The following is a 576716-nucleotide window of genomic DNA, read 5'->3' as shown; positions in this document are numbered from 1 at the left end:
TCCTTTCTTAACTCTTCAGATTGACATTTATCATAATTTCTGACCTCTGACAGCTTTTCTTACCTCCTACCAGTTCAGTTATGCATTCAATGAATAAATAAAAGCAATAAGAACTACTGAGGTCCATGAGGACGCTATTTGGTTTAAAACTTACTCGGTCTGAACTAGTTTTCCAGAAAGGCCTGACGTGGCCTCTCCAGCATGTATTGTACTTCTGCTTTAAACACTTACAATGTCCCAAAGAGAAGAATGATGCCCTTAAAGATAGGGATGTATGCCTCCCCCCATATCAGCATTTCTTTAAAGATGAACGTTTCTTCCCAGAAACTAAGCATTAGTTACTGACCTACTGTGCTCATCTCATGACCACTGACCTTCTCACCTCTGACCTGCTGTGTTAGCAAGACAACTTGTGACTGTAGTAAGAGAGATTCCTGTCTTATTCGATATATGGTCTTTGTTCCAAGATGATGTATAACCACACTCTACACTCCGCTTCTTCAGCGTGCCTCCTTCCTTGGTGAGGGCTCTCTCCCAGGGTACAGTCCTCAGGACCGGCTTATATAATAAACTCACCCCAATTTTGATTTATCGACTACTTATGGATTATTTGTGTTGATACATTTAAAAAGGTATTTTACGTATATTCTCCAGGACTGTTAGATGTTCTGTTCAGGAATGGTTTAGTCAGACAACAAGTATGCCAGATTGCCAGAATTATCTTAAATCTTGACTATTTTAAAGACATTACTTCATGTTTTTTCTTCTCTCCCATTCACAGTATATAAATTCTCTAGTATTCATCCCACCTGGTTTAGAACTCCTGTTTCATTTGCAATAAAGATTGTTTTCTGTAAGCACCCCTAAAAGCTAGGTTGTCCATGCTAGATTGCAAGTTGCTTTTACCAGGGCCCTGTTAGTTTCAACTGTTCTGAACCAGTTTTATGCCAATTTCTTGGTTCAATGTTCCAGAAGCAGGGAGGTAGCATTATGTCAGGCCCACAATAATGAGTCACCTGAGTTTCAAATACCCCCTCAATGAGTTTTCGTCCTTTCATACCCCCGCTTAGACTGCTACATATATGCAGTTTCCCAATGCCAGTAGGCACAGTTCCTCAGGTTCCTAGCCCTGGATGGGACAGTCAGTGCATCCCTGGCTAACTCGGGCACATACCTCTTCTCTATATTGTACAAGCTTGAGACACTCTGCCTCATTTCTGTTTGAGCATTAAAACCCCAACTTCAAAGCCTTTATTTGACTCTTATGTCCTTCTGTGTTTCTTGCTTCAGCTCACATTGACCAATTTATCTTCTAGTTACCTTTCTGTTCTAAAATCATTCATTCTTTTTCTTGTAGGAAAAACTACCCATACTGTTTAGAAGCATTATATTTTACCTAATATGTATGTATGTGACATTGTGTGCACGTATTTGCAGTGAGTGGGGTCGTCTTTCTACATTACCTTGGTTTACCATATTGACAAGAATTTTATTATACTTACAATTTGAAATATATATATGCATTTATTTTTTAGAAACAACTTAATTGGATTTCTGGAGTCACCTTTATTTATGCAAATATAAATCTGTTTCTATTCAAGCATTTTACTAGTGTCAAATTTAAGCAAATTTTGGGAAGAATCCCAAGATTGTTAGACTATTCATCTCTATCATTCACTTCATATTAATTGTGGAATACATTTTTAAAATTCTGTGTACTTGGGAATATTCATCGATTAACAGTTGTTTGTAATTAGCATGAATTTCTATTTAAAAAATTCCTAAGGGCACACATTTAAGTGCAATGAACAAGTTTGTTTAAAAATCTTTTATTTCCCAAATCACTTCCTATGAAACAGAAGCCACTTGCTCTGTAGCCAGCAGACAAACTCAGCTAATGATCTGGTAATTTCTACTTTAAAAGTCCCTCCACTGCTGCCTCCAGCTTTCTTCTTTGATGTGTGCAGACACCCCCATCCTGTGCTCACTCGACATGTCTCTTTAAAATACAGTACATTGGGGCCAGCCCGGTGGCACAGCAGTTAAGCACGCACATTCTGCTTCTGCGGCCCGGGTTCGCCGGTTCAGATCCCGGGTGCAGATGTGGCACCGCTTGGCACACCATGCTGTGCTAGGCATCCTACAAAGTAGGTAGAGGAAGATGGGCATGGATGTTAGCTCAGGGCCAGTCTTCTTCAGCAAAAAGAAGAGGATTGGCAGCAGCTGTTAGCTCAGAGCTAATCTTCCTCAAAAAAATAAAATAATATAAAATAAAATACAGTACATCACAGCACATCCCAGCTTACCTTTCAAGCACATGCAATATATATACACGTGCATTTGCCTATCCTAAGCCATATTCTTCTCTCTCTTATATTAAAATATAACACAGTAACTTTCCATGTGATGTTCTGTCAGCCTCTGCTCACCTAACCCTATAAAGATCAAAATTTTAAGAGCATGGAGTTAGAGATTTTACCTGTCATGTGTTTAAGTTATCAATTCAATACTCTATACTATTGACTATATTGTCTAATATTTTAAGGCATTTCTGCTTGATCCAAAATTTGAAATGCTAAAAAGAATGTCTTTGGGTAGTACATAAACATCTGGCTGAAATTCTAGTAAATTGATGGTTTAAACAGGCACATTTGTCCTTTCATATGCATGATGGACTAATAGCTTTCGACAAGGATTGCCAGACTGAATTGGAAAGTACCGCTCAGAGGAGAGTTGAGATAGTTTAGGACTAGTTCAGGCTCCTGAAATTTCTCAGGACTCAATATACCGAACAAATCTGTAAAGAAAATAAGATTTTGACCTATCTAGCTTCTCAGTGGAATAACTCAAGTTAACACATCTGTTATGGAATCCTGAGAAGTTGCTAACATAAGCAAATGCTATTATTACCCCAACTCTTTTGTTTTGTGATTTTTCAATAAACAAAAGGGATTTCAGTCACTATGGAGTTAGAATCTAGAGTATTATATCTATTTATCTATGTCTATGTGCATGTGCACGCACACAAACGCACTCATTCTAAATGAAGAGTTATTAAACTTGAACCTAATTGATTTTCTCACCTTTCTGAATTGAAAGACTCCATTTTTCTCAAGCTGATATTATTTCCCAGGGATAACTTTCCACCCAGTGACCTTCCACAGAGGCCTGAGATTTACCTAGTGATGCTGTCATTTTTCACATTCTTCTAGTTTGTCCATTTTCTTATACAGAGAGAGACTTCTCGGCATTAGACCTTTCCCGTTTGATTCCTCAAGAAAGTTAAAGTGATGAATTATCTTCCTTAAAATATTTTCTACAATAGAGTGAGGATTTACAAGCACTTGAGAATTGAGTATAATAACAGTAAGATGAAAATGGGAGCAAGTCACATTCTTAGGCGGTATAGAAGCGCGCTTTATTAATGTGGTGGGGACACTATTCCAGATCCACTGGCAAATTGCATTCCATTTTCCCTTGGAGTTTTCTTAGGTGAGTGTTTGCTTATTACAGAATGAAATGTTTTCTTTGCCATCTCAGCTTATTACACTAAAGCAACAGGACCCCATAAAGAGAGTTCTGCCTTCCTACGTTTTATTTGCATCGTGTGGACAAGTTTAATATGTTGGATACCTACAAGTACACAATTCTTACAAGAATAAGTGTAGTTTTTATGTTGTATCTGGTTTGTTTGAAGTAAAACTTTCTTTTAGAAAGGAAATATTTCTCAGTGATGACCTCTTAGAAATTGAATCTCATTTAAGCAAAGATTTCTCAAAATGATTTTATTTCTCAAGGAAAGAATGTTTCCCTTAATGCTGTCTTTAATTTTAAGAAATCACATTTTCCTTAAAGTTAAACAAGTTTCTTTTGTTTCTAAAGGGAGCATTCTTTGGAAATTGTCGTGTGTCTTTTACTGACAATGTGGCCCAGAATAGTTCCATTGTTAGGCTTGTGCCTGCTCTGTGATGTTCTGGCAGTTCCAGATGCTAGAAGGAAGCAAGAGCCCAAAGACAGATAATGGGAGCTTCTGCTATTACCGACAAAATACAAAGGAAAAATGTGGGTTACATCTGTCCATTTCAGTATCTGGAAACATTGTAGCTCCAAGGAACTTAATTTTAACTCATTCTATTGGATATGTAACTTTGTTTATGAAGATAAAATTCAACTCATAAGGCACAAATAAAATATATTTTATATCAAATGTTAGCAAAGTTTCTCCTGGGGAGATTTGAATTTATATTCCCCTTTTATTTCATGGATATTGTTACCTCCAGAGAAACAGCAAATATATTTATGGTTTCTTGTGGACAGTTAGGCATCATGTATGCTAAGTGCTAAGTGATTGATAGAAAAATTAACTTTGAAGTAGTTGCTGAGGTCATAAGTTATGAATTAGTCATGATAAGGTCATGAATTAGTTGAAATGACAAATGTATTTCCAGACATTATTTATTTTCACGTATTATTAACTGTGTGCACATAGAGGTGTTTACAACTTATTTCATCTTTACAGTTCTGTTCCTTCTATTTTTATAAATTCTCTTTTAACCATAATGGTCATTTGTTTTGTGTTTATGAATTTTTTATATTATTTCCAGCTCCAGGTGATTTGTCTAAAGGCAAATTTTGAGTCTTGAAACATCATTTTGGATAACACTTTCTATTTTCTAAAGTTTTTATATTTAAAATTAACTTGTATTCTGTCAATGATGTCTACATCATTTATTGTAATCATATTTTCCTCTTTTCCCATTGCATGTGTATATTACTCTAATGCAGCCTTTTCCAGCAACATTTTAAGCATAATTTTTACTCTTCCATGTCATTATATTGCTACAATTTCTGCTTTCAAGATTGAAGCTACAGAAGGAAGTATGTGCAACCTCAATGTGCATTTAGTGACATGTTTAGAGAAGAAAATTGGACCAAAATGCTAAGAAATATGTATAAATTTTCCAAACCCTCCCAGAGTTCACACACAAAAAATTACTCCTCCCCCCGCCTTTTCATAAAAGGATGAAAATACTTAAAGGTATATAAGAATTGCAAAAGCATCTCCATGGTGCACAAAATTACAAATAATTCAAAGTCAATGACTAGAAATACTCATTTTCGACCAATTTGTCATGTTGAGCAATTTGTCATAATGATCAATTTGTCAAATCAGTCAGTTTATTTTCAACCAATTCACCTGTAGTTAATAAAGTCATTCTGTATTTTCCAGTGTTACCACTGAAATTTAAAAGCCCCTAGGAGAGAAAACTCTGTTCAGAGTGAATGTTCACAAAATCTTCCAAGGGAAGTACATTTTTTTCTTCGACCCTTGGTTCCATTTCTTTCAGGGGATTCAATAACCATGTGTGCAGCATATTCTAATTTGATGAGTGTTTTTAATTTTGACCAGTATTTAATATGGGAGTGTGGCATACAAGGACCTCCAAGGTATGAATTTTACAAGACTTTAGAAATTAAATATATCTAAGATATATCAGTGAGTAAAAATAAAAAGTTATGGAAAAATGATTAGCATGATTCCACATTTGCACAAAATAAAACAAGTCAATACAAAAGTCTGCATCTTTATGACAAACCCCTGAATAAATGGGATTGGAGGTGTGGGGACTTGAAATTGGCCACCCCAAGATATGTCTCTTTGGCATCAGGATTATTTGAGGCTGATTGCTTTTGATAAACTGGGACAGGGAAGGAGGCTCTGAGGAATGGAACTGGCCCTTTGTTAGGACACATTTACATTTGTAAGGTAAATCTCTATCTGTAAAAGGTGTCTCCCTCTCTGTACCAGGAAGAAGAAAGGAGATGACCTTCTTTCTAGAAACTCTTAATCAATACCAAAGGCAAGGACTTAAATCTGCATTTTATTGTGCCTGTCTGGTAACCTCCTGTAACTGACTTCCCTCCTGACATTTCTTTAAGGAGTAAACATCTTTCCTTAGGGAAGGAACTGATTGCTGCACTCACCTGTGACTGCCCAGCTCCAGACAATAGCCTTGCCTCCTGCTACGCCCACCAAGATAGCAGACCATTACCTGCTGTGTCCATCAAGCGCTGTGCTGACAGGGCAATCTTGTGACTATTGTGGGAGGGACATTTCAATCACATGTGAAACACCCTGTTTGGGGGTATATAACCACTCTGTGCTCCCCACTTCTTCAGTGCCCTTTCTTCCTTCAGGAAGAAAGTCCCCGGGCCATGGTTCCTCATTGTTTTATTTTCTCTTGCTATTCTGTCTCATGTGAATTTAATTCGTTCTCCGGCCAGACGAACCCCCCTTTGGGAAGAGGAAATATCCTCCTCCCCTACAACTACATTTCAAAGAAATAGCTCCTAGGTCTCCGAGCAAGACATTCTTTGGGTTGTAAAAATGGCAAGAAGTTTTTTAAAAAGGGCACGGAAAACATTTACAGTTACAAGTTTTCTAAGGTAAATGCTCTTAAGAAAAGGGGAAGCAGGCTCTGTGGTTAGGAAGAAGCCTGTCTAAATTGCAGTCAAGCTGAGGGTAAGATTAAGGCCATTTTGGTCATTTCTTTAAATTTTTATTCCTTAAGGCCAAGCTTTCTTTGCCTTTCACCATTGAAAGGGTCCTAATAAGAATATTAAATAAACAGGTATGAGCCAAATTTAGAGATAAAAAATAAAGTATTATGTAAGGGAGTCTAGTAGTCAGAGAGACAAGGTGAAGCATATTTCAGGACACAATAATCAAAGATACAGTTTTGCTTGAAGAGTCAGTTGTACAAATATCTAAATAACTAAACAACAAAGGACTTAAGAAGATTCAGTGCATCACAGAAAAATAAGACACTCTGGAGCCAAATTTATCTTAGCAAACTAAAGAAATCAATAAGCAATTTAAGGAAAGCATGTTATTTTTCAACATATTTTGTATGTCTGACAGTTTACATTCAAAATATATCTTATACTACAAACACATAGAGATAGAAATCTTATCAGAGAAGATAAGAAACAGGAGATCTAACATAATAGTCCATATAGGGAGAAAATGAAGGTACACAAGAGTGGCAATAATTAAACAAATAATAACAGGAAAAATTCCTAAGTGGAAGAAAACTGTGAGTTAGCAGACTCTTCCAGTCTATGGATGAAAAATTACATATGCCTAAGTCTTAGCATGGTAAAATTCTGAACCTAAAGGATGAAAAAAAATCTTTTAAACTCTCTGATAGAAAGAATAAGTTAGCTACAAGGAAAGAAAAGAAAGTAGAAGTTGTACATCAAATCTATTGCCATATTGGAATTTAGGATATTATATACACCTGTCAGGGAATAAGAAGGATAGCCAAAGCATCTGAGAAAAAGTACTACCTATCAAATACCTGACATATGAAATGATGTTCAATTTCACAAATAATCGGCAAATAGAGTGGAGGTTTAAGATCACGGAGGAAAAGAAGTCATGGAACCAAAAGCCCATTGTATTAAAAGGATGATCAATACACTGATTTCTTCAGAAATCTTCAGAAAATGAGAGAAAGTAAACTAAGGTTTGTAGATGATTGCAACAAGAAAGGGTTATCAGATAGTATCGTCTTCATAGAGTGCTATTTAGGGAGGAGAGAGAGAAAATTGCACAGAAGGAGGATTGGGAGACAATTTCCAAGAGTCTCTGATGTTTCCACGTGTCTCATGAGCAAAATGTCTTCGCTCTGGACTATCTTTTCAAGGATGTTTGTGTAGTGAACAGCTTTGGAAGACAGAGATAACAAAGGGCAGATTTGTGTACTGGCCATTATGATAAAAATAATGCCTCCCTATACGGCAAAGATGAGGCAGGCTTACTACCCATTGTTAGAGATGTCTGTTCCCTAGGCTCAGGGTTCCTCTCCTGTAATGCATCCCCATGTGTGCGTGTGTCGCCTGACCCTCTTTGTGTCACTCTGCAGGAAAGGGGCTTCAGGGAACTGGTAAAAGAAAAATGATACTCTAGCCCTGGCTGTTGCTGTGAGTAATAAACCGTTCTTTGTCTCAGAAAAGAAAAGGAAAGAAAATACTATTCAAATACGAAAGAAACTAAACTGAGACTTGACAGGGACAATGAGGAACAATAGTGACAAATGAACATACATACATACAAACACAGAATTTGTGTGTTTCTATATATTAAGTCATATTTTAATGGGTTTACAGTCTGTCTAGGAACACAAAATATAAAACCTGGAACAAAAGAGGACACACTGTAAGGGAAACCCTCCTGAGTACTCTATGGCTCCTAAAACCTAAGAGTTGGGGCAGGAGGTGATGGAAATACGTTTCCAAATTTCCCCTTAGATAGTGGAGAAGGAAGAAGGAGAGAAAGGGAGTAAATGTAATTCAAAGATCTCAACTATGAGATGGGTTACGGCACGGTGGAGGGCAAACGGTGCTTCTCTGCAGGGGAAAAAATGTTGGCATCTTGTTTCTAAATACTAGTCACAAATGTCTGAAAAGAACTAGGAAAAGGAAAGTAACTATGAATATAATAAAGCAGCACAGAAAACCTCTACATGCTGGGGTGGGGGTGGAGAGGAAGAATTAATGGCATCTTGATTAAATAAGAAAAAAGAAGAGGAAAAAAGGGAGGAAACAGCCTTATTTTGTGCCTGAAGGCCTCCTGGAGGGCACTGAAATCCGAGAGGCGGCCTTAGCAGGAGTGGACTGCAGAGAATCAGGGGACAATCACAGGTGAGCCATTCCAGGCCAGCTAAGGAGGCAATATCCTTATCTGCAGAATTGCAGGTGAGAGATGCACAGACACTGAGGTAAGGGGAGCATTGAAGATTACAAAAGCATGACGGGAAAGGGTCAAGCAATTACTTCTGAATATGTTGGAAAGACTTCGTGTTCAAAGTTAAAGCTTCTCCACTTTTCCAGCTTGGAACAAGAAGGTTAGAAGCCGGCCGTGCCACTCTTCCATCTTGGTTTCATCCACTTATACCTTGTGACCTCTGAAGCTTCCAGTGTTGGGGAGGTAAGTGAGAAGTGGTAACAAGGCAAGAAAAAGTCTTTTTTGATTAGTCACTAGGTGGCATTGGTTTCTACTAGATATGAAATTGTTTGATGCCAAAATCATTTCAAGTTTAAACATTTATGACTATTACCTCTTATCTTCCTAAGTCACTCCATCTATTACCCTGACTGAAAATTCCCCGAAGTGATTGAGACCTACATCCATTGATCTCACTATCTTTTCAACACATTACTAGTATCTCCAGCTTTTCATCCTGTGGTATTTACTAGCATACACTGAAAAATATCTTTAAGTTAAACGTTTCCTCAGTAGAAAACATCTTGTTTTCAATATACAAACTTAATAGGAATATCTCCTAGTAAACCATTTTTCACATCAAATTTTTAATGGAAAAATATACGCTTATATTCCCCAAACTCAATATAACATTTCATTTTATTTAATTAATTAATTTATTTATTTTAGGAAGATTAGCCCTGAGCTAACATCCACTGCCAATCCTCCTCTTTTTGCTGAGGAAGACTGGCCCTGAGCTAACATCTGTGCTCATGTTCCTCTACTTTATATGTGAGACACCTGCCACAGCACAGGTTGACAAACGGTGCCATGTCCTCACCCAGGATCCGAACCACTGAACCCCGGGCCGGCCAAGCGGAGCCTGCAAACTTCACCACTGCGCCACTGGGCCAGGCCCTCAACATAAGATTTTAAACAACAACAACAAAAAATGCAAATAAATCTCAAGATGCATTCTAATTAAAATTGATAGAATGTCAGAATTATATGGCAGCATATTGAAGATCAGTTTGTATATGAATGGTATGCAAACTCAATACATTTTTATATGCAAAGCTATTATTGTTATTGGTAAGGAATAATTTTAAACATTTCATCTAAACAAGAAAATTTTTAATTTATATACAGGCATTTTACTAAGTTTAGTTACACTTAGGGAAATCAGTTGGAATTTTAGGGTTAATATAGTTGTTTATAACTTTTCCCTTTAAACAAAATAAGATATATGCTCTTTGTTAGCTTTTTTCACAAAAATCACATCTGATTTTCAGAAATGGATTACTAACTAAATGAGACTTCTCACATTTCCTCACCATCTGGCACCCAATGTCTAATTTAATACCACATGTATTAGCATTCTATTACAGCAGCCACTTTAAGGCTTAGATTTCTGCGTTAGAGGAATCCTTGTTGCTATAAGAAACATGCATCAAGATTTCAGTGACTTAAAAAATAAATGTTGCTGATCTTGCTGTTACAACAATGGCAGCCCCTGGTTTCTGGTGGTTAAGTGTCACCCCTGGCCTCAAGTGCTTCAGGTCCTCATCATCCCCTTTGCCAAGCTCTGTGACCATCTCTGTACTAGAGGTCCTAGCCTGCAGATGAGAGCTACCACCAAACTTCTTAGTGATGCTGATGTCCTTCTGAGGCAACATCTTCCTGATGAATATCATGAATGATATGTCCTCTGGACCCTCTCATAAATACTCCTTTGGTGGGCCTTGTGGCTTCACTGAATATACACATTCCAACATGCCTATGTCCCTGTGCCCTTTAATCCCTTCCCCACCATCTTCCTTGATAACTCAGGCATTTCAACGCTGCTCAGTGAAGGCCACTGCTTTCTCTCCACTTCTAAGAGATACCACATCAGTGAGTTTGCCTAATTCCTTTGGGTCCTTGCCAGAGAGTTAATGTTCCAAAAGATCTCGTGCAAGTAAATTAGCTCTTGCTCATCCAACCCCATACCAATCCATGAGTCCTCCACTGAAAGCTCCAAGGGACTTTAAAAGTCCCTAAGTGCTCCTTTGTGGCTACCAAATGATTCCAGATACCATGGAAGTCCCAACAGCAAGGAGCTATGGGGTGCTATATTTGAAGATATGGGAGGAATCACCAAAGCCAGGGGACCAAATAGGAGTTACAGCCTGATGTCAGGGGATCTGCAAAGCATCAAGAGCCTGAGTGGTTGGGGCGGCCCCATGGCTGAGTGATGGAGTTCGTGCACTCCGCTTCGGCAGCCCAGGGTTTTACCCATTTGGATCCTGGGTGCGGACACAGCACCGCTCATCAAGCCATGCCAAGGTAGCATCCCACATGGCACAACCAGAAGGACCTACAACTAGAATATACAACTGTGTACTGGGGGGCTTTGGGGAGAAGAAGAAGAAGGAAAAAAAAGGAATTGGCAACAGATGTTAGCACAGTTGCCAATGTTTAAAAATTAAAAAAGAGCCTGAGAGGTGCCTGGTCAACAAAGAGCTATGGCCCAGCTTTCTGAGAGCTATTGTCTTGCTCAGAGAACAGACTATGTGGTGCACCAGCTGCAAAGTCTCCAGCTCTAAGGCAGTGTGAACAGCGTAACCTGGAACCTAGCGGTAATGAGCCATGACCATGCTGCAGAAATGGCTTCATGTGCACAGGGGTTCCCTGCCAACAACTGGAGGAAATGTCAATTCTCCCTGTACTCAGACGCTATCCAGGAGAGGAGGAAGAGGAGCTGAGACCCCAGGAGGCTGGAGAGGCCATTGAAATAAGGAGTTAAACTTTGAAATCGTTGAATAAATTACCCAAAAGGCACTCATTTAAGCTAAGAAAAAAATTCTAAACTGGAATTTAATGATATATTTAATCCTCATTATTGTTTATCTCCCATGAAGTAAATGGGGGTTTATGTGCAAGATGATGTCCTTGTTGAAAATTAAGGAAGTTTAGATCCCTGTTGCTTTCATATTTATTCCTATTCTTATTTCCCTAAATAGCTTTTTCTTAAGTTCTTCTGTTTATGTTCATCTATAAGAGAAGGCTGCTAAAGAGGAGAAATGAACCTACCGTACTTGAATCTCTAACATCCCTTCCAGCATTCTTTCATTGATAAAAGTATACTAAGTTTGGGGAATTGATTCCAGATCCAGGAATTGTCCCTAATCAGTAAAGCCAGTCATATTACCCATTTCCCTTGATAGTAAACGGTTGAGGAACCCAGATCAATCATTGCAGGATTTTCCTGGGGCAATAGGCAGGCGACTTGTGCTAAGTTGGATTATAGGGTGAAAATTTATTCTATGGATGCAAAAAAGGAGATACGTACACGAGAAAACATGCAATCTTTTGACTTATGACAGCCATATTATAACCACAGGGAGAAGGACCTTAGAAAGAAATTAACATTGTGCAGCGTAGACTGGTGAGTTGGAGGAATCTGAATCCTTAATGAGAAAATTGAGCTGCTGAATCTGTCAAATTGGAAGCCCACACAACTTCTGAACTTTTGATATTTCCTTACTGTTTAAGCCAGTTTGTGTCAAGCATTTTGTAACTTGTACCCAAAAGCACCCCAGTTGATACCCACCAACATGAAAATTCAAATTATTACTTTTGTGTGGCCTGTAGTCCCTTTTGAGGTCAGTGTTATCTCAAACAGAAGACATTTATTGTCGTTCAGTACCAAAGCATTAACAGGAGTTATCAGCTACAGCAATAGGCACAGTAGTAGTCATCTCTTTGGGCATAGACACCACATTTTGTAGTCCTGTTATAAAGATCAGTAAATTGATCTGCTTATTGAATTCATTTTTATAAAAGAAAAATTTATTTCTTAAATTGCAGGATGGGGTGTTTTCTAGGAAAGGAGAGTATTCTCTACTGAGAAACTGACAGTGATCTCCAAACCCTCCATGCTGGTGGAACAAATCTTTAAAAAGAAAATGGTTATCATCTAATGACATAACTCTTGTAATTTTCATTCACACTGCTTGCTAAAGGCCACAACAAAAGTGCTTCCTCTGCAAGCACTCCTGTGTGGAGCTCATTTGTAATACATAAAGCTGGGTAGAAATTACTCTACAAGGCATTGTACGGAACAAAGAATTTTTTTAAAAAAGATATATAAACCCAATATACCTAATTATTTTGGAAAGAGAGAGGAAGAAAAGAAGGACCCAGAAGGTTTTTTTTCTTTTGCACTAGTAGAGGAAATCGTTATACACATTTGCTGAACTGCTGCTTTATCTTAAAGCAGTTTCTCTTTCGATCACTAAAATTGGGTATTTACATAAATACCTGGAAGAAATGTAGGGTATTCCTGCTAATGTTTTGTTCACTACATGTTGTAGCTAATTGATTGTGACACCTGTAAAATGACATGTCAGGGGGGAAATTCAAAAAGACAGATTACAAAGGAAAATGCTACTGAGTCCTCCTGTTAACTTAACTCCAGATGCAGAACCACTACTAAAGGCAAGGGAGCTTTGCCTTTAGATAATCCAGCTGATGCTTAGCTTAAAAAAAAGAAAAAGCTTTTATTTATAATATTCCCCTGGAGTATATCTGCATAGACAAAAGAAGTCCTAATTCTAAATTCTACAATTTTGACCCGAACTTCTAAGAGCTCCCTTTGCCACTTCAATTGTTCATTCGGGGTTTACTCCAGAAGAATTTTAGAGTTAGTCCATATTTTCTTAAAGTTTTTTACTATTGAAAATAGTATTAAAATGATTAGTGTCTAATAAGGTGAAAACTATAAAAAGGAAACGATATGTTCCACGTTCAGTTGGAAAAAGCACAACATGTACATGTGAGAAAAACAAGATATTTCACATTTCTTAATATGACATCACTCAATCTGGGTTTTAACTCATTTATAGGAGTTTTTCATTTATTTTAGTTTATAAAATAAATAAGCTGTCCTAAATGGATTGCTGAATAGTTCCTTAGAGTTATAAGATTATATTATTCTGAGAACAAACCAATAGCATAAAGAAAGCATATTAACAGGAAGTAAAGAAGTAATCAAATCTAAGTGGGATCTGTGAGAGAATTTGGAGCCCAGTAGGGTGAAGTATTGCTTATTTGTCATGTTCCATCAATAAGATAGAATCTACACCCTAAGTCTTAATAAGTATTATTAGATATCTCCCATTATCTTCTTTTTGAAAAAGAAACTACAATACACATCTCATTCTCCTATATAGTATCTTAAATTGTGTTTTGTGTAGCCATGAAATACTCTGAAAATTTTCCCTTGACTTATTATTTCTAACAATTCCAAAATAAATTCTCATTTAAAGTAATTTTATTTTAATTAGTTAAGCATCTCAGAACTTTCTTCAGTTTGGCCAAGTCACTTCCCGAAGCTGAATCTCAATTTTTCGTCAGTCAAATGAGGAAGCAAGGATGTTGGATAAGGTTGCTTCTGTAGTCTCTGTCAAGACTGAAACTTGAGGATCCCATGTATCAACTAAGAAATACCTATGATAATATTATGTTTTCTCATGGAGAGTGGGGCTGGAGACAAAGAATGGAAAAGTTGCCTGCAAATCATTACATATAGCTGTCAGAGAAAACCTCAGAAATGGATTTTTTATAAGTGGAAATCTTAAAAATTTGAAAAAGTAGCTATTTTCCAAAGTAACAGTTTTGCCTGTATTGCTTGAATAATTTCAAATTATGTAACTTACTAACACAACTATTTTAAGCATATCATCATTCACTTGAAAATAAAATTCCTCAAAATTACTCAATAAAAGTGATATTTCTCAAATATTTAAATATTTGGGATCTGAATGGAATATATACATGCCCTTCCTGAGAATCCATACTTTAGTAGAAACTAATTATAAACTCTTGTTCATGATAAACATGGCTTTTTGCCACATAACAACATAAAAGTGTGAAATTCACATATACCAGACATGCTTCACAGAGGTACTTGATGTATGTTCTCTTACTGAAATACTGCATAAAAGTAGAGAGATCCACAAACCACATAAGCATGTTTTAAATGTTTTCTTAAAGTTCTGTTTATAATTAGCCTATTTGGGTGGAAGTGGAAGGAGAGCAGATGGCAGATATTAAATGGGGAATATCTTCCAGAATATGATTTATGATGTCCTCAAGTGAAAAATAAGTCAAGGCCATACTTTACATTGTTAGCTATAGAATGTGACGTTTTAAAGTAAATGAATCAGAGATAATTTGTACTGATGAATAAGACTTGGCCATAGAGCATTTTAACCCCTTTTTATTGCTAAGTTTCTTGTCCATAGATAAGATAAAATAGCTGAGTCTATGGTAATTAAACCCATATTTCTCTGGATGGATCTTAAGAGTAGGTTGGATCTTAGAGGTAAGGGACTAGTATAAGTTAAGCACCCTTTGAATAAACCTTGGGAGAAAGGAAACAATCAGCAACAGATTCTGCTCCAGCAGCTGGGGAGAGACTGCTGTGATGCATATCCCACTTGTTTAGATGATACAAACCTTCAGAACCAACACAACAGTTATGACTGCCCCATAAAACAAGCAAATAATGAGCAGGTCACATTCTAAGAAGAGTCATTAGCATCCTATCCATTTAGAAAAATATCTGTACCAGGAGAAAATAGAAAAGTTCTACCCTATCTTGAGAAAAATGATAAAACAGGGGAACAGGGTTTTGGTATAACAGTGTCCTTTGTTTTCTATTTATTGTGCTTGGTATTTTCCCAGCTTCTTGGATCTGTGGTTTGGTATCTTCCATTAACCTTAGAAAGTTCTCAGCCATTATTACTTCAAATATTTCTTCTGTCTTGTTTTCTTTTTTCCCCTGCTGATATTCCAATTATGTGTACATTGCCCTTTTTGATGCTGTCTCACAGTTTTTGGATGTGCTGCTCAGCTTGTTTTTATTATTTTTTCTCTTTGTATTTCAATTTGGAAAGTTCCTACTGAGCTTTCTTCAGTTTCACTGATTGTTTCCTCAGCTGTGTGGAGTCTACTGATAAACCTGTCAAAGGCATTCATGTTATTGTGTTTTGTATTTCTAATTTCTTTTTAGTTCTTTTGTATAGTTTCCATCTCTCTACTGACATTACCCATCTGGTCTTACATGTTATCTAATTTTTCCATTAGAGTCCTTTACATCTTAATCATAGCTATTTTAAGTTCCTTTTCTGATAATCCTAACACGTGTGTCACATCTGAGTGTAGCTCTGAAGCTTGCTTTGTGTCCTCAAAATGTATTTTTTTCTTTCCTTTTAGTATATCTTGGAATGTTTTGTTGAAAGTTGGACATGTTGTATCAGGAAATAGGTACTCAGGTAAATAGGCCTTTAGTGTAAGGTTTTATGTTAATATTGTTAGGAGCTGGGCTATGTTTAAGGTTTGTTCTAACTATGGGTACCAGAGACTTCAAATTCTTCTCGAGTTCTTGTTTTTGTCTCCTGACTTGGATTTGAGGCTTCTCCTTACACTGCTCCTGAGAGATAGTCTGTGTCTTGCACCTTTCAGCTGTAATCCACGCTCAGTATCCTGGAGGCTTTTGGATGTGATGACGGGGCATGGGGAAGGGGGAGCTTTCTACAGTATTCTGATTAAGACTCAGTCTGTTGTGAACCAGTGTCTTGAGGAGGTGGTCTTCACAGGTATTTCGGTCCCACTTCCAGTGGTATAACTCCTTTTCCTCTTGCCCTTTATGCTCTTCCCTGGCTGCGGTATTCGCAATCCATCTCCTTGAACTCCTCTTCCCTGTTGACTTGATTTTTTGTTTTGTTTTGATTGTTTTCAGTTGTTTTTGTTTCTTTGCTTGTTTGTTTTTTTCCTTAGGTGACACAGGAAAGTTGAAGCTGGGGTGAAATTTCCTTCTTCCAGTTGTGATAAGGTTTCAGAATTGCCCTCTGGCAAATTTATTCCCCCTGGAAACTAGGTTTTGTAGGGAGAAAAGTCTGAGTCAGTTTCAAGATGGTTATTATTCCCTTTGTCAGAATCAGGAGGAGATTTTTCTCAGATCCTCACTGGGAGAACCTGGAGGGATTTGCAGAGTGAAAGCTCAACTAAGTGTGGGGACCCACCTATGACTGCAGCTCCCAGGAATGTCTTACTCTTTCGCTAGCCCACACTCAGCCTCAGCAATTCATCAAAACAACCTTTTGACTTTTCTTACCATCTTTTAGATTCTAGAGGCTTCTGCTCCAGGGAAACAAGTCTCAGGAGCTGTATCTCACTTTGTGTGCCTGTCTCTTTCCAGTTTGGGGTGGCCATTTGCCCAAAGACTGGTCCCCTGAAGGGTCCAAAAAACCTCTTGATTTTCAGAGTGCCCTGCTTTTTCTTGTTGTAGGGATGAAAGTCACAATTTCCAAGCTCTTCATATATCAGAGCTGAACTAAGTCTCACATCGTTCACTTTTGTTTGTGTCCCTACATTTGTCTTTTGCTTTTTTAAGAGTCTTTTTTAAGTGTTCCATTTGATCAACCTATGGGGATGAGTTAGGGACTGTTTGGAAATTTTTTCTTCAATCCCCTTAGTTAGTCAATGAGGCATTGAGAAGAGATGGCTAAGTGAAAAGTACTGATTCACAAAGTCCTGGAGTCCTACAGAGGAAGATACAAAGTTTTATGTGATTGTCCCAAATTGGAACTAATGAGCACTCTGTCGATCATGTCCTTTGTGTCATCAGGACTTTGAAAGCAGTTCTGTAGTCTTTAGATTTAAGTTTCTCAGTCAGGGCTAGTGATATCAAGCCAGGAAAGAACAGGCAAGTGCTCTGATCTGTAGCAGGAGAGAGGGATGAGCTTCTGGGTCAGGTTCTTTGTGATAGCTGCTCTCACCAGAATTAGACTCAGAGGAGAGTTGATGTTCAGACACAGACTGCTCTTGCCAATTCTATCTCACTGAAAAAGAAAGACTCTCTTTCTGGATAATTTGATTGTTTTTTCACTTCCTCAAAAGATCATAGTCATAGATTTCTGATATTCTATTTTCTTGTTACAGAGTGTGTCACATACGTTGTGCTGTTATAGCATTTTAAAAATAATTATTTCTAATAGTATAGCTTACCTGAGCCTTTATACACATTTAGTACATATAGTACATGTCTGAAATGCATTTAAATTATTTATTACTCTGGAAAATGTAAATCCTTTAACTACTTAATTGGAATTTGCAGGATCCATAAAACTGAGTTTTATTGCTCAAAATTGCTACAAGATCTAAGAACAACTGCTAGATATTTTTGCTTAAAAAATGCTTGATTACATCAGTATTGTGATTTTTGTTTTATAAATTTTTCATTCAAAATTTTGAAATGGGATCGTCATTCATATTATATAAGCTAAATCTGTTAAGTATTTACAATTAAATAGAAAACCCCATTCTTTACCCAAATCGCTAAACAGAGGATTGCTTATAAATAATTCTTGGCTTAGTAATGTTGACACAAATCATCCATAATCGATCTATAAATATAAACTGGGGTGAGCTTACTATGACCCAAGTCTGAGGACCATAGTCTGGGGCCTTCTTTCTGCAAGGAAGGAAGAGCACCAAAGAAGTGGGGTAGACAGGGCAGTTATATACCATCTTGGAACAAAGAGCATACATCACGTATGACAGGAATGTCCCTTTTACAATAGTCATGAGATTGCTTTGCTGGCACAGCAGGTGAGTGGTCACAAGGTGAGCACAGCATGTCAGTAATTAATCCTTAGTTTCTAGGGAGAAATGCTTATCATTAAGGAAATGCCAATATGGGGGAAGATATATGTCCTTATCTTTGAGGGCATCATTCTTATCTTTGGGACATCATAAATGTTTAGAGCAGATGTACCGTGTATGCTCAACAGGCCACGTCAGGCCCTTTTGGAAAAACAAGGTCAGGCTGAATTAGTTTTAAACCAAATGGCTTCCTCATATATTCCAATATATCTTATTGCTTTTCATTTATATATCAGTAACAGTTAATGATTTCTGCAGTATCCAATGCTTGACTCCACAGACAATGCTTTATATCTTTTAAATCATTTACAAAATTTTAATCTAATGAATAACCTGCTTGGGTAAAAACTTTTACATTTATAAGAAGATTGAGGGGCCGGCCCCGTGGCTGAGTGGTTAAGTTTGCGTGCTCCGCTGCGTCAGCCCAGGGTTTCACCAGTTCAGATCCTGGGCACGGACATGGCACTGCTCATCAGGCCACATTGAGGCAGCGTCCCACATGCCACAACTAGAAGGACCTGCAGCTAAGATATACAACTGTGTACCTGGGAGGATTTGGGGGAGATAAAGCAGAAAAAAAGAAAAAGAAAAAAAGATTGGCAACAGTTGTTAGCTCAGGTGCCAATCTTTAAAAAATAAAAATAAAAATAAATAAATAAATAAAATTTTTAAAAAAGCAGATTGAAAAGAATTCAGATCCTACTTACCAGCATGTTTTAACATTGCTCTGAAAAAAATTAACATGGATCTTATCTTTGTTCAACTCTTGGCTGGTTCAAGTCTGGCAGATACCATCAATTGAGGTCTTTTCACAAATAGTCTCTTAACTCTCTACCACCTGTCCATTAGGAAGTGAATTTATATCATCAACAAATTAATCATCAGCTACTAAACAGATAGGAGCAATTTTTAGTTACCATTAATTTGATCAGATTTGGAATACCAGTTTTGCTGAGAAACCTCTGTTTTATATTATTTGTTCTTGTGGGCATTAATTTATTCTCCTTTTTTCATAAAAGATACATAGTTCTGGCAACTTTCAGCTGGTTTTAACAAGCTTCTCATGTCCCATTGAGTCTTTCATTGACTTAAATGTATATTCACTCTTATAAAACTAAAATATTTTAGTAGCAATCCAAAGGTATAGTTGAATTGAAAGAATCTTTTCAAGAAAGTAGTTTATCTCTAACTGCTTAGTAGACAGTTTGCCTAGAGTTTAATCATTTAGAATCACTAAATACAATATGGTAAAGATTTTTGTTATCTCTGCTTTCTATTTCCATGACAAAATGCTACATTGGAAACTTTTGTTTGTAAGATTCAGATTAAAACCATAAAGATAGCATTCTGTGCAGAACCTAAATATATAGTGCAGAAAAGAACTGTTAGAATTTATCCAGTTACGGTCGATCCCCATTATTTGTGAATTCACCTACTCGCTAAGCTTTATTTGTAACTCCAAAATCAATACTCGGGTGCTTTCAGGTCATTTGTGGACATAGGCAGAGGAACAGAAAATTTGAGTCACCCAGTGCCTACACTCCTAGCTGAGCTCAAACAAAGCAACACTCTGCCTAGTTGTTCTAGCTCTCCTACTGTACAGTGTCCTTTTGTGGTCTTTAGAGCCACATCTTTCACATTTTTGAGGGTTTTCTTGGTGATTTTGCTATTTAAAATGGCCCCCAAGTGTAACGCTAAAGTGCCATCTGGTTTTCCTAAGCCCAAGAAGGCTGGGATTTGTCTTATGGAGAAAACATGTGTTGGATAAGCTTCATTCAAGACATGAGTTATATATAGTGATGTTGCCTGTGAGTTCAGTGTTAATGAATCAATAATATATTAAATAAGTTGTCTTTAAACAGAAATACATACAAAACAAGGTGATATATTGATCGGTTGATGAAAATTTTGTAAGCAGAGGCTCACAAAGCACTCAAGAGTACTTTTGCATGACTTTTCTAGAAACCATGATATAAACACTGAAAACCACACCAGGACAGTGTAGCCGCCTCTGACGCAGGAAGGGTTAATAATCACTGGAAAAGGCTTGCCAACAAACTGTGACCCAGAGGTGAGAAGGCCAGTTAGCTAATGACAGGAAAGACCTCCCTGGTGGGGCAACCTAAGCCAGGCAAGGTTGCCCCGGGGGCACAGATGGAGACATGATATCGGGAGCAGGAGGGGCCATTGCCTAGGAGGCCTTGCATGCTCCAAGATAAAAATATACGAGCACAGCAATAACATGATCATATCAAAACAGACGCCAAGGGAGGGCTCCTTGAGAAATCACTAGGAATTCTCAGCATTCGCTAATTACATTGTCCAGAACACCTGTGTATGTTTAACAGATGTAAGCTATATATATATTGAAACCCTGGTTATAATAAACTCAGAGTGGCCATCAGCCCTCTCTGCATCTATCCTGTTGTGTACATTGGATTGAGACACCGACAGACAGACAATGCCTTAAAGAACAGAGAAACAGAAAAGATGCTAAGGGAATTATTGTCTCCAGCTTTCACAAAAGTCACGTTCCTAACATCCACTTAGGTCAGAGAAGAAAATAAAATCTGTTATGACCTTACCATATGAAGGAGTGAGCACCACTTTCTCCCACTTCCAAAGAAACTTCAATTTTTCTTTGATTTAGTCCAACACAGTCCTTTCAGAATTATGTGAAAATGTTTTGTCTTGTTTTTTTAACTGCTGAAGCACAAGCTACATTTCAGATTCTCAGGCTTTTGCCTTAGCAAACATGAAATTATTTTAGCACAATAAAATTTTTGAAACTCTTTTTGGTATGTTAGTTCATTTTCAGTTTTTGTCTTCAGTCCAAGAAAAAAATACCTGGAATTTTAGATATATTTGAAACAATATCAAAATCTATAAAATTTTAGACAATTTCTTATAGCTATACAAATGCCCCCTGCTGCCCAAAGCTGAGGTCAGACACGCTTTCCTAACAACCTTGAAATATTCTACCATAAATATTTATTGATACTTTAAGAGTAGTCATATTGTACTCATGGTAGATTTTAAACCAGTCTACAAATGTGCTTTTACTTACGCTCAGCTGGGATTCTTAAGAGATATAATCAATAGAACTGTACTGTAATTGAAATGCAAAGAATGAAAGAAATAAGCTGAATAACAAAATTTGCTCAGAAAAAGTTATTTTTAAGGGAAAACTTTTTAGAGTAGGTTGGAAAAAGAAGCTTCTGGAAGGTCTTGATTATTTTTTAATCACACTAGCAGTCTGAAAGTCCTATGTCTAAATGCAGAGAATGCCTTGGGCTTCCCCAGAAAAAGATTACATTGATTTCTGCATCAGGATCTGAACAGATGGATGAGGGTCATAGTACATTATGCTAGAAATCAATGCCATTTGACTCCGTCACTTTTCAAGCAATAAATATTCTGTTTTAACTGATGTTATTTTAGTGTCTTTTATTTTTAAATTCTAAACACAGTGCCAACCTATTAAATACCTTATATATTACTACCAAAATAGAGTAAATGAAAGAGGCAATTTTTTTTTTAGAAAAAGCAAAGCTGCCAGCACCAATATAGAAATTATAAAAACCCTTCCTCTACTCCTAGCAGGAATTCTATCTCTAGATTGCTATAGTAAAAACCCATAAGAAAATCTCTGGACAATGACATCAGGAAATGTTCCAGGAAGAATCTTATGTAATTTGTAATCCATCTGGTGTCTTCCTGAAAGCAGACTTCAGAAACGACTAGAATACAGTCCACTTGCTTCCTCAGGTGGCACCCAAAGGATCTTCTGCACTGAGGCAGGAGTGAATCTTTTATTCAGGTGTGATTTCTGTTAATGGAAATCAGAGATCTTTTATTTACAGTATGTTAGCTTATGACCCCATGTGAGACTGGTAGATTTTAGCTTCTGTTTTTGCAGGACTTAAAGAAAGCCCCCCTTGTGAATAACCGTGCTTAGGAAAGAAGTGTTCACTCAGCTCTTTTAGAAAGAGAGTCCCTCCAGGCATTTTTGTTTTCCTTTTTGAAAACTTTAATTTTGTGCTGTGCCTCATTTCAGATGATGAAATTCACGATTGAGAGATGGTTGTGGCATTCTATTTCCATTCTCTTGCTCCCTAGTCTTTGAGATAATGAAAGAAAGGGATGCCTGAGTCCTACCATACAGTTTTTTCTCCTTTTAACACCTCTCAAATTCCTGAAAATCCATCACAAGCTGAAAACCAAACTAGGACAGAAAATATTTTGAGTGGCATATAGAAAGGAAAGGGACTGGAGGAATTATTGCTAGCCCACATTTCATATATTTTATTTCATATAATTATGAGTCTCTAACATCTATGTACTTAGGAAGCTTAAGTCTAAAAATTTGTCCAAATAACCATAAAGCTCAAAATCAAAACAAATAAACACACTATATGAGCTTTTGTCAATCATTGATATGCAAATATAGAGTGTATATAAATTATTTAAACTATGCTTACTATGCAAAATATGCTTTGCTTTATAATGAAACTGATAGCTAACGTCTATAGGGCATCTTCTAAGCTCTTTACATAAATAATGTTGGAGTAATTATTGAGTCTAGTACCATAATTACCCCCAGTCTACAGATGTTACATTTAGGATCCAAAGGAGTCAAGTAATTTGCTCAATTTTCCATAACTGATATGTGATAGAAATAGGACTCATTTTTGGACACAGGTGCTTTGAAAAGTGAATAATTAAATAGACATAAATTCCACCTTCTGGGTTTAAATTTTCAATCTCAAAAATGATCCAAATTTATGTAAATTAATTCATCAAATTACAGAAAATCTTTTGTAATTCCCACCAGACACTGAATCCCTTGAATAATTTCTTTAAATCCTTTGAATTTTCATAAATTTGTACGCTGTTTATTTCTACACGGTTCATCTTTAGACACTCCTATTTGGCATATCTTCGCTTATTCTTCAAAATCTTTACAGAAGAATCTCATTTCTGTTTGACACAACTTGATCTTCAGTTTTCTCACCTGGGATGTGTTCCATAGCCAGAGCACTTCAGCCTCTACTCTGCAGCTCTTGAAATCACTTGATACCTGGGATGATAGACGGCACTTATGTACCCAAGAAGAAATGCCAAGCTACCTCTTCATTGTCAAAACTGTCGGAAGTTGCTGAAGCTGGATCTGGAAGCTTGGCTTACAGTGAATGAGCTCATTAGAACATCCCTTTCACACTCCTGGTCTCCAGACTGTATCCTGGGCTTGCTGCACTGTCCTCTCCTGCAGGTGTCCTCAGCAATAACTTGAAGAGTCACCGCAGCACAGAGGCTGAATACTCAGGACGAAGTGGTGCCATTCCTCTGCAGAGGAAGGAGAAAGCTGAAATAGCGATGAATAGTCCTATTAGAAGGAAGACAGTGTTTGTAGGGACTTCATTTGAAATACAATCTAGCATAAAGAGTAAAAATTAATACTCACATTAATAAGTCTCCCTTCTTAAGCACAGTGCCATTGTGTGTTAAACAGTTACATTTTCTACCCCAGTTTTTGTCTTGGTGGGCACATTCTTCCTCTGTTACTCTTTGTTATTATACAGTGATAAAATGGTCTCTATTTGTGATTAAACAGTGACAAAGACATATCTGAGAGAAATACAGTGACTCACAAAGTCTCTAATTTATTGTCCAATGGAGACAAATTATTATGTAGGTGGCAATAGTAACAGTAGTATTAGCATGGGTAGTTGTTGGTGTTTTAAAACTTGGTTGATGAACCGAACTTGGTCTCCGAACGAAAACATTTCCTAAAATAGATTTCCATTTAGTTTTTGTCAGGATTTTTTAAATTAAGAAAAATGTGTATTCAACTAAGTCAGGGAGCTATTACTCTGCCCTATCCTGATAGAGATGCTGGCCTCAGCATGCTAGCGTGTGCTAAAATGAGTCTTCACAGTATTCCTAAATGCAATGAGCTCAACTCTTGACATCAGATGGCTAAGCTGTGATATTTCAATTAGTCTATAATAGGATATTATAAAGTCTCTTTCTCCAGGATTTCCTAAGGACAATCTTTGGCTGTTTTTTTTCCAATTTGTTTGTTACTTCTCAACATATTTTCTGGTCAGCATTTCTTTTTTCTAAGTTTAAATATTTTTTTAAAAATGTGACTATAGATAATCTTTTAACTTAAAATCTGCTCTGTTAGTTGTGAGCTTAATTTTATAGGATGTAATTATTAACCAGCATTTAATTCCTTTCTATAAAAATCTTGCATGATTAAAAGGAAAACATAACTGGATTAGACATTGGTTTTTAGCGTTCATAATTTTAGTAGGGTGTAAGAAGTTACATAACTTGTCTTGATCTGTTTAGGGTCTACAACCATAACAAAACATCAATATTTAAGAAGGAACTGATTTCTATGAAAATATCATTGCGTCATGGTCAATCCCATTGTTACCGTCAAATGCTTCCTCTAAAACCAAGCTTAAGACTCAACTTCTGGTTTCCTAAAGGACTCGTCACCTAACATGCAGATGAAATGTTTTGTTCTCAGATCTTCACTTTGTAATAAATCGCTGCAAGTTCTGGATTTGTTGCTTACTGACATTTTCTACGTCATAAAGAACAAAAACATATTTTAAAATTATGTTATATCTGCCCCATGGTAACATGCTGTGCCTCAGGAAGTTGAAGCTCAATAAATATTCTTTAAATAACCAAAATATATTTTCTGCCAGTGGCATGCTGATTAGGATTTTTCCGAATCAATTCACTTTCCCCAAGCAATCAGAAACTCATCAATGCAAGAGACTTATCCAAATGATAAATATGACAGTTCTGCGGAGAAAAACACCACGGTGATTAGCAAGCTGAAAATCTGCCCCAAAGCCAAATTGTCCTTTCTTATTATTAACCAGATCTATATGATCACAGCAAGAATCAGTTTGAGCCCAAAGGTTTTGATCACCCCGCAGCCCAGAAGTCCATTTAGCTGTGCATGTGAGTGCCTTAGGGCTGCGTTGGTGCCGTAAACACACAATTGATTATTTCAGTTCTGTCTGATTCCATCACAGTCATACATCATGGACTGTGGACTAAGGTTGATTATTCTGTTTTCTTACTCAACAAAAATCATTTCTTTGACAGCAAAGAAGCAGATAGTACAGTCTTTTTAACAATTAGTAGTACTATGAAATAAAATGGCAGATCTGGAAAGAATGTGGTTAAATTGAATCCAAATTGAGTTAAAATTCAACTTACTCTCAATGTAACTTGACAGTTTTGAATTTTTTCTCTTCTCTTCAATGATTTCCTTAAAATCAAAAACATGTTAATTATATTTTTGTCCTAACTCAGTTTTATTCCTTATAATAATTGTGGTGATAAGGAATAGGACTATTTATTTTTCCAAATTAGGAGGAGATAGAATTTACACACCAAATGTGAGAAAGCTGAAAAAATTAAATAATTTGGGCTTTAAAACATGTACTTGGAATTCAGATTCTGCTTTGGATATATAAAGCATGGCAGGCCATTATCCCCATTGTAAAAAACTAGAAAAAGATATAATAAAACAAACAAAAAATTTTAAGGCATCTACGAGTTTTGTATGCAAAATAGTCTAAACTAACTGGTGCTCCGAAAATTAGCAGAAATTGACAGCTGCTTACCTCCATAGGATATTTTCTAAGTCTAGGGGGGAAATTGTACCTGTCATGGGTAGAGAAACTCTTGAGGGCTGGGAAGAACCAAGCAGGGATTTTAATGGCCATCTAGTCTGATGTGGTAGATAGGGGTCTGGGGGACATCCAAACTTGAAGGTTATTCTCCCTTATCGTTGATTCTCTGCCAAAGACTTTAGCTGAGTATGTGCCAGTATGAGATAGAAAAGCAGACAGATCTTATTCCCTTAGTGCTTAGATCCCAAAGCCTGAACTTTGCAATACATACAGGACAACGATTGTCATCATGTTTTTGGAAATCAGGACAGAAAACGAATCTTGACACTGAATTATTAGAAATCAGAGGTCAACCAAAATTAACTGAGGTTGCAATTAAGCCCTAGTTCAAATAATTCCTCTTCAAAATGACCCGGCCTTCATCCTGGCTGCCTGATAGAGAGAAGTGCTTGCCCTTTCTAGGGAAAAATGTTATCCTCCAGAGGCTTTATGGTTTGTTTACGCACAGTGTCCAGTATCCATAAAACATTTCAAGACATGCAAAGAAACACAACGGAAAAGAGGGTCAACTGATGCAAAACATGGATGATAAGATGTAGAAATTAACAAATGTGTACTTAAATTAACCATTATTAATATCAAAAGATGGAGAACTTAAACAGAAATGGAATTTTGGATATTCTGGAACATTTACAATAATGTAAATTAAGACTGTATTGGACTCATCAGAAGAAAGGATCAGGGAATTACATATCAGTAGAAATTTTGAAAAGTGGAGCATGAAAAAAATGATAATAGTAAAACAAAACAAAATATGAGAGACACGTGAACAATGTTATATGATTTAACATATTGTGAAATTGGGCCATGATAAAAAGATGAGAAAAAAATGTTGCCAATACATATATAAAAATCTCGGTAAAACCCAACTAACTAATACATTTAAAATTCATCAAAATTAAAATATTTCACTCATCAAAAGACATTATTAAGAAAGTGAAAAAACAAGAAACAGACTAGGAGAAAATGTTTGCAGTACCTATACCTGATCAAGATTCATATCCAGAACAGGAAAAAGAATTCCTATAAGTAAAGCAGGAAAACACAATTCAAAACATAGTCAAAAACTTGAACAGGCATAAAAAATAGATGTCAACATGTTCAATAAGCATATATACATACACACACACATGCATTCATATATGCTTAGCATCATTATTTATCATGAAAATACAAGTTAAAATTGCAAGGAGATAAAATTACATACCTACCCAAATGGATAAAATTAAAAATTGACAATAGCAAGTGTTGATGAGCATGGGGAGAAAATGGATCTCTCATTCACCAGCAGGAGTGGAAAATGGTAGAGCTACTTGGGAAAGAGGCATTTTCTACTAAAGTTAAACATACCTCTAACCTTAACCAGGTGATTCTGCTGTTAGGTATATACTTAGAAATTAGTGCATTTGTCTACAAGAATAGTTGTACAAGAATATTAGTGTTAGTTTTATCATAAGAATCCATTCAAGAATCAACCCAAAAGCCTGTCAAAAGAGAATGGATAAAGAAATGCGTTATATTCACACAATGTTATATTAGCACCAATAAAATGAATGAACTACTAGCACATGCAATGACGTAGAGGGATCTCAAAAGGACCTTGAGTGAAAGAAGGCAAACAAAAGACATGCATACTGTATAATACCATTTATGTGAATTACAAAACACAGAGAACCAATTTATGGTGCTAAAAGCTGAAAAGTGGTTAATTCTGGAAAGAAGAGAGAGGATTGTGCGTTATTAAATGGGAAAGAGCACATGGGAACTTTCTGAGGTGAAGGAAATTTTCTGTATCTTCTCTAAGTGGTGGTTTTATGGGTCTACGCATTTGTTATAATGGATAGAGCGGTTTACTAAAGATTTGTGCATTTAACTCAATAAAATATACCTCAATTTAAAAAAAATAGTTAATACTTGAGAATCAGGAACTTGGGAAAATAAGACAACTAGAAATTAATATTTGAATATTGATTTCTACAAGAATTAAAAGTTAAGACAGGGAGATTTATTGTGGTTTAAATTTGTTGCTAATTAGGACAATGGAATATGCTCAAGAAAACCTACATTTGATTCTCTGTTGTGAATAATTCAGAGTCTCTTTCTTTTATGCTTTAAATCAGAAGGAGAAATTGATCTAATCTAAAGAAAATTACTCTATTTTTAAGTTTTAATGGTTTTATCATCTGAACAAACCTAAAACTTTTAGCAATATAAAAATAAAGTTCTGAAAGTAGAATAATATGGCTAATGGGAAATTCTGGAGGAGAAGATGTTATATAAATGTCACAACTTTACTTGTTATTACTTCACAATACAGTACAATCAGCCATTTAAAGCAAAGATGTATATGGACAAAGAGAACAGATTAGTGGTTACCAGAGGGGAAGGGGTTTGGGTGGTGGGCGTAAGGGGTAAAGGGGCACATGTATATGGCGACTGACAAATAAAAATGTACAACTGAAATTCCAATGTTATAAACTATTATGCCCAGTAAAATTAAAAAAAAACAAAGATGTAAATTAGCAGAAGTCCATTTACATCATGATAATAAAGTGGCCTACCCCACTGGCAATGACTTCAGGGTTTCTAGAATGTCATGCATTAGAAAAATTTGCATTAATCTTAAGTATGTAGATATTAATCAATCAAAAATGTAAAAAAGTGTTAGAGATTTCCTAAGTAATTATGGCTAGACTAAACTTCGACTATGGATTTACAGAAATTATTAATTTCTAAACTTGAGCTATCAGAAGAGAATGTCAGAGAAGTATGTTTCTTAGACTTATAATTAAGACAAAAAACTCAGGATTCTATTTTTGCAAAGTTCAAAACTGCCTAGAGCCTTCTCTATAATTCTTTATTTCTGCTATTTTTTTCTTAGTTCCATTATCATAATTTTCTCTAAGATGTGTTTTTTCAATAATAGTCTTAATATAATAATTTTAAGGAATTAATACAAATTACTAGCTATAATATCTTAAAATTATAAAAAGTGTTTCATCTTAAAGTTTAAAATTTATCTTTTTCACTATTATGTAAATTTTTTCCTTTTTTTTGGCCTTGATCTCTTGAGAATTGAATATATGGTACTCATTTAAAATCGCCATCTGTCAACCCTGAAAAAGGAATGCAGTTAATTTTAAACCTAATTTATGAACCAGAAATGGAAGAAAGGAATAGGACAGCGAGCAGAATAAGAAGAAAGTAATTCTTTGACGGCTTACATCCACAACACAGAATCACACGTTAAGGACAATTTGCTTTTAGCATATTCAAACCTATGGACATCAAATTCATGACAGTAAAATGTCCCTAAAGAAATTTAGAAAATTATGAAAAAATAATCTAGAAGAAAATATTTTACATACTTTAATGAGACACATTTATATTATTATTGAGATTTTCAAGTAAAAGGGTGATATATAGAAGAAATGTCTGAAAATTGAGATCTTTGTATCCCAAAATATTTCCTAAAGCAAATGATAAAAAGGAACCCAAATTGACAAATTCCCAATAGCTGTGACATTTCTAATAACTTTAGAGAGATGACTGACCTGTCAGTGATGTTGAGGAGATAGAAATTTTTCTAATTTTTTATTTTCTTGCTAAACACTCTCTAAATTGCCACCGTCTTAAAAAACTTTTTCCTCTTAGCTAGAATACACATAAGAGATATTTGCACTCACTCACAACGAATCTTTACTTGTTTAATCAGTTAAATTCCAAAATGAGATGATGTGCCAACTTTTGAGGACCTGTAACAGTCTTATTTCTAAGGGAATTTCCCTGATCTGACATTTTATTGTGCTGGTGTTGTCTGTTTTAGTTTGGGTTTTGAGTTTTAGAGGTTTGGGGGTTGTTTTTGGTGTAGGTTGTATTCAAAGATCTATAATCACTAACAAAGACAGGAAAAACACTTTCTGTCTTCCAACTCAGTTTGGAGGATAGTGGTAAAGATTCAGTTTCCGTGGATGACCGAGACAGGAAGCCAGCAGAAGACACTGAGCTGAACTCAACGCACAGAGAACAGTGTAACCCCTGCCCTGGGGGAAATCTCATCAACAGAGAGTAAGTGAGCGAACCAGAATAGCACTGAGCAATGGAACAGCCCTCAGGAGAACGGCTCCTGCAGAACTCCAGCTTGCAAGCCTCCTTCATTCAGGAACAGTGGCACCTGGGCATATGAAGGAAACCGAAATCTGTTGCTATAACTGCACAGCAGATTTCTTGCTTGGAATAAAATGGTATACAAATAAATACACATCTGCAAATTTCTAAGTAAATTATCTTTTGATATAGCACGACGACAGTGCTTACAAGTGAAGGACTGACGCAAATTTACAAAGCAAGTTAGAGTTTTTCCCCAGTTTTTGAGAACACTAAAAACAAAAGTAAATTTTTTTTTAAAGATTTTATTTTTTTCCTTTTTCTCCCCAAAGCCCCCCAGTACATAGTTGTGTATTCTTCGTTGTGGTTTCTTCTAGTTGTGGCATGTGGGACGCTGCCTCAGCGTGGTCTGATGAGCAGTACCATGTCCGTGCCCAGGATTCGAACTAACGAAACACTGGGCTGCCTGCAGCGGAGCGCGCGAGCTTAACCACTCGGCCACGGGGCCAGCCCCAACAAAAGTAAATTTTAAGGGCAAACACAGTTTAATGAAGAAGCTTATATTCCTGTAGAAAATTTTTCCTCTGAGAAGTAAAAACAAATATTCTTTTGAGTTTTATTAAATTCATACCTACTTGTAGAATTATTTCCACAAATAAGTAGATAATGATGATCGTTATGTCTGTTTCTCAATTATCAACTCATAAAAACTCTAAAATATTGGCTTGAGCAATCAAAACCAGGCACGGTTAGGAGCCTGGTATCAGCCAGCACTTTTTTGCTGCAGTACCCATCACATTCTAACATAGCACTCTACTTCTCCATGTTGTTTATTGTTTGTATCTCTTCTTAGGAGACAATCTCCGAACGGGCAGGTTTCCTCACATGTATTGTTCACTGTGGCATTCCTAACTCCTCAAACAGTACCTGCTTTAGAAATATTTGTTGAAGGGATATTTAAAAGAATGTCTGAGAAAATTCTGAGGACTTTTCATAAATATACCTGGCATAATGACTGGGAAAAGTTCTTACGTGATCTGAAGAATCTCTGTACTTTATACCTTCTGGTTTTATGTGTCGTTTTTAAAATTTATTTTTTATTTTTTTATCGTGGTCATAATAGCTTATAACATAGTGAGATTTCAGTTGTACATTACTGTTTGTCAAACACCATATAAGTATGCCCCTTCACCCCTTATGCCCACCCTTCCCCCACTTCCCCCAGTAACCACTAATTTATTCTCTTTGTCTGTAAGTTTGTTTACATTCCACATATGAGTGAAATCATACAATGTTTGTCTTTCTCTGTCTTGCATATTTTGCTTAACATGATGCCCTCAAGGTTCATCTGTGTGGTTGCGAATGGGACGATTTTCTCTTTTTTTATGGTTGAGCAGTATTCCATTTCATATATATACCACCTCTTCTTTATCCAATCATCTGACGATGGCCACTTGGGTTGCTTCCACGTCTTGGCTATTGTGAATAATGCTGCAGTGAACATAGGTCTGCATAAGGCTCTTTGAATTGTTGATTTGCAGTTCTTTGGGTAAATACCCAGTAGTGAGGTAGCTGGGTCATATGGCATTTCTATTTTTAATTTTTTGAGAAATCTCCATACTGTTTTCCACAGTGGTTGCACCAGCTTGCATTCCCACCAGCAGTGTAGGAGGGTTCCCTTTTCTCCACATCCTCTCCAACATTTGTTGTTTTTTGTCTTGGTGATTATAGCCATTCTAATGGGTGTAAGATGGTATCTAAGTATAGTTTTGATTTGCATTTCCCTGATGATTAGTGATGCTCAGCATATTTTAATGTGCCTATTGGCCATCTGTATATCTTCTTTGGAAAAATGTTTGTTCATATCTTCTGCCCACTTTTTGATTGAGTTGTTTGTTTTCTTGTTGTTCATTTGTGTGATCTCTTTATATATTATAGAGATTAACCCCTCATCGGGTATATGATTTGCAAATATTTTTTCCCAGTTGGTGGGTTGTTTTTTCATTTTGATCTTGATTTCCTTTGCCTTCAAGAAGCTCTTTAGTCTGATGAAATCCCACTTGTTTATTTTTTCTTTTGTTTCCCTTGTCTGAGCAGATACAGTATTTGAAAAGATCCTTTTAAGTGTGATGTCAAAGACTGTACTGCTTATATTCTCTTCCAGAAGTTTTATGGTTTCAAGTCTTTGGTCCATTTTGAGCTTATTTTTGTGCATGGGGAAAGATAATTGTCTACTGTCATTCTTTTGCATGTGGCGGTCCTGTTTTCCCAGCACCATTTATTGAAGAGGCTTTCCTTACTCCAGTGTATGTTCTTGGCTCCTTTGTCAAAGATTAGCTGTCCATACATGTTTTATATTTTTGATGTCACATTTTACATCTTTTTATCTTGTGTGTCCCTTAACCAGTTATTGTAATCATAGTTATTTTTACCACTTTTTTCTTTTAACCTTCATAATAGCTTTATAAGTGATTAATCCCCTATTTTTACTATATATTTACCTTTCCAGTGAGATCTATTCTTTCGTTTGTGTTCTTGTTACTAATCAGCACCCTTTCTCAGCTTAAAGTCACTTTAACATTTCCTATAAGACTGGTTTAGTGGTGATGAACTCCTTTGGCTTTTGCACGTCTGGAAAACACTCTCTCTCTATCACTTCTGAGTGATAACTTTGCCATGTAGAGTATTCTTGGTTTTTCTCTTTCAGCATTTTTGAATATATCGTGCCACTCCCTTCTGTCCAGTTTCTGCTGAAAAATCTGCTGCTAGGCTTAGGGGGGTTTCTTTGCATGCACCAAGTTGTTTTTCAGCTGATTCTATGTTTCTAATGCAGTTAAATTATTGATAATTCCACACTGCTCCTTCTGGCATTTATTCTTACTTTGTCATAGAGTATCATTTCTGTTGTGCTCCCTAGAAATTTTCAAGAGAAAATAACAAAGAAAAATCATGGAAGCAGTATTGTTAAGATATCTGTCACATAACAACCAATACTCCTCGTCCTTTTGGATCTTCCAGATGTGCTGGGAAGCCAAATGTCAGTAGAGTCAGCCATCTGTATCCAAGCGTTCCACATCCACGGATTCAACCAACCCCAGGTTGAAAGGCCCACGATGGTTGCATCTGTGCTGAACATGTACAGACTTTTTTCCCCGTCATTATTCCCTAAAGAATACAGTATAAAAACTATTTACACGGCATTTACATTGCATTAGGTATTATAAGTAATCTAGAGGTGATTTAAAGTACATGAGAGAGTGTGAATAGGTTATATGCAAATATTAGGCCATTTTATATAAGGGACCTGAGCATCCGCAGATTTTGATATCTGCAGGGGGTCCTGGAACCAACCCCTCCCAGATACCAAGGGGCAACTGTATCTAACAATTTGTTAGATGCAGCAACATGCATCTTTCCTAAAGTTTTTAAGTCAGCCTGCATATCAATGAAGCTGAAATTGGAGAGGTGTTAGTATTCACAGAAATAGCAAGATAGGCCACTTTCTTGTCATTGTGCATACCTGTGAAATTCCATGTTGCTTTAAACGTTTTTATTCAATTACTCAAAATTATATTTTTAAGTAATTTATGAGATAGATAGACTTTGATCTGAGATCAAAATCTCAAAATTTTCATAGTCCAGTCTTGTAAATCTAACAAAATCAGGTAATACAAGTTAGGTACCATGCATTTACTTATTTGCTTAAATCTAACCACAGCAGATAAATAATATAAATAAACTTGTTTTAAAGACCACTGGGCCAGAAAGTAATTTTATTTCTAAAAATCCAATATATATAATTATATTTGGTTCCTAAAAACCTATATGTAATTATTCTTAAGGCAATTACTTTGTTTAAATATATAACCTTGATCAACCAACAATTGTGGAGTTTTGTATAACATTTTCCTTTACTGCAAAAATTAAAAAGAAATCAATGAACAAGATGTCAAGTTAATACCAACATCTTACATGTCAAAATTTATTGACAAGAAAATGTTTTAGCTGCCTACCTAATAAGCCAGAAGCCTTTACAGCCAGATGTTTTTTCACTGGGTACACAAACGAATATCATTTATAGTCCCACAATGTGCTTTCACTTTCCTGTAAAATAAATCATGTGCAACACATTTTTAAATATGCTCCCTAATAGCAAAGTTTGACAAGGTGCTTGTTTTTAATTTTTCATGGGGGTTTAACTCCAACCTGAAATGCTATTTATATTCAGCAGTGCAATCAATTCTATCACTTTCTATTTTACCGGAGATAGTTTCATTGAAATGTGCCAGTGTAAATGCATTTCGAGTTGTTTGTTAAATATCTCATATGCCTCTTGGCAGTACTAGAACACAATAGTTTAAAAACGTTTAAAAGCTACGAGTCTACATAACATAAAGTAAAATATCTGCAATTATGGCGAAATGTCACAGAGGTAGACACTTCATTTAAGATTTCTAATAGTTTAAACTCATTGCTATGATGTCTGGTTTCTTCCAGCTTCTGACCATAGTTTAAAGAAAAAAATAATTTTTTAAAGCAGAAGCAATTTACACATATAGAATTCGTGACGTGTTATGGCTACAAATTCTTGACTAGAGAATTGTTAATACAATTGTTTAGCTTGTCTAAAAGGCTAATTTACATGACTATTATTGAAGAAATTGAGTTAGAGGCTGTCATAGACAAAGTTAAAGTCTAATTTAGTAATTAAGAATTGTAACTGAACAGTTATTAACATTCCAAGAGATCTAAAACTCATAGCTCATACCCAAACATAAAAGCATTTGCTTTGGCTGGAAGGGCGGAGCAAAATGGCGGGGTGAGCTGACCTGGGATTCTCTCCCCTCCAAAATACAACAAAAGATTGGAAGAACTGAATTTCAGAGAATAAACATAATGCCAGCTCATTAGAGACCTACAATACCAAGAAGGCGGAGATCATAAACCTAGCTTTACCCCTTCAGAGGCGCCGGAACGGTAGGAGAGAACTCGCTCCCTCCCCTAGAGTCTGCGATCGCTGCAGCGCGGGTCGGGAAGGAGCGGGGGAGGGGCCGCGTGACCAGGGGATCATCCAGGACTCCTGCCGCTGATTCAGTGGAGACCCGCTGACGGGGGGAAGCTTCCGTCCGCGGGGACCCTATAAATCAAGGGCCTTGGGAGACCAGAGAACAGAACTGATCTGAACCCAGACCAGCGGTGTGCGTAACAGCCCCTCCCCCCTAGCAAAGCCAGTGGGCGCAGCCATCTTGCCCCGAAGGCGGAGAGATAACACGCCGCTCTCGACCCCCATCTAGTGGCGACAGGCTGTAACTGCAACTGAATTCTACCACCATGAGAAAAAAACGCTCCTCTACCATCCAGCAATTTATAAAAGCCCCAGACCAGAAGGAAAACAATAAAAACACAGAATTAAGTCCTGAGGACTTGGAATTAGGTAAACTAAGTGATAATGAATTCAGAGCAGCTATAATCAAAAAACTCAATGAGGTAGAGAGAAAGATAGAGAAACAAGCCGAGTTCTGGAGTTACTTCACAAAAGAGATTGAAATCATAAAGAAGAATCAAACAGAATTACTTGAGATGAAAAACACAATGGACCAGATAAAACAGAATATGGATTCCCTGAATGCCCATGTAGACAACACAGAGGAGAAAATTAGCGTAATCGAGGACAGACAGGCTGAATGGCGCCAGACAGAGGAAGAAAGAGAACTAAGAATTAAAAAAAAATGAGGAAAATCTCTGAGAGATAATGGATTCAATGAGGAGTAAGAACATAAGGATCATAGGAATTCCCGAGAATATGGAAAAGGAAAATGGAGCAGAAAGTGTGCTTAACGAAATTATTGAAGAGAACTTCCCAAATCTAGGGATCAATGGAGAAATGTGTGTAGAGGAGGGTTTTAGATCTCCTAGATTTGTCAATGTAAAAAGACCTACCGCAAGGCACATAATAGTAAAGTTGGCACATAGGAAGGATAAAGAAAGAATACTCAGGGAAGTAAGAAAAAAAAAGAGAATAACCTATAAAGGAGCCCCTATCAGACTGTCAGCGGATTTCTCTACAGAAACCCTACAAGCTAGGAGAGAATGGAGTGATATATTCAAAGCTTTAAAGGATAAAAACCTTCAGCCAAGAATACTCTATCCAGCAAGAATTTCCTTCAGATATGAGGGAGAAATTAAATCTTTTCCAGACAAACAAAAGTTAAGGGAATTTGTAACTAAAAGCCCTCCATTACAAGAAATCCTCAAGAAGGCTCTCATACTTGAAAAAAGAAAAAAGGGAGAAAGGGGACACAATCCACAGACTAGGGAGACCGATGGATAGAACCAGAACAGGATAGCAAATATTCAACTATAGCATTAGGGTAAAAATAAGGAAACTACCAAAACAAGGATGATCTTAGCACTCTAACTACAAATTAATAAGACGAGTTGGAATAAAATATTCTCTGGTGAGAGAATAGACTATATTATACACGAGATTCTAAATACAAACTTCATGGTAGACACTAAAATAAAGTACAGAACAGAGTCACAAATCATAGATAAGGAAAAATCTAAGAAACCCAGCATAAGAAATTGCAGTATTAAATGGGTAGTCTAAAGCACACAGGAAAAGAAACACAGGAAAACAAGATAATGAGCAACAGATTGACAGCATTAAGTCCACATGCATCAATAATCACTCTCAATGTGAACGGATTGAACTCTCCAATAAAAAGACACAGAGTGGCAAAATGGATTAAAGAACAAGATCCAACAATTTGTTGCCTCCAGTAAACACACCTCAGCCCCAAGGACAAACACAGACTCAGGGTGAAGGGGTGGAGGACAATACTTCAAGCAAATAGCAAGAAAAAAAAGGCAGGTGTTGCAATTCTCATATCAGACCAAGTGGATTTCAAAATAAGACAGGTAAAGAGAGACACAGAGGGACAATATATAATGATCAAAGGGACACTTCATCAAGAAGAAATAACACTTATAAATATCTATGCACCCAACACAGGAGCACCAAGATTCATAAAGCAACTATTAACAGACCTAAAGGAAGATGTTAAAAACAATACAATAATAGTAGGGGACCTCAACACCCCACTCACATCAATGGACAGATCATCCAGACAGAAAATCAACAAGGAAATAGTGGAGCTGAATGAAAAACTAAAACAATTGGACTTAATAGACATATATAGATCACTCCACCCTGAAGGAGCTGAATACACATTCTTCTCAAGTGCACATGGAACATTCTCTAGGATAGACCATATGTTGGGAAACAAGGCAAGCCTCTACAAATTTAAAAAAATTGAAATAATAACAAGCATCTTCTCAGATCATAGTGCTATAAGGCTAGAAATTATTTACAAGAAAAAAGCTGAGAAAGGCACAAAGATGTGGAGACTAAACAACACACTACTGAACAAGCAATGGATCATTGAAGAAATTAAAGAAGAAATCAAAAAATACCTGGAAACAAATGAAAATGATAGCATGACATACTAACTCATATGGGATACAGCAAAAGCTGTATTAAGAGGAAAATTCATCGCAATACAGGCACATCTTAACAAACAAGAAAAATCCCAAATAAGCAACCTTAAAGCACACCTAACTGAACTAGAGAAAAAAGAACAAATGAAGCCCAAAGTCAGCAGAAGGAGAGAAATAATAAAAATCAGAGCAGAAATAAATACTATTGAAACAAAAAAGGCAGTAGAAAGGATCAATGAGACAAAGAGCTGGTTTTTTGAGAAGATAAATAAAATTGACAAACAACTAGCCAGACTTACAAAGAAAAAAAGGGAGAAAGCTCAAGTAAACAAAATCAGAAATGAGCAAGGAGAAATAATAACAGACTGCAGAAATACAACAGATTATAAGAGAATACTACAAAAAACTATATGCCAACAGAATGGATAACCTAGAGGAAATGGATAAATTCCTGGACTCCTACAATCTCCCAAAGCTCACTCAAGAAGAGGCAGACAATTTGAACAGAGCAATCACAAGGAAAGAGATTGAAACAGCAATCAAAAACATCCCAAAGAATAAAACCCCAGGACCAGATGGCTTTCCTGGGGAATTCTACCAAACTTTCAGAGAGGATTTAATACCTATCCTTTTCAAGCTATTCCAAAAAATTAGGGAAGATGGAACACTTCCTAACACATTCTATGAGGCCAACATCACGCTGATACCAAAACCTGACAAGGACACCACGAAAAAAGAGAACTACAGGCCAATATCACTGATGAACATAGATGCAAAAGTTCTAAACAAAATTTTGGCAACCAGAATTCAGCAATTCATCAAAAGAATCATACATCAGGATCAGGTGGGATTCATACCAGGGACACAGGGATGGTTCAACATCTGCAAATCAATCAACGTGATACACCACATCAACAAACTGAGGAATAAAAACCACATGATCATCTCAATAGATGCAGAGAAGGCATTTGACAAGATCCAACAGCCATTTATGATAAAAACTCTGAACAAAATGGGCATAGAAGGAAACTACCTCAACATAATAAAGACCATATACGACAAACCCATAGCCAACATCATACTCAATGGGCAAAAACTGAACCCCATCCCCCTGAAAACAGGAACGAGACAAGGATGCCCTCTATCACCACTCTTATTTAACAGTACTGGAGGTCCTGGCCAGAGCAATCAGGCAAGAAAAAGGAATAAAAGGAATCCAAATAGGGAGGGAAGAAGTGAAACTCTCGCTGTTTGCAGACGACATGATCTTATATATAGAAAACCCCAAAGAATCCATTGGAAAACTGTTAGAAGTAATCAACAACTACAGCAAAGTTGCAGGGTATAAAATCAATGTGCATAAATCAGTAGCATTTCTATACTCCAGTAATGAACCAACAGAAAAAGAACTCAAGAATACAATACCATTCACAATCGCAACAAAAAGAATAAAATACCTTAGGGTAAATTTAACTAAGGAAGTGAAGGACCTATATAATGAAAATTACAAGGCCTTTCTGAGAGAATTGGATGACGACATAAGGAGATGGAAAGACATTCCATGTACATGGATTGGAAGAATAAACATAGTTAAAATGTCCATTCTACCTAAAGCAATCTACAGATTCAACGCCATCCCAATCAGAATCCCAATGACATTCTTTACAGAATTAGAACAAAGAATCCTAAAATTCATATGGGGCAACAAAAGACCCTGAATTGCTAAAGCAATCCTGAGAAAAAAGAACAAAACGGGAGACATCACAATCCCTGACTTCAAAACATACTACAAAGCTACAGTAATCAAAACAGCATGGTACTGGTACAAAAGCAGGTGCACAGATCAACGGAACAGAATTGAAAGCCCAGAAATAAAACCACACATCTATGGACAGCTTATCTTTGACAAAGGAGCTGAGGGCATACAATGGAGAAAAGAAAGTCTTCTCAACAAATGGTGCTGGGAAAACTGGAAAGCCACATGTAAAAGAATGAAAATTGACCATTCTTTTTCACCATTCACCAAAATAAACTCAAAATGGATTAAAGACCTAAAGGTGAGACCTGAAACCATAAGGCTTCTGGAAGAAAACGTAGGCAGTACACTCTTTGACATCAGTATTAAAAGGATCTTTTCGGACACCATGCCTTCTCAGAGAAGGGAAACAATAGAAAGAATAAACAAATGGGACTTCATCAGATTAAAGAGCTTTTTCAAGGCAAATGAAAACAGGATTGAAACAAAAAAACAACCCACTAACTGGGAAAAAATATTTGCAAGTCATATATCTGACAAAGGCTTAATATCCTTAATATATAAAGAACTCTCGCAACTCAATCACAAAACATCAAACAACCCAATCAAAAAATGGGCTGGAGACATGAACAGACATTTCTCCAAAGAAGATATACTGATGGCCAATAGGCACATGAAAAGATGTTCATCATCACTGATCATCAGGGAAATGCAAATCAAAACTACACTAAGATATCACCTTACACCCGTTAGAATGACAAAAATATCTAAAACTAATAGCAACAAATGTTGGAGAGGTTGTGGAGAAAAATGAACCCTCATACACTGCTGGTGGGAATGCAAACTGGTGCAGCCACTATGGAAAACAGTATGGAGATTCCTCAAAAAACTAAAAATAGAACTACCGTACGATCCAGCCATCCCACTACTGGGTATTTATCCAAAGAGCCTGAAGTCAGCAATCCCAAAAGTCCTGTGCACCCCAATGTTTATTGCAGCACTGTTTACCATAGCCAAGACGTGGAAGCAACCTAAGTGCCCATCAACAGACGAATGGATAAAGAAGATGTGGTACATATATACAATGGAATACTACTCAGCTGCAAAACAGAACAAAATCATTCCATTTGCAATAACATGGATGGACCTTGAGAGAATTATGTTAAGTGAAATAAGCCAGTTAGAGAAGGACAATCTCTGTATGACTCCACTCATATGAGGAATTTAAAACTATGGACCAAGAACAGTTTAGTGGATACCAGGGGAAAGGTGGGGTGGGGGGTGGGCACAAAGGGTGAAGTGGTGCACCTACAGCATGACTGACAAACATTAATGTACAATTGAAATTTCACAAGATTGTAACCTATCAATAACTCAATAAAAAAAAAGCATTTGCTTTGAATAAATATTTAAAGTTATTATATTCATGACTTATAGAAGAATTAATACTGAGATTGTTTTAGTATTCAACAAATTTATATTCTAGAGTTAAAATAAACCTCACCTATTGCATTATATTAGTTTCCTATTGTTGCTACAACAATGATTACAAATTTACTGGCTTAACATAACACAGATATATTTTCTTACAGTTCTGGAGGTCAGAAGGTTAAAATTCGTCTTCCAAGGCTGCCATCAAGGCGTTAGCAGGGCTGGTTCCTGCTGGAAGCTCTAGAGGAGACTGTTCCCTACTTTTCCAGCTTCCTTGGCTCCTAGCCCTCTTTCATCTTCATCAGCAATGTCATCCCTCCGACCTCTGCTTCCACATTTTCTTTCGCTTTCTTGTCTCCCTCTTTTTCTTAGAAGGACCTTTGTGATCACATTGAGCCCATTCAGATAATCCAGAATAATCTCTCCATCTCAAAATGCTTAACTTAAAAACATCTGCAAAGTGCTTTTAGCCATATAAGGTAACATTTTCCCAAATTCCAGGGACCGGGGCATAGAGCCATTATTCTGCCTACCAAAAACAGAAAAGTAAATTTTATTTTAATTTTTACCAGCACGTCATAGTTTTTAAACAAAGGCTTAGCCCTTTTAATTAAACTATTAAACACATTGCCATATTTAAAATTAATTTCCACCTTACCTTGATTGACTATATATTTTTTTCACAAATAGTTCTATTTCCTTCTGATCATTTCAGCTAATAGTGAAAATTATCATCCAATTGATAGCACAGCTAATAGCTATTTTGAGCTGATATATATGACTTTGAAAATGTTCTTAACTGTGTGCACCAGTTTCATTGTGTTTCCATAATAGTGTATCATTTTTTGTGAATCATTATCTTTCTTGAGAGAGTAAGTCCTAACAGTTCAGGTGGGACTTTTCCTCATCATTTGCAGCCAAATCACACACGTAGCCTTCACTTTAGATACCCCCTTCTTGTCATGTGAGCCACGTTTCTAATGGCATAAAAGAAGAAGTCAAGTGTTCTTGTTAATTATTAAAACCTCACGGAAAATTCAAGTTGGTTTAGTAAGGTGGTGATTCTTATAAACTTTACCAAAAAATCAAGTGTAAGATCTGGAGATGCTTTTCCCAATTCAAATGTATAATGAACATTTTCCCACTAAGACAGTAAACAATAAAATATAAAAGAAAACAGTTTATTATTTCAGATGGATGGAAAAGAAAGTGAGACGGTTTATGACTAAGCACAGTCTTTGTAGGCAAGCTACTGAAAAGGTAGCATGAATTTCACTGCTGTCCTTGTAAGAAATGGAAGGCACCTCCTCTCTTACTCCCTTGACTCTAGTTCAGGCGTTATACATGGAAGAATACACAAAGGACAGGCTATAAAATTAGGATGTTTTACTGCTCTTCAAGGTCCACTGATTGGAAGACAGTAGAAGACACTGTATATAAATATCATTGCCTCTATTGGAGAGGAGAAAGACTGGATAAGAAGCAGTCATTCTACTTATTGGTTACGCAAAGAATATTTGGTGTTATTTAGATTTCTACAATTCACATTGCTGAGACCAAACTTGGGCCTGTGGCCAAAAACAGAAAAAACTTTCAGAATAAAATTAAGAATCTACACAGATCCTTCCCAAAACTACACTGTCCTACCACCCAAACTATCATCTTTGGGGTGGGATAAAACTACTCCCAACTTAACATTAGCAGTTCATATGAAAAAAAGTTACTTTTTTGGTTGGCAACAAGTTCAAAATCGACTTCCCTGAGATGAGACCAAAATTTTAAGAACATGTGCTTTATTCATTAACAGAAATATGTTACCCAGAACAACTGATACGTTATGGATAAGATACAATACAAAATGATAATCAAACAAAGTGATAATACTCTGTATTAGTCATGCCCTCTCTGGAGTATTATTATACTTAGTACCGGACATCTTTCTCAAACCAGAGAGTATAAAGAAGAGGATGAAGCCTTTAGTGCAAGCTTTGAAGGTTCCAGAGCTCTTAATACTTAAAAAGAAGTAATGGAGTTTCAACGTGGCCCCTGGGGGGTATGTCTTTGTTCAAAAAACCATTTGAACAATTAACAGTTATCCGCATGAGCTACGTTGTAAGAAAAAATAATAGCTATATTAAGTTACTACAGCTCTTGAGGTTCCAATGTATTTTAACACCTAATGTTTTCTTTAACCTCTAAGACTTCCCTAGAAGAGAGACAAAGCAGTAATTGTTCCCATATTATAGGTAAGGAACCAAGCTAATAGGGATTAAGTAATTTGTGCAAGATCACACAGCAAGTGGGAGACTCAGGTCTCAAATATTGATATTCGTATTCTAAGTCTTTGTTCTGTGCATTAGATGACAGTAGTCTCTAGTGAGGGTGATATTTATTATTGTGTGAACTAAATGATATAATATATGTAAAAGCACATAGCAAAATATGAGACAGTATAGTGGAGAAAAGCAGACGCTAGACACAGATGACCTCAATTTACATCCCTGCCCTAACAGTGACGAGTTATTTCATCATCTGTGAAAAGATGTTAACACCACCACCTATCTTTCAGGGTGTTTGGAGGAGTAAATGAGTTACTATGCTGTAAAGTACTTTGCTGTAAGAGCTCTATCAGTGTTAGTGAATATAAAAATCTATTATTGTCTGGCACACAGAAGGCACTCAATAAATGTTAGCTGCATTAGCTGTCTGATATGAGAAGTGTTAATTCAGATGATGAATTAATATGTTTGTCATATTGTAGAAGATATTCTAGAAATGCAGGGAGTGGGAGAACGGTGGAAAATTTGAATAAGCAACCTCCTGAGTTCCTTTGTAAAATCCCGTGAATCCCTGATTTGTGGAGAATCATATGGAAATTCTCTCCCAAACCAAAGATGTTCTTTCTCCATTCCATATATATCTAATCTGTGCCTAACATGCAATTAATTGAGCGGCTAAATTTGCAAGCTACCATAGGCCTCAGTAGATAAGAAAAACAGTCATAGCTGTAATTATACATGATTTCCTGTTGTAGCAATTTCAATACCTACCTATTTACAGGATTTTTTTTTAAAAAAATCTTATTTACCACTATATGAATAATGTGACCTCATTGCAAAGATTTTCCTAAAATATTCAGTTTTGTATTTAATATCATTTCCAAGTTTGCATTATACACTGGTGAAAATCAAATCCCTACATTTTCTCTGGTGTTCATAGGGAATAAAATTCACAGGAAAAGAACTAAGTTTATATATTTCACGAATACAATCTGGACCAAGATGAATTAGATGCCTTTTTTCCTTCAGGCACTGGAGCAAAAGCAGACTGTAATTTAGTCATAGTACATCTCCGGAGGAAATTACAATTTGTAAATATGTCATGATCTGAGAAAAGGTGGATCCACTATACATATTTTACAACAATAATACTGTCTCATGTGTGCATAAATTTATGAACTGGATACTCTGTGTTCTCTGCTGGATTCATGGTCTTGTCTATGCTACAAATTCACTGCTTTCAATATGAACTAGAGAGTGATTACCCCCGGCCCAGGGAGCATAACCATCTATTATGAACTGGCTCCAATAACACATTATCATGTTGATGCCTTGAATGGTAAGTTAGAAATTTTTCAAATTGTTTTATTGTTTTGTCACAAAAAGGAAATTAATATCTAAGCTAATGAAGAAGAAAAAGATGCCTATAAATTATTGACAGTGGAAGATCCTTGTATAAATCTACAAATCTATATTATGTATTAAGCAGAATGTTTTCCATTTCTAAAATGTTGTTTTGGTGGGGTTTGTTTTTATGACTAATCAGAACAATGTAGTTTTCCTCTTCTCCTTTTGTGATGTTTTTTCTTTTTTTCTCACCATTATTCTTCTCAATTTTCTACTGCTTATAACTTTGTTGACTTCTTACACGTTATCTCTTTTTTAACAAATGTACTGAGGTCTAATTTACATACAATAAACTGCACACATTTAAATATTAAACGTTGACAAATGTGACAGCTATACATTATTTTAAAATCACCATCAAATTCAAGATACAGAAATTTCCCCTCAAAGTTTTTTTGTTCCCTTTGCTGTGTATCTCTCATGCCACCCATCTCCAGACAACTACTGATCTACTTTGTAACTCTAGATCAATCTGAATTTTCTAGAATTTTATGTAAAGTTTGTGCACTATAAACTCTTCTTACCTGGTATCTTTCACTCGGCACGATTTTAAGGTCCACACGTGTTGTTGTATATAGCAGTAGTTGATTCCATTTTATTGCTGAATAGTATTTCATGGTATGGATTTAGCACAACGTCTTTATATATTCACCAGCTGATGAGCATTTGGATGTTGCCAGTTTGGGCGATTGTAAATAAAGCTGCTGCGAACATTTGGATACAAATCTTTGTGTAGACACATAATTTCATTTCTTTTGAGCAAATGCCTTGGAGTAGAATGGATGAGTCATATGAGAAGTATATGTTTAATTTTGTTATAAACTGTCAAACGGCTCTCAAACTACTTGTGCTGTGTACAACCCCATCAACAATGTATGAGAACTTCAGATTTCTACATCCTTGCCACCTCTGGGTATTATCAATCTTTTTAATTTTCACCATTCTAATGAGTATGTATCTAATTGTGGTTTATTTTGAGTTTCCATGATAATTAATGACTTGAGCACCTTGGCCACTCATAAATCTTTTATGAAGTGTTTTCTCAAATCTTTTGCTTATTTTTCAATTAAGTTTATTATATTCTTATTGAATTATAAATGTTCTCTACATATTATGGATTAGAGTTCTTTGCCTAATATGTGTGAATATTTGTTTCCAGTCTGACTTGCCTTTTTATTTTTTGATGGTATCGTTCCAAGAGAAAAATGTTTTATTAATTTTTTATCTTTCACAAATTGTCTTTGTGGTCTAGCTAAGAAATTTTTGCACATCGCAATGTCACATAGGTATTCTCTCCTGTTTTCTTCTAGAAGTTTTGCAGTCTTATCTTTTATTTTTTACATTTAGACATGTGATCCATTTTGTGTTAATTTTTTCTTTTTTTTTTCTTTTGAGAAAGATTAGCCCTGAGCTAACATCTGCTGCCAATCCTCTTCTTTTTTGCTGAGGAAGACTGGCCCTGAGCTAACATCCATGCCCATGTTCCTCTACTTTCTATGTGGCACGCCTGCCACAGCATGGCTTGACAAGCGGTATGTAGGTCTGAGCCGGGATCCAAACCAGCAAACCCCATGCTGCTGAAGCAGAGCGTGCAAACTTATCCACTGTGCCACTGGGCCAGCCCCTTGAATTAATTATTTTATGGTGGTGTGAAGTAAGGTTGCTGTTCTTTATTTCCATAAGGATATCCCATTGTTCCAGCACAATTTGTCAAATGCTATTCTTTCTCACTGAATAGCCTTGCTGCCATTGTTGCAAATCAATTGACTATATATGTAGTATTGGCATAAGTAATTTGGGACTTTCTTTTCTGATGTATAAATATATATATATTTCTAAATATTTAGAATAGAATAGACTATTTAGAAATATATATATTTCATATATACATATATATATATATATTCTTTTGCCAATACTGACAAAATCCAGCAAGCAATAACATAAAGTTCACAATGTCCAACAACAATGAAAAATTACCAGGCATACAAAGAAACAAGAAAATATGATCCACAACCAGGAGAAAACCCAATCAACCTAATCAATAGAAACTGCCAGAAATACATAGATAACTCAATTTGAAGACAGGGATGTTGAATATCTAATATAAATATGCTCCTTATGATCAAGAAAGTAGATGCAAACATAAGCATGATGAAATGATAAATGAGAGATTTTTTTTAAAGGCCTCAAACAGTACTTCTAGAGATAGAAATACAATCTAATAAGTGAAAAATGCATGGGATGGGAGTAGCAGCAGATTAGACAATGCAGAAGAAAATATCTTTGAATTTGAAAATATGATAATCAAAAATATCCAAATTGAAGCACAGAAATAAAAACAAATATATTTTTTAAATGAACACAGCATGTGGGAAACTAAGTTGCTGGTCTAATAACTACTAGATTAATTTTACCAGAGTCTCAGAGGGAGGACAGGGAGGAACAAAAAAAAGACTTTAAGGCAATAGCTGAAAATTTTCCAAATTTGATGAAAAATATAAACCCACAAATTCAATAAGCTCAACAAACACCAACCAGAATAACAATAAAAAATGCCAATGCATGTCATAATGAAATTGCCAAAAACAAAGAAAAATGGACACATTAAGCACAAAAGAATAAAGATAAATGCAGCAGCCCTACAGCCAGAAACCATACAAGCCTGAAGACAATGGGGAGACATCTTTAAAGCAACAAAAGAAAAAGACCTGTCAGCCTAGAACTTCTTACCAAGTGAAAATATCTTTCAACAATGAAGGCAAAAAAAAGAATTTTTCAGATAAACAAAAATTCCTAGGTTTCATCTCTGTGAGAACTGAAATACAAGAAATGTTAAAGGAAGTTTCTTGAGCAGGAGGAAAACAAAACCAGATGAAAATTTAGAGCTACACATAAAAATGAGAGGACTAGAAATGATAAACATGTTGGTAAATATAAAACAAAGTTTTTCTTGTTGTAATGTCTTTAAAGATAACTTACTGTCAGGCTGTATTAGTAGTTGGCAGGAGTCTTAGTTCCTTGCCAGCTGGATCTCTGTGAGGTCGCTTGAGCATCCTCACAACATGGCAGCTGGTTTTCCTCAGAGCGAGCCATCCAAGAGAGAGTGAGGAGGAAGCTGTAGTGTCGGTCATGGCATCGTCCGAAAGTCAGACACACCTTCACATTTAGCGTTCTAGTCATTGGGTGTCAGTCACCAAGTCCACACTCCAAGTGCAGAGAATCTTTTGAAGGGAGGAGTGTCAAAAAATTTGTGGACATATTTAAAAACTTACTTGTTGACTTAATGCTGTCCCCGGTTACTATAGTATATGTCATTTCAATGAGGAGAAAACCAAATATGATAATAAGCTTTGAATGATGATTAAGTGGTCATCTTAGTGTCCAGGTAAGTAAGCTGGAAGGGGTGAATTGGTATTGAATTCTCATTTATTGGATTATTGCCTAAGAAGATTCTACCTCTGTCCTGCAACAGGAAGGGTAGGTCCAGATAAATGAGGTCTGGGGCAGTTGCCCAGAGAAAATAAATTATCAACGAAAAATAATACCTTTTAAAACATATACCAAAAGGGGTAGGGACAGTGGTAAGTGAACGCTGGTGTTGGAAAATTACAAAAATCTTTACTTCCTTCAAAATGTTACCTAGAAGTAGTATGGAATTTTTGTCTGACCATTTCAAAACTCTCTAATAAATTATATTGAACCAACTCCCTATCCCCCGACTCTCCATTAATCACGCCTCAGCTTTATACTAAAATATTCCTACAATTATTTTGCTGCACAAAAGAAATTTGGTTGATTACCTAATATCTTAAGTCCAAAGTACCTTTTTGGTTTATTATTATTTATAATCATATAAATTACAATTTGCAATGAAAGATTTAATTATTTCCCCTTTAAAATTGTGTGTGAGTATGTATGTTATACAGCATTTGTGTGTATAAACAGATATATATACCCACACAGATATTCTGTTAGTGAATAATTTTATGACATATTCTATATTTCATGCTAAGGCGTGTTTTCAAGTCTATATGACAATCAATCTTTTGAGAATTCATTATAAGAAGAGAAAGCTAGGAAGCCGATTTAATAATTACCTTCAATAGAAAACAATAAAAGTATTATTCACTTCCTGGTGCTCAATAGGAAGAGCAAAGGGTAGTTTTAATTCAAACAATGGGCATTAAATAACAAGAAAAATAATATGTATGCTATGTTTTCTAGAATGAGAACATTTCAAAAAATCAATTGGCAATATTAGCATCAAATGTTCTTACTTAATTTTCTAACCAGAAACTGAGAAGTGGTCACAAACGCTGTTAATGAGGGACATAAAATTTAATTAGGCTGGCTTTACAGTATATAATAAGACAATAAGAAATGACAGTGACAATAAGGAATGCTTATGAGTCCATTGCACCTTATTTGATTAGGTCACATGCAAAATGTGACCAAAATCAACCAATGATGATGAAATATAAAGTGTTCAACACATCTAAAAAATGTTCAAAATATTGATGTGACAAAATATTTTGACATCTGGCAAATAATCAATTCAATTTTTCAATGTTTGCTCAAATGTGTAAGTCTCACGTTGGCAAAGCTCAGGCCACAAATTCATCAACATTATCTGTCAAAAGCACACAATTGTACAACACTTTGGCAGTAGGTTGATTGTGAAAATGTAACGTTAGATTTTGTGGACATGGCCTGGTGCTAGAATGTCCCATTCCTCTGAACTTCATGGCAAATTCAAAACAAGTATTTAAAATAAGCGAGGTTGTGAATTGGAATTATTTGCCAATTTTCATCACTCTGTTTCGCATACACTAATTATTCTTTAAAGGTCTGTACTGTGGCACATGTTCTGGAATTCTAAGCCACATAAGTTTAGCAGGCTTATCTTGGCCCTATTGTAAATTTGGCATTTAGAAAATGTAATGAGGTGACGGGATTTAAAGTAGAGAAAAAGAAAATGACCCTTTTCTTCTGAGTTTGAAGAAGGTAAATCATGCAGAAGAGAACTGGATGCAACCACAGTGAGAGCTGACTGATAGTCATACCACACGCTCATATTTCAGGCTTCTCTGCTGTCTTTTCTCAGTGCAAATAGTCTGCACTCTTGGCCTCATGTTGAGCAACACACCTGGTAGTAGAAAGAAGACCTTGAAGCAGATGATCTGGTACATTGCTCATAGCACTTGCTCTGTGGGGAAGCTGTGCTCATTTTGAACTCTGCTGTGGATGAGGAGACAAACCAATAACCTGTGGTAAGTCGAAACACACACGAAATTAACCTTGATAGGCCCGTAATGGAGAAACCAATCAAAAGACAACATATTAGCCAGTACACTAACTCTGATTGATTCACCATGCTTTTCTCTAACAAGGCGTTTATGGTTCTTGTTAAAGGAATTGGCTTGTTTTCTTTCCTTGAAATTCATGTGATTATAAAGCTTGTCTCTTTTTAAAGATATTTTATATCTTTTTTTTCCAAACGTCACTTTGATAGTTTTCTATGAGCTCTTATAGAATAATTATGTCTCTTCCTAGTTCTTCATAATTATTTAACCTTTGCTTATTATTATAACCATTATTAATAATAATCATATTATTTATTAACTCATAATAGCCCTCTGATATTGCTGTTCTTATTATTATTATTATTATTTTCTTAACAAATGGTCAGTATCAAAGAATCATCCCAATATATCCTAAAATAACTATCCTATTCTTTAACAGGCCAATGAAAGGGGAATCAATTAGAATATGAACTATAATTTTTAGTAAGGTAATAAAGGAATGGCAGTGATGCTATTTTTCTGTGTTTTTGAGTGATACAGTAATTGAATTTTTAAATGATTAATATATATTAAAACTAAAATTTATTTAACAAACACATACATTGCAATCATCATGTACCAGGTATAATTATAAGGGCAATAAAAAAATTGATTTATTTAATCCCATAAGGATCCTTCGAGATAAATTGTACTATTATCACACTTTTAGAGTTCACGTACTTGGTACAGTGTGCCAAGGTAACATTGCCCATAAGTAGTGGAGTTGGGATTTGCACCCAGGTAGTCTGGTTCCAGAGTCAGCGCTCTTAACCACTATGCTGTGTCATCAAAAATAAGGGAAGGGGAAAGGGAGATTGTGAAAGGGTGGCTATGGCAGTATAATTTTTTATTCACATAAATATAGAGCAACTAGGGGCCAGCTCCGTGGCCAAGTGGTTAAGTTCATACGCTCCGCTGTGGCAGCCCAGGGTTCGGATCCTGGGAGCGGACATGGCACCGTTCGTCAGGCCACGTTGAGGCAGTGTCCCACATCCCACAACTAGAAGGACCTGCAACTAAGATACACAACTATGTACCAGCGGGGTTTGGAAAACAAAGCAGAAAGAAAAGAAGGGAAGAGGATTGGCAGCAGTTGTTAGCCCAGGTGCCAATCCTTAAAAGAAAGGGGGGGGGGGGTGGGAAGGAAGATTGGCAGCAGTTGTTAGCCCAGGTGCCAATCTTAAAAAAAAAATAAAAAAGAGAGCAACTAGATAGTAAAACACACCAAACAGCTAGATAGTATATCCAAAAACTCATAAGCAACATTTACAGCAAATCAAGGTGGCAAGGTACTCTATAAACATCAAATTATAATTGGTCAAGGACCAGCCACCAATAACCACAAAATCCACACTATATCAGCATCTATGCATGAGGATCAGAGGAAAGCAACGAGGTGACTGACAGAAGGAAGAAAAGAAGAACCTAAAAATGTGCAACACGCTGAAACAACTGTCATGCAGTTTGAAAGCAGCAGCTGAAACTGATCATGTTTTTGCCAAATCCAATATGAGATGAATTGAGGGGTCCACAGGAAGATAATCTGAAAAGGCTGGAGGAGTATAGCCCCTGGGAAATCTTAAAAGTGACCAGTGAGGCCTCCCAGGCTGCGAAGTTGCCTGGAGTGGAGTCAAAATTGAGCAGGACAATTACAACAGAGAGGAAGGAAAGAGAAGTGTCAGAGAAAAGTAAAGAGGGAAACAAAACCAGGATATCTTAGAAAACAAGCTTCTATAGTTTTGTTGTTAGATGAAAATAGGAGAAAAAGAAATTGAGAGAAGATTAGGGAAACTTCCAGAACCAGACCTCTACTAAAAGTTCAGAAAAAAATAATTTCACATCAAAAAAGGAAACAAAATGTATTGAGGTAAAATTCCATATAAAGTCCTTACACGAAAGCATGTCAAAAAAATACAGTATAGATAAACTACACCATCATAGCTCAAAACAAGCTAAAGTTTATTAAAAATTACTTGCAACATGAAAAAACAACATTAAAAACAATATGACAGAAAAACTTAAGCGTATTTGAGAGAACTCAGGAAAAAAATAGAAGTGAAAGAATCCATCCTTTCACAAACAAAGAATGAATTAGAGAAACACAAGCAAAAATAAACACAACAGGTAACATCTTAGGAAAAATAGAAGGTAAAAAAATGAAAAATTTTAAAAACTAGAAGTAAATGAAAGAAGAGGTTAAAAAAATAGAAGGTGACAAATATTGAAGATAGGCAAAGGAAGCCCAAGAAAGAAGGTCCAGCAAACATTAATAGTAGCCCAAAGGAAGGAGGAAGAGTAAGAGAAAAAGAAAAAGAAATACTAAAAATTTCAATTCAGGAAAACTTCCTTATATAAAGAGATGTTAAAATTGCATATTCAAAAATCATACCACATACATTAGAGTACAGCCTCAAAATTATCAGTGACAAGAAATACTGGGCTTTGAAGAAAAAAGAAAAAGAAAATGCTTTTTAACATTAGTCACAAAAAAGAAATTGGCCTTTACAGGGAAAAAGTTAGTTCATCAACAGTCTTTTTGACAGCAATATTTTAACCCAAAAGAAAATAGAGTAACGTATTTAAGATACGCAAGGAAAAAGAAATGAGGGGTTTATACCCAGTAAAACTGATTTCAACTATGAAAGTCCAAACTACGAGGCTGACCCTGTGGCGGAGTGGTTAAAGTTCCGTGCACTCTGCTTTGGCAGCCCAGCTTCTCAGGTTCGGATCCCAGGCACAGACCTACTCCACTTGTCAGCCATGCTGTAGAGTCACTCCACATACAAAAAATAGAGGAAGATTGGCACAGATGTTAGCTCAGGGCTAATCTCCCTCAAGCAAAAAAAAAAAAAAAGATAAGAGGAAGATTGGCAGCTGATGTTAGCTCAGGGTGAATCTTCCTCACACACACATAAAAAAGTCCAAACTATTATCACATGTAACAACTCAGGATATATTGTTCCCATAAGCTCTTCCTGAGGAATTTACTAGAGAACGAACTTCAGACTACTAAAATGGCTATAAAATGTCACTGTAAGAACTGGTGGCCAGCATTAAATCTATAGATATTTGAAGGTCTAAGTAAGACTAAAGGTTAAAATGAAGATAGTATTGAACAACTATGTGCTCGCATATTGTTAAATCGTGGAATAAATAAGGAGGGTTTTTATGAAAAAATACTTTTAACTATGCTCATTAATTATATTAGAGGTAGTACTATTTATTAGTATTGTTATTCTCAGATTATTGTATTCTAATGTATTAAGCAAATGAGTAATTATGAGTTATTCTATCTCTATCACTGCTTGTGATATTGAGAATAAAGATTTTTACAGTGGAAGAAAGGAAATATAGGTGTAATACAGAAGAGTTAAATTTAAAAAACCTATAGACCTGCATTTGAATTAGAAATACCTATATGAACTCATGCTATTGGGATACTCATTTCTACTGTATTTTGCTGACTACTTGTTACAAGTGCAATCTGCTTACTATGAGCATTCCTAATTCCTAGATTGCAGTCTTAAATTATCATTTATCACTCAAAGAAACTCGGACTTCCTGGAGAAATGGCTGATTCCAGGCCTCGAGCAAGAAGTATACAAAATGAGAGTAAAATGTCTCCATATCAGACAGCAAGGAAGCCTTCGAAGACCAGGGCGGTCCTGTCAAAAAGTGATCTAAGAGCAACTTGAAGCAGCTCTTACTGGCCGAAGATGGAAGAGTCACTTATTCACAATAGATTTAGAAACTATTTGGTTAAAACTGAAGGGTGATAGGGAACCAATTAATTATCTTGAAAATGGGTACATAAAAGGGCAGACTAAAACATTCATCATACCTTTCCAGTTTGAATTTTCTGTTGGGTAACCAAACAGTGTCTCTTTAGAGAAGTATTAAATTAATAAATTAAATAGAAATGATAGAATTGGAGTATGACTTCTTCTGCAACCCGGAATGAGTTAGTGGATCTATGCATTACAAGTCACCACTGATAACATTACAGAAAAGAGACAAGCAGACACTGGTCTTACAGACTCCAAAATCCAGATCATGACTCAATCTACAGATCAAACACCCAGCGTTCTTCAACAGACTATGAAAGACCTAAAAGACAGCAAAGTTTTAGTTTCTAAATTCTGTTATTGAGGGATTCTCACTTGAATATAACATTAGAAAGAAGTGCAAGAATGTGGTCACTAGATAGGATAGTGATCCCATTTCAGGGCAGGAAGGAGATTAGAACTGGCATAAGGATCATGGAGAGGACCGTGGGGCACTGGAAAAGTTCTATTTATTGATTTGAGTGGCAGTTACAAGGGTATCCACCTTAAAATATCTCATTGGGCTATATATTTGTTTCATGTGTGTTTCTGTATCTGCATTTCATTTCCTAGTAATAAGATAAAAGTACTAATAACCACTAACTTCCCTTTTATGAAACATTCATTTAGGCACCAGCATATATCAAATCTTCTAAGTGTATACTTTTAAGTCAAAATATATACTTCTTATCTTATATCTCTGTTTGAGACACCAGAATCCATGCAATCTTCCAAGGCCAGTATCAGAAAGTCTTTGCAGATGTCATGCTTCTCTCACATTAGATCCAATTTGGTCATTCTACTGTGACTTTTCCACATATCCCCTTTCTTGTCAAGCCAGTCATCACTGCCTTCTTTCAAAGCTCTAATTCTTCTCTCCTGTATAATAGAAATTATCTGCTGTATGATCACTCTGACTACATTCAGGCTGTCTTATTTTTCATCCTCCGTAATATTACTGAAGTGATATTTCAAAAATTGACATTTAAGATAAGATCATTCATTATTAGGATGTCAAATGTAATTTAAGGAAATTAGATGTAGGAGTGAGTTTTGCTTTCTCAGAGAACTTAAATGAAGAATACATTTTTATAAACTTTCAATTAGCACTATTTTAAAGCAAGTTTGAGTCAATCATTAGATGAAGTAATAGGACTAAATTAAATTAATAAAGCAATTAGAGAAGGTTCTAATCTTTCAAGGAAACTGGAACGATATTCTTTGAATCATAGATATTCATCACAATTGAAGTTTATCATAGAATTTGTCACCTTACAAGCTGACTACTTAGTTAGGCTACAGGCACTGTAATCATTAGGATCATCCAAAAGATTAATCTTCAGGTCTAGCCTGTCAGAACTCCATAGCAGCTTGCAAGACTCTTCTTATTTTCCAAGATGGCAAGGAGAGTCACAGGTAAGACTCCTGTCTTATAAGCCATAGACATTGCAGTTTCAATCTGGAAAATGCCTTTAGAGCCTAACACTCCCATTTCAAAAGTACAGACATTTAGGCAGAGAGAAAGTCCTGGTAGTAGAGGTGGCAGATAAGGGAAGAAACCAGGTCACTCGACTTCCGATCCACTGCTCTTTCCCCTTGAATATCAATAAAATAGAAGAGCTCAGAGACAACACTAGAGCAACCCAGGGCATCCAAGAGAGAAAACAAACCTACCTTTGCCCACAGAGGCCTCCCTGACGCATGTTACATGTGATGTGTGAGAAAGAGCAGAGGGGATCCCCGGGCTGGGTTCAAGCCCAGCCCTGGGTTTTGATGCACTTTAGGGGCCAAGAGGTTTATATTCAGATGCTGAATTCCTCAACAGGTAAATATACTACTGAGTCAAACAGCTGATGAACATTTATTTTATTAGATTACAATATAAGTTACATATCTTTCATAGAATGGGTCAAGAACAAATTTAAATCATAGTTCTCATAAAAATGTAAATTAGCAAAATCTGTCCTAAAAAACAGATTTTGAAATTTTATAATATAGATTAATTTCTGACCAATCAAAGAGGAAAAACATGAGTAAAGATTATGACCATCAGCATAGATGTTAAGGAAAGGAAACTGAAGTCAGTTCCTCAACTTTCTATGACATGCAAAAAGGAGGTAAAGCAGCATTGCATCCAGCTTTTGATGTTTAATGTGAAGATTACATAGAGGAAAATTTTAGATTTAAAGTTTTTTAACTGATTTTTTTCAAAGATTTGAAGCGCTAAAAGTTGTAGCAAAAACCTAAATTTTAAATGTGAAATTGCTAGTGTATACTTCCTTTCATTCCATAAAACAGCATTTCCTTTACTTTTTTTCTCTGAAAATAAGCTTTTGCTATTTAAAATATATTGAGAGTGTCTACGTTCCAAGCTTAGAAATCACTCACAGGATAAATGAAGCCCAGAATCTGGTCATAAACAATTACATTTTAAGTACTAAACGTATGTACCAAATCAAGACGTAGAAATCAAGGGCATAATTTCAAATGTGGAATCTGAATTTGTGTCAAAAAAAATGAAAAAAGAGTATCCTTACATTGGTTTTTTCATCAGAGAATGTTCTTAAACTGTGTGGTCAACATATCCTATAGGTTTACATTCCGAAAAAGCGTATATCAAGCATGAAAGACTGATCGATGTCTTCAAATAAAAGGAATAATTTGTAATCTCCAAGCTATTTTTCCATTTCTGTTTTAGTCTTCAAAATAAAAGTGAAAAGAATGAAAACAGGGAAGATTTTATAAAATAGTAGTTCTTTTGTTCAATACCATTCATAGTATATATTAACTATTCTTTTACAAAGTCTTAATTCTAATTAAAATTCCATTATTGCCATGTATGTCAGAATAGGCCATAATGGTAAACCTCATCCCTTCTAGTGTTTGCATATGAAATTAGCTAACCAGATTTAACTATGCCTTTTTTCATACAAATAGGGAATGTTGAAAATAGGGGAAAAACCCTCTAAACAATTGAAATGTTTTCCCTTATTTTAAATCTATGAGTACCAAAGGTACATTTGTTCTTACACAACCTTATAGTCTCAAAAATCAGTTTTTTATTATTGAGTAATCACACCAAATAGTGATTCAATGATGTTGCGTTTTGAGAATTTTAAGGGACATTGTTTATAAAACTGTTCATTTTCTTTGTTTCTAATGTCAGTGTGTCTGGATTGCCAAAGGTGTTTAAAAAAAAATAAGTTGACAATCTTAACAACGTAATTACATTCATTGTCATTTCAATAAAGAATTCATCTAGTCAATCGGATTTGAGCAATTCTTGTGGCTCTAGCTGTAAGATGAGGAGCTTTTTTCTCTTAAGAAATAAATTGAGGGGCTCATCCATCAAGTCTGTAATCAATCACTTCTTTCCTTTCAGAGCTCTTGGAGCACTGTGTTAGCAGTGAGGCTGGGGAAGCTGTAAGCCAAATTTCTCTTATTTCATTTTTTCCAGTGGGTTTTCAGAAAATCAATACTTTTGTTTTAAGATAATACTTTATTTTGTATTACTTTGGCTCTGCATTTACATTAAAATGGGCTATTTGATTAATATATAGGATGAAATATAATTGTCATATGCATTCCAGAAAAGAAAATGTTTCTTGTTCCTGAAGTAAATGATTCTTATAAATATACAAAAGAATATTAATTTTCCTTATGAGGCATTTGTTATTTTGATTTGCTATGATTTTTATATGCAAAGATAAGGTAACAGTAAGGTGCTTGGGTTGGACATTTAAATAAGTATGATTATTTTTCTGAAACATGATGGCAAGACATGAGAGCTACAGCTGAGACCTTGACAGTTACAATGTCAATGACTTTTCCCTGACACTGAACAAGAAGAAAACAGATACATCAATATACCATGTAACAATGTTCTGCTTCTTTAAAACTACAGTATTATAGCTATCTATCCATTCACTTTTCTGTTTATGAAATAACCCCTCCTCCTATATACTAGATACTAATGTGCTTCTCCAAATACTATATATTAGTATTTCCCTCCTTTTATATACTAAAAAGAGAAGAAATATAGAAAAATTCCAACATTAAAATGAATTTCAAAAATCATATTTTAAATATATATCCTAATGTGAGCAATTGACTTTAAAAGAGAAATATTATAGCAGACTGAAATTGTATTTCCCCAAAAATATTAACCAGTAATCCTTTGTTAAAATATATTTTAGGAGTTGGGAAATAAAATGTATGGGAAAAGGCAAAGTAACTGAGTTTAATCAACCTGCAAATTAGAAATTAGAGTATATCACAATAATTTTCAAATATACAAACTGTCCAACACAGGGAATGGTTGACAACTATACTCATCTCTACCTAAGGACAGGGTACATGAAGTGGGCTCAAAATGCAGCAGGAGAAATTTCAGTTGGAAATGCGAGTCCTGAAGGGTTTGGCTAGGACAACTAGAGGCTCCTTTCACGGGCCTATGCAGACGGCTTCTGTCTCTGAGTTATAGCTGTGTCCTTTATCTCAACTATTTCTTTCTTTTGGGTGTGACTTGTAAACAATACTGAGAATTTAACATATCCTATGCAGTCATATGTGGAAAAAGTCACTTAAGGACCATTTTCTCCTTATTGGCAACTTCTCCTTCCCACCCGTGATAGAGCATGACACATTGTAAATGCTCGGTGACTATGAGCTAACTGAGAAATCAATGAAGGAATGAATCTATATAGAATGTGCTATGAAATTTCAGGCTAAGGCAGGGCAGGGGATCACAACAGTTAAGAGTAGGGTCTGGAGTTGCAGCTAGGATAAAACTCCTGGCTCCTCCACTTATCAGCTATATGACCCTGAGCAAGAAATTTTGTCTCTCTGTGCCCCAATTTCCTCATCTGTAAAACAGAATATCAATAATTAAGTATAAATTAAACATTTAAGAGACTGAAAGGAAACAGTGAAGAAACAAATAGAAATAAGGTAAGTTAGTCACAGTGAACTTTTCAGAAATGCATATTAAGGTAATAAAGTTAAAATATATGGCACAGTGGCATGAGAGTCTAGCCAGCTTCAACATGATTATTTCACTTATAACCAATTTCCCATTGCAGATCCTGAAATTTGTCATTGACATTTCACAGCCTTAATTTTCTTTATATGTGGGAAAGAAACTACTAATAGCTAACATTTTGAAGCTAGCACTTATATAACATCTCATATATATATATATATATATATATGTCATTGTTCTAAGCACATTTTCAGGTTTCAAGAAAACTTTGCAACACTTAAACAGTGTGAGGATTAAGAGCAACCCTTGGAGAAAAACTTATTCACAAGGACCAAATCCTCACAGATTGCTCAAATGTCAGGACAGCGATTTTTCTTCAGGGACAGCAAAAGCCTGGGTTAAGCCATGGCATGTCCCTGGAAGGCAGTGTCAGGCAGGAACCCGAGCAAGGTCGGTGGTGAAGAGCAGACGTGCAGGAGATGCTTCACAAGGAGGAACTCCTCTGTGCTTAGCACACACACCCACACACCGTGTCATCACTACTAGAGAACAGAGTCCAGCAGCCTGAAGTGGTGGCAGCCCGTCACACCTGAAGTATCCCCTTAGAAAGGAGAGCTTCAGTGATCAGATTATTATGGGGACCCATTAAATGCCTCTAATTCCTAGGAATGTGGAAAATCAGTTATCGCTCTTTCCCTCTAAAAAAAAAAGTGAACTATGTGACATACTTATGAAAATTTCCAAGTAATATTGAAAGGTACAAGACCCTTCAAATTTTTCTACATGTTTTGATCTATTTTCCTATAGCCCAAATATTGCAATGCACACAGAGACACAACAGCGAGCTGATCATTAGTAATAATATCAACATTTTAAAATTAAGAACCTTAAGAATGTTTAAATAATTTTAATAGCAGTTAAAATGAAAGCAAGATATACACTAATTCACTGACTTTTCTTTCATGGCTATCTGCCGTTTAAAGACTTTATTAGCAAATTTAAATTCTGTAAAATTTTGCATACATATCTTAAGATGGCACATATACATCAAGATCAAATTATTTGCCTTGCTCGCAAGTAAGCTCAAATATCCGTTTTTTAATGGCTTCTCGCCTGATAACTTTCAACTAATTTATTTTCCAGTAATTATTTAAATTAAAAAATAAAACAAGGGTCCGGCTTGGTGGGCAGCAGTTAAGTTCGCACACACCACTTCGCAGCCTGGGTTTGACGGTTTGGATCCCAGGCATGGACCTACTTACTGTTTTATATGTGGCAGCATCCCACATATAAAACAGAGGAAGATGGGCATGAATGTTAGCTCAGGGCCAATCTTCCTCAGCAAAAAGAGGAGGATCAGCAGGAGATGTTAGCTCAGGGCTAATCTTCCTCAAAAGAAAAAAAGAAATGAAAATCCCATAATAAAAATTACTTCCCATTATTACATTTAAGTTTCAGACAACAAAACCTGTAATTTCCATCATGAAAATATTGGTTAAATACAACTTTACAAACTTATACGCACTGTCTTCTTATCTTTTCTTCTAAAAAAATCAACGACCATAAATTGAGAATAAATCTACATCAGTTTATTGCTTCAGAACTTACTCTATTTCCACCATCAAGAGCGCCTACACCGACTTTCCGCAGTTTGGTTCAGCATTCTCTGCTGAGTATAATTCAACTATAGATGAGGAGAATTCAACTGTGATCTTGGAAAAAATGACAAAGAAAGGCTTTTGATGTCTTAGGATAAAAATGTGCTTCAAAAGAAACACTAATTTTTTATGTAATTCTCTTATAGTTAACTCAGCCTCTAGCCAAATCTATTACAGGCTTCTGCCTGATCACCATACTAAGAATTTTTTTCCCCTCAAAAATTTCCTGCAAAGCTATTTCTGAATCCATTTCAATGTTGATGTACCACAGAGAAGGAATGACACCGAAGGTGCTGCTCAGAAAAAGGAGAGGCAAAAGGGAGCATACCAGCAACCACTTATTAAACTTCTAGTATGGCCAGGCACTCAGCTGGCTGTTTCTGCCCAAGCCAGAAAAGGCCACTCTGCTTTAGAAAACTTGGAGGTAATTTACATAAAATCAGGAGATCAAGATTAGGCAAGAGTGAAAATAAGGGAAAATGATTAATTACTCTTTAAATAAACAAAAAGAATCATCAAATTCACCTCTTTTTTTAAGGTTGTATTTGACCTACTCTTGCCAGTTATTGGCACACTCCTGATATAAACCGGTTTTGCTTTCAGAGAAGCACAATCATTGGAGATAGTGTTTGTCTCTGAGGAAAAAACAACCAATGGGTGATAACCCTGAAAACTGTACTTTAAACGTTAGACCTCAGAAGTGGGAACAATCTAATTTCCCCATTGAGGGCAGGCTCCATCCATGTACATATTGCTGCTCATTTTCCTGAAGGAGAAACATTTGTTAAACGCTTTATGTGAATCGAAGATGAAATCATTTTTAGGTTCTGGAAAAACAAATTGGTGTGTTTGTATATATTATTTACCCATTTTTAATAAATACATGTATTTCAGTACAATAACCATTGTGATCTGCTGTCGTTCAATGCCTTTTACACACTGGAGACACCATCACGGGTTTTGTGAGGCTGATATGCAATTTAAAAATAAATGTTTCTAATAATTTTTGAAAAGCAACCTCCATCAATAGACACTGGGCACTCACAATTAGCTATACACCCTCAGAACATCTGATCAAAGACTCGTTCTCAGACATAAAAAACTTTTTAGTATCTCCCAACTTCTCTTAACTCTTTAGGTCAAAACTAAAACACTTTTCTTTCATGTTAGATTTCATCTGAAAAATTACTTTAGCTGAGTGTCATGAAAAAAAGAATAGGTGGGAAATTTGAAAGAGAGAGTATAAATTAGGGGAAAACAATAAGCAGAGATCCTCACTACAGACATAATTAGGAATATGTCCTATACAAATATAGCCAGATTCCAATTTCCCCAGAAGTTATGATCCCTGAAAGCTTACATCTTCCTCTTTGCCAACAATTAAGAAGCTAGAGAATATTTAAAGAACCTACAAATCAGTGGCTTTAGATTTTAATTACATGAATCCATGAAAACAGTGTAAAAACTGTATACCAAAACTTCGTTCATTAAAAACGCTTTTGGCTTCACGCATTCAAAACATGAAGACTCATATTACTTTTGGGATGGGGGTAGCAATAATAAATGAGGTGTGAACAAGAACCCAAAGGAACACATTCATGGGAGGAAAAAGAATTATATAAAAGTCGCTCCATTTAAGACATTGATTTTAGAATGTGATAGGAATAATGATATGAACATGAAAACAGTATCTGGAGATATCTAGTTAAGATGAATCTGTATGTTCACAACTGGACACACCTTCTTTTCCCCAAACATTTAGCATTGATAGAAAATAATAATTTTTAAAACGACATAGCCTCTTAAAAATACAATAAACATCTTCGTGGGGAGGAAATAAGACAGAAACCCAAGCAACGATTTGGCTGAAGACAAATGCCTGCTGAACCAGAGAGCTTAGAGCAGACAGCATTGCTCTAGTTTTGGCTGCTGTGGGGCAAAGACTAAAGCGGTCCGCATCAAACAGGGAAGGCAATCTTGGTGATCTACTTAGAGCCACTGGCTTCCGAGGATTCCCCCTGCTTGTGAAAGGAGGAGCGCAAAGAAAAAGTGAGTGTTGTTAACACAGCCTGTGCTGTGGTTTTTAGCAATGAGAGCACTGGGCAGAAGGATAACACAGATATTGCCTCCTGCCCAATACCTGAAACAAGCTTCATGCAGCCCAATGCGTGAGTCACCACCAGGCAGGGGTCTCATATTGCCAGATCCTGGAGGATGACAATGGACCACTGTCAACTCTTTGTAGGTGGCCCCAATTGCAGTGTTGTGCCAGAGGAGTTCTCTTTGCTGGAGCAGATAACAGTGTTTCAGGTACTTGGTATGTGGCCATTCATCTGGAGAATGTATTCTTTTCTATCCCTATAGAAAAGAGGATCAGAAACAGTTGCAAGTCACCTGAGACAGAAGAGAGTAGATTTTGACAATCTTGTCCCGAAACAATGTTAACTCTTCCACTCTTTGTCATAATATACTCCAAAGGGATCTGTGCGAGCCAAATATACTAAAAAATATCACATTGGCTCATGATATTGATAATATCACATTAATTGGATCAGTTAAGCAAGAAGCAACAAATATATGAGAGGCTTTGGTAAGACACATGTGATCTAAAGACTGGAAGAAAACCCCATGAAGATTCAGGTTTCTGCCACTTCACTAAAATTTTTAGGGTTCTAGTGGTCAGAGACCTGACAGACATCGAATATGAAATAAAAGACAAATTGTTGCACCTTGCAATCCAAAAAAGGAAGCCAACACTAGATAAGCCTCTTTAGGATCTGAAGGCAGAGGGAATAATGCTTTGGCCCTTGTGCTGAGTCACTTGGAAAGCTGCCAACCTTGAGTGGTGCCCAGAGTAAGAAAGGGCTGTGCAGCAAGTCAAGGCTATAGTATAAGGAGACCTGTCGTTTGACTCATTGTCCTGGCGTCTCTTGGTGTTGGAGGTGTTAATGGTGAAAAAAAGATAGAAAGAATGGAGTTTATGGGAGAATCATAACTCAAGCTTTTGGGTTCTGGAGAAAAATTATGCCAACTTCTCAGATTGTAAATTGGCACAGCCACTATGGAAAACAATATGGAGGATCCTCAAAAAATTAAAAATAGAGCTACCGTAAGATGCAGCAATTCCATTTCTGGGAATATATTCAAAGGAAATGGAAACAGTAACTTGAAAACAACTTTGCACCCCCATGATCATAGCAGCATTATTTACAATAACCAAGACATGGAAACAGCATAAGTGTCCATTAATGGCTGAATGGATAAAGTTGTGATATATATACGGTGGAATATTATTCAGACATAAAACAAGAAGTAATCCTACCATTTGCAACATCATGGATGGGCCTTGAAGGTATTATGCTAAGTGAAATAAACCAGAGAAAGACCAACACTGTGTGATCTCACTTATATATGTGGGATCTAAAAATAAACAAACAAACAAACTTGTAGAAAAAGAGATCAGACTTGTGGTTACCAGAAGTGGAGGGTGGGGGGAGGGGAAATTGAAGGAAGGTGGTCAAAAGGCACAAACTTCCAGTTATAAGATAAATAAGTACTAGGGCTGTAATGTACAACATGATGACTATACCTCACACTGCTGTATGATACACAGGAAAGCTGAGAGTAATTTTTTTATGAGTTCTCATCACAAGGAGAAAATTTTTTCCTTTTTTCTGTTTTTCTTTCTCTTCATTGTATCTATTTGAGAAGATGGGTGTTAGCTGGACCTATTGTGGCAACTATTTCACCAATTATGTAAATCAACCCATCATATTATACACATTAAACTTATACACTGACATATGTCAATTATTTCTCAATAAAACTGGAGAAAAATACATACCATCTTCCAGAGAGAATTATATACCTTTTAAGAAACAGCTCCTATTGTGCTACTGGGACCCGATAGAACACTTAACCATGGGCACCAAGTGATGCTACACATGAACTGTCCAATAAGAGCTGGGATCCGACAGACTCACCAAGTCATAAAGCTGGGCATGTCCAGGAGCAATTCATCATAAGTTGGAGTATGGTACATCCATGATCAAGCCTGAGAAAAACATGAGTAGAAGTAAGCTATGGTATGTCATGGTCCATTTAATCTATCGTGGTTGTACCAGCACTGCTCCCTTAGGCAAGACCTACAACCTCGTGAGTAGGGGTCTGTTATGACCAGCTGTCAGAAGTGGAAAAATCTGAGTTTGTTTTGTGAAAAGGTCAGCTTGGGATGTGTGTGCATTCTGAAAATGGGCTACAGCTATATTACAGCCCCACTTCTAGACCCCTGAAGTATATTGATGAGGAGAAGTCTTCCCAATGGGAAGAGCTTTGGGCACTATATTTGCTCATCTATATTGTGTGAGGTATCCCAGTGTTAGAATGTATAAAGGTATATGAGCAATTGATGAATGGCTTAGCTGATTGGTCAAGGACCCAGAAGCAGAAATATTTGAATATTGAGGCTAAGAAGGTCTAGGCAAGAGGCATATGGATGGTTTTATGGGAGTGGACACCAGTGAGAAGATCTTTGAATTGTATGTTAACATCCCCCAGGAAATTTTGAACCCAGAAGAAACTTGCTTCAACAATCAAGTAGAGAGAGTAACTCAACTAGTTGTCTGTAGTTGGCCACTATCATCAGATATGGAGTATTGGCAAATGGATACATCAACAGAGTAGCCACGGTGGCCAGGATGGAGGCTAGGCATGGATCTGTTAGTATGGGCTCTGATTCACCAAGGCTGATTTAGCTACTGCTGATGCCAAATGTCCAACATGCCAGCAAAAGAGATCAAAGCTGAGCCCCCAATATGACATCAAGCATTGCAAATTCCAAAGAGCTGCTTGGTGGAAAATTGACTACATTGAACCCTTCAACCCTGGAAGGGGCACCAATTCATATTAACTGGAATTGACATATATTTTTGCCTTCCCTATTCACAGAGTTTCAGCCAACAGAAAGCATGTTGACCCACTAACACTATGTCACTAATTGGTGTATGAGTCTGTGAACCAAGAGGAGATACTGGGCGTGGTCTCATTTAACAGCATCCTAAATGGCCCGTTTTGGAGAGTTTGTACTTCCTGTTGATGTGACTTTTGGTTCTGCAAGTTTGGAAGTCTTGGATAGCTGAAAGAGGAGAACACTTCCACAGCAAACACATCGTTGCATTTTAAACTAGAGCTACCACTCACTTACCATCATGAAAGGGGTAATTGACCCTACCTATAAATCTCTTTCTCAGAATTTGCTTTTTGGGGAAACTGACCTGCTACAATCCCCTTCTCAGTGAGGCTTTCCTGACTACTATATTTAAAATTCCATCTCCAACACTCCCCATTCCTCTTCTCTGCTTAATTTTTCTCCATGACACTTAGCAATATCTAACCAAGCTATTTGTTATACACAGTTATGTTGTTTACTAAGACATGTCGGTGGGGAGTGGTATCCATTTTTTCATTCCTGTAACCCCATATTTCTGTTTCAGCTAACAATTGCCACAATAGTGCTACATAACAAACTAACTCAAAACTCAAGGACTTCAAACAATAATCATTTTATCACTCATGGTCATGCAGGTCAGTGTGCTGAGTCTATTTCATGCTACATATCTCCACAGGGGCAGTTATTAGATATTTCATCACTCAGAGCCTTTTCATTTCTATTGTACAGTAACGTTCTTCAGATATGTTATCTCATCTGTAGTTTTTCTTTTCTTATATATTCTATAGAAATTACATTATTTTCATAAACTCACCAAATTGATGCATCTAATTTTAACATTTAACAAAAAAGTGCTACCTTTGATCATAACTAAAATGTAGAGTATAAAATGTCATATGTGCAGAAGTTTCTTCTTTTTCTACTATTCACCAAATAAGCTCCAAGGATTTTGAATACACAAAGATCACAGGACAGCATTGTCAACTATTTTATATCCATAGTCCATGTATTGTGATTTTAGGATACTGCTTCTGAAAGAAACCTTTAAGAATGCTTTTTCATTTTTATCTCAATGAATAAAGATTTTATTTATGAGCACTTTCGTATATTTATACACAAATGATGCCTTTCTTTGATGTTTCACTTTTGAAGGCACAGAAGACGTGTTTTGCCTCAGGCGTTTCATTCCCATTGTGAGCTTTATGGAAACAGACAATATATTGCAGTGCTTTTAAAGCGTTTCTTGTAAAGAACTACATGGTAAGCCTGTTCCTGTTTACAGAATTCTGATGTAGAAAAGCACTTGAAAAGAAACCTATTATTAGAAAATTAATGTGAAAAATTTAAGCACTAGTAGATTTACTTAATGAGGTATGTTGCAGTTTGGGGATACATTGATCACTGAACAAAGGACATAGTGAGAAATACTTATAAAAATAGTATGCTTAAAAAAGCTGATTTGACTCTTTAATGAAGGGAATAGAATTTAAGGCAATTAATACACTTATATCCACATGAATATACCACATATATACACACGTAGCTATCCAACTACATATATCAATACACACATGTACGCACTCTATATGGCTTACACTTTACATATATCAAAAAACTGTCTTGTTTTTCAAGGCTATTTTAATATCATCATGAAATTGATCTTCATAATCCACATTTGTATATAATTATGGTGTGCCATTTTTAATTAAAAATAAACATTACTTAAACTTTAATTAAAAATAGCATAACCTTGATACTTTGTTGCTTATTAAAGATTGTGGCTTTTTTACTTTAATTGGAATTATGTTATTATTAGCATCATCATCATCACTCAATCTTTAGAAGACCTAACAATATTATAAAGTATAAACACATATTATAACAAATGTATACAACTCTTTTCCAAAAGGTTATGTTATACATTAAGAAAAACACACCAAAATACCAACATACAGTGGAAATATAAAGGATAGAAGCAGCAACGGAAACTAACAAGGGAAAATATTTATGGGATCAGAAAATAGCACATCACACACATGCAGAAAGAGTTTGCTCCTAACCTATCAAAAATATTTAGGGAGACCCGCTCGATGGCACAGCAGTTAAGTTTCACACATTCTGCTTCTCGCTGGCCCAGGGTTCGCCAGTTCGGATCCCAGGTGCCAACATGGCACCGCTTGGCAAAAGCCATGCTGTGGCAGGCGTCCCACATATAAAGTAGAGGAAGATGGGCATGGATGTTAGTTCAGGGCCAGTCTTCCTCAGCAAAAAGAGGAGGATTGGCAGCAGTTAGTTCAGAGCTAACCTTCCTAAAAACAAAAAAACTTAAGGAGATAGCAAAGAAAACATATATAAAAGTTGAGAAAAACAAAGGAGGGCAGTGAGGAAAACTACTCTGTAAAATAACATTTCTTTTTATTAGCATGAAGTATTTAGCATTTACACTGATAATGAGAAGAAACAAATATCTTAGAGATAAATATGAGAAAGACCAGAGAGACAGAGGGAGAGAAAGAGAGATGCTCTTTCTAAATTAAGAAATTACTCTTTGCCTCACTAATGGATGACATGGGCACATCTGCATAGACAAGCTAGTAAATTATGACACCGTTTACTTTTCTGGTGTATGAAAGCAATTCATTGCATAAAAATTCTTTAAAGTGGCAGAGTGACATAAGACTTATTGTTATAAAAAAGAGAGATTCTCCCCAAATCCAAGACTCTAATAGTGCTAGAGTCAATACCAACTTAATATCTGAATAAAATTATAAAATACATACCATATATATATATATATACACACCAAACACACACATATACACTCACAACGGTATACATTTTTCACAAAAGCATGCAGACAATTCAAATACTTCTATGGCTATTGGCTTACCTGTGTTTCAAATAAAAATGTTAAGCTCAAACACCTAGTTAGTTAAAATTAATCATGTGATTAAATTTTTCTTACCATTTTTAAAATATTAGTTTGAATCTCTTAGGTCAGGTTTTAAAACTACATGTATATTCATAACTATAATTTCCTTAATATGTCATGATAAAAAATATTATATGAAATTGATTTTTTAAAATTTTTGCAAGGACATTTATGCAAAATGAATATAACTCAAGCCAGTATCTTGATATTTATATATAATCTATTTTCCTGACTTTTTGATTTCACATAAATTTAAATATCAATCTTGACACATACATATATGTATGTGGTGATTTTATGCATTCATGTAAAGCGTCATTAAAATTAACAGATTCCTCTAATCATACTAAATAATGCCATACATGATGATAATAAAATTTAATTGTGTCTGTCTTTAAAACTCCAAAGTATTTGAAAAGGAATATCATATTTTTAGCTAGTGATGGAAAAATTTCCAGATGGTAAAAAATGTGAATGATAAAAATAGGCAAATTGAAATTAGAACTGTGATGGATTAATTTCCTTTTGGTTGTCCTTATGTTGTTTATATTCATGCCAAGTACCTGAGCCAATGCATCATCTCAAAAAACACAGGCAGGAAAGAAAAGGAAAGGAAAGGAAGATTTCTAAATTAGTTTTCAATAACATTTGCAATTTGAAAATCAAAATAACTGTTCACACACAAAAAATTTTGTTTCTCTTGCCATGCTTAGTTTTTCAAAAATGTATGCCTTAAACTTTAAAAGCCCTTCTTTCCGCATGCTTTTGGATGTAAGTGCATATTAGAAGATTACCAGAAATAATGGAGCCAAAGATATAGCCTTAGCTTTCCTATGAAAACAAAACTTTCTCTGAATCGTCTTATGAACAAGAAATCAAAATGTTTCCAATTAAAATGGGTCCACTCTTTTTACCTGAAAAGTAAAATTGAATTTATCAAACACTCATGAAATAAAGTAGGCAGAAATCAAGAAAAGTATAATTCTCCTGAAATGGAGGTTAATCTTTCAATTGTGTATTCTTCATATTTAAAATTATTTTCTCTCAATGAGTGATAAGTTTCCACACTAGCCCAAGAAAGTTACCAGCAATGTTACTAACAATGTTCTTGGGTTTGAAAAAGCAAAGTGAAAGCTGATTTTTAATCCCCCTGAACTCCCACAAGGGATAACTTTTTTGGCTATTCTTGAGCTAAAGACCACCCATGGAAAAGTCTTAGCATGTATCTGGTCTTTTTTCCCCAGAGGAAAATAGCACCAAATATCACACTGACTGTGCATGCAGTAAAACAGATCCATGGAAATGCTCTTGAATGAATATTTCAAGTCTCATGCTTCCTGGCTGCTAAAAATCTCTTCCTTGTGTTCACTGTCTGTTATTGATAAACATTCTATTCCACTATTTCCCAAACATGTTTCAAAATGCCCACATATATACCAAGACTAAGGGTTCTCTGGCTAAAAACCTCTGAGAAATGCTGGAATAAACACACTAAACCCGGTCTTTGGCATAGGCATTCCCAGACATATTAATATTCTAATGAGCACCATTGGTCTCCAGGAAGCACTACTGCCTGTGTCTGTTCCAACATATAAGCTTAACTCATCTGCCAGCGTCCTCTTGTCCCTCAATTCCTAGGTGACATTGGCCCACAATTTGAACTCTTATTCTCTGGATTTTGAAAATCTAATACTTACTACCAAATTTTCACAAATTCTCTAAGGATTTGAGACGGGTTGAAGAAAGAATAAGTTTTGGAGTTCGGAAGCTTACTTAATTTTGTGAGTACTCTTTAAGAAAAAATAATACAAAAGTACTAATGCATAAAAGGGCATAAAAGTTAATACTCGCTTGAGAGGAAATAAGAAATCACAACCAACAGTGCACATTTTAAAAGCTGAAAAATTCCACAAACATCACAATGTCCAGAAAAATAATATTTTGATTAATTGCCTGAAACACTTTTGTTATACTTTTCATACAATTTTTAGCTATCCTTTCTTTGACAGTTTCTTTATATGACAAAAATTTTGTAACAATTTTTCTGTAGAGAAAATACATCAGTCTCTTGGCATAGGTGATTAAAATTTGTTTTTTATCTTTGAAAGTTTAGAAAAATTACTTTCAGTTTAACAAATTGTTCTTGATGATGTCATGAATTTTTAGGATAGTTGTCAAATTGGGGGAATTTTCTATCAGATTTCTTTCATATGTGAACTGTAATATTTTAGTCTTTCATTTTTCTTGTGTATTGACCAATATTAACTCTTCCTTGAATTGATGATGCTCATTCACCACTTTGTCTCCAATGTCTGCTGAAGTGACATATTATGGTTATGTACGTTATCTTTAATCATATCAGTATTTTGTGTTAATTTAATATCTCAATGTGATTATTAAGATCCACGTAATCTATCTCTATTCACTATCCATTTTGGTTAGTATTTAGTTTTATTTAGGCTCTCAATTTTGCCATCTAGTATTTAACAAATAGATTGCTTTGTAAGTGGATTTATAAATGCAAGTACTCTTTATTAGCAACTTTTTGAAAAAGAACTTTAGAGTATAAAGAAGGGAGTAAATGCCTTCTGCAACAGCATGAAGAGATGCCACTGCCACTTGGGATTATAAATTGAAGCCAGGGAATCTGCAGTGATGAGATGTCAAATTGAGAATAATGGCAAGACTATCATTATTATTAACTTTCTGGTCCTAAATAGGGAATAATATAAAAATTTAAACTTTAACCATCCTTGTCTGTTTTATGTAGTCATAACAAATGTATTTGCAATTTATTTGCAAAATAAATTATTTTTCCCAAGACCCTGAGGTTTTAACACTTATTGTTAGAGCTTGTAGAACATAATATTTAATATCAAATGGTCTTGCTTGTTAATTGGTTATCTTGTATAACAATGTTCAAATTGGAATCTCTGCTTGAGGAAGGCATTAATACTGGCTGGGTTTTTTTTTTCTTAGTAAATAAAAATAATTTTATTTGTTTAGTTTCCTTTTGTGTATAAAGGGGAATAAATGGTGCCTCTTCTAGATTCCTGATATTAAAGAAATGTAAGCAAGTGTGTTTCCCAATGACAGTCATAGATTTTACTTTCTTAATGTGCTCCTGTAACTTTTAGATGATATTTTATTTAGAATGTTTTCATTGATATTTACACATGACATAAATGAGCTTGGTCTATATTTTTCTTTTTGATGTTTTCATTGTCAGGTTTCAGTGTCAGTGTCAAAATTTCCCATAAAAGTCAGTTGGAGACTTTATTTTTGAAACACTGTAAAAAGTTTAAATAGCATTAAGATTATCTAGACATTATAGCATAGATGAACTTTGGGCTTTGTTCTTGGGTTTGTTTTGTTGGGGGCAGGAGGTGCTGCTAAATCTTTAAGGAGCCTGATTCTTTTAGATTGTTGTATTGAGTCAATCTCTTCTGAAGTTACATTGATTAAATTATATTTTGTTTGAGAACTATTTCTTTCATCCAGTGTTCTAGTTTCAATAGAGATGAGCAAATTATTTGTGTTAATCATTGGTCAGAAAAACAGAAACCACTCTAGGTATTCAAACAGAGGACATTTAATACAGGGAGTTGGTGACTAAACAGAAAACAGCGAGGGCTCCTCAAGAAGGCAATAGCAGGAGCTGCTGCTGCCCCAAAGGGAGAGAGGAGCCAAGTCATGTTACCAGAGCCCAGAAATCAGGGCTGTCAAGTGAGAAGAACCAGCAGGAGAGAACTGGGGGGCAGGGGGACTGTGAAGGGGAGGGGCTGTCTAAAGAGAGCTAGAATCACAGAGAAGATGCAGACGCTTCTAAGGCACTACCTGAATGAGGGGGTAGAAAATATCCTGGATTCTCCTTGCTGCTTTTCCCGGGCTGCCTATTCTAAGAAGACAGAGAGCCAGGGAGCTGGGGAAATATAGTTCCCACCGATGTGGAGCAGAACAAGGAAATCCAGGAGATGGATCTGAGAACAAGCATGAGATGAAGTTTAATTTTCTTTTACAATTCCCCACTATCTTTTCTAATTTATATATAAATGCACATAGATTAAAATTTAAATCATGCTTAGGATAACTAACTGATGATCTATTTTATTACTTTTTTCAAAGACCCAGGCGTGACCTGTTTCTAGTAATACGGTGTACTAGATGCTGGAAAAAACTACTGCTTCAGAAATTTTGGACACAATATGTGATTATATTATGTGCATGGCTGCCAGCAGAGCCTCAGCCAGAACATTCTCCAAAAGTGCACAGTATTTGATCCATAGACACAGGATTCTATGTAATATGGACTGGTAACAAGGCTCTCACTTTAGAGCAAAGGAGTGTGGCAGTGAGCACATTCCCACTGGATTCACTGTCCTTATCACATACTATAAACTCAGTAGTTGCCAGCCGAGAGAGAGCAATCGAAAGGCCTTTTGAAGGTGCAACTGAGGTACCAGCTTGGACATGATACGCTGAGAGACGGGGGCCCATCCTCACTGACACAGAATACACCTATATCAACAAGCATTATATGTTGCTGTGTGCCCAACAGGTATAATAATGAAACTGGGAACCATGAAGTGGATATGGACTTTCCTCTCATTATAAACTCACATTGCCTTCTTTGGGGAATTTGTTCATCCTATCCCCTCAACTTTAGTCTCTGATCGTGGTATGTACTACATAAGTGTTCATTGTTATTCTTATTTTTATGTTAATAGTAAATTATTATTTGATATTATACACAAACAAATTCAGGTGAATTGTTTTTCACCATAACAAGAAAGTGCTCTTGAATAAAAGGCCCATATTAAAAGCTCATAATACAATAAAGTTATGAACATGTAACAACCAAAAACATAGTAATACATGAATACATGTTTTTTATAGTCCTGATCAACTGTTCACAATTGCTCGTTTTTTACCATCTGCTTTATCTTGACCACATTTTGCTTGTGTCCCTCTATGAATTTCTAGCCCTAATCTCTTAAAAATCACCTAAAACTTTTCTTGAAGACATTGTTTTCTTATCTTGATTTTTCTTACAATTCCAGTTGAAAAATGAATACTCTTACTATCTTAAACACATTTTGTTTGTGAATTATAATTTTTTTACAGAATTAGTAAGAATCACTAGGCAAGCAATTGTGGTAGTGAAGATACAGGTACTCTTGGTAGCCATAACAGCATCATCAGGAGGTAAGGACACAGACACACTGTAACAGATTGCATAGTTCAAATAGTTACTGTTATCTGCCTCAACTGGGGAATAGGAGAAGCCCTGAATATATAATTTGAATAAGAAAACACATTTTCAAGAACACGACATGTTAAAAAATAGAATCTTAAGAAAAACACACCCAGGGTGGAAAAGAACAAATAAACTGCCACAAGAATCATCTTTATCAATGCTGGTTATTGCAGTGAAGGTTTTGTTTAAATATAGAAAGTACGTGGGAAGTTAAAAAGAAAAACCTTTCCCTAAATCTTAAGGCTGTGTGGAGTTTATGTAAATTACAGCAATTGCCTAATATAAAGAAGGAGAAGAAGGAGAAAGGAGGGGAGAGTAGGGAGAGAGGAGGGGGGGCAGGGAGTGGGGGGAGAGAAAGAGGAGGAGGGAAAGAAAGAGATCAGCAGCAACAACTTTTGCTTTCAAAGAACCATCGGCAAGTATCAATGCCAACTGGAAGACATTACCCACTGCTTACACCTGGACCAAAGCAAAATTTCAGACATAAAACATATTTCAAATAAAAAATATATTGCCAAGTCTGGTGTGCTGTTGACTGACATGAAAAGGATTTATTGACTCAAGAAATTAGAAATTTTAAAAATGTACTTGGTCTTCTAGTAAGCTTACGATTATACTAGGACTTCTGGCTAAATAACTTCTTTAACATGTTTAGCATTAAATACAATATATTACCTCCCAGAAATCCATCACCCTAGATTAATCATGAGAAAACATCAAACACAAATTCTAAAAAGTATCTGACTAGTACTCTTCAAAATGGTCAAGGTCACGAGAAACAAGAAAGGATGAGAAAATGTCATAGTTTGGAGGAGACAAAGGAGACCTGGCGATTAAATGCAGCATGCCATCCGGGATTGGATCTTGGAGCAGAAAAAGATTAGTGAAAAACCTGGAAAAATCCAAAGCAAGTCTGTACTTTAGTTAATAGCATTGTGCCAATGTTGTTTTTTTGCTTTTGACAAATGGGCATGTAAAATTTATTATCATTTGGAGAAGCCAGGTGAAGTGTGTAAAGGAACTCTCTGTGCTATCCTCGCAACTTTTCCATAGATCTGAAATAATTCCAAAATAAAAGTTTGTTAAATATATATAATACAATAACAAACTTAGTGGCTTTCTTTGTAACATATTTCTAAGTACTGTTTATCTTTCAGGGCTAGGTAACATTGTATCACTCTAAAGAGTAAGACATTTTATTCACTGTGTTTCCACTAATAACACTAGCATGAAGGTTACGATGATTAAGACATAACATGCTCAAAAACACACCTCACATTACTGGATGTCAGAAATAAACAACATTTGCGCACAGGAATAGTAGGCTTGATTATCTAAAGCCCATCTTACATGTATTGAATCTACTATGCCCATGGCAATAATGTTATAAACAAAATAAACAGTTCTTGAGTTTATAAACTTTTTAAATTTTATAATAATTATTATTAGAAAGCATTAATCAATAATTCTGCACATCTGGCATTATTCTAAGCACTTTATTTACTGATTTATTTAACAAATATTTGATGAATTCCTACAATGTGCCTGCCACTATTCTAAGCACTAGTGATAACGCCAATAAATAAAAAAGATGGCGTCTACTGTGGAACTTACGGACTAGGTAGGGAAAGAGGCAGGAAATAAAAATACAACAAATTGATACTGGCAGGCACCAGGAAGTCCAATCAGGAGGAGTAAATTGGGGGAGGGCAGCATAGCTGTTTCTGACGCACAGCTATTCGTGGAGGTGACTTGTCAGCCAAGATCAGAGGGAAGTGAGGAAACAGAGGATGTTTTAGGCAAAGATATTCTGAGCAGAGAAATGAACAAGTTAATATAAACAAATAAATGAGGCAGGAGCGTGCTGAGAAAAATCATCAAAACAACAATACCTGTTATGATCTATAGTTGATAACTAAACAAATCACTGATTAAACATAGTAATTAGAGTTATAAAAAGTTAGTACTAAAGTAAGTTTTAGCAAATGATTGCAAATACCTCCAGGGCATAAGACTGTTATAAGGAAGAGAGGGTAGAGAAGTGTCTTGTTTCACAATAAGCCCTTCTGAAATATTTGATGCTTTACTATGTGCATATATTACTTTGTTAAAGATTAAAATATTTTATCTAACTCTAAGACTTCACTCAGTACTCCATAGTCCTTCTCCATTACTAGAATTAACTTATCGGATTTATACCTAGTGGGCATAGGGAGATGTCTGTATAAAACACTAAATTTTAAAAGAAGAATTGAAAATCCCTGCTGCTAATTTTGCAAAGTTGGATATATATGTTTCCTTTCTGTTCTCTCTTTTCCAGGAGCAACCTTTCAATCATGAATATGCTCAGCACGTACCTCCACTTCCTGTCCTTCAATCTGAACTAGCCTTCTCTCCTTCAAAAGTCTGAAATAATTTGTAAATTTCTGACTAAAGTTCTGAATCCTCATCAGAACTAACAAACACTAAAGGTAACTTCAATTCTCGAGCATATTGCCTGGCTAAGAGTTTAAGATAAGTTTCTGAACATATTGTGAACATATCAAAATGCATATTTTCCTTCCTCTGTGTCAGAATTATACAGAAGTCTCTTAAAACGTTCTGGGGGAGAACAGTTTGTAATCACCCATGGAAAATAAGAACAGGAAATATGATAAGTTCCAAATATATTTAGCACTATAAAACTTTGATGAGTTGCACATGGACGATTTCCTATGCAATTTTTTTGAAATAGTACTTGGGAGAAATTTGTCATAGGCATTTAAAATTAATGTGTCAGGTTGTCAGAAATAAATACTAAAATCTATAGAGCCTGTGTGTATTGTTTTGATTCTGTCAAAATCATTATCAAACTGCAGCAGAATGTTTAGATATTATCTTTCTTACAAAGTGGGAACACATCTTTCTCAGATGCTCTCAGATACTAATTGATAACAATGTACTTAAATATTTGATTTTTTTTCGATGAATAGTGTGTATTAACAAGTTGAATTATTTAAGAACAAGAGTAAATTAAGTGAAATAACTTTTCATTAAATCAAGGATAAAAGGGATGAAAAGAGCTTCTATTTTTTTTAATAGTTCTTTACCGTTTAAGATATTTTTTATAATTACTCCCTTTTTTCTCATTCCTGAAGCACATAACTAACATTGTGTATTATACTTCCAGATGTTCATGATCAAACTGAATGTCTTTAATTTAGTTAACACACATTAATTTAGTAAACACACATTAGCTTTTGCTAATTGTTGCTAAAGAAAAACAATCAAATAGCTGAAGGAGAAATGGATAGTAACTGGCACGCTCTCATCTCAGCAAATCTACTGACTTCATTTAGTCATGTCAAAAAGAAAACTTTATTTTTAGCCATTTGGTGCAAAATTAAGGATTGCATTTTGTTTTTAACATTGGTATTTTTTTAAAGTATGTTAAACTTGTGTCAAAATTCCTGGCAATTAGCATTTATACTATGTATTATTCTTTAACAATGTAAAATTGAAATATAAATAGATATAGCCCATAATTGATGATGAAGCAAAGTCATTTCTATGAAATCCACATTCAAAGTAATGTGAAATTTTGTAACGAGTGTCTGAAATATACAGAGGTTATTTAATGAAGATGTTCATTTATTCATCACATGTATGTCACTTACGTGCCAAACTCTATCCAATGCACTGGTGATTTAAGGTCAATGCAGCCAAGCCCAGTGCTCACAATCCATGGAGGGAACAGAAGCAGAATGTGCTCCCAGAGAAGAGGTTGTCCACAATGAGCTTTTGAGAAGTGAGTGTGCAGGAAACAGGTTCCAGGCAAAGGAAGCAGTGAAACATGACTCCTGAGATAGCACCACATAGCTATTTCAGGGACATCATGGCAGGAGGATTTGGGTGAGCTTGAGAAGGGAAGGATGGAAATCAGGGGTGGAAAACTGATCAAGAGCCTTACATGCCTTGTTAAAGAGTTTGAACATTATCCTATATATAGAAACTGGAATTGCATTGAAGGTTTTTAGAAGGAATTTGATTTCTGATATTCTGAAGCTTTCTAAGATCAAGGAAAGAATCAAGATTTATCTGTGTAGATAAACAAGCTATCACTTTAAGATATTTCTTTTTACAAGCAAATCAATTATTCCCCTTAAAAAAAGAAACTCATAGTTAATTCTACTTTCTCCTGTAAGTATTTCTTAATTATTACTTCCCTAATATAAACTGACATGTAAATGTACCTTTCTTTAAATTATGACAGGTAGCACTCCCAAAGTCACTCCCACTTCAACTGCCTCTTCCTACACTTCATTATCAGAAATCTAAATGGCACCAAAAGAAAATGTAGAACTTTGTAATTTTCTAGCCACCTTCCCCTTCACTTTAAAGATCTGGAAACTGAGGCTGAGAGAGAAGACAATTTCCCCAAGTCATACAGCTTTGGCTAGAATTTGACTCCCCAAAATAGGAGAATTTTATTGTATGTAAATTATGCTTAAATAAGCTTGACTTACAAAACAAAACAAAACACTACATAGGCTAAATACTTTAATTTGTTTAACATTTTGATATTGTTGTTTCTTCTTTTTACATGTGCCATTCTCACAAAACCCCAGGAAAATAGGACGAGAAGATAATTTTCATCTAAGGATAACTGAAATTCAGAAGGATTAAAACTCTTGCCTTATGTAACATAGCCAACCCAAATGCCTGATCTTTTAAATCTAGTTCAGGGTTCTTTCAACCACATCTTCTGTCCCCTACTCCACTCCCCATCATTGCTGTACAAACTGGTAAAATACAGCAAAACTTCCATTTCTAAACACCGATAAACCACACACACTCAACTAAACAGACAAGATACATTTACTTACATATCCTCTAATTCTTTTTTGTTTTATTTATAAAAATGAGGATAACAATATCCCCAGATGGGAATTTGTATGATGAGGGAAAATTAGAAGATGTACATGCTAGCTCCAGACAACAACTGTCACACAGCAGACCCTCAAGAAACATTTGGGGCCAGCTCCGTGGCCAAGTGGTTAAGTTCGCGTGCTCCGCTGCAGCGGTCCAGGGTTCGGATCCTCGGCGTGGACATGGCACCGCTCGTCAGGCCACGTTGAGGTGGCGTCCCACATCTCACAACTAGAAGGACCTGCAACTAAGATATACAACTATGTACGGGGGGTGGGGCGTGGTTGGGAAATAAAGCAGATTGGGAACCATTATTAGCCCAGGTGCCAATCTTCAAAAAAAAAAAAAAGGAAGATTGGCAATAGTTGTTAGCCTAGGTGCCAAAAAAAAAAAAAAAAGAAACATTAGCCCCATTCTGCACTTGCTATATCCTACACTCATGCTTCTCAATTGGGCTAGCCCCATGAATAAGAGATGGTATGCCAGATGACACAAAATGACATTTTTGGGGCAACAACCTTTCCGGGAACTTCAGTTTTACTCACATTTTGGAGGGAAACTAAATAATTCAAATGATCAGTATTTTCATCTTTGTTAAAATAAACTCAGACAAGTAAGGAAATAAAAAATAAGGCTGAGATAAATTTTTAGGATTTCGAAGAAATTCTATTCTTATAGGTTACTTTGGGCAGTGCCTGTGTTTGTCATATCAGGCTGTGATTAGCATTTTGGTGGAAAGGTGTGAGAATCAAGCAAGAGAAAAAATTTAAATATCCTATATGTAACCACTTTGAAAACTCTTTCTCGGGACAGACCAAATCTGAGCAAATGCCTACCCTACAAGCCAGCAATTCCATTCCTAGGTGTGTGCCAAGTAGGAATGTGTACACAAGTGCACCAAAAAACATGCAATCAGATGTTTACAGCAATACTCTTTGCCACATCTCCAAATCTGAAACTAGTCCAGATGCCTGCAAGAGTAGAACTGACAAATGTGGTTATTCATAAGGAATACATAGAAATGAGAATCAATGATCTAGAACTGCAAGCCGGGAATGAATCCCACAAACACGACATTAAATAACAGGGGATAGAAACAAGAGTACACACAGTATGACTCAACCTCTATAAAGATCAAAAACTAGCAAAACTACTCTATACGAATAGAATTCAGGGTAGTGGTTACCGTTGGCAAGTGGCAGTAACCAAAAGAGGGCACAAAGGTGTTGTTGGTATTGATAATGTTCTGTTTCTTGACCTGTTGCTGGTGACACAGGTTATTCAGTTTGGGAAAATTCCGTGAACTGCACACTCACGATAGGTGCTCTTTTCCACATGCGTGTTATAGTTTAATAAAAGCTGGGGGTTCTCAGTGGAGGGAAATACAAGGATCTATCCAAATTTCACAGATTATTTTCCCATTATGTTTAGGGTTAGGTTTCTAATTTTTATGGAGATGGATAAGCAATCTTATTGTACTTGGAACTTCTAATATTAAAAATCTAGATTTTTATTCCAGATTAGATTCCAAAGTTCTACACTAAAAGTATAAATGTATTCAAAAGGATTTTGAAATATCTGTAGGAAAACGAAAACTTTTAGTGCTAATTTAATAGTATTTTGGTGTTTATTTAATAAAGAAGAACTACATTATAGGCTTAGTTCAGTGATAATTTTCAAAAACAGATGTATTTAATAATTTATCAAGGGGTATTTCAAGAACTCTAGTTTGCGTCTATGTGTTTATACGCCATCTTCTCCCATCATGCTGGGAAGTACTTAAATATAGGAGCTGTGCCTCATCTACTTTACGATTTCCACCACCCAGCATAGTTTGTGGTACATAGCAGGTGCCTGATGCACATTTCTAAATCAAAGGATAACATGGGAATAGATGAGTTAAAAGATGCAAAGAAAACAACTATTTATTGTCCACTTTCATTTTGTTTTGTTTTATCACACGCCAGTCCATCTTTCCTAATTGACATGCCATGAGGGTACTCAAGTGAGGTCCCTCCTTCATGAGAAGGCTTCAAGGTAAGAACTGAGGTCTTTTGCCAGCAGCCAACACCAGCTAGACAGCTATGTGAGGGAGCCACGATGGAGGCAAATCCACCATCCCCAGTCAATATTTCAGTTGATTGCATCCTGGCCAATATCCTGGCTGAAACCGCATGAGAGATCCTAAGCTAGAAACACTCAGTTAAGCTACTCTTGAATTCCTGACCAACAAAAAAAATGAAATAATAATCATTTATATTCTAAGACACTGTTTAAGATAATTTTTTATACATCACTAGACAATCAATGCACCAATTTTTGTTGATTATGAATAAGATGGATATAAAAATTAGATTTTGTGTGGATGTATGTTTTCATTTCTCTCTGTTAAATATCTAAGAGTGACATCTCTGGGTTGTACAGTTTATGTACGTGGCTGTACAATACTGTATTTCCACCAGCAACATGAAAGATCCAGTGGCCCCTGCAGCTTTTCAGCTTTTGGTATTCTCAGTTGCTGTTCCTTGGGTCTTTGCTTACTTGTTTGTTTTAGCTGTTCTGATGGGTGTGTAGTGGTATCTCATTGTAGTTTAACATGCATTTCTCTAAGGACTAATGACGAGCATCTTTTCCTGTGCCAGCCATTTTTCTTCTTTGGTCCAGTGTCCTTATAAATCTTTTGGCAATTTTTTCTTTTGAGGAAGATTAGCCCTGAGCTAACATCTGCCACCAATCCTCCTCTTTTTGCTGAGGAAGACTGGCCCTGAGCTAACATCCTTACCCATCTTCCTCTACTTTATATGTGGGATGCCTGCCACAGCATGGCTTGATAAGCAGCGTGTAGGTGCACCCCAGGGATCTGAACTGGCAAACCCCAAGCCGCTGAAGCAGAGCGCATGAACTTAACCACTACGCCACTGGGCAGGCCCATTTTGGCAATTTTTAATGGATTATTTTCTAATTATTGAGTTTTGACAGTTCTTGTTATATGCCAAATACAAGTCTCACCAGAAATATATTTACGAATATTTTCTCCCAGCCTCTAGATGGTCTTTTTATTTTGTTAAATGTCTTTTGAAGAGAACTTTTTAATTTTGATGCAGCAAGATTTGTCATTTTTTCTTTTATGATTCGTTCTTTTTGTGGCCTAAGAAAACTTTGTTGAAGCCAAGTCTCCCATGTGTTCTGCCAGAAATTTTATAGGTCTAGGTTTTAGTTTTAGGTCTGTGATCATTTCCATATAAATTCTAAAACCAGATTGTAAATTCCACCAAAAAAGTCTTCTGGGATTTTGATTGGGGTTGCTGTAACTCTACAGATAAATTTGCAAACAAAAGAAGTCTTAATAATATTGTTTCTTCTGGTCCATGAACATGGTATCTCTTCAATGATTTAGTTCTTAAGTTTATCTTAGTAATGTTTTATAGCATTATATATATAAGGCAGGCATATCTGTTAAAGTATTTCATACTTTTGATGGTATTATAAAAGTCTTTTCTTTCAGCTTGCATCTATTTTAGTATTTAGAAATAGATTATTTTTTATATATTGATGTTACATACTGAGATATGCTAAAGTCACTTATTATTTCAAGTAGTGTTTTTTTTTTTTCCTGCCTTATTGCAATGCCTAGATCCACTAGCGCAATTGAAGTTGTGAGGGTAGTTATCATTGACTAGTTACCAAAGTTAGGGAACTATTAAATACAATGTTGCCTGTAGGTTTTTCAAAAATGTCCATTATCAGGATAAAGAAGTTCCACACATATAAATTTGACAACTTAAATATATTGAACCAATTCCTTGAAAATCATAAACTGTATAATCTCACAAAGATAAAATACACAACTTGAACTGTACTAAAACTATTAAAGAAATTAAACTCATAATTAAAAACCTTCCAAAAAAAGAAATCTCCAGATTATGATCACTTCAATGGAGAACTTCACCTAACTTTAAAAAGGAACGATGACAGATTCTAAACCATCTCTTTCTAAAAAGAAAAGACAAAGGAACACTTTCCAACTCATTTCATGAGATGAGTATTTTCCTGGTACCAAAGACAGACAAAAGACAATATAAAAAGAAAAGAAGAAAAAGGACACTACAGAAAAGTATCCCTCATGAACAAAGACACAAAACTTCTCAAAAATATCACAAAACCGAGTAAAATTTAACAATAAAGTGGGTTTTCTCCTGGGAACGCAAGGTTAGTGACATGTTCAAAAATCAATTCATATAATCTAGTATATTAATAATGTAAAGAAAATAAACTATATGATCATATCAAATGATGTGGGAAAAGCATTTTAGAAAACTCGTACCCATTCATGATAACAACTCTCAGCAAACCAGAATAAAAGGGAATTTCTCAACCTGATAAAGGGCAGCTGCAAAAGACTACATGTAATATTTGCAAAATTTTAAAAAATAAATTAATAAGTCATATCACAACCAAAATAAATTCTGAATGAATCAGAGATTAAATGAAAAAGAAACATCTATACAAGTATTAGAACAAAGCATAGGTAAACACTTTATGATGCCAAATCCAGAAGCAATAAGAGACAAGATTGATAAATGTGATATTTTTTTAAAAGTCATTGTAGGAAACATCATAAGTGAAGTCGAAATATAAATGACAAACTAGGAGAAAATATTTTCAATTTATAGCTAAGAAAAATGTTCTTAAAATTCTGAAAAAATGAGCAAATAAATGTGACTAGCCATCTCTCAGAAAAAATATGCTAATGACCCTTAAACACGTAAAATATGCAATGCTTCACTCATAATGAGAGAAATGAGAATGAAAATGACATTGCCATGTCATTCCTTGCTTATCACAGTGGTAAAAATTCGAATAATTGACAGTCCACTATGTTGGCAAGGCATATAGAGTGCTGTCATACATGGAATTTGGCTATGCCCAATAAATGACATTTGCATTTGAACCAGCAATCCAACTTCTAGAATCCTTCTAAGAACCCTTCTAAGAATTTACCAAGAAGATATAGGCCTCTCTTAAAATACAATGCTTAAGTGCACAAATTTAATTATTGATAGCAAAATATTGGAAACAAGCAAATTGCCCAACCATAGAAGACAATAAATTATGGTACAACTATATGAAACAGTACCATATGGCTGGAAAAAGGATGAAAAAACATCTCTATAAACTGATATGTGGGGGTTACTCAGATAGGTTATTAAGTGAACTAAAGCAATGACCTTTAAAATACCTTAACTAAAAAATAAGTGAACAACTGAATAAAGCAAGAATTGTAGAATCTTGATTATTTTAGAATCTCTACATCCTTACTATTCTTGATTCATTGAATATTTTTGACATTTTTCAAGCCAAAAAATTTAAAACTACGAAGTTAAAAAATCATATACAACAGTTTTATTCACTCTAGAAGTTTCCTTCTGTTGATATAAGATTAGATCTATAGTTGCAAGCAAAGAATCCTAACTGTTTAGCTACCCACTTTTCCTTCCTTAAGGTTTCAAATGGAAAAGAAGCAATTGGAGGATGCATCCTTTGATACCTAATCAGAGTTTAATTGTTCTCAGTCTAGGGTGGCAGACAATCACTCAACTGAAAAAGCAGGTCTTACCATCTTTGCTCCCACAGGAATCTCTAGAGACCACTAGGCATTAGTCCAGCAAGAGTATAGGACTGAGCACATCCACCCTAGGGAATGGCGGCCTGCCCAACCCTGATAATGGGCTCTCTACTAGGCTGCTGTTGCCCAAGCATTAAAAGACATTCTGCTGTGCAGTTCTCCTTAGAAAAATATTCAGTGACCTCACTTCTTTGGTAAAAGGCATCTGATTTAAAAAGCATGGATAGGGGGCTGGCCCAGTGAGTGGTTCAATGGTTAAGTTTGTGTGCTCCACTTTGGTGGCCTGGAGTTGGTGGAGTCAGATCCCGGGTGCAGACCTAGCACTGCTTATCAAGCCATGCTGTGGCAGGCATCCCACATATAAAACAGAGGAAGATGGGCACGGATGTTAGCTCAGGGCCAATCTTCCTCAGCAAAAAGAGGAGGATTGGAAGTGGATGTTAGCTAAGGACTAATCTTCCTCAAAAAAAAAGCATGAATAGATAATGGGACTTACTGAATTTTATTCTCTTGATGGAAAAGAAAACATAAATGCTCGACACGAAATATTGAGGAAAATAATCTGTCAAGAAAAAACTACAGACTCCCACCCCCAAGATAAGCAAAACCTATGACTTTCGTTTATTCTTGTAAACATAAAGTGTAATACTTAGAATTTAGACGTTGAGAAAAATGGAAGATATCTTGAAACTTACTATTTAAAAGGGAAAAGCCCTCTGAAATTTCGAGAATTCGTCTGTTTTCCTTTTAGTTCCATGCCCCAAGAAGGCGATGTTCATACGTCTTCCTTGCAGTGAAATCATGGACATGGTTGTTCTCAGCCTGCTGCTGGCCGGCTCCCTTCATTTTCCCTCAGTCCACAAGGGTGCTCTTTAACATTTAAACTTTCACTTGTCTGGCTTCATGCTACAAAAGCTGTGATTCTGCTGGATTGAAGAGATTATGGAGGGAGGTGATACCATGACTTCTTTTTAGTTTACCAGAAACAACTATCACCATACTTTTTATGACTTTGCTTGCATTTCTAAGGTGGAGAGTGTCACAAACTGATGTCCGTCTAAGATAAGCCTGTCCTCCCCCCTTTATCTCGACCAAGGCCTCACTTATTGATGTGTTCTCGGCACACCCTGCATTTCTATTTAGTTGGCTGTCTGTAGTGTTAGGTTGTGAATCTCCTGAGGACAGGTAATTTGCCTTATTTTTTCATTATCCACACCACCTACAGGGTACTTAACACGTATTTTAAATGCATAAATAAATGAATGACTAGAAATGGATACCTTAAATAAACGCTTGATAGAAAAACATTCTCCTACAGCTACAGGGCTTGGTGATTCTCTAACTGCTGCTGGCCCGGGATAGCGGCAGAGCACACCACACCTGGGACCCATCCTTGACCCTGTTCTGCTCCCCTTTTGCCATTCGGGGCAGGCCTGTGATAGCAGGGCTCATGTAAAACGGTGGAAACAGAAGGGGCACACATTTGCTCCTGAAATCTCCCCTTTAGCTTTCCCCCCAGAGCAGACAGCCTTGAGTGATTGGTGGTTTCCTTTCGTTGCATTCCTCAGCTCCTATTCTTTTCCACCTCACTCAGAAAGGAAAGTTGTTTACTTTGAAAAGGAGTTGAATATTACTGCTTGTCGGTAAAAGTGTTTGTAAAGAAAACAAAACTCGAGGCAGCATTCAAACCGTAATAAGCATCCTGAAGAGCTATAAACTCCATAAAAGAGCAATTTGGGAGCTAACTCTAATTGTGATAGTTAACATTTATTGAGCACTAAATATGTGCCAGATATTTTGCAGTTTACACTTAATCCTCTAGCAATTTTTTGAGATAAGCATTATTACCTTTTACAAATGAGCAAGTAGTCACACAGCTAGCATTCAAAATAGGTTTATTCGACATTAAAACACACTTGCTTAAACATTTGCAGCTGGAAGCCCAAAAAGCAATCATGGAAAAGAGACACTGTTTTGCCCAAATACAGTAGAACTGTAGCATCCTTTCGCTCCTAAGACATTTATAGGATGAACTGACCGAAGGACATGGATTCGCAATTAAATATTTTAACACCCCTGGAGTTGTTCTACGTTGAGGGGGAGGAGCTATAGGCCCCAGAACCCAATACAAGGATAGCATCTCTTGAAAAACCAGCCCATGTGAGCAGCTGAAAGGAGCCCAGCACTGTTCTCTGCGGTATGTATTTACTTCCTAGATTTATCATCAATAACACTGCAATTTATTTCCATAGAATAATACCCTTTTGTGTTATCACAGTCATAATTATTTTATTGATTATTAAGATTAGTAAGTCCAAAAATTCTTTCACTTCTTTAATTTTACATACCTGGACGACTAAGATGCTCAACTAGAAATGCTCCAGTCTTCCAGTAATTCGACTTTTTAGATCCAGTGCCATAATATTATAATCTTAGCATATAATGGTGGGTTCTTTAAAGTAAATCTTAAGTCCTAAAAAGAAAAACAAAACAACAACAAAACTGACAGACATACACCATCTGTCTTTTTATATTTTTAACTGATTTAGATTAACAAGAATATCAGGCTTATTGATGTCTATAATGCATTTTCTGCTATGATTCTCCAAAATGCTCTGGATCAGTTTTAAGAACTTTAGGCCTCTCATCCTCCTCTATATCAGAAAATCACATTTCCCCTCCTACATTTTTCAATATGTTGTCCTAAGTGTGATAAGAAAATGAAACACAAACTCTGTCTTTACATTTTCATGATTCACGTTTGTTAATTAAGTGATACATGCCAGTGGCAGTGGGAATGGGGTATTGGGAAGGGCAGGGGGAAATATTTTGATCTGTAAGTACCAAGTGGGAATAAACATAATGATGGCAGTAAAACCACAGTGCTGACTGGGGAAGAATTACAAGAGCCATTAAGTTCACGGAACAATGTCTGTCACATAATGTCATCAATAAATATTTCATATTCATCACACACATAGCAGTGACAAAGCATTCAGTGAAGTTATTATAAGCATTCAACAAGAGATATTTTTCTCCATCTTTGACTAATAATTATCAAAATATTTTCTTATAGGCCCCAAATTGATCCATGAGAGACACAAATATGTATTCATTAATTTGTTTAGCAATCAAATAAGAAAAGGAAAGGACATCAGATTGAGGTAGGCAGGCAAACTACCCACATGCATCTTAACTATGGATGTAGGAATTAATTACTAATGATCACTAGTTTATCTGAGTATATAAAATTGGAGTGAAATAAAAAGAGTTGAGTAAATTAGAAGTAATGGACATATAAAAAGGCATTGCATTAATTTATTATTTTATTCACATGATACACTGGGGGATGAGTTTAGCACATTTCCAGAACTTACATGCATTTCTCATTAGTTTCACTTAAACGTAGAAAATTCACTAATAGGTGAATAAAATTTTAACGTATATGAAAGTTAAACTTCAAATTCCTTTAGCTATATATATCGTAAAATGCCCTTGAAATCATCAACTTCTTTAAAATAAAGAGCTCTATCATAAAATGTGTGACAAAATGTGATTTAAACAAAATAAGTTCAGAAAACATGTGATTCATGATCTTAAAAAAGAATTCCAACTTAAAAATAACTCCAACTAACAAGTAGTTTTCGTGTCCACTAATTTCAATAATAAAATAAATCTGTCTCTTTAAGATGCCACTTTAGAATTTTTTTCTCAAGTTTACAAATGTGTATACTTTCAGGGTTTTTTTTTGATAATAACCCTCCATTGGCCTTCTAGACATTCTTACCACTGAATTTTGATGTACAATATTAATAATGTCTAGATGTATGTTTTGGTTTAACCAACTATTGTTAAAGGTGACCTTTGGATTTGATTGTGTAGCTGACTTTGGTGCTAATAAGATAAAGAATGAGGTGTCTAACGAACCTTGTGTATGGAAATAATGATAGATGGCTGATCCGGAATTCTACAGGCGCGGCGATGCCGAGCCTGCTGAGGGGTCTCTGGAACCTCACTAATTTTAGAGCGGTTTTATTGATTACACAGAGACAGGGCACATTTTAATCATTTTTACAGCACTGTATTGCCTGAGGTACCAAAATCCATTAAACAAGGATTATAAACTTTGTTTTAAACTGGATCCTAAATTGTTTCTTGATGCATAGTCAACAACAGCTCTGTAAGATCAATCACGGTTACTAAGGCATATTAAAATCAAGTTGTTTAATTTTAATTGTTCATATGCCTGACCCTCCGAGGTGCAGCTGTTCATGAAGCTAAATTACTTTTCTCCCAGGTAGGAGTTTCATTTTCGTTTACGTTGCAATCATTTCTTTCCTAAGGCCACCAACACACTCTACTTTTACTTTTAATTTACTCTTCCTATCCTTAAAAATGTAGTGGAAATGATGACTAGATGTGACATTTTTGGTCATTTTCTGCATCTTTTATCTTTCTAGGGAATAAGATTTTAATAAAATTATGTGAGTTGGATGTTAAAATATATTGTTTAAGTATATACAGACACATATGCAAACGTTTCACATGGCTGTATTCTTGCAGAATCTTAATAGTTTAACTAGACTACCTTACATCTGGGAGTCAAAATATTTAGTTCATTTAATGACATTTAAATTATCTGGTTTTAAATGGGTACTTTATGTGTTTGATGTATTGCATAGAAATATTTAAATACATGCACATGTTAAATATTAATTAAAATGTAAAATGTTATAAATCAACACCCTTATTTTATGGCATAAGAGAGAACAGGGGAGAGGAAACAAACATGCAAGCATAATTTATCTGGGAGCAGAGTGGCTTCAACAATCACAAGACTTGGATTCAAGATCTAGATTCCCACTGTTCTAAACAATTATGTGCCCAGCTAGTTAATTTCTCTGGGCCTCCATCTCTACATCTGTAAAATAAAAATAAAATAAAGATAGGGAAATTTGCATCACTTTATGACAATACATCTGAAAATGTTTTAGAAATTTAAATGTCCATTATTTTGTACATGTGTACACATACGCATATGCTGACTCATATATATGATCTACTCAATCTGCAAAATATATAAAAATAACTGTAATGAGGAAAGAAGTGAGAGGAAAGAGTACAGTATGAGGGAGATTAATCTAATTTTAAAATTATACATTTTATGTTAAAATGAGCTTTATATATTTTCAAACCTACAGGTTCAAAATAACTAGACCAACACTTAAAACTCCAGTCTTGCTAGGTTCATAGTGAGATAAACACTAAAATTGCATTAGTGCAAAATATATCCGTTACATGTGTATATAGTCAAACTTTAATTAATTTAATTGTTCTTTAACTCTCTAGCTTCAACTCAATAAAATTGTTTAAAAATTAACTTCAATGTTTTGAATTTCAAATGAAGTTGAATACCACTGTTTGTGACATATCCTTAAACATAAATCGAGTAGGAAAATTACTAGCATTATCATATTTAGTGATATGTATATTACCTCATTTCATGAATATCAAAATTTGCTTACTGATGCATCAATTATAATTATAAGTCACTGATTATTCTGAACAAACTACTCAAGATGCAGGAATGAAATGTCAATGCTAGATTCAAGGTTTCCCGTTATTCAGTCTTTAAATGCACTGTAAGTTAATACCAGTAAAACACTTTGTCAATTTCTTAAGGGAAAGAAATAAGCATAGCATGACATATTGTATCAGTTAGTGTTTGCTAACTGATAACCAGCCACCCCAAAACGTATCGTGTATTGGCCAAATATAACGAACACTTATTTCTCATAGTGCTCGGGGTTCGTTGAGTAATTCTGATCAGAACCAGCTAAGCTGAGCCTAGATGTCTAGAATCACCTTACTCACGTGTCTGGGGCCTCAATGACAATTTCTGGAAACTCTCTCTGCTTGGTCTTTCATCCTCCATTATTCTAGCCGAGGTTTCTTCACATAATGGTGGAAGTATTCCCAGGAATAAGAGTGGACAATTTTCCCAAAGTGTGAGAAGTTTTCAAACTTCTATTGTTGCATTTGGCAAGTCACATGGCCAAGAGCAATCAGTATGGGAGGAGACAACCAAAGGACGTGGGTACAGGGAGGCACGAACAAATTTGAGGTCCAGTATTACACAATCTATCACACAAAGCATAATGTAATGTGCTTTTTCTTTTTTTTTAAGGTAAGATTTTGGTGAGGAAGATTGGCCCTGAGCTAACATCTGTGCCAATCTTCCTCTATTTTGTATGAGGGATGCCACCACAGTGTGGCTTGATGAGTAGTGTGTAGGTCCATGCCTGGGATCTGAAACCACGAACCCCAAGCTGTGGAAGCAGAGTGCATGAACTTAATCACTAAGCCATCAGGCCAGCCCATCAATTTTTAAAACTGTAAATAAGTATTTACTATCTCATTTATTTCTCTTATTCTTTTTTTCATAAAAGTTAAAAGCCTGTTCTTAAGCACTACAGTGGGTCACATTTACGCACATTATGAAAAATCAGGAAAGTAAAAACAAAATTCTTGCCAAGACCAAATGGCAAAAAAGATTGGTACCAAGGAACTGAGGATATATTTTATTTTTAATATAACAAGTAAGAAAAAATAGCACATATTAAAAAATAGAAATATGTTAGCACTGTCATAGAATTCAAGGAAATTAAAAATGAAACCCAAAAGTTTTTAAGCATTATAAAGATTTTTTAATATGCTTTTCCAAAATAATATTTTGTAATAAATATCTTTGAAATTAAAGAAAATGTTATGGTCTATGTATCTTTTTGAACTCCTCAGGTATAAATTCACAGAATGTACATAATAACAATAAAGTACATTACTTCCCTACATTTTGCTATATAAAAACTATTTTCTTTCTCTTTGAGACTCTTCCATTGCAGTATTAACTTCACAATATACACAGTTCACATAAGATATCACTTTTTCCTTTCTATTCATTCAATTTTAGATCTTCATAGATCTATCTGTTTATATGTCTCTGAATTTTTACCTTAAATTTGAGGCTTAATTTGTCTAATGTTATTTTGAAAACTCTTATCACTTGAGACTATTATTTCATTTACAATCATTCAAGAATAACATTGATATAAAAAGAATTATACACCACAACCATGTGGGACTTATCCCAGGTATGCAAGCCTGGTCCAACATTTTAAATTCAATTAATGTAATCCATCACATAAACAGGCTAATGAAGAAAAAACACACGACTACATCAGTAGATGCAGAAAATAGCATTTGGCAAAATACAGTACTCGTTCATAATAAAAACTCTTAGTAAAAAAGGAATAGAAAGGAATTTCCTCAACTCGATAAAAAATACCTATAAAAAACCTAGAGCCAACTTCATACTTAATGGTGAGAAACTGGAAGCTTTTCTATTAATCAGGAAGAAGGCAGTGGCGTCCCCTCTCACCTCACCATTCCCTTTCAACATCATACTGGAAGTCTGAGATAATACAATAAGACAAGAAAAGGAAGTGAAAGATATACAGATTGAGAAGGAAGAAATAAAATTGTCTTTGTTCACAGACAAAATTGTCTTTGTTCACAGATGACATGATCATCTATGCAGAAAATCTGAAACAACTGACAAAAAAATCCTGGAACTAATAAGCGATTATAGCAAGTTTGCAAGATCAAAGCTTAATACACAAAAATCAATCATGTTCCCATATACCAGCAAAGAACAAGCAGAATTTGAAATTAAAGACACAATACCATTTTCATTAGCACCCGCAAAATGAAATACTTAGGTATAAATTTAACAAAGTGTACAAGATATTTATGAAGAAAACTACAAAACTCTGGTGTACAAAGTCAAAGAGCTAAATAAGTGAAGTGATATGCTAGATTCTCGGCTAGGAAGACTCAGTATTATCAAGATGTCAGTCTTTCACAACTTGATCTATGGATGCGACACAATCCCAATCAACATCCCAGGAAGTTATTTTGTGGATAGCAACACACTGATTCCAAAGTGCATACGAAGAGTCAAAAGACCCAGAATAGCCAACACAGTATTGAAGGAGAAGAATAAAGTTGGAAGACTGATGCTACTTGACTTCAAGACTTACTATAAAGCTACAGTAATCAAGACAGTGTGGTATTGGTGAAGAATAGACCAGTTGATGAATGGAACAGAAAAGAAACCTAGAAATAGACCCACTTAAATATAATCAATGTATCATTGACAAAGGAGCAAAGACAACACAATGGAGCAGACAGTCTTTTCAAACAAATAGTGCTGGAACAACTTGATATCCACACGCAAAAAAATAAATCTAGACACAGATCTTTCATATGCTTCATAAAATTAACTCAAAATTGATCACAGATCTAAATGTAAAACACAAAACTGTAAAACTCTTATTAGATAACATAGGAGGAAATCCAGATGACCTTGGGTCTTGTGATGACTCTTACATAAAATACCAAAGGTACCATCCATTAAAGAAAGAATTGATAAGTGAGACTTCATTAAGATTAAAATTTTTTGTCTGTGAAAGACACTGTCAAGAGAATGAGAAGATAAGTCATAGACTAGGAGAAAATATTTGCAAAAGACATATCTGATAAAGGACAGTTATCCAAAATATGCAATAAAACTGTTAAAACTCAACAATAAGAAAACCAGCAATACAATTTAAAAACAGGTCAAAGGCTTTAACAGACACTTCATCAAAGAAAAATACAGATGACAAATAAGCATACACAAAGACGCTCCACACCATATATCATCACAAAAATGCTAATTAAAGCAACAAGGAGATATCACTACACACCTATTAGAACTGCCAAAATCTGGGACATTGACAACCCCAAATGCCAGGGAGGATGTGGAACAAGAACTCTCATTCACTCCGGTAGGAACGCAAAATGGTGCAGCCACTCTGGAAGACAGTTTGGAGCTTTCTCATAAACCTAAACATTCTCTTACCATAAAATCCAGCAACTACACTTCATAGTATTTACCCAAAGGAGCTGAAAACTTAATGTTCCACAAAACCTGCACGTGCATGTTTATAGCAGTTTTGTTCACAATTGCCAAAACTTGGAAATAACCAAGTTGTCCCTCAGTGGTGAATGGATAAGTAAACTGTGGTACATCCAGACAATGGAATATTATTCAGCACTATCAAGCCATGAGAAGATATGGAGGAACCTTAAATCCATATCGTTAAGTGAAAGAAGGCAGTCTGAAAATGCTACATACTGTACGATTCCAATTATAAAACATTTTGGAAAAGGCAAAACTATGAGACAGTAAAAAGATCAGTGGTTGCCAGGAGTTAGGGGGAGAGAGGGATAAATAGGTAGAACACAGAGGACTTTTAGGGCAATGAAACTACTCTGTATGATCATACAATGGTGCATACATGTCATTATACATTTGTCCAAAACCCATAGATGGCACAAGACCAAGAGTGGACCCTAATGTAAGCTATGGACTTCGGGTGATAATGATGTGTCAATGTAGGTTCATCAATTGTAATAAATCTACCACTCTGGTGAGGGATGTTGACAATGAGAGGGGCTATGCATATGTAGGGCCAGAGGGTATATGGGAAATCTCTGTACCTTCCACTCAATTTTGCCGTGAACCTTAACTGTTCTAAAACATGAAGTCTATTTTTAAAACATTAAAATTACAAAAAGGGAATAACATTGACAAGCTATTCTTTCCTAGGATTTTTTGGTTCTGTTAAGTCACATTTTGCCAGTGAGATGTAAATTAAAATTTCCAAAGCTAATAACTTCATGATAGTTTTGTTTGGAAAACAAGTTTGTTAGGAAATAAACATCTTCCATTTCCATAGTTTTTTCCTCAAATACTGGTATTTTACTACATATAGGGGTGACTTCAAATGTAAAGCCAATATATCTGTACTAAAGCATCCAAAGGAGTTTAAAATGCCAAACTAATTTGTTACCAGAAATTAATGAGAAGAAGGAGTTTAAGTTTCAACCAGAACTATTCTAAGATAACTCTTCTGAAAATATGTCTCTAAAGAGGTTAAAAAAATTAATGTTTCTCCTAAAATTTATATCCTCTAAATGAGTAGTTTATATGTGTCAGAGCTCCAGGTTATTAGTAAGTCCAGCCTAATGTGGCCACATGGAGAGTCTCCCACCAACAGTTTTTTGTCCTTCCATAACCACCCTTAAAGGCACAGGAGACAAGGCCTAGGAAAACTCAACATCATTATTCCGGCTCTTAAGAAGAATATTGTTCTGCATCATACAGGAAACATTAATCACATCTGATTCACAGCCTGGGTTTCCTAGCCTGAAAACTAAGGCACACATCTAGCTAGGGTCTCAAGGACCAGTCTTGCCTACTGTGGACATAATTGAACAGGTAGGAAGGTGTGGCCCAGCACCTGAACTTGAGCTCTCCAGCTCTCTTCCAGCACCCTTTTAAACACGTTGTGCTGCTTGGTGTGGTTGGTGAAAGCAAAATCCAGTGGACATCTGAGTAGCATTCCCTCCACTGACGATCCTGTCCTCCTTGACTTCCTGGATACTTTCTCCTCCTTCCCCTGCTCTCTCTCTCTCCTGTGCAAATTCATCGCCCTCACAAGATTTTGGCCCTTCTCCAGATTTCATGGTTTTTCTCTATTTCCACCTCCTAAGAAATCAACTACAATTTCAACTATCACCAATTTGGAGACGACCTTTAAATTTTTATTGGTAACCTAGATTTCTCATCTAAACTCTAGAACCATATATCAAATTACTTCCTCAGTGCTGACTAAGACATCCAAGAAGGCAGAGACTACATTTTGACTTACCGGAGGATCTCCAACACCTAGCATAGTTTCTGGCACATAGTAGGTAGGCATTCAATAAATAGATATGAATTAATGAATGTGTGTTTTATAAAGACTAATCTGATATCTATATTAGAGGAAGAGCAGAGGTAACATTGGAGAGTCTGATTTAGTTTGTTGGAGGAAGCCTCCGACAACCATTCAAAATGAAGTGAGGAGGCTCTGCAATGGAGTACCAAGTGTGGGGATAGAATGAAAGGTACCTAACGAGCCATTATTTGGAAGAGAGTCCCTACATGCCTGTCTGTGGCTCATGCCGTTACCTAGGTCTGAACAGCCCAATCCTTTTCCCTTCCCCTGTCTAAATTATTCCAATCCTAGAAAGAGGCTTAAAGCCCACTTATTCTATGAAATTTAAGCTGCTTACCAGATCCCACATTATTTTCTCCTCTGAACTCTGACTAATATATAAATATAATTATATATATAACGCTATATAATCACACACACATACATACAGTTGAAATCGCATTAGCGTGAGAGATCAGCAGGTCCGTGTAAACTTAGGCCTGTCAATCACTACTTCTGCGGCTCTTGGTAATTTTCTAAATGTTTCTGAGACTCACTGTCTTCAAATCCTACAAGGTGATTGTCAGGATTAAAATTAATAAGATAGTACATAAAATTCATCTTGCATAAAAGGCACAAAACTTTCATTTCTACTATACTTAAAATGAAGTTCACACACATTGGTGCTTAATTTTTTACTCTGAATACTTCAGATTTGTCACTTAATCAGAGTGAGGTATTTAATGAAAGTCATATAGGTCTTTGTAACCTCCAAGACACTTTAAACTTGATATATTCTTGATTATTATTTGAAATTTTTGCAAATAGCTCTATATTTATAAACATTTTTATTCTGTAGTATTTGATTTGAAAAATGTTCAACGTAATGAACTCAGCATGTGGGTGTTTAAAGCTTTAGGGTGATGGAAATAATAAATAATTTGGATCTACCAAAAATCTTGGTTTTTCCAGATGTATTTATTGTGCTTGAAGAAAATATTCAAATTCCGCACAATAAAGACTAATTTTTGAGGTTTCAGTGAATTCATTAGTTGTTAAACCTGAAGGCTTTTTCAGGTTTTTTTTTTTTTTTTCAGCTAATGGTAAATAAAATGTTGACTCCTATTGTCAGTGTCCTTTGGTGCTTGCATGTATGTCTATGACTACTATTCTGCAGCCACATAACTCAACCCAAAATTTTTAAACATCAAGTCACATGCTTCATTTGATGATAAAAGTAATTGAATTTTGATAAAAGGCAGACATAGTAAAATAATCTCAATACATTTTTTGAAAGTTCCTATGAATTTAGTATCTTAATAAAATATTCACATATAACTCCAAGAACTTTAAGCATTTCATATAACATCAAAAGGCAGAAACTATTATAAAACACATTTGTATTTTGCTACGAACTATAGATTGTCTTTAGAAACCTGAAAATTTCTTTCTCCTAGTGGCTTGATGCTCATACTCAGCTCCCTAAAGTCCTGTAACTCATTCAGGCATGTAGACTTAGGCTTTTAGTGAGTGGAAACCACATGTTTCATTGCATTTTGTCACATTGCTCTTTGCTAAACATCCACAAGGAAATTTATGCAGGCAGTCTCTATAAATTAAACAAGCTAACAAAAGACGAGTAAGATTAAAAATTGATCAATTGCAGTCACCTTTTCTTACAAATACCAGGCTTTATTATGTTTTACTCTATGCTATTTAGATCTTTTTGAAGTTAGGAAGTTTAAAAATACACGTTGTGTGAAGCAGAACATTCTGTGGAGTTTGCTATTTAGACTTTTGTAGAAAAACCATCCAAGTGAAAAATTGGACCATCTTGTTACTGTCACCTGATTTCCCATTAGTTACTCACCTACACAGCTTTAAATTGAACATGTGGCACTGCTATGCATTTCATGTCACATTTTTCTCAGAAGTTCAGTTTTTCCTAAGCATTAAATGGTATTTGTTGAAAGTAAGGTCCTTAAAAAATATGACTTTGAGAACTTTGGCCAACATGCTAACTATGGCAGAAGGACATATGCTCCTGATGACCTGGGGCCAGGCTCATGTACCTCACTTCCAGAATCCAAAGCTCAGTCCTTGCTTAGCAGTCAATGACAAGGCCAAAATTCAAAATACTGGGAAAATGCACAGGGAAGATATTACATAATTCTGTATGGAATTAATTAACAATATTTGTTAACTGTTCAACTGTCTTAGTAAAAACAGAAAATTGAAGATGTTATATAAATATCATTGGTTCATTTAAAAGTAAAAATATTTGAGGGGACCGGCCCCGGGGCATAGTGGTTAAGTTAACCTGCTCCCCTTCAGAGCCCAGGATTCACAGGTTCAGATCCTGGGCAAGGATCTAGCACTGCTCATCACGCCATGTTGTGGTGGCATCCCACATAAAATAGAGGAGGATTGGCACAGATGTTAGCTCAGCAACAACCTTCCTCAAGGAAAAAGAGGAAGATTGGCAGCAGATGTCAGCTCAGAGCTAATCTTCCTCACAAAAAAATAAAAGCATTGGAAATATCAATTAGTGAAGAGGACAAAGAGCTTGAGTTTTAGCTGTAGAGTGTAGCATTTTTAAAACAGTCACAAGCCATTTCTGCCGGTATAAGGAGATAAACATTTTCAAGAAAAATAGGTAAAGTTTAAACGTAACTAAACAGCATTTTCAGGTTTTTCATTCATCTTCAATCATTTGCTAAGCACCTGTGACTTGCAAGGTGCTGTGTTATGTGCCCAATGGCAAGTCACATAGACAGTGATCCTGCCCTTGGAGTTGAAATATAGCAGGGAAATAAATACAAAAAATTTTAGTCACTGATATTACAAAAGAAGAAACAGTGTTCTAGAAGCAAATAAAATTCTGATCTAAGTTTTTACACGTAATGTAGGAAGGAATGCACATGCATCAGAGGGAGGAATGGCATGCTGGATTGGTCAGGCAAAACACCAACTCACATCTGGGAATCCCTAGCTGGAAGTTGTTGCAGGCAGTACATTAAGAGACTAGGGTAGTCAGAAGGCAAAATCAGTCAGGAGAAGAAAGAATACACATTCACTTTGCAAATGTCAATTATGAAGTAAGAGGACATATTAAATGAAAACGTGCAAGGGAAATTGGGAGGGAGTGGTGGTGCCTGGGTGAGGCTCAGAGACGTAGGAAATAGGGAAGTATGTTTCAAAATCATCCACAAACAAATAGATTGTGAAGCCACTGGCGATTACAAGAAAAGAACAGAAAGAAAAGGGAACTCTGAGGATAGTTCTTATATAAAAACTAAAAAAGGAAAAGGAGTCGTACTTCAACATAATATTTTCATATAAGAGTCCCTTATAGCTGACGTGCTTCTACTGAATATATTGTAACTTTAGACTCTTACTACTCTGTTCAGTTAATCATCAAAGTTTAAAACTGATTAAACACCAGTTTTGAGAAAATATTTCTATTCATAATAATGCTATTACAAACTCTAAAAAGTAAATTCTGACATATCATTGCTTAGTAAATACCTATGAAACAAATTTACAGTGAAAAATGCACACAAAGAAATAGTCATGTATCTAGAGAAATAGCACTAGAAAATTTGCAAGACTTGGTCTATCTGTCTCCACAGCCCACAATTTTTTCTGTCTCCAACTATCAATGGACAGGTTAATTTGAGAAAATGAATGTCAAAAGTGAAAGATAAGCTGCATAAAAAGAATAAAAATAAAGAAGGTGACTGCCCTGATGATCGCTTACAGTTCTGTGAGAACAAATGGCCCCCAGCTTTGCAGTAAATGATGACGTGCACGGACAGGTGGTTAACACTGCTCTTTGGCGAGTCCTTTGTGTGGTTTGTGGATGGATCTGGACTGAGTACCTGGAAGTGATTCAACTCCGACGCCACCACAAAATAATCAAGGTCAGACCATTTCAGAACTTAATGTTTTCTGCCACTTTTTGACCAATATTGTTTGGTATATATTTTATCAAAATTCCAGTCTTTTAGAGTGAACAAGAATTTTGTTTAATCACGTTCACAAGGCTTTACTTTCCCCACTTGCCCCAAAACCCAGGAGCCCAAGCCCTCAAAGATTACTGAGTATCACCCTCATCAGTCATTTTCAAATGATCAGAGACCCATGAAAAGCAGCATTATGGAGGCAAATCAACTCAACAGAAAAATCTTAAGGAAGAAATTGTTTCATCATCTTCACATAGTTTACCTACTAGGTTTTCATGCTTTTTCTCCTGAAAAGAAAGAAATGAGCAAGTACAACAATAGGTAAAAAGTGCAAATCTGTCAATTTTTTACTCCTCCCACAAGACTTTTTTTTGGTGAGGAAGATTGGCCCTGAGTTAACATTTGTGCCAATCTTCCTCTATTTTTTGTATATCGGATGCTGCCTCAGCATGGCTTGATGAGCAGTGTGTAGGTCTGTACCCAGGATCCAAACCCATGAACCCTAGGGTGCCGAAGTAAGAGCTGGAAATTAACCACTACGCCACCAGGCCAGCCCCAACACTTTTTAATCCTATTTATCTGTCCTTTCTTAGTGTCATGTTTTAGAATATTATATTTTCATTATCATTTAGATGCTGTATGATAAATATTTTAATTAATTCTTTAGGACTTCTTCTAAACAAGTCAGATTGATAATTGCTTCAAATGTCTTGCTTCCTTCACTGGATGCTCATCATTGCATTTGTACTGTACTAGCTTCAGGACTAGGTAAAAATACCATGTAAATATTAGCTCACGTAAATTATTACAAAATAAATCTTTTTAAAGAAGAGATGATGAAAGATATAAATCCATTTAGACCAAGTGGAAGGCATTTGATCAACTCTGAGACTGACAGTTTTCAGCTGCTCCTAGTGACAAACTACTATCTAAAGAGTAAAATTGCCAATTTTGCGGTAAGAAATAATTAATATGCTGGAAATACCTTTTAATTTCCACTCATATGGAAGATATACTGTCTGTGTTTATGAAGTCGGCACTGGACTTTTTTTCTTTCCTAGCATATTTTGCAACAAAATTCTCTTTAAAAAAACTAGCGTAAGCAAGTTGGCCATATTTCATACGAAGAGAACTTTTTAATATTCCTCTCCTCAATTATTATTATAACCTTAAATATTATTATGACATAATGATATTACAATTTAAGACACTCTTTTTCCTCCCTTATGTTTTTCAAATTGTCTAAAGCCCATATATCTTAACAAAATCATTGGTTTTAATACTTTTTTCTGGTAATAAGCCTACTTGGAATTCCTCAATCATAGATTTTTTTAAATCATGTTGGACACTGATAAAACGTAAAAGTGGTCAGGGACATATCGTTTTTCTTCTTAATTTAGAACTTGACTTAATTATTTCAAACCAAGATCTAGCCTGAAGCAAATTTTTAATGAATGAGAAAATTTACGGGGGAGGAGGGGAGTTATCCTGATTCTGATTGGTTCACTTTGATAATTTTAAACAGAGTGGCAAATAGTGTCACTTTAATAAGCTTAAATGAAATCCTTTCTAATAGTATTGAGCACTTTGATGGGGTGAGGGAATAAGTGAAAGGCTTTAAAAATAATCTCTCAGAATATAGTTTAACAAATATCAGAATATAATAAGGCAAAGAAATATATTTAATAATCATAGTTGAAAAACAAATAACTTTTCAAAGAGTTTATTTTAATTACAGTTCAAGTTTCCTTGACAGTCCTCTGAAAAAGTGTCAGTGATAGTGAATTTCTAGGCTCACAGTCATTGCTTGTGGGCGTTATCTATTAATAGAGTCACTTTGGGTACTCTCATTATGTCTTCCTGAGCTTTGATTCTGCCAGCAAATATCGATCTGTAAATGGGCTGCCCAAGGACAATGGCACCATTAATTGCTAAGTGATCTGAAAAACAATTAGAGACCTCCAGGCTCATGGACACATGGGGAGTCAGAGCTGTCAGCCTAATCAGACACGGTCGTGCTCGCCTGTGGACCAGTTGGACTTCTGGGAAATGTCCTCCGCATCTGTCACTTTCCCACTTCTCACAATAAGCACATGTCAAGCCTTATAGTTCTACAGTCTTCTTTTCTAAGAAATCTTTGTGCATATATGTGGGCAAAAATCATATCGGTTGGACATAGTCCTTCAAAGGGAACTCGATTAGAAGCCAGGCTCAGAAAAAAACAAAAAATATGTGAGTATGAGAAAGGTTCACTATTTATGTGAGTTGGAAGAAAAAATACAGTAATAAAATCTGAAAGTTATTCAAAAGCCATGCATGGATATTATTAACATCTATAATTTCTGATTTGCCAATGCACCACCATTTCAGAACCCTGCACATCCATTATTTCCCATCTTATGCAAAAAGACACTAATCAATTCAACTCATAAAATTAAAAACTCAAAAAGATTTATGCAAGGATTTCAACAATTGTAAAGAATGGTGACACCCTACCTTTGGAATTAACATACACAAATATTGACTTCTTAAATAACAACCATTATAATTATTTTTCCTCATTTTCTGTGACATGGATAAAAACATTTGATAACATAAACAGCAAAATGATCTCATGTATGTGTAATTCTGATTTCAAAGTAGATAATTTTGGAATTCTCTCCTTGGACTTGATTAGTTCAGTTGTTTAGAAAAATATTAGAAATTCGTCAGTTACTACTCTTTTTGCATTATTTTCTATTGTTATTTACCTTGTCAGTACTTATTATATTTATCTTGCAAACTAAGCTATAAAAGCACGGTGGACTTGTTTTATTAATAATAATAATAATAAATCACACAAATATTGGATAACCAAGCACAGATGCATGTTTACTTATTTAACAAATATGTATTGCACGCCTAGCCAAGATCAAGTGCTTTGCTAGCCTGGAGACACAAATGGCAAATGAGAAAATACAGCTACAATCACAGATCTGAGGCACCTGGATGAATATATAGAAATAAGTATCTGTAAGTAGTTTGCCTATATTTTGTTTCTGCTATTTCCACCTGTTCTTTTGACACAAAAGACATAATATACAAGAAGGGCATGGGCCTGTAATTTGGGAAACCTAGATTTAAGAAATTTGGACTCTCATCCCTGACGTTAACTAACAGTTTGAATTTAAGGAAGTAACTTAAACTTTGTGTCCTTATTTCCTTGTATGTTTGCCATTGCTTTTCTTCATGGCCCTGTGCTTGTATAAGTTTGTAGACACAGGGACACTGGGACTTGTCTTATTTCTCTTTCTTTTCCCTGTGGCTTAGTAGGATATAGCAGGAGTTCAATTCAAGTTCTTTCAACCTCATGAAACTTATGAATAAAATAAGAATTTCCACCAAACTACCAGGATTTCTTTAATATACAGATATGGTTACAGGTAGTATTGATTTTAGCCCAACTTTTATGGAAATAAAATTAGTAGCTAATGGCATTGGTTTTGTATTCAGACATTGTTCTATATGCTTTCCATGCATCTGTCTCATTAATACTTTCAACAATGCTGGCACTAAGGAGTGAAGATTCACCCAAACAATTCAAGACACAGCTTCAAGTTATCTAACTCCTTCCCAGCAATGTGCAGTTCTCTCCATCACACAAGTTCACTACTAATTAAGTCACTATCTTTGTCTTTGTCCTTTTTTCTTTCTTATCATTTTTATTAGAATTATAAAACACACAAAAATATAGAGAATAGTATTTTATCCCCATATGTATATACAACCATAACCAATCTCTATCCTTCTCTCCACTGAATTGTTTTAAAACAAATCCCAGACATCATAGCATTCCACTCTAAGTGTCCTCAAAACATCATCATACATAAAGAGAATCAAAACGATTCCTCAATATCATGTAATACATATTTAACAAGTTTCAAATTTCCCCAATTGTCTCATAATTGTTTTTAATAATTGGCTTGTTCAAATCAGGATTCAAACAAGATATGCATTTTTCTTTTTTCAGTATCCTTATAATACCTAATATATCTGCTAGGTCTTCAAACTTTCCACTCTACTACTTATTTAGTTAACAACTCATTATTTTCCCATTTCCTCATTTCACACTTCCAACAATCCATTTATCCTAATACGAGACTGGCCAATTCTCCTCTGATAATTTGACTATATTGCCATGCAGCTGGAGTCAAATATATTTAGGCTGAGATATGTCCTGCACTGCTAGAGGGAATAACTGTGTGCTATTTGAGGATCATTCTTAACTGTCACTAAACAGTTATAGACTTTATGTGCACAGTAGTCAATAATTTATTTTCCTAGATCAATCCCACCCATCTATTAACCTAAGCCTGTTCATTGCAGGGCTGGTATTTTCGTTTCAATAAAAATATTTGTAGCAAATGCTTTAAGTGTTCCAGAATAAAGAAGAAAATATTCTCCTAATTAATCCAGACAGATCAGAGATAACTACAATTGTCATTTTTCTATACTCCATTTTCTTGCTTATATACTTGCAAAAAAAATAGAGAGAGAGGTATGGATCAATGATACTGAGAAACTTATAGAGAGGAGTTATGGGGGCAAATTCCAGCTTCAGACAGAACTCATTCAAACCCCATTTCTGATCATTACCAGTTTTTTGATCTACAAATCTTAATATTTCTGAGCATCAGTTTCTCCACCCCAAAAATGAAAATAGTAATAATGTTTATATTATTGGGTAGTTTTTAAAAATTGTTGTGCGGCAATTAAGAACACTAGTCCATTCATTATACTGCATAGATTTGAATCTAGACAATTATTTACTAATTGGACAATTTATTTATGCCTTCCAAGCGTGAGTTGTAAAATGGAATTGATAATAAGATAGAAATGGATATTTTATTGAGAATTTGAGAAAGTTTGTGAAATTGAAAAAAGATATGTTAAAAAAACCCTCTAGCTTAGGGGTATTTCTTGTTTGAAATCTCTGATCCTACTCCTGTCCAAATTTAAAACATTTTAATAATCGTGGCTTCAATTATATTATAAGTTCAACAGTAGAAAACATTCTGTATATACAGAAACTGACAATACAAAGAGCTCCTCTTGCTAACACTGCTCACTTTGTTTATATTTGATTATTTTTAGCCAAACTAGTGACCAATTTAACCTGCTAAAAGAAAAGTCAATAACAATTATCCACTATTTCAGGATGCTCCCACCACCGTGTGAAATGAATATATTTCACTGAGATCTCAACTAGTGGATATAAAAATAATTCTCTTCAGCTTTGCAGCTGTCAAGATGAAAAGAAAGTAGTTGAGATTTTTCACAACTTACGCTCACTTTCAGAGTCAAACATGCCATTTTTTGTCCCTCCAGAGAAGAGATTAGCAAAGACCTACAATAAACAAATGCTGCTTTGGATTTTCATTAAAATGTAAGCACAGTCAAAAGACTCCCTTTGGGTCAGAAATAATTCTTTTCATAACCCGCAAGAATAGGCTTTCTGTTTGATCTAACTGTTTTGGTTATTAGAAAAAAGTTATATCAGAAATTTGAACCAAAAATAGACATTTATTTCTAGAGTTTTAATCTGCATAATTGTTTCTGTATTAACTTGCTTTTGTATAATATCCAAATAGAGCAACAGAAAATATTTCTATAAATAACTGATTATTTCGAATAATTTTAGATGAAGTCTAGAAGAATAAAAATGGTTTACTTTTAAAAAGAGAATCTTGCAAGAAAGCACTTTAAAAACACTCCAGTATTTTGAAAATGCAACTTCAAAAAGCAATTCAGATCCCAGGAAAGAGAACTCACGGAGCCCCTAGGGCGGAGACCCAGATATGACACCTCTGGTTTCCACCTGGACAGTTCCATTAACACATCTGAAACACAGGAGCCTCCTGAGAGACTCCGCTGGGCGTTTTGTCTCACTGACTTTATCCTTTCCAGATGACAGTCACTCTTTGAGATCCAGGCCTGGAATGTGTACAAGCTACAGCATAATGTTAGTTATATTCACTGTGATATAATAAAGAATGTGCTTTAAATAAATTAAAATGTGCAATATAAACGAATTTGTAAATCCAAAAGATTTAGAGAAGAAATTAAAGTTATAAAGCCTAATGGCTTAGAATTAAAGCAAGCAGTGTCTCCGGCAAGTGTGTATGTGTGTGTGACTGAGCTGGGCAAGGGGCTCACAAGTGGCTCACGCAGAAAGGAGAAAACGTCAGACATGGGGGAGGAAGTGAAGAGAAAAGGCTGCTTCATGGAATTAGCCAGATCCGTGAAACCTGCAGAAGAGGAGGGAAAGCAGAGTGCACACCGGCTACACTAACAACAGCCGTTCAACATCTAACAGCCGAACTCCTACTGCCCTGGTTTCTCTTTCTTGATTCAGTCCAAATCGTCCAGGCATTTTTTGCTGTCACTGAGACACACACACACAAGGTCTTGGGAAAATTTTACAGTAATTCTTTCCCCTATCCACAATAAAAAGACTAGGAAATTTTCACCAGAAAATGAATATGCTAACAATTAGAAAACTAATGTTTATTTTCAAATGCATTCACAGCTTTCAGTGGATGATGGTATGTGAAATTTGGGACTTCCCAGTTCACTGGAGTTAATATTAATTGCTATGTGTTCTCACAGCTTTCATTCTGGGACTAGCCAGGAGGTGGCTTGTTTTGAACCTTTTGTTTATGTGAATGAAAATCAAAACTTTTAAAACTTTCTCTAAAAGTAATATAGTTGTTCTGTCTTTGTCCCTCTCATACACAGCAAAATGATATCATCGCAAAATAACGATCTGCACTTTGAATGTCCCTATTCTGTTTTCCTTCAGAATTCTACCTTTCTCAAACGTCTCTGATACTCAAATAAATCTCACAGAAGTACAGAAAACTAGAGAAAAATATCTGCAGCATTAACATTTGCCTAAAGAGTTCACACTTGTATAAAATATGGACTTCTACTCGTCTTTATTATGTTTCTATTTATCCAATGCCACAAATGACTCAAATTACAGATCCACTCTCAAGGGCAGTGGGAAATCAGTAAGAAGGTAGGAAACTCTGTATTGTCATTGCAGATGGTAAAGCTATAAGTGAAATTACAGCATTTCCAGGTCCCAGTAATATCAGGAAAGAGATAATAATAATAATTTATAGTAGACAGCAGTATGTCAAGAATGCTTACTGTAACCTCTCAGTTGACCACTAAAAAGAAGAGTAAGAAATGCGTGACTAACAAGCTAATTTTGTTGGGGGAGAGACAGAGGAAGACTACATAATAAAATCCTTGCATTTGGTTAATTCAAAGAAGACAAGAGAGCACAGAAAAAGAATAACAGATCTCATATGAGACAAGTGGGAAAAAAAGTAACTTATAACTTTAAATAGAAATATGTCAGCAATTATACTAATAGAAAGTGGACTAAATATTCCAATTAAAAGAAAAGAAGACCAGACAGTGTTAAAGAATACTATAAGCTACTTATAAGAGGCATATCTTAAATATAAAGCTACACAAAGTTTGAAAGTAACAGTAAATACCCTAACAAAGAGAAAACGTTTATATTTATACTAATATCAGACAAAATAGACTTTAAGGCAGTATGTGTTATTAGAGATATAGATGGCATTTCAAATTGTTTATACAATGGTAAATCCACTTGAAAGATATAAAAATTCTGATTTTTATTGATCTAATAATTTAGCTTCAAAATATATTCAGCAAAAGTTAACAGAACTAATAGAAAAATGTATTAATCCTCAATTATAGTGAGAATTGACATATTTTTCTCGCTAACTGATCAAATGAGCTGACAGAAAAATCAGTAAGCATATAAAAGAATGACAACGAACAAATCTGTCCTAATTGATGGGTATAGAATGCCACACACCACGATAAGAGAATGTATCTTTTCAAATAAACATTTATCATAATCAACCCTATGTTGAGTGCTAATGCAAGTCTAAACAAATTTCCAAAGATTGAAATCATTTACAGCAGATCTGTGATCACAGCAGAAATACAATACAGGGGAATCCCCAGCTTTCAAAACCAGTCAAAGAAGAAATTATAATGAAAAGTACAAAGTACTTTTAACTAATTGATCATGAAAACACAACAGGTCAAAGCCTAAGGGATACAGCTAAACCTGTGTTTGGAGGAAAATTTGTGAGCTTGAATGTCTATATCACATACAAAATGAAAATCAATCATCTACGATCCCAGCTCTAGAAATTAGAACATGAATAGCAATTAAACTAAAAGGAAGAAGGAAGGAAATAATAAAGTAAAAGCAGAAAAAATAAAAGGTAAATGTACAGTAGATAAAAGTTAATAAAACTGTAAATTGATCCTCTAAAAAGACAAAAAAAGGGGCCAGCCTGGGGGCATAGTGGTTAAGTTCGGCACATTCCACTTTAGCGGCCTAGGGCTCGAAAGTTTGGATCCTGGGCACGGACCTGCACGCCACTCATCAAGCTATGCTGTGGTGGTGTCCCACATACAAAATAGATGAAGATGGGAACAGATGTTAGCTCAGGATCCATCTTCCTCAATCCAAAAAGGGGGAGATTGGTAACAGGTGTTAGCTCAGGGCCAATCTTCCTCACCAAACAAAAAGACATAAAATTGTTGATAGACATACAGCAGGATTGAGAAAGAAAAAGATTGAGACAGTGCGGAACTTACCAACATTAAGAATGAAAAAGAGGGCATAATTACAGAGCCTACAAACTTTAAAAACATAAGAGACTATGTATACAACCATATGCCAATGCATTTTAAATTTTACATAAAGTGGAAAATTTTCTAGAAAAACAATTTACCAAAACTTTACAAAAGAAGAAATTTAAAAATATATTTCTATAACTGTTACATCTCTACTTAAGTCATCTTTTTATAAACAAATCTCCAGCCCAAAATTTCCTTACCAGGAAATTTTCCCAAATATTTAAGTAAAATCCTACACAAAGTCTTCTAGAAAATAGAAAAGGGAGTAATTCTGAAATCATTTTATGTAGTCATTATAACTTTGATACAAAAACCTGATAAAGATATTGTAAGAAAGGTAATATCTTTCATGATATTTCCTGACATGACATTACCTGACATGACAGATCAGTATCTTTTATGAAGAAGGATGAGAAAATAATCCTAAACAAAAATATTAGCAAATCAAAGCAAGCTGTATAAAATGAATTAAAACTTTATGCTTACATTGAGAGTTTTCTGTGCCTGAGAAATCAATGACCACTAGAAAGATATGAACAATAATATTTGTTTAAAATTAGGATTGATTCCAATTCAAAATATGTTTCAAGTATAATTTGATGGTTTACGTTTATAAATTAAGTAATGTAATACACACTCAAAATAAAACAAAATCTGAACAGCTACAGTTAATATTCTGTCCACAATGTGCAGCATATTTACTGATATAGCTTTCCTCACAGTTATTGTGACCCTAATAAATCAAGGAGAATATACATAATAAAAGAAGATTTCCCAAAATGTGTTCTGCAGAATTCTGGTTCAAGTTTTGAAACTATGAATAGAATCTTTTTCTTAAGAAATTAAAATAGGCTTTTAAAATATAGTTGAATAATAATAAGCTGAGTAAAATTAGTTTCTTTTTATAAAAACTGGAGTAGACCTTGGAGCTTGATACGCTAATACGTTACAACACTCTGAGAGGAGAACATTCTAGAGTTCCCCAAAGTTATTTGGTCCAAGAACCGCCACCTTCCTTTTGCTGCCATGAAGCAGCACCCTTTGAGTAATTCTGCTTTAAGTAAACTTAAAGTAAGTGCGACAATTAAAAGAATCTTTTGAGATTGGTGTGCCAAGTATTATACAAAAATGTGTTATATAAATGAAGAAACTAAAGCTTAGAAAAGTGGGATTTGCCTAAGGCCCCTGGGCAGGCAAGTGAGAGAAAAATCCACATAATTCACTTGCAATGTCTCAGGAAGGCCATAAATAAGTCTAAGATGCTATTTTCTTTATTTAGACTATGTCAATTGTGTCACATCTTTACAAAAAAAATTTTAGTTATATTTTAGCTACTCTTGGGAATTATATTTAAAACCTCATCCCTCTTATCACAAAGTACACGCAGAATGTGAAAGGCAGGAAGTGACTGGCACACTTCTATCCCTTACTTAGTTCTAATTTCTCACAACACCAGATCATCGGCCATGAGACTGAACATAGGTAGTTTTCTGATCCCAATTTTGCTTATCTATCTGAATCTTTCTAGATTTGTTTTCTGCTTACTCTTTGACTTTATACATCTGCCTTGCCAATTTCCAACTACGGCTCAATCCATCTGTCCATTTCCTTCGTTCCTTTTCCCAGGCTACTAAGAATACACTGCAGTGCAAGAAATATTATGCAACTTTCTTGCCATGTTTTCAAAAATACGTTTATACACTAATCCACTCATTGTCTCAATTCTTTAAACAACTGCTAGTGGAATGTTCCAATTCTGAGTTTCTAAAGCTACCAGCAGATGTCCTTGTGTCACACTAGGAGGAAATAAACACCATCAGGGGCAAATACTTTCAAACATCCTCTCCACCTCAAGGGACACCAAAAATTCACTCAGATTGATTTCATTTGTTTTTTTCTCTTTTCCAGTAATGACTCTCTTTTCCAATAATTAATTCTCTATCAATTTTCATCTGCCTACTCAGCTCTTCTTAGAAGAGTCACCCGTCTTTACTGCCTCTTTTATCTCACTTCCATTCATTCTTCTGTTCACTATAATCTACCTTTCCTCTGATCATTCCACTCAAAATGTTCTAGGAAAAAAATATCCTATTATCTCATAATTGTGAAGTCCAGCGACCTCTTAAAAACCCTCAACCTTCTTGACCTCGCAGTCTGATTTTCTAAAACTGCCCATCCTCTCTTTAAAACTTCCTCGTCCGTTACCTTCTATTTTAGCTTTTTCATAGCTCCACTGAATCTCTGATTATGCTTTATCTTCTTCACCAGCAAGTTACTCCCTTTTGCTACTTAAATACTGGTATCTCCCAAGGTTCTAGTGCTTCCATACTCTCTTCCCTCTATCTGCTTATGCAGGATTATCTTATGATTCACATGAATGCAACTATCAACTCCATAAATCAGAATCCTCAAGTCTGTATCTTTAGTCCTGGCCAGTCTTCTGAGTATCGGACACACGTTTCCAAGTGGCTGCTTTATCAAAATATCCCACTTTACCTCCGACTTAGCCTGTTCAAAACGGAATTCCTCATTTTCCCTCTAAAGCCTGTTTCTCCACCTGTCTTCCCATATCATAATGAATCATTTACTCAGTAGTCATGGCTGAAAATCTACCATTCACAAATTCTCTCTTCTTAACTTCTAACAGTAAATAAAGCTTTTGAGTCTTATTTTCTTAATTTACTTCTCTAAGGATTTCATCCTCTTTATTTCCATTATTCTAATGAAAAAAAGCCATCATTATGACTATTTTTAGAGTCAGATGATATCTTTTGCCCACTGTCTCTCACAACAAAAATACCCTTCACCTTGTTACCAGAATTCTCTCTCTCAGTACATATTTCATTATATTCATCTTCCATTTAAAAAAATCCTAAAGGTTTCCCCACTATCTACAGTATAAAGATTAAAATCCTCACTTTAGAATTCAAGACCATTTGGAATGTAGCCCCAAATACCCGTCTAGTCTCACTTCCAGTTGCTGCTTTCATTCATTCCGCGTTCTCCTCATACAAAGTAACTCAAAGTTCCTTTACTGTGTCAGTCATCACCACACCTCCATGAGTCTGTGCAAGAAACACCCGCAATGTGATCTTTTTTTTTTTACTATTCTTTGCTCTTAAAATTCTACTCTTTCTTTATTCTTAGTTTCTTTCTTTAGTCTTAGCTAAAATGTGTGTAGAATTAAGACCCATTTAAAATGCAACGAACTTTTTGAAAGCAAATAATGCTCATCCCTTCCGTCTTTACTCACTTATTTTTCATCTAAAATTGCATGACCTTTAATGAGGCTTTTCATATGGATGGTATTGAAAGTAAATTATATATCTGGAGACTCAGAGATATCTTAATTTTAATCCCATACCTTCTTTTTAAAACTGTGAAACATTGAAGAGGTTATTTTCCTCTCTGAAAACTGATTTCCCCATCTGTCAAAAGAGGGATAACAAAGAAATCTCAGGGATGTTGAAAATATTAAAGGTGATGTAATGCCTAGAACATTGTTTAGTTTCATTCACTTTAATAAAAACAATAACAACAATAATAATTTAAAAGTAACATCTATTAGGTACACACTAATGTTTTATGGACTTTACATGCATTGATTCATTTAATTCTCACAATAGCTCTAGATGATTATTACTATAACTTTCCCATTTTATATATGATGAATCAAATACTTAAAAATATTAATTAACCTGATCAATGCCGTTGATATAGTAAATAAGAGAATCAGAATTTCAACCCAGGCAGTCTGGTCTCAGATCTCCATCTGGGTAATAGCTTCAATTCTGGCCCCAAACCTGCCCAGATTCTCCCAGATGTTTATTCCTGATTTTGACCTCTAATTTTGGCATTTAGACTCAGTCACTACAGTATTTGAATATCAGCTTTGCCCAACAGATCTTGTGTTTGTTGAACCTTAAGCATTTTCAGCAAACTCCAAACAACTCCCCACCACTATTATCATTGGTTCCTCACAAGACCTGTACCCCACTCCATTTCTAACAGTTCCAACTGTGATCACATGGCCAGTTTTTCTATACGTCGGTGTCTCTCAAGTGAGAAGGCATTATGATAGTGCTTCTTAAAAACAAAACAGACAACTCAATAGCAAAAAAAATGATCTAATTAAAAACAGGCAGAGAATCTGAATGGACATTTTTGCAAAGAAAAATATGCATGGCCAATAGGTACATGAAAAGATGCTCACCATCACTAAGCACCAGGGAAATGCAAATCAAAACCAAAATGAGATATCACTTCACACCTGTTAGAATGGCTATTATCAAAAAAAAAAAAAAAACAAAACCCACAAGAAATAGCAAGTGTTGGTGAGCATGTGGAAAAAAGGGAAACTTTGTGCACTGTTGGTGGGAATGTAAATTGATGCAGCCACTATGAAAAACAGTCTGGAGTTTCCTTAAAAAACTGAAAACAGAACTGCCCTATGATCCAGCAATTCCAATTCTGGGTATTTATCTGAAGAAAATGAAAACACTAACTTGAAAAGATCTCTGCACTCTCATGTCCACTGCAGGATTATTTACAACAGCCAAGACAGGGAAACAACCTAAGCATCCATCAACAGATGAATGGATAAAGAAAATGTGGCATACATATACAATGAAATATTATTCAGTAATAAAAAAGAATGAAATCTTGCCATTTGCAACAACATGGAAGGAACTTGAAGGATTATGTTAAGTGAAATAAGTCAGACAGAGAAAGACAAATACTGTATGATCTCACTTATATGTGGAACCTAAAAACAAGCAAACAAAAAAACCAAGCTCATAGATACAGAGAACAGATTGGTGGTTGCCAGAGGCAGGGGATGGGAGGTGGGCAAAATGGGTGAAGGGGTCAAAAGGTACAAATTTCCAGTTACGAGATAAACAAGTCATGCGATGTATGTACAGCATGACAACTTTAGTTAATAATATTGTATTACATATTTGAAAGTTGTTAAGATTCAATCTTAAAGGTTCTCATCGTAAGAAAAAATTTTGTAACTATGTGTGGCGATGGATGTTAACTCGACTTATTACGTTGATCATTTTGCAATACAGATCTTTCTCAACTTAGCATGGGTTACAAGTCGATAAAGCCATCATAAATTGAAAATATTGCAAAAGTGCAATTAATATACCTAACCTACTGAACGTCATAACTTAGCCTAGCCTACCTTAAACGTGCTCAGAACACTTACGTGAGCCTACAGTTGGGCAAAATCACTAACACAAAGCTGATTTTATAGTAAAGTGTTAAATATCTCATGTGATTTGTTGAACACTGTACTGAAAGTGAAAAACAGAATGGTATATGGGTAGAGAATGGTCATAAGCATGTCGCTTGTCTACCCTTATGATCGTGTGGCTCACTGGGAGCTCAAGCTTGCTGTTGCTGCCTGGAGTCACGAGAGTGGATTGTACCGCATATCACTAGCCCGTGAAAAGATCAAAACTAAAACTTCAAAGTATGGTTTCTACTGAATGCATATCGCTTTTGCACCATCGTAAAGTCAAAAAATCGTTAAGTGGAACCGTCATAAGTGAGAGACCGTCTGTATATATAAATATTGAATCATTATGTTGAATACCTGAAACTAATATAATGTTACATGTCAATTATATCTCAATTAAAAAACTAATAATTTTTAAATGATGATTCTCATTTTTTTTTAAATAAGTAAAACTAAGAGAAATTTAATTTAATTTAGGTCTTCAAATTCCTAGTTAGTGTCTTAAATGAAAATAACTGATGGTTTGGATAATAGTTTCATCATTGATTGCTTGCAAATATGATTTCCTTTTACAAGACTCACAAAATTTCATTCTTCCTCATCTTCTGAATACGATCCTTCCACTTACCAAATCATTGTTTCTCTACTTAGATCTTCATACCCAGCTTTCCCTCATCTTCTTATACCTTCTCGAAAATATTCCAACGATATCAGCAGACAACCTTATACTACACTAATGGCCTTGAAGCATTTTCTTTCCTTCCTTTTTTCATTTATAGTTGTTTGATATAATAAATTTACAAGGTAAAATGAGCTAGAATTTTCTTAATCTCAAGTAATTCTGGTTATAAAAATGTTTCTATTGTAGCAAGAGATATTAAATCATTACAAATACAAATAGATGAAAACTAAATGGATGTAGGGGACATATAATATTTCTTCTTACTTTATTTGTTATAAGTTTTCAGCAGAAATCATTAACCCAGTAATTGAAATAGTAAAATTGCAGGAGTTGTAAACTAAGATATTTATTAAGATTTAAGGACAGACAAAAAGCAACTGCTTTCTTGGAGACGTGTAGAGGAGGAAATGCTGAGATTTACAAGAGGAACCTAAGGAGTAGAAATGCCAACATGCCTAGAAAGCTTTTCCTTTAGGACCTACATCCTGAGCTGAACTGTTCTGAAGATTACACACCCTATGGTAAGCCAAAGAAAGAAAGGTGATCTGTTAATGTTCTTATGGGGATATTGGGGATGTGTGTATTGCTTGAGATTCTGCTCCACTGTCTAGGAACTAAAGAAAAGGTAAGACATTTTGTGACTCACTGACCTAAAATTGATTGTAAGAACTTAATGATCACAGAGGCCAAGGATATATCTAGAGGTTAGCATAGCATATCTAGAGCTACAGTATAGCATTGGCACTTTATAGGTATTGACTGTATGGAGAAGAAAGTTACTTATTCTCTTAATCTATGCCATAGAAGAAAACATTTTTACAGTAAGATGCGGTATTAATTATAGCAAATTTCCACCAAAGAGCTATAGGTTTTAGAGAAGTCAATTTGAATTCAATGTGGTCTTCTTTAGTCAGAAATATATAAGGAAATATAGTAAACTCATATCAGAAATCAAGTTTGAAATATAGGACCACTGACTCCACAGTAGTAAACTCTCACAGTAGCATATTTTTCATTTTGTATTGTTAACGCTGTGCAACAATAAGACTGTCAGCCTACAGGGAAAATTAATAGCTGGACCTATGCTAGGGCGAAGAAAAACGCTTGTAACTGGGCCAAAATATTCACATAAACTCCCTAGGTCTATATTTAATCAGTGTCATTTTCAGCATAAGAAAGTTTCGTCTTTATTTACAGCTTCTACCTTGGGGAGCAGAATGTTCATGATCTGTTTCACTTGGAACACTTTCAAAATGCTTTTTTAAAATATGAGGTTTTCAACATATTACTTGTAACAAAAAAAAGAATCTCCCTTGTGGTAATAAAGCATCTTCTCAGAGGGCCTACTATAGTCCAACCACCAAAGAAGACCTTAAAATAAGTAAACATTTAAAATAAGAAAATGTATCCCTGCAGGGAGTATAAAAAGTTCTATTTGGACTTTCTTCTACTCTCAGTCCACTGGTGGACCAAGCAGATTCTTTTATCCGATGAGCTCAAGGAGCAGGACCTTGAGGAAACAGACAGGTAGTTGGAGACAAGGAGAATGAGTTGCAGGTTTGGAGATGGGGATCCAGGACAGCAGCATGAGCCTTCGGTGACTGAGAGCATGGGGAAGGCAAGCCATGGACAACACACGTCCAGAATAGCCGCTGAATTGGGTCCTTTCAACCCAAAGAGATTTTTTTCGCTGGTTGCAGAGAGCTGTAATTGAAAGTCAGAAAAGCATGTTCCTACTGGCTGAAAGAAAACATCCACGGTGTAAACTGCAGGCAGCCTCTAGGAGCTGAGAGTGGACCCTGGCTGACAGCCAGCAAGGAAATGGGGACCTCAATCCTACATCCGCAAAGAACTGAATTCTGCCAACAGCAAGAATGAGCTTGGAAATGAATTTTTCTCCAGAGCCTACAGGTAAGAAGTCAGCTGGGTCGACACCTTGATTTCAGCCATCTGAGCACCACAGCAGATAACCCAGCCAGTCTGTGTCCTGATTTTCAACTTACAGAGCTGTGAGCAAATAAATTAAATGGGTGTTACACTATGCTGCTATATTTGCGGTAATTTATTACATAGCGACAGAAACTAATACAATTGGGAAAGTGATGATGAGGATATTAAGAAGCAACTATAAAGAACTGAAAATCCACTCAGGCTGGCGTTGTACCTCAGGAGTAAAGGTAATACCTTATCAGGATTTAAACCTTCTGCAGGCATGATATTTCAATTTGGCAATTTCAGAGAGGGTGACATAAATACGGCAGAACAGGGGAGCAAAATGTAGTTGAGTTCCTGAAGTTGACTTTTTCTATGGTGTTATCCTAGACACTAAGGGAAGAAATTCTAAAAACACTGGTGTGGTTCCTGCTCTCTGTGTCTGAGGAGAAACGTTCTCTAGGACTGTTCTCGCACATTGCTACATGTTAGAATCACTTGTGGGGGCTTTGAATCCTCACAGTGTTTAGGCGACTTCCCATTCCAACTAAATCAGAATCCCTGGGGCTGGGACTCAGGCACAGATACATTCTTTTAAACCGCCCAGGAGTTTCCGTCCAATAAGCAATCCAATTTGAGAACAGTGCTATAAAGCCCATAACCCCAAAGTGACAACTTTGTATTCAAATCCATTTGGGGGAGGAAAATCAACTGAAAACTGGTATTGGGTTTTCATTCAGAAAATAATAATAGTTAATGTCTGACAAGTACTTACTATCTACCTGGCTGTGTTAAGTGTTCCTAAGAACAGTCCTATGAGATAGATATTATTATTTACAATGACCCCATCTTACATATGAGAAAACTGAGGAAGAAACAAATGAATAACTTACTCACAGTCTCACAGGGAGTGTGCCAGAATGTGCACAGCACTGACTGCCCCAGAGTTCCCATATTCAATCTCCTGTCTGTAATGCATATATTTAATGATTTATATCCAGACTCTTACGTCTCCGCTATCAACTGCCAGTGAAAATCAAATAGCATTTTCTGTAGCAATTCTCTTTCCTCTTAGTCATTTTGTCTCCAAATATGCAGAACAAAACAAAGTAGGCTTTTCCCAAAAAGATTAAGTGCTAAATAAACCTCCCTGAGTCTTTAATTCCTGTTTGATTCCAAGGTAGCTATTAAATAATACAAGTCACTTAGGCCTGTAATTAGAAGGGCACCTTTTCTTTCCTAGGGCAAGTCAAAATCCAACAGAAGATATGCAAGATGTTTCTCAAAACAATGATATAAGAAAGATTAGGTGATCATCAAATGAAGGAGTGCAAAGACGTGGACACAACTGATGACTGGAGGTGGATGAAGAACCTTCACCCACCTCCACCTTTGAGGAAATCTGCAAAGAGATCATCTTCTGCAAAAAGCGTTGTTCACGCTGTTACATAATGATTAGATAGAAATTCTTTTAAAGAGAGATTTGTACCCATAAAATCTCTATTAGAAATGTTGTAATTTCTGAATTTAACTAATTCATCTGACAGATATTTATGAGCATCTTCTAGGTGCAATGCACAGTGTTATTTGTTGAGGATGTTAATAAATTGAAATAGACCATCCCTCAAAGAGATTAGTGCCTATAGGAGAAAATAAAAAGACATTACTTCTGACCCAGCAGGAATAAAGAAAGGTCTATGAGTATTTTTATTTATCTAAGTCGCTTGCACATATTGGAAAATCATCACTGTGCTTGCTCTTGAGTAAAATTCCATGAGAATCTATTTTGGCCTTTCATTAGTGTTTACTTTTCGTTATTAATAATTTAAAGAAGTTCTTTGTGACATTGCAGTTTCATCCGTAAGGCGTGTGTTGCGAATAGAGAGCATTACAGTGAGAAATAGCTATAAAGTTTGGTCTCCATATGGTTCACTTTTTAAGTGTCTGAGATTTTAGTCTTTGACCACCCCAATTATAAACTCTGAATTTTATGAAATCGCTTACCTTAAAGAAACATGTTATTTGATATAGTCCATCTTTCTTTCCAGCTCTGAAGCCTAACGTACCTTAAAAAGAATTGATGCCCTCTGTTTTACTAATGAGGAAACAACAGCAAATTTGACTTTCCAAAATAACCCAGTAAATGACACAACCAGATTAGCATCAAGGACCCTAACTCTTCTCTGACTGTACAATCTGCAGGCCGTCCGCCGGAGGCCCCTCCCTTCTCTTCTCTGCTCCCCAGTGCCCACGTGGATCACAAGACAGAGGCTCTGAAATTGTTCACCAATCAGCCCAGCACTATTAATTTGCACTGAACAGGATGAGTCATGGTCAACAAAATGGGGGATCTATTTCTACCATTTATTATACCAAAGAAGTAATTTTTACCCCACAAAAAGGACAAGTAAAAAGGAACAAACTTACCTTTGCGCCCGTGTGCTGGAAAGAACAGGTAACTCATCCATGAGAGAGCACTGCCTGTGGCAGAAAGACAGAGGCTGTGTGGCTGCTCAAGGGAAAGAAGGAATCGAAAGGACTCGCAAAACCAAAAACATTCACAAAGGGGCTTAGTAAAAAGACCGGATGGTGATGGGTTGGCAGAGCCTAGGATGGTGAAAGAAAGACTTCCACAGCCAGTAAGTCATAAATACTGGGTACCTGGACATGTAAATATTTAATTTGAAACTAAATGGTTAAGGAAAAGCTAAGAATTTTCTGTAACTTTTAATGACTCAGAAGCTAGAAACAGTTATCCTAATTTGTAAGACATGGATAACAGAGAGTCAGAAAAACTTGTATAGACAGAGATCACACCAGATCAGAGACTAATCCATTAGCCATTGTAATTAAGAATTAAAACAAGTCCTTTTTAATATAAACTGGAAGTTGACATGAGAACACTACTAAATATCTTTTTACTTATTAAATATATTTATATCAAAATTTGCTACAATACAGATATCTTTAATATTTCAGAATATGCATTCAGTTATTGTTAGCATGCTCTTTTAAAAATCCCATCTTCTTGAAGTTCTTCATTTAAAAATTCTCCGTGTTTTGTTTTATTTATTTTAAAGAACGTGTTACATTTATCTCCTGACTTGATCCCTCTAAAATTAATGTTAATTACAGAATTATATATAAACTGAAAGGAGAAAATATACAAAATAATGTTAGATACAGGTAATTATTTCAGTTATAATAGTGGTGCACAGCAGAGATAAAATGAGTGAACAGCATCCTCGTAGAATATGACCGTACCACAGCTTAGGTTTCATTGAAGGTCATTGTGTTTTATATTTAAACATCAAAGCACTGCAAGGACTAGCAGAGAAGTTGTGTTTAACTACTTGAAAATTAGCATTTTATTACATTCACTTGTTAATAGCATGGCCTTCCTCCACGACACGACAAAGCCTTGTGTCTCATTTATCACTTTATTCGTCAAGCTTGTCATATATTTAGCAATTGGGTATACTAAAATTTTTCAAAGGCGATGGAGCAATTGATACTATGAAGACAACAAGCATATGAAATGCATGGAGTCGCAGATTTCAGTCAGTATTTGCCGATTTCAAACCATATTAATGCTCATTATTATGAAAGCAGAATTCAGTCTCTGTGAATTTCAAAAAAAAAAATCCAGAATTTTAAAAGTTAAAAATTGAGACAAATTCCATTTAATTTGATGAAATTCAATATTTAAAAAATAAAAATTAACTAACCTTACAAAAAGATTGTACATGTAGACTTCAATTCATAGAGTAAAAATAGATTTACATGGTTGAGAAAAGGTATACTTTAAAAATATTAATAGAGACTTTTTCTTCTGGCCAAGATAGAATAAGATTTACCATTCTTCCTGAAACAAATAAATAATAGTCAAAACACATGAAAAAACAACTTTCAAGGAAATGGACATTGGGCAATAAGGACAGTGATGCCTGAGAGAAGGGAGGCAACGACGTGAGCACTAAGATTGCCTGAATTGACTGCCTTACGAAAGTTTCCACATTGCCCTGCAAGGAGGGGGAACCCAGGACAGAGATGGAAGTCTGGGGGAGTCTTAAGACAGAGTGCCAGAGAGGAAAGAACATGCAGAGGGAACCCCAGATATCTGTGGAGGGCCCTTCTCAAGTCTTTAGCTGAGAATTGCTCATCACATGCATTTAAAGAAATTGCCTTAGGCTGGGAAAAGAACCACTGGAAAGAATTAGAGGGAACAAGGAACACTACTTGATGACTGCACAAGGCCAGAAATATTTCCCGTTCTCACCAGCCAGAGTAGAAAACTTAATGGATGTACTTAGGAAAGAGTACTTCAGAGGGTTTTGTCTCAGTAGGGGAAAAATTAGACTAAATGCCGTTCTGGATTGCCTGACAAACTTTAAAGAAAGATCTGAAAGGATAAAAGCCTTTATTCCAGAAATACCAGCTTAGTTTAGCACTTTAAAAACAATCAGTGTAATTCATTATATTAATACACTAAAGAAGGAAAAGCGACTTGATCATATAAATACAAATAGGTACAGAAAAAGCATTTGACAAAATCCAACATTATTTCTGATAAAAACTCTAAACAAACTAAGAATAGAAGGAAACTTCCCCAACTTGATAAATACATTGTATTTATTAAAAAAAACCTACCACTAATATCACACTTAATGGTGGAGACTGAGCGCTTTCCCCCAAGATCTGGAACAAAGCAGCACCTCCACTACCACGGCTTCTAGTCGGCATTGCACTCAAGGTCCTGATGAGTGCGATGAAGCAAGAACAGGAAATAAAGGGCAGACAGATTGGAAAGAAAAAGAAAACTTTTTGATCTCAGATAACATGATTGTCTATATAGAAAATATTACAGAGTCTACAAAAATGCTTCTAGAACTAAGCTAATTTGGAAAGTTATGGAATACTAGATCAATCCAAAAACCTATTGCTATCTACACAATGGCAACAAATAATCAGAAACTGAAAATTTTAAATTATCATTTACAAAGCATCAAAAAGGATAAAATACTTAGAATTTTGACAAAAATTGTGTAAGATATGTGCACTGAAAACTACAAAACTTTCCTGAGAGAAATTAAGGACCAAAATAAATTGAAAGATACACTGTATCCGTGGATGAAAAGACTCAATTTTGTTAAGATGTTATTCTCCTCGAAATCGAACTATTCCTTCAAAGTAAGCCCAATTATAGTCTCTGCAGGCTTTTTTTTTTGTAGGAATGACAAGCTGATTTTAAAATTCACATGGAAATGCAAAGGACTGAGAACAGACAAAACAACATTGAGAAAGAACACTGACCTTTACGCAATGTCACAAAAGAATGTGACCTCAATGAAATAATTTTTAAAAAAAGAAAAAGAACAAAAAAAGAGGATTCGCGCTACCTTATCTCAAGACTGATTATAAAGCTACAGTAATCAATACAGTAGTGTTAAGATAAACAAAGAGACAAACTGAACAGAAATAGACTCAAATATATATTAACAAGTGATTTTTGGCAGAGGCCATTCAATGGAGAAAAGATAGTGTTTTCAACAAATAGTGCTGAAAAAAACATATTAATATGCAAAAACATAAAATAAACTTTATATTTCACACCATGTACAAAAATGAACTCAAAGTAGATTGTGGACCTGTATGTGCAATCTAAAACTATAAACTTCTAGAAAAAAAAGCAAAAGTATAATTCTTTTAAGAAATAGTATATTTCATCAAAATCCAGAACTCCTGTTCTTTGAAAGATACAGTTAAAAGAATGAAAGGACAAGGCACAGACTGTAGAAAATATTTGCAAGTCACATATGTAATAAAGGACATGAACTGACAATATATGTAAGGAACTCTCAATGACTCCATAATAAGAAAACAAAAAAACCAATAAAAAAATGGGAAAAAAAATTGAAAGGATACTTCCCCCCAAATGGTAAACAAACATCAAATAAGCACATGAAAAGATGCTCAACATCATTATTCATTAGGTAAATTAGGTACCTCAAGAGAAATGAGAACATAATCAAACTTTATGTACCCTTATATTTAAGATGTGCCTCTTGTAAGTAGTTCATAGTGATTTCTTTAATATTGCCTGACAATTATCTTTCAACTGGAGCATTCATTCCATTTGGCTTTAATATTATTGCTATATATTTCTGTTTAAAGTTTCATGTTTAAAATTTTATTAGTAACAGTGAAAGACTGGAAACAATCCAGATGTCCATGAACAGGGCGAATGGATAAAAAATTACTGCGTATTTACACAATAGAATACTACTCAGTACAGTAATAAAAAGACATACTTCCAATAGCATGGAGGAATCTCAAAATAATCATGCTGAGTGAATCAGCTAGACAGAAGAAGAGCGTATGTTATGTAATCATATTTATATAAATTTCTAGAAAATGTTAAATCTGTAGTGACAGCAGATCAGTGGTGCCTGGGAAGGGCTGGGATAAGGGGGAGGGGTTACATATGGGCAGGATAAAACTTTGGGGATGATAGGACATTCATTTCTCTATTGTGATATATACATAGGTATATATATTTCAAAATATTTAAAATTATACACATTATGTGCAGCTTATTGTATGGCAATCATAATGTAATGAAGTTATCAAAAATCTTTAAATGCTAAAGATAAAAATTATATTCCAGACTTCAATACTATGGAAAGTATAATTTTAAGTAGCGTAATATATCTATATGTTTGAAATAAAAACGTTTCCAAGTTTTTATTTTGAATATACCTCTATATTTTGACTGACTGGAAAGATTTTGTGCTAAGAATTAATAAGAAACTTAGCAAATAAAACCCTGTCAATCAAGATTCAACCTAAAGCAAAGTTTTACAAGGAAATTTTCAAGGCATGGTGTCTATAATTGAAATTTTTCTGGCTGAAAGTCACTCAAGTTGAAAATTATCATAATGATTAATCATATTGTCCAAACTTATTTTCATCCCAAGGGAGAAGATGATGATCGGACTATGAAAGATGTTGATTTAAAACAAAAAAAAAACTCATGATAAAATTGCTTAATCAGTTCTCCTTTTAATTTTTAACATAGTCAATATAAGTTTTCTTTCCCTTTTATTATATGCATTTCTATTTTCAGGAATGTATATAGATAGGTGGCTGAAGAAAAATGAAGGGCCTAAAATTCAGGCAATTTTCATCCAAAAATGTTACCAGTTGAGCTGCAGTGAGTCTGAGGCCAAACACAGCACACTAACATTAAGTCCACTGACCTGAGACAAACTGTACCCAAATGTTTTCTCCAAATCTTTAGTACCAACGGAGCATGCCTCACACCACTGGTACTGCAGTATCAGAATAGTTACCTCCAGAGAACTGACCAGATTGAGAAGAGAGTAACGTTGAGTTCAGGAGCTGAAGACTGTACATGATTTATTTTTGAGTACACTATTTTTACACTGTTTGAGGGAAATTCACATGCAATATGAGACTTTTTTTCAGGCTCAGAGAATTAAAACACTCAGACTGGCTAGTGGAGTTACGCAACACAACCCACTAAAATCTTCTCTCAAGGCAGACCAACCACCCAACCGGCTGACAATGTTCGAGAAACGTCTGCAAATTATGAAATATTCAGGGACATTTAAAACAAAATCTAGGCATATCCCTTAGATTGTATGGACTGTAGAAGGTCAGTGGGAAACAAATTAATCTAGACACAATTCCGGATGAATAACTAGGCACGGGGGTGCTCTATGGAAGGCTGGAATAAGAGAAGATAGAAAGATATGAAGCCCCCCAAGGCTGAAGAGGGAGAGAGAAGACCTGACTGAGCGTGAAGGCCTTGATACCAATGGGAGCACCACTTGAATGTCACTGTGACACTAGGCTGTGCTCAGCATCTTCAGCAAGGAGACAGGGCCATGACGGAAGGCACCAAGACAAGAGGTAGAACTGCAAGAATGGCCCCAGCCCTGGGACCTGTCCCTTATCAACCCCTTCCACAACAGAAATTATTATAGGACTATGGATGCCTGGGTCACTCAGGTCATATTGCTAATTGCTGGCACAGCACAACTTAATCCTAAATATCCATCTCAGGAATTATTACACTTGTGCCCCAGGAAGTCACTACCCCACATCTCTTGTGCTATGTCCTCGAAAAGAGGCAACTATACCCAAAAGCCAAGCGTATTTGTGTCTGTCAAAATCAGAGACAGACACCAATTCAGACTGTAGGGAGGATTTTGAGCAACAGAAGTGCTTAAGGCAAAAGCAAAAATGATTATCTTGTGAAGATAAAAAGATTATCATGATTGCAGTATATTCTTGGATGGTGAAGCACAATTCCTGGTAGCACCAGGGCTCTGTGTCCCTGTTCCTCTTTGAGGTCCCTTTTACACTTGTGAAATTAGCAAGCCCTTTCCAACATTGCTCACACAGGCTGCAGACCACAGCACAGTGTTTGCATTGTGTGCTGTTTATTTGTTATAAAGCGTATTTGAGGAAGGACAGAACATATTTAAGTCTGATTCTGTGACTATTAATAGTTAGACAATGGTGTGTGCTCTCCACTTGTACGCTTACCCTCAGATAACAAGTGTTCTACGAGTGCAACAGCTCTGCTGCGTGAAAACCGTCCGGGATAAGAGGTGAAGGGGATTTTCCTGTTGGCTTAGAAGAAGGAAGAGGGCCCAGGAGCAGGGCAGTGAGGCCTATGACACAGATACTAAGGTCATAAAGAGCTCCAGTGGTGACTCTAATTGAGTAGGAGACCACTCTAACCACCTTTAAAAAGACTTTAAAGGGAAAACGACCTTACCTATACCAAGTGCCTAACAGGCATCCGGGGAACACGTAAATGTGTGGTGGAATTCTTAAAAATATTTTAGGAGGAGATCCTGAGAAAAGTCTAGAATTTCTGCCAATTAAGTAGGTAATGAGAACTCCAATCAACAAGATTTGAGATGTTGCTGTAAATTAGACATATTTCTAGTTAACAGCAGGTGAAACTGAGGACATACCAGTCAAGGTATTTGACTGTGACCATAATGAAAATGCATATGTTGTATGTTTCATAAAAGCAAATGTAAAACTTCATATGAATGTTTCAACTGGGATTCATAATGTCCATGTGAGTTAGATGTGGAGGGAAAAACAAAACTCTTTTTCTGTAGGAAAGGGCACCAATGTATATTGAAATGGAAGAAGTTGACCGGGAATCCCAAGTCCTTTGCAGTTTAAACCTAATGTTTCTCTTACATCATGCTATGCTATCCACATGATTGATTGATTGATTGAAATTTTATTTTGAATAAACTTTTCACTGTTTATTTTTTCTGAAAACTACAATATGGCGAATTGTATATATGAAAGAATGTTGAAATCCTAAAGTGTGATAGACATGAAACTTATCATATTATTACTGACACTTAAATAAATAGTTTAATAACAGGATACTATGACATTATGCTGATTTCCTGACTAGTGAAGTTAAGATTTGTTAAGTTTTTATTTGAGGACAATAAAAATATTAATAATTTGTGAGATTGCAAAACACATCCAGAAAAATATAGTGCTATTATTCTGATTCACTACTGCTCCGAGGCAAAGCAGTCTGGCATCTATTCAGAAAAGAACAGATTATGACAGAAATAGATATCAGAATGTGTCAAGATGCATCAATATTAATTTGAAAAAATTATGTACTGAAAACAATAATCTGTAAAGGGATTTTTTTTAAAGAACAGAACGTGTTTGCTAGAAAATACTCATTTTTAACCAGCATGATTATGGATAAATTAAACAGAATAAGATGGTGATGTAGCATTGGTCTGAGGGATTTCAGCAGAAAATACTCCTACTTCCAGTGTGATCCATTTGCTGGCTGTCTTCAGTTAGTCGGCAGTTTCCAACAACTCTTTTCGGTGTCTAAATGAAACTATAAGAATGGAATCTGAAATATTGCCACTGTACAACAAAGCAGTGATTTCTGTTAAATATCAGAACTGGTTTGCATTCAAAGGTGAGATGAAAGTAGAAAACACTTCACTTGGGCTGGCTTCACTCGGCGCACAAATATTTCATTGAAGGCCTGGTGGCGCACACATGCTGTCTATCATTAAATTTGCTTTACTCAGCGTAAAAGGTATCCTGTCACCAGTTCCAATCACTTGACCAGAAATACCTGGTTGACCCTTGGAGTTGTTTTATTTTGCTTTGCTTTTTCCATCCCTACATACCATGTATAGATTATGCCCATAAAAGAGAAGAAAATTAAAAATCTACAAACTTCCATGCACAATTCTCATCTTTGTATTAGGCCTGAGAAAAAATTAACAGATATGTCATGAGTAATAATAAAAATAGCAAAGCACACCTGAGAACAGCGGCTGACACAGATAAGCTGACTGTCGGCCTAATTGATATAAATAATTTTTCTCAGTGTAAGTTTATTCGTTAAATATTTTTTTTTAAGTTAGCAAGCAGCACCTAGTATCAGTTCTTATAAACCATCTCGGCAGCAGTTGGCTTTGCATAGGATTAAAGCCAAGCTGAAGTGTAGGAAGGGAAGGAAATAGCAAGCCACTGCTCAGTGGATCGTCCTCAGGGACCTCTTCTCTGCCATCAGCGAGTCCAATGTTGATTAGATCTTCAGACTTCATGCAGTCTGTTGTGAGGTGCAGGCTTTACCGAGGCAGAATAAGAAAGTGTATACTGAAATTTAGGAAGGTAAGAAAAATGAAATGCAAAATATTGCAGGAACTGTTACAATTAAAATTAATAATCCTATCTTCAGGCTTAATAAGTTCCACATAATATGCCAATCCGTAACATGCCTCCAAATACAAGCTCCATAAAATCAGGGGTTTTTATCTATCTTGTTTACTACTGAGATGGAAGGGTAGACAGATACCTTTTTTAGAAATTCAGAAATAATCACATAATTTGACCTCAAAGACATTATGAGTGCATTTACATATAAATTTCAAGACTAATTTAGAAATCCACATCCACATCCACGCACATAGCCAGCCCTCATTATTTGTGGATTCTGTATTTGCGAATTTGTCTACTCACTGGAATTTATGTGTAACCCTGAAAGCAACCCTCTCAGCACTTTCACAGACACGTGCAGAGCTGCAAAAACTGTGACTCCCCTGACCCGCACGTTCCCAGACGAGGTCAAACAAGGTGACTCTCTGCCACGTCATTTCAGATCTCATATGTAAACAAGTGTCTTCCGTGGTCTATTCAGTGCCACTTTATTTATGGGTTTTTCACTTTTTGTCAGTGAATTTTCTGTTTGAAACAGGCCCCCCAGCACAGAGCTGAAGCATTGTCTAGTGTCCCTAAGTGCAGGAAGGCTGTGATGTGCCTTACAGAGAAAATATGTGTTGGATAAGCTTCATTCAGGCATGAATTATAGTGCTGTTAACCATGAGTTGAATGTTTGTGAACCAACAATACGGTACATTCAGAAAATGGAAGAGGAAATTAGCCCCATTTGTGTGTAAGATGCCCCAGAAAGTGCTAAAGTCACTGCTCTAGTGTGTGATGAAGCTGTGGAAAAGCAGCTAGAATTGTGGATTCATGAGATGATGACTAAATTTAAAAAAAAAAAAAGGCATATCGGACAGTATTGTTGTGAGGCTCAAAGACAAAGAAAACTACAGTCACGTCACCCAGGAAAATGTTACATCCTTCTCAGGTAGTGCTGACTGTCTCACACATTCCAGAAGGTGACATGGTGTGAAAAATTTTAAACCTGCAGGCAAAGCAGGTTCTGCGGATCAGGAGGCTGCAGAAGAATTGTTTAAATATCTGCTAAGTGATATGCAGGAAAAGAGTTATGTGGAGGACTAGATCTTCAGTGCTGATGAGACTGGCTTGTGTGACAAGGACTTTGGCAAATGAAACTGTGAGACAGAAATGGCCTCTGAAGCCCCTGGTTTTCAGTCATTCAAAAAACAAGCAATTAATTATTTGTAAGAAGTACATATTAAATAAAGTGTCTGTAAACAGAAATACACATAAAACAGGGTTATGTATTGTTTGGTTGATGAAAACATTGTGACCAGAGGCTCACAGGAACCTAATCCTCTTTTCCCCTAGGAACAGTGGCTACATGTGGGCTACTTCAGACTATTTCACAGAACATAACTACCATGAGTAACAAGACTTCACTGTGCGTGTGCAGGTACATAATATATATATAAATATATATACATACATATACACAATTGGTACTATATATGCTATATATACATACCTTATATATGTGTGTACGTGTATATATGTGTATATATATATATATATATCTGACACCAGACTTTGACCAGTAGAATTGGGTATCTAAACTAAATAAACAATTTTATGACAACTTAATATCTCCAAGAAACAAAGGAAACTCATCTATGTGTATGGTTCTTGATTTGATCAGTAATTCTTCCATGCTGGAAAACATTTGCATCTTCCCAGATATCAGAATCAGTTCCCCTTTCGTGTGCTCCTTGGCTACTGTGGTGAACGTTCAGAGCTAACCGGGCAGGCATGCCCCTTAAAGTGTATGGATACAGCTGCTCAGAGAGACAGTATGAAGTTGACTTAGTGAAATTTCTATATATTCTGCTTTAACCTGTAAAAAGTAATACTTTTGATGCTACTATAACTTTTAACACCCTTTGCACTAGACACTCAACATGATGTAGAAATTCTATTTGCAGTGTGGAAATAAACAAAGACTACCAAATGAGAAGAATCAGACGCTATATTCAGAGCTTGCTATACAAGGGAGTCAGCCACCACCACTTGAACACAAGCACTGCAATATCACAACAGTCAGTCTGAGAACTGAGATGGCTACCACGTGACTAACGGGTGAGCAGTGTATTCAGCATGGATCACTGGAAAAATGGATGAGTCATGTCCTGGGTGGGGTTGAGTGGGACGAAGCAAGATTTCATCAAGGAACTGAGAATGATGTGCAATTTAAAACTTATGAACTGTTTATTCCTGGAATTTTCCATTTAATATTCTCAGACTGCTGTTGATCACAGGTAACTGAAACCATGGAAAGTTGAAACTGCAGATAAGAGGGGACTACTGTATATCTACCCATCTATCTAGATATATGTCTCCTATTGATTCTGTTTTTCTGGAGAACTTTGACTAATATAAGATCTTTGGGGGACCATTATTTGGCTTAACACACAATTTAATAATGGCCCCTGTAGGGGAGGAAGACATTTCCTCTTCCCAAATGTGGGTTCGTCTGGCTGGGGAACGAATTAAATTCACATGAGACAGAGTAACAAGAGAAAATTAAACAAAGCTTTATGGGAAACCATGGCCCGAGGCCTTTCTTCCCAAAGGAAGAAAGGGCACCGAAGAAGTGGGATGCAGAGTGGTTATATACTCCCAAACAGGGTGTTTCACATATGATTGAAATGTACCTTTTACAATAGTCACGAGGCTGCTCTGTCAGCACAGCTTTTGATGGAAACGGCAGATTGGTCTGCTGTCTCGGTGAACGCCACGGGGTGTCAGGTGTGTTGCCTCGGGCTGGGGGGCTCACAGATGAGCACTGCAATGGGTTCCCAGACTAAAGAAAGATGCTTAACCTTTAAGGAAATGCCAGCTTTGGGAGGGGGAGGGAAGTCAGTTACAGGAGGTTACCAGAGAAGAACAATAAAATGCAGATTTTAAGTCCTTGCCTTTGGTATTGATTAAAAGTTTCTAGAGAGAAGGTCATCTCCTTTCTTCTTCCTGGTACAGAGAGGGAGGCACCTTTTGCAGATAGATATTTACCTTACAAATGTAAATGTGTCCTAACAAAGGGCATGTTCCATTCCTCAGAGCCTCCTTCCCTGTCCCAGTTTATCAAAAGCAATCAGCCTCAAATAATCCTCATGCCAAAGAGACATATCTTGGGGTGGCCATTTCCAGGTCCCCTACACCCCAAAATGCAAGGGTGGTGTTACTGTCAATTCAGATATGCCCTAGAGAAGCTGTAAAGGGCCTCCTTTAAGTGAAAAGGTGAAAGTTCTCAATAAGAAAAAAATTGTATGCTTAGCTTGCTAAGATCTATGGTAATTTTTATTACATTATATTTTTATAATTGTTCTATTTTATTATTAGTGTTTTTAATTTATTACTGTGCCTAATTTATTAATTAAACTTTGTCATAAGTATGTATGTATAGGAAAAAATAGTCTATATAGGGTTTGGTACTATCTACAGCTTCAGGCATTCACTGGGGGTCTTGGAACATATCCCCGACAGATAAGGGGGAACTAGTGTATTAATATATATGTATATATAAAGAGATTAATATAAGGAATTGTCTCACTCAGCAATCAACAGATTATAAAGATTTGGCTGAGAAATTCCAAGATCTTCAGTCAGCGAGCTGGAGACCCAGGAGAGCCAAGGGCACAAGTTCTCGTTCAAAGGCAGGAGAAGACTGATGTTCCAGCTCAGCAGTCAGGCCAGAGAAATCACCTCTTAGCCTTGTTGTTCTATCATATTTTCAATTGAGTGGATGTGGGCCGCCCACAGTAGGGAGGACAATCTGTGTTACTCAATCTGCTGATTCAAATGTTAATCTCACCCAAAAATACCCTCATAGACAAACTCAAAATAATGTTTAACTGCATGTCTGGATAACCCATGGCCCAGTCAAGTTGACACATAAAATTAACCATCACAGATGTCCATGTCCCTGGAAACTGTGAATGTGTTGCCCACACGGAAAAGGAGACTTTGCAGATATGATTAACTTAAGGATTTTGAGACAAAGAAATTACCCTCAATAATACAAGTGTCCTTACAAGAGAGAGGCAAGAGAGTCAGAGTCAGAAAAGATGTGACAACAGAAGCAGAGGTCAGATCGAGGCACACAGGAGTCAAGGAATACGGACAGCCTGGAGAAGCTGGTAAGGACAAGGGATGGATTCTCACCTAGAGCCTCTAGAAGGACCAGTGCTCCACTGACACCCTGATTTTAGCCCCGTAAGACCCATTTGGACTTCTGACTTGCAGAACTGTAAAATAATAAACTTGCATTGTTTTAAGCCACTAGATTTGTGGTAATTTGTTACAGCAGCAACAGGAAACTAATACAGCTTGCACTTGGTACAAACTCAAAAGGCAGGCAGGGAAGTTGGAAAGCTTTATAGTGAACAAAAAGGAAGGCTTTAGTTATACCTTGATTGAAGGCTGTTGGCATGAGAAAGATGGAGGTAAGATGGCTCAAAGTGGGGTATCTCATGTGATTAGTTAGGGAACACATTTGGCCCTATGATTGATTCTGAGTTGGAAACGGGGGTGAAATAGGGAAGCTGGCAGTCATTGACCAAATCCTGATTATTCTGATTGTTGCAGAGGTTGTGGTTTGGCTTCCTGGCCTAGTTGCTGCAGAAATTGTTGGTCAAAACTCAGTTGTCATATTTGATTATGACTAGAGGAGTCCTCTGGAACCTCAAGAAATAGTCCCTCTGGTGTGCATTGTGTATTATAACTCCACTGTTTCTGATGAGAAGTAAGCATCTACTGCTTTTCCATTGAAGGAAATATCTTTTTTGCCTGGCTGCATCTCATATTTTCTCTTTTCTGTTTTCTCTTTATCTTTCTTCTTCACATGCTTGACAATGATGTCTCTACGTGTGCTTAAATTTGTATTTATCTTGTTTCAGGTTTACTAAGTTTCTTGGATATGTGGGTTGATATCTTTCAAAAATTTTGGAAAGTTTTCAGCTATTATGTGATCAAATGGTCTGGTTCTCCCTCAGCTCTCCTTCTAGAACTCTAATTACACATATGTTAGATCCTGTAACGTTGTCCTACAGCCTCTGATGCTCTGTTTCCCCCCCACACACACACACACCCCGATCCTCATTCACTTGCCTCCAAGTTCTTATGAATGGATTCAGTAGAGAAAAGAAAATCCAAATGGACAACTAACATGTGAAAAAGTGCTCAACCTCATTAAACATCAGAGAAATACAAATTGAAAGCAAAATTAGATGCCGCTATATACCACCAGAATGGCTAAAATTTAAAAGCATATAAAATACCAACTGTTAGTTTTGATATGTAACTACCAAAATATCTTGGTCCTATATAATGCCAAGATTTCTCTTTGAGAACTGGATCCCACTTTCTCATATTATTCCAGCAATTGTCGCTATTGCATCATGAAGTTTTCCCTCTCTACTGGACCATACTAACGATAATGCAAACAAAAAATAAACTTCTCTTAACCCTAAAACCCTCTCTGGTAACTTCCTCTGTTCTGTACTTGCGTTTATAGCTCTCTTGGTGACCTCAATCAGTGTCACAGCTTTAAATATATCTATATCTTGATGACTCACAAACTTATACTTTAATTCTGATCTATCTCCTAAACTCCAAATTCATACACCTACCTCCATCTCCGCTTGATGTCTTATAGACGTCTTACACTCCTGATAGCCCCACAATCCTGAAACAACTGCTTTTGTTAGTAAGTGGCAACTTCATCCATCCTATTGCTTAGTCCAAACACCTTGCAATCATCCCTGACTCCTCTCTCACACCTCACAGATATCTTTCCCTAAAAATGTAAGATTTACCTTGAAAATACACCTAAAATTAAGACCATTTCTTATCATATCTACTATTTTTATCCCACTCCAAGCCATAATCGTTCATCCTATTTTACACCTTACACTCCTATAATCTGTTCTCAACACAGCAAGCAGCACATCTTTTAAAAACGTAGGTAAGATTCTGTCACTCTTCTGCTCAAATTCTCTGATGACTTCCCATTGCTTTCAGAATAAAAACCAAAGTTCTTAAAATTTCCCATAAATGTTCTAATGTTCTAACCCTCATCTCTTGTTACTCTCCTTTAAGTCCTTTGGATTATTAAGAATTTTGTTATATAAACAAAAACTCAGAAAATATATTATTCTGAAGTAATATCAGACAGGGGAAAAAACATTATTCTAATAAAAAGTAGTGAAGAAATTCAATTACATCATTTTTTACTACTCTTCAAAAATGAAAAATAAGGTTGTTACGGGCCTATATTTAATCTTGATGGTAAAGATTAAAACACTACAAAATGAATTAGCTCTCCATTAGTTACTATATCTCTCAATATCTCTGACATGACTTAAATATAAAATCAGGTTTGAGACTGAAGTCTTGCATCTTTAAATGAACATTGAAATCTCTTTTCGCAATATTCTTAAGTCCTTAACCATGTGCTATTTTATAAGCAGTATAAATAATATTCACAAGCAATCAATATTTTGTTCTCATTAATATTTGTGGGCAGACTATATAAATTGTTTTACTGGAATGTTTCCCCATTAAAATAAAAGCATTTTAGTAACAGTATTTATAGTATTTCCTCTTAAATGAACTTGTGTAAAATGCTTGCCATGTTTCAATATCCCTTATACGGAATGGTAACAATAGACTACAATTACATTACTTAAATAAAAAGCTGTGTGTGAAATAATAAGAAATATATGTATTAGTCTCTTCCCCCAGATTCTAACAGAGATCCAAAAATCCTTGTAATCTCCTGAGTGATAGGAGTACTAAGAGCATCTTTTTTCCTAAGATTTGATCATTTGACCTTGGTTTGTGAGGAAAGAGTTTCACAACCCTTGGAATCTCCTAAGTGATAAGAGTGTCTTTTTCTTTGCTAAAGAGATGACAGTGACTGGGGCCCCTAGATAGCTTGAGGATGGTGACTGGCACCAGAAAGATCAAGCCATGATTAGAAGCTTGAAACTCTCAGCCCCAGCCCCCATCCTCTGGGAGAGGAGAGAGGCTGGAGATTGAGTTAATAAGCAATCATGCTAACATGGTGAAGCCTCTGTAAAAATCCCTAAACTATGAGGTTCAGAGAGCCTGCAGGTTGGTGAACACACCCACGTGTCTGTGAAACCCACAAACAGCCATTGATGATTAAGTATTTAGGTACTAAAGTTTTTTCCTTTTTGCAATTACTGATTATAGCTTTTAGCTGTTTAACTCACCCATTGTTAACTGTGCTGCTTAGGCCGTATGCTATCTGACTCCCACTAGGCTCCTATAGATAACATCTCCCTGGAGCCTGGGTCACCTTGGTAATGGGTGTGAGAGCTGTCTTTCAGGAATTAGAACTCCTTGTCCACTTCAGGTTGGTTGAGACCACCAACTCATCAATCAGGCCCATGCAGATGTCAGATAGGCAACCTTTTGACAGCAAGAGGCTAAAAACTCCACCCTCAGATCTTGGTAATGCTCCATTTTGTGAACTATGAAGAGGCATGAAGTCTGACTACGCTTGCACAGATCAGCAATTACCTCACCTCTCCTCACCTCCAATCACCTCTCTCCACATTTCAGACCACCTTGCCCCCATCCCATAAATATCCCTGAGTTCTTATTTTTGGTGAAGCGAATTTGAGGCTCATGCTCTCACTTCCTCATGTGGCTGCCTTGTGAATAAACTCTCTCTCTGCTGCAATCTTGTAGTCTCACTGTTTGGCTTTCTGGGCAGCGGGCAAAAAAGAACCTGGTTCTGTAACACCTGGAGCATAGTGCACTTCAACTCGAAGGGGACAGAAGCTCCCATACTCAGGATCTTTCCAGATCTTGCCCTGTGTACCTCTTCATCTGACTGTTTATGTGTAGCTTTGATTTTATCCTTTGTAATAAACTGGTAAACAAGAGTAAGTGTTTCCCTGCGTTCAATAACAACAGCAAGTTATTGAAACTGAGGAGGGGGTTGTGGGAACCCTTGATGTGTAGCCAAGTTAGACAGAAATGTGGGTAACCTGGGGACCCGCTACTTATGATTGGCATCTGGGGTGGGGGGTAGTCTTGTAGGACTGAGCCCTAAACCTGTGGGATCTACACCAACTCCAGGTAGTTAGTGTCAGAATTGCTGGGTATAGAAAACCACACATTTGATGTCAGAAGTGTGTGAGTAGTAGAGAAATAGTTTTCCTTTCAGTGTGATTATAAGACTTTAATATTGAAATTAAGGCCCTTTTTATTTATTCGACCACTTAATTATTGGGCAACTATTGTGAGCCAGACACCACACTCTCGCTGCACATGTGGCAGTGTGCAAAATAGATAAGGGAACTGTCCAACAGAGCTGACAGCACAGATTGGTCTTACCCTTTTGTAATGTTGATGCAAATATCCATAACCAACCTATAAATCAAAATTGAGGTGGGTTTATCATGAACCAGAGTGAGGATTATAACCCGGGAATGCCTTACAAGGCATTCCGGAGAAGCATAGGTTTCAGTACAATCTTACATGTTTTCAGAACAAAGAATATACATTAAACTCACTCAGGATACATTTCCATCAAAATTTCAAAGAGGTCTTCAGTTGCAAATTAGCATGTCAACATGACCATGATGTCAGGAAAGGGACTAATCCAGCTGTTGCCAATAGGGCGTAGAAGGGGAACTCTGCATTCTTATCTTGAGAGTGCATTCTTTAATGGATAAGCAGATGTACAATGTGTGTTTGATAGGCCATAACTTAGGCTTTTTAGTTCAAGCCAAATCAATTTTGAACTCAATAATTACCCCATATACCTCAATATGTGAAATTCTCTTTTCAATAACATTCACATTGCTGAACCCTCCAATAGAAAAATCTGAAATATAGAAATTTTATACCAACAGAATTTCAACTAAGAAAGACATACCACCTCTTATTCATCTAAGTGCGCTCAGTGCTTAGCCCAGTACCTAGCACGTGTTAGACTCTCAATGAGTGAAAGATGAAGGAATTACGTTTCTTAAAGGGAGATATCTTGTCTTATTTGCTCTGTATCTTAACCACCTAGCAACATATTTTTAAATTTAGACTCCTGTAACAGATCAAACACATAATGCTCCTACCCAAAACCCACTGCCAACTAACTTTAGCATTTCCATTTAAACTTTTATTTTATTATATTACTTTACCACCTTTGACAAATAATGTTACTATTAGTAAGGAGAAAAAGGGAAAATGATATTTCTTGAGTACTTGCTTTGAGCCAGGCACTGTGTAAAAACTCCATGTATATTACGTCATTCATTCATCATAATGTCACTAGGAAATAACTATCATTCCCATCCTACGGATAGGGAACTGATGATGATAGGTAGTGGACTCAGCTGCTCTGGCTCTAGAGCTTGTACTTTCAAGCACTATGAAGCCTAACCCCTAATGCTCACTAAGTGCACACTCTGGGTGAGACATATGCTACTTTCCTTCAGTAAGCCTAGTCTCCTCATCTAGGTAGATCATAGGTCCCAGTTTGCCCTGTTCATCCCAGGTAGGCCTGTTATCTGGCTTAATTATTAACAGTGCCCTCTTTCACTCTGAAAGGTGTCTGAGTGTGGGTGATAAATCAGATGGTCACCTCACCTCTTACTTCATCTCCGTCCCAGTTGTCAGTCCCCATAATGGTTTTGCCCGGGTAGAGCAGCTTCTCCAGAGAATGTCATTTAGAAGACCCCCTTCTCTTCACCAAGTCACTTTCTTCACCATTTTCAGAGAAGAGCCTGACTCAAGTTTTCAGAGACATCTTTGATTGACAATACAACACGATGGCATTTTTCTTACTTTAAAATCTCTCACTGGTCTAAAATAAGACTCTTGATTTATTAAGCAGCATTTTAAAACTGTTTTCCTCAGTACATGTTTTACGTTTATACAACGTGGTCTTCCAGACATGAATCTAAGGACAGCACGCTGCGCTCTTCTGTTTGTTCCTTTATTTCCGAACGTTATCTTTTTTTCAGGAAGGATTTAAGTCAGTTAAAATAAAAGACATACGCAAAGTAGGTTGGAAAAGTAAAATCTGGATCAAAGAGAAAGAAAAATGTAAATATGGTAAGAGAAATTGCCAAAATATTTTCTGTAGTTAGATTACTTTACTATTGCTGCTGTGACAAATGGCCACAAACTTAGCGACTTAACACAACACAAATTTCTTACCACACAGTTCCATAGATGCAAAGTCTGACACGGATCTTCAGCAGGCTAAGATCAAGGTTTTGGCAGAGTCCATGACTTCCTGCAGGTTCCAGGGGAGAACCTGTTTCCTTGGTTTTCTATCCCCTAGATGTCACTTGCTTTCCTTGGTTCGTGGTCCCCTTTCTCTGTCTTCAAGCCAGCAATATCAAGCCAAGTCCTTCTCACGCTGCCATCTTTCTGGTTCTCTCTTCCTATTCCCTCTTTCACTTTTAAATACCCTTGTGATTACATTGGGCCCACCTGGATGACCCAGGATAATCTCACTGTCTTAAAATCAACTGATTCACAAACTTGATTCCATCTGTAGCCTTACTTTCCCTTAGCCAGGTAACGATGTATTCATGGATTTCAGTGGTAAGGACATGGACCTATTTAGGGGACCGTTGTTCTGCCTATCACAGTTGTGGATCTTCAAATTTGACTTTTAACTTTCTGGTAATCAAGGCCCAAAGAAAAGTGTGAGTGAGGTGGAGGCCAGCAAGATAAATCCCGTATTCAAAAGTGATAAAATACAGCAGTTTCCAAAGAGAGTAAAAGTTTTCCCTAACAATATTTGTTGAAAACTATTTATAAGAAAGGCTTTTAGTGTAAGACAGTGAATATTAAAGCAAAGTATGACATCATAGCACTGTTTTTTTCTACAAATGGAAAATCATATTTCATATGTCCTTTTTTGGGAGGGGAATGGACCTTGCAAAGGCATATCACTAAACACTATTTAAAGATTTCTTTTTCTCATTTTTAAAAAATTCTTCATGCTGAGAACTTGCCTCATTCAGGAATTAACAGCAAACCAATGAAGAAAGATGTAACATGCTAGTACCAATCAAAAGAAACCAGGGGTAGCTATCTTAATTTCAGACAAAACAGACTTCAATGCAGGGAAAGTTGTCAGGGATAAAGAGGGGCATTACATAAAGATAAAGGGGTCAATTCTCCAAGAAGACATAACAATCATTAGTGTGTTTTCACCTAACAAGATAGTGCTAAAATATATGAGGCAAAAACTGGTAAACTGCAAAGAGAAATAGATAAGTCTACTACTATCCTTGGAGACTTCAACACCTCTTGATCAGAAATGGACAAATACAGCAGGAAAAAAAATCAGTAAGGGCGTAGTTAAATTCAACAGCACCATCAATCAACTAGATATAATTGACATCTGTTGACTATTTCATCCAACAAAAGCACAATACACATTCTTTTCAAGCTCACATGAAATACACCACATTCTGGTCCATAAAACACACCTTAACAAATTTAAAAGAATAGAAATCATTCAATGTCTATGATCAGACCACAATGGAATTAAGTTAGAAATCAATTAACAGAAAGCTAGAAAATCCCAAAATATTTGGAGATTGAACAACATACTTTTAAATAACACGAGTCAAAGAAGAAATCTCAAGAGAAATTAAAACATTTTTAACTAAATGAAGATGAAAATTTGTCAAAAATTGTGAGATGCAGAGAAAACAGGGCTTAGAGAGAAATTTATAGCATTTAATGCATATATTAGGAAAGAAGAGCGATCTAAAATCAGGAATCTAAGCTTTCACTTTAGGAAACTAAAAACAGAAGAGTAAATTAAACCCAAAGTAAGCAAAAGAAATAATAAAAATTAGAACAGAAATCAATGAAATTAAAAGCAGGAATCAATAGATAAATCAACAAAACCAAAAGCTAGTTCTCTGAAAAGATCAATAAAATTGACAAGCCTCCAGCCAGGCTAACTAAGAATAAAAGAGAGAAGATACAAAATACTAATATCAGAAATTTAAAAAGAGATATCACCACAGATCCCATGAACACTAACGGGATAATAAAGGAATATTATGAACAACTCTTACTCAAAAATTTTATAACTTAGATAAAATGGACCAATTCCTTGAAAGCAACAATCTGTCACTACTCACATAAGAAGAAATAGACAATAGGAGAAGAGAAGACACAGACTAGGAGAAAATATTTGAAGATGTATCTGATAAAGATTTATCTTTGTTAGCCAAAATATACAAGGAACTCTTAAAATTCAACAATAAGAAAAACAGCCAAATTAAAAAATGGCCCAAAGGCTTGAACAGATGTCTCACCAAAGAAGATATACAAGTGGCAAAAAAGCATATGAATAGATGTTTAGCATTATATGTCATTAGGGAATTTTAAAACAATGAGACAGCACTACACAAATATTAGAATGGTCAAAATCCAGAACACTGATGACATCAAATGCTGACTAGGGTGTGGAGCAACAGGAAATCTCACTCATTGCTGGTAGGAATGCAAAATGGTACAGCCACTTTAGTAAAGTCTGGCAGTTTTTTACAAAGTTAAACGTACTCATACCATATGATCCAGCAATTACGCTACTTCATATTTACCCAGAGGAGCCAAAAACTTACATCCACACAAAAACCTGCACACAGATGATTATAGCAGCTTTTTACATAATTGCCGAAACTTGGAAACAAAGAAGATGTCCCCCAGTAGATGAATGGATATATCGTGGTACATCCAATCAATGGAATATTATTCAGCACTAAAAAGAAATGAACTGTCAAGCCATGAAAAGACATGGAGGAAACCTAAATGCATATTACTAAGTGAAACAAGACAATCTGAAAAGGCTACATTGTGTACAATTCCAATTATATGACATTCTGGAAAACGCAAAACCATAGAGCCAGTAAAAGGACCAGTGGTTGCCAGAGGTTAGAGAAAGGGGAGGGATGAATAGGCAGAGCACAGAGGATTTTTAGGACAGTGAAGCTAGATTTGTATGACACTATAATGATGGATACTTGTCATTATACATATGTCAAAACCCAGAGAATGTACAACACCAAGAGTGAACACTAATGTAAACTATAGACTTTGAGTGATAATGAGGTGTCAATGTAGTTCTTTGATTATAACAAATGGATCACTCTGGTGTGAGATTTTGATAGTGGGGGAGGCTATGTGTAAGTGGGAGTAAAGGATATGTAGGAAATCTGTAGCTTCCACTCAATTTTTCTGTGAACCTAAAACTACTCTAAAAAATGTCTATTAAAAAATTTTAAGCAAAAATAATTTTAAAAAATGGTTTCAGTGCTTGCTACAGATGTAAGTAATGCATCTGGATTAACATATCAGAATTTTATGTTTTAGTTAAATTTTCAGTATATATACAATATTTTGTAAAATAATAATTTAGTATTTAAAAATAAGCATTGCTTCTGGTTTGCATGATACGAGGTTCTGCATTATTTATTATTTTTGGATACTCATAATTTAAAAAGATGAAAAAAATTAAGTTAAAATAAAGATATTAAGGGACTAAGGGGATTTATAGGTCTCACCTGCCCCCATCCCCAAAAAGCAGGATACTCTGGAACATTCTGCAAGGTCTAGAAAGATTGAAATAAAGATTTCATTCATTACATGCACATAGGATTCACAAGTAAAAGAAATGTCATTGCTCGTGAAGAATTCATGTCTAGATAAACATGGGCACTTCATCGCATAAAGATATAAGATATGCTATCAAATAATTATTAAGCACCTACCTTCCATGTGATCAACCATCATAAACATTGGGTGTGATAGAAAGAAAGAGAAGACGCAGCCCTGCAATATTTCAGGGAAAAGGAAGAAAGAAGGCTTTAATGTGGAGCTTGTACATGAATTGCAGAATGGGTGAAACTGGGAGCACAGACTTACTGAAGTTTATGTAAATATAATTATTTCTCTTCATTACTTGTTTTACTGTATTTATATGGGAAAGATTTTTTTGTAGAAGAATAAAATAAAGTTAAACCAATGGCATGATTGTCTTCTCTACCTACCCATACAGACTCAAGTCATATTTCTTATTTTTAAGTCTCCAAAACAAAGATTGGTTATAAAATTAACTTAATACTGTGAATCCTGTTTGTAAATCCTGTTTGTAAAAGATAGGTACATATATTTACATGTGAATGGATATATATATATTAAATACATGTCATCGAATATATGTGAAAAAACAATAGAATTATATCAATATCAATGTATATCTAACATATAGAGGTATATTAGAAAAGTCTGGATGTATATACAAAAACTTTAAGAATAGTTATTCCTAGGTGATAGACAATTTTGTTTGATTAATTGTTCCTTCTATGAGGTTTATATAAAAGATCTCATAGAGGAGATAGTCCTTTTTCTGACAGCCTCTTATCTCCATTAACTTATCCAGGTTCTTCCTTTTCCTCTTCCCCTTCTATGTTTTTGTTGTCACAAATTATTCTTTCTTGTGTTGTGAGGTTGTGACCAAATTGATATGGTTACAGTTATTTTTGATGCCTTCTTTCCCTTTATCCTTTATGTTACAATTAAATGTTTACTAACCTCTTCTGAAATAGAGTGGCAATTTTCCAATTCTGACTGTGTATTTATCTCCTTCCTCTAAGCTTTGTAAACCTTTGCCTGTTTGTTTCAGATAGGAGGGCTCCCTTCAATATTTCTTGTAAGGCAGGTCTAGTGGTGATGAACTCCCTCAGCTTTTGTTTATCTGGGATGTTTATTTCTCCATCATATCTGAAGGATAATTTCACTGGATAGAGTATTCTTGGCTGATAGTTTTCGTCTTTCAGTATTTTGAATATATCATTCCACTCTCTCATAGCCTGTAAGTTTTCTGCCAAGAAATCCACTGAAAGCCTGATGGGGGTTCCTTTGTAGGTTGTTTTTTTCTCTCTAGCTGCCCTTATTACTCTTTATTTGTCACTGAATTTTGATAGTTTTAATATTATATGCCTTGGAGAAGGTCTTTTTGCTTTGAGGTAATTAGGAGTTCTATGAGCTTCACGTACTTGCATATCCAGTTTCTTCCCCAGGTTTGGTAAGTTCTTAGCTACTATTTCTTTGAGTAAGCTCTCTGCTCCTTTCTCCTTCCCTTCTCCTTCTGGGATACCCATAATCCTTATGTTACTTTTCCTAATTAAGTCAGATATTTCTTGTAGAATTTCTTTATTTTTAAAAAATCTTAGTTCTCTCTCCTCCATCACCTGAATCATTTCTAGATTTCTATCTTTGAGCTCACTAATTCTCTCTTCCATATTGTCTGCTCTATTTTTAATGCTTCCTACTTTGTTTTTCATCTCATTAATTGTGTTCTTCATCTCTAGTATTTCTGTTTGATCTTTCCTTAGTTTCAATCTCTTTGGTGAAGTAATCCTTCTGTTCATTAACTTTATTCCTGAGCTCTTTGAACTTTCTTTCTGAGTTTTCTTGTAATTCATTGAGTTTCTTCTTGACAGCTATTTTGAATTCTCTGTCTGTTAGATTGTAATCTTCTGTGACTTCAAGCTTGGTTTCTGGAGAGTTATCATCCTCTTTCTGTTCTGCCATGTTACCGTAGTTCTTCACAGTATTTGCTGAAATTATCCTCTGCTGGCACATTTGTGGTAGTAACCACATTTCTTATTTGGGTACAGCTTTGGTTACTTTGTTTATGAGCTGCTTTTGGTTGTATTTGAGATCCTGTACTGTCCACCCTTCACTGCCTGTGCTAGAGGCATCATCAATACCTTTCTTGTGCTGCTTGTGCTTCTGAGATTGCTGGTGCCTTGCTGTGCATACTGTCACTGCAGTTTCAGGTGTTGCAACCAGGTCACCAGGCTTTAAGCACTTCTGCTGCTTCTGGGGTCACCTGGGTCTCATGTTCCTCCACTGGCTCTCCACGGGCTCAGACGCTGCTGTTCAATGTACCATTTGTGCTGCTGTTCCTGGGTTATCTTGAGGTGCTGGCATCACTGCTGCCAAGGGTGGGTTCATGGGTGTTGCTGTTGCTGCCAGGGGCCTGGGTGCTTTTATGTAGCCCCTGCTGCTGGTAGAGCTGGTGTCAGGGGTGCCATCACTAGGGCCTGGGTCATGGGTTCTGCTGTGATTCCTGAAGCTTCAGGTTGCAGGTCTCATGTGCCACTGCTGGAGGAGGGGTAGGGACTAAGCCACCATTGTTGTTGCTGGTCCTGTAGCCTCCAGTCACTGGCAAGTGCAGACATGCTCCAAAACCTCAGGTCAGGGTATCCCAGCCCCACCGGGCAAATTCATATTTTGGATGCTGTCCCCACTGCTGGAAAGACTGATGCCATTTCCAGGCAAGGGGGCAGAACCCCAGCTCTACTCTGTGTCCTGAATCCTCAAGATGTGTGTGCCATTTGCCACCATGTGCAGGGGTAGGGGGAGAGGGACCAAGCCGCGAGTGCCGTGTTTGCGCTTGCAGCCTGTGGTTACAGCATGCACACCAGTGTGAGGATCCAAGTTTTGGGTCACCACTCCTGGTGGGGGAGGGCTATTCGCTTAGTTCCACTGCCCCCCAGAGGTCCAGTCCACCCACCTTCAGATGTATGGATACGTGGATGTCTCAGGCATTCTGGTGGGCTGTGCAGAGAGTCCTTTGCTGGCTGATGGATGTCTGACTGGTTGTAACTTACAGGGGAGAGACAAAGGGAAAACTTACTACCCATGATGTTGATGTCACTCTAAACATTCTTTCTATTTTGTTTTTATTTTCCCGTGATCATGCATTGTGTTCATAATCATGACGAATAACAAGTTCATAAAAATATTTGTTTCTAAAATTTTAAATTTATATAATAGTGAAATAATCACAGTCAACCATGAAATTTACAGAAATATCTAAAAAAAAAAAAAAGAAAAGGAAGGATACTAGTTAAGGAAGGGAAAGGCTCAAAACAAAATATTTTTAACACAGATCTGTGATCTTTTAAGATCTGGATATATAGATGAACTAATTTCTAACACTCTATTATTTAGAAGAAAAGATGATTGTATGTGTGGTATGATTACAATAATAACTTTCAATAAAATTGCCATTTGAAAAAGAAAATATGAATTCCTTATTTAAGGTTTTTCCTACATGTTTGTGAACACTAGAAATAAAAGGGAAAAGGGGGAAAATAGATTTTGTTTCATGCATATTTAACTACCATTTTATTCGTAACTCTTTGATGATTAGAAAAATCAATTTTGACCTGAATAGTTATAATGGGTCATTCCACAGCAGGAAGTTAGTCAGCCTCTATGATCCATTCAGCCCACTTTAGAAAAAGTATTAAGCAGTAACTTTTCTGTTCTTTATTAATTCAATACAACAAATCTAACGCAGCAGTAATATTTATGGAAATGCAATAACTGCTCACAAAATTATAATACAAATTTTCATGAGCTACACTGGAGTTAATTTTAAGAGTTTGATAATAGTGACAACATTTGGAAACTGTTTTCATGCTTGATAATACACATTGCTTTGTTCTCACAAGCCGTGGCTAAATAATGAGGCATGTTAACGAAAGATTCCGTTTACTTAAAACTCTTCTCTAAATGTTTTTGGCTGTTTTCTTGGTGTGTGTGTGTGTCTAGAGATCTATTAATAGAATGGTCACTTTACTGAAAAATGGATTTAGAATTAAAACCTTATCCTTGATAAAAAGTGTGTGCATATATGTGAGTGATGGTGAAAGGTAAAGAACCACATATTTAAATAAAACTTGCATTCATGCACATTAGCTCTCTACAAACTGCTAGGTAGTTGCACTTTCAAATACATATAAAAATGTAGTCGTAACACTAAAAACTATTTCTAAGTCATAGCAGAGATTTTGTGTTTCACAAATCAGAATTTTTTTAATCTCTCGTACATTTTTATTACTTACTAGGCGTGTAACAGGGTGAAAGAGCACACAAGCCCTTAAACTCTGTTAACAAGCCGTGGTACCCTTGTATTTCAGCTCAATGAGGCCGCTGCAGTTCTGGTTTCTTTCAAGCCCTGTGACATTCCGTGCATCACAGATCATATTTGACTAAAAAAAGCATGTTCTTGAAACATCTGTCTGTTGGGTTACATTCAGATTGCCCCTTATGGATACATTTTCTTGGAGTCTTTCTACTCCTGTTGGGTGCCAAAGGGGAAAAATAGACTCTCCAAGGCCACCAGATTTCATTAAACACAGCTGACAATGTTATGGTACACACAAAAAAAATCTTTCCAAGTCTGTATATAACATTAAATTCACAAAATGTTTGTTTACTCTTAAAGGAATCAAGACAAATACCAAAGGAACATGGTTATAAATGGTGACAGGTGCTTCTCAACTAGTGTGGTCCTTTGTGTCATTTGGTGACAGAATGTAAATCAGGTAAATCCCTTCCTCCCTCAGGGCACTGAGCAGGAGTCGAATCCTGTGGCCAGGCCAGGCTGGCTGGATTTAATTAGGAAGACTGCAGCATAAAATTCACACAACCTCCTAAAATTTCATTTTGCCCAGTTAAGCACTAGTTATTTTCAGAGCTCACTTACCACTGGGGAAGAGTTCCCAAAAGATTACCAGATGTTGTCTCATTACTTCATCCCCAGAGCAGGATTGGGACTACGCGTCTGGTCACTAGTGTCGACACCGAACAGGGCTAAAATAGGAAGGGTAGTATTGGCCGAAAGAAAAGTGCTTAAACATTCAGCCTTCTTAAAAAATGCCATAATAATTTGAATATAGCTTTATGAGACTAGCAGATAGTTTTTGAGTAGAGAGATGAACTTTTTTTCTAAATGTCAACTGCTCATGATGCCTACTTTGAAAACCCTATTTAAAATTCTAATTCTGATGCTCCATACCCTGATTTTTTCCATTTATTACCTATTCTAGATTATTTCCACATTCCATTTATTTTTTTTTATTGTCTATCTTTTCTCCACTAGAACTGCGCAATTTTTTATGTTTCATTTGCTAATATATCTTAAATGTTTTAAATAATACCTGACACACAGAAGAGGATCAGTAAAGATTTGTTAAAAGAATGAAACTTCTGAATTTTCAAGAATTTCCCTTGGACTTTCTCCTTTAGGAAAGGCTCTCTAGTGAAAAAAGTTCTGGATGTTTATGAAGTCCGAGCGATGTTTCCCCTAGTCGTGTGTACTGAGCTCTATGCTCTCAAAATGTAAGGAAACTGTAAGGTCAATGGCTCACCACCTTGACACTAAGGACAATTATAGCTGAAGGAGCATAATGTCCTGGAAGAAAAGCAAGTATGGAGTGCAAAAAAACAAACTTCACCACCTCATAATTACGTACATTTGGGCCCACTTCTTAATATGTCTTTCTCTCAATTTTCTCAAAATAAGGATATTACCTACTTGGCAGATTCACTGTGAGAATAAAATGAGGTTGCACAAGTAAAGCATTTACTGAAGTGCCAGACACATTCAGAAAATGGTCATGGCCTTGACCTCAAACTCAAGCGCACCAGAATTGAATTCCTAGCCTTTTTACCATAATTAAGTCCTTTCTTGGAATCTCAATGACCAAGCCTGAAACGCTGACTTAGTAACTGGATGTCAGCATCCACCCCCTACCTCCCTACTAGAGACCACCCACAGCGCTCAGCCTCTTCCCATTCCCTACCGCAGGGCTCGACATTAATTGCTTGCCGGCCCTCTGTTCAGGTAGACACATAGTTCATTTCTTGGACTGTTTAAAGAGTCTCAGCCTCAGTTCCTCGGGTCGCCTGTCCTTTCCCCTAAAGGCTCATTCCTCAAGTCACTAACCCTTGGCATTGCCCCGGGTTTCTGGACAAGATACCTGTGTAATGAGAGAAGGACGCCTTGTTTTCTTTCCCTCCAGGTCATCCTGACTTCCTGAGTTCAGGCAGTCTTGCTACCACGTCACCCTGGGTCTAAAAGGAGTCTTACTTCAACAAAATGCCTAATGCATTTTGAAAGAAAATTGATTTTGATTTAAGAAGTACATAGATGGTAGCTCCTGAGACTGATATTTTAAAAAGTTAAATGTAGGAAGAAAGCAGAGCAAACAACTAAAAAGAGCTGTTTCAGTGGAGCTGAGGGTGGGGAATCATGCTCATGGGCCCAGGCCAGTGGTATTTCCTAAGTGTTTCTCAAAACGACAGATCTCACTTTTCATTGCTATATCCACAGCCTCAGTTTAGGCCTAGGCATCTTTTGCCTGGACTACAGTCATTGATTCATAATTGGTCTTGTTGGAATCAGTCTTGGCTGCCTCTTATCCATTTTCCACAGAAGCAATATCTAAAATGCTAACGTGACCATCTGAATGCTTAAAACCCTTAATGACACCACAAAATATAAAGTAAAACACGCAACCCAGTGATAAGCGAAATGCTGTTCCACCAAATGCTTGTTCCCAATTCATGATTTGGAAAGCACAGACATGGAGAGTAAGCATTTAGAATCCTTATAGCAACTTAACATTGCCTTGATATCCAAGCATGTGATTTTCCATTTTATAAATATATCAGTCCGCATCATATTGGAAATTTTTAAATAATAATAGTAAAGTAAAACTGGCCTCTCACCATAGATAGTTGAGAAGCCCTAGTCTAATCTTCTTAACAAGACACACAAATTTGATACTTACCACCCATCCTCCCCAGCTGTGTCTTCTGATTTCCCAAAGTAGAGTTTTTATCCAGTAATTTCAGTTCACTTATAGGCTCACTACACCAATCAGTGAACTCTAGCGAGAGGCTGTAGAGTGGTTAAAATCTGGACTCTGGAGCCAGACGGTGTGGGTCTGAATGTCTGCTCTATAACTTACTGGCTAGGTAACCTTGGGGTATTGACTTAAACATTCAGTGCTTCGGTTTCTTCGCACATAGAATTAGAATAGTAATAGCTGCCTCACATGTTTGTTGGGACGATGAAATGGTTTAATGCATCACTTAAAATAATGCCTGACATATAGCAAACATTAAATCAATATGGGGATTCTTATTATTTTTTATTAATTTAGCTTCCATTCCTTGCTGGTGTGTTGCCTCTGCCTTCCTCTAACTTTGCATCCAGGTAATTTCTAACCAACTTTATAGACAAATCAGACTTCATCTTCTCTGTGAGGCCTTCCTTGATTTCCCTGGGCTGATTTGTGTGCTTGCTCTGTGCTACCCTGTCACCCTAAACCAATGCCTCTATCATGGCATTTACCACATGGCATAATAATGATCTCCTTATGTGTCTGTTTCCTCCACTGTGATGAGAACTTGACACATATAAAAGGCTTAATACATAGGAACAGACTCTATAAACATACATATTTAACAGACTCCATTTTGATCCTTAGAAGGATCCATATTCACGTTGTCTCACCACGTCCATCACCCATTGCTTCCTGAAGGAAACCCTGGATGGGAAGAGGGGCCTCTGGTGCCCGAGTAAGATAACTTGGGATCAGAGCTTGTTGGTTTGCCCTCCTTGCACTTAGCATTGGCCCTGGGAGTTGAGACAAAAATCTATACAAATCCCAAAGAAACTTGACCAAATAATGGCTATATACAACGTAGCCCATGCCATGAAAATATGCCTCTTCTCTCATCTGATTCTTCTGTGGTGTTAATAGTATAAATAGCGATGAGAATGAGATTTACACTTTTCTTCATAATTAATCCATTTTATACTGCTTTTATGCTTCTGAGTATAAGTACAATTATTTTGGGAAGGAAAGAAAAGCTCTAGATTTTAAACTAAGCTAAAAAAATGAGTCATCCATTAGCAATAGTTGTATCATTCTGTAATTAATTAGATTCAAAGGTGACAGTGTTTTCAAAGGCTTCTAGTCTCATTATAAAATAGCTAAAACATTGATTATCAAAGACCACATGAAAAAACTGGCATTCAAACACTGTTATAAACCATAATAAAATCTCAAGTGATCGTGCTGCTGCCAGCATCTTCATAACCTTCATTAAATAGATCCTAAAAGAAAAACAAAGATTAGTCTGGGTACAGATTTCTCAGACATGGCTAAAGAACATGCAAATTACAGTATATCAACAGGTCCAAGGCTAAGGAAATTAGGCCTCTGAGGAAAAAAAAATAAAGTAGAAAATACAATCAGCTCAATTGATAAGAGTATTTTAATTATCTAGGATAAAGGAGAAGGAAAGGTAACACGAGCAACTTAAAATTGCAGACAATCTAAAACATTTCAGAAAATTATTTCAAGCTTTCTTATATCAAGAATGTATTTTTGGGGGCTGGCCCAGTTGCGTAGTGGTTAAATTCACACACTCTGCTTCATCAGCCTGGGGTTCACTGGCTCAGATCCTGGGTGCTGACCCACATACCACTCATCAAGCCATGCTGTGGTGGTGTCCCACATATAAAATAGAGGAAGACTGGCACAGACGTTAGCTCAGCAACAATCTTCCTCACAAAAAAAGAAAAAAAGAATCTACTTTTTAAAGGCATGAAAAAATAATAACAGTTTATTAGAGTTTAAGCTCTTTCCTGTGGTCCTATTCAGTGTATGATTAGTGACAAGAGCTATAAGATGACCAAAAGTGTGGGGAGAAAGAGGAATGAAAGCAGAAGATCATTAATACTGTGCATAATTTTAGAAAACAGTCTCTTTTAATCACTACTTAATTTGAGCAATTTCCATAAAATATTTAATGATGGCCATTTAAAGAAGCACGAACAGCAAAAACACAATGTGAATTAATTGTAACTTCCCTTTCCATAACATATGATAATAAATAGTGAAGGCAGTTAAAAGGAAAGTCATCTGAATAACAGGAAAATCTTACAGGTGGTATTTAAGTCAGAAATTATTCTTCTTTATCTACATTTAGGGATATTTGTTAAATTCCTTTCAGGGCAACAACACTAAAAAAGCATTTTGCACCAGACACTCTTACAGTCAGCTGATGCAAATGTTAATTTGTGCTTCAGGATAATCACACCTCCAGGGTTTCAGCATTATGTGGATCGTGCAGATGCAAATAACATATCATCTAGAGGAATAGGAATGTGGTAGTGGGAATTTGATGAGATCAAATTTTAAAAATGTGTACTTTAAAACTAAATACAGAAAAATTCACGTGAAAAGACCATGCCCTTTATAAAATTAGTTTAGCAACCCCAATATCAGCAAGAAACAATACATTACCTCCGCAAGTTATTGATGTGCAGAAAGCTATCATTAATAAGGTAAATGAGATCTAACATGGGGAAAAAAGAAAACATCAACCAAAACAAAAATGGAAATACAATACAGGTCATTCCGGACTAAGGGTGTCACCGTAAAACTTGAGGAAGGAAGCCGTGGTGATAACAAGGCCATCACCATCTCATTCTCTTCCCAATTAACAAAACATCATGGTAAGCCCCTAAATCAATAGACCTATTATAAGATTTTTAACAGTTGCATAACAGACCATAAAAAAAGATGTATCACATTTACTCAAGCATTCTGCTATCGAAGGGCATGCAGGCTTTCTCTATTTTGCTGCTATACTCAACAGGACATGTATCGTTCTTGTGCATATACACTTAAGTCCTTTTACTTTTGTTTTTCGTTTGTTCTCAAATTGTATGTAAGATTCTATTGTTCTTTTTTCTCCTAAACGTGTGTGTGGGATGCGGGGCACTCAAAAGAATTAAATTAGTAATGACTTGGTTGTTATTACAAGAGTTCAGCAATTTCATGTAATAGACCTCCAGAAAAGCATTAAATTCATCAAATTCCATTTACTTAGTGGGTCTCTACTTATTAGATTGGTGAGTGTGCTTTCAAAACAAAGAAAGAAATGTTTCTCAGACAAGGTCGAAGGGTAACAGAATCTGGCACATAAATTTTAGGATATCATACAAAGATTTACATAAACTGACTTCTTCTAACTCTACTCTCATTTTTCTTCTCTTCCCCAGACGTCTCCTAAATTCCAATCATATTAATCCACGATAGTTCAACAAGGTATCATACTATTTCACAAGTACACTTAGCTTGTGAAGAAATTTCCTCTACCTGGAACATTCACCTCCCTCCACCCCATCCCCCCAGCTCCATTTTCACCTTGCTAAGTCTTCCTCAGGCCTTCAAAACAAGTTACAGGTGTAAAATGATTCTAGTACCAATTAAAACTTCTGATTACCCAATTAGGATTCTGTACTCAAGTTCCAATGGTGGAGGAAGGGATTTCCCACACCAAGCAATTCTCTGACACTAGCTGGATGTTCTATAATTTAACTCAATTCTGATACTATTTACTCAGAGATAGCGTCAGACTTCGCAGGCTAAGGGCTCAGTCCTACGAGACTCCACTGCCCCACCCTACTTCCCAGTTTTCTTGTTTTGTTTTGTTTTTGTTTTATTTTTTTTAATTTTTGTTTTTTTCGAATGTACATCATATTTCAAATTCTGTATACATTACATCATGTTCACCACCCGAACACTAATTATAGTGCATCCCCTCACATGTGACCCTAATCACTCCTTTTGCCCTCCCCCCTTCACCCCTTCCCCAATGGTAACCACCAGTCCAATCTCCAATGCTATGTGTTTTTTTTTTTTGTCGTTTTTATCTTCTGCTTATGAGTGAGATCATATGGTATTTGACTTTCTCCCTCTGACTTATTTCACTCAGCATAATACCCTCAAAGTCCATCCATGTTGTCACAAATGGCCGGATTTTGTTATTTCTTATGGCTGAGTAGTATTCCATCGTGTATAAATACCACATCTTCTTTATCCATTCGTCCCTTGATGGGCACCTAGGTTGCTTCCATGTCTTGGCTATTGTGTATAATGCTGCAATGAACATAAGGGTGCAAGTATCTTTATGCCTTTGTGTTTTCAAGTTCTTTGGATAAATACCCAGCAGTGAAATAGCTGGATCATATGGTAGATCTATCCTTAATTTCCAGTTTAGATGCAGGTAGCAAGTCCAGGTTGTCACTTGAGCTCTAACTGACAGGCTATAAACGGGAGGTCCCCACGACTCCCTCCTTTGTGTTCAATTAATTTGCTAGAGCGGCTCACAGATCTCAGAGAAACAATTTACTTACTAGATTACTGGTTTATTATAAAATGATACAACTCAGGAACAGCCAGATGGAAGAGGTGCATAGGGTAAGGTATGTAGGAAGGGCACTGAGCTTCCATGACCTCGCTGAGTTCACCACTCTCCTGGAATCTCCATGTGTTCACATACCCGGAAGCTCTCCAGAAACCATCCTTTGGGGACTTTATGGAGCTTCATTACATAGGCATGATTGACTAAATCATTGGCTACTGGTGATTGAATTCAAATTCCAGCCCCCCCCCCCCAGAGGTCAAGGGGTGAGACTGAGAGTTTCAACCCTCCAATCACATGATTGGCTCCATTGGCAACCAGCCCCCATCCTTAGGTGCGGTCCAAAAGTCACCCCATTAACATAACAAGACACCTTTATTGCTTTCATCACAGGAAATTCCAAGGGTTTTAGGAGCTGTGTATCAGAAACATGACGAACAAATATCTATTTCTTCTTATAAATCACAATATCACAATGTGTCACTCTTGAAGGAGTCCACTGGAATCCAGGCAGGATAATGCCCTTCTCCTGGATATCCAAACCCAAGTGTCACTCCGTCTTCTAGACAGCACAGTGTCCCACTACATTCTGATGCTTTAATGTGTTTGTCTGTCACCCTCACTGGACTGTGACTCTTTGAAGGCAGGACCACGTCTTTTTCTCTGATAACACAGTACTTAGTATAATGCAGGTTGTCAGAAATGTTTTTTGACCTAAATGGATGAGAGTAGTAAAGAAAGAGGGTCAAGAACAGTAACTATTTAAACACCTACATTTAAAGGACATGTCGAGACAAAAGGCCTAAGGTGACTGAAAAGGAGTCCTTAAAGAAGTCAGTAGAGAAGCAGAAAAGGATATAACTGTGGGATATTAGCGTTTGAAAGTGCAGTGGTAAACACTGTCAGATGCTACAGGAAAAAGGTGAAAGAAACAAAGAAAATTGAGAAATACTAAAGAAGGCCCAAAATGGGGACTTTGAGCGTATTTAGTGGCCTTAGTTGGCTGTGAAGGCCAAAGGCAATAGGAGTTAGCAACTCCTGTATCTTAGGACGGGAGAGCCAATTAGAGTTTTAGAGAGGCCACTGAAGGGGTAAGGATGAGGCAATTAGTAGAAGCAGAGGCTGATTAACACCTAGAAGGGATGCAAAGTAGAAAAGAGAATTCAGGGCAGGATTTTTGCATCCCCTTCTTTCCCCAACACTCCACACCACCTCCTACCCCTCCCTCCCTACCCCGGATTTACCCTTAGACTGTAGCCACTGTTACTAACAAGACGGAGCTCCCGTCTGTCCGGCAGTGTTCCTAGCTACACTCCAAGTCAGTAGCAATTTCTATCCCAACAAACATTTATTCATCATCACCACTATTCACTAAACACTGATTCATTTGTTATAAAAAATAAAAATAAAACTTAATAATAATAATAATAAAGTTTGCCACTGCAGCAACACCTGATATCCTGTGCTTAAGAAAAGAGAGATATTGATGGAGAGCTAATTGTAAGATGAATTAATGTAATACACTTCATATATTTGTACGTCAAAAAATATACACCTAGCTACAAAAACTATTTTATAGATTAAAGGGGGTCATTTTCTTAAAATGTGTGAGCAGTATAATCTCCCTGCAGCTGATAAGAAGTGGAAGAACCACAACATAGAGGGAAATCCTCACGGGAAGTGATCCCTGGTGAGGAACACCAGTTCTACCAGAAGAAGTATAAAAGCACTCTCTTTAATTACTCTTTCCTATCTCGTAGACAAAATAGAAATGCAGCTACATAAAAACTGGAGAACTCCTATATGATATAGAAAACTACACTGATACAATTCCTTTTACTGTAAATTCTAATAACCAGAGCTTTCATGCTCAAGACGAGTACATCATTATCAAAGTAATCTTAGTATAGTTTTAAGCCTCCTTTTAGAAAGAGCGTAAGTCAGAGACCATCATTTAGTTTATAATAAATGGTACACATCAGCACCTGTGGTTGACGTTCCCCGTGATTCAGTTCCCTAAAAGTGAGAGCTGTCCTAACCATGTCCAGTCTCTTGAGCTCACTAGGCTCCCTTCATGTTCTGTAGAACAATTTCTTCCTCCGAAGTACAGGATAGCTGCATGTGACTTGGTCATTCCTCATCTATGGTGAGAAACGTGAAATATGAAGTGCACTTTACACTTAGTGTCAGTCGGAGAGGCTTTCTAGAAATACCAATTGACTGGCATCCTTGGACTCAATGTCTTACCAATGCACCGAGCAAAAAGGATTGATGGTTAAAAACTTAAAAAAATAGTAATAATTTCTCTGAAATTAGCAAACCATACAGACACATCTCAAAGCAATCCAGATTCCAAACTGATGTTTTGAGATTATTTTAGATTTGTTTTATGCCGCTCTAAATCGCCCAAATTGCTGAGAGAATCGAGAAAATGCATTTTAAGACAATCATCAAATTTTTGTCTATGACACACTAGGCATTTTTAAAATTAACTGGAAATTTAATACCTTCATTATTCTGCAAAGCATATTTTCCAGTTATAGTACCATACCTTTGAGATTGTTTTGTTCCTTTTTTAGTAAACTTTATTTTTTGGAGCAGTTGTAGGTTCACAGCAAAATCGAGTGGAATCTTGTGAGATTTTCATGACCTGGATCTTCTCTTTCTAGCTTAGGAGAGTTTTTAAATTGTGCTTTCCTGAAAGGAAATGAAAAAAGACTCATTTTGCCTTTTTTTTTTAATCCCCAGGTTTAGATCTTGCTTGAAATGGTCAATTTTCTCACTGTCGACACATTGTATATGAGACAGTTTCTGGGAATCAAAGAAGCTGGAGAACCTCAGAGTGAATTATCATGAAGCTTCCCCCTACATTTTATCTTGCAGAACTCAGGCAAGAACGCATATAGAGCAATAACTCTCTTCCCTTAGAGAATTAGGCTGCTATTGAAGAGCAGCAATGCCAAATCTTCACGGACTTTTACTGAAGTAACTTGTGTCCTAGAGCCACTGGAAATAAAAAGATGCTGACGTCTCCCTGTTCCTGGCTTGGTCACATAATTTAGGGTTGTTGGAGAAAGGGGAGCCAGCCAGTAAGACAAAAATGGACCGAAAGAGAAGTTTGAGGAAAAACACAGAGTTGGGACACTGATATCAACGAAAAGGAGTTTTGGTTGAGACAAGTTAAATCAATTAAAATTAAGCTTAAAGAGATTATTAGCTTTGTCATTGGTAACTTCTGTGTGGAATAGTAAAGAAAGGCTCAGAATTTGAGGCACAGAGACCACAGTGGGGCAAGCTGAATGGGGGTAGCCTTAGTTTGAAGTCTGCACAGGAGACGTTAGTTACCCAGATCCCTCTCTCACCCCCATGGACAGCTAAAGATCACTCCCCAACCAGGCAAGACATGAATGATTTGCACCCCAGCAAAACATAAAGCTGAAAGTTTCAAATCTCAGAAACACTGAGAAAGAAATACAAATTAAAAACAGAACATGTTTTCGGTATCCATCAATTAGAATGACTCAAATTAAAAGGACTGACAATGTCAGGTGTTGGTGAGGAAACTGGAACTCTCATACATTGATGGCAACATTCATGTGATGACAACTTTGAGAAACATTTTGACAACTCCTTTCAAATTAAACACATGTTATCTTATGATCCAACATTTCTACTCCTAAATATTTACCCAGGAGAAGTAAAAACATACATCCACACAAACACTTGTGTGAGAATATTTATAGCACTTTTGTTCATAATTGTTCAACCTGGAAATAACCCAAATAGCCAACAACAATTGAATGGATAAACAAATGATGATCTAAAAATATAACGGAATAGTTCTCAGTCATAAAAGGGAGTAGACTAATTATACACATACCAGCATGGATCTCCAAATTATTACAGTAAAAGAAAGATGGCAGACACAAAACAGTATATATTGTGTGATTCCATTTGTATGAAAATCCAAAAAAGGCAACTATTCTATAGAGATAGATAGCAGATGTTTGGTATTGCCTCTAGCAGGAGTTGAGATGGGGACTGACTGCATTTGGGCATGAGGGACTCTTTTCATGGTAACGTAAATCTTGAATGTAGTGGTGATACATACAACACACACATACAGATGCATATAAGTTTGTCACAAAAACTAAGCTTTACTTAAGTGCATTTTGTTTTTTGCTTTTTTTTTGGTGAGGAAGATTGGCCCTGAGCTAACATGTGTTGCTAATCTTCCTCTTTTTCTTTTTTTCGTCCCCAAAGCCCCAGTACATAGTTGTATATCCCAGTTGTAAGTTCTTCTAGTTCTTCTACGTGGGATGCTGCCATGGCATGACTTGATGAGCAGTGCGTAGGTCCGTGCCCAGGATCCGAACTGGCAAACCCCAGGCCACCACTAGACTGGCCCCCATAAGTGAATTTTATTGTGCATAAATTGTAGTTCCATAATGTTAACTTTTTGAAACTGGCCAGATTAAGTTGCAATGTATATTGTTTTACTTAAGTATTTATATATTGCTTTTGCAACAGACAGATGTAAATGTATTTGAAGACCGAAGGAAAGATTCTACTAGGAAACATGTTGGTCTGAGTAAAAGGAAGGGAAATGTTGGATCATGGTCCTGCAGTTGACGCAAGATTTCAAAGTCATAGGCAGATGGAGACCCCCTATACTAGCAACCTCTTTAGTCACCATTCATTTTGTGCCAGACTCTGTTCTTAGCACTTACATATATTATCTCAACTTGTCATTGTTAAAATCTTACAATACAGGCATTGTGTTTCTCATTTTACAGATAATAAACCTGGGACTCATAGCAATTAAGAGCTTCCTCAAGGTAACACATCTACTAAGGGTTATTTCAATTACTTTAAGAATCACATTTTACTGGAAAACAAACACGTTATTCGTTGCTTTTCTTTTTCTTTCTATACTCCCAGTAATGCTTCCCCACAATCTCATTTCCAACCAACTCCAAATTGTACTCCCAGTATAAGCAAAATCTGGACTTACAAGTCCAACAATTTAATTGTTATTGACAGAGTAAAAGTGAGACTTTCTTCATTAGTAATTTTTTATAATAACAAAGTAAAAGTAATTGATAAACACCCAGGTACTTGAGTCATAAATTTCAAGAAAAAAATGTTTTGTTAACTAGTTTGATTGGAAGGGTAATAAAGAAAAGAAAAAATATCTAATTACTAGAAAAACAGAAATCTGGCATTTACAGATAAATGACTACAAAAGACAAATCTAACATTACTCAATTAACTTTGGGATGACAAGTTCTCTCCAGGCCCAGTATAGATAAACAAAGATGAATGCCTAGAGATGTAGTTGACTATTGTAATAGCATAACTATTGATTTAGACTCAATGCCAAGAAAGAAATGTCCCATAGCATGGGTTTGTCCTCAAGACTTGAAACAATTGGAGCCATATACATTAAATCCAGGGGTTTGAGTATGTGCCTTTCAATGAGTGTCTTGCTATTGTGTCCCAAGGACCAGGGAACCATCTCTTTGAAATGTAAACACAAAGGGAGATAGAGTCTCCATCTCTCAGTTTCTGTGGATGTGGGAGCCTAACTCAGTGAGCATTTTGCTCCAAGCTCCAAAACTTCCTCCTGTCATAAAGATATGAGACATTAATTTTCCTTTGAATAAAGCCAATTAGCTAACACAGGTAGCCATCCTAATTACCAGGTGAATCTGGGGTCAACTATGTATGACTAATGGTACTTTCAAGTCCTCTTACTTGAGGACTAGTTATTGTTTATCATGAGAATGTGTAGGAAATGGCTTGTATCTGCTTGGTTGTATAAAGAGTGAAGTTTCTTCCTGCCTGTAATCTCTTAGCAGATTGCTTGTGATGCATATGACAGTCTAGTTTAACATTTATTCAGTAGAAAAATTGCTTTCTTTCTCCTCTACCTTTGTGGAGAGTTTTTCTGAGTTTCGGGATTTTGTTTTTGATTACATTTCCCCAACAGAGGTTCATGGCTAATTGTGTTTTCTACCTATGGATATCAGGTTTAAAATATTTATCTCTGATCTTTCTGAATTTCCAGTCAGCTAAAGCAAGCACTTCTAGTTAAGTGCTTATAGAGAGGCAGAAAAGATGGAATGGAAATCCAGAAAAAAAAATGGAAAATGTTTGACCTTCCTGCTCCTCTGATAGCAACCAGATGATATACAAGTTTGTACCTCAACTAGCTGGCATTGATCTGACATACCTTTGCGAATACTCACCTTCATGCTGTTGCTATTTATCCAAATATTTAACAACCATTCACTTAATTTCCTTCTTGTGTCAATACAATAAAGAATGAAACTACACAATCCATTAAAGAACAAAGCTATGTAAAACATTACTAATAAGTTGCTTGATGTCTGCAATCAACTGCTTTCTTGCCTCTGACTCATTTGGTATGTAGATTGTATCCACTTTCTATTGATGAATGAGCAGCTTTTACCGTTGAATGGGTAGACAGGAGAAGCTAAATAGGCTAATAGGCTGCTGGCATTCACACAGACACACACACAAAGCTAGCAAAGCTAGAGTATTCTATACAGGGAACAGTTTTGTTTGTGCTTGTGTTTTTGTAATTGAAAATAACAAATTAAAAAGAAAAGAAAATAGCAAACTAAATTATACACACTGTTGTAATACCATATTTGTTATCGGCTTGTCCATCCATTTGCAAGAACTACACTTTCCCAATTCTCTGCTACCAAAATGCTCTGCCGTATTAGTTCAATTCAATTAAACAGCTGTTATCAGCTGCACCTTTAATAAACAGATTTGCTTTCTTCCGTAGATAGTGACCTGTATTGACGTTACAAAAATTATCAGGGAACCACAGGCATATCAAGCTGGGATTAATTGTGAATGTAAATCTTAGCTTTTAATCAGGCCCCATAAAATAACTCTTGGCTTTGGATTTGCATCACTAGCACCTCACAATAGGAAACAAGAAATGTGTATAAAATGTTCGGTTCAACAGTAATTATATCTGAAATTTGGGACTTGCCATTCTACCTGCACAGGAAGCGCCTGCCTTACTGAGCTGAGGTCACCCATGTGTCTGGCAACATAAAATCAGTAACCTCAGGGGGAAGTTAGAACCAAGTCAACATTGGGCTTCTTATGGAAAAGAGGCTGAGCTGAAACATCTGACAGCTATGTGTCAGCTTTTCACATGACTAAATTACACGTTGTTCCTCTCCTTTCATATTCTGAAGGAAATGAGAGAGATATGGAGTTGTCAGACATTTGCAACTTAGCTATTTATTATGCAAGAAGTGTCAATATGAGTCAGTGATTTTGCACACCTGAAATGACCTAAAGCTGGAACAATCACCAAGGAGCATGACAGCCATCACTTCCCCACCCGTTTAAGGTGAAAGTCAGGTTTCACATTATGCCTATTATCTGCACTCAGAAGTGTGTGTGTGTGTGTGTGTGTATTTTCACTCCATATTTTTAAAAGTTCACTTCCAAACTAAATTCACACACACACGAAACGTCCCATATCTCAGAAAGGGGAAAGCATCTAATGAAAAACACTATGCAATGCAGGAAATTGTCTCTGGCAGAGGAACAAGTCATGACTCGCTAACCATTTACTTGGATTTCCAGGTACAAATGGGTAAAGATCCCCTCCCAAGGAAAAGCAATAAAAAATGTTGGCAAATCTCCCTGTCATATAGTCATGAAATGGACAAGTGTGAATGACTATTAAAAATATCCTTTGTAGAATTAAAGTATGGTTTCCTGGATATTTCCAATCATGCTTTCTCCTAATATATCTCAAAAAATATGGATTAGATTTTTATTTATATTCGAACAGGGGCGATTCATGTCAAAACTAAATCTTCGCTTTAGTACATAGAAACCTAATGTATTGTTGGGACAGATAAACCAATGAAGCTGACTGACTCTCTGACTTTTCTCCTTCACTAATTTCCTTCACAGCAGTCATCCCTTGATTAACCATTGGAATGAGTAAGAAACAGGATTTCTAGTGCATTTTTTAGATATTCAAAAACTGCAGACTAATAATGGAAGATCCATCTTGGTCAAGAAACTTTGGCTATTTTTTTAATAGATTTTATTTTTTTAGAGCTGTTTTAGGTTTACAGCAAAATTGAGCAGAAAGGGTTTCCCACAAACCCTTCTCTCTCACGTGCATAGCCTCCCCGATTATCTACATTCTCCACCAGACTAATATATTTATTACAACTGAATCCATAGTTTGCATTACTGTTCACTCTTGGTGTTGTACATCGTGTGGGTTTGGACAAATTTGCCTTTTGCTATTTTTAAAGAGGGAAGATGGGATTATAGTGAAGGAATTATTGCCATGGACTTCTCAGTGGCCTGCCTCTGACAATTCCCTGACACATCTCCATCAGCAGTTTATTTGGGGCCACAAAACCCTGCATGCATAGAACCCTACAGGATCTTGCCTAGGCGATGAGAATCTCAATGCCTCTTTCCTCTCATGTGAAGGCATGTGTGCATTCCGTGTGGGGTTGGGGAATTACATCTTATGCAGATTTTTTTCACCCCACATCTAATGAAAATATACTACATGTAAAGATGCTCGCAGTCATCTGTGGATGACTGGGACGCAAAGATAAAGAAAACAATTATTATAATATGAAGTGTTAAATATTTCAATAGATATAAGCATAGAGACACATGAAGCAGTCCCTTCCTCTCAGAAACCACATGATTTCTAGTCATTAGTCTCCACTGTAGGCCCTGCTTTGCTCCAAACAAGTGCTTAGAATGTAGCGAATTTACCTCTCAGGTTCCATAACCTCGCTGTCACCTTAAAATGTGATTTCATAAAAGGCTGTATCCACTGCTCTACTCAAAAGTCATTGCCAGCACGCAAATGTAGCCATACCCTACTCACCACACAAATAAAAATGCCGTCTTGATGTTGCATATTTACTTCTGTTAAGATTTCCATTTCAGTTTTTTTTCAACCTCAACCCAGGACTAACGCAAGCTGTGATCGCCTAGGTTCCTACATCAGCAACATCTGTCACCCAAAATAAATATTCTGCAATCAAAACTTAACTGGCCTAGCAATTTTGTTAGTGATGCATGAGGCAGAACAGAATTCAGCTTCATTCTTCCTCTGCTAAATTGGCTTTGCAGCGCTGAGAGTAGGAAAGATTTATGTGTTAGTAAATTAAGCAGAGGTGGCCCAGAGAAAACAAAAATACAAACAAATACATGCAAGTCACAGTATTCTTTAATATTCCGTTTCCCTCCTATACAGTGTAATGTATTTTAACAAGTTGAAAAAACATAGAGAACAGAAGAGACAATGCTTCTAGTTAAAATGAAATTTGAATTTCAGACGTAAACTCTTTTAACAGCTGAACAATGTGATTTGCAGTCTTATTAAATCAAGAAAGAACTGAATACTCCTATTAAATGTTGGTAAACAGTAGTAATTATAAAAACCCCTGCTATAGTTTCTGCTCCTTAAATACATTATGCTTACTACTCCTGTTATAACATTTCAGTTTACAAGGCAATTTTATACATATTCTTTCATTTAATCTTTAAAACAACACTTTTCAGATGCTAGTTCAGGAATTATCATTCTTATTAAACAAATGGAGAAACTGTAGCTTAGAAGTTAAATCCAAGATACCAAACCTCAGGACAACAATGAGAACCTGGAGAAAAATTAACAAACTAATTCTTGACCACATACAGTTGATTCTCATTCATGGTAATTATGTTCTGAAAAGTTGCCAGGAACACTAAATTGATGACTACTGAACCACTGCTCTTAGGGGAAATACAGGGTCAGGTTCCTGTGAGCCTCTGGTCACATTTTCATCAACCAATCAATACATAACTTTGTTTTATGTGTGTTTCTGTTTTAAAACACCTTATTTAATATATGTTGTTGATTAACATTGAATTCATGGCCAAGAGCACTATAACTCGCCTGAAGGAAGCTTATTTAACATACTTACATTCTCACAGCCTTCTTGCACTTAGAAACATTAGAGAGCACTTCAGAACTGTGCTTGGAGGCCATTTTAACAAGTGAAGTCAACAAAAAGCACAAAATGCAAAAACCATGGCACTAAATAGCCCATATAAGAACATTCGTTTACAATATGAGAGCTCAAAGAAGGCAGAAAGTCACTTAGTTCAACCTGGCTGGGAACACGTGCATTGGGTGACTCAAATATTTCACCACTCTCCACATATCTACACGTGTCTGCAAATGACTGAGAAAGTGCCTTGAGTACTGATTTCAGGCTTACAAATAAATTTTAGTAAGTAGGCAAATTTGCAAATATTAAAATCCACCGACAACGAAGATTGACTGTATATTACCAATTCATATCTTCCAAAGATGTTTGTAGATCCGTCTTAAACGAGAAATTTAGAAAAGGGAAAAAAAATGAAAATATGTTTAGTTGTGTACACTATGAAAGTTAATAGCAATGTTCCAGTAATACTTTGAAGTATAGATGAGGGATCAGGACCGCCCCTTGGGTGACGTGTAACTTTAACCCTTCTCCTGACATTTGACTGTTTTATACCATGGGAAACCTGGATCAAAAGGTATGTGGATGGATGTAGGGAGAAGGAAGAGTTTGGATTTGGGTTTCTGTACTCTGACTAAACTGTTTAGGAATATATTCTAGAGGACATGATTATGCATTAGTCTGGGTTTTCCAGAGAAAACAACCAATAGGAGAATATATGTATATAATGTGGTTTATTATAAAGAATTGGCTCATGTGGTTACGGAGGCTGAGAAATCCCAAGAATTGCAGTTGGCAAGCTGAAAACTCAGGAAAGCAGATGGTATACTTCCAGTCTGAATCCAAAGGGCTGAGAACAAGGAGAGCCAATGGTGTAATTTCCAGCGTGAGCCTGACTCAAAAGGCAGGAGAAGACTGATGCCCCAACTCAAAGACTATTGGGCAGAGGGAGCAAATGCTCTCAACTCAGTCTTTTTGTTCTATTCAGGCCTTCAACGGATTGGATAAGTCCCACCCATACTGGGGAGGGTGATCTGACTTACGCACTTTGCCAATGCAGATATTACTTCCATCCAGAACCATCCTCACAGACACATCCAGAATAATGTTTCATCAAATATCTGGGCACTTTTTGGCCCATTCAAGTTCACATTTAAAATTAACCATCACAGATTACATTATCTGTTGTAGAAAGATGTAAAGTATATTTAAAGACAAGTCTACAAGGAAAAATAAACAAATAATGAGTGAGGGATAAAGAATGGAATCAACATACAACCTCCAACAGTAACCAGTTCAGGACCTTTAATTTGAATTGGTGTGCATCCTCAGAATATCAGAAATAACAATTTGCAATAAACCACTTTCAATGGTCTTCTTTGTTTTTAGCTATACCACTCTTTCTATTTTCACAATTTTATTTTATTTATTTATTTTTTTTCAGAGGGAGACTTGCCCTGAGCTAACACCTGTGCCAATCTTCCTCTATTTTGTATGTGGGTTGCCACCACAGTGTGGGTGCCAATAAGTGATGTAGTTCCATGCCTGGGAAGTGAACCCAGGCCACCAAAGTGGAGCATGCCAACTTTAATCATTGGGCAGCAGGGCCAGTCCTATGTTGTCATGATTTCATTTTTTTAAATAGGACATCTTTTGGTCATCACCATTCATGGCTTAGATTTTTATTTAACTTATAAATAAAATAATTAGAGAAACATGCTTTGCAAACCTAATATATTCAAGGCCCTAAGACTGAACAACAGACAAAAGTTAACTATATTATTAGCAGGTTATCTTTTAAAAAAACCAAAATAACCTTTTTGACTTTATCTCTTTTCATTCATCTGACCAACTGCCTAAAAATATTTCAGATTTTCATCTTTGTTAATTAAGCAAAATATACACCAACACCACCTAATTTTCCAAGAGGGTGATGGTCAGTGAGAAGAAGCTTCAAAGATCATGCAGGTGATGCTGAACCTCTTAATCTCAAGTTCGTGTGCCCAACGCACAGCAAGTCAACCACTGAGACATCGTGTTTGGAGAAGGAGAAAGGCCCCAGTTGAGTTCGCCAAGATGAGAAGGTGGGAGCCTTGGTTCACTCAGATCCACCTTAATAAGAGCAGAAATCAGAGGGGGGTTATACAGCTAAGGGGCTTGGTAGGAGGAGCATCGGAGGAACAAAGGGGTTATTCCTAATAAGCCTTGGGGCAATCTAACTTCTGGGCTTCAGCAGTTGCTGAGGGCTGGCCTTCTGGTGATCACAACCTCCTAGAAGGTGTTCTCTTTCTTCTGAAAAACAAGCTCACAAATCCTCAAGACCCAAGTCATCCCTCAAGTTAAACAAGAAAACAGTAAATTGACAAGATTCATCTATGTCTGTGCTGGCAACTAGATCAAAAGACAATCGTGTTCTTATTGAATATCTTCAGTAACCCTCAGGTACTCAGCTTCAAAGGGTTGAGTCAGCTCTCTAACTTCTGGGCCTTCTGCTGAACTAGGGATATGATCTTGAGACTGAGATGAGCTTGCTCATCCCTGGATTGTGAAGACCTGGACCTATATAAGGTATATTATTTGGCAGTGGCTAAACGCTTTTTGAATCAAAATGAATTAAGAGGTGGGAACTAGAAGAAAAGTCTAACTTTCTGCTGCACTAAAGTAATTCTCATTTTAGGAACAACAATGACCTAGTCAGTGACCATGCTTTAGAAATCAATCACAGTTCCTAGCAATTTTAAAAAAACACAAATAACAAGGAATGAAGAAGAAACCTATCACTTTCAGTAAAACTGATGACTGAGAAGTTAGAATTACGCTATCCTGAAGAGTGAAACCTCCAAGGTGAGAAATTTTATCTACCACCCATGTCTCCAAGGACCCACAAGGAAGCTAGAGATAAGTGAAATATATGAGCAGCACCTATTATGTCAAGAAAATAAAGAAATCATCCAGGGAGTCAATTGCAATAAAATCACAGGAAATCCAGCCTAAATGGCAATTTAACTGCAGAAGCCGAATATGATTCATATGTAAAGGTGCTAGAATTGTCAAAACCCATAAGACTTGGGGTAATCAATAAACAAGTCACTGTGACCAGTGTTGTTGTGATTATTAAGATTTCAGTAGCATAACATGCCTTATTTAAATACCTGTAATCCATGTATTTATAAAAGCAATTATCCCCATCTCAGGCCTGTAACTTTCAGAACAAGTACTAACTACAAGGGAAAAAGTTAAAAATTTTGGTTTGCATTTTAATATGTTAATATTTTGGACAAGAAATATGAGTTAAATAGAAAATATTTATCCTTTTTAGGAGCCTCAAAAGTAAAATTAAATAGATTTTATATTTAAGCCCATACATGAGATTACACAGTAGACAATAGTAAACAGCTGAGTATTGATAGAAGATTTTAAGCAAATGCTGTCATCCCAGAAGAGATGAAAGGAAGAGAAAGCAGATCAACGTGTGACCCTCACAACTTTCCTTTATGAAAACATCAGCTGGTTACTATTTGCCTTTCTGGAAAGTAAACAGAAATCCGTTCAGGAGCTTTGAAAATTTTTCCATTACCCAAAATTGTAAAGTTTCTGTATGAACATTCAAAGTGTTTTTCAAAATCTTTCTTTTAGAATATCAAGGAAGCAGGGTTCTTGAGATTTTCTTAGGAATAACGGTAGCAAGTATTACAAATAGAAAAGTCATTGGAATTACAACTTAAAGTTTAGAACTGAAATGAAGAGTCACTTTTTGAAAACTACCATAAAAGTAAGTAAATAGTAGACTGATGAGCAAAGACTTTTGAAACAAATAACAATGTTTAGATGAAATTTGTCCGAATGATGAAATGAAAACTATACATAAAGTAAGCAAAATGAAATCTAGGTATACAGGTTCCCAGGATAAATCACTCATTATCCAAAACTTGACTATCAACTACTAGGGCATTTTGCAGATTATAGAGATAGATAGACTTCACCTATTGGTAGAGATATTATAATGACATGAGAGAAGAGAAGCACTTTCTCCACTAGCTATGAAATGCAAAAAGAAATTCCAGCAGAGATTCCCATATTTAAGGGAAATTAAGGAATATTCAAAGACATTCTCCATGATTACCTGAAAGAGTGCTTTTTGCCTGCAAAATGAGCCGTAGCCACTTTTTCAGTAAACTTCTGGAAATTCTACCCAATCATCTTGCTCTCACCTTAGCTCTTATCTGACTCCTTTTGTTCTCTTTACCTCTTTTTAATATTATCTACTCCTAGAGTATGGGTCAAGATGGTGGCATGGGCAGACTCTAAACTCACCTCCTCCTACGGACACAACAACTTTATAACTACTCTGGGAAACTTATCCCTGAGAGAGAACTGAAAACTGCATAAAAAGAACCCCTGAAATAAGGGACAGTCTTGACTGAGGTAGAAGAGGTAGAAATTCCTTTATGAAGAGGAAAAAAGCCAACTTCTCAAGCTGCAGCTCTTCATGATCGGCCAGGAGCAATCTTAAGGTACGCAGCCTTCCCTGGAGGAGCAGGGGACCTGAGCAGGGAAGCTCTACTGCTATAAGCATCCTTTGGACTCAGCACAACTGAGATGAGGATCATAATATCTGACTTTGCTGGCTACTAACAAAAGTGGGGAATACCCCCAGAAAAACTATCAGACATAAGAGAAAAAAAGCCAGCTCTTAAAGGGCCTATGCATAAATTCACCCATTTCAGAAAACAACCTAAAGTCACCAGACAAAAATGGTTCACAGTCCTATGGTGAAAAGATACTCACCAATAGGCTCTGGATGCATCTTGGTGAGAAGTGAGACCTCTCCAGGCACTCTGACATTGGCAGCAGCCGTTATCGTGACCCAGTACAGACATGCTGACACAGACGTTGGCAGATGCCTTTGGAATTCTTCCCCTGGCCTGTTAGCCCAGGGTCTGTCCCACCACTAAAGCACCAATTTAATCCAGCTCAGCCAGGACAAGCAGCCTGCCCTAGGGACTGGCCCCACCCAACAGCAAGCTGTCAGGGAACTTGTGGAACTGCATAGGCTGGGGGCCCGAATCCTCTGCAGCTGGGAGAGCAGGCCTGCCTCTGTGTGGCAGGGTGTATGGAAGGAGTGGGTGGAGTATGTGGGAAATTGGTGGAGTGTGTGGGGCCTCTGCAGTGGGGTGACCGGTTCTGCCTCAGTGGGTCAGGGCATGCACATGGGACAGGACTGTGTTGACAGTGTCTGTGGCCCTGTGGATGGTGGAGCCTGTCAGCTCCAGAAGACTAGTGCTTCTCCAAGAGGCGCATATGGGATTGGCCTCACCTTCCAAAGCCTGAAACAATTGGGTGCTCTGATGCCTGGGGCCAGCTCCACCCAGCAGCAATCCTGAGAGAGCTGACAAGAACCTACAGCAATTGTAAGTCTCTGAACATAGCAACCAGCCATGCCAGAGACCTACCCATTTAACAGAAAAACTGCAACAGGAATGTGCTATTAGACCTTGCAGCCAACTGTGCTGGGGCTTCCCATACCCAATTAAGTGACTGAAGGGTCTATAGCAGCCACACACAGCTGAGCATTACAACCAGCCAAACAGGAGACAGCCTAGCCTCCCTGGGCACCTGCAGGAAGAGCAACCCTGACATAACAGAAGGACATATGTAGCCCACACAGAGGTCACTCCTGGAACATTTGGAACTTGTGATGAGAGAGAAGCACACTGCCAGGCCTCATAAGGCGTCTCTTACATAAGGCCACCTCTCCAAGATCAGGATACATAGCTGACCTACCTAATACAAAGAGATAAACACAGAAAAAAAGGCCAAATGAAGAGGCAAAGGAATACGTTTCAAGTAAAGGAACAGGACAAAACCCCACAAAAATAACTAAATGAAACAGAAATAAACAATCTAACTGAAAAAGAGTTTAAACAAAAAGTAATAAGGATGCTCACTGATCTAGAGAGAAGAATGGATGATCTCAGTGAGAACATCAACAAAGAATTGGAAAATATAAAAAAGAGCCAATCAGAAATGAAGGATACCACACTGGAAATGAAACATTCACTAGAGAGACTCAATACCAGAGTAAAGGATACAGTAGAACTGATCAGCAAGCTGGATGAAAGACTAGAGGAAATCACCCAATCTGAACAGATAAAAGAAAAAAGAATTAAAAAGAACAGGACAGTCTAAGGGACCTCTAGGACAACAAGTGCACTAACATTTGTATTTTAGGTGTCCCAGCAACAGAAGAGAGAGGCAAGGGGCAGAGAATCTATTTGAAGAAATAATAGCTGAAACTTTCCTAATCTGAGGAAGGAAACAGACTTCCAGGTACAGGAAGCACAGAGAGCCCCAAACAAGATAAACCCAAAGAAGTTCACATTATAATGTTTAAAATTTATAAAGATAATGAGAGAATCCTAAAAGGTGTAAGTGAAAGGCAACAAATTACATACAAAGGAAACCCTGTAAGGCTATCAGCTGACTTCTCAGCAGAAACCTTACAGGCTAGAAGGGAGTGTCACAATATATTTAAAGTGCCAAAAGAAAAAAACCTGCAGCCAAGAATACTCTACCTGGCAAGGTTATCATTCAGAATGGAGGAGAGAAGAGTTTTCCAGACAAGCAAAAATTAAAGAAGTTTATCACAAGACACCAGTTTTATAAGAAATGTTAAAGGGACTTATTTAAGTGGGAAAGAGAAGACCACAAATAGGAATAAGAAAATCATCAAAAAACAAATAGGCAATAAAATCACTGGTAAAGGCAAAAATACAGTAAAGTTAGCACATCAACCAAATATGAACATAATATGAAGGTCAAAAGACAAAAACACCAAAATTACCTATTTCCACAATAAGAGAGTAACAGAGATGCACAAAAAGAGGTTAGATATGATATAAAAAACATGAAATGTGGGAAGAGGGGAGTAAAAGAATAGAGCTTTTAGAAAGAGGTCAACCAAAGAGACCACCAACTTAATATAGATTGAGATATAAGTAGGTTATTTTCTATGAACCTCAAGGTATTGCAAACCAGAAACCTATAATAAATATGCAAAAAATTAAGAGAAAGAAACCCAAACATAATACTAAAGAAAGCCATCAAACCACAAGGGAAGAGAGCAAGAGAAGAAGAAAGGAATGGAGAACTACTAAAACACCCAGAAAGAAAGTAACAAAATGGTACTAAGTACATACTTATCAATAGCTATTTAAATGCCAATGGACTAAATATTCCAATAAAAAGGCACAGTGTTGCTGATTGGATTAAAACAACAAGACCCACATATATGCTGCATACAAGAGACACACTTCGAACTAAAGACATTCACAAACTGAAAGTGAAGTGAAGGAAAAAGATAATCCATGCAAATGACAATGAAAAGAAAGGGGGATAGCAATACTTATATCAGACAAAATAGACTTCAAAACAAAAACTGTAACAAAAGACAAAGAAGGGCACTACATAATGATAAAGGGAACAATCCAATAAGAAGATATAACACTTGTGAATATCTATGCACTCAATATAGGAGCACCTAAATATATAAAGCAATTATTAACAGACATAAAAGAATAAACAGACAGTAACACAATAATAGTAGGGGAATTTAACATTCTACTTACACCAATGGACAGATCATCCAAACAGATCAATAAAGAAACATTGACCTTAAAAGACATATTAGAACAGATGGATTCAGTAGATATATACAGAACATTCCATCCAAAAACCACAAAATAGACATTCTTCTCAAACACACATGGAACCTTCTCCAGGACTGATCACATATTATGCCACAAGACGAGTCTCAATAAATTTAAGAAGACTGAAATAATACCAAGCATATTTCTGGCCACAGCAGTATGAAACTACAAATCAACTACAGGAAGAAAATCAGAAAGGCAACAAATATGTGGAGATGAAATAAAATGCTACTAAACAACGATTGGGTCCATGAAAAAATCAAAGGAGAAATAAAAAAAAATCCCTGGAGACAAATGAAAATGAAAATACAACATGCCAAAATCTATGGTATACAGCAAAAGTGGTTCTAAGAGGGAAGTTTATCGCAATAAAGGCCTACCTGAACAAACAAAAAAAACTCAAGTAAATAATCTAATAGTGCACCTAAAGGAACTGGAAAAAGAAGAACAAACGCAGCCCAAAATCAGAAGAAGGAAGGAAATAATAAAAATTGAATCAGAAATAAATGAAATAGAGACTTAAAAAACAATAGAGAAAATCAATGAAATCAAGAGCTGGTTCTTTGAAAATTGACAAGCCTTTAGCTAGACTCATCAAGAAAAAAAGAAAGAAAGATCAAATAAAATCAGAAATGAAAGAGAAATTACAACAGACATCTCAGAAATTCAAGATTATAAGAGAATACTATGAAAAGATATATGTCAATAAATTGGATAATCTAGAAAAAATGGATAAATTCTTAGAGTCACACAATTTTCCAAAACTGAAGCAAGAAGAATTAGAGAATTTGAACAGACCAATCACCAACAAGGAAACTGAAACAGTAATCAAAAACCTCCCCAAAAATAAAAGTCCAGGACCAGATGGCTTCCCTACTGAATTCTAGCAAACATTCAAAGAAGACTTAATACCTACCCTTCTCAATCTCTCCCAAAAAGTTGAATGGAGGGGAAGCTTCCTAACTCACTCTATGAAGCCAAGGTTACCCTGATACCAAAACCAAACAAAGATAACACAAAAAAAGAAAATTATAGGACAATATCACTGATGAACATTGATGCAAACATCCTCAACAAAATCCTAGGAAATCAAATACAGCAATACATCAAGAAGATCACACACCATGATCAAGTGGGACTTATTCCAGGAATGCGGGGATGGTTCAGCATCCACAAATCAATCAACATGATGCACCACGTTAACAAAATGAAGAATAAAAATCACATGATCATGTCAATAGATGCCGAGAAAGCATTTGACAAGATACAGCATCCATTTATGACAAAAACTCTGGATAAAATGAGTATAGAAGGAAAGGACTTCAACATAACAAGGGCCATATATGACAAACCCACAATTAATATCATTCTCAATGGAGAATAACTGAAAGCTATCCCTCTAAGAACAGGAACCAGACAAGGATGCCCACTCTCACCAGTCTTATTTAACACAGCATTGGAAGTCTTAGCCTGAGAAATCAGGCAAGAAACAGAAATTAAAGAGATCCAAATTGGAACCTGTCACTATTTGTAGATGACACAATTTTATATATAGAAAACCCTACAGAATCCACCAAAAAGCTTTTAGAAATAATAAATGAATATGGTAAAGTTGCAGGATACAAAATCAACATACAAAAATCAGTTGTGCTTCTATACACAACAAGGAAGTAGCAAAAAGAGAAATTAAGAATACAACCTCAGGATCCAGCCCCACAACTGATTGGTTAAGTTCTTGCACTCTGCTTTGGTGGCCTGGGGTTAGCTGGTTCAGATCCTGAGTGTGGACCTACAAACTGCTCATCAAGCCATGTTGTGGCGTCCCACAGAGAACAACCAGAATGACTTAGAACTAACATATACAGCAATGTACTGGGACTTTGGGGAGGAAAAAAATAAGAATATGATCCCATTTACACTTGCAACAAAAAGAATAAAATACCTAGGAATAAACTTAACCAAAGAGGTGAAAGATCTGTGCACAGAAAACTAGAAAACATTGTTGAAAGAAATTGAAGAAGACGCAAAGAAATGGAAAGCTATTCCATGCTCTTGGATTGGAAGGGCTAACAGTTAAAATGTCCATAGTTCCTAAAGCAATCTACAGATTCAATGCAATCCCTATCAAAGGTTCAACAACATTTTTCACAGAAATAGAACAAAGAATCTTAAAATTTATATGGAACAACAAAAACCCTGAGTAGCCAAAGGAATCCTGAGAAAAAAGAACAAAGCTGGAGGTATCACACTCTATGATTTCAAAATATATTACAAAGCTATTATAAGCAAAACAGCATGGTACTGGCACAAAAACAGATACACAGATCGATGGAACAGAATCGAGAGCCCAGAAATAAACCCACACATCTATGGACAGCTAATTTGCAACAAGGGAGCCAAGAACATACAATGGAGAAAGGAAAGTCTCTTCAATAAATGATGGTGGGAAAACTGGACAGCAATATGACAAAGAATGAAAGTAGACCATTATCTTACACCATACACAAAAATTAACTCAAAATGGATTAAAGACTTGAATGAAAGACCTGAAACCACGAAACTTCTAGAAGAAAACATAGGCAGTATGCTCTTTGATATTGGTCTTAGCAGCATATTTTCAAGTACCATATCTGACCAGCCAAGGGAAACAATAAAAAAATAAGCAATGGGACTACATCAAACTAAAAAGTTTATGCACAGCAAACGAAACCATCAACAACACAAAAGGACAATCTAACAATGGGAGAAGATATTTACAAACCATATATCTGATAAGGGGTTAATATCCAAAATATATAAAGAACTCACACATCTCAAAGACAAAAAAACTAACACCTCAATTTAAAAATGGGCAAAAGATCTGCACAGACATTTCTCCAAAGAAGATATACAGATGACCAATAGGCACATGAACGGATGTTCAACATCACTAATTATCAGAGAAATGCAAATCAAAACTACAATGAGATGTCACCTCACTCCTGTTAGAATGGCTATAACTAATAAGAGAGGAAACAACAAGTGTTGGAGAGGATGTGGAGAGTGCACACTGCTGGCGGGAGTGCAAACTGGTGCAGCCACTATGGAAAACAGTATGAAGATTCCTCAAAAAATTAAGAATAGAACTACCATACAATCCAGCTATTTTACTGCTGGGTATTTATCCAAGGAACATGAAAACATGAATGTGTAAAGATACATGAACCCCTGTGTTCATTGCAGCATTATTCCCAACAGCCAAGACTTGGAAGCAACCTAGACGCCCATTAAGGGATGAACGGATAAAGAAGATGTGGTATATATAGACAATGCAATATTACTCAGCTATAAGAAATGATGAAATCCAGCCCTTTGTGACAACATGGATGGACTTTGAGGGCATTATGCTAAGCAAAATAAGTCAGAAGGAGAAAGTCAAATACCATATGATCTTACTCCTAAGTAGAAGATGAAAACAATGACAAAGGATCACACAGCTACAGAGATTGGATTGGTGGTTACCAGAGGGGAAGGGGGAGGCAGGAGGGCAAAAGAGGTGACTAGGCATGTGTGTGTGGTGATGGATTGTGATTATTCTTTGGGTGGGGAACATGATGTAATCTATACAGTAATAGAAATGTAATGATGTACACCTGAAATTTATAGAATGTTGTAAACCAATGTTACTGTAGTAAAAAGAAAAAGAAAAAAAATTCAAGAATATTTTGCCCCGAAAATACACAATATGATATAGCACCATGAATCTAAAACTGGTTAAAAATATTTTTTAAGTAGAATTTTTGGAGAAACTAAAATTAAAAGGTATTCCTATAGGCTCTCCCACTGCTTTACTGCGTAATTTAGGGAATGTCTTCCTAGTATCTCCATTTCCTTATAAGAAAAGAAGAACGTTATTGATGTGCCATTACATGACATTATTGGCCTTCAAAATTTATGTATATAAAAGTATGCTTATGTAATAAGAATTAGGTGAAAGCATTTAGATATTTAAGGAATCTCCGTTACGTTGCAGAGAGTCCGGAAGTCCAAAGGAGAGGCATAGAGTTTTAAATGATGAGGTTATACTTGTGACCCCACTTGTGTACGCTACAAAAACAACAGAAGAAAAATCAACTGTAAGCTACTTGAAGAAAACACACACTCACACTACTAATACTCCAATGATCTAATGATTGGGGGAAAAAACAGCATGACTCATTAAATAAAGATACAGTAACCTCTTTTTGCGCCATGCTTAAATGAGAAAAATCTATAAAGCACAAACACAGAGCCTGGAGCGTGGTAGATATATTATCTTCCTCAGCATCTCCTCTCACCTGCTTCTCTCTTCCTTTTCACTCCCTCCCTTGCTCCTGTTTCCTACATGCTGATCTGCATATAACATCCTTTCCAAAACTAGAACCACATTCACCTCTACAAAGCCTTCCCTTGATCTCCACGCCACTCTGGCCTGCTCAATGTCTCAAGCATTTATGGGATTTGTACCCAATTGTGCAGTTTGTCCCAATGTAGTCCTCTTATGTTCTTGTATCTTCTCCAAATGAACTTGTAAGTCCTTTAAAGGCAGAACCTAGAGATTTATTGCCTTCTCTAACATCTATTCTTAAGTGGTTTAGGCACACAAAGACACACATACACACAAACAACTCCTAATCAGTGAGTAGCATTCTATTTGACTATCTATTCTACCCCTGTAACAAAGGGACAGGACTGATGGATCAAAAAGAAGTGATGGATACGATCTATTTTTTACCAATAAATTTTGCAGTTCTGTTACACAATACACATCCAAAAGTTGAGAAATTTACCCCCTGAAGATCAAACAAGAGAAAATGGGTTTGAGTTATTACAAAGATTTTCATCAGTTTCCTGAGAGTTAAGTCATTCTTAGGTGATCTTTAAAAACTATATCATGTATCATTAGTCTGAAGATTTCCTTCATCAGTGTGGTCAGTTTGATATGTTATAGCAACCAAAATTAATGAGCTAAAAATTTCAACAGAAAAATATTTGTATGCTTTTACCAATATCTTGAACGGAGATATCAATTTTTGTATGTGTGTGAGGAAGATTGGCCCTGAGTTAACAACTGTTGCCAATCTTCCTCTATTTTTTGTATGTGGGATGCTGCCACAGCATGGCTTGACACGTGATATGTAGGTCTGCACTCGGGATCCAGGCCTGTGAACCCCAGGTCACTGAAGTGGAGCATGCAAACTTAACCACTATGCCACTAGGCCAGGTGAGAGACAGAAATTTTTTCGTGGGGAAGATTGGCCCTCAGCTAACATCTGTTGTCAATCTTCCTTTTTTGATCAAGAAAGATTGCTGCTGAGCTAACATCTGTGCCAATCTTCCTCTACTTTATGTGGGATGTTGCCTTAACATGGCTTCACGAGTGGTGCTAGTCTGCGCCCGGGATCCGAACCTGCAATCCCCAGGCTGCTGAAGCAGAGAACACAAACTTAACCACTATGCCACCAGGCTGGCCCTGAGATATCAATTTTTTTGATGGAGAATCTCTCCTTTGTTGATGTTTATTAGTGATAGATTCTCATATGACTGATTTCTAAGTCAGAAAAAGTGAATGATCCTACAAGTTCTATCACAATTTTAAGAGTCTATGAAATTTTGTTTCTGGTCACATTATTTGATGTCCATCTCAAAACCAAATAGCATGAAGGACACTAATATGAAGTAATTTTCCACATATGAAGAAACACAGGGGTGGACTGAGAAACAACATCTTTAAATGTGTTAAAGTTTGCTTTTGAAATTCATCTTGCTGTTTTTAAACAAAATGTCAGTAAGTGATTATAAAGTTCTAAATGCAGTGTTTCAATCCAGTTTAGAAATAAATCAGGAAGGACTTCAGGGAAAAACATCATTGCAACCAATGCAACTGGAAAATAAACAATTCCCAGCAGAGAATACAAATACTGAAAGCTTGAGGGAGAAACCAAATCGCAATGTATCCCAAGAAAATAAGCAAAATTAACCTTCCCCCTGTGCTGTCCCTTCTCACAGAGGGTCCTTCACTCTTAGGCAAAGAAAACCACTTCAAGATCCAGGAGGAATGACAGTATGTCTCCAGATGAAGTGTCATACATCCATTAAAATAATAATTATGATGACTATCAAAACAGGAAATTATTAATATACAGCAGATAAAATCAGATAATAAAATAATAAATATATACATTTATTTTACATTTTTGTATTCTTTTAACTATTTAACATACAAATAAGAGAACAATTAAAATTAAAAGTCATGTTAGAATGACATGCCTATGGCTTAAATTTTTATTTAAATTTCCTTAATGTTTAAATATTGTCTATAATTAAGGGTGTTGTAGTAATTATTTTCTAGATTGTGCCCTTTTTCAAGTATGCATTTAATAGAACATGCATTTTCTTTTCAGAAAATTGAGTCAGTACCAACTTCAGACTTTTAACGTATCTTCTGTTCCAAGATTTACGAAAGATTACAGCTTCTTCATCACATCACAGCTGCCTTTCAATCCCTAATCCAGGAAATTTCTCTTAGCTTCTTGTTTACAGGTTTCCCTGCAACCTTTGATATTGCTGGACACATCAGTCTTATTCAAAGTCTATCTTCCCTGGGAGTCTGTCCTCCTCCTCGGTCCTTCACACCATTCTTTCTCTGCTTATTGAGACCTCTGCTGAACCTAAACTGCTCCACAAATGGAGACAGGCTTCACAGCTTTGTCTTCTCCCCTCAGTTAGTTTTTCTTTACTCAAACTCTTTGCTATAGCTTTAACTATTACATTTATTGTGAGGACTTACAATTTGCATCTCCAGCCACAATCTCACTTTTGGGTTCCAATTCTGAAATTCTAATTTTCTGCCAGATTGCTCTATCTTATTACTCACCAGCAGTCCAAATTAATGTTGTCAGATTCAATTTTCAATTTTCTTACATTTCCCTCAAAACAATTTTCTTAAACCAAACATGTGTCTAATACTTAAACCACTATTCTACCCGTTTAACAAGTTTGAAATGTAAGAGCCATCTTTTCCATCTCTCTCTCCTTTATGCCTAAAATCCAGTTGGTCAAATATCACAGCCTTTATATTGTCTCCACTATGGCCATTTCCACCTCCACAACTGTAGTCAAGATTCTTACCATCTTCTCTCTACACCAGCAGTCTTCAAAGGGCCTGAATATACTCAAAGGAGTAACATGACAACACACTTTGGCATTTGTATTTCTATTTTTGTTACTATTTTATAATGTCTATCAGCTATTAATACGTATGTAACTTATAAAGAAACAAACATATATGGTAGCATGTGTTCCAATTTTTGAATGAAAGGGATGCACAATGTAAAAAGTTTGGATAATTCTGTAGGAATATTTCAATGGCCTCCTAGAGGGTAATTAGCTTTCTACCTCCAGTGCCTATCCTCCACCTCATGTGCACTTAACTGCCACATTAATGTTTCCGAGGCATAACAATGTTCACCTCACTACCTGAACAAAATTCTCTAATGGCTTTCTAGTGCCTCCTCAGTGAAATCCAATTTCAGTGTCATGGTGCTCAGGGCCAACCCCTTACTGCCCAGCTCCCTTCCCCAAACACATACACATGAACACACACTATTTTTCCAGGCATAACTTTCACTCTTCATTTTCATAATCCCATCATTCCAATGAAACTAAACCAACTGCCATTACCTGAAACATACCAAGTACCTCTGCAGGTCTATGAATGTGTAAACCTGCTAAAACCTAGGCAAAATCCTCTGTACTGTCATATTTACAGAAGCTGACACCAGCAATCAAAAATAAGTCTTAATGGGGGCCAGCCCTGTGGCCAAGTGGTTAAAGTTCCATTCACTTTGCTTTAATGGCCCAGGCTCTCAGGTTCGGATCCTGAGTGTGGACCTACTCCACTCATCAGCCATGCTGTGGAGTCATCCCACATATAAAGTAGAGGAAGATTGGTGCAACTGTTAGCTCAGGGCTAATATTCCTCAAGCAAAAAAAGAGGAGGATTGACGATGGATTGGCTCAGGGCCAATCTTCCTTACAAAAACACTAATACTAATAATAATATCTTAATGGAAATCCACTCTCCTTGCATGTCTTCAGGAATACTAAAGGGGGTCCAATTTCTAAACCATAGAAGCCCGGCTCAACTTCTCCTCCCACGAATGACCAGTTCACTTGTACTTACAACTGTTCTGAAGTTTCTTACGTATCAAACCCACAACAACCCTCCCTGCTTTAGTCTATAAAGCATGCCTTTCTCTCTACTCTCCACTGTTTCTCAACTTCTAATTATGTAGCTTCTCTGTGGTGTGGGGTTAGGAGAGAGAAGCAAGATGTACATAATCTGAGTGGTGGGTCGGGGGTGATGGAGACAGAGAACCCTCACACATTAGTAGGAAATATTTCTGTCCTCTGGACAGTCACAATATTCTTTCAACCAGGAAAACCTATCTCTCCAAATGTTGAAATCCTATTCATTTTTCAAAACATGATCAAATTTCATTGCCTCTATGATTTCCTACAACCAAAATTAGGTTCTTTCCTCTTGTTGCCCATTGTCCTTCATTTATCTTCTAACATATTTATAACACACAGCCTTTCATCAGTTACCATCTTATCCAAGTTTTGCTGTTACATTGGTAACTCTGGCGAGTCAGGGATTAAAACTCATATCTTTTAATCCACCATGACATCTATTAGAAAAGATTGCAAACAACAAATAAATGTTAAAGTGTGTAAGATACATCAAATATTGTCATGACGTCTTCAAATGGCTGTTGAGCCTTTTGAACACAAAGTGTTTTATTTTCTTCCTTGTCTTTTTTGGTACTATTATTTAGTAGTATTTGATAGCATTGGGCATAGTTTGCCCATTTAGAGGACATATCTCTAAATCAAAATACATATTGAGCTATTCATTGCAGCAATACTTGCGATTACTTCAAGTTAGGATAAAAATGTTATATCCTTACTTTAAATCTGTCACTCTTCAAGAGGTAAAAATTAGAAAAGAGCAAGAGATGAATACGTACAGCTTTTGACATGAATATAGTATATTTGTTTAAGGTCAGTATCTAATTATTCAAAAGAAACAGTAATCAAATCAGTAAAATATGATTCTACAGAAATTTTATAAGATTCTTTAAAGTTATGGAAACCACAAGGAACACTACAACAGAAATAGTTAAAAAAAAACAAACATCTAACAGACTACTTTTGCTTGCAGAATTCTGGAACCACATTCAGTAATTCATTCAGAAAATATGTATTATTTCGTACTTGTCAGGTATTATATTGTAAGAACTTACAGTAGATTAAAGGTGACTGAGAAGTTTGTTCATTTCTTGAGGTGTTAAAAAATAAGTCATGAAACAGTTTAGTGATTTGAAGTAGATTATGAACATATAATCATTCACTTACTGAAAAATTAAAGGACTTACTGGCATTGTATAACAAGCTGTTTGCTAGGTTGGAGCTGGTAATATAAAGAAAACTCAGTCCAGGTCTTAAAGGAACTTGTAAGCCTGCACTATAGGACATGCATCCACAATGTTCAAGGAAAACATAAAGAAGTCCCTACCTCTGCCCAGAGATGACAATGAAGAACTCACTCAGGAGTTAACCTTTAAACGGTATCATGATGGATAAGCAGTGCCTTACTTGGTAAAGGAAGAGATGAATGAAATTGCAGCCAGAGGTAGCTGAATGTACTAAGGCAGAGAGGAACAAGAAAGCATAACATGTTTTATGAACAAAAGGCTGTTAAACTGGAACAAAGCATGAATACAGATGAAGGGCAGAGACCAGACTGTGAAGGGTCTTACGTACCACGTAAGGATTTTGACTTTTAATATATTCTGAGTACAGTGGAGCTCTTCATGTGTCTTGAGAAAGTGAGTAACATATTCTCATTTAGACTTTAGACAAAAAATTTTCAGCTGTGATATGGAGAGATGGAGGGAACAGAGACCAGCAAACTCAGTTATAGCAATGATCTAATCGGTAACGATAAGAATTTTTACTGATATCAAAAAGGAGAAATAAAAGGACAAAGCAATGTTTGGATATTAGCAGCAGAACTTAGTGACAAATAATATGGTTTAGGATGAAGGAGATGGAGAAGAAAGGAAAATGAAAATTGATTTCCAGGTGACAGTGGTTTCCAAGTGGTTGGTTGGTCCATTTATAGAAACAGAGAATGTATCGTGGTAATAGCTATAAAACATCTAATATGAACTTAAATGTTAAGTTTCTAAGTCTAAATTATTTATACAGGCTTAACCTGGGGCTACACATATTGGCAAGTAAATGAAAAGTAAGGCAGACTCCTGATAATAAGGTATGGTTAAAATTTTACTCTCTGGCCTATTACTTGTATTACATATATGTATTAATTAATAAATAGTTTCCTTGCTTTAAGCAAACCTGAAACAACAAAATTGGAATTTATACAAATGATTAATGTTACTATTTCCTTTTTTAAAGAATGAATTATTTGTCTCAACGAGAAATTTTCTTCAGCATTATCTTAAATAGAGTGTTCGTTAATGATTTTAAAATGAAATTACACTGGGGTGGAAAAATTAATTGATATAAACACATCTATCCCTAGGATAGGTAGCTGTTTTTCACCAGAACAGGGGTAGCGGCTGCTCGCCGATCATGGCTGCTGTGACGAGTTGGTGGCCACACTGTGCATACGGTAGAGACCATGAACGTCACCACTGCCTACTGCACAAAGTAGGAAAGACCTGAGGCAAGTTAACATGGCAACTGAATTGAACAAAAACCATTCAAAGGATCAAATAGCACTCTGCAAATGGCTTACTAATAAATCAGAATAATGTCTTTTTACTACGTATACATATAACCATATCTACATGTTTTCCTGTATTAAAAAAAAAGAGAAATGTAGTTTTTGAAGAAATATCCACGTGTGTTTGAAAATACAGTAAGTAGAATTGCAATGTGCCTATTTTGAGGCCCTGTGATGTTTAATTTCCTTAGGTTTTCAAGATTATCATATAACTTCTTTTAACTTAATGACAACGTGCTAATGAACAGTTAGGAGTTTTTCCTAGAGAGTTTAACTAAGTACTGGAAAGCCAGATTAATTTCAATTGTTGAGGGAGAATTTCAGAAGTGGAATGAGTGAGCAGAAGGAGACCTGACTAAGGGTTGGTCTTGGCTGGAGTATCACTTCAGCCTGATCCTACAAGGCACTCTGGAGGACAAATGGCACTGAGTTGGTTCCTGTTTGACACAAAGAATCAGCCCTTGTTCACCCATGTTATTCAGTCATTGATGCTGCCCCCAAAGTGGGTGGAGGTGGGGGGTATACGATCTCAGAGCACATTAGCTCTCATTGGGCCAGAGGGATGAGCTCACTTGTTTAGTGAACAGGAACTGGATGAAACAACAATATCAACAATATCTATTTTAGGGGTATAATGCAAAAATATTTTTAAAAACGAAGTGTTCTATCTTGCATAAAGTCTAAGTAAGCCATGAATAAACACACTGTTTGATGAGAGCTACAAAGTACTGAGAAGAGAAAGTAAACACTAAAACTAGATGCACACATTCCATTCAAAGTTATTACAAACAGAAGTGTTATTTAGTTGTAAACTCCCCTGTAGTTAATATAGTACTTATGATTTAGGGAGCCCTGATGGCCAAAGATGGCTATCCAAGGTGGCTCCACGTTCTCCACTCTCTAATGCTATGCCCTGTGTAATCCCCTCTGCTTGAGTCCAAGCGGGACCTGTGATTTGTTTCTAGCCAATAGAATATGGCAAAGGTGATGGGATGGCACTCCCTTGATGACGTTTTGTTATATGACTCCATATTAGCCAACTGTGTGCCATGAAGAAGTAGACAGCATGTTGTGAACTGCCCTCCAGAGGGCAACATGGCAAGGAACTGTGAGTGTCTTCTAGGACCTGAGGGCAGCTTCCAGCCAACAGCCAGCAAAGAGTTAGGGCCCTCAATCATGCGGCCACAAGGAAATGAATTCTGTCAAAAATGTGAGGCGCTTGGAAGAGGCTCCAGCCTACCCAACACCTTGATTTCTGCCTGTGAATCCCTAAGCAGGGAACCCAGCTAAGCCATGCCCTGACTTCTAACCTACAGAAACTATAAAGTAATGATACATGTATATTGTTTTAAAACACTAAATTTGTTGTAATTTGTCATACAACAATTGAAAATGAATACATCAAGTTATTGGACAAACGTGAAGAATTGAATCTCTCATATGTTGCCTGAAGGACTGTAAACTGGTCCAACTTTGTTGGAAAGCTATTTGGCAGGATCCATTAATGCCAAATACACACACAAATGCTATGACTCAGCAATCGAGTTCCTAAGTATATATGGAACTCAAGTGTATGCGTATTTTCACCATAAAATGTGTTCTACGATATTCCTAAAAGTACTGTTCATAAAGCCCAAAGTGGAATCTACCAATTATCTCTAATCTGCATAATGGATAAATAAATGTGTTATAGCAACCCAAAGGAATGCTCTATGTCAGTAAAGATAAACAAACTACAATTCTATGCAGCAACGTGGATGAATCTTGCATACGTAATACAAAATGGAAGAAATCTGACACAAAAGTTTACACACTGTTTCATTCCCTTTATATAAAGTTCAAAACAGAAAACCAGTCTTTGGTGTTATTAACCAGAATAGTGATTACTCCCTGGTGGATAGTGACTGGAAGAGGCACAAATGGGGCCCCTAAAGTTTGTAAAATGTGAGAGGTGCTTTTTCTTAATGTGGATGATAGTTTATTTTAGGAAAATTCACCAATTTGTACACCAATGATTTGTGCACCTAACAATATATATATTATTTTTCAATAAAAGTGTACTTTAAAAAATTGCTGTAATGAGCCTCTTTACTTTTGTGTATCTCATAGCCATAGATCGATATAGTTGTCATGTTTCATGAGGAATCTATAGAGAAATACTAGTTACTCTGACTTGATTTGCAAGTAATTTTCCAGGCATGAAAAAGAGAACATAAAGATAAATTCGGGGATGGTTGTCAAGATCTCTAAATATCCTATAATTTTAATAATCTATAAGATTTAAAACTTCTATAGGCCATAACAGACCATCAAATTAAAAAGCAATTCAAAATCTGGAAAAAAATATTTGCAACATATGTGACAGGCAAAGGTTTGTGTCCTTAGTATGTGTGTGTATGTGTGAGTGTGAATGTATGGGTGTGTATAAATTCCAAGTCAATAAGAAATAGACGCTCGAGAGAAAAATGAGAAAATACCATAAAAGAGCAATTTATAAACATAAGTAAGCTCAAAAAATAAATTCTAAAGTAAATATGATTTCTAATCTACCAGTTAGGAAATGTTTAAATGAATATTTACCAGTGCTCATCAGGATGTGTGCAAACAGATACACTACAGCTCTACTATGGGCCAGGTAAATTGATTCAACTTTTCTGAAGAAGTTTACTAATATATTTGCATGCCATTAACCTAACAGTACAAATTCTAGAAATTTATAAGAATATAATCAGAGATATATTGAAAGATGCATGTAGTAGATGCATACTACTGACATTCATAGTTTAAAATGTTAGAAAATATCATGGAGAACATGTTATCTTTGACACAGCTGGTACAAACTTACCTTTGTCAAAGAGCCACCTTTGTTGAAAAGATGCAAGTGAAATAAAAGGGTAGAGCGGAAAGTTTTTATCATATGAATATCCACTTGATCCAGCACTTTATGGAAAATATTATTTTTAAGTTCAATATCCAGCATGAGCATACTCCATTCAAACATTGGAAGAGAATGCAAAAGTTTCTAGGATGATTCACTGGAAATATTTTGGAAAGTAAAAGACAAAATGATTGATAAAAGTATTGAATTAATATCTTCAAGGAATTTATTCCATTTATCTTGCTTTGTTTAATTGACCTAGATTTAAACATAAACATTAACAACTCTGCAATTTTAACCTATATCCCTACCCTTAGTGAAAGGGAAGCCTATAGAAACTTCTTTCATTGCAGTCACATTTAAACACATTTAAAACCACTTTTACCACAATGAATTAAGTTGATATAGTTTTTAAAAAAACACATTAAGTCAGCTCCTGGAATAGCTTGAAGAAAAATCTGTATAGGAAGATTCTCTCCAGATACAAAGCTAGAACACCTTCTGTGTTTTTCAGAAGTTATTTGTAAGATGTAGTATCATTAATCAAAGTTTTCCAAGTTGGAGATGAGTTGAATTTACAAATAAATAGTTTGAAAATCACATTTCTCTTAGTATTTCCTTGTAGAAATGTGTGTGTGATATGTGAGACATTATTATTAATGAGTAATCATATTGTGATCTACTGAGGAATTTAACAAATTCTGCATAGATCCAGTTTACGAAAAGGTAACCAGATTATTGCTATAAAGAACTACTCAATCATTCCTTGTCGTCATTGTAGACGACACATTTTATCTCACTGAGGAGTAACTGAACCATCACGAGAAGCCATAACCAGTGTTTTCAAAGGAGAAGCTCTAAGGACGAATTCTGATATCTTTTTCTACTTCTAAGGCCCCAGTTTCTTTGTAAACAAAATGTATGTATAAAGCGCTTTCATCACTTGCTTGACAAAGACATTTTATTACCTACTGTATGAAATATTGTTAAACACTCCCCACTGTATGGTGTAATGAAAAAGGCATAGTCTCCCTTAGGATGGAAAAATTTTCATGACAAACACGGTTAAATTGGAAGAGATAAATGGTTACTAACTCTGTCATGTTTTGTAATTCTGCACAGACACAAAGAAATATAAATAGTCATTAAATCCTGTTAACAAATTAGAGGTTATTAATCACTCTGACTCAGCATCAATTATCTTTCCTCCTAGGCTTTCAAGATATGAATACCTTAGCAGAAGATGGAGTGCTGACTTCACAAATTTGATAAATCTGGTCTTGAAAGAAAACATCTGCCAAGATTTTCAGGAAATGTATATAAATAAGCATATAAGTGTGCAGAGGTAGATGAAGATGAGAGACGTGTACTTGTATTATGGAGAATTAACACTGAAAAATATCTTTCTTACCAAGCGGAAAAGAACACAAACACAACCTCATCCTTTTTTCTTTTTTTTCTGTTTTACATCCCAAATAAGCTGATTTCCAAGAAAGGTAATGAACTACTAAATGTCACCATAATTTCACAGTGCCAGTGCACTGAATTAATTGAAGCTGTTAGTTTGGAAGGATGATTATTTTCCTAGGCAAGTTGAAGAGCTCTATTTTTCACACTCCTCTCTGTTTTGTAAGAAAACAAAATGAATTGACTGTCGTTCAGTACATTCTAGTTACAGCTTGCTGTGTTATTAATGACGAGAACACATTAAATCATTTCCTGATTGCATCAGAACTTAGAAAGATTGGATTGGGTTAACATTATTTTCTAGGTATTCTAATGTTCTTGGCCCTTTGAACCACAGCTTGATTTTAAGATGTGGTTTGTTTGCTTTTTTTTGAGAAAGATTAACTACTGCTAGTCCTCCTCTTTTTTTGCTGAGGAAGCCTGGCCCTGAGCTAACATCATGCCCATCTTCCTCTATTTTATACATGGGATGCCTACCACAGCATGGTGTGCCAAGCAGTGCCATGTCCACACCTGGGATCCGAACCAGTGAACCCCAGGCCACCAAGAAGCGGAACATGCAAACTTAACCTCTGTGCCACCAGGCTGGCCCCTAAGATGTGGTTTAAGATTTCCTCTTTAGTTAAAAACAAGGAGAAAGAAAAAAAGCCTAAGTGTCCTTAAATCTTTTCTTCCTTCAACTACACCATTTAAAATTGTAAAAATAAAATTCTTTTTCAAAACATGTTTCAAATACTAAAGAATCCTTCTCTTTGTTAAAGATCTATAACTCTTGAGACATTTTTCATTAAGTCTGGCTTTTGCCCTTGAAAACAAATATAGCTATTTGTTAAATTACAAATCAAAATGCAATGCAGTCATGATTTGCTAAATATAACCTGTGTTTTGTTTGCTGGGCAGTGTTCCATCACTAATCAATCACAAAACTTTCTCTCTTTTTTTGCAGGAAAAGATTTTCCCTGAGCTAACATCTGTTGTTAATCTTCCTCTTTCTTTCTTTCTTTTTTTCTCCCCAAAGTCCCAGTGCATGAGTTGCATATCCTAGTTGTTAGTCCTTCTTGTTGGTTCTTCGCTGTGAGCCACTGCCACAGCATGGGAACTGATAGATGGGTGGTGTGGTTCCACAACTGGGAAGTGAATCTGGGCCACCACAGCAGTGAGGGCATGGAACTTTAACCACTAGGCCATCAGGGCTGACTCACAAAACATTTTTAAACATCATTGTTTCAGTTCCTGTAGAAGACAGCATGAGAAAATATAAAGACTATAAGAAATTAAAATATTCAAAAGTTCTGAAGTCTCTGAAACTAGAAAGGAAAGTGACAGCAAAGGTGTGAACTGTAAAAAGGATAATTGACTCTATCGTATGCCATTTTATAATTCTGAACAAAGTAAAGAAAGATAAATGGTCATTAAATTGGAACAAATTTTATCTTTAGAAAATAAATAGTAAACGTTTCATGTAGACTACAGTCCAGGTTTTTTTTTTTCTTCTTGGTATTTTAAATTCACCTTCATGTTTCAACTTTCCACAGACTGTTAAATCTATCTTGCACATGGATATTTATACTGGAATTAATCTTTAATTGTAAATGTGCTCAGGTAGCATTACGCAGAGATTCAGACAGGGGAATGCAATTTAAACTTCTCTCCTTTCCTCCTTTTTTTTAAGTTTTGAGGATACTTTCACTTTCTTTGTGTTTAAAAAATATAAGCTGCACTTAATCTATGAGACTAAGAGAGTGCCTGTGTGTATATAGACCCTTTATAATAACTAAGCTCAGCAGGAGTTCTAGCCTGGATTTGAGGCTGAGTTAAGAAAAGCATGCTATAAATGCCTTCCAATGCCTGAAGTTTTCCTGTGGAAAGCATGAATGGGTATAAGCTAAACAGAGAGACAGAGTTTTATACAACAAAAATAACAACTTTCTAATAAAGTAAGTTTTTCAATAATGAAACAGACTATTTTTAAAAGCTTCTCATTACTGAGTTTATCAAGCAAAGATTGATTTGAAATATTTTAGCAAAAGAGTCAAGGAGCTCAGAGGGAGCCTTAGAGAAGGGAGAGAAGGTTGAACGTCTCCTCCATCAGATCTTACTATCCTAATCTTACCAGCTTCATGGGAGAGGCTCTTGAGTAGAATTTGGAATAAATAAAATAGTCAAGAAATGATATCTGTTCTATAAGAGCTCATGGCCAGCTGAGCAAATGACCAAAAGGCAGTGGGAAAAAGAGCCACAGGATAAACACCCAACTATCCTTTGAAGAGACATGAAGGGAAGGCAAATCTAATATTAAGAGTTTAAATAAGAAGCGGCCAGCAAAAGATATCTCTTCAGCAGGGACTCAATAGATGAATGTACCAAAAAGAGGCCAAATTTTTGCCCTCAAAGAAATGACCACAACCCTGAACAGAACCAGTAATGGCAGTGTTGTCACTATGGTTGAAACTAACATGTGTCAGCTCAGAGGCTACATGTACTAAAACTCTTTCTGCAGAGTAAGTGCAGTGGTCAAGAGTCACTTTACTGACCTGCCAATACCTCCTCTCCATGTCTCAGAAAGCAAACAGAGAAATCGAAACCTCGTGTTTTCTGCTGTGTGATCAGTTACTACACCTACAATTGTTAGGAATTAGTGAGTTGCGCTAACTGTGCCTTGAGGAAGACGAGACAGCGACATTCTTCTCGGGACTAGTGTTCAGTCTACACTTGTCCTCCATCTTTAGGAGTAAAACATTAACCCTTTACGCAGCCCCCTAAATGGAATCATGTGTCTCTGGGCACAGCATCTGTCCTGTTTGCTTTTATATTTCACCTATCAAGTTTCAACCCTTTGGAAGGATTTTTGAAAACACCTACTCACAATGCCCTCAGGACTTAAGGGAGAACTGAAAGCCTGCTGCCTGCTGTGTCACCCGTGCCTTATTGCATTTGCTAGGACCCCAACTATAGTGTTTATAACTACAAAACGAGAAAGCTGTATCTATCCAATAGGGGTTTTAGCAATATAGAATTTCAAATCCTCTAAAAGATCTCTCATGAAATAGTCAGTACAGTTAGCATGATAAGCAGTCCCAAACCCTTAATGTCAATATGTGATAATAAAACAAACTACCATAGGTCACCATAGAGTATGGAAGAATATTACACTGACTATTTTCCACCTTGCATAATTTCATCAACAGTGGAAGGAAAAGTCCTTATCTGTTAATATCTTTATTGAAGTGTTTATTGAAATGATATGATGTCAGGATTTTACTTTAAAATACTTCAGGATCAAAAACAGATAAAATAGAGAGAGAGAGAAATGCAACAAAAATTATTCACGTCAATGATTGTTGAAGCTGGGTGATGACAAGAATTCATTATACTATTCTCTCTACTCTCTGTATATTTGAAATTTGAATACGTCCACAATAAACAAAAACAAACAAAAAATAAAATTTAATATTAATCTATTTTCTGTTCAATTCCCTGCCTTTTAGCCTCCTCATTGTAACACTGAGGGCAACTCCAATTTATACAAAAGCAAAAATAAAGACAAAAATACTTTTGGCCTGACTACAACAAAGAAATATTCTGACACTACTTGCAGATTCCTTTTCCACCCCAGAGATTAGATAACAATGGAGACGGAAAGAAAGAAACAAAATGGAGGAGAAATTAAGATTAGAGAAGACTATACAAAGTGAGTGGGGTCTTCAAAGTAGGAAGAGAAGGAAGACCCTAGGCTCTAAACTGCTCTTGAAAGTTCAGTTTCTCCTCATCCCAACTCTGTTGATCTATTACTGTGGACAACTTACTGTCCGACAGTCTTGATGAAAGAGAAGGCACTCAGATACTTTTGTGTGGCTGGTGTCACAAAAAGACACCTTTAGTTCCCAAATAAGGTAAATAAATCAATCAATGGAAGTTCCATGCAGCCCAGTATTCACGCACAAAAGACATAAACACTGTGCTCAGAGAGCTTTGCACAATCAGACTCTTTTCTGCTTTGTTCAGTTATCTGAACGTGAATTTGCTTTGAGAAAACTTTGGAGCTTATCTTTCCAATTTTTTTTTCAGCATTACTGAGGTATAACTGACACAATTGCAATATGTTTAAAGTATACAACATGATGATTTGATATACGTGTACATTGTAAAAGGATTCCCGCCATCGAGTTAATTAACACATCCATGATCTCACATATTTACCTTTTTTTTTTTTTGGTGAGAACACTTAAATTTTTACTCTCTTAGCAAATTTCGGTTATACAATACAGTATTATCAACTGTAGTATCAATTAATTCTCCAGATTTTAATGTAATGTGAAAAAGACACTCTTTAAAAGACATAAGGAATTCAAGTGAGAGGCAAATCTTATATTTCTCATTACATTCATTTTAAATAGGAGAAGTACCAAGCATTTTAAATCCACTATTAGAATAATTACTAAAAGAAATTGCAGATATCATGACTTGAGAGCGAGAGAATTCCAGGTACCATCTCATCTTCAGCCTGGCTTGTAGGTAGGACTACCTCTAGACCGACACTTTGCCATATTATAATGCACTCACACATCTTCTTTCCTAAAAGAGTTGAAATTTGCATTAAATTAAAGACACATTACAGGTTTAGATACTTATAAACAAGAGTATAAAAGCAAAACCTGAGTGTAAATCAAGAACGTGAATAAATAACTAACATAGTAAACTCACATTTTTCAGGTTAGTTTATTTAATTTCCTAATTTATGGCAGAATGTTGTCATTTGGGAATATTTTGAAGAAAGAACTCTGGATCAAATTCCTAACCAAAAACCAAATTCTTGTCTTTAGGAACTTTGAGCTATACCAATACAATAATAACCAACGCCTTTTTAAGGCTTTTTTTGCGTAAAAATTACTTAAATACTTTATGTAAATCATCATGCAACCACTGCAACAACTCTATGAGTAGACGCTGCTAAGAACAGATATTTGCAGATGGAAACTGAGACTTCAAGGATTCCTTAATTTGTGTGAAGTCACAAAACTAACAAATGGTGGAGTTAGAACTACCAGGTTGCATAACTTTAGAGGCACCATTCTATAGTACATTTCAGGTGTCAGTATAACTCTTGCAAAGTTACAGCTGCAGAATTGGACATCTTGCTTCTCTGGACTGATGTACAACTTAGCCAACCAATTCCTCATCATGGGAAAATTTATGTCTTCCTATCCCAGTCCTTCAGGAGAAAGAGACACTGGTTGAGAAATTACCTAGCTGTAAAGATAGGATGGTCTATAAGTGATGAGTGTAGAAAAGGATCATTAGATTTAAGGATACCATTTAAAAGGAATTTGGTAGAAAAATTACACTGGGGACTAACAGGCTAGTGTTAAGAGTATTAACTGGAACAGCTAGAAATATGGTTCCCAATAGGGAAGGCACTCAGGTGGTGCTTGGGCAAAAAGGGATATTGACTCTGAAGTTCAAACGGGGAAAATCTCAGTAGATTGTTCAAATAATTCGAGAGCTAAAGCCTTGTTTACTGGTGAGGTTGATGACAGAACTTTTATTGTGCCCATAATGGCCATCTCTGACTATATAAATAGTCAATAGAGAATTTCAGGAGCACTTTAATGCATTCCTTCAAGAAATCTTAATCCTTTCTTATAAAATGTGATTTTATAGAAGTACAGTTGGCCCTCTGTATCCTTGGGTTCCTCATCGGTGGATTCAACCAACTTCGGGTCAAAAGGCCTATGATGGTTGCATCTGCACTGAACATGCACAGGTTTTTTTTTCTTGTCATTATTCCCTAAACAATGCAATATAACTACTTACATAGCACTTACATTGTACTAGGTATTAAAAATAAAGTATACAGGAGGATGTGTGTAAGTTATATGCAAATACTATGCCATTATATATAAGGGACTTGAGCATTCATGGATTTTGGTATCCACAGGGGCCCTGGAACCAATCCCCCACAGATAGCAATGGACAACTGTAGACAGTCATTTAAAGACAGTTATTCTGATGAAGACCAGGATTCAAATTCATTGATAAATTTTTAGTTATAAAATACCTATGACTCTTTAGGTCATTAAGCTAACACTGATGACACCTAGAAAGACTAGTGTTTTGAGATGTGAATACATCTTCAATATAAGTGATTGGTCTTCCAGGTCAACAACTTTGAAGCAAATGTCAGTTGGAGTCCTTCGAGAAGCAGATGCCAAGATGGAATGAGGTATTGAAGAGGTTTATCAGAGGAAATGCCTAACAAGGATAAAGGGGAGGAGGCATCGTCAGAGCAGTTCTAAGAATGTTTCAACCAGGTTGATGGGGAGCTAAAGCCATGACTTGGAGGAGTCCCGTGCCCTGCAGGAATGGACCTGCACTAGTACCCGCCACAGTGCTCACTTATCAATGGAGAGCACCCAGAGAAAGTGTGGCCTCAGCATGAACGCACTGGTGAATACAGAGGGCCAGCAGCTGAGGCTGTCGGTCAACCAAGGTCTAAGCAGCACAACTCCACGGCCATTCTGAAACACAACATTCATTTTATATATTACATTCATTCATTCGTCATTGTATGTATTTTTGCATAATCATTAAAACAGTTCTGTTTGCAGTGCTCAAATTGTCATGACACTCTATCTCTTTCTCATTTTTATGGTTGTGACTAATTTTCGACTCTCTGCCAGAGAACGTCGGATGCGACCAATATCAGAGAGGAAGAGGCAAGTCAGTGATTGACATTTTCATGGAGAAAACTGCCATCTCCACTCTCTACGCTTGGGCAGGCCTTTCTGGGCATGAGGTCTGAGAACTAGCTTCCTCCTTCCCTTTCTTTCTAGTCCCTCCACTTCACTCTTCAACGGCAATAAAAATCCAGTCAGCCTGTAGAGGAAAAAAAAAAAAGAGGAAAAGAAAATAAAAGCAACTCTTTTTTAGCCTCTTCGCAGCCTGCTTTAATTTATCTGTCAAAGAAGAGAGATGGGATTTATGGTGCTGATTCCGAGATGCTGTATGAGGTGGTAAAAATAAGCACTAGGATTTGGATTTACATAGGCTTAAATTTGAATGCCAGCTCAGCTGCTTATGAATTATGTGACATTGGATAAGTTCCTTATTATCTTCCTTCACCTGTAAGGTGGGCATAAAATATTACTTTATAGATGTATCAAGAGGATAAGAAATAATTTATGTAAATGACCCTGGCACAGAGTAAGTGCTCAATAAACTTTCTTACTGTCAAAAGATTATTAATTTTTTTCAGGAAATAATCTCAGGATTCAGGGAGGCTATGAACAGTAAGACCTTTTACAGATGTTAAACCTTCCTGGAAAATTTTCTCCAAAACATAAAAAGGTCAATCTGTATTCTTAGTCAATGCTAATTTTGTTGAGTATGAGTATTTTTATTTTAAAAGCAAAAACAACAAAAATATTGAAATTCAGACTTAAGATTTGCAAAGAAGACCATCGAAATGTAATCATTCCTCTTGTTCCCCACTTAAAAAAAATGAAAGCAATCTTGAGCAAATTAGGTATAAAATAGCAGCAAGGTGCATTGGGCAGTAACAATGCTATCTTCCTGCAAACAGTGGCTCCCACCCCGCAGTGTTTGTGTCCACGAGGTGTTAGCTCTGAAATTAGAATCGCATCCTGATGTTGTGAGAGAACTGTTGAAAAATGACTCTCAATTTAGAAATTATGTTTGAAAGAGAAGGTGAATGTCGTAGCTTTAATGTACACATTATTTTTATCTACTCTTACCTGATGATATAACCAGAATAACATAATAGATAGGAACTTTATTCAAATTTGGAGAGAATGATTATCATATGCTGGGGTCAACAGAACAAGTAAAGTAAGTTCCTCATCTTGCATAAACTGTATTTAATACTGTATTCAACTTGAGAATTGTAGAATAGCATAAAGTCTAAATATAGAACAACTAACCCTACTCATGCTTCTTAGCACCCAGATCACATAGAAGCATGAAAATGTGTTCTGGGAAGATCAAATTTCCCAACTAGTTGTCTAAAGGACATTAACTCCATTATTTATTAGGTCCATTATAAAAGAAATTCCCGCATGGTCCCAAAAAAGAAAAAAAAAAATTGTCATGGTTCCCAGGGAGAAAAATAAAAAGCAAGGATTATCCTTGAAAGCAAAGAAGAGAATAGATTTTTTGTCCTTTTTTCTTTTTGACCAAGTTGTCAGAGGAGTTGCCATGGGCACCAGTAGGGGCCTAGGTTTAAATGTCAGATTTCTCTTCAACTACTGTCTTTTTAGCATTCTTCCTTTGTTATTCTGTTTTTCTCTCCAAGTTTTTTTTTTCGGTCAGGATTTAACAAAATATCCTTTTTGCTCTACCGTTCTTGAAGTACCCTTTTTTTCCCAAAAGCCAAAAAAAGTTTTTGCACTAAAGAAAGTAAATCATTGCCTTTCAATTTCTCTCATTGTTTCATTGCACCTATGTTTAGATGAAGTAATAGAAGTGAAAGCACTTAAATCATAGAGAGATATCCAAATACAAGAGTAGTGTTGTCATTATAAATGACATAGAATTTAGCCAAGTCAAACCACTTTAATCGTCATGATGTAGAACACTACTGTATGGCATACAGTGCATTACATTATTTACTTGATGGAGGGTGTGTGTACTTGTGTTTGTGTGTGTATGGAAAACAAGGAAGTATTCATGAAAAGGCAAAGGAGAAAGATAAAGTTCTTATTTTTAGGGGCAAGATTGATATGGACTAGCTACAGTGAGTATTTGCACTGATGATATATCTTACATCCAAGTTGGAAAGAGTTTAAATCTAAGTTTTAAAAAACACTAGAAGAAAATCAACTTGGCTGTTCTGGCAGGGGCAAATGGGCCTGACTACTTTTTATTTTTCAGAAAGGTAGATAGGGAAGTCAATTTTGTTCCTAGGCTTTCATTGTCTAGAAAGCAAAACCAAGCTCAACTGTCTGTCCCAGGCTTTTCCTCCTCCCTCATCCTCCTCCAGGACACACGCCCTCCTCTCCTTTGAAAAGTTGGGCATTCCTGTTCTGCATACTTTTCACTAGTGTTAACATGCAAATGAACGTTACTGAACACTGAAGCAGCTTTATGAATAGGGAAGGCAGGCAAGTGGAAGGATTTATCTCTCTGTTGATGCCATTGTGTCAGGCACTCTCCTGTGGGCCCCCATGTGAGTGCCATCATTTGCACAAGTGAAGGCCAGATTCCCATTGGAGAGAAAGGAGAATGCTGCATTTCTTTCAATTGAATGCTCGTGGGCTAATCAGTGCAGAAAAATCCATGTATTATGTGAGTGGATTTGAATAACCCTTCAGAGAGGGGTGGTACAGAATCACTGAGTAATCCATTTAACTTGCTCCCAGACCAGTAATATGGGCCGTTTACTTCCTACTTAAAAAGTTGGATATCCTCACATAAAAAGACTTTTAGGTTTAATTACTAGAGTACAAGTTAGACTAGTAAACTGTGGAAATCAGAGGGTCCCACAACTTCCAGGAAAATGCTCTATACATCTGATAACTCCTTAGTAAAACTAACAATATAATTTTAACATCCCACAGAGAAGCAGTTAAAATATTATTGTCTTAATAGTAATAAACTCCTATTACACTGTGTAACAGAAAACAGTCTTTGCAAAGCATATAGCAATAATAATGTTTTAATTCCTCCGGGCAGGAATGAAAGTGAGAGCTGTCCAAGGGAGAGAAAGGAACTCAAGAAGAACAAGGAGAAGAAGCCATTTTGGATCTCCTTCCTGCCCAATGGTGACCCGGCAAAGTGTGTGTCTATTTTTATCTTTGGTTTCCTATCTTGGTTCAGTAGGGGAGGAGCATCCCCTTACACGTAAATAGTTCAAAACTTTAGTCAATTGTGTATTGAACATTATGCTATGAGCTCAACATTGTAAGTAAAAGAGACAAATTATGACAAAGGAAGAAACAAGCCAACTTGTAAAAACACTACACAGGAAAATACAGAAATCAATGGACAACCGTGCTGTAGAGCTCATCAAAGTGGCAGGCCGTCCCGGAAGGGGCGGGTGGCAGTCTATGAAGGTTTAGCTGGTTAAGGGTCAACAAGGCCTCAGGGAAGTAATGCAATAAGGTGTTGCTCCTAAAGCCGGGCTGTCCATAAGGCAGCCACCAGCCACACATGGTTGTTTACATTTAAACAGAAGTATAAATAAAATGAAATATAAATAAAAATAAAATTTAAATATAAGCTCCTCACTCACCGCATTTCAAGTGCTCAGTAGCTACATGTGGCTACGCAGCTATAGAACAGTTCTTTCATCGCAAAAATTTCTCTTAGACAGCGGAGTCAAGGATGGATGTGATTTGATGGAGTGAAAAGGCCAGGTTTGCGAATTCTAGAAAAGAGACTATGAATGAACACAGGAAATTGGAAAGGAATTTGGCATTAAGTTCTTGGCAAAGGAAAAGCTAGACTGACGGGACTAGAAACTTTTATATTGGAAAGCAGAGGGAAAAAATATAAGGAAGATCTAGCCTAAAGACCTTTGAAACTAGGGCAGATGTGTGAACGAGGAAGCACATGACAAATGCCATATTTAGGGATGATTTTTCTGACAGCAGTATGACTGGATCAGGGAGGGAAGAGTCTGAAGATAAGGAGATTTCTACAGAGGCTGCCAGAATAATCCTCCTGTGCAAAGATGACGGCTTATACCAGAGCAGTGAGAGTGGGATGGGAGGGAAAGAGTGGATATTAAAAAAAAAAAAAAGAAAGAAATTCTTACGGAAAGTTATTTCTAGATATTGAAAGTGAGGAAAATAGAAAACAAAGGAGAGGCAATAAATAATCACTTCCAGTTTGTTAACCTGAGTGTCTAGGAGAATTGCAATCCTCCTAAACAGAAGTAGGAATATGAGAGTGGCTCTCATTCACTCAGCTCCTGTATGTTCACTTTCACACTCACCAAGATGATGATTTCACACCTTCTCCTTCTGCTTCAACATTGCGCTGCCTCTCTGCCTCCTTCACCATCAACTGATAATCTTGTCTCACGCTTCCTTGAGAAAATAGAAGCCATCATATGGGAACTCCTATTTCCTCCCACAGGCAGCCAGCTACTTCCTTCCTGGGCCACACTGTCTCCCTTTCTCCTCTCAGTGGAGAAGGTGATCCTGCTCCTATCCAAGGCCAGCCCCTGCACTTGTACTCTGGAGGACCCCTCCTATTGTCTCAAAGGTCTCTGTCTGAAATTACCTCTCCTCTTCGCTCTATTGTTGATCTCTTCTTCTGGTTTCTTTCCCACAGCACACAGAGAATGTATTGGATTATGAACTTTAATCATTCTTTCCATTCCCATTGTCCATCAGCCAAATGTTAAATGAGATTAATCCCCACCTTTAGCTTCAAGGTATAAATAATTCAGGTCAAGTTATTCCCCTCTACACAGGTATTGGTTTGGGGAGTAGCAGTAAACCAAGACCCTAGCTGTTTAGTTCATGAAATTCCTCTGGACTTCATGAATGATCTATGGTGATCCAATCAGAGTGGACATCAGGACTTGTGTTTTACTCTCTCTCTCTGGCCTTTATGCTGTAAAGGTATGAAGGTCAGAATTACTATTAGTATCTTGCTACTATAATAAAAGCTGAAACGGAGTATAAAGAAAAATGTAAAGAACTGCAGAACTGAGAGCTGCAGAAAAATACAGCTGGAGCCCCCAATTCTGGACGTTTTCAGTTACATGAACCTTTCAAATTTTTTTATGGGTTAAGTCAATTTGAATTTGGGTTTCTGAAACTTGCAGCCAAAAGCAAGATAACTGATACATAAAGCATCTCATTGCAAATGGAGACCCCTGTAGCTACTATAAGATCTCTGCTCCAGGTCACATCAAAACTACTTAAAAGGTTTATCGATACAGTTTCTCTGTTACTTCCTCATTCCTCTTTATTCCTCAATCTCCTCCACTTGGGCTTCCTTCCAATATTCTACTGAACTCTAGTTACCATCGTCACCAATTACCTCTACGTTAACTCCCAAGATCACTTCTTTTTACTCATTTTACAGGATCTCTCAGCAGCATTCAATTTTGTCAACAATTCTCCCTATCATAAAACACTTTTTTCTCTTGTTTTCAACGAAATTGTATTCTTCTTGATTTTCTGCAGGCTCATACTCTCAGAATTCAGTTTCAAGAAACAGAAATCATGTTAGCACCTAAAAGATAAAGGGATGTAATACAGGGAGTTAGTGCTGTCCAAATCTTGGAGAGGCTGGAGAAGCAGGCTCTCTCTGAGTCCCGAGGACTCCCAAAGTCAGAACTTTGGATAATCAAAAAGTCATCCTGGAATTCTTGTCTCTAGCAATACACTTTAGCTGTAATCCATAAATGTCAATTTTATCTACTCAGTTTCTGGAGCCAAAGCTCCAGGAATCAGCCTTGAGATGTCTCTTTTCCCTCATTTTCTGTATCCAATCAATTAACAAATCAATCAAGTCTAACTGCAACATAAATCCTGAATTGACTATATTCTGTTATCTCTGCAACCACCATCCTGGTACAAGCCTCCAAATTTTTCACATAGACTGTGGGCAGAGCCTCTTAATGGTGGTCATGGATCAGCTATTTCTTTCATTCTCCACATAATAGCTAAAATGATCACTTTGCAAACAAAATTAGATCATAATTATTTTTTGCTCAAAATCCCATAGTGGTTTTCAATTTTACCTGAACTAGAATCCCATTTCTCATATTCTGCTCACCTGTCTAACCTTTTCACACCTTTCCCCTTTGTCCATGGTCCTCTACACATACTAGCCTCTTCCTGTTCTTGGAACATACCAACTTGATCCCACATTAGGGCATTGCCTTCACTTTTCTTCTGATCAGAAGATTCTTCTCTCAAATATTCACAGGACTTGACATTTTTCAACAATTTCATAGAATGGCTTTCTCTGATTTCCAAATCTAATGTTACCTCTCCCACTCACTCTCTATCCCATCTCTCTGTTTACTGTCTTCATAGCACTACAACTGTTTAAAAGTCTGAGTCTATTGTCTATTAATTCCAAGAAAGTAATGATTTGTCTGGCATCCTCTCCATCATATGTCTAGGACTTAGTCTTCAGATATAATAGACACTCCGTAAATGTCTATGGTGTTCTTGATTGGATTCTTGGCAAACAGCACAAACTAAATAAATGCTTAGAATCCCAGATGTATAGTTATCTGGGACAATGCTATCTAGTAGGTAGCATGGTATAGTACAAAACTTCTCCTTCCTCTGTAGGGATGGGACTCTCTTCTGGGACAAGCATGGGTGGGAGCCAGAGCTCAGATGTGCAAACTCGGATTAGGGAAAACCACCATTCAGACCTAAGGTCTGAGGAGAAATGAAGCAGTATCCTTCCACGTTAGAGAAAAATATTAGCAAACTACTAATTTCAAAAATTGCACTGAAAATAAAAGATTATTTCACTTGTGAACCAACTCCATCATCTATCACAGGTCGACATGAAATAAACCAGAGTCTCTCTAGCATCTTAGAAAGACTCTGGTTATGAATTAGGCTCTCAAATTAACACAAACTCTTTTAACTACTGAAAGCTGCCCTCTAACTATACAGCAAAAGGATGAGAATGATCCTAAGTGATTCTTGAAAGAGGGAATGTAAATTTGAAAAGATATGATGTTTAGAAGAGCAGAGAGCCAAATGACTTTGCAAGAGTTCTAGATATAGGATGTGTTAGAAAGAAAGGAGATCCTGTAAGGTTTTAAGAAATGCCACCATATTTGATATGGAAGACTCTGGCCTCCCGGAAGGACAGAGTCTTAGTCTGGATTGACGGTGTTTCAGAAAGTCTCCAAGTGTAAGTGAACTGGCTGGCAAGAAGAGGAATCCTTCCAGGAATCTCACCATATTTAAGGAACATTCATATTTCCCTATGAGAGAAAAGTTGGGCCTCCTTGGAATATGTCACTCTACAGTCTGTCTTGGATTGATTGGTCATCCGAGAAAACTGTCACTCAGGTTAGGAGGCAGGTAACAGAATGCTTTCATTCCGAGAGTCCAGATTTAAATAGAATCATATTATTATTACTTAATATGTGTGCTTGCTTTGGTATTTTTCTACAAAAATCCGTGGTATTAACGTACTTCCTTTTAAGCAGTAATATGACCTTGACCCAATTCCATTTACTCACAACATATCAGATCCCTAAAATGACTATTGCAAATTAGTTGTTTTTCTTTACTCTTCTCAAAACTAAATATAACTAAGACTTCTTTTTATTCTCAACTGTCAAGTCTCCTTACTCTACAAGGAGATTGATACTATTATGGTAATATGTTACTTTTATGTTAATTATGTTTTCCCCCCTTTTTTCTGCACTTTACATATCTCCGTAGGTCTTTCTTTTCCCCATTTTTTCTTGTTTCCCATTCTTTTCTGTTTTCCATTTTCTTTTTTTTTTTTTTTTTTTCTCCAAGACTAAGTTCTGCTCTTTCTGGGTCCTAAATACCATATCTTCCCATATTTTCTTGAACTTCTTCCTTTCAATTATTTCTTCCTTTTCTGAGATAACCTATCTCTTATTTACCTACGTTTTCAAAAGGTCCAGAGGACACTTAAGGGAACTTCCAGCGAAACTGATCTGTAAGGACAGCAAAGCATTGTCTGAATAATCAGAACTGCTGCGGAAGTTAGCTCAGGTTGCCGCGCAGCTCCTCACATAACTGGCAGAACGTAACGTGGCAACCTTCCACGAAGTAGACGGCACCGCGAGTGAACATAAAACACTTCTCATCATTGCCAATCTTTTTCTAGAATTTAAGTATCACTTTTCAATGTTTAAGCACAAGTTTCTCAATACAGCAGCAGCTCTCAGCGTTTTCTCTCTTACCAGTGAGCTAACAACCCTCACATCAATCACTTTTAGAAACTCTAGGCATCAACATTTTTCTATTGCCATTAAAAAAGTTGATTTTACCCATACTAACTGTACCAGTTTATCATTAACCCCTCTAATATATGATTTTTGATCTCTTCACTTTATTAAAATTGTATACCTACGCCAGTGAATTAAAAATCAACAAACATCAAGACCTTTTGTCAGACCTTAACTCCATTGACTCTCTGTAGCCGCTGATATTGCTCTCTATAACTCTCCTGCATGAATTCAATCATTCCACATTCCTGATTTCCCCTGTGCCTCTTTGACCTTTACTTAGAAGTGGAAATCCTCAAGAAAGCATTCTCCAAACATTAGTTCTCAGCACTCACACAGTCCCAAGAGAGATGAGTCCCAGAGTTCCACTTAGATCTCTGAAGCCACTTGTACGCCCCAGATCCATGGTTTCAGTGCCTGCTGTCTCTCTTCCTCTGTCAACTCAAAACCAAGTGCTCTCTCCTCCTCAAGTATGTAATGTCCTTTAGAAGCAGTCTTCATAGGAAGAGGAGAGTTATCTCTAACTATCTGGAGAATTAGGGTATAGAGGAAACACCAGACACTATATGAATTATCACAGGAGAGCAGGGTACTGATGAGTCGAAGTCTCAGAAAGGCAGATTTTCAATCACCGTATATAAAAACTTCCTAAAACTTGGATCAGTCTAAAAATGGAATGTTTTACAATAAATTTTAGTCATCTGTATTTTTTACATGTTAAATAAGTTTGTATGTATTGCTGCCAGTATACTCAGAATTCATAACTATTATTGCATCAATAATTTGTTTCTAATAAACTTGGAATGTGTTAGTGCTGATAAAATTGATTAAATGACAATGCTTTTGACTTATGTATTATATATCAGATAAAATTATATTTCAGGTGAATTCACGTTGGCATTCTTTTTCCCTTGCACTAAAGAGGCAATGATTTCTTAAACAGCACACAAAACAGCATGAATCATAAAGAAAAGAATGATAAATTGCACATCATTAAAATTGAGAACTTCTTTTAATAGAGAACTTTTTTTTTATTTATTTTTATTTTTATTTTTTTATTAATGTTATGATAGATTACAAGCTTGTGAGGTTTCAGTTGTACATTTTTGTTAGTCATGTCGTGGGTACACCACTACCCGCTCCGTACCCTCCCCCCACCCCCCCTTTTCCCTGGTAACCACCGATCAGATCTCCTTCTCAATATACTAATTTCCACCTATGAGTGGAGTCATATAGAGATCGTCTTTCTCTGACTGACTTATTTCGCTTAACATAATGCCCTCGAGGTCCATCCACGTTGTTGTGAATGGGCCAATTTAGTCTTTTTTTATGGCTGAGTAGTATTCCATTGTGTATATATACCACATCTTCTTTATCCAATCATCAGTTTCTGGGCATGTAGGCTGGTTCCACGTCTTGGCTATTGTAAATAATGCTGCGATGAACATAGGGGTGCAACGGACTCTTGAGATATCTGTTATCAGGTTCTTAGGATAGATACCCAGTAATGGGATGGCTGGGTCATAGGGTATTTCTATTTTTAACTTTTTGAGAAATCTCCATACTGTTTTCCATAGTGGCTGTACCAGTTTGCATTCCCACCAACAGTGTATGAGGGTTCCTCTTTCTCCACAACCTCTCCAACATTTGTCGTTCTTGGTTTTGGATGTTTTTGCCAATCTAACGGGGGTAAGGTGATATCTTAGTGTAGTTTTGATTTGCATTTCCCTGATGATTAGCGATGATGAACATCTTTTCATGTGTCTATTGGCCATATTCATATCTTCTTTTGAGAAATGTCTGTTAATAGAGAACTTTTGTTCATCAAAAATACCATTAAGAGATTGAAAAGACAAGCCACATGGAGAAAGAAGATATTTGCAACACATAAATCTGACAAAGGACTCATGTCCTGAATATACAGGTCCAAATAAAAAGGCAAGTGTTTCTGTTTCTAAAAACTTACTGTTCATCCAACCCATAGGGAATATTCTTTAGATGCTGAAAGGAGGATTCAGATGGAGTCATCTCTTTTCAATGAGAACTGAGTAGTGAAGAAGACCGTATTACCAGTAGGAACTAAACAAAGGGCATTATCTGGTCTTTAGTTTTGAAATCTAGTGAAATATTACAGTGTCACACGTGGTATGTGTATTGACTATTTTAGATGGAAAAGATACTTACCAAGTGGAATATTTCCTACGTTTCTCTTATTGCTGTAACATAGTGGAATTCCAGTGTACTTTATTCAAAATATTTATTATTAATTCCCTTAGAAAGTACTCTTCAACACAATTCAAATACAAGGTGTTCAGACGGAATATGGGTGAGCAGAACTATTAGTTTTGCCTGAATTTCTCTTTCTTGGAACAGTATCTTTTTTTTTTTTAAAGATTGGCACCTGAGCTAACATCTGTTGCCAATCTTTTTTTCTTTTCCTTATTCTTCTCCTCCCCAAAGCCTCCCAATAAACAGTTGTATATCCTAGTTGTGAGTGCCTCTGGTTGTGCTATGTGGGATGCTGCCTCGGCGTGGCCTGATGAGCGGTGCCATGTCCACACCCAGGGTCCGAACCAGCTGAAATCCTGGGCAGCCGAAGCGGAGTGCGTGAACTTAACCACTCGGCCACAGGGCCGGCCCTAGAACAGTACCTTTGATAATGGTTATTAGCACTCTCTAACTCCGGCATTCTCAGTAACAGTCTTTTTTAGTAATCTTTCCTTAACTTACCTCAGCTTTCATCTATACATTTTTAGCAGTCACCTCCTGGTGGTGTCAACCATTAGTTAAGCAGATATCTACTGATTGAATAGTTTCTCTGGCACCAAGGACCCCAAATTGCTCTAAACTAAAAGACTCCCTTCTCGTGCTGCAAAGCTCACACATCAAAGGTCCATTCCTATGATTCCTACTTGAGATTCTATTTCGGGAGGCTTGTGATTGAATTCCTCCTTTTAAGACTAAAGCCGTCTTAAAACTCATAGTACAATTAATGGCTTTCTCTACTTTTGTCAAGAACAAATAGATTAGTAAATTATGAGTATTTGCTACTATATGTAATAAACCACAAGAAGATAGCTACTATTATCATCCCCATTTGATGGATGAAGTCACTAAGGCACAGCTTGATTAAGTAATTTGCCAAAGTGATAAGTGGTAGGGCCAGGATTTGAGCCTCCTCAGCCCATCCTGTTCATTTTAGTTTATTGTTTTGGTTTTTACTGTTGAGATTTTCAGATATCACCTCTTTCTTGTCAAAGTTTTGAACAAATACAGAAATAAGATAAAATAGTAAAGACAAATGGGAAATTGATTACTGTAAAACCCTGTAATGCTGTGTCCCACGATAATAATTTGGACACATCATGATCGTTGTTTGGCTTTCTCCCTTGCCCAAACCTTCCTTCCAAACTGAGATGGTCTAACATTTGTCTGCTTTCTCAGAATGCTGTTAGATGGGTGCGAGTATTTCTAATTCAAAGATGAGCAGACTCTCAAGTTAAGTAACTTGGCCGAGGTCACACTCCCTGTAAGAAGTGAAGCAGGATTTTGGAATTTGAACTTAGACCTGACTGGATTCAAAGCCCCCATTCTTTCCAATTTATGTATTACTTCTTTTAGTTCTTTGCATATAATAGATTGCCGCTACTGTTAAACAATTTATTAATACTTTGGAAGGGAACATACCATATATTTTATGATTTACTTCTCATCCAGATGAAATTATTGACAAATCTTAATTATAATTTCCTGTCACAATAAATTTTTACTTCTTTTCTACTCAACTCAGCACACAGTGTTTAAAGTCGCATGGGCAATAAGTAATTGGGGAACTGGGGAATTCTTTGGAATAAATATAATTTATCTTTGTCAATTAATATGTGTGGAATTCTATGTTTACATTTACCAACTAATTCCCGATAAGTACTTTTATCAAATACATTTTATTTTAATTTTTGTCTAACCACCAATAAGCTGGTTTTACATGTTTAATAAGATTAGACAGCTATATCAAAAGAGCAGAAATTAAGGCAAAACTTATCCCTGCATTATCAAACGTGCCTGGGACTTCAGTCCAGAACTGAGCTCAGAATAGTGCAGATTCAACTTTGAATGAAATGTTGCTATGCCTCAACAAAGGCCTCTTAATTTTATTTTGCTCTTGAACACCCTAACCTATTAATTTAGAGAGAACAATGAAGAAAATAAAATTAATCTGATAACTTCATCAAAATATTTCCTGATAATATGTGTTCTCAGCCTGAAGAATGAACTTATAAGAGACTGGCAATTGCACTTAAAATGATTATTTAAACAGTGACTTTTATAGTCACTATTCCTGATTTTAAATAAAAATAAAGACCAATAGTTTTTATTCCTGTTTGATAGCTGTGCACAAACAATATTGTATATTATACATTACAGAATTATCAAACTACTGTCATCAAATGTGTCACACACACACAACATCAACATTCTAGCTAAATCCTAGAACAAAAATAACACCACATAAACTCCTTATTTTGTTCTCTTTACACAATAGTCCCCCCTTACCCATGGAGCATACATTCCAAGACCCCCAGTGGATGCCTGAAACCACGATAGTACTGAACCCTATATATACAGTGTTGTTTCCTATACATTCATATTTGAGGGGGGACAGCAAAAACAGCACAAATTTCTTTTTCTTTATTCACAAATACACAGATAAAAGATTCATGCTTACCAACGATCTTAGCAACCTTAGCATATGATTTTTTTCTTTCATTACTAAGTTGAGAACTTTTACCTTTTCACTTAAAGGAAGCACTTCAGGGCTTCTCTTTGGCATATCCGAATTGCCAGCATCACTACTGTTGTGCTTTGGGGCCATTATTAAGTACAATAAGGGTTACTTGAGCCCAAGCACTGCGATACCACTATGGTCATCTGATAACCAAGATGGCTACTAAGTGACGAAAGGGCGGGTATCAGATAAGCACATGTGCATCTGCTGGACAAAGGAAGGATTCCAGTCTCAGGCAGGACAGAGCATGATAGTGTGAGATTTCATCACGCTACTCAGAATAGCAAAAACTTGAAAATTTATGAATTGTTTATTTCTGGAATCTTCCATGTAATATTTTCACACTGTGGTTGACTGCAGGTGACTGAAACTATGGAAAGCAAAACCATGGATAAGGCAGGACTCCTGTATCAAATTTCTTTCTCCCTACCTCTTCCTCAAAGTTGTCCCACCACCTCTCATCTAAAGCGTCTTTATACTTACCAAGGTGTACAGATACCTGGTCCTGCAAAGTTGTTTCCAGTCAAGATTCAAAACTAAAGAACAAGAGTGAAATTGGACTTAGGAGATATTAAAAATTGAATTTCAAAACCAGTCCAGATTTTTTACTTTAATATAAATTAAAAAGATAATTTCTCCCCTCTTCCCCTTAGAAATCATTCAAAATAATAAGAAGAAAGAGAAACAGGAATGAAAATTCCATTTCCAATGAAACTGAAAGATTTCTACAAGCCAGAACTACACGATTGATAAGGGCTCTTAAATGCAGAGAAGTTCAGCTGGGATACAGGGTGACCCAAGAAAGAATGTCTCAAACTACAAGTCTCTAAATAAGAGGAAAACTTGATGTGCAAGTTCAACAATGTCTTGTTTGGAACAAAAACAGACACAGGGAGGCGAAGGGAGCCTTTCTAGATTCAGTTTGTCATAAAATTTTGAGAAGCAGAGAAGATGGCACTGAACCTGCATCCACACAGTCAAGTCAGACCTGCAGAAAGCCATTCGTGAGTTGGACAGGGATGGAGAAAGACCAAATTAAGAGGAGCCTAAAGAGTCAATATCAGTGAGCTGGGGAGAAATAGAAGTGAAAAGAATTCACTTACAAACATAACCATGTCATGGGAGAATTCTTGCTAGAGGGAGTACAGCCCTAACCCCATCTCCATATAGACATTTTGCAAGTAGCTGACACAGAAAGAATTTATCTCATTCAAAAGAGAGTATTAATTAAAAAGAAACTAGAATAGAGTCTATATGAAGATTAAAAGAATACAGAAGAAAAGAAACAGGGAGGGAATCCAAACAAAATACATTACTTACCAAATGTTACCACATTACCAGTGAAAACTGTATCAACATTAGAGGTACAATTTTAAATAAATTTATGACATGATGACTTCAAGGAGCTAAAGTTACGTATCTTCAGAGAAGATATGGGACAATAATAGGAGATGGAATTGTGACATGTTCAGAGCTCAAGGAAGAATGAGAAGAAAACAAATAATAATATTACAGAAATGAGGGCAAAATTAGAAAAGTTATGAAGAAAAATCAATGCTTCTGAAAACAGTAGAAAATCATAATGCCTCTGAACTTTCCATTAAATTTCTTTTTCAAGATTTTATTTTTCCTTTTTCTCCCCAACACCCCCTGGTACATAGTTGTATATTTTAGTTGTGGATCCTTCTAGTTGTGGCATGTGGGGTGCTGCCTCAGCATGGCCTGATGAGCTGTGCCATGTCCATGCCCAGGATCTGAACTGGTGAAACCCTGGGCTCCCGAAGCAGAGTGAGCAAACTTAACCACTCGGCCACAGGGCTAGTCCTCCATTAAATTTTTATATAAACCCAGAACTGCTCTAAAAAATAAAGTCTATTAATTAAAAAAATACATTTCTGAAATATTCACCAAAAAAGCATAATGGAAGATTTGAAGGAAAAAATTAAGCAAAATAAAATGGAAATAAACTCTCAGCGCAAAAGAGAAAAAACGAATATCCTTTTTAACTTCTATTTTTTAACTTTATTCCAGAAGCACTAGCCAATAAACTTAAGGAAAGAAGCACAGGAGACACAGAGCTTGACTGGAGGAAATAAAGTTATCATTATTTGTAGATAATATGATTACAGGCATACCTCTGAGATATTATGGGTTTAGTTGCAGACCATCGCAATAAAGCAAATATCACAATAAAGTGAATCACATGCACTTTTTGGTTTCCCAGTGCAAATAAAAGTTATGTTTACACTATACTGTAGTCTATTAAGTATGCAATAGCATTATGTCTAAAAAAACAATGTACATACCTTATTGCGGGGCCTGCCCTGTGGCCCATTGGTTAAGTTTGGCAGACACTGCTTCAGCGGCTTGGGTTGGTTCCCAGCCACAGACCTACACCACTGGTTGGCAGCCATGCTGTGGTGGTGACCCACCACAAAACAGAGGAAAACTGACACAGATATTAGCTCAGGGAGAATTTTCCTCAGCAAAAAAAAAAAAATTTACTGGTAAAAAAGTGCTCACCATCATCTGAGCCATCAGTGAGTCATAATCTTGCTGCTGATGGAAGGTCTTGTAAAAAACACAGTAAAACGAAGTGTAATAAAACAAGATATGCCTGTATTTGCCAGGAAAGGCTGATAAGATCAACTGAAAAACTATCATAAATTTTAAGAGAAATTATTAAGATGGCTGAGTATGAAATTAATATCTAGAAATCAATAGTCTTCACAGAGACAAACAACTAATTCAGATGCTAACGGATGCTAATTCAGATGCTTATGGAAGAAGATGTCATTTATAATACTACCAAAATGGTAACATAACTGGAAATGAACTTAAAAAATGCGAAATCTGGGGCCGGCCCTGAGGCTGAGTGGTTAAGTTCCCGAGCTCCGCTTTGGTGGCCCAGGGTTTTGTCGGTTCAGATCCTGGGCACGGACATGGCACATGAGACATGCTGAGGCGGTGTCCTATATGCCACAACTAGAATGACTCGCAACTAAAATATACAACTAGGTACTGGGGGTATTTGGGGAGAAAAGGCAGGAAAAAAGAGTGAGATCAGAATAAAATAGTAACTTTATAATATCACTGAGGGACACAGAAGATGGAAAATCGTACCATGTTTTGGATTAGAACTCTTTGCAACATAAGGATATCAATTATCTAAATTAATCAATAATCTTAATTTCACCCCCTCGAATACCATTTTTAAAAAATCAAAGCAGACAGTTCTAAAATATATATGAGAAATTAATATTCAAGAATAACCAACAAAATGTCAATAACAAGAGTAGAGGGGAGATTAGCTGTTCAGATACTAAAGTATTTTATAAAACTAGAAAAATTAAGAACTGTGACATTTGTGCATGACTAGAAAAATAGGTCAATAGAACATAGATGATAAAATCCGGAATTAAATCTAATGCATACAGGAATGTAGTATGATAAAAATCGTATTTCAAATGAGTATGGAGAAGATGAATTATTTAGCAAAAGATTGTCAGACAAATTGGGAGCTATATAGAAAAAATTATGATTTATTCCTAACTCATGTCTTACACAAAATAAATTCCAAGTAGATCAAGGATTAAACATAAAGATATTCTAAAAGTACTAAAAGAAAACATAAAATAAATAGATTTATGATCCCAGAAAAGGGAGGTCTTTCTGAGTGCATTGCAAAACCCTGAAACTATAAAAGAAATGATACATTTAACTGCATAAAAATTTAAATTTTCTGCATGTAAAAAAAATACTGTAAAAGATAAATGACAAGTAGGAAAAAAATTATAACATATCCCTCACAAAGGACTAATTTCCTCATGTATAAAAACTTTATGAATCAATAAAATAATAACCCAATAAAAAATGAGCAAGAAAAATAAAAAAGTTCACAGGAAAGGAATACAAAGGGCTGTCAGCATATAAAAGGGCATTCAACCAATTCAATAATCAGAGAAATCAAAGTAAACTACTGAGCCAACGAACTATATTTTTCATCTAACATGTTGAAAATCAAAAAGTCCAGCTCACAAGCCACCCAGGATGTCAGATAACAGATTCACTCAAACATAATTTGTGAGAGTGCAAACTAGTAAAACTCTAAGAATAGCAATTACACAATCATTATCAAAATTATAAATTCTCAGACTCTTTGTTTTAGCAATTCTACCAGGAATTTATCCTACTGATTTAGTAACATAAGAAAAATGGGATACACAGAAGGATATTTATTGCAACATTCTGTTAGCAAAGATTGACAAAAAATGCCCAGATGTACACCAAACCCCTATCCTGAAGGTTGGTTAAATAATCGATGGCATATTCCTAAAATGGATATTATGTAGTCATAAAAAACATTGATTCTATCATATATTTTTAGCATTGATGCCCAAATGAAAGAGCAAAGTGTGGAACAGGCAGGACAGTGTGCACACTATGTTACCAGTATGACTAGACATTAGTTACATTAGGTATAATATTATTTATCATGATTATGCTATATATTACATATTTATTATATATATGCATATATTATATAATATGCTATAGATATGAGATGTAGTAGTAGATTCGATATATATACAGTGATAGATATGTACACATATGTATATGTACATTTATATGCACATGCAATTTCTTTGAGTACACAAACAACTGGGATTACTGGTTGCCTTTGAAAGAAGTACTTTGTACTATTTGTATTACCTACGCCACAAATAATTAGAATAAGTTTTTAGTTACAAATTTAAAGTTTTAATTAAGCAGATATCATTGACAGAAGATCTCTCCCCTTCGACCTTCCTCTCTCGGTGTTCCTATGCCTTTTCTCTGTGCATGCGAGTGAGGGAGCAATGTGAAGCTGGTCCTGATGATAAATAGTCTCTCCTAGGCAGGAAGAGATCAGATTCAGAAAAAACAGAGCCATAAAACTTGAAATATTTTCTGGCTAGGGGTCTGCCAATCTGTACATTAAAGAAAAAAAATGAAAGGTGTTCCAGACTCCAAGGTCAGGATAAGACACAGAAAAGGAAAAAAATGCTGGGAAATTTATGTTGGCACAGACCCTTTTTTAATTCGTCTGGTTCTTTAGGCTGACACTCTGCACACATCAGCAATACTTCCCAAGCCAAACTGCCATCATTTCTGAGAAAGAGAACGAGGTGAGCCTTTCCTTCCAGAACCTGCAAGTCCTGCAGGCATCTCCATGGGTGTGGCTGTATCTCTGATGACTCAGCTTTACTACTGTAGGCCAAAATTACAGTTTATTTTAATAACCAGCATTTAAATTAATACAAAGTGCTAGCTACTGAAATTTTTGTTTTATTATGAATAAATAGCCAAAACTAAGAAAATTTTTATGTTCCTTAAATGCTAATAATCTTGTTATTCATACTAGTTCTAGGCTGACAAGTCAAATGAAAATCTAAACACTTATATTCGCAAAATTCTAAGCACCTGGTTTCCCTCTTCTCTTCAGGGAGTGGAAGGGGTCGACAGAGAAGGTTTTAATGGGGTCATAGCTAAATATTTATACAGGAGTTGTCTAAGTTTGGTTTTCCCCCAGAGCAGAGCCTGAAACAAGGACCTCAGTGTAATAGCTGATATGGGAGGGGATCTCAGGAAGAAGAAGTGAGGGACCATGAAGAGTGACACAGAGAAGGGAAGAAAGCCAATCAAGGTGTGTTCCTGGGAATACCACTTTTGGCAACTGAGCTTCATCCCAACTGAGATGCTCTGAGGCACTGTGTGGACCACACCTCTGCGCTGTTCCTCTGGTGATTGGGAGGTGAGACATCTATCTAACAATTAACCTCTTTAGTTAAGGTTGCCCAAGGGGGATTAACTCCCTGCACTTCCAGGCTGCTCTGTCTGGGGGCTAAGTGAGCTGCCCAAAGCTTCAGAAAATGCCAGGAGACACAGCGAATGCTTGAGGTGGGAAGCTGTCAATGGGATAGGAAGATCCCACCACAGCTGCTGCCAAAGAAACAGGTGGGCCAAGGAGATGCGGTGCATGGCATAAAAAGTGTCTGCTCCAGGGGTAAAGACACAAAGTTGAAGACTGAGCCAAAAGGAAAACCAATTGCATAAACACGTTTACATCATACCAAATGCTTTATTTCTCTGAGTTTTAAGGGATTTCTAAAGTTTCTCATACGAGGATGGTCATAGAGTTATCTGGAAAAATTTTTGTGACCAGTGAACTAAATATGTGAACTAAAATAATAACCTCTTGTATTTTGGGACATATTTGCAAATTCAGACATCTATTATGAGGTTGCTGAGGAGCACCAGACAAAATGCTCAAAGTAAAATAATTTGATTTGAGGGGCCGGCCTCGTGGTGCAGTGGTTAAGTTCGCACATTCTGCTTCAGCGGCCCAGGGTTCGCCGGTTCAGATCCTGAGTGTGGACCCACACACTGCTTGTCAAGCCGTGCTGTGGCAGGCGTCCCACATATAAAGTAGAGGAAGATGGGCATGGATGTTAGCTCAGGGCCAGTCTTCCTCAGCAAAAAGAGGAGGACTAGCAGCAGATGTTAGCTCAGGGCTAATCCTCCTCAAAAAAAAAATAAAGTAAAATGAAAAAATAATTTGATTTGGGAGTTTCCACTGAATAGAACAAAATGAAAAATCAAGCTTATTCCCACACCAAGTAGTTAGTCCCATTCATGCAGTTCCTTAGGTTGAGTGCTCATCATATTGAGTCAGGGACAGTACATAACCTACAGTTCCTCCCCACTTTCCACCATGGAGCCATCACTGCCAGCCAGTGAGGGACTACACTTCCCAGTCCCCTTGCATCTATCCATGAACATGTGACTTGTGGTCCTGAATCCATTGTCCCACAGGTTATTTCTCTCCCAAGTCTCCCGCTGGCATGGGGTACATGCCTTCACTCAGCTTTCCAGTGTGACAACTGTGATATGTGGGGTCAGACTCCTTTTTATATAGATTTTCAAACAGCCCTCTTGTTTTCAGCCCCCCTACCATCCCCTTTCTCAGAGGTTCTTGTTTCCAATTCTTGAGACTTCCTGGCACTGCTTAGTGGGAACAGCCATTTCTAAGCTTTCTCCGCAGCCAATTTAGGCTTTAAACTTTTTCTCTTTGGCCAGCCAAGTTAATTATCACTCGTCCGTCTACTTTTAATGTTTGAAACTTTGATTGCTGTTTCCTCTCTGTTGTTCTGTTGTTTTTTTCTCGTAGCTTTAAGCTTTCTAAAATTCCCTTAGTGTCATTTTAGTGTGCTTTTAAGAAAGAGTGGATGCAAATACAGGCATTCTGTCATGTTTAACTCTTATTGTCCAAGCATAATTATATAACAACTGTGTGCGGAGGATTTTTAAAAAATGAATATAGCCTGGCCTGCTTCCTCCAAAGTCTCTTAATTAAAAAAATAAATCCAAACCACCTACGTTCCAGGTAAGATAGTCTTCCCAAAACTCCCCTACTCTCTCACTTAAGGTAATAATAATGTTTCATAAATATTAGAAAATTTCTTGCTGTTTTATACTATTTCTGGATACCTTCATGAATAGAAATCTAAAAATGTGTGATGCCTGCTGTTTATTTTTTGTATTTGTAAAGTTACTCAGGGTAGAATATCCAAACTTTGAATGATTCATTGAGATGTTTTTCCTGAAATGAATCACTTTCCAAAGTTATATTTCAACAAATCGAAACAACAACCATTCATCACCAAGACAGGGAGTCTTGGATGGAATTCTGGACATCTGCAAGGAACCAAGTATCCAGAATAATCTAGTCGTCTCACAGAAAGAAAAGGTTGTTTGAGAGAACTGACAAACAGCTGTGGCAGCTTTTAGAGGATATAATACACAGACACAAACCAAAAAAATGAGGGCACGGGAAGAAAACCAATACAAGACAACAGAGCAAGGAATTTGTCAGTGTCGCTCGTTTACTTGATTGTTATTCACGTATAAATATAGAAATATACATAATGATGCTAGAAAGCAGCAAAGGCTGCATGAATCAATTATATCACATTTACTGTCAGAACACCACATACTGGTCCGCATCCAAACAATTCCTCTTTTATTAATGTGCTGCCATTGATTCATGTAGCTTTGCAGCAATTTCCTAAGAGAAAAAAATACCTAGGAGAAGAATTGCATACAGACCAAGTTTCTGTTATTTGTGCTTTAGATACTTCCACAGTCAGCCTTCTCTGAAGCAGAGCTAACCCATAAACGAGGCTCTGTACATATTTGCCAACACAGTTTAAATACATATTCTACTTTGACAAAGAAAACCATATCCACTCTATAGGCAAGTATTGGAAAAAAATAATGATTTTCAAAGTATTTTTGATGATACACCCTGATTGTTGCTTTGTCCACCTGCATAAAAGCTTTCACTTTGGTCAAGTGGAAACAAAAAAATATAAAATAAGGTGAGCTGTCATTTCATTGGAAAAGCACCCTCTCGGCCCTTGCCATCACTATCTGCACACTCCAGTCAGTGAGAGGGAGAGGAGGGGAGAGAAAAAGAAGGGATTCTGACAATGTAAGTACTATTTATCTCAGTCAAAAGGATGCCGCCACTGTCCAGCCCACAGGGAAAGTCTCTTTTTCTTTCGTCTGAACTTTTCTTTAAAGTCATTGAACTCAGTGGGTGAGAGACCATGGCCAAAACCAGGTACAGTAAGAGACAATTACCTGATCCTTTTTCCTTTAAACATCATCCATTTGCCAGGTATCCAAACCTGTAAGAAACAGAACTAAGGACTTAGCCATGACATTTGAGCCAGGAAGAGAGTCAACATAGAAACTTCAGGTACCAATTTGGTTTTTAAACAATTAGAGCATTTGGCCATCTATACTTTCAAAATCACTGAAAATCATCTCTTACCCTTAGATCACATACTAGAAATTACTTTTTCAACAATTTAACTTTCTGAAACGTAGATGGATTATGTCACTAATGTTCATTTCATTTTCAACTTTGCAGTAGGAAAAATATGCAGTTTAGTCACAAGATACATTCTGAGTGGGCAAGGAGAAGAAAATCTGGAAAGTCAAGAATATATAATTTCATCTTCATGTGGCTGTCATTATTGAGTCTCCGAGCCAAGTCATGAAAAATATACATCAAGCCCAAAGTCTTTAGAAAGAGGGTTTCTTTCCTTTCATTTTGTTCCTCAATTCCATACTTAGAAGAATTGGATGACATCATGTACATTAATCCAAATTTGTCTTTCTGTCTTCTTTCTCTCTCCCTCCCTCTCTCCAAGCTTTGGTTCTCTGGCTACAACCCTGAATAGATTTTCCTTATCCTGATAAAAAGAACTGTATCCCGATAAAAAGAACTTTTCTATCTGTCCAGAGGGAGTTGGTTTTTTGTTTCTTTGTCTGTTTTTCCCTATCCACACCCAGGGCAGAGGTTGTGTGAGAAGATAGAATGCCATGTTTTCTGTTTGTTTCTTGAATTGGGGGAGGATAGTGGTCAGTTCTAAAGACTTTTCCCAGAAGATATGAATGCAATCAAGAACAATAGGGAAAGTAGGCCTTGGAGATGCCATGGACCTCAAGGAGAAGACCAGCATTTACCATGTACATTATCAACATGGCAAGAAGGCAGCATTGGTTGAGGGAAGTGGCTATATAATATACCTGAAGAAACAATACTGGCTCGCAACAGGTTACAAATGGTATGCAGGGGCTTCATAAATTGTCAAACGTCCCAGTGTATAGAATTAGAAGTGTTGATGGAGTTGGAGGCCTTAGCAAAAAGTATTAAAGATAACATTTCCAGAATAATACACCCCTTGCTGCCTGTACTCCCCAAAAGACAAAAGTAACCAAAGCTCAAAGTGTATAAACTGACACGCTTACCTTCCCACTTGGTATTGTGCAAAGATTAACAACCTCTGAAGCAGAAGGGCATTGCCAACTGCTTTTTGGAACTTTTTACTATAAATACATTGTAAAATGTGTCTTCTGCAGCTTTCACAGTATTTGATACATAAAAGTGCACCATCAATGTTAAAGGAGAAAAGAAAAGAACAGAAGAGGGAAGAAAGAAAAGAATAGTGATAGGAAGGAAAGAAAGAGGGAAGGAAGGCATAAAGTGGCGAGAAAAGAGGGAAAGATGGAATGAAGGAAGCAGGAAAGGAGGGAAAGGAAGGAGAGAGGGAACAAGAGAGGAAGGAAGAAACAAACATTTCTTTTTCCTTTTCTTTTTTGTTTTTAAGATTTTATTTTTTTCCTTTTTCTCCCAAAGCCCCCCAGTACATAGTTGTGTATTTTAAGTTGTGGGTCCTTCTAGTTGTGGCATAACATTTCTTATTCTTAATACTTAGCAGCTGGAACAGTGATCTCTATTGCCTTTTTCACTCCTGTGATGAGGAAATTTGAGGTCTTATTAGAGAAAAATGCGAATTATATAGATTATCGGCTCTTTAAATTCATGTTTTCTAACACCACCTGAGCCCTCAGTACCACTCATCCTTTTATTTGTCTGTGGTCAATGGCACCTCTCATTTCTTCCAATATCTGTTTCTAACTTTGTCTTCCTTCCAGTCCACTTTTTATGCACAACAGGCACTTAATAAGGAAATTGAAACCATAAAGTAAGCTTTCAGTGTTCTTCTCTTTTACTTATCCATTAATCCACATCCGCCTCAGTGCCCAACTTACAGATCCAGAAGTTGACGAGTTTCTCCTTCTAATCAAGATCAACTTTTCCTCATATCCTCTTGACCCTGTCTTGCCGTATTCTGGAGCATTGCTTCTTTTGTCTCCATCTCTTATGTGTATCTTGATTCACTCTCTCCTATTGTATCTTCTCAAGCCCAAAACATGCTGAAGTGCCCCTTATCCTAAAAAGTGTCATCTCTTCCAAGACTTCATGCCATCTTACCACGTCCCATCACTTTTCTTCCTTTCTCAATAAATGTCTTTCTTGAAGGTGGCTCTACTTCTTCTTTTCCGACCCATTCCTCAACCAACGTCAATCTGTCTTCTGTCCCCCGCAGCACTACTGGCTCTCTAATGACTTTTCAACTGCCTCTATAATTTTGACTTCACTGTTGTGACATACAATTGAGTTTTCTTTTTTAAATTATCACCTTACTAGCTTTCTCTTTTGCATATAGACACTGATAATGATAGTCTCCTTTTTCAAACCCTACACCTCATTCATTCCCATTATGTTGCACATTACTGGGCCTCTTAATAATTTGATGTCTATGCCATCTTACCCTCCTATGTGAGCTTCTTGTTCTATGCCTGCCACCTCAGTGTCTGTGTCCTCAGTCTGGTGCCCCACATGGGTGACCTCATCTTCTACTTTTATGTTAATGATTTCCAAATGCGTATCACCAGTCTAGGCCTTTCTCCAACTCTTCTGTTTGGAAATTTCCTCAATGTGAATCTCCAGAGTGCTTAGATTCAACACATCCCAAACTACTCACCATCTTTACCAGTCAGAATCCCCAGAGGAAACTGCTGATACACTTGAAATAAGATAATTTAATGAGAATCAATTATAAAGACACTGTTTTTATAATTAAAATTATAACACAAAGCTTACCACCCTAGGCCAAAAGGAATGAAGAGAAGAAATGTTAACGAATAATGAAATCTGTAAAGAGAAAACCTGTACAATGATAAGAACATTGATGTCTTTTCAAGTCCATAAAGGTGAGCTCTATGGGAGAGAAAGAAGGACAGGGAGTTGATTTGAAGGAGCGAGAGCCAGCAGAACACATCTCTTTTGCTTCTTAGCATCCGCTCTTAATCTTTGTTGAGTGAAAAATGTGAAACTCTAACACAGGGAATTCAAGAAGTCCCATCAGTTAATGTATAACTGCAGAGTGTTAGCAATTTGGTCATAAGCCCATGTGAATCCTAGAACATTACAACATTAGATGCAACTGATATGCTTTGTCTAAGGCAGTGAGTAAAGAAGGGATAATTAAATAACCAAAAACATAGCTGTTACAGCCCACAACTCTGTCACTTGTCATGATGACAAATTCGGTACTACTAACTCCTTCTTCCAACACATATCCCAGACTCCACTGACCTTTGGCCAGCACTTTGGCTGCACAAGATTCTTTGCCTAGTAGTGTGACCCAGACTTTTATCTCTGCAGGATCTGTATCTTCGGTGGTGTTATCTTTTGTTGGTTACCACTGTTTTACAGTGATTACAACTTTTGGGCAAGACAGTACTAAGAGACCTTCCAGTGAATCCCCCGGATTCTAAAAATAGTCTTCCTGTCACTCATTCTTTAGTAACAAACCAATTTGTCTCTAGTTATTAGGATTAATCACTCCAAAAGTCGGATTATTGGCATAAAGAGTCTCAAATGCCAGGGGGAAACCTCATCTTCTAATTTGCTGGAACCATGACTGTTTTTCCCAGTGGAAGAAGTCCTACCTTGAGGACGAGGATGACCAAATCTACAACTCAAAGTCATGGAAAAAGGAAGCAAAAATTCTAGCCGATTATAAGGTTTAATAGTGAGATATGGCTCCTTCCACCTCTATATCTTGTCTGACATAGTTGTAAATACTCTCTGAGGGTGAGGTAGAACCAAATATTAGTTACTTGTTTAAGACATACACCACGTGCTATTTACCAGTCCCTCACCTCTGTGAATGCTTACATCTCAGCTTTCTCCAAAGCTGAATCTTAGCAGTCTATCCCACTATTCTACCCTGCCAGTTGCTTCTGTGTGACAGAGAATGTGGTAAGACAGCTGAAATCTTTGGTAATGAGCCCGTTGTCACATTTCCTCTGCATTCAAGTGTGACCTCTACTTAGAGACAGTGTAGCATGAGTTACCATGGCATGGATAAGGCATTCTGAAAGTATAGGAACGGCAGTGCTGGCAGAGTGCTGGAGGCAGGGAAGACAAATCTCTGTTAAGAAAATGGTTTTGGGGCCAGCCCCGTGGCTGAGTGGTTAAGTTCGCACGCTGCACTTCAGCGGCCCAGGGTTTGGATAACCGGGGCATGGACACGGCACCACTCATTAGGCCATGCTGAGGTGGTGTCCCTCATGCCACAACTAGAAGGACCCATGACTAAAATATACAGTATACAACTATTTACTAGGGGGCTTGGGGAGAAAAAAGCAGGGAAAAGAAAAAGAAGATTGGCAACAGTTGTTAGCTCAGGTGCCAAGCTTTACGGAAAAAAAAAAATACCCTACATCATGGGAAGTATTCAATGTAATCAACCTTCCAGAAGGTAGCTGACTGATTCTGCCTGAAGATATTGGCTTCTACTGTTGGCAGTTTGAGCACTCAACAGTGGTAGTATTGATCAGATGCTATTGCTGGATCCACATATAGCCACCATTCCTGATGCTTTCATCAATCCATATTTATGACCATTGAGTAAAGACAGAAGGTGGCTAAGGCATGTTCTCCTGGAGGCTTCAAGGAGGAACAGCCCTGTTACTGACAGCTATAACCTGCTCGTTAATACCACCTGTGCTGAGTTTCTTCTACTACTTCTTTTACTCACTCCCTCCCTTACCAGTGCTTCCTAGAATCACCTCTTAAGTACTATTTTTATTCAAACCATCATAGTCTCAGGGTTGGCTTCTAGAGCTGCAAGGGATGTTAGGTAGCAGTCTCTTAAACTGAGAATCTGGAATTGGATTTCTTACAGCCAATTGGCAAGATGGACCCCATTGCTAGACTCTGTGGCTTGCTTCTTGTGATGTGGTAGATCCAATGGTTCTAGAGATATTCATGTTAAATTAAGATGCTCTGTGGAGTCCCTAGCAAGCCCTGGTAAGACAGCCATAGCTCAGAATCTAGATCGTGCCTTTTGCAGCAAAGAACTACTAATTATTTGAAAAGCAACTTCTGGCATGTCACTGGGTCCTAAGAGACAATGAGTGTCTAACTACAGGACATTAAATGTGACAAGAGCTTCCTATTATGAGCTGAGTATTTTGAGACCTATTAAGTCGTAAGATTGGGAGGACATAGCAGCAAATCCATGCATAATGAAAGTGGTAGATTCACGATTGCACATAAGGAGGTCCACTGAGCATTGTAAGTGACACAAACATGTGCACCAGACCCCCATGTAACCTAACTTTGCTACACTTACGCCTTTACCTCATCTGATACCTATGGCCTCATGGTGGGAGTGGGTTGGAGTAGAGTCCCAAAGATCGGTTAATGGAGGAGAGAGAAACTCAGTACTGCTTTATTGATTGGATGACTCAGTATTCTGGTGCCCGATGAATTTAACTGCTGCTATGTTCCAACTCCTCTCAGTGGTGGCCATGTAAACAATGATCAGGAGAAATTCTTTCATCAGTGGCTAAGCTTTCTGCAGTGCACTTGGTTACCAACTGGGTATTGAGGGAGAAGCAACCTGAGGTAAGGTTATACATGGACTACCAGGCTGTGGCATATGGTTGTTTTGGTTCATCAGAGGACTGGAAAGGCAAGGTTGGAGACAAGGAAATTTGTTACAGACGTCTGTATATGTACTTATGAGAGTGGACACAAAAGTGTGTGCAACTTTGTATCTCATTAACATCCATCAGAGGGTATCTACCACGGAGTAAGGATACATGGCATGATTTGCCTTATAGATGTCAGCCAGCCTCTGTCCTAATCCATCCCAGTGCTTTCACGATGGGCCCATGAATGGGATGGACCTGTTGGCAGGTACGAAAGCTAAGCATGGGCCCAAAAGCAAGGGCTTCTTCTCGCCAGCACTTATCAAGTTACTGTCGGTATTGAAAGTCCAACCTGTCAACTGTCAACAATCAGAGATCGATGCTACAACTCAATATGGTTCTATCCCATATGGACACTAACCAGACCTTTGGAGGGAACAGATTATTTTGGATCCCCTCTGCTCTGAAGGAGGCAACAATTTGTCCTTACTGAGAATATGTGTGTTCTGGGTTTGAGTTTGCCTTTCTGCACTGACTTGAACACCACCATGATTCAAAGCGTCACCGACAGTCTAATGTACCAACCAGGATCCTATAGCATATTGACTTGGACGAGACGAACTACTTTATCACACAAAAGGTGTGACAATGTGCACAAAACTATGGAATCTACCAGTCCTACCATGTATTGTTTCACCTGGAAGCTTCCGGACTGATAGAACATTAGAATGGTGTGTAGAACATTGGAATGGTGCACTGCTCTAAGGTGCATATAAGGCATCAGTTTGAGGATGACATTTGGATGATATTTGGGAAAATGTCCTTAATATGCAGTAAATACTTTGAAGCAACTATTATATGGTATTGTGTTGCTCATAGCTATACAATATGGGTCTGGAAACCAAGGGGCAGAAGTGCAAGTGACCTCCCTCAACCTTGTTATTGAAGACCTACTTAGGAAAATTGTGTTTTCTAGGTGAAAGAATGCTTCTACCTGTGGACACAGCAAAGACCTCAGAAAATCTAAAGCTACAGATGCCCCCATATTCTATACGCCTACAGATCATCAAGTAGAATAGAGAATTACTATGGTAGGGATAAGTTAAGTGGTAGGGATAATTGTCTCTGATTGTCATCAGGAAACGAGATTGTTTCTACTTAAGGGAGGTAGGGAGGAAAATGGTATAACTAAGGGGATGCCTTGGGGCTTCTCTTAGCGCTTCATGCCTGATCATCACTTGTGTCACCCATAGCCTGACAAGGCACAGTAAGCATGGCTTAAATCCCTTAGTGGTGAAGATTTCAGTTACCCCACTGGGAAAAAAACACAAGACCCACAGAATTGCTGCCTGAGGGTAGGGAGATCCAGAAGGGGGAATGGAGGAGGGTATGTAAGAAATGTCAAATATGCCCTTGGAACCAGCCACAATAGCAGGGACTAGGGACTGTGGTTTACCTCGCTGTACCCTCTGTTTTGAGACGTTTTTAGAAAAGGAAATTGTCACTTCCTTGACAAATCAATGAAGGAACAGAGAGAACTTACCATGGACATGACTAGATCAAGCTCTAAGGAGCGGACTGTTGCAGACATTGTCAGTACACTCATCCCTCAATCTTTCCATGCATGCTAATGATTTCTTACTGCACAAGTGTGCCATTTTCTGCCTGCAGGTTTTCTCTGGCTTCAGAAACACGTTTGGTTAGCACACTAGACTGAGGCCAAAAACGCCAAGCAGATAATGCCTTTGTACACTGCCCTCAAATCATGAATGGGTGTTAATCAATAATCATCCCAGCTTCCTTGCCACTGGGCTGAGACAAATTCTGAGGGGTATCTATCCCTGTTTCCCAGAGATCGCCAGTAGCAGTAAGCACTAGTTGTCCACAGAATAACCTGCCTGTTAATGTATATCCTTTCAGGTCTGCTTCTGCATCAGTTTCCTATTGCTGCTGTAACAAATTATAACCACCATTGTGGCTCACAGCAACACAAATTTACTACCTCACAATTCTGGAGGTGAGAAGTCCAACCTGGGTTTCACTGGGCCAAAACGAGGTGCTGGCAGCGCCACACACTCTCTGGAGGCTCTGGGGACAATCTATGCCTTGCCTTTTTCAGTTCTTTGTGGCTGCTTCTTCCATCATCAAAGTGCGTCACTCCAGTCTCTGCTTCTGTGATCACGTGGCCGCCTTCTCTTCTGTAGTCCAATCTCCTTCTGCCTCCCTCTTACAGAGACACTTGTAATAACATTTAGGGCCCACCCGGATAATCCAGGCTAGTCTGTCCACCTCAAGATCCTTAATCAATCTGTGAAGGCCTTTTGCCATACAAGGCAACATTCACAGGCTGCAGGCATTAGGACACGAATGTCTCGGGGGCCACTCTTCAGCCTCTCACAGCTTCCACTCCTTCCTCATCTGATTCACTTCATTCACTTCCGTACCATGCTTCCTGGAATCAGCTCTCAAACTACTTGCACTTAAATGCTAATCCCAGAGTCTGCACCTAATATCAGGATGGCTGCAACTACTTATTGGTGATACCTACTACAAAGCCTCTCTCCCTAGATTCTAGCAATAAAATATCTGCAAATAATATTTTGTCATCTCACGTAAAATTTTCTGATAGTATTTTTTTCAATTCCACATGTCAGTGTTGATATTTTAAGTACCCAAGGTGACTTCCCAAATCCTTAATAAGGGCTACAACGGCATTCAGGTCTCGGGCCCTGCCTTTCTCTTCAGCAACATTCTCTCCCAAACTTTCTGGACTGATTTCAGTTCTGCAAATGCACTAAGCCTATTCTTTCTCCTCCTGCTTTGGATATTTTGTTCCTTCTACCTCAAACTTAAATCCTCCCATTCATGGCTCAGTTAAGCTCCACTGATCCTTTCAGATCTTATTATAAATAGGCCCCAGAATAGTCCTCCCTGACACTCCATCAAAATTAAGTCTCCCAATTACAGTAGCTCATGGCATCTTCTATTTTCCTTTCTTGTCTCTTGTCACAATTTGCAATTATATATGTATCTGATTAGTTCTTAGCATCCGCTACCATGGTAGCCTCTAAATTCACAAGCCAAGGGTCCTATCTGATAAGTTCTTAAACATTGTGCCTATTGCCATGTCTGGCAAATGGAAAGTAATCAACGTGTATTCAGCATATATATAAAGAAAGAAGCAAATGAATGAGTGGAACTTTAAAAGCCACCATAGTTTTGCAATGCATTGTCTTGGGTGCATATCTCATATGGAGGAGTGAGCATGCTCTTTATTTTATTTTATCTGTTATTGTCAGGACTGTGATACAGAATATATTTTTAAATGCAATGTGTAAAATATTTAAATTCCACAAATAAGCTTTTCTCCTCGATTTTATTCTGCAGGCTATAAATATTTAGTGCTTTATTCACATTCATATTTTCCAGCATAAGCTAATTTCTCTTCTCTGCAAACAGATAAGCAGTGTTAGAATCTGTGTAAATAGGTAGCATTAGCATTTGTGGTTCCTAATCTTAGCTAAGCACTAGCATGTCAGCTGTCTTCCTTTTGCTTTCCTAAATTTTTGTCTTTTCCTTTGTTTCCATTTCTCTATGCTAATTTTTCTTTAAAGTGCTTTGCTTTTCTATGCAAAGGCAAGAAAGACAGTAACTATCATTATCAATTTAAAAGTTGCACAATGCAAATCAAGAAGTTATTAATTCCCAACTCTGCTCCCAATGTTGAGTTTATCTCCTTCCCATGCTGTTCCAAGGACTCAGTCACTGCCAAAAACTTTTCAATGAAACCAGAAACTCATTTATTTAGGACTTATTCATTCATTCATTTATTCATTCAACAATATTCACTAAGTGCCTTCTATAAGCCAAATACTCTTTTAGGGATCCAGCACAGGACAGAATGAAGTTCCTATCTTCATGAAGTTTAGATGTTCTGACATAAGCTGAGAAAAAGATAGTACAAATAACCATAGGAATATAATAGTATGTGTGGACTGTGGAGAAAAATAAAATAGGGTAAATAAAATAGGGATTGCCATGGGCAATTGTATTCGGATGGTTCCTATTTTGAACAGAGTGGTAAGTGAAGACTTCACTGAAATGCAGTATTAGTTAGAGTTTTCCAAAGAAACAGAGTCACACAATGTGTGTATATATATCTACTTTGAGCAAAGCCAATTATTGTCCATAATGTGGTTGGGCCTCATCCAATCAGTTGAAGGCCTTACGAGAAGAGGCTGAGGTCATTCTGGGACTCAAGACTGCAACTTCACCTCCTGCCGGAATCTCTAGCTTGCTAGCCTGGCTTGCAGATTTCAGACTTACCAGTTGCAGCATTCAAGTGAGAGATTTATTTAAAGGAATTGGATTTCGGACTTTGGATTTTACCCCGGGTTACGATCAGAGGGGTAACATGATTTGACTTTTTTTAAGGATCATTATGAAAGTTGGGTTAAAAATAGACAATAAAGGAGCAAGTGCAGAGGAGGGAGACAAATAAAGGAACAATAATCCAGGAGGGAGATGATTATGGTTTTGATGGAGGTGGAGAGAAATATCAGATTCTGATTATATGTATAAGCTCTATTATATTCTTCTATTCACTTCCTCTTTTCAAATCACAGGCATTGATTGCAAGTTTGGCTAACAAAAGATACCATTTACCCAAATCCATTAAGTTACTGAGCTTTGGAAAGTGAGAATTTGTTTACTAGAGGTTATCTCTATTTTGAAGGGAGCCCTATCTTCCAATGGATCAGATATGCACAGGAGAGAGGAGGCAGGGATAACTCCAGTTGCCCAATCAACTGGACAGATGAAATTGGATTTACTGAGATGCAAATAATCGCAGTGGAAGGAGTTAAGTTCGAGATGTTTTCTAGATATCTGAGTGGAAATGTCAGTGGGCAAATACACAAATCTGGACTTCAGGGGAAAGGTCTGAGCTATAGATACAAAATTGAGAATTGTCAGTATATGAAGGATGTGGTCATTTTAAACCATGTCAAATTAGCTACTGAATGTTTCCTCAAATTCCCTTCCCTGTAAGCTCTGTATTAGGGTTGGCCACATGAGACATTTGTGTAAGATTTGGAAGGTGGAGGTATAGCAGCAGACTCTAAGCTCTGGAGGGTAGGTACCATGCACCGCTGTAAGCTTGCACATCTTATTGCTGCTCTGTTTGTGCACCTTAATGGCATGGACCACACCCAGGCATACAATTCTTCTAGCTCCCACTGTATTTGTTCCTTTAGCTCCTCCAAGTCCTGGGCCAGAATAAGTGCAGTTCCATGGTGAAGGGTGCCAGCTTCTTCCAGTTTGTCCACTTTTGAGGTGGTTTCCAGTTTCTAGTTTTCCCTTACTCATTTGATCTGGGTTGTTCCTACTCTCCCAAGCTACATGCCAATCTTCTTCCATACTGCCAGCTCTTGCTTATTTACAATGACTTTAAAACATACCAGATGCAGAACCAACAGCCCTCCGTAGAGTTCTTCACCAGAAATCACAGAAAGTCGAACACCTGCAATAAATTCCTTATTCCATATCACTCATGGGGATTCTGCTTCCTGATCAAACCCTAACTGATATACATGGTACTTCAAACCACGGAACTAGATTAAATCACTTACAGATTAAAGTAAAACAATAGAAAATAAGTCTAAGGATTGGGTCCTGAGTCAGTTTTACCTTTAGAGGTCAATTTTATGAAAAGAAACAAGCAAGTGAGACTGAAAAATAGCAGCCAATATGGTAGAAAAAGAACCATAAAGCTTTTTGAGAGGATGATCAATTACACCAGATATTATCGATAAGTTGACTAAGATAAGCAATGAGAGTTGACCATTGCACTGGACTGAGTTAAACAGGCAAGGAAGACTTTATTCAAGACCATTGCAATAGGGGAAAGATACTGAACTCAACTTTGCTGAAACAAAAAGTGGGAGAGTTTTGGGGCCGGCTCCGTGGCCGAGTGGTTAAGTTCGTGTGCTCCGCTGCGGCAGCCCAGGGTTCGGATGCTGGGCGCAGACATGGCACTGCTCGTCAGGCCACGTTGAGGCGGCGTCCCACATCCCACAGCTAGAAGGACCTGCAACTAAGATATGCAACTGTGTATGGGGGGGTTGGGGGAAATAAAGCAGGCAAAAAACAAAAAAGATTGGCAACAGTTGTTAGCCCAGGTGCCAATCTTAAAAAAAGAAAAAAAAAAAAGTGGGAGAGTTTTTAAGAACTAGGGTGAGCTATTGGAAAAGTACTAGGGGACTTTGGTGGAGGGTGGTCAATGTGATTAGGCCACCTGTGTTTGCTAATTGATGCTCATCAAAGTTAGGCTCCTATCCCTCCCCAGAAACCAAGAGATAGGGGCACTATCTTCCCTGATGATATATTTCGAAAGGATGGCACCCACATCCATGAGAAAGACAGTCCTGGGCTGTAAAACCAGCAAGAAGCTAGGATAAGATTTACATCTCTAAGGGGCAGTTCACCAGTGCACATTTTATGAAGTAAATGCTCTAGGAAAAGGGAGGTCTGGGGCTTATAGTCAGGATAAACCTGTCTAAAGTTTAGTCAAGGCAAAGGGACCACTAAAGCCTGCCTTGGTCAATTTATCAGAGTAGAGATCATTAGCGACATTGGCAAGAGCAGTTTTGGTAGAGTAGTGGGAGCAGAGGACTAATTAGATCAGGTTCAAGAGAGAAGGAGAGAAGAGAAAGTAGAGATAGAGAATATCCTCGACTCTTGAGAAATTTTGTGGTAAAGAGAGCAGAGAAATTACCTGATAGCTGGAGGGGGAAGTAGTGGAGAAAAGAAGGTATTTTAGATCAGAGAAAGAACCCTGTTTGTAGGTAGATGACACTGATCCAGTAGAGAGGGAAACATGAATCATGCAGGCAGAGAGGAGGAATGCTGGGATGTTCTTAAGTAGTCAAGAGGAACAAGATCTGGCGCACAATTTAAGACATTGACCTTAGATAGAAGACGAACTGCTTAGCACAGTAATAGTTGAGGGAGGGCAGAGTCTTCTGGATTCAGGGGCAGGAAGGTGGAGAGATGTATTGATGAGAACCTGTGGAAGGTCTCTTCAGTTTACTACATCAGGAAGCTAGGTTTTTGGCTAGCGTAAGGATCAGGGAGAAACTGATAAACAATTAAGAAGCAAGGAGAAGGTATGAAATAGTTGGCTGAGGACAATGAAAGAGCAAATGGACTAGGAAAACATGGATTGCACGGGCAGCACTAAGGGTTGACTAAATATTAATGCCCATGATTTTAAACCAGGATCAGTCAGCATGATTGTCTGTTTTCTCCAAAGGCCAGGTGCAATCACAGTGGAGAATAAGGTGTGAGCAGGTGGGTGTGACAAAGGGAGAAACTTGGAAGATTACATATTTTTGACTAGATTCAGAATCAGGAGCTTCTCTATGTCATCACTCATATTTATTTTGCTCTTGTTAGGTATTTTATTAACTGTAGTGTATATGCTTCTTTTTTTCAATTAACAAGTATTTATTTAGCACTAATAATAGCTAATATTTACTTGGCACTTTCCTATGTTGCAGGCACCTTTCTAAGCACTTTGCAGTATTTTTATTCACTTATCTTCATATCAGTCCTATGAGAAAGGTAATATTATTATCTGCTCTTTCCAGCGAAGGCAGTGAGGCACAGAGAAATTAAATAACTTACCCAAGATCAGATGGTAAGGAGCTGAGATATAAATCCAGCATGAGGTTTCAGAATCTGGGCTCCTAATCACTTCATTGCAGTTGTCTGTGGATAAAATAGCCCACCAGCAGTTATACAGCATAAAAAGCAGATAAGGTTTAATTAACAAATTAGTTAGGAAAGCATACACCTAAGAAAAAAGGAGTAAGAAAAAAGACACATATAATTATATTAATACACAATGTTTACCAATTGGAAATTCATATATAGGATAAGGAATTATCAAAATGGATTTTGGGTAGGATATAAAGAGAAGAGAAGAAAGCGCCACAGGTGGTGAGACAGCAGAAGCAAAATCTGGGAGATGGGCTTGAACCTAACACATTGAGGAAGAGAGTAAAGGGTGTGACAGGGTGAGCTAAGACTTAAATTTGGATGAGAGCAGTGGGAAATTAATTTGGGAGGGGGGAAATAATGGGAAATCTATTTGTGGGTGGGGGGGTTACGGAGGAAGCAAGGGACAGGGGTGATAAGTGATGCCTTAAGATGTATGCAACAGAGCTTAAGCTTGATTGATTGGTATCGGGGACCCCTCCTGGTGAGCCATACAAAGAACAAACCACATTTGACCCCACAGGGCTTGGAGGCAGCCAGCAGCCATGGGAATGGATAGAGAGGAGGGGCTGTGGCCATGTTGAGTCCATCTTTTCTCCTCCTATCCTCATCACCCATTTTCTTTCCCAGTTTAACAAATCTTGAACAGAAGAAAGAATAAATATTCATGGAATTCGGTGGCAAAGTGGATAAGGGAATAAAGAAAATAATTACTGTGCTTTAAAAGATTTCATAAACCGAGAACTTATCAATGTTAATGGCAAAATGGGAATGTTGAAAAGAAAAGCAGTTTGGAAAGAATGAAGCTTTCAGGGTGCCAGGATAAAGCTAAGTACTATGCTATCAACAATTTGCTCACATGTGTCAGAGCTGCTCATTAGTTACCTAAGAAAAGTCACATCCAACATCTAAACTGGTAGAAAATCGTGCTGGTCACAAATTCATTGTGCAGCTCCAGAAGAATAATGAAAAATGTGTGCCTTTTTATTTTTTTCCTCGTCCCTAGGTGGGAGGCCTGAGAGTAACACGGTAATAACAACAGCTGTGCCTATAAATATCCCCTCCCGCTGAAAGAGGGTTGTTCAGTGAGATGCAAACGGTGTGTAATTATATATTTACAAGACATACATAATAATAGCTGGATTGTAAACACTGAGGAAGTAAAATGAGAAAAAAAAAACCTGAATAATGAATGCAAAGAGACTTCAGAAATATCCCGCTGCTCAGTGTAGTATGCACAGCCCTTTATGAATAAATTTCATGTGTGCAAATGAAGTAAGAAAAGTTAATTTGACAGCTAACAATATCAAGTGACAAAATTACCCTTTAGAAAACTGTGGTGAATTTAGGTTTTTTTCCCCCCAATTTTCTCAAGCTTTGGTGGGTGAAATTGCAAGACTTGGGTTTTTCTCGCTTCTAAAAATAGAATTATAGTGATTCATGGTTACTGAGGGATATTGTGTCAACTTGGTTCATCTGGAGCCTGTTTTCCCAGAATTCCCTGCAGTGTTCCACAATAGAGGAATGTGTACAGGATTTGAAAAACAGAGGTAAGGCGGCAGCTGTTAATCTCTACAGGTACTATGCTTACATGTAATGACGGAAAGGAACCTCAGTGCTGCGGGTTTAAATTTGTCCCCCTCTTTTTCCCACTGCCACACCTGCTCAACAGCAGGGCTCCAGGCCCAGCCTGAGACTGTGGGTTGTGGTCTTAACAGAAGCAGTACTGAAGGAAAAGATTCCCACTGACTCTTTTGACTGGGATTATGGTGGATCCATAGATCTATTCAGAATAAAATGACATTTTAAAAATACTGTCTTCTAATCCAAATATGGTATAGCTCTCCATTTATTTAGGTCTTCTCTAATTTCTCTCAGTAACATCTTGTAGTGTTCAGTGTAGCAGCATACACATATTTTGGTAATTTTATTTCTCTGTGGATTTTACGGGGTTTGATGCTGAATTTTGGAGGGGGGAGACTGGTAAGTTACTGTTGGTTTTGTGGTTTTTGTCTTTTACATTTCTTAGGATTGCAAATGAAGTCAATGTCATTTCTTCCTTCCCAATCTCTATGCCTTTCTCCCCTCTTTCTTGCTTTATTAGACTGGCTAGGATTGCCACTATAATGTTGAATGCAAGTGGTGAGAGTAAACATCCTTGACTTTTTTCCCTGGTGTTATGGGAAAAGCACTCAATGTTTCACGATTAAACATGATTTTTGCTCTAAGATCTTTCATAGATTTCCTCTATAAAGTTGAAGAAGATCCCTTCTATTCCTAGTTGTCTGGGAATGTTTATCATGAATGGATGTTTAATTTTGTCAAATTCCTTTTTCGCATCTATTGATACAATCAAATGATGTTTCCTCCTTTATTCTGCTAGTGCAGTTAATCGCATCAATCACTTCAAATGTTGAACCAAGCTTGCATTCCTGGCATAAACCACACTTGATCATACTCTGTTGTCTTTTTTATATAATTCTAGATTTGACTTGCTAATATATTACTGAGGATTTTGTGCCTGTGGTCATGAGATATACTGATCTGTAATTTTATTTTTTGTAATGTTTTTGTGAGGTTCTGGTGTCAGGGTTATACTGGTCCCACAAAAGAAGTTGAGTCAGTTTCCTCCTCCTCTGTTTTCTGAAAGATATTGCACAAGATTGGGATTATTTCTTCCTTAAATATTTTACAGCATTCATCAGTGAAGCCATCTTCTTATGACTTTTTTTTGTATAAAGGCTTTTGATGGCAAATTAAGTTTCTTTAATCACTATAAAGTCCTTCAGATTTTATATTTCTTTCTAAGGCATTTTTGGCAAATTGTATTTTTCAATGAATTTGTCCATTTCATTTCAGCTTTCAAATGTTAAACCATCGAGTTGTTAGAATTAACCCTTTATTATCTTTTTAATATTTATAGGATCTGTAATGATATCTTCTTTTATTTGTGATATAGATAATTTGCATATTCTCTCTCTTTTTTTCTTGATTAGTTTTACTAGATCAACATTATTAATCTTTTCCCAAAAAATTCCCTGACTTTTAGCTTTGTTAATTTTCTCTGTTGTTTATTTTATATTTCATCGATTCTTTTAATTTTATTATTTCCTTCTCATACTTATTTCTTTTTTTGGAAGTATAATTGACATACCAATCCTATTAGTTTCAGATAGATATCATCATGATTCAATATTTATATAATTGTGAAATGATCACCATAAGCCTAGTTACCATCCATCACCATACAAAGTTATTATAATGTTCTTGATTATATTCCTTATGTTATATATTACATCCCCATGACTTATTTGTTTTATAACTGGAAATTTGTACCTCTGAATCCCCTTCACCTATTTCATCAGCCCCCCAATCCCTTCTCCATCTGGTAACCACCAGTGTGTTCTCTGTATCTATACGTCTGTTTCTGTTTTATTTTGCTTGTTTGTTTGTTTTTTAGATTCTACATGTAAGTGAAATCACAAAGTATTTGTCTCTCTTTGTCTGACTTATTTCACTTAATACTTTCTAGGTCCATCTATGTTGTTGCAAATGGCAAGATTTCATTCTTTTTTTATGGCTGAGTAATATATATATATTATATATATATATATATACCACATATATATGGCTGATTAATATATATATAATTATAATTATATAATTATAATATAATCTCTATATATTATATATAGAGAGCACATTTTCCTTATCCATTCGTCAGCTGAAAGATACTTAGGTAGCTTCCATACCTTGGCTATTGTAAATAATACTGCAATGAACATAGGAGTGCACATATCTCTTCAAATTGGTGTCTTAATTTTCTTTTGATAAATACTCAGAAGTGGATCATATGGTAGTTCTATTTTTAAACTTTTGAGTAACCTCCATACTGTTTTCCATAGTAGCTGCACCAATTTCCATTCCAACCAACACCATACGAGGCTTCCCTTTTCTCCACATCCTCACTAACACTTGTTATTTCTTGTCTTTCTGATAATAGCCATTCTGATAGGTGCAAGGTGATATCTCATTGTGGTTTTGACTTCCATTTCCCTGATGATTGGTCATCTCAAGCATCTTTTTCATGTGTCTATTCGCCATCTGTATGTCTTCTTTGGAAAAATGTCTATTCAAGTCCTCTGCCCATTTTTTAATTGGGCTTTTTTCTTTTTGAAATTTAAGTTGTCTAAGTTCTTTATGTATTTTGGATATCTTATAGTTATTTTGGTTTCAAGTCTGTCTTCTTTTTTAGTTTGTTAAAGTGGAAATTTAAATAATTTATTTTAAATGTTCCTTCTTTTCTAATGTATGTATTTAAAGATATGTTTCCCTCTAAGACCTATATTAGGTAAATGTCACAAATTTTGATATGCTGTATTGTCATTTTCATTCAGTTCAACATATTTTCTCTTTTCTCTTAATATTTCTCTCTCTCTCTCTTATTTTTTTCTGATGAGGAAGAGTCACCTGAGCTAACATCTGTTGCCAATCTTCCTCCTGTTTTTTGTCTCCAAATCCCCAGTACATAGTCGTATATCCTAGTTGTAAGTCCTTCTAGTTCTTCTATGTGAGACGCCACCACAGCACGGCTTGATGTAGGTCTGTGCTCTGGATCTGAACCAGTGAACCCCAGGCCACCAAAGGCGAGGACACAAACTTAACCACTATGCCTCCAGGCTGGCCCCTAATATGTCTTATTTGACCCATAAGTTACTTAGAAGCCTGCTGTTTAATTTTCAAATATTTGAAGTTTCCTATATAACTTATTTTTTACTTTTTCAATTCAATTACCTTGCAGTCAGAAAACAACTCTAAGAATTCAGTGTTTTCAATTTTGAGACCTATTTTATGGTCTAACAGATATGCTGTATCTTGGTGAGAGCTCAATGTGCCTGTGAAAGGAATGATAATTTGTAGTTACTGAGTGTATTGATTCATAAACATCAATTTGATGATAATGTTATTCACATCTTTTATATCATTACTTTTGATTGAGATATAATTAACATATAACATTATTTTAGTTTCAGATATAAAGCATAATGATTTGATATTTGTATATATTGCTCATTATTGTTCTTATCTCCTGTTTTATCAAATGCTGAAAAAAATGTAAAAGTTTAAAGCTATGCTTGTGAAATTATCTATTTCTTCCATTAACTGTCAATTTTTGCTTTGTGAATTTTGAAGTTCTGTTATTAGGTACATACAGATTTATGATTGTTATGTCTTCCTGATGAATTAACCCTTATGTTGAAGACTATCTTGTTTGAAACAAATTAGTCATATTAGCTATATCTTCTGTTACTGTTTCCACAGTATATCTTTTTTCATCTGTTTACTTTCAACCTACCTGGATCACTTTACATAATGTACCTTTCACGTAATTAGCATTTATTTGGGTCTTATTGTTTATTCAGTCTGACAATCATTGCCTTTTAATTGTAATATTTAGACCAAATAGATGTAATTATTAATATAGTTGCATTTCAATCTACCATCTTGCAATTTGTTTTCTGCTTTTGCCAAGTTGTTTTCTCTCTATTGTTTTTTTCGTAACTACTTTGGGCTAATCAAATACCTTTAGTATCTGATTTTATTTCCTATAATGACTTTAGCCATATGTATTTTTACTCTTTAATTTTCTCTATGTATAATTATATGCATGCTTTACTAATCAAAATCTCTTAGCAGTATTACTTTATCACTTTAAAATTTTTACTTTACAAGTATAAACCCATAATGCAGTATAATTCCATACGCCTGCCATCTCTTATCATTTGGGATACTGTTAACATCATTTAATTCTACATGTATTATAACACCCCTGCACAATGTAATTATTTTTGCTTTAAGATATCAGTTGTCAGGGCCGGCCCCATGGCTGAGTGGTTTGGTTTGCGTGCTCTGCATCAGCAGCTCGAGGTTTCCCTGGTCCAGATCCTGGGCACAGACATGGCGCCGCATATCAAGCCATGCTGAGGCAGTGTCCCACATAGCACAACCAGAAGGACCTACAACTAGAATATACAACTATGTACTGGGGGGCTTTGGGAAGAAGAAAAGAAAGAAGGTTAGCAACAGGTGTTAGCTCAGGAATAATCTTAAAAAAAAAGGTATCAATTGTCTTTTAAGGAAATGAAAAAAAGAAATATGCAGTCTTTTATATTTACTCAAGTATTACAATTTCTGGGGCTCCTTATTCCTGTAGATCTGAATTGCTATCTCATGTCATTGCCCTCAGCTGAATGAATAACTAACTTCCTCTTACATTTCTTGCAGTGCAAGTCTGATGGAATTGAATTCTCTCTGCTTTAATTTGTAGGAAAATGCCTTTATGTTGCCTCAGTTTTGACAGAAATTTTTGCTGGATAGAGAAATCTGGATTGACAGGTTATTTTTTTGCACTTCAAATAAATCTGTTCCATCATCTTCTCGCTCCATTGTTTCTGATGTGAAGCCAGATATTGCTTATAACATCGTTCAACTGCATGTAATATTTCTTTTCTTTTCTGGTTGCTTTCAAGATTTTCTCTTTATCTTTGATTTTCAATAATTTTACTATGATATGCCAAGTTGTATTATTCTCTTGGGGTTTGCTGAGCATGTTGGATCTATAAATTGATGTTTTTCATCAAATTTAGAAAAATTTATGCTATTACATTTTCAAATATTTCCTCACCTTTTGGGGTCTTTACTCATATGCCGGGCTTTTGATAGGTTGCTCAGATCACTGAGGCACTGGTTTTGAATCATTTTTTCTCTGTCTTTTTCCAATTGGATAATGTTTTTTGAAACGTTGATCTGTCTTTAAGTCAACTTACATTTCTTCTGGCACCTCCAATCTGGTCATGAGACCAGAAATCTTTCATGAGTGTCTAAAAGAAACACTTATCTCTGACAGCTGCAGGGTCAAGATTTCTGAGAACCAGAACCAGTGTGTGAAACTATGGGTGTCAGAACATCTATTTATGTACAGTCATAGCACACAATATTCCCAAAGAGCAATCTGAGATGCAATGGCCTGCCCCTGAGAAAATCACCTTTGCCGCAACAGGCATAAGTCCTCCCTCTCAATTACTATTATTACTGTTCTAATTATTTCATATGCATAATTATCTTAATTGTTTAAAACTCTAAAGTAAAATTATTAATTTATTTCTATTTATAAAACTTCTCAAGAGTCTTCTTTGTCCATCTGTTATGGCTTTTTATGGCACTTTTAAAATTTGAAACTTGGCATGACTATATAAGTCTTTGTTCACAGTTCACGAGAAAAATAATACAATTTCTAATTTTATAGGTTCAATTTTACCCCAGTTTTATCTATTTTTGAATATAAGATTTTAAGGGCAAGAGTAACAGGTAAAATTGGAGCCTTTTGCTGTCTTTTGTAAAGACTTTTTGGTATACTTTAGCAAAACTGAGAAAGTGAATGGCTCTAATGACTAGGTTACATATTCTTTTGCAAAACCAGTGATGTCCAGGTCTTTGTTTTAACAGATTGAAGGAGGACCTAGTCAAGCTGTCAAGTGGGAAAGTATTAAAAATAGTTTATAGATCATTATGTGATATTTGGTATTTAACTAGGAAGGGCTAAAAAGAATTGAATGACATTGCTAACACAAAGCTCCTTAAAATTCCATATTTTCCTTTGTGGTAGGGAGAAATTTAAATTTTTAATTTCAATTCACAAACATATTCCATGTCAGAGAAGTGTGAAAGAATTATGAGTAAAATACAGTGAAGTTATTCAGAAGTGAAATGGAAATACCAGTCTAAATAAAAAGAAAAAAGAATGACAAAATTTCTGGTTATTGAAGTTTGTCATGTGATTTACAAATGGATGAAAACGGCAGAAAATCACAATGCTATTTAGACAACAGTAGATACATTTAAAAGTTGAGGATATAGATTTATTTTAATGCTAAAGTCACAATATACCTGTGTGCCAGTTATCAATTTATTGCCTCTCAACTCTAAATTCATCCTTCATCGTCTGTTCTGTGATAACAGACTTAGACCCTTTAAGCACCTTTTCTTTGCAGCAAGCACGATGTTAGGTGGTATCATTAGAGCGAACAGGAAGAATATTGGAAAAGGAAGAGCTTCTCATCCCAGTTCTAGTGTGCTGATGTGTTGGGCTTTTTTCTTGTGCCTGCTTTACAGTTTACATTGCAATTGTGTATGGGCAACTTCTTCAACTCCATGCAGCATGCAGTGGCCAGCAGTCAGCAGCTTCCTTTGGCATCTCCTCCAATGACTTTACAGCAGGTCCTGAGACATAGCGCAGCCCGTCCCTGAGAATGGTTTCCACAGAAGCCTAGACAAATTCCCAGCAAGCCTCACCAGCACAGGGCCTCAGTGATTTCTCCACCATTCAGTGAGCCCAGCCCTCACCTCTCCAAGGAGGTCTGGTTCTCAGCCCAAGGTACGTGGTGGGGGGTTGGGGAGTCAGGGGTCGGTAGAGCGCTCTATCTGAGCCCAGAGATAGAAAATGATACTCAATATACCTGATATTCATTTTATATATTTTTTTACTTCTTATTAGCCAATTCCCCATTACTCCAAATCTTTTTATAGTTAATAATTATTTGTTTTGTTTTTTTAATTTATTATTCATGTTAAGCATCTTTATTTTTTAAATTATAGCTTTTGCATTCCATTTTATATTTTCATTTTCCATGATTATTTAGATGTAATTCTGATTCAATGGACATTATTCACCAGTACGTATCTTACCAGTGAGTAGGTAAATGCTTTGCTTACTGATTCTTGGGTCTGTCAAAGTCATCTTCATTTTGTGTTTACTGTGGATGGCAACTCAACTGGTCACAGGAAGGCTCAGTTAGTTTTATTTCTTTTTATGCCTTGTAGAGATTTCTCTGTTGTCATCTTTCATCTAAAGTTGCTGAGAAATCTAAAATCATCTTCTTATTTTTCTTTTTAAGTGATCTTCTGTTTCTTCTCCCTGGATGCTTGTAAGTTTCCTTCTCTAACCTTGAAAATCAATGAGTTTACCAGAAAATGTCTGTCTTTTTTATCGTTGTTGATGTTTTTGAGTCACTGAAATACACTGAGTGTTTTAAATCTGCCTATTCAGTGTTTCTTTCATTATGGGAAGTGTTCTTTTTGGTATTATTGTGATAAGAGCACTTAACATGAGATCTACCCTCAACAGATTTTTAAGTGCACAATACAGTATTGTTGTCTATAGGTACAACGTTGCACAGAAGATCTCTGGAAATTATTCATCTTACATAACTGAAATTTTACACCAATTGATCAGCAACTCCTCATTTCACTTTCCTCTAACCCCTGGGAACCACCATTTCACTCTTTGATTCTATGAATTTAACTATTTTAGGTATCTAATAGAAGTGGAATCGTGCAGTATTTGTCCTTCTGTGACTGGCTTATTTCACACAGCACAATGTCCTCAACGTTCATCCATATTGTTGCATATGGCAGGATTTATTTCTTTTTAAAGGCTCAGTAATATTTCATCATATGTATATACCACATTTTTAAAAATCTGTCATCAGATGTCATCTGTCATCATCACCTGTCAATGATCATTTAGGTTGTTTCACATCTCGGCTATTACGAATAACGCTGCAATAAACATGGGAGTTCTAATATCTCTTCACGATTCTGACTTCAGTTCTTTTAGATAAATATCTAGAAGTAAGATTGCTGGATCATATGCTAAATCTGTTTTTAATTTGTCGAGGAACCACCATATTGTTTTCCATAGCAGCTGCTCCATTTTTCATTGCCACCAACAGTGCATAAGGGTTCCAATTTCTCCACATTCTTGCCAACAGTTGCTGTGTTTTGGGGGTTTTTTATGATAGACATTCTAACAGGTATGACGTGGTATCTCATTGTGATTTTGATTTGCATTTCCTGATGATTAGTGGCATTGAGCATCTTTTCATATACCTGTTGGCCATTTGTATGTCTTTTTTGGAGAACAGTCTATTCAAATCTTTAGCTCATTTTTTAATAGAGTTATTAGTTCTTTTGCTATACAGGTGTAGAAGACACTTAAACATTTTGGAAATTACTCCCTTATCACATATACTCAGTAAAGTTGCAGGACACAAAATCAACATACAAAAATCCATTGTGTTTCTAAACATTAATAACAAACTATCTGAAAAGGAAATTAGGAAAATTATCTCATTTATGAGAGCATCAAAAAGAATAAAATACTTAGGAATAAATTTAATTAAGGAAATGAAAGACTTGTACACTGAAAACCACAAAACACTGATGAAAGAAATGAAAGAATTCAAAAACAACTGGAAAGATAGCCCATGTTCATGGCTTGGAAGAGTTAATATTGTTAAAATGATGATACCACCCAAAGCAAGGAACAAAGTCAATGCAATCTCTATCAAATTCCCAGTGGCATTCTTACAGAAATAGAAAAAATAATTCTAAAATTCACGTGGAACCACAAAAGACCCTGAAAAGCCAATATAATCTTGAAAAGGAAGAACAAAGCTGTAGGCATCACACCTTCTGATTTCAAAATATATTACAAAGCCACAGTAATCAAAATATAGTACAGTACTTCATAAAGATAGTCATATAGACCAACGGAACAGAATAGAGAGCCCAGAAATGAACCCATGCATAGACGGTCAACAAATCTTTGATAAGGGTGCCAAGACTACACAATGGGGAAATGATAGTGTCTTCAATAAATGTTGTTGGGAAAACTGGACATCCAGATGCAAAAGAATGAATTGAATCCTTATCTTACGCTACACCCAAAAATCAACTGAAAATGGATTAAGACCTGAAACTATAAAACTGCTAGAAGAAAATATAAGGGAAAGCATCATGATATTGGTCTTGGCAATGATTTCGTGGAAATGACACCAAAAAGCATCAACAAAAGCAAAAAAAAGAAAAACAGGACTACATACTAAACTGAAAAGCTTCTGTACAACAAAGGAAGCAATAAATAGAGTGAAGGCAACCTACAGAACAGAAGAAAATATTTGCAAACCATATATCTGATAAGAGGTTAATTTCCAAGATAATTCTTAAATTACACTTTCCTTTTTCGAATTACTGTGTGGTTTTTTTTTCTTTCTTTCTTTCTTTTTTTTTTTTTTGTGGAAGATTAGCCCTGAGCTAACTACTGCCAGTCCTCCTCTTTTTGCTGAGGAAGACTGGCCCTGAGCTAACATCTGTGCCCATCTTCCTCTACTTTATATGTGGGATCCTTACCACAGCATGGCGTGCCAAGCGGTGCCATGTCCGCACCTGGGATCCAAACTGGCGAACCCAGGGCCGCAGAGAAGCAGAACGTGCAAACTTAACCACGCTGCACCACCAGGCCGGTCCCTACTGTGTGGTTTGTGTCTACTGAGAAGACCTTGCCTGATACAAACTGATATTTCATTATATACTTTAAACATGTTTATATATTTTTTATTTATCATTATATATGTACATTTTTTATTTAAATATACGATGAAAATTTTTCATGTTAATTAAAAATATGCATGAGAGTAAATAAATTTTCAAAATTATTTTATGAGATACACTATCAAAATGTTTAAAACTGTTAATCATTTGCTGTGCTCTGTAATGTAATAGACACTAGCCACACGTGACCATTTAATCTTAAATTTAGCTACATTAAAATGAAATAAAATTTCAAACTCAATTCCTCAGTCATACGAGCCACATTTCAAGTGTTCGACAGCCACATGGGGCCAGTTGCTCTTATATTGGACAGCACAGATGTAGAACATTACCATCACTGCAGAAAATTCTATTGGACAGTACTGTATTAGCACAGCAGACCTGGAGAGTATTAGTCATGTAATAACCACTTAATTAATATTCATTGAATTAATCAAGGCAAGTGCTCTTTCCTAGGAAAGAAAGATTATACTTCATGGATTTTTAATATTTTTTAAGTGTAGAAAGTTTATGTCCACTTACATAAACTAAGCTAATGGTTTAGAAATTTTGAAAATTATCATTATCTTCTTTTCAGTTGTTCCTTTTTAAAAAGTGCTAGTTTTTCTGCATAAGACTCCTCGACAGGAGCTGAAGGAGGAAGCGCCAGTATACCTCCTGAACAGATGGCTTCGACCTCCGTGATTATTGTCTCTATCGCTTTGCTGCTTTTTGCTCTCCTCACACTTTGAGCCATTGTCTACGACCAAGTCAGAGGGAGCCTTGAAAGGCAGTGAGAGAAAACGTTAGGCTATCTGTGTAATTACGGACTTGGAAAAAACAAAATTGGGAAATTAGTGCACAGATGTCTGGGGAATGATATGGGGAAGAATTTCAGAATGCAAAGATCACATGACACGTGAATACCAAGATTACATCCATTTTCTTGGCATAGATTGTCTTCTCTGCCTGCAGCACTTCTGCCAGCACCACTACTTGTGGACTTTCAGTAGCAAAAACGCTGGATTTTCTCCACCCTTCTCCACGACAGGTTAAGGGCTGCTCCCAGGAGCATTTACTGTCTGACACCTCTGGCTTTCCCTGTCCAGAGGACCAGCATACTCCTGCAAACAAAGAAAGTCCTCTGGGTGAGAGTGGCAGCTACTTGCAGTAAGAATACATTACATTAGCATGCCCAGAAGTGGCGAACGCCTAAGAGATAGGGGCAAGGCACTAACTGTGTCTACTAGACTTGAACATCAGTTTTCTAACACATTACTTTTGTAGGATGTGGATTATAAGAATTTTTAAGAATTTTCAGAAAGTTAAAGAAATGAAAAAAAATTAAAACCATTGATGCTGTTGTAAAAGTGATATAATGAAATGATTTAACAACTTGTAATTCCTTAGGCCAGACTGGTGGCATACTAGTTAGTCCACGTGCTCTGTGGCCTGGGGTTCACAGATTCAGCTCCCAGGTGCAGACTTGCACAGCTCGTCAAGCCATGCTGTGGCAGCTTCCCACATAAAATCGAGGAAGATTGGCACAGGTGTTAGCTCAGTGACAATCTTCCTGAAGTAAAAAGAGGAAGATTGACAACAGATGTTACCTCAGGGCCAATCTTCCTCACACACACAAAAAAACCTTGTAATTCCTAGAAACTATTCTATATCTGGGGTAAACCCAATACCAGCAAGTAAAAGTGAAATAAAAGAGTTAGATTTCATTTGAATAAGGAAAGTATACTAAAGCTTTACTATTTTAGTATCCTTACAGTTTATTTTTCATTTAATATTGGGTATTTTTGTTTGGTTTATTTTGATTGTTTCTTTCCACTTGTTTTTGGTTTTTTCCTCTTTGGAAGGGATTAGATATCTGGATACTGCCTTCACCTATAACATGGAGCCGTGGGAGACAAATTATTTGACCTCTAAGTTTTCTTCCAGATGTCATTTTATAATTTTATAAATCAAATCAAAAATTGATAGTATTAGAAATTATGAATAAGTGGAAGGACAAACCATAGCCATATAATCAGAATATGTGTATTGTGACATGCTCAAGTTGGTTTAAAAGTATTCACAAAATATCCAATAAAACATTATATTACAACATTATAGCCTCAAAATATTCTACCAAGATTTTTAATTTCTTTGAAAAATTTTTGTGAGAAAAAAGAATAATGAAAAGAGTTTCTATTTAAGGGACAGGCTCAGTTACTATTAATAAGGAAGGAATGACAGTGACAGAAAACTGTCAACGTTTCTTCCTAGAAACAAATTCTATACATTTATCCATCATGAAAACTGAGACGAAAGAGAATGGTGAGCACCTGATTATCCCTTTGGCTCTAAACTCTCAAGACAATGTTGCCAGCCTTCAGCATCTGCTCTTCAGCTAATACTTCAAGGAGCTGAATGCATTTCATTCTTGCTGATAAATCCTCTCAGTAGACAGTCTGCTGTCAGCACAAGAGCGAGCTGCCTGGTGTAGTTCAAAAGCACAGCGATTGCAAGCAGGAGATGGAAAGTCTGGTTCTGGTTGTACTATTTCATAGTCTTAACCCTCCTGGGTCTCTTCTTCATTAATACAGTAGAGATAATAATACCACCTACCACACAGCCTTCTTGTGACAGTCAAATGAGACACTGTATGTGAAAGCCCCTTGAAAGCTGCAATATGAATTATTTCAATTGTGCAGAAGCCTGACTGTCTGAGAGACTATGTAGTCAGTCGGAGTAAGATGGAAAACTGCACAGATGGCCCCTGTTTGGTGGATCATGATCTCCCCATTCCTATCCTAAATTTGACAGCAAAGGAATAGTACCATAAGAAAAATGGTTTTTCGGTCTTCAGAGTCAGAACTTCATAGGTGGGTGACATACGTTGCAGTTTTCCCAGTGTTCTAGTGTGCTTATTCATAGTGCCCCTTTTTCTCGGAGGTGTCCTATTTAGCCTATAAATTACATAATCACTATGGAGTGCTGGTAGTTCCCAATAATAAGGTGCTGTTCCAGCAGCAGGTCCATGGAGTCATCAGGGAGACTCTATCCACTGTTCTGGGCACATGAGGTGCTACCAACCCTCCTTCCCTCCCAACTCCTTGCTGGAGTGATTGATGCAAACGCAAAAATAACAAGCTAATTATTGATTCATTTCTAGAAAGCTTGAACACTGTGGTTGGGGTGTCTAACTGGACTAAAAGTCCAATTTCTTCTTCTTCCCTAGAAATAGAGTTTAGCTAGGGCAGGGCTGCCAACCAGAGAATATACTTCCTGAGCATCCTTTGTGTCATGTGTTGCCTTGGCTGAGTTCTCATCAATGGAATGTTAGTAAGAGTGACGTGTGTCACTCCCAGGCCTGGCTTAAAGTCATGCACATACCCCAAGCACTTCTCTTTTCCACAGGTATCATCCATGGCAACTCAGCTTTGATCAGACTGACACCAACCACCCCAGGGAAGGAAGCATTTGTGTAGAGCAGAGCTGACTGTTGTTCTAGATCACTCGTCTCAGACAGTTAACTGAGAAAGAAAGAAACTTGCTTTTTAGGCCACTCTGCTTTTTAGCCTTTTTGCTACAGTAGCCCCACTTTTCCCTAACTAACGTAGATAGCTTTGAGATCAGACATTTTTGGAAATAAAGTTCAGTGCTAGGTCAGGGAAGGAGTAAACCAAGATTATGGAGCATGGGAAGAGACTTGCCTATTGAGCAGATGTGGGGCAAAGACCACCTAGGGAGCCAGACAGCTGGCCTGAGCAACTCCCTCGCTGTCCCTCTATCCATTTTCTGTGTCCAGCTTTGCCCTCATACTGACAGCAAGGTCAAGAGATGACAGTGTTGTGCCTAGGAAAGCTCAGCTCACTTTTTCTTGAAATCAGAGTTCTGGGATCAGCCCGGTAGCCGAGTGGTTAAGTTCATGTGCTCGGCTTCAGCAGCCCAGGGTTCACAGGTTTAGATCCCAGGCATGGACCTATGCACTTCTCGTCAAGCCGTGCTGTGGCAGCATCCCACATATAAAGTGGAGGAAGATGGGAAAGGATGTTAGCTCAGGGACAATCTTCCTCAAGCAGAAAGAGGAAGATTGGCAACAGATGTCAATTCAGGGACAATCTTCCTCACATACACAAAAAAGAAAAAACACAGAGTTCTTCTCAAAATAATTCAAAAGAAATATCTCAGATTGCCAACTGGTCATTCACATATAAATACACACAAACACCATTACCACCAACGACAATAATTCAACTCCATCTTTCACTGCCTCTTGTCCCCTACCAACAAAGAGACTGAACACATTGTCTCACATGGCTGTTGAAGGGTCACACTAAATTCTAGTTGACATAAGCAGGTAAATAAAAACCACAAGTCCTTTAAGGAGACACAATAGATTGGAGAAGACAGAACAAACTGAGTAATCAGAACAGGTGGTTCCTATGGATGCAAGGAAGTCAAACAGAAAAAACTATGCCAGAATTCAAAGGGGAAAAAAAATGGAAAAAAAATAATGAATGAAATATTAACCCTGAAAGACAGAAAGGAGACCTAATGCATAAATAATCAAGCAATGGGAATTTCAAAACAAAAAGGAGAATGAAGATAGAGTTGTAATCAAAGTAATGATGGATGAAAACTTCTCCCATTTAAAGACCTCACCAAATCTCCGGCATAATTAATTTCTTAGTGTGTATTGAGACATTTTCTGATGAAGTTTCTTGACTTCAAACTTAAATTTAAAAAATCTTAAAAATTATACTAGACTCTGGTGCAGGATGTTGACAGTGGGAGAGGTTGTGGGAGGACCGGGATGTATAGGAACTCTCTGTACTTTTTGCTTAATTTTGCTCTGAACCTAAAACTGCTATCAAAAATAAAGTTTATTAATTAAAAAAATATGTATGCAAAAAGATTATTTGTAAAGGAATACTGTGCAAATACCAGACTTCTTATCTGTACCTCCTGAACCACAAAGGTATTGAAATAATTTTAAGGCAATGAGAGAAAAGGTATGTGATTTAAGAATCCCACACTCATCAGCCAAGATATTATTCATATAGAAGAGAAAAAAAAGACAATTTGACGTTCAAAACTTACTGAGTACACAACCATGTAGCTATCTAGAGAGATGACTCAAGGAGGCACTTCAATGAAATAAAAATGAATTCAGATATAAGATCCCAGCTGGGAAAATATGAAATACAAGCGGAAATAGCGATGAGCAATGAATCGTACATTTTTAGTAAACTTAAGTAGATAGTGTATTATGAGTAAACTAATGTTTAAGTGACACATGAGGATTCTAGAAACCAAAGATATTATAAACTAAAATTTTATCATAGCTTAGAACTAAAAATCTAGATTATCTGATCAAAACCCAGAAGTTTGCAGAAAAACAGGGATGTGCAACTTGAAGAAGTGGGTAAGCAAAAACATCTAAAAAACCAACTCTTATTGGGTGGATGGGGAGGAAGTGGCAAGTAAAATGTCCTAGGGCATATAAGATACATATATGAGAGCTAAAAATTGCCAAGTACCACTAAGAAGGAGAAGGTAAAAATCACTTCTAAATGCAAGGGAGGGTACACGGTAGGATTTCTAAATGGATGACTTAGTCAATCTGAAAAAATGTAAAGAAAGAAAAGACAGTAACACCAAAAACCGGAAAATTAAGAGAACTCTTGTACACTGCTGGTGGGAATGTAAATTGGCGCAGCTATGACAGAAAACAGTATGGAGGTTTCTCAAAAAATTAAAAATAGAAATATTGTATGATCCAGCTATTCCAGGCCTGAGTATCTATCCAAAGAGCAGGAAAATACTAATTTGAAAAGATACATGCACCCCTATGTTCACTGCAGCATTATTCACAATAGCCAAAACTTGGAAGTAACCTAAATTCTCATCAACAGATGAATTGATATAGAAGATGCAGTATATATACATAATGGAATGCTAGTCAGCTGTAAAAAAGACACAGTCTCTCCATTTGCGACCTCGTGAAATGACCTGGAGGGTATTATACTAAGTGAAATAAATCAGATGGAGAAAGACAATTACCATATGATTTCATTCATATGTGGAAGATAAACACATAGATAAGGAGAACAGATAGTGGTTAGCAGAGGAGAAGGGAGTGGGGGGAGAGTGAAGGGGTAAAAGGGCACACATGTATGGTGACAGATGGCAACAAAGTGGTGAACATGATGCAGTCTATACCGAAGTCAAAACATAATGATAAACACCTGAAATTTATATAATGCTATAAACCAATGTGACTTCAATAAAAATAAATAAATAACAATAAAAGTTTTTAAAAAGAGTAAATATAGATGAGGTGTGCAAAGAACATAACTGAAGGTAACCATAAATCAGGCACCCTGGACCACGCAACCACAAATAGGCTGAACACTGCTATTGAAATCCAATGACCGTCTGACTGAGTTAGAATCAAAGTTCAAACTGGAGCATTGGAAGATAAAGTAGAGCAGTACCCACAACACACTGCAATGTTTGATAGAAATCATGACTGGAAAAGGAACGAACAAAAGACTTACTTAAAAGAAAGGCTGTTTCCAAGAAACATGTCTAAAAGTGATTTTTTTACAAGTGAAAAACAAAGAGATGAACAAAGACATATCATATAAATGCTAACAAAGGGAAAGAGCACCATGGCATTATCATTACAATGTAAAACAGAATTCAAGGTCAAAGAACTAACTGACATAAAGAAGGAGTTTTAATAAAAATAGAACACAAATCCCAAAAACTGATATAAAAATATGAGGATTTATGCACCAAATAACAAAGTAATAAAATTCAGAAGCCAAACGTTTGATCACATTGACAGAATTGTGAAATATTTTTGGAGTAATGAGCATAGAGGCAATGATCATGGTTTTCTAAAGCCAAAACTAAGAAACAGGATTTTGTTTTGCCTTTGTTTATGACACCATCTTATCTCATTCTATTTAACCATTAACTATTAAACACAGGCTATGTGTAAGACATTGGTCTAGGAATGAATGAAGTTCAGGGAGTAAAACACTAACATAAGTTTTAAGAACATTGCTCCTGTTTAACTTCCACCAAAAAAAACCCCTACAAATTGAATTTGATGGTCTTATTGAATAGAAGAAATAGCGAAATATTTGAAAGTTGAGAGAATATCCAATTATTGTTTGATAGCTTTTATTAACTATACGAATGGTTCCAAACATTTTGCATTGTGATGGAATCTCAGACAAATAACAGACAATTCCTGCATTTAGTATATCGTCTTAAGCACCTACCATTGATAAACCAGTGAACAGCCTAGAACCACACACACTGACATATAATACACTAAACTAATGTGACAAGAGCCATGATCATGAATCAACAGAATGAGAAATTACTTAAGTATGGGGTTCACAGTTATGTAGTAAGGTTTATATGGGAAACTAACTGTCAATGAGCTTATTTAGTAGGACACAATCAAAAAGTTACTTTATTCTTTTCCTTTTGCCCCTTTGATAACTCTCTAGGGTCTAGTTGTTTCTTTAAGCCCTTTAGCTTTTGCGAGACATCTTAGTCACAAGCGTAATTTCATCTCACTTCAAAAATTAAAATTTCCAGTCCAATCTAATGTAGTATCATGGCTCCAAGTTGAATTCAACATAAACACATCTCTTCACCACGTTCAGGTCTGCCTGAGGCTTAGAAGCCTGAAGATTGGGGAAAAAATAATAGAAGTAGTAAATAAACAAGCCTTCTGACAATGTAGCTGTGAACAGATGTCCAAGTTTTATTACAATATTACTGCAAGAAAACAGGCCCTTAACAGTCTAATGCAAAGATTCATTCTTAATAAGGACATTTTCTGGGAAAAGAGCATGGCTTGATAATGATTAGACTATGAGAATAGACTCAAATAGAAAAGAATGAATAAGGAGCACTAGATGGATGGCAGTTGAGCGGATGAGTGAATGATTTCCCAGAACAAGTCTTCATCCCATTAAATATTAGAAAACTGTTTAAGCATTTTATGAAGGATACTAATTACTTACTAGAAGGAGATTATAAATTGCATTACACAAAAACATTGTGTTCCAGACCAGTTCGGGGATAATTTTTCATTCACAGAAGGCAGCCTCTTCTCACTTGAACTTTCTCTCACAGATGCCACTGATGGGTCCATGTGATAGTCCTCCATTGAGAACTCCCATCTGCAAGTAGGTACCCACCAGAGCGGCATTCCTCCAGCTAGCTGCTTTTGACTTTCCCTCGACATCTGGACCTTCATTCTGAAGATCTGTTTTTCTTTAACTGGGTCACTTTATCCATCTACATACCTCTTTTGGAGAAATCCCTTTCACTTTACCCATCTAGATAACCCTCTGGGTGAAAGCTTCAGAAAAGATCCCACCCAAGTGGCCCATATCTGGTCTATGAGCAAGAAAGACTTTTGCCCCACCACTGATGGTGTAAATGCAGGTGATTTGCAATTTAGCCCTGTCTTTCTCTGCTTTGTTACCTCGTGCCAATCTAGGCACAGCATTTCATATTAACCCTTAAGTACACTTAATTTCTGGGGGCATCTGTCTATCTTTCTGAGTAGTTCTTTTGAAGCTTTTCTTATTTACAGATGAACTGGAATAACCCCACACACACACTCCTCCCCCATAGTAAGAAGTCTGAGGTCTGTCAAGATATGTCATATACTCCAGAAATTCTCCCCAATAGGAGCCTCTCTTTATACTCCTCAATGCCTACTCCTTTATAGGACTGAGGTAGAGGCCTTCTAATATTGGCAGAATCTGTTTTATCGGTTCTTAATTCATCCTAGCTAACTCACTTTATGTTATGTGAGTACTTGCCTGAGTACTTTACACCTATTGTATGTGTCTTGGCCTTTGATACCTCAGCTGAAACTGAGAAGGAAAAAAGAGTCCTGTTTTAACACAATAGAGTAAAAGTGAAGGAGAAGAAAAGCAGCTCATTGAGTGGGAAATAGAAGACATTTAGCAAAAGTGAGATCTTTAAAAGCAAATGAGAAAGTGAGCAGAGGCTGTTTAGCAGAACTGCTTCCAATCTGTTCTCTAGAACTTCTACTCAAGACTGGAAAACGAGATGAAAAGAATATAGGATGTTTAGAGAACCAAAAACAAGGTATAAGAGAAATTGTGCCTACAGCAATCTCACTTGCTCACGTAATCATTCCCTCAGTAGACATTTACTGAATACCTACTATGTTTGATATAGGAAATATAGAAATAAAAATGGCATAACACTTGCTTCCCAAGAAGAGTTGGCAATTTCATGACAGAGACAGGCATGCAATGGGCCATGCCGATAAGTAAGACTGTACAGGAGAGAGAAAATGAAGTCTCAATGACTGGCTTGTCGAGATTATCAGTGATCAAAATTTACATGAAATAAACTAACAGGAAATAGCATCTTAAATAGACAGCTGAAAGACTACAGTGATATTTTGGTGAATTCTAAGAAAGGAATAGGCAAATTGACTTCATTTATCTTTCAATTTTCTTTGTCCTACTAAGTTTGATTGTTGTTTTTTTCCCATGAATGAGAATCTTCACAAATACTAGATATTTTTAAATAAATTAAGAAGGAAAAGTGATAAACCTAAAACTTTATTAGCCCACTTGGTTATGGATAATCCAACCTGGAAAAAATAGCAAGAGCTTCTTTTTAGAAGCAAAATACTCCATTTGAAAGAAACAAACAGACTAATAAAAGAATGTCTGAGTCAGAAAGGACTATATGTATCAAGACACTAAATTCAATGGAACAGGAATTCCAAGGGGCAATGGAGATAACAATTTTTCAAAATAGTAGAAGCCATTTGGCAATATGTACCTGGAGGGCAAGGTAGACATAATTAACATAAGCATCAAAGACAGAAAGAATAGCACCAGCGAGCTCTAACCTTCAGGGATCCATAGATGATGAGTTATAGTCCAGAGTGTTTCTATGGGCAAGATGGATAAGCAGGCAACAAAGGTATTGCTCTTATTGTAGGGTATAACATGTAACCAAAAAGATACATGGGTACTACGTAACCAAAATAGGTGAAGAGTGGGTAAGGAGAAGGTATAAACAAACATGGTGGCAGATACGAAAGCTATGGATGCATTCAACAGTGAGAGGTCCAGCTCACCAAGGCTGATCTAGCTATTGCAAATGCTTAAAGTACAATCAGTCCAAAAGAGAGATCAAGACTGAGCCACCTCTATGAATCCACCCCTCAAGGAGACCAACCTGCCACTTGGTAGCAAAGGAGCGCAATTCATTTTGACGGGAATCAACATTTATCCCAGATTTGGGCTTGGCTTTCCTGCCTGTGGTAGGAAACTTGATTTAGCTTGATTTAACTTGATTTAGCTCAAGCTTTTTGAGGACTCATCTAGTGTCTGGTTTGTCACATGGGATCCTGCATAAATCCTCCCTGACCTAGAAGCCCGTTGTTTCAGCTAAAGAGGTGCCACTATGAGTCCATGATCACAGATTCACTCTTCCTACAATTTATCACATTACCCAGAAACAGCTGCCTCCTAGAACTTTAGAATGGCCTCTGAAAGTCCCAACTAAGGCATTAGCTTGGAGACGATGTCATGCAGTGTTGGGAACACTGTCATTCAATATGCTATTCATACTTTAAACCAATAGTCATTATGATGCTGTATCCCTGAAAGATAAGGTACTCTAATCATAGAATTAGAAGTGACGCCTCTCATCATTACTCCCAGTTCACTTGGGTAGTGGTACCAATGGAGGACGTGCTAAGCCACCCACTAAACTAAACTTAAGGCTAGGCTACTGTCTGATCATTTGGGGCTTTGTATGCCCATAGACCAGCAGGTGAAAAAAAACAGATTCACTATAATGACAGGGGAAACTGACTCTGATTATCATGAGGAGGTAGTGCTATTGTTGCGCAGCAGAGAAGGGAGGAGTATTTCTGGAACTCGGGAGTTTGACTAGTTTTCTTGGTGCTTCTAGACCCTAAGTGTGCAATTGCCTACACACAGCCTGACAAGGACATGGTGACCAGGGGTTCCAACCCCTTAGGTGAAGGTCTGTGCCTAAGGCTGTGTTTCTCCAGACGCAGACCCTGAGACAAGGATTCTTATAAAAAATTATTTATTATGGAGATTTTCCTAGAAACCTAGGAGGAGAGCAGGTGAAACGGGACTAGGAAGGCAGAAGGCCAAGCAAAGGTATGACATCAAGCAAAGACTGACACAGAGAAACTGTGCTTCCATCCCACAGGAGAGTTCTAGGGACAGTGTATGCGACATCTCACAGTGCTACTGAACAGGGGGAAGAGAACTGGAATAGTTACATCCTTGAACCTAGCAGTCATTGGCTAGGGGTTGCCCTCATGTGGATGTACATTCCCATGTACTTCTGAGTCTCCTTGTCTGTAGGCCAAGTGGGTTCCAGCAGCCTCATGACAGCCCAAGGCCAAAGTGATGCGGGTACTGACTGTTGGACATGAAAGGATGCTGAGAGGCAGTGTTCACAAAGTGGTGAAAGGACCCAAGGGGATGTGGATGAGGCATTTGCTACAGTCTGTCCAGTTTACCCCACTGGGCAAGCAACAGAGATCAATAGAAATGGTAGGTGAGAGTGTGGGACAATCTAGAATGGGTGGTAGAGAAGGGAAATGATAATATCATTTGTGGACTTGGGACCAATGGCAGTAGCAGAGACTGAAGCTTACAGCTTGGCCTTTCAATCTTTGTATTGCAACCCTTTTTTTTTTTTTTTTTTCAGGAAATTGTGACCAGCCACTACCTGGACACAAATGGACTCTGAGTATGCAAGGCTTATAGTCTTACAGCAGATACTGTCCATGCCCCACCCATAACCCTTGAGCTTTTCTATCTCGGTGTTACTAGGAAAACTTCCAAATGCCAGGATCTGCATCTGTGCATCTGAAGGTTTATTCTAGATCTTGACAGAGCAGCTCTGCTTACAGGTGCAGCAAGCTGGAAATGCCAGGAAACTAACATTTTTTTCTTTCTCTTTTGTGCTAGAAAGAAGCATCCTTCAACCAACTCTGGTGAATAAATATCGCTCTCTTACCCCTCTGGTTAGGGTAATTCTGAGGTCTGCACTTTACTCAATTTCCCAGAGTTTCCCTGTGAGTTTAAGCTTCAGTCCTCTGTCATGGTAGTTCTTTTAATAGTATATCTTCCTCCTAGAGGATTTCCCTCCTTTTCTCACTTCCTGCTCCCTGCTGATGTCTTCTGCTTTTTCCAAATAACTACTTGCACTCAAATCCTTATCTTGGTGTCTGCTTCCGGGAGAACTCAAACTATGATAACCAGTTATATGACTCTTGGGCCATTTAAGCAGAAGTCTGTCACCTAGATCAAGTATATAAGAGCATGGAGATTCAAGAGAATTATGTGGAGAGACTCTCTGAAGAAAGACACTAGAGGACTATGAGTCTCATCTCTTGAATAGAGGGAGAGGAAAAGGGCACTTCGCTCTGTTGAAGATGAACAAAGCCAGACCCTAGTTTAACTGGTAAGGACAGATTTTAGTGAGTAATAACTATTGCAACAGGGAAGAGTCCAGTGTGAACTGAACTCAACTTCAATTTCTAAAGAAGTGACTGGGCTTTTTAAAGGGTGAATGAAGGGATAGGGAGGGGATCAAGCAGGGGCTCAGTAGAGTCAGGGAAGTGAAAATTTACAAAAGCAGGAAGGGAGTTGGTCCATGTGAAATCCACCTGGATTTTCTAACTGATGTTTATGGAAGTTAGGTCCCTACTCTCCCACAGAGGCTGGGAGACAGGGGCCCTATCTTCAGGTGTTGGCTGGAACAGACAGTAAATTCTTTTGACAGTCTTGAGTTTTCTCAGGCAGGCACTTCAGGGGGAAGTAGGGGCATCCTAGGGATGTGGCCTTGAGCTGTTGGAAACTATGTTAGTGTTTGTTCAAGTCTTGAAAGGCCAAGGTTGAGGCCTACTCAAGAGAATAGGACTCAGAAAAGCCTGGTCAGAGTTTGGTCAAGGAGAGAATGTTTGTCACCTCTTCACCTAAAGTATATTAAGGGGGGCTACAATGATGGGAGGTTGGTATGTGTTCTCTGTAGTTTAGAAGCACAGAGAACTAGACCACCTGAGAAATATTAACTGAGAAGCATCTGGCTAGCTAGTTCCTTACTCCAAAGAAAGGTAGCTGACCTTTTCAGAACAAAAACTATTTTAGTATTTCCCAAGGACCAGATGTGCTTCACACAGTACAGAAAGGTGATATGAGGTAAGCTTCTTTCCAATAAAATTGCCAGCATGGAAGGGCAAATGGTCTCCAACAGTATCTGCTTAGAGTCACTGCTGGAAAACTGATAGCTGAGGAAGGATCAAACAGCAAGAGATGTAGTGAGCATAGAAGAGATATCACAGAATTTATAGTCAAAAGGCTGCCCAGAGGAGTCTCCAAAGAAGCCATGAAAGATCAATTTTAAGTATCATCTAGGCCTGGAGAGAACGATGGCAGCTTACAACCCATACCAGTAAAATAGAACTTTCTGCCCTCCTTTTCCTTTTCCTCCTCCATTCCAAACCCAGAATGTCAGAAATAGCCACTGGTAAATGCCAGAGTAGCCTAATAAGAAAGATAACAGAAATCTTTCATTTTCTCTAGAGGGCAAGAAGGCTACAGACCTTACCTTTGAGATGTGCTGGACATTCTATTTTTTAAATCAAAACTGGATTTTGTAGTTTAAAGAAATCATTGGACTTTCTATTGCCTAAGAGAACCCAGAAACGTCATGGAACATGTTATGTGTTGAATTGTATCCCCTAAAAAGTTATGTGTAAGTCTTAACCTCCAGTACCTATGAATGTGACTTTATTTAGAAATGGGATCTTTGTAGATATAATCAAGTTATAAGGAGGTCATCAGGTGGGCCCTAATCCAATAAGACTAAAGTCCTTTCCTTATAAAAAGAGGAAAAATCCCATGTGAAGACAAAGACACAGGATCGATGACCATGAGATGATGGAAGCAGAGATTAGAGTGCTGCATCTACAACCCAATGAATGCCAAGGATTGCCAACAAACCACTAGAAGTTAGAAGGAGTTAAGGAAGGATTCCCCGCAGTTTCCAGAGGGAGCGTGGTCCTGCTGACACCTTGATTTTGGACTCTGACCTCTAGAACTGTGAGACAATACATTTCTGTTGCTCCAAGCCACCTATTTTGGGTACTTTGTTATGGCGGCCCTGGGAAACTCATACAGGACCTGCCAGAGTTTTCAAACCACAGCAGGAGAAAAACTTCCTCACTAAGTAAATGTTCAAACGACAGCGGGAACAATCTGAAAATGAAATTAAGAGAATATTTCTATTTATAGTCTTATCAAAAAGAATAAAATATTTAGGAATCAATTTATCAAGAGGAATAAAAAAGGCTAGAGCAAATCAGGTGTCGCGAAGTGGGACGACCAAGGATGGAGGATCAGACAGTAGATCAGAGAGTGTTTTACCCTGAAGGTGTACTGTTCTCAGGAGGGACCACAAGGAGGACAGGCTCAGACTGACGGTGAGTCAGAGTTGAGGGGCCTAGAAGAAGAGAAACTTACCAAAGTTTGGTTAACAAGCATTTTGTTCTGATTGATATCAGTTGGGACAAAACAGTTCAGTTAATAATTTGTGAATCAAAGAACAGAAATTTGGAGTGTCCGTGTGTGGCCTTGTCATAGGTAACTAAGGGAGCACCTGTGAGACTTAACTAAATCATATGGGGAGAAAATTGCAGTAAGCCAGAACACAAAAGGGTGGGGGGATTCCTTATGTTGTTTTGTTACGTTTTTTCAGGAGCGCGAGGTTCAAGTAAAATTTAATATTGTCATGACTTACATACAAAGATTAATACTTTCAGCTGCCCCGCAAAAGGGAAAGGGAGAAGAACAAAATTTTATAGATTCTGAGATCCAGAGCTCCCAAAGGGAGTTGTTGTAAACAGGGACAAAGAGTGAACCACACTGAGAGCGGAGAGGCTGGAGAACGCAGTCACGTGCTATCCCTAACTCCTCATGTAAGTGAGAGAACCCCAAAATAGTAAGAGGAGACCATCCAGTTTCAATATACTAGACCCGAGTAGAGAATGTAATGCACTGAGCATTGCATGTTAAACAGAGAGGAGGCTGTCAACCTGATTTTCACAATTAGATCAGGGAGGTGAGGCCCCCATTAACCCAGTCATTACTTGGAGGTCAAAGGACACACCATCAACCCTGCCAAGGCTCTTCACTGATGCTAAATCTAGGTAGCTCCGACTCCTAGGATGAGTGATAAGGGAGAAAAATAAGGAATGTAAAAAATACTAGAGCATAAGAGTAAGGAACATTGCCCAAAACACGGAGATGAAAATGAAAATCATGTCTGTGGAAACGACTTTCTTCAAGAAATGTAGGAAAAAATTTTTTTAAAAAAGGAAAGTCTGCTTGGCATTCTTGACATTTTTTTAAAAGCAAGATGCAGTTTTAATAAAATTCAAGAAGCTTAGCCTTAAAGATAATATAAGAAAAAAATCATAGATAAAAGTAGAATTTCAAGAAAAAGAAAAAAGGAAATTTAAAATTCAATGACAACTTAAATGCTCATTGAAGCCTGTAAAAACAAAAAACAAGCCAAGAATTGAATTGCTAATGAGTAAGACAAAACCACGTAACTCATTCAGAATGCAGAGAGAAAAGACAAGAACAAACGTAAGAGATGATTTTAAGCTAGAAATTATAGATACTCAAATGGAAGAATAATCTTCAGAAACCTTATAGAATGAAATTTTCCTCACCTAAAGAAAGTTCAGATTCCTCACACCAAAAAGGCTCACTTGATTCCAGGAGATTTTAGTGACATAAAAACGGTCAAACTTGGACTTAACCTAGTAACTTTTTATTTAAACATTAATTTTGTTTTAATCCCGAAATCATGGAGACAAAGGGAACCAAAACCAAAAAAAATTATCAGAGAGAGACAAAGAGAAAGAAAGAATAAAATTGAGAATTAGAAAGGGGATAGATGATACAAATGAGAATTTCGGTTTTGTTAAAGGTTTGTTGTTTATTTTTTACAAGAACATAATGCAGTTGTGTGATAAACTTGAAAATTCTAATATAATAGACATTTTGGTAGGAAAGAGTAAAAGTTCTAAAATTGATCAAAGTAGGAAACCCAAGTAGATGAAAAGCAAACCATAGAATAAACCGAAATATAATAACGTATCTCAAAAGATCACCTCCAAACAAAGCTCTTTTAAGTTTTTGAGTAGCAGAAAATTCCGAAATGAAATGTAATCACTCTGGGGCCTGGAAAATTATGGAAAACTGCTCAATTCATTTTATTCCTGAACCTGATACCACATATATATTCACATACACCAGTAACTGATGAATTTCACTGTAAACAAACACAGTTAATATTTAGGTATGCTTTTCATTGCAGTTTTTTCCTAGAGGCTCTGAAACAATAAAGCAGAAAATAAAAAATAATTGCTATACCCTCTGGCAAAGAGGATACAATTATCAGAAACAAAGGAGAATGTTTGCTGTACAAGCATGTTCATTGCATTATTATTTAACAATAATAATAAAAATTGGAACCAACATAAAATATCAAACAATTAACACATATGATTCTTTATCTTTATTTTTATAGTTTTTATCATGGAATATGTCACATGTTTTATCAACATAAAAACATCCATTTTTTTAAAGTTTATTATAGGAAGTTAAATACTTCCAAAAATGCATATATGTACAGTTGTAGATGCTTTATCTACAGCCTACACGGGCTACATGTAGCCCAACTAATTTAAACGTTGACCTAAATTAGATTGAAATATTAGAGATATACTGGTAGGGATGAGGCAAACGTATTCCCTGTTCCAGTCTTGAACTTTTAATTTTTTTCCTTCTTTTTTCTCTTTTTTTGGTGAAGAAGATTGGCCCTGCTAACATATGCTGCCAATCTTTCTCCTTTTGCTTGAGGAAGACTGTTGCTGAGCTAATATCTATGCAATCTTCCTCTACTTTGTATGTGGGATGCCACCACAGTATGCCCTGATGAGGGGTGTGTAGTTCCACACTGGGGATCCAAACCCACAAACCTCTGGCTGCCTAAACAGAGTGCGTGAACTTAGCCACTGCACCAGTGGGCCAGCCCGAGTCTTGAACTTCTGATTATGAGCTTTAACTCTTCTATCTCCTCCAACCTATGTCTGCTAAACATCTTTTCTATATTTAATTCTAATTAGTACAGTAATCCAGCCTCGATTAATTGCATGTAGTAATAGCTGCGTTGAATTGAAAAAAAATGTAGCTAATAAACTGCATGTTGATCTATGAGCTTACGATGCCTGTGCAGATATTTTCACAGAGCCGTACGTGGGCCTGCCTGACCCACAGCGATGATGGTCTGCTGTTACCCTGCCAGCTCTCCATCCCTGTACCGCCCAAGGCTCCCGCTCTATTACTTTTCATGCCTGCATCTGAAGTTCAAATTGAAGTTATTTCCTACATGTCATTCAAATCCATTTCCTCCAACTAAATTTATCCTGCTCTTAAAAGAACAGTAATCTACTAATTAATACAAAGATGAGATGAAATGACTGTTTGCCATATTACCTATCCAAAGGTGTCAGAATTTTAAAGAACGATGAGTTCATTTGCTCATAGAATGAATTCTAAACAGTAAAATATTAGCCAATGTATTTGAAGAGATGGGGTTCTTTCTGGCCAAATTACCACCCGTGTGCGCCTGCAGCCCCCCTCCCCTCCCACACACACACATTATTTTAATGTAATAGAGCCTAGTTAGTTGCAGGTAGAGGATAGTGGGGTGCCAGTCCAAATCCTGTTTGCTGGGCCAGCACACTCATCTCCAGCCACCGTGAGTAAGCGCTGGCTCCTCAGGGCTCACAGCCACACTTCCCTTCAGCGAATTGGCCTCAGCTGAGGGGAGCTAAGGGCTGTTATGCCCCCAGCTCAACATCCAGCCTCACACACAAACCCACAGCAACGAATAGTTACACCAGCCCCCTTGCCTCAAGGGAAGGGCTGAAGGTGAGGTACAGGCACTTCGTGTTATAGTTTCCGCTCCTGAACTCACCCCTGTGGACCAGGTCTAACTGGCTTTACCGGAGACACATCCTTACTCAGTTCTCTCCCCCTGTCGTGTTCCTGACCACCAGCGCTCACTAAACATGGGTCCCTGAATCGCCGTGTCCGGCTCTGCTCCCAAGGAGCCTGACCCTAAAACAGCACACCAGCTTCTTTTTTCTGGGATAGCTTGACACTTAACTTCATTAATTCCTGAATTGATTCATCTGATAAAAACATCATATCCATTTATCAATGAAAATGAGAAACAATGAGGCAAAATAGAAAAAAGGATGGGAGAGGCATGTTTCAATTTCTGCAACTGTTTTCAGGGTTTTTTTCTTTAAATAAATATACTCATTCCTCAGTCTATAGACGATGCTTCAAGCCAACCGCCAGCTCGATATTATTCATAACTTTCATTTCTTTTTTTACAAATCACCTCCATCCAAAAGCCTGTTCTTATTAGCAAACAATGTATACATATTTTTTGCAATGTTTATCTGTGAATATAAATCTCTGCTTTTGCTGGATTGTTTACCTAAATTTGTTGGTAAAATTCATATTTTTTTATATATTTATGTAGACTGCACAAATCCACTACATAACAAGCACTAAGATACTTATTGAAATACAATATTTGCTTAGAAAATATCTGAAAACAGAACAACGATGTGTACATATAATCTATTGGGGGGGGAAAACCTTAAGCACTTAGACTAGAAATGAATATGCAAGCTTCGCTATCCTCAGAAATATTTTCCTCTGTTTTCAGTTTCTTTGTGAATGAGCAAATAAAGCATCCTGTCACCTAAAATATGAAGGTAGGGGATCATGGAAGCAAGACACGCCACGTGAGCACTTTTTTCTCTGGCGATGTCAGAGAGGAATCTACAGAGAAGAAAGGAGGCTTGTAATCAGACCTAAGTAGTTGTGAGGAAAGACATCACAGGCATTTCCTGACAGAAAGACGGAGATTTCATCACAGAAGCTGCTTTTGCAGCCGCTGCCCAGGCGCATTAGCATCGCCATAGGGAGCAGGATGTCCGTCAAGCCTGCAGCAACGCGAACGGAATTGCTGCCGACGCGCCGCCCGCGGACGACAGATGATGCTCACACGCTATTTATTTTCTTTCTGCACATTTTGATCTTGTGTTGTGTTATCTACAGAAAATACTGAGCCTGTATATCACTACAAAGGGACATCAAGGGAGAAAAGATTGCTATTAAACCTAAGAAAAGGGAAAGAATAAAAAAAAGCTGCTTTCGAGTTTAAGCTCCTCAACAGAATCCTATGGCTGAGCAAAGAGAAGATTCCTTTGAATCATAACATCAAAAGCTATTATGTTTTAGAGGCACATAATTAAAATTTTTGATTTGGAAAGAGAGGTGGGATAATGAACTTATACAGTCTGTGTATTATAGTAATAGTTTCATATGTACAGATGTCCTGCAAGCCAGCTGACTCATTTTATACTTCTTATGTGACCTTGAGTAAATGACTTCACCTCTGAGTGAGTCTGTGTGGCAGGTTATATAACAACAGGTTCCTGACAGCTTAACAGAGGAGCAAATAAGGTAATGTATATAAAGACTCTGACCAGATTAGCTCCCTTCCAGTCCGTGGAGCTGGAGTAAATTCCCAGGTTATGGAAACTTACATTGCGTATCGCCTTGCAATTCACTGTTAGCATCATAATTGTTCACTAAATATTTGCTATTAAAATAATATATAAAATAAAAACAGTGACTGTATCTCCTGTTGCTCACCCCTACTGGGAGAATGTGAGACTACATAGGTGACTGGAAGAAGACAAAAGAGAAACATTGTCAAGCCAGCCCTGATGGCCTAGCAGTTAAAGTTCAGCACACCCCACTTCAGTGGCCTGGGTTCAGTTCCCAGACACGCAACTGCACCAATCATCCGTCAGCAGCCATGCTCTGGCAGTGGCTTACATAGAAGAACTAGAAGGACCTACAACCAGAATATACAACTAGGTACTGGAACTTTGGGGAGAAAAAAAAAGCAAGAGAGAGGAAGATTAGCAACAGATGTGAGCTCAGGGAGAATCCTTCTCAGCAGAAAAAGAACCGTGTTATTAAAAGAGGAACATTGTCACAGTATTGGAAAAAAGCAAATTAATTATAGAAATTTTTTTTTCTGCTGAGGAAGAGTAGCCCTAACCTAATATCTGTTGCCAATCTTCCTCTTTTTTCACTTGAGGAAGATTAGCCCTGAGCCAACATCTGTGCCAATCTTCCTCTACTTTATATGTGGGTTGCCACCACAGCATGTCTGATGAGTGGTATAGGTCTGCACCCAGGATCCGAAACCGTGAACCCAGGCCACCAAAGTGGAGCGGGCTTAACCACCATGCCATGGGCCAGGCCCTAGAATTTCTATTAATTTCAGAAATGATTCATCTTAATACATTATTGTGTCCACAGGAGTAAAATTACATGAAATTTGAGGAATTCAAACGATTACTACAGAAGTTGCTTTTTTAGCCCTTATTAAATTAGAAAAATAAAATCATAAACATAATAATAGCTACCAAGTACTGAGCTGACACTGTGCTGTCTAGAAGTACTTGCCATGGATGAATTGTCCAGCCCCTCCCCCTGGCAAAAGATATGTCTACCTGGAACCTGTGAATGTGATTTTACTTGGAAAAAGGGTCTTTGCCAATGTAATTAAGGACCTTCAGATGAGATCATCCTGGATTACCGAGGGCCCTAAATACAATGACAGGTGTCCTTATAAAAGAAAAGGCAGAGGGACATTAGACAGAGACTCTCAGGAGAGGGCCATGTAAAGATGGAGACAGAGATGGGAATGATGCAGCCTCCCAGATGCCTCTGCGAGAGGCCAAGAAGGATTCTCTCCTAGGGTCTCCAGGGAGAGTGCGGCCCCGCCAATACCTGGATTTTGGCCTTCCAGCCTCCAGAACTCTGAGAAAATAAATATTTGGGGTTTTTTAAGCCACCAAGTTTGTAGTAATTTGTTACAGCAACCATAGGAAATGAATACAGTAAATTAGTATTTGCATAATATCTCTAAAAAGTAGATGTACTGTCTCATTTTCTATATTGAGAAGCTCTGACTCAAAGGAAAGTAGTCGACTCGAGGTCACTGAGCTAGAGAGAGACTGAGGCAGGATTGACACATGGCACTGTCCAGTTTCCAGGCTTTCTTTAAAAAAGCAAATTTTAAACCTTTCTTGAAAACACACTTCACCCTTCCAACTCCATGGCAGGAGCTCTCTGTCTTTGGCGTTTTTTTCTTACCGTTTGCTTATCATTTTCTAGAAAAGTGAGTATGTTCATGGTAAGCATGCACTAAGTTCTCATATTGTTAATTCACATTGTTTTGCATTAAGAAGCTCCCGAAGTGGGTTGAGGAGGAGAGAAACATTGCACATCTGCTTAGTTAACGCACAAGCACCAAAAGGTCATTCCTAAAGTTGCCTTGGCATCTCAGAGTCGAAGCAGACATTGCTGTATTGTGAACACTGGACCTTAGCAACGGCGTTAAACCTCCCACGGCTTATTTATTCAGTTTCTGAAAGGAGCCTCTGGGTTCCTAGACGATGCTTCCCAAGGATCTGGGGGATTGCCAGATCATCTTTGAGGTCACTCTGACTGGCCCCACTAGGAACAAGCTGCTGTGTAAAAATAGCGACTGCAGGGGGATTTTCCCAAGACGAAATCAGACCTGCCAATCAACTCCAGCCTTGGGCCTCCACATCCACTTCCATGAGGTCAACTGTCACAGACTGTTTACAAAGATGAGTCTGCAAGTGGCTCCCCCATCCTGTCTTCTATATTATATTCTTTCCCTTTGTTTTCACATCTGTTTAACAGCTTTCTTGAGGTATAATTTGCATATAATAAAATTAACCCATTTTAAGTAGATATTTCATGCATATTGGCAATGTATACAGTCATGTAACCACAACTACAGTCAAAATATAGTACATTTTCATCACCACAAAAAGTTTTCTCATGCCCTTCTGAGGTCAGTGCCCCTTCCCCATGCCCAGCCTCAGGTACTCATGATCCGCTTCCTGTCACTGTAGATCTGTCTTTCCTAGAATTTCATATAAATGGAATCATAGAGTATACAGTTTTTTGTGTCTGGCTTTTTTCACTAAGCATGGTGTTTTTGAAACTCATTAAAAATGCAAAATGTTTTGACGTTACTCAGTAGTTCATTGCTATTTATTTCTAAATTTCCGTATGTACCAAAATTTGTGTATCCATTTACCAGTTGATGAGCATTTGGTCTGTTTTCATTTCGGGTGTATTATGAATAATCCTGCTGTTTCACATCAAATTTTATTTATTTATCTCACATTTCTTTCTTATCTTCCCTTCTTCTATTTCTTCAAGACTGTCTTCCTCTTTTGTATCCCAAACTGACCAGAAATAAAGTTTAAGGAGCCTGGGCAGTGGTTCTCAAAGTGGTTGTCCCTCAGGAGATTTGTGACAATACCTGGAAACATTTCTGCTTGTTACAACTTGAAGAGGGAGGTGCTGTTGGCATCTAGTGTAGAACCCAGGGACGCTGTCATCCATCCTGCAATGCACGGGACAGCCCCCCCACACACACACACACAACAAAGAATTATCCAATCCAAAATGGCGACAGTGCCAACATTGAGAAACCAAGGCTTAGGGAACAGTCTTATAAAGAAAGACTTTCCATGAAACCTTTTATTTGGCGGGAATTTTAAATAAAAATGTCTTTTGTTTTTCTGGGGAAGAAACCTGGAATTCAAGGAGTAACTTCATTTTTACGTATGTCGGCTTTAGAACAGGAAGGCATAGACTTTCAGTAAAAATACACAGGGCAATACTTAAACCACCAAATGGATGAATAATTCTATTCTAGAAACCATGAATCAAAATCTTTTAGCTCCCAGCTGAAATCTTTAGTTAGTTAAAACAGAAGTGTGTGTCTGATCAGATAGCAGTTTTTAAGTCAAACGTTAAGTGTTTCAGGACTTGGCAGGAGGTAAACGGCTATTTTGCCACTGGCCCCACAGCCATAAAGTTGACAGTGTTATACTGCTCTCTTTCCTTCTCCAGAGTCTACTCAGAGATATCCTCAGTCCTTCTCTATCAGAAGCTTCTAAGCATCTCACCAGTTTGCAGCCTCAGCAAAGTGGAGACAAGCAAATGAAACCAACCTTAGCTTGAAAATAATGCCACTCAAGGCAATGACTGAATCATACTTTAGGATAAGACTATTTTGGAAACAAGTTCTGGGAGTATGGAAAGTTATCTTAATTTGACAGAAAACATTTTATTTACTCAATAGTGCTGTTAGTCTTCAAATCTTTTATATAACATTCTGCAAAGAGCATGGATTTGAAGCCAGGCGGGTTTGAATTTTATTCAAAGCTCCAATACTTAGATTTGGTACAAGTAAGGCCAAATCTCTCAATCTCTCTCAGCCTGGGCAGCTTTATATAAGATGGAGAAGACAACAGCTAATTTAGAGTTTGTATGAGCTTTAAATAAGATATTGTATATACAGGGCCTGGCACATAGTGTGCTTTTGACAAATGTTAATTTCCTTGATGCTTTCAACTGTCAGCTTCAAACTAAATGCTTTCTTTGAAAAACTAACATTCTCTTCAAAGAACAATAAATATTAAGATTTGTTTACATAAATATTTAAATATGATGTATGCAACATGCATAATGTAGTATATTTCTTACCTCATATTCATGAAATCTAAGAGCTAGACTGATAGATAGGACACAAAGAACTTTCACAAGGCCTGCTGTTAGAACTAAATTTTCAGAAGAAAAAAGTCACAAGATCATACTACTTTCACCTAGCTGAAGCTATGCGTATTTTTAAAAATAAGAAAAACATAACTGATTTATGATACTAAACTAATTTATCAGTCCTTTATTACTGAAGGTGTTCATAATTCATAGAGTGTACTTCCCCTGAAATGAATTACAAAAAAAATTGACTTCACCATGAGGGTTGAGGGATACACCATCTCTTTTTGTTCATACTTTACTCTCCTGACTCTCCCTATATGATTTTTTAAAATTTTAGATTTACACTTCTCTTCTGAGTTGTAAAACCATCTGAGACATATTTTACTTGTAAGACGTGATAGAAAATAAAATTATAATTTTATAATTTAGAATATAAATATAAACTCACACTTTCAGGAGAATGGAATACCTCTGTGTCTCTTTACTAACTCTGCACATTAAAAAAAAAAAGGAAGGAAAGAAAGAAGGGAGGGAGGGAGGGAAAAAAAGGAAAGGAGAGAAGAGAAATGGATTCCCTTGGCATGGAGCGACAAGGGCAGTAAAACATCCTGTGGTGTGGGGAAAACACTTTGCATGCTGTCTTCGGGTCCCTGCTTCTCCTTGCTCTTTGGGCTTACACCTCACGGAAATTGCTGACACTCACAATACTAAACTATTCCATGATGTATACAGATCCTGTTCCTCTCTCTGGGAAGGAGAAAATGGAAACAGATGCCTTTCTTTCTGCAGCGATTCTCAAGGGCATTACATCACTGTTGAAGAGAGGAGGAGCTGGAAGAAGAGGAAAAAGGACTGTGCCCAGAGGCAAAAATGTAGAGTTGGACTTTTATTTGACGCTCTGCTAGAAATCAAATGCACCGTGCTGGAACCATAGAGAAGGACATTCTTCTGTGAAGAATGGCTTTTCCAAATATGTTTCTCAAGCAGCTGATTCCAGCTGTACTTTTAGTGTGTCCAATTTAAATAGCACTGCTGCTTCTTGATTGGAAAGATGACACTGGCTGCCATAGGAGGGCATCTTAGGATCCTAGGATCCATCTCAAGGATTTTCTTTTCTTAACTCTAAAGAGTTATGAGACATTTTCACATGAAATTGAAGAAGGTATTGAAGAAAGAAAGAAGAAAGGTAGGAAAAGTGCTTAAAAAAATAGAGAAATAGGCAACTAGATTAAAGAATGTAGATGTATAGTCATATGGAATTACTTATATTTATAATATTAAAAAATGTCATCAATGTGATTTACATCAATACAAATCTAATCTAGTAGCTCTTTGGTTCAAACTTTTCAATTGCTTCCTGTGTGATGGCATAAAGGATCATTGCATTACATGGGTCCTTAACATCCATCCAGCTTCATCCTTCACACTCCACTTCTGCTCTAAATTCTCAAGTAGTCATTTACATCTCCCGTTGTTCCTGACAAATCTCTTAGGCATTGGCAGGAGCCGTGCCCTGGGATGCTCCCCTCCCCATCACCATCTGGAAACCAACCAACCAACCTTCTCTTATGAGTCCATTTACACCTTTTGTGGGAGGCCATCCCTGACTCCACCAGCTTATTTTAAGCTCCTATTTCTCTACAACTTTTTCACTCTGCACATAACTCCATTATACATATCAAAATATTATAATTGTCAATGTGATTGCTGACTCCTGACTAAATCACAAACACCACATTATGAGTGTAAAAACTGTCTTTTCATCATTGTGAGCACCTGTTAAATATCTGTTGTCTGAAAACCAGAATGAATAAATGGATAGATGAATGACGGAATGAAAGAGTTGGCTATGAACACAAACACATAGAGATAAGTGCTTATGAGTCTTGAAGCAACAAAAAAGTCAAAGTCAGAACAGATCGACAGTCATTTTTAATCATAATTAAATAAATGTAAACTCAATGTCCCTAGGACTCAATCCTATTGATGCGGATGGGAGTCACTTTAACAACTATACAAATACAATTATACAAGTGACAGTCACACAAATAATCTGCTCCTGTCCCCATTTAACTGCAGAATCTCCAATCTTCTTTTTTTATTGATGTCATAATAGTTTATAACGTTGTGAAATTTTAGCTGTATTATTGTTTCTCAGTCACCATATATATGTGCTCCTTTACCCCTATGCTCACCCCTCGACCCCCTTCCCCCTAACCAGGAATCTGTTCTCTTTGTCCACGTATTTATTTAGCTTCCACATATAAGTGAAATCATGTAGTGTTTGTCTTTTCCTGTCTGGCTTATCTCACTCAACATGATGCCCTCAAGTTCTATCCATGTTTTTGCAAGTGGGACGATTTTGTCTTTTTCTATGGCTGAGTAGTATTTCATTATATATACATATACCACATCTTCTTTATCCATTCATCAGTTGGTGGGCACTTCGGCTGCTTCCACTTCTTGGCTACTGTGAATAATGCTGACTGAACATAGAGGTGCATAAGTCTCTTTGAATTGTTTATTACAAGTTCTTTGGATAAATACCCAGTAGTGGAATACCTGGGGTGTATGCTATTTCTAGTTTTCAGTTTTTGAGAAATCTCCATACTGTTTTCCATAGCAGTTGTACCAGTTTGCATTCCCACAGCAGTGTATGAGGGTTCTCTTTTCTCCACAGCCTCTCCAACATTTGTTGTTTTTCGTCTTGGTGATTATAGCCATTCCAACAGGTGTAAGGTGATATCTCATTATAGTTTTGATTTGCATCCCCCTGATGATTAGTGATGTCGAGCATCTTTTCACATGCCTGTTGACCATCTGGATATCTTCTTTGGAAAAATGTCTGTTCAAATCCTCTGCTCATTTTTTCATTAGGTTGTTTGTTTGTTTGTTGTTGAGTTGTGAGTTCTTTATATATTTTGGAGATTAACCCCTTATCAGATATATGATTTGCAAATATTTTCTCCCAGCTGGTAGTTTGTCTTTGCTTTCATTTTGTTCCTGGTTTCTTTTGCCTTGCAGAAGCCATTTAGTCTGATGACATTCTATTTGTTTATTTTTGCTTTTGTTTCCCTTGCCCAAATAGATATGGTATTCGAAAAGATCCTTCTCAGATCAATGTCAAAGAGTGTACTGCCTATATTTTCTTCTAGGAGTTTTATGGTTTCACATCTTACTTTCAAGTCTTTGATCCATTTTGAGTTAATTTTTGTGTATGGTGAAAGATCATGGTCTACTTCCATTCTTTTGCGTATGACTGTCCAGTTTTCCCAATGCTATTTATTGAAGAGACTTTCCTTTCTCTGTTGTACATTTTCAGCTCCTTTGTTGAAGATCAGCTGTACATAGATGTGTGGTTTTATTTCTGGGCTTTCAATTCTGTTCCATTGATCTGTGGGTCTGTTTTTATACCAGTACCATGCTGTTTTGATTACTATAGCTTTGTAGTATACTTTGAAGTCAAGGATTGTGAGGCTTCCAGCTTTGTTCTTTTTTTCTCAGGATTGCTTTAGCTATTCAGGGTCTTTTGTTATTCCATATGAGTTTTAGGATTCTTTGTTGTATTTCTGTGAAGAATGTCATTGGGATTCTGATCGGGATTGCTTTGAATCTGTAGATTGCTTTAGGTAGTACAGACATTTTAACTATGTTTATTGTTCCAATCCATGTGCAAGGAATATTTTTCCATTTCTTTATGTCATCATCAATTTCTTTCAATAAAGTCTTATAGTTTTCATTATATGGATCTTTCACCTCCTTGGTTAAATTTATTTCTAGATATTTTATTCTTTTTGCTGCAATTATAAATGGGATTGTATTCTCAAGTTCTCTTTCTGTTAGTTCTTATTAGAGTATAGAAATGCAACTGATTTTTGTATGTTGATTTTGTACCCTGCAACTTTGCTGTAGTTGTTGATTATTTCTAAGAATTTTCCAATGGATTCTTTAGGGTTTTCTGTATATAAAGTCATATCATCTGCAAAGAGTGAGAGTTTCACTTCCTACTTGCCAGTTTGGATACCTTTTATTTCTTTTTCTTGCCTAATTTCTCTGGCCAAAACCTCTGATGCTATGTTGAATAAGAGTGGCAAGAGTGGGAACCCTTGTCTTGTTCCTGTCCTCAGAGGGATGGCTTTCAGCTTTTCCCTGTTGAGTATGGTGTTGGCTGTGGGTTTGTCATACATGGCCTTTATTATGTTGAGGTACTTTCCTTCTATACCCATTTTATTGAGAGTTTTTATCATAAATGGATATTGGATCTTGTCAAATGCTTCTCAGCATCTATTGACATGATCATGTGGTTTTTATTCCTCATTTTGTTAATGTGATGTATCACATTAATTGATTTGTGGATGTTGAACCATCCCTGCATCTGGGATCATGAAAAAGATATAGAGAAAAAACAAATTTTCCTCCGGGCCCTGTGTTCTCTTCTTCCTGTCCATGCTCCAGATGCAATAAATGTAATCAGTTCCTGGTGTATTCTTGTAGCTATATTCTGATACTAACATATATATGTGTATGTAATACACAAGTTGTACACATATTATGCATCCTGTTCTGTGTCTAACTTTTTTTCATTTTACCATAGATTTTAAGGTTGCTTTCCATACACTATACATATAGAAATATTTTGTTATTTTTAATGGATGCTCAGCACTTCACATTATAGTGTTTTATAATTCCTTAAGCTATGATCTACATGGGCATTTATGTGCTTTCCAATCTTTGGGTGTATCAAAAATTTTTCCATTAATGAAGTTAGACAGATATATTTGCACCTACAATTGCATGTATAAACTGTAGGAATAAATTCTTAAAGTAGAATTTCTGGGTAAATAAGTATACACATTTTAAATTTTAATAGATAACATCAGATAGCTCTTCATAGAGCTTTTACCAAATCACACTTCCATCACTAGAAGAGAGTATAAATCTCCTGCCACATATTTACCAATTTTGTTACTAAAAGTTTTGTCACTCTAATAAATGAAAAAGTGTGTTTTGATTTAATATTAACTTCATATTTATTATGTGTAAAGTCGAAAGTCTTTCCTTAAAATCATTTTTATTTTTTTCCTACAAAATCCAGTCATGTTATTTACTCTCATTTTTATTGCCTTTATATAGCCTTTTTAAAGAGATTCGTAGGAGATTTTATGTATTTTGTAATTAGGTCTCCCTCATATATTTCCAAATATTTTCCCCTAGTTTGCCACTTGTCTTTTGACTTTGTTTATAGTATTATTCTATTAAGAAGGTTTTATGTATTTTTATCACTATTTGATGACTTTTAAATTTTTTACATTGTTCTCATCTGAAACAATATTTAGCTTTTCAGATGAAGCTCTTTGTTTTTCCAGAAATGCAGCCATATCTCCTTCAAATAATGATAATTTTCATCACTTTTACATTTAGAGACCCCTTATTAAAGACTGTGTATTAATTAGCAGTATATGACAATATAGAGTCATTACTCACTTGCCCTGGAGGGTGCTGGTAGGAGAGTGAATCTGTGTTTGCAAGTGCCATCTCTTTCCTAACCATCTTAACCTTGTGTTAAGAGCTCTTTTTCCAGCATAGAATCAGAGAAAGCACTTATCACATAAGATTCATACAATTACTCTCTGGGTAAAATTCCTTATAGTATGTCAACAAAAATACTTATTTGGAGCCACTTCTCTAGATATGGAAACAGTTTATCACTCTGAGACTAGAGAACTTTCATAAAGCTATCTTTCCTTTTGTGAGGAAACATGAAGCACAAAAACAGAAAAATTTTCAGTTATGAGAAACTGTAACAACATCAGAGAAAGTTCCAGAACTGCTGGTGGGCTTCATTATTTGTGGTATAGGAAGGTTGGCAGGGTGGTGAGGAGTAATGTGTCTCAGACTTATGACTGACCCTGGCTTTATTTAAATATGGTATGTTTGTGTGGAGAGGGTTGGATGGCACTGACGGAGATCGTCAGAGCTCAACAACTGGGAGCCACCACCAAATGGCATTTATTAAAAGTCACCAGTGAAAATCATTCAATATCTTTTCCCTTTGAATTTTTACCAGACAATAAGATTGCATACTCATTTCTTTTCTTTTCTTTTCTTTTTTTGCGAGGAAGATTAGCCCTGAGCTAACATCTGTGCCAATCTTCCTGTATTTCATATGTGGGATGCCTTCACATCATGGCTGACAAGTGGAGCAGGTCTGAGCTGGGATCTGAACCCACGAACCCAGGCCACTGAAGCAGAGAATGCAGAACTTTAACCACTTGGCCAAAGGACCAGGCCCACATGCTCATTGCTTTTGTTCCCCTCATAATCCTAGATGCATAACGGATGCTTCACAAATGATTACAGATTAGCCAGGCTTGATGATTGTTTCTCTCTCTCTCTCTTTCTATATATATATATATATATATATATATATATATATATATACACACACACATATATAGTTGGAATTAAGAATCATTCAAAATGTTATCTGACTCCACACACAGCTTTTAGGATCATGTAGATAAAATCTAATTGATTTGGTTAACAAGGTTAGTGGCAGCATAAAAATTAGAATCCAAGCAGCAACCATCCAATCTCTATTGTTAAGTCATGATAATATGATTTGATTTTTAAAAAGAAATTGTTTTAAATCCTTAATTCATTTTAAAGAAAAATATCCAATATTTCTAGGTCCTAGCTTATGTCTCCTTAACTAAGCTTGTGCACAAGTGGGGACAGTTTCATGACCAAAACTTGTGCTGTGGATGTCAATAGATTAAGCTATAATTTAGCATCTTCCATCCTTCCTCATAATTTTACCAGGCCTACAAGTATTTGCAGAACTTAGTTGTATAATTTGTAAATACAGAATGTACTTGTAAATTAGGCTATTTTTCAACTGAATACCTGAAGCCAAATATAAAGCTGGCAGACAATGTTATAAAATTCAAAGTGTGCAGAAAATTAGAGCAGCATAAACACATTAGGGATGTCTGCTCAGCATGCATTTGAAATAACTAAAGAAAGGAATTGGTCTCCTCTCCTAGTGCAGTTTGCACAACAGTTACTTATACACCTGTCTCTTCCTCCATCCCCATAACCACAAGGCAAAACTCCACAGGATATGGTTTTCTGATTGTTCTCCGCCCTGTAAAGGCTCAGTGCTTCCGTTAACACAGGCAGCAGGGCCCTGAGAAACGCTAGCGTCAAGAATAGGTAGACATACTATGAAAATATTCTGTAACTTTCCCAAGAATCTCGATAAAGCTGGAAGAAACCTTCTTGCCCCCATAGCTGACTGATGATAGCTGGGCATGTAGGTGGCCTTGGGTTAAAAGAAAATAGGTTGAGAAAAAAGAATATGCTGTAGATTTTAAGTATTCCTTTGTCAACCACACCGTGAACAGGAACTATAAAACTTTATCATCTGATAAATTTTCCCCTCTCGTTGAAGTGTGAACCCAGCTTTAACAGCCATTGTGTTCTAAGCTATGGGCTCCAAACTGTTGGAAAGTGAAGAAAGTGCAGGCAGAGGCATAACGCTTTGTGTAAGGTGCAACCTTTGTGTTCCAGACACTTTGTACTTGCCAAGAGCCATCCTCAAGTGGCTGGCAATGCTTAATAACACAGACTGAAAACATCTGTAACCTCCCTCTTAATGCTTCCTACAGCAGTGTCGAAGTCCCCTCTACAAGTATACGAGTGCAGGGTCCAAACAAACGAAAGCTGGCATTAAAACTTGGGACATAAACAAATCCAAAATTTAGTTAAAAATGACACTAGTTAGAGTAAGTTGTTCTGTTTTCCTTTGCATTCCTGGTGATAGATATACAGAGATTCATCAACACGCTAGAACGTACACTTAGGAAATGATATGCCAGGTTAGGAATTCACTCAATGGTTCCACAAACTCTTTTGAAAGCCTGTTATGATACTAGGCCAGATGATACAGACTCAGGAAACCATGCTGGTGTTGTACCTGTAGAATGAAAGATAAAATTAACCAGTTCTCACGAAGATCTAATGTCATACCATCAATCTATAGTCAACCCCGACACAGGTTCATGTCAAACTAAGAAAAATTATGATAATAATAATGACCACAATTACCATTATTCATGGAATGAGTGATCACCATAAGCTAAGTATTGCGCTCAGTGAGATGTATACATATATACGTGTGTAAATTCTAATTCAGTTCTTACACAACTTCATCCTGCTTCCACAGCAAACTATCTCAGGCCACAAAATCACCCTAAGTTCCTCTTCTAACAAGATTAACACAACATTTTCCCCTGATATGTCCCCTCATACTTCCTGAACTTTTGAGCAGTCACACAAATGATTCCCATTTGTTCTGCCAAGTTACCCATGAAGGGAGAACTCACCCACTGCCACTTGTAGTCAGAGGATTCCCCACCAGCTGCTTTAAGTAACTCGTCTTGCTACACTATCGCCTCCCACTAAGACAGAGCCAGGGCAGAGCATGCTGTGAAAGCTGTGACGGGAACTCACAGTTGCACCCTGGTACAGAGCTCTACAGGCCACTCTCTCAAATTGTGAAAGAGATATTTATATTATGCTTAAATAATAAACAAGGAAGAGGAAAGGATATGTGAGCAGGAAAGAAAATGAGGGTGTCATACCAAGATAGGTCAGGCCCCCAACTATTGCAGCTCTGTGATGATGAAGCTATTGAGCTGACCAAGGTGGCTTGCCCAGCTAAACAGTATGGCCATCCCTCAGAGATGGGGGCTCTGTCAGGGCATCTCCCACCTGTATGGATCCTGGTGCCTTGTTTTCATGTAAGTCAGAGACTCAGTGGTGGCTCACTGAAATCTTGGCAGTCTGCAGAGGTAGGACACCAACTGAGCCACCTCTCTTGGTGACCCTTCTATTTAGTGCCTCTTAGTTGTCTTGGTGTGCTTCCTATTGTGTCTGACATCACAGAAACCAGAGGCTCAGTCCCATTGCTCATGGGGCACATATCCCAGCTCTAACGGGATGGGATGTCGGGGAGATTAGTTAAGTAATGTCCTGTCTCATCTGGGGAAAAGCACAGATAGCCTTTGGAACAAGTTACAGTACTCCCTCAAGAGCAAATGGAAGGTCAGTTGGAACCATCCATAAAGCTGCGAGGATGGTCTTATCGGATATAGAAAATGATGGAGGACCAGTAGGAGGTTGACAAGGGGGAGACACTTTCCTTGGAGACAATGAGATTCGGACTCAGGGCTTCCCAGGACTGGGGAGCAGTTTGACCCTGGATAGTGGCCAACTATTCTATTCATCTTCAGCAGGTACTACCACACAGCCTTTGTTTATAGAGCTCAAAAGTCAGGGAAACAGTTTTCAAACTGCATTCCAAAGGGCTGTGGGGCTCTAAGAAGTTGTCCCAAGGAGCAGCCAGCAGGGATTGGGCAGCATAAGACAAGCGGTCTTCGGGCTTTCATTCCTGTTCCCGACAGAGCAGCTCTGCTCTGCCTGTTTTACCCACTGCAATTTCACATTTAGAAAAAATGGCTCTACTATTTAAGAATTTTTGAAAACCACTGGCTTAGGTACAATGTCATCAGAAAAGTTTTTCGAAATGAAAATGTAAATCCCTTGACACACACATTTTGTTAATGTGTTCTGCATATCATTTAGCACGGTGAATCATTCCAGCAATGCCCAGGATCTTATTTATAAACCTCACGACAGCTGTAGTTTTGTAGAAGTTATATAAACTTATCTGTTTATATATATAGAGAGAACCAGTCCTCCTCTTGCAGGAGATTGTGAAGTGTGGGGCAATACTCTCCATTTGTGGTAGTGTGTCTCGCAACAAAATGTGAGGTGAGGGAAGGTGGGGGTTGGTTTAAATGTCTAATGGCAGCCAGTGACGATTTGCTTTATCATGTAAATATAAATTTTGAGGCCTTGTAGAGATATACGAAAAAGAATTTATGCCCATGCTCAAAGTAAAAGAAACTCTCTCAAAAGTAGACTTGTGGAGAACTATAGTGTATGAGAACCAAATTGTGAAGAGCTAAAGAAGGAGAGGATTAGAGTTCAGAAGTGGGAGGACAGAAATCATTTGAGTAGAAAGGAGAGAGAATCATCTAAAACGGTAAAAGTAATGTGAGTTGGGTTCATACAGGATTACCTCAAGCAATGAGAGGTTTACTGTAAAGACAAATGTCACATGAGGACCACAGGAGTCTCACGGGAATCCTGGGGCATTGAACGTCACAGAGACTGAAGCACAGGGGTGGAGGCTGGGGCAGAGTCCTGGGGAAGAACTGGATTTCCTTTTCACCTGGGGGCAGGAGTTTACAGCTTCTCTGCTTGCATGATATTCAGCGCCTGTCTGTCTCTGTGTTTTCTCCTTTCACAAACTGTCAACGGTGGCACCCACCCCAGCAGCTGACAATAACCTTTCAGCTTATTTTCTCATGGCCTTCTTGTCCCACCACCTTCTCTGAATGTTTTTTTCAACTTCTGCTTCAATCACCTAAGCTCCTGGTCCGTATTTCCAGTTGAAATTCACAAGAGAAGGAGTCTAATTTGCCCAGCCGATCCTTGTTTGAGCAGAGTTTTCATGCGTCAAATCACCTCATGGGTAAGCCTATGAATCGGTCAGGTGCCCACTCCAGGGCAGCCTGGGGGGAAGGGGGCGCGTCACCTGGTACCGACCATGGTCACCCTTATCTCTGGACTGATTTAAACCTCCCCCCTTCGCAGGGGCTGTGGATGAGGCAGTCTCCCTCAAGAGGACCAGTATCCTGGCCAACCTGTCTAACACAGCAGTGGTGGGAAACAGGGAAATAGATTCCAAAAGGGGAGGGGAGGAGGAAAGAGAGCACATGCAGAGTGCTACATGCGACAGCACAGAGAGGAGGCGCCACAGGACCTACATCAAGGCCAGAGAAAGGGCGCATTAGCTCTAAGGAAACCTTAAAAGAATGTCCCGAATTGGTGAGGAATGTGGTCATAAAGTCAGTTCCACTAGTTAACAGGAAAATAGATAGACAGGTAGATAGATAAGCAGACATTCAGACAAACAGATAGATGAGTACAAAACTGAGATTTCATTTTGGTCCTAAAAAAAAACCAGCTCAACTCCGCCCAAACACTTAGCCTTCATCATCTGCAGCTACCTCCATTATCAGTTCTTCATTAACTTAGCACAAGGGTTTGAGTAAAGCTTACAGCCTGCATATATTAAACAAGAAAATAAATAAGGAAAACAGAAAAATCTATATTAAAATGACAATTTTTAATGAAGATTTTGATATCAATAAATAAATCAATTTACTTTTAAATTAAAACTATGCAATATTAACTAGAAAAAGTAAAAGTTTAAAGAACGAGCAAACATCCAAATATATAAAAAGCATATTTTTCCAGATAAGCCAAATTTAATCCTACTTGTGGAAGAGGCTGCTGGTTGCTTCTTAATATCTTCTCTCCTTTTTTACTTTAGTGACAAAAATACAATTTTTGGATGAGCATGCTACTGCCAAACTATAAAATTACAGCTGGTGTGGCCTTGTAACCAGATTTTAGGCAATAAAACATAAATAGAAGTATTGTGTTCAATTTTCAGGAAGCATCCTTATTGGGAAAGTCATGGCCTTCCTCCTATTCTCCTCAACGCAGAAGCAACAGTAATCACCTCCTGTGTCAGGGGATGCCAAGACCACTCTCAAGTGCAAAGATTCACTAGCAGGACTCATGGGACCCAGAAAAGCTGTTATACTCATGGTACGGTTTATTCCAACAAAAGGATACAGAAGTAGTAAAAGGAAACGATATGCGTTTCCAGGTGTCCTCCCCTAGCAGAGTTTCATAGACGGCACTTTAATTCTCCCAGCAAGGAGGTGTGACAAGTATCAAGTGTTGCCCACCAGAGAAACTTACCTGAGTGTCCCAGGTGTTTATCAGGGGTCAGTCACACAGGCCCGGAGCACTCAGGCAATTGACCGTAGCCCCTACAGAGGTCAAACTGATAGTGTGGCCCAGGACACCAGCAGAACAAAAACAGGCGTTCACCATAAATCGTATCATGACCATAAACTCTCTGGCATTGCCCAAGGTCTTAGGGACACTCTTATCAGGCAGGATATGCCAAGGGCTCAGAGGCTAGTAATGCCCAGAAGCCAGTCAAGGGCTGGTCCTTTCTTTGTAACGTGCAGGGTTTGAGCCCCCCAAGTCCACTGAGTGAGTCAACCCCTGCATGCACAGCGAGCACCCCACACCCACTGAGTTGACCCACTACTGCACACGTACCATGAGGTGACCTTAAGAATGAAGCAACATGCACAAGAGGAAAAAAAGAGAAGGAGCTGCTTCCACGATACCACTGGGTTGCCACACGAGAGTTAGTTCACCAATCTTTTTCTTCACTTAGTAAGAAAGGCACATCTACTAGTTTCAGCCACTAGTTTTCAGGCCTTTTTTTTAACCCACAGCTGAACCACCACTGGGATCTTTTCACAGCTTTAGGCTATTAAAGCATAGAACACCCTTTTGCTTATGAAAGAACATTAGAACATTCACCTTTTATCAAATTCAGAATGACCAGATCTACTCTAAACACTTGAGGGGACACAATTTTTATTAGTAGTAGTAATTGTTGTAGTTAATTCAATAAAAAACAAGGCCATTTATAAATTTGTTTTTTCTACATGATCTACAACCATTGGAACTGATTAACTGAATGACACCGTTGTCTGGGGACCATGTGTGTAACAGCCAGCTTATGTTCTCCTACCATTTATTGAAACTGCAGCCCCCAGCCCCTCCTCTGTCACTCTCTATCTTCTTCCTTTCTCTTTTCTTTTTTCTCCATGGCACTTGTGACTGCTATGATCTAAATGTTTGTGCCCCTGCAGAAATCATATGTTGAAATCCTAAAGCCCTTGGTAATGGTATTAGAAGGTGGGCCCTTTGGGAAGTGCTTAGGTTATCAGGGTGGGGACCTCATGAATGGGATTAGTGCCCTTATAAAAGAGGCTCCAGAGAGAGCCCCAGCCCCTTCCACCACTGAGGAAACAGGGAGAAGGTGCTGACTATGAATCAAGGAGGCCCTGCTCAGAAAGTCACCATGCTGGTATCTTGAACTTGGACTTTCTAACTTTCAGAACCATGAGCAATAAATTTCTGTTGTTTATAAGCTACCTTGTCTGTGGTTTTCTGTTATAGCAGCCCGAATGGACAAAGACAGTGACCAAATGACACACGATCTATTTCACTCATTTATCGTGTATTGTCTGTCTCATTCCACCAGAATGCCGGCTCCATGACGGAAGGGGAATTTTGCCTGTTTGTTCACAGTTGTATCCCCAGTGTTCAGGACAACACCTTAAGCACAGTATTCATTCAAACATATTTGTTAAGTGGATGAATTACTATTTGATAAATATTATTTTCTAGTTAATATATAATGTAGAAAGTTAAAAAGAGGAAACAACTCCATAAATACAAAAGAAATTTTAAGATTCTTCTTCAGGAAGAGATCATCTTAACAAACATGTGCTACACAGAGTTACGGTCACTGGGTGGCAAATTCATAGAATGGTATAATTTTCCTACTTATCATTAGAGATAGAAAAATGCTGAACCTCTCCAAAGCTGAAATCAATTGTTCACTCTGGGTCATAATACACCTTGGCAACAAATATCCTGCAAATTCTTTCATTATGTATAGTGCCAAGTAATTGAGCTACGAAAATTTTGTTTTAATTGAAAAAAAATGAGTTGCAAAGGGTTGCACACGATATCACTGTTTTTTAAAATAGATTTGGGAAGCTGATTCTTTCATATAAATTACATAGTAAGTGGCATGACTATGCAAATTCTAACACAGTTCTAAAACACTTTCCATATTGTTCTTCAGGGAAAAACAACAAAATCATTCAAGCAACAGAATATTATGCAAACTGAATACCTTTAACAAGAAGACAAAAATATACCTTTTGCAAGAACACTTGTCTGGCTGGTCTAAAAATATTTCACGAAATAATAGGACAAGATGACATAATCAGCTGCTTCTAAAGTTAGCATTTATGTCTAAAACACTATAATATGCTTTCTTTTATTTAGAAAAGTAAAATGTGGTGGTACTTTCCAAATTTCTATTCTAGCATCTTTTATAAAAATAGAATATAACATGAAAATAATTTAAAGTGAAGCACCCAAAAGTAGGATAAATGGTAAAATCGATACAACTGGAGAATGATTGAGTTGTATGATCAGAGCAATAAACCATCCTAGAAGAAAAGAGGAAATAACAAAGGAATAGAAACTATATTATTTAATTAAAAGTTGAGAGAGAATGAAAAGAGAAAAAGAAGTGCCATCACCAGATATTAGTACTCTCAGAAAAGGAAGACAAAAAAAGGGAGGAAAATATTTAAACAAAGAATGGAAATACATGTCCCAAAATGAAAGACGACATACCTTGAAAAGAAAGAACCAATTATCGGTGATAATATTGGATAATTTAGGAATGCCAGTCCACGCAAACTAATTACCTCATTCTACAAATATGCAAATATGCTAGAAAAAGTACATTGACAAATGAAAGGGTGTTACAAATATAGCTGAAAGAGGTATGATATTAGAATTTTCACTTTTTTATAAAGACCATCATGTATTTCACGTTATTTGCTGTTTTGAAAAATTACCTTCAGACACATTTTACAGCACTAATAAATTAATATGTTTATGATAATTCATTCTGTCAATCTTCATATTATATGCTTCAAACGCCTTCTTCTTTTGCTTAAAGATCATAAAAGTTTTGTTTCAACAAAACAAATAACTGCTGTTTCTCCTCTTTCTTCATGTAACTTGATTATGTATGACATTCCAATTCAAGAGCAAACAGGGGCCAGCCCAATGGCTTAGTGGTTAAGTTCGTACACTCCACTTTGGCAGCCCAGGGTTTGCTGGTTCCGATCCTGGGCGTGGACCCACACACTGCTCATTAAGCCATGCTGTGGCAGCATCCCACACAGAAGAACCAGAAGGACTTACAGCTAGGATATACAACTATGTACTGGCACTTTGGGAGGGAAAAAAATAAAAGAGGAAGATTGGCAACAGATTTTAGCTCAGGGCCAATCTTCCTAACCAAAAAAAAGAAGAAAACTAAAAATAAAGAGTAATGTCTCATTCTCCAGGCTCCTTTAGTTAGCAGGAATTGCAAGTTTAATCCAATAAAATCCCAAGATGTGTGGAAGACCTAATGCCATATTAGCCACTCTTATGAGATTACAAATTTACTTGAACTATTCTTAGCCACTTCAGGTGGCTTTTTACCCCTTCCCCACAGCATAAAAAATTTACAATTCCTGCAACATGAACTTAGGCTGCTTTTCTCTTTATAGCATAAACATATCACTAAAAAACTCACTGTAACTAAAATTGTATTGATATTTATAAATGTATAATTTTATTACAAAAAATAATACAGGCTAAACGTATACTACTTGAAAACTAAAAATATTCTTTTAAAAAAATCTTACATTTTCATCATCCAAAGATAACTAAGTTTCTCATTTTGGTGTGGTCTGGCCACATGCCCAGCTGCACGAGCAGCATGAGACAGGTTGTGGAGAGACCAAAGAAAAGACTCGGAGACAGTGGGAGAGGTGTAAGGTTTTATTGGGTCTTACTTACAGGGAGTGTCCAGTGGCGGCCGCTGGACAGAGTTCCTGCTACTGGGAGCAGAGAGGCGGTTGCTTATATATGAGGGGAACAAATGCCATGTGCTTGCCTTGCATGGCCCGTATGCCAAGGATCAGCAGCTCCCGTGGGAGGGCTCTGTGTTCCCTCAGACCCATGGACTCCGAGAGAAACACTTACAATACCAGATGCTTGGCATCCTGTCCACAAAGGGTCAGAAGGACCCATGGTTGTTACAGGGCACGTAGGCTAGTGCCGGGCCAGCGAGACCCTACAGGTGTGTAGCTTTTAAACTTTTTTAATTAAAATTAATTTTTAATTACAAAATTTAAAAGTGCTTTTTCTTACTTAAAAATTTAAAGTGAATATTTTCCTTTGTCATCAAATATTCTTGTAAAATATGAGATGACAATAATTAGATCCACATAGGATTTCTGAGAGCTAACACACTTTGTCTGGGTTTGTACCAATCCTTTAGCAGCTTATCACTATTAAAAATCATAATCCATACTGTATTGTCTTGAAATATCATTTATCATTATTTTCCCTCTTACTAGCATATAATTGCACTGCAAGAACCATCTGTGTCTTAGCCATCCTTGTATTGTCATTGTCTAGAACTCATTAGGCAGACAAGCCTATAACACTTCCTGAACTAAACCGTAATATTGTGATATCATAATGATGTCCTTTCATATAACCATTTCTTTTTCTTTTTTCTCTTTGTTATTGAAAATTCCAAATTGAACAGAATAGTGACCTCACGCTCCCCTTACCCTGCATCACAATTATCAACTCATGGCAGTCATTTTTACTACCCCCTCATCCACCACCTGCACCAATTTTATCTTGAAGCCAGTCTCTGAATGACAGATTTCCTCTTGAAATATTTTGGTATGAATTCTTAAGCTAAAAACTCTTTTAAACATAACCCCAGTACCACTATTACACCAAAAATAATTTAATATTCATTCCTTAATGTCATCCAATATCCAGTCAGCGAGAATAATCATTTGCTCTATTTGTCCCAAACTACATTTAGTAACACACACTAATATCACCACTGGTGTCCCTAGAAGAGACTCGCAGCTCCAAGAAAGTTTTGAAGTAAAATGTAAAGCATAAAATATCACTAAGGTAGAAGATCAGAGTATAGAAAACATACATTTCGTTTATTTTTTGTATGAGAAAGCGCTAAGAAAATAGTATTTAAGTTTGAATTTCCATGATGTCTCTGCTTTTGTTTGTTTAGACAAACTAAAACCTTCACAAAATTATTGACACACAGAGGGCTTCCCTGCTGGGCTTAACTACTCCCGAGTCAGGACTGACCAGGATTGAACCCGAGCCCGGCCGCTCGGCGGTTATAGGGCCTCGGACACTGGACAAGTCACAGCCTATTTCCTCACCTGGAAAGGGACTAAGTGTCACCCGCCTCCCCAGACTGTTGTGAAGGGTAATGAGTTAATGCAAATAGAGCATCCAGGAGACTTCCTGACACCTAATAAGTCCGCAATAAAAGATGACTGTTACTGCTGTTGTTTTCAAGAAAAATGAGAAAAAGAAACAGACAGTAGAGATGGTTGAACATTCTTTACTTCACGAACTAAATTATAAGAGACTTTCTAAGCGCACTGAGGAGCAGACTTGGAAAATTCTTGTTTGCAGAGGCTTCCTAACAGTTTATAGAAATGTAAAAAGTGATACGGATGAGCAGTCCTTGGATAATGATGCAACACCAGAACTATCTGACAATTTTGCATAATTTCCAAGATTACAAGAAACACTACTGTTTTTTTAACCAAAATAGAAGAGTCCTAAACTATCATCTGACTCATTTCATTGTTATATAAACACATTTGTTTATTTTTTTAATATACTGTTAAAGAATGACTTTAGGTTTTATCTTCTGGTTAATAGTATTTCCTTAAAACATCTACTCGTGGCCAATACAGAATCTACCTCAACACAAAATAGCTTTCTGAAGTCAAGAGGGGAAAACAATCTTGTTCCTTTGTACTTCCAAGGCAAGAGGAAGACGCACTGCATCACCATCTGCACAGTATGGTCAGAAAGAGTGGATGGTATCAAAGTGCATAAGAAGAAACAGCTCAAATTTTAACACAAACAGGAAGGTTCACACTCACACATGAGTTGTTTGCCAGGAGCCTCTGCCAGGTGCTGTGAAAAAGACTGGGCCAGGGAGGAGACTGAGAGAGACTCCTCAGTGATACATGGGTACAAAATCCAACCCAAGCCCTAGACCCTTCTCTCACACAAAGCAAAAGCCTTAAGCTGCTTGGAGAGGAGCTGTGAACCCTCCCAATCTCAGGGTCCAGGCCAAGACAAAATGCCTCGGTGGGGAAGAGCAGAAAGAAAAGGTGTTTGCCCCTGGAGGAAGGGCGGGGCATTTGCTCAGGCCTGGGACCCTGCACTGATAGAAAGCTGAAGTCTGCTAATGCTGGGGGAGCAAAAGGAAACTCCCATCCAAGACCATCCACTCCCAGACACATACCACACACACACATACACACACACACACATACAAGTACACACATAGATAGAAGGAAGAATTTGGCTTTCATGAGAGGGAAAGAGAACAATGCTAAGAAATTATATACCTGAGTCCCAAGGACACAGGGCCCGCCTAAGACTGAAGCTGGACTGGGATAGACAAGAACTGCTCCTCCTAACCACGAGCCGAACACTGAGCAACATAGGGGTCTATCATTGAAGGCCAGGCAAGAGCATGGAGAGAGAACCCAGGTGTGCACGGGCTGCTCAGAGTGGAGAGTGGACCAGAATCATGGAGAAACCCATCCATTACGTCAAATCCAACACTAAACACAAGGCAGCAGCAGTCCATCCCTGGAGGAATCTGAGGTCTGCTGGGCCCTGAATTTAGGTATAGCAACAACAAAACCAAAACATAGTTCAATTACTGATTAGATGTGTTCAATCCCCAAAACTAAGGGCCAGAGAAGGGATAACCATTTTATTTATTATTTATTATAATATTACCATTTATTATGAAGTGTTATTTGATACACACAAAAAAACAAGAAAAACAACAATTAAGAGATAAAATATTTAACAGAAAAAGATTTAGAGATGACCAAGATGTTAGAACTAATAGAGTGCTTAAAATAACTATGCTTATTATATTAAAACTTCTAACGGGAAAGATGACAGCATTCCCATAAAATAAATGGAAAAATTTAGCAGAAAGATGGAAACAATGAGTCAAGTGGAAATTTTAGAAATAAGAACATGATACGACAGATGAATTCTTTGGATGAGCTTATCACCAGACTGGACAAAGCTGAGGAAAGAATCAGTAAAATTGAAGGCAGGCCAATGGAATTTATCCAAACATAAAGAAAAAAGGGATGCAGAAAGAGAAGAGACCATCCAGGAGTGTGGGACAAGAACAGCTCGTCTAATCTATGTACCATTCGGTTCTAGAAGGAGAAAATAGGGAGAAAGGGCTCAAGGAATATTTGAAGAGACAATGGCTGAGAATTTCCAAAAGTTAATAAAAGACAACAACCTCAGATCTAAGAAGCTCAGAGAAACCCAAGTAAGATACATATTTTTTTTAAATTAGACACATCATAGTCAAACTGCTAAAAAATAAAGATAAAAAGAAAATCATGAAGGCAACCAAATAATAAAGAAACACTATCTACAGATGAACAAACTATTCAAGACTTCTGAATAGCAGAAATAGTACAAAACTAGTCGATAATGAAGAACTAAAAGAAAAAAGTGTCAAAACAAAAATCTGAACCCGACAAAAATATACTACAATAATGAAAGCAAAATAAAGACTTTTTCAGACAGACAAAGGTGAATAAAATGCATCGCCAGAAGATCTGTACTACAAGATATGTTAAATGTTAAAGGAAGTTCTTTAGGCAACTTTAAAGTTTTATTTACATAAAGAAATAAAGAGCTACAGAAGTGGTAAAAACAAGGGTAAACATTTAAACCCATTTTTATCTGATTTTTAAAACATCTTTAAAAATAGACTGTCTAAAATTAAAACAGTAGCAATGTATTGTGAGATTTATCCATATGTAGAAGTGAAATCAGTGACAAAATGATCACAGTCGGGATACATGGAACAAAGAAAAAAGTTATCCCGGGAAATATCTAACCACAAACTATGATCAGTGCTGGAAAGGAGATGTTCACAGTTTTTTTCAGGGGATGTCATTTGTTTTTTTATGGCACCTCCTAAGGATTTTGGACTTTATCTCAAAAGCATGGGTAAGTCATTAAATGATAGCTGGGAGGATCATAATAAAATTATCATTTTAAAAGGGTCACCCCAGTCACTCCCTAAAGAATTGTTTGATAGGGCAAAATGGATTCAAGAACAAGTGGGAAGCTGTTCCACCAGTACAAGAGCCAAGTGATAGAGTTTTCAGAATGGATACAGGGGAAAGAGGCAATGTAGCCTGATTTGCGAGACATTGAGGAGGTAAAAATCAACGGTCCTCAGGGATGGAGAGAGAGGTACAAGGTTGCTTTTTCTCTCTAGGTCATGCAGGACTCTTCTGGTGACACACAGGTAATTGCTTAGCAAAAGAAAGTTAAGAGGGTATTTGGGGAAAATAAAATAAAATAAATCCACATAAAAGTTTCTGAGACCCAAATATAGTTGTATTTTAAGATACATGATGCATTATAACATAGTTTCTTCTAATACAAATAGCAAACTAGTAGCATCGTGCGGAGATTTTAAATATTTTAATTCCTTGCCCTTTAGTCTGATCCCTGGTTGTGTACTGACCCAGGCCACCATTTGTGGAAACAGGCGTGAGCTATAGGATTTTAAGTATAGCTGTGTCGGCACCATTCAACCAAATCATTTTTCACAGTATGCTGCTGTTAGCCCTTTGATGACAAGTTAGCACACCACAACGCTGGTTTGTACAACCGCAAAATTTGTATCTTGTAAAATATGTAACTTTCTGTCTGGTTATTGCTATTTTTTTAACTCCAAAATGCCTTGTAGTTGCATGAAGAAGAATTTAATTATTCATTCTGCTTTATTCAGAGCTCATTTCTGCCAGATCTTTTAAAACAGACATACCGAAAGCTCTGAGGCACAGAAACGTCTCTGGCATTCACAAATTTATGGACTGCTTTCTCTTAAATTCTTTAGATTATATGCCTAATTCCACAAATTAAGATTCTAAATTATACAGACATAATACATAAGAACCAATAACTAACGGTGCTGTTCCTGATGTTTAAATAAGCTTCATCATAAATAAGAATACCAAGACAAAGAGAGGAGATAAATGTAAGAAAAATATTTTGCTTTGAATGTTTAATTCAAAGATTGGCATATTAATTTAGTTTTCTAAATTATGACAATAAATTTTAACTGTAAAGATACAGTTAGAAAAATATCCACTACTCCTTCTAATTTAATGTGATAAAATAAAAAACATATACATTATTTTCCCTTTCCCCTACAGTCCTACTGAAATGTCAGAAAAATCCATGAGAAATATAGGGCATCTCTAAGAGCTCTGGATGCTGAAATTTCAGAAAAATCCATGAGAAATATAGGACATCTCTAAGAGCTCTGGACACAGGAGAGGATGCAGAGATCACAGCTCGGCCGTCCCGTGACTCCTCAGAGGAATGCCAAGTTTGTTATTCACTAGGGCAGGAAGCAAAAGGGGCCCATGGATTATCAAGGTTATTTTTAAAGGGCCACGGAAAAGCTGATTAGAGTAGTCCCAGATGCCATGATCTGAGCACCGTCCAGTTGTACCCAAATCCTCCCATTCCCCTCACAGGAGCCACCACTGAGTCTGCTTCTTTTATGTCCGGCTTGGATAGCCAGGATGTCGTAAACCATGAAAGGAAATGGTAATTTTTATTTTCCGAGAAAATTTTCCTTTTATCTGGATTTTCAAACTTACTGTATAGAATTATATCTAGCACTCACTGGTAAATTTTTAAAACATTCTTGTTATATGTAGATGTATTTGCCTTGACAGTTCTTGATTTATATTTCCCTCTCTTGGATTTTTTGGTCAGACTAGCCAACTTGTTTTGCTGTAGAATATTCGAAGAATCAACCTTGGTATAACATCACAAAGTCCTACCAATTTAACCCACTAAGTATTTCCCAAGACCTTCTACTTCTTTTCACCTTCATCATTATCACACTTGTCCAAGCTGCCGACATCCTCCGCCCGGCAACTGTGCAAGCCCACTAACAGCACCGCAGCATCCCTCCCTCACCTTCCTCCAGTCCAGCCTCCACACTGCAGGCAAGAGTAGCTTTACAACAACACAAATTTTACTCCATCTCCACCCCCACTTAAAACATTTCAATGAGTTCCAATTATGTACCCGTAAGGAAAAAGGCAAAATTCTGACATAGTACACAAAGTTCTGCCTCGTCAGCACCCCACTGGCCTCTGATCTCTGGCCTTTTCTCACCCATGCTCCCCACCTGTGCTCCCCATTTTGTCCACAGTGGATTTCTTTCAGTCGCTTGGACTCACCATGCTGCTTTATCTCACGGGGCCTTTGCACTGTACTGTCCTCCACCTGGAATGCTCACCCCTGCCCTCTTTGGTTAGACAGTGCCTACTTTTCCTTCACACTCTCTCTCAAACATTGTTTCTCAGAGAAACTTTTCCCAATCTCTCTTCCTGGGTCAAAGCCCTTAGAATAGTCCCTCTTGGCACCACGTATGTCTTCCTATCACGTGTCATAACCACAGTTTTACATGTTTTGGCAGGATGATTTATTCCTGTCTCTCTGCCTCACCGGAGGGTCAGTGCTATAAGGGCAGGCGCTCACTCTGTCCTTGGACTCAGTAGGGGACCTGGCACATAGTGGACACACAATAGATTTTTGTTAAATTAATGAACAATACTGACAAATCTGTGAAATTGTGTGATGAGATGGCCTGGTATGGACGATGAACACTTTGAAAGTGAAAATAAGTGTTTTTCAATTCTTGAATATTTTTCTAAATAGATTCCTCTCCCTCTTTTTCCTCTGCTTTCTTTTTCTGGTACTCCTAATAATTTTCTATTGGATGTCTTGGGATTCATTCCCTAAATTTCTTATCCTTTCCCTACAATTTGAAATCTATTTATATCTTGGTTACTTTCTGGGAGATTTCCCAGACTTTATCTTCCTAATAATAGATTTTTTTGATTAGTTATATATATATATATATATATTTTTTTTTAAGATTTTATTTTTTTCCTTTTTCTCCCCAAAGCCCCCCAGTACATAGTTGTATATTCTTCGTTGTGGGTCCTTCTAGTTGTGGCATGTGGGGTGCCGCCTCAGTGTGGCCTGATGAGCAGTGCCGTGTCTGCGCCCAGGATTCGAACCAACAAAACACTGAGCCGCCTGCAGCGGAGCGCGCGAACTTAACCACTCGGCCACGGGGCCAGCCCCCATGATTAGTTATATATTTTTAATATGTAAACATACTCTGATTATCTGCGTGGCTTTTTAAAATTTTTTTATGAATAAGAATTATCTCCTTGAAGGTTTCTTCTGCTCCCTGCATTGTCGCTTGGTCCTTTGAGTTCCATTTTCAATGGATTTGGTTTTGGTTTCAGCATTTCATGTTGGAGAATTCTCTCCTGTTTATTATTTTTGATTTTTAATATTCAAGAGATAATAGTGGTCAGATTGGAAATTCTGCACGCATGGGTGCATTTTGTTTAGTGGAAACCAGCCAATTGGTTGTGATACCCCCAGACGTCAGTAACCATATGTCTTCTGAGCCTCTTGACAATTTCTTCAGGGAAGAATCTGTTGAGTAACTTTAATCGACCAGCAGTGTTGTGCCAAGAGGCCCAAGTCCAAAAGGTACAAGAAATCTGGGTGTGCTCACCATTCAGTATGAGGGTTTTTACATAATCATCTCTTTTTGGCATGGCACCTCTTATATTCTGCTACGCCTGCTGTCCCTGGCCTGGAGTCTCTTGGTTGAATCTCCCCAGACAAGAAACCTCCAGATTCCTGCCAAAATCAGTGAGGAACAGGTTTCTACCTGCCTCAGATGCAGGAAGGGACCAGAGCGTCTAATTGATCCTTTTGGACTTCTAAATAATCCCTTGTTTTCAGCCTTCAGTCCCTACCTTTGGAAAGTTTAATTACAATCATCATCACTAACTCTTGGAGGAAAAAAGGTTAAAATGAGTGATACCATAATTTTTCTAACTATTTTGCTCTGAGACTGAAAGTGCCTTTATGATCAGCACTCATCTAATGGGACTTATCTCCCTAGTCCTACGATCACCAGCTCTGTGACCACTCATGTACACAGAAGATGTCATCCCACATCTTCTAAGACAGCACTTTATACTGTAACTCAGCTACTTCTCTGACAGTAGGACAATATATGCATTTAGGTTTGAGGAACTCAAGAATGAAAACCACAGTAGAAAGGATATGGTTTTCCCCTGAGAATCAACATGGATCACTGAGAAAAATATCCGACTGGGGCAAAAAATCTGCCTCTCAGTTCTAGCTCTCTTAAAAATGAGTTCTGTATGTTTAGACAACTTACTTAACTGCCCTAACATTAGTTTTTTGATCTGCAAAAGGATGAGATTGGATTAGTGATCTCTAAAATCCTTCCTACTTCTAACATCATAGGATGACTACGGTGATATGATCGCACTTTGAACAGTATAGAAGAATAGATGAAAACACCTACTTGTAGCAACCCTTTGAAGGAGCTTTGTCTCTCTAACACTCTCAGGGATTAGTTTCCAAGATTAATTACAAAATCAGCTAAAAACAAAAATATCATAACATACTTATATTATCAGATAGAATCAGGGATATTGAACTTGATAAAATTGAGACCCTTTAATTTTTGGCCCTCTTTAATAATTAGTTTAATCTTTTATTTTTAAGGAATATTAGCCCTGAGCTAACATCTGCTGCCAATCCTCCTCTTTTTGCTGAGGAAGACTGGCCCTAAGCTAACATCCGTGCCTACCTTCCTCTACTTTATATGTGGGAATGCCTGCCACAGCATGGCTTGATAAACAGTACATAGGTCTGTGCCTGGGATCCGAACCGGCAAACCCCGGGCTGCCAAAGCAGAGTGCATGAACTTAAATGCTACACCACTGGGCCGGGCCCTGATTTCCTTTTTAATATTGTAAAAAGCAAGGCTAAGTTTCTCTTTACAAATGTAGATAAATAATTTCATATATTTATACATTATAGTTTTCAAAGCATTTTTACCTGCATTTTCCATCTAATTGCCATAATGACCTCAGTGAAATCAGGAGAACAGGTACTGGTATTATCCTCATTTCCTAGATGACAATATAAGGAGCTCGTAAGTGTCACAAGGACAGTAAGAAACAAAACCAAGCCTTCTAATTCCAAGCATGATCTCCAGATCTTGTGCTGCTTCCCCAGAAAACCTCTAGAAGATAAGCACACTATCCTTATAAATAGATAGATCTGAGTGGTTTATTGAAGACTAAAATTAACTAAAGACTTTGAACCGTAAGTATTGGACCCAGTGTCTCACTGTCTTCACTCCCAATATGACTTTCAGATTTTGAAAGTACTTTTCACTTCACAACCTAAATCGGCAAGTTCAAGTGCACTGCTCTGTGCGGGTAGAAGTCAAAACTTGGTATGTTATGTGCAAATTTTGTTCCACCAAACATGAAACACACAGTAACATTTAGGCTTAGTTCCTTCATCCATCCACACAAAGTAACACATCCTCTTCCTTTGTAACTTCCTAGAGTCCTAAGCCTTAAAGGGTCACTAACCACTTGTTAGGTAGGTGCTTCATGCAAATTTGTAATCCATTCAAAAGCCTTATCATGGCGCTGGGTATATGACCCTTTATACCATCAAGCATTCCCCTCCCTGGATCTGAAGGATCATATCCTTTGTCCCCTCAATTACTTCCATTAGGCTTTGGAAGTACACAATCTCCTTGAACTGTCCACAACGGATGCCCAGTGTGGCATCACCTTCATCCCAAGTAGATGTGACTCCTGCACTCAGAACAGAGTGAGTCATTAGAGAAGAGGTTCCTCCGCAGGAGCTGAAGCTGTCAACGTCACAGAGCTGAATTTTGATCCAGAATTCACTGAGGCAAGCGATGAATTGAAATGGTTCATTTAATCCCATCGCCTGTGATTAATTCCCAACCATAGCTTAGATCCTTGAAAGCTCAAGTCCTTTTATAATCAAATGGAAAGTAGTAGATAAAATTACAAATTACAAAAATTTAAATTTTCATCCTGTGAGATTGCCTAACGATACAGGGAATTTATTGGCTTACATAACTTAACTGTCTTGAAATATGACTGATAAAGTGACATGATACAGAGACTCCAACGATATCGCCCAGGATCTGTTTCTTCTGCGTTGAAAGCTTCAGCCTCAGGCTCCACACAGCAACTGCTGCAGCCCGCTCTTCCTGGATGACAGCAAGGTGCCTGCGGGTTTATGAAACTCACATCTTGGTGTCCCAGCAAAAGCTTCCTTCCATCTATGGGCTCTGTCCGGGTTAGTTATCATCCCTCAGTGGATCTCCATTGCTAGTAATTTGGCCACTCTTGAGGTCAACAACCACACTCAAGTTATACTGAATTAGATGAGTATTTTTCAAACTGTAAATAATATCTCATTTGTGGGCCACACACTCAATACAATGGACTGCAAGCATTTTTCTTAAGAGAATAGACTAATATGGAATAGAAATAGAAATATCAGGGTACATCACCATTAGTAATATTTTTCTTTGAAACTTGCTTAGTTTTATATAAATGTATAGGTGCTTGGTAGGTAGTGATGTCATTTATTTTTTTTTTTTCTGTGAACTGCAGTGGAAAAGTTTGAAAAGCAGTACCCAGAATCAGAGAAATTCGTGTCCTTCCCAGGAAATCGGAGTATTGATTGGAAACGGGAACAGATGCGCAGGAGCAGCCAAAAGATAAATATATACTACGTGGTATTATTTGCTACCCATTATTTATAATCTTTCTAATATGTAAATTCTTTCCTCTTTTTTTTTCTTTTTTTTTTGCTAGCTATAGTTTACTAACATAAGAGTAAGAGCCATTTGACAAATGTTTTCTGTGACTTTGGGAAAGCAATATTTTTTAAAGGCCATTTGAATGTTTCATCTCTGCCAGCCTGGATAAGAGGTCTAATTCCCTATCTAACAAGCTTATTCCACTTGTGCTATGAAGAAAGCGTGACCTTTAGCGCTAAAGGTCTCCTGTATGCTCAAATACCAAGTTATTTCTTAATAATTCCAATCTTTTTTATGCATGATGGTTATTTTAATTTTAATCCAGAGACTTCCCTACAACCAGTCTCTGGATGCCATCTACGTGTATAAAGAAGGAATATTGTAACAGAGAGAACAGCACTAGCAATTAGGAGGCCCAGACACCAGCCCCGCAACCAGTGCTAGCATCTTGGGCCTTGACATTCTCTGTGGCTCAGTTTCTGGAAATGTTAAATGAAGCAAGATAGTGAAGCTCATAAAGAACTTCCATCTTTACATGATTTATTTGGGTAACAGTAAGTTGAGCAGGGTTTTTCAGTTGTTGAGGAAAAAAAATACAGCATCTTTTATTTCTGTATCACCAGATCATAGCACAGCAGGAGGGAAGGAGTCTCCCCACAAATGGACATAAAGCAACACGAGCTACATAAGGCAAGACCATATCCAGCAGGAGGAAAGATACAACATACCAGAGAGAAAGGAACATACTCCAGTATAAGATCAACCTGGGGCCAAGCCTTCTGCCTTCCTTGCCCTGTACCTTTGCCTTGTCCACAAATTCTCCATCTGATTTGGTTGTTTTTTAAATTCTATAGACTGTTTCCCAGACATATCCTTATTTCCTCTTCCCAGCTGGCAGTCACATGGTCTAGGACCTAGGGTCCCAAGAGGTGGTGGAGGCAGACAGGTAAAGCCTGTTTCATACCAGCCCTGTAACCTTTTAGAAACAAGGAAAATCAATAGAGACTGAGTAAACAGAAAAAAATTTATATATTATATAGAATCTACTATAGTCCTCTACAGAGAAATCCCTTTGTCTCCACTGGCCTTTAAACAAACCAAGATATAAATTTTCCATGTATTTCTAAAATCCTCAGAAGCTTATGGAGGGAAAATAAATGAGGAAATGGTGTTTGCAAGAACAGTACAAAGCTCCTGCCAATGTAATCATTCCAGGCAGAATTGTCCTCAAGTTCCCTCCAACTCCGCAGCCAACTGCCTATTCCTTGCTAGATCAATCCACATGGGCCACTGGACCACCTGATGCTGTGAGTAGAGACGCACCCTCTGCTCTACACCCTTTTCTTGGCTGTCACACATCAGGTTCCCCAGGAAGAAAATGCTGAGACAGTTTAGTGTGTAAGACAGTTACTAGGAAGTGTTCTTAGGCTCCATATCTATAGAAAGGAAGAGAAAAAAGTCAGGACTGGGCAAAAGGAGAAGTTGAGCATCAATGCTATCTCAATGAGGTCTCAGCTGACTCTATGGGCATCTGTAAAGTTGGGATGACCCTTCAGAGTTGTCCTGAGTTAAGGAGAGAAAGCTAACATTTTATATCCCATGTACATTAGCCACCCCAGAAATGGAGCGTGACCTTGGGTAAGTTGCTTCTCAGCAGAAATATATTCATATGTTTATGACATACGACATATGATAGCTGAGGTCTTTCTGCCTATAGCAGTCCTGGAACCTGGGGGAGCAACTCCTTCAATCCTGAAGTGGAAATTTGGCTAGCACATCACAGTGTCCACCACAATGCCCCATGTCATTAATGCTGTATCACTCCAATACCCCTGGGAGCCCCCAGCACAGGGTTTTGCTATTTATCTCTATGCGTATTTCCCATCTTCTCATTGATTCTGTTGCTTAAAGACCCCAGGATATACCCTCCACTGGAAAGAGGGGCAGGGATGCAAGAAGCCTTAACAGAAAAATCACATTCAGGTAAGAATTCCGTTGTCAGGCTGTCTTCAGCCACAAGCTGGTCTGTGTGTTGTTGTAATTGTTTTTTCTCCATACGTATCCACTGGATGATGGAGCAATGGCTCATGTTCCATTGGGACAGCAACAGGACTGTTTCTCTTTATAACCAACTGTCTTAGTTTGTTCTGGCTGCTATAGCAAAATACCACAAGCTGGGGAGCTTATAGACAACAGAACTTTGTTTCTCACAGTTCTGAAGGCTGGGAAGCCCAAGATCAAGGCGTCAGCACAGTCAGGTGAGAGCCCTCTTCCTCATTCAGGGCCAGCGCCTTTTCATTGTGCTCTCACATAAGAGGGTGAAGGATCTCTGTGGGGTCTCTTTTATAAGAACACTAATCCTGAGGGTGCCACCCTCACGACCCAAGCACCTCTGAAAAGCCCCACCTTCTAATACCAACACATCAGACATTAGCATTTCAACATAAGAGTTTTGAGGGGACCCAAGCATTCAGACCATAGCACCATCACACTTGAATGAAAGGGAACCCCAGAAAACATAGAATTAAAATATGCCTTCCCACTGCTCTGAGACAGTGTTTCTGCTGTTGTGTCATATCCTTCAATATCTAGAAACTAGAAAGGCCCAAGGCCCTCCTCAGAGGGAATATTTTTCCTAACCACCCTACCCCTACATTCCCCAGCTACCCCTACATTCCCCATCTACCCCTACAGAGAACACACAGCAACTAAGCCTTGTCCTTCTCCAACAAGGTCACATTCCCTTCTAGCCCCTCAAGGTTTCTCACATGGGAGGGGCAGACTTGCCTTCTCCCACTCTGAACCCTTGAGGAAACACTTCCCACACATTTTGGCATAAATGCAATTACCATAAGGTGAAGGCCAACACGGCAGTAGCGAGATATTAGGGCCATACAAAGCCCATCTGCTATAGGTGGGGCTGGAAGATTTACCCAAGGAGCCGTCAAAAAGGATGCATCTTAATCTAGAAAACACAACTGGAAAGACAAGGCTCTTGAAGAAGAGTGGACTGTGATTCATTCTGGATTCAACATACCAAGGCTGGTGAGCTGGGGAACAGATGTAAAGAGGTTACTAGTCTAGAGGAAGTAGGCCTGTAGAACAGAAGGGAAAGGCTTAAGCTAACATTTTTCTCAGTACACCAAATAAGGAGAGCACCTGATACGGAATCAGACTGGGGTAAAAGCCCAGCTTTTGGGTTATAAGCCGTGTGATGTATTGCTAGTTACTTTGCCTCTCAATCTCAGTTTCCCAGTTGGCAAATGGGAGAAAATACCATTACTTTATAGGATTTTTGTAAAGATTTAATGAAAATGAATCAACCCATCAATCAATATCACTCCAATATAGTGACTGGCAGATAGCAAGCACTCAGAAAACAGGAGCTGGTTATCACTTTATATGGAATCTGCTGGGGCCTGTTATCGCCGAGGAGAAAGCTATATCCTGTAATCAAGAATGTTTAGATTTCCTCTTCGCTGCATCTATATTTCGTAGTTATTTCTCACTACTAAGATGTTTGAAAGGCTCAGGTTTTCTCAGTTGTATTAAGAAAAACTTAAAGTCAGGATTCAAGTCCATGCAAGTGGCCAGGCGGCAAGTGCCCACTATGGGAGGGACAGTGTGCCCTGTGCTTAGTCACCTCCATGGTGGTACCAGTCGCCAAACCATGGAAAGATCAGAGGAAAAGTTGGGGTCTTGGGCTCCAAATTCCTCTTCCCAGAAGATCCCCAGAGTTTGGAGGTTCTGGGTGTTATTATATTAAGGATGCTGTTGTTTTCTGCAATCCTGTTTTACATAAGCAAAAGACACCAGGAGGCTTTTCTGGAAGAATAGAAGGCTAACATGACTAAAAGACCTTGGCTCTCAAATGCCTACAGGGGAGTGAGTCACATGTGTAATTGAAGCCAACCAGATGTAAGAACTATTTGAAAGACAACAGGAAGTGGCCAGAGCTGTGGTGTTCAGCACATGAAAGCACACGGCCCATCCTAAAGGGGAAGTGCTAACAGCCTGGGGTCGTGGACCCTGCATTGCTACAGCTTCCAGGTTTTCAAGAAAAGACAGATATCAGGACTTTCATGTGGAATTTTCAATGTTGGCCATTAAACTCAGTTGCATTCAATTTGTGCGAGCTCTAAACCTCAGTAGGAAAAGAAGTAAGGATGAGATGAAAAATGTCAGATTAGCAACACTCTCGTAACTTCAGTTATTACTTCTCTTTATTAGTGCTTCTCAGTATTTTACGCACAGAGAATATTTCCTCAGGAGCAGGAGCAGGCCCTGGTCCAGCACATGCCAATTCAGAACATTTACCAAGACTCAGTGAGTGAACGCAAGCAATTCTATTAGGCTTCACAGTTACTCATTTGTATTTATACTAAACTATGTACATCATTACAAAAGTGACCATTTGAAACAAAGTCCTATATACTAACGCTTTTCGCTTCATGCATACAAAATAGAGTTCTCTTTTATTTCCCCACTTCCAAATCTTTTACTGAAACTCCATCCATTCTTCAAATCATTGTCGCTTTTCCATAGTCAATACCATTGAATCATACACTCCTCTACTAATCCTAAACCTGAACACAAGATCTAGGAACGTGGAGATTGTTAAATCCTTCGACCCAGCTACATACACAACACAATAGTTCACAGCCGATGGGGGACGAGTGAACCTGAGGACCAACCTCCCCCACAGAGGAAGTAGCCATGCTGAGGATCATGAGTCAGCCTCAGGCGGTAAGCATCCGGCCAGGAGGAAGGACAATATCCAAAAGATAACAGACTTCAGTGGAGGTCCAAAGAAGGGGGCAAGGCACTTTGCACACACTCTCTCCTAGAGCTACCGCCATATAAATGCTAGGCGGATTCCAGTTAAGACCAACTCACTGTTGTATAATTCAATATTATGATAGACACTGAGCCCCCCTTTTTTTCAAACTCTTTTCAGATAAAGTTCTAAAGATGGTCTCAGAACCAGAGAGAAAGGGCTGTGTGACAAGGATTTCTATATAAACAGAACGATTACTCTGTTTTCATACCTGAATGGTAATTCCACATGCACTAATGACACTGGTGGAAAAGCCATCTGCCAGGAGGAATACGCTGCTGAGAACTTCTTTTGGAAGCACACTGGTCCTGGCACCTTGTCTAAGGCAAATGTTGGAACCAACACAAATGGTGCTAGAATTTTCATGTGTCCTGCTGGGTAACTAGGATGGAAATCATGTAGTCTCTGAGCAAATGAACAAAGGCCCCATGGAGGTTGTGGAAGCCATGGAAAGCCAACACCAGTGAGAAAACCACCATTGTTTTCATATGGGCCTCTTCCAAAATCACCAAATCCTCAGTAGCACTATGGGGTATTACAGGAGTACAAAGAAAGGAACTAAAGGACCAGATAAATTATTAAGATGTCATTAAGATTATTAAGACAGAAACCACTACTAAAACCAGGGTCCTCAAGGCCCAGGTATTCTTAGGAACAAGACAAGTCTTCCTATCTGCTCTAGGCCAGTGCAAGCCCAGGAGAAAGGATCAAGAGTACTGGACTAAGTACATGATTTATTTCAGACCCTGTCTAAAGGGGTGAGCTCTGTCAGACTGACGCTTTTGGGGAATGTAAACAATGCAATTTTGGATTTTTCAGCTTTTAAAGAGGAGATAAATTTCATGTAAAATGACCAAATATTCAATGTTGGCCACCAATTCAAAACTGAGGCACTGCTCATCTAGCAATAGAGACTGAAGGATTCAGCTGTATAGACCGCACACCCAGGAGCAGAAATTAAGGGAGGTTGTTATATCAAAAAAAAAAATCAGTAAGTTGTACAGAAATAGGTTCATTTTTCTAATTTAAGGGAGAAATAGCTTTTTACATGAGAACTCTTAGGGTTAGAAGAAAAAATACTTATTTTTGCGGCAAAGAAAGTATAACTTGGCAAGAAAATCTAAGATATTTCTTTCCACTTAAGTTAATTAAAGATATTTTTAATAATAATCATTTTGGGTAAGTGCAGTTAAATAAATGCAATCAGGTATTTAATAAGGATACTACTGACTCTTAAGTTTCTCAGATTTAAACAAGAAATATCTATGTCAAATCAAAGATAATGCCAGATCTGAAATCTGACAGTCTTCTCCTAGAACCCGACTTACAGATTTCCTGGAAGCTAGTCAAATCCACTTTGGGTATAGAATGTTTGGAACTGAAGAAAAATTTCACCCATATCAAGAGTTCTCATTTTGTGTTTAAATCTGTCACTCTTTCTCGTCAAACAGAAGGAAATGAACATGCTCCCTTGTCTGAGACATGGAACGCTAATTGAGTTTTCTTTGAAAACTAACTGAAGTATTTTTGAGATTAATTTTTTCCTAAGTTTTGTATTATTTTCAGTTCCAGTATGATACAAAAATTACACACCAAGGAAAAGAAATCAAGTGGAGCAGAGCATCCCCATAAGAACATCTGCTGAGCCCCAGAAGATTTGTTTGTGTAGCAGATTGTAATTCATTTCCCACTTACTCAAAGCTCGCTGCCACAGACTTCTGATAAAGCATGCTAGATTGTGAAATGGAGAAACTGCCAAGGTTGGCTAGCAACGCTGCTCAATACAAAAGGAAGCAATCCTGGTGCACCTGACATGCCGAGGGACTCAGAAAACAAAACCTAGTTTTTTCATTTGCCATTTACCTTGGGATGGATCGGCCGAAATCATAAAGAATATTTGTCGGCTGAACACTTTCTTATAAAAACTCAAATAATTTGTTTGCATTGGGAAAATACCAGATACTACCATATTTTAAAATTCATATTTAAAATATACTAAAGTAGAAATAGGGAGAGGTATGAACACCAGGAACAAAGGATAAAACTAGTAAATAAAATTAAAACCATATCCATTGAGTGCACGATAAGAATCGTGATGGATACCAAGCTACATAAAACAGAGTACCTTCCTTAAGGGAGCTAAAATCTAATACAGCAGGAAAACAATATAAAGATGTGAAATGATAATAGCTTCACATGCTTAAAATGCATATACTTTGAGAGGGAAAAATGAAATGAGGCAACAAGATTAATTACCAAAAGAAAGTCATAATTACTGCAATGAAGAAAGGAGGAGCTTTAGCATGAATTTTGAGAGAGAAAGAGAATGTGAGCTCAGTCTTGGAGGATGGCTGGAAAAAGTGTGGTTGTAGTGATACATTATGTTTTACACACTTGGATGTGCAAAGATTGTGAAATTACTTTATTCAAATCAAATATGATTCAAGCCTGTGTGGTCCCTTGAAAGCAGGTGACTACTGATTTTGTGCCAACTTTGGGCATGAGAATCTTGGTTTATGCCAGAGCCCTGCTACCTAAGTTTTCTCCTACTTGGTGAAATAGGAACACTTTCATTTCCTTTTCACACTTTCCCATCCATGCTGGCACCACCAGGGAGGAAGCATAGGCACCCAACATCCTTTACCTGCAAATCTCCCTCCATTCCCAGTCTTGGTATTGCCCTCTATACTGGGTTGAATAGTGTCCACCCAACATCCATGTCCATCCAGAACCTCAGAACGTGACCTTCTCTGGAAATAGGGTCTTTGCAGACGTAATTAGTTAAGGATCTCAAGATGAAATCATCCAGGGTTTAGGGCACAAGGCAAGTGTCCTTATAAGAAGAGGAGAGGACACAGAGATAGACAGGACAATAGCACGTGAAGATAGAAGCAAAGATAGGAGCAATGTGTCTACAAACCGAGGGACACCAACGATTGCCAGCACCCACCAGAAGCTAGGAGAGAGGCGCAGACCAGATTCTCCCTCTGAGTCTCCAGAAAGAATGAACCAAGCCAACACTTAATTGTGGACTTCTGGTACCCAACAGCAGGAGAACAAAGGGCTGCAGTTGCAAGCCACCCAGTTTGTGTTAATTTGTAGAAGTCGCCTTAGGCAACCAATACACTCTCCTTTTCTCTTTTTTTCCCCACCGCCACACAGTCTCCTTCTTGCCCTCCCCCAATTCCAAACACAAATCTCTCAAGGACTTTGGTCTTCTAAATAAAATAAAATCAGAAAAGTAGTTTATCAACAGCTTTTATTTTCTGACTAGAAGAAACCCTCTGCCCCTCTTATTCAAAGATCTACAAATGCCTGAGAACCTGTCTGGACAAGAGAAGGGAAAAGAGATAACAAAACACAAATTAACATCTCAACAAGTTATACTGCCACATGTGGAAAGTAAATGGACAAAAGCGCAGATTGGGAAGTAAGTATGCAAAGTACTGGCTGGATAAGCCATGATCAAGAGACAATGAATGCACCATTCTAGAGATAATAGAGAATTCAAACAAGGAAATGATCTAACAAATTTAAAAGAATTAGGGGAATATTTAAAGAACTTTGCATGCAAGGCTAAAAGACTTAGCCAGAGATTTCCAAATCTTCTCGATTCACGGCACCCTTTTCATCTCAGTAATTTTTTCATGACACCTCTAGACCAAAAGAAATACCTAATATCTCCATTTATTAATTAGGTTCAAACAACTTAATAAGTGTTTACATCCTAACAAGTTAGTAATCACTTGAAAAATAAATATACATATATTTAAAGAAAAAATTATATTTTCATTCTTAAGAAACCATAATGATTTACTCATGGGATGTGTAAACCTGTTGGGTACTGCACAATTTCTCAAGAGTCAAAATCAGACTGGATGTGACCAGTGTGATTTCCACATTGTTTTCCAAGTGGTACTTGCTTTTTTGGCACAGCAATTGGTGAAAACTCACTGTTGAAAAGATTAGATGTCATCAGAAGGAATTGTAGCATAATCAAATATTAAAACTATCAACTACCTTGAAATAATAGTTTTGACAGTGTCTGGCAGATGTCCACTGTGCTTCCCTCAATTTTGACAAAAATTCTGTGGCATCCCTCTGTCAAATAAAAATGGCAAGTAATAGGATATATTGGAATATATGAGGAAGCCATTTTGGTGTAAACCTAATTCGGCCTGACCTTGTCTTTCCAAAAGGGCCTGACCGAGGCCATTGAGCATGCATTGTATATCTGCTTTAGAGATTCCCTATGGCAAGAGCAAAAGGCCCTTGAGATAAAGGTGCAACTTCCCTCCCCCTCCCAACTTTGGCGTCTCCTTAAGGATTAAGCATCTTTTCTTAGGCTAGAAACTGATTGCTGTGCTCACCTGTGACCGCCCAGCTCGAGACAATAGACTTGCCTCCTGCTACACCCACGAAGATAGCAGACCCACTACCTGCTGTGTCCATCAAGCGCTGTGCAGACAGGACAATCTTGTGACTATTGTGGGAGGGACATTTCTATCATATGTAAAGCACCCTCTTTGGGGGTATATAACCATTCTGTACACCTCATTTCTTTGGTGCCCTTTCTTCCTTCGGAAAGAAAGGCCCCGGGCCATGGTCCTCAGATTTCAGCTCAGAATAAACTCACCCAAATTTTCATTTACAGATTGGTTATGGATTATTTTCGTCGACACCTCTAAATTCACTGCAGTACCCAGGATGTTCATAGTTTGGGAACCATTGGTTTAGACATTAATCTCTAGTGACAAACAATAAAGCTTTTGAGCAGAGGAATGATCTAATCAAAGTGATGTTTTAAGGAGACTTATGAAGATTGGAAGAAGATTGACTAAATGGACTAAGATTGAAAAAGAAGACAACTAAAGAAGGGAGACTCCAAATAAACTATTTTTGATGATAACTATTATTTAGTATATGTGAAAAATTCCTGTAACTGGAATGCCTTTGAGTTGCTTGGCAAAAGTAGGCATGCTATGTTAACGAGAGAAAACAATTACAATTACACTGTCTTGGGCTAGAGAATGTGACTTATTACACATAAGATATGTGAAAATGTAAACAATATTGCAAATCATCCATTATTCTGAAACTGCAAGAAGATGCAGAGCTCAGCATTCTGAAGCCCACCTTTTTGGAGAAGACATCTGATAAATGAGCAAGGCAGCATGGAAATGCCATTTAACAGTGTCTAAAAGCCAACGTCATTGGGGTAGAGAAAGATGACCAAGTTTCTACCTTTTTTTATGATGCCCCCTTTTAAGAGGAATCACTTACCCCAACACTGGAGAACGCCTCACACTCGGGGTGCGTACCTGTACATGAGTGGGAGGAGTAGGATGGTTACTGTTTGGTTGACTTTCAGGAGAAATTTGAGCTTTAAGAAATTTGTGCAAAAGCAGTTTTAGAAGCATAATACTAAAATTAAATGTTCTGTACAAATAAAATACTTATATTCTGTAGCTATAAATACCTTTTAATAAGAATTTATTTATAAAATATTTACTTATAAAATAAGAATTTATAAAAGGTATTTTAAATAATTCTCCCTTAGTAGACCAAGAAAAAAAAAATCTGTTCTGTCTCATCAGAAAAACCAAAGAATCAACGTTCAGGAGACGGGTCTAGAGGCAGCTCTGTGAGTAATTTGCTATGATCTTAGATAAGTCTGCTCTCTTCTTTGAGTGACATGCCTAAAATAGTAAAATAAAATGATTGGTACTAGAACCAGAGGTCACGAACTGGCTGCTCTGAGCTGCACATGACATGCAAACCAGTGCATTTTGCTTGGCCCTCTGTGTTTTCATTTCCTTAAAATGAATTAATGTCAATGCTAAAAAGAGTTTTCACACAAAACTCTAGGTATCTGCCTGGCTTCTTTTGAACCCTCGGCCTATATTCTCCCATGTCAATCAGCAAGACCTGGGCCACTGCTGCCCTCCTTGGACAGGTCACACGCTATAAAGGAAACCCAAACCGCTTTGTTTACTTAGGCTACTAGTCTGGCCTTTGTAGGATTTGAGTTTACAACCCCTGATCTATACGACTGTTAGCTCCCAAAATGTCTAGATGCTCGGAGTATACACTGAAAGAAGAACAGAATGTAATTAGATAGGTATGTACACGTATGTGTGTGTTTAATTCTATAAGTAATTTATTTTGTTATTTTCATTGTATACCTTTTTCTTTATCAAATAATATACCCTGGCTCTACAACTTTATCACTTTAAAATTTAACCACTTTTGTGATTATATACATGCTTTTGTTGTAAGCAAATACAGATACGTTTTGGAACAATAATGAATTATATGTATATAAGTAGATGAAATATATAGAACATATTCTATCAGCCAGACAAACTGAAGTGATGTGCTGGATCACACATATCTTCACAGCAGATTCCCCAGACCCTCCAGTGCTGCACATGTTGTAGACAGTGCTAGGAATCCATACATTATATATGAAACAGATGGGGCTCAAGCTATGAACTACAGGAAGGAATTATTTTTTCATGAATATTTCAATAAATCATCAATAACCATTAGCTAATTGGCCACTAAAATTCAACACATACATTTAAAACATTAACATACATTTTAAAAGAAAAAATCTATAATTAACATGTCTAAAGCCAGTCATTTCCACTTTTTAGCTTTTCTCTCCAGATATGTCCATATGGACTTGGGTTTATAGTTGCAAGCACACAAAATTTTGCTTTTCACTTTTTGCCATGTAGCCTGACATCACAACACTTTTCCATGTTGAACCATTTTATAATTTTTACTTAATGACACCATAATATGACATCAACTATCTACACCTTGATTTACTTAATTATTCCCATGTTTTTGGTATTAAATTTATTCTCTATTTTTCATTATAATCATTATTATAATGAGCTTCTTTATGCTCATAGCTTGTTTTTCTTCTTTTGAAGAGTTTCCTCAGGGTAAATTCTCAAGATAGAATTACAGAGTCAAAGAGTATAAAGTTTCCTATGGTTATGATATATATCACTAAATTGTTTCCAAGAGGTATACGAATTCACATTTAATGTACCAGCTTTACTGAGATCTTGCCAGCATTAAGCTATTATCATTTTCAATATTTATGCTAATTTAAAAGATGTTAAAAATGTCTCATTATTGTTTAAATTTTCATTCCTTTGAATATTAGTAATGCCCCAAATTTTAACATGGGACTCAGTATACTGGATCAAACAGTTAGATAAGCAATTTTTCTTTTCCTAAATACAAAGTGGAAGTGAGATACCCTCAGAATGAGTCCTAACACCACAGGAATGATGTAAAAAAAGAAAGAGATGAAAAAGAACTTTCCTCAGTTTATCCCAACATTCACTGCCATCAACTTAATAATTTGTCATGAAATCATCCATCCTCATGGAATCACTTTCCTAAAGATGACACCTACAACAGGGTCTTCTAATATTCTAAATACACTCAACTGTCAAATTATCTTTGCTCATGGTATTTTCATTTAGTTCTGTATACTTGAATCACAGATTTGAAGATCCTTCTTATGGCTGCCTTGAATAAACAAAGTGTTTTTTATTGCTTGGGTTCACAATAACCAGGAAACAACTCAGGAAATCTTAATGCAGCTTCAACTTTACAATTGCAACTAAACACAAAAGATTCTTAGAGTGCTACTAAACGCAAGATGTTATCATTTGCCACCAGCAAAACCCATACTCTTTGCTTTTTCTTCATGTGCTACTGTGGCTAGATGGCTCTTGATTTATTTGGTTCATTGCAGCTATGTAGAATATCCTCTTGATGTCAACAAAACCAATTTGTCTAATTTAGACTAGCAGTAATTTACGAGAGGAGTGTGTTTCCCACCAAAGGATTAGTCATACTAAAGACTATTTGTAGGTGTCCCAAAATTATTTTTCTGGTAGTTTGCTTTAACCAAAAATAGTAGATAATAAATAATAAATTCAACATGCTTAGGATAACTCCTAAAACTGAATTCCAGAGTTAAAAAAAAACTACCTGCATTAATATTAGTAATGTAAACTATTTTCCATTTTTTTCTTTAAAATAGTGCTTTAAAGTAGACTGATATTAAATGTGTCTTTGTAATGCCAAAAATGAGGTAAGATATAATTTGCAAAAACAGTTCTTTACTTTTGTTTGACTAGACTTCTATGTGTCTTGTCAAATAAAGTTTAACTGTATTTTGGGAGAATTGTCAGGTACAACAAAGCTAGTTCCTATGATGTGCACTACAGAACACAGTTTCTGAAAAAGTTAAGAAGCATTTCAGATACCTTTTTCAAGAATATTCTAAAGAAAATATTATCCAATCAAGGCTCCATTTCATCACCTAACGCTATTTATAGTTAAAAATTAAAAATTTTACTTTAAAAGAATAATCTGTGACAGTCACATAATATGTATTTACTGAAGAAGGAAGGACAGAAGGAAGGAAGGAAAAGAGGGATGGAAGGTAAGTATTTCAGTAAATAAGAATTATTTATATAATAAGTAAATTAATAGGTCAAATTTGAAAATACAGTACTATCTCAGACGCTGAAGAGGTTTTTGATTAAAAGAAAAGTAAGCTAAGCTTGGAATAAAATCAGTCATCCTTAATGTGATAAATAAAACCTATGAGAAAATTGCCCAATGCCAAATACCAAATGCACTCCCATTCATACTGGAAAAAAGTCAAGATTGTCACCTATCAACATTAAAATTTTATCCTGAAATTTATATATAGTGCCAAAAATAAACAAAAAAGAAAATAAGGAATATATATTTCAATTGGAAAAAGATCAAAATTATAATTTTTTATATTATATGATTGCCTATAAAACCTAAGAGAAACAACTATAAAACTCTTAGCTTTCATATAGTTTTTAGTTAATGAGAAAATGCAACAAAGTGGCAGAATAAAAATGTACAAAAAAAAATTGGGGGACATCTACAAATAGTCTTTAGTGCAATTAATTCTTTTGGTGAGAAACACACTCCTCTAACAATTTACTGCTAGTCAAAATTAGACGAATAGGTTTTGTTGAAATCAATGGGATATTCTACCTAGCTGCAATGAACCAAATAAATAGATGAATAACCATCTAATTGCAAAAGCACATGAAGAAAAAAGAGAAATAATCTGAATATTAAGATAACAACAATCAGTAACAAATCATTTTAAAAGGCCTCCATTCACAACAGCAAAAAAAATGTGAAACACGAAAATATAAGCTTAATCTGAAGGACCTACATAAAGAAAACTTAAAAACCTCTCTGAGAGAAATTTTTTTTAAGACTGAAATAAATGCAGGCATATTCCTGCATAAAAGACAAAGCTCTAGATATATTAACTATCGCCAAATCATATACAGGTTCAAGGAAATTATAATCAATAATTATTAGTAAATATTAATATCAACCAAAGTAAGAAGCAAAATATTATAGTGCCTGAAAAAATAATTCTGCAGTAAAAAACTTTCTTGAGATTGAAATTTTTAACTGAATGCTGTTAATTCATTTTAGAACATATTCATAATTACATAAGGAAGGCAATGTCTTACCTGTTCTGAACAGTTAAGAACTGACAATTTTCCAGAAGAAATGAAAGTAGTAGTTTTCCTAAGCAACTATAGACAAAGCTCGTATCGTTACTTTGGATTTGGGGATTATTTAATCTACAATTTTCTTTCATTTTTGCGACTTTTAGATTTTCCTTTCAAAGCAAAACACTTGAATTGTTCTACCATTTATTTAAGTAAAAGTCAGCAAATTGGTTAACTTCTCCAGTCTTTGATAAATTCATTATTACAATGAGACAAGATTCAGATAACAAGATTAGTAATTGGATCCCTTCCTTTCTGCAAAGAACAAGAACTATTATAAAACGAAAATCCATTTGCATTGATCTGCAAAATTTTAGAGAGCTTCTTCTCTTGTTTACCTCAGACCACCTTTTGACCTTTCAATTATAGAACTAGACTAAAAAATGTTTTAAGTACTTTAAAATTAAATCTTTGGGTCCTAAATAGATTGACAATTATATTGCTACTTATCTGTAATACAGTTTTATCTGAAGGTTTTCTTTTTACATAAATATGAACAACTGTACTTTTCTAGCAATGGAATGTACACGACAAGTTTCGGAACAATAAGCCTTTCAGCATCCACGTTACTGAGTTGTCTTTCCCATTTGACCTTACAGCACATTGGCAGAATCAAACAAGAAAAATGAAGGACCTTCACAATCCTAAACTTAAAAGCATCAGGAACAGATTTTATGCAAAATATTTCCCTGAGGCTTAAGGGTAAGATCATATGGCCTTTCCTCAGCTTATTAAAAACTCTTAATTCTACACTTTGGCACTTTCTGATAAAACAGTAGTCAGACTATGAATGGTAACACTTTACAGAGTGATAGATTGGAGGGAGCTTGTCCATTAAGCCACAAGATAGTGTGCATTTATGAAGTTAATGACAAATGATCCTTTTCTGTATTAATGCATTACTTTATTCACCATAATTATTGATCCCTAAAAGCCATTCTTTGTGCTAAAGTGCTTTAACCAAAGTGCCTATTTAATAGAAAGTTCATTAGTGACCTCATCAAATGACACACACCCCAAAGGAAAATAATTAGAGAGTTAAGTCACATATATCAAAAACTTGAATATGACATACACCATTAGAAATCTTTCAACAGAAATCACCTACGAACAAGTAATATAAAGAGAATCTAAAGGTTGTATATGCTGGGTTCTGTCCAAAATGGAATCCAACCAAGATTTCCTACAGGAACAGTACAATGATCAATCATATAACAAACACCAAAAGGTAGAAATACAGCAGTAATATGTTAAAACACGTTTTCAGTAGACCTGAGACCAAGCCCTTGAAATTTACGAAGAATGAATTTGGGAGGGAGAAGAAGGTGTCCCTGCAGAGCGTGGTAATTCATCTTCATTTAATAAGGTATAGGACATACTCAAGTGTGCACAAATCATTTTGTGCTTGTTCCATTTGTACCATACATGGCTTGATAGGGGTACTTTGGACATTGTTGATGTCAAAGAGAAGAAAAATTACGGCAGTTAGATAAAGAAAGGTTATAATTCCTTTGCTAAAGGCACAGAATCCATGTTTACTAATCTATGATCAGGAACAGGATCCAAATGGCTGTTGGAATTAGAAAAATTAGACATGACGTAACTAGAAATTTCATGCTCAAAAAATACCTCATGCTAGGAAACAATATGGCTTAGTAAACATTATGAAACAATGTTTCAAGTTCTGGCTGTTCTAAATTTACCATAAGTAATATCCTTTATTAGGTAATGTAACAGTAGAGACAATTCAATCAGTCATTTTTGGGCAGGAGTAGTCATACAATCTTATCCTGCAGATAATGTACACAATCAGCAGATTCTACATTAATTATTTTCTAATAACTAATAACTTATTTGAAACAGTAGCTTAAGTGTTTATCCCTGAATTCTCTCTTGCTGTTTCTTTACTAGACTCTGTCTTTTGGCCAGGGCATTCCTTGGAGATCTAGTTTAAAGCTATCAGAGAAGGATTAGAAGGAAATACACACTGTAGAAGGTACACGTTAAACAATATCACGTGTCTAACAAAGAAGGTGAATGGATTGAGAAGCCCTTTAAAAAGGACACTTGGAAAATTAACTAAACTCTGCTGATTTTTGCTATGTTGTGCATTCTTACAAATATTTTATAAATATTTGTTTATCCATGTTCAAAAAAGAATGCTTCTGACATCTGACACTATCAACTGTAATTTGTTTTTGGTTTTTTTTAAACTAGTTGTTAGATGCCAACATTTAAGCAGTGATAAACACACGCTAAAATGTTCTTAGGTATATCTAGTATTCAGATTCTTTATGCTTTAAGTTCTTTAATATTTTAACTATATGTTTTAGAAGAGGAGAAAAATCATTTTCTCCTGAATTGGAAGCCAAAAACTAAAGCTAAAAAGCTCAAATCTAACACAAGAGCAGGATTCCAGGTGTGAAAGCACCATAATGATGGAGGGAAAAGGAAGATTAATGTTCAGCTAGTGCTTTTTACAAATGGCTGATCTACATACATTACATTATTTGCAAGACAAAAGCAATTATATTCTTTCTTCCTACTTTTGCATAAAGGACTCAGGCTGAAGGTCCTGTTTTCATATTTTTCCCATTAATATTATCTTTAATGAAAAATTTTAATCTGATCTCTCCAGCGTAAAACTTTTGGCATATGAGATATTAAGATGTTTGGGACATGGGGACAGGAGAACTCACAGTGTGATTGGTCCCCTGGCCTCAAATATTAGCTCCGATAATCATGTAAGGCATACCTGATTTCAGGCCTACATCCTCCTTTCTTCCTCTGTATTAAAAAAAAAAAACCAAAACTCTCATCCTGCAGTTTCCTTATTTTTACAAAGGAATCATGTGTTTTCCCCCTGCAATTCAGTCAGGATACCATGGAAGGAGGGGGAAAAAATGTTAATAAGAAACAGTAATGTATTTTTAAAAAAATCAAGCTAAAATGCTACTCAGAGGAATTTTATAAGGATCTGCTGCCCTTATGAAACTTGTGGTACTTAGAGAGGAGTGAAGTTTCATCATCATCTCTGATTTTAGTACTTCACTAGATAATTTCATTTTATTATTCTCTTCATCCCTCTTCAAAGCTCTTCAATCATTCCAGTTTTATTTTCAGTGCTTTTCTTCAGCACCAAAATCTTGAAGAAGTAAAACTTGACTGTGGAATCATTATAAGATTTGTTGGCAGTGCAATCATTAAGATTGTGTGAGCATCTCCTTCATCGCCATTATATATCTTCTTCCAAGGGCATAACATAATACTAATATGATACTTTTTACAGGAAGAAATTTTTTTCTGTATGTTCCAAAATCAGGAGCAAGGGAAAACACACAGCACTAAATTCTTCTGAAATTTTAGATGGAAAATAGCACAGAGAAGTAAATAAAAGATGGTTACACTGTTGTTAAGGTTAAGCATTAACCATACTTACAGACTGTAATTTTTCACTTACAGTGGTGATAATAATTTAAGTAAAATAACTGCTGTGCTCAAAAAATATGGCACTTAAGGACTAATGGAATGAACAGAGCTGGGGAATAAAAGAAACTTAAAATTCTGACATATTTTATAGTTTCATTTTATTGATAAGGAAAATCTGGGATATAGAAATAGGAAGAGAGGATCTCCAACTTTAGGGCACAGAAGAGTCACTTAGATTGATTAGTCAGAAGGCAGCTTCCCAATATGTCCCCATCAAAAATTCTAATTTAATAAGTCTGGGTAGAATTTTGGAGATCTGCATTTTAGTAAACATTCCTGATGATTCTGATTCGGAGAGTCTGTTTGAGAAACGCTTCAAGTGGGCAGGACTCAAGACCATAAACTCCGATTTCCAATATCGTTTCTGCGATACCACAAGGTCTTTCAGTTTTATGGAATTTTTAAACTCAATTTGAAACGAGGTTCTATTATTTGGAATTATAATTCCAAAGTGTCCATTGTGTTTTGACTATAATTTATAGAAATTAGTCATTAGAAATGTCATCCTTTCTTGCTAGGGGTGCTCCACTTGACCTATTTAGCTACACAGCAGTCACTTTGACTTTTTCTGTATTATTGTGGTTCTGGCTACAAAGAGGGATGACTAAGATCTGAAATGTGACTGCTGGTCAAAGATATAACTCTGGACTCAAAACATGACCCTTGGATTGGAATAAAACCACTGACCAGTGGTGAGATTTACAAGGACATCATCACCTTGAACAAGAACTACCCCAGTAACATGAGTGGGAGCATTTATTTACCACCATTAAATGTGCTCTGGTGAAAAGAAAAGTGCTGCAATTCTCTGAAATTGAAAATTATTCCCCAAATGGCAAATCATTGGAATATTCTACCTTACATAGAAACTTAGAAAATAAAACTGCAACAAAATGGAACCTGGCGTTGTACATCAAATGTATGAAGCAATTTGCCAATGAAGAGGAAAAAGTAAACTTCCCCACCTTTCACCGGCTTCCTACTTTACCTCCTACAGGCAGAGGCCTCTACCCTGATGGAGCAGAAAAGCCACTATATCTAAAATTGTGCATAAATTAAGAAACACTGTGGAAAGTTTCTTTCTTTTTTTTTTTCAGAAAGAGAGTGAGAAACCAGAGTTGTCCAATTTGGGATAATTATCAGCTTTTTGCAATTTCAATAAATGAAGAGTTTTCTATTCTTTAACTTAATTATCTGGCCTGGACTTAAAACATCACACCCCCACAAATAAAAGTTCCTTTTCAGAAGAATGAGAGAAGTTTATTCAAAGAAGTTAAAAGATCGGAGTGGAAGGCTTCATTCCACCACTAACTTGAACCTCTGAAAGCCTGTCCTCTGACCCTCTGCTTCACTTGTAGCCAATACATGTAAGAGTGGTGAAATTGGATTATAGAAGTATTTTGCAAACCACAAAGTCACATTTTTTAATCCCATCTATATTCACATTTTCTAATTAGGAAATCCATTTCAGCGTTTTAAAAGTTTTTAATATAGTTATGAGGACTTACCAAATTTTTAAAAATTACAACTTACTGCATTAGGTACACCGAAATGTGCATCATGGGATCGTGCCATCAGTGCTCCTGTGGCCCTAGTGGATAAGTGCACAGCTAAACATCCTGGGAGCATTTCAGAAGAGGAGCACCTTGATTTGTTATCTATTTTCTGTGAAGTACTCTTCAACATGAAAACCTCTGAGCGTTAATTGACACTTTCACCTTGAATTGCAGAGTCTCTATAAATTATCATAATTTACAAAAAAAGTCATATTGTACTCCCCACATCGTTTTATTATTCAGTTTTCCTCATTTCTAAAGGAAATATAGTAAGATTACATGGACAGGTTTGCTTCCATGAAGGACAATGCACAGAAAATGCAATGATCAGAGCCATACCTCCTTAAGATGGCTTTAGTTCAGAAGGTAAAGTTGTTACAGAATTCCAACATTCAGGCTTATATTTTCTCATTTTATACATTCTTCTTAAATCTTTTAACATGCACAAAGTAAATTCATAGAATATTCATTGAAAATGATTTTGTAATAATTGGAAAATATAGCTATTAATAGAGTCTTGAGCTGTATTTATCAATTACCCTGTGTAACAAAAATGCTAATAAATCTATATTCTATGCAGATCAGCAGAAGAGGGGTGGGAATCAGAAAGCCTTTCCTAAATAAGAAACATTTCTTAAATAAGAAAGTCTTATTTAAGTAGCAGGTTCTTAATGCCATCTGAGTAGTGTGGAGAGGAAATGATCTGGGTTGGGGGAACGGAGAAATCACGGAAGTCTGACCTGACTTAAGAGAGATTCTATGAAGAGGTTGAGAGTTCAGCTGAACTTGAAAGGAAGGGTCTATTTAGATAAGTGCAGAGTAGGTAAGATCATTACCGGCTGGAGAGTAGAATAAACGTGTCGAGGAGGAAGCTATACAGAGCTTATATTTGGAGTAGACCAGTTTGCCTACAGCTAAGGGTTGATTTAGGAGATGCATTTGTAAAGACAGATTGTCTCTATTACATAAAGGATCATATTACTAAGAACCTTAGACTCAATGACGATTTTTAGAAGAAAGCTCTCAAACTAAGATTAGCAAATCTTCAACTTTAAAAGAGCTATAATAATAATATGCTAAGTTCGAGTTCACATAAATTTTTAACTAGCATGAGAAAATATTAGCAAAAATCACAGCTTATATATGTACCAAGTTAAGCAATGATCTGAGATCCATCAGTGAATGCGAAAAGTCTAGATAATTTGAGTACCCAAAATAAATTTCCACATCAAGAGCAAGGGGTTGGGAATCTGATTTCTTTATCTGTTTAGTTATTGAGGTTACATTTCTGAACACAAAAATGGATGGGCTAAATTGACTGAAAAAAAAAAAAGGTTAAATTTAACGGAAAAAAATGGATGAGATATTTTGTCTCTCTCATGCCAAAGGCTTGTTTGATTGGATTTTTCACATTTCAACCAGATGTTTTAAAGTAATTTCAATAAACTTTATCTTAATGACAGAGAAGTCATGACATTTAAATGTCACAAATATTTGCCAGAGAAGTCTTCTTTTCAAAACATGGTTCAAAATACCAAGGAGAAATACACCAAATGTTAATGGTGAGTGTCTCTCCATGTAAAGTAATGAATGATATTTCTTCTTCTCTATACTTTGTACTTTCTAAATCTTCTATCATAAACATGAATTCTTATTGTAGTAAACAGTAAAATTAAACAAATTCTAGTTAATAATACTTACTATCTTATTTGGAATAGTTGAGCATCAAATGATGGAAAGTAGAAAAGGCAAATTAACAATGGCTCAAACAAGATAAATGGTTATGCTCACATGAACGCCTCCTCATCCACCCCAGGAACCCAGATCTCTTCCAGCTCAAGGCTCCACCATCCCAACTGTGGCCCTTAACTTCTTGGTCCAGTAACACTGTAGCTGAGTTTTAGACACCAGGATGAAAGAAGACATGAAAGTGGTAAAGAGGGTAAAAGGCATGTGCTAGCTGTCTCTGAAGGAGTGTATTATTCATCTATTCCACATAACAAAATTATCACAACTTAGGAACTGAAACAACAGACATTTATTATCTGATAGTTTCCACACATCACAGCTTAGGTAGTTCCTCTGCTTAGGGTTTCACAATGATGCTATGAAGATGTTGGCTGGGCTTCATTCTTATCTGGGGGTTTGAGTGGGGAAGAATGCACTTCCAAGCTGACTCACGTTGTTAGCAGAATTCATTTCCTGTGGTTGTGGGACTGAGGGCCCTGACTTCTTGCTGGCTTTTGGCTGGAGGTTGCCCTTGGCTATTAGAGGCTGCAGTTCTTAGAGGCCTCTCACAGTTTCTTGAGGACTCTGGCAGTTCCTTGACACATAAGCTTCCCCAATGTGGCCACTTACTTTATCAAGCCAGAAAAGAGAGCTTCTAGCATTAGTCTGCTAGCAAGATGGAGTTTTATGTAACATAACCTAACCATGGGGGTGACATCCCGTCACCTTTGCCATATTTTATTGGTTAGAAACAAGTCACATATCCCACCCCTTCAAAGAGAAAGGATTATACAAGGGCCTGAACACCAGGAGGCAGCGATAATGGGGGCTTCTCTAGAGTCTGTCCACCACAGGAAAGTTCCCATAAACAATCATGCAATCTTCCCTCTTGTATCACATTGGCTAGAGCTGAGTTGCATCTAGTTGAAAAATATACCCTTTTTTTTCTGGATAGCCATGTGTTCTGGTACAAATGCTGTTATTGTGGAAGAAGGAGAGACTAAACATTGGGAGGCATCTAGCAGACTGTCTTCCAATCAGAGACTTTCCAATCAGAACTTTTGTGCCAATTCAGTGACATGAGGAACATGACAGCATCTGGCATAGATTAGGAGGTGGCTAAATGATGTTCTCTAATTACTTCTACCAAATTTACTACCAGCTGTAGTTTGATTAACACAAGAATAGAAATTAAATGCCCTTAAAGGAAGAAAAGTGTTTGAATGGAAAATCATGTTCAATTCACTTGTACACTAAGATTTAAGTCTCAGGTAAATTAATGTGATCTAATCGTATAGCTAATTTTTTATTCTTATCAACAAGATGAATCTCATAATCCCATTTTAAAAAAATTTATGTATCTATATAACCCTTTGCAAATTTCACAGCACTTTCTCACATATTTTATTCTCCACTAAATCCTCTGAAATATCCATCGCTCTCATTTACCAGATGAGATTAAGTGAACCAAAGTTAAGTAACTGGCAAATAGCAGAGCCCAAGCTGGGGCTCAGGTCATCCGCCTCTACAGAAGTTCTACTACATTATAATGTTAAGAAATCAGCTTCATTGAAGGAGAAAAATGTGAGTATATTAAGCATTTGAACAAATGCTAGATGTTTGTCAAGCTCCAGAAATGTGGAAACAGCCAGATAATTGATGAATTTTTGCTTGGTCTCTCTCTGCTTGCTGTGTTTGACACAGCACCAACCGAAAGGACAAACGAAAAGAAGGAAAGAAGGATAGGAAGGGACGGTATGTCAAGGGCAGGACAGTAGGTTCCTAAAGCTACTGTACCGCTGAAAGAGCTTTCACATTTCAGCACGTGACTATGAAGAGAATTTTTTAAGTAAAGAAAATTATTGGTTACATAATCAATCCAATTCTCCAGAAAATAATTAAGTGGGGTCAGGTGGTTGCAAATACTCAGACCTTTCCAAAACAGGTTATTGCTGGACTATTGAAATTAAACTCAAATACACTCTCCCCCTTTCACTCTCTATTACCCTGGACCCTCTGTGGCTGTGGTTTTTTCTGCAAGACGAAAGAAATTAATCCGGCTAGGTATCACGATTCACTGAAAATCACTCCCGTAGAGAAGTCTCTCTGACCCCGTACACAGCCTCACTTCCCCCAGCCTAGGTCAGGTGGCCTGATAGCCACTCACATTATCCAGTGTGTTTTCACTCTGGCACTTACAATAGGAAGTAGTGCTTGTAAGTAATGTTGTAATTCAATTAACTGTGAAATAACAGCTGTGTCATAATAATGAGACAATCAGGAGGTCAGGTCTATGTACATCTTTCTAGCTTCCACTCTATTTCTGCAGCACATTTATACACATGTATATAGATACCCCATACATATTTGTTGATGATCTAAAAATAAGTAATTCATTGGGAAAGCATCACAATATAACGAAATGAGCCTGAGTTTGGGAATAAAATTTCTCTCTATCATCTTTTTTTCTTTTCCCTCCCCTCCCCACTCCACAAGGCGGGCCTCCCAGGTCAGCATCAGTGTGCCCAGACTTTGGCATATCACTTACATTTTCTAAGCCTGGTTTTCTACTTCTCCACAATCATAACTACTTTGTTGAGCTTTCATACAGATTAAATAATACAACATACATAAAGCTCTGACATGTGACAAGTGCTTATCGTGTTTTCTGTCTCGTTGTCATCTGTGTTGCTATTACTGTGTAGAGGTTCTATTATTACTACTTGTCAAAATGGTTAAGTTCTTAGGTAAAAGAGCTATATAAAACAGGCACAGATGGATACATATATAAAATGACCAAGACTGACTTCAAGGAATCCTAGTATAGTTTATTACTTACAAAGTAATATAAGTAAAAATTGATATGGTTCTCCTGGCTTCATTTGGTTTAAATTCTATCATATTCCAAAAAGTAATGTTTTCTATATCGAGTTACAGTTAAGATTTTTCACGAGAGCCAGAGAACTGTTGCCCGGAGAGTAGTAAGGCTTGAATAAAAAATAGTTCTGTTACCACCCCAAGCCCTATGACCCAGTTATAAAATTTTTCTCTTGCTGTAAGTACAAAGCTATTACAAATTTTAGGACTCTAGAGGGTCTCTGCTAACCTTACTCTCTGCCCTGATCAACAAGAGAATTAAGTTCTAAATGTATAACTTACGTATAATACCATAGGTACAAACTACTAAAGGAACCTTTCAAAGGCTAATTCTTAAATATACTTCACACAAAGGGCGTAAGGAAAAGAACCTTTTAATATTTGGATCCATTTGTCCAATCTATACTTATTTACCCTTTCCAGAAGGCTGAGCTGGATCCTGTGGAGGGAAAATAAAATGATCGTGGATCCAAAGGATTAAAATGAGATGTTGGAGAAAAATACTCTGTGTTTAACCATCGGGTTCTCGTAATTTCATTTCAGTTAAGTGTATGTGTTTGATTTCATGCGTGAGTTTTAGGAAAAAATGAATGAGAGCATCGACTACCTTTTCTCTCAGAAAGCGAAAGATGCCGAGCAACACTTAAATTTAATGCTAAGTGAGCAGGGTTTCCATTTTCTATTTCTTCTATTACTACAGAGGGCACTTGTTCACAACTGAGGGACAAAAACTATATGCATAAATTTTCCCTTTCCCAATTAAATTTTCATTTTTTCTACTCACAGTTCTCTAATTCAAATGTCTGGTGGAGAATTCAGTCAAAAAGCCTCAAGCCTAAGAATATGGGATTTGTCAATCCATAATGTACAGCGCATCTCAATTTTCTCTGCTATTTCTCTTTTCTCTAACAACTTCTCATAGCACTATTTCAAAGACACAGTTTCAGAGGAGCAAAACAAACTTATTTCATACAACTCCTACTTCTTGCATATTTATTTTCTTTAACCTCTTGAAATCGAAGGATCAGATATAATGGAGAAACATCACACTAAGGTGGTAGGGAAAGTATCCTGGGGTCTTTACGAAACCTGTTTTCTCACAAATTGAGAGAGAAATCATCCATCTTACTCTCACAATGAATCTCTCTTGTACTCCATGGCATGAGGCCAAGCTATAAGATGATGTCTTAATGTTGCAAGCTAGTCAAAGGAACACCTTAATGATGTTTCGTCCTGCCTGAATATTAAGAGAGAGCTTCGAAGACTCACGCAGTATGTTCTACAGTCTGATGATTGCTTGCATTTCCCCCATTAAGGTGAAACAAAACAACAGTTATTTCAACAATTTATGCTAAAACTATAGATATAAATATGTTTATACTGCCAAATAGTCATCAGCCAAGGCTTGTAATTAACTACATACTTTATGATCAGCACATAAAAAAACCAGTTGTGCACAGGGAAAAAGCTATTTTTGAGGACAAAGCATTTGAAAATTAAACAGAAATGACAGAAAATAAAGTGGTTAAGGAATAAAAAACTTTAATGACAGGACAAAATAAGGTGACTTCCCTTATCAGGGACAGTGTAAAACATTACCTATTATATGAAGAAAATGATTTCTTTCTCTTCTTTAGTGTGTTTTAAATGACTGCTAATGTGCCAGGCGCTCTACCTGGGCCAGTGGGAGACACAAAATGAACGTGGGAGGGAGGCGGCCCTCAAGGAGGCAGGAGAGCTGCATCCATTCTCCAGTTTCCAAATCTTGCTACTTTTTACTATACCAAAGACCCTATATTTTTTAACAAATCATTTCCTTTTCTTTGATAGTTTACCTCATTGATGTATAGAAAGCCAATTAAAATACCGACTTTATTGTGTCTTTATTATAATTAACAAAAAAACGAGAATTAGTTTTGAAAACCAAATAATTTACATAATAATAAATGTTCATTCTTATAGACCCACATAAAGACATAATCTGTGTTCTCAGTAATGCTCTAATCCAGGGGGTCTTAAAGCGCAGTCCCAGATAAAGCACCATCTGCATAACCTGGGAACTTGTCAAAAACTCAAATTCTCAGGCCCCTCATCTGAATCAGAAACGCTAAGGGTGGGGCCAGCAAGTCCTCCAGATGATACTGACGCACACTAAAGTTTGAGAACCACTGCTCTGATCTAGTCCATTAAGCTTTAAATTGGCATTTTATAAAATAGACAAGACTTCCATACTACTAACTCAACCTTGTATACTTTTCACAGGCTGTGTTTGCAAGGAGACTCAGAGGCAGGTAAAATTTGCCTTTCTGTGGCTTTCAAGAAGCCAGATACCCCTTCCTCCTAGCCAATCATTTTGCTGAGATTTTTGGTTTTGATCTATTTTCACTTGAACATCTCTTGAGACAATAAAGAAAGTTGAGGTACATTTCCTTGAGCTGAGTTAGCAGTTCCTAGCCAGAATATGCACTTTTTTTTTTATTTGAGGTAACATTGGTTTATAACATTATATAAATTTCAGGTGCAAATTATTATATTTCAGTTTCTGTGTAGGTTACATCATGTTCACCACCCGAAGACTAATTGCAATCCGTCACCATTAACAGCTGCCTTGTCATCTCTTTCACCCTCCTCCCTCCCCATTTCCCCTCTGGTAACCACCAATCTAATCTCTGCACCTATGTAGAATATGCTTTCTTTTAAATCTTCACCCCATTACCTTTCATCAGCTTAACAGTGTCATTAATTACTTTAACATAAATCCAAGCTGAACATTTTTCAAAAAAATTAATACTACACTTACTAGTTATTTCAGATCAGAAATACTGATGCGTTCTTTATAAACACTTGCATTTTTAAACACTTATTAGAGTAATATATTGCTTTAATTTAGATATTGAAAAGTAGAAGAGGACTCTGCAAATTAAGATGAGTTTCCCAAAATTCTTTTACAATCATCATCTTCCACAGAGAAGCATTTAAATGAAGGACAAAAACCTATCAAGAGAAATAAATAATTTTTAACCTACATAAAGCATAAATTGTGAAATCTCTACATCCCCATAAATCAATGCCTTATTTCAGAGTGACTAAATACAAGGATCGATTATTTCAATACACAGAGGTGCATAGTTTTGTTCTTTTTTTCTTATTTTTAATGCTTTCCCTAAGTATTTAATTTACAGACAGACTCTTCCTTTCGTATTTGATGCTGAGTCTCTGATAAAAACATTTCTTACCGTCTCAGGGCTTCTCAGAGGTTGACAGAAGCCTGAACTTCTTCCATTTTTTGAGGTCCTCAGTATTTTGCGTAAACAGTAATAAAAGATATGCCAAAGGTGGTTACAAAAACAGTGGTATATCCCAAAAGTCTAAACTAAACCTAGCATATTTATCACATTAAAAGATATTGTAAAAGCTCATTTAGAGATGACTAAATTTGAGGTGCATCACCAATGTGAGGCCCTGGACCACAGCCCTTCTCCACCTCTGCCTCAGCCACTGCTACAGGTTCTTTGCTGTCTACAACTAGTGTTACACTAAATTAGAACCTCTCTCTGGAGGAAAAATTGTTCCCTGGCCTTAACCTTCCTGGGTTAGGGAGAGAGGGATATGAAGGAAGGGCCAGAGGGGGCAATGGTTGACACTGCTATCTGCTCCTTCTTATCTTTCTGCCAGGCAATGAAGAGGAAGGAAATAGAGGCAATACATCGATCTGCTAGTAGACTAACTTAAATTTCATACATGCACAGACAGGAACTTCTGGAATAGAGCTACAAGACTTGACGGTCTCACAGGAAAACATGGCATAACCCTAAGTGTCTGTCCTTCCAGATGGATGGTTGAAAGTAGCAGTCACTGAAAGTTGCATTTCTCCACAAAGGATCAGGAAATTTGTGCCTCCAGTCAAACCTCACTGAAGAAAACCCCAATGCAAAGTCATAGAAATAGTCAATACCTTAGTTTGCAGAAGACATTTTCTACTTTTTTTATAGGAAAAAAAAGAAGAAAAAGTGAATGCCATTTCTGAACCTACCTGCATACCTTGAAACAGTCAGGAATGTAGGGAAACAGACAGGAATTCATGAATCCTGTCTATTTCCTGAAATCCTACAGAAGTGCCTGACCTCCCATCCCTGTAGCAATATATTATAAGTAAGAGAAAGGCGGGGAACGTTCCTGCTTTTCTTTTAAAAATATTATTGTATTCCAGAGCCATTTAGTAGATGTTCAACAATTGGGGCAGGGGGAGTGGGTAACTGAAATGATGAATGTCTACGAGCTTGGATGACAGAGCAGGCTCCCTAGAAAAGGAATATATTTCAAAAAATGAGTTTCTTAAAATTCTTGAAAGGCACAAGACTTCCAAGGGAGACCTCCAACTAAAAAATAAAAATAAATAAAACCAATCTAATACACGTCATCTGGCAAAAGAATTCTACCATCTTGACATTTTTGTAGGCTTCCAGTCACTTCTGTGACCTCGCTATCATGTAGAGCAAGAAGCATATGCAACTTTCAGGCTTTTTAAAATTCCAAACTAACTCTTTCAGGACATTGGGATCTAACAGGAGGTCTTGCTACACAGTATCCAAGTGCCCTCATAAAGTTAGTAAACAACCTAGATGTTTAATTTCTGTATCATTTGGATCTCTGTCAATTCCAAAGGACACAAGTTTCAACCCAAGCTGCCTTAAGGTAAAACTGAATTTATTGGTTCATATTTGAAAATATCCAGAGGTAAGACCTTGTTTCAGCCACAGCTGGATTCAGAGCTCAAATCTCCCCATCTGGGGTTAGGTTTTCTCCAATTCCCAGGGATGCATCCCTGAGTATTAGCGTTACACCCAGACTTCACATGGCTCACATCTCACTCTGCAAAGTCCAGCAGAAGAGAGTCCACTTCCATAAAGGTGGCAAAAAAAAAAGTCGCAAAACTGTGCCTTTCCGTGTCTGATTGGCCAGGCCTGGGTCACATGCTTGTTGTAAACCAATCCCAGCTGCCAGGAGGACACAATGCCTGCTACGGCCAGACCTGAGTCATGGGCCCCTCTTTGAGTAGCCGTCGACATTACCTAAAGCAAATGGGCTGAGGGGTGGGGTTCGGGGTTCGGGGTGGGGGGTGCGGGTATCTTCCAAAACAGGAGTACAGTATCCATAGAGGGGTGAGTAGCTGGAAGCAAAATCACAAATATCCACTACAAGCTGTTAGTAAACCCCACCCCTCACATATGCTATATTAGTGGACCAAAAGGAGATTTAAAAGAAAAATCATTCGACCGAGGCTCTTAATCAAACTCTATAGTTTTAAAGAGTGTAACCTCACACCTTGTGTCCAAAATGTCGCTTCAATTGCTGGCTTTCCACTTGTCTCCAGGAGCTGGAACACACTGCCTTTCAGAAAGCCGGCAAAGAGAGGGAACTCCCAGCTTACAACCTCGAAGCCGCCCGCCGCGCGCTGCCTAGTCCAGTGTCACCGGCAGGGGCGCGACCAGAGGGGACGATGCGGGCGCGCCCCACCTTCCCGGCGCCGCCTCAGGGACCCGTAGCCGCTTCCGAGGCGGCGCGACCCGTCCCATCCTTGGCGGCCGCCACCAACCCGCCCCCAGCGGCCGTCGGAACGGGCTGGTGGGGCGCGACACCCGGGGTCCCCAAGCCCAGGCCCCGGCCGGCCGATCGGTGGGGCCGACCCCCGCGCAAGGCGGACGGATGGGGGCGCCCCCAGCCCTGCTCCTGCCCCTGCCCCTGCCCCTTGCCCTTCCCCTTCCCCGGCGGGCAGGCGGGCGCGGGAGGCGGCGGGAGGGCGGCGGCGGGGAGCGAGCGCAGAGTCCCCGCCCGCCCCGCGCTCGCCCCGCCCGCCCCGCCAGCGCCGCCGCCTCCCGGAGCAGCCGCGGCGTCCGCGCTCCGGCCGCGGGCCCGGCGAGGGGAAGGGCCGCCCGGGGAGCCGCGGAGGCCGAGGCCCCGGGGCGGGAGGAGCCGCGGCAGCTGCAGCCCCTGGTGCGGACCCCGGCGGCCGGTCCGGTCCTGTCCTGTCCTCGCCCGGGACCCCGCCCCGGGCGGCGTGGGGTGCGGAGCCCAGAGGTGGCACCCACGATGGGGACAAGTTTCTCGCGGCTTGAAATGAAGGGGTCCTGAAACCGACACTCGTTTGATTTAATCAGCCTCTCCTCTCCTATTTTAAACTAGTTTAATTAGACAATGAAAAAGATAGCCTCCTGGATGACGGTAGGTTTGTAAACATAATCTCGAAAGTTTTGCATGGTATGGTTATTTGCTTATGCATATTTATTAAGCTGTTAACTCTTCAGCTAGTCAGAAAATTGCCATTTAAAATATTCTTTGAGGAACATTACAAGTTCGCTGTGGCATTCTGGCAGCGTGTTATTCATGGGTTTAGTTAGCATCTGTCTTCCCGAAGTGGTACCAAAGCCTGTCTCTTGGCGACGGGTCTTGCATGTGACACTCTTGCCCTCTAGTGCCTCACCAGCTGGGTAGCAGTTTGATGGCTAATATTAATAAGATGTTATATAACAGAAGGGTACTGGGCCGGAACTGGTATTGCTGCCACTTGTAAAGCCAAAAAGCCAGAGCCGGTGGTAGTGCGTGCTGCTGGTTCAGCTTCTCTTCTATCTGTTGAAACTTTCCCAAGCATTTTCAGCTCTTTCAACTTTAATTCCAGGTAAGTGTATCTGTTTATTGGCGCTATACATTAATGGCTCACTCATAAATGTAGGGGCTTTTAGTAAGAGATAGCAATTTTGTTTTTAATTAATCTAAGAATTTCAGGATTGAACAAGTGCCTCATTTTATTCTTGTAGAAGAAATGGAGCATTTTCATTAAATTAAGTGAAACAAAGGAATATCTTATCATTCTGGGGTAATTTTAAAGCTTCTTCATAAAATTAAAGTATTACTGAGGTGGTCCCTTCTAATTGCTTAAGATCTCCACCAACAACTTATAATTATTCTTCAGCAGATTTATTAAACAGAACACATGTCTGTTGCTTGATGGACTAGAAATTTGTAAGCAGCATCAGAGATATAAACTATGACCACCCATCTATGCAGCAATGATCCCCAACACATCTTTCTGTTTGATGCAATTTGTTTTACAAACATTATTTAAAATTATGCAATTAGTAAAATTAAATTAAACTTGAAAGAAATAATCAGCCTAAGTATCAAATATAGAATCTGTAAATTAAAAGAAAATACATGTATCTTACATTTAATATATCCACTTTTTTTTTTTGGAAGAACCAAGTTACATTCTTTAAGGGGTTTACCTAGATCATCTTTCAGCTACTTCTTCTAATATCTGGAAACTATTTAAGCCTCTAACTCATAAAGTTGAAATTTTTTCCATGTTATTTATAAACATTTTGGAGTATAGCAACATATGTAATCTGGAAGAGTTTTGAGGAAATCACTCCTAAGTAATATAAACAGCTGTATCTTAATATTGGATTAAAATACAAATCAATTGTTGAGATACATGTGAAACTGGTCTCAAACCCACTTTTTCTTTGACCTTAGAAAATATCATAGTATCAACTATTGAACAATGCTATTTGCCACAAGAGAGCAGAATGATATGGAGGAGACGCTCACAAACACCTGATATTCAGCTGAAGGGCATTTTTTTCCCTTTTCTTCAACCATAGCTCCCTATTAATATTGTATTTGAGAAGGAGATTTCAAAAATAACTTTGAAAGAGATTCTTGAAAATCAGGACTGGACATATCAAGAGGCTTGCCCTAACAGAAGCTCTTTTCTTGTCTTTCTCCAGTTAACACAGTATCTACCATCTCTGTGACATTTTTATTGTTTTTCTTTATGGTCTTGATGGTAAAACAGAATGCTTCTTTCTTTGTGTAAGTAAATATTAATATTAAACCGGTCACATGAGTTTTTAGAAATATGAGTTTATTCATAGTCTTTATAATGAAGTATTCTCAGGTTACTAAAGTATCTTAGATAAAACAGAACTTTTTTCTCTTTCTAGAGAGATTTCTTATAGTTCAGCTCAGTTGAGTTATAGCATGCCTTCTCTTTTAGTACATTTTCTTGAGAAAAGTATTGTTTCTGAAGATTACAGCAAATAGAGTAATTTGTGGTGTAACTGAAAGGTTTGTTGAAAAAATACGGAGAAGAGATAACCAGGCATTTGAGGTTCATTTTTCTGGACCGTATATTCTGCTGAAAAAGTTATTAGGAACCAGACTAAATATCAGTGGTGGATTTATCATTTCAGAATTTTAAAACCATAAAGAAATTACAAATTTTTCTTTTAATTCAGAGAATCTTATATGACTTGCTTGAAACCTAGTTGAGTTTCCACTGCTGTTTGTGATTAGTGCCAACTTTTAAACTTAACTATGTATTTGTTGAGGTATAAAATATAATCAGGGAAAACTATATTTAAATACTTTGTGATTTGTATGCACTATAAAAACAGGGAAATAAAATTAGTGATAAAAATACTATTCTCAACTAAATGGATGGCTTGGGTTTCTAATTGTTTAACAGTTTAGACAATAGGGGAAAAAAAACCAGTGGAAGTTTACTTTTCCTGTGCTGCAGAATGGTTATTGGAGATAAGCATTCATACTGAAATGTGTGAACTCTGCACACCTGTTCAGATTAGAGGATGATGCCAGACCACGAAAGTAACAGCTTGCATTATCATGATAATTAGTCTGAACAATGCTCAAAACTGAAGTTTCTCTTAGAATACCCAAGAATTGGTTTTAGAAAACCAATTGTTTGTCTGTTTGTTTTTAATAAAAACTGTATCCTTGGGCTCTGGGATGTCACAATGAGTGATTTCTCCTTTCATGTTGCTTTAACCATTTTTCATTAATTTCGTGTAAGTTGCATAACCAGAAAAAATGTCAGGCCCTACTACAATTAACTTTATAATAAATTATTTCACGAAAACTCCTACAAATTACTGAGAGCTCTGACTCTTGATTACCTGTTGGCAAACAAGAGCTTAAAAAGCAAATATTGAAGTTCTTTACTAAAACCTTTAGCATCTCAAGGATGGTATCCATTTTGCATACATTTCATTTTTAAATCTCTTTCTTTGATTGCAATGTTTGAGAATAACGTGAAGCTAGATCTGGATTGTTGGCCTGGTTCTGCCACAAGAGACGTTGTCTTGGACAACTCCCTTGTTGCCTCTGGGCCTTCGTCTCTCACCTGGAAAATGAGGATCTCAGAGATCCTTTCCTATCCCCTTTGTCATCCAACACTGTGGAAATTGTTCTGCAGGAAAGGACAAATAGATGTGAAAAAAATTAGAGAATAATGCAAAATTTAACTTGTTGATAAGTGTTGATAAGTACTAGAGTTTTAGGAGTAGATATGTAAATTATTAAAGTCCACAGTTAACACGCACAGAATGGTTACCTTGTACTAGGCACTGTTCAAAGCACTTTACATTTAGTTTTTAGCTCATGTAATCTTCACAAAGATTATTTGAGGCAGATGCTATATTTCTATTTCACAATTGAGGAAATTGAGGCACTGAGAGGTTACCTACTTAAGATCACTTCCCTGGCAAGTGGTAAAGCTGGGATTCAGTTTGAGTCTGGCTCCAGTGTACCTGCCCTTAATCACTATATTACATTGTCTATAGGTTTTCAAATATTTGTGCTTGATATACTTCTTGATATAACAGAGGCAATTCATGCTCCACTCAAATCATTTCCATCACGTCTGCCCCTGCATATGAGACGATCGTTCATTTATTCAAGAGAGATTTGCTCAGCAGCTACTATTGTGCCATGCTTAAAGCAGTGCCCAGGCCCATTCCATGTGGTGCCTTCCCTAATGAAGTATATACAGTGTAGTTGAGGTGATTTCTTTCTCCTCTCTTGCTACCCCAATTGGGATGAGTGTCACTTGTTTTAAAAGATGCCCAAGTTAAGTTCACGCGTTCCACTTCTCGGCGGCCCAGGGTTCACCGGTTCGGATCCCAGGTGCGGGGACATGGCACTGCTTGGCAAAAGCCGTGCTGTGGTAGGTGTCCCACGTATAAAACAGAGGAAGATGGGCATGGATGTTAGCTCAGAGCCAGTCTTCCTCAGCAAAAATAGGAAGATAGTCAGTAGTTAGCTCAGGGCTAATGTTCCTCAAAAGAAAAAGAAGAAAAAACAAGATGCCCAAGGTAAGAGAGGGAGAACCTTTCTGACTTTTTTGTTGATGTGTCCGTAGGATAGAGCGTAATAGAACCAGGACCTCAGACCTCCTCAGGACTCCTTCTCAGATTTCTTCATTGTTCCTCAGTGTTCTTTTTGCATCATCTCTCTGCGGATTGGTGGCCTCTGCTTCTCTGGTTCATGTAACCTGCCCTAAAACATAGCCAAAAACTGGTCTGTAACTTTACGTCTTATGGTCCAGGTAAACAATGAGAGATTGGATTAATACTCTCTTGTTCCCGTGACTCTGAAGAAGGATCAAAATGACGAGGTCAGATTCTATCCTGAAAGCTGCATTGGCAATAGTTGTAAGGCCCCGCTATTAGGCATATGTCAATGCATACATTCTAGCTCAATTTAAGAGGATATGGGCAGACCTTTCCCCTTTAAGTCATAGAAACAGAAGAAACAACAAGCAGCGGTGGGATAGTTTTCTTCTCTTGCCTCACTGGATGGCATAACACTGAGGGAAGTGAACAAAATGTATTCTTTCCTTCGTAATTTCTAAATACAAAGGAGGAAGGAAAATTGTAATTGAAAGTCTTTTTCCATGTAATGTGTCAAACAAAGCTAATGCCCCCAGGTGCGGCTTTTCTCCCATCCGTCTTGAAAAAAATCTCAGTTCTAGAGACAGAGTGTATTCTTGGTCATACTCCATGCAAATCAGCATCTTACTGGCCTACCACAGCAGGGTTCAATTAACACGACACAATTTCACACATTCTTTCCCAGAGAAAAGCCTGTTTTTTGTCAATTTTTAATATTACTAAATTACTTTTAACAAATTTATGTAATGTATTGGAGGCCTCCCAATGCATTTTTCAACGCTATAAAATATAGTTAATTTTGTGAAAGAGGAATATTGTCAAGATCTTTTAAATATCTTTCATTTATCTTAGAACCTGAAGTTCTTTAGTTATTAATACTCATTTTCCAGATGGCAATCTTTTTTTCACATTTCTTGCACTGCCAACTTCAACATGATTCTGTTTCATTTAGAAATTGATTTTTACTTTAGTATGATGGTGGGTGTTAGTGGGAGAGGAAAGATGGGTTACAGTGACGAGTAGGTACTTCCCCTTGCAGATATTGCAATATTTGCAAAACGTATGTTTGCATATGTTCAGTTCTTCACTATGGATATGGAATGCCCTGTGGTTCCAGAAACTAATTGCTCCCTCTGCCTTTTGGTAATGGTAGGTAATTAAATAATGGCTAATGTTTCCTTGGTGGAAAACAGATGTTTTCCTTTTTAAAAACAGATACATTGCAAAACAACTCTAGCCATGCTGAATTCTGAAAAAAATATCAGAATGGGAAAAATAGGTATTTGAGTAAGAGTCAGGGAAAGGCACATTCTGGATATGCCTGACTTATGGCTGTGGTCAAGGTGGCCACTGCCATTCACAACGTTTATATTATCGCTCTGACTGTTTGAGGCCAATGTGACTGATGGAGGTGTCCGTTCGAGGAAGATGGGTTTACTTCATGACTGCCCTAGTTTGTGAATGCAGCTGCTCTTTGTAAAATGTAGTAGAGACTCTTTTTCATTCATTTAACAGTTTTTCAGTGGAATGTTCTTACTTCAAGCACTGTATTGATAGCAAGAATATAGAAGTGAACAGGACAGGTACTTACAAATGCTTCCAATCTGTGGAGGGATATTACACAGAAAACCATATGACTGTAACTATGGAAAGTGCCACAGAGGTAAAGTAGATGGTGATGTGAGAGTGTGTAATGGGGAGACCTGACAAATCTGGGGAATCACGGAGGCTTTTGTGAGGCAGGGACATTTATGCTTAGAGCCATAGGATTCGGAGGATGCAGCCAGATGAAGAAGTAAGAAGAAAACTTCTAGACAAAGAGAACAGCATGTGAGAAGACCCTGAGTCAGAAGAGAGGTTATCTCTTTTGGGAAACTGAAATAGGACCCTTTACCTGGAACTTAGCGGGGAGCACACCGTCGAATCAGGCTGAGATGTAAGAGCGGGAAGCATACCTCAGAGTGTCACGTGGGACATGGATAGGAATTTGGGTTTCAATCAGTAAGTGGAATAGGCAGCCACTGATGGTTTTTTCAGCTGGGAAGAAACAATTGGATTTGCACTTTGATGCTGAATTGAGAAAAGCGTAGAGGGAACCACGAGTGTTAATGATGAGGCTAGTTGCTACAGTAGTTCAGGTGAGAAGGATGGTGCCCGGAAAAAGAAAGATGTATACTGGGTCACGTGAGTTTTGGGAAATGGAAATAAGAGGACTTGGGTTTATTTAGATAAGCAGGAAAAGAAGGTGTCAAGGATGAGCCACTAGATGATTGTGGAAAGATGAATATGGTTTTCAAGGGTAGCTTATGAATTGAATTTTGGACAGGTTGAGTTTGCTTGTGACATGATTCCAGCTGGCGTATAATGAGAAAGGCACACAGTTACTGTAAGTTGTTGTTGTTACTCTATCAAGTTGATAGTTCACTTTGAAATCCTAGAGCTCAGAGGAAGGAGGTTTGCGTTAGAAATGAACACTTGGAATTTATTAGAGCATAGATGGTAAATGAAAGCCAGGGAGTATGTGAGCTCATCTGGGGAAGAGGGAGACATGAGAAGAAGCCCGAGGATGGACATGGGGCTGGTTATGCCTCTTCCTTTGCTCTGAGACCCATCTGACTTTAGGTTCCTGCACCAAAGGCAAACTTCTGTGCTTCCTACAACTCTGCTTACACTGGAATGCTTATAGCTGTCCCTTTGTGAACCCTTAGTGCATTTATATTAGCCATCTTCGGGATATTTCTCTCATTTCATCTGCTATTTATATCATCATCATCACAGCTAACCTTTAGTATATTCGTTCTATATGTCAGACACTTTTCTAAGAGCTTTTTATAGTTTATCTCATAATCCTCATTAAAACCCTCTTAAGTAGGTAGAACAAGTGTCCCCGTTTTCATATGAGGACACTGTGGCATCTAAAGGGAATAGCTCCCTGATGTCCATTTCCTACATGGCCCTGGCATGGAGGGGACATGGTACAGTTGCCTTCCCAGGTGCATGGTATCTTCGGTGCGGGCTGTCAAGTTCAGATTTCGGTTCAGCCCCTGTGAGCTGTGGCATCTTGCGTAGGTTACTTAGTCTCCAAAGGGCCCAACACCACGTTGGCAAATAGTTAGTGCTCCTTAGTGTTAGCTGTGCTGCCGTTGATCTTATTCCACCTTCCCATGTGATGTTATTTCCTTCAGTGTACCTTATAGGAAGTCCTGGTGGAGTGGTGACATTTATAATCAGCCGGACCTGGCAACTTTCCTGCATCTACTGTGACTATTCCAAAATGCCTTCTTAAATGGTTTGTTGATTTTCTAAATTTAATGCTCAGTTTCTTGGTCATTCAGCATATTCCTCATCATATCTTGAATAGGTAGCCAAATTCAACCACGACTGTCAGCTCCCTACTTCTAACCAAGACAGTTGTGTCCATGGAAACCCTGACACGCAGCCTAGTGCGCCTGTTCTTTATCCTCCAGAGAACCTTTCAGACCATGCCAAACTCTGTAATTCTCTATGCATTTTTGTGAGAGCACTTCAGGAACACAGTCATCACTACACTGAAGTGTTTGCCTGTTGATCTTGTTGGCCTTTAAAAATGTTTTTTATCCTGTTTCTTGTTTGAAAGATTACCGGGAATAACATGAACCCTATCCCCTTGGAAATTTCAGTCTAATAAGAAAGAGAGACATTAAACAGATAACATTTCTAATAATGTTTAGTAATAGTTGTTATAAAGATGCCAAAGGAGAAGTAATTATGATTAGAGTGTATCATCTTGGGACCTGGTGTAAAGGGGAGAGGAGTGGAGTTGATCAGGAAAGGCTTTTCTGAGGAATTGAGTTTGTGCCGCATATCAAGATTTGCCTGTGACCCATCAATTTCAAGTATTTCCTTGATCTTTTTATTCGTCAACATCCAACTATGTATTTTATAGAACATTGTGATTTTACTATCTCCCCAGGCGTCATTTAGTCACCTATCTTAACCTTAAATGTACGTCACTAGCTCAAGCCAATTTCCACTCTAAGCTTCTGTGTTTCTCTTACTGGCAGCTTTATTCTTCTAGTCCCCGCCTGCCCACCCCCAGCCATAATCTAACAGTAATCATGTCCTTTTCTGTTTTCCTTTCAAGTCTCTCTTTGTTTTCATTCTCCCTGCTAACTACCTTGGACAGAACTCACACCACCCCTGACCTGGGTTATGCAGCAGCCCCATAGCTGGGCTGTCCTGACTCCACCTCCTCCTTCATTCTGTACAATGTGTCGTATACTCTCTGTGTTCTTACTACTGCCGCTTGTCCACAATATATGTTACTGCTAGACTAGTTATCTGTAAACACTACTTTTATTATCTCTCTTCTTTTCAAATACATCCAATGCTCTTTATTTCCAAGTCGGCACCCTTGTGCTTCACAATCACTTCTAAGAATGTTCATGGATCGGCTGCACTCTTTCAGTGAAATATCATTTCCATTTTCAACCCAACACATAGTGTCTTATCATTAGTTTAGTCTCACTTACGGATAAACACAGTGTAACCATTTCATTTCTTCAAACTTGCTGGGGTTTTTTAATCTGACATGCCCACCCCATGCTTATATCCAAATCCTGCCATTATGCTATGTCCCATTCTAGCACCAGGTCTCTTGGAAACTGCCGTTGGCTTTCCTAAATTTCATTAATCTCTCTCATTGTTTCTTCTAAAACAGATATAGTCTGTACAGCATAAATCACTACTTACTGTGTGCCACATAGTGTTGGCTGTTCTTTAATGTCTTACTCCCCCCAAGAGAGACCGTGCTTCTGCAGACAAGAATCATCCCTGATATTAGTTCTGTAGTGTCCCCAGCACCTGCTACAGCAGTAAGCCCAAAGCAGGTGTTCAATAAATACCTGGTGACTGATTGCAGAATGATTCATTGACAGGTGTCTTTGGGTGGGTGAAAATTTAATATCTACCATTGTGGCTTTTTATCCCATGTTGGGATGGCATGATTATATTTTCTTAGTATTAAATAAACAGAGACATTAAATCCAGCAAAAAATATAGATAATTATAATCAAATTAATAGTGATGTGTAACCTTAAAAATAGGTTATGGCATTAGAATAAAGTAGAAGTGTCAAATTAACCTGTAACATTAATATGCCATTTATTCAACTGATTCCACAAATAGTGGGTGCTTACTCTGTGCCTGGCACAAGGGGCTCGATGATAGACAAAAGAGGCATTATGTCTACCGTCTTGGAGTTTACAGTTAGACAAGGGAGAGTGACTTTAAACGAAATTTTAATTACAATAGCGTCAAGAAGTACAAAGGAGAGATACTTCCTCCAGTGGCCGTGTGTAACTGCTGGGTCTCACCAAGTTTGGAAGGTCAGCTCCATACAGAGAAGGTTCCACAAGGGAATTGTGTGGAGGAGCTTAATTTTCTACATGGACCTGTATTCCAAGTGATGCCCCAGCAGGGAAGGGCTCTGGAGAAGCTGCTACAGGGCCATTCTATGCAGAAGAAGGAGGGGCAGCAGCAGTTCAGTCCATCCTGAGATTTTCAGAGCTGAGACATACAGAGAATGAGGAGTCAATGCTGGTGGATGAGGTTTCAATAGGAACGGCAAATTTTGAGAGTCCACACCAAAGACTAAATTTGGCCACAGCAAAGTGAGATGTGCAGTCGAAAAAGGTCTGCAGAAGACTTGGAGAATCTTAATGTATCCACTCAAACATGTTAGACCAAATCCTACCTTCAGGGACGTACATTGGAATTCCCTGTGGCTTCAGGAGGAAACTTGATGAGTTTAATGGAAAAGAAATGTCTTTGCGTTTCTAGTATTTTATACCTGCTAATGGAGCAGGCTAATAGCCATCCTAGATAGTGAGAGCTTATACTCCTCACTATCCTGCCCCATCACGTATAAGAATTGTATGAGTCACGTGCCTTTCATTTCTGACAATAGGATAAACTACGACACACTGCTGTCTGAAATGCAAAATGTGATAATACATTTTGTATCCAGTCAGAAACACTTCACAGCTAAAATTGAAACAGAAGCGTAGAGAGATGTGAGATTTTGTATCCTGCTGTTATATGCCAGAATATTATATTATTCATAAACATGTACGTAACTTTAGAAGTGCAATTACTTTTCAGAATAAAATAACTACAGTTTCAATGAAAATTCTCAGTTTTCCTGGTAATTTTGATTTACTTAAATTACACCTAAACCTATGCTAGAATGTTTAAGAGACTAGAATGCTGTCCTTTATGTTAGATTTATTTTAGATCGTGTCAGATCACTTGATGGCCTTTCACTTGGTGGAGGGGTGGTGTACCCCAGACCTCACATGACATTCCAAGTTCTCTCCCTCCTTTCTTTGCAGTGTGCCTCAAACTCGGCCCCTCCCACATGCCCCCTGATCTGTGATCACTAATAGTTCATGACTGGATTGTGAGGAATGAGCCTGCGCTGGCTTGCCAGCCTTGACTCTAACGCCACTCTATGATATCTTCCACGTTACTGATTAATTCTTTTTCCTGAAAAATCTCACCCTTATCACATTATTCCCCAAATCAGGAAAGTGTAATAGCTCCCTATGGGCTTTCTCAACCTTGAACTTCTCTACTATCATATCTCTCCACAATCTGAGCTACGCATACTTCGTAAAATTTATTTTTTAGGTATTCCTTGTTCTTTCCTTCTGCTCTTCCTCAGAGTGTCCCCTGCCCAATATTGTGCTCACTCCTGCCTCTGTCAAGTTCCCACTCTCTCAAATGTCTATTCATATTACCCTCATCCTTCAAGGCTCTGTCCAAATCCCGCCTCCCCCGGAGCGTTGCAGACTCCCTCGGTAGCCGTGGTCTCTTTCTTCTCTCATCCTGGTACAGTCATTTGTCTCTAATCAACAACCCATAATTATCATTGTCATTCTAGTCACTATCTCTACTTTATAATTTTGAACCTTTTAAGGAAATTCACTCTGCTGAACATTTATATTTTAAATAGAAAGATAGTTACCCCATGAATATTTGAATGAATGACGTAGTTACCCTAAATATTTGAATGAATGAACTACAATATATAATTTACAGGATAAATAGCAGTTAATAAATAGCAGTGACAGGAAAATCCTGCAGTTATACTCCAGAATGTTATATTTTTCATACAGATAAATGTATATTCTTAAAATTTTTGTTCATTGCTTGTTTCATAGGTGATTATCACAGAATTTTAGAGCCAGAATGTTCTTGGTAATCAATTATTCTAACCCCGTCATTTTATTTTACTTGGAAGGTCCTGGGGCCAAAGCAACAGAATTAGTAAGAGGCAGAGGGGCAACGAACCCTAATCTTATGGAAAACATCAAAGACAATGTTCTCCAACAGTTTCGCCTGCCTTATGGACAATGGCAAGACTTTTCTTAATTTTTTTTATATTCCATGATATTTCTTTTGAAGAGTGCCAGGACCATAAGACTCTAATAAACTTATGCTGTAAGAACCACCCCATGTTTCTTTCTTCATCTTTTTCCAAAGCTACTAAATTCACCACAGATGAAGATGACTAAGACTTGAAAGAGATTTGAAATTATAGCATAACAAGGTATTTCATGAAGTTTCACTTGTTTTCATTAGGTTTTTAAACAACACTTTTATAGTACTTTTTTGACATAATTGCTGAGCTCTTTTTCCAAAAAACCAGAAAGAGAATGGTACAGAAAATGAGTCTACAGTTAAGTATGTCCTCCCCAGAAGTATGTGGTGCCCTCACAGTCTGACACCAGAGTTGAAGGCACTTTGGGAAGTGTTTCACTCCTCACGTTCGTCTCACCACAACACTGTCCTAGTTTTTAAAAACGCTACTGTGTTAAATATACAGTTCTAAAAGGATCATTTGGGATGGGAGACCTTATCTTCATTTTGAAATGCTTATTCTAATGAAAGCAGCTGTCATAGGCTTCTTTCTCTAATAAATTTGAAATGTAAATAGAATGATAAAAATTCACTGTGTCAACAACTTGTCAGGGAAAAAAAACTGGTGTCTTAATTATAGCATTTGATGAAATATGTCCAAACTATTATGTATTTTCCGTATATGTAATTAAACACAAATAGCTTGAGTATGCATTACATGATGTGGCAGTGTATGGCTCAGGTGACCTGTCTGTGGTCTTAAGTCTTGTCCTCAGAGAGTAAAAGGAACTTGCTTGTAGCCCAATGTCTTTTCTACATTAGGGATGGAGACCTTCTCTTCAGTGGAGCCCCTTTCCCCTTTGCACCACTCCCATGTCCTCGTCCAGATCCGGGGGAAGGAAAGGAAGGGTTTCTTGCTTTCCACACACCAGTTCACCTGCCTAAGAGGATACCACTTGCACCAGTCAACTGGATAAAACCTTGCTCATTTTAATGCTTCAGACTGAATGTTTTATTTTCTATTTTATTCTACTTTTCAGATTGTATTTTCTGTGAGTCCCGATCAAGCGATACAAATGTGCTGCAATGGTGACATAAACTATTGACTGAGACTGGAAGAGTACCTGAGACACCGTCTTTTCTTCTCGTCTTTTATTTTTTTATGGTGCTTCTATTGGAACAGTGTGAGGAAAGTATGTACAACATGAGTTTTATCATGAAGCTTCACAGACACTTTCAAAGGACAGTTATTCTGCTTGCCACGTTTTGCATGGTGAGCATTGTTATTTCTGCTTACTACCTGTATAGTGGCTACAAACAGGAAAATGAACTCTCTGAGATGGCTTCAGAAGTGGACTGTGCGGACTTCCAACACCTGCCATATAGGCTGATGAGAGTGAAGACAACGAAGCTCTCTGATACCTTGAAGACAGACCCCACAGTCCTGGTGTTTGTGGAGAGCCAGTACTCATCGCTTGGCCAAGACATCATTATGATTCTAGAATCAAGTAGATTCCAATATCATATTGAAATTGCTCCTGGAAAGGGGGATCTCCCAGCACTCATAGAAAAAACTAAAGGCAAATATGTTCTCATTATTTATGAGAATATTTTAAAGTATGTAAATATGGACTCTTGGAATCGAAGCCTCTTAGATAAATACTGCATAGACTATGGTGTGGGTGTCATTGGATTCCACAGAACTAGTGAGAAGAGCCTACAGAGCTTTCAGTTGAAAAGTTTCCCTTTTTCCGTATATGGAAACCTCGCAGTAAAAGATTGTTGTATTAATCCTCATTCTCCATTGCTTCATGTGACCAAAGCTTCTAAGCTTGAGAAAGGTTCTTTACCTGGAACTGACTGGACAGTTTTTCAGATTAATCAGTCAGCCTACCAACCAGTAATATTTGCCAAAGTAAAGACCCCAGAAAACCTTTCTCCTCCCATCTCTAAAGGTGCTTTCTATGCCACTGTCATACACGACCTGGGGCTTCAGGATGGAATTCAGCGAGTTCTTTTCGGCAACAATTTGAACTTTTGGTTGCACAAGCTCATCTTCATAGATGCTGTATCCTTCTTGTCGGGCAAGAGGCTCACCTTGTCCTTGGACAGGTACATTCTTGTGGATATTGACGATATCTTTGTGGGCAAGGAGGGGACAAGAATGAACACGAATGATGTTAAGGTAAGGTTTTATTATCTCAAAAGTTTCCACATTTAGTTCATCTCTCGGGACCAACTGTCCTCATTTGTCTTAGGCTAAGGAGTTTCCCAGGCCATGGGACTTTTATTTTATCAGGAAAGTCTTAGCCAAACTTGGATGACTTGGCTATTCTCTCTCGGCCCTAGGACAGCTAAGTAGATCATATGTTTCTCTCTGAATGAAGGGAAATGAAGATTGTACTAAAAGATTGATTGAGTGTGGCAGGATCCTGCAATGGTTTTCTATATGTATTTAAAACTACAGAGTAGAAGCCATTTTGTTTAATTACTTTCCAGAAACGATCTACCTTAAAAGACTATTACTAATGTAAGACTTTAGTCCATTTAAATATAAAATCAAAGTGAATTTGTTTTAATGAAAATAAATACTCCCACAAATTTTCAAGAATTAAAGATCTTGTAAGTAGCAAGTTCAAATGTTTTTGGAAGTCAAATGTGCTACTCATTTTCTTTTACCGTATTTTTTGAGACTGAAAATTAGCACTACTAAATTTGGAGAGCTGTGAATACATAAGCATACTTATTCACACATAAACATGACGATTTAAAGTAACTTTTGGAATTCATTGAACATTTCTGGTACATATATGAAGCCATCATGCTTCATTTAAATTGTATTAGATTTCGTATTGTGCTAAACTGCTGCCCTTAAAGACAAAACAATTGTTTGAAGTTAGTTGGTTGTTAATGTGAATAGATTGTGTTTCATAAACAACTGGTTGTTTAATATTAATGAAATTTAAAATTAAAACGATCTATATTTATCTTAGTTCTCATTCAAAATGCCACAGGATTCTCTCTTTGCTGTACTACATGCTGATTTCTCATAAAAGTGAAAGAAGAGATTTTTGAGAATAATACAGTTTTTATTCTGTACAGCTTTGACCTTTTGATAAAATATGAAGAACTAAATTGGATGGAAAAGAAGCTTGAAAACTGCATTCCTTTCTCCAGACACTAGCATCTGACAAATAATAGTAATGGTCATCACACTAGTTAAATGAGTTAAGAATACCAGGACCATTAAATGTTACCATAAGGGAGTATGAAGATGGAAAAGAAAAAAAGACCCTGCATATTCTTGGGAATATTTTAGACTCTTCCTTTTAACTCAACAGAAATTAATTAATAAAGAAGTTGTGCCTAAGTTTTCATTGTATTTTGAAATATACTTTTGAAAATGTAGCTAAATTCAAACCAAGATGGTAGTTTAAATATTTATTATGTGCTTGAAAATTACAAACAATACATCATTCTCTTTCTGATTTTTCCATTTCCAAATATTATGATAAAAAATGTTTTAACAGTTTTATTTCTGAAGTAAACTTCTTTAAAACTGCCAAAACTATGTTGTTATGCCATTTGAAAATATGCTAGATAAATCTCTGAGATTTTTTTAATGAATATCCTAACTATGTCCTCTAAAATTATACAAAGTACAAAATGCCTTTTGTGCTCTTAAAGTTAAGCCATTTTTAAATGGTATAAAAAATTAGAGCCTTACAGAACACATTCAATAAAAATTTAGCATGTGTAAAATATTTTATGGATTCCTCACATTTAGATGAGAATATATTTTCTAATGAACCTAAAGACTTAAAAGAAAGTATATTTTGAATTATTGGAGTTTTTAAACTACTTTTAAATTGTAGCTGTGATTGTGTCTCAAAACACTAATTCACTGTAGTCACTTGCCTTGAGAGTCTACCATATTCATTCACTCATTCATTCGTGCTTTCTTTGATTCATTCTGTAACTAGTTATTAAGCATGTCCTACATATGATGCTTCTTTGGCGATATGCAGATAGAATCATAAACCATGGTGTTATCCCTTTAGAAGGGAGGATAGGGGAAAGCACAGTTGTAGAAGCCCAGAAAGCACATAGTTGAAGATTGTGCTGAGCACCTGTCTGCTCACTACTTGATACGGCCATGGCCATAGCACATGCCAGGCACAGAGGCAGCCACTAGGGACACAAAGATAAATAAAGCATGGCTCCCCCTTAATGAGTTTACAGTCTTGGCGTGGGAGCGGGGAAATAAATAGGTAGATAGCTTACAATGTGATAAGTACAATAGTAGATGTTCTACATGGTTTTATGTCAGTAATGCTGTGGGAATCACTATACTGTGTGCTATGTACCAGAAACTATTAAGTCCTATTAAGTGGGGACAGATTTTGAAAGCAAGACTAGAGTGATATGATGATTTGGGAACCTCTGGTGGTGATATTCGGACAAAAGAAGGACATTTCTTGAAATAAGGAAATTAAAATAAGAATAGAGAAGGAACAATCAATTGAAGAATTATTTAGGAGGTAAAATTGAACAACTTACTAATTGGATCAATGGAGATGAAAGAGAATATAATCAAGGATGACATTATGATTTTTTTTTTTGCTGGGAAAGATTCGCCCTGAGCTAACATCTGTTGCCAATCTTCCTCTCTTTTTTTTCGCCTCCCAAAAGCCCCAGTACATGGTTGTATATTCTAGTTGTAAGTCCTTCTGGTTCTTTTATGTCAGCTGTCCCAACAGCGTGGCAACTGACAGATGAGTGGTGTGGTTCCATGCCTGGGAACCGAACCTGGGCTGCCGAAGTAGAGTGCACTGAACTTTAACCACTAGGCCATCAGGGCTGGCTCGACATTAAGATTTTCAGCATAGGTGAATAACAAAGAAAGAGGAGAGAGCAAGAGGATCATAATGAAGGTCACCGCAGGTCATACTAAAAATTTCAGTTTTATTGAAGTGCATACAGGTACAGATGTTTAAGAGATAATTGACTCAGAAGAGAAGTCTGGGTAGCAAATGTGGTTTTTGAAGTTATCCTTCTATATAGGGAATAGTTCAAAGCATGAAACTATGTGAGATCAGCCAAGGGCAAGGGTTTATAGAGTTTTTAAGGGAAGATGATCGAGTGTAGAATCTTGAGAAAAAAACGTCTTTCAGAAAACAGGTAGAGAGAGTAGAGAGAGATGATCCCGTAAATAAGAGTCAAAAACACCAGTCAGAAACCAGGAAGCTATGATGCTAGAGTAGGTCTGGGAGAAAAAAGCTTCAGGGAAGGTGTGATCAGCAGTATAAAATCCAACAGCAGAGTCCACTGAGGTAAGGACTGTCAAGTGTCCTTTGGAAAAAGATGAAGCTTGTTGGGGACTCGTGCAAAAGCCATGTGAATAGACAGAGGCAGAGGCACAGTTGCAGTAATTTCAGGAGTAAATTAGGCGGTGAAGCCATGGAGAAGGAGACTGTGGCGTACTCAGTGGAGAAATTTTGATGTGGAAGAGACAAGAGAAATTAGCTGAAGGGTGGACTGGGGTCAGGGTGACCAACCCTCTTGGTTTGCCGGAACTGAGGGCATGTAGTGCTAAAACTCAGAGAGTCCCAGGCAAACTGGAATGACAGATCTCCGTAACTAACCAGGGCAAGGGGAGGATTTTTTCTTAAGACGAATGATCAGAGAGCCTGTGGTCTAAGAAAAGATCATGGATTTGGTGATTAATAGTACATAATTAATGGAAATATTTTAACTGAGTTCTTTTATTTAATTATTACCACTTATCAACAAATATTTTCAGTATTTGAAGTATTAAGAAAATTGAAAAGAATGTGAGAAAATTGATGATAACATAGAATGTTACTTGCAAAATTAGAAGGATGGTGCCTAACATAAATTTTAACTGCTATACTTATCACTGCAAACGTGTTAGTTTTTTCCTCCTGTGGAGCACAAACTGTGTTTCCTTATTTAATCAGAAAATTAGAATTAGCAGTGCAATGTCAGTTTTTGTCTAGCTAGCTGTAGAATGATATGAACATGTTTTAAAGAGCCTCAAAGCCACAAAGGAAGTGCGTTGTGGCACAAAATATTTGACTTTTCATGAGGAAGAAAAAAAAATAACAGTCCCAAGGTGTTGTCATCATTACTTGTAGAATTTACAAGCTACAAGCCACAGCCCTTAAAGAGCCAAAGAAGAACATAGTTTAGACAATTAAAATATTCCTCAAGGGGCTGGCCCCGTGGCCGAGTGGTTAAGTTCGCGCGCTCCGCTGCAGGCAGCCCAGTGTTTCGTTGGTTCAAATCCTGGGCGCGGACATGGCACTGCTCATCAGACCACGCTGAGGCAGCGTCCCAAATGCCACAACTAGAAGGACCCACAGTGAAGAATATACAACTATGTACTGGGGGGCTTTGGGGAGAAAAAGGAAAAAAAATAAAATAATAAAATATTCTTCAAAAGTGGCAGTACTAATTTCAGTTAAATTCAAGTTAGAAAAAGAAGCGGTGTGTGTGTGATTGAACTATATGGACAAGACTTGTCTCAGATTCACCAAGGACTAGTTTGGTGATGTTAGAAAATTCAAGTTCCTTGTGTTCTAAAACCTGCCCTCACACTTCCTGAGACCCAGCATACGGAAAGGGTTTTCAGGGAGGGAAAGTGAGGTATACGCAGGTGTTCCTACCATTAAAGCATTTTAGAGTTACACGTGCCAGCGCAGTATGACGGACTGGGTACTAACAATTCAAATTCTCTCTCAGAAGAGTGAACTCACTTTTGGCCTGAGATCCATCAGACCTTTAGACCTCGACCATTTCACATCACCTTTCACCCCAAGACAGATGGGAAGCTGAGGAGGGAGGAGCCTCTGGTGACGGTGACAGTGGTCTTTTACAGTTTCCTGAACTCTGTGCAGTTATGCTGTCAACAAGTAAAGGAGCTCTGTGTCCCTCTCCCTCTGCTTCTCCCTCCTTCTCTCTGTAACAGCACACACTCTCTCTCAGACCCCGTCAGGCTTTCTAACATCCACGAGAAAACGAAGAGCCAGCCCAGCCGCCTGGGAGCACACGAAGGAGGAGGAAGTGCCTGTAGTGTGCCTGGGGGACTCAGCAACCGCCCCTCTCCTCCCTGCCCCACACCATCCCCATATTTCCTTACACTTCGCTATTCCTTAATTTGGCTTTGTGGATCACCCCTTAAAAAAAAATCTGCATTTTTAAGTGGCCTCGTAAGAGAGGGCAGTTCTTAAATCTTTAATACAATGTCATGAGTGACTTTCTCGTTGTTTTCCTCTCTACCTGAAGATCCCAGAGCACCTAGGGGAAAGAAAGTGCTGAAAATAAAAGTAGGAAGCTATAAAGCTCTGAGAAATGAGTGGTGTCATGCTCAGCAGACAAACTTGGCTGACCTCTCAGTCTTGCTGAGGGCTGACCCCTGGGGGCTGTAACTGGCGTGTAAAGGTGAGTGCCGTTCTGCCTGAGGTCACCCTCTCGTGAGAATGTTCACCACCCAAGCTAAGGTGCAACCAGAGGCTTCATAAATTCATTGGAAAAGAACTTAACATACCAAACATTTGGAGGGGAAAGGCAACTGCAATCAATTATTCTGTCATAAGTAGAAATAGACAAAAATTTCTCCAGATAGTTCATTCTTCACAGTGCTCTGAATGGATGTCAAAACCTATTCAGAGCACCAATCCTTTCTTTCCCCCCAAACCCGCATTTCCCTAATTCTTTTCCATTATCACTGATGTTTCTTCTCTTTCATTTGCTGATAGCAGTGTTAATTGCATTATGCTCTGGAAGCATGTGTCTGCTTGATCTCAATGCTTTAAATTTGCTAGAATCACTTCATGACCATCTACCATGTTCCTTGTATACTTGACAAGAACATATATTCTCCATCAAGCTATATCTCTCAGCTCAACTTTGTTAGTTGTGTTGTTCAAATCTTCTGGATTCTTACTGTTTTGATCTCTTGGACGCCGGGGAAGGAATTGGATGTGCTACTTGATGTCACCAAAGGAGCTGTGTTTAACTTTCCAGCTCTGATAGTGGATTGTAAATATTTCCTTGTTTTTCTGTCAATTATTGCCTTATATATTTTGAAGCTTTGTTATTTAAGTATATATATATTTATATTTTAATTTAATGTTTTATCATTCTCTGGTTACCTTAATACTAATATAACTACACCAGCTTTCTTTTGGTTACTATTTGAAAATTATACCTTACCTCATTTTTATATTTGTTCTATCTCTCTTCTCTCTGTGTCTTTATAAATCAGTTTTGAAAACAACCTGTAGATGAATTTTGCTTTTTATCTCCTATGTCAGTATTCGTCTATTAAATAACAAGATCAGACTACGTACACAATTTGATTACCAATGTGTATGGATTTTTCTCAGCTATCTTATTTTGTGCTTTATTTTGTCCCACTTGTTCTGTTTCTTCTTTTCTTTCTATCTGTCCTTTATTATCTTTATTTGAATTGATTGTCAATTTCCTTCTTTTTTCTACTCATTCCTGGTTTGAAATGTATATATTTTATTTCTATTCTTCTAGTAGTTCCTCCAGAAATTTAAACATATGTGCTAAATAAATGCTAATATTAATATCTTCACACCTCAGGCGAAAAGTGCAAAGTGCTTTATCTCCGGTCATGCCCGCTCTCCTTTGCCTGATGAGCCATTCTTGTTTTGGGTGTTAACGTTGTTGTTGTTGCTTAATCCCAGATATCAGACATTATTATTTGCACCACCATCACAGTTTGATTAGATTGGCCTACTCCTTTTCTGCAGAGAAGCCAGAGTGATGCCATGAACACGTAATTCAGATCATGTCCTTCCTCTGCTCAGAACGCCCAGGATTTCCAATCTCACCCACGCCAAAAGCCAGCATTCTTACAGTCCTTTACACCCTGGCAAGTCTGGTAACTGCTAGCAGTTTAGCAGTTTTGAGTGAATTAGGGTGGCATAATGACGACTGCTAGACCAATTAAAGAACAGAACTTACCCATAATTCAGATAATGTAGCTTTTTCTATCTGTATGTACTCAGATTTACAGTCTATGTGATGTGTTATGGTGCTTTCTACAGGCATTCCTAACATTTTTTTGTAAAGCATACAAACAAAATAGAAAAAAAAAAAGAAGAAAATTCTGATATATTATCTCTTAGTCTCTGGGAAGCTTGAATTAATAGCTAAAGCACTTTTGTGTGTGTGTGTGTGTGTGTGAGGAAGATTAGCCCTGAGCTAACATCTGTTGCCAATCCTCCTCTTTTTGCTTGAGGAAGATTGTCGCTGAGCTAATATCTGTTCCAGTCTTCCTCTATTTTGTGTGGGATGCCGCCACAGTGTGGCTTGACAAGTGGCACTAGGTCTGCTCCCCAGATCCGAACCCATGAACCCTGGGCTGCGAAAGGGGAGCACGCACACTTAACCACTACACCACCAGGCCTGCCCCTACAGCGTTGTTTTATTCTTAACTTTTATAGGCCATTTTTGCATAATGAAACTGTAGGCTGAGATACAAAGTAGATCTTTAAATCGTAGTGTTAATATAAAATAAATTATGAGATCTACCTTGACATAATTTATAGACTGTTTGTAGACCAAGGAAACATAGTCAAAGTCAAATTGTTTTATTAAACTTCAAAGTGGACTAAAATTTTATTTTATTTTATTTTTGAGGAAAAGTAGCCCTGAGCTAACTGCTGACAATCATCCTCTTTTTGCTGAGGAAGACTGGCCCTGAGCTAACCTCCGTGCCTATCTTCCTCTACTTTATATGTGGGACACCTACCACAGCATGGCACACCAAGCCGTGCCATGTCCACACCCAGAATCCAAACCAGCAAACCCCAGGCCGCCAAGAAGCTGAACGTGTGCACTTAACCAGTGCACCCCTGGGCTGGCCCCCAGACTAAAATTTTAAAGGTGTTAAAGTTTATTCATATGGTACCTGTTAGAATTTTAAGTTAAAAAATTGGATGCTTTCTCATTTTCTTATTAATAATTATAATGATTATATATAATTAGTAAAAGTTGTTAATTACATGATTACTAAAATAGCTTTGTATTGGTTTTCTACTGCTGCTGTAACAAATTGCCACCAACTTAGTGCTTAAAACAATGCAAATTTAGTATTTCACAGTTATGGAGGTCAGAGGTCCAACCTAGGTCCCACTGGGCTAAGTTCCCAGTGTAGGCAGGATGGTGTTCCTTTCTGGAAGCTCCAGGGAAGAATCCACTGCCACCTTTTCCATCTTCTAGAATCTGCCCACCTTCCTTGGCTCACGTTCCCTTCCTTCATCTTCAATGCTAGCAATGTTGCATCTCCCTGTGCCCTTCTTTCATAGCCACATTTCCCTCTGACTAAAACTGGGAAGGTTTTCCACTTTTAAGGACCCATGCGATTAGATTGGCCCACCTGGGTAATCCAGAATAATCTCCCCATGTCAAGATCCTTAATTTAATCACATCTGCAAAATCCCTTTTGCCACATAAAATGACATCTTCACAGGTTCCAGGGGTTAGGACGTGGACATCTTGGGGAGGGGGCTGAGGGAAGAGGCAGCATTCTGCCTGCCACGAGCTATGCTTTTCATGTAGCCATGCCAGCAATTCTTATAGCAGCTCAACTCCCCAAAGACTTGACTTCTGTTCTCATTGGGTAATGAAACGCTCATGACATGTATATGATCAAATAATTAATTTAGCTCTCTGAATCAATAGTAATTAATTGGGGAAAATTAAATTATTGTGCTCTTAAACTCTTCATATCCCTGACACTCTAAAGGTTAACATGGGCGAGCAAGTAACCCTTTCTTCACTTGGAAATTTAGGTCCCCAGTGACTGCCCACTGCTCTAGTAGTTTCTAATGTCATTTTTCTAGAAGTGCATCCATTATAAGACTAATTAAAAAACAATTTCAAAGGCCACTTTATTAGGACCACCACACTGCTTATCATTTCACTGTACTTTTTTTCTCTTTCTATTTTATTCTCTTTAGCTTATCTTGTATTAGTGCATCCACCTCAGCATCAGTCTCCTTATTTTATTTGACCGGCCTTTCCCACTTTGGAATCCCTACTCTAATCACCCCAATCCAAAACAACAATGGAGTTCTATTCCGTCTGTTTATCCCTCTCTCTTTTGCTCCCCTGCTTTGATTCCCTGGGGTTTGGATTTGTACAGCAAAGCTGCTTTTCTCCCCCTTTAGATCTACATATTTATTTTTACGTAACTGGCTGTCTCTATTTTTTTCTCTGAACTATACATACTGAGTAGAATCAGCTTTCCAAAAAAAGAAAAAGTAAAAACATTGCATGTAGAAATTAAGCCAGCTGGTTGGGGCATTGAACAATGATCTATCCGAAAAAAAAAGTTCTTCAGTATTCTTTGTCTTGGATTAAATAACCTATGTATACCAGAACACTATATAACAGAGCCATTTCTTTTTTAGGAATCCTAAAAGACCAGGCATTTGAGTTCACACAGAAAGACAACTTACTTGAGTAAATGAATTGAGTGGTTTTAACAATAAACTATTTAAAGGTTAGAGCTGCTGTCATCAAGGTAGTTAACACTTGTATCCTGCCAGACTTGGATTTCTTTTTGTTTTTAAGATTTTTTTTTTTTCCTTTTTCTCCTCAAAGCCCCCCGGTACATAGTTGTATATTTTTAGTTGTGGGTCCTTCTAGTTGTGGCATGTGGCATGCCACTTCAGCATGGCTTGGTGAGCGTTGCCGTGTCCACGCCCAGGATCCAAACCAGCAAAACCCCAGGCCACGAAAGCGGAGTGCATGAACTTAACCACTCAGCCACGGGGCCAGCCCCTGGATTTCTGATATACTGAAAAATACCTTTAGGAGATTTTGTATAACATCTTAACAAAAATTATCTGACAATGTTTTCTAGAGAAAGAAGGCATTATAATGAAAATTCGTTTTAACTCTATTGTATTTGCTTTGACAAAAATAGTTTATATTAATATTCAATATATTTTTGCATAATTCGCTAATCTGCTCTAGAAATGTGATACAGAGTTAAAGGGAGTAAAGGGAGAAGAGAAAACACTTTCCCAATCGTTATTTCTTGTCTGATACAGGGGCATTATCATTGGTCTGACTGAGGGGCAAATGCACAATGGAAAAGGAAAGCTATACTTTTCATTCTTGTTAGAACTTTCTTGCTAGAACTAGCTCTCCAAAATTGTTGTCACTTGCAACTTTGCAAGAACTAATTAGTACTCATGCTGCCATTCTCAGAGAAGACCCAATTGCTCACTGCACTCAAAAAAGCTCTTTTTCCCTAAATAGATCAGTCTCTAATGGACTCCAGTGGCAGGAGGCTGTTCATCAACCCTGCAGGATAATTCAGTCTTAGCAAAGGGCCTGGGGGCCCGTGTTCAATGCCCTGTCCTTAGAAATTGACACAATGTCAATGCAACATCCTCGAGAGCAAGGAGAGCCTAGGAAGGTAATGCCCTACGCATCTTTGTTTTTAAGCCATCAACAGTTTTCAGACTGCTTCTCTGTTATAACTGAGTGCCTCTAAAGAGCAAAATCCTAACTGAACTTAAGCTCACCCTTCAAGTTACTCACGTCTGACATATTCAACAGTTTATAACTGTATTTGTATTGTTGATGAGCCTAAACAGGTATTTTTTAAGTCACCATTGATAACTGACTTGTGCGGATAAATCAACTTGTAATTTAAAAATAAGCAAAAAGCAGAGTGCCATAGTATTTTTTTTAAAGGAACAATCCAAGAATTTGCCACCAGTATTATCTTAAACAGTCTTTCACTCAGAGGTGTTCAGATATAATCACTTATCAAGGCGAGACTATTTTCATGGAGTTTCTGAACCACAAAAAAGGCAAAATAACATTTAAAATCCTTGTTTAAAAAGTGAGATTTCCTGGGGCCAGCCCAGTGGCGTAGTGGTTAAGTTCACGCACTCCACTTCGGCAGCCCAGGGTTTGCAGGTTTGGACCCTGAGTGCAGACCCACACACTGCTGATCAGGCCATGCTGTGGTGGCATCCCACATACAAAATAGAGGAAGACTGGCACAGATGTTAGCTCAGGGACAATCTTCCTCACTGAAAAAAAAAATCAAAATTTCCTAATCCCACACTCATAGATTTTGACTTGGTGGATCTAGGGAGGGCCTGGGAATCTGTATGTTTAATATCCTCACCTAGCTAATTCTAATGCCTGTGGTAGAGATGCGTGTTTGAGGAAACACTGGTTTACATAAACTGTGTTCAGTATTATTACAAAATATGAAGACGTGGGTCCTATTCTCTTTATCCATAGAAAGTATGTTCAAATGATTTTGTATAAAAATGTTTAATTCTACATATATAAGCAAATGTATAATGGAAAGAGGTCACAGTAGAATTAATAGTTTTGTGACTGGTTTCCACCTAATGCTGGAAGCGTTCTTATTTGCACTTTTTTTTGAGCCGTATGTCCAGATTGTGTGACAGTATTTTGGCGAATGTGTATACAGGTGAAACTCGTTGTAGAGATGGATAGGGTAGATTTTACGTGAAGGCAAAAGAGGTGGAAGATTTGCGGGAGTGATTCCAGTAAATGGATGGCTTAGTGCAGCCTAATATGAGGACACTGGAGAGCGTTGACAAAGTAAAGTAATGCAAGGTATATTGGTTCTGTGATCTTTCAGGAGGCTGCCCATCGGGTCAGTCAGAATAAGAGGCTCCAGAGGCAGAGAGGGTCGCGAGCAGGAGATTTAAGAACTAGGATAGAGAAGTGGTATTTGGGGAAGGGGATAGGGGAGAAGGACCACAGAGAGAGAGAGAGAGAGAGAGAAAGGGAAGCGTGTAATATATTGTTTATGTTCCAGGTCTAACTGGATGTGCTTGTAATAAGATATCAAAGAAATCACAAAGGTGTGGCTTGGCTTATAGGCGGGATAGAGGTACACCATTAGATATTCTAAAACAATTGTTCACAAGGGGAGTATTTTTGAATGAAGAAAAGAAACTTTATCCTAGGGAGCTTTAAACTGTGACTCAAACATTTGTCTTCGAGAAGCTGTGGTTAGAGTGGGCTAGGTTTCTTTGTTTTGTCCAAAGTGAAAATAAATTTTCATTTTCAAGTGTGTAAATGCTATAAGCACTTTGTAATAAAAACAATCAAACTATGTAGAAGACAACAAAGAAGAAAGCTAAAAAAAACTCCCCAAAGTCCCAGTACACACTGGATTTAGTCATTCTTTAATGTTTGAAAATCTGATAGATAAAATTTTTTATCTCATTAATTTTTTAATTTTAATTTTTATTTAATTGTGAGAGAGGGTTAACATGGTCACCTTTATTGCCCATTTGTATTTCTCTTTTGAAAACTGCCTGTCCTCCATTTTTCTGCTGGGGTATTTATTTGTGTTATGGATTTGTACAATACTATCTCTTCACAAAGAAAAAGACTTGTACCACTTGGAAGTGATGGCCTCTGCTTTTTTACTTTTTGTCCCCCAGTTTAACGTGTCATAAATGACTTTCATTTGTTCATATAAATAAAGAGAGGATTTACTTTCCTTACACTTACAAGCCTCTCCAGGCAGTTATCATTTTTCCTTTTATTTCACATTCCATAAATAGAACAGTATCTTTCTTGGTTGGTGTATAAAATTCACATATCCATGGTCCCAGACATCCTCCTGAAAATTCTCATAAATTAAAGAGAAGAACCTCGGTATCAGAGGGAGCAAGCTTATGCAACCTCTCTCAGAAGCTACCAAGTCGCAGCCCCGCACATGGTCCCCGCAGTGACCAGCTTACTGACTTGTGACCGTTCAGAGCCTCCTTCCTCCGCTGGGAAGATGGGAATGAAAAGAGCTGCACCGCCTGCGTCAGAGGGCCCTTGTGAGAATGCGGCGAACCTGTGAATGCGAAGGCACTTTAATCATAAGTCCTTATCTCTGGGTTTCAGTGTCTTTTTCTGAGACGAGAGAGTTGGATTTAATCATTTCTGAGATTTCTACTAGTTCTAACTCTGTGAGAGTCATTAAAACATTCTTGAGGGAAGCTTTGAACGGAGTAATTATCTGGTGAACTAGGGTAAGCGGAATCCCCACTTCTGAGAGTGAGAATGCCCATCACCTTCCCCACGGGATGCTTTGCCAGAGCTCTATCAGAGGGCGTGTGGGAGAAGGTGCCGTTGGCCTCCCTGACTTCAGCATCTTCAGGTGAGGAATATAATTCCAAGATAGTCTGGTTTCCTTGAACAACTTATTATCCGTCTATAACATCACTTATTTAAAGATATTTATATAATTACTCCCTACCATCTGTCATTGCAGTACTTTCCATAAGCTCACTTTTAATTTGAAATCAATTTCCCAGCCCCTAGCTCCTAAGAAATCTGTGATTATCCTGTTCTACTCTCAACCATTTGCAGACCTCAATCCTTCTCCTCTTGGCTTCCACATTTTTATAGACTCGAAAAGCTCTATATCATTTCCTCTTTTTGATTATTTATTTTTCCCTCCTGGTTGCATAGCTGAGCACAATATTCCTGCTGAAAGGAGTTTGGGATCTAAAGCCAGATCAGCCTGGGTCCAAATCTCAAGTCTGCCCTTTCTAGCTGAGTAACCCTGGGCAAGTTTCTTAACCTCTCTCGCCATCAGTTTCCATATCTTTAAAATGAGAATAATAACTGCTTCCCAGCACGTATGTATTTGTGAGAATGACAGTGTATGTCAATTGCCTAATTCCAGTAGGCCCTCAATAAATTTAAGCTATTTTTTATTATGAAGGTATCATGCCCTGGGAGAGAATAATTTAGCAGCACTTTTAAAGGAATTCTAAAATGATTAAAACCAGTTCTTCTGAATATCTTAGAGGTATAAAATCAGCCAGAAGAAAATGAGACCATTTTTGATCATCCACTCAAAAAATATTAATTGGTGTCTACAATATGCCAGGCATTCTTTTAGGAGCTGGCGATGTAGTGATGGCCAAGACAGGCAAGTTTGCTGGGCCTGCATACATCTTACCTCTCTGATAAGAAGAAATAGACAATAAACACATAAACAAATGGACAAGTAAAATAACCTCAGGTAGAGGTAAGAGAGCTATGGCAAAAATGAAACAAGTTGGATGAGATCAAGAGTGATGGGAGGTGCAAGGAGATGGGCACAAGGGGAGGCTGTTTTGGAGAAGCTGGATGGGGACCTGCTCTCTGAAGTAACGGTTGAGCTGAGACCTGAAAGAAGAGACAAGCCTATAGTGAATACAAAGATCTGGGGTAAGAGGGTGCCACGCAGAGGGACTCTAGAACAAGCTTAGTGCGGTCAAGAGAGAGAAAAGGAAGGCCACTGTGAGTGGAGCACAGTGGGTGGGAGAGAGCCTGGGTGACATTAGTTCAGAAAGGCAGGCAGGGACCAGAGTACATGGAGAGGAGTTTGCATGTTATTCTAATTTCAGGGAGCAGCCATTAGAGATCTTTGGCAAGGTAGTGATAAGTTCTGATTGAGGTTTTCAAAAAAATCATACTGGTTGTCATAGGGAGAACAGACTGTGTAGAAAAATAATGCAAGGTAAGAACTCAGGTAGGTGGCCGTCGCAGACCAGGTGAGTAATAATGATGGTAAGAAAGATGGTGAGAAGATAACAGATTTGAGATATATTTTGGAGATATGGCTGAAAGAACTTGCTAATGGAAGGTATGTGGGGAGCTTCAAGAAAGAGTGGCATCAAGGATAACTCCTAAGATTTTTGACCTAACAGCAACATGTTCCCTGAGTTCGGGAGCATGGAGAGAAGAGGAAGATCCTGCAGTGGCTGTGAGAGCATGTGCTGTGGACACAGACTAAGCTGGCATCCCATGTTCATCACTTACTAGCCTTGGCCAAGTTACTTAGCCTCTGAGCCTCAGTTTCCTCTTATGTAAGATTAGAATCATCATAGCACCCATCTCATAGGTGTGCCCCAAGGATTAATGATTAAATCCACGTAAAGTACTTAGGACAGTGTCTGTCTCGTGGTGTTAGTTAATATTAAGGGAATAAAAAATCAAGAGTTCTCTTTTGGACTTGTTAAGTTTGTGATGTCCTTTAGACATCCAAATGGAGATGTGCAGGCAGTTGGATGTCCAAGTCTAGAGTTCAGGGAGAAGTCAGGTGGAAAGATATAAATCAAGAACTCATTAGCATGTTGATGGCATTTAGAGCCCTGGCACTGGGTGAAATCACCAGGAAAAGACAGTAGAGAGGAGAATAAAAGAGGACCAGCCCTAGGGCGCTTCACCATTAAGGTCATGGCTCAGATATATTTAGATGTCACAGAAATGGCTGAGAGTCTGAATGAATTCTTTATCTCATTCTTTATTTTTAGGGAATGTCCTGTTCCTAAATTAATTCATGAAAGTCTCATTTGAAGTTCTGGATCACAAACCATCCTCCATTTTACATTTCACATATATGCTTTTCCGTCAGATTATAGGCTCCTCATGGTAAGATTGGGTGGCATACTTTTTTTTATGTCTTTCACTGTCCCTACCCCAGAGTAATACTCATAGGCTCTCTCAATAAATATTTGTCAGATTCATTTTTTAAGGAAATTATGATGAATAATTTGTCTTTTCCATGGTCCCGTATGAAGGACTAGTTACGGAGGACATTAATTATTTTGCTCTAAGGAAGAAGATTAACTGAATTCATTTTGTTGCAGAAAAAAAAAAAAGGGACCCCTTTGGAAAACCGAGGGTGAATCTGGGCTCGTAAGTAAATTTATCTTCCTAGAAGTTATCTTTCTCTATTGCACAAGGAAAAGCAGCAAAGTGAAAAGACAATGAGGCTTTGGACTTGAGCAAACTCTTGCTCAAATCTCAGATCCCCCAAGTTGTGAGCCCTGACCAAGGTACTTAACCATATGAACCTCAGTTTCCTCATCTTTACAGTAGGCATGATGATAATACCTATCTCTGTTCGAGGACGTTTGAGGAAGTCTAAATGAGATTGTGCCTGGCATCATTTGGATACTCTCATGTTGCTTTCCTTTTATCTCCTACAAATTATACTGCATCGTATGGAAGATTTTTTGCACTTCTGCATCCATTATTCCAAGTATGCATCACGATTATGTACATATAGAATTCAGTTTATTTTTTAAATCATGCATGCAATGCAAGTAGTAGATTGTGTGTGTATCTGTAGATATAAAAGTACATTGTGGGGTGGCCTGGTGGCACAGCAGTTAAGTTTTCCCACTTCACTTCAGCAGCCCAGGGTTCACCGTTCAGATCCTGAGTGCAGACCTATGCACAGCTTATCAAGCCATGCTGTGGCAGGCAACCCACATATAAAATAGAGGGAGATGGGCACAGAGGTTAGCTCAAGGCCAATCTTGCTCAGCAAAAAAAGAGGAGAATTGGTGGCAGATGTTAGTTCAGTGCTAATCTTCCTCAAACAAAAAAAAAAGTACATTGAGGTATAAAAATGTGTTTAGTTTTACATAAGTAAATTTACTTATTTCTAAATTAAAATATATGTATGACAAGATCTTTCATGTAATAGGAAGGATTTATTATGTGTGTAATTTGTTGCTTTTAAACAGGCTTAGCAATAACCAGAGGCAAGGGCTGTTATGGTCTCATTATTTCCTGCCCCCCAGAGGATGGACTGTGTTAATTAAGTACATTTAAAAGGAAAAAATGCCTCTTTGCTCTATCCCCATTATGTTAGTGTTTCTTTACTTACTGATGCTTGTTCCAATTTATTAACTGTGAATTATACCTCACAGTAAATTAACCCTTCTTTCTCCACTCAATTTGCCAGATATAATAATTGCAGAAAGTTATAAACCAGCCTGTTGGCTTCACGAGAATGTAGATATGAAACAATTTCCTGCAGCATTGGGCCTCAGAAGAGCTTAACAGCTTTGGTGAATTCAGCACCGATTCTCATTGCCAAGCCAGCAGCAAACATATAAATCCTGTGCAGTACAGTATACCTGTCTTTAGAAAGCTGTTTACAGTCGTGTATATTTATTAGTCTTCCGCGGTTTCAAGCACTCTGTTTTCTCTGCTGTCTTCTGTTTTTTGCATGTACACACATTCCTATCCCAAAGCCTCTCTGGTTCATCATAAAACACAGCCTTTGGGAATGATTATTTTTCCCAGCTACATCCTTGTGCAGTTGCTTTAGAAAGTACCTTAAATAAACTGGATCTTCTGCTGTCCCTGGATGTTTACAATTTTTCTTTTGTCACTTATTAAGAACTGCGGAGGGTCTGAGATTTCACCCTGCTTTCAAGCTAATAAGTCGGCCTGCCGTAGTTTTCACTGATGCTGACAGAAGGTACGAGATGCCTGGGCCAGAGAGAAAGGGCTTTATTACTCACAGCAATAACGGTAGCCAGAGGATCCACGTTTGAGCTGGTTATCCCAGTCCCAGTTCCTACAGGGTGATATGAAGAGGTCTGGATGATTAATATCTGCACATTCAGTGGGTTGTATTACAAGAGAGGAACCCTCATCTTAGGAAACCTGAATCTTTTATAACAGGTGGTAACCCTGCATGACAATTTCCCCAGAGGTAGACATGGTCTTGTTTATACTGGAAAGTAAGCAAACTTGCCCTTTGTTCTGAAGGAAGACACTAGCTCTATCTTATAAGGCTGTATGCTCTACAAACATCCTTGAAAAGACAAAACAGAGCAAAGGCAGTTAATGCCTCTGCTCACCAGACATGCAGGAAGAGCACCGTGGAGAAGTGACTTCCCGTACCACAAGAGCTTTTCTTCATGGACTTGTGTTACAGTTTATTACTGTTTCCAATACATGCTTTTAAAACTAACATGGACTTAGTGCTATAAACGTATAATCTCAAAATCACATAGTCCTCCTGCAAAGGATTACCCTGTTTTCCTTTGATTAACTAAAAATTAAAATTCCATTTTTAATTTATGCTCAATTTACTTAACCTCTGTGTGCCTCAGTTTCCTCATCTGTAAAATGAATTAAATAATAGTACCTAACTCAGTGAGTCATTGAATCGATTAAATGAGATAATCCAACAACAGTGAGTTGACTAGGTCATGAGATTGTCCATCTTTAGCACAAAGCCTAGTAAACATTAAGTGCCCATTGGTCGATAAATATTACCTTTAATTAGAATTAGCTGTAAGTACAGTTTGACGTGAGGTACTTAGAAGACTGCCTTCACTAAACCAACGCCATTGGCTCCATTTCCAAACGCACCGTGGGAGTGCTGGTCTGTCTTTCGTTGCTATAGGAGCCTTCATGAGGAAAGAGTTGAAATAAAAAGAAGTAACACTTTGAAGACCTACTATGTGTTTTAAGTTATTTGATCTAGTGCTTCCATGTGTTATTTCAATCATTCTTCATAGCATTCTCATAAAGGAAGTGTCATTTTGCAAAAGAGTAGACTGAGACTCAGACATTACCGTTGTCGTCCAGCTAGCGAATGGAAGAGCAGGAGCCAAGCCCTGTCTGACTCTAGTCTGGCTCTGTGCCTTTTCAATTTTTAACCATTTAATCTTATTTCCCTCAACTGTCTTTTGGGACAACGATATACACTACATGTTACATTTGAGCTGTACTTGTGGCCTAAATGCCACTTTTTGTACCATAGCCTATTGCCAGATCCACAGGCTCCGTCAACATGTTTTTCTCACTCTTTTTGAAAATATGATTCCCACTTTGGGTGGTTTTCAAATTTCCCTCAGGAACCTTAATGACAATATGACATCTTTGAGCAATGCAAGCATGACCACTTCTGTGGTATGCTGCCTTTGTCAAGAGCCATTACATTAAACAGAAATTATAAATGTAAAGTATAACAAGCCTGCAATAATAACAAAACCTTTGTTCAGGTAAATCACACAAACTCACTTTTAACTTTAGGAGATAGACTCTTAATGCTACACTAAAACAGACAAACAAAGGTGAAAACATGCCTTTTTAGCTTAGTTCCATAGGAATTTTCTTCTTACCAACTCGCACAGCAAATCGATTATACATTCTTTAAAGCAACTCAGATAAAAATCAGGCTGGGGGAAATAATGATTGCTTCTTAACACTGAAATGAAGTTTGCTGTAGGTTTGTGGCAGAATTAAGATTCTGTAGTTTCTGAAATCTTTACTGACAGTGGTGGACCACATCAAAAGTCTGAAATAATGCTTCTAGCTGTCTCAGAAATTCACCACATCAAGAAAACTCCAAAATAAAAGAAATGTTTGGTAGAAGAATTCAGACAACAGTCTCAGGTCTGCCTGAAGACATTTGGGATTTGTATATAATCTGTAAACAGAGATGAAGAGAAAAAATACTAATAGAAATTGTTCTGGTGCTGTAATTGAAAGTAATCATACAGTCCCTGACAATAATAAATTGATGTTATAATTTAAGGAAGGCCAATCAACTAACATAATATGCAGATAAGCAATAGGCAGGTGAAACAGTGTTGCAGCCTTTTGTTGATAGCATTGTTGAGTCCAGGCTCCTACCCTTGCTCACACTGGTCACTCGATTATTTATTGTATTTTTTTATTTTATTTTTTTCTTGAGGAAGATTAGCCCTGAGCTAACATCCACGCCCATCTTCCTCTCCTTTATATGTGGGATGTCTGCCACAGCACATGGCTTGACAAGTGGTACATAGGTCTGCACCCAGGATCGGAACCGGTGAACCCCGGGCTGCCAAAGTGGAATGTGCAAACTTGACCGATGTGCTACTGGGACAGCCCTGGTCACTCTTGATTATTATTAACAATTTCATATATGCTCCACCCTTGGTTTTTTTGCTCTGCCTCCTTTAAAATTCTTAGGGGATAAACAACAGATATATAACACGGCCTTGTGAGAAAACCAGAACACAGATCCATGAAATGAAGAATTTCCCTCTGTCAACCTGCTCAGCTTTCCCTAGGAGTCCAATTATGGTATTGGCTTTTTCTGTTCCACTGAGCGTTTACTGAGAACATCAGCTATTATTGACGACCACCTCGATACTTGGCCATATTGTTACTTTGCATTTATCTGAAATCCTTTCAAGAATTTCAATAGAGATTTCTCTTCTGTTCGGTACCGCTACCATTTGTGGGGAGGTGTTATTATTTTACTTGAATGTGACAGTGAGTAGGCACTTTATTTTCTGAGAGACACACTCCTCCACTGTGGCTATTTCTAAAAAATTCCATGACTTTCTCATAACTTGTTCATCCCCATAACTCCTCTGTCCCTTTCATACGATGTACTGAATATTTCAATTTTAACATGGAATCCAGCCTCGTTCCTAGATCTTGCTTGGACTCTGGGCTGTTTTTAATTTATGAGTAGTTTTGGGAATTTCTCTTTTCATTGAGTTATGAAATAAAGACTAAGATTCAAACAATGTAGTAAAATCTTTTCAAACTTTTCTTTTGATTCGTTAACATGATCCAGATCCCCATGTGTGCCTCTCCCTAGAAACCCTCGCTTTAACAGATTTTTTTCAGTACCCCTAACATCTTAAAACTTACTCATTCAGACACCACCCACCAGCCCTCTGACACCTTCTTCCTGATTGAAAGAGGCATTTATGTATATGAGTCACCTCCTGCCAGCTTCACAGGAATTACATAAAAGCAATCTGCCAACCAGCTTGGCCCAAGGACAGAAAATCACATTTAGTGTCAATGTGAAAGTCATTCTTCCTTGTGGAGAATCACAATAGAGCACTTTAAGATCTTCCCTCTCAAGATATCAAGCCTTGCTCGACACTCTATACTATAAATGAGTGAACTTATAAATGCTAGACTCTCGTCAGTTTGGTCTAAGCTTCTGCCATTTTAAATGCTTTTTTTGTGATAGAAAAATGAAAGGCTAATTCATACTCAAGAAAGATTACGTATATAAATGTAGAGAGAATATAGGGAGAGAACAGAGATTAAAAAATAAACATAATATGAGCAAAAAACATTATTTTTTTTCTACCAACAGAAAAATACCTGTGTAGAAAGATTCAGAAGACATGGTTTGTGGCGGGAAAGGCTGTTGTATATTCTAAAAAGAAAATTAAAAATTGAAAGACTTGTCTGTGTAAGATATTACACATGAAAAGTATATGAGTCAAAATATTTTTAGTTTTCTTGTTTCTGGACGAGACAGCTTATACCATATGCAAATATGGGTTTATATTCCCCATTCTGCCTCTTATTTACTGTGTGGTTTTAAGCAAGTCACTTAACACTTAGCATGTCTGAGCTTCAGTTTCCTTAAATGCCAAGCTGTGATAATAGTGCCCACCTGGCTTCTCCTGAGTTGTTGAAAGGATCAGATGAGATGATTTGTGAAAGCTTTTTGAGAATTATAAGCAATGATACAAATATAAAGTCACATTATTTTTATCTCAAAATCAGAATTGCAGCATTCTAGTATCTTCAGTCATTATTCTCTTGGTGGCACAAAATACAGTGCTCCGTTGAAGCACTGGTGCTTGCTTGGTGCGCCAGTTCTCTGTTTCCTTGTTTTGGATCCTCTGTCACTCTTGGCTTCCGTCAGGCATGGCTGTGAGACCCCCCCCCCCCCCCCCGAGTTGGCTGCTGTTGTGTAAGATCACTGGAAGCCAGGGAAGGTCATAACTCTTTCTAGCTGATAAAGAGAATCCAGGAAGGTCCATTTTCTCTTCCTTTCTTTCCCACCAGCCCCCCACCCACACATTCACAGATTCATGGAACCTCAAAGAACTTTCCATTGACTTTCTTCAGACAGAATGCCGTATCTTAGAGTGGTAGGATTTCTTTCATCTGTGAGTAGCCCTAATCAGTCCCGGACCATCCTAGGAACTCAGTGCTTGACACAAATCACCAGCACCTGTTAGAGTTGGAGCTTTGGCTGCCAACCCAGAGCTTCTCTAGTGTTCGTACTTGGCCCGTATGATGGGGGGATGAGGGAGTATGTCTCTGAAAGACGTAGGTCATTGTCCTTCTGAGAAAGATTACTTTTTAAAGATTCTTTTCCAATTTAGAAAGCAGGCTTTCTCTCTGTTACAAAGGACAGCACACACAGGACGATAAAAGTGTGCAGACTTAAGGCCAAATACAGACTTATTACACTTCTCCCAAGAGAGACAATTCCTAGTTCGGAAGCCTAGATTTTAATGCAAGGAAGGCTGACCTTAACAGTACTCCACAAAGATCAGCTTCCCCAAGTAGAACCTGTGGGATGAAGTCAGACACAAGGAAACTGACCATACCAGGGATGTTAGGGGAGAGTTATAATGTTGCATCATTTTCTTTCTTTCTTTGGTTTCAATTCCCACCTTTGTTCAGAGTGAAGCTGAAAATAAGTGGAACAGTTGGCAGTGAAACCTTAGTCGCCACTTGAGTTTTCTGTGAAAGTGTCAGTCAAATAACAGAAATGACAGACATCTAGGTTCTAGGGTATTTAATTATGAATGACAAACAAGTTAAGGCAGAATACAAATTAACATGAAACTCAAAATTCTCTAAACTCAGTGCCCTTTATTCTCCTCAGCTGAGTAAAAATTAGGAGAGGCCGGGGTGACTGGCTGTGCGTTGTGCCAGCTCACAGTGCCAGGCTGTCTGAAGAAATGACACTTCTCACGGTCTAGTCAGCAGCTTTACAGTTTTTTTAATTTTTGGAATGTTAATTTTACACACTCTGTAGTAACAAGCTTCTAAAACAAAGAAATTACAATTTAGTTTTTGTCAATTTTGTGTAACGTCATTAATCTCTGAAATGTTTGCATTCAAATCAACATAACAACTCTCCCTCTGTTTTCAAGGAGGGCCTTTCTGAAACCCACTGTTAAAACTGTGCATATTTTCATCCATATTTTCAGAGAAATAAAGAACAAAGTGGTACTACCTTCCTTGACACAGTTGTGCCTTAGTTGAGAAGTTTGAGTATTAACTCACAGCCTCTGTGTCCAGACTGTGGGTGGCTCTCTGAGAGTTATTGCCTCCATTACGATGTTATTATTAGATTCCATATAAGACAAACAAAAGGAGTGTACAGGTCATTGAAGGACTATTCAACTAGGGCGTTTGATTTTTCATCCGTTCAGGGAATGACAACTTCTAATGGGAATTTGTAATTTTGGAAGTGTTTGTGGAAAAAAAAGTTGTAAAGCTTTTTAAAAGTTTTTCATCAATCTTGTAGAAACAAAGCAGTTTAATTCGTAAATCCTCTCTCCCTTTGTAATGGGATACATGATTTTTTTTAACAGTGTGTAGACAGTAATGAAGAACCTATAGGACATAGACAGTGCTATCACTGATGACCTTTTAATTTTCGTTTTATGTGAAGTTATATTTGTAAAGAAAACAATTTCCCAGTAGGGAACTGAAGAGATGTTGTCCTGGACTTCTTCTGGAGTAGTAAGAGGACGCCTGTCTGGGTCACTGATTTACATCTGAACTGGCTCACTGAGAACCAATGACTATTGGATGACCTAAATAGAATAAAATAACCTCAATAAAAAAAATGACATCTTTTCCCAGTTTTAGAGTCAACTTACCAATTATAACTCAAAACTTAAATCAAGCTTAGGATTTATTATTAGAAGAGATACTGAGTATCGTCTGAAGTCGCAAGGTAAGCAAATGTGATCTTAGATATTCTGTTTAATAATTTCGAAGACTAAAGCATTGAAGTTTGTGTTCTGTGCTTTGCCTGTGTATATGTGAAGCCCCCTCACCAATTACACATCAGCAGCAGGTGGGTATTCCCAGCTTCTTTCCAAATAAGAGGCCCATGACGGAGCATTCAAAACAGGGGATATATTTAAGAGTAAGAAGGGCTTTGTGTAACCAGGAGCCCATTGTTGGTCCTGAGCAATGAGGAGTAAGACATTAACTTTGAGAACGAGGTGGAAGCAGAGTGATAACCAGGAATGAAAATCTAGTCAAAGAAGGCACACAGCAGGCTAAGTCCATCATGGAGATAAATGTCACCCCTGTTGTCGCTCAAAGAGCCTACCTAAGAAGAGGCACAGAGGGTTAGAGCCCCAGTGGAAAGAGACCATCTGCCACCCACAGAAATGAATGAAACGACTACAGACCCCCAGCCTGGAGCACCCTGGCGAAGGCCCATCTCATCCGCCTGGCGTTGTCTCACAGGACCCCTTACTTGGCCATTAGGAATAAGAAGCCACCTAAACTGCTCCCTCCTCCACCTGCATACCTCGCACAGCCCTGGTGACAGGAAGGGGCATGAAGCAATTCTGCATTTGATCCATCATTTCACAAATAGGTGAATGTCAAATATTTTAAACGGAGAGTTAAGATTTGAGAGGAAATCTAATTTAAAGTTTAGTTCTGCCTTGAGAAATCAGTTTTTGAGGCACTTATAAACAATTGAAAGGCCCATTCTAGAATGGACTGGATTGCCCCATCTAAAGCCCATTGGATGAATATGAAGTCAGCAGTCATGGGCTTTTTAACTCTGCAGTAATTGGCTGTGGGTTCTTTGACCTTTAATTAATTAAAATAGATGGATAAATGAACTTTCTTCCTATTTACAAGAGAAGCTTCAAATCATGCAACCTGAACAAACAAGATGCTATTTTTTCATTAACAAGTAAATATTATAAAACCTGATGTTGAAAACTGCAAACACTATTTCTGACTAATTTTGATCTTACCATTTATTTGAAACCTGTAGCTTTTCATAACGTTATTCACTCAAAAGAAAGAAAGAAAAATCAGGAAAGGAGGGAAATACTTTCCTTTAGGCAAATTGATCAGGCGTAAGTAATTTTCAAATGTCTTGTGAACTAGGCCCGGTATTAAAAGAGGCTTCTTCAGTAGAGAATAATTCCAGGCAAAAATTCTAGAGGTTTTATGAGGTGGAAGAGTTTTATAAGACGGTCTGATTGGATCAGCTGCGAAAACAGGAAATTAAGACCATATACATGAATAGAATTACATTTTGCAAATTTAATAAAAAGGAATTTTTCTTGTTTTGTTTTGGTTTGGTTTTATAACTTAACTGGTGAACAATTAAAAACATTCTGTTAAGATCAAGGTAGATTATCAGAAAAATGGCTAAGATTTTTCAGATAAAGCATAAGACTCCAAGAAATCTTTTTCTTTGTAGGAACCATGTCACTCTACAGAGCAAAGTCCCAGGAGAGTGAGGGGTAGGAAGTAATATGTTTATCCTCCTGTTCAAATACAGATGCTTCAGTGCAACAGTTTGAGAAATCCCAGGCTTGGAAATCTCTGAAGTATCTTCCAGCTCTAACATTCTGTGATTCCACTCTGTGAAACTGTCAGAATTTATGATGCATCCTTAGTTTGACCCCAAGCAGAGGACTCTCTAGTCAGGTTTTGGTTGCCAAATATCTCCTGATTTCCCCCTCTGTGGCAACGGAGGACCATCTCCGTGGAAGGCCTCCTTGGCGCTCTCCCCTTTCCAGTTGTGGTAATCTGCTTCCCCACCATGTCCACTGCAGTACAGCCCACAGAGAGCTCATAATAGTGCCCAAAGTATTGTTGTTCACTTTTTATGTTTGTATTATAATTGACTCCCTTTTATATCTCTATCATTTTTTTCTGTTTTAAATCGCTTCTATCTAATGTTTATCCCATATAACCTATACATACTTGTGACAACTTTAAATCATTTTGGTGGGGGAGGGGAATTAGGATAAGGCATTAAAAGTTTTTTGTGATTATCATGTTCCAGACACTAGGCTTTGCACAGATTACATCATCCAAAACTTAGGACCCTTTGAGGTAGGAATTGTCACTCATTGTTTTCAGAATAAGGAAACTGAGGCTCAGGAAAGGCATTTGCCAAGGTGAAAAGTTACTCAATGTCCTTGGAGCTGGGACTGAAGCCCATGCACCTTCCCTCCAGATATCACACTATGGACTTTCTGAATAGCCTCCCAATTCGAATGTCGTCAGAAGGTCACAGGAGGTTATTCTGGTAGCTTGACTTAACCTGCAGCCTTTGTCAGATGTTAGGCCATTTCTGTTTCTAGTCTCTTCAAGTCAACTGGCCTTTTCTCTCTTCCCATCTTTAAAGTCACCATCCTTTTTGCGTTTGCTGCTCTTCTGAAGAAGCTGGACTTGTCCAAAGAAATCTCTTTTTTTCTCAATTTTAGTTCCTTTTTGGCTACAGAACTGTAGTTCAGCTTCAGGCTCAAATTACCCTAAATTCCAATTCTAAGCATCCATTCAACAAATATTTATGTGTGCCAACTGCCTGCCAGGCACTGGGCGGTCTTCAGTGAATGAAGCAGGCAAAGCCCCCGCTCTCGTGTTCCTTTTGTTCAGGGAGCAGCCAACAATCAACAAGTATGAGGTATGGCATAGGAGGCACTGACGGGTGCTGTGGAGAAAGTAACGTAGGACTAAGGAGATAGGAAAGTCTGGGCCTCAGAGGGCGGAGGTGTGTTGTTGCCAAATTTATAAGGATGGTCTGGGAAAGCCTCTCTGATAAGATAATATTTGAACAGAGACATAAAAGAAATGCAAATAAAAAATGTGATGATCTGTGGAAGAAAGCAAGAACAATTGTGGGGTGTTTCCCTAACAATAAGAAGGCCATTGGGCTGGTCCTGAGTGAAGAATGAGTTGATGCCTAAAATTGCTTGACTCTATAAGTCATTCAAGAATGGCATCTGACTTTAAAAATATAAACCATTTCCCAGAAAACTTACTTTAGACTATATTAATATTTTTATACATTGTTTGGTACTTTATAGTATAAAAAGACTTTTCAAAGATATTATCTTATTTTCTCCTCAGAATACCCTGTCACTGAGTCCTGGGTCTAATTTGACTATCCCAGCAACTGACATAGGACCCGACACATAATAGGCGTTCAATGAATGTATATTGAATTAATGAGTTGGTTTAAACTCAATGGTAAACTTTTAATTTTCAACTTTATCGTGTTCCTTTTTATTGAACTTCAGTGACTGGATTACAATGCACTGAAGCCTCAGGGGCTAACGAGATGCATTGGGCCATTTGCCTTCACCCTGATATGTGTATGTATTTAGTTATTGTGTTGATTGATACTTTTCTGCCTAACTCTTCCATTAAGTTCTTTAGCGTCTTTCCTTGTAGTCAGTTTCTATAGGCTACTAGTTTATCTTACCTAATCTGTTATATTCTTGGAAACCAGATCACAAAGCTTGTTAAATCTATACATAAAATAAAGTGATTCCAAGTGAGAGCATGAAACCCTTTCTTAAAGAATTAGTTCAATAACTTTAATACTTGCTTCCTGACAGCTGTTCTGATCTCATAGGCATTTTTCTTATTTCTGCGTTTACAATTAGGCTCTGGTGAACAAAAGTTGCTAGGCAAAGTATACATTTTAGCCTTTACTTCAGCTTTCATCAAAAAAAATTATAAAGCATTTCAGTCCATCCCAAGGAGGTTCTGTGATCTGATCTAAAGCCACACTAGGAGCTTATTCATTGGATTAAACCTGACCTCTTTACCTGAAGCACCCACGAGGTTGTCTGAGCACCATTTACCCCTCACTGAAGCAAGAGCTCCCATCCAGTGTTGACGATCTACCCTCTTTGTGCAACATGGTTACAAATGTGTCTCTTGCCCTGGGGCATCCTTAACATGTCCTCTCCATGGAAGCCATCACCTCTGTATACCCTTTAGTTGTCCTACAGAAGTTTTCAGTCAAATTGTATTCTCTTCCTTTCTGGTTGGGAATTATTGTGGCATTACCATTCACTCATTTATTCTTTCATTCTTTCAACAAGTAGCTATGGAGAGCTTCTTATGTGCCAAGCACTGCTCTGGGCAGTGTAGATGGAGCATTGTAAAGACAGAGGTTATATCTACTTTCTTGGAAAGCTAAATGAATGATTCTAATGGGGGAGAGCTAAATGAATGGTTATAAATATACACCAATAGTAACAGTAATAAATTCTGTGAAGAAAAAAAAAAGACCAGGGAAACCAGACACAGAGTGATCTATTTAAAAGGAAGGCCTTACCAAGCAGATGGTACTTAAGCAGAGACGAGAAAGATGTGAGGAAGTAAGCCACGTGAGTATCTGGGGGAAGTGCATCTTTGAAGAGGAAACAGTAAGACTGAAGACCTTGAGGACAAACTTGGTATGCTCCAGGAAGAGCATGAAGACTAGTACATCCAGAGTTGAGTAAGTCGGAAGGAGGATGGTAGAATAAGGTCGAAGGCAAGGGCCAAATAATGTAGGGGTTTTTGACATCAGATGTCACCACTTCCCAACAGGTCCTGGTGTGTTTGACCTGATGCTGTTTCTGAACAGTTTTCTTAAAGCCAGTGTAAAGAGAAAGGGCCATCTATTGGAAATAATTTTGGTAGGGTAATTCATCTAATGCTCTTTTAACAAAATTCATGAAAAAACATGAGGACAGCAGTACTCACAGCTGTACACTCTGATTTTTCTGTTTGTTGAGGTGAAATTCACATACGTAAAATTAACTATTTGAAAATAAACAATTTAGTGGCATTTAGTACATTCACAGTGTTGTGCAATCACCACCTCCATCTAGTACAAAACATTTTCCTCACCCCAAAAGGAAACCCCATACCCGTTAAGCAGTTATGACCAACTTCCCCCTACCTACCTCTGGCAACCACCAGTCTCCTTTCTATCTCTGTGGATTTACCTAGCCTGGATATTTCATGTAAGTGGAGTCATACAGTACATAACCTTTTGTGTTGGGCTTCTTTCCTTTAGCATCAATGTTTTCAAACATGTGTCAGCACTTTATTCCCTTTTATGGCTGAATAATATTCCATTTTATGTATGAACCATAATTTTTTTATTCATTCATCCATTGATGGACACCTAAGTTGTTTCCACCTTTTGGCTTTTGTGCATAGTGTTGTTATCAATACGCATATACAAATATCATCTGAACACCTGTTTTCAGTTCTTTTGGGTATATATCTAGAGTGTAATTGCCAGATCATACAATAATTCTGTATTTAACTTTTCTACAGCAGCTGAACGATTTTACAGTCCCATGACAATCTGATTCTTAATCCTCTTTCCTCTATAAGCACTTGCCTCCTCACACCTTATCTTCCCTAAGTTGGAGCTGGTTACCCTAGTTTACCACACTTTACCTAAAGGGACAACCTGATTAACTGATTCTCCCAATGCAGCTGAAAGAGACTTTTATTAGAAAAACTAAGGAAAATAAAATTAATAAAGACAAAATGAAAACTTTAGAGCCTACAATCTATGTTGCATAATTTCCAACCCAAATTTCTGTAGCCATGATGGGATACTTTGGGGCCAACACAGTTTCTAGGACCTCAATTGAATTCTGATGAGCCTTATATATTCTGTTTTTTTCTAGAATATTTCTGATTTGAGAATTCATAGTACCCATGACCTATGTGGCTCATACAATCATTGATTAGCTGAATGCCTACTGTGTACCAAGAATTTTGCTAGACATTGAGCATCAAAGATTTCATATTCTCAAGGAAAACCAAGCCTATGAATAGGTAAATTAGAAACTACCTTGAACTATTTGACATCAAGGACTAGGACAGTGATTCTTAGAGTGTTTTATGATGTCATCTATATCAAAATCGCCTAGGATGCTGTGGCCCTGCTTCCGCGCTATCGTTCAGAATCTGTGGGTTAGAACCCAGGAATCTGCATTTTATTGAACTTTTCAGATGATCTTCATGTACATAGGATTTTGAGAAGCACTGAAATAAGGAGTGGCTTTATTTTAGCACTGAATAATTTGAAAATGAAATGTTTTACAATTTTTTTTTGAGTTTGAACTATGTTGAAATTATTGATCAAGATTCAAAACATTTTATGAAAATAAAATAGTAAGAGAATGTCCCTTGGTGCTCGTTGTCAAGTCTTTATGAGTTTAATGTACTATCAGATCAGTCAGAAATTTATTCATGTCCCCATTCAATAAATAGTTACTCCTCCCTCTTGTGTTCCTGACATCATGCTGGGCTTTGGGGCTGAAAAGCGAATGGGACAGACACAGTCGCGACCTCCTGGAGTTTATAGTTTAGCCTCAGCCTCACATTTTGTTTCTGACATATAACACAAGCTTTTATTTGGGGCGGGGGGAGGTGGCTAGGTAACATTTTATCAGTGTTTTTAAAAATGTATTTAGCACTTTCACTTCTCAAGGAGAACAGATATGCTACTAAGGGGTTTTCAGCATACGTCTGCAACTATTAAAGGAAATTTAATTTGCTCTGGAATAATAGTAAGTGGGTTGGGATCCCTCAGTCCCCTCATGTGGGGTCCGACACCCCTGCTTCCTTTTTGGCTTTGCTTCTAGAAGCCAAGTATTTTAATTTGTTAAGATGTTAAAATTACATTTATAATAACACGTAAAACCCTTTTCTGTATGTTTGAATGAATGAGACATAACTTACAGTTTCCTAAAGGTGTTATGTTATAAAGAACCGTGAACTACACTTTATATTTATTTCTTTAAACAAATTAAGTACATTAGGATTTTGACTATTTAAGTGTATCAACCATAAGCTAAATAGAATATGCATAACAATTTCAAGTGAATACTTAGAGTATCGCTTACTTGTTTTGTATTTTCCCACTCGCATATCATTATTTGCCAATTTCAGTTAAACAATTGTTCTAGCAAAACCAGGTCTCACCTGTATAACTTAGAGGTTGTGTACAATGTATGCTCTAGGCCAGTTTAAGTATGTAACAGGGATAATTCAAGATGACCATGTAACTTCTGTCTCCTTGACTTTCACACAAACCTGTGTGCTTACTCTGTTACTACAATGCTAACGATAAAACACATGACCACTGAGGTGGAAAATTAAGAATTCACTGAGGTCACTTAGTAAGAAATTCAAAGCCCTGTAAAAGTTACTGTAATGCAGCTACTTGGATCATCTTCCTCTTTTGTTTAAAATCCTCAGTGCTGATTAGACAACCCCAAAAGGGCTAGGGGTCAATTTGAAAATATTGTTTAAAATTTGAAGTATAGGCCTGGTTTTACTAAAATGGGTAAGAGTGAAAAATAGAAGGTGGAATTTTGTGGAGGGACAATGAATTTTTAAGATTGACAGAGGAAAGGACAAAGGATTCCTCTCGTAGAGCTAAAACACTGCTTCTGCGTGCTGGGAAAGGTTTTAGGGCCATATATCCATTTTCTCATTTGATCTTCTTCCAAACCCATGAGGTGTATATTGTTATCCCTGTTTTCCAGAAGAGTAAACTGTGATTTGGAGAGGTTGGGTCCTTGTCCAAGCTCACACAGTAGTCACATGGCAAAGTCAGATGCCAAAATCTCTCTGATTCCAAATCTGCTCTTCATTCATCATGGCCTGTTGGTGACGCCACACTCAAGGACTGGGCATTCAGCAGATGGTGACCTTGGCTTAAGGCATTGTTAACAAGAAGCAGGATAAAGTCTAATCCTCCTCACTATAATTAGCAAATTCCTAGGTGAAACTTCCCTATCCATCTTCCCAAACTCGAGAGGGTCATGGAAAACATGGAAACACACTCCAACCTTTGGTCTTTATATTTTAAGTAGCAGGATAATATAATATTGTATATCAACTATGCTTCAATTTTAAAAAGTTAGCAGGATAAACATAGTTTCTTCTTTTTATGTGTAGACTTTACATTTAGAATATGAACAACTAAGAGTGGAGTGATTATTTTACTATCAGAAATGTTGCTAGGTACTGTAGAGCTGTGTCTATAGGTGTCATATTGTGATTTATAACAAGAAATACGTATTTTGTCTTCGTCTGGTTTCTGGCACAGAGCTCCTAAAACCCTTGGAATTTCCTGTGCTGAGAGCCATAAAGGTGTCTCATTATGTTAATGGGTAACTTTTGGAAAGTACCTAAGGATGGAGACTGGTTGCCAGTGGAGCCCACCACATGATTAGAGGGTTGGAACTTTCAGTCCCACCCCCTGACCTCCAGGGAGGGGAGGGGGCTGGAGGTTGAGTTCAATCACCAATGGCCAATGATTTAATCAATCATGCATATGTAATAAAGCCTCCATAAAAACCCAAAAGGACAGTGTGCAGAGAGCTTCCTGGTTGGTGAACACATGGAGATTCGGGGAGAATGGCATTCCTCCAGAAGGTTTGGAAGCTCCGCACCCTTTCCCCATACCTTGCTGTATTCATGTCTTTCTGTTCCTGAGTTATATCGTTTTATAATAAACTGGTGATCTAGTAAATAAAATGTTCCTCTGAGTTCTGTGAGCCACTCTAGTGAATTCATCGAACCTAAGCAGGGGGTCTTTGGAACCTCTGATCTACAGCCGGTTGGTCAGAAGCACAGGTGATTACTTGGACTTACAACTGTCATCTCAAGTAGGTGTGTGTTGGGATGGGGTGGGAGGGTCAGTCTTGTGGGACTGAGCCCTTAACCTATGGAATGTGATGCTATCTCCAGGTGAATAGTGTCAGAATTGAATTGAACTGTAGGACACCCAACTGGTGTGTGAGCATTGCCCGTCGACTTGGGGAAACCCACACACACATACATCAGAACTGGTGACCAGAACACCCCTTAATAAGTTTCTTGTCAAGAGAGTTTAAATACTGTTGCAAAAAGTGGCCAAGTATTATGCATCCCACTCACTTACCTATCTTTCCTGCATTTCTTTCTTATTTCCATCCCCAGTGTCATTGTGTAGGCAGGTCAGATGGTAGGGTTGATCCTGGCCTTATTGTTGATTGTCTTCCTCTAATATTGTCTTCCCTCTAATTGTGCACGATGCTCTCTCACTCTAAGGTTAAGCTTAATTAACTGTTTCCAGCAAATTTCAGTGTTTTCCTTGTCTGAGACCAGGTCTTATATAGAGAGCCTTCCAATTCTGTCCAGGCAAGAGGGAGAGCGAAGAGATCCTTATAGTCCTTCACAGCCCGCCATTGTCCTGCAGTCCAGCTCCACAGATGGTGCACTGAATGACCCTTCCTTACTCTGAATGCAGTGGGTCAGCATTCCTAGTTCAGCTAGGTATTCACTGACCAACCTAGTCTTCCCATCCTTCTCATACCTGAAGGTTTTGGAAACCAAGAGTGACAGCCAGTTAGTGAGAGTGATAAGAAAAGCCACATCTTATTCCCTGCTAGTGGATTCTGTCACCACCACTCTGTATGCCAGTGATAACAGTGTTCAGTGTTGCTGTTTGTGTTGTTTCTGTAGACAACAGAGGCAGTGAGCTTTGAAATCCAAAGTCCTTGTTAGATCACTTCTTCAACACTTAACTAGCTTTGTGACCAGGGGGAAGTCACTTAAGCTATGTAAGTCATGCCTACTGTGTCTGAAATGGAAGTAATAATCTCGTCTACATAAAGTATTTCTGAGTGTGTGTGTGTGTGTGTAGATAGATACATAGATACAGGAGCTGCCCAATTGTTTTCATTTACTTTAGCAGATCTACATATATATTGTATATACATAATTAGTATTTGGTTGATTAATAAAATAATAATGCTAAAAATTCTGTGCTGAAACACAGAATTGCCTGCTGCTGAAAAACCACACTCAACACTGAAATTTCTTCCCCAGCTTTAATCTGGCTCACCAACTCCTTTTCTGAACTTACAAAAGATAAAACAGGTCAAAATATAGTCTAGGAAGCACATACAAGAAACAAAAAATTCGCAGATGTTCCCCCCAAAGAATGTCACACATGTAATGAGTACTAACATGAGTCTCCATATAAAATGTTTTTTGCAGTTATTTTTAATTTTTTCTCTTTCATTTACTTTGATATATTCATTCAGTTAAAGAAAGTTGGAGAAAATCCAAAGATATATAAAAGCTCCCATTTTGCTCAGTTCTCAGAGCTCAATTTCTTTAAATTAGATCTTTTTTGCTTTCAACTGGATCTTTCAATGCCTGTAAGTGTTTTTGGCTTTGTAGAATGAAGCCTAAAAAAATTAAGTTAGTGGGGTAGCATACAGATTCAAATTTGAAAAAGTAATTTTGGAAATAGTCAAATTTTCATGTTAAATTATATTCAAAATGCAATTCCCTAATAATTTTAATTGGATATTATGTTCCCTCCTAATACTTTCATAAACGTTTCCAAATTTGCTGCAAAATTCTTTGGTGAAGAATAAGCAGATTTTCTGTTGTACAAATAGCTACTTCATCATTATATAAATATGTACTGATACACAGAGCAGTATTTATATGAACCAAAAAATGTGAACAAACTAAATGTACAACAGTAGGGCAAAATGGTTAAATAAATTATGTATACCCATTTGATTCGATATTCTGATTCATTCCAAAAATTGGTTTTGAAAGATTAATGAAGCAGGAGAAAGCTCATGATATAGTAGTAAAGGAAAAAAGCAAAATTCAAAACTGTATTTTTAGTCATAGTTGGTATAGTTCTAAATTTATTTTATGGCTCTAATTTCACTTACCTTTGTATATATCTGTATATACATTGATATATTTAGTTATTGAAAAAATTGAGAGCGAATTCCATTATAATATTAACTTATCCTGACAGGTAGACTTATTAATGATTTTAATTTTTTTAATCAGAAAAAATGTGTTACTTTAAAAAAATAATCACTGATATATGAAATTTTAAATTACCCTGCTAAAAATAGATGATGTTTTGAAACACTTAAAAATAAAAGTACTGGGACCAGCCCATTGGTCTAGCAGTTAAGTTTGCGCACTCCACTTTAGTGGCCTGGGGTTCACTGGTTCAGATGCCAGGCATGGACCTAGCACTGCTCGTCACGCCACACTGTGACACCATCCCACATAAAATAGAAGAAGATTGGCACAGATGTTAGCTTAGTGACGATCCTCCTCAAGCAAAAGGAGGAGGATTGGCAACAGTTGTTAGCTCAGGCCCGTCTTCCTCACACATAAATAAAATAAATGAATAAATAAATAAAAGTACCACTTTTCACTCAATCAGAGCATTTTTGACAGTAGACACCTCTGTCGTTAGGGTGCTTGTGTTAGAGGAGACCACTGAAGGTACCTCTGCAGGTGCCTGTGGTTGGTCACCTCCTCGTGACCAGAGTATCTGCACGTCAGAGAGGCTGTGCCTGCCCGCAATACACATGCTTTTCTGAATGTGGCTTTGGAACATTGATTTATCTTATTATGATTACATTTTTAGATATTATGGCACCACATGTTGCACATAGACGATAAAGTATCATTTTATATCACTTTTTAAATATTTTGTTCATAGGAATAGACTATTTCAGTTTAAAATAGAATAATGCTGAATAAAATCATTCTAGTAATGAAGAGTTTAATGAAAAGAATATGATCTAAGAATATTTCTGGGGACTCAAGCTTTTTGCACATAAGCATATTTTGAAAAGATGTGAATAATGGATGAATATGTAACACTGTTCTCATAGACACCCCGAAATCTGGTACCAAAAACAATATAAAACAAACATGACTGCTTATCTTAAGTATATAAAATGTCATCTAAAAATAAATTTCCCCCTTCAACCTACACAGCATAATATTCGTTATCTCCAGTCTGTTTTGGTACAGTCGCGCTACATAACGATGTTTCGGTCAACGCCAGACTGCATATACCGTGGCGGTCCCTAAGGTTAATATCATACAGGCTAGATGTGTAGTAGTCTATGCCATCTAGGTTTGTGTAAGTATGCTCTGTGATGCTCACACAATGATGAAATCTCCTATCGGCGCATTTCTTAGAACATATTTTCATCGTTAAGCGACACATGACTGTATATCTTTTCTATGCTTTAGTGTTTGTTTCTAGAATATCAGATAAATGTGTAAAATGCCAACTCAAACCTGAAAAATTAGGGCTAATTCAATTAATTTGAATTAATGTATTCTAGTTAATTAAGAGGTTACTTCACAGGTGCTTTTTTTAGCTTCTAAGGCCTGAAAACAGGAAAGGTGTTTTGGGTATTTATTTCCATCAAGTATTGTAAATGTAAATTTTAAAAAGCAATCAAGAAGCACAAAGCAAAGTTCAAGTTGAAGTTTAGTTCAGGGATTTTATTTTCAGAGAGGCAAAAAGAAAAACTTTCCAGCTGTAAGATTAAAGCATTGTACACACAAGAAATAATTTTAAAGTGGATCTTGAATCCATATTTTCACCATTGAAAGGAGAAAAATAAGAGAATGAAATGAAGTGAGTAAATGGATAAAGAAGAAAGATAAGATCTAAGGGGAAGGAAAGTTAGGAAGAGCCACTGGAATGTTCACTTGGGGAGAATAAATTGGAGAGAAGAAGGGGAGAAGGAAGGGAAGGAAGATAAGGTAAATAAAGTGAGAAAAAATCTTTAAGAAGTAAATGAGATATAGGTATATATATTAGATATAATTATCAGCAATACATATTATATATGTTAATATATATGATATGTACAATATATATCATATGATTATATCAACACCTAATATTTTTTGCCACTTTTTTGAAAAGTTTACCAAAAACTCTTGCATGAATTATCTCTTTTATAATCCTCATCATAATTCTATGAGTTGGACAATTGTCTCCACTTCCACAAATGAAGGGAAAAGTTCAGAGGCAATATGAATTGTACAGCATCACTAACAATAACAACCATAGTAGTAGTAGTAATAGTAGCAGCAGTGATAACAGAGGAGTGGCACTAATTGTTGAGCACACACCAAGTGCCAGTCACTATGCTAATGGCCTAAATTAATTATCTCATTTAATCCTCATAACAGTGCTTTGAGGATATTATTATTATCCCTACTTTACAAATAATGAGTCCGAGGCCTGGACCGTTTAATAACATGCCCACAGCTGAATAGAGGCAGATGCAGAATTCCAGCTGAGACGACCTGACTCCCAGGCCTTAGTGACTGTGCTGTAAGTCCCAGAGCTGGCATTTACATCCGTACCTTCAGATTCACTAGCTGATGCTCCTTCCATCTGGACAGAAAGAGACAGGCTCGATCTTACATGCAGGCAGCACCCCTGCCCACACCTCCACACACCAGGGACCTGAGTACCACCTAGAAGTCCCAGTCTTCCCTTCATCACTGCTCACTTGGCCACATTCTCCTTCCTCTGCCCGACTCATGCCCGGCCCTTTCGAGGACAGGGCCTAACCTGTTCCCAATGACACTGCCATCAGTTAATTCTTTTGCTTCTATAGTCAGAGTGGAAATCCATGAACAGGCCTGTCTTCCATTTTTGAGTGCCCTCCAGACCCACATATTACATGGTTCAGTTGTGCACATAAAGGAGATTGTTCATAGTAGTGATAGAAAAAGAAGACAGAGACACGTAAATTTCAAAAACTTACCATTGGTCAGATGAATTTAAATCAGATTCAGAAGTTCTCTTCCTTGGCTTTTACACAACAAGGAGAATCACTTGCATCCACAGATAAGGCATACAGTCATGGGATCGTGTCTGAATAAAAACCGTCTATCTGTTTATCCCCAAAAAGACTGAGGCCGTGAATGTGATGGGGCAGGGCTTCCACGTGTCAGCTGTACTGTTAAGGAACAAGCTTGTGTTGTGCGCCCAGCTGTACTCTGGAAAGTTGGAAAGAAGATATGGTGTGGTAGAGTAAAAAGGGTACCTAATTTGGAATCGGGTGATCGAAGTCTTTAATCTAGTGTCTAACACCAATTTTATTTGTGAAAATGAACAAGTCATTTCTCCTCAGTTTCCTCATGTGTAAAAGAAGTGTTGACTAAGATCCTTTACAAATTTACCATTTAGCGTTACTTTCTCTATGTATGAATGGGTGTGTGTGTGAGAGAGAGAGGCAAAAAAGAGAGAAAGAATGTAAGAATACGAATTTAAGTAAAAAGGAGGAGAAAGAAAAAAGTCCAATAAATACTCATAGCATGGTAAATACTTTATAGAATGTAACAATTAAAACTCTGATTCAAAATAACTTTGCTTGTTAGAAGTAGGGTTTTTCGCTTGTCTGTTTTTTAGTGAAAAGGTAAATTAGGGATTTACTTTACCATGACACCCCTTTTAAAGAGCAATCACTATCTTTTGAGAATCTAAGACTTAAAGATGGAAAAGTCTTGAATTTTGAAGACCAAAGATGCATCTGAGAAACAACAATCTGATTCTTTCAACATGTGTTCTTGCATAGTTTCATTAGTGTCCTTCTTTTGACAGTTGGTGATCTATGTCCCTGAGGGGTGAAAGGAGATCTATTCTATGTGGTAGATACTGGCTCCTTTGATACATGCAGAATAAACTTTTCATTTAACTTTGTTTTTCTAGTTGACGCTTCTTGCTGATCTATTGCAAGCTAAAGGATAAATATGTGTATGTGTTTATGTAATCTCAAAAGGATCTCTCTAGTTTTAAAGTGGTAAAGAATCTGCTTTCCATCATTTAATTCTCTCACATGGATAAAGGAATTTTACCCTTTGAAAGCAAAAGGAAGATATCTTTTAAAACTTCTCAATGCCATTCTCTACCTGATGCATTTTTTTAATTATATATTTCAGGCCCTGCTCGATACTCAGAATCTTTTGCGTGCACAAATCACAAATTTTACATTCAACCTGGGATTTTCAGGGAAATTTTACCATACAGGTAAGAAAAGGGGAGTAACACTTCTCATTAAGGCCTCTCTGACCACTCCATTTAAAATTGCGTACCCCTGGTGTTCAAATCTTTCTTTGCCAGTGTCCCTCCTCGGTTTTATTTTCTTCATATTATTCAATCCACTTAACATTATTTTTTAACCTTTACAAAATGTTAGTGGTTTGAAAGTTTATGTACCGTGGTATTATCTAACGTCCTTCCTTTTCTATTGAACTATAATTTATATACATGTAAGTGCATCAATACTGTTCAATGAATTTTCACGAAGTGTCCACAGCTGTGTAACCAGCAGGTGGACCAAGAAGAGACTGCTCCCAGAATCCCGCCCTCCCTTACGCTCCCTTACAGTCACTAGCTCCCCTCAAAGAAAACCACTGTCCTGACTTCTAATATCCTAAATTAGATTGCCTGACTTTGCGATGTGTGTAAAAGGAATCATATGGTGTGGTCTCTTCTATATCCAGCCTGTTTTGTTCAATATTATTTGGGTTTCACAGATATTATTGTGTATAGTTGTAATTCTTTCATTTTTGTTGCTTTGTAATATTCCATTGTTGGAATATACCAAATTTTCTTTATTCCATTCCTTTCCAATGTAGATGGTTGGGTTGTTTCCAGTATTTGGGTTTTTTTGGGTAGTCATGTTAGGAACTTTTTGTACCTGTCCTTCAGAGGACATAAGCATTCTTTTCTGTTGGTTATCCACCAGGAGTAGAATTGCTAGTTGTATGGCACACCTTGGATCAGCTTTCGTAGAAAACGCCAAACAAGTTTTCAAAGTGTTTGTACCAATTCACATGCTAAGAGTGTATGAATTTTCTGTTGCTCCACATTCTCACCAATATTGATAGTGTTTGTCTTTCTAATTGTGGTCTTTGTGGTGGGCAGGGCATGTAGAGATGTCATGTAATGGTCTTAATGGACATTTCTCTGATGAATAGTGAAATTGAGCTTTTTTAATCGGTCTATTGGCCCTTTGGATATCCTCTTTTGTGAAATGTCTGGGGTTTTTTTCTATTGATTTGTAGAAATTCTTTACGTATTCTTAATGAGTCCTTTACCAGTTATATGTGTTATAAATTACTTTCTCCTATTGTGTGGGTTGTCTATTCACTCTCTTAATGGTGTTTGTTGATGAATAAAAATACTGAATTTTAATGTTATCCAATTTATCTTTTCATTTCCTTTATGGTCAACTGTGTGTCTTTTTAAAGACATCTTTGCATGCCACAAGATCATAAAAATATGTTTCTATATTCTTAAAATGTGAAAATCTGAGGTCCATCTATAATTGAATTTTGTGTATGTGTTTAACAGGGGCCAAGATGTCTTCTTTTTTCCATAAAGATATCTAATTGATACCGAGTATTGAAAAGACATGCTTTTCCAAAGCACCATAGTGTCATCATTGTCGTAAATTAGATGACCGTACATGTGTGGACCTTGTTTCTGGACTCTCCTGTTCATTTGATCTATTTGTCTCCATCACTGTCTTATTTACTGTAACTTTATAATTAATATTAACATCTGCTAGTGTAAATCCTCCACGTTTGTTCATTTCATTCAAGACTGCCTTGGCAATTCTTGGCCCTTTGCATTTTTCTATAAATTTTAGGATCAGCTTATCAATATCCAAAGAAACTTGCTAGAATTTTGATTGAGATTGCATTAAATCCATAAATTAATTTAGGAAGAGTTGCCGTCTTACATATTGAATCTCCCAATCCTTGAACATTTTTAGGTCCTCTTTACTCACACTTAATAAAACGTGTTTTTAGATTTATTTAGATTTAGATTTAAAACTTGTTTTTAGATTTATTCCTTAGTGGGGTTTTTTGATGCAATAGGAAATGACATCTTGTTTTTTATTTCATTTTTCTTTTCTTTATTGGTGGTGTATAAAAATACAATTGATTTTGTATACTGATCTTGTATCCAGAAACCTTGCTACATTCACTTATTAATTCTATAGTTTGTCTGTAGATTCTTTTGGATTTTCTACCTGTACAATCATGTAACTTTTGAATAGTGAACATTTTATTTCTTCCTTTCTGAGCCTAGTGAATTGTGTTTCTTTTCCTTGCCTGTTGCACTAGTTTGGATCTCCAGTACAATGTTAAATAAAAACGGTGATCCTGATACTCGTGTCTTGTTCCTGACCTCAGGGGGGAAGTGTTTCAATAGATTTTCTCTGTTCTTGAGGGGAATTCTTTCAACAGTGTATTTTGTAGATTCTCTTTATTAACTTAAGGACGCTTCTTTCTGTTCCTAGATTGCTAAGAGCTTTATCATGAATCGGTGTTGAGTGCACTTTGTTTTTAAATTGTTTATCTCTTGTCTCTCATCCCTCACTAATCCGTGAAGGCTTTACTGCTGTAACACCAGCAACCAGAACAGTGCCTGTTGAGAAAATGAATTATGAACAAATGATTGAGCGAAAATAAGATCACCTTGATTTCAGCTGTTTGTGTTTATATGGAACAAGGTCAGAGAGTAAAATTTGACCATATTTCATTGTCAAAGGAAATCACTGTAAACATTAAGAATAACTAAAAAGTTTCTTTCCCAAACATAATAGAAATATAAGAAAATACTCCTGGCAACTCAATTTTTTGCCCAATACTGAATGCTAAAGAATGACCCTGGACAGTTTCTCTCCTTCCTTCTTGTTTCTGAAAGGTTTGTCCTTTTCCCTTACTTGGGCACTTCCCACAGCTCGCAGTAAGAATGTTCTCTCTCTGAGCCAGAGAAACAGGAGGAACCTAAGGCCAGTGCTTCAAGGGGTCTTGTTCCCTGTATGTGATATGAAAGCTTCCACAAAAGCATAGCTAGGGTTGTCTAAAGCCAGTAAAATCATTTTTCAGTGGGAACAGATGTAAAATTTAATGCTCTGAATCCTTCAAAAATTAGATATTGTAAAATTTAATTGAATTACATTGTCTTCCTTTCTAAATGAGTAATTCCTCTTTCTATTAAAAGTCTATCTGTTTTATTCAATCTTGAAGAGAAAGAGAAGAACAGCACTGCCATAATAGTGAGATTGTATTTCAGGAGAGTGTTCGTCTTGTTTGAGTTATTTTAGTTTTTGAAGGATTCATGCCTTTTGTGAGAAATAAAGAGATGAAGGAAATAAAAATCATGGTTCCTTTTTAGTGAGCAGCACCATATTCCAGGTACTTAGCTACAGCACTTTTCATGTACATTTTCACTGAATTCTAGGAGTTAAAAAATATGTTACCTTGTTTTCTAGATAAGAACACAGAAACTTAGAGGGGCCCAAGGTCATACAGCTAATTGATTGTCAAAAAATAGTCTGAACTTTAGGTCAGTTAGAACGCAAGTCTTTTGTATTAGAAAAATTGGATCTTTATTGTTTGATTGGCAATCCTTGATTGGGGAAGCTGAATGGCAAAAGATTCCTTTCTCTTATCTTTAGGTTCTTTACGTTTGTACGTTTTCCCAAATCACTGAGAACCAGTAATATTGATAAAGTCTAACCATAGCATAGAATTAATTAACAATGTGAAGACCAATGTTATATTGAATTAGTAAATGCTGGTCTTATTTCTAAACTCCACATTTGGTCAATGAATGATAGTTAAGACCCTTAAATTTGGAGTTGCTTAATCTGGGTTAGAATTCATGTTCTGTCCTGACATTGGAGACAAATTTGTCAGTAACTTGGGATAAATCACTTCTCCAAATATCAATTTCCTTATCTGTAAAGTGGAGTTAGCAGTGGCCTTACCTCATAGGCTTGTAGTGAGAATTAAACGAGATGATGCTTGAATAACGCAACACAATGCTTGACAAAAGGTAAAGTCTCAATCAATAATGTTTTTAATATAATACTAGAGTAGGAAATACTGCAGATAAAATACTGAAGAGACTTAAATATAATAAATAATAATTTGCCATAACTTTATAAGATTTCAGCGTAGCTTGGTAATAACTTAAGACATGACACTTTAAATTGAGAAATTTGACTTCTAGTTCTTCTCTCTTCCTCCAGTTCTGGCAAAGGTGGGCTAAGTCGGGGGATAAATGGGTGGCAAGAAGCCAGAACAATCCAACCATGAACAACTATGTTGCAACTGCTTTTTATCATAATCTTTAAAGTAATAAGCAATAGACACTTGTTCTCAATATAATTAATTCTGATATAAAACATCCCTGAAGCAGGATTAAAGAAAATCAGATAAGAAAGAGTTATAAAGAAAAAAGGAAAGGCATACAATTATGCCTACTATGAATTTATGTAAATCTGTCAGAGGGTGGACATCCTTTGGCAACTCCTACATGATTCAAATGTATTGGTATTTTAATAGCGGATTTCACCACGATATTCAGGAAAGGACAACGAAGGCCTGAGCTAACTTTCCAAAGAACCTTGAGATCTGATGTGCTGTCCTGATAAATAAACTTTGGGTAAAGGCCAACTAGAAAAATGAATAAAGGAGAGATGAGAAGAAAGACGCAAGCAAAGATAGGAGTTATAGGAGACAGGGAATAAAGATTAAAAGCAAGGGGAGGGGTAGCTTTCCATGAACTAGGAAATCTTAGCTCGCTTTACCAAGGGGGGTGGAAGGCAAGAATGAACTGATTATCAGGAAACCCCCAGAGACTTCTGCCTGTTTTCAGTATGAAAGTAAAACTGCAACGTGTAACTGACTGTAATCTTAGCTGATATGGAGTCCTGAGGACGTACAAAATGTTAAGCAAGAGGAGAGTATCTTGGATATAAGTAGAGATGTGGTATTTTTGTTTGTTTGTTTGTTTTTTTGAGGAAGATTAGCCTTGAGTTAATAGCTGCCACCAATCATCCTCTTTTTGCTGAGAAAGACTGGCCCTGAGCTAACATCTGTGCCCATCTTCCTCTACTTTATATGTGGGACGCCTGCCACAGCATGGCTTGCCAAGTGGTGCCATGTCCATGTTCGGGATCTGAACTGGCAAACCCCAGGCTGCTGAAGCAGAATGTGCAAACTTAACCGCTGCTCTACCGGTCAACCCCCAGTAGAGATGTTTAATTGCAGGAAAACCAAACAACATCATCCTTATGTCAAACAAACAAACATGTATTTAAACATCACCGTAGCATGCAGCAAATGCATCTTTACCGGGGCCAACTTATTTATCACCTGAAAAGTAACAGGACCCAAGACCTTGCCATGATTGGGGTCATCAAAGATTCTAAACCCTGACTCCATCTTCCTGTTCCTTCTAGAAGAATTCTTCTCCAGAAGGCTTCCCTGAGCTGTAAGATAATCCCTCAGAAGCCCCAAGAATGCTCCATGTTGGTGACTCATGAATCAGGCCAATCAGTTAATATAATGGCTTGGTCAGTTCTTTCTAAATACAATGTCCCCTGTGCCACATAACACTCAGGTGAGACCTCCCCCTTTGCAGTATTATAGTGAAAAACATAAAAACCAAACTCAAGGAGATGTGGAAGAGACACAAGGAGAACAGGAATAGGGAGTATAGGAGGGACAGAAATGGGCATTTTAGATTACCCCCCGTGTGCCAGACTATGTAGACACTTCCTCCCAAAAGAATAAAAGAGGTAAGCTATCCATCCTTTGGCCGACATGAATACTAACATAAACGGATTGTGTGACTTGACCACAATCACACAACTCAAGTGTGTTGGAATCCACAAATAAACTAAAACTTCTGACTCCCAAGACAATACTTGTACAACTATACTATAGTAACATGAGTGTATGATGAAGAGGAAAAAATAGGTGAAATCAAACAGATTCGATTTAAAGATGCCCTTTATACAGAGAGAAAAAACTCCCTTCCTATAAGCAGAGTATTTATGCGTATGACAGTGAAATCGAAGACTGTCCTTGTTGACGAATTGTGTTAGTCCACTCGCTCTGCATCACTCATGCTATTCCTCCGCATGAATTAGAACGACCATCCCGCCTCGCACTACACCTTTATCTTTGGTATATCTCTTTCACTGTCCAATAAACCATAGGATCTGATTCTTGTCCTGCCAGTGGGCTCTGCGTTCCTTCTCTTGGGAAATTAAGTGAAAGAACAGTGGTCACAAGCTCTGGGCTCAGTTGGCTGGGTCAGGACATCAGTCCGTCCTCCATCTTTAGCCCGTAGGGCCCTTTAAAACCAGTCACATCCGAACTGCTATTGAAAATATGAGAGGGCAAATAGGATGTGAAAACAGACAACCCACCTCTGAATTACATACTTCCGTATTGTTTGAAATGAGAACGTATTATTTTTGTAATATTGTTTCTTTTTTAAATTTGTTATTATTATTGTTTTTAACTTGATTATTTCATACTTCTATGAAACTAACCAGAATAGTATAATGAACTGCCGTATATCCAGTCACCCAGCTTCGATAATCGTCGACTCCTTGCCAATTTTGTTTTGTCTATATTCCCATCCATTTCCCAACTCTGTCTTTTTGGAATCAAAACCCAGATGTAACATTTAAACAATAAATATTTCAATATATACTTCTAAAAGAGGAGGGCTCTTTTTTATTAATAAACACAATACCAGTTATCACATCTAAAATATTTTACAGTAATTCCTTAATATCTAATCAATGTTCAAATGTCCTCATAAATGGCGTACACGGCTTTTTGTTTTAGAGTTTGTTTCTTTGAATTAGGATACCAGTAAAGTCACATGTTGTGATAGTTGCTATGTCTTTTAAGTCTCCTTTAATCTACAGATTATCCCTATTTCTTCCCCTCGTCGTTGAAAAGTATTTGTTAAAAAAAAAGAAAGTTTTCCTCCCGAGTTTCCCATAGCCGCGATTTTGCTGAGTTCATCGCTGAGGTCTGGTTGAATGTGTCCCTCTGTTCTCCACACGACGTCATGTGAAAACCCCACTCCTCTAGGAGTTTACTGGATTCACTGTTCTGGCTGAAATTGAAGTGTGGCTGCATAATGTGTGAGGATTAATATCGTCTTAAGATATACAGGACAGTCCTGAGGCACCTTATACTGCTCTCCTTTCATGCTGGAGTAAGGAAACTGTGCCAAAGGCGGTACAGGAGGCTCCTACTCCCCTCAAAGAAATTAAGAGAACTGTGGGGGCCGACCCGGTGGTGCAGTGGTTAAGTGCGCACATTCCGCTTCCGCAGCCCAGGCTTTGCCAGTTTGGATCCCCGGTGCGGACATGGCACCGCTTGGCAAGCCATGCTGTGGTAGGCATCCCACATATAACGTAGAGGAAGATGGGCATGGCTGTTAGCTCAGGGCCAGTCTTCCTCAGCAAAAAGAGGAGGATTGGCAGCAGATGTTAGCTCAAGGCTAATCTTCCTCAAAAAGAGCAAAAAGAGAGGGAAAACTGTGGGATTTCCTACACTCAGCTAAACTGCAGGTTGGGGAAATGAGGAAATGAAAAAGCCCAAATATGAAAAATCAGAGGAACAACAAAAGGGCTGACTCAAGGAAATGGAAGTTTCTTGATGGAGAGTCTGCTTCCAAGAACTTGGGAGAAAGGACAAGCATGAGGAACATGCGGACCACCAAGGAGCCGCTGGGAACGTTTCACTGTGACTTTACCACTTCTCAGCTTCTTTCCATTACTTTCATCCTTTGTTCCCTTCAGTTTTCTCTAATTTTCCAAAATATTCTCTAAATTTCCCAAGTATTACTAATACTAAATATTACTAAGCATTAGCTTTTTCTCTGACTTAGGAGTAATCCAAATAAATTATGGAATTATTTTCTTGTGATGGTTCTGTCACAACGCATGTCGAAATTATCTGCTACTGGAGCCTGACACACATTTCCTTATGGATATTCTCTACATTGCCTACTTAGTCCCCCATTCTCTCCAAACTACAAATTATACAAAGCTAAAGGAGTTCCAGTGTCCTTGAGAATGGCTGTGTATTTCCATCTTGCAGTGATTTCATATCCGTGTCTCATGTTTAAAAATTTTTTAAAGAGTCGTTTTGTCACAATCTCTGGTTGTTCCCCAATAACAGATTTTCCTTTGCTACATTTCATGTTCAAAGTCTTGTATGTATCTAAGTGTAAATGGTGCCTTCTAAATACGTGATAGGACTACAGAATTAGATAGATAGATGACAATCAGTGTAACTAATGATGATCTTTTTTCCTCCCCCCACCCTCAAAGGAACTGAAGAGGAAGATGAAGGTGATGACCATCTTTTGGGGTCTGTCGATGAGTTCTGGTGGTTCCCTCATATGTGGAGCCACATGCAGCCCCACCTCTTCCACAATGAGTCATCTTTGGTGGAACAGATGATTCTCAACAAAAAATTTGCCTTAGTAAGTAACACACTTTGAACATTATATTGAACTAGTGTATACTGACTATAGAAATGACCAGCATTTTATATTGAGAAGCTCTTAGAGGTTTTTGGCATATTGGGACTCTTTCAGCAGGCTTTTGTATGAGAACTTGGTATTGCAGCAGTTCAGTGTGTGACTTCTGAGTTTGTACCGAGAGCTTATCACTATGTTTAATGCTTTGAGGTGTCTAATTTAAGAGGAACTATGCAAGACGTTTATAAGACTCAGTTCTAGGACATTAAGGTCAGAGCACATAAAACATCGCTCCTGTCCAGAAGGAGCTTCCTGCTGCCCTGGGAAGGCAAAATCTACAGGTACAACAATTCTCCAACAAAATTAAATATTCCTTGATCTAGTGCCAAACTGTACAGATTTAAACCCAGAGTTCAGAGAAATAAGCGTCTTTGGGCGTGGCCAGGGAAATGGTCTTGTAGAAATAAGATTTTAGTTACACTCTGAAATAAGAATCAGATTTAGGTATCAGGAAGAATTGGAGTGAAATGAGGCTGAGGGAAAAGGCCAGGTAGAGGATACCATAACGTGGGCAGAAGGTAATGAAGACTCAAGCCAGGGAGGCAATAGAAATGGGAAGAAAACCATTTCAAAGACATTGCAAACATCTGTGTTACAAGGATGGAACATTTGACTAAAGGAAAATGCTCTGTTTTATACTGAAAGGTTTCTGATGGGACAGGGATATTTATGGTAAAAGTTCTAAGTACGGCAGGCAGGAAAATGTGCTTGTGATCAGCAGAGATGGTATATAGTGATTAACAAGCCAATGGGGCGTGTGTTGGGTGAGAGATACTGTTTTCTCTTTGTTTCCACAAATTATTCCAATGGACACACACACAGGTGGAGGAAGTCCAGACAGGCTGTTGTTTGTTTATTTACCCAGCATATCCCTCCCTGGGCAGGAAGTACCTTGGGAGCAGGAACTATGTTCTGTCCATCACAGTATCGCAGTTCCTAACTCATGAAGGCACTCAAGAAGTATTCGTAGTATAAATCATCAAGGCAGTAGAACTTACCTCTCAAAAAGTAATTGAAATGTAATATATCTTTATTTACTATAGCATTTTTTTTTGCAAACCTCAAGGTTATTACAATGTTCGTAGATTATTTATGTTGTTAATAAATCCCAAACCATCAAATCATGTTTCTAGGCAAATCCTGCAAATGGTAGACTTAGCCCAGTGTACAAAATAAATTACAACACACTACACTGGTTAATCTGGATGTGAGTGTGAAAAACTCTAACATATAACTTCTCCTCGACAGACAAAGTGTTTTACTAGAGGTTTGAAGTCCTAACCCTGTAACTAGAAATGACTGATTTGAAGTGTAATTTGCTCAGTTTTGAGGTTTCTCCGCACATGTATGCTTTTCTCAACATTATAGTGTCTTAACCCTGAAGATGTACTATTTCCTCACATACTTGCCCTTAACATATTTTTACTCTAAAATGGCATAAAGAGATTGTGGCTGTAAGTCTGTGAAAACAAGAGCAAGCGTTACTTCCCTTGACTGGCCACCCAGCCATGTAACTATTAGCTTTTTGGCTAATTAGAACTTAAGGAAGTACCGACGCCCACTTATCGTGGAATGGTATTCTATATAAACTGCTAAAGCCGAGATGTTTGGGTAGTTGATCCACACAGTACCTTATTCAAACTTATACAAGAAAAGGTTAGAATTTATATAATGCATTGGTTTTTTTTTTTTTTCTTGAGGAGATAGAAGACCAAATACTTTATGGATAGCATCAGGAGCCCAAACTCGTCTTTCAACTTCAATCTGCTCCCCAAAATAGATACACAGCTTCACGTGCACCTTTGCCATGCCTTGATATTTTGTCAAGAAAGCAAGAATAGTGCCCCCCATACTGAAATGGTAAAGGTGTTTTGACAGTATTTGCAAACTCCTGTGAGAAAGCCCCCTTTATTTTACCTCAAAATATAAACAGGAAGAGTAAATAGCATGTTAAAGTGGTAAACATTGCCACAATTTGTAATAGAAGGCATTAAAAATCCTCTTGATGCAGCAAACGTTAATTCTGTCATCTTCAGAAGTCTAAGCCTGCTGATATTAGCAACATTAATCAGCAAGAGAGGATGTGGAGGAGGAAATTACTTTGTAGTTTCTTCTTAAATGTGTGGAGAAAGAAAGACAGGAATTTGTGAAAGAAGAAAATACAGAGAGTAAAAGAAAGTGCCAGTAAAAGATAAAAAACTGAGAAGTGAGGAGAGAGGTTTTTGTGTTTGTTGTTGCTGTTGTTTTGGTAGCCTTCAAGAAAATATAGTTTATCAAGGCAGATTTGATGAAAGACATGACATTCACTGTTACGTTTCCCTGAACATAGAATAGCATCTAGAATAATGGTATCCCATTATTATTTGGATGAATGAATCAGTGCATGCCAATATTATGTTGATACTTAAAACAAGCATAAATACTTGAAGGTATATTATAGTAAGAACAGACTGCACAGAGTTATAAAGATCTTTTTAGAATTCTCAACTAAGAAGCATCATGAATTGAAAGAATAATTCAAAATTGAAATTTGGTCATTCTTAACCTCCTAACTCAAGTGCTAAGCAGGGGACATTTCTTAAAAATGTCATTCCTAACTACAGGTTGACAACTCAAATTATGGTTCTGGAGGCAGTAGAGAACAGTCATAAGGATCTTCAGAATTAACACCAAATGTGTTCTTTAATGTTTAATCAAGTACGGGACCAGCTGACTTTTTTGTCAAGAAAGAACAGACAGAAAAGACTGAATCCAGGACCAGTCCTTCCCCAGCCATAACAACATGAAAGAGAATATATGTAAACCATTTGGGAACAGTGATGAGCACATACACAGTCAATAGATGGCAGCTGTTGTTTTTATTATCCTTATATTCAGTATCATAAAACTGCCATCTTCAGTTTTATCTAACTCCTGAGGTGTTCTGAGTAGCAGGTAAAAGGGACAAAAATCTTCAAATTTAAAAGCCCAGTTGGTTAATGTGAATTCTACACATTTTCTAAATATGTGTTAACTCTTTTACTTTTCATTAAAGCATTAGGGTTATAAAGCTGCTTCATTGCTCAATTTAAAGATGTAATGAGAAAAGATCAAGGGTTTTCATTTTTTATATATTCCGTATTATTTCCTTTAATTCTTACAATAACCCTGAATTGTAGGTATATTTATTCTTACACTATACGGAAGAAAACTGAAAATCTGAGAAACAAAGTGACACACTCATGATTATAAAGCTCACTAGTGGTAGAGTTAAGACCAGAAATCCAGTCTTCTAAAATTGCATAAATTGTGACCCCCACCCCCCCACCCCCCAGGCTTCCGCATTAGCCTCTCAGCCCAGTTCACGGGCGTAGGTCAAAATTTCTCTTCTGCCTGGTAATCCAAAGGAATGTCTGGCAACCCTGATAAGGTAAGGGAAATTGAAAACTAGTGCTGGAGCTCAGAGGGCAACTTGTCCCTGAGGTTCCCAAAGGTTCCCTAAGATAGGAAGTTTCTAAAATGCTAGGAAAGGAGACAAACAACTGAATCTGAGGAACTAAATGCAGTCATGTGCCACTTCACAATGGGGACACCTTCTGAAAAATGAGTCATTAGGTGATTTCATCATTGTGTGAACATCAGAGTGTACTTACACAACCCTAGATGGTATAGCCTGCTACACATCTAGGCTATACGGTACTGATCTTACGGGACCGCTGTCGCATATGTGGTCCATCGTTGACTGATTATGTGGCGCATGACTATACCATTTATCACGTATAGATATAGAGGCTACTTTAATTCAGTGGAAACTATTCCGGAGGAAATTCTGCCTCAACTATCAACTTACTGGATGGAACAAGCAAAAGCTTAACCTGTGCTAATAGTGCATTTGTAAATTGGGTTACATCCTGCTTTTCTCCACTAGCTTAGAGGCTCTGAATTTAAAACTGATCAGGAGTGTTTCCCAACGAAGGAACTGAGAGAACATACAAAGAAGCAATGAGCTGCCTTGGGAGCAACTGGGTGTTCAAACAGAACTGGAGGTCATGGATAAAATTCAGTATTCAAATGAGCAAGTGACTTAGAGGACATTTAATGTACTTTTCCAACTAAAAGAATCTGAGACTGTGAGGTAAAACTCTTTTGTCGGGGCCTTCTCTGTCACCATCTACAGCCAAACACCTGCTGTTTTCATTGAGTTTTAGCAAACACATCTCATCTATTATCCTTTTGAAGAGTGTGGACACTGCTGCCTCGCAAGGGAATTTGATGCCCATTTTAATTTAGCTTTGAAAGCTCCGTCTAATAGCTTATTATGGAAGGTCAAGCAAATCCTTTGAGCAAACTTGCATTTGACGATTACAGCCATCAGGAAATGCAGCTTTAGAGGTTGATTAGAAAATATTTTTAGTAATCAAATATGGGCTAATTCAGGTATTAAAATGAATTTTCAACAGGGGATTTCTTTTTGAAAGGTATCTTTTCTGAGGCAAGGATTAATTGTAAGAATTATTGACCTCCAACACAGTTTGAGAGATCTATTGTACAGCTTTAAAAATTGGACAGAATTCCATTAGAAAAAGAGCATTGCATTTAAACCTCAAAAATCATCAGTATATATATACTCAACTGAAGAACTGGATCTAAATTTTGGCTAATTATGGTAGTCTGATTTTTAACAATCAAATAATTAGTAGAAATTTTTATCATAATACTCACTGTCAGTATCAGTGATACTTAACACTGTTATAAAGAATAGTATTAAAATTAGTAGTAGTGGAATAACATTCCTAATCCTGAAAACATAGATTCTTGCCAAGGATTGCACTGTTTAATTGCATTATCATTATTCTTTCAAATAATGTCCTTTTCCCTGCTCTTTTCCAAGTTCAGCAGAACATGCTAATTTACATTAGCTGAAATGTCTATTGTCAACTATGCAACTTTTTAGACTAGTGAGCACATTAACTTTTCTAATATGGATATAAAGATTATAGTATCAAAATGTCATTTAAAATATATTGAAAGACTTGCTTGTTTAAGGAATATAGGATAATCTTTTAATTAGTTTGCTTGCCAGCTAGAGAATGAATGATTTCTATCATTTTTACTTCAGTGAACCGTTTTATAAAAAAGCACATTAGATTTTCATTTTACTGATGTTGAAACAAAGTTTAATTCTAGTGGTGCTAATAGAAATAGAGTTCAAACCTCGGGATGCAAAAAGTCCGCTTGGAGCTGGTAGACCACTTCCGGAGTAATCCAAGCAGCCAGTTTGAGGAAGAGACTAGCCATTATTCTGAGCAGGATGACCAATGTGGTGAGGTCTGTCATTTACTTCATAAAAAGAACGGCTGAAGGAATTTGGAGAGAGCAAGAGATAGAAGAGAAAACCAAGGGAATACGTTATCAGGGCTAATACTCAACTTAAAAGTACTGGTATGGCCACCTTAGTTATTACAGTATTGAAATGAGTCAATACTACTACCCTTACCCCCACTACCACCTCAGACCCTCCCCAGGCTGTCCCCCACCTCCCACCGACTCAGCAGCTAACGGGGCCTGGCTCAGACCCCCAGCATCCAGCTCCGCCTCTACAGCTGGCAGCAGTTCGGATTGATGAGTGGCCGGCGTGCTGGCTGGTAAATATTTTGAGTATCATCCCTGCATATAATCAATCTTATGATTGAGAAGGAACTTGAATCAGTGTAGTCAGAAAGTAAGTCATAGAAGAGGGAGTACAATCCTATACATTCAAGTAGAGTTTTTCTTCTAATCTAGACAAGTGTGTACACAGAATGGTGATTGACACCTCCATGTTTGTTCGATGAAAATGCAAATAAATATTTCTCGCAGATGTTAAGATTTTATCATTACTGTTTTAAAATGTAGTTTTTATTATTATTTGGGTATGGTGAGGCCAACAGCTCGGGAGACCACTGCCACTGAAAAGACAGTTTGTTACTCACAGGCCAAGAGAAAGGGACACACCACACCATGCACGGCCCCACAGGGAAGCACTAGAGTCGGTCAAGAGACAGAACATGGGGGAAACATGGTCAAGAGCCTTTGATGTGGTTTGTGCGGCAAAGGTGAGACAAGGCGGGGTGAGCAGGTTTAGGATTGATTGGCTGGTTGGAACAATTTCGGTGGCACTGAGGAATGGGGGCTGTTTCTAGTTGTCTGGTCCCGGCCCTGAGGTGATTAGGGCAGGGAGAGAGAGGCACCCGGCTTCTGAGAGCCTATAAGGGAGCTGGTTGAGGGTAGGCACTCTGCACTGGCTGATTTGCATTTGAACAGCATGCTCTTAGGTGGGTGTTTGCTATCTGCAGGAACTGGCCAGCCCTGGGAGGGGCAGTCTTGCCAGGGTGGGCAAAGCCCCAGATGTCACAGCATCAGAAAACAGAACCTAAAAAAGTATGATTAACACAGTTACACGTGCCTCTCTCCAGGTGATGGATCTCGAAGCTTTCTACAGGTTTTCAGATCCCCTCATCATCCCAGTTGCCGTATTTGTACAATTTCTAACTTGTCGTTCTTCTCCCCAGTATATGTTGGCCCAATCTGAACATTATGGTCCACTGAGGCAATCTTATTAGAATGGAAAACAGTAAAATATTTTTTCCCTCATGTACACTTTACTTCTATTTATATAGCCAAAGATCACATTTTTTAAACCATCATATCACACTTCAAACATCATAGCATATCATGTCTGCTGGACCTACCGTCCATGAGCTATTTATTAAGCCCTCGGATATTTGTTTTTGTCCAATTGACTTTATTAAATGTTAGCCTTGAGATTCCACCTGTCCCTTTCACATTTCATATTTGTTATATGTTCAGTGTTTCAGTATATCAACATTCTGTTAAAGAGTGATTCTATTTAACATGCTGTATATCTTTCCCAGCTTTGTCATCCATATATTTTATAAGTATATTATATGACTTTTGCTTTATGATTTGGTTTATCATGTCTTTTCATCTAATTTTATGTTTATGACATCTTAAGTATTTTGAAAAATTGTTCTCTTTGATAGAGAAAGCAGAAGCAGAAGACAGATTAGGTATTTCTGCTTTTTTCTCTATTATCAAAGTATTTCGCCCACCCTCCAAACTGTGAACATGAGATAATATTCCTTGTTTATCTTTTACCAAAGTCATTTTCAACTAACAATTTATGGAAAATACACTCATTCTGAGATTTAGCCTCCTTGACAATATTTTTATGCCTTTTTTGTTTGTTTTGTTAGTTGGATTTTGTTCTCGGTTTTGTTACTATGCACTTCCTTTCATCTCTCGTACATCTTTTAAACCCTGGTGTAGATGAGAGCCCCATAAGTCGTCAGTCTCTCTAGATGATAACTAGCATTATTGACCTTCACTGTGTGGCTGGAACTCTATTTGATTCTCATCATAACCCTTCTGACATCATCTCCATTTTATGGATGACAGCTGATATTTGGAGGGTTTAGTAAATGCCCCAAACCACACAGCTAAGCCACAGATGTGGCACTGAATTCAGAGCTTTCTGACTCTGAACCACTATGTTAAACAGGTGTTTTCTTCCTTGTTTCAAATAATCATAATTCTTTAGAAAGAATGACATTTTTTGAATACCCTGTCCTTCTTTAGCAATACTCCCTTGGTGTATTCCCAGCCAGTGGAATGGTGTATTTCTTTTTGCAGGAGAATGTTTTTAAATCGACTTTCCTAAATTGAAGTGTCCTTATCTAATTATTTTCGGAATTACATATCTTAAGTACTTTGAGCTCCAAGATGACATTGTCATCTCCTCCCCAGAGTTCTCTCACTTCCACATAGACTGTAGAATCACAGAGCATGAGAGCAGGAGTGTTAAGGATGGAGAGAAGCTGGGAGAGTTTGGAGGTAAATAGACAAATTGCACTGCTATTGACATAACCAAGGAACAGGAAAGGGAAGGCCGCGCTAACTAAACCAAGGGAAGCGAGATTGCGAAGGAGAGAAATGTGAAAACTATTTCTGAGGTAGAATCAACAGGACTTTTTGTTGGAAGGATGATGAGGAAGCAAAAGGTAATAACAGGTCAAAAATAACATCAAGGTTTGGGTCTCCCAATTTTCTATCTGTGTATATTTATTGAAAGCCATGCAAGTATGAACTGCTGCTTTTTCTTTAGAAGCTCTGTATTTCACCCACATGAGGATACCCGCTCCTACCCATATCTACAGTGGTACAGGATTTTTTCTCATTTGGATATGTCATTAAACTTTTGAAAGTGGTTTTGATTACCTCAGGAACTTATAATCCTTTTCTTTGTAAATTCTTTCCAGACTACCTTTTTTTCCCATTCTATAGGAAGACTTGATGATCACCAATAAGGTAGAGAGTGTAGAAAAGTATTCCTCAATTCCTTTCTCTTTGTCCTCTAACAAAAATTCTACAGTGCATCTCCGGCACATATAGGGTGATTTAAACTGGTTTTGTGAAAACAGAGATAAATTTAGTGCATGTCCTACATGAAAATAGTCCCTCACTGCCCAAATTCATCTGGACACAAAATGTGTTAAAAGCCTTTATGAATTCTCCAAGAAACTCTCAGTGGTGGACTGGAGTCAGATGTGGGGCTGGTGGTACGGGGAGATGAGTTTCTGGATCCGGGCATGCTGCTCCTGAGTGTTGACTGCTCCTTCCTCTTTGCCGGCCTTACCTTTAGTTAAAATGGAGGGAGCCCTTGTTTTCTGAGAGGCGATTATAAACATGGCAGAGATAGAAGTGACGACAGACAGAGAAACCAGAGTCCACTCGGTACAACTGCTAACCTGGTGGCTGCTTGGGCATTGTCCTGTCTCCCATTCCATGCTCCCCATCACTCAACAATTTCTGTGAGTTCTTTCTTTTGTACCATATCCTGCTCCCTTTCAAAACTTTCCATTCCCACTCCACTTCCAAATTTTTCATCCTACACCTGGATCATTGCAGAGCCTCCCAGCTCCCCAAAATTCCCCATTTTTTTCCTTTAATTTATGCTCAGATCAAGGAATGTGTGAAACTTGAAATTCTATTATTCCCTTTCTCCTACAAGAAACCAGACCTTGTGTTTCAGTTCGGAAGATTGTTGACTCTCCAGAGGAAATGTAGGAAAAGAAGTTTTTGAGCTCTAGATAGTTACCAGGCATTATATGTAGTGCTTTCCATGAATCCTCAATTAATCCTCACAGCCACCTGTGAGGCTGGTTATTCCCATATTGAAAATGCAGGGGGCGCCCCGTGGCTGAGTGGTTAAGTTTGCACCCTTTGCTTCGGCAGCCCAAGGTTTCCCCAGTTCAGATCCTGGGCGTGGACATGGCAAGCTCATCAAGCCATGCTGAGGCGGTGTCCCACATGCCACAACTGGAAGGACCCACAACTAAAAATACACAATTATGTACCGGGGGGCTTTGGGAGAAAAAGGAAAAATAAAAATCTTTAAAAAAAAAAAAAGAAAAAGAAAATGCACAGAGTGGGCCTCAGAGAGCTTATGGTTTTCTTAAAATCACACAGCCAGTGAAAGCTGAAGAAAGGATTTGATCCCAGGTCTGTCAAACTCCAAAGTTCATGTAACCAGCATTGTTTGTGTAACTGAAAATTGCCATGACATTGGTAATGTTATTGCTTGCTGTTATAAAAACCTCATAATCAGAATATTATTACTTCCTTAAAGAGTTATGTTTTTTAAACAAATTCAGAATATTAAAATATGACTTTTTATAATGTTTTTCTTTTAAATAGCTGTTTATATTATTTATGTAATTTCTTGGTTTTGTGTAACCAGCATTAACTGTCCTGGTGGCTATCATAAATACCAGAGGGCATGCTGTAGTTATAACAAACAAAGATCAATATCAACTTTTTTATTTTTTCAGGAATATTAAATTTCCATTAAAATTAGTACTATGCAGACTTAAAGGTTTCTAGTATAATCAACCTTGTATGTTTTCGAAAAGATTAAATGCGTTTGCAAGGATTTGGGGAATTTGAGCCTGTCCCTGAATTGTTTACAGCTTTATTACTTCTCAAGGACCCCAAGGTCCATAAAAATCTCATCACTTCAGACTCTGAGAAAGATGGATTAACCTAAACCCTGCAATTCCTCCATATGTCTCCAGATAATTTTATTTTCAGTTATTTTGCTACAGCATGAAAAAATAAAGCTTCATAAAATCATTTCTTTTACATTTCTATGAACTCCTTGATGTGTTTACTTGAAGAAATTGTAGCAATTCAAAAAAATCAAGCGGGCCTATGCAAAGTACAAGTGTTTACATCATCCTTTTGAGTATTCTTACAAAAGCGCACCCTTTAGTGGTGTGTTTACTTATAAGACACTCAACAAAGGTATGCCGACACTTCAAAAATTCTGAGGGGAACTCTAAGAGAGAAAAACAGTATGCTCTGTTAAATGGAAACTTACTCAAAATAAATTACATAATTATTAAGGAAGATTAGAAGAAAATCTGTCACTTTCCCCTAAATAGTTCTTTCTTAGAGGTTACTAGTGAAAATGAGGGTTAAAGCTAAGCATGCATACCTTTTGTAACTGTTTTACAGTATTCATACTAAATTATTAGCTTAACTTTTGTTTCTGGAATTTTCTAATGCATTTGGTTTACTCAATTTCATTTAAGTTCTTCAAATAATTCAGCTGTTAACTTGGGGTAGTCCTTGAAGGGGCAGATGTGGTGTCGAGGAAGGGTTTTTGCTGATGTCATTGTTTCAGCTCTATCAAATTTATGAGTCACCAAGGATATTTTTACCTCCTACTTCATACATAATATCAATAGCTTTTTCCAGAGGAAATGGATACTGTTTAGTAAAACTGTTGTTAGATAAGATTGATAATGATAGTATATCTTCTTTTAGGAATGTCTGCTCTTAAATAAGAATTCTGAGTCTTTAAGGGGATAACAGTGATGGTGGAAGGATTCTTAGTTTACCTGTGTTTCTTTGTTTTATTTGTGCTTTCAATAGGAAAGAGAATAATGTTAATAAAATGAAAGGAAATTAAATGGTACTTTGCCAATAATGTTGCTTATGTTATATCTTTCGTTCTCTACAACTCAGTGAGATCATTAGTTTTATTACCCCTACTCGGCAAATGAGGGATTGGAGGATTCGTGAAGTCCTATAACCTGGCCAAGTTCCTGCAGCTAATGAAGAGCAGCACCGAGACTGAGCCCAGAACTTCTGAATCTGGGTTTCCTCCAAGATGCTGAGCTTCTCCCTGTCCCCAGGATACCCTGGTAGACACTGACCATTTTATTATCATGGGTTTGCTTCTCTTTGGATATGGGAAGAACAAGATTCTTTTCTTACTATATAGTTAGTGAAACACTATGACTCTTTCCTGGATCTGAGTAACTTTAGAGTGCTGAGGTCACACTTCAGTTTTAGGAGTTACTATAAGGCCATTCTGTTTCAAAAGTTCTCATTATTAACATCTTTATCCAAAGACTTTTGTTGCCTTTTTTTCGGTTTTTTTGTGAGGAAGATTCGCCCTGAACTAACATCCATTGACAATCCTCTTCTTTTTTTGCTTGAGGAAGATTAGCACTGAGCTAACATGTGTGCCAGTCTTCCTCTATTTTGTATGTGGGACACTGCCACAGCATGGCTGATGAGTGGAGTAGGCTCACAGCCAGGATCTGAACCTGTGAACCCCAGGCCACCAAAGTGGAGCATGTGGAACTTTAACCACTCCATCAGGGGACCAGCCCCAGACTTTTGTTACTTTTGTTATTGTAGCCGTACTTTTTAAAATCCAAACTGTGAGAAAAGAATATCACCTTCCTGAGGTTTCTGGACCCACAGGAATTCACTAACCACAGAAGCTCACCTCAGCCTTGTCCAGAGTTTTTTGTTTTTTGTTTTTTTTAAAGATTGGCACCTGTGCTAAAATCTGTTGCCAATCTTTTTTTTTTTCTTAGTCTCCACAACCCCTCTCCCCTAAATGCCCCCCTGCCACCCCGGTACATAGTTGTATATTCTACTTGTGAGTACCTCTGGTTGTGCTATGTGGGACACCACCTCAGCATGGCCTGATGAGTGGTGCCAGGTCAGCACCCAGGATCCGAACCGGTGAAACCCTGGGCTGCTGAAATGGAGAGCATGAACTTAACCACTCAGCCAGAGGGCCAGCCCCAATGTCCAGAGTTTTTATTGGGGTTTTATTTCATAGGCAAGACTGATGGAATCACTGGCCACATGACAGAACTCAATCCAGCTCTCCTCCCCTACCTAGAGGTCAGGCTGATATCACCTGACTCTAACCCCCAACTCTCTAATTCCACTGTTGGCCTTTCTGGCATGGCCAAACCCCATCCTGAGTCATCTTGTTAGTATAAACTCAGATGTAGTCTAAGGGGCCCACCAGGAATAACAAAGACATTCCTATAACTTGGGAAATTCCATGGATTTATAGGGCTTACCTCCCAGGAACGGGGATAATGAAGACCAGCCAAATTCTTCATCATACAACAGCTGCCAACAGAGGACAATTTTAAACTCTTAAACCAAATCTATTAAAAACAACATGATCATCACAGCAGATTTTTCACATACCAGCCGGCAAACAGAAATTTATATTATGAATTTCAGAGCACCATGTAAAAAAAACTGGAAAGAAACCTAGTCACCAAATCCATAAATATTAACCAAATTTATGTAAATATGCCAATCACATTTTAGGAGATTATTACTTACTTAAATATGTAGGAAGAAAATTATACATGTTAGCTGAAGGTTAGATCATGGATTAAAAATAGATCACTTCTAAAACCACAAAGATTATGTCAAATAAACACAGAATTTTAAATCTGAACCTTAGTGACTACTTGCACAATCCATTTATTTCACAATTGAAAAAAAATGAAAAATCAGATTCCTATACTAAGAAAGTTATTTCTTTCAAGATCTTTCATTTCAAACCACACCAGAGATACCACCATTTATCACAGGAACATAGTCTAATATTTACACTCTTAGCATTCAGTACTAAACCTTAATTCCATAACCTAAAGATAAATCCTGACTTGCCTGGTTTTCTTCGAGGTGAAGAAAGAAGTCAGCTTCCTTTGAATAGTAACTTTGCATATGTTTAGCCGCCTTCACTGCCATTTCTTACTCCCCCCCACCCCCCACCGTGACCGGGCAACTGCTCCAGGACTCGTCCAGGGCCCAGAGGAACTGAAATTTGTGTGCAGCCCTTTAATTTCGCCTTAGGAAAACAAATTGTCTTTAGAAACTTTAAAATGCTCTTCAAATTTAAGGGAATAGTTTCATAAATTTATTTTCTTCACATATTGTGTGTGCGTGTGTGCGTATATATGCATGCATGCATGCATGTGTGTCTTTTATGTGAAAAGGTCCCAATTTCATTTTCCAAACATGCTCTTATCATCTGGAAAAATGTATTCTTTCCTATGTGAAATAATATCTCAAACAGCCACAACTCTTAAGGAAGCTGCTTTAAAGATCAAAGCAAAACAATTTTTTTCTAGAAACAACTCCAAAATACACCATCAAATATAAACATAGGGAAACTTTATCATAAGCTCATGTAAATTGTAAATGTAAATTCTTGATACTATAAGATAGTTATTCAAAGCATGAAATTCTATATACTGACAAAATGGGACATGCTAACCAAAATGAACTGCAGAAAAGCATTTGGAAGTATCTAGAAATTATATTGTAACAAAGTTTTCAATTTTTGCCACTGTAGAATGTAGAATGCTTGTTTGATTTCCTATCATTGTGGGTGTTTTAATTACATTAGTTTGTATACTTGCTAATCTGAGAGATATGGAAATAGGCAATGAGTCTTCAGGTCATTAATGGAAATTAAAACGATTCATCACTTTAGAAAGATTGAAACAGAGAAAAATATTAAAAGTAAAGTACTATTCTTAATTACTAAAATTTAAATAAATATTTAATAAATCAAATAAATTAAATATTTAAAATAATTAAATAAACATTATCAAAAACAGTAGTAAACAATGATTTCTTCAGTAATGAAGTTATTGTGCTACTTAAATACCTGAATGCTGATTTTTTTTCTTTTATTTAGTTTGGGGAAATTTTTCTAAGGAATACAGCATCAATTTTTGCTTGATAAAATTGTATTATCTTCACATTCTCTAGAAATATTTGAATGCATAATTTAGGAAAATTTTGAAGTTTTTAACTTTATACAGTATAATTTAAATATATAAATTTATAATACGAAATGTGTCTGTTTTGCAGTTGAATAATAATTTTTTAGTATGGTCTCAAAAGTGTTTTCAAGTATTGCTTATATAGGTATTAAATTTCCCTGTGAGTTACTGTATGTTCATTCTGCCAGTAAATTAACTGAGATAATTGAGAAAGTGAAAATTAGAATGAGAGGGAGGTGTCAGAATCAGTTCATGCACTTGTTCACTAATGTCTCTTGAACGCTTGCTGTTGGTAAGACTGGCTATATAGTAGTGGATAAAACAGAATCCAGAACTCACGGAGCTAAGAATTATTCGAAGCAATATTCACTTACAAGCTGGCTGTGGACTCTGAAAAACAAATGAAGGCTACTAAGAGAAGTCTTAACAGGGACATAATTTAGATTGGGGCTTGTCAGTAACGGCTTCTCTGAAGATGTGACAGGATAAATTACCCAAAAGAGGTGTCAGATTTATTCAGGTGAAGAGCTGGCATTGGGAAATTCCAGTCTGTGAAAATCACATAGGGAGGATGCTGAGGTGGGAAAGTGCTTGGTGAGTTTCAAGACAAGATTAATTTGACTTAAAATACAATGAAGGGTGGAGGGCGGTGCAAAATGAGGCTAGAGAGGGAAGCAAGGGTCATATTATACAAGGCTTATGACCATCCTCAGAATTTTGTATTTTATCTTAAGTTCAAGGGGAAACTATGGAAGGATTTTGGGCAGGAAGTCACGTGATCATATTTGTGTCTTTTAAGTGTTCTTTGTCTACTATGTAGAGAATGAATTGGAAGCAAGCAAGAGAGGAAGTGGGTAGAATATTTAGGAGCCTGTGCTAGAAGGCTATGTAATAAAATGGTAGATTGGACTAGGGTGATGATGATGATGATAGCATTGGAGAAAAGTGGATAGATTTAAGATATATGATTGAGGTAGTACTGATAGGGTATGATGATGGACTGGACTTAGGAGAGAATGAGGAAACAGGTGTCAAGAATCACCTCTGTCTTTTTGACACAGCAACTAGTTGGTTGATGACTAATAGTGTCACTTAATGACACAGAGGAACCCCGGGAAAGAGCACATCTGGCAGAGTTGACAGGTGGAGATGAAGAGTTCAATTGTGAGACTAATTAATCCCTCTTGTGCTCTAAGTATTTAACCTACAATTTATAGTAACGTAGCCATATTCCCCAGTCTTTTCCATCCATGTCCTCTAGGGAAATCTTGATAGAGATTACAGAGTTCCTGGATCTAAGATGCTACTCTCAATCAGGGATGAATGAAAAGAATAGGAGAATTAACTATTTAAGCTAAAATGTCTACCATTTTAGACTTTTTGCCCCAGATTTCAAGATAATATGTGCTTAATTTCAAACTAAAAGATCTGGAAGAGAATAGTCAGTCAAGAATTAGGCCTTATGGCTAAATCTTCTAAAACATGATAGTCTGCCTGCTAGAACATACTACCTGCAATCTTAACCCAAACTTTTCTATGCTATAAGATTTCAGGTGTTCTCTCTGGTATTGAATGCAAATTTGGGGCCCACTGTATGTTGCTTTTATCTAAAATGCATTGAAAAGAGACCTCCTCCTAACTCAGCTTCAATGATTCCCAGGCTGGAGCCACATGGCACTGGCTGAGCGTATTTGGGCAGATCAGGAGGGAAGCAGGCCCAAGAAGGGAGAGGAGGATAGAAGTCACAGAAGCCTCACAAGAGGGAATCCCCAAACCCACAGTGAAAATAGGACAACAAAGGTCCGTCACTTTTACTGAAAAAATGGTAGCCTAGTAGTTTTATAATTTCCACATTATCGTTGAGTAGTAGGATCATAGCTGATAAAAAATGGAGGCAGGGCAGTAGTGACAATAATAAACAACGTTCGTTGAATGTGTATCATGTTTCAGGAACTGCACTAAAAGCTTTCCATGTATTATGTTATTTAATTTCCCCTGAACCTGAACCTCTTTGAGGTAAGCACTCTTACGACTAACATTTTAGAGACCAGGACAGTAAACTTAGAGGTCATAGATCATTCTCCAAAGGCCACCCAGGTGGTAAATGGGAGAGTAAAATGGCCAGATTTGTTTGACTCCAGAAGTGGAGTTTTCTGCCGCTGTGCCACATTGTGCCAGCACACAAATACAAGATGAGAATAAACCACTTCAGTATTTCTTTAGTGTTAAAAGCTAGAAACAAAAACAAAAATTGTGTATACATTGGCTCCTTTTCATACTTGGTGTTCCTGAAGTCATAGCTGACCACTCACAGGCATTTAAAACTACATTGGCTTTCAATCAGCATAATTTCTTACAAATTTGGAGATGTTTGAATTTTATAATGTAGTCTTTGTCATTGTGAATTTCAGCCTTGCTTCTTCCCACACCATTTAAAAAAAATGTTAACCTGTAATTTTTTTCTTTAAATTTCTATGATTGAAATTCATTTTCTTTCATCTGGTCCATGATCACTGCAGCCCTATTCTTAAACTACTTTAGAGGAATACTTCACTGACCTTTTCTATCATGAAGTGTGTGTTGGTAAATGATTCTTAGTTGAAAAAATTGCTTTAATTTGAGATTTTAAAAACCAGTAAAAAAAAAAATGAGATATTTCCATTCAATTTATAGTGAAATTCTAAATGATGTAATGATAATTGCATAGTTATGGTAATTTCCACAAAGATGCAAATGAAATGAGGGACATCAAACTTTCCCTCTCACCCTTCAAAAACACAGCTATGGTCCACTCCACCTCTAATACCACTCACCCTCTTTGTCACAGCAACAGTGTGACAGCTCCCCTTTCCAGCATCCTCGACTACGCCTGACTGAATTGAGTTTTGAATGGTGAACAAAGTTTACAAGATAAGAGGAAAAGAATATTCCAATTGGGGAGACAATGTGTGCAGTATACAGCAGAGACACGAAGGGAAGCATCGGGAACTGGGGGTGTGGAGGATGAATGCTGAGAGGAGATGAGGCTATGTAGGCAGGTTGGGACCAAATTTTGAGGGCCTTTTGCACTGTGTGAAGGAGTCTGACAGACACTTAGGTAATGACCAACCACTGGCAACCTATTTTCCTTCTGTGTTCAGGCGCTTCCTACCCTTCCTTCACCTCCTGTTACTATTTAGGAGAAACAAAGCTGGCCATACCTCTTCCGCTTCTTCCCTATCCCTTTGTAGCCTGTTTTGACGACGCAGTGCATTTAGCAGCCTGCTGCTGTGGTTCTCAGGATGTGAAATTGCTCTTTGGCAGGAAGAAAAGCCATGACTGACTCAAAGGAAGCCCATTTAGGTGGAGCTTTTGAAGACTATATAGCAATTGCAAAATACAGATAGAAAAACAAAATATCATTCAGGAGAAAAAATACAAGTCTACTACTGAAGCCAGGGGTGTTCTTTCTACAAAACACACATTTCATCTTTTATGCTTGTGCAATTTTCCACGTTTCATCTTTTATACCAAAGATACTGTATTAATAAGCCACCTCAAATGAAGAACAATCACGATTACACAAAGTTGTCCCAAACCCCCTCCAAATAATCCATATGTCGCGTAGATTTATTTTTGGAATTTATAGACCTAGTCAGGACCAGCTGAATAGAAGAAAATTGTGTGTGTGTGTTTCGAAACTATTTTTTTAAACTGGACTCAGTTTATGTACAAAAGCTTGATTTCCGATCAACTAAGTTTCCGCATTATTTGGCTCTTTCAGTACCTTCTACTTTCACCATAATCAGGGCTCTGACTTGAAAGAAAATTACTCCATAAAATTTTACCACAGTTTCTAAATGAAGGTGTGTGATTCTCCCAAGGCAAGGAACATTGTCTTTTACTGTCCCACATGCTAAGGGACCAATAGAAATGCGGCAGACTTGGTAGAAACTGGGCAACAAGCAAAATAAGATCCTGTTATGAGGTCTAGTGAACTCGGAATGTGTCTATCCTTCTAATAAAGGTTAGTTTTATTTTGTGGGGAGCACTGAGTGTTGTTTGTAGCAAGTGTTTGTCATTTAACTTATTGAAATATGAGACTAAAACACGTGACTATGACAGGATGCACTGAATGCAGACTCTTTCAAATTATACATCAAGACTGGTGCAATGGCTACCAGGCTTCATGAAGTCCAGCGGCCTTAATATTTATCACTTTAATTTTACCATACAATCAAGTAATGATGGGCTTAAACAAATGTATTTATAGTACATCTGAAAATCCTGAAGTAAAAACAGGATCAAGATATATCTTCCCACATTCTAACTAACATTTGCTTGGTCTTAGGAACATGGCATTCCCACTGACATGGGCTACGCCGTGGCCCCTCACCATTCAGGCGTCTACCCTGTGCACGTTCAGCTTTACGAGGCCTGGAAGAAGGTCTGGAATATTAGAATCACCAGCACTGAAGAATATCCACATCTGAAGCCAGCTAGATACCGGAGGGGCTTCATCCACAAAAACATCATGGTGAGCTTCCTCCAGTAGGCACAGGGTGCAACTGATTCTGCCAGACTTACATTCCTCATTTGAAGGAAGAACAAAAGGGAAGAGCAGAATGTTAAAGCTTCACTGTAGGAAAAGCTCCATGCTGCAGCAAGCATACTTGTCATATCTAAGCAAAGGATGTTTTCATTAAAGTCACTTCTTTTCAATTCTTCAAATATAACTTAAAAACATTTTTTACTGCCACTCCTGCTGTTAAGCAGGCACTGATGTTAAAATACTAAGGAAATATTACAGCTCGCTTGCAGATAATTTATGGAAGCCATCATTTCTTCAAAAAGTTATTTAGTATGTAAAACTAACACCTATTGACTAGAGAGAGTTTAGAAGACTTGGTTTTATTATAATTTAAAAACATTCAATAATCTCTTGTCATTTTTAAATCTTATGCAGTCTTAGTAGAATAGAATTCAAGTCTTTAGGGGCTTTAGCCAATGTTGTTCTCCTCTGTTTCTGTTTCTCTCTGTACTGCCAGAAAACTTCCTTGGACATGTCCCATGGGATATGTTCCTTTTTCATTTCTTCTGAAAACTGTTTTACCTGTATTATAAATGCATGAATTTTGCAGGTAATAAAGACTCTAACACATTTCCTGTTTTGACTGAATGCCCCTGTGGTTCCACTTTTGCAGCAATCCATGGAAACTCTCCATATTTGCTTTGTGGGCTCTTCAAGTGAGAAATGTTCAGCAGGCAGTTGATTATGCAGTAAGAGAGAGAGGACAGGGCTCGAGTCATCCAAATGGAAGTGCAAGTTGAGGCCACATGGGCAAATATGCCCTCCTCGGGAGACACCGCATGGGGGAAAAGAGCAGGGATCTGAGGAGCGACCCTTACTTACATCACACCCATACATTGTTGTATGAGCTGAGGGCAACTTTGGTTTTTTTATGATCTATTCACAAATCAAACTCATAAGGCCCTCAATGAAACTCATAAACTTCCCTTCAAACCAGCCACTGATCCTGCTATCCCTAATTCAGTTCTGAAATTCAAACATCACACTGAACCCCCGTGTCCAGTCAGTCTCTACATTCCATCAATAATTCCTTTATAATACTTTTTTATTTCTCTTCCTTTCCCACAGCCTAATTCACTGCCATGACTTTCATGTATAAACTGTGGTGCTGGCTCCTACTTTGTCTATTTATATCTTCCATCCACCACCACTGCCATCTCTCCCATAGACAGTGCCAACCTTTTAATTTTCCTAAAATGCTGCCTTCATCTTGGCCTTCCTGACCTTGATAACTTCCGGTTGTTTTCCTACTCCTTAACCTGTTCTTCAGGGACCTGAATACAGTTTGGACTAAGTCTACCTTTCTATCTTCTACTTCCCTGTAGCTAAAACCGACTCACTCCAGCCAAAAAGGTCTCCAACAGTATTGCTACGTCCATGTCTTTGTCATCATTTCCACCTTGAAAGACTGGCCACTCTCTACCTGTTCCTGTTCCCTTCATTCTTCAATATCGAGTCCCTTATCTCATGTAATTTAACATAAAGCACCTTGGCGTATAGCAGCGCAGCACTTAACTCAGGTGTACTCTGATCTTATTCTCCTCTGAATTCCTGTAACACATCGTCTTGTGACTCCACTAGGGACATAAAAGCCTAGTACATTTCAAGGTGTTTGAGCCCTAACCAGAGTCTCTGAGCTTCCAGTCCTATTGCATTATCTACTGGGCACTTTTGATCTTCATTCAGTAAGGAGCTGATAGAAAACCAGGGCTCTCTACCCTATCCCCTGGTCCTTAAATGTGACTCTCTGGGGACAGCCAGAGACCTATCTAATCTCTCTCAAGCAGTTAGACTACAGATCCTGATTATCTACTTAACTGTTTCTAATGGAGATGTCCAGTGGTAGAGACACCCATTAACGCTGCTGGCAGCCTCCTGGGTGGTCTTTACTGGTAGCTCACAGAAGTATTTGTTGGCAATTGCTCCAGGTGTAGGCCTTACATACGGGATATTGGCTTTGAGTCCCATTGGCCAAGATCCTTGTTGACTTTGGTTTTCATAACCATGTTCCAGTTATTGTCAACAGCTATAAGGGTTTCAGGGACTCATCAATGTCTTGAAGTTTGAATTTGACAATGTTTTACACCCAGAACCAGTTCTAGAGGGCAGTCCACAGCAGAATGCCCCAAATCTCTCTCATTCCTTCTCTAACATAAGAGAGCTGCTTCAGGGAACATGTTCAGTGTCCTGTAGCATTGCGTTCAGGGAGCAAGGCAATGAAATATGACCCTATCACACTCTGATTATCTCCTCAACGCCCTGTGGTGGTCCACTGCCCATCCGAGGGCTGGTGGTGACTCGCATCCTCTCGGCAGGTGTGATCTTCCCCAGAGCTGCCAGGTAAAGCCTGGCACTTCTTCTTCCCTCTGTTCAAATTCAAATAATTTGAGAAATAGACAAAACTCAAATTTCTTTTCCCTTTTCTCTCCATTTTACATAGAATCAGCTGGGCCATCAAGTCCCAAAGATGGTTCTGTATGTTTCCAGAGCTTTTCAAGCAAAATATTCAAACTGAAGCCTAAAAGTGATTCAGAATCATGCACTTTTGAAACCTAAAACTAACCTGGTATTTAATCACATTTGGACATTTCATTACTTAGCATTTGGGTATTTCTCTTTCCCCGATACACCTTAAATCCTACAAGAGTTCTCCCACCTGGATTTGCACAGACTTTAGAATAAGTATTTGTTAAGTAAATGAATAAACACTACATAAACTTTAATTTCCAAGAAACTACATTTCCATGAATTGTTAGGGAACATATTTAATTCAGTTACAGTACCTTTGCAGTTAGTTATTTTTTTGTCATTGATGTTGTACATACATTATGAGAACATATAGTGCTTTTAAACAGAGATGACATCAGAGCTAATACTCTACAATTAAACTGAAGTTCTCTTAACTATTTCATCAAGATATAATAGCTTCTAAGGATATAACTTTTACCACTTTACCAAAATAAATAGGATATATAAAGCTTTGATTTACACAGCAATGTATGATGTATTGATTGAGCTGAGAATTATGTTTTGTAAGAAAATGCTCCAAGGACTAAATTGAAATTTAGTATAATACATGTTCATATTAAAGAAAAAGAACTAGTATATTTGTAGAGAGTTGCAAAGCATGGGAAGTCCTGTACGGGTAATATTTTGAAAGCACTTACTGAACCACACATGCTTTTAAGACTCAAGACAGAAAAAATGAGGATCAATTTGCTTAGGACAATAAACAGAAGACCTGCCTGTGTAAGATTCTGTTAAATTTGTAGCTTTCCAAATTATATTGATTAATTTTCTGCTACTTCAAATGTATTGTAACAAATGCAGGGCATAAAGACGTAATGGTGGAACATTTAGCTGACGATTGCACCATTTTGCATAGCTTCAGTTCACACTTTCTTTTATAATTGCACTAATATTTTACCAGGAAAGCTGTAAGAATTTGTAAAAAAAAAAAAAAAGTCCTTATCACAAATGTGTATAATTGAAGCAAATAATGGCCTTCACATACAAAGGATAAAAAGAAGACTTTTTACTAAGTGACCTTTGGTCATTTTGTTTGTGACACTTTATGAAAACTGCTAACCAAATGCATAATCTCTTTCTCAGTTTTGGAACTGGCAGGCTTCAGACTTAGAATTTGGAGCAATTCCTACAGCCTGAAGTAATCCTTTCAGACTAGAGCAGACAATATGATTTGTGTCTCAAATATTTGGTCTAATTTAAAATGTCATTTCCTACCAATCACATTAGGTTAATAACTCACTTCATTTTCTGCTGCATGTGTAGAATTTGGCAGAAAGTGTTATCCTTAAAACTTTTGCCTTCTAGAATTACAGTGCAACACAGATAATTCCAGTATGTTTAAAGTCTCATTTTTACTTCTTTTTTATTTAAGATGCTGCAATATACTAGGCTTCATAATAGGAGTACTGACTTGCAGATTTAAAATAGATAAGTGGTTATAGTAATTTAAAGTCTATCTTAGTTTTAAAATATTTCTTCCACTTTCATCAGTATTCGTTCTGTACTGATGTCATCCTTGTTTTCCCAGAGCATGAACGATTTTCTGGGCCTTAGTTAAGAGCTGAATAATGACACCAGCTTATGGATCATCTTCATCAGAAAAAAAAGCTAAGTTTCAACAAATTAATGGTTGAAATGAACTTTTTCCTTACTTGTTCATTCGTCATTCAGGTTCTTCCAAGACAAACCTGCGGGCTTTTCACGCACACAATATTCTACAAAGAATATCCAGGAGGCCCTAAGGAGCTGGACAAGAGTATCCAAGGAGGTGAACTTTTCTTCACTGTGGTCCTCAACCCAGTAAGTACTTTTGAGTTATTCTCCAAATAAATAATGCAAAATGATAGGGAGGATGAAACTTGAGCTGACAAAGAGGCGAGGGTTTGGGTAGTTAGCAGCCAAATCAAGATGAAGTTCCAGCTCTCAAACTGGTAAAGATCTAATGGAACCACACCTAGAAATGGGGCAAACTTATGCTGCAAGTAGCGATGACATGAGGAACTCGCGGCAGAGCCACGGAAGTGCCCCCGGAGACCCTCCTCTGCTTTGGAAAGTGATCAGAATTCAGAGATTCTTGCTGTTATGGAGAATCAGATTTTCAACTATAAAACTTTCTTATTCCCACTAGGGACCTGTTTTTTCATTTGGGTGACTATTGCCTCTACTATTCTTTTTGTCCTATTTAAAGTAAAAGAATAAGCAAAATAGGAGAAGAGTTAGATGAGCAAACATGGTCACTCTGGGTAAACTCATGTTAGAGCTGGTCTTGCTGGGTCCCCAGCTGGAGCAGAGCGGCCTGTGTAAAGGGCTGCTGCTCGTCCTCCCTTACCTCCTAATGCTTGCGTGCCAGCTCCACTAGGAACCATTTGTACGTATGTATGCTTGAGGCAAGTATTATAAAGTCGTGTAGAGAAAGAACTAATTGAAGTAAAGTTTATAAGGAAAAGAAAGGATTTTATTTCCCTTCTGAAAATCACTAAGGTAAAGTAAAGCTAGGTTTATATATCAGGAGATGTATGAGTTTGCCCCTGGCATTAGCAATATTCAAGATGAAAAAAATGTAATTTTCCAAATGTGAATAAAATTATATCAGCATACAAGTTGGATAAGATAAGGACAAAGAGAATAAATTTTGGACGACTCTTCTCTTGACCTTCATTTTACAAGTCTTGCAAATAAAATTGCAGGTATTTTTCATCATCTACGTGTGTTCAATAACTGCATCTATTTCTCAGCTCCTAGAAAATGAGATACATGTAAGAGTAACTCATCTTGGGCAAAATTAGCGTGTGTATCCAATAATCAGGATGGTTTGGGGAGTATGGCATTTAGCCTTTCAGAAGTTTATCAACCTTCATATCCCAAAATATAAATAATTCTGATTTATATATCAGAATTAATCTGATTCTTCTAACTTATCTATTCTCTCCAAATGGAAATATCTGGAATCATCTCATATGGCTTTCTTCTCTTTTTTCTCAATTCTGCCATAGGCAAAAGAGTTAAACCAATGCTTGATTATGAACTGAAGACATAGTTAAAATGCTAATATATTCACCAATAATTTTAAGACCCTTTAATCTGTAATATATAAAATTCTGATGTTTTACATTTCCTTTCATCGTAGAGCAATAGGGCTGTGAACAGATAATCATCTATTTGATTCTTTTGACCAATAGCTGCTTTGAGGCTTAAGAACTTTCTAGATCAAATTAGTTTCATTTAACATGGAAGAAATTCAAAATTAGATCATTCATGTACAATAGGTTTATAAGAAATATTTTATTTTTCACTAATTAAAAAAACTTTTTTTTTAATTTAAAAAAGTCTTGTAGGAAAGCTTGTGTTAATGTTGGGTACTAATTTGGATTAAACTAACTCAACAAACTCTTTAAGTATTTACCAAACCTTGCTACTTTTCAGGCCTTTATCAATAATATCTGGCAATTTTGTCTTGATGAGGAGATTCACAAGGAATAAAGGGGAGAAAAAAACTTGTTCACAAAACTTGTTCTTTCCTCATTCAGAAAACTTCCTATAGACAATTGCTTTCAGATAAACGCTAGGATTCGAAATAAACGACAGATCTTAAACATCATAAGAAAGGCAAGGAATCCAAATTAACTTCATCTAGCATTCCAGCTCCAATTTTTGGATTCAGCTGTAGCTCCCTGGAGATTTGTGGTTGAGAAGCCCACTTCTAGACTCAGCCCAAGTCTGACCCAAGAGAAGTCTGCTGTCATTATTAGTGATGTTGGCCTTGCAGAACAGAGTAAGGAGTAGTGATCTGTTTCCCGCAAATTCTCCATCCCAAAATTAAGTGTTTGGATAAAGTTTGTCTTAAAATTAAGAAAGGTCCAGGTGCAGTGAGGCATGCAAGAGATGTAACACAAGATCTGCTTTTTTTAGGTCAGAATGAGAGTGAGAAAACCTTGATGGAATCAAAGTAGAGATTAGCTGCAGGAAAGATATGAATTTTCATTATAGTGGATTTAAAAGATAGCCATTGTAAGCTTAAGTAATACCTCAGGTCTCAATTGGAAGTGCCGTTTTCTGAGAATGCTAAATAAGGTTGTTGTTTGCTCCAAAAAGGTAGATATGTATTAGAAATATATCTATGACACTTAAATATATTCAAATACCCTTGAGTTGAAAATGAAAATATAAGCAAGATTTTAATTAATACATTTTTAAATTTTTCTTCCTATATGTCAACATAATATCCAGGTGACACAATAACTTTTTGCCAGTGTGAGGGTGAGAGACGGCTGCAACCAAGTGCCTCTCAGAGTTAAACTAGAATAGATCACAGCAAAGGGAACTAGACTCCTTCCACAGAATAACTCTCTGGCCTGAAATAGTCTATGGTTACCAAAGTGTTTCTCATTGCTAAAGAAAAGTGCCAACCAAGTAAATTTAATACTAATAAAGAGTTACAAAGATAAATATTAGCACTGTCTAAGAGACAGAAAAACCTTGGCCATCTCCAAATGAGTATTTCCAATGTCGCAGGCCTAGACACCTCTGATGTAGGTCGGATGCAGGGGTTTTGATTAATAGACTTTGAGGTTTAAAGCAGTTGGGAGGTGGGCCCATCAGGCTTTCTGAGCCTGGGACCACTAAGAATTCAATTCTTCTAATTCTTTTTCTGATTCTAAACTCAACCAGCAACTTCCTGATGATAGTTTGCTTTCCTATATAGATCCTACTATAGGAAAAGAATATGTTGACCTTAAGAACCTAGGATAGTCATTTGTTATACAGTTTTATAAATCTTCTTTCCATTGATGAATACTTCCCATACAACCTGACTACCATAAGAAGACCACCCTCTACTTGTACAGATTCTAATATTTCAGAACCTTTATAATTTACAATTCCCCGTTTTAAACTAATGGATGATATTCTGTTTATAATTATTAGTTTCATGGTCTTTGGTGATTTGATTCTGCCCCTCCAGAATGGTCACTCTCTCTCAGTGTACTGAATCAGGTTTTGGAGCCTGTCAGAAAGAAGAACAGACCCTGAAGTGTTTGTTGATCGATTCAGGAGAGTAATGAAAGTTACCTTGTGGATATACCAGGGGAGAGAGCCACTAGAATTATCCTAGAGTCACTGTTAGCTATAGACACACAAGCACAAAATTTCTACACACACATGTAATACACCCACACACAAATATTCTTGATCAATTCAGAGTGCTACAGAGTACCCTCAAATATACTTTTAAAAATAGTCAGAATCTACTTACTTTACATACCCATATAAAGTAATATGTAGAGGGGTACTAAGAACTGATACTTATGAAGAGGACAAAAAAGATTTGTGGACAATGACTGCACCTGTCCTCAATAAATAGAACCCTATAAAATGTGACATATATACTTATACAAAAGGAACTAGTAAGAGTATACTGTCCATTGTAACAGGAGTTTCCAGTTCCCCCTATCTTAGGAAGATGTGGTAATACTTGACTGGTGTGACGAATGAAATAGTTCTGGTTTAGACACGATTGTCCCTCTTGTGGGAGATGTATTATCTTCTATTGCTGTGAAGAAAAATGTCACCTTCCTGCTCCAATGTTCTTATTTCTAATTACATAGTGTTCTGAGTCTTTGCTCGTGCCCTCGTTCAATAAACAAACTCGAGGTATTGATCTTAACAGTTTATATCTGTGGAATGCGTGCCTCCCTCCAACATGTCTGATAATAATGGCAGTGCTTGCTTTACTTATTAATCCAAAAGATTCATGGATTGCCATGAGAATCACGCTCTTACCACACTTCCTTGGAATTCAAGTGGAGCAAATCCTTGAAGTATAGCAATACTATAGTTTGCTCATCAAACTGTTAAAATCCCATACAAACAGGAGCTAATCCCTTTATCCAATATTTTATTAAGTACTTTTTGTCTCTATTTTTCTTAATTTGATAATGCATGTATCCACCATCCCCTCCATCCCCCTCCTCTTCAAATCCCTGAAAGCTAAATCTAAATTGTGTTTCTCTAATTAAAGGAAATTCAAACATGGATGTGAACAGATTGAGTGTGTTAAACTGGGAGTAAAACATAAGAGGATTACAATGAAAGTAAACAACAACATTCACACAAGGAAATAGCCTGTATAAATAGAAATCAACCCACACAAATTATTTTTAAAAAGTATAATTTACATTTGTAGGGGTTATGTGTGCTTATCTATAAAATTCATCTAAAAAAAAAAACAATTCACTAACAGAAAAACTGCAACAGGAATGTGCTATTAGACCTTGCAGCCAACTGTCCTGGGCCTCCTCATAGTATTGGATGTCCTAGCCAGAGCAATCCAGCAGGAAAAAGAAATAAAAAGGATCCAGATTGGAAAGGAAGAAGAGAAACTGTCACTATTTGCAGATGACATGATTTTATATATGGAAAACCCTAAAGAATCCACTAAAAAACTTTTATAAATAATAAATGAATACAGTAAAGTTGCAGAATACAATATCAACATACAAAAATCAGTTACATTACTATACATTAACAATGAAGGAGCAGAAAGAGAAATTAGGAATACAATCTCATTTACAATTGCAACAAAAAGGATAAAATACCTAGGAATAAACAACCAAAGAGGTGAAAGACCTATACATTGAAAGCTATAAAACATTGTCAAAAGAAATAGAAGACACAAAGGAATGGAAAGATATTCTATGCTCTTGGATTGGAGGAATTAACATTATTAAAATGTCCTTACTTCATAAAGCAATTTACAGATTCAATGCAATCTCTCTCAAAGTTCCAATGCCATTTTTCACAGAAATACAACAAAGAATCTTAAAATTTATATGGAACAACAAAAGACCTCAAATAGTCAAAGGAATCCTGAGAAAAAAGAACAAAGCTGGAGGCATCACACTCTCTGATTTCAAAATATATTACAAAGCTATAGTAGTCAAAACAGCACGGTGCTAGCACAAAAACAGACACACAGATCAATGGAACAGAATTGAGAGCCTAGGAATAAACCCACACATCTATGGACAGCTAATTTTTGACAAGGGAGTCAAGAACATACAATGGAGAAAGGAGAGTCTCTTCAATAAATGATGGTGGGAAAACTGGACAGTCACATGCAAAAAAATGGAAGTAGACCATTATCTTACACCATGCACAAAAATTAACTTAAATTGAATTAAAGACTCAAATGTAAGACCTGAAACCATGAAACTTCTAGAAGAAAACATAGGCAGTATGCTCTTTGACATTGGTCTTAGCAGCATATTTTTAAGTATCATGTCTGAACATGCAAGGGAAACAATAGAAAAAGTAAACAATGGGACTACATCAAACTAAAAAGCTTCTGCAGAGCAAAGGAAACCATCAACAAAACAAAAAGACAACCTGAAACTTGGGAAAAGATATTGGCAAACCGTATATCTGATAAGGGGTTAACATCCAAAATATACTAAGAACTCATACATCTCAACAACAAAAAAACTAACAATCCAATTAAAAACTGGGCAAAAGATTTGAACAGACATTTTTCCAAAGAAGATATACAGATGGCCAACAGGCACATGAAAGGATGTGCAACATCATTATCAGGGAAATGTAAATCAAAACTACAATGAGATATCACCTCACTCCTGTCAGAATGGCTATAATTAACAAGATAGGAAAACAAGTGTTGGGGAGGATATGGAGAGAAGGGAACCCTCGTACACTGCTGGTGGGAGTGCAAACTGGTGCAGCCACTATGGAAAACAGTATGGAGATTCCTCAAAAAGTTAAGACTAGAACTCCCATATGATCCAGCTATTCCACTCCTGGGTATTTATCCAAAGATCATGAAAACATGAATGCGTAAAGATACATGCACCCCTATGTTCATCTCAGCATTATGCACAATAGCCAGGACTTGGAAGCAAACTAGGTGCCCAGTGAGGGATGAATGGATAAAGAAGATGTGGTGTATAACACAATGGAATACTACCCACCTCTAAGAAATGATGAAAGCTGGCCATTTTTGACAACATGGATGGACCTTGAGGGTATTATGCTGAGTGAAATAAGTCAGAGGGAGAAAGTCAAATACCATATGATCTCACTCATAAGCAGAAGATAAAAACAACAACAAACAATCTTATAGAATCAGAGATTAGATTGGTGGTTATCAGAGGGGAAGGGGAGGGAGGAGGACTAAATAGGCGATTAGGCGCATGTGTGTGGTGATGGATTATCATTAGTCTTTGAGTGGTGAACGTGATGTAATCTACACAGAAATCAAAATATAATTATGCACATCTGAAATTTATATAATGTTATAAACCAATGTTACCACAATAAAAAAAAATCAAAGAAAAATTAAATAAAAGGAAACATTTTTTCCTAATTGGAAATTTTATGTTTCTTTCTTTTCTTACTTACTAATCCTAGAAAGCACTTTGTTAACAGAACACCCTCTATTGAAAAGTAAATAAATGATAGTAATAACGACAACTTTGCATAGTAGAAAAATGATTCCTGAACATGCCTAAGAATGAGTACTACTTGCAACACTCGATTAAAAAAAATCCAGGGGTTGGCCCCCATGGCCGAGTGGTTAAGTTCAGGCACTCTGCTTTGGCGGCCTAGGGTTTCACTGGTTTGGATCCTGGGCATGGACATGGCACCATTCATCAAGCCATGCTGAGGTGGCGTCCCACACAGCACAACTAGAATATACAACCATGTACTGGAGGGCTTTATGGAGATGAAGAAGAAAAAAAAGAAAATATTGGCAACAGATATTAGCTCAGGTGCCAATCTTTAAAAAAAAAAAATCCAGACTTAATGCATCAGAATCTCCATGGGACAGTTGTTGAGATCTGCATACTTATCCTGAGCTTGAGGTGACTTATGATCAGGAAAATTTGGGAAATTCTGCAGAGGAAGAGAACAGAGAAATAATTTTACTAATCAAAAATTAGCAAAAACTTAGAAATTCTGGACGTATGATCACAGTATCAGAATTGAAAATGAGCCGAAATCTGCAGTAAGATTTTAAAAAGTCAGAGAATAAACATTTTTCTTAGTGACCAGGGAACTCTAGCTTGAACTGGAGTATAAAATAGAGGTAACTCCTGTTTATTCTTTAAAATTTAGTTTAAGGGTCACCTTCCTCACGAAACCTTCCCTTCTCCCTCCTTGTGTTCCTACAGCATCCTCTGCAGGCTCTTTCAAAGTGCTTATTACCCTGCGTTGTAATTGTGGGTTTGCTATTCGGCTGTTTGCTTGTGACAGAGAATGTTTTTTTCAACTCCAAAACAATCCCATTGCCCAAACATGACGCTTCATTACTAGTTTTTATTTAACATGTATGAAGGAGGAGAAACTGACTTTTCTAACGACCTGGCAGAAGAAAACAATAGATCTAAAAGGAAAGGAAATCTGGGTCTTGGTAAGATCTTTCTCAAATCAAAAGCATAAGTAAAGCCTATTTCATGAGTTTGACGGGGCTGAGTTTTGTATTCTTGTGTACTGTTCTGCACATATGTAACTGTCTCTTCTGTAGACAGACTTGTTTTTGTTGAGTTCCTCTGGTCGTAAAGACTAAGACTCACCCAGTTACCTCAAGTAATGTGTGTGTGGAACTCCAGAAGAACAATCGGGGCCAGTAGGACTTGGAGCATGTTCTGAGTCCAAGATGTCTCTAGGGTCCTTAAAAATGAGAGTTCCTGATCTTGATCTTGCCTTAGTGCTCTCATATGAACACAGCAGATGCTTTCCATGTGTCTGAGTGTCTCTTTTTTTCTACTGCTGACTATATATATTCCTCCCCTGCTTCAACAAGTGCTGCTTGTTTTTGGCTTCTACTCCCTCATTAATTAGTCTTACACATGGCCCAATGTGAGTGCATCAGACATTTTCCATATGAGATTCAGTTTCAATTCTCACTTGCTGACTGCCTCATCCTCTCGTGCTATCTCAGGTCAAATTCCCAAGCAAGAGAATCTATTTGGCCCAGCTCATTTTTCTGAGTGAGCCAACATCAGTCCTGGCCTACTATGAAATGGCCGCTCTTGGGTCCTGTGACCTCCCCTCCCTCTCCGCCCCAACCTCCTTTCTAAACTATGACTGGGCAGTGGCTGTCTAAGGGCCATCCTTTCAGCAAAGGCTTGGAAGGGGCAGGCACTGTGGTTGCTGTCTAACCTAAGTCTGAATCCTGTGGGAATATGTATGGTCTCCAGCTAATCTTGGAGATTTGGGAGTAAGTGAATCTCTTTGGAGAGGACCTAAAGATGAATTTTGAAGCTTGTAAAGTGTAACTAGCTAACTCTGCTGAGTAGGGCCAAATTTATCATTGTATTTTCTATCTTGCTTCCAGAATGCAAGTTTCAAGAGGGTATGTCCATCTTGTGTTTTGTTTACTCTATATCCTCAGCACTAGGAGGAGTTCCCAGCATGTAGCAGGTGCCAGGAAAATGTTTCACAGAGGAATGAATTAACTTAAATGCAAAAAAAAGGGGAAAGGGAATACTGGCAAAACAAATTATCTTCCCCCCATAATGGAATACATTCAGCCATTAAAAAACACATTGTATAATAATGTTTAATAACAGGGAAATACTCATGATATGTTTAGTGAAAAAAAGCAGGTTACAAGAAAATTAGATATGAGCATGGAAATAAACTAGAAGGAATTCAGCAGAATGCTGGCTGTGGTTAACCTGGATCACAGATTGAAGATGATTTTCATTGTTTCATTTGTCTAATTTTTATAAAATGTCTACATTGAACATCTATTGCTCTTAGAACCAGAACACACACACGCACGCACACACACACACGCACACACACACACATACACACATGCTAAATGCTACATTAAAAACAGCAATAATAAAGAATTATCTAAGAGTGAAGGATGGAAAATGGAATTATTTATGTTAGTGATATATCAGGGCTAGATTTCATATTTACTCAGTTCCAGTTCTCTATCGCCAAATCTCGTACGTTATCTAACACCCATGTCACCTCATGGTTATTGGTGTACACATCTTTTCTCCTATATGAGGGGGCATTCTTGTACGAATGATCTCTGTGTGTTTCATCTTTGTGTTTCCCTTTGTGTCTGGATCACTGTTTCGAATCTATAAGAAGTCACTACGTGTTTTTTAAATGATTGGCTAAATGCATGGATAGTTATGTTTTAAGGGCATCACTTGACTTTTGGCATATCCAAATGTGAATAATAACAAGCCTGGTTTTCATAAAACTACATTCTAGCAGATTCTCTGCTTGCAAGTAAGTAAAATTCGAGATCCAAGAAATTTTTAAGTGGCCTTGACTGTTTAGCACGTTTTCGCAAATGACAATGAATGCCTGACGTGGAGCAATAGATAATTAAAGGTGGAAAGAACCACAAAGGTCATCTATTCAGTCACCTAATTTGAGGCTCCAGGTCACTCCTGTAGCTTTCTGTTGAGAGGCCCCACCTTCTTGACTCCGAGTTCAGTGCCTCCAGCACTACAGTACGCCACTCCTGCACTCCTGGTTAAATTGGCCTTAATGCGATGCCCATCACCTCTTAATGTGATCCAGTCACCTGGCCCTTGGAAAAAGCATGAATGGTTTAAAATTTCTGGCCATTATTTAGGAAAAAGCAGCCCATCTCCATGTTGGGTAAAAAAAATAAAAAATAAGTGCTTTTGAAAAGAGCTGTAATAAGCAGTTATAGCTAAGAGAAAATGTCAAATGTACTTTTAAAGAACTATGAATAATAAACTATGTACTTTTTATCTTAAAACAATAAATCTTGTTGATGTCACTCATAAATTGATAAAACTTTTGAACTTGTAAAGCCAAAACATTTTAATTCATTCATTTGCTACCTCCCATATCAGCCCTGTTTTTCTAATAGTTATGCTCTTCACAACTAACTTATGTTATTATAATTACTTGCCACTGTGAGATTAAGAATGCAAGAGAGCATGATTAAGTCTTTCTGATTTCCACAGTTAAGAAAAATAGAAGTTTGATAAACTCTCAAGTCATTAGAATGGATATTAAGAAATTTAAGAAAATATATGTTAAGTTAAAGAAATGGATGTTATGTTATTCTTCGTTTAATCCTTTGATAATTTCCTATAGGTTTCAGGATACAAAGAAAATTTCATTAGGAAAAAAAGATTAAATCTGGTTCCTACCCACTTTTATGGTCTCTTCTTTCAATAATCTCATATATGCACCTTTCACTCCACCCATACAGAACAATTTGCAATTCCCTAAACACAACCTCTTATTCATTCTCTGCCTTAAAGTGCTGTTGCCTCAGGATGGAATGCCATCCAGCACATCTGAGCTCGTCCATCACCTTTTTTTAGAAGACTTGCCCCAACTATCCAGTTTCTCCTCTTTGTTCTCATAGCATCTGGTCATAACTCTCACACAACTTGCTTACAACTTGCTTATAAGTTATCTTTCTCATCCAATAGTTTATGCATTCCCTGATAGAAAGCATCATATCTTATTCTACTTAAAATCACAATTATTGCAGTTTTTGGCACATTGTAGGTTCTCAGTAAATGACATTGCATTAATTTACCACACCTTCATATGTAGTAGCCTCTGGATTTAAAGGAAAATCTGGTTGTCTGGAAGTACCTGATCACAGAATTCACTTGACTCAAGTGGGTTTGTGTTACTGAGCTTTCATTCTCTCCCCACATGGCATCCAGAGAGATCCTTTTGAAAGTCGTTAGATTGTTTAAAAGATGCTTGGTTTCACTCATAGGAAGAAAAATCCAATGTTAAATATACTGAAATACCATTTCTTATCCACTAGATTGACAAAAATTCAAAAAATTGATAAAATATTCTGTTAACAAGGCTGTGGAAGAACAAGGTATTTGCATACATCCTAGTGGGTGTGCAAAGTGTGCAACCCCTAATGAGAGACTGTAAAATGGTACAGTACGAAGGTTCCTCAAAAACTAAAAATAAACTACCATATGATCCAGCAATTCTATTCCTGGGTATTTATCCAAAAGAATTAAAAACAGGATCTCGAAGAGATATTTGCTCTCCTGTGTCCACTGAAGCATTATTCACAATGGCTAAGAAGTAGAAACAACTTAAATGTCCATCGAAAGATGAATGAATAAAGAAAATGTGGTATATACGTACAATGGATATTATTCAGCTTCAAAAAGGAAGGAAATCCTGTCACAGGCTATGACATGAATGAACCTTGAGGACATTATGTTAAGTGATATAAGCCAGTCACAAAAGGATAAATACTGCATGATTCCACTTGTTTGAGGTATTGAAAGTATTCAAACTCATAGAATCAAAGTAGAATGGTGGTTACCAGGGGCTGGGGGGAGGGCAAAATGGGAAGCTGCTGTTCACTGAGGATAGAGTTCCAGTCATGCAAGATGAGAAAGTTCTAGCAATCTGCCATACAACATTGTGCATATAGTTAACAATGCTGTACTGTACACATAAAAATTTGCTAAGAGGATAGATTTCGTGTTATGAATTTTTACCATGGTAAAAAAAAATGAAAAATGCCTTTTTGTATTCTTGACAGTACATTTTTAATACAAATCTAATCATGAAAAATAATCTCATAAATCTAAACATTGGTATATACTATAAAACAAGTATCCTAGACTTTTACAAAAAGACATCACATTAAAAAATAAGAAGGAAGGAGATTGTTCTAGTTTAAAAGAAGCTAAAAGGCATAATAACCTAATGTAATTTATAAATCTTAAGACTTCACTTTTTATATTTTAATTTTATTTATTTTTAATGAATTTTAAGGATCCTGAATTTTTTTAAAACTCTATGAAAGTCATTTTTCTAGTTATTACTGCTGGGTAACAAAATACCTCAAAACATAATGGTTTTAAAAAAACTTTATTTTGTTATCTCATGGTTTCTGGAGGTTAGAATTCGAGAAGGGCTGGACTGGGTGGTTCTGGCCTCAAGTGTCTCATGAATTGCAGTCAGATGGTGACTGGAGCTGGGAAACCAGGCAGCAGGAGCAGCTGTGGGCTGGCGGGCATCTCTTCGTATAGTCTCAGGGCTTTTTCACATGATTGCTTCCACGGGCTTCTCAGGGTTTCCTCACAGCAGGGGGGCCTCAGGGCATTCCTATGGCTTTCCAGCTCCATCAGGTGTCACAGCAAGCGAGGTAGAAGCTGAATCGCCTTGGATTCAGAAGTCACAGCATCATTTTTGCTTCACAGAAGGCTGCTCACATTCAAAGGGAAGAGAATTAGATTCCACCTCTTTATAGGGGACTGACAAAGTTCCAGAGGCGAGAGAAATTGTGGTGGCCATCTTTGGAAAATATAATTTTCCACAGACAGTTATGGGACAACTGGGGAATTTAAAATAGACTGTACATAGATAATACTGAGTTAATCATGTTTTCCTGGGTATGATAATGATATTTGACTTTATAGTAAAATGTGCGTGTTCTTAGATGATGCACGCTAAAGGGTTAGCGGTGGTGTCTTTATATCTGCAACATATTTTCAAATGATTTAGCAAAATAAAAGATATATTTAAAAAAAGAAAGAGAATCTGAAGCAAATGCAGTAAAATGTAAGCAATTGGAGAATAGGTGAAGGATATACAGATGTTCACGTCCTAATTTTTTACCTTTCTATAGATTTACAATATGTGTCTCAAATAATTGAGGGGAAAATAAAATAAGGCAGATTACATTATTTGTCTGCTCACGTCCTCCCAACCTCCCCTTTCACAGTAGCAGCCAGACTCCTTGCAAGGACTTACAGGGCCCTGAGTGATCCCAACCCGGACCTCCGCGATTTCATCTCCAGACAGAAGAAACAGCACGTACGGAAGACCCATGAGTGTCCTCGGCATGTTTGAGAAACAGCAAGTTGTTTACAATATTCTATTTTAAGAGATGCCTCTTAGATATCTTACCCCTAAATCTTTGTGGACACTTCTTAGAGAAGTTCTGATTTGAAAGTTCTGATGTGAAACCTCAATTCCCTGCCTACTCACTTCGGTCGTTGTTGTAGGAACATCAGCCCAGGAGAACTCAGTCAAAGCCACATCATTTCTCCCGACCCCTAAAAAGGCCTGAGATTTGGTTTGGGAAAGGGAAATCAGGGCTAGTGAAGAAAACTTAAGAAGGTTCCCAGTTACATTGGATTTGGGATCTCAGCCATTTGGTGTTCCCCTCAGATGCTGGCTATTCGGTTTCAGCCTTACCTCCAGAGCATATTGTATTGTATTCTATTTGAGATTTAGATGGCCTACATAAGCAAGCTCTCTAATAACTAGCAGGTTCTTACCAAGATTTTACTAGGTAGGATTTAATCCACTGGCTTTCTGGCCTGGCTGCCGTTGGCTAATGCTCCATGTTTTGTGGGGCCTCCCTTGCCTGTGGTCCTAGAATGTGGTGCTGCCCATCGCAGACATTAGTAATTTCTGGTCACGGATGGAGGCCCCCACAGAAGCCGGATCTGCATTTGGATATATTTGCTCCTGTTGTTTTGGTCTTGGATCAGCGGAATTGCAGTTCTGTCTGAAGGATACGTGATACTGTCCGCGGGGGAAGTGTTAGTCACACAGATAATTGGGCCTTCTTGGTTCCACGGTTTGCCAGATCTTTCCTTCCAAACCAGGGAACTCTGTATCAAGTAGGGCTTGTTGGTGAATTCAGTGTGTCAGGAGCTCACAGCCAGATCTGGGGCCAGTGTGCAGTGCAGGTTCTGGGACGACAAATGAAGGACGTGCTCCCTTTGGTTCTCCTGCAGAGTTCACTCTGTGCATCCATGTGCTCTTTTCTAAAATGCTAACAATACTGGTAATAAGAATAACAACAACACAGGTCCCTCATTAGAAAAAAGATATTTAATAGATATTAGAAAGCAAGTTCAAAAAGTGTTATCAGGCCATTTGAATGCTCACTGTGCTCGGCCTCAGTGAATTGAGCAACCTCAGGTAAGAGTCTGTCCACAGGGAAAAGGAGGCTGAGCCATTCACGGAGGAATCAGGACAGTTAAATGCCAGGGAGGCTCGGCTAGGTGTCCTCTGTAAAAGAATCGTAACTCTGAGATTGCCATTTTCCAACTTGGCAAAGCCTTAAAAAATCTTTATACCTTTAATACTATAATTCCACTTCTAGGAATGTCTCTAAGGAAAGAGTACTAAATACAGAAAAAGTGTTCATTGTCATGGGGAAACAAAATGGAAACAAATGACGTTTAACTGAAGGGAAATGTTTAAATAAATTATGTCCACTTAGATTATTCTGCAGATGTTAAAAGGCATGCCTATGAATAATTTGGCAATAAAGTAAGAAGTAAAAGATACACTGTATATAAATAGCACACGAAATTATACATAAAGTATCCAAATGTTGTTTTTAAAACACTATGCATAAAAATACTGGAAAGAAATGGATCTTTGGATGTTAAGAATTGGGTCTTTTTTTTTTCTGCTTTTCTATATTTTATAATTTTTCTTTAATGAGTTTCCATCACTTTTTTTAACAAGAAGGGTAAAGCACTAATTTTTAATGTGCTAACGTAAGAGTTCTTATTAGCAAAGACTAATCAAACCAGTCTAATTATGAGTTAATATTTATACAAAATATTTTAAGACAAAGTATTATATTATGGGATTCAGTTCAACAATACTTTTTGAGTATGTAAACTATGTTTTTCTTCACATTTCAAAATATTTACATCTTCTAAAATTCCATAGGATAAGAGATAAAACACTAACAATATTTCAACTATCTGTAATTCTGCTTTCTGCCTTTAACAATTGTATGGACTGCAGCAAAAGCAAGGAAATAAGCAAGAAAGGCCCCTTGGGAGGGAGGGAAGGGGCCAGGGGAAGCTACTTTGTGCTGGGAGACATGCTTCATGCGTTTTATATGTGACCTTATTTAATTCTAGCAACAACCCTATGAGGCTTTGTGTATAGCTTATTTGACTTTAATGGCAATTCTATGAGGCATTTTACAGGTGAGGAAACTTGGGTTCAAAGAGATTGCCTAATTTGACCAAAGGGAAACAAACAGTAAAAAAAAGGCCCTCTTTCTTTCCACTGTCATTGTGCTTTGTTGATAGAATATCCCCAACCCACTCTCATAGCTTCATTTTTAAACAATCAAGCCACACTTCTTAGTCTTGCTTCTCATCCTAAAGAATATATTACACACAAACATTAGCACATGAGAGAAAGATGCTAAAGCAGTAACAGTGGGAAGTGAAAGCTGACAAAAGAGTAGACCCCCACCCGCTGAACAAAATCCTACTAGAAAGCACCCAAGAACTCAAAAGCTTAGCTTTATGGTGGTGTGGAACTATTTTGTGACAGGACATACAACTCTATGCAATGCCGAAGTAATTATTATATTCAATACTTTATTTTCTACATACTCTGTAATACAGGAGGCATTATTTTGCACAAAGGTCATCCAGACTCTATCCTCCAAGGGCTCTGGATAGATGAGGTGTTCGCTCGTTTTGTTTTTGTGATACTTGGGAATCTATTAGAAGACTTACAAACACAAGGTGGTGACTACACGGAGGCCCCTCAAAATACGCACTATCCAGACTCAGAAATTGTTTTTCTGCTTGTCTGTCTAACTAGAAGCTGAAGAATAGGCTTAACAGCTACTTGGTTATTGATATGCCTTGAAATATTTTGCTAGAACAACTTTAAAATGGAATTGAAGCATCAGCTGAAGCTTTCTGTGCTGCTGTGGTTTAAATTGAATCCTGCGCTTTGTATAAACATCATTTTTGTGGTTTCACTTGAGGCTGTGCTCTGTGGTCTTCCCATATAATGGGAATGCGTCAGAAGCACAGCTTCGTTTCCTGTGTAGGCTGGAAACTGTTAACTGCAAAGTTTGGAGACAGTCTCATAGAGCTCTTTGCCATATGTTAAATTAAACTTGATATGAAAAATCAGATCAGTTTCCAGTTTCCCAGAGCATTAAAAAAGGAAAAAAGGAGCTCAAGCTTTATAAATATAAAAAGCATCTGTCTACACAGGAAATTCTACTCTGTTATTTTGCAAATGATCCCTACTTATATTTACAAGAGAAATCAGATCCGATGAATCATATAGGAAGTAACGCACCATTTTGTTCACAATTTTAAAATATTTATTCGTAATTCTGAATGGCTGGCTGGACTGTGAACTAACTATCATCGTACAGAGATCTCAGCGGGGCTGCCCAGCATGCTTCTAAACTTTATGTTTCCAAGTGAAAGGAGATGGAATATTTTGATAGCATGCTGCTAACTTAAACATTTTGATCGGATGTAATTTTTGTGTTTAAATGCTCCCACCACTATTTCCAGCTCAGGAAGACTCATGAACATTCACAAAATGTTTGGCAGTTTTCATTCTAATTTTTTACTTCTCCTTGACTCCTTGAGCCTCAAAAGAATTCTCTCCATACTCACTCACCCAGGTGCAAGTGTCCTTGAGTTAATCTTCAGTAGCCTTTTTAAGAATCCCTTTCGGTGACTTCCTTCCTACCTGCCTCCCCATTGCCACCTATAATGTTGTCTTTTCTTTTGCTCTGAACCAGCTTGCTATGATAAAAGTCCTCTCTCCCTTTCACGCTGTTCCATGACCCTCGTAAGGTTAACAGCTGAAATCCAGGGTCAGAACCCATCATTCACCACTGTCTACAGAGGCCTTCATGCTACCTTTATGAGGCCTCATATTTTACCAGCGGCCCCCTCTCAGACCTGACTGTAAACCCTTCAGCTTACCTCATCAATTCAGTGCTCCAACATTTAGCCTTGATTTCATTGATTGTTTAGAGAGCACTCAAAGACTTTTCCACCGGAATCTATCTGCCTTTTTTATCTAATAGTCTATTCATGCCAGTGTTACCAACTAAATTCCCTTTAACTGTGAAACTCTAATTTTTCTCTTCTGATTTCTTCTTTTTCCCACCTTTATCTTGCCTTGTTTTCACTCACTGTTCATTCTTTTAGCAACTTACTCTCGGTTCATTCTTTCTCCAAAATCACATTAATATCACATGTTAGTAATTGTTACTCATCCATCACCAAGTATTGCCCACATTTACTGGTTTAGAAGTTGCGGTCTCTTCTATGTTCTTTCCTTTACCAGAAAAAGCTTTGGGATAGAATCTTTTCTCCCTCTATCTTATCACAAAAGGATTAAACCGGTTCTTCTAGATAAAAATTGTACCTACCCTCTCTTACCCTGCACACTGGGAGGCACACACCATGGGCCCTCCTTCACACATGGGGGAAGCTGAACCATGTCCCTATGGCAACTGATAAGCTGAATTGTGTAGTTTGCCTCCGCCTGTTCCTGAAGGTGTATAGACATACCAGACTTCTCTCTCAACCAGGACCAGTGTGGGAAGGGAGTTTGACAACCATTAAAACAGCATTTCCAGTGTGGATTAGAAAACCTCTGGGGAAAAACTCACACAAATGTGTATTGTCAGTGTAGGATTGTTATTCCATGTTTACAGTTGTCTGTGTGTCTTTTTCTCTGTGGCTACCTCTCAAGTGGTCAGAGGCTGATTCACTGGTCTGTGCTTCCCCCCTCTCCCTTTTGGCCGACATACTGCACATTCTCAGCCTCAGTCAGAGAGAGGCAGAAATTGCATGTGTACCATTATGTTTTATTAGCTCTAGTAAAAAATTTGTCATACAAAAGATTAAAACTTCTGGCAATTTTTTATGGTATACCTCTGAAATATTGCCACTTCTATTTAATTACTATAGTTATCATTAATGAATTTGTTTTGAAAAAAACAACCTGTAAGCGAACCTATTCCTTACATATTTTGTCATGCTTCGTTCGTATAGTTAACCTTATAAAATCTTCTTTTTCTAGTTTTCTATCTTTTATCACTTTTTAAATTTTATTGAGGTCATATTGGTTTATAACATTGTGTAATTTCAGGTGTACATTATTATATTTCAGTTTCTGTGTAGATTACATCATGCTCACCACAAATAGTCTAGTTTTTATCCATCACCGTGCATAGGTGCCCCTCTACCCCTTTCACCCACCCTCCCCTTCCCCTTTGGTAACCACTAATCTGTTCTCTTTATCCATGTGATTGTTTATCTTCCACATATGAGTGAAATCATACAGTGTTTGTCTTTCTCTGTCTGGCTTATTTCACTTAACATAATGCCCTCGAGGTCCATCCATGTTGTTGCAAATGGGACAACTTTTCCTTTTTCATGGCTGAGTAATATTCCATTATATATATATATGTATGCACACCACATATTCTTTTTTTTCTTTTTAAAGATTTTATTTTTTTTCCTTTTTCTCCCCAAAGCCCCCCAGTACATAGTTGTATATTCTTCGTTGTGGGTTCTTCTAGTTGTGGCACATGGGACACCGCCTCAGCGTGGCTTGTCGAGCAGTGCCATGTCCGCGCCCAGGATTCAAACCAACGAAACACTGGGCCGCCTGCAGCAGAGTGCGCGGACTTAACCACTCGGCCACGGGGCCAGCCCCCACACCACATATTCTTTATCCATTCATAAGTTGATTAGCACTTGGGTTCCTTCCAAGTCTTGGCTATTGTGAATAATGCTGCAGTGAACATAGGGGTGTATAAATCTGTTTGTATTGTTGATTTCATGTTCTTTGGATAAATACCCAGTAGTGGGATAGCTAGATCATATGGTATTTCTACTTTTAATTTTTTGAGAAATCTCCATCCTGCTTTCCATAGTGGATGCACCAGTCTTCATCCCCACCAGCAGTGTATGAGGGTTCCCTTTTCTCCACATCCTCTCCAACATTTGTTATTTTTGTCTTGTTAATTATAGCCATTCTGACAGGAGTGAGGTGATATCTCATTGTAGTTTTGATCTGCATTTCCCTGATAGCTAATGATGTTGAACGTCTTTTCATGTGCCTGTTGGCTGTCTGTATATCTTCTTTGGAAACAAGTTGCTTCATATCCTCTGCCCATTTTTTGATCGGATTGTTTGTTTTTTTGTTGTGGTGATGTATGAGTTTTTAATATATTTTGGAAATTAACCTCTCATTGGATATATGATTTGAAAATATTTTCTCCCAGTTGGTGGGTTGTCTTTTTGTTTTGTTCATGGTTTCCTTTAACTTGCAGAAGCTTTTTAGTCTGATATAGTCCCATTTGTTTATTTTTTCCTTTGTTTCCCTTGCCTGAGTACACATGATGTTTGAAAAGATGCTGCTAAGACCAATGTCAAAGAGTGTACCACCTGTATTTTCTTCTGGGAGTTTTATAGTTTCAGGTCTTATATTCAAGTCTTTTATTCATTTTGAGTTAATTTTTTTGTATGGTGTAAGATAGTAGTTTACTTTCATTCTTTTGCGTGTGGCTGTCCGGTTTTCCCAACACCATTTATTAAAGAGATTTTCCTCTCTCCATTGTATGTTCTTGGCTCCTTTGTCAAAGATTCGCTGTCTATAGATGTGTGGTTTTATTTCTGGGCTCTCAGTTCTGTTCCATTGATCTGTGTGTCTGTTTTTGTGCCAGTACCATGCTGTTTTGATTACTATAGTTTTGTAGAATATTTTGAAGTCAGGGATTGTGATGCCTCCAGCTTTGTTCTTTTTTCTCAGAGTTGTTTTAGCTACTTGGAGTCTTTTGTCATTCCGTATACATTTTAGGATTCTTTGTTCTGTTTCCATGAAGAATATCATTGGGATTCTGATTGAGATTGCATTGAATCTGTACATTGCTTTAGGTGATATGGACATTTTAACTATGTTTTTTCTTGCAATCCGTGAACATGGAATATCTTCCCATTTCTTCATGTCTTCTTTGATTTCTTTCCATAATGTCTTATAGTTTTCAGTGTAGAGGACTTTCACCTCCTGGGATAAATTTATTCCTAGATATTTTATTCTTTTCATTGTGATTGTAAATGGGATTATATTCTTGACTTCTCTTTCTGTTAATTCTTTATTAGTGTATAGAAATACAACTGATGTTTGTAAGTTGATTTTGTACCCTGCCACTTTGCTGTAGTTGTTGATTATTTCTAATAGTTTTCTGGTGGATTCTTTATGGTTTTCTTTATATAGAATCATATCGTCTGCAACAGCCAGAGTTTCACTTCTTCCTTTCCAATTTGGATACCTTTTATTTCTTTTTCTTGTCTAATTGCTTTAGCCAATACCTCCAGTACTATGTTGAATAGGCATGGTGAGAGTGGGCACCCTTTTGTTCTTCCTGTTCTCAGAGGGATGGCTTTCAGTTTTTCACCATTGAGTATGATGTTGGCTGTGGGTTTGTCATATGTGGCCTTTATTGTGTTGAGGGACTTTCCTTCTATATCCATTTTATTGAGAGTTTTTATCATAAATGAATGTTAGATCTTGTCAAATGCTTTCTCTGCATCTATTGAGAGGATTATGTGATTTTTATTCCTTATCTTGTTAATGTCGGGCATCACATTGATTGATTTGTGGATGTTGAACCATCCCTGCATCCCTAGCATAAATCCCACTTGATCATGTTGTATGATCCTTTTAATGCATTGCTGTATTCAGTTTGCCAATATTTTTTGAGGATTTTTGCATCTATTTTTCATGAGTGATACTGGCCTGTAATTTTCCTTTGTTTTGTCTTGTCTGGTTTTGGTATCAAGGTAATATTGGCTTCTTAGAATGAGTTAGGAAGTGTTCTGTCTTCTTCAATTTTTTAGAATAGTTTGAGAAGGGTAACTATTAAATATTCTTTGAATGTGTACAATTCTCCAGAGAAGCCATCTGGTCCTGGACTTTTATTTTTGGGGAGGTTATTTTTTTGTGTTTTGTTTGTTTGTTTTTAAGATTAGGCCTGAATTAACATCTTTTGCCAATCTACCTTTTGTTTAAATTTCTCCCCAAAACCCCAGTACATAATTGTATATCCTAGTCATTCTAGCTCTTCTATGTGGAATACCACCACAGCATGGCTTGACGAGTGGTGTGTAGGTCTGTGCCCAGGATCCCAACCAGCAAACCCCAGGCCACTGAAGCGGAATGTGAGAACTTAACCAGTCAGCCATGGGGCCTGCCCCTGGGAAGTTTTTGATTACTGTTTCAATCTCTTTACTTGTGATTGGTCTATTCAGATTCTCTATTTCTTCTTGGTTCAGTTTTGGGAGGTCGTATGAGTCTAAGAATTTATCTGTTTCTTCTAGGTTATCCAATTTGTTGGCATATAGCTTTTCATAGTATTCTCTCATAATCCTCTATATTTCTGTGGCATCCATTGTAACCTCTCCTCTTTCCTTTTAAATTTTATTTATTTGAATGCTCACTTCAGCAACACATATACTAAATTTTATTTATTTGAACCGCCTCTCTTTTTTTCTTAGTCAGTCTGGTTAAGGGTTTGTCAATTTTGTTTATCTTCTCAAAGAAGCAGCTCTTCATTTCATTTATCCTTTCTACTTTTTTTTTGTCTCTATTTAATTTATTTCTGCTCTAATTTTTATTATTTTCCTCCTTCTGCTGACTTTGGGCTTTGTTTATTCTTCTTTTTCTAGATCTGTTAGGTGTAGTTTAAGATTATTTGATATTCTTGTTTGTTAAGGTAAGAATATAATAGTCCTCTATAATTATCCTGCTATAAATTTTCCTCTTGGTACTGCTTTTGCTGCATCATATAAGAGTTGGTATGTTGTGTTTTCATTTTCATTTGTCTCCAGGTATTTTTTTATTTCTCCTTCAATTTCTTCATTGATCCAATTGTTGTTCAGTAGCATGTTGTTTAGTCTCCATATATTTATGACTTTCCCAGCCTTTTTCTTGTAGTTGATTTCTAGTTTCATAGCATTGTGATTAGAAAAGATGCTTGATATGATTTCAATCTTCTTAAATTTATTGAGTCTTGCCTTCTTTCCCAACATATGGTCTATCTTTGAGAATGTTCCATGTGCACTTGAGAAGAATGTGTATTCTGCTGTTTTTGTATGGAATGTCCACATATATCTATTAAATCCATCTCATTTATTATTTCATTTAAAGCCACTGTTTCCTTGTTGACTTTTTGTCTGAATGATCTATCCATTGATGAAAGTCGGGTGTTGAGGTCCCCTGCTATTATTGTATTGCTGTCAATTTCTTCTTTTAGGTCTGTTAATAGTTGCTTTATGTACTTTGGTGTTCCTGTGTTAAGTGTGTATATATATTCATAAGTGTTATGTCCTCTTGTTGGAATCTCCCTTTTGTCATATACTGCCCCTCTTTGTTGCTGATTGTCTTTTTTGTCTTGAAGTCTGCTGTGTCTGATATAAGTATGGCAAGACCTGCTTTCTTTTGTTTGCCATTTGCTTGGAGTGTTGTCTTTCATGCCTTCATGCTGAGCCTATGTTTGTCTTTAGAGCTGAGATGTATTTCCTGGAGCTAGCATATTGTTGGGTCTTATCTTTTAATCCATCCAGCCACTCTTTGTCTTTTGATTGGAGAATTCAATCCATTTACATTTAGAGTGATTATTAATATATATGAAGGCTTCTACTGCCATTTTATCTCTTATTTCTGGTTGTTCTATATTTCCATTGTTTCTTTTCCCTTGCATTTCTGACTGCCATTTCAGTTTGGTGGTTTTCTGTGATGGTTTTCTCAGTTTTCTCTTTACTTATGATTTGAGGCTCTGCTCTGATTTTTGGTTTAGTGGTTACCATGTGGTTTGTATAAAAGATCTCATAGATGAGCTAGTCCATTTTATAATAGCCTCTTATCTCCATTAGCCTAAGCAGGTTCTATCCCTTTCGTCTTCCCCTTCTGAGTTATCATTGTCACAAATTATTCTTTTTTGTGTTATGAGACTGTGACTAAATTGAAATATTTAGGTTATTTTTCATGCATTCTTTCCTTTTATCTTTTATGTTATGATTAATTGTTTACTAACTTATTCTGATACCAAGCTGAAATTTTCTGATTCTGTCTATTTATCTCCCTGCTCATGGTTTTGTAAGCCTTTGCTTTTTAGTTTCAGGCAGAAGGGCTCCTTTCAATGTTTCTTGTAAGGTGGGCCTAGTGATGGTGAACTCCCTCAGCTTCTGTTTATCTGAGAAAGTTTCTATTTCTCAGTTGTATCTGAATGACAGTTTCACTGGATAGAGTATTCTTGGCTGGAAGTTTTTTTCCTTCAGTATTTTGAATATATCATTCCATTCTCTCCTAGCCTGTAAGGTTTCTACTGAGAAATCCGCTGAAAGCCTGATAGGGGTTCCTTTGTAGGTTATTTTCTTCTGCCTTACTGCTCTTAATATTTTTTCTTTGTCATTGACTTTTGCCAATTTTAATATTATTTGCCTTGAAGAAGCTCTTTTTTGCATTGATGTAATTAGGAGTTCTATTGGCTTCATGTACTTTTAAGTCCAGTTTTTTCCCCAGGTTTGGGAAGTTCTCAGCTATTATTTCTTTGAACAAGCTCTCTGCTCTTTTCTCCTGATCTTCTCCCTCTGGAATACCTATAATCCTTATGTTGCTTTTTCTAATTGAGTCAAGTATTTCTCAAAAAATTTCTTCACTTTTTTAAAATCTTAGTTCTCTCTCCTCCTCCACCTGAAGCATTTCTATATTTCTATCCTCTAAATCACTAATTCTGTCCTCCGTAACATCAGCTCTGTTTTTTATGGTTTCTAGATTATTTTTTATCCCATTAATTGTGTTCTTCATATCCAGAATTTTTGTTTAATGATTTTTTTTTTTAGAGCTTCAATCTCTTTGGTGAAGTATTCCTTCTGCTCATTAATTTTATTCCTATGGCCACTGTACTGTCTTTCTGAGTTTTCTTGTAACTCATTGAGTTTCCTTATTACAACTATTTTGAATTCTCTGTCATTTAGATTGTAAATTTCTGTGACTTCAGGATTGGTTTCTGGAAACCTGTCATTTTCCTTCTCTTCTGAAGTGTTAATGTAGTTCTTCATGGTGTTTGATGGGTTGATCCTTTGCCAGTGCATTTGTGGTAGTATTAGGTCTCAGTTTCCACCTGCCACCACTGGGGGGTGGAGGGAACAGGAGCTGTGTTTTCTGATCTCACCTTGCCTGCTGGAAGTTGTGCCAGTAGGGCTGCTCTAAATTTGTGTGACCTGGCCACAGATATTTGGGGGGTCATGCACACACACACAGGCAAGGCCTCTGTGCTCCGCTGGTGGGTTGCTTTCATGCATGCAGGACCACTGCATTCAGCAGCAAACTTGCCAAGCTGCTGTGCTAGGCAGGAGGGGAGAGGCACCTTCATGCATGGGCTGGCTCTGCATTCATGGGCAGCTCGGATGAGCTGCTGCTTTTGGTTGGCAGGACTCCCTCATAGGGGCTGAGCTGCCACCACTTAGCAGAGAGTGTTCCCATGGACAGGGCTCCCCCAGCCTGGTGGGCACTCTCGCAGGCTGGGCCACCACTCTGAAAGCCTTCACACACAGGCCACCTGCCCTATCTCCTCTTACAGTCATAGTAGCCACTGTGTGAGGACCCATGACCTGGATCACTGTCACCAGGGAGGGGGAAGAGTCCACTCACCAAGTACCACTGCTTTCCAGGGATCCAGTCCACCTGCCTTTAGATGCATCACTGTGTAGATATCTCAGGTGTCTTGTTGTGCTGTGTAAGGAATTCTCTGTTAGTTAATGAATGTCTGTTTAGTTATAACTTAGAGGGGAGAGACTAAGGGAACAGCTGACTCTACCATGATGCTGATGTCATCTCCTATAAATTCTTTTAAGTGTTTCTTAAATTACTTTGGATAATTCCTTATATGAAGCATTAATAGCATTATGTACAAATAGTTGCATATTATTATGATAAGATAATGATCATGGCAAAGGTCATTTATTATCTAACCTTTCATTTTGGTGTGATGATGGTCAACTCATCAAACCATCTTTCTCAAGCTGGGATAATTAAGCCCTAATGTCCTAATGAGTCCACTTCATGTGATGAGCTCACTTTTCTCATTACATTTAGACTGGCACTAGTTATGTACCTTTCTTGTGAAAATTAAGAAAATGGGCATTCAAATCATTTTCTCTAGGGTGGAATTCTCTCAAAAACCTTGAGAAAGGTTAACTTAAATATTTAGTAAGTCTCTGATATGAGACACGCACAAGATAGAACTAGAAAGCTTTGTAAGCCATGACCCCTTCCCTTAAAGAATTTACATTTTACTTTATAAAATATGAAATAAACATCTGAAGACATGAAGAATAATCCACATAGTATGTAATTTGGGATTGAATTACATACTACCAACTTACAGCCTGGAAAGGGAAAAAAATCACTGTAAACTTCATTAGTAAAGGAGGTCTTCAAGGAGAAGTTGGATTTAAGTTGAACACGAAAAATGAAAAAATTCAATAGACAGTGAAGTCCCTGAATTGTGGAGAAGTGAGGGGGGACTCAGGTAAGAGAAGAGGAAAGCCATTCAGATGGTAATGAGCAGGCTGTGTGACAGGGCCAGTCAGGAGATCTACCTGACTTAGGAACCAGAGGGAAATAAAAAAAGTCCTGGAGTGAGAGTCACAAGCACTTGCTTTAAATAATTCAAATATCGTATTTCTTAACTATTAAAAAAAAGTGGGGTAAATGTCATTCTAACAGCATTATGGTGACTATCAAGTTTGTGAAGATTATGTATGCGAAGGTGCTTGGAAGTATACAGATGTGGAGGAATCCTGTGAAATAGGATTGGATTCCCAGAATAGAGACAGATTAGGAAGGATTTTGCCATTTGCCTCTTTCTTATCAAAATGGCATGCACATTGCTGAGGATCCCCTGTGCTGTGTAACATGAGTTATTTGTGAAAAATTAATCATCAAATCAAAGGCAAAAGCATCCTTCTACTAAGTTTTTTGTCATCCTTGATGAAATCATTAGGTTCACTGCTTTTATCATTTTCCATTTGAAGAACATTTAAAATATCCTCTTATTTCAATCTCAGTATCCTCAGTTTATGTCAGCCTATTTTCTAACTTAGTTTAAGATTACAGAGAAACATCCTCACCCTAAAGGATTTTTCACCACAACTCTTAAGGACCATCAAAGCCAGATGTATTTTCATAGGACAAGAAAATAAATGGGGTTACCTCTTGAGGTATCAGTTAAATTCTGGGTTTCAGATCAGATAAATATTCAGAGTATGAATAATCCTAGATCAAAATTATAAAGTATATCAAGAATACAATCCAATGCTGCTGGGGTTTCTGAAAGGGAAGCATTCATATGATTTTTGGAGTCTTAATGAAGAATGGAGGATTTGAATGAGTTCCTTTCGATATGCATGATTCAATTAAGTGAGAAATGGAAAAGGCAACTATCTGCAGAAAGAATAGTCCTTGGGTGTTCAGAAAAGCCAGCAGGGGCTTTACTGAAGTAGAAATCTAGTATTGGAGACTAACGAGAAATGAAGTTAAAGATGGATGATGCAGCAGCCACTGCACACGCTCTATGTATGTTAATTTCTTAAAGCATGTTCTGTGGGTCTAAATTACATGTAAAAGGCATAAATTCCTTTAAGAATTGTATTATACATGTGACTTATTTATATAACCAGGCTGGAATCAGAATCTAGATGGGTTATTTTAATATTTTTTTTTATTGTGGTAAAATATACATCACATAAAATATACCATTTTAACCATTTTTAAGGGTACAGCTCAGTGGGGCTAAGTACATTCATATTGTTGTGCAACTGATCTGCAGAATTCTCTTCATCTTGCAAAACTGGAACTCTATTAAACAACAGCTCTCTCTACCTCTCCCCCCACCCTTTGGCAACCATCATTTTACTTCTCATCTCTATGAATTTGACTACTCTAGGTACTTCATATAAGTGGAATCATACAGTATTTGTCTTTTCATGACTGGCTTATTTTACTTAGCATAATGTCTTCAAGGTTGATTGATGTTCTGTTATGTTTAAAAATTGCTTTCATTTTTAAGGCTGAATAATAGTCCATACCACATTTGTTTATCTATTGATCCATCAATGGATACTTGAGTCGCTTCCACCTTTTGGCTATTGTGAATAATGTTGCTGTGAATGTGGGTATACAAATATCTCTTTGAAACCTTGCTTTCAATTCTTTTGAGTATATATCCAGAGGTGGAATTGTTGGATCATATGGTAAAAGCTCTATTTTCAATTTTTTGGAGACTCACCATACTGTTTTTCATAGCAGTTATACCATTTTCCATTACTGCCAACTGTTCACAAAGGGTTCCAGTTTTTCCATAGCCTCACAAACACTTGTTATTTTCTGGGGGTTGATAGTAGCCATCCTAATGGATGTGAGGTGATTTTATTATTATCAAGAATTATGATTTTACCCTAATTGCAAGCTAACAAATTAGCCTGCTACAGTTTATGGATGCTGGTAGAAGGTATGAGATTCCTAGGTTAAAGACAAAGGAGTTTATTATTCGCAGCAATAGCAGTAGCCAGAATATCAATGAGCATTTATGCTGGTTCTCCAAGCTCAAAATCTCACAAGAGAAGAAAAAGGGCCAGATGACATCCACACACAGTGGAATAGATTATATGAGAGGAACCCCAGGCTTAGGGAACCCAAATCTCATATAGTAGCAGTGAGCCTGCCTGACTTTTGCCCCAGAAATAGACACTATCTTTATTTTTGTGGACAGTAGACAAAAACCTTCCCTTTGCTCTGAAGGGAGACACCATTGCTGTCTTCCAAGGCTGTTTACCTCACAAATATTCCTTGAAAAGATAGTCCAGAAAAAAAGGCATTCGGTGCCTTCACTTTTAAGACTTACAGAAATGTGAAAGACCATGGAGATCGTGCCCTGACGAATATCTAATTATATTTTTAACACAATTAGCATTATATAAGAAAAAGTTTATTCCTGTGAATCAGGTATGAATAGCAGTCTACAAATTTGAACTTGCAAAAATTACATTTTCTTTTTATTGAGTTAAATCTTACTCCAAGCCTTCATTCTGCCATACTGACTGGAAGTGTAATCTCAGTCATCTGTCCAATGAGGAGAGTTTGTTAGGGGTGGAGGAGGGAAGGTGGGGGTCCACTCATAATTAGAATTATAGAAAAATTATAGAAAAACCAAAGTTACTTGGTTACTGGAAAATGAAGTAAGATCCGCTAGTCTTGGACCTATCACTGCGGTCTATATGTTTGAAACCTTGGTTTAAATGAACAGACTAATTGGATGCAACAAGGAACAACTTTATTCTTTCTCCCACTCCTATCTCTGTAAGCCAATCTGTAGCTCTAGGTCTTCCTCCGTCCCCAGAAAAAAAATCTTGAATAAGCCTCAGAACCTTTGGGGGTTATTCTCAGATAAAAAGTCACTTTAGTAAAGAAATGTCTCAATTTAGTAAGTAATGTATCTAGTCCTATAATAATTAAAGTACTGAACTTCATTCAAGATTAAAACTTCCCTAATGCCCACTGCCATCCTATAGCTCCAGTCTACTGTCATAAGAAACCCTCATTGGGAAAGGGGGATAGTAGGCTTTGAGTCTATTTCCTGCCTTACACCTCTGGTTGACAATGGTTTGTGACCCCTCTAGGGTTAAGGTGAAGGGTAGAGGAGGAGGAGAGGCAGGGACCAAAGAAAGTTATGTTTTCACTAGTTCTTCCATGAATTGTTTTCTGGCTTTGGGGGCTTAGGAGGTTGACTGCGTGGGCTTGGCAGGGATCCCCAACCCCATTCACTGGAGCTTTCATCTGCAGTTCCCTAAATAATGCTGAAAAATATATATCAATCTGTCAGTGTGATCTTGATGCTCTACTCACTGGTCTTGAGATGAAGAAATAGCACCACCTTCCTCCATGGGAGTCAGAAGGAAGGTAATCAGTGTACACCGGTAACTCTCACTAAAGAAAATTTCCAATTTCCAAACCCCCTCAACCACTTCAATATTTATCTCTTTTATATCCTATTCTGTTTCCATCTCAACAGAGCTGTAATTCTGTTCATTTGAGTTCAATTCTGATGCTAACCACCTGGCATTAGAACCAGACTCCACAGGTTGGAGGGCACAGTTCCCAACAAAACTGCTTTTACTTCAGATGCCAGCCACAAGTGGCTGAGGGATCCCCAGGCCATCCATACTTCTGACCAACTGGCTACAAATTCAGGTGTTCCCTATCCCCTCAGGCTCAATAACTTGTAGAATGACCCACAGAACTCAGGAAAGCATTTTGGTTATGATTACAGTTTTATTACAAAGGATACACATAGGGCAGGGTCTGAGAGAGAATGCCGAGCTTCTATCCCCACTCCTGGTGGAATCAGGGCACAGCACCTTCCTAGCACATTAATGTGTTCACCAAGAAGCTCCACTGAGCTTTGGGGTCCAGAGGTTTTACTAGGATTTCATTAAGTTGGCACGACTGATTAAATCATTGGCCTCATGAGTGAACTCAATCTCCAGCCCTTCCCTCCTTTCTCTTCCTTCAGAGGAGTTCAGCTGATATCAACCCTCTAATTCCGTGGTTGGTCTTTCTGATTTAGCCTGTCCCTACCCTGAGTCACCTCATAAATATAAACTATTAGGACCCACCATGAATAACAAAGAACTCCTGTCACTTGGGAAATTCAAAGGATTTAGAATTTCCCTCCCAGGAACCAGGGAGAAAGACCAGTCAAATTCTTTAGTACACAACAATCCTCAAGTGGGTGAATGGCCAAAGGTTTTTTACCACTTCCCTTGTAAGACAAATGATCCAGAATCTCATGCTGGAATTTAGGATTTAACAGCTGTTGTCTTTGGGTCTCAGATGAAACTGAAACTAAAATAATGACATTTTCACATCCTCTTAATTGTTTACTGGTGAAGCCTACACGATTATGTGAAGGCCATAAGATGTGTGGCTTTTATGTTTGTCAGGCTGGGATGAGGGAATCTGAGCTGAGTTTGGAAACCCAGAAGCTTAGGCGCCAGCCTGCGTAGATGTACCACGGAGGCATTCACTCAAATGGGGGTCATGCCACTTACCCTGCGTACTCAAAGGGGGGGCTCAGGTACCCCCTCTCTCGTAAAACCTCTGTCCTACTTTTAGTTTTGCAGAGTCTCGCATCTCTCTCTCTCTCTCCTTTCCTGGCAAAACTGTCTCAAAAAACTAGATGTAAGGAGAATGCACGTGACACAAAATAGTTTAATGAATTGTTTTGTTAAACATGGTACTGAAAAACAAAATGAAATCTTTTTTTAAAAAAAGTAGTCATCTGGGGCCAACCCAGTGGTGCAGTGGTTAAGTTCGCACGTTCTGCTTCGGCAGCCCAGTGTTCGCCAGTTCAGATCCTGGGGCGGACATGGCACCGCTTGTCCAGCCATGCTGTGGTAGGTGTCCCACATATAAAGTAGAGGAAGATGGGCAAGCATGTTAGCTCAGGGCCAGTCTTCCTCAGCAAAAAGAAGAGGATTGGCAGCAGATGTTAGCTCAGGGCTAATCTTCCTCAAAAAAAAAAAAAAAGGAATTAAAAAAGTAGTCATCTTCTCTGTGATGTTAATTATAAAAATTCCATGGTTAGGCCTTGGTATCCAGATATGTGGTCCAACATTATTCTAGATGTTTCTGTCAAGATATTTTTTATCTGAGATAACATTTAAAGCAGTGTACTTTGAGTAAGGCAGATTACCCTTCATAATGCGGGTGGGCCTCATCCAATCATTTAAAGGCCTGAATAGAAAAAGACTGACCCGCCTGGAAGAAGTGGAAATTCTGCCCAGGCTGTGTTTGGACTTAAACTGCAACGCTTCCCTGGGTCTTCAGCCTACCAGCTTTCCCTCTCTCTCTCTCTCTCTGTATATATACACACACACATCCTGTTGGCTCTAATTCTCTGGAGAACCATGAATAATACACTCTTAATATTGTTTAATAATACACAGTGTCAAATGTGCGTAATTGATTAGTAGAAATGTGTTTTATTCTACTTAGCAAAGAAATCAATTCTGCTTACCTGCTCTAATCATGTGTGTTTGTGGTTTGCATTCTCACTTGTGCCCTCTGAGCATGAAAGCTGAAAAACATTTCTAGACCTTTAAATATCCCATAAAGTGCCTTGTTCTTTCAGGGGGTTTTTTTGAGGAAGATTAGCCCTAAAGCTAACATCTGTCACCAATCCTCCTCTTTTTGCTGAGGAAGATTGGCCCTGAGCTAACATCCATTCCCATCTTCCTCTGTTTTATATGTGGGACACCTGCCGCAGCATGGCTTGATAAGCAGTGTGTAGGTCCACCCCAGGGATCTGAACCAGCAAACCCCCGGCCGCTGAAGCGGAGCGCACAAACTTAACTGCTAAGCCACTGGGCCAGCCCCTGAAGTGCCTTGTTCTTGATCAGTTACTTTGTGTGTGTGTGTGTGTATGTGTGTGTCGCGCATGCATTCTTACACAATTGGCAAATGAAATGCGCAAATGAGTAAGACTTTTCTACGTCATTTCAAAGACAGTAAATATGAATCACCAAGTTTCTGTACAAAATAGCCTATTGGTTTCTTCTATTTCTTAAGAAGTAGCAATGCTAAAGAAACATGTAATGGGAAATACATGTTTAATTACATCTCCAGAGAACATTAAAATATAATTGAAATATTATATATATATATATGCTAAAGTATATTTATAAATGCCTATTGACTTTCAAAGAAACATTTGAGATGTTTTACCATCATTTATTTAATATTATAGAAATCATTTTACGTCATGTTGTATATATATACAAACTAAAATATTTTTAATAATCTCTATTCATTGTAATTATTTTGTAAACACAAGAAAAGATTACCAAATATAGTTTGCCTTATCAGGAAAAGAAATCAACTGTACCCAAATTAGCATAAGATTTTAAATGATAAATGCCTGTAAATTAAAGCCAGTAAGTACAAGATTAAGTCAAAATAGTAATTTTATTATATCTTATGTATTATATATAATAATTTTATAACATAAGTAATATTTGCATATATATGTATCCATAGATACAAAAAGCCCTCTGAGAAACTGTCCTTTCTTATTAAGTGGTTCTTGCATAACATTTAGAGCTTAAACGTAATGGATTTGGTAAGCCGGAAGGCAGGGAAAATTAAGAGACTAATTCCTACATAAGTACAGGTGTTTATCATGTTTAATCTGAAGTTAGAGTCAACAAGCCTAAGCTTTCTCTCACTCTCTACCTGTGTACATTGATTGACCTGTTTATTATACTAAAGTGGCTTTTAACTTCACTTTCTAACTCCAAAAAATGATTAATTCTTGAGATATTTTCTTAATTGTATTCAATTTCTTTTTAATAGTAATGTTGTTAATGTTATCGTTGCCTCTGTTTTCTATGTGCTTAACAGTTCTCTGGAGTTCAGCAGGCCTTGCCTCCCAGTTTGTAGTGGCATCCATCCATTTGTAAACAAGGCAGATCTTTATTTATGCACATGGGCCTCAGGACATACAAACAGACACTCAGGAAGGCAAATACTGGAGAGCATACCAACACACACACGCACACACACACACACACACACACCCTACCTATTTTATCATCTATTTGCAGAATGACAGACATTACAAATGAGTTTATTTTCCAGATAGAATTTACCCATTCACATGTCATTAAAAACCTAGAAGTCTTACTGGGCGTAGCAAACCTTTCCCTGCCTCTAAACCAGAGTATTCTGTATGTGATTTGCTTATCTCTTTGTACACTGTCATCCCCTGAGTGTAGGGCACTTGCCTCTACATTCGATGGCTCTCATCAGTGATGCTAACATTCTTATATCAGCTCTTTGTAGGTTTTTCTTTCTCCAGCATATTAGCCATTTCTTGCTGCTGTTCTCTGTCAGACAGGTCAGTGTAGTGCACTGTGAGAGAGTCCAAGCTTTGCCTACAGAGAGAGCTGGGTTTAGATCCTGACTCAGCTGTTTATTGAGTTTGGCTTGTCTGGCTGTAAATGGGGATCATAATATCCACCTCCATAAAGATTCTTCTTAATAAGTGATGAGATTACAAATAGATCGTACCTGCCACATATTGGGCATTCAATATATACGTGTTCCTCGTCACCTCCCTCTACAAGAAACCTTGCACCCATCCTGCTTCTGACCTCTTCCTTCCTTTCATTTGTGAACTAGGCAACTACGTAACCAAAAAGGCTTGAATTACATCTAAACCAGAAGTCAATGATTACAATAGAAGTGTTTATTTATTCTGAGTGTACACTGACTATTAGCAGAATACAGATCATATGTCTAAAGGCTAATCTATTTTGACCTTTAAATAGATAACATTTGAGATGATGCTTGAAAGGTGGATTCAGTTTGGCCTGAAAGGCACATAGGGAGAGCAGCGTTCTGTTCAGAGGAAACGGCTATCAGGCCTACAGCAGGAGCATTTGAGAATGCGGAGTAGTTCAGTGGACTCCTTGGAGAGTGTATGTGGTAGAAGATAAACTCAAGAAGGGAAATGGCCTGTTTTGTCAAGGATTCTAAGTGTCAGGTTAAGGAGTTTAATTTAGTGGAAAATGAGGAGTTATTGATATTTTTTTAAACAAAGGAGTTTTCCTTTGGAAGGATTTTTTTCTGGTGTTAGCATTTGGGATATAATAGAGTTGGGAGAAACAAAAGTGAGGAGATATTTTGGAAATTATTAGAGTAGTTCAGGCAAAAAGTAACAAGGCCTAACTCTTACACATTGCTAGTAGGAGTGTAAATTGGTACATTCTCTAGGAAAGGCAACTTGGCAATATCTATCAATATTACAATGCACGTATCATTTTCCTCAGCGATCCCACTTCCAAGAATTTATCCTCAGATATACTTTCAAACCAGTGAACTGCTGCATACACAAGATTATTCATAATAGCATAAAAACACAGAAACTCGGATAAATTATAGCACATCCATATAACAGAATTATAATACATCTGTACAATAAGAATGAGGAGTTCAAGATGTACTCATATTGAACAATTTCCAAAATTTAAGTTAAAAAAAATCAAGTCATAAAATTGTAGGTAGAGTTTGCTTCCATTTGTGTTTCAAAATAGAAAGGAAGAGGAGGAATACATATACATATTTGCTTTTGTATACATAGAGTATTTCTGGAAGAACACACACACACAAGTGGTACTGGTGGCTTCTTGGTAAAAGAACTGGGTGGCTGAAGGACAGGAGTGAGAATATTTTTTACTGTATACCTTCTTGCACTTTTAGAATTTTATATGATGCAATATTACCTATCCAATGTAAGTTGTAAAGGGTTAGGTCTAAAGTCCGAGTGGGAGCTATAGGATTGGAGAGAGAACTTATTAGAAGTTGGTAGTGGGGGACAAACTTTTATAAAGGAAGATAGACTTCCAAGAACAGAAATTTGTGGAAAGCCTGGTACTGAATAGTATTGCACTACGTGACAACATAGCATGAAGCAGAGGCCCATAGGCTTGTGTGCTTTAAGCAAGAGAATTTCCAATAAATCCCGTGTTGCAGCCTGAGCGTTTGGGGAATATAATTATCATTGCGTCTTTACAGATGAGGCACCTGAACACCTGGAGGCTTATTGACTCACCCAAAGTAACACAGTGAGTGTCACAGTCAAGAATTCTAAGTAAAGCTTCAAATGAAAGAGATATTTAGAAAACTATAGAAAATTGCCGTCCCAGCTGGAAGGGACAGCAGGATCCTGCCCTCCTCCCCCTGCCCAGTTACCTATCTGCCCTCCCTAATAAGGTGAATTTTCTTATTCGGCAGGCACTATTCCCTAGACATTGGTGTTTAGTGAAAACGTTTATGAAAACCCTTGCAGTTCTTTCAAACTTCTAATGTATCTAAGGTTTGCCTGAGTGTAATAATAATAATGATAATAATGATAATAATATCCAAGCAAATATTTTTAGAATTTTCCTTTAAGTCACTAGGAAAATGTTGGCCTTTGGTAGAAGAGCGAATCTACACTTCAGATTTCATAACCGCGTGAAGTGTCCTTGTACCTGTTATGTGCAGTTTTGGGTTGTTGCTAATGTGTGAAAGGGTTGACAGTTTTAGAAAGGAAACATTTATAAACTCTGGTTCTTTCTAGCAGCTGGTTTTCCTAGTTCCTAAGATAATTCACTTTTAGGAAGTGTAATTCCTCCTTATATAACAGTATTACTTATAGATTGGTTTATCTATAAATAAGTTATTTTAAAGGACTTATAACTTAAAGCAAGAATAACAAATTATAGACTAGATGTGCGGCTCCTACTATAAATTTTTTTTAAATAGATATCTGGTTTAGTTACAATCTTCTGTGACCTTGTCACTTTTCCCCCTAGAGTTAGGATCCTCTGTCATGGTATTGCTCTCTCTCCAGCTAAAATAGCCCTGCCAGCTGCCAGCAGCTTTTGCAGTAGGTGGCCTCTAGCTGTGCTGACTCATAAAGATTCGGCGTCTTTTATATTTCTGGTCTTTCCCCATCACCACAGAAATGCCCTGCTAGGTGTCTTGCCTTTAATTAAGTCTTATACGGAACCTCAGCTGACTCTCCTATCTGGGTCAGTCTTCTCCTTGTCCCTTCAAAGCCCTGAAACAACTACTTCACTTATGTTATCTTGTGCCAGATTTTATTTCTTAAAATGTCTTTTTTCTATCAAAACAGTAAGAAGTGGCTTGTGTAGGCCCAGTCAAGCCCTGTTATTTTTCCTCTCATTGAAGGCACAGATCCCTGAGTGCCTTTGTTATTATCTAGTGACTGTTTCTTCTTCAGGATTCTTTGTTCTTGTCCTTTGACTATTTACTCTCTACGTAAAGAGCGCCCACATAAATTTCTGTACAAAATGGATACACCCAAAATCTTTCAACATTTTACAAATCACTTTATTAGAGGGGCTGTCTTTAAATAAAAAGGGAATTTTAAATGTTTTTGAATATTTAGAAACTTGACAACAATTAGTCACTAGGTTTTTGAAACCTGGCTTTTTTAAAATTCACAAAATAAATATACTCGTTTGATATGTTGACACCCCCACAGACACACCACGCCCCGCCACCAGGGTGAATTCAGCTTTATGAGCAAATATAATTAATTGAAACCTCCTGATGATGAAGCTGATCTTGGTAATTACCTGAATTTAATTCATTCACATATGAGCCAAAATCAGATGTTCATGTGGGTCCATTTACTTGAAGGATGTCTCTAAGTTCTGTCAGGTTTTTTCAGTTAAATTAAACACCTGTAGGGAGGGTTAATTTCATTCCCTCTCTATATCTTCACTATGCTGGGGAGGCACTGCTTTAAAACCAAGAAGCAAAACGTTTCTGCTAGAAAAAAACACATTTTCATTGCAGAATTGAACATAACCTTTGTGCTTCGTTGCTGCTTAAATAAGGATTTCTCTTAATTAATCATTTTTAAATCGATCATAAGCTGTAACTGTATTCATTATCCTGTCACTTTGTGAGTCTAATAGAGCAAGAACAGCTGTCGTCTGGTCTCTCACTGCAGCAGGGTCTCTCAGAGCAATGTAGAGACAATGTCAGAGCAGCACCCCCAAGGTACACAAAGCAAAATTAATCAAAAATTGGTGGCCTGAGAGTTGGGGACACTCCGGTGGCACATAAATATTGGTTCAGCAGCTAAAGTAACGGCAATGTCTTAAACCGATAGAATTACTTCTTCTGGCACCTAACAGAAATGCTAATTGATCATCAATCATTTAGCTTGTAATAAAAGGGCTGAACTTGCAGTTCTGACTGTATAGCCAGAAAAATTAAGTGAGAGACATAAATCGTTATAAAAAAGACAAACTGCCCTAAGCTAAATTGCTTTAAATTACGTTGACCTCATCACTGTACCTTTGAAACCTGTCCCTAATTGAGAGCAATTGATTTATCCTTCCAGCTTTCCTTTGAAGCCTATCAGATCCCAAATTCAAAATGTTCAGGGCCCTTTGCCAAATTATTCTGCAAATGAGCCTTCCCTTGAGGGTCTTAAATGATGACTAAGACACAAGCCAGGTAGAAAAACAGTGCTCAGGGAATTGAAGCCTTAGAAATGAAAGTGACATCTTTTTCCTCCCACTGGAAAAGGTGATACAATTAATGAAAGCAATTTTTAGCATAAAACAGTTGTAATGGCACAAAAATATGGAATATATTAGGCCCCAAAGTGAGCTAGCTGTGAGTGAGCCCACCATGTAGAAATTTCAGCTGTCTCACCACATCCAGGAGACAATGGTCACGTTTCTAGAAATGAAGGAGAATTTGTAAGGAAGACGTTTGGAAAGAGTCACGCTGTGTGTCGAGCATGATCCCCATGGGAGAGCAGAGGGGTGAATAACAGCCCTGTGCTCGTCTCCACTCTGGTGTGAGGGCACTGGAACCCTCAGAGTGCTTGGTGTGTGTCCCCTGCAGAAGAGGGACACATTAGGCTGGCGTCTGCCTCTGGACTGGTGAGTGTGAAAGATTGCTTAACACAGTCTGTGCAGAAGAGGAAGGGGCCACATCTGGGAAGTCAGTGCCCTCTTTTCCAAAGTCAGGTCAAAGACACCTCAATCCCAGGTCCCAGATGTGGAATTCTTAGTAGGAATGTGATCCTGGAATCCTTTTAAAAGAGACCCTGCTCAAAAGGGCTCCTGACACAGGACTGGCGGATGCGCTCTCCTCGTAAAGGAAACTGCATTGATGGGGCCCAGAAGGAGTGCCTCCAAAGATCTCAGATGGCTTTAAACATATGCCATCTTAGGACAATATCAGTCAAGTAATAATGCCCTGCATCCCTTTCCCCCTTCATCTCCATGTCCCAAATACTAAGGGATCAGAAACCTCAGCGAGTGAGACAAAGAATAAAATCACCCACTGGAGAAGGACCGATGAGCCTGTCTTCCCAGCCCCTCTTACAGATTCTCTCCCACACCCGGTTGCAGCTAGGAGAGAGGAGAAGGTTTAATATTGCAACAAGTTCGGAATTTTGATTATTTTCTGAACCAGGAGATTTAAACTACTAAATCAAAACTGTGTTAGCAACTTAAAGCTACATGAAAGCTTTCTGTCATCTAAAGACCTAGGGAGCCACACTGCCTGCCCTGGCCACCATCCAGGGATAAGAGGAAAACCACCCACACTGAATAAATTTTAAAAGGACAGTGCAGAAAAGCAATAAGGTTACTTTAGCAATTATATCCCATGAATCTGAAATGTTTAACGTATGAGTTACACAATGATTTCTAAGAATGCAAATATTATTTTTAGAGTTTGTGTGATGACTTGTTGAAGAAACATGCCATAAAGTGAATTACATTTATTACCTTTACATAAAGAGCAGATAGAGGCAACTAGACTCTGAGATTAAAAGTAGAGAAAATAAATTATTATATCCAATGTAATATTGATGTCATACAACATAGCAAGGAGAGTATACAATAACCAGCTACAGCAGAAAAATCAAAGTCCACCCAGATTTTTTAAAAAAATGAAGTGTTCTCTGAATCACTGACTTACTTTTCTACACATGAGACAGGAACCAAAATGAACTCCAAAGTATATTGACATGCCTTCTTCAGAACAGACCTAATAATTATAACAGTTTAGCCTAGGGGACAAAAATTTAAAGATATGTCTAAATATCATATTTTACCCAGTGAAGTTACCCTTGCATCTTTTTCAGGTAACACGCATTTCTTGGATGCTTACCATGTTGTTAGACACTATATTGAGCTCTTCACATGTATAATCTCATTGAATCCTCACAAGTAAGTCATCTGAAGCTATTAAAACTAATATTTCCCCTTTCCACAGTCTGACGAAAAACAGACCATTTTTCTACTTCCCTTATTACTCCTCATTCGCGTTTGTTTCTCTTTCACCTGTAACTCATGATCGTTTTAAGTTAAATAGAGCTGATCCAATGTTCAAATAATGTTTCCCAAGTACTGAGAATCATACAAAATGAAAAGAGATCAAATCAAACAAGTAAAACTAAAGTCCAGGACCAGATGGCTTCCCTGGTAAATTCTACCAAACATTCAAAGAAGCATTAATACCAATCCTTCTCAAACTCTTCCAAAAAATAGAAGAGGAGGGAACCTTCCAAACTCATTTTACAAGGCCAGCATTACTCTGATACCAAAACCAGACAAGGATACCACAGCAAAAGAAGGTGACAAGCCAATATCTCTGATGAACGTAGATGCAAAAATCCTCAACAAAACATCAGCAAATTGAATTGAACAATACGTTAAAAAGATCACACACCATGATCAAGTGGGATTTATTCTAGGGATACAAGGATGGTTCAACATCCACATATCAGTCAATATGATACACCACATTAACAAAATGAAGGATAAAAATGATATGATCATCTCAGTAGATGCAGAAAATGCAGCTGACAAAATTCAATATCTATTTATGATAAAAGCTCTTAACAAAGCAGGTATAGGGGGAATGTACCTCAACATAATCAAGGCCATATATGACAAGCCCTCAGCTAACATCATACTCAATGGTGAAAAGCTGAACGCTTTTCCTCTAAGATCAAGAAGAAGATAAGGATGCCCACTCTCACCGCTTTTATTCAATATAGTACTGGAAGTCCTAGCCACAGCAAATAGGCAAGAAAAAGAAATAGAAGGCATTCAAATTGGAAAGGAAGAAGTAAAACTGTCACTATTTGCAGATGACATGATATTATACATAGAAAACCCTAAAGACTCCATCAAAAAACTGTTAGGACTAATAAATGAATTCAGTCAAGTTGCAGGATACAAAATCAATACACGAAAATCTGTTGCCTTTCTGCACACTAATAATGAACTACCAGAAAGAGAAATTAGGAAAACAATCCCATTACAATTGCATCGATTAGAATAAAATACTTAGGAATAAATTTAACCAAGGAAGTGAAAGACGTGTATATTGAAAACTACAAGACATTAATGAAAGAAACTGAAGAAGACACAAATAAATGGAAAGCTATTCTGTGCTCATGGATTAGGAGAATTTCTTTCTATTCCATGCAGAAATTGTCATCACGTGGGGAATTGCCAAGAAGTAAAGTGATGCTATAGTTGTCATACGTCAGAACAGGAGTAAGGAAGAAATACTACCTGGAAAGCAAGCTACTTTTTGACCAAAACATTGTCATCGTAGATCTGTTCTCACCAGTCCTGTTGCTTGTTGTGCATACTTTCCTAGCTAAAAAACTAACAAAGAAAACTTGGAGATGTTCATGTTCAGCAAAAGATATACAATATTCCATGTGTAGACAGAATATTGTGACACACACACACACAAAAAGTGTTTAAAAAGAAATTGAAGTGTTTTATGTCCTGACCAATTATACTCCTTTCATGGCTTTGTATTTCTTTAGGAGCACAAAACCAATCCCAGGCTTGAGTCCAAAGTCTAAAAGTGTCATGAGGTGACGTGCATTACAAAAGCATCACTTTGAAACAGCCGTTTGGTTATGGTGCACTTCACATTATGTTAATGTTGATATACAAAAATAGAATAGAAAATCTGAAAAAGATTGCATGGTTGGAGGCTAAATAGTTTTTCTTTTACAGGATTAATTTCCACATCTTATGAGTGTTACCTTAATTCTTGCCAATCAGTTTCGGTTTCAGCAAAAGCAATGTCATTGACTCATGACTCACTTTGGGTTGCCTCTATCTTTACCAGAGAGAGTAACATTTTTTACTTTCTGTACTCATACAAGTAAAAAAGTGGCACTCTGCTTTGAATGTCACAGCATAAAATGTTTTCAGAGGCTGAAAAGTAAATTCAAGGGGAGGTCAAATGTATTAGTATCACAAAGTCACATAGTATCTCTAAGTTTTCCATTTTCTGTCCAATGCAGATATTATTCAAGTGAAATATAGACATCTAGATTTTTTGATAAATCTTTCATAAAAGCAAAGCAAGAAATTTGAACCAGTGGTGAACTAGGTTAATACATGTATTTTTTATATTGTATTAAAATTTTTCCTATTCTTTTAATAGCAAGGCAACTTGAAGTGTCATTTTGCTCTTGCTATTGGACAACATTGAAAAATGTGGCATCAAAAATGACGAAAGCCTGCCTCTAACAGGCATTAGAAAAGAACTTCCAAATTTAAGCATGATTTTCCTAAGTCTCTTAATTGCATTCTGTTTTGATAAATTTTAGAGAAGAAAAAGGCAGGGTGGGTGGGGAGTCACATAATTGAAGCTACTATAAAAAATAACCAGAAGGTTAAATTATAAAAGTCTCATTTTTCAGAAATTCCCAAAATAGTAAAAGTCTTACTTATCAATTCCATGACTACATCAGTCTGCTGGTAGCTATGTAAATTCACCCAAGTATTCTTCTGTTTGTGAAAGTTCTAAGATTTAATATATGTTCAGGCAGAGCGAATAGAAACACAGTTAAATATTCTTGATCATAGTCGAAGCTTTTCATGTAAAAGCTGCAGAATTTGTTCTGTAGACTATAGGATAACACTGTTTCCTCTTATTCATAGTTGTAAGTAATTACATTGTTTTCTGATTCATTATATCAAAACTTAATATAAGCTTTCTCTCATCTCAGCCACTTTACCTCAGTAAATTTTCTTGACTATTTCTTTCAGTCTCTTAATGAATTAACCTATTATATTCATTATTATGATGATTATAATAACCATTATTACTACTCGTTCACATGACATTATATATTTTAGGAAAGTACTATTATCACATGAATTATTTTTATGATCTTTTTTACAGAAGCATAAATGCCACAATGGTTTTTTTTGCCATTGAAAATCTCATCCAGAATTATTTCCATTTGTCAACACTAACCAAGAAAAACTATTTGCATTCACTTAAAGCAGTGGCTTTGAAAATGCCCATTCTACATTCCAGACCAATTTAATCAAATCTACAGAATTCAAATTTATTTTATTACAAAATGTTCCCCCTGTTTGCTATGATTTTCTTTTTCAATATATGGATTAATCTAGGTCAGCTCCTTCCATAGGAAGAGTCCATTTTTTCTAGCCACGCATTGAAAACTTTTCGTAAAGGAGGTATCTGATATTGGGAATAATAGACCCAATGAATATGGGAAAGGGTTTCAGAGTGTTATTGATGGAAAATAGTTAATAGTTATTTTAGTAAAAATTCAGTCACTAGCCTTTTGTCATTATAGCCGCTAATAAAGACATATCATAGGCTATTCAGTTAATGCTAATAATGACAGTTCACTGATTATTTATACCCCTTAACTTCTAGGATATCAATCTAATTGCACCAATATGACTATATGGCAGTTGGACTCATTTGTTGTTATGAAATAGATTCAAAGATAAGAAAAAAGTGCTCATCAGGTCTTGCTAATAACACATCCTCCAGTACGCATTAATATAATGAAAGTATTTGGGATATGTCCAAAATTCAAAACCGCATCATGAATTGAAACACTATGCTTAAGAAAAACCTAGCACTGGGGGCTGGCCTGGTAGCACAGTGGTTAAGTTTGCACGTTCTGCTTTGGTGACCCAGGGTTCACCAGTTTGGATCCCAGGTGTGGACCTACACACCACTTATCAAGTCATGCTGTGGCAGGTGTCCCATATATAAAGTGGAGGAAAATGGGCACAGATGTTAGCCCAGGGCCAGTCTTCCTCAGCAAAAAGAGGAGGATTGGTAGCAGATGTTAGCTCAGGGCTAATCTTCCTCAAAAAATACAGAAAAGAAAGGAAAAATAACATTGCCATGATTACACTGCCCCCTAGGGTTAAAATACCTTGCATTTACACTGAAGTGCATTTGCCTCTTTCAGATCAGCATTTTCATGACCCATTTGTCCAACTATGGGAATGACCGATTGGGATTATATACGTTTGTTAATCTGGCCAACTTCGTGCAGAGCTGGACCAACTTGCGACTTCAGACTCTGCCTCCTGTGCAGCTGGCTCACAAGTATTTTGAGCTCTTTCCTGATCAAAAAGACCCTCTCTGGCAGGTAAGATTAGTTCAATTGGTATAATTTATTCCACAAACATATCTTGGAGTTCTTAGAGAGAATCCAAATCTGATAAGTGAAGGCATCTGGGGAAAAAAAATACATTTTAGAAATGTTAGTAGATTCGAGAAAATACTTCTTCCTCAATTGTAGTCATATATTATTGCTCCATAGTGGGCCAAATTCTCAGTTTTTGTGCCCAGTGGAAATTACGGGATTCTGAAAGCTCAATGAGGCGTTCAGTCGATGTAATGTTTTCAGTCGAGAGTGGGGAATCAATCTGCAGATTGAAATGTGCTGAAAGAGTGGAAGGAGGGTGAGAGGGTGTGTGGTAGGCAGGCAGTGCCGGTCAGCCTTGAGCACATCCTTAAATCTCTAACGACTAAATGACGTTAGAGGGATGAGTGAGCAGAGTTCAGCACTGACACCTGCCCTCTGAACCACAGGGTGCCCCTGCAGCTGCAGGGTATGGGTGGCTTTCAAAGGATTAGTTAGGAATTACTTTGAACATGGGGGAAGTGTTTAGTGGCATATTCAAACTGTTCTAGGCGTAACCCAGATTTCAGAGCATAAACTCTCATGTGTTCTAGAATTGTAGAAACATACTTTGAATTTAAATTGCCCACTCCATGATCTAGGGAAAGCAATACTCTTAGCAAATAACTACATAGTGCTTATTATGTGTCAGACTGGGTTCTTTACATATGTTAACTCATTTAATCCTCACAACTACCCTATGTGGTAGGTACAGTTATCTGCATTTTACAGATGAAGGAACTGAGGCACAGAAAGGCTGAGACACTTAAGCAAGGTCACACAGCTAGTGTGGCAGAGTGGGAATCAGTTCCAGGCCATGTGGCTCCACAGGCTGTCCTCTTAATCACTGTTCTAAATGCTACTGGAGAGTTACCGACAGAGCTGATGGTACAATAATGACAATCTTCAGAAGTGAAACTGCGTAAATTTCACAGATTGAAGTTGCAGTAAGCTCTGAACTCTATATTCAATTCATTCAGCTTTGAACTTGAGCAAATTACCTCCTGAGCACAAACAGATAACCCCAAGAAGAGACACAACTGCACCTTTCAGTAGGTTAACGTTGGCGGTTGTGGAATCATCACTGCATATTATTTTTGCAGTCACTATAACACACGTCTTTTTTATCTTCACCACCATAAAATATCACCAAAATGTTAGCCACTGGAAAGACATGTAATTTTCCTGCTAATTTAACACCTTATTTTTAAACTGAAATCATTATTATTTCAGGTGACAGATTTGAAACCACTTTTTTCCCAGAACATCAACCAAAAATACCCTCACTTTAGTCGTAACATCTGTTGCTTATTGTAAATAACCAGAAGGTTTATTTAGCTATATATTTCTACATTATTAATTGAATAGAAAGAGATTACTGTCCTGTTTGCCTGTTCCTGGAATAGTATTGTTAACAGTACTGTTAATTCTTCACTTAAGGTGTGCTTAGCAGGTAAACTCAAGGATGTTCTAGATAATCTTGCACAGTGGGTTTGCTTTAAGTGCTATAGACCAGAGGCAGATCCCTAAGGTAGTAATTCACCCTCATTTTCCCTTTTGCTAAAATTTAGTGCTTTTTAGCATCATAATCTGTAAAGTTATAGTTTTAGATATGCATTTACCGACCTTCGAAGGCAGCTGAAAGGAATCTGCAGTCTCTTTAAACAGCAGTATTCTGGCCAGATCCACATCCCTTTGAAGACAGCAGGAAGCTCAAAGTTACTTAGAATAAAAATTTGACACCTTATATTTCAGTTATTAGATACTGAGAGTGTATCTTCTTTCAGGTTCCAGGAAGCATGGTCTCTGCCCGAAAAGCTCACTATTTTAAAACACACACACACAATTAAGACATACAACCGCCAATAACAGAAAAAATATTAAACCTTCAGTTTACCTGAAGCCATTTACCAGTCGTAGAAACTCTCCTCCCCCCACCTCCTCAGCAGACACTCAGCTGCAGAATGGAAAGGAGTTATTTGAAAGCTTCCAGGATGCCACTTTCAGTCTCTCATTTAAAAGAAGGAGCCACATAGCCTTGTTTCCTGGGATGTCTTTTTAAGGGCAGAAGTTGAAAACTCTTGCACACGATGGACACTGAAAAAAATACATCTGTATATTCTTCTCCCGTTTAGAATCCTTGTGATGACAAACGCCACAGAGACATTTGGTCTAAAGAAAAAACCTGTGATCGCTTACCAAAATTCTTGGTAATAGGACCCCAGAAAACAGGTGAGAACCTTTTATGTTATGGTTAACCAAACAGTGTAAAAATATTGATGGTTAGACAATGAGTTCTTGTCACAATGAGTTCTCAAACTTCCTATAAATACTGATGAATAAATAACACATTTTGTTCTCTGACATAATCTTTGTTTAGCTTGATAATGTCCTGAAACGCTTGTCAGTGAGTTTTTTAAGTGAAAAGGATGAAAATAGATGTCACACAGTTTGAATATCCAGCAGTCAATTTGGTTGCAGATGTGAGTTTTTTCTAAAGATCTTAATTGAAGGATTGTTATTATTAACATTTCTAAAATCGAAACTAATCGTGTGTTTAGTGAGTAACTGACAGGATTTCATTAAATGTCACGATGGACACATGTAACTTCCTATAACTCTTTATAATAAATCCCTTTCAGAAAAATAGCCTTTTCCTGCCGTCTTCCTGATATGGTTTATTTCTAAACTATTTCTTGCAGAGATGTCTATTTTCTAAAAGTCTAAAGGATGTTTAAAAGCAGAATTCCTAGACATAAACAAAACTGGGCTAAGGAAGGTATTTATTTATACCCACGAGAAATCTTTTGCATCTTTTCTTAAATCAGTGTGCAATTTTTCCCACAAACTTCTTGTTTCTGTAAGAATCAGTATTAAAATGAAGCTTTAAAAGGCCAGACATTCATGCTGTATCCTGCATGATAAATTATTTGGGGCCCTTGGATTCTGGCTTCACAGAAAACAGCCATTTCCACCATACCCCTTCCTATGGGTGTACATGCCCTCTCCTCCATTCTCTGGAAATAACCGGGGAGAACCTATGTAATGTACACAGAAAGTTTAGCTTATTCATTTTCTCTTAGTCCCATTTTGCAAATATCAATCTGAAAACAGTAATAAATGTGACAAATACTTCTCTTGTCCTTATTTATTTCACTGGTCCTTATCTATTTAAAGTGAAGAGGCAACTAGAAAAACATATAACCTAAAGCCTCTTCAGCAAACTCCCACTGCCATCACACAGCTGTGTCGTTACTGATCACATCTTCTCTGGGAAGCCTGGCGGATCCAGTTTGCTTCAGAAAGCCCTGCAGGGTATGCTTCCTCTGCTGTTGTGCTAGATATGCAGACATTTTAAAATCATACTTAGATGGCAGAATAATTCCTTGTCATCTCAGACTCAGCTGGGTTTAAAATGTTTGTATTCAATTCGTATATGATATTTACCTTTGGAAGGGAATTTTTTTATCTCCTTTTTAGAGAAATTGAATTTTTTCCCAGTTTTACAAAGGTATAATTTACATGCGGTAAAATTCTCCCATTTTAAATACACGGTGTGATGACTTGGGGAAATTGTACACAGTTGTGAAGCCACCACGATATTCAAGATACAGAACACTTCTGTGTCCCTAAAAAGCTTCTCCATGTCCCTTTGAAGTCAGTTCCCCCACCCCCATCCTGAGCCACAGGCAACCACTTTCTGCCTATAGTTTTGCCTTTTTTAGAATTTCACATAAATGGAAGCATAAATTGTGTAATCTTTTGTGTTTGACTTCTTTTCACTAAGCATAATGCTTTTGAGATTCTTCCATGTTGTTGTGAATATCGATGTTTTGTGAAATTGATTTTTTAAATGGACATATCAGTTCCATAAAAATTAAATCTTCATTTTTAACTTCAGTTTTGTCAAAAGTCTTTTCCTGAATAATCTTGCGTAGATATATAGCCATCTAGATATTCAAATATTTTTACCATTGTAACTGACAAAAATATAAAAACTGAAGTTTTGTGGATGATTATTTGAATGTCTGTGTCTAGGATTATGTAGTTGATACACACACACACACATTATACATATTCAAACACACACACACACACACACACACACAGGACAGTTTATTCAGATCCAAGAACATGTGTAGGTAAAAATAGAATTCAGAAACTACAAATTAGTGATTTTTTGACGCTGATAGATTACATTATGTCTTTTACTGACAATGCAAACAATCGGATCATATCTGTTTTTCCTGTTTGTATTATTAACGCTGGTCATGCTATTAAACATGATTTAATACAATTCTTAAAAATAATGTTCAGAAAAGAATGTTTTAAGTTGATCTAAGAAAGGAATTAATGTTTTCTTCTTTCACATTATAATTGCCATACTTATAATCCTCACAAAAAGTTTATTCTTTTCATTTTTTAAAAAATGCATTACTGAATTTTATCTCAATAAAGTTGTTATTTTAAAAAATGTCTTACGAATATTCAGAAATGGAACTATTTAAGTACTTTCACATAGGTTATCTCACTTTACCCTCATAAAACCCTGATAGCTAAGTATTTTCTTTCCCACTATACTGAGAAGAAAATTAAGACTCAGGTTAGATATGTTTCGTTCAAGTTCACACAGCTGGTAAGTGAAAAAGTAAAACTCCTGATCCTAGAATTTACCAGACTCTAAAGACTATGTTCTAGAAAGCTTTACTCTACTAGGGATTTCAAGCAATGGAACTTTTTGTCCCCAATAAGTTTTAGATTTCCTCCCACATTTCTTTTCAGTCAGTGGTTCTCAGAATGTGCTGAATGGGAAACTCTGGGATAGGGCCCAGCTCTCTGTTTTACCAAGCCCTCCAGGTGAATCTGCCGCATGCTAAAGTTTGAGAACAACTGTTTTTAAGTCAAACTTGCAAAGAACATTTTTACTTTGTATATTGTAGATTACTGTTTCATTCCCTATAATTATCTACGACTGTAGATAAAATGTTCATTGCTTTAGCTCAGATGTAATCTTGGAACACCGCCTCTTTCAATTCATTGTTTTAGACAGTATTGCTGTTGGCAGAGTTATTTTAACAATTTTTCTGTTGTATTGATATGGTAGATTTGAGTACAATACTAAATAAAGCTTATCAGAGAGATAAGAAAATTCAAAATTTGCTACAAGTGGCAACATTTTTACTAAGCAAAATTAGAACAGTAATTTCTCCAAGTGAGAGAAATATTATAAGGCCATGTCTGATTACCATTGCTGTCTATTGACCTGGAATACAGTGAACAGGTCCTGCTCCAGTAGATTCTATACTAATGTAAATCACATTAGGGTAGAGAAGTGGAAACTCAAGGGTATATTTCTATCTTAGAAGTACTGAATACATAGACCAGAAATATTTTTATATTATGATCTTATAAACACAGTTACACTTGCAAGCACCTGTTTAAATCTTAGGCAAGCTGAACTCAGATTACCTTACTTTCTCTTATAGCAGTCTAACTAAGCTATACCCTTTAGCTCATAACTTAGGCTCTAAAACACAAACTTTACAGTTTATGACATTGCTCACTTTAATAAAAAACAAATCACACCAACAAAGCCCAAAGTTAGTAGAAGGAAGGAAATAATAAAGATCAGAGTGGAAATAAATGAAATAGAGACTAAAAGAACAATAGAAAAGATTAGTGAAACTAACAGCTGGTTCTTTGAAAAGATAAACAAATTGACAAACCTTTAGCTCAACTCACCAAGAATAAAAGAGAGGGCTCAAATAAACAAAGTCAGAAATGAAAGAGAAGTTACAACTCATACCACAAAAATACCAAAGATCATATGACACTGCTATGAACAACTGTATGTCAATAAGATGAACAACCTAGAAGAAATGGATAAGTTCCTAAAAGCAAATCTTCCAAGACTGAATCATGAAGAAAGAGAAAACCTGAATAGGCTAACTAGTAAGTAGATTGAATCAGTAATTAAAAAAAAAAAAACTTCCCAACAAACAAATTCTAGGACCAGATTGCTTCACTGGTGAATTCTCCGAACATTCAAAGATTTAATAACAATCCTTCTCAAACTCTTCCAAAACATTGAAGAGGAGGGAGAGCTTCCAAACTCATCGTGCAAGGCCAGCGTTACCCTGATACCAAAACCAGGCAAGGGTGCCACAAAAAAAGAAAATTACAGACCAATATCCCTGATAAACAAAGATGCAAAAATCCTCCACAAAATGTTAGCAAATCAAATGCAACAGTACATTAAAAAGATCATACACCATGATCAAGTGAGATTTATCCCAGGGATACAAGGATGGTTCAACATCTAAAAATCAATCAACGTGATACACCACATTAACAAAATAAAAAACTAATATCATATGATCATCTCAAAAGATGCAGAAAAAACATTTGACAAAATTCAATATCCATTTATGATAAAAACCCTCAAGTGGGTATGGAGGGGACATTTCTCAACATAATAAAGACCATGTATAACAAACCCACAGCTAATATACTTAATGGTGAAAACCTGAAAGCTTTTCCTCTAAGATCAGGAACATGACAAGAATGCCCACTCTGACTACTTTTATTCAACATAGTGTTGGAAGTCCTAGCCACAGCAGTTAGGTAGGAAAAAGAAATAAAAGGCACTTAGATTGGACGGGAAGAAATAAAACTGTCACTATTTGAAGATGACATGATTTTATATATAGAAAATCCTGAAGACTTCACCAAAAAACTGTTGGAATTAATAAATGAATTCAGTAAAGTTGCAGGATACAAAATCTATATACAGAAATTTGTGACATTAATAATACATTATTATTATACATTAATACATTAATAACAAACATTATACATTAATGTTTAATACATTAATTACAAACTATCATTAATAGAATATTAATATTCTATTAATAGTAGAATAGAATAATAGAATAGAAACTATACATTAATAACAAACTATCAGAAAGAGAAATTAAGAAAACAATCCCATATACAATTGCATCCAAAAGAATAAATTATCTAGGAATAAATTTAACCAAGGAGGTGAAAGACCTGTACACTGAAAACTATAAGACAGTGATAAGAGAAGCTGAATACACAAATAAATGGAAAGATATTCCATCCTCGTGGATTAGAAGAATTAGTATTGTTAAAATGTCCATAGTACCCAAAGCAATCTACAGATTCAGTGCACTCCCTATCAAAATTCCAATGGCGTTTTTCACAGAACTAGAACAAATAATTCTAAAATTTATGTGGAACCACAAAAAAACCCAAATTATCAAAGCAATCTTGAGAAAGAAGAACACAGCAGGAGGCATCATGTTACTTGATTTCAAACTATACTACAAAGCTGTAGTAACCAAAACAGTATGATATTAGCATAAAAACAGACACAAAGATCAATAGAGCAGAATAGAGAGTCCAGAAATAAACCCATATATACATATATACATGGACAATTAATTTACAACAAAGGAGCCAAGAATATACAATGGGAAAAAGATAGTCTCTTCAATAAATGGTGTTGGGAAAACTGGACAGCCACATGCAAAAGAATGAAACTAGACCTCTGTCTTACACCGTACACAAAAATCAACTCAAAATAGATTAAAGACTTAAATCTAAGACCTGAAAACATAAAATTTCTAGAAGAATACATAGGCTGTAGGCTCCTTGACATCAGTCTTAGCAATCATTTTTGGGAGCTGACTCCAAAGGCAAGGAAAACAAAAGCAAATATAAACAAATGGGACTACATCAAACTAAAAAGCTTCTGCACAACAAAGGAAACCGGCAACACAATGAAAAGGCAACCTACTAATTGGGAGAAAATATTTGCAAATCATATATCTGATAATGTTGTATGCCTGAAACGTATATGTTATATATCAATTTTACCTCAACGAAAAAATGTTAGCCATAAAAAAGGGGGAAATCTTGCCACTTGTGACAACATGAACAAACCTTGAGAGTATTACACCAAGTGAAATAAGTCAGAAGGAGAAGGACAAACACTGTATGATTTCACTTACATGTGCAAGCTAAGAACAAAACAAAGGAACAAACAAAACAAAAGAAAAACAAACTCATAGATACAGAAAACAGATAGGTGGTCACCAGAGGGGAAGTGGGTTTTGGGCGGGGGGGGGGGCAAAAAGGGTGAAGGGGGTCAATTGTATGGTGACAAATTGTAACTAGAATTATGGTGGTGATCACTTTGTGGTATATACAAATATCAAATTATAATGTTGTATACCTGAAACGTATATAATGTTATATATCAATTTTACCTCAATGAAAAAAAAAAGGCTAGTCAAATAAAAAAATCACAGCCTTGATCCCCAGTAGTCACAAATCTATATGGGTCCCTGTGATATACCATTCTCTTTCCAAAAGAGGTAAATTTTCTAAGTTATACCACTAAGAAAGGGCACTATTTTTTTTTCAAATTTAGCAGTTTAAACAATTTTTGACACTACTTTTTATAAGTATGTAAGAACATTCAACATTCAAACTTAAACCTGTGAAGTTTAAATTCTATCTCAAATTTAATGTTTTTATAGGCCTCAGGAAGAACTTTATAGGTGAACCCGAGTATTGATTTTGCTAATGTAATATATTAAAGAATGATGTCTTTAATTTGTATAGTGCTTTATTAACATCAAAATGTTTTCAGGTACAATATCTCATCCTCAGAGACAGCCGAGGAAGTCAGCAAGGCAGGTGACAAAGACACCAAGACAAAGAGAAGCTAAAAGCCAAAGGCACAGGCCCCGTCAGTGACTGAGCTGACGTCACAAGCCAGCTCTCCCAGTCTCTCCCAACCTCTCCTCACATCTCATTCTCTTCATCTTTTAGAATTTGCTTCTTTTAAAATGCTGGTTATCTATTCAATTTAATTCCAGGAGTACTCAAATGCGTCTGTTTGGATTGTTGTAATACTTGGTTTATTAATGACTTTGAAATGCTAATAGTAGGAAATTGTTTCCATTTAATTAATCTCTCCACCTCTGTTGTCTTTTCAGGAACCACTGCTCTGTATTTGTTCCTGGTCATGCATCCCTCCATCCTTAGTAACTCCCCCAGCCCCAAAACCTTTGAGGAGGTACAGTTCTTTAATAGAAATAACTACCACAGGGGGATTGATTGGTAAGATGGGTTATTAGTATCAATCTAAAAGCATATGTACTGTGCACAGTATAAAATTAGCGCTCATATTCATACACATATAAGTTTGTAGCCACAAATAAAAGTTATCTTCTGTGCCTTGGAAATTGAATAACATGAAGGAGAACAGAAATTATTCATAACAAACTTTTCTCAGTTTATGAATAGACTTGTCACCTCAAGAAGCCCACATGTAATTTCAATTTGCATTAATTATCTTTGATAGTAGTTGCAGATATGAAGTCAGAGAAATACCATAATCCCCAGGAATTTAACTTCTCTCTACTCTTAAGAAAATGCTTTCATAGCTTTCTCTTTCTGTGCACTTTGCATTACAGTGATGCTACAGTCCACATATATAATTTTCTATTTTGCTTTGGCATAAAAGGTAAATAAATAGAACTAGAAATGTGTATATTTCATGAGTAATGAAACCTATAAAAAAGCTATCAACAATATACAAAATTTTATTGTTTTTTGTTTTTGTGAGGAAGATTGGCCCTGAGCTAACATCTGTTGCCAATCTTTTTTTTTTTTGGCTTGAGGACGATTGTCACTGAGGTAACATTTTTGACAGTCTTCCTTTATTTTAGGTGGGATACTTCCACAGCATGGCTTGACGAACCATGCCAGGTCCACACCCAGGATCTGAACCTGTAAATCCTGGGCCGCTGAAGCGGAGTGCGCAAACTTAACCACTGTGCCACCAGGCCTGCCCCCCAAATTTGATTTTTGGCATTTGAATTGAAATTAGAACTATATCAACTATCTGAGGAAAATAGTTATATTAAAATTAAAAATTAAAATGTCAAATATACCCAAAAGAATGTAGTAGGAATTGCTGTTGCAAATGAACATGTTAATCATAAAATCTATCCAGAAGTCTTGCTGTTAAGGTATAAATTCTGGGGGGAAATGTAGTATAAAAGAGTGGAATTCTTGTAATAATTCTAGATGGTGAACATAAACATTTTGTATGTATTTTCGTATAAAGTGTTGTTACACATTAACCTCTGTTGTCACATTGCACGATCTCAATTTTATAAGTGTCAGCCCCCTCAAGAGTCACTCGCGGATAGTCCGAATGGAAAGATAAAGAAATAGGTGGAGTGTCATTTGAGCACCTACTAGGATTTACATATATTCTGATCGTTATATATTTCACTGCCAATTCTTCAGTACAGTGCTTGATGTTAATTGCGTAGTGTTAAGTAACAGCTGTGAGAATCAAAAAGCTATCAACTCCTTTAGCTGCTATTTGACCACTAACTCAAATATATATGCCCGTATACAGTGGAATAAAACGATATTAACTAAAGGGAGGGATTAAAAACTGCTTTAGATGTGGGAAGGAATGCAATACTTGGATTCCCTGAGACTTAAGAATATCTGTGAGAATAACCAATTAAAAAAAAAAAAAAGCTGTTCCTAAGCCAGTAATGTCTATAGGCTCTATGACAGGAACAAAATGTCCCTTAAGCAGTTTACAAAGAGAGGACATAAATAAGTAGAAAGCTAATGAGCAATTAAAGATTTTAATTATAACTCACTAAAAACACCCCAATTGCAAACACTTTTGATTGACAAATTATATGTTTATAAAAGGCAATTAACACAAGAATGAATAGTAGTAACTGCAAATGTAAATCTATTAGCTATAACTGTAGCTTTGCTGTCAACGACATCAAATGTATTCACAGTCCTTGGACTGGCCTTGCCTCTCTAGCAAGTGTCAGCACCTCAGCAGCCCCTTTGGGACCACAGAGCCACAGGGTTGAAGATTATATGCCTCAGCGTGCCAAGTCACTTAGAGAAGCTAAGGCACAGCTAGTTAATCTGGATACATGGATCTGCTTTTCCTGGAGAACTGGGTAAAACTGGGGCTGTCTTAACTGACAGGCACCCTAAGCACAGGTTTAGGGAACAAGCAACATAGAGCAAATGAAAATGAGAAAACTCTACCTTTGATAAAATGGCCAAGATTTGCAATCAAAAGATCTAAGGAAAGTGTTTGATTTATGCATACAGTAAAGTTTTATATTTTCTGGTTTGGTAGTATTTTTTATAATTACGTTGGGCTGCAATGGAGGATTGGAGCGGAGTGTGGAGAGCCATGAAATCCTGTTAGTGTTTAGAACCTCTAAACGTCTTAATCTGGCTTTGAGTGAAATCACCAAGAAATACTCAGGGTCAACCCAAGTAACATTGCAAAAGTCACACCTTCCAGTTAAAAAAATTGCTGAGGTTTTATGGAAGTAGCAAAGCTTTAAATGAGACAGGCATTCACTTTTAACCCCCAAATTCTTAAACCTCTTGAGTTTGCTCACCAATTCTTAGATAACCCAAGTTCATATTCTCCAAATGTAGACCTATTTCCACCCTGGAAATATGAAGGTGAACTCTTTATTTACTTGTTTATTCATCAAGCATTTTTCAACTGCATATAAGTGCCAGCTGCTATACTACAAAAATGTGGGCATATAAGCAGACAAGAACTGGACTCTGCTTTCTCCGTGAGCCTCGGGGCCAGGCAAAATCAACACATTACAGTCCAAGACCCAGAGCTGCCTGAGGTTCCCAAGGCCTAAACTGTTCCAGGTAGAGGACAGCTCAGAGGGTGGGACAGTTTTTAGAAATTAAAAGTTATCTGAATTCAGTACCTTCTGCCCCTTTTTGGTGATTTTTGGAGGCTTTCTCAGAATAAGCAAACTCGAGACAAGCTTGGACCAAATTAAGATACCAGTAGACACTTGGGATAACCTTAGACCCCTGGAACCAGTGTGAACATCTAAATTAAGAAGTACCCTGAAATTTGGCACTTACTGTTGCTAGAATATACACCAGACAGCAGATCAAACTTTCCAGAAATTTTTGTATACCTCTTTCTCCCTAAAAGGATGGCAGAATGACCTGTCACCAATAAGGCAATTTCCCAAAAACATAAAAGGATTTCTTTACTGCCCTGAGTTTTAAGACATCACTTTGTGGTACCAGCCAAACTTTGCAGTACATTAACAACTGCAATCCTAGCAGCTTTACCGTGTGAGACGACTAAAAGAAAACAGCAAGCTGCAAAAAGAAGTCCTCACATAAAAGTTGATGACTGTCTGGTTCCGTACTTACTGAACCGCCTTATCTTGGTAGCCAGAGTCGTGTCAGCTTATGAATTGAAGTGAGGGCGGGGCAGGGTGGAGGGTGAGGCCATTATTATAAAATATAAGAAACTGTAGAAGTTAAATTTGCATTTTCTCCCTCAAAAGGCCCTTTTTCCTCTGAAAGGTGGCCCTTAGTGCTTCAGAAATATCTATTATCATTTGCCGAATTAGTTTATATTTGACACCTTGGTACAGATGGATCACTTTACGAAATGCATTAAGCCCTGCCATTTCTGTGCCTGAGGCACCGGTATCCCTGTGTTCCCTCTGCTGGTGGTTTAAATTCTCACCTCACTTAAGGGTACAAGATCTGTCTGGGAAATTTGATAGGATTTTATATTTGGAAATATGTACATACTTTTTAAACTTTTATAGTTCCTTTAAAGAATATAAATGCCTAAATATGGGAAAAAATAAGCAAATAGGCAATGTTTACACCAGATCTGCTCTGCACTTTGACACTTTGAATGTGACAGCAGCACAACACATTAGCAGGAGTGAAATTGTTTTACGTGTGATGAAGTAAAACATGTTTTGTCTGAGTCCTTTTAAAATGCCTTCAACTGAACATATCATCTGTTTTGATCAAATTTTCTTTTTGGTCGAGCACTCACATTTTTCTCTGTAAACTCTTTCTGCGTTTCGACATATTTTATACAGTTAGATTGTTATTGTCGTGGTTTGATCACTCTGTGTCTGTGTTTTCGTTATCTCCCATACCTTTTTTTCCTGATACTAAGCAAAACAAATAGATAATGTATTTAGAAAAGCACTTTCAAAATTCATTATTAGTGGCCTGTATATTTTTCCCTTGCTAACTATGTGGGATGACCAATGCCTTAAAGAAGGAGAATTTGTGGGACACCTTTAACATCTTCACTCACCAGGGTATGAGTATACCAGAGTCTCATTTTGAGAAATATTCCTTTTCTAGGTATATGGATTTCTTCCCAGTCCCATCTAATGTCACCACTGACTTTCTGTTTGAGAAGAGTGCCAATTACTTCCACTCAGAGGAAGCTCCTAAAAGAGCAGCTTCTCTGGTCCCCAAAGCCAAGATCATCACCATTCTCATTGACCCATCAGACCGAGCCTATTCCTGGTACCAGGTAAGGGAAACACAGACAGAATCCAGCAGGTAGAGGGGAGTATGGAGAAGGACGGTTTTCAGCAATAGCCACGACCCCAGGTCTTAACAAAAGTGAAGATATGCTTGTTCTCTATCTGCAGAAAAGTGGATAAATTTTTCTTTGTTTCCATGGAGAAACTAACTTTCTCCTTAAGTTTTTATTAATTTTGTATTCATTTAATTAATTTAACAAAATGTATTATTGCAATGAAGAAACTAAATTAAACTATAACAAACAATACTATGTACTTGTATGTATGGCTGTGCTTGTATACATCTGCATTTTAAAAGTAAAATGCTATAATTTTAAATCATTATTTTTCATCTCATACATATATAATGCTGCTATTATTATCTCAGTTTTACAGATTAGGAATATAATTGATTCCCCAAAGCAGAAGTCGCCTGTTTTTTCCATCAAGGGCCAGACAGTAAATATTTCGGCCTTTGCAGGCCACATGGTTGGTCTCTGTCACAACTTTGCCATTATGTTGCAAAAGCAGCCATAAACAATATGCAAATTAATGAGCTTAGCCATGTTCCAATAAAACTTTATTTACAAAAAGAAGCATCAGGCCAATTTTAGCCCGTGGGCCACAGATCAATGACCTTGACTCTAAAAGATCTTAAATACTGAAGCTAACCCAGCCAGTCTCAACCCTGTTCTAAGAGTCTTTCTCATACACTCACTGCCATTATGTTTCTGATGTTGCTTAACGCAGAGCACAGAAACGACCACTTTGAAATAATTTAACAGACTCTAATAATAATACTTATATATCAAATACATTTTTACTCTCATAAATCGTTAAAAATAATAGGAAAAAAAACCTGTCCCAGTGATATTTTAATCACCAAGTGAAAAAAGTTCAATATAAAGCAGTCAAAATTAAATATAAGAACATAACAAAATTAATAGTGTCTTTAGTCTTTAGGATCCTTGGTTATCATTCCTCAGTTTTGTGATTTAAAAAACACTTTCCTAATGTTCATATGTTTATCCATTCATTAAACAATTTTAATGACTACCATGTGGAAAGTATTCTTCTAAGTATGATTTGAAGATAAATTCATAAATGTGGATGCCACACTCCAGACTGCTTTCAGTCTAATTGGAGAAATATGTATAAATAATCAGTGTGTAAATCAGAAAGTATTAAGTGACAGATGGACTCCTACAGAGTGATAAAACCCATCCAGTAAAGACCAGCAGGGACAACAAGTTAAGTATATTAATTGGCTGCCTTAGAGGAGCCCAAACACCAGAGGGACTATTGGGCATTTCCCTAAAGAAGGGAGGATTTGTAAGGAGAGAAATTTAGGTAAAATTAAAATGGAGTGTTTTGATAAGCAGGGCTATGTGTAAGGGGGTTATCAGCAGGTCAGGGCTGAAAAGCAGATTGAGGGTCTTATTTCCTTGGAAACTATAAAGTTAAGATGAATGTGGAATGTTGCATCCAAAAACCCCTTATCTGAGACTCCGCACCCGGGTTGGCAATAGGGCTCCTTCTCTGTAGTGAAGTTACTCGCATAGCTCGGATCCTCCAGGTAAGAGTGGGAGGTTCTGTTCTCACTGACAGGATTTCAAACAGCTAAATTCCTGACAATCTATGATATTGAGAACAAAGTTTCTCAGCACTGGGTCCTTTTGTTATTTAACAAAAGCAGCTTTTCCAGGTTTACAAGAGGAAGAGCAGATTGTCAGGAAAGGTTTTGTGGCCAGGACAGACTAGAGAAAGGTCATATAAAGCAGATGAGTCTTGGAAGGGCACGTTGAGAATTGTCTGCATTATAGGGAGTGAGACATCCTGGAAAGCTGAGGTCCACAATTCCACACTAATCATTCATGCCAGACTCCTAGAGCCATATTTTAAATCAAAATATACAGCCAATTGCAAATTGACTGATTTGATTTTGCGCCTTTTACCTTTTCCACTGGGTATCTGCAGAAAAGAGAAATAAGCCTTAATTGACTCAAAGAGAAAGAAGAAAATTGGAGCTTGGCAACCACTCAGCCCCTGAAAAATTGAGAATTTCCTGAAAAATGAGGTTTCAAGGCTCCAAGCTAACAAAATGTCCTAAATATTACAATTAAATCACCCCGCAGTGGTCAAATGCAGGCCTTAACAAAGTCTAGTAGAATTGTTAGTACAGTAATTTGAATCTCAATTGCAGCAAATTTGCTATTCAACTAGACATGGTAAACAGCCACAAATCCACCGCTAAGCCTGAATATTTATTGGACAATTTAGGGAAAAGGTGATTTCCTCAAACTCAGGGGCCTGAGCCGGAGCCATTAGGAAACACTTTCCTGTTTGGATTGCTGCTTTCTGCATTTTCTGTACAATAAATGATTCTGATTCATCACAAAGGTTACCATTAGGTAAAATAATCTTGGCTTTTAGATGCTAGGTAGTGTATGAGAAAAGCTGTGAATTTCGGATAATGTACATGTCCAAGTTTTCAGTAGTTTCGCCATTTAAATAGCCAACAGGGCTTTTCTATCTAAAACTGCATTACTAGATGGAGCAAAACCATGTGGCAGAACTAGTAGAGTGCTTTTGCATTATGGATACTCACTGGACATGATAAATGGTTTGCTTATGGGCTGAAAAGGGGGCATTAATGCAACTTTCAAAAGTTTACTTTCAGCATAAAATATATACACAAAGGAAACAACTCAGTAAAGTGGGTTAAGGAATCCTATCAATAGGAATTCAGCCTCTACCAAATAAGTTCTCGAAAATATACTCTCATCAGCATCATAACTTTATATCCCTTGCTTCAAGCAAACATTTTCATCCTTTATTAACTGCAAAACAAATAACTCTCCAGCAGCAAGGCACTCCTTCCTTTAGCTTTGAGACTTGTCACAGAGATTGGTTTTTAATTATTGATGCCTATGATTCACGTTGGTTTAATTATCCACCTTTTCATCACAGCATCAGCGATCACATGAAGACCCCGCAGCTCTGAAGTTTAGCTTCTACGATGTCATCTCAGCCGGGCCCCGTGCACCCTCCGAGCTCAGAGCCTTGCAGAAGAGATGTTTGGTCCCAGGGTGGTATGCCAGCCACATCGAGAGATGGCTTGTGTATTTCCCCCCGTTTCAGGTATTGGGCAATAAGAATTTACATCATGTTACAATCCCATTAAGTTGATGACTTTGCCTCTAGGATAGAGGAGATTTTTACTCATTAAAACATTACTAGCTTGTACTCTTTAGTTGTAAATACTGAGACTGTGGCAAAGAATAATAGATAGGCAGAGGTAGAAAAACTGTTTAATTTTCTTTCTAAAAGTCTTTCAGGATAATTCTCCCTGCTCTAGTTTCTAGTGTGCACGTGTCCCGATTGTAAAGAGCTTCAGCAGCTTCATATCCTGATTCTTGTTCTGAGAATAGAGCTTCAGAACCTCTTAGCCAAACAAGGCAAATATTGTTTTGCTTAAGTGCCATTATTTCCCTTTGAACCACCTTGCTGAATTTTTCATAAGTCCTATGTTTTTCTTGGCTTCCTTGCTTCTCTTTTTTGTCTGGCGTCAACCTCGTTTACGAAATCAGGCCCTACATCGAATTGCATACAGTTGTGCGGTCACCTCAGACAGGGTATATCATGTGTGTCTAGAACTGTGCCTTCCAATATGATAGCTCTTATGACATGTGGCTATTTAAATTTATATTAAAATTATATAAAATTAAAAATTCAGTTCCTCAGTCACATTAGCCACATTTCAAATGCTCAGTGTCCACCTGTTTGTTAGACACCAGAGCTGTGGCACATGGCCATTGTCAGAGAAAGTCCCGTTGAACGATGCTGGTCTGGATTAACTAGAAACATTGGAGAAGAGGTGTGAGCAAGAGTTACCCTGCACTTCGTGGCCCTCCATCATTGTCTCTTGTCGTTTTGTCTTGCTGGGTCCACCCTACTCGCTCACCAGAGTAACAAGCAAATTCTTTCCCTTAGTCTTTGGAGGAACTTCTGTCCACAATCATGTTCTCTAGGAGACTTATCTTTTTCTCCAAATAGATTATCAAAGTATTTCTTAAAACTTTACGGTGCTACCCCTTTAAATGGAACTGTGGAGAATGACGCGTCCTCTGTCTCATTACAGCTGGTCTTATTATAACCATTTTTCTTTTCTACAGTGCTCCCTCCCAGCTTGAATGATGGAATCATTCTTTTGTCTGTTTTTAAACTTGGTTTCCATTTGTAATTTTCTAGTCACATTTCTTAAGCTGTCTTGGTCCCTGCAAATGACTTTTTTGTTTTCATAGTGTTTGCAGGACTTCTCAGATTACAAAGCATGAGTGCATTAAATTAGTGTGACTTATTTCTTGTTCTAGGTCGTTAAGGAGGATGGCCTGGTTAAGTCTAACAACAATGCATGCAAATCCCCTCAGCACAGTGTCTCTCCCTGAATAAATTCAGAGTGCATAAATTTTTTATTGTACAGTTACATGACTTTTTTCAATGTGCATTGTCTTTTTTTAATTTCTTTGGTAATTTAGTTGCTAATTATCGACGGGCAACAGCTAAGAACTGATCCTGCTACAGTGATGGATGAAGTACAGAAGTTTCTAGGAGTCTCTCCTCATTATAATTATTCAGAAGCTTTAACGTAAGTTTATATTCTAATTAATTTATTGAAGTTTCAGCAGACAGCTAGTTTTAAAGAAATTGTAGTTTGGTGATGCAACTCTTGAGTTAGCCGTTCCTTATAGACTGGTTATTTTCCAGTTTGACGTTAACTACTTGGAAAAGAACATTTCAACAGTGTGGCAAAGAAATGTCCTAAGCCTTCTGTTGATTTCTAAGTATGAGAGATTTCCCCTGGAAGGAAAGTAGAGAAACAGCTATAAATCTCAAAACCAATGACTAACCTTAAAAGAGGCTGCTTAAAATAAGTTGGTAAGTGCTAAGCCTATTTAACAGACAATACTGGGACCTCTTAGAAATATAAAGAGGTGATTAACTAGGTGGTTTCTGAATTCACACCTCTCTCTTTTGTGCAGTGTCCAAAAACAATGCCATACAGCAAGAAATAGCCCAATAGGTGACTGAAACTCTTACACATACTTCCATTTTTTGCTTCTTTGTCTTTCCCCACTGCATGCTGACCTTGTCACCTAACCTTCAGAGGCCTCAGCGCTTACAGCTCTGGTTTGGTTTTCTTTTGTTGGTTCCTTCTGATTTTCTTAGGTAGTTGACTCCATCTGGGCTGGGACTAGGGTGAGGCAAGAGAGGCACTAGGATTTAAGGAGGACTCACGTTCAGGCATTTGCACAGCCCTGACAGTGAGTGCCTCCTTAAATCTCGCTCCCCAGGTACCTCTCACCTCACCTTAATCCTGACTCTGGACTTCACTCAGCACTACACTCATGATGGTTGGCAATCAGATTTATGAGGGTTGTGTTTGTTCCTATTTCACATGCCAAGAGCAACTGCAAGATGCTGAGTTGGATGAGCCCTGGACCTGACTCTCACTATAATATTTATATTTTTTAATTTTAGAGTTCATAGACTGAGCCTTAAAGAAACTGATAAAGACTGTATTATGGAATTCTTCCATTGTGTTTGTCAATATGAAGCTCAGTTCTGTAGATCAACTGATTTTCTCTTTTCATTGTATTCTGTATTCTGTAGCAATTTAGAGAGTGAGAGGCAGGATTCATTTACCTTTCGGCATCCCTTACAGTAAAAGATTGGCAGAAAAACACCTCTGCTTACATCTTGCACAAATCATATGTAGACATACAGATAAGAGAGGCATTTTGGTTTGGAGGACGAAGGAGTAGGTGGAACTGGAGTTTTGAGCTTCCTTCCTAAGAGTCATTTCCTTGGTTGTTCCTACTAAACTTCTGACCTCTGTTTTCTATACTACGAATGCTATGGGAGCTTCAGAGAGCTTAGTTCTAGTCCTAACACCGACACTAGCCTCAGGTATTTAACTTTCAGCTTGACCTCAGAGAAAGCTGGGCGATTTTAGTTTGCAGTTAGAAATTCAGGTCCACTCTCTACTTTATATCTTTTTAAGTATCTCTTAGAAAAGAAAGCTTTTATTTTCTAAACAGTTTTCTATTTCAAGTTGGCTTATCTGTGGGTCTTTTTTTATACGGTATATAGCACAGCATTGTATTTCAGAAAAGGGAAGTGGAGTGTTCCATAAAGACATAATCTCTTTTTCTTACGGAATGATCCTTGACCTGCATGCTGTGTATTTGTCCTCTGTGCATCCAGCTCAGCAGCAAGCTTTTTATTCACCTCCACTGTCGAGAAAAGGGAGTGTAAACGTAAGAGAAGTAACATTGAAGGAGCGCACTGTTTACAAAGAACTGTGGGGCACTTTGCACGTGGGATGGATCTGGCTACAATTACCTGTTATATGATTCTCTAGCCTGCCTGGGGGCTCAGTGGGTGAAGTAGCAAGATAAGATATGTGTAGTCTCTGAAACCACAGCTTCTGGTCCAGCAGGGCTGCCCAAGCTCTCATCCTGCTGCTACAGATAATGTACTGCCATTCAGTTTCTTTTTATATTTTCTTGTCAATCATCAGTTGGCCTGACACACCTTGTAAAAACCAGCAGTGTACCTGTTGTAGAATATTTGGAATTTCATGTCCTTGTCTTAGGTCTAAATTGGTCTAAACCCCCCTTCACCCATGCCCTTTGCAGATGTTCTGAATCATAATTTAGTTACTCTTGTTAAAGTAACTATACTTATAAGTTGCTTCTATGGTGCTCTGGACATGTTGGGGATGACTGGGGGTACAAAATGTATGTTCTCTGGAATGTCCTTTATTGCTTCATATTTTTCCTGCTAGTGATAGTGAAGTATCTCTTTGGAACTTAAAAAAATTCACTTCGACTCCTCTAAGGATGTACTGAACTGCAAACAGATATGAATTCTCAACTAACCACATAAATCCAGTGCTTTGCACACAGTAGAATAAATGAATAAAACTAGGTCTATACAAAGCTTTTACCCTCCAATCTTGGCATGAAATAGTACTCCAATTTAAGAGATCTATAGACTGATTACCTTCAATATTAAAAAAAAAAAATTCTAATTTCAAACTATTTTCAAGAAAAATGGCAATAAGTTTCCATTGATGAGTGTTATTTATTCCTTTTTACAATCGCTAAAGAAAGTATTCAAGACTTCCAAATTTCATACAGTCATTGGATAGTCTATATAGTCTTAAAATGACTTAGTATTGTCATCATGGATTTTAAGTGACATACTGAATATGTAAAAAAAATCTGTTTTTCTTAGTGAGTGTGGGTGTGATTTGAAATAAGCCAGTATAAACTTTAAACAATATAAATGGGAAATTTCCCAATTGAGTAAATTAGCATTTTACAGTTCTTGTTCAACATAACCTTAATCCCTAAATTATAAATAGGATTGATATACTGACATTATTTTAGCTTTTATGTTATGTGTTATATAGTGTTTTAAAGCTGACTAATCATTCGAGAGAAAGCAGGAAAAATAATGCTTAGCATGGAATCGTGCTAATTTGTATAAACTAAAGTGAAAAATATAAACTTTTAATTTTTCCATGAGTACATCCATTCACAATTATACCTAGCCATCAGTGACCATGACAGGATCCTTCACACTTAGAAATACTGGTTAGTTAAATACCTGAACCTAACATCTTTATTTCTCAGTCACTTAACCTGTTTGTTAACATGAATGAAACCAGACTGAGTTACATGAATTTTTATTACTAAATTACTGTGAAAACTTCAGTAAATGGACAGCATGGATTTGAAGGCCAGGGGTTGAACAAAGATTGAGTGTTTCTTTAGTTTTCTTCTGAGGACGGTGCTTACTAAGTCATCAAGAGCTGAATCTGCTTCAGAATTCACAAGAACTTCAATTGCTTCTAATATCACTTCCCTGGCAATCAAATTTACATTGCCCAGGAACTCTTTCCCATCCCCATTTTAGATGAGTTGGAATGAAAATGTGCCACACTGAAATGTTTTTAGTGGCAAAAAATGGCAGCCAGAGTAGCTAAAATTTGTTGGTTCTGTAGATGACCTGTGAAGGGGCACCTAGAAATGTTAAGTCCAGTAAGGAAAAAAAAAGGTCTATTCCAATTTCTTATGATGAATTTGTTTTTAAAAGTGGTTGTAACATTTCAAAATCAGTATATATTCATATGTTCTAAGTATTTTACATACATTATATGCTTCATAACAACACTATGTGACAGGTACTATTAGCTCTATTTTTCAGCTAAAAACACTGGGGCACAGAAAAGCTAAGCCAAAAGTCACTCAGCAAGTAAAATTGAGGAGGCAGGATTGAAACTCACTCAGTCCTCTGGAGCCTACACCGCCAATCTCTTAAGCTCTTCAAATTGGCACAAGATGTTAGAACCAGACAAAAATAATACTGTGAATTTTTACTAATGAATAGTATATCAACAGGAAGTACTTCCTTTAAAAAACTGAAACCTTAAAATGAGCTTTTTAAGTTGTTTCAGACTTTATTACAAAAAGAATCTAACTCCATAACACACTGTCACTTTGCATAATAAATATGTAATCATAGTGATATGCAAATTAAAACCACATTGAAATACCACTAGAATGGCTAGAATCCAAAAGACAATACCAAATGTTGGCAAGAATGTAGAGAAACTGGAACTCTCATATATGGCTGATGGTAATGTATAACACATGGCCACTTTGGAAGAGCGGATTTGCAGTTGCTTAAAAATTAAACAGAAGCTTCACAAACAGTCCAGTTCCACTCCAAGAGAAATGAAAACCTATGTCCATTTGTTCGTGGCTGCATTATTCATAGTAGCCAAAAACTGGAACCAAGCAAAATGTTCAGCTGGTAAATGGATTAACAATATTTGGCACAGTCACACCAGTGAAAAAAGGAAATGTCCAGAAGAGACAAATTTAGAGACAGAAAGCAGATCAGTTCTTGCCGGGGGCCAGGGGTGACAGCAAGGATTGACTGCAATGGGCTCTAAGGGATTTTGGGGGAATGAAATCTTCAAAAACTGTGGTGACAGTTATAGCACTATATAAATTTGCTACAAATCATTGAATTGTACACTTACAATGGGTATTATGACATGTAAATTATACCTCATAAAAGCTGTTACAAATACAATGTATACCAGTAAATTGGTTCATTAAATCATAAAAATACGTTTGCAGAGAGGGAAGTGAGAAAAACAACTTCTGTGCTTGTCGCATATTAGTAACACCTAAATGATGGTGTTTTGGTTTTGAAATTTATTGCACTGTTTGCAATTCAGTATTCTCCCATGGAAACATCATTTCAATTTAAAGGCATTTCAACCATATTTGAAACTTCTAAGTATAATCTGAATGTTCCCTAGCATTCACCTGCCCAAGGGTAAAATTAAAGTCACATTTTCATTAATATAGAAATGTTACCAGTTGGAGGCTAAATCATTGGAGAATCCTGATTGCCCGTGCCCACGCGTCTCTTCCAGTTATTTCTAGACAGCCCCAGGTGATATTCCACACAAGCTGAAGAATCAGTCCATTCTTGTTTTACTCTTTAATTCAACAAAGTTTTATTGAATGACTATGTGCATGCATCTGGGGACACAGTGATAAACAAAGTATCCTACTTCCAGAAAGGGGGAGCCATAGAGAGACACTAAACAACCCATATGATTTCTTCCAAAACATTCACTTCCTAAAAGCCTTTGAAGGAGGGTCCAAGCCACAACTAGTACCTACACGAAATGACTAGCTGCCAGTGCCTACTTGAAAAGGTTTCCTTGACGCTCCACCAGATGTTAGTAGTACTGATGCTAATCTTCAGAGGGACACTGCTGATATTCCAAACAGATGTAGGCAGATCTTTTTTCATCTCCTGTCAAGCTTTTTCACTTGAGCTCTCAAATAGCATTGCTGTGTCATCACTCACAAGGTCCTTCATCAACATCAGTCCCTTCACGTTCTACCGCAAGCCACCTGGAAATTTATAAACATGGTCTCTCTTCTATCTTCCTCTCCTTTTCATTTCCACTCCTACACACTTGCACCAGTGCCTAGGAACCTATGCATACCGATGCCTGGGCTAGGTGCACACATTTTTTTCTCATGTCCCAGCATGACAGCCTGCTGCATAAGATGACATCAGTTAGCAGAGAGGAAAGAAAAACCTATTTTTCTTTTGATTTTTAATTTTAACATGTGAAGTTCAATGTTTCTTAAAAAACAATTCTGTGAGAAGGATGCTCATTTTACCATAAGGCTTCTGTATGTTCCAGACATGTATCTATAGTTAGGTGTATAGTTAGCAAAAATAATAATAATGATAATAGTTGGTCTGAATTTTGATCACTTAAATACCTAAAATGAGTCAGGATTCACTTGTGGAAATTGCTAATAAAATGTTAATGAAAAATTTTACATCAATAGCAGACTTCTAGAAATGTTACTGTATTATAGCTTCCCAGCTTTCATATACAGATGATTTAAATAACAGTCTTCATTAATGCTCTCCTTTCTTGTACCTCTGAATATGGAACAAATTTATTCAGTTACCTTACTGATTCAAACAAGAATATAAACAACATGAAGATATTTCACGTTGTGTCCTGATCTCACACAATTGCTTTAATAATGATGAGAAACGGGTTTTACATAAGTGGGAGGTGAGTAATATTTCAGTGTCTCTAGTACACAAAGCAGTACAGAGGCAAAAATCAAGGTTTGCTTTCTTTTCATAAGGCCATAGTTATAGACTCTACAAGATTAGCTACATAAAGACTACCTTCCATATCACACTCTCCAAATACACACACACATTCAACCACAGTATAATTTTAAATCAGCTTTATTGATGTATAATTTACATGTAATAAAATCCACCCATTTTAATTCTACAGTGTGATGAATTTTGACAAACATGTACAGTGGTATATGCCACCACAATTAAGATGTAAAACATTTCCATTAATCCAAAAAGTTTCCTCACGCACCTTTGCAGTCAATTCTTTCTCCTCACCCCTGATCCCTAGCAACCACTGATCTACTGTCTTTCACTTAGCATAATCCTTTCGAGATACTTCCATGTTGTTACATCTATCAGTAATTAGTTCTTCTTTATTGTTGAGTAATACTCCATTTTATGGTATACCACAATTTATCTTTTCACCAGTTGATGGACAGGGTTGTTTCCATTTGGGGGCTACTATGAACATCTGTGTACAGATCTTTGTGTGGATATATATTTTCATTTCTCTGGGGTAAATATCCAGAAATGGGGTTGATATGTCATATAGTAATTATGTATCTAACTTTATAAGAAATTTTCCAAACTGGCTCTAGTATTTTTAATTTCTACAAACAAGGTATAACAGTTCTAGTTGTTCTGCATCTTTGCCAACACTTGGTATTGGTCTTTTTAAATTTAGTCATTTTTGCAAGTGTGTAGTGTTATTTTATTTGTGATTTTAATTTGCATTTCCTTAATGACTAATGATGTTGAGCAAATTTTAGTTTGTTAATTGGTCATTCACATATGTTTTTTGATGAAGTGTCTGTTCCAATCTTTTACTCAATTTTTATTGGTATTATCATCTTCTTATTGAGTTGTATATTCTGAATATAAGTCCTTTATTAGATACATTTTACAAATATTTTCACCCAATCTGTGGCTTCCTTTTTCATTTTCTCTAAATGTTTTAGAAAAGCAAAAATTTTAAATTTTGATGTATTCAAAAAAAATTATCATTATTCTTCTTTTATCATTCATCCTAAGAAATCTTTGCCTAACCCAAGGTTACAAAAATTTTCTATGTGTCTTTTCCTATGTTTATTTCCAGAATTTTTCCAGTTTTAGTTCTTAGGTTTAGGTCTATGATCCATTTCAAGTTAATTTCTTATATACAGTGTGAGTTAAGGGTCAATATTCATATTTTCCATATAGATATCCAGTTTTTCCAGTTCAATTTGTTTAAAAGACTGTCCTTTCCCATTGCATTACCTTGGCATCTGTTTTTGAAAGTCAGTTGACTGTAGATGTGTTGATCTATTTCTGGACTGTTTTCTTCCACTGATCCACTGGTGCCAGTACCACACAGCCTTGATTACTGTAGCATTACAGTAAAGTTTTGTAGTTTTCAGTGTTCAGATCTTGCATATATTTTATGTTAAATTTATCCTTAAGTATTTCATGTTTTTATGCTAATTTAAGTGTTTTTATTTAAATTTCCAATTGTTCATTGTTCACATAATTTTAAGAACAAGTTGGAAGCAGTGTTCTGAGAAGTAGTATGGATTAAAGACAAAAGGAAAAAGTGGCCCTAAGTGATAATTATTTCTAATGAAGAAGAAATTATAGCAATAGAACCATTGAGTGACAAAAACAATGTGAAAGAAATATCATTGCTGACTATTGCATTCACTTTTATATTCAAGCATGAAATTACTATTTATTCATAATGAATGATAATGCAAAACATACCCAGAGACAAGCAAAGACGGAAAGGCCCTGGACCAGAGTCAGGGGGCCTAGACTTGAGTCATGACCTGTGTACTGAAAAAGTATACAGTCCAAGATAAATAAATCCTGACAAACATTTCCTTCTTTTTCATTTTTTAATCAACTGACATTTGTTGAGCATTCACAAAGAGCCAAAGGCTATGGTAAGTACCATAAAACAGAAGAATCCTACATGCCATATCATTAAGAGGTTATAGTGAAAACTCAAGTGAGAAAGAGTTATATGAAATATTTTGGTAAACTAAAATATAAATTTAATGTGCTACTATTTTGATTATAATTATGCCATGAAAATCCACATTTATAGGTGCTGTTACTTTAATGCACAGCTCATCCCAAAATAAGGAAGTGGCTCTAGAAAAAAATTTAATGGATTATAGCTAAAGAACCCTAAAATTAATCACTATATGACACACCAACCCTTTCTCTTCCATTACCCTGTAATTGTATGGTACAAGTACTATGTAAATCCATCCATATGGATGAAGCCTGAATTATCACTTTTAAACCCTACAAAGGCAAAGAATGGGCTTGAAATTTATAAAATTTTTCCTTCCAGATGAAGGAGGTAGGCTTATTAATTTCTATTAATAGGAGACCTTCTGCTGACAATTTTTCTATTAGGAATCTGGCAAACTCACAAATATGACAGATGGACTGAGAATTCAGAAGTATGCCAAAAGACTTTATGCAAATGATATAGTCAAAAAATATGCCAGTTTCCCTGGTTATAGATTAATATCCAAATAAAAATATTCATGTTTTTAGTCATTATATCTTACAAATTGCTTGAAAAATACTTTTTTTTATTTTTTATTTTTAGGTTTGATTCTCATAAAGGTTTTTGGTGTCAGTTACTGGAAGAAGGTAAAACAAAATGCCTTGGAAAGAGCAAAGGAAGAAAATACCCTCCAATGGATCCTGATGTAAGCACAGAGCTTAAAAATACAAACTAAATAAGCAAAATGATAAATAATATATCTATTTTCTTAGAAAAGTGGTTAAAATCAAAATTCAGCCTTTCTACAGACAAAAAGTGACATTTAGATTTCAATGCATCCAGCTTGCTTGTTTTGATTTTTCCAATGATATACTGCCTGTCATGCAAGAATAAAAGAAAACAATAGAATTTGCCATTTTGAATCGGAACAAAGAAGGCAACATCTCATTCCAAAAAGAATGATACGTTCACAGAAATGTTAGCACTAAAAATGTTAACTGGGACCCAGACAGGAAATATATGTTGATATATATTGGATTTCAATGGAAATTGAAAACAGGGCCAAAAGAGTTCTTTTCCTTTTTTTTTACTAAGTTACTCTATAGTAGCAAGTGTGGCCTGCATAATAATATTAATTACCTGTACACTAAGCTTCAAACTGTTAATATGCTAATAAGATGAAACAATGAATATACTTCCTCAATGTTTAACACACCAGCAGATAATTCAGGCTTTGGAGAATGGAGACGCCCAGACGTTGTGGTATGTATGGAGCACCTCGTGTCCACCTTGTTCTGAATAGTGCCATGGCAGTCACTCAACGCTGCAGTTTTCTCAGTGTGTAGACCCTATATTTTTACCTTAATGCTTATTTCACTATATTAAAATTTATTAATATTATTTTGATTTCATAACCAGTTCAGTTAATATGTAGTTTAGACATAAGAATGCAAGTAAATTGATTTTGTAAAAAAAATTTTAAAACTCAGAAATTAAAATATTATTTGAGATTTGTTTTGCCCCAATGTTTAATACATCATGTTAACTAAGAGTCATACAGTGATCTGAGAAGCCTAAGATGGTCTGACCTTATTTGAATACTTTTCAAATACTTGAAGACTTTGAGGACCCTTTTCTATTGCAACCTGCTAGAGACAGGGCCTGTCCTCAGCAAGCTCATAATTAAGTATTCTATCTAAAAGGCATTGTGGGGGTTCTTCCTGTTGCTTTGATAGACAAATTACATTCTCAGAATTCCAGTTTTCTTTGGCTGATTGTTAAAACATACCTTCAGAGCAGTATGAAAACAATCCTCACACATTAACAGAAGCAATTTCAAGAGCAAATTCCATAGTATTTTGAGAAAGTAATATAAAATATATCATTTTTATTTATGTCAAAGCTATTTCTCTATATTTATTAAAACTAAAACATTTAAAAGATACTGTAGAACATCTTTCTTAGCATTTCATTTTATTCCTATCAAAGACAGACACACTGAGACATAATATTAAATTTGGTGGTAGAGAAAGATAAGAAAAACATAACTTTTCATGATATCAATATTTCTATCTCTCTCAAGAAGGTCACGTGCAATACATTACTAAGATCCTTTTTTCACTTAGACACTTCTGACACCAAATGTGTGGGTTTTTCCATGCCCAGCAATCCTCCAATTTCCTGCAGATACCAACCAGGTGTCCTAGAATTTAATTCAATCCTGACGCTAACTACCCAGAGTTAGCGCAGACCCCGTAGGTTAAGGGCCCAGTCCTATAAGACTCCCCGGCTCCCCGCCCTGGCCCCGCTTCAGACACCAATAGCAAGTGGGGTTCCTCGGTTACTCACACTGCTGTCTAACTTGGCTACACATCGGGGGTTCCCACAACCCCCTCCTCAGGTTTTATAGTTTGCTATAACGGTTCACAGAACCCAGGGAAACACTTTACTTCTTATTATTATAAAGGATACAGATGAACAGCCAGATGAAGAGGTCCATAGGACTAGGTCTGGAAGGGTCCTGAGCACAGGAGCTTCTCTCCCTGAGGAGGTTGAGGTGTATCACCCTCCCGCCACATGGATGCATTTACCAACCCTGAATCTCTCCAAATCTCTTCATTTAAGGTTTTCATGGAGGTTCCAGTACGTAGGCATGACTGATTGAATCATTGGCCATTGGTGACTAACTCAATCCCCAGTCCCTTTCCGTTCCCACGAGGCTAGAGGGTGGGGATGAAAGTTCCAACTCTCCAATCATGTTTGGGTCCTCTAGCAACTAGCCCCCATCTGAAGCTAACTCAGGTCCCACCAAGAGTCATTTTATTAGCATAAACTCGAGTATGTTTTAAAGGGGCTTCTTATAAATAACAAAAGACACTCTTGTCATTCCTATCACTCAGGAAATTACAAGGGTTTTAGGAGCTCTGTGCCAGGAACCAGAGATGAAAACCAAATATATATTTCTCACTATGTCACACTATCATATACACACTAGGTTTATTTGAGGGAGTAGACTGGCTGATTTTGTGCAAATAGTGTCCAGAGAGGAGATAAAAGTAAAGGAGGCTTCACAGAGGGAATGGAAACACAGAAGTGTAGAATGGATTAGAGTAGGCAGTCCTGTCACCACTTTGCTTGCTTCTCCTACTACAGAAAAATGCCAGTACCTTTCCTCACGACCATCACCAAAACATCAAGGATGCATCTGATCCTGGTAAATTAAGAATGTTGTTGGTCTGCTTCCACTTGACTTTTTTTATCAACATATATTGTAGGAAAGGAATAAAAATGACATTTTAAATGAACACCACTGAATCAATTATCTCCCCAAATCAAAAGTATATAATAGATCCTTTAGTTTAATAATGGGCCAATAAACAACCTGATGCTGAATTTATTATATGATTCCTTCTTTTTATCATATTTTTATATTATAAAAGTGTGTATTCTTATTATCCCCTCTTACTATACTATTTCACATGAGTATGCATGAAGTAATCAGACTACATTGGCATACATTAGCATATATCCTATTTGTGATCTGACCATCTAAAATATTCCCCCTTCTGAATGATCATCAGATAACACCATATGCACAATAAAGCTTGCATACCACCAAGTTCTGTCCTAGTAACTTTTAGCCTGAACACATTAGACTCGTACAACTAGGACATGTTGTACTTTGCAAATCTCATATCAGTTATCTTGCCATAAGGAGGGAGCAGAGCAACAAAAGGAAGGGGCCTTGACTATGGGGACGTGATTATGGGGACATGATTATGGGGACAGTCGTCCTCCCTCATCTGCAGGTGATACATTCGAAGACCCCCAGTGGATGCCTGAAATAGCAGACAGTACCAAACCCTATTTATACTATATGTTTTCCTACAAGTACATATCTGTGATAAAGTTTAATTTATAAATTAGTCATGGTAAGAGATTAAGAACAATAACTAATAATAAAATAGAACAGCTTTTAACAATATACTGTAATAAAAGATATGTAAATATGGTCTCTCTCAAAATATCTTATTGTACTGTACTCACCCTTCTTGTGATGATGCAAAATAATACAATGCCTGTGTGATGAGATGAAGTGAAGTGAGGTGAATGACATAAAGATTGTGACATAGCGTTAGGCTACTATTGACCTTCTGACCATACATCAGGAGGATCGTCTGCTTCTGGACTGAGGTTGACCACAGGTAACTAAAACCGTGCAAAGAAAACTGCAGATGGAGGGGAAGGGAGGGCTACTGTACACACATCATAGGGCACAGGACAAGGATTTGGCTACAGACAGCCCTGATACAGTCAGGCAAGGTTGAAAACGATGCCCAAAAGGCCAATAAATTGAGGTATGGTTGAGATACTCTTCAGTATCAGGAGGTTCAAGCAAAACTCAAAAGAATAGATAGTAGAAATGGATGCCAGGAGGTTCAATTCTGAAGTTAGTTAAGATAGTTGGATAATCACTTACCATATGGGAAATATTAAGGAGCAAGCTGGCAGGAGCTGGGCAGCCCCAGGCTGCTGTTGTTCCAAGCACGGCTTTAGTCATAAAGAGGACAACACAAAGTGAGATGTGGCGAGAGAGCATGATGGGGAAGTTCAGAAACTCAGACTCTACACAAAGACCTAGGGCTCATCCCTGGATTCTGGCTGTCAGCAAAGGCAGCAGAGAACAATCAGGCTCCCACATGCAGTATCTGGGAAATATAATTTATCTCCACCTTTCCTGGCCTGAGTCTGCCAGCCGGGCCTATCAGTGGCTTTCGAGCTAATGAGTGAGGAAGACCAAAAACAGAGAAATGAGACAGGCTGACACATAAACCACACAAAGGCTTGGGTTCTCCCTTGATCACAGTAACGGTTAGAAGAGAGCACAGATGCTCAGTCTGGGTCCAGTGATCATGATTACTGCACAAATCACTATGCTACATGGAAATTTTCAATACAAAATGAGACTTTATTTTCCTATGGCATTTAAAATGGACTACCAGATATGACATTTAAAAAGAATAGCACGAGGAATTAAATAAAAACTTTTTAAAAGTTCAAGTCAACTAAAAATCTCAGACTAATATAAAGCAGGGAGGTACAGACACAGAGGCAGAAATCCCGCCTTCACAGCATTCCTAACGCCGGTCACCCACACTATACATCAGCCCCACCAAATGCCATCTCACAACGCAGCTCTCCCCATTGTTGACTATTTCAATTATTAAAATATTTTTCGTTATTGAAGGGGAATCTACCTCCCTATGAGGCAAGATAGTTTACAAGGTATTCTTCTCCTTCTTGGGTCAATAGTACAAATACACCAGGTTACAGGTCTTCCTCGTTACCTACTGCACTTCTATGTCTCACCACAAGACTGTTCTAGCAGTGAGTATTTTGTATATGCCTCAAAAGATCTAAGAAAATACTACCTTCAGAATCTAAATGTAAATTAATGATGACAGAGGAGTATTTTATGTTATAGATTTACCAAACTAACTCTTTCTTAAAAGCTAGGATGATTTCAATAGAGCATAATATTAGATCCAATTGGTTGCTACAAGTATATTTCTGGCAACTCAATCTAGTTCTTTTAACACTTAATTCTGCAAAATCAAGTAAATTACATGTTTCATACAAAAGTTCTTTCCCTATTAGAAATGGTGTATGTAGTTAGAGTGTGGGTATTGAAGAACAGAGTCACTGTGTTTATATTGTGCTAAAGAGTCTACATGCGTAAAGTAAATTTTGATCCAGGTATGGTATACCTGATACAGATGTAAACATCGTCAAAGTATATGAAGTATAATTGAATAAACAAAATAAGTGTGCTTTTATCTCCCCTCCCACCTTAGAGCAGAGCATTTCTATCGAGCTACTATCGAGACCACAACGTGGACCTCTCAAAGCTGCTGCACAAGCTGGGGCAGCCGCTGCCATCCTGGCTGAGACAGGAGCTGCAGAAGGTGAGATAGCACCGTGAGGGAACTTTGGAGAATCCATCTTCCGCGCAACGCTCACCTTTCCCAAAGCTTCCGGAAGCTACCAAAAGGCTATTTAAAAATATACCTCTTCCAATGAGAAAAAGAACCAAGTCCCTTCCATGTGCTGGCATGTGGATGATCAGGAAAAAAGAAAAACTATCTGTGACTTAACCTTGAGGCCTATGGCCTTTCCCTTAACCCATGTCTGAGCCTGTGGGATTACTGTCGACTACTGTGCACTCGTGTGGAGGTCAATAGCAACCAGTATACATAGCAAACACAAATGCAGAACTGTTCCATTCGTAGTACTATTTACACTTTTATATATCAACTAAGATTGTGTCTCTGTAGATTTTTAGATCACTGTTTGCCTGTACCATGTTTTCTCATTCTTTGATTCTATGAAGTGTCCTACAAAACAACAAGCAAAATAAACATCGCAATGTAGCATAAAATGCCAAAGGCATAACACCCATGAAAAATGCTTGCCAAAATATAAATCCACTGAAGTATTTAGAAAGAATTGTAAATTACAATTTTTGCTAGATATGAGAGTGGAAAAGTTATATATGAGCTTTATCTGCATCCAAAAAAGAGAAAATAAGCGCCATAGGAAAAAAAAAAAAAGTGATTTTTTCATACACATAGTCTAGTGCATTTATGTAAAAATTACTAATTCCTCTATCATAATATAATTGTTATACTGAAAGATATGTTGTAAATCCATTGGATGGTAAATAGAAATGCACTGAGTATTCCAAAACAGTAAATAAATAATATAAAGTATACTGACGAAATCCTCTATAAGGGAGAAATTTAAGGGTCTGAAGATATATCACTGACAACTTATGTCCCCTTTCTGTGAACTGCAGATCTACTCTACTGGTCCTCTGTTTCTACAGAAATGTTTGCAGAGAATCTGAGGTGTGTGTCATCTCCAGAAACAGACTGACTTTAAATGTGAATAACTTTTTCTTTAATGTTCCCCCAAGACAAAACCTATTAAATGAAAACTAAGGACAGTTTCTCTAGATGATGTGTTAGGTTATTTACATTTAAATTATAGAAAAACTACATTTTTCCAGATAGTTCAAAATGAAATTGTGTAATGTAGAGATTTATAACATAAAACAAATTAATATATGATTTTTAACCTGATATTTGCAATGATACTTTTAATATAAGGCAAAAAAAAATAAGCAGGGCAGAGTCCCATTTTTTTAGGATATTTCATACATCACTCTTGTGAAAGACAATAGAACATAGTTAAATTTATGGATTATCTACTAAATTAAATGGAGGAAGTACAAATATGAGCTAGGCATGGTTCATAAATATATTTACACTTAAATTTTAAAGGCTTATACGATTAATAAAGTATTCAAAAAAGAAAAGAATGTCATACTTATTTTCCCGTGTTTATACTTACTTTTTAAATGTATTATACACATAAAAAATTTAACTAGTAAATAAATTCCCTGCTATGATTACATAAGTCTTTATAAAATGTTATCAAAATGTATGATTAGAAACAAAAGATTTGCAAGGAAAATCTATAGCCCAAATATTTTCATTGTCATTATAATGTGTAAAACTAAACTCTATCAATTATTGATTAATTAGAAAACAAATTTTAAGATCCTTCTACTTACTATGAATTTTTTAAATTACATTATAATTATTAATTAAATGTTTTTTAAAGTTTTATGTACCCAAATGATATACCAATTTTTAATCAGCTATTAGCAGAAAGAATTGGGGGGAAAAATAGTTTTCAAGACCCTTGACTGTAAAAGCAAAACCAAAATCATTTGGACAAATACAGTAAACCTCATGCTTCCTGCTGCCGTTTATGAAGCAGCACATGCCCAACACGCTAGGAAAATGAATATAGTCTTTCATCTCCACTAATTTAGGAAAACTGGCTTAAGAGGGTCAAACCCAGTAAGAATAGGCCCCAGCAGTCATATACAGTATCAGGTTTTCGTTTTGGCAACATTTCTACTTGTAAAAGAAAAATGGATACATTTATATTTTAAAGATGAGATGTGCATTTAAACTTCTAAACAAAGCTGCTAATGGCATAATTTTGTCTAGGTAAACTGAGTCAACTGAACAGCTCACCCTTTGAAATAAATGTTAAAAAACATACTGGATGGTTGGATAATAAAAGGAGAAAAATGAAGAGATCACACCAGAATTTACTCATTCACAGTACAGGTATTTGGCTACCTACAGCAGCAAACCTTTGAAAGGATTTTTGACCACTCGATGTATGTTGGAGGCAACACCAAATTCTGGAGCACATGCGTCCTTTCCACATTATATACTCGAGCTGGTTATTAGGCTATTCTGAAAGTGACATAAATACACATGAGAAAGAGTGAGAGAGAATGTGACTTAAAACTAGCTTTGTATAGAATTCCTTTTTCATTGCTTAAAATATGAAACTTCCTCAGGAAGAAATGAATGGTTATTTCAGTGTTTATAGCTATAATAATCTTGTCATTCACATTGAATGAAAATTACTGGAAACATTTTTTTCTCTGAGTTTTTTAAAATAAAAAACCTGGATATAATTCTGATAGTAGCATGGTACCTCATATGTACAACAATAAACTGTGATAAGAAAATGAGGAGTTTGGGCTTGGTGATTTTAGGTAATAAGTAGGTATTTGATTGCTTGTGTTTGCCTGGGGCAGGGTTGGAGGTGGTTATAGAACATACATACGACTAATATAATTCAAAATGGAGAGAGGCAGGGAAAACCTCCAAGTAGGAAATAAGTTGGGTTTTTTTAATGATATAACCTTTCACAGATCCTTCCCCTAACCAATTTTAGTAATTTTTCTTTTTAGTCCTCATAGATGTCAAGAAGCTCCTAGGGTCACTTGTGGGACCCTAGAATAAGAGAAGAAGAGAAACACACAGCTATTAACTTAGACTTGAGAACCCGAATGATTGTTGCATTTCTTATCCCCAGTACTCTGCTCTGCTCCCCACAAGTGGGCCTTCTCTTTAAAACTCTGAAAGCTGTTAGCTAGTCTTAGATGTCTACTAAAAATCTAGCAAAACAATCTCTGCAAAAAGAAGGGGTGGGGGGAGTTAGACATTTATCTACATTTTCACAAACTGCATTTTCTCTATTCCAGGCCCTTTCTTTTCTCGACATGAGATTTTCTCATGTTATAACCCACCCAGCCTGCATGCACCAAATGATTCCCCATAGGCTTGTCTCCCACACACATAGTTCTCCAATCTGGAATACGTCTGACTCCCAATTTTCTATCTAAATATGCCATCCTATGTTCCATCTACTCCGGGACCAACTGGTGACTGGTTAATAAGCCAAACCCATTATATGTTCGTGACTTATAATATTATGCTTTCCATAGATACCAGCACTGCAAGTGCCAGAAGATACATTTTAGCCCCAAGGCTCATTAATGAGGAGCCACAAAACTGCTCAAATATTTCAGGATGAAGGGATTTCTATAATTTCAATTTACACTGTATAGTTGAGTTCTATTCTGCCAAAGCCGACTCTGCTTGGTTACCACCTACAACATAGCTGCTGCCTTCTTCCTGCCCACCCCACCCTCCACGCACACCACCATCCTGAAATAGTTGGCAGTCATGGAAGAGCAATGAATACCTCTGGTGGATAATCCTCAACAAATTATTTCTGTATTGGCTTGAAGTGTCACCTTCTCTCTACTTACTTTACCTAAGAACAGACTAAATTTCATGGGCTCAAGCCATGAATTTGACCTTTGAGGATGAACGCTACAGACAGAATGTAACATTGATTCCATTCCCAAGAAAATCTAGAATCTACTTCAAGTAAGGTTCTCACCTGTGGTGAAGGGTACCTAACAGAATTTGGGGGCCACTTCCCCCCAGCTGGTGCTACTGCTAGTTCTTGCCATTTGTTCTCCTCGATTTGTTGTCTTTAAGAGTTCTCTATATATTCAGCACTCAACAAATGTCACAAAGAATTTATTCCTTATTTATTAGTATATAAAATTTATTTTTTGAGCTCCCCTTGCACTTTCTTCCATTAATCCTACAACTATCAATCTTTGAGTTTCTATCATTTTTCAGTCTATTCCCAAAAGTTATAAATAGAAAGATTAATAAATCACTAAAATTGGAACCAGCTACATTTTCACCATCTTCTTCAGAGCTTCTCTTAGAGAAACAGAAATCCTGAATACTGTCAATAAGTATTTAAGAAGACATTCACTTGCCAGATTCAAGTCAAATATTTTATTTGCCTAGCAATCCCTTTCAAGGAAGTCAAAGCAAATTTCACAAATTAAATACTCACAGCATAAAGTCTCCAAGATATTGTTAGGAAGAATATATTTGCCTACATTTTATCATACAGAAAACTGAATTAAGCTGAATGAAATGTGAAACATTTCCAAAGCACACAGAATCTGTGACAAATCTTACATAAAACTGTCTACATCAAGCTGCTTCTTGGTTATGAGGGAATAAATTAAGTGCAGGAAATGCCTGCTGTCTACACTTTTGATGCCAAAATGCTCTATTTCAAATCAATAACTGAAATGGAAACCAGATCTTGCTCTTAAATATTATGCATAATTTATACAGTGGGACCAGAGAAGATTGGTCTTCTTTTCTCTATTTGGTAAATAACATCCTGCATCTGAATTTTTTCAGTTTCAACCACTTTGAAGAGAAATGCAAGCTCGAGATGCTCTATGCTCTCAGGGCTTTAGTGTATCTTTCCAGAACTTAATTTGTATTCTTCAAAGCAAACAAAACTCTTAAAAGCCCACAAACAATATACTATCAAAAAATAAAATTTACTTCATATACAAATGAATAAATTGACAAATGTAAGAAATTAAAGATTATAATTTTAAAAAACAATAAAAAGCTATGAAAATATAACACTGACAAATTCTTATTCCCATCTATGATCAACCTGATAAAACCGTACTGTTTCTATTCCCGATTCGTTACAGGGATGTCCTCAGGACAACAGGAAGAGCGAAGAGGATAGATTAGACTGGAGTCTAATATCTGTTCTTAAATAAATAACACTAGGTGGGTCAGTTTTCCTTTTGGGACTTCAATTTCCTCATCTGTCAACAGAAGAAGTCAAACGTGATCACTGTGAACGGCTTCTACCCCTGCTTTCTTTTCTCATCAGTTATCGCAACCCCGGACTCTCCCGTCTCTCACACATTCTGCCACGGGGGAGGAGCCATGAATCATCCAGGTGGTGAGGTAGGAAGCAGAAACCGAGTTTGAGTAGTTCAACCTCCCCTGCCTCACTTCTCTTCAGATAACACTGTTGGGCTTTTGGCCTGGGGTAAGCTCAGCAGAAATCCATGTTTAAGTGCATTATTTAAAGACACCAACAGAACAAAAAGAGCTAGAAACAAAAATGAAAATATTAATGTATGCTCAAAAATCAGGAAGATGAACAAGAGTGTAAATGAGGAACAACAATATAAATGAGCTAAAGGCCTCATCCTTCACATGCAGAGCCAACAGATCCTGCTTAAAGTTGACAAACCAAGAAATGAAAGTGAAAGATAGTTGGAATTACAGAGGTAATCAACACAACTTAAACAGAAACGGTAAAAGGGACCTACCTTTGATAAATGGGCTGACAGTGTGTGACCAGGGAGAAATATTTGAATTTTTATTTCCAAGTGCATGTACTACTTTTATAAGAACCACACCAGCAATAATCTCTCATGTAAAAAAATAAGTTTAAATATTCAGGACTAACAGATGATCGCAGAGGCAAGAGATCTAAGCAGCAGCTGACCTCAGCATCAGATGTCGGATGTCATCCAGGACACTGACTAATAGGTAAGGCCTCTGTCGTGGTGCAGAGCCTAACTTAGAATTGTAGTGCCGTGGTTCTCAAAGTGTAGTCTGTGGACTCCTGGCAGACCCAAGTCCCTTCAGCCAGTCTGCAAGGCCAAAACTATTTTCTTTTCTTCATTTTTTTTTGTTGTTGAGGAAGATTGGCCCAGAGCAAACATCTTTTGCCAATCTTCCTCTTGTTTTTTTTTTTCTCTTCCCAACGCCTCAGTACATAGTTGTACATCCTAGTAGTAGGCCATTCTAGTTCTTCTATGAGGGATGCATCCACAACATGGCCTGGTGAGCAGTGCATTTGTCTGAGCCCAGGATCCAAACTGGCAAACCGCAGGCTGCTGAAGAGGAGTGCGCAAACTTAACCACTCAGCAACAGAGCCAGCCCCTAAAACTATTTTCATAATAATATTAATTTATTCTCTTCCTTTGTCATTGTGTTGATATGTTCACTGATTCTGTGTTAGCAATAATGAGTAAAACAGCTAATGCTTTAACATAAATCAAGGCAGTAATAGCAATAGGTAGCAGTAGTCATTGTATTCTTCACCGTCACACACTCATTAAAAAAAGTCAGCTTCACTTAAGAATGCCTTTGATGAAACAGTAAAGATTATTAATATTAAATTTCGATCCTTGAGTACCTGTCTTTATACTACTCTCTGTGACAAAAGGTGAAGTGTGCCTTGAGTGCCTCTGCTACACACTGAAGGAGAGAGCTGTTTCAAGGAAAAGCACTTGAGCAATTGTTTGAGTTGCACATTGAAATAGTTACTTTATTCGTGGAACATCATTTTTACTTGAAAGAATGACTGACAGAGAACTATGGTTATTCAGACTTGAGGAACTGGCAGACATTTTTTTGAAAATGAACAAAGTAAGTGTGTCACTTCAAGAAAAACAACTGAGGGGCCAGCCCTGTGGCCTGGTGTTTAAGTTCAGTGCACTCCACTTCAGCAGCCTGAGTTCAGTTCCCAGGTGCAGACCTACACCACTTGTCAGTGGCCATGCGGTGGCAGTGACCCACATAGAAAATAGAGGAAGATTAGCACAGGTGTTAGCTCAAGGTGGATCTTTCTTAGCAAAAAAAAAAGAAAAACAATTGACAGTATTTATTGCCAATGATAAAATTTGAGCTTTCAAGTGAAAATTAGGATTTTGAAGAACTTGTATCTGCTACTGGAGCTGAACAGCAGACTAATATTTAAATACTTTTTCTGATGAGATTGATGGTGATATTAACAAATATGATTTTCTAATATTATATAATGAAATGTATCAACATTTGGAAGATCTGCATAACCCAGTGAAACAATATTTTCCAAATGATGAATGCATGAGGCTACAAAATCATTATACACGGTACAATCATTATAATGGTAAAAGATGTATTCTTAGGGCAAGATAAAGCAATAGCTTTCAATGTAGCAGAATAGGAAAAGTTCATTGATTTGGTTTCAGATTCCACATTACAAATATCCTTTAAGAAAATACCACTTGTCAAGCTTTTGAGTAGTATCAAAGATAAATACCCACAATTATTTGAAAAGGCTATAAATATACACTTCCCTTTCCCAAATACATTTCTGTGGGAGGTCAGATTTTCTTCACATACTTCAACAAAAATAACGTATCTAAACAGAATGAATGCAAAATTGGATATCAGAATCCAGGTGTCTCCTATTAAGCCAAACATTAAAGAGCTTTGCAAAAATATAACACAATGCCACTCTTCTTGCTAATTTTTTTTGTTTTGGAAAACATAGTTATTTTTCATTAAAACCATGATCCTATTATGGGTTTGCTTTTGTTACTTTTAAATTAATTAATATTTTTTAATTCTTCAATTTAAATTTCTAATACAGTAAATATTGATAGATATAACCCTTAGAAACAAAAGTACTTTCAGGTCCTCAACAAGTTTTTTAAATGTAAAGGGATCCTGAGACCAAAAAGTGTGAGAGCTGCTGGCATAGGAGTTGGGAAGGAATTTAAGAACTAAAAGCCAAGACTTACACCATAAACAATAGACTAGAAAGAAAATAGAAGGAAAGCCAAACTATGCCTCCTACCACTGTCCCATTCCACTCCCAGACTGGAAGCTGCCTGGCTGGAGATGAAGGAATGCCGGAAAGGGAGAAGAGAGGTAAACGTGAGCATGAGTTTCTTCTCCTCCTGCCCTTCCTCCTTGCCGCTAAACTGAGTCCTGAAAATGAAAGGATGAGAGATTTTTCTTTAAGACTGAGGATCCAAGAGTTGAGAAAACTGTGTCCTACTTTCCATCTAAATCTTTGCAAAGTAGCAACATTCTCTATGTGCTCTGCCCACCTATGGTGTGGGAGCAAAATAGTAAAAATAGTGGATGGTGCTCTAGGCATATGTGGCCTAAGACTGCACAGGTCCCATCGTGGCCCAGAAGAACACATCAAAGTTCCCATTCTCCACAGAAGCTGCAGAAGTCACTAAGAACAGGCCTTTGGATCCAAAGGGCCCAGGCAGCTGGGACCAGAAGGACACCTACTGACCTGCACAGACTGATGACGGTAGGGCATGGGGGGAGCCCAGACCATGGAAGCCAGAGGCCAGTTACCAAAGACCGAACTTGACGAAGATTATCCAGTGCCCGCGAAGGACAGATGATGGCTGAGGCCCAGATGTTGCCCTCCTCCCTCATGTCCATTGTCACGTCTGCCTTGGGAAAAAAGTGAGAGAAGAACCCTGAATTTGACTGGATCTTCCTAAAATAAACTTAAAAATCCCCAAAGTGATGAAACACATCTTGAATGGGGGTAGTTATTGAAAACTAAAGAGAGCTACATTTCTGCACAGGTTGTGGATTATGGAATTTATACTCACTATATAAGCATTAAATCCTAGGTCCAATTAGCAACAATGGAGACTCATGGAAAAAGAGCAAACAGGCAGGGTTGAGACCACTGACAGACTCTGCCTCCGTTAAGAAGAGGCAGGGCTGGGGCTGGCCCCGTGGCCGAGTGGTTGAGTTCACGCGCTCCGCTGCAGGCGGCCCAGTGTTTCGTTGGTTCGAATCCTGGGCGTGGACATAGCACTGCTCATCAAACCACACTGAGGCAGCGTCCCACATGCCACAACTAGAAGGACTCACAACGAAGAATATACAACTATGTACCGGGGGGCTTTGGGGAGAAAAAGGAAAAAAATAAAAAAATCTTTAAAAAAAAAAAAAGAAGAGCCAGGGCTGGCACAGTGACATAGCAGGCTTGAGTCTGCAGATGGAGCAAAACTGCAGATTTTGATTTTCCCCCAGAATGATCTTTGCTGTCCTGTGGTGGACACACCCTACAGGTCAGGCCCCTGTATAATATTGCCTGGAGTGAGGGCAGAACCTGTGAACATGTTAGGACAGTCACTATCTCGACTGGCACACTTCACATTCAATCCATCAGGAAATCCTGTTGGCTCCATCTTCAATTCCATCCCAAACCAACCACTTCTCTCCAGGTCCACCACTGCCACCTTGTTCTGAGATAAAATCGTCTTTATGAGGGGTATCTTCCCTGCCTCCATCCCTGTCCCCTAGAATCGACTGTCAACTCAACACCCACAGTAACCTTTTTACATATTAAGTCAAAGCTCTCTTCTGTTAAAAATCCTGCAACAGCTCTCCTTTTCAGTCACAGTACAAACCTTACGTGATGTGACATCCATCGCCTTGGAGAGCTCAGTTCCTCTCCTTCCGCGTCTCATTCCGCATCAGTTGCACTGGACGCCTTGTGGACTATCTTGGAGCCTTCTTGCGGACATTCCCTCAAATGGCCACATGGCTAACTCCTTTCGTGGGTCTTTATTTGGGTCTTTGCTCAAATGTCATCTTTGTTAAAAGACCAGCACCAACAATCTGATATAAAATTTCACCCTTTTCTTCCATCCCCAGCACTCTTGATTCCCCCTACTCTGAGCTAATTTTTTTACCATAGTACCTATGATCTCATAACTAACTATATAATTTACTGATTTTACTACATCTGTTGTCTTCTCCCACTCAAATAAGCTTCCTGAAGGCAGGTGTACTTGTCTGTTTTCTTTCATCACTGTATCCCCATATCTATGTGTCTTGTCTCTGACACATAACAGGTGCTCAATAAATACTTGTTGAATGAATTAGTTAACAAATAACTGGGGAAGAAAGAAAGGCAAAAGATGGTAGTTTTAACACTGCACATTTTCCTACATTTAAGTGTTAGAAAAATCAGAACTTTTTACAAATCAATAAATATTATTAACAAAGATATATATTTCCCAATCATACAAGGACTTACAGCTCTTTCTTCTAAACAAGAAACAAAATTCAGACAAATAATTAAAAAATTCCTAAAAAAAATTAAAATTAGCAAAATAATTTTTAAATGTAAGACAAAAAAAACCTAACCCTTACAAAGTGCTTTCTAGTTATCAGACAAACCTTGGAAATTAGCCTAACAACACTACTAAAAGAAGATACTACTAGCTTCCTTTTACAGATGAATAAACAGGTTTGGAAAGGATAAATAACTTTCCCAAGGTCACACAAGAAGCAAAGTCAAAGATTTGAGCCCAGATTTATATTTATCTTATACCTGATAAACAAATGGCAAGCAATAGGATATATTGGAGTATGTGAGGAAACCATTTGTTGTAAAACTAATTTGGCCTGACCTTCTTTTTCCAAAAGAGCCTGACATGGCCATTTAGCATGCATTGTATATCTGCTTTAAGCATTTGCTATGTCCCAAAGACAAGAACAAATGCCCTTAAGAAAAAGATGCATGGGGGGCCAGCCCCATGGCCAAGTGGTTACATTTGCGCACTCCGCTTCAGCGGCCAAGGGTTTCACCGGTCTGGATCCTGGCGCAGACATGGAACTGCTCGTCAGGCCATGCTGAGGTGCTGTCCCACGTAGCAGAGCTGGAAGGACCTACAACTAGAATAAACAGCCATGTACTGGGGGGCTTTGGGAAGAAGAAGAAGAAAAGAAGGTTGGCAATAGATGTTAGCTCAGGTGCCAATCTTTAAAAAAAAAAAAGATAAAGATGCACGGACCCAGCCTGGTGGCATAGCAGTTAAGTTTGTGTGCTCCTCTTCACTGGCCCAGGGTTCACTGGTTTGGCTTCTTGGCATGGACCTACAAGCCATGTTGTGGCAGGTGTCCCACACATAAAATAGAGGAAGATGGGCACAGATGTTAGGTCAGGGCCACTCTTCCTTAAAAAAAAAAACGATAAAGACACAACTTCCCTCACATTGACATTTCCTTAAGGATACGCATCTCCCCCTAGGCTAGGAAACGATTGCTGTGACCACTCAGCTCCAGACAACAGACCTGCTACCTGCTGTGTCCATTGAGACGGCAGACCCTGCTACCTGCTGTGTGAGTCACTGTGCTGTTCTGGCTAGGCAATCTCGTGACGGTCGTAAAAGGGACATTCCTATCATATGTGATATGTGCTCTTTGAGGGTATATAACCACTCTGTACATCCCACTTCTCTCATGCCCTTCCTTCTTTGGGGAAGGAAGGCCCCGGGCTAGTCCTCAGCTCTGGCTCATAATGAACTCATCCCAATTTTGATTTATAGATTGGTTATGGATTATTTGCGTCGACATTTCTAATATCATTCTTCTTCCTTTACAACACACCACCAATTAAGAGTGTGGACTCTGAGCCAGTCAGATTACACTGAAACCCCAGGCCTAACCTTAGGTTAATTACATTATTTCTCTGTCCTCAATTTATCACCTGTTACATGGAGATAACAGTACATCCTCATATGACTGTTGTGAGGATGAAATGAGTTAATTAATGAGCATATAAGGTACTCAATAAACATTAGCTATTATCATTACTATTACCTCCCTGAGGTAATAATATCAAATAACTGTTATTTTAAGCACCCCTTTTGTGTCCGCTCATTTCATATAATTTCCCTTCTTAGACCCTCTCAGTCATTACTGCCCAGTGCCCTAAAGAATGACGAATGTTCAAAAATTCTTAACACTTTTATCAAATTTACTGAATTCCAGGGATTTCTTTTAAGACTCTTCTGATTTTTAAGAAAGATTGCCATTTACATAAATTATCATACAAATAAAAGGGTTTCAAAATAGAGAAATATAAAAGTCGTTTCTCTAGTTCTAATTCTATTTAATTTTCTATAAATTTACTTGGATAGAATTAAGAAATAACTACTAAAACATCTTATATATTAAATTGGAGTATTCTCATATACCATCTGAAGTCTTTTATTTTACTTTTCAAAAAAAAAGAGTAAGATTTTTCTAGATTCAGATCAAGCAAAAATTTTTTAGAGAGCATTGTTTAAGCCCTGTCAGTTCTTTGATGATCAAACAGAAATTAATCAATATAGTCCTTACTGTCTCATGAAGAATATAAACCTCTAATACTGAGATTCAAGACAATGAAGATCTATTCTAATTGTAAATAGTGACTAACAGGGACCAGTTCCAAAGTTTGTCATAAAATGTTCTCTGTGAAATAATTTCCATTATAAAATTTGAAATATATTCCTGTAGGAAGGGGGAAAAGCCCCTCAATTTAAAACTTATGGCAGAGACGGAGGTAAGATGTACCCAAGGCCAAATCACATTTGTCATTTCTGCTTTAATATACTAAATGGCAATTCATTTTTCATTTTGAACATTGCATATAATTTCCCAGAATTTTTTTTTCACTTTTATCATCCCAGCTTCCTCACTTGACAAACATTCACTGAAGGTATACCGAGTAGAGTACAACCAAGGTAAGATGAATACGATGATGTCCTGTCCTCTGGAAGATTGGGAAGAAAGTGTTCACTTCTCCAACAGAATCATTGTCTACAGTGATATACTTCACCTCAAAAATGTATCAACTTAAATACTTCAGACAACAGGAAATGAATTAAATCTCTACTTGATTAATTTACTATTTAAAAGACCTCTACGTCAAGTTTGCATATAAAAAAGGTCAGTGCCAGTTCACTTATATTCTCAGAATCTCTGTCTGGGGAAAGTTGTTCCCTTCTGGTCGAATCTGAGGTTTTCAATATTCACTATAGATATTTATTATATAAAACTGGAGTCCAGAGGGTAGGTTGGTAGAGCCAACATTTTCATGTTATTATCTACACATTCATTTATACATTAATACACAATAATAAATGAATGTATTTAATTCAAAACTGTCTAGGGTTTTAAACACAGACCTAAATAATAGGGTAGCAGAGCCACCTAGTGGCCTCAAAAATTGGATGCTCCTTGGAATTTTCGTTCCATTGTTTTACATAAACATAAGCTTATCTTTTCACTAACAAAAATATTTATAATCCTTATGGACGGTGGGTCAAAGGGATTTTGGATCTGAGTACTGGTGTAAATGTTTGACATCATGAAACATCTATAAAGTATATTATGGGGGAAAGAAAAGAAAAACAAGTAAAGAGAATTTTAGCAAGTGATCACTTAATTTTCAAATTATTTTAATGTGTCTAGCATAAAAGCATTAAACATTTTACAAATATTAGTTTATTAATATTCTAAAACAGTAATAAGATCTTCCATTTTAATATACTATATTGCTATATTAAATATTAAATAAACCACCTTCTTTTGCATAAAGGCATACAATCCAAAAAAAACAAAGGCTTCATTAGTAAATAGATTAAACCAAGGATCAAGGATAACAAGCTATCTGGGAAGGAAAGGAAAAAAAGTCCAGCTTTTGAGATGTTAAACATTTAATGAAATATGAGTGCAGCATCTCATCAACATTCGTGTTTCCACAACCAAGTCAGGCAGTCACTGGTGAGGTGCTGGAGACCAAGGTCAGATCACAGAACACCTGGGCAACCCCACGGTTTTTCATGCTAAACTATAAAAGGCTCAGCATGCCGCTTGCTAAACTTCCCAAGAAATATTATACATTATAGACATTTCGTGGTGTCATTTACTCCAGTAACCTAGCTCCAAAATTCCTTTGACCCAACATCACCCCTGAATCCACTAATCCTACTTACATTTTCAATGTCCTCCCTCTTTTCATGTGTTATTATCCTTCCTTATCTCGTTTACATTCCGTGGCAAATCAATAGCCCTAGACCGACTCCTTGGCATACATTCCCTTTCCCTTCTCTGACATTGTTTATTCTCTTCACAAACCCCAACCTTTGTTAATCTCAACTCTCTGTCAGCTCCACACCTACACCTGTGCAGCTGAGCTTGACGTGGAGAAAATATGCAATCATGTTAATTTTTTCATTTAAATTCATTACAAGGGAGCCCCTAAAGTGGCCCAGGAATCCTACTGCATTTCCTAGTCTATTCACACCATCTCCTAACTATACCTTCTCCTCTCTCCTCAAATACCCCTATTCTCCCTCTCAGTTGATGACCCTGCTTTCTATTACTCTGGGGAAAAAGGGAAAAAATTAACAGAAGAAAACATTCAAAAGTTCACACCACCAAATTCAGTCACCCACCAGCATCTGTATCCATATACTCCTGTTTCCACAGATGAACAGCCTGAACTACCGTCTTAGGCTAACTTCTCTTTTCTGTACAAGATGCCACCTCATCAACCAAGCAATTTGCCAAATCTCTCCCGCATCATCAATTTTTCCATTTCCACTGGATCTTTCCCATCAGAATACAAACATGCTTTACATTCTCCCAGGCTTAAACATAATCCACTCTTGATCCCACAGCCCTCCCCAGATATTGCCCCATTTCTCTCCCCCTTTATAGTACAGCTCCTCAAATGAGGAGTTAGCCAAATCCAAGGTCTCCGATTCTTCTCCCATTCTCTCTGAAACTGTTCTTAACAAATGACCTTCATATTGCTAACTACAGTGGTCATTTCTCAACTCACATCTTACTTGTATCATGAACAGTTGATCACTCCCTCTCATTTGAAAAACTTTCTTCATGACTTTCAGGACACCACACTCCACTGGCTTTCTCCTTGCCTCACTTCTCAACCTCCTTCGCTGGTCCCTGCTATTTTTCCTGGTAGATGAATGTTGATACGTCCAAGGGCTCAGTCTTTGATGCTATTTTCTATCTATACTTTGTCCTTTGGTGCTAACATCCTATCTCATGGTTTTAAGTCTTTCTGTATTTTGACAACTCCCACATTTGTTTCTCCCGCTAGATCTCTCCCCAGAACTCCATACTCATATATCAAACTCCCTACTCAACAATTCCACTTGGATGCCTAAAAGACATCTCAAACTTAACGTGTACAAAAATGTGCTTCTGAGAACTCCTCCCTCCAAACCTGCTACCCCTGAGGCATCCTCATCTCAGCAAATAATCAAAAAACCTTGAAGTCATTTTTCTCATATCCCATATATCCCTTTCTCTTATATCCTATATCTAATCTGTCATCAAATACTGTCAGCTCTATCATAAAAATAAATCCAGAATAAATCATTTATTTCCTCCACTAGTACCACTAAGCCAAGACCATTCCCTCATTTGTATTATAGCCTAACTGGTTCCCCTGCTCCAACCCTATCCCCACCACTACTCTGATTCTTCTCAACAGAACTCTGAGAGAGAATGTGTAAAACCGAAATCAGATCACCTCACTTCCCTACTCAAAACTCTCCAATGGCTATCAAGCTTACACCAAAAAACCTAAAAACTGCACAACAACTTATAAGGCCTTGGGTAGCCTGCTATTGCCTTTCTAACTTCACTTCCTACTTGCTTACCCCACTCCAATCAAATTGGTCTCATTTTTGTTCCTTGAACATGCCAAGTATATGAGTGATCGATTGCTGAATAACAAGTTATCCCAAACTCTACTGAATTAAAACAATATTTATTATCTGACACACTTTCTGTAGGTCAGGAATCCAGATATGGCTTGGCTGGCTTCTCTGCCTCAGTGTCTCTCACAGACTGCAGTCAACAGCTGGAGCTGTCGTCGTCTCAAGGCTCGACTCGTTAAGGATCCCCTTGCAAGCTCACTTACCTGGCTGTTGACAGGATTCAGTTCTTTGTGGGCTATTAGTCTGACAGCTTCAGTTCCTTACTGGATGCCGGCCAGAGGCCACTGTTTGTTCCTTGCCACATAGGCCTCTCCAAAATAGCAGCTTGCTTCATCAACGCAAGCAACAAATCAGGGTCCTTTATAACCTAATCTCAGAAGTGACGTCTCATCACTTTGCCACTCAAGGGATGGAGATTACATAAGGAAGAGGGGAACATGAGGTGGGGATCACTGGGAGCCTTGTAAAAGGCTGCCTACTCCACAGGCATAGGAAATATAGTCTATGCTACAAAATACCATGAACAAAAATAGGAAGGAGCTTGCTAAGTGTAACATAAATTGTATTGTGGCCAGGGATTAGGAAGTGGACCTGATCATCAGTAGGGAAGCCATTGCAGTTTCTGGAGCAAGTGACTAACATGGAGAAAATGCTACTTCAGGAAATTTAACCTTTCAGGAATATACTCAGTTGATTGGAAAAGGGGAGTTAGAAAAGTAGGCAGACAGCTCAGACATGTCTTAGATGAGAGTTATGACAATAGAGAAAAGGAAAGGAAAAGGTAAATACAAAAAATAATTGTAAGAAAGTTTATAATGTGGCAACTGCAGAAATCATTAGTGCTGTTCACTGATATTCTGATTCTCCTCCTTCTAAGCACACGGTAGGGTTCCATTTCCCCACCCTTTTGAAGTTAGCTGTGGCCATGCAACTTGCTTTGGTCCGAGAAATATGAGGCAATACGACAAGCAACACTTCAGAACGGAAGCCTTTAAGAACAAGGGTGTGACTCTCCACCTTCCTTTCTCCCTTCACGTTGCCTAGAAACATTACAAATGGTGATGGTCTCACTAGCCTGAGTCTCTAAACTGGGCAAGAGTATGACAAGAAACAAACCTTTGTTGTTTTAAGCCATAAAGATTCTGGATTGTTTGTAACTTCAACACAACCTCACCCATTCTGACTGTGGCCGTTTTACCTTGTGTCAACAAATTTTTATATTCCCTTTTAAAAGATGGAGCTTAATTTCCCTCCCTTTTTGTGAGAGCTGGAATTAATAACTCACTTCTAACAAATGTCTAACTTCTCAGACTAGGTCATAAAGAGCATCGGGACTTCCCCTCTTGGACAACTTGCCTTGGGAGAAGCCAGCAGCCCTATCATGAGGACACTCAACCAGCCCCATGGAGATCCACACGCTGAGGAAAGGAGGCCTCCTGCCAGCAGTCAGCATTAACTTGCCAAGCTTGTGGGGGAGCCACCTTGGCAGAGGATCCACAGCCCCAGACAACATCCTCACTGCAACCTCAGGAGATACACTGAGACAGTTAAGCTGCTCTTGGATTCCTGATCCACAGAAATTATGTGAGATAATAAATGCTTATTGTTTTAAACCACCACGCTTTAGGCTAATTTGATACATGGCAAAGATAACCAATACATTCACTAATACAGATATACGTTAAACAGAAAATGAAGGCTAGGAAGACATCAAAGCTGACTCCTAGGCTTTGAGCTTTGAATAATTTGGAAAAACTGTGATATCACTGACTATAAGCTAATCAATTCCATTGTAGTTTTGAGGCAAGGCCATGTCTGCTCAATAAACATTTGCTGGAGTCTTGTAAATGTTTTAACAAGTGAACAAAGTGTTCAAAACTGAAAAGAATATTCCAGTACAGACAGGGGAGATCTCTCATCTCCTCTCTTCTAGACAGTATACCTTTATTACAGTTTTCTGAACAGCAGGATCACATCGCTAGTACACACTGACTGCAAGTTTAGTTTCCCTAAGTATTTTAAAATGCAAATATGCCCATAGGCTATTACTTGGCTATATTTGCTCCCATTCATCTCAACATTCACATGAGAGATGTCAGTTATGTTGATTTTGTTTCTAATTATTACCATAGTTTCTATACTGAAACCACAAGAGGAAAAAGGAAACAGAGTAGACAGAAGCACGAGTTTTCTATAACGAGCTGAGCTGTTTCTGTTCATGTATCAAATGCAGAATGGAAATATTGTCCTGTCATCATTTTATCAGTTCTAACAGCTTCATCTTGTATTCTACCTTTAAAATTCCTAAACCAACCTTTATTTACAATCAATTTTTAATTCTTCTTTTACCACATTCTCTCTCATGAGTATTCTAAGTCTCAAAGATTTGGGTTGAATAGTGACTAAATTCATCAGATTTGATTTCAAATCTCCACAAATTTAGAAATAGTGCCATCTCAGAGTCAGCTGTCACACTAACAGTAGATGGAAACCATCAGTAAAGCACCACTTGTCTTAAAATGAAAATACAACAGACTACAAAGTTATAATTGCTTTTTTTAAGCTTTATTTTAATAGTTTGATTTACAGAAAAGTTGTTAATATGGTATAGGGAGTTCCCACACACACCTCATCCAATTTCCCCTCTTGTTAATATCTTACAATACCATGTACATCTGTCACAACCAAGAAACCAACATTGGCACATTACTATTAACTAAATTCCGCACTTCATTCAGATTTTACTAGTTTTCCATTAATATCCTTTTTCTGCTTAAGCATCCCAGCCAGGATGCCACATTACATTTAGTCATCATGTCTCGTCTCTTCTGGTGTGACAATTTCACAGACTTTTCTTTTCATGACCATGACAGTTTTGAGTACCAGTTAAGAAATGTGTAGGATGTCCATCAATTTGATTTCCTCTGATATTCTTCTCATGTTTAGCCTTAGAGCTTTAGGGAAAAATAACATAGAGGGAGGAGAAGCGTTCTTCTCATCACATCTTATCAGGGTACAACACTATCAAAATGATTTATCACTGATGTTAACATTGATCATCTGGCCTAGGTAGCGTTTGCTGGATTGATCCACTATTATGTTATGCTTTCCCCCTCTTGCCTTATCCTACCCTTTGAAAGCAAGTCACTAAGCACAGCCCACACTCGAGTTAGTACTGGGGTAGGGAAGGGGGATTAACTCCACCTCCTAGAGAGAAATGGCTTTTTAAAATATAAAACTTTCTCAATTCCAGAAATATATATTGCATACCTCAAAGCATCCAATAATGCAATTGAGTGCTCATTTAACGCAAGTCACTATGCTAGGCACCTCAAATAAGAGACACAATCCTTCACCACAAGTTTATAAGATAATAAAGATTCCACAAGAAAAATGCAAGTTAAGTACTATAGCGTAGCAAAAAGGGAAAAATCAAATTCAGCTGGAGTAACAAAAAAGTTTCATAGAACAAGTAATATTTAAGTAAAGCATTCAAAGCTGAGTACAATTTTGACAAATATAAATAGTTGGGAAGATATTAAAATTCAAGATGGAGAAGAGAGCATTACAAAAAATGCAGGCATATACATACACACACTCTCTCATTCATTGATGTTTTAGCCCCTTAACCTAATGGAAGCATTCATTTAAAAATCTTCAGTAAAACTTTATAACTTAGCATAAGTGGATGGTGTATGGGCTGGATTGTGCCCAAATTCACGTCGAAGTCCTAATCCCCAGTATCTCAGAATATGACTCTATCTGGAGACAGTGTCTTCAAAAAGGTAATTAAAGGTAAATGAGGTCTTTAGGACAGGCCCTAATCCAATATGACTGGTGTCCTTGTAAGAGGTTAGGATACAGACAGGTACAGAGGGAAGCGGATGTGAAGACACACGGAGAAGGCCACCTACAGGCCAAGGGGGTAGGACTCAAGAGAAACCAAGCTGTGGACACCTCATCTCAGAGTTCCAGCCTCCAGAATCGTGAGAAAATAAATTCCTGTTGTTTAAGCCACCCAGTCTGTGGTATTGTTATTACAGCCCTAGCAAAGTAATACGGATGGAGAGTGAGAGATTCTAAATGGTCTAATTTGGCAAAAGTCCCCACGTGATTCAGTACTGAAGCCTTGCTATTGAATGGTTCTGCTGGTTAGTGAGATGCAGCGAGAAAATAAGAGGGTGCGATAAGGGCAGCCTTGGAAACAGCTCTGGATCTTTCAAGTTAAATTTCCTATAAACTTGTCCATTCCAAGACTAACCATAATAGCAACTTTTGCTCTTATTAAATCCGTTCTCCCCCCTAAAAAAGTACGCAGTGATTTCATGAAGCTCCTGTGGGTCTCTGCTGTGGCACGTTAGTCACCAGACCTGTGACACCATCTTCCCTGAGCAACTGCTGCAACGTACCGCCCCCAACGGTCCACAAGGTAAAAGCTTCACCTCGATCCTTTGTGTTGCATATCGGAGAAAAACATAAAGGGAAATAGAAAAGAAATTTAGCAGCATTTAAGCAGCACGTGTCTAAGACTAAACCTACTCCTAAACGTTGCACGCCACCGCACAAGCGGCCGCTCGGCCTGTCCTGACTGCAGCCGGCCCTTTCTCTGACAATCGTGTTTACACAGCCTTTTGGCGAGGCTTTCAGCATCGAGTGCAAATATTCCCAAGATATTTGACCAAAGACACCAAGACACAAACACTGAGAGCCCACTCTCGACACCTGCGCTCAGGAGCAGCAATTTCAGCGAAGACGGAGACGCGGAGCGTGTATCAGCACAGACCAAAAAAAACAGCCAGTTCCGTAAAACTTAACCCACGGAAAGATTAAGAAGCGGAGAACTGAGCCACCTGGCGCTCTGGAGACAACGGTGACTTTAGAAGCTTAGAACAAGAGCAAACGGGAAAGAGCACAGACTTCCCACCTTGCTCAGGAAACCAGCGCTCGCCAGCGCCTGGATTTCATGGTCTCGCGAGAAGTTTTTCGTTTCCCCCCGGTGTGCGCATGCGTCTGAATCGGAGGCCAGGCTTGCTGTCGGAACATAGAGCATGCGCCAGGAGGTGGGGACGACGCTGACAGGAGGGAGGGGCCATCTGGAAGGAGGTGGCCAACGGAAGGGGCGGAGCTGTGCCGGGGGCGGGGCGGAGGGAGAAGTCCTGTGGGCCCCGCCCCCCGCGGCGCGTCCCCGGAATAGCGTCAGCGGCGGTATAAGAGAGCGTGCGCGGGCGGACACGGCCTTTCACATCCGGGAGGCGTTGAGTGCGGGTGAAAGTTCGAGGTCGTGTCCGCGCGCTAAATGATGATTGGGACAGAACTTTTTCGCCTAGTGACAATGCAGGAGATTCAAGAGTTGTGTAGTGATAGATTGTGGTCGGCTTTGAAAGCCTCTGGGTTCGGAAGCCTGAGCGGACTTACGGGTTCATTAGGTCGCGCGGCGGCCACGTGCAGCCCTGGGCGCTGAGTGGAGGCCGAGCGCGGGCCTCGGGCGCAGGTTCAGTGTCCGGATGGCTCCGGGAAGAAAGTCATTAGTTTCACTCTCTGTCACGTGGCCATCTTCAGTCTACGCCGCCGCTGTTACATAGCAACAGCGCGTGCAGATTCCCGCCACGGTTTGATCCAGATGGTGAGTAGTACCTGTAGTTGTCCTTGCTGATCAGTTCTGGGATTGTGAATCTCCATGTGTCTTTGGGACCTGTCAGCTGTGGCAGTCTCCCTTCCTAGCCATGGAAGAGCATATTCTTGTTTATTGGCAAAGCTGTCACCATTTAATTGGTATCAGATTCTGACTTGCACAAGTAACATTCACCTGTAAAAATCTGGAGGGTGCTGGGTTATTGGGCGTACATCTAACTAGTGTTCAAATGTTCCTAGGAAGCTGAACTGATGGTTCCGATGAGTGATGGGAAACAACCAGGTACGTTCCTTTGTACTCATATTTCGGAGTTAAAATGAAACTTTTAGTGCTAAGGGATTGGAATGCCAAAACTGGCCCATTTTGCTGGCATTTTTGTAGTCTGAAAGACTAAAGGGCCAGCTGAGTAGAAAGTAGAAATCGTTGCTACGATCTCAGCACGGTGAAGTAAATACACGGACCAGAGTTTTCTAAAGCTGATTTTCTTCTCTTGCAGGTATTAGATCCAAAGTGATGGGTGGAAACTTAAATAGCATCCTGCCGTGCACTGTCATGCACGATTTTAAATCTCAACAGCTCGGGGATTGAGTGTGGTGAAATGTCTATTTTCAATATAAGCATGAATGTTACTTTTAAGTATGGTATTTAAGTAGAATAAGTGAGTGCTTCCTTGTTATAATTAAATAAAATTCTTGGTTCATCCGGATAATCAGTGTTCCCTGACTGAATAATTAATATGGGAAAGTCAGTCACAAATAATAGTAATAGTAAACAGACTGTCTCCCTGTCTACTGTTAGGAGCTCATGTGGAGGTAACATGAAGATTGTTGTAAGGTATCACAGCATTTGGGGAAAACTTACGCATAAAAACCAGTTTACCACTAAGGGAGACAGCAGTCTTTTTATACCACAAAAGATTAAGGCAACTATAGAAGGTGCAAAGCTAGGCACTTTATTTACACAAATGTGCACTGAACACTCATGTCTTTTAAAGGTCGCACTTAAGGTTTAACAAGGAAAAACAGCTACAATAAAGGCATATTTTATGGACCAAGTATTCTACTTCGGGGTTGAGCAAATTGTAGGCCACCTGTCAACTGTCCGTCCTTAAAGTTTGCCAATCTCTGGTCTGGGTAAAATTTCAGTGTGTTGCTTGCACCAGCACTGGAGTTCAATGATAAGGGCAGCCTGTAAGAAAGTTGCAGTAAAGATACATTTTTCCCACGTGTATCGCACAATTTTCCCAAGCCGTTGTACATGTATGTGCTGTCGTTATCTCTGGATGTAAATGCTTAAAAAGTTCCTTTATCAAAATCATGAGCTTTTAAAAAAGTCTACTGCTATTTCTACCTGACGTAGCATTGCAGTTCTGCAAAGTAGTAAACTGTAAAGCACCTGTAGGTCAGCACCAATTTTTTACAAAGCTGAGGATTCACAAAAAAGACATTTTGATGCAGAAGGGTAAAGTTCCTCCTTGGCGACTTAGCCACTTAAGAGTTACTTGCACCGTTAATCCTAAAGTTCAGGCCAACCTCTTCACCTCTTTATGCTTCTATCCCTTGGATATGAGTCTTTAAACTAGCTGGGATTTGGGGAAGGGCTCGATATTGGCAGTCATTCTCATATGTGGTATGGATTGCTGCAGTATCGTGAGGGGCATACCTTTTATATTTGGACAAAGATTTTGCATTGCTGCCCAGAATGTCCTTGAAGGGTGCATAGTAAGCAACTCTGGGAGGTAGAGGGAAAACTTGCCTTTAGACTGGAGAACTGTGGGGGAGGAATACCATTGCCAGCATTGGGACTCTTCTGGAGTTTGGAGTCCTAGCCTTTAACCAGCTGTCTCCGTTTGCCCTCTAAAACTAGGAATGCCATAAAGTCTTAGCGGCCTTTTATAAATCAACATGAAGTGCATAGCCACTTAATGCAGTGCCTAACATAACTGGTGTGAATTAAATCAGTTGAAACAAATAGTTATTCAGAGCTTTTCCCCACTATGTAGGCAGGGAAAGCACTTTTAATGGTGTATTTCTATTAAATGGGACTGTACCTGGATAGTCTTAGAAATCTACAGTTTGAAGTCAATTACCAGAAAGTTGCAGTAGATGGCACTCTTATATCATTGTACAGAAAACAATGGAGCATGATGCTAAGTTAACGTTTCTTATTTTACAAAGTTACCGGTTTGAAGTAGTTAAAAGTAATGAGTAGATAATGTTAAATAAGGTGGATAAGTTACGTGGTGCATCCAACAACTTGAAGGCATTCTTTACTGTGTTACCAGGAATTCAAATTTTGCTGTAACATACACAGGTAGCTAGATGTGTTTTTCTCTGGTTGCCATTCATTCAGGAATGTATTGTGACTGATCTTATTCCAGTCTAGGTTTATCATGGAATTCTTTATTTTTTGGCCCTCGGTTTCCCCACTTGACAAAGGCTACAGAGATAGATGTGTGAAGATATCTTGTCAGCCTTTCGAAAAGAATCTGAGCTTAAAAATTACATAAACAGTGCCACTCTTACCTTGAGTGTAGTAAAGGGCATTTTTATGTTAAATGTGGGCACTTAATATGAATCCATACACCATGTTCAATTCTAAGGAGTTCTCAATCCAAATAAATGAAAACACTTCTCTGCACAGTGTATATTAATCTCTGGAGAATGCTGAGAAATAGGCAGAAGAGATAAATAAGGCTCAGGTGAGAGTAAAGAAGAGCATCTCCAGTGAAACTAATTTGAGTAGGCAAATGCTAGTTAAGGATAATAAGTATTACACTGAGGTGTCTGTAACCAGAAATGTTCACAAATTCTCAGAAGCAGCAAAGGGCTACACAATTTTTGTCACAACACAAAGCAGAATCGTGCATCTCAGTCTCCGTCAGTTATCATCTCTGGCTGAGTGCTAATAGTGGAAGCTGAAAATTTTCCAACAGATTCTTTAAATACTATTGAGGTTTCCATGAATTAAAGTTTGGTGACACTTTTTATCCAAGGTACAAAGGCTGAGACTTTGGTATAAACACCAGGCGAATCTTTGACTCCACAGCCATACCCCCAGGAGGTCACCCCGTACACAACCCAGGTCTCTCCTGGCCGTTCACACATGAGTGGTCCTCCACTGTCTCCCTGGCAGCTGTCCGCACGTTTGTGTTCAAGGAGGTTTCCAGCACAGAGCATCCTTCCTGTAAACTGACCCTTGTAACGTTCCTCACAAAACCTCTTGGGAAGTAAGGGGATGGCAGCTTGCTGCAGAGTTCTTGAATAGGCTCGTCCTGTCAGACGACATACCTGAGTTAGATTCCAGCTAAAGATCTTACAGAAAAGAGCTACATTTAACAGTTTAATGAACATTTAATAGTCTTGAAATGGAAAGCCTTATGGTGGCATTAGTGTAGTTTAAATGAGTGATAACTAAATGGTAAATGGCATTAGCTGCCTTTTTTAGTGTTTGTACTTAGCATACTCTTACCCGTCACTCATCTATTTCTCAGTACTGAATTTTTTGAGAGCATTTGTGCAGGCTTTTAGTATTTGAATTCTGTATATTAAAAAGCTGAGGATGCATTCATGCTGGTTTTGCATTAACATTCCCCTAAGATTCATCTACTTCATTGAATTTTGAGAATTAATAAGCATATGAAAGTGGGAACTATTCTAAATAGAAACGTGGTATTTCATAAAGATGATTCAGAAACAACACATTCCTGTATACAGACTGGCTTAGGTTTAACCGCTGGATGTTAGTGTCCCCTATTCCCTGGTAAGCTGCTCAGTCTTTATTTAGTGGCTACAATGTATAATAGAGTGTCCTCCATGACAGCCTTTTCTTGGATCTAACTCCCACCATTATGGCCTGATCCTAAATACTCATCTGGAATAATTCATCCATAATAATACGCATTCTGTGAAATATACTTCCCTAGTCATTTCTTCAGCTGTGGTGTCCACGGGAAGGTGATGACCTTCCTGATGCAGTGATCATAATTCTAACAGGTATATTCAGCCTTAGAGCTGATTCGCCTCATCCTTCAGCAGGGTGTGCTGAGAAGGCATTTACTCCCTGTCATCCAGGAAATGGTTCCTCTTTACGGTTTATCTCAGGATTGGTCCCAGTGCTTTTTCAGTATTCTACACGTACTACAGGTGTTCTACATGTTGCTGCAATGAAATAGGATAAGTCTAAAGTCCAGAGTTAATGTAGCATGGGATAAAATGAACACAAATGTTTATATTTAGTAAATGAAACCTTATTGAAATTATCACCTGTAGAAATACTTAACATGATGCTCTTTACAAGAGTAGAATTATCAGTGTAATTATTTTTGATGGCGAGCAGTCAACCTTTCATTTCTCCTTATTCAGGAGTCATTTGTGAATCAAGCACCTAATCCAGGCAAAACCTAGCTCTTTTGTTTCAAGAACCATCCTAAGCAAACACTAGGTGATAGATGCTGAATCAACTACAGCAAGACAATACAGAAGGCTGTTTGCCTGAGAAGAGCATAAACTGAACACTATTCCTGGGGATTGAGAGGTGGGAAGAATGGGAGAGCAGGGGATGAAACAGAAACTTGAGTGGGTTGGATCCCTCCACTTCAACCTCAGCAGCTCTGCTTTTGTCTTGCATATTTAGAAATTCTCCCTAAGATTTAGTTTGATAAAGGGCTCCATTACAAAAAAAACATCAAACACCAAAGCCCTTTGCTGGGGTAGCTACATCAAGGTCTTGGGAAAGCTTCTTAAAATAGAGACAGCCAGGCCCAATCTCTTCTGTCACCTCACTAGTCTGGGGAATTAAAAGTAAGAGGATTCTCTGCCCCTTAAACTCTACAGGCAACTGAGTTGTGTCAGTTTGTGCTAAAGTTCTAATCTGAATCCATTATACATACATGCATCTCACACTTGGCAGAATTTCTGAACAACTAAGTCTGAACCCGTTCAAAATTTACTACCCGTTGTACGTCAAATGTACAGATCATCCCAGACACAAGAAGGTGCCCAGATGTGATTTGCTCCTTTGTATGATTTCCAATACCTGTGTCTCCCCATCCTGTTATGTAACAGTTGGAGGCAGTTTTCTGTGGCCTCTCTCTCCGGAATGGCAAACAGGCTGGCAGAACGTGACTGCTGAATCTGGCACACTGCTCTTCTGGTCCTCGTAGTCTGATCAGGGCAATGTCGTAGTCACTGCTCTCTGGTCGATAGTCCGGGTGAATCACAATTTGTTGAACTCCAATTTCCTCTTCAAACTCCTCCGGCACCAGAGTGTGGTAATCCCCAACCCGAACAGCGTAGTTCCTAGTGCTGTTACCATACCTGAGAGGCAGAGAGAGCTAATGAGAGGCTTGTTTCAAATGCTGGAAACGTAATTGTCAGCAAGGAAGGTTAACAGGGATACCGTGAGCCTTTCTTCCAAATCATTAGCCCCTTTGGTAAAGTTAACCTTTGTTTCCATTTCTCCAACCCCACTGCTAAAGGTACTAGAAACCGAGAGTCAACACTTCTTTTCTTCCTTTGTTTCACTATTTAGTCCAGGTTACCATCTATTTTCTGAGAAGGAGCAAATGTGGAGGATGAATGGAAAATAAGGGCTAATCGTTAACCTGTCATTTCCCCACCAAATGAAAAAGGATCAAAACAAGTACAATAGTATAGGGCAAAATTATTGTCCTGTATTTGCTGTCTTCGCTCTTCTGTCATTTCCAAGGTTGTTAGTTCATCATGGAGCTCCACAAGGGCAGAAACCAGGTCCAATCTTTGAACCCCTCAGAGCATTCAGCCCCATCCACTTTACTCCCCTTTCCTGTGAACGAATGCAAACCAAAACTCTCTTTTCAGGGCAACGTATATTCATTATATTCTCTCATTTCTTTAGATCTTTGCTCAAATGTCACCTCAATGAGACCTACTTTGTCGCTCGTATGTAAAATTGCAGTCCACCCTTCCTTGTCCTCTCATCCTCCAGCACTCCCAGTGTTTTTAATCTGCCCTACTTTTCTCTTTTTTTTTCTTTTTTTAGCATTGACCACTTTTGGCAGATAAAAGGAAAGGATTGAGAGGTTTTGCAAGAGTGATTGTGGTATCTCTGGATATAAGAAGGGAAGTCATAAGCAGAGATGGAAATGAAAACACTAGTGGAGTCAAAGGATTAAAGTCCAGTGGGGTTGAAGGATTGCAGGGCTGTAAAACTGTAAAGATAGGCGGCAGTAAAGTATGAGATGCTTGAAATCAGAATTTCAGAAGTGTGTAGTATCTGGGGAATTGGCGGCCTGGGTCTCCCGTTGGGAGTGGGTGGCTGAGATGAAGTGGAGACCATGCTCACTGTGAGTGAGGAAGTTAGGGAACTAAAAGGGAAAGGTGTTGAAAACTAGGTCATTAAGAAGGTCGTCAGCAGTGGCAGAAGGGGAAGTGAGCGAGGTGCTGAAATCCTCAGTGAGAAGGCGGAAGTAACCAGAAGGTGGGTCACGTCATGTCTTCTAGGCCACTACTCAACTGGGGGCAGTTTGCACCCTAGATGACATTTGGCAATGTCTGGAGACACTTTTGGTTGTCACAACTGGGGTGTGTCTATGTGTGTTGCAGGCATCTAGTGAATAGAAGACCACGCACAGGACAGCCCCTTAGAACAAAGAATTATCTAGCTCCAAATGTCAGTAGTGCTGAGGCTGGAACTCTGCTCGAGGCAGATGTATCAGAATCAAGGTATGTTGGTTGAAAAACAGGCTGAGAGCTCTCAGTTAGTAAATGTTGTTTCTATTTTAATTGAATAGTCTCTCATGGAAAAAGTCATATACATTAAAAATATATGTGCATTCACTGAATCAGCAAACGTGCTGCATTCCTGCTTAACGGGGCTTCGCGGTTCTAGGTGGTTCAGATTGATCAGTGAACAATAACATGCAGATTCTTGTCCTTGAATACCCTTTATTCACAGCAGGGGGAGACAGAGAATAACATGCATAATAACGACTAAGTTAGAAATGTTTCATAAATCTTTGGAATGGAATTTAAGAAATTATCTTAAACTTCACTGTCCAGTACAGTAGCCACTAGCCACATGTGGCTGTTGGAGCACTTGGAATGTGGTTAGTCTGAATTGAGATGTGCTAGAAGCATACAGCATGTACAGGATTTCGAATACTTAGTATGAGAAAAAGAGTATTAAATATAGCATCTCGATAGATAATATCAAATATCTCAAGTTTTATATTTTGCAATGATAATATTTTGGATATACCAAGTTAAATAAAATATACTATTTCATGTGTTTGGTTATTTTTAATGTGGCTACTAGGAAATTGAAAGTTACATATATGAGTTGCGTTTGTGGTTCACATTACATTTCTCCTAGACGGCAGTGGTCTAGAGAAAGTTTGTCATAAACTGGGCATCTGAGTTTATTATATTTCTTTAATGCAGTCTCTTATGTTGCTTCAACTTTTAAGCTTGCATTATGAGACTCCCTTCATATGTCAACTTTTTATATCCTTTCCAATAATTACATTACTGTTCAACCTAAAAAAAAGTTTCTAGTGCAACAATATTTTCCATTCTTTGAAAAAGAGCTGTGACACTTGGCTAAAATAATCCTTGCATCTAAACTGGCTGTTAAATATATTCAACATTCTTTAAAAATTGGGTCTTCAGGCACTGGCCCGGTGGCACAGCAGTTAAGTTTGCATGTTCCGCTTCAGCAGCCCAGGGTTCACCGGTTCAGATCCCGGGTGTGGACCTACACACTGCTTGTCAGGCCATGCTGTGGCAGGCATCCCACATGTAATGTAGAGGAAGATGGGCACAGATGCTACCTCAGGGCAAGTCTTCCTCAGAAAAAAGAGGAGGGTTGGTGGCAGATGTTAGCTCAGGCTAATCTTCCTCAAAAAAAAAAAGGTATTCAGGGGGTGGGTGGTGGGCCAAAGGGGTAAAGGGACACATATGTATGGTGACAGATAAAAACTAGACTATTGGTGGTGAACAGGACGCAGTCTGTACAGAAACAAATATAATAACGTACACCTGAAATTTACACAATATTAAACAAACCAATATGACCTCAATAAAACAAAATAAAAACTTGGGTCTTCAGCCAGTAAACAAAAAAACAGGACATTATTACAACAGAGAAATTTCTTTTTAAAATAATCTCAGTGTTAAAGTCTTGGGAAACCTTGCTTTAATGTGTCACTTCATGTGTGGACTACTGCAGTGTTCTCCCAAATGGCCTTGCTGCTGCAAGCTGTAACCTTTTCAATCCATCCTTCACTCTGCAGCCAGAACAATGTTTCCACCTGATGATAGAACTACTCTTCTGAATACCCTTCAGTGGGTCCCCACTGTGTACATAATAAAGTTCAAATTCCTTCAGTGATACACAATCCCATCCAAGAATGGCCCTTGTCCACCTCTCTGATACCAGCCTGTTCTCTGTGCTCCTCGTTTTAGCTGCTTGAAGAGGTATTTCACAAACCTGTCTTTATTCAAACCACTTGCAGTATCATTCCCCCTTCCCTTATTCCTAAAATGGCAGAAACTGATTTTATCTTTCAAGTCTCAAGTCAAGAATCTCCTGGGAAGTTCTTCCTGATCCCTACCCTGCCTAAAAACTGGCTAATCCTTCTTTTGAAAATTCCCAGTAGTACTATCTTAGCATTTATAGCAATTTCTAGGACTTGTTAAAATGTCAGGTCTCCCCCAATAAAGGCTCCTCGTGTGTGAGGACCATGTCAGTGCTCACTTTTGTGTCCTCAGCACCAAGCAAACTATTTGGCACAGAGAAAGCTCTTAATAAATGTGTGTTCAACAACAACTTTTGAAAGACATCCGTGTCCACGTATATACTTACACTGTCATCCCTAACTTACTGAAATTAAAGAGACATCTTACCAATCCTTGCAACATCACCACATAAGTTTCTATTCATAAAAAAGAAAAATAGAACACTCAAAGATTTAATGTTCTTGTTAATGCTGGCTGATCAGCAAAACCACCTGTACCACTTTTATTATTATTATTATTTTTTTTTTGCTTTTTGGTGAGGAGGATTGGCCCTGAGCTAACATCTCTGCCAGTTGTCCTCCATTTTGTATGTGGGATGCCACCACAGCATGGCTTAATGAGTGGTGTGTAGGTCCTCGCCCAGGATCTGAACCTGCGAACCCTGGGCCACCGAAGATGAGCACACAATCTTAACCACTATGCCACTGGGCTAGCCCTGTACCACTTTTAAAAATACAAATGTCTAGGCCACACGGTCTCTGAGTATATCAAATTAATAGGACTGATGTAGGACCATAGGTGATTCAAATGCACAGTCAGGCTTGAGAACCACTGAACCAAAGACTCGAAAAGGCATGGGCATAGCTCCTGCCTCAGCATGCCTGGAATTTCACCGGGTGAAGTGAGCATCCTAAGAGATAGCAACACACAAAAACCATACGATGTTCCATACACATATACTGTGTTCTGGGATCAAGTAGATTTCAGCAGGCACTTTTGAGTATGCCCTCAAATTAGTTTGCTCACCAGTCAGGAGCTGATATTAAACTGAGAATAAAAGTAAAATATTCACCTGAAGGAAACAAGAACCATTCTTGTCAAAATTAAGTTCTTTATTAGTACCTATAGTTTTAAAGTTGTCCTGATTTAAGGAAATGGACCAGCTAAACCTAAGCATTGATTCCCACATTGTTTTCACTCCAATTATTCTTAGAACAGATTTCATGTTTCAAATTTGAAGAGCATCTGGCACAAGCCTAGATTAGTTTGCTAACCAAATATTTGTCTTCTAGTGTCACCTCTCCTAGTGGGTGTGATTATATACTTCAGGGATTAACACTTTGAGGTTCCCAATATGTCTGTGGACTTTGAAAGCATTAACTATGGGTCTAAGCTTCTCAAGAAAACATATGAAGGAATCCTCTTTTGCAGCATATTTCAAAGTCTTTCTAGTTGAGCTTTTGTTATTTTGATAGACTTTATTATATTCAAAAATGTTTCTAAAACAAACATTTCAGGTTTTGGCTGACACACCATTCAGTTGTTTGCTTTGCTGAAATGCCTTCAACTCCCCCTCAAATAAAAATTGGATGCAATTCCCAGACAACTTGAGCAAGAGAAGATCTGAGACACAGCAGTTTGGTAAAATCCAATATCCCAATTTCTCTGAGATTCTAGAATTAAAATAAACAACAGCAAATTACTAGTATTAAAAATAGAAGAATTAATTCAGGTTGTGGGGTCGTATTCTTTATGTGTGTTCCACAGATGGATTCATCTCTCCAAAAAGACAGTATTTTATATCAGCCTGCGTACATCTGCTATTACTAGAATGTGCTTTTCTCTGTTGTCTGGATGAAACTCAAAAAGTAGTTGACTAAAGTTGCTTGTGTATATGGTTCCAGTTGCTCAGGGAGAAGTGACCTTCTCTGTAGGCACTGTCCCTTAACATACATACAGTGTGTGTTCAGGAAATGGTTTTAGCGTGATTGATGATACTATGTATATCACCAAAACCAGGTCCTTAAGAACTCTCCTCCACCATAGACTGTGTCTTCATGCAACATATGCACCTGACACACTGTGCTCTGAAAAGTCAGTCCCATTACCTCTGTGCATCATCTTTCTAATTACAAAGATCTAGACATTTCTGATTTTCAGAGCAACAATCTCTGTTTCCAGCTGCTATGGCATGTCTAGGCAGAAAGTCAAAAAGATAAAATCACGTAAAGCTATATTCTTGAACAGACCAAATTTGCAGTAGAATTAAAGAATTAAGAGAGTCTTTGTTTCAGTACATTCTTTCCTCCAAAATGGTGTTTGTTATCAGAATAAGCAATTAAAAGGAATTACTTTAATATTCAGGAATTTTTCTCTCAATTATATTGCTGCACCACCTCAAAGGGTCACTTCATGCTACTTGTAGTTGTGATTTAGAGTAGAAAATAGCCAAAGCAAGCAGTTTATATTGTGTGAGATTCACAGGGAAACTACAAAAAAACTTAATTTATCCAATTTCCACTTCAAACTGCCAACAGGATATTGCATTGCAAAGTCTGTATTGCATTAACACTAGGAAAAACATGAAAAATAAGATAGAGGCCTTTAAATGGTGATTCACCAACTACCTCAGTTACCCTTATTACATTGTCATAGAAGAATGTTCTGGACACCTCACAATATGTGAAAGCTAAGAACAAATTAGAGGTGGATTACTAGAACTCTGTCAGCCATCCAATAAAGTATGCTTATCATGTAAAGAGACTACATAAAATGAATGTAGCTGAGGATGATGGAGCTGAAGTAATTGCATTCTGACCTCATCCTCCCCAGGCCATCATTCCTAGATTATTCTGATATGAGGGTTACATAAAAGAGTGTGTACTCTGTGAAGGCAAAACAAATAAATATAAAAAGATATCATCCCCTAGAATACAATAACACGGTAATATCATCAGTGCAAGAATTAGGCCCCAAAGAAGACTCGATGAACAGGAAACCCCCAAATATACAGTAGTCCAGTAGTTAACGAAGCAGTGGAGATGCAAATAGAAAGAAACAGGGGTAAGAGAACTCATTTCAAAATAGGAAATCCAGTCCCTCACCAGTGGGCCTGAAGTTAGACTCGCAAGAAATCTCAAAGGAAAGCAACCTCTCAGAACGCTTCTGCACCACAGCCTCTACTATTCTAGAGGAAACGTATTTTTGCAAATTTCAGTGTTTCTGATGATTAAAGGAGGGTTACTTCAAAGTCCCTGAAGCCAGAAAAACAAAATGTGGAGCTTGTTCTAATCACTGGTGACTATCCTTATGCCTTTTAATAAACTTACTGCAATAAAGACATGAGCTGTAGCGTCCTCAGGCCCTTCCAGACAGGCAGTCTGTGACGTCGGGTAAAGGTTACAGGCCAAGTCGGATGGCTGTGTAACACAACTGCAAAACAACGTTCTCCCTACTAACATTAAAGAGCTTCGCGTTATATCTAAGTACATCAAAATGCTGCATATCATGATCTTTTTAATCATCTGTCTTTATCTTATACTGTGCAAATAATGGGAAGAAACTCAGAATGACATATGGAAGGAGTTATCTGGTGATCTAGGATTAAAATACCACCATCCTCTAAAGAGTCCAACATTCTTAACTATATCCACTATCTGGCAACCGAGCCCCCTCTTTCATCGTGCAGCAATCATTTAGGAGTATCTACTACGTGCCAAGTAATATACTAGACACTTGGTTTATAAACACAAATGAGACAATTACTGACTTTAAGCAATAATGTAGGAAGAGCAGGCCAAGGGAGAAATAATGACATGTAAACAAACAAATCCAAGCATGTACCTAAAAAAAAGGTCTTCTGGAGAGCCCAAAAGTGAGATCAAAGTTTTCAACCTCAAGTGCAATTTTGGGCAATTTCCCTACTTTAAATACTTTAAGCCTTGAACCCCTAAGACTATAACTTTTAGCAGAGACTTGAAAACAAGGAGTCTTGACCAAGAGGACGATAATCTAAAATGAACCTACTCAATTATTTTTCCTAAACTCTAAATCCCAAGACAGTCTTCTCCAGTTCTCTGCAGTTTCCCGTCTTATTCTTTTCCACTAGTCAGTGGAATGAAATCATCCTGTATTCCCTACTTTTGCTAACAATAATCTTTAATTTCCCTTTTGGAACCCCAAGATAATCATAGCCAATGTCTGTTAGGACTTTCACCGTTTATAGAATATTTTCACATACTTTGCAGATCATTTGTTCCTCACTGTGGGATGCCATTGCCTTCATTTTACAGATGAGAAAACTGAGGCTCCAAGAGGTGAAATAATTTCCACCAAGATAAACCGTTAACAGTTGGAGGAGCTAGAACTGTAACCCGGTCTTGATGTCCAGGTCCAAATCTCTTGATACACAGCACCACATTCTCCTGATTTCTGTCACAGAGTCTCTGCCTTCTCTCCCTCCTTGTCTTTGCCATCTTCTGTCTCCATTACAGTAGCCTTATAACTAGTCTCCCTCAAGTTCCCATCGTAGTGGGTCTTAACCACTTGGTAACACGGGCCAACTTGAGTCACTCCATATAAGCATGTCTGAAAAGATTTTTCATATAATTTGAAGTTCACTCACAAACCCCTAGATTAATAACTTTGCTTTACTCCCTCAGGTTTCCCATACATCCCCAAATGACTCATCTCCTAAAACTCCTCTATGATCATATTTCAAGGCTCAGCCTTTAGTGGTTTCCCACTGCCTAGTGAATGAAACAAATTCACTACCCTGACCTTCCAGGCCTTTCCTGCTTCTCTACTGTCAGTCTACTATACAAATTCTAGATCCACTCTCCGAACTAGTAACTGTCATCCTTCAGATATGTCTGATGCTTTCTCACAACTATGCTCTCAACATTAGACGTCACCTACCTCCAGCCTCTACCAATTCATGAATCCAGCCTCCCTGCTTCTGTCGGAGCTGCCCAAGACTGATTAACTTTGCGGGCAACTGCATTACACTGCTGACTGGTATTAAGGTTGCAGGAAACTAAAACCCATCAGGTCTTTTTCACTTGTGCTGCATTCAAGCCAAGTTTCCTGGAACTAAAGACAACATTTTACTTGGGCTTTATTCCGTATTTCTTATTAGAATCAGCCTCTTAAGATCTTTTGCCATCATGGATCCTATCTTCCAACATATTACTTGTCCCTACCAATCTCCTGGCATCCAAAAATAGAATTAACTTACTATCAGTGTCCTTTTTCAGTTTAGTGATTAAGATGTTGAATAGGACAAGGATAAGTATCCTGTCACCTCCATTATATTCTTCCTTATCATCATTCTTCAAATATCCAGACCATATTCTATTCTATCCACTAAGCAAGTGGTTCTTAACATTTAGTGTACATAATCACCCAAGATGCTTGATTAAATGCAAACTCCTGGGTCTCAGCTCCAACAATTCAGTAGATCTGGAGTAGGGGCCCAGGAATCTAGATTTTTAACAAGCTCAATGTATCTGATATTGGGGTGAAGAGACCACTTTTTAAAAATGATGCCCTAAACTTTTTTTGATCCTGTTTTTTCAGCAGCATTAATGGCTCCCTCCCCTGGGCTCCTATAGCTACATTGAAAACTCTTTTGAAAGCAAGGATCCTATCTTTCTTGTTCTCCATTACACCTCTAGGGCAGAGCACATTCCTAGGAGTATTAGGGGCTCTGTAACTTTTTGTTAATGAATGAATATAATCTTTATTGTCTGTGCCATTCATGTAACATATGAATGTATTGAACCCATTGGTATATAGATGAACTCTCAAACTCAAGTATTATCCAAGAAATGACAAAAGCTATGTAAAATATAGACTTGTGTCTTCTGCAGCACCAGAAGATGGAAGATTACTCCATAAAAATTTATCAAAATAGATAAGAGGAAGTGAATAGAGATCCTAGAAATCAAGATATATGACACCTTGCCATACAATACAGTTGACATAAATCAGTGGGTGAAAAACGGAATGTTCAATAAAAAGTGCTGGGAAAACTATCCATAAAGAAAAGTGTACCTCATACCATAGACCATACACAAAAATACACTGTAAACAGATTTAAAAATCTAAACATGAAAAGCAAAACTATAAAGTTTTTTATTAAAAAACTAAGATATAGTACCTTCATTATGGTGCTAGAGAAGGATTTTTTAAATAAGATATACAAAGAGTTTATAAAACTTGAAAAATTGACACATTCAAATATATTAAAATTAAAATATCTTCATAAGAAAAAGACCTTAAAGAAGTGCAAGGACATGCCCCAGATTGAGAAAAGGTATTTGTAACGGATAACAATAGAGACTTTGTACAGAGATCATATTAAAAAATTTTAAAAATCAATTACAAAAAGAAAATCCAATAGAAAAATAAGCAAAGAATATGAACAAAGATTTCATGAAAGAGGAAGACATTAATTAGGGAAATGGAATTAAAAAGAAATCCAGGGGCCAGCCTGGTGGCATAGCGGTTAAGTTTGTGCACTCTGCTTTGGTGGCCTGGGGTTCACCGGTTCAGATCCCAGGCACAGACCTACACACCACTTATCAAGCCTTGCTGTGGCAGGCATCCCACATATAAAGTAGAGGAAGATGGGCATGGATGTTAGCTCAGGGCCACTCTTCCTCAGCAAACAGAGGAGGATTGGTGGCAGATGTTAGTTCAGAGCGAATTTTCCTCAAAAAAAAAAAGGAAAAAAGAAATCCAAAAACTCTAAGATTGGCAAAAATTAAAAATGTTGATAGCATCAAGTTGAGGTGCGGATGTGCGAAAACAACAACTTACACATGCCATGATATATAGACTGATACAATTAGTTTAGAAAGTAAATGAGTAGTGCCTAATAAAATTGAATGGCAGGGCTGGCCCTGTGCCTGAGTGGTTAAGTTCACACACTCCGCTTCGGCAGCCCAGGGTTTCGCTGGCTCGAATCCTGGGTGCAGACATGGCATCTCCCATCAGGCCACGCTGAGGTGGCATCCCACATGCCACAACTAGAAGGACCCACAACTAAAATATACAACTATGTACTGGGAGGATTTGCAGAGGAAAAGCATAAAAAAAAAAGAAGAAGAAGAAGATTGGCAACAGTTGTTAGCTCAGGTGCCAATCTTTAAAAAAATAAAAATAAAAAATTGGGGGCCAGCCCAGTTGAGCAGCGGTTAAGTTCGCACATTCCACTTTGGCGGCCCAGGGTTCGCCGGTTCTGATCCCCGGTGCGGACATGCACCACTTGACACACCGTGCTGTGGTAGGCGTCCCACATATAAAGTAGAGGACAATGGGCATGGATGTTAGCTCAGAGACAGTCTTCCTCAGCAAAAAGAGGAGGATTGGCAGAGTTAGCTCAGGGCTAATCTTCATCAAAAAAAAAAAATAATAAATAAATAAAAAATTAAATGGCGCCCATACTCCAGGACCCAGCAAAATGCGTCCACATGGGTGTACCCAGTGAGGCATGTAATGGCTATCTACTAGAGCATTGTTTTTTAAGAATGAAGGAATGGAAACCACTGAACTATCTATCAGTAGGGGAGTAAATAAACAGTGGTTTAGTCTTATAATCGGAGTTAAAATTCACAGGCGGTTACAGCAAACAAAATCTACATGGATGGACTGCAAAGATACAATGAGGCCATACAATATCACCTATGAAAAAATGTAAAATAGATTTTTGCTTGTAAGAATTTTTCAACAAAATGGTACATTTTTATTTAAAGTTTTCTATTATGACCATTTTCAAACACACAAAATTAGAATAGTATAGTGAAACTCCTTGTACTCATCACCTTGCTTTAGTAGTTTTCAGTATTTTGCCAGCAATTGGTATACATTTTTAAATACCAAAATTCATGCTGAGGGAATGGCCGTTAAGCAGGGCCCATGACAGCACAGGACAAGGAAAAAGGAGAGCTGGGTTCTAGTGCAGCCACTGCCACCATGCGCAGTGTGGCTCGCACACACTGGCTTTCTCTGCGTGGCCTCCCTTCTGAACTAGGAAGACTTCAGATTGGACTGATAAAAGGTTTGGGACAAGAGGGAATAATCAGGATCCAAGCTGACTTTCTAGAAGGGACAAATAGAGAAATCTAAAAGACACAAAATACCAGGAAGACCCAAAGGATCAGAAACAGTAAAACTGCACTCAGGACTCCTTAGCATTCACAACTAGAGAACCTGAGGTCTCCTCTAGCTCTGCGGGGATGCGATTTCACCCTCAGATATGTTTTGGGGGGAAGCACTAACATAGCCGCCTCCCCTCCAAAAACCCATCTTCTCCTCTCCCTAAATCTGGAGTTTGCTTTAACACCTGGGTAGCAAGTAGCTTCCTGAGAGCGCTCTTTGCTCCTCACATTACCTCTCTCCCCTCCAGTGCTGGCGCAGACAGGGCAGGCCTACAGCCTGGTCCTGATACCCCAAGTTTCTAGTATGCTGTAAAGCATGCAGGGACTGGAATAACTGGCAAATAAGAGCCAAACTGAGTTGTTTGGAAAGGTGGACATGTACCTCTTGAAGCAGTGTGCCGCTGTAAGGACCCAGCAGCTACTCAGGAGCGTGGCCCCACACAGGAGCCTGCCATCTCCATGGGATGACTTCAACCGAAGGGACACCTGCCAAGGCCAGCCACCCCTAGGAAGAAAGTAAGCCACTCCTCAGTATCATAAAAGGCAGAAAAGCAAAGTACCCCTTAAAGCAATGACTTACAAGGCTTATAGGTGGAAGGAAAGGAGAATAACAGGAGCTCAAGGATATGAGATCCCTTCCTACTTTGAAAAGATACCCCTACAACCCTGCACAGACCACCCTGAAGCTTTCCTTAAAGGCATTTGTATGCATCGCCCCATCTCTACATTCTTGGGAACAAGTTGAGTCTTCTTTGTATTTCATGATTTGATGGGGATTTTCTCTCCTCACTCTACCTCACCCAAGCAGCCTAAAGAAGTATTTAATAAACAAAGTGCTGGTTTCCACTAGTAAATTCAACAAACAAAAATATTATATTAAAATCAATCAAATCCAAAACACATATGTTCTAAACTAAGTGAGATTTGTAGTTATACATTTTTTTCAGATCTCCTGTTAAATTAGTTTGTTTCTGCTACATAACTTTTCAGTAGTACATTTATTTCATAAATCAGGGGACAGTGATACAAAAACATGGTCTATATAAAGTAAATGTAGGTCAAAGGACAGTGACATTATCAGTGTAATCCGTATGCAACATAGAAAATAAAATAACCAAAATGAATCCCTTATATAATAGTAGAAAATCCCCAGTTTCTAACCCTGTATGTGTATAAATAATTCTGTAATATAGAAAATCTCCTCTGAAAAACCTTTTACCTTAAAGAATTTTTCCCACCAATGATCCTCTTCTGCCGACGGTGCAGTAATCTCAACCCACAGACAGATGAGAGGGACTCTGAAGCAGAAACAGGTTATTAATTAAACTATCATCTTGCTGACAGTGGGTTAAAGACACAAGTGGCACATTCCCCTACTGCTTCCTTCTCTGTTTTGAATGCCTTTTCTCCTGAAATTATAGCATACTTTTCTTATAATAAAAATTAAAAGTTGTTGGGGCCAGCCCAGTGGCAAAGTGGTTAAGTTCACGCGCTCCACCTCGGCGACCAGGGATTCACGGGTTTGGATCTTGGGTGGGGTCTTAGCACTGATCATCAGGCCATGCTGTGGCGGCATCCCACATACAAAACAGAGGAAGACTGGCACAGATGTTAGCTCAGCAACAATCTTCCTCAAGCAAAAAGAGGAAGATTGGCAACAGATATTGGCTCAGGGCCACTCTTCCTCACTACCCCCCACCCCCCCAAAAAAAAGTTGTTTTCTCATTCAGCCATGGCAACAATAGTTCTCAAGCAGATGAGGAACTGTATGAGGTTTCCCACATTCAGCTCTGAAGAGGTTGCACTGGCTGCTGAACGGTTTGACCCTGTCCAGCACATCATCCTTGTAGGTACCCACATCTCCTCCTCTGCTGATTACACAGGCTCTCAGGAACATTAAACAAAACAAGAGAACTACAAAGGCAATAATGGTCTAAATTACTTGCTTTTCACATACAATACACCTACAAGCCATATATACAAATGTAACTCAGAGGAACAAAGCACAGTCCCAGGATAGAATTTTGATCTAAGCTTACATTTACTCCTGTAGCATATTAACATATGGAAAGGGTTTATTACTAAGCCAATTTAAATAACAAACTGTATTTAAGGGTATATAGTCAAACTTCCCAAGATAACGGACTTCTGTGAAGAACATTAAAAAAATTTAAATTAAAAATATACGAAAGATGGTGTACAAACAAGGAGTAAATAAAATAAGGTATGACTCATTTTTAAAACAATTTTAGAAAATAGAAGAATCTATGGGGGAGTGTTTTGTTTCTTTGGTTAAGTACATGTGTATAAAGGTAGATATGTACTGTTTTTCTATCTGCATAAGAAGAGGGTGGGAATTGTGCCACGACCATGGAAACCTAGTCAGCACTAATGGGCTCCCATAATAACCAGGCAGAAGGGAGCTCAATAGGGGATCAGCACTAGTTATTTCTCTGGAGAAAGAGATTCAACAGTGTGTACCAAGATCATTATTTTGCCAGATCTCAGAGGCATGCTGTCAAACTTTAATCCTCGCGTCTTAGGATATGAGTCCTCTAGATGACACTGCAAATTATGAAAGAGAAAAACACAAGTTTCCAATAACGCTCCAAGTCAGGTCAAGGCATAGAATGCCAAGAGAAGGAATGATGTAACACTGAGCAAGCAAATCTGAAAGTTTACATCATTCTGAAGCAAAGGACCAAACTGCAAGAAAGTAAAACCTATTCAAAGCCATAAAACTCACTGTTACAAAAGAATTAAAAAGCAAAATGAAGTTCATTTGTAAAAGGATCCCATCAGAGGACCAATAACCAAGGGCTTGAGTTTGAATCACCTTATAGAAGTAACTAGATCTTGAGGCTCAACCCAAAATCAATAGGTCAATAAGCCAAATTCATTAATCTAGCTGAATTTGATGAAATTCAGCTAAGAGGAAATCATCCAGTCTAAGATGAGATCTTTGTGTTTGAGGTATGGTGGCACTGGAACCACGGTAAGGTACCAAACTAGGCGTTGCTGCAACTCTGGGAAGCCATAAAAGCAAATGCACCAATAATGAACAAATAAACATGGTATTTCATATTTTAAAATAGGTTTACACAGAAATATAGTAAGACATTTTACAATCATTGAATTTTTATGTTTTTCTACTGCTTAAGAAATTTGAAGTAATCCAAAGAATTATTTATATTCAATTTGTAGTTATAGTTTAAATTATTGAAAAGAATTTAATAAATTAAGTTACAATCAATACTTAGGAAAAATTGGCTTACCAAATCATATTTATTAATATATAAGGAATACGTTTTATATATACATATATATAAAAAACAAAGCACAAACAGTTGTAAGTGTTCTTCTCTACACTCAAAAGCTCCTCAAATAGCGAAGAATCATATTAACAACATCCAAGTTATTTATTTCATTGTCTTTAGCAGTTACTAAAGGATGTTAGAAAAAGAGAATGCTTGGGGCTGACCCGGTGGCACAGCGGTTAAGTGTGCACGTTCCGCTTCAGCAGCCTGGGGTTCACTGGTTCGGATCCCAGGTGCAGACATGGCACTGCTTGGCAAGCCATGCTGTGGTAGGCATCCCACATATAAAGTAGAGGAAGATGGGCATGGATGTTAGCTCAGGGCCAGTCTTCCTCAGCAAAAAGAGGAGGATTGGCAGTGGATGTTAGCTCAGGGCTAATCTTCCTCGAAAAAAAAAAAAAGAGAGAGAGAATCTTAAATATAGATGTACCTGATTTTAAGAAAATTCAATGTATCAAAACTGTGAACTTTCAATCCACATAAATAAAGAGGTGATTGTTCTTTTCAAGAAATATACCATAGTTTTTTCCAAAATAGCTAGTTCTTTTCCTTATTCATTTAAAGTAGTAGTTATTTCATAAAAATTAAACAGAGCTTTCAAAAACTCTTCTATTTAAGTTTGAAACATTTATTACTGTATTATACTAAAAGATTATTTCTCATATTCCTTACATTTTTAAATTCCAGAGAATAAAATCTACAAAAGATAATTTTCTTTTTGCAATTAATTTAAAAAATTATCCTGTATTTGAAATATTTGCAAGAATGGAAGAAGTGCCTTTCTATGATTCATCGTTAAATTTTCACTTCTTGCTTTCTTTTTTTTTGGCTGAGAAAGATTTGCCCTAGAGCTAACATCTGCTGCCAATCTTCCTCTTTTTGTATGTGAGCCACTGCCACAGCACAACCACTGACAGACGAGTGGCATAGGTCCACGCCTGGAAACTGAACCCAGGCTGCCAGAGGAGAGTGCCAAACTTAACCACTAGGCCTTTGGGGCTGGCCCTCTTGCCTTCTTTTAATGAATATCAATAATTTTAATATCAATTCTGAATCTTCAAGGACCAAACCAACAAGTTTGACAGTTTTATTACATCTAGAGAAGGATGGTACAGAAATGGCTAAGAATGTCAAAAGGGGACAATCCCAGAGATTACAAAATCCTGTAAAGCCATTCCTGCCCTTGAACCCTGCCCTCCCTGGAAGCCCCACCCAGACAAGTTTGTCAAGAACCACTGCCTCTAAATTCTCACACAAGGAACAAGGGACTGTATATATCCTTATGGAAGGGGATTTTTACCATCAAAGCACCGCTTATAACAACGAAGTGGGAATTGGTATTCTTTGACTTGCATAGGCCCCAGAAGGTGACTTACCTTTATTACTGTTAACTGATGCTTTCTTTCCAAAGTAATCACAAATAACTCCTGCATCCTCACTGTGGCGGCAGTTGTGTCTTCCAATATCTTGTTTGATACAGTCAGCCAGGGACCTCTCATTTCCTGTGCATTTTACATTATCCACGTGGATGGGTCCTTTTCCTTCCCCAAAGTAAGCCATGGTTCGTGCTTTGGCAGGACCCCTGGAAACAGAGCATTCTTGAGGACGTGGAGAATCAGTCAATCATACATCTGATAAATCACAACATATGCTCGCTCAATTATATTTCTTAACTTTTATATAGTAAAATTAGCATCTATATGTGCTAAAACCGACTTATTTCATGACTGCAAAAAAAATTAGGAGAGGTAATGACAATACTTTGTTTTCATACACCACAGCTGCTTGATTATTCCAGTTGCCTCTAATTTAGTTTGGGCTAAGAAAGTCACATTTAATGGCATGTCAAAAAATCATGATAGTCTCAAACTCTAGTTTAAGCAGGAAAAAAGTCATCTCAAAATTTTCTACTACCTTAAAGAGTATAATACTCTCTTAAAGTTGGTATAATACTGCCAAGAAAATTATGAGATTAAATAATTACCTAGCAGGCTAAGAACTAATTTTTTGCCTACTTTAGAAGTAAAAAAGTTCAATTTTTAACAGAGAAAAAGAAAACCAGGAATCATAAATAAAAGGCAGACTTACTCTTGGTGTATTACCTTTTTTTGTTTTTTTAATAACACTTCTTTTTAAATATCCAAATACAGAAGCTTTTTAATGAAATATTTCAAACTAACACCATATTCAAAACTCAATTCCTGATAAATTGATGACATATCTATGAAAGGCAAAAGTTTTAAAGTTTGAATTGTAAGAAAATTATCCTTATAACCTCAAGTTAGGGGAAGATTTATTAAATAAGACATAGATGGTATACCATAAATTAAAAGATTGATAAATGCCACAAAAATTAAATTAAGAATGCCACTTTACTAAAATCCACCCTAAGGAAATTGAAAAGATAATAAGTTGATGAATATATTTGCAATACATATTTACAAATACGTTTGTTGCTGAAGACATTTTCTAATAGAGTGGAATAGCATACGATATACAAAGAATTTTCAACATTCATTTAGAAAACTAAAAAATTCCAAGAACCCAAGATTAAAAAAGGCAAAAGACAGGAAAAGGTCTTTTTACACAAAAGGAAATAGGTCAGTGGCCAATAAACAAATGAAAAAATGTCCAATCTCATTAGTAATCAGAAATAAGCAATGAGATGACACTAGCTACCCACTAGATTGGCACAAACTGAAAAAAATGGCAAAAAATGAAAAACCATCATTGCTGTTGAATGTGTCAAACGGGTGGACCCCCGAGTAAGCAGTCTCGCGACACTTGATCAGTTGACGGTGCCCATCCTCTGCAAGCCAGAAGGTCTACTCTTGCTTATAGTCCCTAAAAAACTCTCTTGCACAGGTGCACCAGCAAGAAAGGCATGAGAATATTCATAGCAGTCTAACTTTTTCATAGCAAAACTAGAAATTATAAACACCCTATCAATAACACAATACACAAGTTGGATATTTATGTGACAATATCATAGAGCAAAATGAATAGGAGTGAAGTACAGCTATACAGATCAACAGAGGCGAATCTCAAAAGCAGTTCTGAGGGTGGAAAAAAGCAGGTACTGAAGAAAACCTAAAGTATGATTACTTGCTTTAAAAAATATACAAGCAATAGACAAAATTCTTATTTAAGGTATAACTTTAAAATTATGAAGAAATACAGTTGAATGACACATAATTCAAGACAGTGGACTAAGGAGAGTGGGATTGGCCCACAAGGAGCTCAAAGGTACACTCATGTTCTGTTTCCTAAACTCAGTGGCAGACAGGACTGCCCTGTGTGGTCCTGCATGTTGTGCGCAGCATGGCACCAGGAGATGCCATGCATGTGGCTACAGCCTGTGCAACTGAAAATGTGGCTGTGGTGAGATGACGTGTGTTTGTTTCATTGCTATACTTTAAAAAATACACACACATATACATATTGGCTGTATATTTCCCAATTAAAGACAAAGAAGAGGGCTGGCCCCGTGGCCGAGTGGTTGAGCTTGCGCACTCCACTGCAGGCGGCCCAGTGTTTCGTTGGTTCGAATCCTGGTCGTGGACATGGCCCTGCTCATCACACCACGCTGAGGCAGCATCCCACATGCCACAACTAGTAGGACCCACAACGAAGAATATACAGCTATGTACTGGGGGGCTTTGGGGAGAAAAAAGGAAAAAAAATAAAATCTTTAAAGACAAAGAAAAAAATGGGAAAATATTAATCTTAGAAGATTTTTTAAAAAGTTGAGTCAAAAAATTTATTTGCAGAATTATAGGTAATATCTTTTAATTTGACTACTTTCTTATGACACACAAAAAAGCATCTAACGAATAGGCATTAATTTCATAATTAGAAATAAAATGTTACTTAAGAAAAAATCTAATTTTATTTTAGGAAATTATAAAATAAATCAACAATACCTTATATCAGAGAAACATGTTTTAATGTTAATCGAGGTGGTGATACTTTGCAAACAACTACTGAAAATACATCTGCTATCAGAATACTTCGATACAGTCAGGAAACAATGTTTTCTTGTTGTTAGCTTAGTCATCACAGTATACAAGAGTAATTTATCACTAAAATAATTCCATCCACTGAACTGAAGAGGTTTAGGACTACCACTGTTAGATTAAGAGGCATTGTCAGCGGTGGACCACACTGTGGACCTGAGCGTGAAGCCAGTTCTGTCTCTCACTAGCTATGAAACCTTAGACAATTATGCAACCTCTCTGAGACACTTTCCTCATCTGCAAAACTGAGATAATAGGAACTACCTCATTTGGTTATTGTGAAGATTAAATGAGACAATGCCTAGTACATAGTAAGTACTCAATAAATGTTAGCTATAATATAGTTTGTTAATAACTGGTTGTTATTAAATTTACTAAATTTTTAAAAATACAAGTACAAAGAGGGAGGGAATAAAAATACAAACAAGCCAGCAAACAGGCCAGGCTGGTAGATACCCCTTAAAATATCTTCACTTAAAATTTTTGTTTGGCAATGTTCACTTTTTCACTTCCACCCTAGAAGACAGATATTACATATTTACTCATGATCACATGTAAGCATATGTGAAGGAGCTATATGATAAAGAGTAATTCCTAATAAAATACTCAGAAGAATGATAAGCATCAGAATCTTCAAAGTTACTACTTTCCAAACACTCAGTGGTAGAAAAGGCTTAAGATCTGCTCAACCCAGCGACAGGGCAAAAGAAATTTCAACCTGTCTAAAGGTTAGAACACATTCTTATAATGCGGACTTCTGGTTTCAGCCACTTATGTCTTGAGCAATATATGGTGTAGCTGTCAACACTCTCCAATGACTAATGCCTGTTTTCTCTGCATCTACTGTTCTGCTGAGGTGGGAATGTCAGAGGGAAAAGTGCATAGCCCAGTTTCAAAATCTTTCCTGTTCCGAGAAACCACAGCATATGAGAGCCACACATGGGAATCAAAAGTATGAGAGGTTTTAAATCAAAAGAAAGCGTCTCATCAAAAATGACAATATAGACTTCTAACATCAAAATAGATTCTACTTAATTCAGATAAAGTTATTATGTTTCCTTACAGTTAGGCAGGGAACTCAAGTGAAGCAGTTTATTGATATGGATTATCTGAGAAATTCACTTAGATAATCCCCTTTGAGCACGCTCATAGTTGGCAGCACATTCATTTTGTAAATAAACCCAGTCATTTCTTCTGACTTGGTAATAGCTATTCTGACATAAATTGCAAATAAAAATAAGTTTTAACCCATTAGAAATCTTTACAGCCATGGAAGATCCCTGTGCCCAAACACGTGACTCTAAAGGTACTCTTAGAGTAAATCTTTTTTTATATATAAAACGCACTTAATAATTGCATGAGTAATAAATGCTTATTGTATAAAATTTTCAAAATAAATGTATAAAAACCCCCAACAGCACACTACTAGCATTTGAGTATATTTCCTTCCTGTACATACGTAAGGGGAAAATACTATCATTTTTAATGGTTAAAAACTTCATTGTACAGATTGGTGGCTCTCAACCTGCAGGCTATTCAAGAGGCCACTTGAGTTGATTCTGAGTGAGTGTATCGAGGTGGGACTTAAGAAATCTATTTTTTTAACAAGCCCCAGATAGTTCGGCATCAAACTTTGGTGTAGAAAAATTAGAATTTATTTCCCTACTGTCACACGTTTATTTTAAAAATTTAGGCTTTTTATGATTATATGCATCCTGATACGTAAATTTTTATGGGAAGCTCAGATTTCTTCCCAGCAATGAAATTTTTGTTCAACAGGTATAAACATTTCTTAAGGTTCTGGATATGTATTGCTGAACACAGGGCAAGTCTTTTGAAAGCAAGTTATGCATTTGAAATATCTATAATTAAAATGCAACCATTTAAAGCAAAGGTTTTCTTCTGTTTTATTTTGTGTGTCATAGTTCTGATCTGTCTGGAATTTATTGCTGTTTAGGGTTAATAAGGGATCTAGCTTTATTTTTGCCCCTAAGGTAATTGTCCCAATAACTTTTCCTGCTGATTTGAAGGGCTTTTTTATTTACTCATCTATCATGCTTATATGTACACAAGCCATTGCTTGGTCTTTATAGTTCAGTAATTCCCAACCATGGCTACACATTAAAATTACCTTTGGGAGCTTTTAAAATATAGCCAATCCTGAATCCCACCTGACATCAAATAAAGTAGAATCCGTGGGAGCGGAGCGAGGCATGGGTAATATTTTTTTAAGTCCCAAAGTGATTTTAATGTACACCAAGGTTGATAACCACTGCTGTAGTTGGTAACATTGACTTCTTTGCCTGTTCCTGTGCCAGTGTCACGTGGATTTGGTTTCAGATGAATTCAGAAGTCAAGGCCTCCTCCCCATCCCACATACATACCAGGAAAAGCCAAAGATTTTTATGAGCATAGCATTTAATGTATAGGTTAATTTCTATTTTGTCTTCCCATTTAGGATTGTGGGGTACCACTTATTAGGTCTTCCAAATTTAGTAAAAATCTATTTCTTTTCGTATATATAGGTCTCATTTTTTCTGACATTTATTCCTGGATTTCTTTTTTTTTTTTTGGTACCTTCTATAAATGAAATTTTAAAAGAATTTTCTACCTAACATATAGGAACATTATTGCCTTTTTAAAATATCTATATTTTATATTGTGACATTAATAAGCGTTACTTCTAGTGTCTTTCTCAATGATTCTCTTGGGTTTTCTAGGTAGACAATCGTATTATTCACATAACAATTCTTACTTCCTTTCAATACTGATACCTCAATTCTTAATGATTAGTGAGACCTCCAGACAATACTGAGTCATTACAGTAATAGTAACACCCTTGATTTGTTCCTATTTCATGATTGTTGTGATAGAAAGTTAAGGTCGTTTTATTTTATTCTGATCTTCCTAAGAGATATGAGGAAGGAATGTTGATTTTTATCATGTTACTTTTCAATATTAAGTAATTATATTTGTTTTCACTTATAGATGACACACTGAAATACATTCATTGAATGCCTCAGTTGGAACCACGCTTATGTTCTTGCAATAGACTGTTTGTGGTGTACTGTTCTTTTAATACACTACAGGATTAAATTTGCTAATATTTTGTTTAGAATTTTTGTATGCAGATTCATGAGATTGGGGTATAGTTTTCTGTATGTGTATGTGCGTGTTTGTGAGTACTTGTCTAGTCTTGAAATCAAGTTCTATTAACCTCAGAAAATGAATGGAAAGATTTCCATCTTTTTTGCTCTACAAAAATTTATATAACTCAGGAATGATCTGTGCCTTGAAGATTAGTCAAAACTCTCCAGCAAAACATCAGAGTCATTTCTTCCATGGTCGTTAATCTATTTGGGTTTTCTATCAATTTTCACAGATATATTTTTGTTGAAAATGTACAGCTTCCTAGATAATTGTCCATCTCATCTAGATTTCTAAATTTATTAGCTAAAAGTAGTTCACAGAATTCTTCTACAAGTTATTTAGCCTTCTGCAGACCTGTGCTTATATTCCTTTTCTTTTCTCTAATGTTTGCTTGTATTCTCTCTCCTTTTTCTTAGAATTTCCAGAGATTGTTGATATTTTATTAACCTTTTTTAGGAGGGAAATAATTGTTGATAATGTGGATGTGTAATGTAAAGCAATTTGAATTTCAAATAGGCATAATTTGAAGATAAATAAAAATTAATGGACTCTAAAGTTAAAACCCCAGGTGAGTCCCATCAGTTTGGGGAATGGGGATGAGCGGAGGGAGAAAGTAAGGAACAGTATGCCAAATGGCTTGATATTCTTCAGGAAGGGGAAGTAAAGATAATTTTTGAAATTGGTAAGAAAATATGTCGGTATGTTTGCTAAAAATTTAAAGAACTTCTGGTAAAACAATAAGAATGCTCAACTTTCAGACCCCTAAAGAAAGGGAAGAAAGAACATAGAAAATTGGATTGCTTGCAAATCAAAAACCAGAAGGTAACACAAAGAACAGAGAACAAAGCATGACAAACAACATAAAAGTCAATGAAAGGTAGAAGTAAATATATAGAAAATAAAATCAGACTCACAAATAAAAGGATGATTTCTTAGCAATTTATCAACCTACAGACTAAAAAGAATGCATTTTAGATATATCAACAAATAGAAATTAGAGAATATTTTAAACTAACAAAAGTGCATTATTAAGTAGACATTCTCAATGATATAGTGAAATCTAATAAATTTTCTTTCTTTTTTTTTTTAATCATTAAGGACTGTGTCATCTATAGGAAAAAGTGTAGGGATTCGCTCTGGGCTCCAGGCATGTAGTAATTTATAGCTGAGAATTTCAAAGAGACAATAGGCTCTAATACACTAGGTCTTTAAACTGGGTGTCAAAGGCTCCTGGGAGTAGATGATGACTTTCCAAGGGATACATGTGCTTTAAGGGAATCAATATTCAGATCCTCAAATTCCAGGTGTATCTGCTCCTAAAACTGGTCTTGCTGAAATCAAGATCAACTTCTCTTTCAAAATTTCTTTTCTTCCATTTCACAAAAGAAAGGCCTATCTTTCAGTCATCCCAAACCCTACCACAGTGCATTGCTCCCAGATTTAAAAGCCTCTAAAATGGCCAAGAGAACAATTCAAAATATATGATAGCAATGAAGCCTCCTTTAACAAGTATCATAAACTCAACCTGTCAATCTAAGAAACAGGAGCTCTGGTCAACTTTTATTTCCTATGTTTAATAATTATTTATCGAATTTTATTTTTTTGTTGTTGTCTTTAATCAGTTGTGTACTAGAAATCATAAAATCCAGACGGGAATTCGTTAGAAGAATTTAATTTCGTTCTCTCTCTCGTGCTGTCTCCATGTGTGTATACACACACACACACACACTTTTTAAAGCATAATACCATTAGGATCCTTTGGGGAAAGAAAATTTAAAATATAATTTTAAGGAGAAAAGGGAAGTATGTGAAATTTCTGAAAGTCAAAGAAGAATGTTCATGCATTATTTAAATGGATGACAGAGTGTCAAATCACTATGATCTTTATATTCCATTGGATATAATTAAAAGAATGAATTAACTATTCTATTTTTAAATGTCATACACAAATATGCCAGAAATTAAATCTTTTGCAGCTATTGAAACATAATATAAAAATTAGATATACTTAATTGTAGGTCTCCACTAAAACAGTAGGGGAACACCAATTTTTAAATTCTTTAAGGGACACTACTGTAATAAATATGAAGTTCAGGGGCTGGCCCCGTGGCCGAGTGGTTAAGTTCGTGCACTCTGCTTTGGTGGCCCAGGGTTTTGCCAGTTCGGATCCTGGGAGCGGACATGGCACCGCTCATAGGCCACATTGAGGCGGCATCCCACGTGCCACAACTAGAACGACCCACAACTAAAATATACAACTATGTACTTGGGGGATTTGGAGACAAAAAGCAGAAAAAAAGAAAAAAAAAAGAAGATTGGCAACAGTTGTTACCTCAGGTGCCAAAATTTAAAAAAAATATATATGAAGTTCAAGAACACATCATATTGAAACATATGCTAATGGATTCACAATAGAATGGAATTTCTATCGTGGCTATTTAGTCTATCTTAAGGAGTTTGATATCAACATATTCTCTCTGAACCCTTTAAAACAACACACTCATATGCTAGACTTCATCAGACATTATGTAATCTATCATTAAATGATGGCTTTTACTTTCTGTGCATAGCTGGGTTAGTTACCATTCACGTTTCCTGGCTTTTATTACTTCATTTCTGTTTCTCTCATTATGAAAATGCTTTCTGATGAAATTTCGATTCTCAGTGTTTCCTAGGATTAATCCTCAAGCAGGATCCAACTGGTCGGGGACAGATCTCTGGAATTCTTATCAATAAGGCCCAAGCTTTTCAACAGCTTAAAAGTTTTCTAGATTGATTTCTACAAACAAACGCTTTATTAAAGATTGTTAACAATTCGAAGTAGATATGGGGAAAAGATCCCCTACACTGGTCATATACCTGTTTATAATTATATAAATATATGTTCTTATATGAAATACATGTTCTCAGTGTAAAATTATAAAAACACTAAACTTTATTCAGATTGATTAGTATCTAAATGATTCTCATTTAAATTGTACTGTTTGATGGTAAATTGTAGATTGTGCACTAGAAGATGATTATTCAGTTTGTTATAATAACATTAAATTACTGATTTACGCATTGAGACTTTATTTTAAAAACAATTACAAAATGCAATCTTTTTTCAAAGCTTTTCTTGATAACTGTTACAGAAACATTATTGAAAATTGCTGCAAACTTTGTTCACTTAATCTATATTGTTTCTCACCTAAATTCACCATTTGAGTTGAATGTAAAATGGACTAAATGATGATAAGTAAAAAACAATAAAGAAACGTAGAAAGAAATCAAAGTGAAAATGCACTGATGGATATGGTTACGAACTTTTCTCCTTCTTAAACTTGGCTTAGACACACAATTTGAGGATCAAATTTGATCTTTCCCTTTATACTTTCTTTCATATTTCCAAAGGTAATACTTCATACTTCCAAAGGTAATTCTAGGCTTCCTGGATCACATCTACCAAAAAATAAACTATAACCAAGAAAGTAGTTTCAAACAGCAATATACTTTAATGGCTGATTTTGGATAAGGAAATTCACTGGGAATGTAATGTAAGAACAATAATTTTTTTCCAAATGGAGGAATGAGTGTTAGAAATGTAATGAGGAAAGGAAACTTAAATCGTTGACTAAATTCACCCAGGCATCTAATGTAGACTCTCCCTACCTTGCTCTTCCACCCCATATTTTGAAAGCTGAAAATCTATGTCACATACCAATTTCAAATACTGAAAATCTATATCACAAATAACGGACCCATTGACCATAAAACTGTTGGAATTGCAACTAGGTCCAAAACTGAGCAATAAAAGGGAGTAGTATCTGAGTAACCAAAAACAAACTTTGAATTAAAACTTTAGAATAAAGCATTTGGACTTTTATTAAAATAGAAATACTTTTAAAAATAAAAATGTAATCTGCATAGGAATAACTAGTTAAATCTATCAATATTTAAGATACACATAGATGTATAATTAATTATATATTTTAAAAATTCAAACCACTACTAATAATCTACTACGAGCTAGGCAATTTATGTATATTAGTTTAAATTTCATAGCCCTCTCAATTGTAACATGTTCCACATACTTGCAACTGCAAAATCAATACCCACGGTGCTTTCATGGTCGTTTGTAGATATGTGCAAAGCCTCAAAAGACTGAGTTGCCCAGTTGAGGTCTCACAAGATTATCTGTCTTTTTATTTCAGCTCTCAAACTGCAAACAAGTGTCCTTTTCCCAGTCTATTTAGTACCATGTTTTTCGCACAATAACTCATGTCTGAATGAAGCCTATCTAAACAAACATATTTTCTCCATAAGGCACATCACAGCCTTGCACTTAGGAACGCTAACACTATGCCTAGGGGCCATTTTAAACAGTGAAATCATCAACAAAAGACCACAAAGATGGCGGGGGTACTAATAGACCACCAAAAGGACAATTGTTTGCAAGTATGAGAGCTAAAAGAAGGCGGCAGAGTATCGCCCTGTTCGACCTCAACCCTAGAAGCAGGGGCTCAGCATTGGCTAACTCAGTGTTCACCGTGACCTCAGAGAACTCGACCTCTGTGAATAAGGAGAACCAACCACAATTTTAATAACTGCAGAGTCTCTTAAAAGGCTACAGTGTTGAAACAGAAATCACAGAGAAAAGGTTAATACCTCTGCCTGATAGAAGCAGTGTTATGAGTAGTCAAGTTATTAGACTATTTGCTGTTAGATAAAAGCTACACTCCTTATGCAACACAATGTATGTTTCTTGTAAGAGAACAGAAATACTTAAATAGACTCTACTTCGTATTTTTCTTTATAATTCTGAATCATGTCAGTATGCTGCCAGTATTTTCAATTGAATCACAGAAATTAATTTTAGGTAAGGAATAACTCACTAGAAAAGCCTAAAAAGTCAGAAATATTTATCAAGTAACTATCCCAAATTAGGTTTTACTTACTTATAGCCAAGCTGGCGGCAGATCACAGCTGCATCCTTATCAGTCCACCCATCATCACAAATGGTTCCCCACTGGCCATTGATAAAAACCTCCACTCGTCCTTCTTTCTTATTTTCTCCATCCATCAGTCTGATAGGAAAACCTAAGTCATGATTCAAAAGTATTAGAAAAGCCAAAACAAGCAAACCGACGTTAAAGCATGAGAGACTTTATAAAGCACAATTTATTTTTTAAATCAACTATAAAATCAGCAGGTCAATATGAGAGAGAAAGAGACGAGATATCAACAGAAAACTGTATCTACTGTTGCATATCTTTTGAAGCCTGGCGGTCAGAGTGCTCACTTGCTCAACTTTGCTAGCACTTGCAACAGTGCCTGGCATACAGAGGACACGTGATAGCTGTTTGCTGAATGAATGAATGAATAGCACTGTAAAATCGTGAATGGTTTTATTACTGCTACCCTCTAAATAGTAAAAGATGTTTACTCAGAGTTGTTTTTGTCTGTTTATTTATCCTTAACATAGGTAGAAATTTACACTCCAAAGCTAAGATTTTTTAGGAAGGCATAAGTAGATATACCCTTGGCATGCACAGGTAACTTGAATGCCGGAGGAATAAGAGGAAGGCAGCTAACAAGGACAATTTCCATCTCAGGCTTCCTATTTGCTATTGATTCCAAAGGAAGGACTTAAGTCACAAAAATTACTAAGATTTAAAAGTTGAATGGGGATGTAATGTACAGCATGATGATTATAGTTAATAACACTCTATTGCATATTTGAAAGTTGCTAACAGAGTAGATCCTAAAACTTCTCATCACAAGAAAAAAAAATTTGTAACTATGTAAGGTGACAGATGTTAATTAGATTTATTGTGGTGATCATTTCACAGTGTACTCAAATATCAAATCTTTATTTTGTACACCTGAAACTGTGTAATGTTATATGTCAGTTATACCTCAATTTAAAAAAATGCTGAAGCTAGGAAATAAAAAATAATAAATAAATAAATAAATGTCATGATTTTTTAAAAAGTTGAGAAACTGATCTCTAGCAAATTGAGGTTAATCTAAGTTATGCAAATGAAGTGATTTGTAGAGTTTCCTGTATCTCTTTCAACACCGAGAAATACGGTATTGTTTAATTGAAAGTCTTTGCAGTAGCTTGCATACTGTCATGAGTTGAATTGTGAGGTCATTAGGGTGGGCCCTAATCCAATATGACTGGTGTCCTTATAAGAAGGGGAAATTTGGTCACAGAGGTACACTGAGGGAAAATTATATGAGGAGACATCTGGAGAAGATGGCCATGTGCAAGCCAAGGAGAGTGGCCTGGAACAGACCCTTCCCTCACAACTTACAGAAAGAACCAATCCTGCCAACACCTTGGTTTTGGACTTCAGAACTGTGAGACAATAAATATCTGTTGTTTAAGCCCCCAGTGTGTGGCACTTGGTGACGGCAGCCCAAGGAAACTAATACACATACTTTAGATTACCCAGTTACCAGAAGAGTCTGCAGCTTCAGGGCCCCTAAGATTTACGGGTAAGGATTTAGGGAATACAACGAATGATGGTGAAATCATCAGAACCAGGGAGGTGGAGTAGGCAGCTAATGAACAAAACGCCATTTTATATATGTTTAAACCAACGTGAAATTACTAGATTGACATTTGTTAACTGAAAGAAAATACTGTCGGCAAGATGGACACGGTTTGCTGCTGCTGCTTCTTTCATTCTTCTGATCCATTTCACTTCTCCATCATTCTTTGTTACCCCCCCCAGAGTTGTTGGCTCTCTAGTTTCTCTCCTGGTCATACTCACTTTGTGGGACAGGCATCATCGTAGAATCATCATGGCAAAGTCAAAATCAACAAGTGTTTATGCAGCGTCTACTCTATGCGCTGTTTACAGTCAACTAAAAAACACTTGGGAGTTTAGCTGTGTCACAAAGCACAGCATACTTGAAACTTTACGTTTCTTATTAACGTATCTGGAATTGTGGGGTTCTTTGTAAAAGGAATAAGGTGAAAAGTGATCCTCAAGGGAAGAAAAATCCAAACAGATGAAAATCTTTTCTTAAAGTTTTCAATTTTTACATTGTTGGATCTTTGGTCCAAAATTAAGAAAACATATGCACATGGAATTAGATCTCCACATTCCATCTTACGTGTTTTATGGGCAGTTTTTCATATACCACAAAAATAAAAATGATGAAGTCTTTTTAAAGCCTAAGCTGCATGCTTTGTAAAATAATGTGTACAATATTTCTGAACCTAATTTTAGCCATTCATTTTACAAAGTCGTTGGATTTTTAATGCTTGAAGGTAAAGTGGATGACAAAAGCCATTCTGTCATATCACCTTACTGTTTAAGTTCTTTTTGCTAAAGCAGTAATAATATACACGTTTCATATCTAAAATCTTAAATATATATAAAATGCCTGGGAAAATTAACAGTCCTATGGGTACATAGTATCTTTAATTATATGTCTCAAATTTTGAGTTCCAGTAGAGTTTTCTTTAATTTTCCTGTAACATTGATTTAATACATTATTTTTGGAAAACATTTTTCTGAGAAGAAAGATAATATCTAGCATAAATATAAATTAGAAGTCAAAGTTTATACAGTAAAATTGAGTAAGAGAAATCTCACTGTGCAAGAAATTTCTGCTAGGATTTAACACTCTCAATTTTAGAATTGATGCAATATAAAAATGAAAAATCCACATATTTACCATCCCTCAAATTTCCTCTGACTCATCTAGGGATTCACTGCATTCCTATGAGAATTATTTTAATTGATCTGGAATATTGTCTTTGAGCAATCCATCCACCACAGACCCAAATATAGAAAGTGTCTATTGAACTATTACTCATTTTGAGAACAGTTTCATTCACATCTAAACTTAAGGTCCTCAAGTTACCCTTCAGATAGCTGAAAACACTAACAGTCCAAATGCTCATTATCACAGTGCCAAAGAAGTAAAAGATCTCAACTGTCTTCTTTAAATGCTCCTGTTTATTGCACTATTCCATGATCTCCTTCTCTAACCTTCTCTTTTAAATATGCAGTCCTTTTGATAAGTGGGAAAGTAATGATCTCTTTGGATGAATAAATGGTAATATGATTCTATTCCAAAAGGATATTTGGCTCAGACATAATGTTCTTTGGACAAATGAATAGTTAATAGGCATACTACCAAAATTAGGACCAAAGAGATTCATAATAATGATCACATATTTTATTAATAATTATCACCCTCAGCTTTTTAAATTTTTAAAAAATATATCTAGAATCCTACAATTAACAAGATTTTCATGGGAAATGAAAAGATTAGTTGTCCTAACCATATGGATATATTTAACCACAAGGCCTTCAGGGAACTCAGATTATAATATTTTGTATAGCATTTATAGTATTTCGCCACCTGGATACTGATGGAGCGTGCCTGAATGGATCACTCCATGATCCAAAGACCTGCTCTCTGGGGCTAAGAGCATCCATTTCTAGCAAACAGGATCTATCTCCCCCAACCACTTGCCATCGTTCATCACATAATAATCCTGGGAAGATCCTAAATCCTGCATAAGAAGAGAGCAAAGGAGGAGAACAAATGAAAAGAAACAAAATTGGAAATACAACCTATAAGGGATGTAGTGAATGTTGTATTTCTAGATCAGTGCAGTGAGTCACTATGATCTCACAGTTTAGAGTACAATGAGGAATCAACCATATACTTTGACAAACTATCCAGTTAATACTGTAGGATTCAACAAGTTCTGTTATTTTATGACGTGAAGATGTAAGCTTCACAGTCCCAAAACAGGACAATATGAAAGGGGTTGATTCAACCCTGAGGTGAAAAGTAAGGATCACTTCTGGTTATTTTAACATCTGTTCACCAAAAAATATATGTATAAATATACAATAGAGCTGTGATAGTGTCCTTCGAAGTCTTTTTGAATATCTCTATCTATATTTTTCATTCATATTTATTCTGTCCTCCTCACCAGACATTGAGTCTGTCAAGGATATGTAGCTGCCTTCTGCTCATGAGAGGATCTTTATCCATAAATATTTCAAGACTGTTAGATGAGCTAGTTACCTTTTATCCACTACAAGTCTGAAAAAATTTGGAACTGAAGACTAGTTAAAATCCTTGATGGGTTTCTAGAGTTACAGGGTACCTCAGGTCAGTGGGCTATTTACTCCAACAAATCCATTTAGGAGCCCACTGAGAAACTTGAAAGATCTAGGTTAGGAAAGAGCAATAGACGACTGGTGACCAATGATTGACAAGCCTTCAGGACTAAAGGGGAAATGAATCATAAGGGTTGGGGCGAGAGCTATTGTTTTCTTCTGTTTTTGCTTTTTTAAAAAATCCTGTCTCGATAGTTCATTAGAATTCAAGGTAAACAAGACTTATTCTAGGTGAGCAGGGGAATAACTAACGAGTAGGAGAATGGACCTCGCAGCTTCTTTATTTCATCTTTCAGATACACATGATTATAAAGATTTTTAGTGAGAAACTTAGGCTTCTAGGTGAAGAAAAATAACTTTGGGGATAGAAATTTTATAACAGTGGAAAGACTTGAAGATCATTTTTCTCTGAATGCAAATTACTGAAAATTAGAGCATTATGGGAAATCAACTAAAAAAAGCCAAAGATGAGAAATGCTTCACATTCTGGGCCAGTGACCAGAGGTGCAGTGGCTACCGACTTATGGGAACTTGAGAGCTGTGGCCGGTCCTCACCCAGAGAAAGTCCACGTCCAGGGCCGCTGGGGTGGCAGGCAATGCCTACATCTTCCCGATGGCTGCAGTCGTGCCTGCCCCACGGTCTCCTGGAACACTCAAGGAAACTGGTCTCCTTTCCTGAGCAGCTGACGTCATCCAACCATATGGGCCCTGGACTTCCTTCAAAGTGGTTTGCAGAGGCTTGTTTGCCATATCTGTGGCAATAAATAAACATCGTGCATAGAACTGCTGTTCCTTGTTTCAAGAAACCATAAAACAAACAACCTAATTAAGTGTCATTGTGTCAGAGGATAAGCATTTGTCCTTTCTCCTATTTTGAAGACTCATTCTAAGAGCGCTGTCGGCTCTATCACACATTTTGGTCATCTTAACAAGTTTTGATTGATTCAATGGGTAACTAATGGATGATTAATCCTTTTTCCCCATCCATTCTTGTCTACAGTTTGTCTACAATTTAACTCACCACCAGAGAAAATGCAGACAAAAAGATTAACCTCAAATTCCTGACCATGGAAATAACACCGTGAACCAGAAAATGAGAACTCTGGTCCTCCATCCGCCTCTGATGACCCACTGAGCTCATTTGGATTCACCAGCTTCTCTAGCCCTCTTTGGATCCTCTCCTCCAAAGTAAAAAGTGTGAATTAGTTCAGTGATTCCTCAAGCACCGTACCCGATCCATAATGAAACTTAGATTTCAGCCCATCAAAATCAGAATAATGATGATGCTCTTCGCTTTTCATAAGGTTACATAAATTTGATTTTTAAAATTACAAATTATGTTTGTGTTCCAGTTGACTTTGTTACTCTGCACTATGAAAAAACTAAATATGTTATAATAAATATGGATGCTGTATAAATATGAAAGATCTGCAAAACAAAAAATTAGTAACTAAGTGTCTGCACCTTCATTCATCCTCCTCCCAATTTAGTTTTCTTTTGTTCTACAAAATCCAAACCTCCAGAAGTTCCCGAGCTGAAAGATCTTTAAGGTGTCTCTCAGTTCCAGGAGGCTATGTAATTAAGCTCTTATTCATAAGTTTTATGTCAATCACTTGCCTCACTGGATGTTTTTATTATTTCTGTACTAAGAATATGAGATCTTTCTGTCTGGCATGAATTTTCCTACGTACTTATTTATTAAATTTATTTAACAAGATGAACATTTAAAAAAATTAAAACACTGCAACTTTTAATTAATCATTCTAAGACTTCTGCTATTTTGCTGACTACTCAAGTCTTAGCTAGAAAAGTAAATAACCTAAATCCCATATTGCTATCACTTTCAACTTATATCATTTTTCCACAAAATGCATCAGCGCATTACCATTTGTCCATATCAACTACAGAACAGACAACAGGAGGTCATTTTACTTTGGGACATCATTCATACAAAGAAACCCAGAGTTCAGGCTCTTTCTCATTCCAAAAGAGTATTCTCTTTCAGAAATTCCTCTGTAAACTTAAAAGTAAATGTAGCACATGCCTATTCTACCTCCTAATATAATCATCTAGAAGTTTTAACAAATATTATTGAGAACATTTTTAGAACCATTAAGTTCTGATGCTCTGTATATGCAGAAAAAACTGAATGTATTTGTGAAAGAAAATAATTAAAATATGAAGAAAAAAATCATTGTCACTCAATTGTTTTCATTAATAAGGAAACATATGAAAATAGTAAATAATAGTATTTATGAGTCTTTCTAAATCTGTGAAAACAGGATTCAGTTCTCAGTCTAACAGAGATTCACTTAAAGATGAAATAGTATTTATTAAGTAATTCTTATTAAATAAATATCAATATTTATTTGACTGGTATGTCATACCCCTTGACCTGAAATTATAATAATGTCACTGCCCAAGAAAATTCAAAATATTGGGCAATTTATATCTTCATGATATCACTTTTTATAACAATAAAAATTAAACTAACCTAAATATTAAGTAAATTATAGTATGAACAGCCAATGGATATTATTTTATCATTAAAAATTATGACTATGTTGTAAAATGAAGATTAAAAAATGTGGATACAAAAATTATATATCCAATACTAGATATGTTATAAAGTTATATACACAAGTTATAATAATGATGGTGTAAAAATGGAAAAATTATGGATAGTTTTTATTTTCTTTATTTTCCAAACTTTCTCTAAAATATTTAAGATTACTTTTACAAATTTAAAAATATATATCTTAAACATGGCCATACCTAGGTTGAATGAAAGTATATTTTTAGAGTTTAATGAATATTAGCAATTAGCTCCATCACAAGCTGAAATAAAATAATTTTGCCAATTTTTTCAAGCATGAGACAATTACTTCAAGTATGACATAGAAACATGGAAAACAAGAAAGAATAGGCATTAATGGCCTCATTCAAATATTAGCTCAAAAGGATCATTTGCAGTTACTTCAACCAACTTAAGTCTCTACTCTGGAATGCATTATGTGTGTGACATGAAATGTATTGCCCTAAGTGTGATACTCAGCCTTGAAGAGAGTGAGGTCAAGGGTGAGTGCTAAAGGTCGTCTCATGACAAGAAGTCTTTTTTCTCAAATAAAAGTGATAATTATCATCACATTCTGAGAAAGGGAATAATGTAACAACAAAGCATTTGACACTGGACTTCTCTGCAGTTGCAGACACAATGATGTCAGAACTAACAACATCCAATAGTAGCGATGCGTCAGAATAACACCGAGCATTCAGAGGGTACAGCCTTACTTGAATAGACACAAAGTGACCCAAAGGTCACCCATGGCTCCAACCAATTATTCAGGAAGAGTGGTGGAAGGAAAGGTAAATGAGATAAGTGGGAAGAGATGATCCTAGAAAATGTGACTGTTTTTCATTCTTGTACGTCCATATATAGAAAGGTAGGTAGGTAGAGGAGACAAGTAAATTGATGACAGAGAACGTGTGTTTTTAGTATTATAGAAATTACAAGTGAGGGTTACAAAATGAAACTTTTAAAAATATAATTTGGCATTTGCCGCCTCATATCCATGGACCTTACTTAAATCCCAGCTGCCGGCAAACCACATAGGTATTCAGCTCGGTCCACCCATCGTCACAGACAGTCCCCCACTGTCCCCTGTAATACACCTCCAGGCGACCTTCATGGCTGCCTTTTCCACCTGCAAGTCGGATGACTCCATCTGTGATAAGAAGGAGACACAGAGACCAAGCAAATCAATTGTCAAATCTAATCTAATTTCACTAGAAATATCACCCTATTTGGGTCTAAGCATTTTGTTAAACTTATTTTAGGACTGTGCTCAGTGACCTGAGGTCAATAGCTTGTTTCTGAAGAATGACAGAATGCACATCTGTCCTGACAAAATATTCTTTCTTTTTTTATCTGTACTCCTGTTTTCTGAGTAGAAAAATCTATTCTGATATAATTCCAAAGTAGCTGTTTAGATTTCTCTGAATTAAATAATATTTTGGAAATTTCCTTTAATTTCAATCTCCTTAAGTCTGAGCAATACCAGTCATTTAAATTTAAAAACTAAGAAAACATACTAACTTGGAAATAGTTCAAAATTTTAACTGCAAGTGAAAAAATATTGAAATACGAAGACAGAAAAAGCTGTTCTGGTTAAAGAGTGATCTATATGTCAATGCGTTTATTATTCCTCAGGCTTCATAAATTTAAAAAACTGGGGTACATGTCCCACCTTTGTTCTTTTATTGATAATACAGATCTGAATTTGAATCATATGAATTCAATAAATAAACTGCCAGAGAATCCTGTAAAGAGCATCTAAGCAGACAGAGAAATATCTGCATCTTCCAAGAATACCTATATATCTAGGAATATAATATCTTCCAAGCAGATATGAGAAATTTATCCCCCCAAAAGTAAATGTAAAAGCTGTTTCCATCCAAAATAATCCAAACATCCCCCCAAACAAAAAACACAAAGAATCTTGGGTAAAGGTCCTACTTTTCATGAATGTCTGGGATCTCTTAAAATAAACGAAGGTCTCTTAGCAACAGAATTACTTATGAATGTAATACTTTACTGTCTGTAAAGCACTGTTACACATATTACCTCCTGTGACCATCACAGCAACACTACAAGACTATCCTCATTTGAAAGAGGAGGAAATGCAGGCTCAAGAAGATGGAGTGCTCTGGCTTCAAATCTGGCATAAATTTTATAGCACTTCTACTGTGCATAATTGTGTTATTCTGCTAATAAAACCAACAGCACGTATAGAACTATGTAAATAAAAAGGTGAAACTTCAGCATTTCATAAGCTGTAAGTTGTTCTTTTGATTTTTTTTAAAGAAAGACTGAAATCCCTAATTTTTTTCTTCAAGTTCTTTTTACTATAGAAACAATGGACTTGTGATGACCCAACTTCTCTTGCCTGTCCATATCCCTCTTCATCCTCCAAAATAAGTAAGTATATACACACACACACTCGTCTGCTCTCAGACATGCCTTTCTTAGAACACATGATGTATCCTGACAAGCATGCTGTGATCCGGAGTAGTCTGAAAACCGAGCATAACAAAGTTGACTTGGTTTCTTTAATAGTGTCCTTTAGTCAACAATCCCATCAACAGTTTACCAGCTATAAACACATTCTGAGAGTCAAGACAGGTTAATAGATGAATGTACTAAACATATAATTATAATACCTAATATCTGAAATGTATCATTGCATGCTAATTTTGATTATTGGGGACTGTATATTGCAACAAAGTCATATTTTCTAATCTAGTTTTACAGAGTTGTATAGCCTTAAATTAAAAAATTCAGAGATATCTATGAAGAAAAAGATAGCATTTTTTTGGTGAAGAAGATTGGCCCTGAGCTAACATCTGTTGCCAATCCTCCTCTTTTTGCTTGAGGAAGATTGTCCCTGGGTTAACTTCTGTGCCAGTCGTCTTTCGTTTTGTATGTGGGACGCCACCACAGCATGGCTGGATGAGCAGTGTATAGGTCTACGCCCAGGATCTAAACCCATGAACCCTGAGCCGCCAAAGTGGAGTGCACAAATTTAACCACCACACCACCAGGCTGGCCCCAAGATAGCATTTTAATATATGATTTGTGTTAGTTTTTTTGTTTAGTTTTATTTGGGGGATTTATTTGTGTGCTCATTTAGCAATATTATATAAGTTGAAGAGAAGAAAAGGTAAGCCCAAATGGTGCTGGGGGCAAGAGTTGGTAGGTGACTGGGGGAAATTCTTACCTGTTAGAGGGGTGCAAGACACTCCAGCATCTTCCTTATGGCCACAGTTATGCTCGCCCCAGGAACTCTTTGGACACTGCTCAATAGAGAGTTCATTCCCGGTGCAGCGGACTTCATCCAACATTACTGGGCCAGATCCTTCCCCAAAATATGCCTGATTCCATGCTTTGGCGATGCCACTGATCAAACAGGAGCATAAGAATTCTGGATTAGACATCAAAGCTTGGTCTGACTGATTTTTTTTGCCCCTAGCAAAGGTATGATTATGATTAATCCATATTTTCCCTTATCAGTTCACTCCATAGGTCACACATGACTTGCTGCATCTCTTGTTTGTTCTTTGCTCTTTATATTTTTGGCCATCACAAATGTTTCAAAGACTGCTAGTTATTGCCAGTATTTACCCTCCTTTTCTTCATTAGCAATGGAACCTCAGATTTTTAGGAAGGCAATAGCTTTCCAGAATAAAATCCACACTTCCCAGCCTCCCCTTCTTCTAGATGACTACATTTGTTCTTTGTAAAACACTCATAACATAAAATATACCATTTTAACCATTTTTAAGTGTACAGTTCAGTGGCAGTAAAGACATTCACATTGTTGCACAACTATCACCACCACCCATCTCCAGAACTTTTTCATCCTCCCAAACGGAAACTGCCCCCATTTTAGATGACTACATTTTGTTTGTTTGTTTGAGGAACAATAGCCCTGAGCTAATATCCGCCGTCAATCCTCCTCTTTTTCTGAGGAAGCCTGGCCCTGAGCTAACATCCATGCCCATCTTCCTCTACTTTATATGTGGGACGCCTGCCATAGCATGGCGTGCCAAGCGGTGCCATGTCCACACCCAGGATCTGAATTGGTGAACCCTGGGCCGCCAAAGCTGAACATGTGCACTTAACCACTGCACCACCAGGCCAGCCCCTTAGAAGACTGAGTTTTGATCCATGAAATTTAGGTAGAAGTGTCATGTATCACTTTCAGGAATTGTCCTTGTTCCACTTTCTCCTTCCTGAGGACTACAAGGCAGAAGTGATGGCTGGAGCTTGAGAAGCTATCTTGGGCTGCAGGATGCCATATTAAGAAAGACAGAACTACAAGCAAGAAAGAGCCTGATGATTGTGGAAGTGCCAGACTAGGCTTGAGCTGGCTGCCTCTGATCTCTTGGGAGAAAAATAAACTCTTGTCTTGTTTAAACTACTGTTACTTTCAGTTCTCCGTGACTCACAAACATATTTCTAAGTAAAACATCTCTTCAACTCAAATTTATTTGCACTAAATTTATTTCTACAATTCAAAGTAATATCACATTCTAGAACCCCAGATTTCAGTGAAGAAGATCATGATTGCTTGTCAAAATGATTAATGACTTCAGAAACTGCATATTCAGCCCCTTTTAGCCTTTTAATTTTTAGATTAGAGCATTTATAGTTTTCTTTTGTTTTTCAATAATACTTCATCTATTCCACATTATTTTAGTTGCCCTTTTCTCATAATATTATAAGTATCTTGAGAATTTACAACCAAGATATATTGAAGAAAAAAAAGTTTGCAAACTGGTTATAATACCCAAGTAATAGTACAGGCTTGGATAGTAAATTTTATGATTAAAGAGGAGCCTGTTTGACTAATTTTACTAGATTCTATGGAAGTTCCTTTTAAGAGAACACATGTCTAAAGAAGCCCAAAATATCTGAAAGCTAAACTCTTTAAATACTATTAAAGCAAATAGTTATTCCATTATCACCTGCCCCACTTTCTGTTTAAAGTTCAGGGAGTGTGCCAAGGGGAAGGATAAATGTGTGCAGGAGGAGGTGTGAAGGAAGCCGAGAGGAAAGGAAAAATAGTGTGCTTACGCAGGATATTTTGGTGGAGTTAAAATTTTAGAATTTAGAATCCTGACACTTGAATTGCTATCTGATATTTGTCACACAGTGGACTCCAGGAAGGCTGCCCCAACAAATATTAAAGACTAATATCTAGAGCTAATCAGACAAAGGTGAAAGAAAGAAAAAGAAATCCTAACACAAATGATATTGTCCAAATGACATAATTTTGTAAGTGAATTTGTTTTGCTAAGGGAAAACATAATGACAGAACAGAAAGCCATTTCTACTCTTCTAGAAAAAAGTAATAAATATTCAATTAACAGGATTTTTTTTTTTTTTTTGAGGAAGATTAGCCCTCAGCTAACATCTGCTGCCAATCTTCCTCTTTTTGCTGAGGAAGACTGGCCCTGAGCTAATATCCATGCCCACATTCCTCTACTTTTTTTTTATATGTGGGACACCTGCCACAGCGTGCCTTCACAAGCGATGCATTGGTCCACATCTGGGATCCAAACCAGCGAACCTCAGGCCACGGAAACGAATGTGCCAACTTTACCGCTGCACCATGGGATAAGCCCCAGGATTTTTTTTTTCCTAAATAAAGTTTTCAGTTGTTTCAATGTGTGTCTATATGCCTACATAAGAGTGTAAGAGACATACATAAATGTTCATATAAACTGACCACGTCAAAAGCTTATTCTTTTCAAGCTAAATCTTCAAGAGGAAAAGCAGATGTGGAAACAGGCCTTTGGGTTCAAATCTGGACTCCATCTTTAACACGCTGGGCTACCTTGGGGAAATTACTAGAACCTTCGTGGCCTAAGATGCTTCTTTTGAACAAAGGCATGACAACTGCTCCCTTGCAGGGCTCTAAGATTAAACTGATGCAAAGTAGGAACTCAGTCAACGCCAGCTCCCTTTCCCTCTTCTGGCCCTGTTAAGAAGCTTCCTCCTAAGAGTTGATGAATAACACATTTTTCACTGCTACACAATTTATCTAAAAACCACTTGGTATTTAGTTTAAACATCACAGTTTTTGTTTTCCCATCCCCCAAATTGTACAGTTGGGCGAGTGGTAAGGAATAATCAATTAAAATCTCAACATTTTCTGGCTTTAATGTTGTAAATATGTTTTATTTATTTATTTTAAAGAAATTTGAAAAGACAGTCTTTATGGAAGTAATTTGTAGCCTGTAAGATAATGGATAAATCTGTGTTGTTTTTTATTAAGATGATGGTCCCAAAGATCATTAAGCTATGACTTTCATCACTAAACTTGGGATTCTTGTGGCAGAGCCACAGATAATCAGAGGCAAACAATTTCAAGTGTTTTAATGCACATGAGGTATTTTACAAAAATAATTATAATGGCCAAGACAAAACCTTTTTCTGAGGACAACAATTATGCTCCCAGAAAAATATTTTTTATACCAAAACAATCTTGCAATAGTAGTCTATAAGGCTGTGAAGAAATTAAAATGTTTTAACAGTTATTCATAGTGGAATAGATATCCCCTTTCCGAAAGAAAATATTTTCATACAATATTTACACTAAATTGAACAAGGGAACAGTGTAAACCCACTGAAAACAAAACTCTAAAGTCAGCTACTGATTGTGAGTTATTCCCAGAAATAGAGGGCTTGAATAACTGAAATATGTTGTTTTAAATACATTACTGTGTACACTAATATTTGTTTAAAGAAGAAAGGGCTGCTTGGAGCTGTGTGCCTAAGACCTATGGCTCCTTTTTTAAAAGGGAGAATCCAGGACCGATGGAAGCAAAGAAGCCGTCACTGGTGGCTCTAGGGTGGAGGTCAGTAAACTACAACCTGAGGGCCCAATTTGGCACACCACTTGTTTTTATATGGCCCATGAACTAAGACTGGCTTTTGCATTTTATAAATAGTTGGGGAGAAACCCAAACAAGAATATAATTTTTGACATGTGAAAATCATATGAAATTCAAATTTCACTGTCCAGAAGTAAGGTTTTATTGGAATAAAGCCACACTCATTCCTAACTTATCGTCTATGGCTGCTTTTGTACTACAAAGGCACAGTTGAGTAGATGCAAAGTCTAAAATACTTATTATCTGGCCCTTTACTGAAAAAGTTTGCTGATCCCTGCTCTAAAGGAAAGAGATTAATGAAAGCAAATATGGAAACTGATTTAGAGAACACTGAAAGTTGGAGAACAGAGAAGGAGGCAGGATGACTGATGCAGGTCAGGGGGAAGCCAGGTAGGAGGGCTTTGGAGAAAGGCAGATTAATAGCCTCCTTGAATCTATGCCCTGAGATAAATGCTAGGAAAGAAAAGATCTAGTAAAGAAAATGTCAATGGGTACAATTTACTGAGCCAGGATTAAGTGCTATAAGAAAATCAGGGACCAATATCAGAGAATAGAAAATGTGATTCTGAACTCATAACAGAAACAAAAACTAAGTTCTAGATCGTTTAAAGGCTTCAATATTGAAAGAAAGAAAGGAAAGAAGGAAGGAAGGAGGAAAGTTACTAGAATAAAATTATAAGAACATAGTTCTTATAACCTTGGAAGTAAGGGGATTTCCTGAGCAAAACAAGGAACCCAGAAGTCAGAAAACAAAGACTAAAAAAGTTAAATTTAACCACATATAAATTTAAAGTACTGTGTAGCAAAATGCACCATAATCAGAATCAAAAAGCAAACCAACAAGCTGAAAGAAATATTTGTAACAGGTAATAGCAATCAAAGAAAATAACTAGAAATTAATAGTAACAACTTATTATAATGAAAGACAAAATAGCCAACATAAAAAATATATATAATGATGAAGAGGATCAGGCTATTCACAGAAGAAGAAATATCCATGGCCACTGAACCATATGGTAAGATGCTCAATCTTACAATGATCAAATTAAAACAATAATAATGCATTCTTAACTACCACCTTTTTAGAGATTTAAAAGACTAATATTTTCATATAATAGTTAGGCTAAAAGTTTACAAGCTAAAGCCTTTTTATTCCCAAGAAAAAATAACAAACCCACTCTACGGTCATCCATTGGCTGGAAGGGCCTGGAGACAGGCCGAGCAGAGTAACTGAAATGTATTGTACAGCAGCCTCCCCTTATCCAAGGTTGCCCTTTCCTTGGTTTCAGTTACCCAAGTTCAACTGGAGTCCAAAGATATTAAATGGAAAATTCCAGAAATAAACAATTCATAAGTTTCAAACTGCACTCCTTCTGAGTAGCATGATGAAATCTCGTGCCATCCTGCTCCATCCCAAGATGCAAATCATCCCTTTGTCCAGTGGATCCACGCTGTATACGCTACCTGCCCATTAGCCACTTAGTAGCCATCTTGGTTATCATCAGATCAAGTGTCAGCCACGTCACAGTGCTTGTGTTCAAGCAATCCTTATTTTACTTAATAATGGCCCCAAAGCACAAAAGTACTGATGCTGGCAATTCAGATATGCCCAAAAAAAGCCCTAAAATGCTGCCTGTAACATAGTATATATACGGTTCTGTACTATCAGCAGTTTCACATATCCACTGGGGGCCTTGAAAAGCATCCCCTGTGGATAAGGGGGGACTACTGGGTTTCGAATATGTTAAAGATTATGTCAGAGAGGTCCTAGGAAAAGGCAAATGGCCTGGTTAACTGCTTCTGAACTGTATCCCTTCCTTCAGGGAGAACACAGGATGGGAGAGTAGAAGCTCTGAACAATGGCTCTGGGGAAAGCTGTCTGTGTTAAAATACACAGTTAAAACACCACTTGGGTGTTTTATTTTCTTCCTTATACGCTTCCATACTTTCCATTGTTTATAAACATTATTTTAATGATCAAAAAAATGTTTAATTAAAATAAATTAATCAGAAAAAAAACTAATACAATAAACTTGAAAACAAAATACATTAACTAGGAAACCATGATGTAACACAAACTAGGTTTTTTAGCTAATTTTTGAGTTTATTAAAATTAAGAAGATAATATTGAGATATACACACATTCCTTCAGCCAGTCACTGGTATTTCCCTGGATTTTATGCTGGTTTTCAGGGGAATACCAAAGAAATTGATGACTCTGCCTTAAAGAGATTTTACAGTACTGGTGAAAGCAATATAAAACTCATGGTCGGTTAAAGTCAACTAAGAGCTACGTGAATTTGATAAGCTGTGTGTTCTCTGTCCTTCCTTCATGGAAATCGTTCGCGCTCCAGCCTTGGCAGTTCGTTTGGGGAAAGGTCCCAGTGCTGCCTACTTCTTTACCTTCTGACCACAGAATAAATCTGTGGAGTAGGGGTGCTCTGATATAATACATTGAGTTATTATTTTCTGTAAAGCTATTTGACCTACATAACAGCAATCTTCAGTAAACACTGAATTGATTCTATGTCTGATCCTTATCCAAAACATTCTTAAGCCTATTTGGCTAATCAGATTGTATTCATATAAAGTTTGTGGATTTTTTCAGAGGAAAAGATCAGATAAATAGCACCATCTGACTAACTCAGTCTCCGGGTTTAGCTGCTGCTTTGAATAGACTCAGGATAGAGTTAGGCAATTCTATTGTGCGAGATAATTATTTGTTAGGTTATAAAAGATTCGTTACTGAACTTCAAATAGCAGTTTGTGACACTTGTAACCTAGGGATGAAAAAACTCATTTTTTTAATGATTAATATCCTAGATTTCTCTCTGGAAAACAATCCAGGTGGAGGCATCTCCACTAATATCTAATGTATACTGAATGCTTACTGTGTGCCAGGCACTGGTCTAACAGCTTTATACGTATTAACTCATTTAATCCTCCCTACAGTAACAATGATGTTATTATCCCCAATTTACAGATGAGGAAACTGAGACCCAGAAGCTAAATAATTTGCACAGCATTACACCACCACCAGACGGTAAAGCTTGTCTGGCTACAGAGCCGACTCTGAAACACTTTGCTACCAAACAGCTGCCTGGGGCATTTTCAATAGGGTGCTATGGCACCTCAAATACAGCCTATCCAAAACATGCTCGTTAGCATTTCCTTCCTAACATTAGCCTTCCCGCTTGACTTCTCTATTTCTTTCAGCTCTATATCTGTATTTATTCTTATTAACACCCAGCTATTTTGCAAATAGTATAAGACGAAAGAAAAAACCTACATTGGGGGCCCTAAATCTCAAGATTCTGGTTCTCACTAACCGCATGACTTCAGACACTGCATAATCTCAGAGGGCCTGACTTTCTCATCTGTTAAGTATGGTCTCTTTCCTGCTCAAGAATTCCACTTACCAGCTTATCTTTATGGTAAAGTTTATAAAATATGTTTTAAAATTAATGAACAGCAAAATAAAAGAAGAAAGAAACATTTTTTAAAAAAAGCAATTTGTACCAGAATTTCTATTCTGACCACTCAATAGTGTGGTTTTATATGATAATTTTATAGCCCAAAAAAACTTAAAAGGAAAGAAGTCTTCAAAATTTTAAAATTTGTATGTAAATTATGGTACATCTACACAATAAAATATGATGTCACAGTTCTAAGCTATGCTATTAAAAGCTTTGAAGACATGGAGAAAGGCTTGACTGTTAAGTATTCAAAAGGAATTCTAACCAAAATGTCTCCACATGAAACTTCACCGTGTACATATGCATGCTCAAGTTCCATTTTCTAACATCTAACTGGTTCTTTCCCTGCTCCTCCTCTTTCTCCAAGTTCTGGGTTAATCAAATTTAAGAATCTTAAGCTCAGTAATTCCTTTTGTATTCAGGAAGCCTGCCAGCTACCACAATCTACAGATACCATTAAAGGATGAGGGTCAACAAAGACAGCATCTCACAAAGAAATTGGAACCACCACTCCAGGGAGGCATGATGCAGTTTCCCTCTGGGAATTCAACAAAGCAAACAAGACAGATGAAATCTGCTTAAGAATAAATCACAAATTGAAGCAAGCAACCATTACGCTGTCTGCTATCGACCATGTGCCATTAAAAACTATTTCATCTCAAAGTACTGTGCCTTTAAGTGAGCGAAACAAATTCTAGAGGAAGAGCAGTGGCAGAATAATGTACACTTATGAGATAACTATAAAATCAAGCGAAAGAAAGGCCAATGAACCACGTCAGCTCAGAGCATCAGAGCACTTCTAATAAAAACAAATCTCTACCAAGCTGGATTGTTGCTGTTGCAGACGCTTGTGGAGGATCTTTGCCGCCTTGTATATTTGGAGATATTTTTCCTTTTAATCACTATGCCAAACATGAAGCCCCTCATACAAAGGGAGCAATGAGCTAATGTTTGAGAAAGATGTAAACACTTTCCTCAGCCCACGCACGTGTTCAACATGAGCAGAGTCTTCCGTGTCATTCTATCTCCATCTTCTTTCTGTGTAATAGACTATTGTTTGTCAACATGGTCTTCGCTTAAGAACTATTTATATAAGTGAAAAAAGTCTTTGGCTCACAAGAAAGAACTCTACATTACAACATGAATTTTTAGAATCACTTCTACAAACATAACTAACATTCACAGTGTGTCATTTAAATATTCTATGTATTTGTGTAAGGAACAAAAGCTTGCTTTGCCCCAGAGCAATATATTAATAAAAAATGCCTTATAGCTTAAATTTAGAATAATCTATACTGCAACTGGTAATATTAAATAGGCTATTACTATATCCTTAACGTTCTTAATATTTTTGGCAAAGACACAGGTTTCTTATGAACTCACATGAAAATCAATTAGCACATGACTGACCGCATAATTGATAATTCAGTAAACACACTTACACACACACATTAGAGTGTTTTAAAATATGAAATTCATGGATACAGCTAACTAAATAGAAGTTCTGGACAGAGGAATAGTGTTTGATGATCTCACCACCAAATGCTTAGTTTACTTTGAATGTTTAATAAGATCTTTCAGCTACAACAGTCCTTAATTAGACTGACCTTGCTAGCCAATGTATACTGTAGACTGACTATGTGCCCTAACTGCTTTATAGACACTAAACCCGACACATCAGGAAGTATGTCATAAATGAGAAAATGGCAATTCAGTGATATTCTGTAACTTTTCCCATCTCCAAAAGTAGGTCTCAAATCCAGGCCATTCTGAGTACACGGCACGTGCTCATAATCTTATGCTACCAACAACACCTGGAAATTTGAAGAAAATTGTCCTTGAAATTGATATCCAGTCAGAACACTTCAAATATATAACCTCAAAAGTTTAATGATTAACAACAGTTTTCTCAAAAAGAACTGGTTGGCCCTATTCCTGACTCACTCAAAGAAATTGATCATACCGGTAAACTTAACATGACCAGTAATATAAGCCCTGTGGACCCAGGATTTGCCATGCTTGTTCCTGTCCCACACAAGAACTGTGAAATAGCAGTTAGGTCCAAGAATCAGTTAGAGGGGAAAACGTAACTTCACAGTGAAGGATCAGGCTGATGACCCATGAACCCAGTGCTCAGTCTTGGCCTCACTAGTGGGGAAAACCAGGCTGCTCTGTGACTCCTGATGAGATGCAAGAAGAGAACATATCACCTGTGATGATTTCGAGCCAAAACGCTTGCTTTGATCTAATCGAGCCTTCAGACCTAGCCTCCAATTTCAGGAACTACAAGAAACAGAGGAGTAAACTAAATGACACCATGAGGAAGAAATGAGACCGATCCAGAAGGTAGGATATTCTCCAGAACAACTGGCTTGGTCTCTTCAAGTCAGTGTAATGAAAAACAAGAAGCTGTTCTAGATTAAAAGAGACCTCAGGGACATAACATCCAGACGCACTGCATGGTCCCGCACTAAATTCTGTGTCAGACAAACCATCTGTTATGGATTTTGTGAAGACAACTGTGGGAATTTGAATATGATGGAGTATTAGACAATGTTAAGAAAGATTACCAATGACATTAGTTGTGATAATGATCATTTGGCTATGTAGGACAATGTTCTTATTTTTAAGAGATGCATACTTAAGTATTTAGAGGTAAAATGTTAACGTGTCTATATTTTACTTTAAAATACTTAAATATAAACATAGAGTCTTGAAAAAGAGGTAGGTCACTTGCAAAAAAAGTTGCAAAAAAAATGAGTATAAATGGTTCAAGGTTCAAAAGTCACGCCCCATTGTCAAGAATTATGCTTAACTGGACAAAATGATCCATGGACAGCAAAGGTCTAATCTCAAGAGGCCTCCCCAGCACCTCACCCCCTCACACACAGTGCTGAATGAAGCACATTTCAAATTTAAAGTAAAATACCAACTTTTAAAAGATTCCCTAATATAATTTTAGAGAAGCGTTTAGGCTTGTTATACCAATGTTTAGAATGACTAGAGAGAGGGATTAAAAGCTCCAAAATTATAACATGCTATTCCAGAATAACCACAACTGAAGCATCTGGAATGTTGATGGTCACACTGCTGCCTTACTGCACACGCCTCACTTCCATATCCTACATGGGAATTACTTCCTTTGCACATGAATAAACATCCTTTGCTCTAAGCACATACCTAACAAATAAGGAAGCAAAGGCGAAGAGTTCAGACAATATTTGAGGGAAAGGACTTGAACTTCGGTTAAAACCTAACAGCTAGTTTCGTCATATGACTGATAAGCCGCAGCAGCTGACAGTGTTGCTCACTACCTGGGAGTAATGTAAAGGCTACTAGTGAAAAGTAGTAAAAAGATTCGATCCTTAGAGACATAAAATCAATCAACTTCAGACACCAACAGGTTAGACCTACAGAGTACACGGAAGTTCTCCTCAGGGAGCCCACAGCCTAGTACCAAGATCAAAAGGTGGCTTTTCCTATTTGTTCGAGGAAGTGTGCAGTTTAAACACACAGCACCTGCCTTTGGTTATGGAAATAATAGATTCAAAAATGTAAGCAAAACGAAACAAGAACAATAAAAACAAACCTCAGGCCCAGCTGCCTGCAGATCACTTCTGCGTCTGCGTCATCCCACTGATCGTCACAGACAGTCCCCCACTGACCAGCATGGTAGAGCTCCACTCGGCCCTCGTGCACGTTGCTGCCACCAGCAAGACGTATGGAGGGGAACGCGGGGCCTGTGCAATGGGAAATGAAAGACAAATTACACCTACATATTTACATCGTGCGACATGATTAGGTATATTCTATGTCTTTGCCATTTTCAATAATTCAATAATATTTATTAAGCCATTGAAGTGATATGGACATACACGCACATAGCTAACATATTTTATGGTAATCTTGACCAATTAAAAATACTCCAATTGAATTACATTCAAACAAATAGCTCTTAAGAGGAAGCAGTCTAAATTCACTTTTGTCCTACAACCTCAGAAACCAGAAAAGACGCACTCAAAACTGCAGTTTACTAGAAACACATTGGATTTTTATGGGATTGTGGTCATGACGTTGATCTGTTAATTTACAGTAATTTGAGTATTACCAACATGTAATTATTAAGAATGGCACTTATGTAGGTAACATACTTATTTTCAGTACAGAAATATTTTTACATTTGTAGAAATCAAGTCAAAGTTAACATCCAACACATTATAACAAGTCGGTGGACATCATGGCCAGCACCTTCAAAACCAATATTGAAAATTCATGTGGGTATGAATCAGTTCATCTTCGTTTCCTCTGTTAAGAACCACCACAGTCTTCCCATTGCAATTCCTTGTTACAGTCCGCAACGCCCTGATCTCTCCCTTGTCAGCCTCTGAATTTCTCTCTCATTTCTCCTGGCCTCATTCTCTGGCTACAGCTACCATGCCTTCTTCCTTCTGCCCAAATACACTTGAAGTTGGACGCCACCTCAGGGTCTGTACAGTAGCTGTTCCTTCTGCCCGGAAGAATGTTTCCACAGATCTTCACATGGCTGCCTCCCTCTCGTCAGTCAGTTCTCAACACTGAAATGTCCTTTCTGCAGGAGGCCTGCCCTGGCTACCCCAGCACACGCAGCACCCTAAGGCGCTTTCTACTACATCACCTAATTTGTCTTCCTCAGAATATTTACTTTTATCTAAAATTGTCATTGATTTATTGGTTTACATGTCAATTGTCTGCCTCCTCTCAACTAGACTTGAGGACAGAGAAAGTGCCTTTCCCTTTCATCTGTGTATTTCAGGTACCCAGCATAGAGAAGGCATATAATAAATATTTGTTGACTGAAAAAACTGGCAAGTGATAGCTAAAAGTCTGGAAAGGCTATCTCAAACAAGGAAAAATAATTAGCAATATCCCTTCATTCAATTCTATTTAATAAACAGATACTAGGCATCTGCTGTGTGCAAGGTGTTGTACCACGTGCTGTAGGGCATTCAAAGGGGCACTAGACAGACGCCACCCTCAAGAAGTGCACTGCCTAAGGACGTGGACAAAATGAGTACAGACAAGAGATAGTCAAGAAGACCCTGCATGGATTCAGAAGCGAGGGAGCTGGCTCACCATTGGGAGTAGTTAGGGAATCCTTCTAAGAAAGTGGTATCTGAAGAGGCCCAAGATGGATGGATGGGATTTCAGAAGCACAAAGTTTGGGAAACAGTACGGAAGTCTAATTTTTCTGGAATAAAGGACATAATATGGTAAAAGGTTCAGAACAGGCTGGGTCCCCATTAGGGAGTTTAGTTGCACCTTTTACCAAATGTTAATCATTTATCCACATGAAATGTGCTCCTAATTCCTCCACAGTGTAAGCAGCTGTCAGTAAATGGCATCTGGATATTCATATTTATATTCAAATATCACACAAGTTTTGCAGCAGAGATTCAGATCAGTGACTATTTGCATATACTCACATTCTGATATTTGTAATACAGTTTACTTACATAAGTGAACTAACACTGAAAGTTTGTAAAAAGATACAGACAGGCTTAATAAATATGACTGGTCTTCTCAATATTGTATATTAGCATCTTAGAATTAACTGATGGCTGAACGATGGTAAGAAACAAATTTGCATAAGTTATGTACATTTTCCTTTAAAAAGCTTGGAAAATATAGAAAAAATGATAAAAAATGTACAAGTTTCTTAAGTTATTATATTCTCCCCTGCCTCCCCTTTCCCCCACCACTGTGGTAAGCTTGGAGAAAACAGGAAAAAAAAATTTTTTAAGAGGAAATTTAAAATCACCTAGAACCATTATGGCATAGTACTTACATTTTTTAATGTCATGTTTTATTTTACAATGTGGTTTTTTTCCGGTTGTATAATTGTGAAAATACAGAAAAGCTCAAGGACAAAATTTAGTCAACTTCCCACATCCTCCCAACAAACACATGAAAAATCATCTGCAAGAGAATTCAGTGAAGTCATTGACCAATGTTTCACTTAAGGATGAATAAGGCTCCCAGACGTCTTCATTTAGATTGCTATTTCCTCTATCCAGGACTGGTGCACCATCTTCTACTTTGTAAGTGCTGGGAAAGCAACCAGTACCAGATGACAAGACACGAAGTATAATTTCCAAACTAAACGATCGTGTTAAGCCCTATCGCTGTGCCTTAAGGCAGACTCAGCAGTGGCTGCTTTGAGCTATTTGCTTTCACATTCTCATTTCCTCTACAACAAGGGAATCTTCTTTTATTCTCACTTCTAACTTATCTCAACCTCCTAGATTTTATAAATGTTTACAAATTTATCTGTGCAACCAGAGTATAAACAGATTACAGATCATAAAGAGTAGAATTTTTTTTTAAAGTAGCTAGATATTCTGAAAGAAAATAATCTTGTTTTCAAGCTTTTACTTACTTTCCTACTTGAAAAATGTTAAACATTTTATCAATCAGGTTGAACACAGAGTACAAACAATAATCTACGAAATGCAGTACGTTATAGAGCCCAATTGACATCGCTCTTGAAGCAGCAATGCATAAACGTGTACTTGACAAAAGTAGTGATGAACAAATGAAAAGCAATAAGAAAAGTTAATATATATTGAGGTATATGAGGAAACCATTTGGTTTAAAACTAATTCGGCCCGACCTCATTTTTCCAGAAAGATCTGGCATGGCCTGTCCAGCATGCATTGTACATCTGCTCTAAACATTTACAATGTCCCAAAGCAAAGAATGATGCCTTTTAAAACAGGAATGTATACCCCCCTCCATGGTAGCATTTGCTTAAAGATAAGAATTTCTTCCCAGAAACTAAAGGTCAAACTGACCTACTGTGCTCCTCTTCTGACCACTGACCTGCTGTGCTAGTAACTTCCTGTTACTGTAGTAAAAAAAAATATTCCCGTCATGTGTGATGCACATTCCTTATTCCAAGACAATATATAACCATGCTGTACACATCGCTTCCTTCCTTGGTGAAGGTGCTCTCCTGGGCTATTCAGTCCTCTGACTGGCTCATATAATAAACTCACCCCAATTTTGATTTATAGATTGATTATTGATTATTTGCATCAACAGTAACATTATTCAAAGGTGGAGAATCAAAAGAAAAACTTACAAGGCACCAAGACTTATGCACCTCACCCATCCAAAAGAGGACTGCAGCTCTGAGAGCACACTTTCGGTCCATATCCTTGTCTTGGTTCCTCCAGCTAATTCAGGGAAATTACTCTACATGAGGTCTCTGTATGTTTTGTAATGGAGCTTTTCTATTCCTGCCCCAATACTTGTACTCAAACAGCAACCACTGCCCTGGACTGGCTGCTAGCATTTCGAGGCCTGGGACATCTGGTCAAGCTGCCATCTCCAAGGAAAATGCAGATAGGGATACTGTGACTATGTGGCAGCCTCAAGTTGTGGTCACAGATTAAAATACTCCATGGTCCCCAGAAAACCCATCAGCCATCATGAAAAGCAGCTGTTCCCTCCTCTACTTATGTTCATATGAACATACACATATTTGTGTACTGACACCGCATTGCTAATCACCTCCTGCCTAGTATATGGTGCTTAGGAGACCTTATCCAAGGCAGTAATCCATTTTAGGGAATACGCTATCTATAACTCAAAGGAGAACACTGGCACCATGATTATATTCCATCCTATAAAGTGAAAGCATTTTGTTGTACTTGCTGTATTTTATACTTGGTTTCAAGATGATTTTCCATCTTGAATCCATGATGATTTTTTGCTATCAAAATAAGTGTTTCATATACAGTATATAATATTTCTTTAAACAAAGTAGATAAAATAGAAAACATGTTAAAAGTGAGATACCATTGAAAGTCAGATGGAATTCAAATTGTTAGACACACTCCTATTGAAGACTATTTAATTAGACAGTAGAATATGATAATTCAGACTTATGTCTGCATTTATACTTGTTTAGTTTAGTTAAGTCTTAGCTTAACTAAGACACTTTTATCTGGAATCATGTTGAAAACACAATAAAAGTAAAACAAAAATAAATATTTTTTTTACCATGGGAAAAACTACACGTGACAGCAGCTGCCATCTTCTGAGGACACACCCCACCCTGCCAGATGTCTTTTTCACAAAGCAGTATATTTTCTTCATCTCCTCGGCAACGGACATTGTTCCAATAAATGGGAATAAGGCCCAGTCCAGAAAACGGGGTTTGTTTTGCTACTCCTTTTCCTCTGGAAGTACAATGATTGATGTTAGCTTTATCAAATATAGGCAAATTTTTTTTATCACAGCATTTGGATTTTTTTTAATGGAAGAAATTAATAAAGATGGATATGGAAGAAAAATCATAATGGATTACATAAGTTTCAAGGAAAATCAAAACATCAGATCAGAACTTGGGTTGACTACGTAAGGCAATCTTTTTAAGCCGTCTTGAATAACTAATGGTATGCATGTGCCTTTACTATCTATGGCTGATTTTAGAAGAAAATGGGCAAATGCTACAGATATAAAAAGTGAGCCTGCATGGCTTTGTGGAAGAAGTGTGTCATGTGGCCCAGCAAGACCTGGCCTCTAGTCTGGACTCAGCTGCACATGACACTAAGCTGGACGGCTCTCAGCTCTGCCTTCTGATGTATAAACAGAAGTCTGGGCACCTGAAGGTTCTTTCCTACCCCAATACCTTAGGCCAGCATTTTCAAAATGTTACTATTACTATATCTAAGCAAGATAATATCAAGAGAGGCAATCCATTCACATTTTTAAAATCTTATATGCAATATTTGCTGCAAGACTTTGAAACCAATTAATAAAATAATAACATGGAGATGGGCTCTGCTTTTAACTCATCTAATCTAAATATTTTTATAAGTAGCCTCTGATATGTACCAAAATGATGTTAAATTTTAAAAAGATTAAATGCTTACCTGATTAACATAGTAATCTCTAGAATTGTCTCTCTGCAACAGTTTCCATCAACCAAACAGTAAATATTTGGGGTATATCTAAAATATGAATGTGTCTTAACAGGAATAAAGCTGGGCTGCTCTGCTCTTATTATGCAGTTCTTTTTTTAAAAAGCAGACTACTGAGAGATGATACATGCAATTGGATCAGCTTATCTGAAGTTTATATTTGCAGAATGATGGGTTACATTCTTTCATCAGTCAAGACTAGTAACCACATTGTAGGTCACGTCTCCGCTACAGTGTTCTTGTTTCTTTGCGTCAGAGTCTCATAAGAAATTTTATTCTTCCCTGATTTTCCGGGGTAGTAAAAGCACATGCAGCTACGTATATAAAGGAAGACAATGATGCCAGCCTACAAATTTGTTCCATCCTCAGGCCTTCAAAAGAAAGTCAACATTCAAGTCAACATTCCTTGTGACATTCCCACCTGCCAATGACTGTTAGCCAGACAAAATACCCTTGATAAAGTCAGTAATTAACATTCCTAAACATCACAACACTTTATAGGCTCTAGCCTTACTCCTTCTTTCAACGCTCATTTCTAAAAATTAATTAAGTACATTAACTCTATTTGCTGACATAAAAGCACCAAAAGTCTGAACAAAACTTAAGCCTTCAAAGTCTGCCTTTACAAAATTCTCACTCCCCACCTTCCTAACGAGAAGACAGGAGGAAACTGGCAAATTAAAGTTCATACTGATTTGACTGGAGTTGACTCACATTTTCATTCACATCATTGTATTAGATATTACCACTCACTGATTACTAATCCAAAATATTTGTAAATTGCAAACCTTTCTTTCAGACTTTTAGACTTGCTTTTTTTGCTAACAAGATATTTTCCACACTTTCTAAAGATCTCTGGTGATAAAGGCCAAGAAAAACACATGGCATGCGTACTTAGAAAAAATAAATGAGACACAAAAACAGAACAATAACAACAAAAGCAAACCTTTTGTTCCAAAATGGAGCCTTCTGCTCCTGGCGAACCCCCTGGGCACAAGGCAGAAAGGTGCCAGGCCTGGTGGAAGTCAGTGTGCGCTGAGCTCTTTTAAAGGGAGGGCCCCCTAGGGTGGTGGAGGAGCCCACAGCTCCTCAGGATGACTGACGCTGCGGGGCAGGTGGAATCTGCCGTCTTGCACAGGACCTCCTCAGCGCAGAGGAGGCCTGAGGACATCGTCCCTTACCCATCACGAGATAAGAGCAGAGGTGAACATCACCTCCTTCACACACACAAAAATGGAACTTGTGGGTGGCTAAAAGTAGAAAGTCAAAAGCAAATGACAGCAACCTAGGGCTGCAGGCTACTGAGAAACTACAATTCTTCGAATCAAATTCCTTGCTTCTTAGGGCTAAACAATTATTTTGCTAAAGACAAAGACCAAAGGATGCTTTTAACTTCTGACCACTTTGCATTTGCCCATTTCCTCTTTAGCAGGAGTAGTAATATGTGAAATACATTTGTACATTAAGAGAACTCATTCCTTCCATTTGGGGCCCTTTCTTTCCAACTCTTTTGAGAAAAGCGAGAATGAGGAAAGAAAGAATGAGGAGAGAAGATGTAACCTCTTCTCTGGAATGATGGGTGCCCACCATTATTCTCAGATATCAGTAGACTGATTTCGTTTGCTGAACTCACCCCAGCTGCAGCTGCTGACAAATGACTGACGCATCCGAGTCATCCCAGTGGCTGCTACAGACTGTGCCCCAAACTCCATTTGCATACACTTCCACTGTGCCTTCAAACTCATTTTTGCCACCGCCAAGTCGTACTGACCCTAAAGTGGAAAAGAATCCCAAATCCTTTAATAGCAAAGAACAACTTGAACATACTGAGCCAGTCATCGGTCAACATGATTTTTCCACTGAAGTGGTGAAAGATCCAGTCAGATCTTTGGCCTCCACTGTTCACGGCATGTGCTCCTTCCTTTAAATGAGGATTTAGCAGGCTCTTTTTTTCTTTTTTAGTAATTAACATCCTGATGTCAGTGCTAATTATATTTTCTTTTTTATCTAGGCATACAGAAAGTCCAATTACAATTTTAAAAGGGGAAAAATGGAAGAGTATAACTAATGTCTGATATTGATCCCAAGTATTATATTACATCACATATGAAGTTCTTATCACTTATGTATCTCCTTCTATCTTCACATGAGGTCATAGATAGGAAACACAGAAACCAACTTCAATGCTCTGCTCATAAATTAGCTGTTATTGGCTGTTATATTTTCCTTCTATCTGGTTTGTTCATCCACTACAGAAAAGGAAAATGCTTTTTCCTCTATTAACCTCAAGCAGTAGTCATGAAAATTCTAAAGATTATGTCCATAATTTCAAAAAGATGCTAATGTTGTAAATATCGCCCAATGTGAATCTTAGAGAAATTGCCGCTAAGCAGAGTGGTTTAGTGTAACTGAACGACGCTGGAAATTTAGCTTTCCTCACATACCATCCCTACTTAGCTGCTCCACAGTCCATGATCTGAGTCATACTTTTCAGTCTTTAAAAAAGCCAAAATCTAAAGTTAAGCACCCCTGTATCCCTTAAGTGGGGATCAAGGCCCAAAATTTCTTCTCCTGTTGGTGCTGGTTTGCAGAGTGGATACTGGCAGGCAGCAATTAGGACACTTAATAAGAGATGGAATTAAACTCAGGTAACTTAAGAATTTCACAAAATTCTGTTGAAAGTCACTTACGATAGCCTATATTTCATAGGTAAAGAAATTAAGTCCTACCAAAAAATTCTGGGATATTTTGCATATTTCAAAGTTATTACGTGTGGTTTTAAAATAATTTTCCAAAAATATTAGATTCACAAATTATCCATTCATTTCTTTTGCACTGGCCTAGTCATCTACCACTATTATTTTCCATGTTATCATCCTTAAAAAATGCAACCATTTAAAGGGCTGGCCCGGTGGCACAGCAGTTAAGTTCACATGTTCTGCTTTGGCGGCCTAGGGTTCACCGTTCAGATTCTGGGTGCAGACCCATGCACCACTTGTCAAGCCATGCTGTGGCAGGTGTCCCACATAAAATAGAGGAAGATGGGCATGGATGTTATCTCAGGGCCAGTCTTCCTCAGCAAAAAGAGGAGGATTGGCAGCAGATGTTAGCTCAGGACTAATCTTCCTCCGAAAAAACAAACAAAAAAAGAAGAAAGAAAATGCAACTATTTAAGAAAAACATAATCTACTTCTCAAGACAAATATAGTGTCATTTAATTCAAACAAAAGGCAATAATAAATGTAGGCAAAAGATGGCACTGTCAAGTCCTGATTACTCAGGAGAAAACATGAACATGGGTCATTGATATGGCAAATAATGTAAAAATGACTCATACATTCTAAACCTCCTTAATTTGCAGTGAGCAAGAGGAAGCCCTGTCTAGCTCATTGAAAAGTATGAACTGTATAACATTTTAAAGAAATATGTCTAAAGGGTTTAACTGAACTTTAATGACTTTTGAATCACAAAATTTCTTCTATAGAGACATAATATTATGCGTATCACAAATGTCAGCAATTTATTTCAATTCAAAGAACTCATTTGTTCACCTCAAGCAAACATTATTGGAAATTGTTTTTAAATTAATCCATTATCTCTTTATTAATTCGGCCCTTCCACCAAATTACTCATGTCAAGGGTTGGAAGAAAGTTCTAGTAATGAAAACAAACTGGAACACTATTTATGCATGTTAAATAATCACAATAACATAAAATACTGCCTAAATCGCCAAAAAGCTATCAAGAAGAAATGATGCATGCATATCGTCTAAATGATTAAGACATTTAGAGATGAGAAGAATACCCTGCATAAAGGATAATTATTACCACGACATCATTATAATGGCAATGATAGAGCTGGAAATCATTTCCAGGTCAACTATCAGTTCACCAGCATTTCTCAGATGCTCCAAACATGCTGTGAAAGCCTGGATTCATTTAGCTGTATCTGCTACATGGCAAGAAATCCAGAGTGCTCATCCAATTTTCCTTTACAATTGAATACAAATATTTCCAATTCTGGAAAGGCAATTTGCATGTCAGTGACTAATGAAATCTCTGTCAGAATCCACTCCCAACACCAACATCCCCAACACACACGCCTTCCTAGAACATAGTTTATCCTTTCCTTAAGGCCATAGAAATTTCTAAAATATTCTGACAAATCATCTACCTTGGACTCAGAGTGAGTTATTTCTTAACGGTACACCATTCAGTGAAGTTCATAATTCCTCTAACAATTATTTGAAAGAGCTTTGAAAAAAATATCAGCATAATGACATGCTCCAAAATAATCCAAGTTTGAACACAATTTACACTACATATCTGAAAGTTAGGTAGCAGTTCTTGTTTGTTTTTCATTCTACTTTGTTCTTCCTGCATTTACTCTCTGAGAATGGTTCGGATGGTTGAGATCTTAAAAACCGTAACTCATTTCCCTCCATTTACGGATGAGGAAGCTATGCGCCAAAGGAACTGAGCACCTGCCGAGCCATGACCACTGCCTCCAGGACCCCTGCCCTTGGTACTAGCCCCCTGTCTCCAAACCTGAGCAAAGACCCTGCAATACAATAAGCACCTTTAAAACTTCAGGTATTACTTTATGCATTATGCCATGTTGGTTTTAACCATTCTATGTGAAATATTGCAAGTATCCACCAAACACTATATGGGAATAAACCAACCAGGCAGAAGTATAAGCCAGCATGAAGAGTGTCTAGACACAGCAAAACAGGAGAAAAGTGGCTTTCCGATGATCTACACTTGAGGCTGAGCCTGCAGTGGAGGTTGATTTGTTCCATTGGCTGCAGAAGTTTGTAGGAGGACTATACATGTGCACAAATTTATGGGTGCACAACAATAAGACGGAGGAGAAATATCCTTAGCTCAATGAAAAAAGAAAAAGGATGAAACAATAAAGCCATCCACAAAGGGCAAAGCCTGGTAAACACATTTATATTGCTACCCTACTAACAATAAAGTTCTCCAGAGCCATTCCAGACCAAATTCTTTGTCTGGCAAATATGGCTCAATTGTCACAATTTTTATTAACAAAAGCTGATCCCCCCTCCTTTGCTCACACTCTCCCACTCCAGTCAAGGACTTTGCTCCGAATCGTCTCAGCTAATGTCTCTGGACAACATCCCAGTGGATCCAGGGCTACACTGTCTTAAAGTCTCTCAAGCGCCAATTTGGTCAAAACGATTCTATTCTAAATATCCCTATTTTTAAAATGTGTTAATAACAATAATTTAAAATTTGAAGTCTCAAACAGAGGCTTTAGGTCAACTATAACAGGCATTACAAATTTGCAGACCAAACCAATAATAGAAGAATGTCTGGAACTGTAAAGCTGTGATGGCATGTCATGGAGAGAAGCCTTCAGAATTCATGAAATGAACTGTTACAAAAAAGCCCACAGTCAACTGTCTCCTGGTATTACAACTACCTTAAAGGCAAAATGTAAAATGTGCCAATGTGCAACATTATGTTCAGAATTCTTCTATCTTAATTCCCTGCCAAAAACATTGACTTTATTGTCATTTTAGTTTACTATTAATTTTCATCTATGTAGATATGTCTCCAGTTTTATAAAGGAAAAGAAGCATAAAAAATTCATGTTACAGAAATTTGTTTTATGGACACTTTGCTAAAAAACAGGAAATCCCAAAATGGAGAGACACTCAAGAAGGGTTCTTTTTAACCATCTTATCAGTCTCAATCAATACAAGGTGATCTTGAGGAGAACAGCTGACTAGCTTAAAATTCCCTTCACAAGTTTCACCAGTTTTTCAGTTTTTAAGGCTACTGTGAAAGGTTAAATTCGGTCCCTGCAAAAGATATTGAAGTGCTAACTCCCAGGACCCATAAATGTGACCTTATCTGGAAATAAGGTCTTTGTAAATGATGAAGTTAAGATGAGGTCTTTAGAGTGGGTTCTAATCCAGTATGACTGTGTTCTTATAAAAAGAAGAAATTTGGACACAGAGAGAGAACACCATCTCAAGACTGGAGTTACACTCCCACAAGCCAAGGAAACGTCAGAAGCTAGGACAGCCTTGGAACAGCGTCTTCCCTGGCACCTTCAGAAGAAGCATGGCCCTGTTGACACCTTGATCTTGCTCTTCCAGTCTCCAGAACTGGGAAACAATAAATTCTGTTGCCTAAGCCACTCAGTTAGGAGTACTCATTACTCCTAGCAAACTATTGGAGCCATTATGGTATTACCCCTTCCTGGACAGGTAGCAAAACCTCCCTTCTCATCCTGCACACTTGAAGGAGGCCTACGAGAAATATCAGAAAAGGAACCAAATAGGTCAGCTATCTTTGTTCTGTAAATCCAGCTCACTCCAAAATAATCCAAATGAAAAGATATGCCTATTTAGTTAACTAATTAAAATGTGCTTATAGAATAGCATTCACTCACTTGAAGAGAAAGAAAAAACAGCAGAAACAGAGACCCATCCCAGTAGTGTTTTCTGAATAGAATTAACAAATATTCTAAAAATCTTTTAAAACCATGGTTTGATAAATGAGGAAAAAGAAATTAATGTTATCACACAAATCCTTTCTCATCTATTACTGAACTTCACAGAGGCACAAAACAATTAATTTTAGTCGCTTCTATTGTTCTGTTGGAATCAGATAGAATGCACACTGGTGACATCAAGCTGTTGCTCAGATCCTTGCCAAAAAGTATACTTAAAGCTGAAAGTGATACAGAAATTTTAGTTTATGAACTATTCAAAAGCATAGAAAAAAGCCCATTACATGTTGGACAATTTAGTACACATATTTGACAAATGAATTAAACATAATCGTACATCTTATACCAAAGAAAACACTGGGAAAATATACTAAATGATTATTTCCTATCTTAATTATGAAATATACAAAAAACCTCACATTACCTAAACGTAACTGACTTAGGGGGTGTTAGTTGAATTTTTCGATTATAATAGGGAGGGCTAGGTTAATTTTGATGTTATTTTCTTCCTACACCCTATTTGACATTACTAAGGTATACTATTTTTTTCTATGAGTATATTTACCAATAACTGAAACTGGTTTTAGCATTGTGAAGTAGTAGATTTCGTTCAAATCATGCCATGTCATGCCAAATCAAATCATCTATTTTTTTTAAAGATTTTATTTTTCCTTTTTCTCCCCAAACCCCCCAGTACATAGTTGTATATTTTTAGTTGTGGGTCCTTCTAGTTGTTGCATGTGGGATGCCGCCTCAGCATGGCTTGATGAGCGGTGCCATGTCGGCACCCAGGATCTGAACCGGTGAAACCCTGGGCTGCTGAAGCAGAGCGTGTGAACTTAACCACTGGGCCAGGGGCTGGCCCCCAAATCATCTTTTAACATATGGAACATTCCCCTGAACCGAGATCCAGTTGAATCATATTTGCCTCCACTAATTCACATCTACAATTTATAATAATTGTTCATTTATTATTCATGTAGATACCTTTAGTACTGAGAAAAAAAATCTCAACTGGTCTAGTTCAAAATGAGAGAGTATCGAGGAGTGGTCAGTTCTACCTGTTTACAAGGCACTTATTAGAAATTTATAAATGTTATCAATTATTCCTTAGCTAAAAACATTTTACAATATTATGCAAAAGAAGACTTTATCCATGGTTAAGTTACCCTTGACTAACAATATATGCATATAATCCTAGCAGAAAATTTCACAAATTGTGTCTTTGAACTATTCACACATAAATGGTAAGAGTATTACCATTTTATTGTACAGCACTGAGTGATGAAATTAAACTACACCTAATATTAATCCTCTTATCCATCTCGCAGGGTAGGTATCACAGGAAAGGTAATGCAAATGCTTAGTATTCTTCTGACATCCAAATCAGGGAGTGGGTGTCCTCAACCAGGGGACACAGGTGATTTCTGATGCATCTTTGTCAATGCTGCTCCTAGTGTGAACTCAGTAAGGTTTAATGAAATCTATCCTTGCCTGTTACAAAGATCAGCATTTTCCACTCTTTGTGTCCCTCTGGTGATCCGAATAAAAAGTATTGAGGCTGAATGTGCATGGGTAGCTTTGAGGGGGAAAAGAAATCTCATTAGTGCATTGCATACAATAAATTTTTTATTAATATTGTTGTGCTGATTTGCAGGAAGAGAGAGGAGGGTTGGGAGGAGGGGATTGCTCTGGAAAAGTAAGATGTTAAAGAGGCAAAAATAAACATTTCCTGATTTTCTAACAACACTGTCCCAACCATGTAGATGGCAGTGGAAACAACTGTTCCTAAGGGCACAACCGCATGCCTGTTTACCATGCAGACTGAAGGGAGCCACTTCAGAGGACTGCTTTCTTTACAAGTTAATTCGGGGGGGAGGGGGGAAGCTTAAAAACTAGAATTAAACATCTTTATCTTAACAATTATGGAATTATTCATTTCAGACATAAACTTGCTAGCCCTGCAAACAGCATCTTAAAACAAAAAAACATGCTATATCAAGGAAATTAGGGTCTAAATGCTCCTCATCTAGATATGGCTAAAAAGTGGATGTAGCACTTCACAGCACTATTTTTAAAATTACTTATTACTATTTTTTAGTTGCATTAAGTTTCCCAAATATAAGAACAGCCCCAGCCATACTTCTTAGCAGACCCTGTTGGTTTTCCTCCACAGCTACCTCACTTCCTCCTGCCAGGAGAGTTTCCAGCTGTTCAGAGGTGAATCTGGATTAATCTAGGCAATCATAGTAATTGTATTTTCCTTTCCAGAGAGTGCCAGGAAGAAACACTTGATCCAGTCTTGGCCAATGAAATGCGAGAGGAAGTCTGTGGGGGAATTCTGGGAAGGTTTCCTTGCTCTTGCAAAGGGATGTACAAGAAGAAGGGCCTTCTCTTTCTTCTGCAGGTTTTTCTGTCTCCATGTGAAGCCTGGAATAACCACCAGCCTTAGGATTAAAGCCACACTTAAAGAACAGAGGAGCCAAGAGAGTAGCAGAGAAACAGAGCTGTACCACATTGGAGCCTGACTCCTTGTAATATGAACAACATATCTCTTTATTGCTTCAGTCATTGTGAATTGAGTTTTCTACTCTTTGCCATCAAAACCATCATAACTGATCCAAGCCAAGTTCATACCCAAGTTAATAATTATCATTTGCTTCCTCTTCCAAATTTTCCACAGGTATCTTTATTTTTTGCAGTTAGTCATAATGTATACAAATTTTGTATCCATCTTTTCCCCCTTAACATTACCATAAGCATTTTTCCACTTCTTCTTAAAAAAAAAATCTTCACACTAGCAAAGAGTCAGATAATGCCCCAAAGTATTTTATATCCGCCTTAGCCTGAAAAGCAGACCAAGCTCGATATTTAAAATCCAGCCAGGAAATGTATCAAATCTGGTATTGCTAATGTTTTTCAGCACCTGCTACATAGAATCAAGATGCGGCATTTTTTAAAAAAGGGACAGCTTCCAGCCAACTTTTTAATTAACATTCACTTCAAACAACAGATGGACTTCAAAGAGTACAGCCTGTAAACAATAGTACTCGTCCCGCAAGCCCAATATTGCTATTTGAATCAGGAGATTTGGGTGAGTAGGTGCATATGAACAGATTAGCATCACATGACAACAAGTCAGGTCTATGAATCATCTTTTCTGATAAAATCTTAATTATTAGAGCATTGTCATTTATTGTGCCTGTTTTACCCATCAGTCATCAGTACCTATGGTTGAGTTCCACTTGGCTGCTTGTAACAAAGAGGACTTGCTAGCACACATCAGGCCAGTTGCCCCATGTGCCATGCCAACCAGATGCTGGAAAGGTGATCTCCCTTCCCAGTAAGAAACCTCTAAATTATTGCAAGGTATTGTTGGGCAGAATCAGTTGCCTGTTAATTCATCCTGCAGAAATGTGAAAATAACCTGGCTCACGTTCAGTTAGTAATTATATTCTGGTGAACCAGGTTGTTACTATCCCACACTAGTCACATAAAAACCAGAGGTGCCATTTTCTAAAACCACACAAAAAGGCATGCCTTATGCTTGATCCTAAACCTAGCAGGATGAAGTCACAGAACGGCGGACTCAGTTAGTCGACAAGATCATCTATCACTGTACATTTTAGGTGGGTCCTGATGCCCTCCCATGGGTTTCCCCGATTATGACAAAGGGTCTTCAGCATCCAAATCATCTTGACTCCTCATTAGAAACGCACATTCCTGAGCCAGATCTAGGGCCTCTGAAGGCTAGAGCCCAGGTCTCTGCATTTTAACGAGTCCCTGGGTGATTCTAACAGTCATTATGAGAACTAACTCCCTGGGCTGATCCAGGGAGCTCCATTCCCTGGAATGATTCTTTATTGCTAGTTTGCTAGTTTCACACAACCAGGGCCTGGGCCTCAGCTTTCTCGTTCTCAGACATTTGAGCCACTTCAGTGTCCACGCCCTGCCCTAGCTCACCTGAGATCCCCCTTGCGTCCCTTCAACTGGGCTTCAATCAGGTCTCCACCTCGGGGGCACCAACTTCCTCATTTCTCATGATGCAACTGGATACATGACTCTGGCCTCCAGTTTATTTTCTAAAGGAGGGATCTCATTACTATAAATTTCCTTTCTTTTTGTCTTAGTTGTTTCGGTAAAGAAAAAAAAAAAGAAAACAAAACCCAGGTATTTTCAAATCATAAGAGATTGGAAATCATGTGCTTTTGACCCAACATAAATCTCTTTCTACTTCCTTTTAGACTGGTCCTTAAGCTACAAAAATAGGATTAGTAGACAGCACAGATATTTCTACATGTTTATATAATTAAAGAACTAGAACAAAATGAGCTGTAAAGTGAAAATGTGCACTACTTTATAATGCTGCTATGAGAATTAGATTAGAAAACTAATATATAAAATGATTAGCCCACCTTCCAATACAGAGCAAATGTTCCATACATCCTAGCTGTTATTCTCAGGCCAGGCTGTTCTGGTACCAGCTCAGAGCTGGAAAAACCCTTTAAATTAACTTACTCGAAAACTACTTTTCTCCACACAAGCAAACCAAAGCTCTGAGAGTAAGAGTCTTACCCTCCACTGTAGAGCTACTAGCAGAGCCAAAACAGACACCAATGTTTTCTAAAGCACAATTTCATATTCTTTCCACCACTCCACAACGGCTTTGTGTACACGCCTAAGCCAAATGCAGGACCAAGAAAGCCATAATGTTCAGAATATGCCAATCATCGTGAAGGTCTGAGTTATGCCCAATCAGAATGTGAGGCGTACATGACAGAATGGGTTACCAAGACTGAGTCTGTGGAAGTAATTAAACTATTACATAGCCAGCAGATGGCTTTCCTGGGGTTTTTTTGGAGGGGTGGGGGCATTTATCTCTCATCTTGGGGGATTTCTTTTGTTTCTCTTGTGTTCAATCACTTTACTCCAGAAAGTACGCCCTATTACGCAGTGTTTGGAACCTTGTCTGGTGAGAATTAGCAATGAACATAAAAGCATCGCAAACAGTCTGTGCTGCTGGTAGGTGTAAATTTCTGTTCAGCACAAGGAGGAGGCAGGAAGCAAAGGACAAGCTACTCTCCTCATTTGGAAATATAAAGTTAAAGGGGTTCCATGTCAGAAAGAGAGCAATAGATCACTATAGTGTTTTAACTTTGAATTCCATTTTTTTCTTTCTCTGTCTGGATATATAGAATATGAAACATGAAATACAATAATAAGACAGTAAAAAACTGTCAATGTTTGCTAAACATGAGATTTTACTACAAATAATCTCTTACAGTAAATCATGAGACAATGCTAGGGCTCTTTGCTTGATACCACCTCCAACTCTTAGAGCCACATTGGCATTCTGTCCATGAAACACGAGTATAGCGATGACTTCATTCTCTGGGATGGAGGATAATTGATCATAACCTTCCTATCACTTTCCTTTAACTCAAAGCACTAATGCACTTGAAGGCACAGAGAAATAAAAAGTTCTGTAGGAGAAGAATGGCACTGTGATGCTAACCTCCAAGTTACCTCAAAAAGGTACAAAATACAACCTATTTCAGAATCCCAATTCATGAAACCCTTGTCACACAGCTCAGATGGAGAGCTGCCAAAAGAATTTTGAAGAAAAATTCAAACTTTGAAGGACATAAGGTTTTTCTCCTCCAGCTATTAAAGAAGGAAAAAAGCCCTAATATTAAACAAACCCAATAACTCAAAACGAAGCACTGCTCCAAGGCAGATTATTCACTTACATTAAATCTATTAATTTGATGCTTTTATTACCTCAAAACCACAACATCTCACCAACTTTATCTCTTCACAGACTAATCCCGATTCTCCAGAAATAACATACACAGCTAAATAGAATCCTTGGAAACCGCACTGGACTATATCAAGTTGCTTCTTCCCAACAGTTACTATTCCTATCTCCTATCCCTTTCTCTTTCTCATTCACGGATGATGTTTACCATACTGTGCTCCAGAATGTGAACATCATTTTGACAAGTTGTATTTTGGCCTGGAAATTTTGCCATACTTTTTCAAACGGAAATCAAGGGTAGGAGTGAGGCAAAAATTTTACCACATTTTTCCAAGTCAGGGTCTATATGGAGAGGGAAGGTCATTGGTTGTCATATTAAGTCTTTCTTTTTCCAAAACAAGTCAATAGAAACTCTATCTCCTCCTTTGCTTTGCCTTTCACGTATATACGGTAACGCCCTCAAGGCAAGCCGATCCAAAGAACAAACATCCACCGAAGGCACGAGCGCGCGCACACACGCACACAAATACACACACAGTGGCCAGAGACAAGACCGTATCCAGGAAGCCAGAGCGCCGCACCTTGCAGAGAAACGATCACCCCTGACAACCTTGCCTCACGCAGCACGCCTTGCTCATTTACAGTCAAGATCCGCCCGTACTTTGCTGGTATCCCAGCGGCGACCCACCATCACCCGGGCAGTGCAAACCCGCAACCCCACACCCTCTCACTCTCTCTTCAAGGAACACCCAACGCCCTCCCCAAGCCAGGCCGGCTCCCCGCCCGTCCCGGGTCGCCGCCGCCGCCCCGGGGTCGCTCACCGTGTCTGCAGTCGCAGTAACCCCAGTCTACCTTGCCATAGGCGTTCCCGTAGAAGCACCAGGGTCTGCCCGCGCCGTCCGGGCTCCGGCAGAAGTTGTGGCGTTGCCCTCGCAGGCGAGCCCAGCCCGCCGGGGGCGACCGCTCGAGGAAGGGTGGCACCTCTGCCCAGCGCAGACAAGGGGCGCCGAAGGCCGTCACGTTGACCCAGGGCTCGCCGGCCGGACAGCCCCCGGGAAGCCAGCCCGGCGTGCGCCCGGCTGGGAGGGCATGCGGGCGCGGGGCAGGCAGCGCGGGCGGGGGGCGCAGGACGCGCGCCACAGGGGGCACCGGAGGTGGCCTCTGCTGCCGCTGCTGAGTGGGAAGGTAATAAGGGTGCTGAGGACCCGGAGGGGGCGAGTGGCGGTGGCGGTGGTGGAGGGGATAATTGGGGACCGGATCAAAGCTGACCACTTCGCGGAGCGCCCCTAGAATCAGAGCCACAGCGAGGCGGGCGAGCGTCATGGTGCCCGAGCAGCGGGGTTTGGTCCATGCTCCCCCGCTCCTCGGGTTCTCAAGGGGAGGCGGGGAGGGGGCGGGGGCGGGGCGGCAGCCTCGGTCGGATCCCCCACGCGCGCCCCTCCGCCCCCCGGGCGCAGACCGCCTTCCCCGCCCCACCTCGCCCCCGCCGTGGTTCCCCCGGAGCGCCCCTGCTCGCCACCGCGCGGGCTGTGCAGTGCCGAGCTCCGCGGAGCCCCGATGCGCGGCGGGGACCCTTCCGGGCGGCGGCGGTGGGACCCGAGCCCCAGGTGGCCGGCAGTGGCACGAGCCCGGAAACTCTGCCCCCTGGCTGCGGCCGCGGGGCGCTCAGTGTCGCCCGGAGCCGGACCTCTGCTCGGCCCCTGCCCGGCTCCCGGCTGTCAGCCCGCCCTGCCCGGCCAGACCAGCCGCTGGCACCACTGCGGCCTCGCTGTGCCCGAGCCAAGCCCGAGGGTGCCAGTGCGGGGGATGCTCTTGGCTGTCCCTTGCCAGCGGGCAACAGCAAGAACGCCCCGCGTCTGGCGGCTCCCAGGAAGCCTGGCACCTGTCCCTGCAGCCATCTCTCCTTCACCCCGGTGCCGTGTCTCCTTTTCTCGGTTTTGAAATCTTTAGAAGACAACTGAGGATGGATTTCGTTGTCTCTCTCTCCTGACAAGTCCCAGGATAAAAGTTATCAAAGCCCACAGGGAACGCTGAAGCTGCTTTACTGAACCGTGAGCTCCTCAAGGACAGGCCCACGTTCATTCAGCTTTATATCCCAGGACTTAACACTGCCCAACACTTATTAGGCTGCAATAAACATTTGCTGAAATTAAATTCCTGAACCGACCAGGGAAAGGCGCTTGAGCCCTTCTGCTTCCTGCCTCCTACCTTCCACCCGGTGGCCTGGACAACACCAGTTGTTTGGTTATTACTGGGGCTCAGTGAGGCCCTCTTAATACCAAATTTCCTTTCTAACCAGAGAAGACTTCATCCGTCCGGGCCTCCATCCTATCCGAAAAGCCCGTCCCTCTAACACCTGCCCCGTTTTTGCAGGGCCAGGGGCTCGAGTTAAGCCGACTCACTTGCCTCTCCAAAGGGGACTCTGCTGCAGGCAGTTTAGTCTGCGCCGTTGGCCTGACCTTCAGTTTTGCAGCTACACTGTGCTTGACCTTAGGTTAGTCGAGCCCTTTCAACAGCCCCCCCCCCCCCCCAAAGAAAGTTGGCTTAGAGTTTAAAAAACCACTGGAGCTGGATGTTTTAGGATTTCCCCTTTCAGTGAGTTGTTCCTGACTACCCACTGGAGTTAAACAAGGAAAAGGCAGGCCATAAAAAGGGTAATCTTTTACTTTCTGGTGCAATCATGTTTCAGTGTGGGGGAGCACTGCTTTCCCGTAATATAACGTATTCTGAAGAAAACCTGAGCATGACTTAAACGTTTACTCTTACAACCAAGGTTTCAATTAGAAAACGAATTAATTCCCTACACCTACCTCAAATAATCGGTCTTGGTTTAACTTTTGTGAATCATCTTACTGGTTTTTTATTTTTGCACTCCTATTAATGAAATATTTGATTTTACTTCAGAGAGAATTGGGTCAATGAGTGACATTAGGAATCCGTGAATGTATTTGTCAAATATTTATTCAAGGTGTTTTTATTCAAATGCTCTTACCCACTATTTTGTTTTCTTACTAGTGCTTTTCTGGCTCCAAAAGCATAGTTAAAACTGTACCTGGGGAAGAGAGTGAAAGATAAAATACATACCTGGGAGAGGTTGATTTACTTATTTAGTAAGGGTCGACAGAATTCATGAATCACAGATTATATTTTTTTAATTGAAGAATAACTGACATACAATATTACATTAGTTTCAGGTGTACCACATAGTGATTTGATATTTTTACACATTATGAAATGATCATCACACTAAGTCTAGTCACTGTCACCATACATTACAATATTATGGACTGTATTCCCTGTGCTGTACATTACATCCCCATGACATTTCTTTTTCTTTTTTGTTTTTTGCTTTTTGGTGAGGAAGTTTGGCCCTGAGCTAACATCTGTTGCCAATCTTCCTTTTTTTTTTTTCTCCCCAAAGCCCCAGTACCTAGTTTCATACCCTAGTTTTGTTTTTCTAGTTCTTCTACGTGGGATACGACAGAATTCCTTCATGAGTGATGCTAGGTCCGTGCCCGGGATCCAAACTGGTTAACCGTGGGCTGCGGAAGGAGAGCATGCAAACTTAACTGCTACACCACCAGGCCAGCCCCTGACATTTCTTTTATAACTAGAAGTTTTTACCTCTTAATTCCTTTCACCTATTTCCCTCATTCCCTCATCTGGCTCCCCTCTGGCATCTACTAGTTTATTCTCTGTATCTATGAGTTTGCTTCTGTTTTAATCACAGATTCTTGATATAATAGGTGACAATTCTAAGAGGAGTCACCCTTTTCCTTTCCAACTGTCTCTCCACCTTCTGCCACTCACTTGATGGCCCAGGGAAGGCTCAGCCTGGGCCTCTGGCTGGCTTGTGTGGACCCTGCTCCCCTCCCCTAGTAAGCATGGCCCCCGTATCCCCTTGCTTTCACACTTCCTGGGGGTCTGCAGGCAGACCCAGTTCCCACACATTCATGTACCACGAAGAGATGGAAAAATGAGAAGTGAGTGGAAGATAAGATTGTTGGAACTGAGCTCCGAGAGGAGGGAGCCTGGGGCAGGCTGGCCTCTCCTCCAGCCTCTGTACCACCTAAGAAGACTTGAAGATTTTCTGAGGCCTACTTATAGCTGCTAATTACAAAGCTGACACATACAAAGTGGAGTTACCCAGAGAAAATTCCACATCTGGACTTAATCATTTCAGTTTAAAAACACAGCTTTCTTAGAAAATAAAATGGCATTTATGTAATTAGACTGAATTTAGGGGCCTCAATTTGGGTTTTGCCCTCTATTTTATAGGAAAAGTATGATTCAAACATACCTGTTCTTCACATATTACGTCCTCTGCTAATATTGTCCTTCCCTTTCTTCTTTCATTCCTCCTTGGTGGTACCAACAGGCGGATATTTAGGCTTTCCCGGTCCCGATCCGATCCCCAGAATGCATTGTCCCTCCCACCTCCGTCACATCACAGTGTGCGTTGTGGGGGTCCGGGGAAGAGCTGCAGGGGGAAATCCTCTCCTTCTGCATCCATTAGGCACCCACTAGCCACACCTCCCTCTTCAGACTCTCATCACCCTCTATCACAGACACGGAAGCCAGAGAAGAGGCCGAGGCAACTCCACCTTGTTACGACTGCAAGAACCGCACTGCTGATTTTCCAATGCCTTCAGCAGTAACAAAGGAGCAAGGAAAGGGAACAGAAAGAAACACAAGACATCTCTCAGGCACTTCCCACCACAATTCTTAGAAGGCCCCAGGAGACCCCCATAATCCTTCTTGCCACTTCTGCCGCCTCCCATTTACATCATGCAACCTTGTTGATTTGGAGCCCAAGAGCTCAACTCTTCCCCAGCCACACAGCCTAAAACCCAGGCGAGTGAAGGGTGGAATCTCCCTACCCACGTCACAGCAGGGAGGATGGGCAGGCTTGGGGTGGAGTGGGGTCCACACATGCCTGTCTGCCTACCTGCACTTTCCCCCGGCAACTGGGTTCTGGATGAACATCTGGTTTTATGGTGGTTTAGGGCGTCATCTTACTTCACATACATGGCGAGCTGAAGAGCTCTTGTGTAGTTTTATTGGGAAATATAACCATATGCGTATTATTTTTACAGAGTTCCAAAAATCAATACATCAAATAACTTTTGGAAAAGTTCCATTTACAGTTTGGGTACTGCCTGTATCTGGAAAAGCTAAGAGCTTTTAAACATATGGCATAAAAGCAGTATTTATTTGTACACTTCCAGGTGCAAAAAAATTGTTAAAAGAACAGTAAGCATTGCTCGTTCACATAAGAGGGGAAAAAAATAAAATAATACGAGGGCTGGTCTAGGGACTATGGGAGATTTGAAATTATAAGACATTATCAGGTCTTTCAAGGGGGGAAATACAATAATACATATAATACATATAATATTTAGTTAAGAGTTCAAGGAAGTTGAAAGAAACTTTTAGTGAAAAGTTCAAGAAAATAGGGGCCAGCCCGGTGGCATAGTGGTTAAGTGCACACACTCTGCTTTGGCAGCCTGGGGTTCACAGGTTCAGATCCTGGGCGCAGACCTAGCTATTGTTCATCAAGCCATGCTGTGGCAGTGTCCCACATACAAAATAGAGGAAGATGGGCACAGATGTTAGCTCAGGGCCAATCTTCCTCACCAAAAGAAAAGAAACAAATTTCAAGAAAATAAAGAAAGATCCATAAAATAAGTGAGGAATTACTAAATGAATGGTATAGTGATTCAGAGGCTGAGGTTTCCTGTTAGTAGGTCTCTGGCAGTGGAGGTAAAGTTTATACTTCTTCCTGGGATTGGTCACACTTTTCTCTGCCAGCCCTCAGCCATGAAGACGTCTGAGGACCCACAGCAGCAACAGCAGTCCTGTATATCACCATCTGTAACCATATATAAGGGCTGTTGACCTTACATATGGTGTCCAAGAGGAAAGGAAAGTTCTGCTTGACTCATCACGTCCACAATGCTCGCAAGAGTCGTTTGATCTCTACTTGTTCTCATTGTTTAAAGTTGAATTTTATAAAACAAGAATACCTTTTTTTAGTTTCGATTTCTTTTTTAAAAACCATCTAACCTTGGCTTACTACCCATATGGAAATTAATTGCATAGATTCATTTCCAGGGTTACCCAAATTATACATACTAATAGAGGGAGATAGACATGGATATAGATATAGATACCTCCAAAAAAGTGGTTACTTTGGCCTTGGAATCAAACTGGTGCTCAGTCTAGCTCAGGTCCTACTCACTGTGGGATCTTAGGCAAGTTCCCCTTACTTCCCTAAGCCAAAGGCTCGACAGCTGTGAAAAGGGGACAGTCATTGTACTTGCATCATGCATCTCTGTGAGGGGCAATTGAGACAATGCATGTAAACTGTTGAAGACGGTGCTCAAAAAATACCAACGATGGTGTGATAGAATTGTCTCAGTAACTGCCTCTGAATTCTTGACCCTTCAAACTGAGGCACCCTGTGAAAAGCTGCCTCAGCAAAGCAGGACCTTTGTCCAGATTTCCCTTCCTATCCTGCTTCTGCGCCTCAGTCATTTCCCCTCTAAGATGGATGGCAGTCACGAGGCTGCCCCAGCTCTGCTCATTCGAGCACTTGTCCTCTCTGACGTGCTCTCTTTCTCTCAACAAGTGTGGGCCCTGAAAGCCAATGCAATACTATTTAGAGTTAAAACACTTTTCCCGAGCAGTTTGTCTAAGTGTTAATGGTGGTTTTCAAATCCCTCAGTTGCAAGTGGGCTGTGGCCACAGGTGAAAGGAGTAAACAGATTGAAAGAAAGGGGCCTAGAGCTGCTTGCCAGTGGTCTGGGGATCGCAGAGATGTAGTGCTGAAAAGGACGCAGAGCTCCAACTTCCTGTCAGCGCAGGAATCCTTTCCAGAACTTCCTGACAAGTGGACTTCCAGCTATTTCTCAAAAACCATTGCTGAGGGAAATTCCTATTTGGAAGCCAGCACACCCCATCTCTAGAGAGTCCAAATTGTTGGAAAAATCTTCCCTCTCTCTGAGCCAGGAGTTGCCTCCAGGTAGAAACCTACTTTATCTACTGATTCTGGTTCTGTCTCCTATTGTTTTGGTATCAATTTAGAATCCAGCAGACCTGGTTCAAATCCCTGTTAAATTATTTATCAGCTTCTTGGCCTCTGGGGGCACTAAAGACTCCTTTCTCCCAGCTTCTCTCTACCCACCTTCGAGAAAGAGATGTGCTGATTTGGAGGGGACAGATGCAAGAATAGTAATTAGTGCCCATCGCTGGGGTCCCTTATGGTATCATCATGTGAGATATAAATAAGTCTGTATAAGCATAAATGATCAGTGCCCTATTTTCCCTCCTTTTGCTTAGTGTTTTTCCTCACTTCATCATTGGAATCTTAAGAACCAAAGAGCTGAGATTTGGGTATGCATTGAAGCTGAAAGGGAAGGAGAGAAGCCATTTAGCAGTTTGGCCTCAGTGCTAGGAAACCACTTTAGGGTTTGGGATCAAAGCCCCAGGTAATTGTAGAAACCTGCATTTGCCTGGGCTTGTCCTCTACGCATAAATAAATGTCCTGTAGGGAACTCCTCTGGCGGCGCTGGGGGGGGGGGGGGAGGCGGGGGGGGGGGTAGTGCTGTAGGTGGGGGCAGAGATAGGACTTAAGAATCCTGGCTCCTGGTCAGCCAT

The 576716-nt window shown here is 37.5% G+C and overlaps 3 protein-coding genes, 6 long non-coding RNA genes and 1 other non-coding gene across 18 annotated transcripts; 3 read left to right on the top strand and 7 right to left on the bottom strand.

Annotated features, from left to right (window-relative positions):
• Positions 1–22759: 22759 nt before the first annotated feature.
• On the bottom strand, positions 22760–52830 carry LOC139081833 (uncharacterized). The gene is made up of 5 exons (XR_011537246.1): positions 52695–52830; positions 49835–49953; positions 27191–27228; positions 25727–25778; positions 22760–23843 (listed from the first exon to the last, which is right to left on the bottom strand). It is a non-coding gene; the product is annotated as an uncharacterized lncRNA (long non-coding RNA).
• Positions 52831–62716: 9886 nt separating this feature from the next.
• Positions 62717–86639, bottom strand: LOC139081834 (uncharacterized). Of its 2 annotated transcripts, none has more exons than XR_011537248.1 (3): positions 86513–86639; positions 64477–64547; positions 62717–62851 (listed from the first exon to the last, which is right to left on the bottom strand). It is a non-coding gene; the product is annotated as an uncharacterized lncRNA (long non-coding RNA). The 2 variants fall into 2 exon arrangements; XR_011537247.1 differs by lacking the exon at positions 86513–86639 and adding an exon at positions 84860–84992.
• A 64830-nt stretch (positions 86640–151469) lies between these two features.
• LOC103557485 (serine/arginine repetitive matrix protein 2-like) lies at positions 151470–325703 on the bottom strand. Its single transcript, XM_070609411.1, has 4 exons — positions 325629–325703; positions 317719–318572; positions 154033–154178; positions 151470–152195 (listed from the first exon to the last, which is right to left on the bottom strand). Exons 1-2 carry the CDS (start codon positions 325701–325703, stop codon positions 317853–317855), a joined length of 795 nt encoding a protein of 264 aa, XP_070465512.1. The 3' UTR covers positions 151470–152195; positions 154033–154178; positions 317719–317852.
• On the top strand, positions 318478–479982 carry LOC103557484 (N-deacetylase and N-sulfotransferase 3). Of its 2 annotated transcripts, none has more exons than XM_008530026.2 (14): positions 318478–318615; positions 331085–332229; positions 370509–370596; positions 378740–378894; positions 397444–397629; positions 401884–402012; positions 444944–445126; positions 447298–447394; positions 454195–454318; positions 458426–458600; positions 461563–461733; positions 463131–463240; positions 471965–472067; positions 477217–479982. In XM_008530026.2, exons 2-14 carry the CDS (start codon positions 331207–331209, stop codon positions 477334–477336), a joined length of 2664 nt encoding a protein of 887 aa, XP_008528248.1. In that variant the 5' UTR covers positions 318478–318615; positions 331085–331206; the 3' UTR covers positions 477337–479982. The 2 variants fall into 2 exon arrangements, with proteins under 2 accessions (XP_008528248.1, XP_070465338.1); XM_070609237.1 differs by lacking the exon at positions 318478–318615 and adding an exon at positions 318763–319069.
• Positions 440426–451029, bottom strand: LOC103557483 (uncharacterized). Its single transcript, XR_546484.2, has 3 exons — positions 450905–451029; positions 446789–446855; positions 440426–445212 (listed from the first exon to the last, which is right to left on the bottom strand). It is a non-coding gene; the product is annotated as an uncharacterized lncRNA (long non-coding RNA).
• A 2179-nt stretch (positions 479983–482161) lies between the features above and the next one.
• Positions 482162–485416, bottom strand: LOC139081835 (uncharacterized). The gene is made up of 2 exons (XR_011537249.1): positions 485283–485416; positions 482162–482755 (listed from the first exon to the last, which is right to left on the bottom strand). It is a non-coding gene; the product is annotated as an uncharacterized lncRNA (long non-coding RNA).
• Positions 485417–495539: 10123 nt separating this feature from the next.
• Positions 495540–498008, bottom strand: LOC139081832 (uncharacterized). The gene is made up of 2 exons (XR_011537245.1): positions 497719–498008; positions 495540–497445 (listed from the first exon to the last, which is right to left on the bottom strand). It is a non-coding gene; the product is annotated as an uncharacterized lncRNA (long non-coding RNA).
• A 162-nt stretch (positions 498009–498170) lies between these two features.
• On the top strand, positions 498171–499337 carry LOC139081831 (uncharacterized). The gene is made up of 3 exons (XR_011537244.1): positions 498171–498619; positions 498868–498910; positions 499125–499337. It is a non-coding gene; the product is annotated as an uncharacterized lncRNA (long non-coding RNA).
• Positions 498670–498800, top strand: LOC139082149 (small nucleolar RNA SNORA24). Its single transcript, XR_011537876.1, has one exon. It is a non-coding gene; the product is annotated as a small nucleolar RNA SNORA24 (small nucleolar RNA).
• A 222-nt stretch (positions 499338–499559) lies between the features above and the next one.
• Positions 499560–570527, bottom strand: PRSS12 (serine protease 12). 7 transcript variants are annotated; one of them, XM_008530027.2, is made up of 13 exons: positions 569879–570527; positions 558446–558584; positions 555890–556068; positions 551436–551586; positions 540689–540867; positions 538495–538636; positions 535467–535663; positions 530709–530850; positions 519982–520187; positions 516508–516586; positions 515671–515793; positions 503666–503946; positions 499560–501902 (listed from the first exon to the last, which is right to left on the bottom strand). In XM_008530027.2, exons 1-13 carry the CDS (start codon positions 570378–570380, stop codon positions 501595–501597), a joined length of 2628 nt encoding a protein of 875 aa, XP_008528249.2. In that variant the 5' UTR covers positions 570381–570527; the 3' UTR covers positions 499560–501594. The 7 variants fall into 7 exon arrangements, with proteins under 7 accessions (XP_008528249.2, XP_070465340.1, XP_070465341.1 ...); XM_070609239.1 differs by having other exon boundaries at positions 499560–502788; positions 569879–570513; XM_070609240.1 differs by having other exon boundaries at positions 499560–499816; positions 569879–570513.
• Between the last annotated feature and the right edge of the window lie 6189 nt (positions 570528–576716).

This window comes from Equus przewalskii, chromosome 2 (assembly GCF_037783145.1).
Source record: "Equus przewalskii isolate Varuska chromosome 2, EquPr2, whole genome shotgun sequence".
NCBI lineage: Eukaryota > Metazoa > Chordata > Mammalia > Perissodactyla > Equidae > Equus > Equus przewalskii.
The sequence above is the reverse complement of the archived record's forward strand: the minus strand, read 5'-3'. Positions and strand labels throughout refer to the sequence as shown.

What these genes read in the sequence shown, in the direction of transcription:
- PRSS12 (XM_008530027.2), bottom strand. Translation starts at nt 570,380, where the DNA reads ATGACGCTCGCCCGCCTCGCTGTGGCTCTGATTCTAGGGGCGCTCCGC. An exon ending in TTACTGCGACTGCAGACACG is followed by an intron (nt 558,585 to 569,878) that starts GTGAGCGACCCC and finishes TTTCCACTTTAG; the next exon opens with GGTCAGTACGACTTGGCGGT. An exon ending in TGTCAGCAGCTGCAGCTGGG is followed by an intron (nt 556,069 to 558,445) that starts GTGAGTTCAGCA and finishes TTGTACTTCCAG; the next exon opens with AGGAAAAGGAGTAGCAAAAC.
- LOC103557484 (XM_008530026.2), top strand. Translation starts at nt 331,207, where the DNA reads ATGGTGCTTCTATTGGAACAGTGTGAGGAAAGTATGTACAACATGAGT. An exon ending in TGAACACGAATGATGTTAAG is followed by an intron (nt 332,230 to 370,508) that starts GTAAGGTTTTAT and finishes TATATATTTCAG; the next exon opens with GCCCTGCTCGATACTCAGAA. An exon ending in TCAACAAAAAATTTGCCTTA is followed by an intron (nt 378,895 to 397,443) that starts GTAAGTAACACA and finishes GCTTGGTCTTAG; the next exon opens with GAACATGGCATTCCCACTGA.
- LOC103557485 (XM_070609411.1), bottom strand. Translation starts at nt 325,703, where the DNA reads ATGCCACAGCTCACAGGGGCTGAACCGAAATCTGAACTTGACAGCCCG. An exon ending in GATACCATGCACCTGGGAAG is followed by an intron (nt 318,573 to 325,628) that starts GCAACTGTACCA and finishes TAATTAAACTAG; the next exon opens with TTTAAAATAGGAGAGGAGAG.